We start from the raw sequence: 576,716 nt of genomic DNA, 5'->3' as shown, positions 1-576,716 counted from the left end.
CCTTTTGCTCCCTCTGCTCCTGGCACACCGTCTCTGGGCTAGCCTTAGGATACCATGCACAGTTTCGCCTCAGGGCCTTTGCTCTTACTGTTTCTTCTACCTGCAGTGTTCCCCAGATATCTGTAAGGCTTGCTTTTTCATCTTCCTTGAGTCTGTTCAGAAATGATAGCTTCTCAAAAAGGCCACAGTTTATGTAAAACTGCAACAGCTAGGAACTCTCCATCCTTTTCTGTGCCTTAGTCTCTTCTTTAGTATGTTTAGCTGTGTGACACATTATATATATTTACTACTTTGTTTATTTATTGCCTGTCTTCCTCAATTAGAATGAATGTTTAATCACAACAGGGATAGTTATTTATTTGTTTTTCTACTGATCTTTCATCAGTGCCTAAAATAGTGCTTGATACAGAGTAGGCAGGCAATATTTGTTTGCAGAATGAATGAATGAATAAATGAAGCCTTCTTTCTCCAACTGCAACCTCTGAAGATGGCAATGCTTATTTATGTGCTGTGAATAGAATGGGTGCAACATAATAGCAGAAATTCACATCCTAGCCTACCTATAACACAAAGGTATTGCTCAGAGTTCCTAATGGGAATCAGATTCCTCATATAGTTCAGATCCAAACCAAAACATACAAACTGTAAATTCTTAACTACTTACAATTAAAATAAACAGCAGTAGGCAAGGACTTAATTTTTTTCCATAATTGAATCCATTCATTTTTATAAAATACCTACAATGAAATCTGGAAAGGATATTACACAGCCCATTAGAATATAATAATCAATGCAGAAGATATATTGCACAATAAATAGAGTAGGAAATGAGACAAAGATTACGAGTGTAGTGTGTGTGCATGTAAGTGGGTGGCCAATAAGTGATAATTAATGTCCCCTTCATGTTAAAGCTGTCACCCATTTGGAGTTTTTTTCCAATTTATACAGAATTCTTTTTATATCCACAGTTTAACTGGGAAAGTTCATGACTTTAATGTGAAAAGTGACCAAAAATATTCTTGGGGATACAACATAATGAGAAAAATGCAAGTGTTATTAAACAAAGTTTAAAAATTTTTTTTGATCGCCATTTTCTTAAAAATATTTAATAAAGCATTTTCTGTAGCACATGAAAAGGATGCTATAATGAACCAGTGAGGAAGAACATTTTTCTTGTGTTTTGTTTGGATTCAGAACCTAAGTGGTAAGAATGTGCATTTGAGTTGCATGGAAAATCATATCAGATAGCGTAACAGACTTCTACCTAGCAAATGAGATGGAATTTCTGCAGTCCACCAGCCCAGAATTTACTTCTGACCAGCACTACCTTTATATTCAGAGATAGATTTTCAGCTGAATTTTTCAGGGTATGAGGGTTGTGAAACTGATGTATGCCCTTGAGATTTTGTAAATATGAGTTATTTAGCCAGCCAAAAAAAGACAATGCCTGTTTTTTTAGGATTACTTATTAGACTGTATGGGAGTAAGTGGAAGGACATTTGTGTTTACTTACTCTGCAGTAAACAAAAATGACATTACTTTTCTAAACAGTTTCTTTATCAAACAGGATGCAATGGCTATTCTTACTAATTCCTAAGATGTGCCAAAGAAGATAATGAATGTGTGCATGCTAAGTTGCTTCAGTCGTGTCTGACTCTTTGCAATCCTGTGGACTGTAGTCCACCAGGCTGCTCTGTCCATGAGATTCTCCAGGTAAAAATACTGGAGTGGGTTGCCATGCCCTCCTCCAGGGAATCTTCCCAACCTAAGGATTGAACCCATGTCTCTTACGTCTCCTGTATTTGCAGGTTTTTTTTTTTTTTTTTTACCACTAGTGCCACCTGGGAAGCCCAAGATAATGAATATTAAGGGCTATAAACAACTCTCTAGAAAAATCCAAAAAGATAGTATATGTTTTCAATTCTGCTTGAAGATCCTGGTCACTTTCTAGAGTGGAGTTGCCCTCCAGACCTAGGCAGAATCTGATCTTCTTTACTCCATGCACAATATATTCAGAGAGAAAGAAATAGATTGTTTGGAATATGATTAGAACATAATATTCACTATCATCCTGTGGATTCAGGACAGGATTTCTAAGAACAAGTGATACCTTATAGTTTATTTACATGAACAAGTTTATCATTTGATCTTTTGTTCATTTCTTGTTGGTTCTTATTATGGCTGCTTGCTAATCAATCATTAAGATCCTTGCTTGGTTTTTCTATTATGGTCATTCAGATACATCTGAGCACCCCAAATGGTTTTACACAACAAGCATTATCAGGTTTCTACATGTGAAGAAAATCTAAGGTAAGATTGTAATTTGAAAACACCTGCCCAGTGAGGAAAATATAACCCCTACAATGTTACAAAAGAATATTCAAGATAAGAGTTGCTGGAATTTAGAACTTATACTCTATTGATTTTGTTTATAAGACCAGATAATTAGCAGGAAGTTTCTCTGTAGGGAATCTGCATCTGTCTTGGCAATCTATGTACTTTCTAAAGTTTTTAGAAAAAATAAATAAAAATTACATTCCTAACCAGAACAATTGTTTAAAGTGATCTTTACCCATTTCTTCTATTTGTTCTTCTTGAAATGTGACAGGAGGTCTCATGTGTCCCTCCCACCTGGAAACTTTGAGACAGTATCCGCTTCCTTCTTCTCTTTACCTTTTGCAGCACTTATCAGCAATGCTGTGTGTCCCCGAATGAGGCTGATAAAGAGAAGCAGAGACCTGTTTCCCATGGGCATGGAGTGTGAGCAGGAAACACAAACAATAACTTTGGTATTTTCAGTGTGAGATTTGGGGACTCTGTTACGGTAGCATAATTTAGACCATCTCAACTGATACGCAGAAATAGCCTTTTTTGTCCCCAAATCCACTACCAGTTTTAAATTATGGAATCGTCTCTCAAGCATCCACATATTTTGCGTAGAAAGACTCGTCCATGTTTCTTCCACAATAACTCTCAACATATCCTTTTCTAGCCATGACCACTGCCAGCACCTGTGAACAGCAACTTTTTATTTTACTCTTGAACCACAGCAGTTATAGTGTGTCCCTACATCCAGACCCTTCTCTAGAGGTACAGTGTCTCCTGCTAATAGTGGCCAGATCACTCTTAGAAAAAGTTGACTGCCTTACATACATCCCTATGCAAAATCCACAGTGGCCTACTCTGGATTGAATGCTGTGTCTAGAGTTCATATGCTGAAACTTCCTCTCCCACAAAATGTGATGGTACTATGAGGTGGAGGCTTTGGGAGGCACTTAGGATTAGATGAGGACAGGAGGGTGAAGCCCTCATGAATGGGATTAGTGGCCTTGAAGAGTCATCAGAGAGCTGGCTTCCTCTCTCTGCTCTTAGCCATGAGGATGTTGGCATCTGCAACCAAGAAAGAGAGTTCTCACTTGAATCTGACCATGCTGACATCCTGATCTTGGACTTCCAGTTTCCAGAACTGTGAGAAATAAATTTATGTTATTAACCAACCAGCATATGATACTTTGTAAGAAAAGCCTGAACTAAGGCAGTTTTCCACTACTTATAAATTAAATGTCTTATCCTTATCCCTCTTAAAATGTAGCCATAGCTTTGTGTACCATTTTTATCATCCTTTCAGTTCAGTTCAGTTCAGTTCAGTTGCCCAGTCGTGTCCAACTCTTTGCGACCCCATGAATTGCAGCACCCCTGTCCATCACCAACTCCTGGAGTTCACCTAAACTCATGTCCATCGAGTCGGTGATGCCATCCAGCCATCTCATCCTCTGTCGTCCCCTTCTCCTCCTGCCCCTAATCCCTCCCAGCATCAGAGTTTTTTCCAATGAGTCAACTCTTCGCATGAGGTGGCCAAAGTATTGGAGTTTCAGCTTTAGCATCAGTCCTTCCAAAGAACACCCAGGGCTGATCTCCTTCAGAATGGACTGGTTGGATCTCCTTGCAGTCCAAGGGACTCTCAAGAGCCTTCTCCTTTAAATGGTATCATTTTCTCTTCACATCAGTCAGTCAAGTCTCCTCCCTCTCAGTGAAATGTGTCACACACCTTTAATTTTTAGTTCTGTCTTTGAAAGGATACTTTTAATCTTCTTGTGTTTAATCCTATTAGGTGAACACCTCCTAGGTCTGGTAATATTCTGAAGTTTATCTGCAGAATTAGGTAAATGTTTTCCAGTTAAAAAGTTAATGTCTTTGCTTGAGTGAGAAAGAAAAGAGAGCTGGTCTGTAGATCAACTTTTTTCTGGACTTAGAGCAATTTATCAGCCTAATGTGTGATGACCTCTTATTTCACGTAATCACAGTGCATATATATATATATGATTTATCAGAGCTGCCACAAATTGCTGCTATGCTTAATTTATTTAGAATCTAGTTCTCTATTTACATATCTAGATGACAAATACTAAACACAGGGAAAGAAAAAAAAATCTGTGTTCAATATATTGAAACATGATTTGTTATATATCTCATAAAGTTTAGTGGCCTTTAGCTAAAGAGTCTATTTTTGATTGAACAAAGGGTTTAATTATTATAACCAAAGCCTTTTCAGCATTATCTTCCCTTTGAAATATTGCAATTAAAAATTTCAGTCTAAGCAATTACTTATTTGTAAAAAAAAAAAAAAAAAAAGGCTACCTTTGAGGCTTGAATTGAAGATGATAAAAATTAGCCATCTAAAACCATTTCAATTTTATGAAAAATAAAACTGAGTGAAATGTTTCAGTCTGAAAGCTTAGACGATCTTTAGGGGAAATTAGTTATGTTGCTAATAGCGGTTCCAATTTATAAGGCACTAGAAGGAAGCAATCAAAGAGGCAAAAACAAGATAAATAATCCTTAAAATGGAACAATTAAATAGAAATCAGTTGTGACAAAAATCATAAGATAATGTTCCTAGACTTTAAAAGACAATGTCTTTCTTTTTGTTAATTAGAGATAACCTACATTTTAAGATATGTAACTATTTACCAAGCAATGGAATGTTTTCTATTGATATAAAGATAGATGCATTTCCAGATGGACTTCTGTTCAACAGGGAAGATGGCTAAGTGATAATTTCTTGTTTCTCTTGGTGTAACTTTGATGATCTCCAGGCTTTCCATCATTTTCTTCTTCAAAATTAAACGGCACATATAAACCATGTGCATCAGAACTCAAACTAGGGCAATATATTTTTTCATTTGGTACAGATATTAAAATGCCTGCTTATTTGCACACACAGCCGAGTGTAAATATGAAATGAAAAAATGTCATATAGGGTTCTCTCAGGCAGGTATATTCCCCTTCGTAACACTCCTGCCTATATTTCAAACCTCGTGAAACAAACACTATTTACTGTGAGCCTCACAGATGTTGAATGTGCTTCTGTTACCTTATTTACATATGCAGATTAAAATGTTTCACTTTGTTTTGCACTAGCTTGATCTCTTAATTTTGATGATCTCAAACTGTTGTTATTAGGTTTACAAGAAAAAAAGTCATTTATTTCATAAAGAAATTCATCCACGTAATATGCATTTATTCAGACATAGAGTAAATTTTACATGTATGTATTACTTTATTCTCTGTCCTATTATAGGGAGTCAGAGTGACAATATTAGAGCTCTCTTGATTCATATTGCTTTAAAATTCATGCAAATGGGCATAAATACTGGTTTTGCACTTTTGTTTAGCATTTTCATGCATATTTATTCCCACAGAAGTAAATATTTCTCAAACTCTCTTTTTTTCCTTCCTGAGAAAGTAACAGGCCAGGAAATCAAATGCTAAGCAAAATAAATTTCTAAACTCTGCCACATTTACTTTATTGGGGTAAGTAAATGCCACATTCTAGTAAAACCTCCTTTCCCTAGGATATAATGGCTAGGAGAAAGCTAATAGGGCTTCACTTACAGACCTTGACTCCAGGTGGTCTTCAGTTTGTTTCTAGGGTACCAGTTCCCTGGTATCTCCCATCCCTGCCCCAGAGATTGCTTCCCTGGCTGTGTCCCTTCTATAGGGTCTTCATGATACTCACTGGGACCACTTGCATTCTATTTCTCAGTCATAGCATCCAAGTGTTTCATTCTAGCTAGACCTCCAAATTTTGTAAGTAGAAGATTAAATATTTTTCTAAGTGTAGAGCTCTTTCAAACATTCTTTTACTGTCTGGTCTTTTCAAAACTTCAGAAAGTACTCTCTAAGCTTATGACTCTCTTTTAAAGAACATATCCTAAATTCCCCCAAGAAGCAGCTGAACTGCAATGAGAGTTAATTGTGGCACTCTACTCTGTATCCGTCTCTGAGCAACCTAGACAGCATATTAAAAAGCAGAGACATTACCTTGCCAACAAAGGTCTGTCTAGTCAAGGCTATGGTTTTTTCCAGTAGTCATGTATGGATGTGAGAGAGTTGGACTATAAAGAAAGCTGGGCAGCAAAGAATTGATGCTTTTGAACTGTGGTGTTGGAGAAGACTCTTGAGAGTCCCTTGGACTGCAAGGAGACCCAACCAGTCCATCTTAAAGGAGATCAGTCCTGGGTGTTCATTGGAAGGACTGATGCTGAAGCTGAAACTCCAATACTTTGGCCACCTGATGCGAAGAGCGGACTCATTTGAAAAGACCCTGATGCTGGGAAAGATTGAGGGCAGGAGGAGAAGGGGACAACAGAGGATGAGATGGCTGGATGGCATGACCAACTCAAGGGACATGGGTTTGAGCAAGGTCCAGGAGTTGGTGATGGACAGGGAGGCCTGGCGTGCTGCAGTCCATGGGGTCGCAAAGAGTCGGACATGACTGAGTGACTGAACTGAACTGAACTGCCTTCTCAACAACTGCTCACATCTGGACACATGTTTTATCCCTGAGAGAGCACTTTCTGCTTGCTAGGTAGGATATTTTCTTTTCCTTTGTAGGGGGTTCTTTGTTATTTTGAAAATCTGAATTCAAGATCTCCACTGTTTCTCTTTCCAGGTAGTGCTAGTGATAATCTGCCTGCCAACGCAGGAGACACGGGAGATGAGTTTGACCTCTGGGTCAGGAATATTCCCTGGGTTAGGGAATGACAATCCACTCCAATGTTCTTGCTTGAAAATTTCCATAGACAGAGGAGCCTTGCAGGCTACAGTCCATGGAGCCACAAAGAGTCAGACACAACTGAGCACACACATACCATTTCTCTAGAAGAGACAAAAAGCTGTCTTGTACACACGGTTGCTGAGAATACCGTGCTGTACTCTGTTAAACTAAAACTTCAGCTACATTGGTTGTTGCTTCCTCCTTTTCACATCTCAGAATCTGTAGTCACATGCATTTTAGGCTGCCAAGTTATTTTGTTTTGTTTTTATCATGAAAGTCATTGATTGACTTTCCTTTATGAAGAAGGCATTAGGTAAAAAAGAGCTCCTAAGAAGACAATAATCTAAAGGGGAGAGAAGAGATAAATGAGATGGACATAACATGATGTTGGCATAGGCTGTGTTATAGGCATAGGCTTGATAAATCAGTGTAGCTGCTACTTAGAGGAAAGAGAAGTTGGCGAGGTCAAAAGTGGTTTCTGATGAGTTCTTAGGTATCTATCCAACTGGGTTTTGAAGGACAGACAACACTTGACTAAGTTTACTGAAGGCAGAAATTCTTCAGGCCATGGATATTTGGGGAGAAAAATGTGAAGTAGAAACATATATGTATGGGAAATAAAGAATAAGTCCCATTTTTGGAATGGATGATTTGATTAGTAGAAAACAACATCGGAAATATAGTTGGAATTGGATCATAGAAGACCTCCTATTCCAAGCATTTAGACTCTTAGGCCAAACTGTGTTCCACTCTCCCTGCGGTCCCATCCCATGAGATCTTAACGACCCTCACAAAATGGTTACAGAGTGAAATATCTGAAAAGCACTCTATTACTCTTTTAGGTAGTCACAGTGCATGTTAGCACTGTAAAAATTTTGAGATGTGCTGCAGTAAAGAAATCTGTGAAAAGCTGTTTAACCCAGAATTTCTCAGACTTACTTGACAGTGGGACACTCACCCTTGTTTATTTTACTACTTTTTGCTTTGCAAATGGAATACTTTTTGCCTTTAGCAAAACTACTGTCCTAGGGAATAAAGCTGCTTTAGGCCCTATGTGGATTTTGCAGGAATTTGAAAGAAGAAAAATTTTCTTTCTTTTTTTTTTTTTAATATTTCTTTATTTATTTGATTGCACCATGTCTTGGTTGTCACATGTGGGATCTCTCTAGCTTTGGCATGCAGGTTTAGTTACTCCAAGGCATGTGGGATCTTATCTCCCCCACCAAGGATGGAACCTGCATCCCCAACATTGCAAGGTGAATTCTTAACCACTGGACCACCAGGGAAGTCCTGGGAAAATTTTTCTTATACAAATGGAGATCTATACAGTGAGATACCTACATAATCCTGGAACCATTTGAATTTAGAAGCCCCCCCACTTTTTTTAGCATTTTCTTTATAGAAATTGAGAATGTAAATATTAATAAATCAAGATACATTTATGACAAAACTTTCCTGTGCAAAACAATGGTCTAGGTGCTACATGGAATGCACATACAAATACAATTGGTTATTACCTATAATAAACTTGCAAGCATATGAAACTTGTAAGACAGTTTCATAAATAACTGTAATACAAGGAGGAATATAATATGTGGAAATAAAGTTACAACAAAGTGTTGTGGGATGAAGATGTGGAAGAAGGGATGGATTTTCTCAACAAGAGTTTTTCGAATGAGAACATGGCTCAAGGAGGAACCAGGAGATACACTGGTAGAAAAGGAATCAGTAAAGAAACTATCTGGTTCTGACCAGAAAGATGGCAAACTAGCAATCTAACCCTCACATTTAGAGAGTTTGTGTTAGACCTACACTGTTGCCAACACTTAAAAATTCAGAGATTTACATGAAATCTGGCTTTCTAGCACCCGTTGCAAATAACAAGACTTGGGAACAATAACCTGAAATTAGGTAGAAACTTCCTCCTTAGGTAGAATATGTGGATGCTAGGTTGCCATTTGGAGGAGGAAATGGCAACCCACTCCAGTGTTCTTGCCTGGAGAATCCCAGGGACGGGGGAGCCTGGTGGGCTGCTGTCTATGGGATCGCACAGAGTCGGACACGACTGAAGCGACTTAACAGCAGCAACAGCAGCAGCAGGTTGCCATTGTTGTTACTTAGTTGCTAAGTTGTGTATGACTCTTTTGTGACCACATGGACTTGTATAGACTGTCATGTTCCTCTGTCTATGGAATTTCCCAGGCAAGACTACTGGAGCATTTTCTTCTCCAGGGAATCTTCCTGACCCAGGGGTTGAACCCACATCTCCTGCATTGCAGGTGGATTATTTACCACTGAGCCACCAGGGAAGCCCCTAGGTTGTCATTTGTGTGTGTGCTTAGTCGCTCAGTCGTGTCCAACTCTTTGTGACCCCATGGACTGTAGCCCACCAGACTCCTCTGTCCATGGGGATTCTCCAGGCAAGAATCCTGTAGTGGGTTGCTATGCCTTTCTCCAGGGGATCTTCCCAACCCAGGGATTGAACCCAGGTCTCCTGCATTACAGGCAGATTCTTTACCATCTGAGCCAGCAGGGAAGCCCATAGTTTCACCATAATCTTTTGTCCTGGGACCAGTGTCTAGAGATAATTATCACTAAGGTGACAGCTGTTTTTCTCACAGCATATGTAAAAGGAAAGTGACATTTTTCTTGTATCCACATTTCCATCCAAATTGGGAAAATAAAGACAGATATGTGGGTCACAGATTTCAAGAACAATGGGCAAGACCATTTTAGTTGCAGGAGATAAGACTATTCTTTTTTTTTTTTTTAACAAACATATAAATTATTTTATTTACAAAGCCATGTTACAAAAAAAAAAAAAAAAAAAAAAAAAAAAAATACAATCGCTCACTGGAGAATGTCTCCAGGCCTGGTGCCGCAGCACGGCAGTATCAATAGATACATGTTTGTTCTTTCCTTTTTAAAACTGTAAGCCATAGAATTTACTATTTACACCTACTTTAGACATTTATTCTGCTTACAATATCACAGGCATGGAATGAATTCTATCTGATAGTGCTAATACATAAAGGTGCGGGACAAAGAAGGAAAATACTTAGTGTTACAAAATATGGATCGTAGAAAAGAAACCCACTCCACAAGTGTGGTATTTGTTTAGAATATTTGGACATGCTTTCTTCAAAATTTCTGGAAAAGGTTCTAAAATTGGTAGTAGGAAAGGACAAATGAGCAGGTGCAAATTCTCTTCTGTGCAACAACAGTTATTGAATATACCCCATGACTGACCAGCTACATAAAACCCACAGAGTTTTGTTAAAGTGCCATGGGCTGACAGCATAACAAAATAGAAGGTGTAAATAGAAAATTTCTTTTTTTCCTTTTTTAAAACAAGAGTTCACTGAGAATCAGCAATAATAGAATATGCTGTATAAACTATTCTTTACAAAGGTTGATCAGCATTATTTACAATTGGTACATTGATACAAAAGAAGGCATACAAGTTATCCAGGTCGCTTTTTTTTTATGGCTGACAGGTCTATGCATTGCGTTACGCTTTAACAACCAGAGCTTTCGAGCCTCTATGGCTGGCGACAAGTCACAAGATCTTCAGGCAGATGGGGGTGTGTGCAGTCAAGGGGCTAGGAGAGAGGGCTGAGTGGGGTGTGCAGAACAGAAGTACCCAGAGGATATTCCCCCAATAATGCTTTATAGGCTGGTCCAGTTGAACTCCATCCAAACAAACTGAAAGAAAACCTTTTATTTGCATTCCATTTTTCAAGCTGTGAGTTTTGAATACATCATTATAAAGTAAACCTGTAGTTGACTGTGAAAGATGACTTTGTACATCTATCAAAAGTGTAAGAATAGTCTTATTCACAGTCAGCTACAGGATAAGACTATTCTTACACTTTTGATAGATGTACAAATGCATTTGTTTTGAAAGAATGTAACATAAGAGACTAATTCAGTCATTTATGTTATCTGCTTGGGCCCTGAAGGCATTTGAGCTTGACTCATGGCGAAGGCAATGGCACCCCACTCCAGTACTTTTGCCTGGAAAATCCCATGGACGGAGGAGTCTGGTAGGCTGCAGTCCATGGGGTCACTGAGAGTCGGACACAACTGAGCGACTTCACTTTCACTTTTCACTTTCATGCATTGGTGACGGAAATGGCAACCCACTCCAGTGTTCTTGCCTGGAGAATTCCAGGGATGGGGGAGCCTCGTGGGCTGCCATCTGTGGGGTCGCACAGAGTCGGACACGACTGAAGCGACTTAGCAGCAGCAGCAGCAGCAGCATACTGCAAGAGAATAAGGTAAATGCTCTCAAGGAATCAAAGGAAGGAGAGGATTCCAAAAAACAAGGACTATTCTAGAAAGATCAAGTGGGTTAAGAGGACTAAAAATGGCCATTGGACTTGAATATTTGGAGACCTTTGGTAAATATAATGGTAGAAGTTCCAGTGGAATATGAGTGTGGAAACCAGTGATTGAGGACAATGAAAAAGAGATGAAGGAACTAGAACCCATGAGAATTCCTTAATGTAGAGTTTCAGTGGAAGGTTTCTTTTTGGTTTTCTTTTGATTGTTTCTTTTAAATGTAGAAGGCTTGTATGAATCTGTGGGCCACTACTCCTCTTCCTCTGGGACATCGCCTGCCAAGGGGTTCTTACTTGGTATTAATAAAAATTGTTAAATGGTAGAAAAATTATTGTTTTCATTAACCTGAGAGAACTTCCCAAACCTCTTAAAGGTAGAGTTTAAGTAAAAACTACATTATAGCATACAACTTAGGTCTAATGCCAAATTGGAACTTTCTACTTCTTTTTCCTTGTGTCTAGGCCTATGATACATCTCAGATTGGAGGACTGGATTTTACCATTGCATTTCCAGAAAAAGTGAATCTGAGGTTTATCCACTACTCCAAGAGTAAAAGGCATAAATTTTCAAGAGAGTAAAAATTTGCTCCAATAACCAGCTACTTAGTCTATTGTTGGGAAATGGCCTACCTACGCGTTTGAGAGATCAGAGAGGAGATTTCCTATAATTTTCTCTTGAAGAGGAGTTATTTTATTTGCTATTGGAGCTAAAAGGAGAAAAGGAAGCAGGAACAGAATGACATGGTATCTGAACACCAAACTTCAATACTGTCACTTTGTCATCATTGTTTAGTTGCTATGTTGTGTTAGATTGTCTCGCAACCCCATGGACTGTAGACTGCCAGGCTCTTTTGTCCATGGGATTTCCTAGGCAAGAATTCTGGAGTAGGTTGTCACTTCCTTCTCTAGGGGATCTTCCTTACCCAGGGATTGAACCCACATCTCCCACACCTCTTGCATTGGCAGCTGGATACTTTATCACTGAGCCACCACAGAAGCCCACTCACTAAGCAAAACATAGCCCAACGAATGTTTGGATCTGGGCCAAAAGCTATTTTCCAGAAAATAACTTGTATTCAGTGTACATGACACATTCCGCCCCTCATCACTGTTCAGAATCAGGAGTATGTCCTTATCAGCCGACAATATGCTAAGTACATAATCCTGTTGCATAAAGACAAATGTTGCATGATCCCATGTATATGGTGCATCTAAAATACTCAAATTCATAGGAGCGAAGATTGGTGGAGCGGTGGTTTCCAGGGGCAGGGAGAAAGGATAAATGGTGAGTTACTAATCAATGGGCATGAAATTTTCAGTTAATTTAGATGATAAACCCTTGAGATCAGCTGTACATTGTACAGCACAATGTACTGTATACTCGAAAGCTAAGCAGGGTAGATCTTGTACTGAGTTCTTTCCACAATAAGATGAAATAAAATAAAATTTAAAAAGATTAAAATAAGACAGTAAAAAGACAGCTTAGTGTAATGAAGCTTCTAAAGCAACTGATTGCCGTTCTATCACTTGTGAGCTGTGCAACTTTGCCAAGCACTCTAAAGTCTCTGAACCACCTTACAGCTACATTGGAAGGCTGTTATGAGGACTGAATTTGACAGTATATGTAAGGTATTAAATACAGCACACAATAGATATTCAATAAATTATACATACATACACGTACTTATATGTGATTTTATAAACATAAAGTGGGGTATTTCCCCAACCATATTTTGTGTAAACTACTTCCAATAAACTTATCTGAGAAAAAGTGTGTCCTTACTGGGAAAACAATGCATTTCATTGGGGGCAGAAATCAAGGTTGAGAAATATTAAACAACTAAATCAAAGCCCCAAATTAATAAATGTCAGAACTGAAAATTGTTGCCTAGACCTGGGGTTGGTAAATTACCATCTGCTGGCCAAATCTAGCCAGCTGTCTGTTTTGTAAATTAAGACTTACTGGAACATGTGCCCATTTGCTAGTACTGTCTATGACTCCTCTATGCTCCATTGGCAGAGTTGAGTAGTTGCTACAGATACAGAATGGCCTGCAAAGTTAGATTACTATCTGACATTCCAAGAGAAAGTTTGCAAACACCTGGTCTAGAGCAGACTAGTGAGAAATGAAGTATATAAGCCCTATCCACAATAATTTTCAGTGGGATTTCAAGTAATTCAAGTATTTTGAACCCTACCTTCTTATGTGGAAAATACTAATCTTGAGTTTTTTCGTCATTACCACTGTGGTGCATTTTTAGGTGCATATTTATATGCGGGTGTTTGAGTATTATATCCTTAGGAGCAAAAGTTTACACTGAACTGGAATGGTTATAATTATTCATTTTCTATTTCCACCTTGCCATTCACTTCTACAAGTATTTTACTGCTGGCTTATATCTTGAAAGTTCCCTTGAGTACCACGATTATGTTGACGATGCTTCCAAACACGGCCATTCCTCATTCTGAGACTCCAGGAAGATTGAGCCACGAGCCTTCTTTCTCTGTCCGTTTGTAGCTTTCTCCAGAGACTCCATATCAAGGAGGGCACAGAGTGATCAGAGTGATGCATTATCACAAAGTCAAATCAGATCCGAGCAAATGAAGAGCAAAAGAGATTAATGGACTTGCTACTTAGAACACATGATAAACCTGGTGATTTGCAGTTTCCATTCAAAGGGGAAAAGTCGAGATTGGAAGACTCTGTGTAGCCTTGTGATAATTTTGCTGTGGAAAGATTTACTGTTCTGCTTTTTGCCTCTTTTCTGGACAAATGGGATTGCATGTTACATGCTTGATTTAAGACTATTTAAATTTTTCTGAATATAATACTATCTCCTCTTCCTTCACAATTCATTATAAATAAATTTGCACAAAATCAAGGGCAGGAGCATATTGATTTAGGTCATTTGTTTCTTTGAAATGAAATAAAACTGTTCCTCCTTCACAGAACTGCAGATAAAAGACACCTGTTTCTGATGGGTTTTGCCTGGCTGCCAAATGGAAAAGAAAAATTGAGTCCCAGCCTCATCATTTACTACCAACACTGTGACCTCAGCCCAGTTGCTGTGCTTTTTTCAGTTTCCTTGTAAGAAAAATGGAAATTAAAAGCAGTAGCTTTCTCATATGCTTGCTTTTATTTTTAAGAATTAATGCCATAACGCATGGGAGACACTTGACACCTAGCAAAAGTTAAGATCAGTAATTTTAGACCAGGACTTGCTTTCTCAAGTCTTTAAGACTTGACAGCTGAAATGACTGAAGTGATTTTCTTTTTCATGTAAAATTCAGCTGAGAGAAGGTGATGAACAACGTATTCTTGGTTGAGAAGGGAAAATTGAGGGAACGGAGCATTTTTTTTTTAACCAACAAAATCCAGACTGAAGCCACCTTTATTGTCCCTGCCATTACAATGATATGTTTGTCTTCTGCTTCATTACTGCATAAGTACCTGAAAAAGTCAAGTGTTGAATATCAGAAAATTCACTGTTTACATAATTTATCAAGAATTTTCAAAATTCTTTGACTCAGAATTTCTTATCCTGGATGTCCACAGAATAGTTTTCTGGGGATCTGTGAAAGCCCTGAAGCTTTAGCTAACATTCTCTGTTTACATTCATTTTCTTGGGAGAAGTTTCATAGCTTTAATAAGATTCTCACTATGGGCTTTGATCTATAGATCAAAAGCAAAATTCTATGTAGTATCAGAGGACAAGAAAACTTTAGAAACTTTGGAATTTTGTGAAGATATAACTGTAACTAAGAACTCTGAACTTTACAATAACCTTTTTTTCCCAAGTAAAACTAATGAAAAAGCACTTTATAATATATAAATGGCAAGAAAACAGCCTAATAAAATAAATAATTACACATCTGTGGCACTGATGAGCCAGCTAAGTACGTTCAGATGACATTTCTGTGGAAGGAAAGTAATTCATTATAATTTAGCAGCACTTTACAATAGATGCTTAACAGACCAGGTGATAAAACATAATCAGTAGAAGCTTTTTAGAAGCTGATGTCGAATATTAGCAAAAAAACCCCTCATATTACTTAATAATTGTGTATTCTATTCAATTAACTATTGCCATTCTCACTGAGAGGCATTAGGAACTGTAAACCTTCAACATTTTGCTCCAGTGTCTATTACTTATAGTTGGGTTTACCACATGCCTATGTAGCCTTCTGTATAAGAGTTTCTTCTTTTTAATATGAAGGAAGTTTGTTGCTTAACTTGAGTGGTGATGGAGGGGAGGGAGTGAGGCAGGCCTCGGGGTGGCAATCAAAGAATTAACCTCCAGTTCACCTTCCAAGAGTAGTCCTAGAAAGATGACTGGAGAGCAGATGCCATCCTTTCTCTGAGTAACAACTGGCCTGCCTGTCTTCCCCACACTATGTGAAAGTCACTCAGTCATGTCCGACTCTTTGCAATCCCATGGACTGTAGCTCACCAGGCTCCTCTGCCATGGAAATCTCCAGACAAGAATACTGGAGTGGGTAGCCATTCCCTTCTCCAGAGGAACTTCCTGACCCAGGGATTGAACCCAGGTCTTCCGCATTGCTGGCAGATTCTTTATCATCTAAGCCACCAGGGAAGCCCTTAATGTAATGGAAGTGTACAAAGTTATTTACTTAAGCTGTGATAATCTTCAAAAAGACAATGTAGGCTATGTGAGGACAGAGGTTGTAATCTACTCAAAATGAGTTAGGTTAACTACGTAAGGGAAGGGTTTGTTTATGGCTTCCATTCAGTTTAGTTCAGTTCAGTCTCTCAGTTATGTCTGACTTTTTGCAACCCCATGGACTGAAGCACACCAGGCTTCCCTGTCCATTACCAACTTCTGGAGCTTGCTCAAGCTCATGTCCTTTGAATCAGTGATGCCATTCAACTATCTCATCCTCTTTCGTCCCCTTATCCTCCTGTCTTCAATCTTTCCCAGCATCAGGGACTTTTCCAATGAGTCAGTTATTTGTATCAGATGGCTAAACTTTGGAGTTCCAGCTTCAGCATCAGTCCTTCCAATGAATACTCAGGACTGATTTCCTTTAGGATGGACTGGTTTGATCTCCTTGATGTCCAAGCGACTCTCAGGAGTCTTTTTTAGCACCACAGTTTGAAAGCAACAAATATTTGGTGCTCAGCCTTCTATAGATCCAACTCTCACATCCATACATGACTACTGGAAAAACCATAGCTTAGACTATGCCTTTGTTGGCAAAGTAATGTACCTGCTTTTTAATATGCTGTCTAGATTGGTCATAGCTTTTCTTCCAAGGAGCAAGTGTCTTTTAATTTCATGGCTGCAGTCACCATCCGCAGTGATTTTGGAGCCCAAGAAAATAAAGTCTCTCACTGTTTCCATTGTTTCCCCATCTATTTCCCATGAAGTGATGGGACCAGATGCCATGATCTTTGTTTTCTGAATATTGAGTTTTAAGCCAGCTTTTTCACTCTCCTCTTTCACTTTCATCAAGAGGCTTTTCAGTTCCTCTTGCTTTCTGCCGTAAGGATAGTGTCATCTGCATATCCAAGGTTATTGACATTTCTCCCAGCGATCTTGATTCCAAATTGTGCTTCATCCAGCCCAGCATTTCACATGATATTCTGCGTATAAGTTAAATAAGCAAGGTGACAATATACAGCCTTGATTTACTCCTTTCCCAATTTGGAACTAGTCCTTTGTTCCATGTCTGATTTTAACTGTTACTTCTTGACCTGCATACAAATTTCTCAGGAGGTAGGTCAGGATGTCTGGTATTCCCATCTCTTTAAGAATTTCCCACAGTTTGTTGTGATCTACATAGTCAAAGGCTTTTGCATAGTCAATAAAGCAGAAGTAGTTATTTTTCTGGAACTCTCTTGCTTTTTTGATGATCCAATGGATGTTGATTTCTGGTTCCTCTGACTTTTCTAAATCCAGCTTGTACATCTGGAAGTTCTTGGTTCATATAGCGTTGAAGCATTGCTTGGAGAATTTTGAGCATTACTTTGCTAGCATGTGAGATGAGTGCAATTGTGCAGTAGTTTGAAGATTTTTTGACATTGCCTTTCCTTGGAATTGGAATGAAAACTGACCATTTCCAGTCCTGTGGCCACTGCTGAGTTTTCCAAATTTGCTGCCATATTGAGTGCAACACTTTAATAACATCATCTTTCAGGACTTGAAATAGCTCAGCTGGAATTTCATCAGCTCCACTAGCTTTGTTCCTAGTGATGGCCCACCTGACTTTGGACTCCAGGATGTCTGGCTCTCGGTGAGTGATCACACCACCGTGGTTACCGTGGAACCATGGTGGAATTTGACTTTGGAGGCCAGTGGAAGACTGAGCCAGACTTGCCTGTGAGTGTCCAGGAATCTCTAGGTCAACAGTTTAACCTCAGGCCAAACAACAGGGAGGGAACACAGCCCCAACCATCAATAGAAAATTGGATTAAAGATTTACTAAGCATGGCCCTGCCCATCAGAATGAGACCCCATTTCCCTCACAGTTGGTCTCTCCCATCAGGAAGCTTCTATAAGCCTCTTATCCTTATTCATCAGAGGGCAGACAGAATGAAAACCACAATCATAGAAAATTAATCAAACTGATCACATGGAACACAGCCTTGTCTAACTCATTGAAACTATGAGTCATGCTGTGTAGGGCCACCCAAGACGGACAGGTCATGGTGGAGACTTTTGATAAAACGTGGTCCACTGGAGAAGGGAATGGTAAACCACTTTGGTATTCTTGCCTTTAGAACCCCATGAACAGTATGAAAAGGCAAAAGACGATATCCCCAAGTAAGTACGTGCCCAATATGCTATCAGAGATCAGTGGAGAAATAACTCCAGAAAGAATGAAGAGATAAAGCCAGTTGTGGATGTGACTGGTGATGAAAGTAAAGTCAAATGCTGTAAGAACAATATTGCGTAGAAACCTGGAGTGCTAGGTTCATTAGGGTAAATTGGAAGTGATCAAACAGGAGATGTCAAGAGAAAACACTGACATTTTAGGAATCAGTGAACTAAAATGGACTGGAATGGGTGAATTTAATTCAGATGACCATTATATCTACTACTATGGACAAGATTTCCTAAGAACAAATGGAGTAGCCCTCATAGTCAACAAAACAGACCAAAATGCAGTACTTGGGTGCAATCTCAAAAATGACAAAATGAACATTGTTGGTTTCCAAAGCAAACCATTCAATATCACAGTAATCCAAATCTATGCCCCAACCACTGAGGCCAAAAAGACTGAAGTTGAATGGTTCTATGAAGACCTACAAGACCTTCTAGAACAACAAAAAGATGCCCTTTTCATCATAGGGGACTGGAATGCAAAAGGAGGAAGTCAAGAGATACCTGGAGTAACAGACAATTTTGGCCTTGGAGTAAAAAAAATGAAGCAGAGTAAAGGGTAACAGTTTTGCCAAGAGAATGCACTGGTCAGAGCAAACACCCTCTTCCAACAACACAAGAGACAACTCTACACAGCACATCACCAGATAGTCAATACCAAAAGTCAGATTGATTATATTCTTTGTAGCCAAAGATGGAGAAGCTCTATAGAGTCAGCAAAAAAAAAAAAAAAAAAAGACCAGGAGCTGACTGTGGCTCAGCTCATGAACTCCTTATTGCAAAATTCAAACTTAAATTGAAGAAAGTAGGGGAAAACAACAGACCATTCAGGTATGACTTAAATCAAATTCCTTACAATTATATAGTGGAAATGACAAATAGATTCAAGAGATTAGATCTGATAGACAGAGGGCCTGAAGAACTATGGACAGAGGTTCATGACATTGTACTGGAGGCACTGATTAAGACCATCCCCAAGAAAAAGAAATGCAAAAAGGCAAAATGGTTGTCTGAGGAGGTCTTACAAATTGCTGAGAAAAGAAGAGACACTAAAGGCAAAGGAGAAAAAGAAATATATACCCATTTGCATGCAGAGTTCTAAAGAATAGCAAGGAGATAAAAGAAAGCCTTCCTCAGTGATCAATGCAAAGAAATACAGAAAAATAATAGAATGGGAAAGACTAGATATCACTTCAAGAAAATTAGAGATACCAAGGGAACATTTCATGCCAAGATGGTTACAGTAAGGGACATAAATGGTATGGACCTAACAAAAGCAGAAGATATTAAGGAGAGGTGGCAAGAATACACAGAAGAACTATACAAAAAATATCTTAATAACCCAGGTAACCATTTCCTTTCCAGGTAACCCATCTCAGTCCCTTTCCTGCATCCCCAGGTTGGGAAATCTGTCGTGGGCCCTAGAACTTTTTTAACAGTGTGAGAATTTCTTTGGTATAATTGTTCTGCAATTTGTGGGTCATCTGCTTGGTGGCTGTGTGGTGGGGCTAATAGTGACCTCCTCCAGGAGGGCTCATGCCACATGCTGGGTGACCCAGGTCTGCTGCAGCCAGAGCCCCTGTCCCCACTGCAGGTCACTGCTGACCCGTGACTCAGCAGGAGACACTCAGGCACTCAAAGATAAACACTGTATACGGCTTAGTCCTTCCAAAGGAAGAATATTCCATATGCCTACTCTGACCTCTTTCCCTGTCTCCTAGTTAAGAGACCTCACCCCTTTTTTGGAGAACTCCACTATGCTATGCAGGAACTTATTCCTCCTTTTTGTGTCCTGCAAAGTTGAGTGTTAAGTGTAACGGCATCAGTCCCACGTGTGAAGGTGAAGCAACGTGTTCCAATTCCAGACCAGACTCCTGGTCAGAGGGTGGTGCAGATAACCGGCTCACTGGCTCTCTTAAAAAGCAAGTCCATTTTGCCATGTTTTGATTTATGTTCTTATCATATGAAGAAAGAGTAGAATTCCTGTGATTATGACTTTGACCTTGCCCCTAGCAAGACAATAATAGACAATAATATCAGTGTTGTTGTGCTAATAGTATTAGGAGGATTTTTTCCAGTTTACTTTGTCACAAAAGTGTCTATTCCCTAAGATCTAGAAACAGTTGAAAAATAATAACTCTCACTGTCATAATGTAGATGGGAACAAACTGAAGGGTTATAAACACCGGTTATTTATTTGACCCTTCTCAGAAACTCAGAGATTGTGCTCATTCTAAAACAACCTATTTTCTACTAAACTCATATTTGGATGCATGGCAGAGACTATACATTTCACCAAGAGTTATTTTTTAAAATTCAGACATCTTAGAAAGGAAATATGTACATGTTTTTCAATTTCAATTTTTAGGTTAACAAGGAAATATGGTTTTCTGGTAAACAGCTTGAGGTGACCTCTAAAAATGGTGCGCTATTTACTTGACCCAGAAAATCATGCAAATCAAGAGGTTCAAATCTTTGTGGTCACTTTAAGAACACTTGTGAAACTGCCCAGGCCATTAAGATTATGCATATATGAGAAGCCACCAAGTATTTGAAAGATATCACTTTACCAATGTTTTTTGCTCCATCATTACAATGGTGGAGTTGGTAAGTGTGCAAAGGCCAATCAGTGGCGGTGGATGCAGGGTCGATGGCCCAAAAAGACTGCTGAATTTTTACTGCACATGCTCAAAAATGCAGAGAGTAATGCTGAACTTAGGGGCTTTGATGTAGATTCTCTGGTCGTTGAGCACATCCAGGTGAAAAAAGCCCCCAAGATGTGGCACAGGACTTACAGAGCTCATGGTTGGATCAACCCCCACATGAACTCTCCCTGCCACATGGAGATGATCCTTACTGAAAAAGAACATTGTTCCTAAACCAGAAGAGGAGGTTGCACAGAAGAAAAAGATATCCTAGAAGAAACTGAAGAAACAAAAACTTATGACCCAGAAATAAATGGGGCAAAAAATTAATGCAGAAAAAGTAAAAAAAAAAAAAAAGTATAATAATAATCTAGTCAGAGAGCAGTAGTTTTAGATTTAGATTCTGGTGGATGTCAGGTGGCAGTGAACGTGGGCGTGGAGTATGAGTGACCCTTAGGTACCTGTGATAACATACAGTAAGGGAATATTACATGAAGTAACTGCTGAAAGTCCTAAGCACACAATGCCTATTGAATCAGTGTCGTGTAATTCAATACATTTATTTAGTTTTAAAGGAATTAAGGTGCTCACCTCCACTGTTGCTGATGTGGCCATAAGGTTAAATTTAGGCCAAAAGTACCTGGTAGAAATTATGTGTACACTCGTAGGTTTTGCCATTAAAGGTATTGTGAGTGTACTCCCTGGCCCACTCCGCACTTGCTGACTGAAAGCTAATGAGGGCTAGAGGTACCAACTGGGATACACAAATGGAAACCAGGATGAGGAAGGGAGAGCCACCCTACAGTTTCGGACCTCTGTCTGCCTTTGGACTGATGTTTGATGGAAAAATAAACTTCCAGCTAGGTTAAGCTGCTGTCTTGTCTTTTTTTTCTCATTTCCTTCCCCCCTTCCTTTCTGGATCCCTCCCTCCCTGCCTTCCTTCCTTTTCTCTCTTTCTAGCTACTTAGGCTATCCTTATTACAAAGTACAAATATGAGGAAGAGTTGTCAGGGAAATCTCTATTTTTCTTTTCTTAATGAATCTATTTATATGAAGCCATTAAAACAACTTTTAAATATAAAAATATGAAAAATGCTTATAATGTTATCTTAAATTAAAAAAGCAAAATCATAATTACATTTTCATTTTAAAATGTATAATCATGATTACATTTTAAAAGCACCTGAATAATAGAAAAAAGTGAAGGGAAATATAATAAATATAGCCATGTTTGTATTTGAATAATGGCATTACGTTATGTTTCCTTTTTTGCTGTGTTTTCCAAAATTTTCTAAGTAAATTTATGCTATTTTTGTACTGGGAAATATTTTAAAGATTTTCTAAGCAGCTAGTCAACCTGAAAAAATTTCTTTATGTTCATCACAATACTGTTTTAAATGAAGAGAAATTGGCACCTAACTGTTCAGTTCAGTTCAGTTGACTCACTCAGTCATGTCTGACTCTTTGCTACCCCATGAATCACAGCATGCCAGGCCTCCTTGTCCATCACTAACTCCCGGAGTTCACTCAGACTCACGTTCATCGAGTCAGTGATGCCATCCAGCCATCTCATCCTCTGTTGTCCCCTTCTCCTCCTGTCCCTAATCCCTCCCAGCATCAGAGTCTTTTCCAATGAGTCAACTCTTCGCATGAGGTGACCAAAGTACTGGAGTTTCAGCTTTAGCATCATTCCTTCCAAAGAAATCCCAGGGCTGATCTCCTTCAGAATGGACTGGTTGGATCTCCTTGCAGTCCAAGTAGGCATGTTAAATAAATTATATGAAACATATAATGAAATATATTATACAGTGTGTCAATTTGCTAGAGCTGCTGTAACAAAACACTATAGCCTGAGTGGCTTAAATAGCAGAAAGGTATCTGTCACAGTTTTAGCCCATGGTAGCTCAGCTGGTAAAGAATCTGCCTGTAATGCGGGAGACCCCAGTTCTATTCCTGGGATGGGAAGTTCCCCTGGAGCAGGGATAGGCTACCCACTCCAGTATTCTTGGGCTTCTCTGGTGGCTCAGAGGGTAAAGAATCCGACTGCAATGCAGAAGACATCAGTTCAATCCCTGGGTTGGGAAGATCCTCTGGAGAAGGGAAATGCTACCCACTCCAGTATTCTGGCCTGGAGAATTCCATGGACTGTATAGTCCATGGGGTCACAAAGAGTTGGACATGACTGAGCGACCTTCACTTTACTTTAATCCAACATCAAGGAGTCAGCAGGTCTGGTTTCTTCCGAGGCCTCTCTCCCTGACCTGCAGATGGCCACCTTCTTCTTGCCTCTGTGCATGTGTGCCGCTGGTGTCTCTGTGTGCTCACATATCTTCCTCTTATTCAGATTGGATGAGAGTCCTCCCTATTGGCATCATTTTAATTATACACTTCTTTAAAGGTCCTGTGTCCAAATGCAGTCACATTCTGACTTATTGGGGGTAAGAATTTAAACATATGATTGTTTTCCAGGGGATAAAATTCAGCCCATAACACACAACATTAAAGGTCATGCTGGAAAGAATACTTAAGAGCCTGGAGAAATGATGGTAACATATGAAGTGAAAAGAAATTTTAAAATAATTTATATAGAATGATCTCAAATTTATATAAAATAATGTAGATAGAAACAAACTTTCCTTCAGGATGGCATTTGTGACTCATATACAGAAATTGAGGATTAATTGTAATTCTAAGACCTGTGGGCAACTGATAGTGACACCTGCATTGTTTTTTCAAGGAGAGTAGATTTGCTATCCTAAATGATGATAAATGTGTTATTATTAAATCAGCATAACACTTATATGAATCATGAATACAGTGAAAGAGCATTCATCAACTTATTCATGTGAGCTATCTGGTAGTGAGTTTATTGTGTGATTTTTATTTTCTTCTTTACATTTTCTGTTTTCCAAACCTTTACCATGAGTTAATATTACCTCTATAACCAGAAAAACAACAAATTTGAAAAAATGATTCATAATACTATATAGTTCAGGAATGACAGATGCAAATCATAACTATGGCTGCCCACCACAGTGAAAGAATGGTAAACAATAACAATGCAATCAGTGATCATCTACATGGGCTATGGGCTACTTTTCTAGAAACTGGGGACAGAGAGATTTTCAAGGGAGTATTCCTACTCACACACTTCATTGTTTAGTTGAAAAAATGGATGCATATATGAAAAAAAGCAAGTGTGTATATGGACATGGGAAGAAAGAGTTAGAAACAATTGATCCTACCTTGTGGGGAAGATATAGAGAAGCAGCAGCATTTGAATTTAGGCTTAAGTGAAACTTAGGCTAGATGACTGAGTGGGATAAAAGGGGCATTCTAGGCAGAGATAAGCCCATGAGCAAATGCACAGGATGTCCTTGGGGAATAGTAAGCTGCCTAGTTCAGCTTTGCAACAGTTCCTGAAGTTAGGAGTTATACCTGAAGTGGTAGAAGATAAGTAAAAAAAATGGCCGGGGAGTCACTGAGAAGAACTGAATTCCCTTCTGAAGAGTTGTACCCTACTCTGTAGACATTATATTGTAAGGTAGGCAGGTGTGTAGAATAGAGTGATTATGATACAATGAAGGCCAAGCCTGAAGTGCTGAGAGTAGAATGAAAAGGTGGGGACAGAAGCAAGTAGTTTCTGAGGTAAAAGTAGAAGTTTATTTATGAGGTGACAAAATGGGGTGACAAAGTGGATCAAAGATGCCTCTGAAATCCTTATCTGGGCAACTGAGTAAATATCATACCACAGGCCAAACAGAAAAAGCAAGACAAAAGTAGACGGTTGGGTACCACGTGAAACCGTGTGCTTAAGACTTCAGCGGCACTCACTGTGGTCCGTAGTTCAGTTTCAGTGTACTGTATCTATTGGCCTTGACCCCGAAAGCTGGTCTAGGCCCAATCACAACTGCTACACTGGATATCCAATGGAGTGAAAGCCATAGTCTCCTTCCTCCTTCTACATTGAATGTTTTTTGTTTTTCTGGTGTCTTCTTCAATTGCTTGCACCAGCCAACTCTGTACCAAAGTGCCCTATGAGCCTCCTAAAAAGCAATAAAATTAGCCCAAAACAGTACAATAGGGAGAAACAAAAATAGAGAAACAGAAAAGAGGATGGAGTATTACTCAGCCATTAAAAAGAATACATTTGAATCAGTTCTAATGAGGTGGATGAAACTGGAGCCTATTATACAGAGTGAAGTAAGCCAGAAAGAAAAACACCAATACAGTATACTAACGCATGTATATGGAATTTAGAAAGATGGTAACAATAATCCTGTGTACGAGACAGCAAAAGAGACACTGATGTATAGATCAGTTTTATGGACTCTGTGGGAGAGGGAGAGGATGGGGAGATTTGGGAGAATGGCATTGAAACATGTATAATATCATGTAAAAAATATTAATAGTTGTAATAAATATGCAGATAAAATAACCACAAAAAGCTAAGATAAACCTTCAACCTAAGTTTAGCATCATTCATTCCAGTTGAAACAAAGAGCACTGAATGCTGCCTTTGCTATTAAAAGCAGAAAAGACTTCATAAGGAGAACTGCAGATGTAGATTGAATTTATCACATTTTATCACAGACTTTATCACATTTTCTTGCATGTGAGTGAGAAGTAACTCATTAGGAAATAGGCACTCATAACAGAGTCCTTTTCCTATTGCCTCTCTTAAAAACAATAGACAACAACAAAACCTATACAAAATACTTCACAATTTCAACCCATCATTTGATTCACTCCACATGTATTTGGGGCTTCCCTGATAGCTCAGCTGGTAATCTGGGTTTGATCAGCGGGGATATCTGGGTTTGATCCCTGGGTTGGGCAGATTCCGTGGAGAAGGGAATGGCTGCCCACTCTAGTATTCTGGCCTGGAGAAGTCCATGAACAGAGGAGTCTGGCAGGCTACAGTCCACGGGGTCACAGAGAGTGGAACATAACTGAGCAATGTCCACTTTCATCTTCACTGCATGTACTAAGGTCTCTGGCAAGACAGAAGCTTATTTAATCCTAATGGGAATCATGTGAGCTGAGTGTTGTTAATATGGCCATTCTGTGGACAGTGGATTCTATAGACAAAAGCCAAGCTTATCCTTATCCTTGATTACACACACACATGCACAGAAACTTATACACACACACAAACTCTTAACAAGAAGTAGGAACAATATGTCCTGCTGGGGGTAGGGACAGTGTGATGCACCTTCACCTTTGAACTCTCAGTTCAATACCTGACACACAACAGGCATAAGAAATCTCCAACGAGTGGACAACGGAATTAAGTAAAAAAGAAACTGTTCTCCAATCCACACATATTTTTACCATGTAATGCTACTTCTTAAAAGAGAATGCAATATTTTTAGCTGGACATCTTATGCATATTGCTTAAGGGGAAAAAAAAGATTCTTTTCATCTGTAGATGCCTTCACATTATCCTACCAAGGTCACATTTTCCCTTTCCACATCACTCAGTGTTTCTTTGGTTTTATGTTAGCTTTGTGCTGAAAATTGAAATTGGAATATTAGAACTCAGTCGGGGAGCATACTAATTTAATTAAATATTAAAAGCCAGCTGGTTTTATGTTATGTGGGAAAATTAGAGAACTAATGATTTGGTACACTTTCTTGTTCCTGTCAAGCTACAAGAACATGAAGAATAGCTCATTCATACCCAGTTACAAAAGGTGAGATTGAAAAATTAGGTCTGCTTTATTAAAGTGTTTCCAACTAGAGTCTTTTGAGAATAGAGTAACTTATTTATTTATAAACTGGCTCCCAAGGCATGAGTCCTGGGGCAATGTGAAAGAACCCAAGAGCATCTCAATGAAAGCCTCACATGAGAAAACTAACCCACTTGAGAATCTTAAAGTACTGTTATCTTTTTGTGCAAATTGGTTGGGAGTCAATTGGGTGCTTGTTGATATCAGTTGACTCTGTAAGCTGATCAGCTCCTGTAAGACCTGAGAAATATTTTCTCAGAAACTCACGGTGTGAACTGAGTTGTTTCACACTGTGAGCGACACGCTGCCAGTAGAAAGGACTTTAGTCCTTGGTGGTCATGCACTGTAAGTAAAGATTTGCCAAACCTCTTGATAATGTGAGTACACACGATACACAATGCAGCACAGTAAGAGGATAGAAAGAACTCTGTTCACTCCAGGGCCCGATGCCAGACTTGGTGTCTAGTATCCTTGGTTTGTTAGAATGACGTTTGTCTTTTTTATTCCAGATCTTTTCCATTTTCCTCTTACAGTAATGATACTCATTATTATTATTGCTTCTAAAAGGGTGATGGGGGGTGCTTCATTATATACTGCTGTGTAACAAAACTATGTGATTTCAAACAACAAGCATTTATTTGTGACAATCCTGCAGTCTCTACTGGGCTCGCCTGGGTGGTTCTTCAGCTGGTTCTCCAGTGGCCACTGTGGCAGCTGCATTCAGTGTGGGCCACCCGGGGTTAGGCTTGGCTAAGGTGTTAGGGCAGCTGTAACCCTCTTCCTGTAATCACAGGACTCCTCTCCTGGTGACTTCTCCACATTGTGTGTCTATGAGATCTCAAGCTAAACATCTTATGAGATGGCTTGAGGTTTCCAGGACTGTTGACCCAGAGGCTGTCAGATTCAGAACTTGCACAGTTCTGAATGGCATTTGCCATATTCCCTTGGCTAAAGCCAAATCATAGTTTTCTTTCAAATTCGAGGGAGGAGATGAAACAAGGGTGTAAGCATGGAGGGTGTGATTCACTGGGGGCTCCCAGTGGAATTGATTACCTCAGCAAAACTAGCATCCTGTTGGTTTACTACAACACCTTCCACATATAGTGCTTTTTAAAAAATAATATCATGCTTTAAGTAGCTGTACATCACTAATATACAGCTAATAATAATAACTAACAAGGTTAAATCATTTTGCATAAAAGTGGTATCATGGTGTTCCCATTCCTGAAGAAAACTCATTTCAGTACTTTCCCGCATTGCTGTGGTTACTTTGGCTTGCTTAAAAAGACTGGTAACTTGACTATTTTAAGCGGGTAAAGCTTTGAATAATTAATTGATAGTTTTAACTTGATTTAACTAAGGGATAAAGCTTCATGATTAGGGTTATGTATCTTTTACTTGACTCAGAAATAACTCCTTGCTAGAGCAAAGCCAAATCTCGAATGGTGTCCTTACTGCTCTGAGAATCTTTTAAAAGTACACGTCTGATTATATTACTGCTCATGGCCCCACATTGTTTTTTCTGGTAAAGCCTGTTTATCATGACCCATGATCGCTTCTATCCTCCCTCCTATCCTTCCATTTAGCTTGACTATTTCCTAATTATTTGTCAAGTCTCAGCTTAGACCCCTGGAGAAGGAAACGGTAACCCACTTCAGTATTCTTGCCTGGGAAACCCCATGGATAGAGGAGCCTGGTGGGCTGCAGTCCATGTGGTTGCAAGAGTCAGACATGACTGTGGTACTGAGCAGGAATGCATGCAACTTATACAATGCTTACTCTAGAAAAACTGCCCCTGCTGCTGCTGCTGCTGCTAAGTCGCTTCAGTCGTGTCCAACTCTGTGTGACCCCATAGACGGCAGCCCACCAGGCTCCCCCATCCCTGGGATTCTCCAGGCAAGAACACTGGAGTGGATTGCCATTTCCTTCTCCAATGCATGAAAGTGAAAAAATAAAGTGAAGTCGCTCAGTCGTGTCCAACTCCTAGCTACCCCATGGACTGCAGCCCTCCAGGCCCCTCCATCCATGGGATTTTCCAGGCAAGACTTCTGGAGTGGGGTGCCATTGCCTTCTCTGAAACCGCCCCTAATCCACTCTAAATCAGGTTACACGCCCTTATGTGTTTCTATGAATCATAGACTTCCCCTAAACTAGCACACCATATTATAGACTTCCCCTCAACCATATTATAGACTTCCCCTAAACTAGCACTTGTCACACCGTATCATAATATTCTGCTTCTTTTCTGTATTTTTCTCCCTTATTAAACTCTAAGCTCTGTGAGGACAGAAACCATGTTTGTTTTGTTTATTCTCATATTAACATTTAATACAGGCATAAGAATGCCATAAATACTTGCTGAGTGAGTGATTAAATGAATAAATCTCAGGACTACAGTATTAGTAAGTGGTGTTTCTAACTCCTCTTACTGGAGTCTGAAATACAGAAGTAATGTTTGGTTTTCTTATTGATTTTAACTCCTTCTTATCCCCCCTGCTCAAATCTTAAATCTCTCTTCTAAATGCCAACACTGTACATAGGAATGGATAGAAGCCCTTTCAGGATATTTAGTTTTTAAAAGGGAGTGTTTTTATATTCATATAAGTCTCTGTTTGATGTATTTGACAGTGTCATAAAGAATAGTTAAAAAAAAATTGGAAAATGCCTAAAGGTTAAGAAGGCAACTGAGTGATCTATTGGGTAGTTTTCTGAGACAATTTAATTTTTTTAAACCATATTAGATATAATTGATTAACAATGTTCTGATAGCTCTGGCTGTACAGTAAAGTGATTCAGTTATATATATATATATATATATATATATATATATATACATGTATTCATTATTTTTCAGGTTATTTTGCTACTTATGTTGTTAGAGAATACTGAGCAGAGTTCCTTGTGCTATACAGTAAGTCTTTGTTGATTATCCATTTTAAATATAGCAGTGGGTATGCATCAATCCTAAACTCCCTAACTATCCCTTCCCTTCTCCCTTCCCCACTGGTAACCATAAATTCATTCTCTAAGTCTGTAAATCTATTTCATAAATAATTTCATTTGCCTCATTTCTTTCTAGATTCCAAGTATAAGCAATATCATATGATAGTTCTCTTTCTCTATCAGACCATTTAATTTTATTCTGAAGGTGTATGTATATTCTTTATTTGTCTATGTGTCAGTCTGACTCAAACAGCATTCTTTTCCTCCTGACATGTAATCTGTGCTGTTAGGGTACCACTAGGCTGTGGTAACCATGAAAGTCATTCACAGAAAGACCGAAGAAATGTTTTGTTTTTTTATGGTCTTGCTGATCACTTTCCAGACAGGAAAATTTATGGTTTGCTAGCAGACAGGGACGGGGGAGCCTGGTGGGCTGCCGTCTAGGGGGTCGCACAGAGTCGGACATGACTGAAGCGACTTAGCAGCGGCAGCAGCAGCAGCAGACATTACTGTTGTCCCGTGTGTATTTGTTTACTAGGGCTGTCGTAATGAAGCACCACAAACTGAGTGGCTTAAACAACAGTGATTTATTATCTCACAGGCTAGACATATGAAATCCAGGTGTTGGCAGGACTGGCTCCTTCTGAGGGCTGTGAGAGGAAATCTGTTCCATGCTTCTCCCCATGTTCTGGTGGTTTGCTGGCAGTCTTTGATTTTCCTTGGGTTTTAGAAGGATCATCCCAATTTTTGCCTTTGTCTTTATATAGTATTCTCCCTGTGTGCGAGTCTCTTGCCAACCTCTCCCTTTTGGATCAGGATTACTAGACTAGAGTCCACTTTAACAACTTTACTTTAAACTTAGTTACACCTGTAAAGACCATATCTTCAAATACCTCACATTCTGATGTAGTGGGGATTAGATCTCAACATATAAATCTGGTGGAAACACACTCAACCTGTAACACCATGTACATTTTCTTTTTACTCTGTCCTAATGATAGAATAATAATATCTACTCCTGTGAACCTCTTCCATGCAGACCACTAATCTGATTAATCTATGAATACCAGCAGTCCCATGCTCTGGGCCACCGTGGGTTTAAGCCTACCAGAGTTGGGCATTATTTGGCCACAGATTGCTATAGTTATGGCCATAAGACCTAATGAGATGGCAAGAGATTTACTGACACTGTGAAAAAGAAGCTTCTTCATTCCCAAGAAAGAGCCCCAGGAAGAGTTGAAAAGTCAGCTTTGTTCATAAAGGGGCAGACAGCACTTAGTTTAAGCTTTGTGAGCCCTGCAGTGTCTGTGTGACTTCTCAGCTCTGCCCTCATAATGAGAAGGTGGCCAGACACTATGTAACTGCATGAGAGAGAGTTCCTCACACAAACATGTGACAGGCTGGATCTGGCCTGTAGCCTTATTTTGTCAACCCCGGCATAGGATGTGAGACGTTCTTTCTTTCATTCTGAGGATGAAGTTGGCACTCAGAGGGCAGGGATAAAGAAAACAGAAAATAATCTGAGGCCTCACTCAAATCAGACCTAATTATAACTCTAACTTTGGACTTTTTCAGTTACTTTAGTCAGTAAATGTGCTTTATTATTCAAGTCGGGTTGGGATGGATTTTATGTTTACAGCCCAAAGCACTGTAAGTGATAAAGGAATTCAGCAAGTCCAAAATAATATTCCATACAAAAACTCAAGGGCAAACATGAAAGTATAAGCTCCTCTCCTGGGGCTGACAGACTTCCTAAAATGAGAATATTTAGGTTGAGCTTGAGACAACTGAAATATGTGTAGAGCCAGAAGAGATTCTTACTCAGGAAAAATATATGGCAATATACAAATCACTTGTATAATCATTTGCACCCAACTTCTTGAAATCAGCAAATGTAGAAAATATCCATAAAACAGGTTAATTCGCAGTTCTATGTAATCACATACCCCAGGTGGACAAGGCAGTGCCCTGAATAGATTCTCAACATATACTTGGTGATGATTGACTTCTCATTTCAAAATCTCCTTTGTTTTTTGAAGTGAGGTTAAAAATATTTTTGCTATCTACATATGATAAAAAGAAATATTCACTTTTATGTTATTGGATATAAAGAAAGCAAAGCAAGCATCCTCACCCAAGATAAATCATAGGGCAGAGAGAATACTTTTGCTTTTTAAGATTATTCCCAGCATATAGCAGAATTTTAAGAGTATAAAAGAAAAGTGTGGACAAAACAGCCAATTTGATGTTTGAAAGACAAAGGAACTTGGAACATAAAAAATAATGAATCTTTTTGCCTAATCTTAAGGTGCATCACTTTGTCAACAAAGGTCCATAGGGTTTTCCTCATAGCCCAGTTGGTAAAGAATCTGCCTGCAATGCAGGAGATCCTGGTTGGATTCCTGGGTTGGGAAGGTCCACTGCAGAAGAGATAGGCTACCCACTCCAGTACTCTTGGGCTTTCCTTGTGACTCAGCTGGTAAAGAATCTGCCTGCAGTGCAGGAGACCTGGGTTCGATTCCTCGGTTGGGAAGATCCCTCAGAGAAGGGAAAGGCTACCCACTCCAGTATTCTGAGAATTCCAAGGACTGTATGTCCATGGGGTCACAAAGAGTAGGACACGACTGAGCGACTTTCACTTTTTCTTTTGGTTTTTCTAATAGTCATGTATGGATGTGAGAGTTCGACCATAAAGAAGGCTGTGCACCAGAGAACTGATGCTTTGGAACTGTGGTCCTGGAGAACACTCTTGAGAGTCTCTTGGACTGCAAGGAGATTCAACTAGTCAATCCTGACAGATATCAACATTGAATATTGATTGGAAAGACTGATGCTGAAGCTGAAGTTCCAATACTTTGGGCACCTGATGCGAGGAGCCAACTCATTGGAAAGGACTCTGATGCTATGAAAGATTGCAGGCAAGAAAAGGGGCAGACAAGAGGAGAAGGGGAAAACAGAGAATGAGATGGTTAGATGGCATCACTGACTCAATGGACCTGAGTTTGAGCAAACTCTAGGAGATAGTGAAGGACAGGGAAGCCTGGAATGCTACAGTTATAAGGGGTTGCAAATGGTTGGATATGACTTAGTGACTGAACAACAACAATGAGGTGTTATATGGGGCTTCCCAGGTGAGTCTAGTGGTAAAAAATCCACCTGCAGGAGACATAAGAGACTGGGATCAGATCCCTGGGTCAGGAAGATCCCCTGGAGGAGGGCATGGCAACCCACTCTAGTATTCTCGTCTGGAGAATCCCATGGACAGAGTAACCTGGTGGATTACAGCCCATAGTGTTTCAAAGAGTCAGACATGACTGAAGCGATCTTGCACACATGCACACAAAGTGCTGTAGTCTGAAAGCTGTAGTGAGGACAATTAGATGAACTTTTCCTTGAGACGTAAAGAGAAATACAGGTCTGAGTCTCCTGGACAGGCATATTATCAGGGCTCAAAATGAGGAAAAGCATTTATCTGGAAGTTACTCAAAGCACACACATCATAAAAAGAGATATCACTCCCAACAACAAAGATAAGCAGCTTGCCAATGAATGAAGTTGAATTGTAGCAGTTTTATCTTTAGACTTCATAAAATCAGTGAAGAAGGGCTTTGAAAGTTCATAAGGATGTCACCGATCCTGGGGGAAAAAAAGCTGACTTTAGGAAATGATTGCAATGCAAAGATCAAAACAGGAGGTTTCATAGGTTTTGAGGAATAAATAGTGGTAAGTTACCTGTAAACTGATGTTTTTAGGGAGGGAGCTGCTTACCAATATCAAGGTCTGGCCACCAAGGTGGCCTCATCATCCTCTTCATATCATGATCTTTGCATGGCCCTTTTTCCAAGGGACTGCTCAGGAGCAACATCCTCTAATGATGCACAAATGGTAAGTTTTGGAGAATATTGCTGTACACAGGAGCATCAGAAAACATGACTTTACAACTCTGGTTTTTAGACTGAACAGAATTATTAATCAAATAAATTAAACATGCTATAAGAGAAAGCATACTCATGGCTTGAAGGACCCAGGCTTTAGCCCTCACATTTGCTAGAATTAAGCCCACTGATGAAAATGGTTCAGTGGTGTACCTTTTGGGCACTGCTTCTCTCTAGTTGCCCCCTTTCTTGCCAAAGGAAAACACCCAAATGCTGCTACCTCTCATTTGGAAAATAAAGGGAAAGGTCTGTGTACCTAATCGATCTGTATTTTGCACTTGCATCAGTTGCTGGCCTGTGGAGAGCATCTGTTCTATTGGAAAGTATGAGTGGTGTCCTCCTAGAAATGAACTGGACAAGATTAGGAAATTGTATAACTACTCTGAAAACGCAGGGTGCCCATAATGCACTTGTAAAATAATGATTTTCCTCATTATTCTTCCCAGTTCCCCTTCCCTCCCTACTTCCCATTGTTTTCCTTTCCTCCCCTGCCTTCTCTTTTCTTCCTAAAACAGCAGTGTTGCTGAATACTAATGAGGCAATTCTTGGCCCTACCCCGTTCATTTATTTTCAGGCAATTAATTCAACTTTCTAACATCCAGCCAGAATGTTATGCAGGTGATTTGAGGGTCTGCTTAATTTTTCAGGACCCTGTGGTTACCAGCCAGCAAAGCTCATTGTGAAGATGACTAATCCAGCTGGTAGGCGACTTTGATTTCCATTGGTAATACCATCCCTTCATTAAAGCCACTGAGTCCTTGAGCTTGGCAAGCTTCCCTAGTTGCATCCTTCATTTTCTGATTACAAATGGTTTGCAGCTTCTATGTTTTCCTCAAGAGCTCATTTTCTTTCCTGAAGGACGCTGGGCCCGATGGCATCATTAGCAGATTTTCAACATAAAATTTCACACAGATGTGATAGCCCTTCCTGGCTCTCTGATGTTATGTATTTGTGACTACGGCAAACCAACGCATTCACTCATCTACCCTGAGAGTGTAAGGAACACAGCATAATAGGTTTTGGGGAGGCTGAAAGAAGGCAGAAATGTAAAAGGGAAAAGACGTGATTCCAGCTCTAAAGAATTTGCTGTGAGCTTCTTGAATCAGTGACCTATCCTGCTAATTGCTAGGCATAAAATAGGTGCTCATTAAATGTGTTACTTTCTCTTGGGAATGAATGAATAAGATTGTGAGATGGGAGAAAATGGAATATATACTTGTGAAATATCTTAGAGAGTAATTATGCAATAATGTATAATTTGTGGCAAGAATATATATATATTAAATATATATATATATTAAATATATATATATTAAAGATATATAAAGAATATATATCTTTAAAACTTTTGCTGAGGGCAATTAAATGGTAGTATGGGGGTAGTCAGGAACTCTTAAAGAATTTGGCAAAGATCAGCTGGGAAGAAAAGAATCTTTAAGGAGAAGAAATAATTTGAGAAGATATAGTTGAGAATCAAATGAAGTAAAATTTGAAGGACTTTAAAGAATTTAGAAGCTAAAAAAACAGGGCTTGGAGACTAGGTTTGGATCCAATTTTAGCCCTGACTTGATGTTAGATCTTAGGAAACAATTACTTTTCTGGGCCACAGTTTTCTCATTTGTAAAGTGGGAGTAAATCTACGTCATAGAATTGCTGTCAGGATTAAATACAAATAATAAGAGGTAATTTAGTATGAGGTATGACTATGCCAAAGCCTTTGACTGTGTGGATCACAATAAACTGTGGAAAGTTCTGAAAGAGATGGGAATACCAGACCACCTGACCTGCCTCTTGAGAAACCTATATGCAGGTCAGGAAGCAACAGTTAGACCTGGACATGGAACAAAAGACTGGTTCCAAATAGGAAAAGGAGTACGTTAAGGATGTATATTGTCACCCTGCTTATTTAACTTACATGCAGAGTACATCATGAGAAACGCTGGGCTGGAAGAAGCACAAGCTCGAATCCAGATTGCCAGGAGAAATATCAATAACCTCAGATATGCAGATAACATATGCTTATGGCAGAAAGTGAAGAGGAACTCAAAAGCCTCTTGATGAAAGTGAAAGTGGAGAGTGAAAAAGTTGGCTTAAAGCTCAACATTCAGAAAACAAAGATCATGGCATCTGGTCCCACCACTTCATGGGAAATAGATGGGGAAACAGTGGAAACAGTGTCAGACTTTCTTTTCTGGGGCTCCAAAATCACTGCAGATGGTGACTGCAGCCATGAAATTAAAAGACGCTTACTCCTTGGAAAGAAAGTTATGACCAACCTAGATAGCATATTCAAAAGCAGAGACATTATTACTTTGCCAACAAATGTCCATCTAGTCAAGGCTATGGTTTTTCCAGTGGTCATGTATGGATGTGAGAGTTGGACTGTGAAGAAGGCTGAGCACCAAAGAATTGATGCTTTTGAACTGTGGTGTTGGAGAAGACTCTTGAGAGCCCCTTGGACTGCAAGGAGATCCAACCAGTCCATTCTGAAGGAGATCAGCCCTGGGATTTCTCTGGAAGGAATGATGCTAAAGCTGAAGCTCCAGTACTTTGGTCACCTCATGCGAAGAGTTGACTCATTGGAAAAGACTCTGATGCTGGGAGGGATTAGGGGCCAGAGGAGAAGGGGACGACAGAGGATGAGATGGCTGGATGGCATTACTGACTCGATGGACGTGAGTCTGAGTGAACTCCAGGAGTTGGTGATGGACAGGGAGGCCTGGCATGCTGCGATTCATGGGGTGGCAAAGAGTCGGACACGACTGAGCGACTGAACTGAACTGATGGTGCTGCTGCTGCTAAGTCACTTCAGTCGTGTCTGACTTTATGCGACCCAATAAATGGCAGCCTACCAGGTTCCCTCGTCCCTGGGATTTTCCAGGCAAGAACACTGGAGTGGGTTGCCATTTCCTTCCCCAATGAAAAAGTGAAAAGTGAAAGTGAAGTCCCTCAGTCGTGTCCGACTCCTAGTGACCCCATGGACTGCAGCCTACCAGGCTTCTCCGCCCATGGGATTTTCCAGGCAAGAGTACTGGAGTGGGTTTCCATTGCCTTCTCCGAGTTTGAGGTATAGAATATAATAAAATAATAAAGAGTAAATACTAGGCTTATTAGTATTAGTTTTGAATGGAGAGTTCCAAGGCATGAGGATGGAAAATGGTATGTAGGATAGTCAACGATTTTAAGGCACTGGGAACAGATTTAATAAAAAAATAGGAAACCATGGAAGATTTCTTATCAGAGGAAATAAACTATTTAAAGATGATGTTACAAAAAACACCAAACTACTTGCTATAGGCAAGCAAACTAGCTAGTAGGACATAGTCATTAATTGGTGAAAAGGGGAAAGTGTGATGGCTAAAAATATGAAAAGGTAAATATAAAAGATATTACATAGGAAAAATTGGCAGAACTTTGTCCTTGATTAGAAATGTGATGCTATAGAATGTAAGCAGAAGATAAGTCAAAGATAGGCAGATAGTGATAGTCAAGGATCAGAGGAAAGGTGATTGCACTATGTTAATGGATTAGTAAATAGTTTTTATTTAAAGGCAAAATAAGACAAATGGAAGGAATGTCTGACTCTTTGTGACCATGTGGACTGTACCCCGCCAGGCTACTCTGTCCATGGGATTTTCCATGCAAGAATTCTAGAGTGGATTGCCATTTACTTCTCCACGGGATCTTCCTGACCCAGGGATCTAACCCACGTCTTTTTCATCTCCTGCATTTGGCTGCTGGGTTGGGAACTTTACCACTAGCGCCACCTGGGAAGCACAAGGATATATGAGATAAGGTGAAATTCAGTTGCCTATATCTCTATAGATTTATTTTCTTTTTTAATTTGCACATTATGCAGTTCACTCTTTTTGGTATATAGTTCTATGAGTTTTGACAAGTACACAGAGTCATGTATCTACAACCACCTCAGCCTCACCCTTCAAAATTTCCTGATCCTGCCTCATGCAGTCAACACCTCTAACTAGTCCTAACCTTTGGAAAAAACTGATTAGTTCTTTGTTCATATAGTTGTGACTTTTCAAAATAGCAATATACAGTAGGTAGTGCTCTGAATCTGTCTTTTACTATCATGTATGAGGCATTTGAGATTCACCCATCTTGTCATAACATCAGTTCATTCCTTAATATTACTGAATAGTTTGTTTATCCATTTGAGTTGAAAGATTTTGGGGTTGTTTCCAGGTTTACGATTTTATAAATAAGGCTATTATCAGATCAGATCAGATCAGTCGCTCAGTCGTGTCCGACTCTTTGCGACCCCATGAATCGCAGCACGCCAGGCCTCCCTGTCCATCACCAACTCCCGGAGTTCACTCAGACTCATGTCCATCAAGTCAGTGATGCCATCCAGCCATCTCATCCTCTGTCGTCCCCTTCTCCTCTTGCCCCCAATCCCTCCCACCATCAGAGTCTTTTCCAATGAGTCAACTCTTCGCATGAGGTGGCCAAAGTACTGGAGTTTCAGCTTTAGCATCGTTCCTTCCAGAGAAATCCCAGGGCTGATCTCCTTCAGAATGGACTGGTTGGATCTCCTTGCAGTCCAGGGGACTCTCAAGAGTCTTCTCCAACACCACAGTTCAAAAGCATCAATTCTTTGGTGCTCAGCCTTCTTCACAGTCCAACTCTCACATCCATACATGACCACTGGAAAAACCATAGCCTTGACTAGATGGACATTTGTTGGCAAAGTAATAATGTCTCTGCTTTTGAATATGCTATCTAGGTTGGTCATAACTTTCCTTCCAAGGAGTAAGCGTCTTTTAATTTCATGGCTCCTGGGCCATAAAGCTAGCCTTGGTAAATTCAAAAAAATAGAAATCATTCCAAGCATCTTTTCTGACCACAATGCAGTAAGATTAGATGTCAATTACAGGAGAAAAACTATTAAAAATTCCAACATATGGAGGATGAACAACACCCTGCTGAATAACCAACAAATCACAGAAGAAATCAAAAAAGAAATCAAAATTTGCATAGAAACGAATGAAAATGAAAACACAACAACCCAAAACCTGTGGGACACAGTAAAAGCAGTCCTAAGGGGAAAGTTCATAGCAATACAGGCACACCTCAAGAAACAAGAAAAAGTCAAATAAATAACCTAACTCTACACCTAAAGCAACTAGAAAAGGAAGAAATGAAGAACCCCAGGGTTAGTAGAAGGAAAGAAATCTTAAAAATTAGAGCAGAAATAAATGCAAAAGAAACAAAAGAGACCATAGCAAAAAAAAACAAAGCCAAAAGCTGGTTCTTTGAAAGGATAAATAAAATTGATAAACCATTAGCCAGACTCATCAAGAAACAAAGGGAGAAAAATCAAATCAATAAAATTAGAAACAAAAATGAGAGATCACAACAGACAACACAGAAATACAAAGGATCATAAGAGACTATTATCAACAATTATATGCCAATAAAATGGACAACGAGGAAGAAATGGACAAATTCTTAGAAAAGTACAACTTTCCAAAACTGGACCAGGAAGAAATAGAAAACCTTAACAGACCCATCACAAGCACGGAAATTGAAACTGTAATCAAAAATCTTCCAGCAAACAAAAGCCCAGGTCCAGACGGCTTCACAGCTGAATTCTACCAAAAATTTAGAGAAGAGCTAACACCTATCCTGCTCAAACTCTTCCAGAAAATTGCAGAGGAAGGTAAACTTCCAAACTCATTCTATGAGGCCACCATCACCCTAGTACCAAAACCTGACAAAGATCCCACAAAAAAAGAAAACTACAGGCCAATATCACTGATGAACATAGATGCAAAAATCCTAAACAAAATTCTAGCAATCAGAATCCAACAACACATTAAAAAGATCATACACCATGACCAAGTGGGCTTTATCCCAGGGATGCAAGGATTCTTCAATATCTGCAAATCAATCAATGTAATACACCACATTAATAAATTGAAAAACAAAAACCATATGATTATCTCAATAGATGCAGAGAAAGCCTTTGACAAAATTCAACACCCATTTATGATAAAAACTCTCCAGAAAGCAGGAATAGAAGGAACATACCTCAACATAATAAAAGCTATATATGACAAACCCACAGCGAACATTATCCTCAATGGTGAAAAATTGAAAGCATTTCCTCTAAAGTCAGGAACAAGACAAGGGTGCCCACTTTCACCATTACTATTCAACATAGTTTTGGAAGTTTTGGCCACAGCAATCAGAGCAGAAAAAGAAATAAAAGGAATCCAAATTGGAAAAGAAGAAGTAAAACTCTCACTATTTGCAGATGACATGATCCTCTACATAGAAAACCCTAAAGACTCCACCAGAAAATTACTAGAACTAATCAATGATTATAGTAAAGTTGCAGGATATAAAATCAACACACAGAAATCCCTTGCATTCCTATACACTAATAATGAGAAAACAGAAAGAGAAATTAAGGAAACAATTCCATTCACCATTGCAATGAAAAGAATAAAATACTTAGGAATATATCTACCTAAAGAAACTAAAGACCTATATATAGAAAACTATAAAACACTGGTGAAAGAAATCAAAGAGGACACTAATAGATGGAGAAATATACCATGTTCATGGATTGGAAGAATCAATATAGTGAAAATGAGTATACTACCCAAAGCAATTTATAGATTCAATGCAATCCCTATCAAGCTACCAACAGTATTCTTCACAGAGCTAGAACAAATAATTTCACAATTTGTATGGAAATACAAAAAGCCTCGAATAGCCAAAGCGATCTTGAGAAAGAAAAATGGAACTGGAGGAATCAACCTACCTGACTTCAGGCTCTACTACAAAGCCACAGTTATCAAGACAGTATGGTACTGGCACAAAGACAGAAATATAGATCAATGGAACAAAATAGAAAGCCCAGAGATAAATCCACGCACATATGGACACCTTATCTTTGACAAAGGAGGCAAGAATATACAATGGATTAAAGACAATCTCTTTAACAAGTGGTGCTGGGAAATCTGGTCAACCACTTGTAAAAGAATGAAACTAGAACACTTTCTAACACCATATACAAAAATAAACTCAAAATGGATTAAAGATCTCAACATAAGACCAGAAACTATAAAACTCCTAGAGGAGAATATAGGCAAAACACTCTCCGACATACATCACAGCAGGATCCTCTATGACCCACCTCCCAGAATATTGGAAATAAAAGCAAAAATAAACAAATGGGACCTAATTAAACTTAAAAGCTTCTGCACATCAAAGGAACCTATTAGCAAGGTGAAAAGACAGCCTTCAGAATGGGAGAAAATAATAGCAAATGAAGCAACCGACAAACAACTAATCTCAAAAATATATAAGCAACTCCTACAGCTCAACTCCAGAAAAATAAATGACCCAATCAAAAAATGGGCCAAAGATCTAAATAGACATTTCTCCAAAGAAGACATACAGATGGCTAACAAACACATGAAAAGATGCTCAACATCACTCATTATCAGAGAAATGCAAATCAAAACCATGAGGTACCATTTCACACCAGTCAGAATGGCTGCAATCCAAAAGTCTACAAATAATAAATGCTGGAGAGGGTGTGGAGAAAAGGGAACCCTCTTACACTGTTGGTGGGAATGCAAACTAGTACAGCCACTATGGAGAACAGTGTGGAGATTCCTTAAAAAACTGGAAATAGAACTGCCTTATGATCCAGCAATCCCACTGCTGGGCATACACACTGAGGAAACCAGAAGGGAAAGAGACACGTGTACCCCAATGTTCATCGCAGCACTGTTTATAATAGCCAGGACATGGAAGCAACCTAGATGTCCATCAGCAGATGAATGGATAAGAAAGCAGTGGTACATATACACAATGGAGTATTACTCAGCCATTAAAAAGAATACATTTGAATCAGTTCTAATGAGGTGGATGAAACTGGAGCCTATTATACAGAGTGAAGTAGGCCAGAAGGACAAACACCAATACAGTATACTAACGCATATATATGGAATTTAGAAAGATGGTAACAATAACCCTGTGTACGAGACAGCAAAAGAGACACTGATGTATAGAACAGGCTTATGGACTCTGTGGGAGAGGGAGAGGGTGGGAAGATTTGGGAGAATGGCATTGAAACATGTGAAATGTCATGTATGAAACGAGATGCCAGTCCAGGTTCGATGTACGATGCTGGATGCTTGGGGCTAGTGCACTGGGACGACCCAGAGGGATGGTATGGGGAGGGAGGAGGGTTCAGGAAATAATATAATTAAAAAAAAAGAAAAAAGAAAAAAAAAAAATTTCATGGTTGCAGTCACCATCTGCAGTGATTTTGGAGCCCAGAAAAAGAAAGTCTGACACTGTTTCCACTGTTTCCCCATCTATTTCCCATGAAGTGATGGGACCAGATGCCATGATCTTCGTTTTTGGAATGTTGAGCTTTAAGCCAACTTTTTCACTCTCCACTTTCACTTTCATCAAGAGGCTTTTGAGTTCCTCTTCACTTTCTGCCATTAGGGTGGTGTCATCTGCATATCTGAGGTTATTGATATTCCTCCTGGCAATCTTGACTCCAGCTTGTGCTTCTTCCAGTCCAGCGTTTCTCATGATGTACTCTGCATATAAGTTAAATAAACAGGGTGACAATATACAGCCTTGACGAACTCCTTTTCCTATTTGGAACCAGTCTGTTGTTCCATGTCCAGGTCTAACTGTTGCTTCCTGACCTGCATAAAGATTTCTCAAGAGGCAGATCAGGTGGTCTGGTATTCCCATCTCTTTCAGAATTTTCCACAGTTTATTGTGATCCACACAGTCAAAGGCTTTGGCATAGTGAGGCTATTATAAATATATGCATATAAGTTTTACTGTATGACCATAGTGTTCTTTTTTCCTGAGGTAAATATCTAGGAATGGAATTTCTGGGTCATACGGTAAGTGAATGTTTAACTTTATAAGAAAACATCAAACTGTAAAATAACTATCTCATTTTGCATTTCCTCCAGCAATGTATGAGAGTTTCGATTGCTTTTCAACTTGCCAGCATTTGGAATTGTCTGTTTCATCTCTGTTAGTCATTCAAATAGCTATGTGGTATTGTCTGTTTAGGGCTTCCCTTGTAGCTCAGTTGGTAAAGGATCTGCCTGCAGTGCGGGAGACCTGGGTTTGATCCTTGGGTTGGGAAGATCCCCTGGAGAAGGTAATGGCAACCCACTCCAGTTTCCTTCCTTGGAAAATCTCATGGACACAGGAGCCTGGTGGGCTGCAGTATCTATTTAACTGTGGTTTTAATTTGTATGTTGAACATCTTTTCATGAGATTAATTACCATACTTGTATCTTCTTTAGTAGAGTGTCTGTTTAAATCTTTTCCATTTTTCTATGAGATTGTTTTCTTAATGTTGAGTTTTGAGAGTTCTTTATATAATCTGCCAATAAATCATTTGTCAGATACGTGAATTGCTAAGCCGGCCTGTGGCTTGTCTTTTCATTCCCATAACAGTGTCTTTCTCAGAGCCAGAGTTTTAAATTTGGTGATGGCCAGTTTATTATTTTTTTTTCCTTTGTGGATAATGACTTAGAGTCATATCTAAAAGCTCTTTGCATATTTGTTTAATAAATTTATTGTGCATATTGAGATGACCATGTGGCTTTTCTTTAAACTATTAACATCCTAAATTTCATTGATTTTTGAATGTAGAATCAGGCTTGCACTCTTAGCATAAACCCTAAATTGCTGTCCCATATTACCTTTTTTACATGTTGGTGCATTCAAATTTTTATAGCATTTTGATAAAGATTTGTGCCTGTTTTCATGAGAAATATTGATTGGTAATATTCTTACTTTTTATGTTTTTGTCTTTTTTTAAATCAGAGTAATGCTGGTCTCATGAGATTAGTAAGTATTTCCTTCTCTTCTATTTTCTGGGAAAGAGTTTGTAAAATTTATATTAATTCTTGTTTAAATGTTCAATAAAATTTTCCAGTAAAACCATCTGGGCATGGGGTTTTCTTGGTTGTAAAGCTTTTAACTACAAAATCAATTGCTTTAATAAATTTAGGACTATTTAAGTTACCTATTTCTTCTAGAGTGAGTTTTGATAGTTTTCAAGAAGTTCATCCACTATAAGTTGTTGAATTTATGGACATAGTTATTCATAATATTCCCAGATTATCCTTTTCTATTGTTTTACTTGAAAAGATATATTCTCTTTAATTCCTGATATTGGTAATTTATGTATTGTCTTTTTCTTTACCATTTCAGGTAGGGGTTAATGAATTTTGTTGTTCTTTTCAAAGAACCACTCTTTTTGTTTTCATTTATCTCTTTATTGTTTTTCTGTTTTTAGTTTTCTTTTTCCCCCCTTTTACCTTTATTATTTCCTTTCTCTTGTTGACTTTTGGTTGACTCTTGCTCTTTTTCTAATTTATTAAGAAATAAGTTTAGATGGTTGATTTGGGAACTTTCTTTTTTCAGTATAAGCCTTTTATATTCCATGAAAGTGCAGCGGAGAATATCAGTTTTCAGTGGTAGTATCTAGAAAAACTAAGTATTTGGATATGTACTTCATTTAATTTGAATGGAGTTTCTTTCAGTCAATGGGAAACAATTCTTCCCCATAGCTTCAGTTACACACAGAGCAGCAAAGAGCCATGTAAATGCTGCTACTAAAATTTTTGAGTATTGAATAAAAAAAGGAAAGAGACAAGTGAAATGAATCCCAGCCACCCTCTGTCCACTAGGCACACAAGCAGGTGCCTAAGGGCATTTTCAGAATCAATGAAACTTCAGGTTGAAAAACTTAAAAGTGCACACATGAAACATAAAAAATGATACACTTCATCCCGACTCTAGAATCAACAAGAATTTAATAAAGTTAATCAAATAATTGTAGTTCAATTGCACATAAATTTGAATTGTTTTCCCATTAAAGAGTGCCTGTCTGTAAATTATTGCAGGGAGAGCCATTTTCAAGTTAATGTTTCAGCCATTAGAAAATACAGAGGGCATTTTCATTAATTAGACACAGCTCTCTTTCCTTTTAGTTTATCATTACCTTTGCTGGGTGGAATCAGTTTAGTAGTTAAATTTATTGACATGTGTGATTCAATGACACTATTTGTTTAGAGTTCATCATATACCTGGTGGAATAAACTCATTAAGTATAAATGAATAGTTATGTAGTCATCATCTAAAATGAGTCAGTGCTGTTCTCTAGAGTCATTATAATGAATGTGAACACAGCTGGAATAAATGTCTCTGTGAAGGTTACAGGATTTATTCTGAAATATTTAAGGCTCCAATTTCTTCCTAGTTTTTGAATACCTCTTGTTTAGGAAAAATGACTTGATCTTCCTTTGAGGAAGATTGTTACATGCATTTACTTGCTATTTTATCAAAGCTACATACATTCCATCGGGGCATCTTAGGAGCTATGGGAACATGGAAAAGCCAGGATTATGCTGGCTGTTTTGGTTTTTAAGTTTTCTGTATTCAAGAAAGGATCTGGAGAAGAATGACCATTGTAGGTTCTGATGACTGCTAAGTAGTTCATCTTGTTAAGATACAAGATTCTCCAATCTAATCCTCTCCCTGATTTCTCAGTGTTTCCTTAAGAATGGGGAATGGAATGCCACATGGAAGACTGAGTCTCACATTTTGATTTTGAGATTTACATTCCAGATTGAAACTTGGTGCTACAGTTCCTTTTCGTGTTTAAGGGAAAAAGTGGGTATGATCTGAAACTGTAACCATGGGTGGAGAGATTCACCAGAATAGTGTTACGAAGCAGTGCTTTAGAATTATGCAAATGCATACAGTATCCAGAACCTTGCTCTTAATCAATAGTGCCCAGTATGTCATTACGACATGCATACTATATACAAGTAGTGTTCAAAATCAGAGAATACAGTCAATAATTAAAGGAATTATATTTCATCAGTGCACAAAACTATTCCATTTTATATGGTATGATAGCTGCTGCTGCTGCTGCTAAGTCGCTTTAGTCGTGTCTGACACTGTGCGACCCCATAGACGGCAGCCCACCGGGCTCCCCTGTCCCTGGGATTCTCCAGGCAAGAACACTGGAGTGGGTTGCCATTTCCTTCTCCAACGTATGAAAGTGAAAATTGAAAGTGAAGTTGCTCAGTCGTGTCCGACTCTTCGCAACCCCATGGACTACAGCCCACCGGGCTCCTCCATCCATGGGATTTTCCAGGCAAGAATACTGGAGTGGGTTGCCATTGCCTTCTCCCTGATAGCAGATTAGCCTATTTCACTGTTATCATCACCATGGAAATGTCAGGAGAGAGACAAGAGTGAAACAACTGATTTAACATTGCTTTGTTATGTTATGAAGCTCAACCTTGCAGGTTAAGCTGCTGGGTGTGAGTGATGAAATGATGTGGCTTAAAGGAACTCCTGGAATGCAAGATCACTTTTTATCACTGTCCCCTTCCCCATCTTTCAAACTATGTGACAAGTTTGCTAGGACATTCTTTTTAGAATACAGTGATAATCAGATGTATTGGGTATGATGGGCATATGGTCATAGTGTGAAACTTCTTTTAGGTAATGTTTCTCTTCATATTATGAAAAAACATGGATATTGTATAAAACAAGTGAATGGTTTCTGCTTTTTGAATCCTTGTTAATAAATATTAAATATTATTTATTTGAGTGGTAATACTCCATTAGGCATAAAAATTAAGCATGAAACTTTCAGGAAATTAAATGTAAAAGATTATGTGTGTTAATGAAAAAAGATCAGAGGAAAGGGGGGAGGCAAGGAGTATATTCTATAAAAAATATTTTCTTCTATAAAAACACCACTGTGTATTGTTACATATATTCACTCTCACTGGTGCCTACATTATCTGTCCTTCCCTTTTCCATAGTCTTCCCTGTGTGGTTTACTCCCTCCTCGCATAGATGCCCCATCACCTGGCCTGCTTCCTGTTGTCAGATATAGCTGCAGATGAATGCCTCTGTCCTCTCCTGGGACTTCCCATGGTGCTCTAGTCTTCCCTGCAGGGATGAAAACTGCACCAATTATCACTCCAAGTATTCATGTATTTGATAAGATGTGATCTTAGTGAGTTGAGTACTGAGTTTATTGCCTAAAAAATTAAACCAGAAAATAAGAGAAGTTCTTCACACATAGTCAGGTGCACAGAGAGAACAGTTTATTACTCCTCATTCATTCATTCACTCATTCATTTGCTCATTCAATAAATGTGTTTTTTAGTGCACTTAGCAAATGACAGTACTGGGGATAAAAGGAGAATAAGGTTCTATAGGAGATTAGATGAGTTTTGCATTTCATTTTTCTTTGAGTAATTAGCAGAAACTTACAAACAAACAAACTGAGGGTGGAATGAATGAATAACCTGGAGTTAGTAAGTGTGGCTTCCAGAATGAAATGTCTGCTACAATCTCTTCACAGCATTCCTTCAGAGAGTGCAGGGGAAGAGTGTGGAGCAGGGACCAAGCCCTCAAGCTCCTGAGTCACAGCAGCCTCCACACCCTCACAGGTCATTTGTTATCTGTGAGAAGGCACCATTCCTGAGTGATTTTCTCTGTTTCATTCACTTATGTTGCCTAAGTGCCTGAAACAGTGGGTGTTCATGAAGCGTGCAAGGAACATTGGAAGAATGAATTGAATTTTGGTTGTAACTTCACCCCTCTTCCTCCATGTCTTCATCTATAAAAGAAAGTTCTACCTAATAGAGTCTGAGCTTTAAACGAGAATGTAAAACTTAGAAAAGTGTCTGGCACAGATTAAGGGCTCAATAACTGTTAACCCTGAGCTCTTCAGTAACTGTTCATGCGTGTGCTTCCTGCTAGGCGCCATGTTGATGAGTGAATACACGAAAGTGAAACAAACGAGTGTGCCATCCTTGTCTTCCAGGAGTGAGGGGCACAGACGGCAAACACACTATGTGTACCTATAGTGTCAAACGGAGACGAGTGCCAGGAAGGGAAGGAAGGATGATGTAACTTGGATTATGAGTTGAGGGAGATGTCCCTGAAGAGTGATATTTTAATTGCTACCTGATAGTTGAGAAGAAACTAATCCAGAGTAGATGAGAGGCAGGCTCCATAGAAAAAAGGAATAAGGATGTAGGGGTGCAGGCCCCAAAGCAGTAAAGTGATCTGTGAGTTTAAGAAACGGTACTGAGTATCTGGACTGCCTATCTCCAAACTTCTCTGTGATAAAGAGAAAGACTCCTTTATTATTAAGATCACTGCTGTTTTTGTTTTATTGTTCTTATAAGCTGCCAAACTATAATCATATTTCCTCTAGTTGCCTTTCTCCCCACACCATCATTTTTTTTAACATCTCTAAATTCTGAATTCCTCTTACAATTAATGACATCTTACAATAATTATTTTTGTTAGTGTTATTTTTCTTAGTGGAGCATATAATTATGTAACATATTTTAATTGATAGCAGCTTAAGTTTGATGAAATAAGGTGACATGTTGTAACTTATATTGTAAACATTGTAAAATATATGAAAACATTAAAATAACTTTTATATAAAGAAAGTAAATATTAAATAACCTTAATTAAAAATGTATTAGTGGCATAAAACTTCTTAGCTCTTATAATAAATTTACAGAAAACAATGGTTGGATGTCTCATTATTTAAAACACTTTGGTTTATTTATACGTTATTGTCATTTCTAAATTCAGTTTATTTAAGTTCTTGGTATTATGTCATAATTGAGAAAGATACTTCAGAAAGATATGTACATCTAAAGAAATTCAAGAAGAGCTACACTTACTAAATCACAATATTCATTATTTAATCCCAACCAACAGTAAACCCAACATTTTTGCTTAAACCCAACTCATAAATTTTCATCTTCCCTTATGTCAATCTGTTGTTTTTTGCAAACTAAACAGAAGATGCTGAATTTTTACATTGGCCTAAACTCAATGTAGTTCATTCTATTTAGAAGAGTTTTAATCTTAAAAATTTGTTTGCAAGAGTTTTAAATATGCACATGTACAAATTTTCATAGAAGACACGCTAATATCATTATTGTCAACAAAAACACAATCTATATTTCCCAATATCTATTTTCAACATGCCAGCTTCATATTATATCTCTTTTGAAAAGCAGTTATATTTTTAATTTGTTCACTGCCTTCTTGTCAGATTTGGTGAGATTGTCATAGTTTTCCCCTTGTAATATGGCTAAGAGTTTTTATCAGATGCTAAGGGAAGGATTGGATTAGCTCTGCTATTTTCTTGTTCATTTGTGCTGCATTTTTAATCCTTTATCTGATATGAGTGTATATGTGTGTACCTGTATGTGCACATGTACCTGCACAATTCTGGTTCAGGAATCCCTTAAAACCACTTGTCCACTTTGTGAAGTTAATTTCAATTTGTTGTTCAGTTGCTAAGTTGTGTCTGACTCTTTTCAGCCCCATGGACTGCATTACTAAGCTTCCCTGTCCTTCACTGTCTCTCAGAGTTCGCTCAGATTCATACCCATTGAGTTGGTGATGGTATCCAAATATCACATTCTCTGCTTCCCTCTTCTCCTTTTGCCTTCAGTCTTTCCCAGCATCAGGGTCTTTTTCAACGAGTCAGCTCTTGACATCAAATGGCCAAAGTACTGGAATTTCAGCTTCAGCTTCAGTCCTTCCAATGAATACTCAGGGTTGATTTCCTTTAGGATTGACTGGTTTGATCTCCTTGTTGTCCAAGGGACTCTCAAGAGTCTTCTCCAGCACCACAGTTTAAAAGCATCAATTCTTCAGCGCTCAGTCTTTCTTATGGTTCAACTCTTATATCCATACACGACTACTGGAAAAAACAATAATAGCCATGACTATATGGATCTTTGTTGGCAAAGTGATATCTCTGCTTTTTAATACTCTGGTTCCAAATAGGAAAAGGAGTATGTCAAGGCTGTATATTGTCACCCTGCTTATTTAACTTCTATGCAGTGTACATCATGAGAAACGCTGGACTGGAAGAAGCACAAGCTGGAATCAAGATTGCTGGGAGAAATATCAATAACCTCAGATATGCAGATGACACCACCCTTATGGCAGTAAGTGAAGAGGAACTAAAAGCCTCTTGATGAAAGTGAAAGAGAAGACTGAAAAGTTGGCTTAAAGCTCAACATTCAGAAAACGAAGATCATGACATCTGGTCCCATCACTTCATGGGAAATAGATGGGGAAACAGTGGAAACAGTGTCAGACTTTATTTTGGGGGGGCTCTAAAATCACTGCAGATGGTGATTGCAGCCATGAAATTAAAAGACACTTACTCCTTGGAAGTAAAGTTATGACCAACCTAGATAGCACATTCAGAAGCAGAGATATTACTTTGCCAACAAGGTCCATCTAGTCAAGGCTGTGGTTTTTCCAGTAGTCATGTATGCATGTGAGAGTTGGACCGTGAAGAAGTCTGAGTGTTGACGAATTGATGCCTTTGAACTGTGGTGTTGGAGGAGACTCTTGAGAGTCCCTTGGACTGCAAGGAGATCCAACCAGTCCATTCTAAAGGAGATCAGTCCTGGGTGTTCTTTGGAAGGACTGATGCTAAAGCTGAAACTCGAATACTTTGGCCACCTCATGCGAAGAGTTGACTCATAGGAAAAGACTCTGATTCTGGGAGGGATTTGGGGCAGGAGGAGAAGGGGACGACAGAGGATGAGATGGCTGGATGGCATCACCGAGTAGATGGACGTGAGTCTGAGTGAACTCCGGGAGTTGGTGATGGACAGGGAGGCCCCCTGTGCTGCAATTCATGGGACTGAGTGACTGAACTGAACTGAACTGAACTGTATAAATCTTCTGTGTATTCTTGCCACCTCTTCTGCTTCTGTTGGGTCCCTACAGTTTCTGTCCTTTATCGTGCCCATCCTTATATGGAAATGTCCCTTGGTATCTCCAATTTTCTTGACAAGATCTCTAGTCTTTCCCATTCTATGGTTTTCCTCTATTTCTTTACATTGCTCATTTAAGAAGGCCTTCTTATCCCTCCTTGCTATTCTCTGGGACTTTGCATTTAGTTGGGGATATCTTTCCTTTTCTTCCTTGCCTTTTGCTCCTCTTCTTTCCTCAGCTATTTATAAAGCCTCCTCAGACAACCACTTTGCCTTCTTGTATTTCTTTTTCTTGGGGATGGTTTTGGTCACTGCCTCCTATGTAATGTTATGAACCTCTGTCCATAATTCTTCAGGTACTCTCTCTACTAGATCTAAATCCCCTGAATCTATTCACCTCCACTCTATAACTATAAAGGGTTTGATTAGGTCATACCTGAAGGATCTAGTGTTTTTCCCTACTTTCTTCAACTTAAGCCTGAATTTTGCAATAAGGGGCTAATGATCTGAGCCACAGTCTTCTCCAGGTTTTGTTTTTGCTGAGTGTACAAAGCTTCTACATCTTCAGCTGCAAAGAACATAATCAATCTGATTTCGCTCTTGACCATCTGGTGATGTCCATGTATAGAGCCATCTCTGAGGCTGTTGGAAATGCATGCTTGCTGTGATCAGTGTGTTCTCTTGACAAAACTCTGTTAGATTTTGTCCTGCTTCATTTTTTACTTCAACTCCAAACTTGCTGGTTACTCCAGGTATCTCTTGACTTCCTACTTTTGCATTCCAATCCCCTATGATGGAAAGGGCATCTTTTTTTGGTGTTAGTTCTAGAAGGTGTTGTATGTCTTCATAGAACTGGCCAACTTTAGCTTCTTTGGCATCAATGGTTGGGGCATAGACTTGAGTTACTCTGAAGTTCATTGATTTGCCTTGGAAACAAACTGAGATCATTCTGTCATTTTTGAGGTTACACCCAAGTACTGCATTTCAGGCTCTTTTGTTGACCATGAGGGCTAGTCCATTTCTTCTAAGGAATTCTTGCTGACAGTAGATATAATAGTCATCTTTTTAAATTTGCCTATTCCTGTCTATTTTAGTTCACTGATTCCTAAGATGTCAGTGTTCACTCTTGCCATCTCCTGCTTGACCATGTCCAGTTTACCTTGATTCAGGGACCTAACATTCCAAGTTCCTTTGCAATATTGTTCTTACAACATAGGGCTTTACTTTCACCACATACATCCACAACTGAATGTCTCTTCCACTTTGCCCCAGCCCTGCACTTTTCCCTAATAGCACATTGGACACTTTCCAACCTGAGGGGCTCATCTTCTGGTGTCATATTTTTTGTCATTTCAGTGTTCTTAGGGTTCTTGTGGCAGGAATATTGGAGTGGGTTTCTATTTCCTCCTCCAGTGGACCACAATTTGTCAGAACTCTTCTCTATATCCCATCCATCTTGGCACAGCATGGTTCATAGCTTCATCGAGTTATGCAAGGTTATGCATATGCATAACCTTTGTTATGCAACCTTTGTCATGAGAAGGCTGTGACATGAGGGGGATGAGCAATTTCACAACACTTGTTGAAAGATAAATATTAAAGTCTAACTTTTCTGATAATTCAAGTTTTTCATTATTATACTCAACCATATAGTACAAAAAAGAAACAAAACAAAAAAATAAGTAACAGGAAATCTTTCTTGCATTTTATCATTTGAAAATGTACAATAGATTTTATGTTCTGTTCCTTTACCACATAAATATTTTTTATTAAAATTAAAAATTTTTCTTATTTATTGGTATATGATTACTTTACAATGCTGTGTTAATTTCTGATGTTCAACAGTCAATTAGCTATATGTATACATATATCACCTTCCTCCCACCTCCCCTCCCACCCATCTAGATAATCACAGAGCACTAAGCTGAGCTCCCTGTGCTCTACAGAAACTTCCTACTAGCTATCTATTTTATACATGGTAATGTACATGTTTCAATACTATTTTCTCCTTCCATCTCACCCTCTCCTTGTGTCCATATGTCCATTCTTTATGTCTATGTCTCTATTCCTGCCCCGCAGAAAGGTTCATCTGTACTATTTTTCTACATTCCGTATTTATGCATTAATGTTTAATATTTGTCTTTCTATTTCTGACTCACTTCACTCTGTATGACAAACTCTATGTCCGTCCACATTACTGTTATAAATGACCCAATCCTGTTCCTATTTATGGCTGAGTAATATTTCACTATATATATGTACCATTTCTTTTTCCATTTATCTGTTGATGGACTTGTAGGTTGCTTCCATATCCTGGTAATTGTAAATAATACTTCATTGAATGCTGGGGTACATATGTCTTTTTCCATTATGGTTTTCTCAGGTTTATGCCTAGTAGTGGGATTTCTAGGTCATATGGTAGTTCTATTTTTAGTTTTTTAAGAAACCTTCGTACTGTTCTCCACAGTGTCTATGTCAATTTACATTTCCACCAACAACGCAAGAGGGTTCGTTTTTCTCCACACCCTCTTCTACATTTATTGTCTATAGATTTGTTGATGATGGCCATTCTGACTGGTTTGAGGTGAAGCTTCATTGTAGTTTTGATTTGTAGTTCTCAAATAATGAGCAACATCAAGAATCTTTTTTAGGTATTTTTTGCCCATCTGTTATATATTCTTTGGAGAAATATCTGTTTAGATCTTCCACTCATTTTCTGATTGTATTGTTTGTTTGTTTGATATTGAGCTGCTTGTATATTTTGGGGATTACTCCTTTGTCAGTTGCTTCATCTGAAAATATTTCCTCCCATTCTGAGGGTTTGTCTTTGCATCTTGTTTATGGTTAAAATATGTTTTTTCTTTATATAACTTTAAAGCTTGCTTTCATGTTACAGTTATTACAAAATATTGGCTATATTCCTCCTATTATGCAGTATATCCTTGAGACTATCTTACAGCCAATAGTTTGTACCTCCCATCACTGCACCCCTGTATTGCCCCTCCCTCTCTCACTGGTAATATATATTAGTCTGTTGTATTGTTTAGATTCCACATACAAGTGGTATCATATGGTATTTGTCTTTCTCTGTCTGACTTATTTCTCTTAGCATAATACCCTCCAAGTCCATCCAAGAATGGCAATATTTCATTCATTTTTTTAATCAGTAGTATTCCATTATAAGGGCTTCCCTGGTTTCTCAGACAGTAAAGAATCTGACTGCAGTACAGGAGACTCAGGCTTGATCTCTGGGTCAAGCAGATCCCCTGCAGGAAGAAATAGCAACCCACTCCAGTATTCTTGCCTGGAGAATCCCATGGACAGAGGAGGCTGGCAGGCTACAGTGCATGGGGGTCACAGAGTCAGACATGACTGAGTGACTAACGTGCGCACATACCATTATATATACTTATGTATGCATATACACACCACATCTTCTGCATCCACTGATAGACACTTAGGTTGCTTCCATATCTTGGCAATTGTAAATAACACTATGAACTTGGGGTGCATGTATCTTTTTGAATTAGTGTTTTTGTTTTTTTCAGATATATACTTAGAGGTGAAATTGTTGGGTCATATGGTAGTTCTATTTTTAGTTTTTTAAGAAACCTCTATACTATTTTCCACAGTGACTGCACCGATTTATGTTCCCACCGAGATTGTACAAGGATTCCTTGTATACAAATACAAAGTTTTCTCCATATCCTTACCAACATTTGTTATTTGTAGACTTTTTTATAATAGCCATTCTGATAGGTATGAGGTCATATCTCATTGTGATTTGCATTTTCCCTATGATTATTAGTGATATTGATTATCTTTCCATGTGCCTGTTGGCCATCTGCAATGGTTGTGAAAAAATGTCTATTCAGTTCTTCTGCCTGTTTTTTATTGGATTGTTTGGTTGCTTGTTTGCTTTTTTTGTTTTTTTAATGTTGAATTGTGTAAGCTATTTATATATGTTGGATATTAAACCTTTATCAGTCACACTATTTGCAAATATTTTCTCCCATTCAATAGAATATCTTTTTGTTTTGCCTTTGATTTCCTTGGCTGTGCAAATGCTTCTAAGTTTATTTAGATCCCATTTGTTTATTTTGGCTTCTATTTCTTTTGCTTTTCAAGAAGAATCCACAAAAATGATTTCTGAGATTTATGTGAAAAAGTGTTCTGCCTATGTTTTCCTCTAGGGTTTTATAGCATCTAGTATTACATTTAGGTTTTAATCCATTTTGAGTTTATTTTTGAATATGGTGTTAGAGAATTTTCTAATTTTATTCCTTTATATTCAAGAAGTCATAAAATCTCTTAATCCATGCCACTTCAAGGTATCTTTCATAAATCATCTATATGGTTGTGGTGGAATTTAAGCCTTCATGACATACACTTTTAATACTACAAGGCCATCTTAAAATTCCATTTAATCTTTTTTGGTTCAGAATCACATCAAATATCTAATTTAGATTTAGTTGTCTCCTAACTTGAGAATTAGTGAGTACATGGTTCATTCTCTTAAAAAATAATGATACTTAAAAATTGGTGATATCTGTATATCATTAAAAAATCTCAAAAATGTTTCTACAGTGAATTCTCATCCATCCTGATTCCTATGAACCAAAATTCATAACCCAAGGTAACACTTGCTGACAACTGGCAAGTATTCTGTATCAGCTAGCTACCCACTGAGAAGGGAAAGACAAACTACTTCTTGCCTTGAGAACCCCATGAACAATATGAAAAGGCAAAATGACATGACATTGAAAGATGAACTCCCTAGGTTAGCAGGTGTCCAATATCCTACTGAGGAAGAATGGAGAAATAGATCCAGAAAGAATGAACAGGCTGATCCAAAGCAGAAATGTTGCCCAATTGTGGATGTGACTGGTGATGAAAGTAAAGTCCGATGCTGTAAAGAACAGTATTGCATAGGAACCTGGAATGTTAGGTTCATGAATCAAGGTAAATTGTACGTGATCAAGCAGAAGATGGCAAGAGTGAACACTGATATTTTAGGAATTAGAACTAAAATGGAATGTTCAAAATACCACGCAATTGCACTCACCTCACACACTAATGAAGTAATGCTCAAAATTCTCCAAGTTAGGCTTCAACAGTACATGAACTGAGAACTTCTAGATGTACAAGCTGGATGTAGAAAAGTGAGAGGAACAAGAGACCAAATTTCCAACATCCATTGGATCATAGAAAAACAAGAGAATTCTAGTTTAGAATTAGTAGAAACTAGAAACAGAAGTAGTAGAAACATCTGCTTCATTACGCTAAAGCCTTTGACTGTGTGGATAACAACAAACTGTGGAAAATTCTTAGAGATGGAAATATCAGACTACCTTAACTGCCTTCTGAAAAATCTTTATTCAGGTCAAGAAGCAAAGTTAGAACCAGACATGGAACAAAGGACTGGTTCTAAATTGGAAAATGAGTATGTCATGGCTGTATATTGTCACCTTGCTTATTTAACTTATATGCAGAGTACATCATGCAAAATGCCAGACTGGATGAAGCATAAGCTGGAATCAAGATTATTGGGAGAAATAACAATAACCTCAGATATACAGATGATACCACCCTTATGGCAGGAAGTGAAGAGGAACTAAAGAGTCTCTTGATGAAAGTGAAAAAGGAGAGTGAAAAAGCTGGCTTAAAATTCAACATTCAGAAAACTAAGATCATGGCATCTGGTCTCATCACTTCATGACAAATAGATGGGGAAACAATGGAAACAGTGAGAGACTTTATTTTCTTGGGTTCCAAAATCACTGTAGAGACTGCAGCCATGAAATTAAAAGATGCTTGCTCCTTGGAAGAAAAGCTATGACTGACCTAGACAGCATATTAAAAGGCAGATACATTACTTTGTTGACAAAAGTCCATATACTTAAAGGTATGCTTTTTCCAGTAGTCATGTATGGATGTGAGAGTTGGACAATAAAGAAAACTGAGCACCAAAGAACTGATGCTTTTGAACTCTGGTGTTGGAGAAGACTCTTGAGAGTCCCTTGGACTACAAGGAGATCCAACCAGTCAATCCCAAAGGAAATCAGTCCTGAATATTCACTGGAAGGACTGATGCTGAAGCTGAAGCTCCAATACTTCGGCCACCTGATGCAGAGAACTGACTCAATGGGAAAGATCCTGATGCTGGGAAAGATTGAAGGCGGGAGAAGGGGACAACAGAGGATGAGATGGTTGGATGGCATCACTGACTCGATGAACACGAATTTGAGTAATCTCCAGGAGTTGTTGATGGACAGGGAAGCCTTGTGTGCTACAGTCTGGCATTCGCAGAGTTGGACACGACTGAGCAACTGAACTGACTGGACTAAAATGGATGGGAAAGGGGAAATTTAATTCAGATGACCATTATATCTACTGCTGTGGGCAAGAATCCCTTAGAAGAACTGGAATAGCCCTTATAGTCAACAAAAGAGACCAACATGCAGTACTTGGGTGCAATCTCAAAAACAACAGAATGATACCAGTTCATTCCAACCCAGCCACTTAGAATAATATTTATAGTTTGGTGAGCCAATTGGTCAGTTTTGTGGTCTCAGTTGGCCTCAGTCATGCATCTGTGGTTGGGGTTGGGCACGGTCAGGCCATGACTGTGCTTTGCTGACCATTGCTGGGACCAGTAAAATGATGAGAACCCCAGTGTAGCCTTTCCCTACTCAGCAGGCTAACCCAGGCTTGTTCTCATGGTGGCAGTGCAAGGGGCTGAGAGGGCAGAAACACAAATGGCATCATGAGGCCTCGCTTCCAAACTGACAAAGCGCCACTCCTGCCACATTCTAACATTTAGGGCCAGCCCAGAATCGAGGCTTGAGGAAACAGATTCCACCTCTTGATGGGAGGAGCTGTAAATAGCCTGTGTAGGCACACATAGAGGGAGGGGAAAGGGTCAGAGACACTTGAGCTGTCAGTACACAGCACCTTCACACTATATATTATGATACATATATATACATATATATATATACACATGCATATTTATGTATGTGAGAATTGTTTTCTTTTGTCTTTTTTTGCTTCAAATATTAACAAATAAGCATTTAAGCACCTGCTACTAGGCAGTATTTTAGGCACTTTTCTTGTAATCATTCATCTAACCCTTCTGAAAACTGGGAGATAGTACTTAATTCTTGTTCCAATTTGACAATTGAAGACACAGAAACATTAAGTGACTTACCTTGGGGTCGTCCAGTAGTAGGAGGTGAAGTCAGAATTCATTCAAGCAGACTAACACGAGAACTTGCGTTCTTACCACTGTGGTACTCTGCTTTCCATGGACCTGATAACATATATTCTATTCATTACCTTGCTTTGTTCACTTAGAACTAGATTTTTAAGATTGTTACTTAATAGTACATATAGGATTTTCTCATTATTTTCAATGAGTATACATGTTGATTGTATAGATGTACACAACTTATATAACTAAGCCCTTACTTCAGTTTGTCCCAAATCTTTTCTGTTACAAATAATAGCTCATTAAATGTCTCAGGATATTGGTTTATCAGATGAAACCGGAGGGTCAGTTTTACTGCTGAAGACACAACAACCTGAATATTTACATCTTGAATACCACAGTATTATAATTTAAAACCAAAACTACTGGAACTATAAAAGAAGAATTAACAGAAATATGATGGTGTTAGAAGATCTTACACAGTGTTCTCAGTGGTTTTCAGATAAAATGCTCAAGGAATAACTAGGGTATGGATAAGCTAAATAATAACTAAACGTGATACTCATCAAACTTAAATTGATAGTCATCAAGCTTTACACTACACAAACAGCAAAATCATTTTATTTCAAGTACCTATGTGATGAAATACTAGACAACATTCTGAGCTGTATTCCATTAAAACTGGAAAAGAATACTGAAAGCATAAACAGAGAAAAACCCAAATCACTTGGGAACTATTATTCTAAAAAATTCTTGGGTAAAGAAGGACCCCCAAACTGCTTAAAATACAAAATATCTGGGGAAATAATCATGAGATACAGCCAAGGATGAAAATTTACAGTATTTAAAGAGGGAAAATTACAATGACAAAGTACTACTTAACAAGAAATTATAAAAAGAAAAATATACCTATGTAGAGCAAGTAGAATAATTAATGAGCATAAAAGCATAAATGAATGAATTAATAAATAAAGAACTCTAGCATTGTAAAACAAATGTAAGACTCAGTTGTTTGAATAAAACGGTTCTTTGGAGAACCATAAAGAGGATAACCAGAAAACAACAAGGGAGATAAGATACTAACAAATCTGCCCAAGTGAAATGAGAAAAAGCAAATAAAAAGTAAACAATAGAAATTAAAAATAATTGCAGATATCAGTATTAAATTGGTTATAAATATACATGATAATATATTTTGAAAACTTAGAAGAAATATCTAGAAAGATATAAACAGCAGAATTTAACAATACCACAAGATAGCTTAGGGTGGATCACTCTTCTAGAGTGATCCAGAAGAGCCTTGTTTAAAATGCGCTGGGTACAGTTTCAAAGTGGTCTTTTCAAGGTACAGATTATTCTTATGCTGCTGTACAGCCTCCACTCTAAGAATCAAGCTTCTCAAAATTCCATGGAATTGAAATCATGGCAAATTGTATAGCATATAACTGCTACTTTTGATGCTGTATTATTTCAATTCTTCTTTAAAAACTTCTACTAAGTTAATAATGTACTCTACAATGGGTAAATTCATAGAAGTTGAATATGCTAAACAGAGATAAATGTCTTCGAATAATCCTGTCCCCTTCCCCCCTCAATATGCAGTATAAAGTTAGCTGTCCAAAGAAAATTTATGAATAGTTGTTTCATAAGTGTGCAACTTTCTTCCAATAGACTGGAAATCTTAAGTGAAGGATGTGCCTTCTGCTCTTATTTTTATGCACCCTAGTGTTAAAAACTAAAATTTGAACAAATACAAGATGATATGTGCTTGTGAGATAATGAACATCAGAAACAGCATAGCACAGGAATTTTAGTCCAAAAAACTTAATTTTGAATTCTACCTCTGCCACTTTTTATTCTGTGGGGTTAGGACAAATTACTTAACCTCTAAGCTTTACTTATTCTGTCAGCCTCAAAGCCCATTAACAATTCCTGGGGAATAAAAACAGAATCTGGATAACAAATTAATATCTAAACTTTTATTCTTTTTGTACTTAGTCTAGTTTCATTTATTCTTAAGGGAACACAGGTAGAGGACTCGTGCTGGGGGAATCACACCTAAACTGAGTTCCTAGTGCAAAGTTGATGTATCCACACCTCTTCTCAGCAGGCGGCAAGCAGACTGCACCCTGCCACTGGGAGGATCAGCACAGCTGCGCATGCCCAGAGAGAAGTCCACTTCTTCTCCCACTAATGAGGTCCTTATAAAGCATCCTTGCCCACCACCTGTCTGGGAGAGCCTGGACCCATCTATGTGAGCTTGTGTCTCTTCATTCTCTAATCAAAGAATAAAATTTTCCTTTGTTTCAGAACCCCAAAAAGGATTTTTCTGGGGGACCAACTGGGGAGAATTGGTAACAAATTTATCTATAAAATGTGCATGATAATAAGCTAGAGGGAAAGTATTAAACATGGGGACTGAATTATATAAATGGAAAATAGCACAGTGTTGAGCAAGGAAATGGCACCCCACTCCAGTACTCTTGCTTGGAAAATCCCATGGGCGGAGGAGCCTGGTGGGCTGCAGTTCATGAGGTCGCGAAGAGTCGGACACGACTGAGCGACTTCACTTTCACTTTTCACTTTCATGCATTGGAGAAGGAAATGGCAACCCACTCCAGTGTTCTTGCCTGGAGAATCCCAGGGACGGGGGAGCCTGGTGGGCTGCCGTCTATGGGGTCGCACAGAGTCGGACATGACTGAAGTGACTTAGCAGCAGCAGCAGAGCACATAGTAATAGCTCAGTAAATGATCAGGAGGATGTTAACAGGCTGTATTTATGATTTCAAGTTTGCATCCCCCTCAATGGGAGTGGTTTATCAGTTGTACTTTAAGTAGTGGTTTGGCACATAGCAGGTATGAAATAAATACCTATTGAACGAATGAAAAATAAACTTACAGTATTTGCCAGACATGATTTGCTTAGTCTGTCTTAAAATAACTCAATGGTAAGTATTTTCATTATTGCAACACCAAACAAGATTTTATTTCTCCTATTGTTAATAAAAGATTGGTTTAAAAGGACTTGATAAGTACACATTTATCTTTTATATGTGCCATACCTTTAGTTCTTCTGGCAGTTTTTCTCATTTGGTGTCAAAAAATATATGTGTTGGGGAAATTTTTCTATCAGTATTTTGTAGTAATAAGAGAAGCTGAATGAAATACAATGGAGACTGACAGAAGAAAAAGTATAGCCCAGCATCTGGGTAGTATGATTAATTTTTTAACACAAATTTGTTCATTTAGTGTGTGCCTACATTTGTCTTTCATCATTCCATTCTAATAATGAGTTTCAAAGATGAAAATAATTATCTCACAAAAAATATACTTCAGTGCTGGGGCGACATTAGTTTAAAGAGGCATGAGCCATCATTTGCTTGCACTTGTCATCAAATTCCTTCAATTTAATGGTCATTTAAGAAGTCATCCCCCCTCCTTCATTTGGGATGAATGTGAATGTGCCTATCCAGGGAGAGCACCAATCAATTTAGTAGTTAATGATTATTGTTTCCATTTCAGAGTATTTACATTTTCCTCCAGCTTTTCCTATTATGGTATTATACGATTTATGGGGGAAGTCACTGCTCTCTCAGCATCTGTGAGCATTTCTTTGCTTATTCTTCATGAAAACATTTAGTTAGAATTTAACAGAGAAACAACAACAACAACTAGAAATGTCTTTCCCCACCTCAGTGAACACAAAAAATCAATCATCTCAGAGAGTCTGCATTAGACCCAACACTGCATAATGCAAATATGGCACAACGTCTATCTTTACATTTATTTGCAAATGTGTACAGATATGCTTCATATAAATTAATCCTCTATTTCATTATAAGAAAAGAATTACGTCTGTGGTCAAAAAGAGTGGTGGGGGGGAGAGTTAATCTGATTTAGCGCAGCATGTGAAAAATTAATTGAAAGTCAGAACTCCATAGTGTTTATTATAAAGTAATTTCACACCAGCTCAGGATTAGCATGGTAACGGGTGACAATAGGTCATGACTGCATTAATTGAAAGCACACTTTATGAAGGGGAGTAAGAAAGAGAAGAAGAGAGAGAAAAAAAGAATATTAATTTAGTGGCATAGGATGTATTACACATAGGTAGTGGTATGGGATGAAGGGCAGGGATGGAACCTCATCGAAAAAGATAGCCTTTTGCAAAATCAGATGTCTGTCTTAGTGTAGCTCATGAAACTTTGAGACATTTGGGGTCCCCAAAGACTGAAATGCTTTCCAATTACAGCACCTTTTAACTGCTGTCTTCTAACTGAAGACACTGGCGTACACTCTGGTGGTGATGCTGAAACCAGTGGAGAAAGGGAAAGCCCCAGTAGGTGGTTTAAGTTCTCCTCAACTTTTGTTCTCTGAGGACTCAGCTTGACTCTCAGAAACTCGTCTCTCACCTGGACAGATTAGTGCGATAGTATTAGTGGTAAAGTGAAGGCATCTTTGGTTCAACAACTGTAATAAAGCCAAAGGTTAATAAAGCCAATACTGGGAGACAAGCAACAGAAAAGTAACCTGTCATTTTGCCATTATGCTGACTGAGTGGCCAAGTCAGGCTCAGCCTTCTAGATGAGTGCAGAGGTCACTGAGCCTCCACCTCTGTAGCACCCTGTGCCCCAGCACACTTTGCCAGCCCCACTGATGGGCTGTGGGCTGGGGTGTGCAACCTGGACTGCAGCCTGCATTTCAGCGGCTGAAATGGGAAGCTTTGGTGTGGTGGAATGGGGTGAGGTATTAAAGAAGTTTCAGGACTAGGAGAATAGGCACAGACACAGGTCACACGTGGCACATATTGTAATTGAGAACTCTGCAGTATTAACTGTAGCCATTGTTCAGGGCGGGGCTCATTAACTAGTCAAATAAGCATTTCCATTAGAATAAACAAACAGAAAAGGTAGAACAATGTAACACCTGTTTAATCAAGCCAGGAAGTGACTCAAAGCCATTAAATTCACAGAAATGGATGGGAAAGAAACTAGCTGGTTCTGTAGCTGCATGGTGGGGTGAGTGATATGTATGAAAGTCCAGTGTATGGAGAGAAGGTGGCGGCTGGAGCAAGAAGAAATCAGTGACTTTTATTTATAAAGAGAAAAAATCATTTTCTATATTTATGCAATTCTGTGGTATGAGCTGATGAGTGTGACCTTTCTGCCTGCCCTTTCTTGTGGAAAGTTTGCAACCCAGGCTGACACAAGCTGTTGTAATATGTTAATTTTGACCCAGGACTGCTACAAATACTAAGCATGATCTCTTAGACATTTTTTGCTAAAAAATATAGTCATTTTAGAGATAGCTTTAAGCATGAAGTATCCCCATGAAATGTACTAACCTTTCCAATGAAGGTCAAAATTTACTAAAAACAAAAAGCAAAATGAGGGGGAAAAAGTGGTGTAAAGACATGGGAACACTATGAAGGTTGTTAACTGGGAGGTTAGCTTTCAAGCACAGTCCTTTTTCCTTCATTCTTTCACAAAGGAAGCTTTGATCCTTGGATGAGCATGGTGGGAGGTCAGCTGGAAATCATCTGGAAAAATTGAGTAGAGATAAATTCAGAGAGATGGAATGAGCTTGGAATCTCCTGTCAAGGAGCAAAGTGTAATATCAGAGGCTATAAGGCTGTAAGGAAATGGGAAAGCAGGTTAAGAGTGTTCTGTGACGCTGGGCCAATATCCACTTATTCCAGGGCTGCCCATGCATCCAAGGGCTGACCACTGTGGGTCAAAGCACCAATGCCAACTCCATCAACTAACAATAAGTGACAGTGACATGGGTGCTCCTGGGGCAACACTGCAGTGATCGGGGAAAACAGGTCACGGCTACTCAGCTCCTAAGAATCGTTGCTACACAGAAGTATGAGCCAACTGTGCCTGTATCTTCTGACTTCTCAAGAGGAGACAAGAAAAGACATTTTATATGAAATTTTCCAATTTCTAAGTGTGTACAACTAATTAAAATGTTTGAAATTACTGTGTGGACCTAACAAAGACTGTGAGCAAGACACAACTCTAAGCTCACAGTTTGCCACTCTGGTGCAGAGAGTTTGCCCCCAGCCCTCCTAGTTGAAATCTATTTGCTGGAAGATAGATGTCTCTCCTCGTGTGTGTGCTTATAGAAATGGTGTTTATCATTATATATCATTATGTTTTTAAGTATAAAGGTTAAATGAGTTTTTCCTTTTCTAATCATTGACTCTCAGTGTTCCGTGACTCTCAATTTTTCTCAGGTAAAATAAAAGGCAAGATGTGGAATATGGGTTCTGTGACACGCAAAATCAAAATGTTGAGGTTCATCTCATTAAACTCCAATGTTGTATCTTTTGTTCATTCTTAAAGACAAAGAGCAACTATTTTTGTAGTAGAGAAGGAAATCTTAACATGGGCCGAGCTGGACTCTAAGCTCTCTAACTTAGTACACATTATGTTGAATGTAAATATGGATTGTGTACTTCCTTTTTTGGAGGGAGAGTCCATAGCTTTCACTGGCTCCCAAAGTAAAGTAAAAGTGTTAGCCACTCAGTCGTGTCTGACTCTTTGTGACCCCATGAACTGTAGCCCACCAGGTTTCTCTGTCCATGGGATTCTCCAGGCATTAATATTGGAGTGGGTTGCATGTCTTCCAGAGGATCTTCCTGACCCAGGGATCGAACACAGGTCTCCCACATTGCAGGTGGAGGAGTCCATATCTCCTCTCAAAAGATCAGTATCTACTGCTCTAGGTCTTACTGATAATCTTGAACTACTTATGCTCCAGAAAAAAAAGTACATTTTCTCTGTTTCATCTGTGTCACCTGAGGTTCACAGAAAAATTACAATAGCAAGGAGCTCTTCTATCAGTCTTTTAGCGTAAAATCTAGAGTCACATATTTGATGAATATGTCAGGGGATCAATTACTAGGTTATTAGGTCAAGTTATTTCCAAACAGAGCAAATTACTTTTTTATACACTTACTTGACACATATTTAAAAATTGGTAGACTCCATACTTTCCTAGACTAGAGACTTTTTAGATAATATGCTAGGTGGAGATTTGTAATTCTTGTTTCCTATCATCTGAACCCCCCTCCTTAGATTTTGAGACTATATGGAATTAAAGTAATTAATTAAAATTCCTGGTGAGAGTACATAGAGAGTGCATAAGGAGGAAAAAAATTCAGCTTTGAATAAGCCCTATCCATGATTATATTAAGGTAATATTCCCAAATAATTCTCTTCAAGAAACTAAATGTCCTCTGGAAGATATAACATCATCCAGAGCCTCACATACATACAATATATATGACTCAGATTTAAAAAAATAATAAGGTAGAAAAGATAAAAATTAGTCAGAAATCAAGAGACAAAAAGAAACAAAACCATTGAAACAGGTTCACAGGAAATATGGATATTGGAGTAGACTTTAAATGAGTGTGATTAATATAAATTCCAGAAATTATATGACTATCAGAGAATTTCAGAAGAGAGCAGTAATAAGCCTTCCCAGACTAAAATGGAAAATCTAGAACTGACAAAATACCACCAAATAAGAGACCAACCAGTGTGTTTAACTGCAGATTAGATTAAGCTGGAGAGAAATTATTAAAGTAATATAAAGGTTAGAAGAAAATATCTTGATTAAAGCAAAGAGAAAAATAGACTTGAATGTTCAGAAAAGAGCATCAGAGGCATAAAGGATGCCCAGAAAATGTATAACATATAATTAATTGGAATTATAGAAGGAAGAGAGAGTGAGGGAAGAGGGAGAGGAATGTGGGGAAAGAGAGGGAGACAGAGAGAATAAATGAATGGAAGAAAATAAATATTTGAAGCATCAATGTCAGAAATCATCCAAATGAAAGAAAAACATCAAGTAACTGATTCAAGAGGTGCCATGATCTCAAAGCAGAATAAATACACACAGAACTACATAGAGGCATATCAAAATAATACTGCTGAAAACTAAGGATGAATAAACAAAATGTTAAAAGAAGCCAGAGAAAAATGTTACAATAACTTTTAAGGAGCACCAATATGACTGATAGATGACTCATCCACAAATTATGCAAGCTAGAACACAATAAATGTTATCTTGGCTTCCCTGATAGCTCAGTCGTTAAAGAATCTACCTGCAATGCAGGAGACCTCAGTTCGATTCCCAGGTTTGGAAGATTCCCCGGAGAAGGGAAAGGCTACTCCAGTATTCTGGCCTGGAGAATTCCATGAACTGTATAGTCCATGGGGTTGCAAAGAGTCAGACACGACTGAGTGACTTTCACTACTACCACTACTACTCAAAGTGCTGAAGATTTTTATGTTCAGCAAAAGTAGCGTTTAAATAGAGCAAAACCGTTATGGGCTTCTGCTTCCAGTCAATATGAAGAAATAGGGACCGGATTAACCCTCCTGTCTGAAACAACAACAACAACAACAACAAAACCAAATTGGAGAAGATAATAAAATTTCGCAGGCACTTGACATAAAGGCAAAGAAAGAGTGATCCTTAAAAGATGTGAAACAAAGGAAGTAAGCACTATAATTACCCCAGTTTAATGACTTGAAAGATTTCCCAGCTGAATGTAGGGAGGAGAAACCCTCAAAAGTTAGTGATAAAAAGGACAAATAATCCAATATGAAATGAGCAAGATATTTGAATAGACCCTTTACTAAAGAAGATATAGAAACTGCAAACAAAAGCATAAAAAGTGCTTACTATCACTAAGCATTAGAGGAGTGACCATTAAAACCACAATCATATCTCACTACCAACCTACTAGAATGGTTAATATTAAGCCAGATGACCCTACAAGTGTTGGCAAGGATATGGAGAAATTAGAACTCTCATATATTTTTGGTGAGAGTGTAAAATAGCATAACCACTTTGAAAAAGTTAGACAGCTTCTATATGCCTACCATATGAGTCAAACATTCCATACCTAGATATTTACCTACAAAAAATGAAAGCATGTACCCGTAGAAGTATTTTTACATGACACAATTTTTCAAAGTATTCTGACTTTTATTGGCCTTAAACTGGAAATAGCCCAAGTGTTCATTAAAAAATAAATGGATAGATACTTTGTGATACATCCATTCAGTGAAATACTACTCAGCAACTTAAAATAATGAATTAGTGGACTTCCCTGCTGGTCCAGTGGTTGGGAGTCTGCCCGGACTCCCAAGGCAGAGGACATCAGTTCAACCCTTGATTGGGAAGGATTCCATATGCTTTGGGGCAACTAAGCCAGCATGGTAAAATTCCTGAGCCTGAGTGCCTAGAGCCCGTCCTCCACAATGAGAGGTCACCACAGTAAGAAGCCCGTACACCACTACCAAGAGTGGCCCCAGCTCGCTGTAACTGGAGAAAGTCCATGCATAGAAATGAAGACCCAGCACAGCTCTCCCTCCCAAATAATAATAAAATAAAGAATTAAAATACTGAACTAGTGAAACATGTAACAAAATAGTTCATTTTAGAATGATTATGCTGAAAGAGACCAGACAAAAAGGAAAACATACTTGCATAATTCTTATATATAAAAATCCAGAAAATGCAAGCTAATATGACAAAGAGCAGATTATTGATCGTTGGGAAAGGAGGGCAGTTATGGGAAGGAGGGAACTAATACAAGGGCCATATGAAAACTTTTGGAATTTATGGGTCTGTTCACTCTCTTGATTGTGGTATGGTTTCATGGGTGCATACATATGTCAAAACTTGACAAATCACATACTATAAACTGAATATCTTCAATTTTTTGTCAATTATACTTCAATTAAGATGTTAAAAAATAAAGGAAAATGGAAATATATTACAACACAATAATGACATAGTTCTTCTTGAATATACCTGAACTAAAGAAAATACAATAGGAATTTATTCAGGTAGAAGGAAAGTATCCCAGATGGAACAGACAGATATAAGAAAGAACAAAGAATGATAAAAAGTTTAAATATGTTCAGTTCAGTTCAGTTCAGTCGCTCAGTCATGTCCGACTCTTTGCGACCCCATGAATCGCAGCACGCCAGGCGACCCTGTCCATCGCCAACTCCCGGAGTTCACTCAGACTCACGTCCATCAAGTCAGTGATGCCATCCAGCCATCTCATTCTCTGTTGTCCCCTTCTCCTCCTGTCCCCAATCCCTCCCAGCATCAGACTCTTTTCCAATGAGTCAACTCTTTGCATGTGATGGTCAAAGTACTGGAGTTTCAGCTTTAGCATCATTCCTTCCAAAGAAATCCCAGGGCTGATCTCCTTCAGAATGGACTGGTTGGATCTCCTTGCAGTCCAAGGGACTCTCAAGAGTCTTCTCCAACACCACAGTTCAAAAGCATCAATTCTTTGGCGCTCAGCCTTCTTCACAGTCCAACTCTCACATCCATACATGTGATGTGATTAGACGGACCTTTGTTGGCAAAGTAATGTCTCTGCTTTTGAATATGCTATCTAGGTTGGTCATAACTTTCCTTCCAAGGAATAAGTGTCTTTTAATTTCATGGCTGCAGTCACCACCTGCAGTGGATAAGTCTAAATGAATAATGATAGGTAAAAACAGTAAAAAACAATGTAATTTGCTATTAAAATGTATATGATAATACATATAAACTAACAACTATGAAAGATGTAAATGGAGTTAAACTGTTCTAATTTCCTCACATGTTTTGGAAGTGATAAGTTATATTAGACTTTAATAAGTTAATATGCACATGTAATCTCCAGGATCATATGGAATAAAATATTAAATATAATAATATTACCATGAAAAAAATTATTTCAATGAAGACAAGAAAAAGAGAAAATGAAACATAACACAAGTGGAACAAACAGAAAACAAGTAACAAGATGATAGATTTAATATAATATATTAATATATCAGTTCAGTTCAGTTGCTCAGTCATGTCCAGCTTGTTTGACCTCATAGACTGCAGCATGCCAGGCTTCCCTGTCCATCACCAACTCCCAGAGCTTATTCAAATTCATGTTCACTGAGTCAGTAATGCTATCCAACCATCTCATTCTCTGCTGTCCCCTTCTCCTCCTGCCTTCAGTCGTTCCCAGCATCAGGGTGTTTTCCAATGAGTCCATTTTCTTCACATTAGGTGCCTAAATTATTGGAGTTTCAGCTTCAGCATCAGTCCTTCCAATGAATATTCAGGACTGATTTCCTTTGGGATGGACTGGTTGGATCTCCTTGCAGTCCAAGGGACTCTCAAGAGTCTTCTCCAACACCACAGTTCAAAAGCATGAATTCTTTGGTACTCAGCCTTCTTAACAGTCCAGCTCTTACATCCATACATGATTACTGGAAAAACCATAGCTTTGACCAGACGCACCTCTTTTGGCAAAGTAATGTCTTTGCTTTTTAATATGCTATCTAGGTTGGTCATAGCTTTTCTTCCAAGGAGCAAGATTTTAATTTCATGGCTACAGTCACCATCTGCAGTGATTTTGGAGCCCAAGAAAATAAAGTCTCTCACTGTTTCCCCATCTATTTGCCATAAAGTGTTGGAACTGGATGCCATGATCTTAGTTTTCTGAATGTTGAGTTTTAAGCCAACTTTTCCCCTCTCCTCTTAATATATCAGTAATTATATTTAATTATTAGGGCTAAGTATTTCTATTAAAAATAAAGATAACAGTTGCTATTATAGACTAGATAAGCAAATGGTCTTCCTTAGATAAACAAATGGCTCAGTGGTAAAGAATCTGCCTGCAAAGCAAGAGACCCAGGTTTGATCCCTGGTTTTGAAAGGTCCCCTGGAGGAGGGCATGACAATCTACTCCAGTATTCTTGCCTGGAGAATTCCATGGACAGAGGAGCCTGGCAGGCTGTAGTCCATAGGGTTGCACAGAGTTGGGCATGACTGAAGCAACTAAGCAGTAGATAAACAAAATCAAGCTATAGGCTGTTTGGTGTAGATTAGGTAAAGACTGAAAGTAAAGAAATGAAAAAATAGAAGTTTATATATACACTAACCAAAGCAGACTAGTATCATTATAGTGATAACAAATAAAGTAAATTTTAAGGTAGGATGAAATATTAAAGAGAGACAAAAAAGTATCATTTTACCCCAAAATATCACAATTCTAAATAAAATAATAATATAGCCTCAAGATTTATGAGACAAGAATTAATAGAACTAGAAGCAGAAAAAGCTACAGCAATCATCATGGAGGGAAATTTTAACATACTTCTCTTTCTCTTAATTATTAATAGAATATACAGCAAAATTATTAATAAAAACAAGAAACAGCAAGAACGTGGAAAAATTTTAACCTTTATACACTACTGGTAGAAATGTAAAATTGTGAAAACACTTTTAGAAACAACCTGCAATTCCTCGAAAGTTTACGTGTAGACTACCAAATGTCCCAGCAATTTTATTCCTAGATATACAATCAACAGAAATAAAAATACGCTCACAGAAAACTTGCATATTATTGTTCATACCAGCGTTAATCACAATGGCCCCAAATTGGAAAGAACTCAAATATCCATCAAATGATGAAAGGGTGCATAAAATGTGACATGAGGTGTTATTTGGCCATAAAAAAGGAAAGAAGTTTTAGTACATTCTACAAGAAGAAATAATCCTTTATTTGTTAAATAAATTGAATCTATAAATAAAGCCTTCCCATGATGAGAACTCCAAGCCAAAATTCATTAATTGTTGAATTGTGTCGAACATTTGAAAAAGAGATACTGTCAGTTTTAGAGAAATATTCCAGAAAACAAAAAAGTGGCAAACTTTAACTCTTTTTATGAAGGCAACATAACTCTCATACCAAATTCTTTAAATAACATTGTTACCCTTAAATAACATTAAGAAGGGTCGATAATAGAACAATTTTTAAACTGTATATAGATATTAAAAAGTTGTAAAATATTACATAACCAAGTCTAGAAATGTTGATATTCAAGACCAAGTTGAGATTATTTCAAGAATGAAAGTTTCCTTTGATGTTTGAAACTTATTTTATGTAACATGTTAATACAATACAGGGAAAAACATATTATTTCAATATATGCAGAAAATGCATTTGATAAAATTGAACATCTGTCTATAAAAACTGTTAATAGAGAGTACTGTTCAAGACGGTACTGTAGGCAGATCCTGAACTCACTTTCTCCCCTGGACACCTCAAATCTATAGTTACATATAGAATAATTCCTCTGAAAAGACCTGAAAGCTAGCTAACAGCTTCTCCACAACAAAGGATAAAAGGGTTATGCTGAGATGAGTAGGAAAGTCAGAGTCATGGTCTTACCAAAAACCCCACTCCTGAAACTGTGAAACCCAGTTGGGGAAAATCTCACAAATTATTTGTCCCTGAGAAATAAGGGATGTGAGCCTCACATCAGGCATCTCGACACTTGGAACTTGGTTCAGAGAGATGAATCCCCACAATGTCTCACGGTCTTGTGCTCTCCTGGCGTCTCTCCAAACCATACAGCCCACAGAGGAGATGCCCTTTGAGTGCCTGGCTCTCGTGGTCAGAGGGGCCCCATGGGACTGAGACAGTTTTTGGAAGGTCACTATCCCCAGGGAATGGTGCAAATAAAAGACTAAAACACACTTGGTCTTCCTGTGAAAACAGTCTTTTATTTGTACTGCAACCTCAGACTGAAGGGCAAGCTTCACATGTGCATACCTCTAGAGGTTATGGAGGCGCTCAGAGGGAATGTAGGCTGAGGACATTGTCTTTGCACTCTCCCTTAGCCTCAAAGCTTACCAGTATCTCCCAGAAAGGAGTTTCTACATTTTTGGAGGGCCAATTCTTGCAACTGCCACCAATGGGGCACCTCCAGATTCATCTGGAAGCCAGCAGGATTTATGATTGCAGTCACACAGCACTGTGTATATTTGCACACTTTAAAAGAAGCTGCCTGAGGTTCTGGCTTTCAATTAGCCTGAATATAAGTGCTGACTGAGATTCCTCTTTTTGGAACACTGACAGGTCTTGGCACACCCTCAACAATGGGGAGCTCTCAATGCATAGAGAGCTTAGACAATGACAAAAGTTTTAAAACCAGCAAAGAGCTAGGGTAAGGTTAAAAAATAAGATGGATCTCCTACACAAGGCCACAAGGTCTGGGAAGGGTAGCTTCTTCACTCAGTGCATAGAAACAAACACAGAGTATCAAGATAATGGAAGAAACAGAGGAATGTTCCAAACAAAAGAACAAGAAAAACATTTAATGAAATGGAGATAAACAATATACCCAATAAAGAGTTCAAAGCAGTAGATATAAAGATGCCTCCTAAACTCAGAAGAAAAATAGATGAACAAAGAACTTTGACAAAGACATAGAAAATATACTGCTACTGCTAAGTCACTTCAGTCGTGTCCGACTCTGTGCGACCCCATAGATGGCAGCCCACCAGGCTCCCCCGTCCCTGGGATTCTCCAGGCAAGAACACTGGAGTGGGTTGCCATTTCCTTCTCCAATGCATGAAAGTGAAAAGTGAAAGTGAAGTCACTCAGTTTCCTTTGATGTTTGAAACTTATTTTAAACTGTCCAACCCTCAGTGACCCCATGGACTGCAGCCTATCAGGCTCCTCCGTCCATGGGATTTTCCAGGCAAGAGTACTGGAGTAGGGTGCCATTGCCTTCTCTGATAGAAAATATAGGAGAGTGTCAAATAGAAGTTATAGTGCTGAAGAATGAAACAACTGAACTGCAAAAGACGCTAAGTGGGTTTAACAGAAGGCTAGGTGAAGGATCTTCCTGACCCAGGGATCAAACCCGGGTCTCCCGCATTGGAGGAAGATGCTTTAACCTCTGAGCCACCAGGGAAGCCCCAGATGAAGTAAGAAAATGGATGAGTGATACGGAAGACAGGGCAGTGGAACTCATTCAAACAAAACAGCAAAAAGAATTTTAAAAATTCTTTATCTTTAAAAAAATTAAAAATTCTAAAATTTCTCATAGGTCCCTTAAGACTAGCTTAAAGTTCCTAGCTTAAAGGACCTATGGGGAAGCAAGTGAAATAACAATCATATCATAGGGGACTCAGAAAAAGAAGAGAAAAAAGGGCAAAAAAAATTATTTGAAAAAAAATAATAGAAAGCTATTCCATGTTCATTGATTAGAATAATTAATTTTATTAAAATGCTTGTATTTTACAACTTAAAGATTTAATGCAGAGCCTATCAAAATTCCAAAGCCATTTTTCACAGAAATAGGAAAAGCAATGGAATTCCAGCAAAACATCTATTACTGCTGCATTGACTACACTAAAGCCTTTGACTCTGCGGATCACAACAAACTGGAAAATTCTTAGAGATGGTAACACCAAACCACCTTACCTGCCTCCTGAAAAACCTGTATTCAGGTCAAGAAGCAAGAGTTAGAACTGGACATGGAACAACAGACTGATGCCAAATTGAGAAAGGAGTAGGTCAAGGCTGTATATTGTCATCCTGCTTATTTAACTTATATGCAGAGTATATCATGTTAAATGCTGGGTTGGATGAAGCACAAACTGGAATCAAGATTGCTGGGAGGAATATCAATAACCTCAAATACTAAGATGATGACTACCCTAATGGTAGAAGGCAAAGAGGAACTAAAAAGCCTCCTGATGAAGGTGAAAGAGGACAGTGAAAAAGCTGGCTTAAAGCTCAACATTCAGAAAACCAAGATCATGGCATCTGGTCCCATCACTTCATGGGGAAAAAATCAAAACAGTGACAGATTTTATTTTCTTGTGCTCCAAAATCACTATGTACTCTCTCAGTTCAGTTATGTCTGACTCTTTGTGACCTTATGGACTGTAGCCCACCAGGTTCTTCTGTCCATAGGATATTTCAGACAAAAATACTGGAGTGGGTTGCCATTTCCTCCTCCAGGGAATCTTCTCAACACAAGAATCAAGTCTCGATCTCTGACCTCTCCCACTCTGCAGGCAAATTATTTACTGCTGAGCCATCAGGGAAACCCCAATTGACTATGCATGAGTTTATTTCTGGGCTTTCTATTTTGTTACATTGATCTATGTGTCTTTTTGTTCCAATAACATACTATTTTGATTACTGCAGTTTTGTAGTATAGTTTAAAATCAGGAAGCATGGTGCCTCCAGCTTTGTTCTTTCTCAAGATTATTTTGGATATTCTGGATATTCTATGTTGCTCAGTCTCTCAGTCATGTCCAACTCTTTCCGACTCCATGAACTGCAGCATGCCAGGCTTTCCTGTCCTTCACCATCTCCCAGAGCTTGCTCAAACTCATGTCCATTGAGTTGGTGATGGCATCCAACCATCTCAACCTCTGTCATCCCCTTCTCCTCCTGCCTTCAATCTTTACTAGCATCAGCATCTTTTCTAGTGAGTCAGTTCTCCGTGTCAGGTGGCCAAAGTATTGGAGCTTCAGCTTCAGCATCAGTCCTTCCAATGAACACTCATGATTGATTTCCTTTAGGATTGAATGGTTAGATCTCCTTTCAGTCCAAGAGACTCTCAAGAGTCTTCTCCAATACCACAGTTCAAAAGTATCAGTTCTTTGGTGCTCAGCCTGCTTTATGGTCCAACTCTCACATCCATCCATGAGTACTGGAAAAACCATAGCTTTGACTAGATGGACCTTTGTTGCCAAAGTAAGGTCTCTGCTTTTGAATATGCTGTCTAGGTGTGTCATAGCTTTTTTTTTCAAGGAGCAGGCATCTTTTAATTTTGTAGCTGCAGTCGCTGTCCACAGTGATTTTGGAGCCCAAGATAATATAGCTTATTACAGTTTCCATTTTTCTGCATCTCTTTGCCATGAGGTAGGTGATGGGACCAGCTGCCATAATCTTTGTTTTTTAAATGTTGAGTTTTAAAGCCAACTTTTTCACTCTCCTCTTTCACCTTCATCAAGAGGCTCTTTAGTTTCTGTTTACCTTCTGCCATTAGCTTGTTTTCACCTGCATATTTGAGGTTATTGATATTTTTCCCAGCTATCTTGATTTCAGCTTGAGCCTCAACCAGCCCAACATTTCACATGATGTACTCTGCACAAAATCTTTTTCATAGAACATAGCACTTTTTCTTGTGTTTTAACTAAACCACGTATCACAAGGTGGAAAAAAATGTGCAGTCGTGACATTCTCTGTGTATGTGTGCTAAGTTGCTTTAGTTGTGTCTGACTCTGTGACCCCATGGATTGTAGCCCACCAGGCTCCCCTGTCCATGGGATTCTCCAGGCAAGAATACTGGAGTGAGTTGCCATTTTCTCCTCTAGTGGATCTTCCCAACCCAGGGATCAAGCCCATGTCTCATTCCCTGTGTATAATAGTAAATCTTTCTTTAAAATGCAATAGCTCTAGTGTTTTAATTTAACCATTTCTTATTTGTTATTGTTTGGCTTGTGGATATAGTTAATTTTTTTTTTGGCTATAAGACTGATAAAAGTGTTTTATATTTATTACTTTATCTAGTCTTCAATACCACGAACTCAAGCAGAAAGAAAAGGAAGACAAATTACTTCTTTCCATCCTCCATCCTTCTCACAGCAAAAATAATAATCACAAAGTTGTCTTTTCACTATGGCCACTTTCATTTTGTGATTTAGAAATTATCTTCCTGAGGATGTGTGTGAGATTCATTCACTGATTCATTCATTAATTTTTTAACTCATCAAGCATACACTGAGTACTTCCAGAAACTATGTGAAACAATAGATCATAAAATCAGTGATGGTTTGTGTCAGGGGGTTGTGGCTTTTCCCCTTTCAGGATGGTATATTCACTAGTTTTGGGTAATCTTTTGTCACTGAAACAAAAGACAAAGCTCATATCTAATAGTATATCTAGGAATTTGATTGGTAGCAACAGCTTCAACTCGAAGAAAAATTTCACTCATGAGGTTGATGTGTCTATAACTGGAGCAGTCTTTTCCACATGGCTATCTGACATGTTATTATTTTTCATTTCAAAATTCCCTGAAAGACCTGACCCAAGTGAAGCCCACTGAGTTATACTGAGCTTTACTTCATGGGAAGGGAGCATCTGTGAGCTGAATTCTCCTCTGGGATAATGAGATTTCATGTGAGGCATTTGGTGTTCTGGGATTCAAAAAGGTTATCAGCCAAGCACTTATAATAAAAGTCCTCCTGCTCTTCTCTTACATGCACTGGGAAGATGGGAGTGCTATCAGTTTGACATTTCTGTCAGAACTGGTATTTGAACTACTGGATGATTCTGACAAATGCCACTGCTGTCATTGGCTCAGTTTTAATTATACCTGAGTGAAGCTTTCAATGGCAGCAAGCAGAAAACTTAATTAGTTGGAGTTAGAGAATGAGCTGGATGGAGGATTCCCAAACAATGTATGGCTTTTGGTGTAGAAAGGACCATGTTGAAAACCACCACCCTTGGCAGGGAGCTGTTCTGGGTGGAAAGTTTTCACCAATTCTGGAGATTATAGACCCATCTAAACTGCTTTTTAGAGAACATATGCTTATTACATTTATATATTTGTTTTTCAAGTAATTCAGTAGTATATGAAATAAAAAAAAATCCAAAAAGAAAAAAAAAATCAGACCTGTTTAAGAAATAACTATAATTTATTTCCATGAGGGCTGGTAAAAAGAATGCTACGTTGCTTCAGTCATGTCCAACTCTTTGTGACCCCATGGACTGTAGCCCCTCAAGGCCTCTCTGTCCATAGGATTCTCGAAGCAAAAATACTGGAGTGGGTTGCCATTTCCTCCTCCAAGGGATCTTTCTGACTCAGGTACTGAATCCCTGCATCTCCTGTAACTCCTGCATTGCAGACAGATTCTTTACCGCTGAGCCACCGGGGGAAGCCCAGCAAAAGCAATATAGATAGATGTTCTGTTCAGGAATGGAATTAATCCCTCTATCACATCTCATATACTCAATATTTGCTTTCAAACTGTAAATGTTTCTATACTTTTTATTTTACAATCCTATGGAAACATGCAGAAATAAACTGTGATGTCAAACTGCTAATATGCAGCAATTAAATATTAACATAACTCTTGCTTGCTGATTGGAGAAAAGTTTCCTTTCATTTAAGGAGTAATTTCAGAATTGCCGTTCTGTACAGTATTACTGAGATCCCACTTGAGGCTACTACAACTCGTCATAATTCAGAACCAGCTTACTCTACTTTTTAAATTAATTGTGGGTTTGAGATGAATCATTTGTCTTCACTCACGCAGGCTAAGCAGGCAGAAGGAGTTATGCTGAATATTGAGTTTTGTCAAACATTAAGGATGTTATTGTGCTTCATTTTATAAATAAAATATGGTGATGCCAGAAGAGACTGCACTTTTGTCTTGATGACTCAGCCAAGACTCAGGTCCTTCTACTCTTGTCACCTGTCTAGTTTGATTTCTCTACCACTGTCATTGCTGCCTGTAAATCCAGTGACGTCTCAGGAAGAGAATGTTACTAGATATGGATTGAATACTTGGGTGAAAATAACAGCCTACGGAGAATTCGACTTCTGAAGGAAGGCAGGACAGAGTTGAGATTTGGAGTTTTTCAAGAGGGTTCCTATGGGAATAGCTGTAATTTCTCTCTTTCAGGAATACTAAAATACTAGTTTTAGTAAAGGCTGATCTCTCTAAAGGAGATCAGCCCTGGGTGTTCTTTGGAAGAAATGATGCTAAAGCTGAAACTCCAGTACTTTGGCCACCTCATGCGAAGAGTTGACTCATTGGAAAAGACTCTGATGCTGGGAGGAATTGGGGGCAGGAGGAGAAGGGGACGACAGAGGATGAGATGGCTGGATGGCATCACTGACTCAATGGACATGAGTTTGAGTGAACTCCAGGAGTTGGTGATGGACAGGGAGGCCTGGCGTGCTGTGATTCATGGGGTCACAAAGAGTCAGACACAACTGAGTGACTGAACTGAATTGAACTGAACTGAAAATACTAGTACTTGGCCTAAGTTAGCTTTATGGCACACTGGAGTTATTAGCTTAAGAACACTATCTGAGTGGAGCCTGACCTCAACATTCTTAGCAACTTTGAAAAAGAACAAATCTTAGGTTTGGTTGTTTAGTCAAGAAATATTTATTTCCAGGAGTAAAATTACTACTGAGTTACATCTCTTGTTACTTTGCAACATCTAAATTAATTTTAAACATTGCAGTTTTTTCTTGTGCATGCTGTATTGGAATGCAGCAGTCTATCTGAAGGCCGATCTGGTTAGGCTGTACTTAATTCTGATTATCTTTTGAGTTTTCAAGGAACATGCTCCTATACCTTGACTTTCTGGAGTCTGATGATCCAAAGTATGAAATAAAGTTGATGGAGTCCTTTTTCATTGTCCCTCAGAAAATGGAATGGAATTAAAATTGGTACTTAAAATTAAATGAGGTGAGGTTCCACGTATCAAGTAAATATAAAGTATTTAAAAGAAAATGCTACAGATGACAGAAAAGCACAAAAATTGTTCCTGACATGAATAATTCACCAATTCTTGGCTGGTATAAGTCACCTACTAATGTGCATTACTTGCCATTTAATAGTGGCTGTATCTGAAGAAATATGGAAATTGGAATATTTTAATAACTTTCTATATGAAAGATGATGAGACTGCCTAAATGATTAAGAGGAAGATACGTTATAATGAACTAAAGCCACTCGAGTGTAAGGTAATTTTAATTCAAATCTCCATCTGCTTATGTATAATTAAGACTCATTTAACAAGTTAATGCCTAACAGAGAGAACTGATAAGTTTGGTATTAAAGATCTTAAAAGAAGTAAATTAAACTGTCGGGTTGAACTGGTCTTTAGTTTTAATTTCTTACACCTTGATATGAATTTCAGGGTCCATTTCTTTATCCTCACTGTTCATTTAAGTATGAACTCAAAGACAAAAGGGGAGGGGAAATGGAATTATCCCTTTTATATTTTAATTTTGAAGATCCTATCCTGTCTAAGGTGTGACAGCATCTTGACTGATATGAATATTTATACACTTCATATTGCCCATTGTATAGTATCCATATGCCATTAAGATGGTGATTTCAAAGCAACAAAAATATTTATGCACAGTTGAGATTGGCAGCAAGGTTAAACAACCTCAGAAAATTAGAGGAAAAAAGTGCCAAAGGGACTATTTTGATCTCTAGTGAATTTCATGAGCTTGCTGACTGCTCACTTCCAACTTGAATTTTTTCTGCAGTTACTGCCAAAGAAGGTCCAGCCATCATAAATATGATGTCACTCTTTTTGTCTTCTAGCATAAAAATTTAATTCTCGGTATATGACTTCTCATTAGGAGGAAGATGAACGGATCTTCTATTTACGTGCTTCTTAATACTTTCAGGACTAAATTCAAACAGTGGACTCAAGGATTCATTCAGCCTTCTTAGCAGTATCCTCACTGAGAAGTCATGGGTTTTTAACAATGCCTGTGTAATGCCAGTGCTGCTAGGGACTATCGAGTGAAACCTCAGTCTTCTGACTTATTGTCATTCATCACATATGGCTCTTGTCAGATCACCTAGACTGACAATTTAAGTCATGAAAGGGAAGTGTTAATCTGTCAGTCGTGTCCGACTCTTTGTGACCCTATGGGCTGTAGCCTGCCAGGCTCCTCTGTCTATGCGATTCTCCAGGCAAGAATGCTGGAGTGGGTTGCCATTTCATCCTCCGAGGGATCTTCCCGACTCAGGGACTAAACCCAGGTCTCCCGCATTGCTGACAGATTCTTTACCATCTGAGCCACCAGGGAAGCCATAAGTTCCACAAATTAAATCACTGAAGATTTTTTGAGTCCTCTTAAGAAATTTATAGCTCTAATCACCTCCTAATATGCACTACTACCTCATTTCTTATAACTTAAAAGCTAGAAAGTACTCTATTGTTTGGTTCTTTTATCTTATCGGTGCTATAAGGTCAAGTAATTTGCTCAAGTTCACAAAGTGTGTCGGAAGCTAGGTCTAGTATTCTGAGTAATAGTTCAACACTCTTTCCATCATATCACTCTGTCTCTTAGATATATTAAATATACAGTTTTTCACACACAATTTATACAAACATGTATTTTTCCATATATATTTATTTACACAATTTAAATATCCATATATTAACAATGACACATTATGTCTTCTACTACTTAGAAATATATCTCAGAAGGAAAGTAAATATTTGCTAGAACTTTCAACATTTCCTATGTAAGGAAAGCAAGACTTATATTTGAAAGAACCTGGTTACTCCTCCAGGAAGTACATACTATTTTTCCCAAAAAGTGTTTAGAAAGCAGTGTCTTCAGCAAGTTTTCATCCACTAAATTATTAATAATTTGATTAGCCACTTAACATGTTTATGTTCAATACACCTGTTCACCTCCAAATCCCTCGTGCAATAGTAGGCCTCCCTTGGTGTGTGTGGTCACTGCAACTGGGGAGTTTCCTTAGAGGCAGTGAGGTCCTAAGGTGAATATTTCTTTTCTTGCAAGTAGTTATTCTCATGCATCATTTTTGAAAATACAATTATTAAAAACACTCCGCAGGTCATTTTTAGAATTTGATTCAAAAGTATTTTAAATGATTATATTCTTTAATCTAGCAGGCTTACTCCTGATTATTTACCCAAAAGAAATAACCCAATATATACATAGAATACATACATAACATATACAGAGTACAGACATGCATAGACTACATACATTGATGTATAAACAAGTGTGCTTACTGAACCATTATTTATTATACCAGCAGCATATAGTAAGAGAAAGGGAGAATGCAATTGTTAAATATGTTATGGTTTGGTCATATAATGGATACTCTAAACACTGAAAGTGCTGCATATAAACATTATTGTTATAGGTGGTTATTTTAAATATGAGCTTACCAGGTGGTGCTAGTGGTAAATAACCTCCCTGCCAATACAAGAGACTTAAATGACATGAGTTCAATCCCTGGAGGAGGGCATGGCAACCCACTCCAGAATTCTTGCCTTGAGAGTTCCGTGGACAGAAGTACCTGGTGGGATACAGTCCATAGGTTACAAAGAGTTGGACACAACTGAAGCAACTTAACACACATGCACATTTTAAACATATTGATAAATCAAACAATCAGGACATGAACATTTGCATCATCTGATCTGATTTTGTAAAAAATAACTATATATATTTATACAGAGAGGTTTAGAATGGCATTGTTTTTGGTGGGCTCTTTTGTTTGCAGTGACAGCAAACTTCTTTAGGTTAACATAATGATGACCTATCATGTCATATACACCCATCATGTGTATGATCACACATGAAAATAGGGTATATAGGAATCTCAATCACATAATAAGACTTCATGTTAAGCAGAAGAAAATTCATTACCACTTATTACTAAAAAGCATAAACTGCAATAGTCAAGTTTATGGAAACAGAAACTGGAGAGCCATTCATAAGATTGTCCTACTTTGAGAATGCATGCCTCCTTACCTTAGTTCTTCACCATTATGGAGACTCTTTTTCTCTCTGAGTGTCTATTTTCTTTTTTTTTTTTTTTTTTAACATTTTTTAAAATTTTATTTTATTGTTAAACTTTACAATATTGTATTGGTTTTGCCAAATATCGAAATGAATCCGCCACAGGTATACATGTGTTCCCCATCCTGAACCCTCCTCCCTCCTCCCTCCCCATACCATCCCTCTGGGTCGTCCCAGTGCACCAGCCCCAAGCATCTAGTGTCATGCATCGAACCTGGACTGGCGACTCGTTTCATACATGATAGTATACATGTTTCAATGTCATTCTCCCAAATCTTCCCACCCTCTCCCTCTCCCACAGAGTCCATAAGACTGTTCTATACATCAGTGTCTCTTTTTCTGTCTCATATACAGGGTCAGTAACTAACCAGTGACCTCCCCAAGCTCCAGTTGAAATTTCATTGATTCACTTGATCAATACTATTATTTTGACGTTTATAATCTAGGTCACTTCTTAGATAACTGCCTCAAGTTTGGATACTTTTGGGTTAGATATCCACTTACTATTCCAATCAGCAGTGGTTAGGGGTGGGTTTTCATGGTACCAGGAGGTGACCTATAAAAGACTACTATAACTCAATGGTAAAAAATAATTAAAATGGGCAAAGAACTTGAATAGACACTTTTCTAGAAGAAATTATAAGAAGGACTGACAAGTACATGATAAAGTGATCAACATAACTAATCACGAGATAAATGCAAATCAAAATCAGAACGAGATATCACCTCACATGTGTTAGAATGGCTCATTATAAAATGAGATAAGTGCTGGCAAAGAATATGGGAAAATGGAATCCTCCTATTGTTGGTGGGAACAGAAATTGTTTCAGCCACTATGGAAAGCAGCAGAGGTTCCTAAAAAATTAAAAAATATGACTACAACACGATTCAGCAATCTCATTTTTAAGTATATAGCTGAAGGAAACAAAAATCACTATCCCAAAGAGAAATCTTAACGCCATGTTTATTGCAGTATTATTCACAGTAGCCAAAACACGGAAATGACCTAAGTATCCACTGACATATGAATGGGTGAAGAGTTGGCATGAATAATTAATACTGTAATAAAATAAATTCTACCCCATTTTAAAAATTATCAAGTATTAGTAATTATGAGGAATATTGGGAATTCTTACATACTGCTAGTGGTAATATAAACTTACAAACACTTGAATCGAATTTGCATCTTTACATCTCCTGCATTGGCTGGTGGGTTCTTTATCACTAGCGTCACCTGGGAAGACTCATGCATAATCTAAGACCCCATAATTCAACTTCTAAGTATACACCCAGTGAAAATGTGTGCACCACATAAAGAAGAATGTCCAAAGTATTCAATGTAATAATCTATAATTGAAAACAAGCCAAATGCTCATCAGCTATACAATAGATGTATAAATGGTGGTCATCTCACAACGTAATACTGCACAGTGATAAAAATAAGCAAACTACAAGTACATATAACACCTCAAGAAAAAAAAATTCATTAAGTAAAAGAAGTCAGACCCAAAGAATATACACTGTAGAATCCCATTTTTACAAACATTAAAATAGGCAAATTTTATGTCATGTTAGAAGTCTGAATAGGGTTTACAATTGGAAAGGATGGAGGGATAATACTTAAGAGGTGGATTATGGAAGGTCAAAAATGTTTTATTTCAAGACCCGGATACTGGTTATACAAGTGTGTCAATTTTGTGAGAATTTAGACTTTTTTATGTTTCTCTACTTTGATACAAAATTTAAAATATAAATCATTAGTAAATAATTTTTAAACTTATTCAACATAGTCAACAAAAAGGCAGAAATGCAGTGCAATCTAAAAAATGACACAACGATCTCTATTCATTTCCAAGGCAAACCATTCAATATCACAGTAATCCAAGTCTATGCTCCAACCACTAATGCTGAAGAATCTGAAGTTGAACAGTTCTAATGACCTACAAGATCTCCCAGAACTAATACCAGCCAAATGATGTCCTTTTCATCAAAGGGGACTGGAATGCAAAAGTAGGAAGTCAAGATATACCTGGCTGCTGCTGCTGCTGCTGCTAAGTCGCTTCAGTCGTGTCCAACTCTGTGTGACCCCCTAGATGGCAGCCCACCAGGCTCCCCCGTCCCTGGGATTTTCCAGGCAAGAACACTGGAGTGGGTTGCCATTTCCTTCTCTAATGCATGAAAGTGAAAAGTGAAAGTGAAGTCGCTCAGTCGTGTCTGACTCTTAGCGACCTCATGGACTGCAGCCCACCAGGCTCCTCCGTTCATGGGATTCTCCAGGCAAGAATACTGGAGTGGGTTGCCATTGCCTTCTCCCTGGAGGAACAGGCAAATTTGGGTTTGGAGTACAAAATGAAGCAGGGCAAATGTTAATAGAGTTTTGCCAAAAGAACACACTGGTTAGAGCAAACACTCTCTTCCAACAACACAAGAGATGACTCTACACATGGACATCACCAAAAATACCAAAATCAGGTTGATTATATTCATTGCAGCCAAAGATGTAGAAGCTCTATACAGTCAACAAACACAAGACCAGGAGCCAACTGTCACTCAGATCATGAACTCCTTATTGCAAAATTCAGATTTAAATTGAAGAAAGTATGTAAAACCAATAGATCGTTTAGGTCTAATGATTGGTAAACTAGACCTAAATCAAATCCCTTATGATTATATAATGAAAGTGAGCAAATAGATTCAAGGGATTAGATCTGAGAGACAGAGTGCCTAAAGAATTATGGACAGAGGCTTGTGACATTGGACAGGAGGTGGTGATCAAGACCATCCCCAAGAAAAAAGAATTGCAAAAAGGCAAAATGGTTGTCTGAGGAGGCTTTACAAACAGCTGAGAAAAGAAGAGACGCTAAAGGCAAAGGAGAAAAGGAAAGATGTATCCATCTGAATGCACAGTTCCAAAGAATAGCATGGGGAGAGGGCAAAGCCTTCCTAAGTGGTCAGCGCAAAGAAATGTAGGAAAATAATAGAATGGGAAAGACTAGAGAACTCTTCAAGAAAATTAGAGATACCAGGGGAACATTTCATGCAAAGACAGGCACAGTAAAGGACAGAAACAGTATGGACCTAATAGATGCAGAAGATATTAAAAAGAGGTGGCCAGAATACAGAGAAGAACTGTACAAAAAAGATCTTAATGACTCAGATAACCATGATGGTGTAATCACTCACCTAGAGCCAGACATCCTGGAATGTGAAATTAAGTGGGCCTTAGGAAGCATCACCACAAACAAAGCTAGTGGAGGTAATGGAATTCCAGTTGAGCTATTTCAAGTCCTAAAAGATGATTCTGTGAAAGTGCTGCATTCAATATGTCAGCAAATTTGGAAAACTCAGCAGTGACCAAAGGACTGGAAAAGGTCAGTTTTCATTCCAATCTCAAAGAAAGGCAATGCCAAAGAATGTTCAAACTATTGCACAATTACACTCATCTCACACGCTAACTAAGGAATGCTAAAAATTCTCCAAACTAGGCCAAAGCCTTTGATTGTATGGATCACAATAAACTGTGGGAAATTCTGAAAGAGATGGGAATACCAGACCACCTGACCTGCCTCTTGAGAAATTTGTATGCAGGTCAGGAAGCAACAGTTAGAACTGGACATGGAACAACAGACTGGTTCCAAATAGGAAAAGGAGTACGTCAAGGATGTATATTGTCACCCTGTTTATTTAACATATACAGAGTACATCATGAGAAATGCTGGGCTGGAAGAAGCACAAGCTGGAATCAAGATTGCTGGGAGAAATATCAATAATCTCAGATACGCAGATGACACTACCTTTATGGAAGAAAGTGAAGAGGAGCTAAAGAGCCTCTTGATGAAACCAAAAGAGGAGAGTGAAAAGGTTGGCTTAAAGCTCAACATTCAGAAAACTAAGAGCGTGGCATCTGGTCCCATCACTTCATGGTAAATAGATGGGGAAACAGTGGAAGCAGTGTCAGACTTTCTTTTTTTGGGCTCCAAAATCACTGCAGATGGTGATTGTAGCCATGAAATTAAAAGATGCTACTCCTTGGAAGGAAAGTTATGACCAACCTAGACAGCATATTGAAAAGCAGAGACATTACTTTGCCAACAAAGGTCCATCTATTCAAAGCTATGGTTTTTCCAGTAGTCATGTATGGATATGAGAGTTGGACTGTGAAGAAAACTGAGTGCCAAAGAATTGATGCTTTTGAACTGTGGTGTTGGAGAAGACTCTTGAGAGTCCCTTGGACTGCAAGGAGATGCAACCAGTCCATTCTAAAGGAGATCAGTCCTGGATGTTCATTGGAAGGACTGATGTTTAAGCTAAAAACTCCAGTACTTTGGCCACCTCATGTGAAGAGTTGACTCATTGGAAAAGACTCTGATCCTGGGAGGGATAGGGGTCAGGAGGAGAAATGGATGACAGAGGATGAGATGGCTGGATGGCATCACCGACTCGATGCACATGAGTTTGAGTAAACTCTGGGAGTTGGTGATGGACAGGGAGGCCTGGCATGCTGCGATTCATTGGGTCGCAAAGAGTTGGACACGACTGAGCAACTGAACTGAACTGAATTGAAGCTTCAACAGTATGTGAACTGTGAACTTCCAGATGTACAAGTTGAATTTAGAAAAGCCAGAGGAACCAGGGATCAAATTGCCAATATCCGCTGGATTATAGATAAAGCAAGAGAGTTCTAGTAAAACATCTACTTCTACTTTATTGACTATGTCAAAGCATAGGCATTTGACTGTGTGGGTCACAACAAACTGTTGAAAATTCTTGAAGAGTTGGGAATACCAGACCACTTTACTTGTCCCTTGAGAAATCTGTATGCAGGTCAGGAAGCTACAATTAGAACTGGACATGGAACAACTGACTGGTTCAAAATGGGAAAGGAGTACATTAAGGCTGTATGTTGTCACCTTGCCTATTTAACTTCTATGTAGAATATATCAGGTGAAATGCTGGGTTGGATGAAGCACAAGCTGGAATCAAGACTGGAGGGAGTAATAGTAATAATCTCAGATATGCAGATGTCACCACTGTTATGACAGAAAGTGAAGAGGAACTAAAAAGCCTGTTTATGAAAGTGAAAGAGGAGAGTGAAAAAGCTGGCTTAAAACTTAACATTCAAAAAACTAAGATTATGGCATCTGGTCCCATCATTTCATTGCAAATAGTTGGGGAAACAATGGAAACAGTGCAAGACTTTACCTTCCTGGGCTTCAAAATCACTGCAGATGGTGATTGCAGCCATGAAATTAAAAGACACTTGCTGCTTGGAAGAAAAGCTATGAGAAAACCTAGACAGCATATTAAAAAGCAGAGACGTTAGTTTGCCAACAAAGGTCTGTATAGTCAAAGCTATAGTTTTTCCAGTAGTCATGTATGGATGTGAGAGTTGGACCATAAAGAAAGCTGAGCACTGAAGAATTGATGCTTTTGAACTGTCGTGTTGGAGAAGACTCTTGAGAGTCCCTTGGGCTGCAAGGAGATTCAACTAGTCAATCCTAAAAGAAATCAACCCTGAAAATTCTTTGGAAGGACTGATGCTGAAGCTGAGTCTCCAATATTTTGGCCACCTAATGCAAAGAACTGACTCATTGAAAAATACTCTGATGCTGGGAAAGATTGAAGGCAGGAGAAGGGGATGACAGAGGATGAAAAGGTTGGATGGCATCACTGACTGAATGGACATGAGTTTGAGTAAGCTCCAGTATTTGCTGAAGGATAGAGAAGCCTGGTGTGCTGTAGTCCATGGAGTCACAAAGAGTCGGACATGACTGAATGACTGAACTGAACTGACCTGAATTTTTAAAAACTTACTTAGATGGGAACAATGGATGTTCTAAGTGTTCTGAAGTTTAGCTTATCCAGTATAAATGCATTGTAAGACCTGAAGTGATTACTTTTGATAGCCCATTGATGAGTACTTTGTGAAAATGGGCCTTTCTCTAGTGTTTTCCCTTTTATAATTTCTGTGAGTGACTTCCCTTTCAATTTTCACTTTCATGCATTGGAGAAGGAAATGGCAACCCACTCCAGTGTTCTTTCTTGGAGAGTCCCGGGGAAAGGGGAGCCTGGTGGGATTCCGTCTATGGGGTCGCATAGAGTTGGACACGACTGAGGCGACTTAGCAGCAGTAGCAGCGGCAGCAGTGCTGTCAAAAGCAGTTACCTCTTGCCATATACTTAATATGGGATACTAAGTAATTATCAATTAATTTTTTAATGTGGGATAATATTAAGCAATTATCAATTACTTATTAATGATCAGATCAGATCAGATCAGTCACTCAGTCGTGTCCAACTCTTTGCGATCCCATGAATCGCAGCCTGCCAGGCCTCCTTGTCCATCACCAACTCCCGGAGTTCACTCAGACTCACGTCCATCGAGTCAGTGATGCCATCCAGCCATCTCATCCTCTGTCGTCCCCTTCTTCTCTTGCCCCCAATCCCTCCCAGCATCAGAGTCTTTTCCAATGAGTCAACTCTTCGCATGAGGTGGCCAAAGTACTGGAGTTTCAGCTTTAGCATCCTTCCTTCCAAAGAAATCCCAGGGCTGATCTCCTTTAGAATGGACTGGTTGGATCTCCTTGCAGTCCAAGGAACTCTCAAGAGTCTTCTCCAACACCACAGTTCAAAACCACCATTTCTTCGGCGCTCAGCCTTCTTCACAGTCCAGCTCTCACATCCATACATGACCACAGGAAAAACCATAGCCTTGACTAGGCGAACCTTTGTTGGCAAAGTAATGTCTCTGCTTTTCAATATGCTATCTAGGTTGGTCGTAACTACAGAGTAAGACCCCAGCCAGGGCAGCCTCTCTGTATGTCTGACGTGCCAAACAAGAGAGAAGGGTACAAAGCAAGGAAGCTCTCTAAGTGCCTGAATGGGCAGAGCTATGGAGAAAGACTGGCCAAAGAGGCCTTCTGATAGCTACCTACAAGAGGCTCAAAAAAAGACTCTAATAGGGCCATAACTCCTGTGTGGAGGCAGTCTCTGTCCCTGCACACTTGCCACCAGGGACCCTGTAATCCAAGTAGCTGAGCCACCTTCATGCTCAACCCTCATTGAGGCAGAGCTGCCGTGGGCAAAAAAAGTCATGTATCTATGTACTCAGGGTTGCTGCAGTTGTGCCCAACTCTTTGCAACCCTGTGGACTGTAGCCTACCAGGTTTCTCTGTCAGGGGGTTCTCCAGGCAAGAATACTGGAGTGTATTGGCCAATACTGGTTGTCATACCCTTCTATATTTCCTGCTGCCCTAGCTGCCTTCTCCCTTGAGTACCTGGTGCTGCCAGAACCCCTGTGATCCAAGCAGCTGCACCACCTCCACACCTGGTCCTCACTGGGGCAGATCCAAGTCCTCCAGGGCAACCTCAGGAGCAAACCCCCAGTGGACGACCCACATACAGAGGCAGAAATAAAACCACAGTTGAAATCCGGGGGCAGTGTGGCTAAGGAAGAAGACCCAAAACCTTCTCACCAGCCATAGAAGCTGCAAATGAAATCGACATGACCAACTAGGCAGACTCTGTCTATGGAATATATAAAAGGACACTGAGACCTCCCACAAAAAGAAAACACTAGTTTTGATAACTATGGACACTGGAGGCAAGAACAAACAGGAGTAGGACCAGATTAGAATCTGAGTTGCCCCCATAGCAGGTCCAGAGACCAGCACAATGTTGGAAGGCATCCCAGGGAGGTGAGGTGGACTGTGACTCCCAACGAGGGAAAGGATTCTGACAATAGTGACTCAAGAAAAACATTTATTATTCTCATGTTTTGACTTGTTCTGTAGATTCTTTTGAAATTTTTTTCCTTTCCCCCTGCCCTGTTGTAGTTGTTGGCTTCATTGGCAGTATGAAATCTAATTAAGATTTTGAGCTTTTTATTTCCCCCCCTTAGTGATAGTTTTTATTGTTGTTATAAACCTTTGCCTCTACCTTGGGCTTTTGCAGTTATGTGAAGTTTTCCTTTTTTTCTTTCTTCTTCTTTTTTTTCTTTTCCCTTTTTTTAATTTTAATTTTTTTAAACTTATTACTATTTTTTCCACATGTATTCCTTTGATTGCTTTTCCCAGTGTTTTTTTCCCCTTGCAGTTAATCTTTAATGTATATAACCCTTCTTTATCTACTATTTAACTTTGCATATCTATTCTTTCTTTTTTTTCTTCTCAACATATTAGTTTTATTTTCATTGCTTTATTCCCCAGTTGGCACCTTGCTTTAGCTTTGTTTTCCAGTTTGTACTTTAGTTAGTTTTGTTCTTAACTGATAGATATAAATTTTGGTTTCCTTTGTTCCCTGAGTCAATCTTTTGTACTTCATTTTTGTAGGACTGTTTTGATTTTGCTTATGGGTGTGTATATATATATATGTATATTTGGTCACACTTTTTATTGTTGTTATAAAACTGTGCCTCTATGTTAGGCTTTTGCAGTTCTCTGGAATTTTCCTTTTTTTTCTTCTTTCTTTTTTCTTTTCTTTCTTCTTCCTGTTTTTGTTTCTATTCTTTTTTTTAATTTTAAATTGAAAAATTTTAAAACTTATTATATTTTTCTATACTTATTCTTTTGTCTTTTCTACTCTTCTTTTCCCCTTACATTTAATCTTTAATGTATATAAATCATCAGTTCAGTACAGTCTCTTAGTCGTGTCAGACTCTTTATGACCCATGGACTGCAGCACATCCGGCTTCCCTGTCCATCACCAACTCCCAGAGATTACTCAAACTCAAATCCATTGAGTTGGAGATGCCATCCAACCATCTCATCCTCTGTCGTCCCCTTCTCCTCCTGCCTTCAGTCTTTCCCAGCATCAGGGTTTATTCCAGTGAGTCATTTCATCACATCAGGTGGCCAAAGTACTGGAGCTTCAGCTTCAGCATCAGTCCTTCCGAAGAATTTTCAGGACTGATTTCCTTTAGGATTGACTGGTTTGATCTCCTTGTAGTCCAAGGGAGTCTCAAAAGTCTTTTCCAACACCACAGTTCAAAAGCATCAGTTCTTTGGTGCTCAGCTTTCTTTATAGTTCAACTATCACATCCATACATGACTACTGGAAAAACCATAGCTTTGACTGTATGTACCTTTGTCAGCAAAGTAATGTCTCTGCCTTTTAACATGCTGTCTAGGTTCCTCAAGATTGCTGGGAGAAATATCAATAACCTCAGATATGCGGATGACACCACCCTTATGGCAGAAAGTGAAGAAGAAAGCCGCTTGATGAAAGTGAAAGAGGACAGTGAAAAAGTTGACTTAAAACTCAACATTCTGAAAACTAAGATCATGACATCCAGTCCCATCACTTCATGGCAAATAGAAGAGGAAACAATGAAAACAGTGAGAGACTTTATTTTCTTGGGCTCCAAAATCACTGCAGATGGTGACTGCAGCCATGAAATTAAAAGACACTTGCTCCTTGGAAGAAAAGCTATGGCAAACCTAGAGAGCATATTAAACAGAAGAGACATTACTTTGCCAACAAAGGTCAATCTAGTTAAAGCTATGGTTTTTCCAGTAGTCTTGTATGGATGCAAGAGTTGGACTATAAAGAAAGCTGAGTGTCAAAGAATTGATGCTTTGGAACTGTGGTGTTGGAGAAGACCCTTGCCAGGGAGATCCAGGAAATCAGTCCTGAATATTCTTTGGAAGGACTGATGCTGAAGCTTAAACTCTAATATTTGGCCATCTGATGAGCAGAAGTGACTCACAAGAAAAGACCTTGATGCTGGGAAAGATTGAAGGCAGGAGGAGAAGGGGCTGACAGAGGATGAGATGATGGATGGCATCACTGACTCGATGGATATGAGTTTGAGTAAGCTTTGGGAGTTGGTGGTGGACCCGGAAGCCTGGTATGCTGTAGTCCATGGAGTTGCAAAATGTCAGACATGACTGAGCGACTGAACTGAACTAGGTCTGTCATAACTTTTGTTCCAAGGAACTAGCATCTTTTAATTTCATGTCTGCAGTCACCATCTGCAGTGATTTTAGAGCCCATAAATATAAAGTCTCTCACTGTTTCCACTGTTTCCTCATCTGTTTGCCATGAAGTGTTGGGACTGGATGTAGTGACCTTAGTTTTCTATATGTTGAGTTTTAAGCCAACTTTTTCACTCTGCACTTTCATCAAAAGGCTCTTTAATCTTCTGCCATAAGTGTGGTGTCATCTGCATATCTGGCGTTATTGATATTTCCCTCAACAATCTTGATTCCTGCTTGTGCTTCATCCAGCCCAGCATTTCACCTATGTATTCTGAATAGAAGTTAAATAAACATGATGACAATATACAGCCTCAATATACTCCTTTCTCAATTTGGAACCAGTTTGTGTTCCATGTCCAGTTCTAACTGTTGCTTTTTGACCTGTATACAGATTTCTCAGGAGGCAGTAAGGTGGTCTTGCATTCCCATCTCTTTAAGAATTTTTCACAGTTTATTGTGATCCACACAGTCAAAGGCTTTGGCATAGTCAGTAAATCAGAAATAGATGTTTTTCTGGAATTCTCTTGCTTTTTCAATGATTCAATGGATGCTAGCAATTTGATCTCTGGTTCCTCTGTCTTTTCTAAATCCAGCTTGAACATCTGGAAGTTCACAGTTCACAAGTACTTTTAAAGCTTGTCTTGGAGAATTTTGAGCATTACTTTGCTAGTGTGTGAGATGAGTACAATTGTGCAGTAGTTTGAACATTCTTTGGCATTGCCTTTCTTTGGGATTGGAATGAAAACTGACATTTTCCTGTCCTGTGTCCACTGCTGAGTTTTCCAAATCTTCTTCATCTACTTCTATTTAACTTTGCATATCAATTATTTCTTTCCTTTCTTCTCAATACATTTGTTATTTTTATTTCATTGCTTTATTCCCCATTTGGCACCTTGCTTTAGTTATCTCCCAGTTTGTGCTTTATTTTGTTTTGTGTTTAACTGGTACATATAATTTTCATTTTCCTTTGTTCACCAGGTCAATCTACTGTACTTTGTTTTTGGTGGGCTGTTTTGATTTTGCTTATAGGTGTATATGTACATGTGTATATTCCATTATTTTACTATTTGTCTGATTTAGTAACTAGGGTTCATCTTTGGTTTCTCTTTTTGAAGAATTTGTTTTAATCTCACTTAATGGCATAAGAAACCACTCGTGGAAACTTTGTTCCTGACCAGAGATCAAGCTCTGAGCCTTTGGAGTGGGAGCACTGAATCCAAGACCCTATACTACCAGAGAACTTACCCTAGGGAGTATTAAATAGTGAGAACTCACACAAAGGAAACCACTTAAATACAAGTCCCAGCATCACCCAATAACCAGTAGCACCTTGTGCAAGATGCCTCAGCTAAACAAAAAAGAAAACAAAAATAGAAACCTAATCATTAGCAGACAGGATTACCAGCTCACTCAGCCTTGCTCATCAGAGGAAAAACAAACAAACAAAAAACTCAACATAAATCTCACCCTATACCATGCTTACACAAACCACTGGACCAACCTGAGGAGGACAGAAACCAAAAGGAAGAAAGAATTCTGCCTTGAAGCTTGGGTAAGGAGACCTCAAACACAGTAAGCTAAAAAAAAATTTTTTTTTTTGAAAGGCAGAGATATACTACATAAGTGAAGGGAGAAACTAGAAACATAGAAGTCCAAATAAATGAAGGGGAAGTAGGCAAACTACCTGAAAAGAATTCAGAATAATGATAGTAAAGATGATCAAAAAACCTTGAAAACAAAATGGAGGAAATGCAATAATCAATTAACAAAGGCCTAGAAGCTGGGTATCAATAACCGGGTGTTATAACACATAATAATCATATGTGCAGATGACACCACCCTTATGGCAGAAAGTGAAGAAGAACTAAAAAGCCTCTTGATGAAAGTGAAAGAGGAGAGTGAAAAAGTTGGCTTAAAGCTCAACATTCAGAAAACGAAGATCATGGCATCTAGTCCCATCACTTCATGGGAAATAGATGGGAAAACTGGAAACAATGTCAGACTTTATTTTTGGGGGCTCCAAAATCACTGCCAATGGTGATTGCAGCCATGAAATTAAAAGATGCTTACTCCTTGGATGGAAAGTTATGATCAACCTAGATAACATATTCAAAATCAGAGATATTACCTTGCCAAAAAAGGTCCATCTAGTCAAGGCTATTGTTTTTCCTGTGGTCATGTATGGATGTGAGAGTTGGACTGTGAAGAAAGCTGAGCACCGAAAAATTGATGCTTTTGAACCGTGGTGTTGGAGAAGACTCTTGAGAGTCCCTTGGACTGCAAGGAGATCCAACCAGTCCATCCTGAAGGACATCAGTTCTGAGTGTTCATTGGAAGGACTGATGCTGAAGCTGAAACTCCAATACTTTGGCCACCTCATGAAGAGTTGACTCACTGGAAAAGACCTTGATGCTGGATGGGATAGGCAGGAGGAGAAGGGGACGACAGAGGATGAGATGGCTGGATGGCATCACCGACTTGATGGACATGAATTTGGGTGAACTCTGGGAGTTGGTGATGGACAGGGAGGCCTGGTGTGCTGCGATCTATGGGGTTGCAAAGAGTCAGACACGACTGAGTGACTGAACTGAACTGAACTGAAATGTTTATGAACAAATATGTGGCAATAAAATGGATAACTTGGAAGAGATAGACAGATTCTTAGGAAAGGTCAATCTTCCAAGTTTGAACCAGGAAGAAATATAAATTATGAACAACCCAGTTACAAGCATTGAAATTGAAGCTGGTGATCAAAAATCTCCCAAAACACCAAAGCCCAGGACCAGATGGCTTCACAGGAGAATTCTATCAAATATTTAGAGAAGAGTTAATGCCTATCCTTCTAAAAATCTGTCAAAAAAATTGAAGAGGAAGGGACACTTCCATGGTCATTCTATGAGGCCCCCATTACCCTGATACCCACAAAAAAGCAAAACCACAGGCCAATATCACTAATGAACACAGATGCAAAAATCCTCAACAAAATTTTAGCAAACAGAATAGCAACACATCAAAAAGCTCATACACAAGGATTAAGTTGGGTTTACTCCAGGGATGCAAGGATTCTTCAACATATGCAATTCAATCCACGTGATACATCATATTAACAAATTGAAAGATAAAGACCATATAACAATCTCAATAGATGCAGGAAAAGCCTTTGACAAAATTCAGCACCCATTTATGATTAAAACTCTTCAATAAATGGGCATAGAAGGAACCTACCTCAACATATAAGGCCATATATGATATGCCTAAAACAAACATTATTTTCAATGGTGAAAAACAAAAAGCATTCCCCCTAGGGCCAGGAACAAGACAAGGGTGTTCCCTTGCACCACCATTATTCAACATAGTTCTGGAAGTGCTAGTTACAGCAATAAGAGAAGAAAAATAAATAAAAGGAATCTAGATCAGAAAAGAAGAAGTAAAGCTCTCACTGTTCGCAGATGATATGATATTGTACATAAAAAACCCTAAAGATAGTATCATAAAATTACTAGAGCTAATCAGTGAATTTAGCAAAGTTGTAGGATACAAAATCAATATACAGAAATCACTTGCATTTCTCTATACTAGCAATGAAAAATCAGAAAGAGAAATTAAAGTATCAATCCCATTCACCATTGAAACAAAAAAAATAAAAATCTAGGAATAAACTTACTAAAGGAGACAAAAGAACTGTACACCGAAAATTATAAGACTCTAATAAGCCAAAGATAACATAAATAGATGGAGAGATATTCCATGTTCTTAGGTAGGTAGAATCAATATTGTGGAAATGACTATATAGCCAAATGCAATCTACAGATTCAATGCTCCTGCTGCTGCTGCTGCTGCTAAGTTGCTTCAGTCATGTCTGACTCTATGCCACCCCATAGACGGCAGCTCACTAGGCTCCCCTGTCCCTGGGATTCTCCAGGTAAGAACACTGGAGTGGGTTGCTATTTCCTTCTCCAATGCATGGAAGGAAAAGTGAAAGTGAAGTCACTCATTCATGTCCAACTCTTCGCAACCCCATGGACTGCAGCCTACCAGGCTCCTCCATCCATGGGATTTTCCAGGCAAGAGTACTGGAGTGGGTTGCCATTGCCTTCTCTGACAGATTCAATGCAATCCCTATCAAATTACCAATGTTATTTTTAACAGAACTAGAACAAAAAAGTTCACAATTCATGTGGAAACACAAAAGACCCCGAATAGCCAAAACAGTCTTGAGAAAGAAGAATGGAGCTGGAGGAATCAATTTTCCTGACTTCAGATTATACTACAAAGCTACAGTCATCAAGACAGTATGGTACTGGCACAAAAATAGAAATATAGACAAATGGAACAAGATAGAAAGCCCAGAAATAAATCTATGCATCTATGGGTACCTTATTTTTGACAAAGGAGGCAAGAATATAAAATGGGTCAAAGACAGCCTCTTCAATAAATTGTGCAGGGAAAACTGGACAACTACATGTAAAAGAATGAAATTAGAACACTTCCTAACACCATACACAAAGATAAATTCAAAATGGATTTAAGACCTAAATGTAAGACCAGAAACTATAAAACTCTTAGAGGAAAATATAGGCTCAACACTTGATGATGTAAATCAAAGCAAGATCCTCTATGATCCACCTCCTAGAGTAAAGGAAATAAAAACAAAAGTAAACAAGTGGGACCTGATTAAACTTAAAAGCTTTTGCATAGCAAAGGAAACTATAAGGAAGGTGTAAAGACAACCCTCAGAGTGGGAGAACCTAATAGTAAATGAAATAAGTGACAAAGTGACAAATAAGTGACAAAATTTCCAAATTATACAAGCAACTTATACAACTCAATACCAGAAAGAGGGAAAAAACAATCAAAAAGTGGGGAAAAGACCTAAACAGAGATTTATCCAAAGAAGACATACAGATGGCTAACAAATACATGAAAAGATGCTCAACATCACTCATTATTAGAGAAATGAAAATTAAAACTACAATGAGATATCACCTCACACCAGTCAGAATGGCCATCATCAAAAAGTCTACAAACAATAAATGCTGGAGATGGTGCAGAAAAAAAGGAAACACTCTTGCACTGTTGATGGGAATGCAAATTGATACAGCCACTATGGAAGACAGTATGGAGATTCCTTAAAAAGCTAGGGATAAAACCACCATATGACCCAGCAATCCCATTCAGCATATACCCAGCATATACCCTGAGGAAACCAAAACTGAAAAAGACTCATGTATCCCATTGTTTCAGAGAAGGCAATGGCAACCCACTCCAGTACTCTTGCCTGGAAAATCCCATGGATGGAGGAGCCTGGTAGGCTGTAGTCCATGGGGTTGTGAAGAGTTCGACATGACTGAGCAACTTCACTTTCACTTTTCACTTCCATGTATTGGAGAAGGAAATAGCAACCCACTCCAGTGTTCTTGCTTGGAGAATCCCAGGGATGGTGGGCTGCTGTCTATGGGGTCACACAGAGTATGACATGACTGAAGTGACTTAGCAGGAGCAGTAGCATCCCATTGTTCATTCCAGCACTATTTACAATAGCTAGAACATAGAAGCAACCTAGATGTACATTGACAGATGAATGGATAAAGAAGTTATGGTACATATCCCCAATGCAATATTACTCAACCATAAAAGGGAACACATTTGAGTCAGTTCTAATGAGATGGATGAAACTAGAACCTACTATACAGAATGAAGTAAATCAGAAAGAGAAAGATAAATATTGTATTCTAACACACATGTATAGAATCTAGAAAAATGGTACTGAAGAATTTATTTACAGGGCAGTAATGGAGAAACAGACATAGAGAATAGACTTACGGACATGAGGAGAGGGGAGAAGAGGGTGAAATGTATGGAAAGAGTAACATGGAAACTTAAATTACCATATGGAAACCAGCTTGAACATCAGGAAGTTCATGGTTCACATATTGCTGAAGCCTGGCTTGGAGAATTTTGAGCATTACTTTACTAGCGTGTGAGATGAGTGCAATTGTGTGGTAGTTTGATCATTCTTTGGCATTGCCTTTCTTTGGGACTGGAATGAAAACTGACCTTTTCCAGTCCTGTGGCCACTGCTGAGTTTTCCATATTTGCTGGCATATTGAGTGCAGCACTTTCACAGCATCATCTTTCAGCAATATGTGAACCGTGAACTTCCTGATGTTCAAGCTGGTTTTAGAAAAGGCAGAGGAACCAGAGATCAATTTCCAACATCTGCTGGATGATGGAAAAAGCAAGAGAGTTCCAGAAAAACATCTATTTTTGCTTTATTGACTATGCCAAGGCCTTTGACTGTGTGGATCACAATAAACTGTGGAAAATTCTTCAAGAGATGGGAATACCAGACCACCTGATCTGCCTCTTGAGAAATCTTTATGCAGGTCAGGAAGCAACAGTTAGAACTGCACATGGGACAACAGACTGGTTCCAAACAGGAAAAGGAGTACATCAAGGCTATATATTGTCACCCTGCTTATTTAACTTATATGCAGAGTACATCATGAGAAACGCTGGGCTGGAAGAAACACAAGCTGGAATCAAGATTGCCAGAGAAATATCAATAACCTCAGATATGCAGATGACACCACCCTTATGGCAGAAAGTGAAGAGGAACTCAAAAGCCTCTTGATGAAGGTGAAAGAGGAGAGTGAAAAAGTTGGCTTAAAGCTCAACATTCAGAAAACGAAGATCATGGCATCCAGTCCCATCACTTCATGGGAAATAGATGGGGAAACAGTGGAAACAGTGTCAGACTTTATTTTTCTGGGCTCCAAAATCACTGCCAATGGTGTTTGCAGCCATGAAATTAAAAGATGCTTACTCCTTGGAAGGAAAGTTATGACCAATGTAGATAGCATATTCAAAAGCAGAGACATTACTTTGCCAACAAAAGTTCGTCTAGTCAAGGCTATGGTTTTTCCTGTGGTCATGTATGGATGTGAGAGTTGGACTGTGAAGAAGGCTGAGTGCCAAAGAATTGATGCTTTTGAACTGTGGTGTTGGAGAAGACTCTTGAGAGTTCCTTGGACTGCAAGGAGATCCAACCAGTCCATTCTAAAGGAGATCAGCCCTGGGATTTCTTTGGAAGGAATGATGCTAAAGCTGAAAACTCCAGTACTTTGGCCACCTCATGTGAAGAGTTGACTCATTGGAAAAGACTCTGATGCTGGGAGGGATTGGGGGCAGGAGGAGAAGAGGATGACCGAGGTTGAGATGGCTGGATGGCATCACTGACTCGATGGATGTGAGTCTGAGTGAACTCTGGGAGTTGGTGATGGATAGGGAGGCCTGGCGTTCTGTGACTCATGGGGTCGCAAATAGTCAGACATGACTGAGCGAGTGAACTGAAGTGAACTGGACTGATCCTTAGGGTGAACCATTACTTGAGTCTCAAGGCTGTGAGACCAGGGAAGGCTTTTCAAAGGTGGCATTACCCGTAACTTTCCATTCCCCTTAAACTTCTTGTGTTTCTCACTCTACACTGACTGCTCTGTAAAGTTAGGTTACTTTTCACATATTCACATTTCATCTTCCTAAGTCAAGAAGTTTACTAATAATCCATGTAAAGTATTTAACACAGTGAACATTGTAGGCTCCAAATATATTTCCTTCTTTTGACTGTTTTGTCCATTTCTATTGTTTTGTGTTCTCCATTTGATTGATTTTCTGATTAACATTCTGTTTCAATAATGAAGTAGGGCTAAATAAAGTGGAAAAAAATAGAAATCTATACTATACTCACTGATCCTACCATAATGAGAACATCAGGGTAGGGCTAGTTTCTGGAAATATTTGATTACAATTTGCTTCACAGAGTATTTCACAGATTTTCCAAGATGTGTTGAGAAGTTGGATCTCATCTAATCTGTTCTTATCACCATCAAAGAGGTAAAGCTGAATAAGTATATGGTTTATTAAATTGTTTATTCAAACATATTTTAGAATTGAATATCTAGCACTTCAGCTGTAGCTGAAGAGCCAATATTCTGGCTACCTGATATGAAGAGCCAACTCTTTGGAAAAGACCCTGATGTGGGGAAAGATTAAGGACAAGAGGAGAAAGGGGTGACAGAAGATGAGATGGTTGGATGGCATCACCTACTCAGTAGACATGAGTTTAAGCAAACTCAGGGAAATAATGAAGGACAGTAGAGCCTGATCTGTTGCAATTCATGGGGTCTCAAAGAGTCAGATAGGCCTAAAATACTGAACAACAACTCATCAGAAAATAAAAATAAGCTCTAATATCTATTGAATGCCCACTCTGTGCCCACACTCATCTAGCTTCTTTATATGTATTAGCTCAGTTGATTCCCAATTTATGAAAAAGGCTATAATTATCTCCCTCTAATGAGCAGCAGCAAGCGTAACCAACTTTATTAAGAATATGAACCTAGTAAAGGGCAGAGCTGGGAAGTAGGATACTGAGTAATAAATGGGACCCTAATTTATAATTGGCCAGTGAACTCAGGAGCAGTACTTGTTGCAACACAACAGTTGACTAGGGCATGTAAAACATGCAAGGCACTCAAAATCCTGAGCAGCTGTTTTTTGGTGAAACAGAAGAAATTCCAGAAGGATCTGTGTGGCAATGATTACTAACTGTGCAACAAACTTGAATCATAAGAGAAACATTATGGAAAAAATATTAGACACTATTGGGTGGAAAGCCAAGGGAGTGATAAGACAGTACCTTCTATGAGTGTTCAGAAATGAGAGGCTGTTAGCAAGAGTTAGGGAAAATCCCCTGGAGAGATGGCAAAATGTTGACAAAGAGAAAGGAGAGGGTTTATTTGACATGCAGAACACCACATGCAGAGTGGCCTTGAAAATAAGAGAGGCATGTTAGACAAACTGTGGGGAGTCCTGTCTGACTAAAGCAGAAGCAGAGTGGGACATTAGAAGTAACACAAAACATCCTCAAATAATCAGCTTCATGGGACCATTAACTCAGTTCTACAAGGAGACTCCTTATAAACCTGTTCCAGTATAAACCAGTCCTGTTGAAAAAGGTAGCATACTTGAGTGGAAGATGGAAATAAAAGAGAATTAAAAAAAAACAAACTCAAAATATTCTTTTATTAATAAGGACTGATTTGGTCAATTGTCTTGTCAGTGGTTTCCTGTTGTCATTATTCATCGAAATTCTGAAGCTGCTTCATGCATGTTTACAGAAGCAAATGGTTTGTTTTACCTAGATTTTAAATCTTTTTAATAAAGTTCCAAATATTTATATTTTGGAAAATAATGATGAGAAACTGGAAAGAGAACATAGACTTCAGGTAAGTGGAAAATAATTTTCTGGGAATATTTTTTTTTTTACTTTATTTTTTAATAAGTGAATTTGTCAGTGAACCTATTGCAGTATTCAATTCATTGAAAATCAATAGAAATTATTTAATAATTATTATTGTGCTACTATGAATTATATCATGCCAATCCATGACTATTCATACAAATAAAAATAATGGAAATGAACTAAATAGCAGAGTACAAATCAATAAAAAATAAAATTTCATTAAATTTTAACTAAAGTTGGAAGAATATTGATATGAAGGTGCATCTTCCCAAGTGGTACAGTTGGTAAAGAATCCACTTGCCAATGCAGGAGACACAAGAGATGTGACTTTGATCCCTGGGTCAGGAAGGTCCCCTGGAGTAGGAAACGGCAACCCACTCTAGTGTTCTTGCCTGGAAAATTCCATGGACAGAGGAGCCTGGCAGGATACAGTCCATGGGGTGGCAAAAGTTGGACACAGCTTAGTGACTAAGCTACCACCACTCCGTAAGACACAGATTTCTTGAGGTCTGAGTTAGAAATTCTTTCTGGAGAGAAGTGTGAGATCAAACAGAAAAAAAAGTTGAGGTTAAATTATATAAAGTCCTTGATGAATATCTCAGGCATTCAGATTTTATCCTATACTCAGGAAAATATTTCTGAAGATATTCAAGCAAAGTGAGGAAAGTAATATTTAGGAGGCCCAGTGTTGCTGCCACAAGTTAGGGAGACTGGGAAAAGTGTCCAGGGAGAACAAATCCAGATTTGTCGAGGTAATTAGGCAGGAGACGGAGACAGTATATACCAAAAGATGACTGGGTAAGGGTATTGAAGACAACCTGACATATTTAGAAAAGAAAATTCACACTGCTTTGTCACTTATGAGGTAAAACAGAAATTCCAGAAGACTCAGGCGATAAGTGTGACAGACCAGCAAATAGTGGCACCATCACAAAATAATTTGAAGTTGAGAGTAACAGCTCATTGGAGGCATAAAAATATGTTTAGATGGAAGATTTAGACACAGCAGCAAGGCATGGATTAAATCAATATGTAATTATGGAAAGGTTATGTTAGAGGAAGCCATGCTGTGTGCTCCTAAAGGGCCAGTCTGCACAAAATAACGTGGTGACAATAGCCTTCTTCATGACACACAGTGAAGAAACGCCCATAGAGAATACATTATTTCCCCTCCTTAGGTCATTCACCTATGGATCCTAACACCAATTTCTGTCAATAGAAAATATGGAATTTCAAAGGTAAGCCCAAGTAAAGTATTTTTTCCTCTTCACATTCACATACGTCTTTTGAACTAAAATAAAATATTTCACATATAGTCAATTATTTTTCTTTGTTGAGCAGCAGGTTTATTATTCATTTACTAGAAAAAAAACATGCTTAGCACAAAGATATGTTATGTAGAAAGATAAAACATAACACTTCTCAGATTTTCACTGATTTTTGAAAAAGACATTTCTCAATTTGTAGAACTGTATAAACACAGACATGAAAAACACTAACATCACAGTTTTAAAAAATTGGCAAGCACACTTGGCCTTAATAAAAATAAAATTAAGCTGGTAACTTTGGAAACACTGCATTCTGTAAGATGTGTACATATTTCTTCTGGAAAATATCTACATATTGGTTCCAAACTCGTTTATCTATAGGAGTAATTTGAATTCAATGAATATTTAAACCGAGTTGTATCAAGAGGATAAACAATAACCATAGTCATTAGATCAGGAAGAAACTGGGTTTTTAAGACAGAGAGGCATTCTTATTTAAAACCATCTGATCAAAATTTAGCTCTAGGTACACTGAGTAGTTTTATTGATTGGATTAAAGTTAGCAGTGATGAAATTTTCAATTGACTTAAGTTGCTATTACTATCTTAAAATTTTTGAGACCAGCTTTTTATTATATGTAAATAAGATTTATTTCTTTCCATCTACGTAATAGCCCTTTAAAAGGTAAGAACTCAGACGGGTAGACGAGTAAGGAAAATAGTAACAAAAGGACCAATACGTGAGATAAGTGAATAAAATAATTTAACTCAACTAGCATTCGTTATTGTTTAAATGACATTCTATGAGAGATTTACAAAGAAGGTGACTCAAGCGCCAGACTCCATGAACTTTAGATCTGTACAGGGAGACAATAAGTTCTGTGTATGTGATCCAAATAATGGAAGGATAAAATCTTCAAGGTAACATAAACTGCAAGTGCATCATAGTGTATGTCAAAATGCAGAGAAAACCCAGATCATCAAAACAGGCTCCAAAGAGAAAATGTACATGTGATTACTCTCTAAGAGAGGTGTAGGATTTGGCACAGAAACTCCAGATGGGTAAATAACATTAGATAACTTCAGTGAAAATGGGCAGGCTGCTCGGAAGCCAGAACAACTCAGAGAAAACCTAAAGAGGAGGCACAGGAGGCAAGGTGGGCAAGTTAGTGGAGAACTTTGAAAATAAGGCTGGGGCATCAGAGTTTGATTTAAGAGATAGCAAGGAGCCATTATAGGTTTTTAAACAGGAAAGTAGCTTCAAAGATGTTTAGATGTTGTGTCTCTGTTATGTTACAACAGTCTCTTGGGTTGAATGAAAATTTGATTAAATTCACACACACATTTGTCTGGTCTTTCACTTTGAAGGCATCATGATTGATATATGATATAGTTGATATGTGTATGATGAAAAGCTAGACTCAAATATCCTATCAGATAATCTAACAATCTCACTTTTTAACAAGGCATATGTAATTGAGTAGGCTGAAAATTATTGAAAAGATAGTTTCCAAGAACCTCTTTCCAAAAGATGAACTAAACAAATGCTCATGGTGCTGTGATCTGAACTACCTCTCCCCTGACAAATCCATATGCTGAAGCTCTAAGTCCTAATGTGATGGTAGCTGAAAATGGGGCCTTTGGGTGGTAAATGAGGTCATGAGGGCGAGACCCTCATGATGGGATTAGTGTCCTTAAAAGAAGTTACACCAAACAGCTTCCTCTCTTTCTCTACCTTGTGAGGACAAAGCAAGGAGGCCATTTACAAAACAGGAAGAGAGCCCTCATCAGGAGCTGAATTGGTTGGTGCCTTGATGTTGAGTTTCCTGCCTCAAGAACTATGAGAAATTCCTGTTATTTAAGCCACACAGCCTATAGTATGTCGTTATGGCAGTTTGAGCTGTCCTTACAAACAGTCTCAGCTACTTACTGATCCTCTGTCTCCATATCATCCCTTAAATTGTTCTTGGATTTTCTTTACATGGGTAGCAGTCAAGGAGAGCATGAACTCATGATTACTGAATGCTTAGACAGCAACTCTTAGATGCTCTACATAACTTAATCTTGGTAAGAATATGGGACACAATGATCTATGGGAAGTATTTCAGGACAATTTATTGAAAAAATGGGATAGAAAATGTACACATTTTAGAATTCACAATTAGGAGTCTTCTAAAGAGTATACATATATAACTAATTTATATCTGGTAACCACAGGGAACAATGGAAATAGAACACTCCTTGATAGCTTTTCTCAGGGGTAATCAATAATTTATTTCTCTTTTATTGTCACAATTACCACAACTATCTAACTACAAAAACAGTGTCACTACATACCACAGGAAGATTGTCCACCTACACTTTACTGAGACAAAGATAATGGCCATTTATGTGTTAAATGTACAACAGGATGTTAAAAAGAGGTGATTTTTATGTGTAAAACAAGATGTGGCACATGATTTATCATCAGGTTTGATTTTATATGTATTAGTCAAGAAGCAAGCATAGAAATATTTTGGCATTGAGTTGTTATTAAAGTTGAAAATAAGCAAACTACAGAAATAAATCCAGATCTATAATAGGTACATTAAAATAGGAAATTAATTGGCTCCTCAGTATTTTTGTGCAAGTTTTTTTGTTTTCTTTCCTTTTGCTTGTTTTTATATACAAATGAGTAGTATGAATATATCACAAGTCAAAGAAAGAAATCTCAGCCAAAAAGAAGTACCGATATATGAAAAACAAATGAAAAATTAGCAGGTATTTTTGCTTACAAAAAATTTAAACTGTAAAGAGTCACAAAATATATATAAAAATGCCACATTGAACGAGGCAAGCATCCTCTACCCAAACTGGTAGCACCCTCTGAAAATCAGCTGCATTCCATCCATTGGGTCATACTGTGGTGACAGACAAAAAGGCATTAGGAACTTGTGTACCATCAGGGGACTTGGCCCCATGGGTCATCAGTTCTTGGATTGTCATCCAGTTGTCCAAAATTTTCTTGTTTCTTTTCTTCATCATCTTTTTGTGACTCAGTTCAATGATGTTGACCTCCTTCTTGCCCTCACTGCCGCTCTGCGGACTCTCCTTGAGACACTCCAGCCGGCTCCGCATCATGAACTCTCGGCGGCGCCGCTGCTCCTTGGCCCGCACCAAGTGCTGTTTCCTCTCCTCTTTGCTCCAGTAGCGCCCCATCTTCATCTCGCTCATGGTGTCATCGTCCGTGGTCATGCCACTCCGCTCCTCCTTGATCTTTAAGGCACGCTCCTTTAGAATGCGGTCCCGCACGGGTCTCTTGGTGATGTACCGCGTCCCGTCGCTCCTGATTTTCACCTTCCATTCCATCTTGGGTTCTGAGCACTTTTGAGACTCCTTGCACACGCTCACCAAGCTGAGCTGACTCTGAGCGTACTCGACTGCGGACTTCTGTTGAATTAACTGCATGTAGCTTTGATAATGCCTAGCATGTGCTGGGATGTTTGCATATCTATAGGAGGAGCTGTGGTAAGGAGAGAGATAAGGGATGTGTTCACTGCTGGTCTTCTCTGGATCAGAAAGCTTGCTGCTTTCTGAAGTCTTCTCTTTGCCTTCAATGACACAGCCTTGTTCAGAGGTTTTGGCTTTGGTGCAGGTTGACTCTTTAGTGTTCTGTCCAGAAGAGGACTGGTTGGCTGCCATTGTGCTTCTCAGATTTTTCTTATTGGTGAGGCTGATCACTCTTGGAAGGGAACTGTCAGGGGAACGGTCCACAGTGAGTGGAGTGCTTCTGCAACTTTCAGCTGTGTTGTAAGCACTCGAACTGTCTTTGTCTGACTTTTCTGGGTGTTCAAGGATGTCATCTAGTTTCCCCCTCTGGGTATCTATGCTGGTATTATAACTTTGGAATCCTCCATCATGCAATGCCCAGATATCTCCATACTGGTCTGTCACTTTCTGGAGCCTGTGAGTCTGCATGATAGTTTGGCACTCAAGTTCAATGTTTCTCAGTTCTTCATTAAGCAACTGTAGTTCATGCTCCACTCCCTCTCGTCCTCCCTGATTGCATTCTATTGTGCTGCTTGAGTAATACAGGTCATACTCGCCATGCTTCCTTATCTTGCATTTGAGCTCCAAGAGCTGCCGAAATCTTTCACACTCCTCATCTTGGTTGCCAATACAGTCTGAGTCAATGTATTCACCAGACACAAAACTCTCATTGCACTGAAGTTCAACGCTTCCCAGGGTGTCTTGGCTCTTCCCCAGCCCTCTTTTGCTTTTCAGAGATGTGCCATTGGGATCCTCGGTTGCATTCTCCTGCTCTGAGCTCTCGTCATTCCGCAAGCTTTCATCTGTGCGCCCCACTCCACTGTCCTTCTCATGGTTATTGGATGAGGATGTTGCCGTATCTGTTGTGCCTTCTTCTTCTTCTTGTTTTTTTGGCTAGGAAAATAAAATTAAGAGAAGAAAGAAAGTTAATTATTTTGAAAATCAGTCGTTGAAAACTTGTTTGAAAAAACAATGCTTTTGGCAAAAGTTCAGCTCCTATAAAGCTACCCTAATTTTAGTATCCATAACTGTTTTACGAATAAAGGCAATTGGCTGATGGCAGTCTTTTTTTTTTTTTTGCTCTAAAAGAAAGCAAAAGCTGCTTGAATATGGCTATGCTACTCACTTGAAGATAAATAAAACAGGGCACATTAAAATAACTAAATTAAAATTAAATGAGTGATTTAAAATAAGTGATTCTTGTCTTAGGCTCTCTTTTAGTTGAGAAACTGGAGTGAAGTTGTATAAATGAGGTGACTTTATGAGTTTCTGAGGCGATAACATACAAAAGGATGAGTAAGAAAGAATCCCAAAACAGTCTTCAGCAATGAAGGTCTGGAGTTCAGAAGCCACATCACATGTTACTATTTCTTTTCTTCATGAACTTTTCTCAAGTTCAAAAGAAACTTCATTGGATCTAGTAATACACTGATGATAATAAATGAAATATCACAACATTTCAGGAATAAGTACAGGAGCCCAAGACCTTCCATCCATAGATAAGGAAACTTAGTCCCAGGTGGATGTAACTTCTTGGGCAGGAAGTCTAGGAGGCCAGTGCCATCTTCCATGGACAGGATTTCTTTACATCCAAGGTGCTATATTCTTGCATACATGTACTTTGACTTCAAGGCATCTCCATATCATGTTGCTCAAGAGCAACAGTGATGTCTTAGGACTCATTGGGTTACTTTAAAAGATTTTTCTACTCTTAGCCAGTAATTCCCCCCAGAAGTGAGTTTTATTCTACTGAAAGTAAAATGATGGTTCCCCTAAAATCTGAGCAGCACTGATTGCCAGACAAGGGCATAATGTCAACAAACAGATATGTAAGTAAATATATATGTGAACTTCACTCCCTGGCAATTTTTGGCTTTTCATGCAGAGCAGTTAACTGTCATTGCCCTAGGGAGACGCACATCTAGTTGTTTCTCCGTGAATAGCGTAAAGCTACTCTTTATTCTATCACTTCTCTTATAAAAGTCTACAAATACAATTTCTAGATTGTTTTCTCCTTATGTCTAAATTTACTCACTTTTATACATATATACATTTTTCCCTTTAGCAGGAAATTATATAATTAGATATAATTAAGCCTGTTAGTGTCAAAGAAAGAAAGGATAGGTGATAAAAAGTAAGACAGGTTTGAAAGTGTCAGATAATTGTTGTTTTCTTTCAATCAAGTAATGGCAGAAAAAACATAATGAATTGGAGGGAGAACATGACCATGTATCATGCTAGTTCCAGGATTCTCAATATTTCCATAAAATATTTTTCCTTATTTGTTGAGAACATACTATGATTGATTTAAAATGTCTTATTGATAAAAAAGAATGTTATACATAAGGCACTAGTGGTAAAGAACCCGCTTGCCAATGCAGCTAGATGTAAGAGATGTGGCTTTGATCCATGGGTCAGGAAGCTCCCCTGGAGGAGGGCATGGCCACCCACTTCAGTATTCTTGTCTGGAGAATCCCATGGACAGAGAAGCCTGGCAGGCTTCAGTCCACAGGGTTGCACAGAGTACGATATAACTGATGCGACTTAGTGAGCGAACATACATAAGTAATTGTAACTAACAATAGAAAGAAAACTTGATAAATCTCTATATTCCTTGCTATAAGGTGACAGCGACATCAAATGTGGTAACATTTGCACACTGTACCATAAAACCCCCAGGCAAAAATATTGGAGTGTGTTGCCATTTCCTTCTCCGGTGAATCTTCCCAACCCAGGGATCAAACCCGGATCTCCCACATTGCAGGCAGATTCCTTACCATCTGAGCCACCAAGGAATCCCTATAAAATCCCCAGAGGGTATTACTGATATTGGACAGTTTAGTTTGTATACCACAATACTTATATTTTCTCCTGTGTAAGAGTAAGCTGAAAAATACAAGAAGGTGATATTTTTCTTATGGAGTATAAATGATAGACAAATTTGTTCACAAAATGTGTGTCAACAGCAGCCACAGGACCAAGGAGAGCATGTAAGGTGAAACTTTCAGATGGATGTATATTTTAGCTTTTATATATGGATATGAAATTTTAAATTGCATTTCTCTTTCGTTACTGGTTTATAAGCACATGTGAAAATAAAAAGAGTTTTCTATTCTCAAAACTAAAATTCCTGGTTTCTGATATAATGCTACTCTATAATTTATCATTTCCCTATGGAATTATCATAGTGACAGGCAATGTTTCTACCAAGACATTTCTAAAGTAGTATTATTGTTTATAAGGGCAAAGGACTTTTAAAGGTTTCTGTATTTCTCATCATTTTTCAGTCTTATGGTGAAGAAAAATTTCTACACAGTGAAAATCTAACCTCAGGGACACCTTGTGTTACCTAAAAAGACCTAGCATTTGTATTACGTCGGATGAGTAGGCAGCATCTGACACCATATCACTTCACCTGGAAAGGATTTCTCCCTTCTTTCTTTATTCCAACATCCTCCTGTCAAATCTGTATCAGGTCACATTTTGTCTCTAAGAGAGAAAAAGCCTGGAGCAAGGACTTTCTTGCTCATAACCAGCAGCTGCCACCAAAAAATATCTTTATTTGTGGCCAGTGTTGAAGTCATACATAAAAATTTCAATCTGTCCTCTTCATATTGAAAAGCAATCACTACAGTAGCAGCATTGCTTTTGAGCATGAACTACTGTTTGTGAGGTGGCCACTGAGTACCCATGGTGAGCACACATGGTTCTGTCAACTGTAGTTTGCAACCTAATTATTAGTGTATGCACACACACACACACACACACCCCCCTCTGTTATGGGATGTCAGCGTGTCACCGTATCTCATCATTCAGTTTGGTAAAGTGATAGGACGTTTGTGTTTTATGTTCCTAAGCCTAACTGTCAGGACTTTTTAAAATAATAATCTTTTACGGTGAGTTAACAATTAATGTTGAGAATAGGATGATAATTAAACAATCAGCAGATAGAGAGCAGAAGTGTTAATACAATTATATCAGGGAAATGAATGACATGAATCTGACATAAAAAATCTAGGCTATATTGATCTTAACTTTATCTAATAAAAAACAATGAAAACAAAAATGAAAAGATTCCTAAGGCTCAGTTTGCCACAAACTACACTTTGATTATTCACCAGTTATGCATTAAATTTTGCTCATTTTGTTTGTATTCTCAGGATCAAATGTGGTACTAGAAGTATATCAGGGGCTCAGAATTTTTTGTTGAATGAATATGTGACCTTAAGGCAAAATGATGTCAATAATCTCGTCTAACTACTCGTAATTCAGTGTAATCATGATACCAAATATCCAAATAAGATCAGTGGCTTAATCATGTCATCATCTTCCTCAAGTAGATATTCAAATATCTACATTGATATTTTAAAATAAAAAAAATTACTTTTTGGGGAGGAGGGGTTACTTCATGAGATATAGTTTATCTCCGGCTGGTGTACTGAGAGGCAAAATATATTTTTACTATTAAATTTTTGAATTACATTGAACAGTACCTGAGTCAGCACCTGAAGCCTACTGTGCCCTCCATAATGGTCCCTAAGCTTCCCAAACTAAAAATAGTCTTAATAGAAAAAATTTATTTCCTCCGCTTCATTTGAGATGATCTTTTGCCTTCAGAAATTACCATCACAGAGATGTTCACTAAAACTTTTTGATTTTTAAAAAAAAAAATTTCATTTAAGATTATGCATTTAAGGAAGAATAGCATCATTTCCAATGATGGAGTTCAGATCGTGGTCCTACCTGCTCCACCTCATCAGCAGTGCGCTGCATCGCTTCATTATGCTGTTCTTCCAACATGGCCAAGTTTAACTCCTCTAATAATTCATTCCTTTCATCTTCCAGCCAGCCTTCATCCACCTACATAAGAATACATTAGTACATTATATTCTGTTAGTGAGGACTCATGCTAAAATAGGGTAAACTTAAATGGTGATGCCTGACTAGTTCCTTTTATCATAATGATTCTCTTCAAAATACCAGCCTCCTATAGTTCACCTCTCAGAAGGAAGAAAAGGTGATAACAAAAAATTGGGCTCTTATGCTTTTTATCTTTTCCTAAAACAGAACTACAGATTTTCTCTCGTAACTGAGTAGATCTCACAGCACAGAACATTACTGTCTTTCAAAATGTATGAAAATCATGCTGCATAATCCACAGCTGTCATGCTCATTACCTCCAACAGTCCCCGTGCTAAAGAACTGCAGTGGTACTAATAGGGCTATGAGACAATAGGGCCTTTTTCCTTAACAACAACCTCAAAGCAACTCCACACAAAGTGCCCCTCTCAACAAACACACACACCCACACACACACACACACACACGCACGCACGAGCTACTCTCACTCTGTTTTTGATTTTGAGGTGGATGACTTTCAAGTTAACAAGATGGCTCCTTGCCACAAATATCCACATTTATTTTATCTGAAAAAAAGGAAAATTCCAAGTTATTCTCAAAAACAAAGTGATGCTATGGTATAACTATTGTGATTCATTTCTCAGATCCAGTTCCAAGGAAAAAGAGCTTACATGTTGCATATAAGGGTGAGGGAGCAGTGTGAAGCATGCAGGGTTTTGTCTGTGGGTGCTGAAGGCAGGTATTCTTGTGGGAGTCTTAACACAAACTAAACCAAGCAAATCCTTTTGGCTTCTTAATACAAAGGGAAGTGGAAAACTTGTGGTTATCTTGTTAATATGATAAGTGTTGACAGTCAATACAGATAATTTGCCTCAAAGTGGGTTTTTGGAGCTGCTGCTATTGCTGAGTTGCTTCAGTCGTGTCCGACTCTGAGTGACCCCATAGACGGCAGCCCACCAGGCTCCCCTGTCCCTGGGATTCTCCAGGCAAGAACACTGGAGTGGGTTGCCATTTCCTTCTCCAGTGCATGAAAGTGGAAAGTGAAAAGTGAAAGTGAAACTGCTCAGTCGTGTCCGACTCAGCGACCCCATGGACTGCAGCCTACCAGGCTCCTCCATCCATGGGATTTTCCAGGCAAGAGTACTGGAGTGGGTTGCCATTTTGGAGCTGGATTACATAAATTAGCTGTCTATACTGATTGAATTAACTGAATAATTGTCAAAGTTTTTCTTTACTCTGTGTTACAATGGAACAGCAGTTTTCTAGTGAGTCAAAATTAACAAGAGTGGGAGATGTTTTCACTACCAGACTAATGCTTAAGCACCAAGCAAACACATAAAATAAGCTTGTCTTTAAGACAGCTGAACTTCTAAAACTTAAACACAAATAAACCTGTCTGCATGCTCAGTTGTGTCCAGCTCTTTGTGACCCCCATGGACTGTAGCCTGCCAGGCTTCTCTATCTATGGGATTTTCTCGGTAAGAATACTGGAGTGGGTTGCCATGCCCTCCTCCAAGGGATCTCCCGTGTCTTCTGCATTGGTAGACAGATTTTTTTTATTTATCACTGAGTCACCTGGGAATCCCTGAGAAAACATTAAATTACATCAGAAGAGGCATTAGGGTATATACATCATATTCATTAAAATAAGGCAATCATAGGTTTCTTTTTTATTTACTGAAGTCTATCTAGACCTTAAATTATCTCAAACTTGCCTGGGCCAAAAGCATCAATGCATTTATTCATCCTCATTTATTTCAATTTGGCCTGAATAACTTGACCAAGTTCCACCCCAGTGACTTTGATATGCAGATGAGCTATGAAAATTAAGCTGGCTAAAAATTTAAATTCCGTTCAATTCATAATTGTTCAAGTTTTATATTTTTTTTAAATCCCTTTTAAGTTTCATGAAGTTGCAAATGCCAGACTCCAAAAGAAATTACTTAAAGCTAGAACTGTTTATTTTTTATAAGCATACCAAGGAATGTTTCTTTAATCAGGTCAAAACAAAATATTTGCCAACACTGATACAGTGAATGATAGAACAGAATCTTTTGAAATTGAAATGAAGGGGTGGGGAAGACAAAGAGAACAAATGATAGAAATTAACAGTTCCCTATAACCCTTATCTTGTTATCTAACCCACAGATCCCTGAGTTGCCATGGGTAGTTAGTGTCCGTCTGCTTTGATAAGGTGTCCCTCTAGGCTGGAGGGATACACAGCACACTAAGTCAGGAGAGATTCTTCTGGCTCACCTTTCCCTGTCACATTTCCCATAATGTGGCAGACTGGCATAAATATGGCAGTCTGAGTCCAGTGCTCTGGCAGACCAACTTTTCCCTGGAGCTGAGCATAGTCATAATTATACAAGGGGATCTGTCTGCACCGCAGAGGATCACATGTGGTATCTCAAAGAAAGGAACAACCTGCACTGTCTCAAAAGTTCTCTACAGTTCTTGCAAGAGCCTGTTCTCATCCAGTGTCCCAAGAGGAATAGGGCAAAACAGTAATATCTTTAATGGTCCAAGGAAGAAAATGGGCAGAAAATGAAAGTAAGTTGACGTTGACAGGGAATGGAAGAAATGAGTTATTTTAAAATATTGCATGGTTGCACAATACTGCCCCCAGCAACTCTGTAGATCATTTCTGAGACTATTTGAAACATTATTTTTAAAAGGCTAGAAAAACAACACATAAACTTCTACTCTTCCTAAATAAAATATACGCACAAAAATGCAATAATGAAACATATTGAAACTGATGGGAAAATATGGTGACATAAATACAAGTTTTGTTTTGTGTTACGTTTGCCACCTTATAGCATGTGATGCTTAAATTACATTTTTAAGTATGGTGTTACAATGCATTTTCTTTCCTTATTTTTCTAGAAATCTGATTTTCTAAAGGCAATCAGCTTCATTCCAGTATCATTATGACTTCTTCAGGATCAAGGGGCTAAGGAAGATCTTACTTTTGTCAGACAGGATGGTATCCTTCAGAGTCAGATGACCATCTTTTATCAATTGTGGAAAGTATTGTTTGAAAATTCATACTCCAACATGAACTCTTGGGTTAGGAGTATAGTCAGTTATTCAAAAACACCACTGGTTCTACTGAGAATATTTATGCTATCAAAGATTAACAGGATCTGGTCTTATGTTATTAACTTCTATTCTTTCCACAGTACATTACAGCTGTTACATGGCATAGTAAAGGAAATGCTTTAATTCTAAATTAATGAGGTTGTCTAGAAGTTACATGGAAAGGGCAGGGAAACCACAGGATAAAGTCAAAGTATCTTTTCTACAAAGGGTGACTATTCAGCTCTTTTCAATTTACCATTAATTTCACTAATATGTATTTTTAGCCTCTTTATTCTTTTTCAAGAAAATGGGGTCATTGAGATTAACTGGTTTGCCAAACGTCCAGGTAATTAGTGCAATTTCATACGTATTTTAATAATTCACTCTCACATAGGCAGCCCAGCCAGTTGCAGCCTGTCCAACCCCACTCCCAGGACCTCAGGTGTGCAACTTCAGTCTGCCCTGGGCTATGGAAGGCTTTATGGGAACCATTTAGAATGGTCAAGGGCATAAAGGAAATATATGCGGAAAGGGTGATCTTTTATAACCACTATATTCGAGTCAGGATTCAGTCTGACACTGAAATACACTTACTCAATGTAATTTATAGATAGGATGTAGTTACTGAGTCTGAAAAATATCAGATCAATAACCTAAAAGACAAATGGTGATATAACCAACTTCACTCAAACTACTGACAGAAGGATAGAATGGTGACAATGTAAGGTCCTTTCTGCATTGCGGTGGGGGATAAAAAGGACATAAAAAGAAGTACCGATAGTACTTTTCTTCCACCATTACCTCTCCTTTACTTTCATGACATCTCCCTCTGTAAAGATATAAAAAAATTCCTTAGAAGCTATCAGTTTTTGGTTTTGGCCAGACAGATGTGTCTGTCATGCTAACCTTGGAAAAAATTCATCTACTATATGTGGAACCACATCATGCTACCTAATGTCTTTTATCTGATAAAGGCACTCTAAAAAGATTTGAGTTGATAGCAAGATATGCTAATGTTTCTCTCATTAGAGATTCTTTTAAGATACCTTAATATGCCAATTAAGTATTTTTAGATGACAACCTAAAGCAGGGATGCACACAGAATTAAATATCACATAAAGTCAATCATTTTTCATTTATGAATTAATTTTAAATAACTGGCAAGTGGAAGGAGAGAGTAATTATTCAATTTTGTGTTTCTTTTAAAAAATAAGTTGTTCAGCTGCCTTTATGTGGAGCAGTATTAAGGAGTCTTATAACTGTTTTAATAAGGTTGGCAAATTGGGAATGATGACTGGATTCTATTTTGTGTGCCTGGTTTTACAAATAACTGTGGCACTGATCTGATGTAGAATAGCAGACAATGAACCTACGGTTCAGCCCAAGGCTTTTGCTCTGTATTCTGACCTGACTCTCTGGCCTTGCGACCAGCAGCAGGATTCTCCTGCACTCATCGCTAGACAGCTGGGCCACCGCCGCCTCGCGATCCTGGACGTCTTCCCCATTTATCTAGAAAACAAATGAAAGTGGCGCATTAGTTTCCATTTCCACAATGCTGCACACAATAAATGGCAAATATCAGCTCATTTATGGTAAATGTATGGACAATGAAGCTCACACAGTGGGCTCGTCTTCAGCCCCTCGGTGGTAAGTGCCTTCACTCAATTACGCGCTTACTGTAAGAGCCATATCGATCCCTGAAGGATGGCGGACATCAGAGGAAGCAGTTATGTTCATAAATGTCCAACCTGCGCCCTGGCAACATACATCTAGCAACACAATTAACCAGCCCCTGACAGGTGACGTTCATCTTTCTCCGCTCAGAGTAATGGATGTGTCACTCTGAGATAATGGTGCTGGGGAGAGCAGGCCCAGCAATACCACGACTGAAATCCGTCATCCTGCGCGCTTGCTGGGAGCCAACTAGAGAGCCGCCCTGTTATCTCTCACCGGGTGATGCTCCCGGCCGCTGCTGCCTGCATTTTCATTTAATCATCTCATATTTGCATGTGGGTCTGACTCAGTTGCCCCAAATCACTCTCCGGATATCTTTTGATGCTTAACTAATCAAACGAGAACAAGCTTATCGGTAACATCCTCGTCTACTCCCAGCTCCTTTCTCAGATTTATCTGCTTCTCTAAAACAACAAAACTAATGAAATAAGGTTCAACTCTTAAGTATACTTAAATTTAAAAACTTAACTGCTTTCTTTAATAGGAATGCTTAATGAAAGGAAAACTTAAGTAAATTTTTTATTAAAAACAATAGATTCCAGTAGTGTTTGAAATGTACCATTTTTTTTCCTAAGTGCTACAGAGAAAATAAGGTTCCTAAAATTTGCATTTTAAACTACATTTTCATGTTCAAAGGTATTTAGCTCTTATTGATGTATTTTTATTTGCCCTTTATAAATTTCTTTTACTTTATTAATCATTCTATTCCATAGAGACAATGAGATTTTTGACCCATAACACATAATCAAAGAAAGTAGAAAGAAATTTCAATTGAAGAGGTCAAGCAATTCTATCTAAAATAAGTATTAATTATGTCAATAAATTAAACAAAATGTGGCTGCAGTGACCACTATTTTCAATAATTAACATCTTTCATTGAGAATTTCTTCTTAAAAGCATGAAGTAGACTCCTGAGGTTTTCTCCTTGTGGGTCTCTGGGATTCTGGCTGACTCATGAAGACAGACATAATTATCTGAAGACAAGCTCAGGAATCTCATCTGTGCACCACAATCAATGATCCTTATAGACTCATATTTAGTATGAAGGAAGCAGACAATAATAGTCAAAGGAGGGAAAAATCACACAACCACATGCTGTATTTTCTTACTGTAATCAAATGAATAGCTCCTCAGTTTTTCACTTGTGTGTGTGGACAGGAAATTCAGCTTTTATAACTTTCAAATCTATTTTCTTTTCTTTTTGCAATTTCCAAATAAAATTTATCAAATTAGAAAAAAACAAAACAAAACTTTTATTCCAAATTGGGGACTAATGACCCAGAAGGATATGTTGTAGTTTTCCTTTTTTTTGTAAATATATATCTGAAAAGCTATTTCTGTACTGGGTTCAAGGCCTTTTTTCCTTTAAATAAATTTCCTTTATTCCTTTAACATAAATTGGCAGTGGAGGATTACTCCTCCCACCTGTGTGTAGTTTAAAAATAATAATATGAAAAGTTTTACTTTCTTTGAGTTTTGAGGGCTTGCACCCCTTTCATAGTAATTCTTGTAGTATATCTGTGGTGCATCTATGTGAGCATCTTTCTTCTTCTGCATCTGGTCTTTCTTGTTCCCTCCTCTGTAGGCACATTGATCCTAAGGAGAATGAGTTGGATGATCTCACACAATTTATGTTAAACTTTTATGAAAAATTTGAAATGCAGTTCTCACTTTTTCTCACTTCCAAATTCTTCATGTAAATTTTACTTACCATTAATCTAAACACTCTTCATTCATGTTAATGTTACTATTATGTTTTTCTCTATTAAAATGCAGATAATAGTGCCTCTCTCAGAGGGCCGTTACAGGATTAAATGGGCTAATATATGTAAAAGGTTTAAATAAGTGACTTGTATACAGAAAGTGCACAAGGTTGGTATATATTACTATTAATGCTATTGTTGCTATTATTACTATGATTATTTATATTTTAATCTTCTTCTAAACAAAGCAACTATATTAAAATTCATGCATAACAATGAAATCCACAATAGTAAACATGGTTCTAGCTTATGATATATCTATCTCATATGTATTTTTAATTCTTAGAAGGTCAAGAAACACTATGGCTGAGTTTGATTTCCTTTATTTTTCTATCTCCTCTGTGAACTCATAATGACCAGAGCTATGATCTTCAGTCTGGGCATTATGTCCTTATTTTGGGAGGACAGATCATATATTGTAGAAACAGTTTACATCCAGAATCATAGGTGGAGTGAAATAAATTTGCCACAGAAAACAGGCATTAACATGTAATTTTTATTTCTTTTTTAAAATAAACGTCACCTGAGCCACTGGGTTAGTAGATTCCATTGTACTTGGAACATTAGTTTGATACTCAGATTGATATTGAGACAAAAAATGCAGCCATAGGTTTCATCAAAGACTCTTCTCATGGAATGAAAATACTTGAGGAATGGAAACAGAGCTTTCCACCTTCATTTGCTTTGTTTCCTGAATGATGGCTCATAGCTGAAGGATGGCTTGTGGGAAAACAGCTTCCTATGCCTGGAAACACCATGCAGACAGAAAGAGTGAAGGAGCCAGAAACAAAGGGAGGACATAGATGAGGAATGGAGTCATCACTATTTAATGAAAGACTTCCATTTCAAGACAATAGAGGGGAAAAAAGAGAGGAAGAAGGCAATATGTAACTTTGTTATAAATTAAAAAAAACCTGCTAGATAATATATCTGTCTCATTTTCTGTGCATGGGCATATGTAAACATTAGTTTAAAAATGGATATTATCTTGGTTTAGAAGAGAATTGTGGCAATTACAAAGAGAAATCAGCCAAAACCCCACTTCAGGCCTAATCTCCTGTACATGCCTATGAGTGTGTGTGTGTGTGTGTGTGGCTTCTCAGGTGGCACTAGTAGTAAAGAACCTCCCTACCAATGCAGGAGACATAAGAGATGAGTGTTCAATCCCTGGGTCAGGAAGATCCCCTGGAGGAGGATATGGCAACCCACTCCAGTATTCTTGCCTGGAGAACCCCATGGACAAAGGAGCCTGACAGGCCATAGTCTATAGGGCAGCAAAGAGTCAGACATGACTGAAGTAACTTAGTATGTGAATGTGTGTAAAAACTTAGAAGCCTAGAAGTGTCTTCATATAGCTTCGTTTTTGTTTAAATATGACAATTTTTAGGTTTTTCATGTCAGTGTACCATGGGCAGATAGGCAACTAAAGTTTTTGGCATTCAACGAACTATAGGTGGTAGAATTTCTTATTTGAAAACCCAAAAATCTAAGCAAAAGAGGAAAGATTTATGTCAAATGTATTGATATTTCACTGTGAAAAAGAAGGCAAAGGAAGCATAGAGATACAGAGGTGAAACAAATAGAAACAGCAGGAAAATAGTTATCCAAAAAAAGCAAGTAAGAGTAGGAAGAATGCTAAGGACCAGTTTAGGGCAGAGAAGGAAAGAACTAATTAGAGGGCTTACTGTTCCACTGTTTTGTTGCGCTTTTGCAGGGTTTTGTCAGGGAATAATCCTTAGAAACATGACTGACTTTTCTGGCCAAGATTAGAAAAATATATACTTACATGGAATACTATATGCTTACAATGCCAAAGAGAATGTGAGAATAGAACACTGTTTCCTTTAGACAGTCAATCATGTATGTGTCTTTAATTTTTCTTTCTGGCTCAGCACTACAATTTTGTTAAAGGACTTCCCCATATTAATTCCTGGGAACATGTCTGATACAACCAGTTTGTAGCCATAGCACAGCAAATAGACTGTCAAGCACTTGCAGAGGAAAAAAAAAAACACATGAGAGCTAGAATATGTTCTCATGAAGCTGGGTCATAGTTTCTCTTCTGTATGATCCCTACCTTCTATCAATAGTGTGTGAATACCCATGTGTGTGTGTGGGGCCACTGAGGAAGGTCCTCTAACATGTCCACTGAGCACTACAGTTAGAAAATTTTAGCCACACAATGAGGGCAGAGCCATAGAGGTACTATACTTAGGTCATTGTGAACAGGAAATTAAAATCACAATTGCTTCAACAAGATTCATTCAAATCAAAGCCAGCCAGGAAAGCTAAAGGATGAGAAGATATCCTCTCTTTCTGCTACTCTCATCTCCCTGGGAAAGGAGTCATTAATTGTTCATTACAGTGTATCCCATAATCTCCTTACCAGCCACACAGGAGCTATTTGTCTATGAGTACAATTTTGTCACGGTTTTCTTTAATATAATTTTACTATCACTCTTAAGACTCTTTGTTTCCTGTGTGTGCAGATAGAACTGAATTCTAGGCTTTTTAACGTGACAGGTATTTACTCATTAGATGTGACATATTTGTCACTGAATATAAACTAATCAGGCAAACCACAGCACTTTATCAATCCTGCTGCTGTTTCAATGAACCAGCTCCATTACGGAATGCCTTATTATCCAGAAAAATTTTTATCTGATAACTTTAACTGCCCACAATATAGCCAAAAATAAGGAAGCGTCAGAACATGTGGTATGCAACTATGGAAACACAGGTACTCTACAACTGTTGAAGTCTACCTGCAGAACTAACAGGTGCCATTTCACTAATTGTATTTGTGTATTGTGTATCTAACTGTATTTTACTAACTGTATTTGGGATGTGGTGAGCTAGAAACTAGGCAGGGAGTCCGTGAGGCTGCAGTAGTGAATATGGGATGTGGTGAGTAGAAGGTGAAAGGAAAAAGTGACAGCTGGTAACAGCAGGAGGAAAATGACAAAACACAGAAAAAGTAGCCAATGGCTCAGACGATAAAGCGTCTGCCTGCAGTGCAGGAGACCCGGGTTCGATTCCTGGGTCGGGAATATCCCCTGGAGAAGGAAATGGCAACCCACTCCAGCACTCTTGCCTGGAAAATCCCATTGACAGAGGAGCCTCATAGGCTACAGTCCATGGGGTCACAAAGAATCGGACATGACTGAGCGACTTCACGACTTCACTAGGGTCACTTGATATCAGGGCACACAATCTTCCAGACCTTTCAGTCACAGAGCATTTTACTCCATTTTAGCATTGGGCGGTGACAGCTGGGTATGATGTGACCCTCAGCATCAAAGGAAGGTTACATTCTTTTCAGTTGACTTAATTGAAGATATTAACAAAGTAAACAACACATTTAAAATGATTCGTAAGTCAAATACTAACGAAATATTTTTGAAGCTTCATTATCCGGATGGCACACTAAAATACTATGCTTTTTATTAACGAGGATACATAGTTAAAGCTTTACTCCTCCGTCTATTCTGGCACTCTACTGAATATCTGTGTTTCATCCCCTCATTTATTCATATGTGTGAAAGAGACATTGAAAGTAGAGTAGCAGACAAGACTAAGTCTTCTTGATTCACTTTTCCTGCCCCTGAATTATCCAGTGACGGACATATCCTATTTTGTTTAATCACAAAGGAGCTCACTAAAGTTGAAATGATATATTCCTGAAGTTTCCTGAGAACTAGTGGGACCATGAATAATCTCCAATTCTTTCCTAATTGGAGCTTTAGTAGAGGGTCCCTGATGAAAAAGGAGTTCTGTGGCCTCTCACTGGAGCAGGGAAGGAGTATGGAGAAGGGGTGTGATTTGGTGAGTGTCCCCCTAAAGAAAGTAAAGGAAACAGCAGAAGGCTGAGTAGGCCAGCCCTCTGGTATGGCACAGCTTTCTCACAACAATGCCACCTTGTGCTGTCATCATCTGTGTTTGCAGCTGTCTTCCCAATTACACAGGGAGTTCCCCAAAGGCTGCCATGGCAGCCTGTTTGTTTTAAAGCCCTGGTTCCAGGTAGAGTGTTGAATCCAAATGTATTGAATCAAAAGAAATATTTTTCAGGGGTTCATATCTAAGAAGGAGAAATGGGAATGATAGATATAACAACTAAAAGTTTTACAGAATATATCAACAGGTGGTAACTTCTTCAATGTGTCATTTGAGTCCTCCTTCCTGTTTTACAGGTGTGATCTGCTTCCCTGGTCGTTCAGATGGTAAAAAATCTACCTGCAATGCAGGAGACCAGGGTTCTATCCCTGGGTCAGGAAGATCTCCTGGAGAAAGAAATGGTTACCTACTCTAGTCCTTAGAGGAGGAAATGGCAACTCAAACCAGTATTCTTGCCTGAAAAAATTCCATGGACAGCGGAGCCTGACAGGCTGCAGTCCACAGGGTCGCAAAGAGTCGGACACAACTGAGTAACTGAACTGAACAGGAACCCACTCCAGTATTCTTGTCTGGAGAATTCTATAGACAGAGGAGCCTGGTGGGCTACTGTCCACGGGGTTGCAGTATCGAACATGATGGAGCGACTAACACTTTCATTTTTTTTTCTTTTTTCTGCAGCGAAATTCAAAGGCCTCTGTTCTTATTTTTGGGGTTAAATTGGATACAAGAGCTGGGGTGCTGTGTGTCTTCCTGCAGCCACTCTTTATGGGAAAGGACTCAAAAGTGACAAAGAGGGTCAAGGAAGATTTATGATAGAAACTTTGGCTTTCAAGGTTTTTCTTGATTTGGCTTGGAACTCTTTCCAGTTTATACATCTCCCATAAGGTGCTTACCATCTCTGTTGTTAAACTGAAATTCAGTCCATCTCTATGTTTTCACATGTCCATCCTCCACCTGTCCTCAGCAACTCATTTGTAAATAGTTAAGACTTCATATTTCTAAACTTTCATCATAATGGAACACTGGGATCACTGTTTACCTAATTTATTGTGGAAAAGGCAGCAATAAATGCTGTTGATGCCAGTAACAACAGCAGTTCATGCTTATTACATACCATACACTTATTTCTGGCCATGTACTTATTACTCATTAAGCACATCACAGGCTTAATCACATCTAACCTTTGCCACCATATATTTTACTGTTATCATTCTTTAAGATGAGGAAACAGTCTTACAATGAGAAGTTAAGTAAAGCTTCCAAGTAAGTGATGGAGCTGGAAGCTGAAGCTGAGGTATCTGAGTCCAGAGATTATGTCTTACTAAAATTATTAGCTAATAATCCTTAATAAATGGCACTATCAATTTTTTTAAAAAAAAGGTTTGAATGATAGCTTTAGTTTTGTAGATGTTACTATCCATAAACAAAGGGAAATCATTTTCTCTAATATTTTTCAAGGTGTGAAATAAAATGAAAACTGTTGGACAGATAGAAGGAAACTAGAGAGAATAACTGCACCACATACTTGCAAAATACGATCCCCTTCTCGAATTCGGCCGTCTTTTGCAGCGATGCTGTTTGGATCGACCTGTAAGGGAGAGGACACAGTGTCAGCTGGATATGCAATATCGTCCCCAGAAACTTAAATGTCTTTGTAAATATGGTTCATGTTTTTCTATTGAGTTATAGGGGGCATGCCAAATTTTTTCTGTCAACTGATTCTAAAAATGTTAATGAGCTATTTTAGAATTAATCATAATAAAATTAAGGAGAACGACGCCCAATTTGATCTGTAGACCACTTTTCTCTCTCTCCCTCTCTTTTTTTCATTCTTCCTTTTATCCTTTCCCCCTTTTTTATTTTTTTTTTACAGTTGTTCACTCATTTCTGTATCCCAACTGTCAGATGTTGTTTTCAGCTGACATGATCCTCAGATGATGTTAATACCAGAATTCTCTGGACCCAGGAAATGTACTTTCTGCTAGGGTGATTTTTAAATCCTGCCTTAGCTGTCTGAGAAAACCTGATAGCTATATTCTTAAGTCCATACTTATTAAAGGGATTTCTGTGTTATGATCACACAAATTTATAAAGGGATTTATAATCTATGTAGCTCAAAAAGTGAAAAAAAAAATCCTACCCATGCAGATTATTACTAGACCCTACTTTACATGTAGGGTGAAGTATATTAACTATCATTTATTTTAGAATAAATAGATATTTAAAGCTCTTTTAAGAGCTTATCCACACTTTAATTGGCCAAACTTGAGTGATGACTTACTGTTCATGGGAGGTAATTTCATCTAGGACACATTTCACATGATGGCTTCCAATCATTTATTGGAGCTTATTCCAGCAAAGCCTTTTTTTTTTTTTTTTTTTTAAGCAAAATATTTCAAGTGTAGCATAAGGTTGATCCATCCTATCCAGATGTTAGATATTACTTTTCTAATTAGGTAGTGCCACCCAATAAATGAGTTTTAAGTGATCAGTCAAGAACAAAAGACGCTCTTGTGGCTTTTCTTACTATTCCTGAAGCACAAAGTTCCAAAGCTGACATGTTTAAATTGTAAACAGAGACTTACCTGAAGGAAATGATGGATAATTAATTAATTGTATCCTATTTAGAAGCCATTCACAATTTAAAACTTTGTCTTCAGAACTATAATCAAACTAATATTAAAATTCTGTATTTATACTTCCATACATACTACAAAAGATAATTCTGCATATGTTGCCTTATACTTCCTCACCATAATCAGAGGGGTTTTCATAGTTGTTTATTTAAGAGAGGTATATATGCAAGTCAAATATTCTCTGGAAATTTTTTCACAGTAAGAACGAGTCAGTAGATTTTTTGGTAAAGTGATTAAGATTAACATTTATATTTATAGAGTTTCATAATTTTCTAAGTGCATTATCTTTTCCTAGTCTAAAACCTCTATGAAGGCAGTATTAAAAGCATTGTTGTATTGAATTTCTAGTTAAGGAAGCTGAAGCTTTGTAAGTTATATAATGTTTTCAAGGTCATGGCCAAGAAAATTTGAAATAGCACAGGAGAGCAATTAGTATTTAGTTTGTCTAACCTCTGGGTTCATGCACATACATATAATATGCATGATTTCACATATATATGTGTGTATACATATGCATATGCAGGAATTAGATAACATGTATACACATATGTGCTTGCATGTACATATGTGATTTTTAATCATATCTGCATACATAATACCTTACTACTTCTCATAAAATGATTCTTTTGGGAGTTTCAAAAATCACCTATAATAATAAACTTAGCTTCACTTTTTTTCAAAATAATTTAACACTGAAGGTATTTCACATTTAAGTACTTCACTTTTTCAATTGAAGTATAGTTGATTTTATTCTTTTTCATATTCTTTTCCATTGTAACTTATTATAGGATATTGAATATAGTTCCCTGAGTCAATACCTCACTTTTTGAAAGTGATTATGTGGTTGAATAAAACAAACTAATGGATGCATTTCTTGGCTATGATATTCAAATTTATCAGTCTTCAGCAGAGTAAAATATTAGATTTTTTATTTAGATTTAAAATATTAGATGTGAATATTCGATTTAAAACAATTAGTTAATGTGATTGCTAACAAGTCAGATAAAAGACACAGCAGGAATGGAAGGACAAATATTTGCTGATCAAAAACTTTGCCTGACTTCCTGTATACTTATGGGACTTTATTCAAATTTAGACAATGTTACCATTTTTGCACTCTTTCTTACTAGGATTATGCAGTGAAAGCATCCACATTAAATAAACTGATAATAATTGCATTACTTGGGCAACATAATTTACTTCTTTAATTGAAAATGACAAGTATTGGAACATGGCCAGTTCTTCACATCAAGCCTCCCAAGGATTTTCTCATTGTGAGTCATTTCACTCCATTGCTCGCCATCTGCCTCCCCTAATCTCTCTTCCATGCCATTTCTTACCTTGCTGACATAAATGCCGGTGTCTTCTTCATCATCCGTTCGGTAACAGACTGTCAGACCCAGCTTCTCTTGACTGCTAACACGACACAACTCGACCTCCTGGGAGAAAAACACAGAGACCGACATTTATCTCAAAGAGAAATCCCACAGCAGGATGCAGAACTCACTGACATTCTCTGGGTCATCCTGGGATGTTTTCACAACTATTACCTGACATTTGAATTAACCTATGGTACCAAAATCCTCAAAACTCACTCCCAACATATATATCTGTATGATCAGGCCAACATTTAAAATTTTCATTATAAAGCTGGAGATGCACATTTTTTTGCATTGTCATAAAACAAAAAACTCACAAATGATGTTCAAATAAAATATGTATAAATCAATAATGTGGAATCAAGAAAATACTTGAGAATGTCAATGTAGGTAGCAAAATGTTTATAAAACTATTCAGAGTTCCTGTCTTTTTATTTTAATAAAACAAAATAAAATTAAAATAAAAAAGAACTGGACTCTGCATCAATTCTTCTTTTGAGTTCTATATATGATGATAATCAGAGTTTTGTGTAGCTAGGCCAAGGTTTTCTATTATCTTCTAACAACTCTCAGCCTTGGAAAGAAATGGGTTCGTCCAGGCTGCAGCAAGAGACATCAACAGTCATATGGGCAGAGGCAATGATTCAAAATGCAGCAGTAAATGAACAAGGAATCACATTTACTGAAACACATGGCTAAGGGGCTTGAAATGTCAGTCCTTAGGTAATGTATATTGAATCTGTTTCCTGATTTATGTTCAGTAAAATAATAATAAATTTCAGTGTATTTCATTTTTATATAATGAAATAGACTTGTACTGCTCTCAGAAGCAGATGACTTTAGAATAAATTGCATAATTCCAAACAGTAAAACACCAATTGGTGCTCTTATCATGGAGAACGTGTTCCTATTGGATGGAGCATATAAGGCCCCTTAGTAAATAATCAGATGAGGAAGAGCAGAATAAATTTAAACTGGAAATAACCAAATGCCAAATCTAGACCAAGTTTCTAAAACTCAGGTTTTGTGGGAGTTACGCATTTGTCTGTCTTGCTTAATACTCTTTTTTACTAGGGCCTAGAACAGGGCCAGTCTCAGTGTGGGATCTCAGTCCATGATGGTTGAAGGATAACGGCTTTTATTTCAAAACATGTCTGAGTGTAAACCAATTTTTTTTGTAAACCAATAATCAATCTTTCCTCTTTAATTGGAGATAGATTTTGTGTGCATGCATTGAGTGTGTGTGTGTGTGTGTGTGTGTGTGTGTGTGTGTGTGTGTGTATGAATGAAGGGAATAAAGTTTAATATGGTATCCATTATCTCAAGTAGTTACCAGGACTAAATAAAGAGATACTCACTCAATTTCAAATTAGAGGATATTTCCAGTACACGCTGCTACATTTAAAGAAATATCTTCCATTTTAAATTTGTATTTCACTGAAGGACTTGTCATTGGAAAATAACCATTTATTTTAATGACATACTACAAACCATATGTTTCTACTTGCCATAGGTAAATCCTTAACAAGGATAGACTGTCATAAGCTCCAGTGACCAACAATTTCACAGCTAACAGCAAATAAAAGAAAATTTAAATCATGCATCTTGAGACATGTACTACAAATTGGTGAAGTACATGAAACCATGACCAATGCTGACTTTCCAGCTGGTGGACAAAGATACTCTAAATTACACTACAGGACTTAAAAAGAGCATGGCATATGCTGAACAACAACAAAAAAACTCTTTTCACCTAGAGGAAAAATAGGAAACAGTGACAGGTTTTATCACCAGCAGCAAAAAGTATACACTCATGAAGGGCATTTTCAAAACTGGCAACAATTAATGCCTCCAGAGGGAAAGAATACTTAACTAAAACTGTAACATTATGAAGGAATTACAGCAACAAAAGAGCTCTAATTACAGCAAAGAAGTATATACAGTTAAGGAGTAAAGAAGTTTGTGATTCCTAAGAGGCCTACAAGGAAATCTAAACATCCCATAAAGAACTTATGGGATGAAAGTGGGAACTTAAAATTAAAGCAAATGTGGAGCTGAAATCCATTGACTTTCTTTGTCCTTTCCAACAGCACAAGAGAAACACCCCACGTTGCGGGAAGTCATCTCCAGAGGGAAGTGTTCTTTTTCTGAGTGTTTTCTCTGCACTCTCAATGGTGTACTGTTGTTTTGGTGTTTGTTTAAAAGACGCATATCTAAATATCCTGTAATAAATGTGGAACCAATCTATTAAAACAAAAAGGGCAAAATCACCCATACAATATCAATATTGCAAACCATTTAATAAGAATCACAAGGAAACGGAGATTTAAGAAACCAAGGTCATGTTGAATCTAAGCAAAATTGTGAAGCAGGCCTCGAAATTACCCACAGCACCTTTGTTTTCAATAACATCTCCTCCCCTGCCCTTTTAAGATCCTGGACACCCTGCTTCTATTTCTTTAGCTTCCTGAAGTTCCTAAGGTCTGCTTACCTATGAAGCCATCAGTATTCAGGTTTGTCATCCTAATTACCTCCTAGCAAAACCTGGCCCTTGGTATCATCTTCCATTATCTCACAAGTAGCTCTTGAGAGATAAAGACAATTGATAATAAATATTTCCTAAGGCGATCATTATTAATAATTTTTTTAAATGTTGTCCCATTCAGTGTTTGGTTTATACCAATAAAGACTGAGCATACAATTCTTATTACAAGCCTTAATTCAAAGGACTGAACTTATGGAAGTAAGATTCCAGGCTCTGAAGAAGACTCAAGTGAGATTTCCTGCAGCCCACAAACCACCTAACACCAGCCTCAAGAGTGGACTTGCAATTCTTTCTTTGGTTGAGAATGTTTCAGGTGTTGCATATTTCATATTGGTACACAGAAGCATACACTTTAGAATCAAAGTTTCTTTAATTCTATGACCAAATAATTTATAAGCCGCTAGCAGCTGTAGACCATTTTGTTTGTACGAGGCAAAGGTGGCATTGTAAAGGCTGCTTATCTGAAAGGAATCCTCTAGCCCAGGTTTCATTTAGTATTCTCTTCACAATGCACACAAGCCTCTGACTTCTGAAGAAACAACCCCTGGTAATAGAGAATGTTTTCCCTAACAACTTTCATGCCTTTCCCTCTGTCACGAAGAAGCTGTTTGATGAAAAACATAAAAGTGAAATGCTATCTCTGTACATTTTCTTCACGAAGACAATTCTCGGGCATCTACAAATCAAAGCCAAGCCCGCCTGGATGGCACTGCCAACCATCCATAACGCATTTGCGACTAGAGTGGAGGAATCACTTCATACACCTGGTGAAACCACATTAATTTTGGCTTAAATGTGCTTTAAGATCTTATGTTCTGGGAATATGTATAATCCCTTAAAAAATCATGCCATAATATTTAATCCTGTGAGAAATTGATTATGAAGGTTGAGGGGGGAGTAAGAGATTAAAGTTAGTTAGTAGAGTTTACTGTAAAACATCCTTCGAATTGTAGAAAGAATGGGATTTTTATATAAATTGGTTGCACTACAGTGCTGTGAAAATTTTATATTTTTATGATTCAGTCTCAGGTGGAACAAGGAAGTTAAAAAAAAATAAACACACTTTTCCTTTTTAGGTGGAATTCTCGTATTGGAAGATCTGAGGCTTGAAGCTGCCTGCAATGTCCTTTTATTGGACTATAATTGCTTTACAATGTTGTGTTAGTTTCTGCTGTACAACAATGCGAATTTAAGCAAATTGTTTCTACACTCTAGAGAGCTTGAGGCCCATGGCATGAGTGAGAAAATTCAGAGGCAATCAGTACTACGGGGCTTCCGCTGAGGCTCAGTGGTAAAGAATCCACCTATAATGCAGGAGCTGCATGAGACATGGGTTCCATCCTTGGGTCGGGAAGATCGCCTGGAGGAGGGCACAGCTACCCACTCTAGTATTCTTGCCTGGAGAATCCCATGGACAGAGGAGCCTGGCAGGCTGCAGTCCATAGGCTCACAGAGTCGGACATGACTGAAGCAACTTAGCACAGCACGGCAATCAGTACTACACAAGTCAGAATGAAAACCAGGGCTAGACAGGATGGTCACCAATACCAGTTGACAATCCAGAGATGGGGTCTAGTGTGTTCAGTTTTCTTTTAATTTTATTTCCTTTTTATTTATAAGACAACATGTGCTGTGTTGTGCTTAGTTGCTCAGTAATGTCCAACTCTTTCTGATCCCATGGACTGTAGCCCGCAAGGCTCCTCTGTCCATGGGGCATTCTCCAGGCAAGAATACTGGAGTGGGTTGCCATGCCCTCCTCCAGGAGATCTTCCCAACCCAGTGAGAGAACCCAGGTCTCCCTCAATGTAGGCAGATTCTTTGCCATCTGAACTACCAGGGAAGCCCAAGAATACTGGAGTGGGTAGCTTATCCCTTCTTCAGGGGAACATCATGACGCATGAATTGAACCGGGGCCTCCTGAATTGCAGGCAGATTTTTTACCAGCTGAGTTACTTGGGAAGCCCCATAAGACAACGTATCAACTATTTTATCAACTTAGCTTTAATCATATATAACTTTCTTAAATTTTGTAGTGTTGTTTACTAACTAGTGAAGTACCACACTTAGTTGTTCCAAGAAGATCTTTATTTAAAATGAATTAAGTGGGAAATATGAAAACTTTAACCTCTACATCCATGAGAAGCTTAGATACTCTACTATGGAAAAATTGTTTCGATTCACTGTCTCCTGGATAGTGAAAATCAGGAACAAAGTTCAATAAGAAATAAACAAAAAACCTCCTGAAATACTCAATTTGCTGTCACATTTCAGGTTTGGACACCTCAACTCTAAACATTCATACAAATTACTGCAACTAGTAACTAAGTCTGGAGAAGGCAATGGCAACCCACTCCAGTACTCTTGCCTGGAGAATCCCATGGACGGAGGAGCCTGGTAGGCTGCAGTCCATGGGGTCGCTAGGAGTCGGGCACGACTGAGCAACTTCACTTTCACTTTCACTTTCATGCACTGGAGAAGGAAATGGCAACCCACTCCAGTGTTCTTGCCTGGAGAATCCCAGGGACAGGGGAGCCTGGTGGGCTGCTGTCTATGGGGTCGCAGAGTCAGACATGACTGAAGCAACTTAGCAGCAGCAGCAGCAGCAGCAGTGACTAAACCACATTTTGTAGAGATATTAGGATAAAAGTGAAACACATGGTCTTGTCTTTGCATTGACACCTTTATCTCACCACTGAGATGAAGTGAATGGTTGGTGAGGACTCAACCACTTTCCCTTCTTGATGATGATGTTGCAAAATATAGGCAGTATTTAGCCCCCAGTTTCCTTGTTCTTAGAGACTTTCTCTTTCTGGATCCTTTGAGAAATAAAGGTGCCACATTTTCCTTGACCCAGACTGTCTCCTTCTCGTGGCCTCTGAATTGCCTTAGGAAGTCTTAAATTACCCATTTGGAATAAATTTTACACCTTAACAAAGAAAAAGATGTTAATTTTACTTACACTTTTAACTGAGGAAGGGAATGGATTCATGAGGCCAGTAATTGAGCCCATGTCATGAAATCTGGACCAGAAATAGAAATGGGAAACTTAACATCAAGGTGAGTGTGAGCAGTGGTTTGTTTCATTCTGCTCTGTCAGTTACAGAGTCAGGCCAGCTTCATGCACACCTGCCCTTTAATGGGCTTTCACTCAGCCCTGCTCTGTCTGCATCAAAGCACAAAGACAGGGGAGGAAACCACAGAGACATGCTGGTTACATCAGACATGTTTTTCCCCTTATTTTGAGCTTGTGCCTTTTGAGAAAGCTGCACTCGTTTTTAGATATTAGGATCATATAGTTTACCTTTGTAACCCTTGGTTTTTCAGAGTTGACACTTGAGATTTGAAGAAAACATTAAATGATCACTTATTAGCTTATAAATGGCAGCAATGCTAAATATCCATAGTCATTTTTTGTCTATGTTTTGTGATTTGTATGTTAGCTCTTGGCTGGTCTCCATCAAAATAATTCAACATATCGTAGCAATCTATGGAAAAGACTACTCCAAAATGTTATCTCCATAGTTGCTTTACTTCTAAATTATCCACTTTAGCATTTCATGCTCTGATCAGCTCAGATACTCTTCCATTCCCACTCCAGCATTTGTGCTGTCTCAGGGGACCTTGAACTAGTTGACTTTTCACTATCAATAATTCCCTTATGCCCTCTCCTCTCTCCTTGCCCAGCTTGAAACTGCAGTTAGTAATGATACTCTTTCAAAATTCCAGAACCCCCTCATTGTTCTCTGCCTTCACCGTATCACCCAGCAAAGGTCAATCACTGTTAAGCCCAACTGTTCACTCCCTTGGGTTTTCACCTAAATGGCTGCAGTATGGTCCTGGAGGAAAAGGCACAGTCATGCAGACCACATGGACTGCTTTCACTGTAAATTCATTCCCACAAAACTCAAATGGGCCATCAACACTGGTAGACAATCCCATATGCTTCCCTTGTGAAGCTGCTCTTCTTTCTTCATAATTTTTCCAATAAAATATGCCCACTCTCAGCTGATGGCCTCCCATCATACTTCACAGGATACTAAGAGATTCTTATTATGTCAACTTTGCACTCTCCCAGATGAGTATTTTGCACTCCCTTTCTCTACAACTGTGCTATGGTGTCTTCTCTCTCTCAACTCATAGCCAATCATTCTATTTCACACTTTGTGGGGAAAAAAAATAATCCATGAGATGGAAACTGCTACATCTTCTCTCCATTCAGCATATTAATCTAAATTCATCTGTATCCACCCTGTAGAGTAGAAACCCCACAATAATGATGATCCACTCTAGGTTGAGGGTAACTGACAGAATCAAATAAAAAATCTTGGAAGACATAATAGAATAGACTTGGTGTTCACCAAGCCTGAATTCCCAAGCAGAGAATTTTGACCAGAGATAGGGAAAGCATGACATGTTAGATGAGCTTTAAGTAGTTAATGTATGTGAAGCTAAGGGTTGAAGATTGGAGTGGGTGAGAGTTCATGGTGAAAAATAAAACTGGAAAAGTGGCAAGATCATGGAACAATGACTACACTATATTAAGTAATTAGATCTGCAAAAAAGTAAAGAAGACTAACTGAAAAGGAACTAACATAGTCTGATTTGCAGTTTGGAAAATGGCTACAGCAGTAGCTTGGCCCATGAGTTGTAGGGGTTAAGAGATGAGCACACAAGTGGGGAATGTTATCAACACATGAAGGAGAAGGTAAGGGTTTGAATGCCAACTATGTCAGTCCTTAAACACTGTTACTTTTATTGATGAAGAAAATGAAGCATAGAGATAAGTTAAGTAACTTGCCCAGAGACATGCATTTAAGTCAGAGGCAGAGCTGAGATTCAAGTCCTAATTGAAGGAGTCAACTTCAGTTCTCAACAGCTCCTTCCTCTGTTTCCATATATAACTCGTTCTCATTTTTCTGTTTCCAGCTTAAATAATATCCTGGGTAGTGCCCCTCTCCATCACTCTTTCTAAAGCAGGGTCTTTAAAGTTCTCTACAGAAATTTCACCGATGCTTAGAAACCTCTTGACAACTATGATTATTTATTCATTTTTATTAGCAAATTTCTGTTTTGTTAGATTGCTTACTTTTTATTGTCTGTTCCCTTTACTATCGTATAAGCAGGTATTTTATGTAGTGTTTTTCATATCCCACAAGCCTTAGATATGAATCAAACTCTTGAGGACAGTGCCATGCCATCTTCATTGCATTCCTAATGCCAGCAAAATCTGGGAACTTATGAGAAGACCCACAGGCATCTTTTGGATGAGCTACCTACTATTGTGAAGTTGGATATAGACTATAATTGCTTTGGCATATTTGTGCCTCAGTATAATTGTATTTAATTAAGTAGAATATATTCAGAAAACTGTTCAAACAATAAATGTGACTTATTCTCTTATAATCTCTGCCAACAAAATAATCAGAGTGAGCTGGAAAAATAAAGCAAAATTAACTATAAAGTACAAATTCTAAGAATTTCTCTAGCACATTTAGTGTGTATTCACTTTATTCCCCTGATACTTTCTTAACACCTGCTATGTACCAAGGCCCATATTTAGCACTGGAAACTTTTATATACCAAACATTGTGATAAATGTTTTGGGAATAATGTCACATTTAGTTTTATAAAAATATGATAGGCTAATATAGTGCATTGTAGTTATTTATGATCCAACCAGCATTCAATTACTTTCTTTTTGGAAACATTAACCCATATTTCTTGTGCAGAATTGCATATTCTTCTTTCTTTATCTGCTTGTTTATTCAATGCTGATTTCAGCTTTGGGAGCAGTCATGTGACTCAGATATCAGTCAATGAGTGTATTTTATTCATTAACTGTAATGATCATTTTAAGAATGGATATTTGATAGAGTTTAATTAAGCCCATCAATATCAGGCCTGAGACCTTTGTTGAAACTATTGAGAAAAGAACACTTGTCTTTCCTATTGTACTTGAGCCTACAAGACTATAGGAACAGTTCAGATCTTCATTTTCCTACAATATGTAGACCCTAGGAATAAATTCAGCAAAGAGGAGGTAAAAGCCAAAAGATGGAAAGATTGAAATTTAGTGGCATCATTTGAGCCCCTGGATCAAGTTATGCTTGAAACAGGATCTTCTGGAATTTTCAACTCAAAAAGTTAATACATCTATTTTTCCTCTTAAGTATCTGTTTTGGGTCATCTGTTTTTTTGGATCCGAATCCCAATTGATATTGGAAGATGTTACAAATTTCATTTTACATATAAAACAATTCAGGATCAGTATTTAGTAACTTACCTAAGGTTACTTAGCAACTATTTGTCTGAGTCAGAAATTGAACACACTTTTTTTCTTTTACTCTGAAGCTTGTTTTTTCAATCAATACACTCTTATAGTTCAACAATGATTTAAAAGCTCATTGTCTAGACTGAGGCTTAAATACATAAAGAACTCACAAAAGTGCAAAGACATACATGGTAAAAGATAGATGAGATGAGGCAAGTGTCAAGAGATGAGCCAAAAGAGGGAAAGTTCCAGAGAGAAGCTACCTTCATGCAGAGGGTGAGAAGATCAGTGCAGCTATTGCAAAGGGTGCTTATGGGAATATGAAGAGAGGATGCCAAGAGAGTTAAGTTAGGACCAAATTCTAAAAGGTCTCATGACAAAAATACTGGGCAGAAAACAGAGAGGGAGGCCAGCATGCAAAATTTAGAGTGTTTCATATTCTATAAACAAAGAATTATGAAACTAAGACTATTGAAAGAAAGGATTTGGTTTTTTAGCATTCAGTTGAGGCAGATGCATAAATTTATTCTATTTTATTTTCAAAACAGATTAAGTTTTGAGAAAATTAATATAATTATAATTTATTTCACTGGATTATTTGGAAGGAAATTCTAGACACAACTTAACTTATCCTCCAACTTTTATTAATAGAAACGACTTCCCCACATTCACCCAATAATTTAGTGGCAGAGCTAAGATAGAAGCCAAGTCTCCTAACATTTATTCAATCACCCTTAATAACTGTTATCATGTTGGTTCTTATATTATTCCTTGAGAAATTCTCATCTGGGATGGTAAGTTGGGGTGTGCATGGAGAAGAGAGTTTTGGGATGGGAAAATCATTGCAAGAAATTAGAGAAGCTGATGGAGGTGGGTTATGAAGGTGAAATGTGTGGAAGCAGGAACAAGATTGACCAGTGATGTTAGCTGTAAGGTAAACTGAATCATTGCTGGGCTGGATGAATCACTAGTTGGCATCAAGCTTGTTGAGAGAAATATTAACAATCTCAGATATGCTGATGATGCCATTCAAATGGCAGAAAGTGAAGAGGAACTAAAGAGTTTCTTGATGAGGGTGAAAGAGAAGAGTGAAAAAGCTGCCTTGAAACTCAACATGAAAAAAGGATCATGGCAGCTGGTCCTGTCGCTTAATGGTGAATAGAAGGGGAAAATTGAAAACAGTGACAGATTTTATTTTCTTGGGCTCCAAGATCACTGTGAACCATGACTGCAGCCATGAAATTGAAAAGACGCTTGCTCCTTGGAAGGAAAGCTATGACAAACCTAGACAGTGTATTAAAAAACAGAGACATCACTTTACTGACAAAGATCCGTATAGTCAAACCTATGGTTTTTCCAGTGGTCATGTACGGATGTGAGTTGGACCACAAAGAAGGCTGAGTGCTGAAAAACTGATGCTTTCGAATCGTGTTGTTGGAGACTTGTGAGAGTCCCTTGGACTGCAAGGAGATCAAACCAGTAAGACCTAAAGGAAATCAACCCTGAATGTTCTTTTAGGGTTGGAAAAGGACTGATGCTGAAACTAAAGCTCCAATACTTCGGCTGTCTTATGTGAAGAGCTGCTTCATTGAAAAGACCCTGATCCTGGGAAAGATAGAAAGAAGAGGACAACAGAGAATGAGATGGTTAGACAGTATCGCTGACTCAATGGACACAAATTTGAGCAAACTCTGGGAAATAATGGATGACAGAGAAGCCTGGTGTGCTGCAGTCCGTGAGGCCGCAAAGAGTCAGACACGGCTCAGTGAGTGAACAACAACAACAAACTGGGTCAGTGCGCTAGCAGAGAAGGGCTTGCGTTGACTTTTTCTTAGAAGTATTCTTTCAACCCTTTGTGTCTACAGCAGATTTAAAAAGAAGAAACAGCACACGAAAATTTCATACACAAGTGTTGTTCATTCTCTGAAAGCCTCAAAATGCCTATTGCCATTTTCATAGTAGGTGTTTCACCTGGTCCTGCTGTCTTTGGTGTATCTCTACTTCTGGCAATTGTAAGCTATCTTGCCTTTGAATTGCTGAAACTAGCTTTTTCAAAAGAAAGTGTTAACAGCATTTCTTTGATATTAACCATGTGCATTCTGAAAAGTAAATAGTTGAAAAGGCCAGGGAGACCCTTTGTATCATGGTAGTCCCTCGTTCAATGGCTATGCTTCTTGGTAACATTTACCAGCATGCTTTCAATCTGGCTGTGTTTTAAGTAAAGGAGATCTGAAATGCTGTTTCAGGGTAAAAAAAGAAATCATTTTGAAGAGGCAGGCATTTACTTGAGAAAGACAAAATGTCTTTTACCAAAATATAAGACAACTATAGCTATTTCTGGGTAATAAAGTGAGCATATTAAAGGAATAAAAGTACAATCTACACGTTGACAAAATGATCCTAAGGAGCACCTAAAAATGAGCTGAGTAAACAGGGACTGAAATAGGTTATAAATATCAACACTGGGTGACGAAGAGTTATCAGTGCTTTATGTAAGAGAAAACAATGTCATTTGGGAGCCAAAATATTGGAAGACCTGTTGAATATTTAGTACAGGAATCGAGACATTGCCTATCCCTTGACAAGTATATATGGCTAAGAACAAAGTGGCAGAATGAAGAGCTAGAGGGCTATGGTCTAAGAAAACCCAGGAAGGCGTATATTTGGCTTTGGTGAGTAGGGCTCAAATGCCCATTCCAAAGGGCACAGAGTTTAGTAGAGACGGTAGATTTATTGTGAGCTTGACTGCGTGTGTGCTGTCACTTGAGTCGTGTCCACCTCTTTGCAACGTTTGGACTGTAGCCCTCCAAGCTCCTCTGTCTGTGGGATTCTCCAGGCAAAATACTTGAGTGGGTTGCCACGCCCTCCTCCAAGGGATGCTCCCATCCCAGGGATTGAACCCACAACTCTTATGTCTCCTGCATTGGCAGGGGAGTGCTTTACCATTAGTGCCACTTGGGAAGCTCCATTGTGAACTTGAGCTTAAAGGAAATGATCTGGGGCATGATAGCGAAACTACTTTTTGAACTCGAATGGTGATATTAATCTAAATTTATCAGATAATATTCCATTTTTCATGCTCCATTTTGGGGCAATATACTGATAGGCAATATAATATTTTTTTTACTAGTAATAGTGCAATATTTTTTTTACTATTTTCTTCAAGGTAGGGAAATAAATTACAAAACTTACACAAAAACTATGAATATTTTACATTGTAAAACATACAATAAATTTGTGTATCTGAAAGTGGGTCAAAGGAAAAATTCTTTTATATTATTACATTTTTATACCTAATATTTGAGACCTTGATTGAAAATATGATAAAATAATGAATTAAATTTTCTTCTAACTAAGAAAATCCAACATATCCTCTGCCTTACCATGATCATTCAAGAATATGATACTTTATTCAAGCATCTGATGGTTAGTAAGCAACTTGTTCCACAAGATTAATTATGAAAAGATGTTTGGTGTCCCACATCTCCAGATTAGTATGACAGTGTATAATAATAAAAAATTTCTTTTTAAATATATAGTAATTGTAGGTAACAGGTTGATCCTGATTTCAGCATTTATTTCATATTTGATAGGTTCTATGGTTTGCCACTGGCCATTATCCCAAAGTGTTCAAAGAATTTATATGTTAGCACAGATTTTAGATTTTTCATTTCCTATCCCTTCTTTTTGGAGCCAGATCTCCTAGTGATTTTTTTAAGGCCAGTCTGTTACGATACATAAAATGCATTGCATCTTTATTGTCCTGGCAATAAAACTCTAATAACATGCATTAAAACCAATTAGTAAACCCAAATATCTTCTGATTTAATGAATGAGAAAAGGAGAATGTACATTTATCTATTTCAGATATTATACATTGAGTTCCAGACTGGGAGACGCCCGTGTCTATGTTGACACAACAGAAATTTGTCAATCCTTCTCAGAATTTCTCTTTATTTGAAAAGCATTCAGGAACTTTTACAGCATATGTTATTAAGGAAACATAAAAGGAAGATTAACAAAGTAGATGAAGAGGGGAAATAAATAAACCTGTTGACAAGATGAACTTTATTTCCATCAGCTGGTTATTGGAGCAGGAAATGCAGGCTTTTCTAATGAGGCACTGGGCTATGACTGCGATTTTTTGTCTAAGGTATTTTATAGTGGGTGCTAGGGAGATTTTCCTGTGGTCATCAAAACAGGAAAATGCACAAGACTTTTAAACCTGTCAAGATCCCATGAAAGTTATAATGATTGTTCCCAAATTATTTTTTCCTGTTTGGTAAAGTAGAACTTTCATATCATCAAATGTGTTCACATTACCTCCATAGATATTTCTGATCTAACTGAAGAAATTAAACCCTAAAAAGAGATCTGTTACAAAATATAACAAAAGGTTTAACATGTAGAAGTTAAAGCTTTGCATTTTTATTCAACATTTTTACTTTTTCTCCAAAAGCTCAATATAACTTGGTGACTTTTATAAAAAATATTTTTCTTAAATCAAGAAGTAAGGTATGCATTTTGAAACACCCAGTCTTAGAAAGAGCTTCCCTGGTGGCTCAGACAGTAAAGAATACGCCTGCGATGTGAGAGTCCTAGGTTCAATCCCTGTGTCGGGAAGATCCCCTGGAGAAGGGAATGGCAACCCACTCCAGTATTCTGGCCTAGAGAATTCCACGAACACAGGCTACAGTCTGTGGGGTCGCAAAGACTCAGACATGATTGAACGACTAACACTTTCATTCTTGGAAAGGAGAAAGTTCATTTGGGAGGGGTGTACATTTTACACATTAGAGCAGCTTTCTCAAAATGTACGTAACATTATTTGCAGGTATAATTTCATGTATACGTATTTCCTAAGTTTGGTCATTCTATACCTACAGGATTTATGTTAACAATGAACTGTAATGTTTATCACATATTATCCTATGATCTATTTTTTAGATGCAAAATAAATAATGGTATGGACTTTTCTGAGCTTATAAAGTTGCATAAGAATGCATATAGTCTCACATATATTTATCAATTATTATTGTAGATGGTATAATTTCCCCAATGACTCACACATAGTGTATACTTGTATATTTATGTAACCATGATGCCAGTTTGTGGAATTTAGAGCAGTAGTATTTTATCATATTGGATAGACATTTAAATAAATAACGATCAGATCAATTTAAATTATTTATTTAATTTACATATTTATTTATTATAATATTTTACATTATTTGGCCAAATGCTTTACGAACTGCTTTTCCTTTGGGCTTCTGAAAAGTAGACATGTTCTCTGTTGTTAATGAGATCAGTCTGGATATTTTGACCACTTAAAAATTAATTTCCATCATTGCATTATGTATTCTGCAGCCTGATTTGATAACTACATACAAAAACATGAATCATCAACATTAGTCTGAAGTATATCAGCATCTGTTCACTATCACATAATTTACAATAGTAAAGTATCATAAATGTCCTCTATGTATACAATATGAGACTTCTTAAATAAATAAGGGGGTATCTGAATGATAGAATAGTAAGACTCTGGAGAACTTTCATAACATGGGAAATGATCATTACAAACACTAAATAATAAAGCAGGACACAAATTTACATAACACATAATCATCCCCCTTTTGTTTTTCTTTTTTAGTCTTGTATTCAAAGAAAAAAATCCTGGAAGAAATGTGAGTTGTTAACTCTAGTTACTATTATTATAATCATGATTCTTTTATTTTTAATATATCCTTGTATTTCCAACTATATTTTCTATGAGTATGCACTTACTTAGAATTAGAAAAATAAACACTATTTAAATCATTGAAAACAAATGGGTGCTTTGTACATCACGGAAGCCCACAGATCTCTATTCTTTCCCTTCTATACAACTGTCTTATTTACTAGAAAACACTAATTAAAAAGCAAGGGAAAAAAGGATTTTGATCAATTCAGTGGAGTAAGAAGAAACTAAACACAAACATCAAAAAAATACTTTGTGTGGGTAAGAAGCTCAAATGGCTTATCTCCATCAAAAGAAGACACAGACGCTAAGCCTTGGTTATTTTTTTTTTATGCCCCAAATTTAATTAAGCTTTTCAGTTATGAAGTGCTAGATCCTGAAGTTGTGTTCGTCGTAGGGCCAAATCCACACAAATACGTCAGACTTACTGACTCTCCACAATTCTGATCTTCTTCCCAGCTTGCTTAATGGCATTACCATTGTGCCAATCAGCCCGGTTTAGGTCTTCAGAGTAATATTGTATTCTCCAACTTTGCTGTTTTACAGATAATTGACCATTGCCTATAAAATGAATCTCCTTTTCTTTCCATTCCGTTTGTTGTGACTCTAGTTCAGTCTTGCATTTTTTTCTTCTTTGCCTCTTCTATCCCCTTGAATCCATCTGGAAGATTACTGCTTGATTAATCTTATTAATATGTCCTTAATACATTATTTCATGCTCAAAAGTATTAATGGCTCCCCCTAGTTACTGAATTAAGTCCAAAGTCCTCAGAATGACTCTCCAGACCTTCTGTAATATGATCCCAAACATTTTCCCCAATATCTCCTATTCTTCTGCTCAAAGATCTGATAACCTGGCCAAACTGCAGTAGGAATAATTTCCCAGATCTGTGAGACTCCTTAGCAAAATGTATGCCACTTCATTTAGTAGCGGGATTAAAATTCTACCTATATTTAAGATATGGTAAACTATGAACTCTTAAAGGGTGGCTGTGCTGTGCTTAGTCTCTCAGTCATGTCGGACTCTTTGTGATCCCATGGACTGCAGCCCACCAGGATCCTCTGTCCTTGGGGATTTGCCCACCAGGCAAGAATACTGGAGTGGGTTGCATACCCTCTGCCAGGGGATCTTCCCAATCCAGGGATAGAACCCAAGTCTCCCGCATTGCAGGCAGATTCTTTAGCAGCTGAGACACCAGGGAAATCCTTGAGGGTGGAAGAAATGTATTCAGCTTTGTATCTCAGTGTTGATAGTAGGAACGTGCAAGCATTAAGTGATTGTGCTTGTTTGCTAAATAAATGCATCCATTTCAAACCAAACCTCTATCACAGTCTCTTCATCACCCAGAAGTACTCTTTATCCCTGAGTATACAGAGGTTTCTGCAGCTCTATTTAAATATAACTCACACTCCACCTTATGTGTTGTCATGGAAGACTGGAACATTTCCAGCTTAGAGGCCTATAATGTTTTCACATTAGGGTTTGCTTGCATCTGGCCATGTCTAGAAGACTGGTATAGATGGACTGCTGGGATCTATTTATAAGACGGCTTAAGGATCCTCCTGTGAGGTTCGATGCACAATGCTGGGTGCTTGGGGCTGGTGCGCTGGGACGGCCCAGAGGGGTGGTGTGGGGAGGGGGGGGGGAGGGGGGTTCAGAATGGGGAGCGCGTGTGTGCCTCTGGTGGATTCGTTTTGATGTTTGGCAAAACTAATACAATTATGTAAAGTTTAAAAATAAAATAAAATAAAAAAAAAGAATCCTCCTGTGAAAAAGAATATAAAGATTCAAAGATAGCACTCGAAAAATAGGGCTTTTATGCTTGGTAGTTACGTTGTGCTAGGTACTTTGAAGAGCCTTCCTGCTGAAAACAACTAATGATACTGACACACTTATTTTATTTATTTTTAATGTATTACTAGGATGGCAAAATAACAGTAAATATTCAGAGGACAAAACAAGTGAGTGAAGCTGAGAATTTGGAAAAGAATAATCAGGAAGCTGATTTTATCCTTCAGAGTATGTACTGCTTTAAGTGAACCGAGGACTCAATGTCCACAGTTTAACAGAGCACAAAGACGAAGAGACAACGTCCAGGGCCTATCCAAGATAAAGAGTCTAACAGGAAGCTGGGAGGCCCAAGAGCTATTGACTGAGTTCAATGGTGAACAAGAAACACAATACCTCTCTCCCAGGGTATTGCACAGAAAATTGTCTATCATGAATTTTGGCCTTGAGTGAAACGGAGAAAAGTCTCACCTGAGAATAAGCAATAACAAACCGGTCCCCACAGGATCATTATTGTGCACTGTATTCGTATTATCTGTATTGTGTATCAGTAAAAATATGGTGGAATGGTACTCTTGTGCCAAACAAAATATCTGCTGACCTAGACTTCTATACCCAGGGAAAATGTTTTTTACAAGGGTAAAATAAAACAATTTTGCAAGTAGCAGACTCTCACTGCTGCTGCTGCTAAGTCACTTCAGTCGTGTCCGACTCTGTGCGACCCCTAAGGGAAGCTAAAAGATATAAACACTTCACATTAAGAAGGAAAACCCAGCAGGTCTGAGATGTAACAAGAAATGAAGAATAAAGAAATCTAAATAAATATAAAGAGTATGTAACAACTTATACTATATATACCATTGTTTAAGGGATTAAAGAAAGGCCAGGAAAAATTAAAATGCTTATAAAGGTAACATGTAAGTCAGGAAGGGTGTGGTTTGCTTAAGTGTTCTTGAGTCCTTATATTCTGGTTAAGAATGAAAGTAAATATATTGTTTAATACACTAAGTTTTATAAGATAAGCACTTAAAGAATAGAATAGAAATAGTTTTATCACCATATTGTAACCAGCAGAGTAAAAAAAATGGAATTAAAAAATAGACAATTTACTTAAAAGAAACGCTAGGAAAAGAAACAGAAAAGAGAAAACAAAGTACAGTATAAGATAATATAATTATGCCCAAATTTATAAATAATTCCGTGTAAGCAGACAAAATCATGTAGTTAAAAGGCAAAAAATAACAAAATATAAATGCAAACAGACCACTGTTACTGTTAGCACGAAAGAACAACAATCCAGCTATATAGAGTGATCTTGCCATCTGCTTGGGCCAGTCAGAAATGGAGACAGGGAAAGAAGCAGCCCCAGAACTTTAGGTCCGACAGTGGACATGATCCTCACAGCTGAAGAAGAAAGGAAAACACCAGATCCGATGGGCCAGTCACTCGGCAGTTTGAGAGAGCATATATGACGTACTGTGAGAATTCCCAGAAGCTTCTGGAAGGATTTTGAGGTGTGACTTGAAGAACCCAAAAAACTAGAGGAAAGAGTATAGCCAGAAAAATAGTTTTATTACTGTTTTTTCCCCTAAACACAGGCATTTTCTAAAGAAAGTAGGCTTAAGATGAATAATAGATATTAATGTACAATTAAAATGAATAATAGATATTAATTTGCTGAGGGCGGAGATTATATATTTTATCAAAATGTTGTTTTACGTGATATAAAAATTCATGAATGAATGCAAAAAATCCAAAAGTACTCTTAATAAAACAACTTTTAAGTGTATCTGATACTAGATATTAGTGATACCAGCTTCCCAGGTTGCACTAGTGGTAAAGAACCCATCTACCAATGCATGAGACATGAGAGATAGAGGTTTGATCCCTGGGTTGGGAAGATCCTCTGGAGGAAGGCATGGCAACCCACTCCAGTATTCTTGCCTGGAGAATTCCATGGACAGAGGAGTCTTGCAGGCTACAGTCTATAGGGTCGCAGAGTCAGACACAACTGAGGCGACTTCACAGGCACACATTAAGGATACCATTTTTAAAAACAAAAGAAGCACATGACTTTTTTCAGACGAAAGTGCCATTCTATTAGTCTCCAAATACCCTCAGTTCAGTTCAGTCGCTCAGTCGCATCCGACTCTTTTCGACCCCATGAATCGCAGCATGCCAGGCCTCCCTGTCCATCACCAACTCCTGGAGTTCACTTAGACTCATGTCCATTGAGTCAGTGATGCCATCCAGCCATCTCATCCTCTGTCGTCCCCTTCTCCTCCTGCCCCCAATCCCTCCCAGCATCAGAGTCTTTTCCAATGAGTCAAAACTTCACATGAGGTGGCCAAAGTACTGGAGTTTCAGCTTTAGCATCATTCCTTCCAAAGAAATCCCAGGGCTGATCTCCTTCAAAATGAATTAGTAGGATCTCCTTGCAGTCGAAGAGACTCTCAAGAGCCTTCTCCAACACCACAGTTCAAAAGCATCAATTCTTCAGCGCTCATCTTTCTTTACAGTCCAACTCTCACATCCATACATGACCACTGGAAAAACCATAGCCTTGACTAGATGGACCTTTGTTGGCAAAGTAATGTCTCTGCTTTTGAATATGTTATCTAGGTTGGTCATAACTTCCCTTCTGAGGAGTAAGTGTCTTTTAATTTCATGGCTGCAGTCAATATCTGCAGTGATTTTAGAGCCCCCCAAAAATAAAGGCTGCCACTGTTTCCCCATCTATTTCCCATGAAGTGATGGGACCAGATGTCATAATCTTCGTTTTCTGAATGTTGAGCTTTAAGCCAACTTTTTCCACTCTCCTCTTTCACTTTTATCAAGAGGCTTTTGAGTTCCTCTTCACTTTCTGCCATAAGGGTAGTGTCATCTGCATATCTGAGGTTATTGATATTTCTCCCAGCAATCTTGATTCCAGCTTGTGCTTCTTCCAGTCCAGCATTTCTCATGATGTACTCTGCATAGAAGTTAAATAAGCAGGGTGACAATATACAGCCTTGACATACTCCTTTTCATATTTGGAACCAGTCTGTTGTTCCATATCCAGTTCTAGCTGTTGCTTCCTGACCTGCATATAGGTTTCTCAAGAGGCAAGTCAGGTGCTCTGGTATTTCCATCTCTTGAAGAATTTTCCACAGTTTATTGTGATCCACACAGTCAAAGGCCTTGGCATAGTCAATAAAGCAGAAATAGATGTTTTTCTGGAACTCTCTTGCTTTTTCCATGACCCAGCAGATGTTGGCAATTTGATCTCTGGTTCCTCTGCCTTTGCTAAAACCAGTTTGAACATCTGGAAGTTCATGATTCACATATTGCTGAAGGCTGGCTTGGAGAATTTTGAGCATTACTTTACTAGCATGTGAGATGAGTGCAATTGTGTGGTAGTTTGAGCATTCTTTGGCATTGCCTTTCTTTGGGATTGGAATGAAAACTGACCTTTTCCAGTCCTGTGGCCACTGCTGAGTTTTCCAAATTTGCTGGCATATTGAGTGAAGCACTTCCACGGTATCATCTTTCAGGATTTGAAATAGCTCCACTGGAATGCCATCACTTCCACTAGCTTTGTTCATAGTGATGCTCTCTAAGGCCCACTTGACTTCACATTCCAGGATGTCTGGCTTTAGGTGAGTGATCACACCATCGTGATTATCTTGGTCATGAAGATCTTTTTTGTACAGTTCTTCTGTGTATTCTTGCCACCTCTTCTTGATATCTTCTGCTTCTGTGAGGTCCAAACCATTTCTGTCCTTTATCGAGCCCATCTTTGCATGAAATGCTCCCTTGGTATCTTTAATTTTCTTGAAGAGATCTCTAGTCTTTCCCATTCTGTTGTTTTCCTCTGTTTCTTTGCATTGATTGCTGAGGAAGTCTTTCTTATCTCTTCTTGCTTTTCTTTGGAACTCTGCATTCAGATGCTTATATCTTTCCTTTTCTCCTTTGCTTTTCACTTCTCGTCTTTTCACAGCTATTTGTAAGGCCTCCTCACACAGCCATTTTGCTTTATCGCATTTCTTTTCCATGGGGATGGTCTTGATCCCTGTCTCCTGTGCAATGTCACAAACCTCCGTCCATAGTTCATCAGGCAGTCTAGTCCCTTAAATCTATTTCTCAGGTGTTGCAATAGGGCATCAGAAGACAGACACACTGAAACCATAATCACAGAAAACTAGTCAATCTAATCACACTAGGACCACAGCCTTGTCTAACTCAATGAAACTAAGCCATGCCCGTGAGGCCACCCAAGATGGGTGGGTCATGGTGGAGAGGTCTGACAGAATCTGGTCCACTGGAGAAGGGAATGGCAAACCACTTCAGTATTCTTGCCTTGAGAACCCCATGAACAGTATGAAAGGGCAAAATGATAGGATACTGAAAGAGGAACTCCCCAGGTCAGTAGGGGCCCAATATGCTACTGGAGATCAGTGGAGAAATAACTCCAGAAAGAATGAAGGGATGGAGGCAAAGTAAAAACAATACCCAGTTGTGGCTGTGACTGGTGATAGATGCAAGGTTCGATGCTGTAAACAGCAATATTGCGTAGAAACCTGGAATGTCAGGTCCACGAATCAAGGCAAATTGGAAGTGGTCAAACAGGAGATGGCAAGAGTGAATGTCGACATTCTAGGAATCAGCGAACTAAAATCGACTGGAATGGGTGAATTTAATTCTAATGACCATTATATCTACTACTGTGGGCAGGAATCCCTTAGAAGAAATGGAATAGCCATCATGGTCAACAAAAGAGTCTGAAATGCAGTATTTCGATGCAATCTCAAAAACGACAGAATGATCTCTGCTCATTTCCAAGGCAAACCATTCAATATCACAGTAATCCAAGTCTATGCCCCAACCAGTAATGCTGAAGAAGCTGAAGTTAAACGGTTCCATGAAGACCTACAAGACCTTTTAGAATTAACACCCAAAAAAGATGTCCTTTTCATTATAGAGGACTGAAATGCAAAAGTAGGAAGTCAAGAAACACCTGGAGTAACAGGCAAATTTGTCCTTGGAATACAGAATGAAGCAGGGCAAGGACTAATAGAGTTTTGCCAAGAAAATGCACTGGTCATAGCAAACACCGTCTTCCAACAACACAAGAGAAGACTACACATGGACATCACCAGATGGTCAACACTGAAATCAGATTGATTATATTCTTTGCAGCCAAAGATGGAGAAGCTCTATACAGTCAACAAAAACAAGACCAGGAGCTGACCGTGGCTCAGATCATGAACTCCGTATTACCAAATTCAGACTTAAATTGAAGAAAGTAGGGAAAACCACTAGACCAAATACCCTAGGTGTATCCAAGTTTAACTCAGAATATAATCTAGGACAAGCATGTGGGTCTGGGAAGGAGCCTGTGCAAGTGTGTCCATGAATCTATAAAGAGAATAAGAACTGTGTAATATTGTTATAGAGAGACAGTAATTTACGTACAGATGCAACTCCAGACACACACACACACACCCCCCTCTGGAATCTATAGCAGCCCTAAAAGGCTCTGTCTTTTCTAGCTTGGTGATGGAAGTAGATCCAGTGCTCCAGATAGTCACTCCTTCTGAATGTTCCTGGCTAAAATGCAGAAATTCTGCAAATTACTTCTATAATGGGCAATGGAGAGGAAAAACTATGAAATTCAACATAGTAAAAGACAATTTGAATACTGTAAAATGTTTTCTAATGTCTGTTAGGTCTTGGAGTAATCTCCGCAGGAGATATAAAGGCTGTATCATAGGAAGGACTTAAAAGTATCAAGGAAAATTTTTATTTCAACTGTTTAAACTGGGCAAACATCTGCAGCAGAAGAAAGATAGAACCTTGAGAACAGTACCAGAGTTATGACAATTGTTGAAAACTCACCTGTGAAAGAGAAAATCTTGCAATTCACTACTGAGTACTGGAAGGACAAGGGCATTACAGTTTCAAAAAATCATTATTTGCTTTCTTGGGAAAAAAGTCAGTTTAATCTGCACATATGGTTTCCTGAAGTAAACAATGTGAAACAGGATGATCTGATAAGTGGGAAACACTGGACACTTATATAGTTAGAGTTTTCCTAACTGTTGCTAGCATCTCATTTTTTTTTTTTTTATTTTTTGACACTCAGTAAATATTTTATTATTTTAAAAAATTTTTAAACTTTACATAATTGTATTAGTTTTGCCAAATATCAAAATGAATCCACCACAGGTATACATGTGTTCCCCATCCTGAACCCTCCTCCCCCCTCCCTCCTCCCTCCCCATACCATCCCTCTGGGTCGTCCCAGTGCACCAGCCCCAAGCATCCAGTATCGTGCATCAAACCTGGACTGGCATCTCATTTCATACATGATATTTTACATGTTTCAATGCCATTCTCCCAAATCTTCCCACCCTCTCCCTCTCCCACAGAGTCCATAAGGCTGTTCTATACATCAGTGTCTCTTTTGCTGTCTCGTACACAGGGTATCTCATTTAAAGAAAAAGTTCACTTTAAGAATTTTTGCACTTCGACTGTGAGTGCAAGGTTTATTAATGACCACACCATGGGTAGACCAAAGTCTTGCTCTTGTTCTATTCCGATTCCGGCTCTTTCCTTCCTAGATTTTGAAGCAATGTGTTCATGTACGTAGATAATCACAATCCCATTAGAAAAGAGGAAAGAAAGAAAAAGTTTATTGTATAGAATGGACTTCTCATCAGTGCTGGGATGGTCCTCTGAGACTTTCATTTCTTTTCTTCGTAAAGGCAGAGAATGAAGTTTAAGTGCTTTCCTGTGTATTTAATTTAAAAATACTGGCCACTCTATTGTTCAGAACTAAATCCTTTTAATCAAAAATACAGCTTCTTATTCCTTAGATACATTCCATGCATGAGGTAATGAGTGTTTTAGGATCTTAGACACTTCATCGTAATCCCTTGGGCTTTTCTATTCCACAGAATTTACTAAGTATTTTGCTATGTACCTACAGAGAATTGGTCTAGTTCATGCTTTGCCTTTGAAAGCTATTGAAACTCTTCAGTTGTGAAAACAGCCTAATGAAAGTGGCCTCTTTATTCTCCTCCTGCACTTGCAGCCTACTCTGGAATGAATATGTCACATAGGTAGGCATGGCCTCATTGCGTTTGGGGGGTATTTGGGTGGAAATAGAAAAGTCTTGGAGCGAGACAGACCAGTCTAGAGTTAAACAGGCTGCTAGTGCTAGCGGCTGTGCTGTGACAAAGGAGACTGCGTTCCCCGCTGTGGTCTCACTTATCAATTTTGACAGGTGACTGTCTTGCCTCCCTGGAACATTTATCAAAGAGGACAAATCATGCTGAATGTCAAGTTTTCTACAATGACTTTAGTTGGCAGTTGACTCTAAAGGAAATAGGGCTTATAACCACTTTCACACAGGGAAAAGAGAATAGTCTAAATAATTTTGTTTAATTTTAAAAAGGCCAACTATTTGTTTCTTTGAATTTATACTCTACCATTCTCACCACTTTAGTTCAAGTCCTTTTCTTTTCACACCTGGACTATAAAAATTTGCCTCTCTAATCTGGGTTTTGTTCCTTCAAACCTGTCCTCCACATTCCTACAAAAATAGATCAATCTGGGGAACCAATCTACTCCCTCAGGCCTCTTGTAACATGGAAGTGTCTTCCCATTGCCTGTAGTATAAAGTCCAGTTTCCTAGTTATGACATAAGGGGTGTTTCCTTACCTGGCCTCTGCATAACTGTCCAGGCTTATGCTGTGTCTTTCTTCACTTCTCAAAACTTACTCTCCAGTTAGACTGAATGATGTGTATCCCTTGAACATGCTGTGTTTGTATGTTCATACTTGCTCTTTCCTTAAACACTGGCTTGTTCAAAACTCTTCTCAGGTACCGTTTCCTCTCTGACCAAAGAGTTAGTCACTGGTTTCTCTGTACCACTTCTGTATTTTATTGTTATGCATGTATCAAAGTGCTGTAATTATATACATACATTATATAATATATTATATAATTATATATAATATATATGTATTATGTATATGTACGTATTATATAATATATATGTATTATCCTATTTCTTTCAGCAGCTTTTGGCAGGAAAGAACTCTCCACAGGAGGCCCCTTGTCTTGTCACTAACCTCAAACCAGGCACCCTCAGGCCCTACTCATCCCTGGCCAATCACACCTTTCAAATCTTTTGATCACACAATACTTTGCCAAATTTGTTGGTTTATCCATAGATCAAGGAAGCGGAAATGAAGAATAAGTAACTAATAGATGGCCAGATCTCTTCCCAAGCTTCCCTTTCAATAATCTTGAGAACAAGCTGTGAACAAGATAGAATCTAAAGAAAAATCACAAGAAGTCAACAAGCCTGAACCAAGGCTTGCACACAGCAGGGGATGGCGATGTCTTTGATCCCTCTATCTCAGTGATTAACTGAGATTAGTTCCTTTTTTCCCTTTTAAATGTTTTCATGGCTGAGCAGGATCTTCAGAAGTTGTTTTTGGGAGGCACTGAGTCAATCATCGCCCCAGATTGCCAAGATTCTGATTAAAAGCAACTTTCCTTTCTACCAGCATTTGACTCTCCCTCAGGTATTGGTTTTTGAGTGTTGAGTGGCTGGATCTGGTTTCTAAACTGTGAGCTTCTTGATGGAAGACAGTATCTCATTTATTTTTGGCTTACCAATGGTCAGCATAGAATCTGAGATATCATATTGATCAAAAATATTTACTTCTGAACTTATCTGAGTCACTGTATTTATCAGAAGCTTAAAGGAAAACATCTTTATATCACAGAAGTGAAGGTCAGTATAAAATCCTTGGATTTAAAAGCAAAATTTAATGACCTATGAAAAATAAGATGTAAAGAGCCCATGTTTAATCATATATTAGGGGAATACCATGATCTGTGTTTGCATGCAGAAGGACTGAGGCCATACAGTGCAATTTTATTTTATTTCCTGATTTTTCCAGGTTTACTGGGATATTGTGCTGCTAAGTCACTTCAGTTGTGTCCGACTGTTTGCAACACTATGGTCTGTAGCCTGTCAGGCTTCTCTGTACATGGGAATTCTTCAGGCAAAAGTACTGGAGTGGGTTGCCATGCCCTCCTCCAGGGGAGCTTCCTGACCAAGGGATCAAACCCAGGTCTCCTGTAGCTCCTTCTTTACTGCTTACTGAGATATTGTTGACATATAACTTGTATAAATTTAAGGTGTACAATGTGATGATTTGATACATGTATATATTATGAGATAATTACCACTATAAGGATACTTAACACCTTCATTCCTCCACATAATTTACCTTTTTTGTGGGGAGAACATATAATATCTACTCTCTTAACAACTAACAATGGTTGTAGATAATTATCAACACCATTAGATTCCCAGGACTTCATTTTATAGCTGGAAGTTTCTACCCCTTGACCAACATCTCCTTTTTACCCCCACTGCCCAGCCCCTGGCAGCTACCATTCTTCTTTATTTCTTTATGTTTGGCTTATTTTTTTTTTATTTTTTAACTTTACAATATTTTATTGGTTTTGCCATATATCAACATGAATCCACCACAGGTATACACGTGTAACCCATCCTGAACCCTCCTCCCTCCTCCCTCCCTGTACCAACCCTCTGGGTCGTCCCAGTGCACCAGCTCCAAGCATCCAGTATTGTGCATCAAACCTGGACTGGCAACTCATTTCATATATGATATTATACATGTTTCAATGCCATTCTCTGAAACTGGAGCCTATTATACAGAGTGAAGTAAGCCAGAAAGAAAAACACCAATACAGTATACTAACGCATATATATGGAATTTAGAAAGATGGTAACAATAACCCTGTATACGAGACAGCAAAAGAGATACTGATGTATAGAACAGTCTTTTGGACTCTGTGGGCGAGGGAGAGGGTGGGATGGTTTGGGAGAATGGCTTATTTAGATTACACATAAAAGTGAGAACACAACGTTTGACTTTCTCTGTCCGACTAATTTCACTTTGCATAACACCATTAAGGTTGGGGCTTCCCAGCTGACAATTGTGGTAATGAACCCACCTGCCAATGCAGAAGACCTAAGAGATGGCAAAATTCCCTTATTTTTATAACTGAAAAGTATTTCCTTGTATGTATACACATTTCTTCAATCCATCCATTATTTGATTGGCACTTAGTTTATCTTCGTGTTTGGCTATTGTAAATAATGGTGCAATGAACATGAGACTGTATATATATGTATCTATATATATACATATCTTTGGATATATATTCAAAAATAGAATTGCTGGATCATATGGCAGTTAAATTTAAACTTTCTGAGGAACCGCCATACTGTTTTCAAGGCTGCAACACCAATTTACATTACTACCAACAGTTACTAAGGTGCGATTTTAAATCATTGACTACAGTGTGTATGAATCTGTAAAACTAAGGACTGAGATGAGCTTCTGATGTTGGACTTTTGTGAATTTTTAAAAACCAAGGGAACATTTAAGTAATTTAGTAAATGTAGACAAAATTCTCTTTAATTTGTAGTAATTTGTTTAGTAACAATATCTAACATTGTGCTAGGCCTTTCCATAATATACCACATTGTAATAATTACCAAGTCTTCAAATTTGTTTCTGGTATATATGTTTCAGATCTATCCCTGACTTTCACTTTCCACTGCTACTATTACTACTAGTGCTATCCTTGGGCCTGCATGCATGCTAAATTGCTTCAGTCATGTCTGACTCTTTGAAACCCTATGGACTGTAGCCCACCAGGCTCCTCTGTCCATGGGATTCTCCAGGCAAGAATACTAGAGTGCATTGCCACACCCTTCTCCAGGGGATATTCCCAACCCCGAGACAGAACCCACATTTCTTATGTCTCCTGCATTGCAGGCAGGTTCTTACAACTAGTGCCACCTGGGAAGCCCAGTGTTGTCCTTATTCTAGTCTAAAAAGAAAACTAATACTTCATTTATTTTACTTTTAAAATATATATACACATACACAAAATCATCTGACAGATACATATTGAACATATAACTAATTATGAGAGACATGCAGCACAATTTATAATAGCTAGGATATGAAAACAAGCTAAATGTCCAGCAACAAAGGAATGTAAATAAAGAAGACGTGGTAGACATATACAGTGGAATATTACTCATCCATAAAAAGGAATGGGATCCTGCTATTTTCAGAGACATGGATAGACCTAAAGGCTGTCATACAGAGAGAAGTTAGAAAGATGAAAACAAATATATAATTTGCTTATATATGTAATCTAGAAAAATGGTACAGATGAACTTATATGCAAAGCAGAAATAGACATAGATGTAGAAAACAAACATGGATACCAAGCAAGGAAGGAGTGGGTGGGATGAATTGGGAGACTGAGTTTGACACATATACACTACCATGTATAAAAAAAGATAACTAATGGGAACCTGTTGTATAGCACAGAGAACTCCCCTCAGTAGTCTACCATACACTGATACTAGCATAGCCTAACATCTCCTTTCCTGCTGCAAAACTACAGAATATATAAGAAAAGTATATACTGAAAAGAATCACAATAATGCTTTAAAATAAGGCATATTGGAAACTTTGAGAAATCTCTGAAAGAGGAAAAGCAGAAGGGTTAACGTTAAAGCCTAAGCTCAAAAAGGAGAGAATGAGTGCCAAAGGTTTGATTTTAAAGCAGCAGTGAACTAGCTAGACAAGGCAGGAGCCTCCAGACACACAGGAGGCTGGTGGTGCATTGCACACAGCACGTTCATCCAGCCCCATTCTCCCTGCCAGCTTAGAACACCAAAAGCCACAGGGCAGCTTGCTTAACCCTCCCCAAATCCCCAAGCAGTGAGGCTGTAGTAGCTCCAAACCTAGATATATAAACCCAATTAAGTCCAGGTGGAACTGTTCTTGGTTTAGGAGGAAAGGCAGTGTAGTATTATGGAAACAAAGGAAGAAGAACATCTCAAGAAGATGCACATGGCCAGTAGCACTAAATTTGCAGCTGAAATAGTAGGGAAGTAGAAAGTATACCTGGATTTGGTCATTCTGCTATTACTTGTCATCCTCAAATCACATTGAATAGAATGAGAAATAAATGAGATTTTGAAAAAGTTGCAGAGAGTCAAACTCTTCTTTTAAGACATTGAGGAAAAAGAATAGAGAAGATGAAAGTCAGAGATCCAAACAGGCTCCATTTAAGGGCTTTTCTTTTTTTTTTTTTCTTTTACATAAAGAACTTTTGAATGTGTTTGGGCCTGCTATGACATTCAGAACAGTTCTCCTTATGTGCAGTTTACAACTCATGTTTCAAGGGCTTGACACAGACCCTATCCTCCATAAGATGTGGAGTTTCTTTTCTTATTGATCATTTTCTCCTTCTTTCTTAAATATTCTCCACTCAAGGTGATGAAATTGAGATTGCAATGGTTAAATGATGGAAAATACATATAAATATACACATACAAAATATTTAAATATATATTCCAGTCATTGTACTGTGAGTTCTCATACATTATCTCATTTAATATTAAGAAATATTTATTGCTAATATTCTCTTCTTTGCCAAGATAAGGAACCTAAAGCAGCAAGAAGTCACACAAGTACTAAGCAGTGGAGTTTGACTTGAGTATACTTCAAGCTGATTCCTAATGTACCCAAATATAATTTTTCCTCCAGTCAGAATGATACAATTAGATCTTCACTTTGTGGGTAATAACGTTTTGAAGGCTTTTCTTACAATGAAAGCATAGGTTATTTATAGGGGACAAAACTGATGATTTAATGAAGGTAATTTATCTTATATAGTTGGAATATAAGCGAAATAATTTGGATGTCGAAAATCTGGAATCTTTTTTATGTGATTCATCTGATATTTTTAAGATACTGATCACTTTCATTATTATATTACATGATTACTATAGTTCTGCATGTGTTCAAGACCTATAAGAAAAATCACAAGAAATGATCATAAAAATAACCTCCATATCTGAGAGAACTCCCTGAGAGAACATTCAGGTTTCTCTGCTTTTGACAGACATAAAGAATAGAACCTGCATATGGAATGATCAGTCTGGTATTGAGTTGTAATAATATTAACATATTTCCTCCTCTGAAAATCAGAGCATAAAACTAAAACTAACTCAATATACACATGTACTGCCACCTCTATGAATTACCATGGGTCCTACAGTTTATTTATCCTGTATTTGGTATTATTGCATGAGATTGCATTACTAAAAATATTTAAAGTGGATAAATCCCAAAGTACATCACTGGAAATTTTTGGACCTGTAAATTAGTATAGACCAGGAGTAATGAGATTACATTACTAAAAATATTTAATTTTTAATATTTAAAATTATTTAATTAAATTATATAATATTCATTTAAATTATATTATATTTAATATTTGGACATGTAAATTAATATAGACTTGGAGTAATGAGATTGCATTACTAAAAATATTTAAACTGGATAAATCCCAAAGTACATCAATGGAAATTTTTGGACCTGTAAATTAATATAAGACCAGGAGCTGACTGTGGCTCAGATTATGAACTCCTTATTGCCAAATTCACACTTAAATTGAAGAAAGTAAGGAAAATCACTAGACCATTCAGCTATGACTTATCAAATCCCTTATGATTACACAGTGGAAGTGATAAATAGATTCAAGGGATTAGATCTGATAGAGTGCCTGAAGAACTATGAACAGACATTCATGACATTGTACAAGAGGCAGTGATCAAGACCATTCCCAAGAAAGATGCAAAAAAGCAAAATGGTTGTCTGAGAAGGCCTTACAAATAGCTGAGAAAAGAAGAGAAGCAAAAGGCAAAGGAAAGATATACCCATTTGAATGCAGAGTTCTAAAGAATAGCAAGGAGAGAGAGAGATAAGAAAGCCTTCCTTGTGATCAATGCAAAGAAATAGAGGAAAACAATAGAATGAGAAAGACTAGAGGTGTCTTCAAGAAAATTAGAGATACCAAAGGAAAATTTCATGCAAAGATGGGCACAATAAAGGACAGAAATGGTATGGACCTAACAGAAGCAGAAGATATTAAGAAGAGGTAGCAAGAATACACAGAAGATCTACACAAAAAAGATCTTCATGACTCAGATAACCATGATGGTGTGATTATTCACCTAGAACCAAACATCCTGGAACGTGAAGTCAAGTGGGCCTTAGGAAGCGTCACTAAGAACAAAACTAGTGGAGGTGATAGACATCCAGTTGAGCTATTGCAAATCCTAAAAGATGATGCTGTGAAAATGCTGTACTTAATATGCAAGCAAATTTGGAAAACTCAGCAGTGGCCACAGGACTGGAAAAGGTCAGTTTTCATTTCAATCCTAAAGAAAGGCCTTGCCAAAGAATGTTGATTTGCATAATTGTCCTCATCTCACATGCTAGCAAAGTAATGCTCAAAATTCTCCAAGCCAGGCTTCAACAGTATGTGAAACAGGAACTTCCAAATGTTCGAGCTGGGTTTAGAAAAGGCAGAGGAACCAGAGATCAAATTGCCAACATCTGTTGGATCATAGAAAAAGCAAGATAGTTCCAGAAAAACATCTACTTCTGCTGTATTGACTATGCCAAAGCCTTTGACTATGTGGATCACAACAAACTGTGGAAAATTCTTCAAGAGATCGGAATACCTGGCTACCTGACCTGTCTCTTGAGAAGTCTGTATTCAGGTCAAAAAACAACAGTTAGAACTGGACTTGGAATAACAGACTTGTTCCAAATTGGGAAAGGAGTATGTCAAGGCTGTATATTTCACCATGCTTATTTAACTTATATGCTGATTACATCATGCAAAATGCCGGGCTGGATGAAGCACAAGCTGGAATCAAGGTTGCTGGGAGAAATATCAATAACCTCAGATATGCAGGTGACACCACCCTTATGGCAGAAAATGAAGAAGAAATAAACAGCCTCTTGATACAAGTGAAAGAGGAGAGTGAAAAAGTTGGCTTAAAACGTATCATTCAGAAAACTAAGATCATGGCATCCGGTCCCATCACTTCATGGCAAATAGATGGAGAAACTATGGAAACAGTGAGAGACTTTATTTTCTTGAGCTTCAAAATCACTGCAGATAGTGACTGCAGCCATGAAATTAAAAGATGCTTGCTCCTTAGAAAAAAAGCTATGACCAACCTAGACAGCATATTAAACAGGAGAGACATTACTTTGCCAACAAAGGTCCGTCTAGTCAAAGCTATGGGTTTTCCAGTAGTCATGTATGAATGTGAGAGTTGGACTGTAAAGAAAGCTGAGCACAGAAGCATTGATGCTTTTGAACTGTGGTGTGGAAAAGACTCTTGAGAGTCCCTTGGATGGCAAGGAGATACAACAGTCCATCCTAAAGGAAATCAGTCCTGAATATTCATTGGAAGGACTGATGGTGAAGCTGAAACTTCAATTCTTTGGCCACCTGATGCGAATAATTGACTCATTTGAAAATACCCTGATGCTGGGAAAGATTGAAGGTGGGAAGAGAAGGGGATGACACAGGATGAGATATTTGGATGGCATCACCATCAGACATAAGTTTGAGTAAGCTCCAGGAGTTGGTGATTGACAGGGAAGCCTGGCTTGCTGCAGTCCATGGGGTCACAAAGAGTCAGACATGACTCAGCGACTGAAATGAGTGAATGAAATTAATATAGAAGAAAGTCAATAATAGGGACTCTGATGGTCATCTGGGATATCTGAAGGAGAAAAACAAAAGATTTGAGCCCCTTTCACTTTCATTTTGGAGGAGACAATTTTATCACTTTCAGTGCATATCAGAAGGCGGTGATTAAATCATTTCTAAAACTACAAATAGTAGTGTTTTCACTTAGAGAATCACAGCTTTCTTATTATTTCCCAGCTAAATTCTCTTGTGTTCTTTTTGTTAAAGAATTTAATGAAGAGCTATAAAACTTTGAAAGAATTCAAAACTTTTTAATTTTAAAAGAATTTAAAACTTTTGCTTAAAGGGATCCACAATTGCCTTTATTTGGTAGGTGCATGCATGCATGCTCAGTCGCTTCGGTCATGTCCAACTCTTTGAGACCCTAATGACTGTAGCTTTCCAAGCTCCTCTGTCCATGGGATTCTCCAGGAAAGAATACTGGAGTGGGTCGCCATGCCCTCCTCCAGGGTATCTTCTTGACCCAGGGATCGAACTCACATCTCTTATATCTCCTGCATTGGGAGGTGTGTTCTTTACCACTAGTGCCACCTGTGAAGCCCTATTTTAGAAGATACTCATGTATAGATGAATGGAAGAAAACATTCTTTAAGGATTATGAACTCCATGGCTGAAAAAATGTGTAACAGCTGTTTGTAGCTCCTCTAGTTACTTATTCCTTCCCTGGTGGCTCAGACAGTAAAGAACCTGCCTGTAATGCAAAAGACTTGGGTTTGATCCCTGGGTTGGGAAGATTCCATGGAGAAGGGAATGGCAACCCACTCCAGTATTCTTGTCTGGAGAATTCCATGGACAAAGGGACTGTCCCTGCAGTCACAAAGAATTGGACACAACTGAGTGACTAACACCTTCTCTTTCACCAGTCATTTATAAACATCCCCTCAAAACATACTATCCTTGCAATGGTTATTTAGGAGTTTTAGAGCTCTCTCAGAAGATAAATTACAGGTGATCACCTTTTAGGATGAGTTAGTTTTGATTTTTTATTTGTTTATAAAAGGAAAGTGAAATGTTATATAGTCTTGAAAATTATACACTCCAGAAAAGAATACGTACTCAATTACATGCCAAAGGGAATATGAATAATGAAACAAAACAATATCTATTACTTTTATTATTATATTTTTTTCAAAGGAATCCAGATTGGAAAAGAAGAAGTAAAGCCCTCACTGTTTGCAGATGACATGAGCCTCTACATAGAAAATCCTAAGCAGGCCATCAGAAAATTACTAGAGCTAATCAATGAATATAGTAAAGTTGCAGTATATAAAATTAATAGAAAGACATCCCTTGCATTCCTATAAACTAACAATGAAAAATCAGAAAGAGAAATTAAGAAAATAATCCCATTCACCATTGCAATGAAAAGAATATAATACTTAGGAATAAATTTACCTAAAGAAACAAAAGACCTGTTTACAGAAAATTATAAAACACTGATGAAAGAAATCAAAGATGACACAAATAGATGAAGAACTATATCATGTTCTTGGACTGTAAGAATCAATATAGTGAAAATAAGTATACTACCCAAAGCAATCTATAGATTCAGTGCGATTCCTATCAAACTACCAATGATATTTTTCACAGAACTAGAACAAATAATTTCGTTTGTATGGAAATACAAATAATTTGTATGGAAACAAAAAAGACCCCGAATAGTCAAGGCAATCTTGAGAAAGAAGAACGGAACTGGAAAAATCAACCCTTCCTAACTTCAGACTATACTACAAAAGCTATAGTTATCAAGACAATATGGTACTGGCACAAAGACAGAAATATAGATCAATGGAACAAAATAGAAAGTCCAGAGATAAATCCATACCCCTATGGACACCTTATCTTTAACAAAGGACACCTTATCTTTGACAAAATATTCAATAGAGAAAAGACATCTCTTCAACAATAGTGCTGGGAAAACTGGTCAACTACATGTTAAAGAATGAATCTAGAACTCTTTCTAACCCCATACACAAAAATAGACTCAAAATGGATTAAAGACCTAAATATAATACCAGAAACTACAAAACTCTTAGAGAAAAACATAGGCAGAACACTCTCTAATATAAATCACAGCAAGATCCTCTATAACCCACCTGCCACAGTAATGGAAATAAAAAGGAAAATAAACAAATGGGACCTAATTAAACTTAAAAGCTTTTGCACAATAAAGGTAACTATAAGCAGGTGAAAAGACAGCCCTCAGAATGGGAGAAAATAACAGCAAATGAAACAACTGACAGAGAAATAATCTCCAAAATACACAAGCAGCTCATGAAGCTCAATACCAGGAAAACAAACAACTCAATCAAAAAGTGGGCAAGAGACCTAAACAGACATTTGTCCAAAGAAGACATTCAGATGGTTAGATATAGATAGATATGTGCTTCAGTCATGTCCGACTCTGTGCGACCCCATAGACGGCAGCCCATCAGGCTACCCCATCCCTGGGATTCTCCAGGCAAGTATACTGGAGTGGAACACACAAAAAGATGCTCAACATCACTCATTACTAGAGAAATGCAAATCAAAACCACTATGAGTATCATCTCATACCGGTCAGAATGGCCATCATCAAAAAGTCTACAAACAATAAATGCTGGAGAGAGTGTGGAATACACTGTTGGAGAGAATGCAAACTGGTACAGCCACTATGGAGAACACTGTGGAGATTCCCTAAAAAATGGGAATAGAACTGCCATATGACCCAGCAATCTCACTGCTTGGCATACACCCCAAGGAAACCAGAATTAAAAGAGACATGTACCCCAATGTCCATTGCAGCACTATTTACAATAATAGCTAGTGCATGGAAGCAACATAGATGTCCATCAGCAGATGCATGAATAAGGAATTTGTGGTATGTGTACACAATGGAATATTTCTCAGCTATAAAAAGGAACACAATTGAGTCAGTTCTAATAAGGTGGATGAACCTGGACCAATTATACAGATTGAAGTAAGTCAGAAAGTGAAAGACAAATACTATATATTAATGCATATATCTGGAATTTAGAAAGACGGTAATGACAATCCTACATGCAGGGCAGCAAAGGGAACACAGATATAAAGAACAGACTTTTGGACTCAGTGGGAAAAGGCGAGGGTGGGATGATTTGAGAGAATAGCATTCAAACATGTACATTATCATATGTAAAATAAATGACTGGTGCAAGTTTGACACATGAAGAAGAGCACCCAAAGCTGGGGCTCTGCGACAACCCAGAAGGATAGGGTGGGGAGGGAGATGGGAGAGGGGTGGGAGATGGTGGGGACACATGTATATTTGTGGCCGATTCATGTTGATATATGGCAAAACCCATCACAATATTGTAATTATCCTCCAAATAAATTAATTAATTAATTGAAAAAACTAAAAAAAAAAAAATTAAAAATATAAGAAAGAAAAAAAAAGAGGAAATGTTTGTCCAGCATCTGCTAATAACTAGCTGTGCTAGTTGAATTTTTAACCTTCAAGGCCTTTAGTTTTCTCTGTTAACTCAGTCAGTTATCCTTCAGCAGCCTTCATATAGTTCAAATTCCACCATGTCAAAGTTCTCTTAATTTTAATTCTCTTCTATCCAAACACTATTTAACTATTCTTTATCCAAATGTGTTTACTTCTATTTTAAAGCTTTGCTTCTATCTCTTATTATGACTTGATTATTAATGTTAGGTAGGAAGTTAGGCATGAGCAACGGAAAGGTGGCCTAGCTGAAAAGGATGTAAGCTGATCTCTAAAACCTACCCCAGACACGCCCAGAAGAGCTCACAGATATGCTACAAAAATAGCCACAGAGACTTTTCCAACTCCTGTGGCCTAGGCACATCGTGAATGCAAACCAACTACAGGTGCTTCTCCAATTCAGGAACCTGAGCTCTTGATGCACAGCTGTGTCCTCAAGTGACCTTAGGCAGTTGGGACCATATTAAGGGTTTGTAAATATTCTTACATTCAACATAAAGTCAGTGAATAATCAGTTCACAAAGGAAGACAGTAAACAGGAAGAACACAAATAATAAAATGACATTAGTAACTCTTTACTTATTAATCATTATTCTAAATGTGGATGGATCAAATTTTCCGATCAAAAAGCACAGAGTGACTGGACAGATTGAAAAAAAAAAAGACAAACAAGGCCCAACTATATGCTGCCCACTTTGAGAGTCACTTTGACCTTATGAAACATGTACGCTAAAAGTGAGTGGACAGAAAAGATACTTCGCGCAAGTAGAAACCAAATGAGAGCAAGGATAGCTATATTTATATCAGAAAAAAATAGATTGTAAGTCAAAAGTCATAACAATATAAAAGCAGGTCATTATATAATGATAAAGGAGTCAATTTGTCAAGAGGATATAACAATTGTAAAAGTATACACATGTAGAATCAGAGTACATATATATATTAAACAAACCCTAGAAGACCGAAGGGAAAAATAGAGAACAACACAACAATAATAGAGAGATTCAACACCCCACTTTCAATAATGGATAGATCATCAATAAGAAATCAATAACAAAGCACTGAAAATCAGTAAGGATATACTGAAAATCAATACAGAAATATTGGACTTGAAATACAATTGACCCTTGAACAACAGAGTTTTGAACTACACAGGCAACTTTATATGTGGATTTAAAAAAAATGAATGCATGTTACAGTGCTCCACAATCTATGGTTGGTTGAATCTATGGTTGTGGAACCATGGACATAGAGGGCTGACTGTAAACTTACATACTTTTTAATATATTTGATTGCAAGGGACAGTTCCCCCCTCCCCCAATCTCCCTCATTGTTCAAGGGCAACTGTATATGTTAGACCAAATGAACCTGATGAATAAAGAACATTCAATCTAGCAGCAGCATCAGAATACATTTCTTCTAAAGCACACACAGAACAGTGTCCAAAGTACATCAAATGTCAAATCACAAACCAAGCTTGGCAAATTCAGAAAACTGACATCATATCAAGCATCATTTCCGACCACATGGTGTAAAGTTAGAAATCAATAATAGGAGGAAAGCTGGAAAATTTACAGATACGTGGAAACTAAAGAACACACGGCCGAACAACCAATAATAGTAATTAAAAAGAGAGATAAATCAAAAAGTTTCTTGGAACCAAAATGGTAACATAATATGCCCAACCTTAAATGATGGAACAAAAGCAGTCCTAAGAGGAAAGAAAGTTAGAGTGATAAATATCGACATTAAGGAAAAAAAAGAAAAAAAAACTAAAAAAACCACTTAATTTTACACTTCAAAAAACCAGCAAAAGAAGAAAAAGCTAAGCCTGAAGTTAGAAGAAGGAAAACTAGAGCTGGAATAGATAAAATACAGCCAAGAAAAACAATAAATGATCAGTGAGAGTAGGAGATGGTTTTTTTCTTTAGAAGATAAAAAATGGAGAAAACCTTAGCTAGACCTAAGAATAAAAGGAAGGAAAACTCGAATCAATAAAGTCAGAAAAGAAAGAGGACACATTATAATTGAGATCACAAAAATACCAAGCACCATAGGAGACTACTATGAACAATTACACTTCACAGACTGGATAGCCTTGAAAACATGGATAAGTTCCTAGAAACCAACCGTCTACCAAGACTTCATCATGAAGATATGATTTAAAAAAACAAATATAAGTAGGAGATTGAATAAGTAATCAAAAACTTCCCAACAAAGAAAAGCCCAGGACCAGACAGTTCTAGTGAATTTTACCAAACATTCAAAGAAAAATTAATGTCAGTATTTCTCAAATTCTTCCAAAAAGTTGAAGAGGAGAGAACACTCATTTTACAAGGCCAGAATTACTCTTATACCAAAACCAGATAAAATCATTAAAAAACAAGAAAACTATAAGCAAATATACCTGATGAAGGTAGGCACAAAAATTTTCAACAAAATACTAGTAAACCAAATTCAATAGCACATTAAAAGAAACATGTACCGTGGTCAAGTGGGATTTAACTTTGGGACACAAGAATGGTTCAACATATTCAAATCTGTGACATACCATATTAATAGAATGAAAGATAAAAACCATATGATCATCCCAATATATGCAGAAAAGCATTAAACAAAATTTAACTTCCTTTCATGATTAAAAACTCTCAACCAATTGAGTTTAGAAGGAATGTACCTCAACATATACAAGCGTGTGTGCTAAGTCACTTCAGTCATGTCCAACTCTTTGCAATCCTATGGACTGTAGCCCACCAGGCTCCTCTGTCCTTGGGATTCTCCTGGCAAAAATATTTTTGTGAGGATTGGCATGCTCTCCTCCATGGGGGTCTTCCAGACCCAGGGATCAAACCCATGTCTCTTATGTCTCCTTCACTGGCAGGTGGGTTCTTTACCACTAGCAACACTTGGGAAGCCTGTACCTCAACATAATACAGGCCAAATATGACCAGCCTATAGCTAAAATATTCAGTGGCAAAGGGTTGAAAGTTATTCTTCTAAAATATAAGCAAGATAAAGGTGCATTCTCTCATCATTCCTACTTAATACAGCCCTGGTGATCCTAGAAAGAGTAATTAGGCAAAAAGAAGAAATAAAAAGCATCTCACTCAGGAAGAAAAAAGCAAAGTTGTCTCTGTTTGTAGAAGGCATAATCTTATGTATAGAAAATCCTAAAGATCCAAACTAAAACCATTAGAATTAATCAGTGAATTCAGTAAAATTGCCAGATACAAAATCAACACAGAGTAATCAATTCCATTTCTACATGTTAACAATGAAATAACTGAAAAAGAAATAAGGCAATCCTATTCACAATAACATCAAAACCAACAAAATTCTTAGGAGTAAATTTGACCAAGAAGATGAAAAGTCTTTACACTGAAAACTACAAGACTTTCATGAAAAAAACTGAAAAAGACACAAATAAGCTGAAAAATATCCCTTGATCCCAGATCACAAGAGTTAATATTGTTGCATCCATATTATCCAAAACCATATATAAATTGAATGCCATCCCTGTCAAAATTCCAATGATACTTTCCACAGAAGTAGAAAAAAAATTTTAAATCTATATGGATCTAGAAAAGATTCCAAATAGCCAAATCTTGAGAAAAAAGAACAAAGCTGGAGGCATCACATTTCCTGATTTCAAATGATATTACAAAGTTATAGCTATCAGAATATTATGGTGCTGCCATAAAAACAGACACATTGACCAGTGGAACAAAGTGAAGAGCCTAGAAATAAACCCAAGTATATATGGTCAACTATTATTTGACACGGAAGCCAAGAATAATCAATAGGAAAAAGATACCACTTCAGTAAGTGGTACTGGGAAACCTGGGTAGTCACATGCAAAAGGATGAAATTGAAACCCTATCTTCTACCACTTACAAAAATAAACTTGAAATGGATTTAAGATTTGAATATAAGACCTGAAACCATAAAATACCTAGAAGAAAATGAAGACAAATCTCCCTGACATTGGTCTTGGCAACTATATTTTAGATATGACACCAAAAGTACAAGCTGCAGAAATAATAAGTGAGACTACATCAAACTAAAAAGCTTCAGCACAGTAAAAAAAAAAACAATCAAAATAAAGAGGCAATGTACGAAAAGGGAGAAGATATCTGCAAATCACATATCATATAAAGGATTAGTATCCAAAATACATAAAAACTCATACAACTCAACAGCAAAGACAACAACAATAAAACAACAGCAAAACCCTTATTAAAAATGGGGGTAGGTCTTCCCTGAATGTCCAGTGGTTAAGACTCTGTGCTTCCAGTGCAAGGAACTTGGGTTTGATTCCTGGTGGGGGAAGATTCCACATGCTGTTTGGTGTGGCCAAAAAAATAATAAGCGTAGAGGACTTGAATAGACATTTTCCTGAAGAAGAGATACAAATGGCCAACAGGTACATGAAAAGGTGCTCAACTTCACTAGTCATCAGGTAAATAAAAATCAAAACCACAATGAAATATCACTTCATTCCTGTTAGAATGACTGTCATCAAAAAGACAGATAATAAATGTGTTAGTGAGGATGCGGAGAAAAGGGAACCCTACTGCACTGTCAATGGGAATGTAAATTGGTTAGCCACTATGAAAAACAATATGGAGTTTCCTTATAAAAATTTAAAAAAGAACAACCAATGATCCAGGAATCCTGTTTCTGGGAATATATCCAAAAGAAACAAAAATAAGATATCAAAGCAGTGTCAGCACCCCATGTTCATTGCACCTTTCTTTATTCACAATAGCTAAGACATGGAAACTATCTAAGTGTCCATAAATCCATATGAATAAATAAAATGTGATATATATCATACATACATATGACACACACAAAATATTATTCATCAGTTAAAAGGAAACCCTGCCATTAGCAACTACTTTGATGGACCTTGAGGCTATCAAACTAAGTGAAATAAGTCAGACAGATAAGACTTAAACTGTGTTCTCATTTATATTTGGAGTCTAAAAAAGCCAAACTCAAAACCAGAGTAGAATGGTGGTTGTCAGGGGCTGGGCATTGTGTGATATGAGAAGATGTTGGTCACAAGGTAAAAACTTCCAGCTATAAAATGAATAACTTCTAGAGATCTAACTTACAACATGCTGACTATTATTAACAGTATTGTATTATAGCATAAAAGTTGCTAAGGGAGTAGATCTTAAATGCTCTTACCACACATTCAAAAATGGTAATCATGTGAGGGGATGGGTGCATTAATCAATCTTATTGTGGCAATCATTTTGCAATATATGCATTAATCAATCATCATGTTCTTTAATTTTGTACAATGTTATATATCTATTATATTTTAATTATATATATATATTTGATTTAAATATATAAAAATATATTTCAATAATGATATTTAAATGTTTATTTTGGACTACAAATACATAGATCAGATTTACCATAATTCTTGGTTAATCTGTATTATACACGCAAGGTTCCCTGTTACCCATACTATTGAATAAGTTAGATTGTTTAATACATAGTGAATACTGATAGATGCACCATGTAACTGAACCAGAGCATCACTGATAGCTTGCATCTTAGGGAGGAAAGGCAGAACAATCATGCCAAGACAAAACACATTCTCTTAACGATTCCAACAGTTTTTTCAGAGATGATAAATTGGTGGAAGAAAATCCAAACTATAATTATTTTCTAGAGATGATAAAAAGAGACACTGATGTATAGAACAGTCTTATGGAAGGGAAAATCATGTACATATAATTATTTTCTAATTAAAATTTTTGCTGGTGTGGGGAAAGAGTAATTTTGATATTTGGCAAACTGTATGTAAAGTTTAAAAATAAAATAAAATTAAAAAAAAAAAAAAAAAGCCATTTATTTCTAGTGCTGCATCTGCCACTTTGAATTGGCAAATGTACATGAGTTAACGTTCTAAACCCTAAAGCCAGAGAAAATATGGAGAGGTGTACTGCCTGCTACAAATGGTACTATAGACCAGACTATTGTATAGTCTATACAGACCAGAACAACTACTCATAGAAAATTTGTACCCTTATGTGTATGTGTTCTCTTTATAAAAACTCATAAAGTGTGGGTTGATATGTTTGAAATATTAAAATATTCATAAAATTTTCAAGGATTTGACTATGCATTTGTCTCACATTGCTTAAGTGTATTTCAAGGAAAAAATAGATGCTGACAATTCATTCCCTAACCAACACTGATGGCCCCACAGATCTCACATGTGAGGATGCTATTATTGAAAAGGTAATAAGTCGCTTCTAGAGACAGATTTAGAATTGGAACCAGACTCCTAGTTTGAATTCCTTCCACTTGATTACATTGCTTCTAAAAGGAACATTAAAATCCTTTCTTTGTCCCTATGTAAACTTCTTTGAAAGCAGAAGTCATCTGAAAATATTATTTGATATGCAAATATTCACCTTAAACACAACCTTTCACAAACACTTTTCACTAATGCAAGAAAATCATCTGAATGTGCATCACTGAGCATCTTCAAACAAAAACTGAATATCAGCATTTTGATAAAATTCATACATGCAGTATAAGGAATCTTCATTTTATATCTAGATTCCTCTTCAAAGAAATGTTCCCTTGGTTACACTGTTTAATAACCAATTTGGAAGGTTCAAGTTGCTTTTCATTGTTTTCTTAGGAAATTAGGTTTAGTGTTTTCATAATCAGTGAGGCAAAAGACAAATTTTCCTCATATTTGTTTTATGAAATTACATGACCAAATTAACAGCTCAACTAATTTCATTTCTTTCAGTAAAAAATTGAAAAGAATTACAGTAACTTTGATGACTATTTCCAACTTTGTGTCATTTTCTTTCTAGTCATTCATTAAGGAAGACTTTTTTTTTTAATAGAGACTCATGACTTAGGAAAATTGTTCAATTTAATAAGATCGGTATTCAAATTGGGATATTCTGAGTCACCTCTGCTTGGAATATTAGGACAATATAGAATGGGATTACAAAGTCTCAGCCTCCACTAAGGTTCAACAAGTATAAAAACCAGGAAAACCATACAATGTACTGTGCAATAGGACATTTCTGAAAGTGGAAGAGGATGCCATTCATAACTAAATTGAACAGTAGTCATACATGCAGACAGTTTAGGGCAAACCAGGACATCTGATTATCCTAATAAATACTGAACCCTAGTCCATTCTTTACCTATGTAAATTAGCATGTCTATTTGCTAGGGTCCTCCAACTTATAAGTTTGGGGTAAAACATGCAGATTTTCTTTGTTAGAAAGGCAATCAGAAAAATCCAGATTTCCTTCTTTTACAACCTGGTACAAGTGTATGTTAATTGTTTATTCTAACAACTGGATTGTTAGTTGAATTATTATAAGAAAAAAAAAAGACTTTCACAACTCTATTACAAAATTCTCTTCTTCTTTGCCTTCATTTTGTTGTTGATGTTTAGTTGCTAAGTGAAAGTTGCTCAGTCATGTCCGACTCTTTGTGACCCCATGGACTATACAGTCCATGGAATTCTCCAGGCTAGAATACTGGAGTGGGTAGCCTTTCCCTTCTCTATGCAATCTTCCTAACCCAGGGATCAAGCCCAGGTCTCCCACATTGCAGGTGGATTCTTTACCAGCTGAGCCACAAGGGAAGCCCATTTAGTTGCTAAGTCGTGTCCAACTCCATGGGCTGCATGAATTGGCTCAAACCCATGTCCACGGAGTCATACTATCCAACCATCTCATCCTCTGTTGCCCCCTTCTCCTCCTGCCCTCAATCTTTCCCAGCATCAGGGTCTTTTCCAATGAGTTGGCCCTTTGCATCAGGTGGCAAAATTATTGGAGCTTCAGCTGTAGCATCAGTCCTTCCATTGAATATTCCTTTAGGATTGACTGGTTTGATCTTTCCTTCATTTATCCCTTTGAATTTGTATTCAGGCTCATAGAATAACACCAGCAGAAATGGTCAATACTTTGTTCACTCATCAAATGCTACTGGGTGGCCTTCATGAACCAGGGCATGTGCTAGACTTTCCAGGTGATATAAAGATAATTAGGAGTGGTCACTTCTATTAAAAATAAAAATCATTTAGAATAAAAATATAAGTACAAAAATCACTATAGCCCAGGGAATCATGACAAAAATATTTATGGAATATCATAGGGGAGTTCATTGATGGGAAAGTGATAGTGAGAAAGGTGTTTCAGGAGTGAAAAAGCCCATAGTAAAGACACAAATAAAGAAAAGCACACTACTAGAGTCTGGAAAAATAGAGCAGTGACAGAGTACAAAGGATCTTCAATGCCACATAGGGTATCTTAGAGTTAATTCAAGGAACAGAGCCCTACAAGATGACAAACAGGGGAGTGAGCCAATAAGAAGCGCATTTAAGAAGGTCTGGTCTGGCAGTGGGGATTGGATGGACTACAGACTATAGACTGGCCCCAGGAGATCAAGAAGTAGCCTGGAGATAAAGGAATGTCTTAGACAAAGGAGGAAGCAGTCATGATATAGGACATATAATCCTCAATATATGACAACTGGACGGTTTGGCTGCCATGATTAGGATTTAATGTGATATAACTGACATGGTGAACTGAAGTGAAAATGGTAGTCTCATTACTAGATACCTTACTGAACCAATGCCTGTCTGGCAGAACAACATGTTATCTTAAATGTTCAAATTAATAAAAATATATTCACACTTCATCTAGATTAGTTTTCAATTCAATACAGTTCCCCAAAGAATGAACTTATTAACATGATTTTTAAATGGATGATTTTATTGCTCAAGAGGTAAGTGGTATGAAGTTATTTTAGATATTTTATTAATAATTCTAAAATGGAACTAACAAGTGGAAGGAAATAGATTGGTGAACTGTAAAGCACCCAGTCAATTAAAAAATTCTGAAGATTCTATATTTTCACACTGCACACTATTTTCTCTTTCCCTGATGTCTAACACAACATATGGATACTATATAGTCTATTTATGAGTTATGTTTTATACCCAAACACACTCCTGCTATCACTTTTTCAAACTTCATAGTACATTTCTCAGAGACTATACCTGTATGTAGGTCAGAAAGCAACAGTTAGAACTGGACATGGAACAACAGACTGGTTCCAAGTAGGAAAAGGAGTACGTCAAGGCTGTATCGGAGAAGGCAATGGCACCCCACTCCAGTACTCTTGCCTGGAAAATCCCATGGACGGAGGAGCCTGGTAGGCAGCAGTCCACGAGGTTGCTAGGAGTCGGACATGACTGAGCGACTTCACTTTCACTTTTCACTTTCATGCATTGGAGAAGGCAATGGCACCCCACTCCTGTATTCTTGCCTGGAGAATCCCAGGGACAGAGGAGCCTAGTGGGCTGCCATCTATGGGGTCGCACAGAGTCAGACACGACTGAAGTGACTTAGCAGCAGCAGCAGCAGCAAGACTGTATTTTGTCACCCTGCTTATTTAACTTATATGCAGAGTACATCATGAGAAATGCTGGGCTGGAGGAAGCACAAGCTGGAATCAAGATTGCCGGGAGAAATATCAATAACCTCAGATATGCAGAAGACACCACTCTTATGGCAGAAAGTGAAGAAGAAATAAACAGCCTCTTGATGAAAGTGAAAGAGGAGAGTGAAAAAGTTAGCTTAAAACTCAACATTAAGAAAACTAAGATCATGGCATCTGGTCCCATCATTTCATGGCAAATAGATGGAGAAACAGTGGAAACAGTGGCTAAGTTTATCTTGGGGGGCTCCAAATCACTGCAGATGGTGATTGCAGCCATGAAATTAAAAGACGCTTACTCCTTGAAAGGAAAGTTATGACCAACCTAGATAGCATATTAAAAAGCAGAGACATTACTTTGTCAACAAAGATCCGTCCAGTCAAGGCTATGGTTTTTCCAGTGGTCATGTATGGATATGAGTTTGACTATAAGGAAAGCTGAGCACTGAAGAATTGATGTTTTTGAACTGTGGTGTTGGAGAAGACTCTTGAGAGTCCCTTGGACTGCAAGGAGATCCAACCAGTCCATTCTAAAGGAGACCAGTCCTGTTCATTGGAAGGACGGATGTTGAAGCTGAAACTCCAATACTTGGCCACCTGCTGTGAAGAGCTGACTCATTGGAAAAGACTGATGCTGGGAAAGATTGAGGGCAGAAGGAGAAGGGGACGACAGAGAATGAGATGGTTGGATGGCATCACCAGCTCGATGGACATGGGTTTGGGTGCACTCTGGGAGTTGGTGATAGACAGGGAGGCCTGGTGTGCTGCGGTTTATGGGGTCACAAGGAGTTGGACATGACTGAGTGACTGAACTGACTGTAAGAGTCAGAGTTGTTTACTTGGGGAGGCTCTCAGTTCTCTGTCCACTGTGGAGTTTTACAAGCTTGCTTAACTATCCCTTGTTGAAGAACTTACAAACTGGATATAGGAGTGGATTAGAGAACATGTCAAATATGAGATTCTATGAATTTATAATATTATGACTAGAAAAATTAATTTTAATGGAGTCAAAAATCTATTTCATTACATAGTTCTTTTTGTTTCTCCATGTTTTAGCCCTTTCCTTAGAAAGGTTTAACTGAAACAAAAATGGCACTAGGATTAGAACCCCTAACATAAAGAACAAATACCTTTATAATAGCCAAGATATGAAAACAAACTATGTATCAATAGATGAACAGATAAAGAAGGTGTAGTATACATATATATATATATATATGCACATATATATGTATGTGCATAAAATGAACTATCATTCAGCCATGAGAAAGATGGAAATTCTTTCATTTGTGACATAGATAGATTTTGGTATTATGCTAAGTTAAATTAATTAGATAGAGAAAAATAAATATGCATGGTATCACTCATGTGGAATCGAAACAAAACAAAACAAAGTCAAACACAGAAATGGGGTGTAGAAAAAATGGTTGCCAGGGGCTAGGGGGTGAGGTAAATAGGGAGAGCTCAGTAAAACAGAACAAACTTGAAAAAAGAACAAATACCTATTAAAAAGGGAGAGGATATCTGTCATAACTTCATGGTGGTCTTAAGCTTCTTTCCAATTCCCTTGTACAAAAGGTGGAAAGGGACTGCACTGCTCAAAGTTTGGTTCATGGAGACAGCAGTAAGAACCCTCATATATTCCTTCGTCAAATACTGAGTACCAGATTTGAGACAGGTGATAGGATGCAATGATGAACAGGCAGAGAAGGCTTCTGCCCTCACAGACTAGAAAGGAGACATATAGCTCTTACGTATGCACACTAGGGACATTTTTCTGAAAGCTGGCTCACAAATCATGAATCTGCCCAAAAAGATATGATTAAAATCTCACTAATGCTTATTCTCTTGTTAGCTATTTTTTTGAATGAACATGTCTTTGATTCAAAATTCTCTTTTCTTTAACTATGTAAGAGAGAGATTATATACTTAAATTCTCACAAATATTCTGCACATATTCACAGGGATCCAGACCTGGGAAATAAATTTTGCAAAATGACACTTCTCAGCAGAGCACAAGGGTTTACTTACGCTTTGCATAAGAATTGCTAAGAGGTAGCTAATTAATATGCTTAATGCTCTTTCTTGTTTATAGCCCAAGTTGGATTTTCAGTTAACATTATATAGAACTCTGACATGTACTTGTCTTTCTCTCTTTACCATCTGTCCAAGCAAATTTCTAAACGCCCTTTCACAGTGATGACAATGTACAGACAAGGGCAACTCTATGAGTACTTAGGCTGTTGGATGTTTCTTCAGCTTATTTTAGGCCAAGGAATAACAACAATTTCAAGTAGCATTTCTAAGTGATGAAAATCACCAGGCTTAGAAATGTTGCTAAAATTACTTGCTTGTTGTGTCTAACATGATATTTTATACTATCAAAATGCTGCACTTATTAATTTTCTGACTTTCCGCTCTCAACATCGAATTTTGAGAGTTGATTGCAAATGCTGCAGAAAATTCAACATCTTCTCTGCCCTCCTGCAACAGCAAACATATCTCTATTAAGAGTTGGACAAAAGAGCTCTATATTTCTCAAAGCCTTTCCCTTTAAATTATTTCTGGTAGAGGCTGGATGTGAGATCTGCCTGTGACTTGCTAAAGGCTATTTATGATTTATTTCAACCTTTAGCTGGCTCTATGAAAGAAAAAAATGAACAAAGTTGAAAATACAGAAAAAGAGTGCTTAATCCTCAGTGTTATTTCAGTGAAAGTCAGCACCCTGACTCTTATGAAGGCTGTATTGTGTAAATTTTTATGTTTTTATTTTTTCCCTCAAAGTTAAAATTAAAATCCTTTATCATTTTTAATTAGAAAACAGTGCTATTGTTTTTGAAAAAAGATCAAATTTCAAGCTGTGAGTCTTTTAATAAAGACTGGTCTGCTGAGATTTTTCTGAAGCACTGAGGGGAAATGTAAAACCCAGTCAAATAATTTTCCTGGGGAAAGTGGTGATAGGTCATGGTGAGATATGGGTGTCATTAAAATTTCATAGAGGTCCCTACCCCACCAGAGTCACCATAGCATTGACATACTGACTACAGTATCTCCAAAGACGTGCTTGCTGTCTATCATGGCTCTGAGGGGAGCAGTTACCATCTTTCTATAGAGTAATCTGCGTGTTAGAGAGTCCCTAAATGTGTATTTATAGAGATATTCAGGTCTGTTTTGGTCTATTGGGTCAAAAATTCCCACACTAAAAGTCCCTAAATATGTATCCACAAGATAGATCAGCTTTGGTTCACTGAGTCGATAGTAAGTAGGCCTTTTAAAAAGATGCCTAAATATTAATAATTGCATAGTTTGCTTTCAGCAAGTTCAGAAATGCAGTTCTGTACACTTTGTCTTTTAAGAGTAGATTTATTATGCTAGTTTCAGTGGATGCCAGAAGCTGTGTTTCACTCTGGCCTATGATATTTTGCTTTTAGAAAGTCAGAAGAAGAAAGCCCCCCAGAGCACAGACTATTAAAGCTAGAAGACAAGATGTGGAAGCACGGACACAGGCAGAGCCTCAGGGCAGGGTGAATGCTGCCTTCCAGACCGTATCTTACCACCGCCTCTGTCATCAGCCAGGTCCCATTCCCCCTTTTTCCTCTCACTGGTAGGCTGGAGACTACTTGCCCACCTTCAAGCTCATTCCAGCATCAGAGGGATCCTGTGAGGACTGCAGAACCCGGCCAGGCTCTCCTTCAGCAACTTTGCATCTCATTGTAAAAGCCAAAGGTCCCTCAAGATATGCCCCTACTCATTCTGAGTTTGCCTCATACTGCTGCCTGTCTATCCCCTTTGCCCGGTCCCCAGAGCACACTGGCCTCTGCTGTACCTGGGCACATCCAGGAGTGGTCCTGCTTTTGGCCCTTCGTATCCATGCTTGCCCTCTGTTCTATCTGGAAAGCTGCTCTCTCAGAATCCACATGGCTAGTTCTCTTCAGGTCTCTTAAGAGAGCAGCCCTCCCTGACCACCTGTATGAGACAGCAACACCTCATCCCCAAACCATGCATTTCCTTCCTCTGTTACCCAAACTGCTTGTTCTCCACGAGGACTTAATCACCATCTGATATAATGCATCTTCACTTGTTTTCTGCCCATCTCTGTCCCCTAAAGGTTAAGCTCCACTGGAGTAAAGGCTTTATCAATCCTAAATAAAAACCTAGATAAAAACCTGGCATCTTTTTTAACTGCTCATTAAATATTTATGGTACAACTGAACAAAAACAGATGAAAAGGAGTCATATCTCTACTTTCCCAATTGCCTATCAATGTGTTTTCATTTTTAAGCTGAAGAGGAATGAGTATCTCTTTCTGAGAAGAAGTCCTCTGTTTGACCATTAGACCTCAGGTTCCCATAATACTCTCTGAGTGGCATAAAACTGGTCCTTCTTGAAGGACCATGGCATTCTCTGCATCCCCCCAACTTCTGGGTTATTAACAGAGTTTCTGGAGAAGCTGGGATCATCTGAGCTAGTCACAGAAACACTGGACGAGTCTGCTTCTAAGTGTAATAGCATGTAAAGGCAGCATTTCTAAATCTCCCCCCACTTAATGTGGCGAGCACAGTCAGCTCTGGTGATAGCAGTGGGCTCACTAGGTCTCACAGTCCCATCTGACACAATCAAGAGGGATGGTGTGTGACACTGCCATGTTAGTGTAACACACTGTGAGGTATAGAGTAGAATCACTCTCTTCTAAAGTTGGTCCATCATCCTTGGGTCTTCCCCAGTGCCTCCACTCCCCCATTAGCCATGCAGATATTCTCAACTGTACCCTTCCTCCTGACCGAAGCCTGTCACAGTAACTTATTCCTTATTTAAATTTCACTGGAACATTCTTTATTTCAATAACTCAGAAAGGTGCCTTTGGCAAGAGAATCACAGCTGACAGCCAAGTAATGACTAGGATTCTGTGATTAGTTCAGATTACAGGCTACAGAAGACCTGTCTGAGCATTTACCACTGTCATCACACCGATGCTGGCCTCTATTAGGGGTTGACATTGGTTGGAAAAGAGGATGTGGTTCAGCTAGAGTAAGCACTAGAGAATCTGACTGTATTGTAATAGTCAATGACATGCTAATTATTGAAAATAATTTTTACTGTGACTCTGCTTAGCCTAAGCAAGTCTCTCTCCCATACCCTTCCCTAGCACACAGATGTATTTTATTTATTTATTTATTTTTAATTTTATTTTTAAACTTTACATAATTGTATTAGTTTTGCCAAATATCAGATGTATTTTAATAAAGGTTTAAGGCACAAACTAAATAAAAAGTTGAAGTGATCTAGATAATTCCATCCCCCAAACCCAAAGCAATTAATTAACTGAAAGAAAGACATCATTTAATCTTGAATTATTTGGATAAGTGACTCAACTTTGTAATTTATTTTGCATGAATAGGCAAAACTTAATGGATATTTCAGTGTATATCAGTACTTGAGGATTTATAAAACTTTTCAATCAAATTAATGGAGAGGGGGGATAAGTAATTAATGTGAACAAAAATGACAAAACCATTTACTCAGATATTGGGTATCATTGCACACTCTTCCAAATTCTGGCTGAAAAGAAATAATGATTTCTGTAATCCCCAGCAATGACTTTTGGAGGGAGCTTTCAAATAAATGTCTATTTGCTTTAGGTGAGCTTCACTGAATTGGCCTTATTTAATTTCAGATCCTCCTAAGGGAAGAGATTTCAGGATTTCCTGGTTGTAAAATGGAAGAGAACATTTTGCTGAACTTGTATGACATCATCTAAAGCATTAAAAGGGCAGATAATCATGACTTCTTTGCTGTTTACCAAAGCTTCTTTATGCCCTCAATCTACTTTATTTCCAAATGCCAGAGTAGTCTGAAACCTTTCAAAGATTCATGGACTGCAGAAACTGAGGAAATATTAGGATGAATCCTTTAACTTTTGTGCAAACTTTTAAGTAATTAATAGACAGGTTTTGGAAATTATTTCATATCATAGTACACACACTCTAACATGTACTATGTAAAGGTTAAACATGGTTTAACAACAAAGGACATGAGGTCATCTCTCTTTCTAGAAAGTCAGGGAAAATATTCTTTAAAGTACTTGAGTCATAAATAAAAAGAATATTGAGTTTTTGAAGTGAAGTTGTTCAGTCATGTCTGACTCTTTGCGACCCCATGGACTGTAGCCTACCAGGCTCCTCTGTCCATGGGATTTTCCAGGCAAGAGTACTGGAGTGGAGTGCCATTTCCTTCTCCAGGGGATCTTCCTGACTCAGGGATCGAACCCAGGTCTCCCACTTTGTAGACAGACACTTTACCGTCTGAGCCAATAGGGAAGTCATAAATAAAAAGAATATTGAGTTTGTGAAGGGGAATACAAATAATATAAAATTTAGTTTATCAATTAAAATAAAAGTACTACAGAATGAATAAAAATAGTAAACATAGTCTTGGTTTTAAATATAATTTCCTTTCCAAACTCTACTTGAAATTCTCTTATATTACAAAAAGAAGAAAAAAAATGTAGCTTCCATAATACTATTTATACAAAGCAACAAAAATGTGAGCAAATTATTTTCAGGTTTATATTATCAAAATGTTTTCCAATACACATAAAATACTAGACACCAAATAGCTGAAACAAATATTTAAAAGCTCTTAGCTTAGATATATAATAGATAAAATATGTCTCATAGTAATAAATTAATTTTTTCTTTGTTATGCAAAACCCCTCAACCATAACTTCATGGAAAAGTGTAAAGTGGTGTGAAAATGATCTTACCTCATATTCAAAGTCCTCTGTTCTGTCTGGATCAGCAGGCAAGCTGGAAAGATACTCATTGTCCTCATAAAATTCATGCTCCATCGGATGGAGAGAATGGCAGCTGTGGGGAATGTAGCAATATGATAGAAATGGATCAAAAGGGTTGTTCTCAAGATTAAAAAAAGACATTAGAATTTCACTTTAGTTTTCTCTGCTCACCAATAAGACCTATAGTGATCTAGCCTTTAAATGAACTACAGCTCAGAAAGAACAATTGCTTTTCTTTCTCCCTTTATATGAAATCCATCAATTTGATTTTCTGAGAGAATACCAAGATAATGGCTCATTGTCAGAGCTTCATTTTGTGAAGGGGCAGATGTGCCCTCTATCCTGGCAATGGTGCCATATTGATACTCTGGCTGCCTTCCATTCCATCCAGTGGACTTGATACATAGATGGGTGTGTGGCTTTTGAGACTGCAGTCTGCCCAAAGGTGGGTATTTTGTAATAAAGTACTACCAATTTCATAATTACAGCCTCAAACTGTTTCTTAAATTTGATTTTAAAAGCTCATACAGTCAGTCTTCTGAATGCATGGGTTCTGTATTTTTTTTCAATTAACCATGGATCAAAAAATCAAGTCTGAAGTTAGTTGAATCCTTAAATGCAGAATCCACAGATGTGGGAGTGAAGTGGGGATTGTATTTTTCAGTCTGTAAATTGTACTCACATTGCCTCCATTTCTTGAGACTTTCTTCCTCATTCTCCCTCATAACCCACATACACAAACACTAAAGAATGTTCACGGTGATAACTCACTGGAAACCCCTATAAACCATAGAGTTTCATAATCCTTTTAGAAAACATCTTGGGACAGAGAACTGATAAAGTAAAGGAAATGAAGGGGTTCCAGGACACTGTGTATGACTTTTATGTATCCATTAACTTTTGGGAAATGTTTTAAATAATTCATAGTAGTGCTTTCAAATTACTCTATGCCATATGTATACATTATACAATATGAAGCTCTGTGTGTGTGTGTGTGTGGCTCAGTTGCTTGGTTGTGTCCTACTTTTTGTAACCGTTTGGACTGTTGCCCACCAGGCTCCTCTGCCCATGGAATTTTCTAGGCAAGAATACTGGAATGAGGTGTCACTTCCTCGCCCAAGGGATCTTCATGACCCAGGAATAGAGCCTACATCTTTTGCGTCTCCTGCACTGGCAGGTGTATTCTTTACCACTGGCACGACCTGGGAAGCCCAATGTGAAAGCTAAGCACAGTTTAGCAGCAAAGGGCATGAGGTTCTCTATGAGAATTTCAGTGAAAGAAGCCTATGTGAAATTAACCAAGGTGCCTTCAGGAAAGGTCTCTAAGTCCATTCTGAACATTAGGACAAAAATGAACTTTGTAGTATAAATTAGTCCCCTTATCTATTAATAGCTGAAAAGCCGGAAAGATCCATCCTGGTACCTCACAGGATCAGTGTAAATACTCTACCAGCCTCTTCTTACTGTTCTCTAATTTGGGCCCAAAGAACAAAAGCAGTGCAGGCAGCATCTTGCTTGCTGGTCTAAGAGCTTAAACCTGGACTGGTTTTGAGAAGCCCATTCCCACTGCTTAAACATCATAACCTGCTGTTTAGAGCAGCTGATGTGTTTTCCTGGTCCTTGAATTATTGAAAAAGGAGGCCTGCTGTGAAGGACACCTTCCTGATACTTGAGTAAGCATTTACTGAGTATCTACAAGATGCCAGGCCCTATGCCAATTGCTGGAAATTGGTTGGGCACAAAACCCAATTATTGTCCTATTAATTGGGTAGAGCAGCAAAGTGGGGATTTTAATACAGTGTGATAATTAAGGGGAAAATAGAGAAGCTATGAGAGCGCCTACCAAGGGGTCAAATGCCTTAGGTTCAGAAGCCTGACCCTATCACTTCCTTTTGTGTGACCTTGACAAATTCCTTAACATTTTTTCCTCATCTGTGACATGGGCATGGTAATAATGTAATGTGCTCACTCAGGAGACTTTTATGAGGAATATTATCTAAAACATGTTAAGTTAGCTAGTAAATGTTAACTATTATTCATTCAAGAATGTATTTGTTGGATGGCTACTCTGCATCAGGCTGTACAAATAAATATTATTTGTTCTTTTGTTTGTGTGTTTTTCATTTCCCTTCTAGAATATAAGCTCCAGGAGGTAGTGGCTTTGTTTTTGTTACCAGTTTTCTGCCCAGGACTGAGTTCTAATGCCTGACACAAGGGGCTATTTAATAAGTAAGGGATACATGACTAGAATCATAGGTCAGACAGACAGAGGCCCTGCCCACCTAGAAACATAAGGTTTCAAGAAGTGGTGCACATGGTGCCCACCAGTCCAGGTTCGATGCACGATATTGGATGCTTGGGGCTAGTGCACTGGGACGACCCAGAGGGATGGTATGGGGAGGGAGGAGGGAGGAGGGTTCAGGATGGGGAACACATGTATACCTGTGGCGGATTCATTTTGATATTTGGCAAAACTAATACAATTATGTAAAGTTTAAAAATAAAATAAAATTAAAAAAAAATTGCTTAGGGAGATTTCTGAAAAGTTCGAATGCCTATATTTTGGCCTAAGGTAGGACTGAGCCAGGCACTGCATTTATTCTGCTTTTCAAAGTTCCCAAGTGACTTTAATGCACATATGTGAATCACTGAGATGGACTTAATAGAAGACACTAAAGGGCAGGCAGGTGTCATGACCAGGTCTACATTTTACTAAATGGAACATGGATTGCAACAGGCAATGAAAATGAAGCCAACAGAGAGTTCTGCTCTTATATAACAAGCTCTCAATCATTTTTGAATATTTGCTTAAAAACTCACAGAAAAAAATGTGTGGGGCCAAACAGACTTCCAAAATGGCACAGGTAGGATTATTTGAGTAAAATAGCTGTAACAGCCTTTAACTCAGGTAAAAACTAGGAAGAAATATTCGTTTAATAGTTCTTTATTTTGTAGCTCTATATACTTCCTCTCAGACAGCCAGGACCTTTGGTTTACATCTCAATATATCGGGTAATTGCTTCCTGCAGAGAATTGCACCTTAATAAAGTGAATTTCCTAGCTTCTTCAAAGAAGAGAGAAAAAAAAAAGAACGAGAGCAAGGCAACCCACAAAGGAGGACAGAGTGCCAACATGCTGCTTCTAGGTCTGTCTTAATAATGTTTTTGGCAACTTCAGTGAGAAAATCTATTTCCCTGACCTGTGCTTGTGAGCTGTGCGAGGTTTGTGATGACTGAAACTATGAAGATGAACTAATCAGAGCCAGACTTTCTCACTGCATCTCAGCAAGTAGGATTCCTAAGCTGAAACAATTATGTGGGTCAGGAAAGGGAGGAGTAAGACAACCGAGCACTAATTGTATGGAGACACAATCACAGATATTTTCCAAACAGAACTGAGAGCTTGTCTCTGTAACTGTCAACTTGCTACGGTGCCTGATTCTTTCCAACATCTACTTTCAATGACAAATGACAACAGATAAGGCTCTAGTATAAAAGACAGAAAAATACCTGTCTGAGAGCAGAAATGGACAGATGTCGGGCACTGGAGGGGTGGGTGGCCTAAGTTTGGCCAGGGCCATTATATGTTCAAAGGTGATGTCCGTCTGAGTGCTGGCATTCATGAGTCGCACTTCTGGGGCTGTCCCATAGGCTGGTTTACTGAGAGGTGTTCGCCTTAGCACCTGGACCACGATAGGCTCCTTGGCATTTCGAAAAGCTTCCACTGCCTCTTCATGGGTAGCCTTTGAGAGATCCTTCCCATTGACCTGCAAAGATGAAAGGGCATTGCTCACCTCAGAGGAAAGAACAGAGAGACTGTCATGATAGATTAATAAAAGGTGCGCAGGGGAGGTTTAAACAAGCTCTGCTATGAATTTTGTGAAGGAATACTTAATCAGACATTGACATTTACTGAACTATTCACCAACAGGAGAAAGTGATGGAAACTAGGAAAACAGTTATTTCTTATATCTTTACAAAGCACACCATCAGAATTATTAGTAAAGATTTCAAACCATAAGCCTCAAAACCACAAGCCTCAAACCATAAGCCTCAGAAAATGATTAAAATCTTCAGCTAGGTATAAATGGTAAGTATATCTTTTTTAAAAAATGACCTATCAATCTTTTGGTGGAATTTTCAATATTTAATTAGTATTGTGGTTGTTTGGTCTCTAAGCCATGTCTCACTCTTGCAACCCCATGGACTGTAGCCTGCCAGGCTCTTCTGGCCATGGGATTTCCCAAGCAAAAATACTGGAGTGGGTTGCCATTTTCTTCTCCAGGATCGTCCGACCCAGGGATCGAACCCACGTCTGTTGCGTTGGTAGGTGGATTCTTTACCACTGAGTCACCAGAGAGGCCCTTAATTAGTCTTACTGACTTGCAATATAATTTCTGTCAGATTTATTTTATATTCATCATTTTTATCCAAGACCATGTTACTGCTCATGTGCATGTTATTCTAAGTCCTTGCCATTCACAGTATGGTTTGTGAACCAGCAGCATAAGAGATTAGAAATGCAGAATCCCTGGCCATACCCCAGACCTGCTAAATGAGAACTGGCATTTTAACAAGATTCCAGCTGATTTACATGCACAAGAAAGGAGCACTGCTCTAAAACACCTCTGAGACAGTATGCCATGTCCCTTTGCCTCCTCACCTGTATTCATCTATACAAATTTATGACTCTCCAATGTAGCCTGGACATAACAGAGGAAGAGGGGATGTTTGCCCTTTCCTTCCATCACTGCTTCTCAGTTGGGCCAACCATTGGCATTTGGGGGATAAAAATTTTTCTTTAAGTGACACTCTCTCATGCCTGCTTTTTAAGGGCCAGTGATGTTTCCCCACCTTTGTGGTGCCCAAAACACCCACAGGCTTTTCTGATTACCCTCTTGAGAGGTAGTACAGAGACTGCTCTCAAATTGTCATCAATTTATTCCCCTAACTTGGGTTCTAATAACATAGCCTCTTAGTGGAAGTTGTGTTTTCATAAACAGCTATTGAATCCTAAAAGAAAGTCAAAACTCCCACCCAAATGAACCAATAATGTTGGCTTTTTCAAATAGGAAGAGATACTTTGGAGTACAGTACTGTGCTCAAAACCCCTGAAATTATACCATTTCTGGACAACTAAACCACTCATCTGCTGGTGAGGCTCTAATAGCTGCTGCTGCTGCTGCTGCTGCTTAGTCGCTTCAGTCGTGTCCGACTCTATGCGACCCCATAGACGGCAGCCCATCAGGCTCCCCCGTCCCTGGGATTATCCAGGCAAGAATACTGGAGTGGGTTGCCATTTCCTTCTCCGATGCATGAAAGTGAAAAGTGAAAGTGAAGTCACTCAGTCATGCCCGACTCTTAGCGACCCCATGGACTGCAGCCTACCAGGCTCCTCTGCCCATGGGAGTTTCCAGGCAAGAGTACTGGAGTGGGGTGCCGTCCAGTTCAGTTCAGTTCAGTTCAGTGCCATTGCTGCACCAGCAAATCTTTAGAGATCCCTGGAAGCCTTCAAAAGACACAAAGGGAATCACTGAGTTGCAGCCAGCAAGAGATTGCTGACATTCAAATGAGCACACTTTCTCCAAGTAGAGAAAGAATATGTGCATGCTCAGAGTGAATGTGGGGTAAATGATACAGTGCTAGGTGGAAATTGTCATGTCATGTAGAGATAGGCTTAATGACCTGGATGAGCTAATTTACTCAATTGACCCTGAAAAAGTTAATGTGCCTTCAGAAATTGAGCAATTAAGTTTCCTCACCAGCACCATATGACCCAGTACAGTTCCTGAATAACTAGTAAGAAACTTCAGTTGGAGATTTGGGTGTTTACCTACCAATGTGCATAGTCATTAATTTTCTCCATGAACTAGAACATTACCACTGACTTTTCACTGGTATAACTTTGGAATGGCTTGATGACTTTGGGCATATGGGGCAATATGAACACAGTACATCTACTAACTGGCACTCATTCTTTTAGCACTTTCAGATGACAGGCACTCTGGAGAGGACACTACTCCTGAAGACCTGTAGTCAGCAAGTGGTAAGAGAAGTTCCAGGGTGGAAAAGTACAAACTGAAATCTGGCTTTTTGTGTTGAGACCATCATCCTCTGTCTCTTCTTATGGTCAGTGTTTACTAACTCCAGAATTATGGAAGATGATCCAGTGGTAGAGAGACTGTTCCGTCATAATCTACGTGATATGGAAGAATTGCCCTTTTATCCACATATTTCCTGCTTCATGGTGTCCCTTCAACTGAGTGAATATTCATTTGTGCAAGATTTCATACCTTTACCTCTCTGAAAAGAACTCTTGGTCATAATCTATTATCAGGTATTTAAAACCTACTGGAACAATGTCAATAATGCTATCTTTTCCTATAAGCATTGTATCTAGAGTAACTCCTAACAATGGCAGAATGAAAGTGTTCTTTTTGAAGGAACTTTAAACATTATCTGAAGGTAAAGGGAAAATAATTTGTGGCCATGGTTTCTTGCAGTCATACATGAAATCCTGCATGTGTGTGTGCTAAGTCATTTCAGTCATGTCCAACTCTTGTGACTCTATGGACCATAGCCTGCCGGGTTCCTCTGTCCATGGTATTCGCCAGGCAAGAATACTGGTGTGGGTTGCCTTGCCCTCTTCCAGAGAATCTTCCTAACCCAGGGATCGAACCCTTATCCCTTCTGTCTTCTGCATTGACAGTAGGTTCTTTGCCACTAGCACCACCTGGGAAGCCCACATGCTGCTGCTGCTGCTGCTAAGTCGCTTCAGTCGTGTCCGACTCTGTGTGATGCTATAGACAGCAGCCCACCAGGCTCCCCCGTCCCTGGGATTTTCCAGGCAAAACACTGGAGTGGGTTGCCATTTCCTTCTCCAATGCATGCATGCATGCTAAGTTGCCTCAGTCGTGTCAGACTCTGTGCGACCCTATAGACAGCAGCTCACCAGGCTCCTCTGTCCACAGGATTCTCTAGGCAAGAATATTGGAGTGGGTTGCCATTTCCTTCTCCAGAGGAAGCCCACATGAAATCCTACTAATGCATAAATTGTATGTTATTAAATAGTGAAGAAATGCCATTATTCTATTTCTTCCCCAAGGTGGCTCAGTACCCTGCCTACAATCTCGTCTTGAGACTCCTTTGTTTCTTACTTGTCTTAGTGATCTTCAAAGAAATAATAATTTTAAAAAGTAAGTTCCTTAATGATAAAGATTATTTATCTTATGCTCCTATAAGTGAAGTAAGATCATTTTTGCTAAGTTCAGAAAAGTATAAAAAAATTGCAGAAACAAAAAATTACTGGAGAGTATTTTAGCCTGTGAAATTATTAGTTCTTATCATAATACTTAGTATATGCAGACAATATTAGCATTCATACAGCAAGATCAATAGCTATTGATTCTAAGACCTGTACATTCATTCATTTACAACCATGGCATTTATATGCAAAATTAATTTTTTGCTTTATGGACAATGAATACAATCTTAAAAAAGGACAGTCAATATAATCTCAAATATCTTACTTCCGTATTGGGAATGCTCTTTTCTTCTGGTTATCATGCAGCTGACCCCTATTTTCATAAGCTATTTAATATCTCTCAAAGTAAAGAACTCTATGACCTTTAAAGGCTCAGTATACTGCCCCATGTGATCCCTTAGAAAATGTAAGCGCTGATGATACGAAATACTCTTTTTTTCACTTCACTTGAAGTTCATCAACATACTGTTAGCCTATCAAAAGGTCACCGTAAGTTATGCCTTTCAAAATAGAAAAAAAAGAAGAGTTTAACTGGCATTTTCTGGCAGTTCCTTTACTCAGTTATCATTAGTTACAACTAGGGAGAATAATAATTTTGAAAGAATATCTGAAATTTTAATCCTGTAGAAAGTTTTGAAGTAAATTAACAAATAAATTAATAGCAAAACTGTATTTTCCATGTGGTTAGATACTAAACCAACAAGATATTTGGTATTTCATAGTGCCATATCGTTATCCTTTTATTTATTTTCCATCATATTCTTTCCTTCCCTCCTTCCTTCCTTCTTCCTCTCTCTCTATCTCAATCTTGGTTTTGTATGGACAATATGTGTGAAATGAAATTGGAGAAGGAAAAGTCAGCTATTAATGGCATTCCAGTTAATACAGGTAGTTAAGAGTGCTGATCCAAACTGTTCTAGGTGCCTAATCAATGGAAAGAAGCAAGTGGTAGAAGTTGATTTTCAGGAGGAAAAACTGGGTGAAGAGTGTTGGGAGCAAAATTTATGGGAGGAAAGGTAATTTGAAAATTAAGATATACCCATGTATTACAGGGTGTGGGTTTGAAGAGTACATGCAGAAGGCTGATGATTTGATTTAAACATGGTGTAGAGAAAGAGACCTTTTTCTAAAGTGGTTGTTAATGAAATCAGTGAGAGGTTAGAGCGTCCTAATAAACATGAGAAGTATATGAGATAATTCCCTCTATTACTATATATATTACTCTATTACATCTGGCTTTTTGATAACTGTGGACAAAACTGATTTGTTTATAAAGCTACCTAGCAACTTGAGTAAAACTGAAAAGACTCATGTAATTGCTCTCTGATAAGAAGCTCACAGCCCCAGAGTGGAGCAACGGGACTCTGAAATGGTGATTAAGTCACCTGACTTGAGATAAATGAAAAACCAGGCACAATATTGATAAAGAAGATTATCAGAATTGGTAATAGCATAAAGGAGGAAAGGAAGATGCTAATGATAGAAGTTCTTAAAGAAACAGAGATGTGGTTATCCTTAAGAAGAAAAACAGATTTGGGATTGGAAGCAAGTGTAAAGAGGAGCCTTAATCATGCCAAACTTGGAACAGTTCTACCAAATGTTTAGTGACTAAAAGAAATCCTAACCATGGGAAATCCTTTCCAGAGAGGATCTTCCTCCTTCCTGCACTTACTTTATCAATTTAGTTGATACGTTGAAAATATATACACATTTTTACAGATATGAAAAAAAAAATGTCTTGCTTCTAAAAAATTATTTTCCATTATATTGATACAGGGAAGTGAATAGGAGACAAGTAGTCACTTTTCAGCAAGCAATGCAAAAGAACTGAGAATCCATTTGTTGTGGCAGATGGGCTAATTAATCCATAAGCAACTTGTGAATGTTAAGTAAAAAATATAGCTTTTCATATGTAAACCAAATCACGCTATCATTTGGTGAAGCTTCTGTTTAACTAAAAATCAATCTACTCTTTTGGATAAACTGAAAAATCTGGGCCACTTGTCAACAACCTCCCCAGAGTGACTGGTGGCCTCAGCTTGTATGTGAGCTCTTCTGCTTTGATTATTCCTCCAAATCCAGCCACATGCACAATTTTCTTGAGTGTCAGAAAACAAACAGGCTTTTCTTTTTTCCAAAGCGCAAACAAGGGCATGAATGACAAAATCATCCTGGTGCGATTTCATTTCCAAGGTCAGCTGTTTGGGACAATGAGGGTTTCCAAACCTCTGTGCCTCTTACAGAAACTAAGGGCTTTTAAGTATCTCTACCTTTCATGAGATCATACATATAAGAATACTCAGTAGAAGAGGTGCAGAATACCAAAGATTATGTACAATTTCAAGTGGAGAATAAGCAAGCATAAAACACTTAAATACTGTTTTTTAATGTTTATAAAATTTATTTTTTCATTCATTCATTCATTTATTTTCAGCATTATGGAGATACAGATAACAACATTATAAGATGTACACTACCATGTACATTGACATGTACATGGTAGTGATTTGATATATGTATGTATTGTGAAAGGATTCCAAATAACTAATTAACACATTTATCACTTCAATTCATTAATTATATTTTCTTTAGGTGAGAACATTTAAATTCTATTTGCTTAGCAAATTTCAATTATATAATACAGTGTTATCAACTACAGTCACTATTTTTACTTTAGATCCTCAGATCTGAGTGTTGTAATTCTGGTTGGGCATGACAGTTTACAAGAACTCTCACCCTCACGAATAACTATGAAATTAATTTTGATTAGAATCCCTATGTGATTGCTGATCAAATTCTCTGATAATTATGGGGGTGTTATAAAAACAGAGCCTAATAATATTTTATGTAAGAAAAAAGCAATATTTAAATTGCTGCTAAAATGTTTGGTATGAAAGGAATTTAAAATAATCCAAATTCATTAAAACACTTGGTGTATACAATCTGTAAATCAGTTTTAAAGAATTTAAGCATATCGCCTTTTTCTAAACTTGGAATGTTTGATTCTAGATGGACATCTGTTATGTAAATTGAGGACAGCATAGCATAAGAAATATTTATAGCAAAAAGAACTCACAGAAAAGGAATTGTGCAACATGTTATGAAGAAAATCTTGTGAGATTGAATAAACTTAATTTTGAAACATTTAAAAAATATTGTCAATGAACAAAACATTGGTAGGCCTGTGATAATCATATTTTAGAAAGTGAGAAAGTAAAAAATGTTATGTTGCATCAAATCAAAAGTCTGTGTGGTTCAGTGTTCTTTTGACAGAGCTGTTGTCAGATTTGGGGAAGAGAATATGGTAATTATCACACAGGTGCTAATGAGCAGACTTATTCAGAAGTGATCCTGGGGCTCCTTCTGTCTTGCCTGGACTGCAGGGTGGTAGCTTCATTTTCCTGGTGTGTGAGGTCTTGCAGCTTCCCTTGAGCTCCAAAGGCTCCCCAGTGCTGGTTAGCTGGCTTTCCCAGAAAATGGAGATAACTGACTTCTAACTCAGACAGCCTAAATCTCCTGTGTTTTCCTCCTGACAACATGACCCTAAGAGAGCAACAGCAGGGTGGGGTCTTTCCACTAGAATACAGACCCACTGTATGTCCAAGAGTTCCAGGTCTCCGTGTGCTGCTGACCCCTGACTTGTATGTTTACCCAAAAGAGACTGTGTTGTGCTTTCTGTGCTATGCTTTGTTGCTCAGTCATGTCCGACTCTTTGCCACCCCATGGACAGCAGTCCACCAGGCTTCTCTGTCCTTGGGGATTCTCCAGGCAGGAATATTGGAGTGGGTTGCCATGCCCTCCTCCAGGGGATCTTCCCAACCCAGGGATCAAACCCAGGTTTCCTGCATTGCAGGTGAATTCTTTAGTGACTGAGCTACCAGGTAGTCAATAGAGACTATAGTCTAACCTCGGAGAAGGCAACGACACCCCACTCCAGTAATCTTGCCTGGAAACTCCCATGGGCGGAGGAGCCTGGTAGGCTGCAGTCCATGGGGTCGCTAAGAGTCAGGACACGACTGAGCGACTTCACTTTCACTTTTCACTTCCATGCATTGGAGAAGGAAATGGCAACCCACTCCAGTGTTCTTGCCTGGAGAATCCCAGGGATGGGGGAGCCTGGTGGGCTGCCATCTATGGGGTTGCACAGAGTTGGACACGACTGAAGTGACTTAGCAAATAGTCTAACCTAGAACTTGCAACAGTGCAGAATTTGCCCTATCAACCCTGTGTGACACACATTTACAACATAAAGAACTGAATTTATTCAAAATACTTCTACATGTAACATATGAATTGCAGACTCCCATTAACCCAAGGAGATATTTTAAGAGCCTAATAATATATTTAGTTAACTGATTGTGACACTGAGGTCACTACTACAGGATGCTGTTTCCCAGCTCATTTCACAGTACATTTTGATGACAAAGTGTTCCCAAATGCAAGCAAGACTCATCTCCAACTTTTCTTATTAAGATGTTGTAGACCCAGGACTTCCCTAGTGGTGCACTGGATAGAATCCGCCTGCCAATGCAGGGGACCCAGATTCGATCCCTGGTCTGGGAATATCCCACATGCTGTGCAGCAACTCAAGCCCCTGCGCCACAACTACTGAGCTGATGCTCTAGAGATGGCGAGCAGCAACTACTGAAGCCTTTGCGCCTAGAGTCTGTGCTCCTCAACAAGAGAAGTCACCGCAATGAGAAGCTGGAGCACAGCAAGGAGGAATAGCACCTGCTTGCTACAACTTGAGAAAGCACTCACGCAGCAGTGAAGATCCAGCACAACCAAACACAAATTTTAAAAAATGTTATAGACCCATTACTTAGGGATTTTTCAGAGCTCTTCTTGAACCAATTTATATTTTTGGTTATAGGAAATCTTGGGGATGCATTTTTAATAATTGCCTTTCCCCCTATTATCTTTTCTCTGTCTTAATTTTTGTATTCCTTCTTTGTATTTTCTTTTTCTTTCTTTCTTTTCATTGCCACACTTTTCTTCCAGGCTTTCCCACTTGGCTGGGATTTAGCAAATTTAAACAGTGGTTATCTATGTACATGATTCCAATTATTAAAGGAACAGGTTATGATAGTTTCGATTTTCACTGAGGGAAATAAAATATATGCACCATAGTTTTATTTCCCTCATTATAAATAAATTTATCTTCCCTCCCCTAATGAAAGAAATGGAAACTCCTCCTCTTTGGCACATGAGCTGGAGTTTCTTGGTTTGTCCCTGAGATCCATAGTGTACTCTCTTCTACCCAGCTCTGTATATGCTGGGGTGCTGCCAACTGTATTCCATGTCACTGGGCTCCCTTGCTTTATGTCTTTTGCTTGCCTTAGCCAGTGGTAAGAGACCTAATGTTCTGTGTTTATCCAAGCCCTCCCTTCCTGGCTTTCAGGATGCCAGCTCTGGTCAGGGTTGGTTCACACCCTGGCTTACTTTCCTCCTTCAGGTCTGTGAGTAGTAAGGATTTCTTTTTCTATTGCTACTCCTTGTGTGCATTCCCTTAACTCTGCTCATACCTCTGTAAGTGTTCCTTCATTCAGCTTTCTTCAATGAAACTCTTTGAGTGTGCTCTCTGTTTCCTACTCATTAATATAACTAGGCATGAAACTCCTCTGATTTAAAAAAAAAAAAACAAAATAATGGTTAAAGTGGTGGGATGGGGAGGGAGATGGGAGGAAGTTTCAAAAGGGAGGGGATATATGTATACTTATGGCTGATTCATGTTGAGGTTTGACAGAAAACAGAAAAATTCTGTGATGCAATTATCTTCAATAAAAAATAAATTAATTAAAAAAAAGCTAAAACTTACCACCTTGGCCCACTATTGGTGATATTAATCTTTATGACTTGATGAGGGAGAGAGTGAGAGCACTCAAGAGATGGGGTGGGGAAGAGAGGAGAGACAGAGAATGAATCTAAAGCACATGTAAAATGTTAATGTTAAATATGTTAAATGTTTATTAAAAATGTTAAATAAAATTCTAGATGTATGGTATTTGAGAATTCCTTGTGCTATTCTTATAACTTTTTGATGAGTCTGAAATTATGTCAAAATAAAATGTCTCAAGATACTGTTATATTTGTTATTAGCTACAAACGTATTTATGCTATAATCATTTAGTTAGCAAATAATTATAAGCAATTGAGGAATTATAAGGTCCCTACAGAGTGTTTCCGTATTTGCATATATTTAAGAGGAACAAATTCTTAGTCTGAACTGAATGTCTTTTTTCTTGTGCACATATCTCACACACACACACACATCCCTACAGCAAAAAACACAGATTGCTATCACCAACTTTATCATTGTCATAACAATTCGTCTATCGAGTATCACCTGAAACCCTGTTCTCCTCCAAGCCGAGCTATTTAAAAAGATAGATGACCGCCTTCTGGCTAATTGTAGGAGTTCTTTCATTACTATAAAGGACTTTTTATATCTCAAGTGACTCTATAAGCAGTGAATAATGACTTGAAGTCTTTGGAGAAGAGTCCGCTGATGAAATAGTAGGATAACAACGGCTTATTGACCTTTTACTTCCTAAGATAATACTAAGCTGATGTAGTTGATTATTAATAAACCTATCCATTGAGTTTGGACACATCAGATCCAAATATGTTAAACTTAAAGAGAAATTCTGATGGAGACATAAAATTTCCTGCAGCAGGCCTAAGGGTATAAAGACAGAAGGCATACATAGGGCAAATGCTGTTAAAATGAACTCAAACTGTTTCATTGGGAACAAACTTCATTGTAATTAAATGACCCAGATTTTCTTTAAAAATTACTATAAACAGCATAAGCAACTAAGGATGCGGACAGAGCTATACATTTTTCATACTCACTGAACAAGCAGAAATGTGCTCTCAGCCCTTGGACAAGATCTCTTGGTACCATTTCCATGATGAGAATATATATGGATATTAAGAACATAACTTTGGGTCTCAGCCACACTAGCATAGTGTCATAGAAGTGTTAAAAATAACTTTCTGTTAAATCAAAGGAATACTAGTGTTATACATAGTAACTAATGAGGGACAAGATAGTGACTTATTTGTAATAGGACACTGATGACAACATCAAAGATGCTGAGTACCTCTTCACCAGAAGTCCACTGTCCCCGATCTACAAGCATATCAAAACATGCTTAGCTGTTTAAATGCTTCTGTGCAACAAATGCTGAACGACAAGAAGCTGCATGTTTTGTCTAGTACTATTGTTTAAGGGCCCCAAACGTGTTTGGCACGTACTTGACACTCAATAAATGTGTTAAATAAATTTTTATGTATTTATCAGTTTACATGTTAAAACAACCTGGAGAAGGAAATGGCAACCCACTCCAGTATTCTTGCCTGGAGAATCCCATGGACAGAGGAGACTGGCAGGCTACAGCCCATGGGGTCACAAGAATCAGACACAACTGAGTGACTAAACCACCACCACCATGTTAAAACAAATGTGATTGGGTTTGTCTCTAAAGTTACCTGTGATTATGTGCAAACTGCATGCCTTTCATTGCCACGCTCTATTGCGTAGCCCAGTTATCCATATTATTCCTTTTACTTAAGTCTACTATAAAAATGGATTTGAGTGGCAAAGAAAATGCATTAATTGCTCTGCTCTAGAGCCCCGCCCACCATTCAGTGTTTTAGCAAAAAGAACAAGGATGTGGGAATCATTCAGGATTGGGGTCTATACACAGTTCTCAATATCAGTTGTGGGACTTTAAGTGATCTAAATTCTATGAGCCTCATTAATTCATCTGGAACAGGAGACAGTAACACCCACTCACAGAGCTATGGACAGGCTCAGATAAATAATACAGCTAAGGCAGCTGACATGCTATGATGTTGACTCATGCTTCCTTGATTCCCTCCTTTCCTTCCTGTGGAACTCTTGAGTGACAGAGACCAGGTGATTCTCTGGGGATACAAGAAAATACCTGTGCTTACAGTCCTGGCAGCAACAAAGACAATACCGGTTAGCACTAAGTGAGCATTCTTCACAATATGCCAGAAGCTGAGCCAAGCCCTTGGCCTCAATTAGCTCAGTCACATCCAAGAACAATTATATGAGGCAAGAATTTTATCCCCATTTGAAAGCTGTGGAAGCCGAGGATCAGAAGGCAAAAGGAAAAGCACCTGCTCTCACAGTCTGCTAGGGAAAAACAACAGCTACATCTGTAATTGTAAGCAAACTTGTAAAGAGCTGAAATAAAGGTGCTAGTATAGTTCTATGGAAGTATCAAGGGCCAACCATAGCTGGCAGTATTGTGATTTGACTCCAGGACTTGACATTTGAGGTGGTCTTAAAGATGTAGAGTTTCATTAGCAGCAAAGATGGGAGTAAAGAAGAGAATCCCAGGGCAAAGGGATAAAAGAGCAAGATTTCTGGGAACCAGTAGGAGATCTGGTGTAACAGAATACAGAGGGCTTTGGGTAACTACAGAAAAAAGAGGCTGGAAAGGAGACTTTCACAAGATTCCTGTTTTCAATGGGCCGTGGCAAGGTATTCGTTTTAAACACCGTGTATCTGAAATATAGCATGGTCTCATTTAGGTTTTGAAGATAACTCCAAAGTCTGCAGTGAAAAGTAACTAAAGCAGGGAAGGCATTTAGGAAGATCAGTTCAATTCAGTCGCTCAGTCGTGTCTGATTCTGCGACCCCATGGACTGCAGCACGCTAGGCCTCCCTGTCCATCACCAACTCCCAGAGTTTACTCAAACTCATGTCCATCGAGTCAGTGATGCCATCCAACCATCTCATCCTCTGTCATCCCCTTCTCCACCCACCTTCAATCTTTCCCAGCATGAGGGTCTTTTCAAACGACTCAGTTCTTCACATCAGGTCCAAATATTGGATTTCAGCTTCAACATCAGTCCTTCCAATGAATATTTAGGACTGATTTCCTTTAGGATGGACTGGTTGGATCTCCTTGCAGTCCAGGGGACTCTCAAGAGTCTTTACCAACACCACAGTTCAAAAGCATCAATTCTTCGGTGCTCAACTTTTTTTAGAGTCCAACTCTCACATCCATACGTGACTACTATAAAAACTGTAGCCTTGACTACATGGACCTTTGTTGGCAGAGTAATGTCTTTGCTTTTTAATATGTTATCTAGGTTGGTCATAACTCTTCTTCCAAGGAGTAAGAGTCTTTTATTTCATGGCTGCAGTCACCATCTGCAGTGATTTTGGAGCCCAAGAAATAAAGTCTGTAACTGTTTCCACTGTTTCCCCATCTATTTGCCATGAAGTGATGGGACCAGATGCCATGATCTTAGTTTTCTGAATGTTGAGCTTTAAGCCAACTTTGTCACTCTCCTCTTTCAACTTCATCAAGAGGCTCTTTTGTTCTTCTTCGCTTTATGCCATAAGTGTGGTGTCATCTGCATATCTGAGGTTATTGTTATTTCTCCCGGTAAACTTGATTCCAGCTTGTGCTTCATCCAGCCCAGCGTTTCTCATGATGTACTCTGCATATAAGTTAAATAAGCAGCGTGACAATATACAGCCTTGATGTACTCCTTTTCCTATTTGGAACAAGTCTGTTGTTCCATGTCCAGTTCTAACTGTTACTTCTTGACCTGAATACAGATTTCTCAAGAGGCAGGTCAGGTGATCTGCTATTCCCATCTCTTTCAGAATTTTCTACAGTTTATTGTGATCCACACAGTCAAAGGCTTTGGCACAATCAATAAAGCAGAAATAGATGTTTTTCTGGTACTCTCTTGCTTTTCCGATGATCCAGCGAATGTTGGCAATTTCATGTCTGGCTCCTCTGCCTTTTCTAAAACCAGCTTGAACATCTGGAAGTTCATGTTCACATACTGTTAAAGCCTAGCTTGGAGAATTTTTAGCATTACTTTACTAGCGTGTGAGATGAGTTCAATTGTGCAGTAGTTTGAGCATTCTTTGGCATTGCCTTTCTTTGGGATTGGAATGAAAACTGACCTTTTCCAGTCCTGTGGCCACTGCTGGGTTTTTCAAATTTGCTGGCATATTGAGTGCAGCATTTTCACAGTATCATCTTTCAGGATTTGCAATAGCTCAACTGGAATTCCATCACCTCCACTAGCTTTGTTCATAGTGATGCTTCCTAAGGCCCACTTGACTTTGTGTTCCAGGATGTCTGGCTCTACATGAGTGATCATACCATGATGATTATCTGGGTTGTGAAGATCTTTTTTAGGAAGATACTTGAAGAGAATGATCAGTGCCTGTATCTGATGGGGACAGCGAGGATGGTCCAAATGGAGGAGGTAGGAGAGGGCTGTACAATGGTATTATGATATTCTCATTCATACACAGTTCAATAGGACTGTCCAATTGGCAGATTTTCTACAACAGCCTAGCCACAGTTTCTATTTACTCCTTGTACAGAAATACAAGCTGTAGAATTTTATTTTAAGTATAAAGGCTTTCTTGACATAAAAAATAGTGATGTTATGTATAAAATAGATAACTAATTAGAACCTACTGTATAGCTCAAGCACCCTACTCAGTATTCTCTGGTGACCTAAATGGGAAAGTAATGTAAAAGGGAGATGTGTGTATACATATAGCTGATTCTACTGTTTTCCTGTACAGTAGAAACTAACAGAACATTGTAAAGTAATTTTAATTAATTTTTAAAAATAATGTATAAAGGAATTCTAAGTGGATGTTGCCCATCTCCTATAGACTTACATTTTCAGTGATTATTTTAGAAATCAAAAACTACTTCTTCTAATGTTCTGAAACTACATCTCTGGTTAGTACTCACCTAGGAAATTGGGTAACTGTCTCAACACTGTACATACCCACTTTCTCACTCTCTCTCTCCCCCTCTTTCTCTCTCTCTCATACACATACAAAAACACTCATAAAACTCACACAAACTTGCACATATACAAATACTCTTATACCTTCTAGGATCCTCCACCTGAGTCATTTATAGCTTTTCGTGAATTATAAACTTAGATGTTTCACCCAGGTGGATATAGGAGTTTTAGAACATAGGGATTAACACAAGACAGTAGAACTTGTATGATATATAACTGCCTCTTCACTACCAACATCTCTAACCTAGTGCTTCTAATATGAAAGTTATTTCATATGAGTTTGAAAGGACAGGACAAAAATCTGAACAAACAGTCATCACCCTTGGAGAAGTGGAAGGTTTAAATCATTTTCAACAATCAATTCTGCCATTTGAATTCATTCTGACACTTGTTGAACTCAATCGATGATATGAAACTACAGTAAAAAGGCCAAGCCCACAGGGAAATTCACATGCTTTTATGCCCACAAGTAAAACCAACTGAATTTGTGCCCATAAACTTCTTAACACCATGCTTCCAAATTCCTCAAATTCATGAACTGTGAAAAGCAGTATATTGGTCTGTATTTAATAAAAAAATAGATAGCTGCCTGAGCCAAAAGATGAAGTAAATGCATTTAAAATAGCAACTGATATAATTTTATATAAAATAGCCGAAAATTTCCCAGGTGATTTCTTAAGTTAGTTGTCTCTACATGTACCTTGAAATGAATAATAAAGGTAATAACAGTAATAAAAATTGGTTGAGTGCTTACTATGTGCCACATACTCCACTCAGTACTATCTACTCCTAGAGGTGAAGGAATTATAAAACTCATCCTCTAGATAGAGAAATTAAACCTTAGGAGTTTAAGTGATTTGCTCAAGATCACATAGCTACTGAGTGAAAAAAAACAACAAAAGATTTTTTTTAATTTCTATTATTACACATCAATAGAGGTTTAGAGCTCTAAAAACTGAATAAGAGGATTGGAGGGTTTATTTTTCTATTTTCTTTTAGTAAGTAATTCATATGACTACAATTAAGTAATCAACTGTAAGTAGTAAAGTCAGGAGGAGAAGGGGACAACAGAGGATGAGATGGTTGGATGGCATCACTGACTCAATGGACGTGAGTTTGAGCAAGCTCTGGGAGCTGGTGATGGACAGGGAGGCCGGAAGTGCTGCAGTCCATGGGGTTGCAAAGAGTCGGACACGACTGAGCGACTGAACTAAACTGAATTGAACTGTAGGTAGTCATGGATATGGATAATTGTCTCAGTATCTGTCCCCAGGACAAGAAAATTTCAGTTGAAAAGTGAAAAAAATGTTTCTGTAAAGTAGCTTAGACAAGATGATATTTAAAGATCTTCACAGTTCTAAGAAAATCTATACAAGTATACATAAGCATGAACATGCACTATTCTCACACAATCCTAAAGTCATTTAAAACTTTAGTAAAAAGAACCCTCCACCTCTTTATTTCCTATAAGTGAATCAAGTAAAGCTCAGACACGAAGGTGACTCCAGGACCTGTCAATTGAACTTTTCCTTGTGATGCCTAGTTCAAAGTCTGACCTTGCTCGTGTGTGACACAGTTTTGTTACTGCCTCACAGCATTTCAGTGGCCCTCAGGGGTGTGATGGATGAAGTTCCCAGAGAAGAGACCACCTGTGTTCTCTTGTGTTTTCACCTTGGTGGACACATTACGATGAGTGGTTCAAACACAACGTCTCCAAAACAGTAGCAGGACTGTATGCAAAACTGCAGCTAACTCAAGGTTTTGGCGTGCTCTGTCGGCATGCATGTTACATTAGACAACAGGACTTGGGGGTACTTTTTGAAAACTGTGTTTTACTCGGCCCTATGACTCCTTCAGGAAATGAATGAGACTGAAGACCAAAGTGAGTGTAACCACAGATGGAGTCATTATATTAAATTCAACCTGCCACAAACATGTTTCTACACTAATACTGTTGATTTTATTTTGCTTTGTTTGGAAGAGTCGGGGAGAGGGGCATATTTTTGTAATTTTAGTTCCTGTAAACAATTAACATATGTACAATTTTAAAATAATTTTCAGCAGATAAAACAATCCTGCCAAAGCCCAGTAAAAAGCTCTTCATTGTTCCATGTCTGCACAAATTACTTTACATCTCTGATGATTTTATGTACATTTAATCACAAAAGATTAATTACATGGCATACGGAAACCAGTGAAACACTGAAGAGATAACTTCAATTTAAGCGCACATGCAACTAACTTGTGGCTTTTTAAAACAATTTTAATTAAAAGTACTAGAAGAATCATCAGGCTGAAAATATTAGGAGCTCTGGGATGGATGAGCTTTGCATAGCTAATTAATTGTATATTTAATCAAAGCAGCCTTTGGCTGTAATTAATAATCTATTTTCCTCTGGTAATAAATATTGTAGTTCTATAAAAACAGAATTTATAATTTCTAGAATGCCATATGCACAGAAGAGTGGGATAGAAAACAAGCATTTCCACAGCAGCTTTCTAGCTTGATTTTGTTTATTTAGAGAGGATGCTGTCTATATCTCTTTCATTTGTTTTAAATGTCATCTCACAGTGGCAGCTTACAAATAGCTATCCCAGAGTGACTTGGACATTTCAAAGATGTAAAGAATAATCTAAAAGGAGTGACTAGTAGAATGCTAAATGAAGTCTGATTTTTCTTGCACCATGAGGATCTCATATTTGCAAGAACTTGAAGTAGTTCCATTTTAATATGACTGCTAGGATGGTGAGACTCAGCATTAAACAGCATCTTTCCTTCATTTCCTTTCAAATGGCAGGGTGAGATTCAGAAATTTCTACCACCTGCATCCCAGTAAAACACTCAAATCACAGAGATAAAATACACTTTCCTTATGATATCTTTTAATCTGAGCACCAAAGACATACACACACACAAATCCACACACAAACTCATCGTTGCTCTTCAATATTCCCTGCCAAGCATAGTATATTTTTGTTCTTATGACCCTTTCATTAATTTGGAGGAGAGAAACTCTCTAATGGGAGGTAGTCACATGCTTTTTATATGATCTAAGATTCCTTTTCTTCTTCAAGCAAGATATAAATTCCAAGAGTTTTGCACAAGTAAGGAGATAACAAAAATTAATCTTAGATGATGGGTTTTTTCCTATCTTTTAAAGATGTTTTAATATGTGAAAATTAACTATTGGTTTGCCATTATTGTTTCATATTTTTAAGATTTTTATCACACAGCATGTAGGCGTTGTGGGTTGTTTGACAAATAAATCTTTAACTTAAAAAGCATCTTTTAAGATCATGGAAAACACATACTTTTGTATGCATCCGATACAATTGCTTGATACACTAATAAATTCGTAACATAGATTTCACTTTTCTGAGGGTAATGTGGTTTTCCTATGAATATGTATGAATGAAATGGATATAAGTTAGGTGACTAAAATTATATCAAGTGAAAATATTTTTAGTCAGTCTATAATGGGCAATAACAAATGTCGAGGAATCAGACAAAGAGAATAAAGCACAAAGGTAAAAATGTGCCACTCTCCCGAAGGCAGCCATTACTAACATATGATCAAAAGTGGCTCTTATTAAGTACACGGAAATGTCTTCAGGGCCTAATCAGTTTATAATATAACATGCAATTTCTAATGAGAACAAAAGTGCTAAAGACAATTTTTAAACTGCACAAGATAGCCTTTTCCTTATAGAATTGTGACTAGTTGGCGGCTCCTAACACAGGCTCTCCCAATGTCCCACTAAAATTATCTATGAAGGCACAGAGGAAGACAATGAAAGGAAGAATTATTCACAAGTATTTTATTTGCCCCAGTTTTGACAGAATTCTTCACTGCTGATTGAACCAAACTAAACATCGAGACAGCTTTCTCCGAGGATTCACAGGGCATTGGGATGACTTGGGCATGTGGTGTGTGTGTGTGTGTGTGTGCTTCTGTGTGTGTGTGTGTGTGTGTGTATGAGTTATGAGTTACTCATACTGGATATCAGAAAAGTAAAGTGGAGGGTGTGCTGCCCTGTCTGGAAGGAATTTCAGACTCCAACAGCACCCATGCTCACCCTGGGATATTCTGTGCTCCTCACCATACAAAACCCTACTCTACTCTGTCCTGCTGGGACCCTCAGAAGATGATTCGAATAACTCAGACCTAAAGGTAGTACTCTTGGGGTTGAGAAGATGGAACTTGAGAAATGTGATTCCACCAAGAGGTTGTTGTTGTTCAGTCGCTGAGTTGTGTCCGACTCTTGTGAGTTCGTGGACTGTAGCTCACCAGGCTCTTCTGTCCACAGGATTTCCCAGGCAAGAATACTAGGTAACCATTTCCTTCTCCATCCACCAAGAGGTAGATGGTAGGGATTTCTTGAAATGTGTGGGGAGATTGACAAAACAAAAGTTCGAAGTAGAGGGTCTCAGAGAACAGACAATCCTAAAGACAGGGTCCTCAGGAGAACACACATGATGATGCTTCTGTGGAGGATTAACATCTTTTTTTAAAGACTATGTAATGTTGCCATATTTAAGAGTATTTTTCATTTTAAGTGTTTTCCTCATAAGTTATCATTTACTTTACTTTTCTTTAAACTTTCTTATATGAAAAGGGAGAATGGGAAGAGAAAGAAAGGAAAGAGTGAGAGCAAGAGAGAAAATGAGAGAGGCCGAGTCATACTTATCCTTTATTTTTTTAAGTCCAATACTATACATGACATCCTTGGAGACAAGAGAAAGTACTATTTCCCTAACTGTAACCCTAACACAGAGAAAGTACTACTTTGAGGGTGTTCAGTTCAATCACTCAGTAGTGGCTAATTCTGCGACGCCAAGAACCACAGTACGCCAGGCCTCCCTGTCCATCACCAGCTCCCGGAGTCCACCCAAACCCATGTCCATCGAGTCGGTGATGCCATCCAACCATCTCATCCTCTGTCGTCCCCTTCTCCTCCTGCTCTCAATCTTTCCCAGCATCAGGGTCTTTTCCAATGAGTCAACTCCTCGCATCAGGTGGCCAAAGTATTGGAGTTTCAGCTTCAACATCAGTCTTTCCAATGAACACCCAGGACTGATCTCCTTTAGAATGGACTGGTTGGATCTCCTTGCAGTCCAAGGGACTCTCAAGAGTCTTCTCCAACACCACAGCTCAAAAGCATCAATTCTTCAGCGCTCAGCCTTCTTCACAGTCCAACTCTCACATCCATACTAGACCACTGGAAAAACCATAGTCTTGACTAGATGGACCTTTGTTGGAAAAGTAATGTCTCTGCTTTTTAACATCCTGCCTAGGTTGGTCATACTTTCCTTCCCAGGAGTAAGCATCGTTCAATTTCATGGCTACAATCACCATCTGCAGTGATTTTTGGAGCCCAGAAAAATAAAGTCAGCCACTGTTTCCACTGTTTCCCCATTTACTTGCCATGAGTGGTGGGACCGGATGCCATGATCTTAGTTTTCTGAATGTTGAGTTTTAAGCCAACTTTTTCACTGTCCTCTTTCACTTTCATCAAGAGGCTTTGGAGTTCCTCTTCACTTTCTGCCATAAGGGTGGTGTCATCTGCATATCTGAAGTTATTGATATTTCTCCCAGCAATCTTAATTCCAGCTTGTGCTTCTTCCAGCCCAGCGTTTCTCATGATGTACTCTGCATAAAAGTTAACTAAGCAGGGTGACAATATACAGCCTTGATGGACTCCTCTTCCTATTTGGAACCATTCTGTTGTTCCATATCCAGTTCTAACTGATGCTTCCTGACCTGCATATAGGTTTCTCAAGAGGCAGGTCAGGTGGTCTGGTATTCACATCTCTTTCAGAATTTTCCACAGTTTATTGTGATCCACACAGTCAAAGGCCTTGGCATAGTCAATAAAGCAGAAATAGATGTTTTTCTGGAACCCTCTTCTTGCTTTTTCCATGATCCAGCAGATGTTGGCAATTTCATCTCTGGTTCCTCTGCCTTTTCTAAAACCAGTTTGAACATCTGGAAGTTCATGGTTCATGTATTGCTAAAGCCTGGCTTGGAGAATTTTAAGCATTTCTTTACCAGCGTATGAAATGAGTGCAATTGTGTGGTAGTTTGAGTATTCTTTGGTATTGCCTTTCTTTGGGATTGGAATGAAAACTGACCTTTTCCAGTCCTGTGGCCACTGCTGAGTTTTCCAAATTTGCTGGCATATTGAGTGCAGCACTTTCACAGCATCACCTTTCAGGATTTGGAATAGCTCAACTGGAATGCCATCACCTCCACTAGCTTTGTTCGTAGTGATGCTTTCTAAGGCCCACTTGACTTCACATTCCAGGATGTCTGGCTCCAGGTCAGTGATCACACCATCGTGATTATCTGGGTCATGAAGATCTTTTTTGTACAGTTCTTCTGTGTATTCTTGCCATCTCTTCTTAATATCTTCTGCTTCTGTAGGTCCATACCATTTCTGTCCTTTATTGAGCCCATCTTTGCACGAAATGTTCCCTTGGTATCTCTAATTTTCCTGAAGAGATCTCTAGTCTTTCCCATTCTGTTGTTTTCCTCTATTTCTTTGCATTGATTGCTGAGGAAGGCTTTCTTATCTCTCCTTGCTATTCTTTGGAACTGTGCATTCAAATGTGTATATCTTTCCTTTTCTCCTTTTTTTTCACTTCCCTTCTTTTCACAGCTATTTGTAAGGCCTCTTCAGGCAGCCATTTTGCTTTTTTGCATTTCTTTTTCTTGGAGATGGTCTTGATTCCTGTCTCCTGTACAATGCCACAAACCTCATTCCATAGTTCATCAGGCACTCTATCTATCAGATCTAGTCCCTTAAATCTATTTTTCACTTCCCCTGTATAATCATAATGAATTTGATTTAGGTCATACCTGAATGGTCTAGTGGTTTTCTCCACTTTCTTCAGTTTTAGTCTGAATTTGGCAATAAGGAGTTCACGAACTGAGCCACAGTCAGCTCCGGTCTTGTTTTTCTGACTGTATGGAGCTTCTCCATCTTTGGCTGCAAAGAATATAATCAATCTGATTTCAGTGTTGACCATCTGGTGATGTCCACGTATAGAGTCTTCTCTTGTGTTGTTGGAAGAGGGTGTTTGCTATGACCAGTGCATTCTCTTCTGTATTCCAAGGCCAAACTTGCCTGTTACTCCAGGTGTTTCTTGACTTCCTACTTTTGCATTCCAGTCCCCTCTAATGAAAAGGACATCTGTTTTGGGGTGTTGGTTCCAGAAGGTCTTGTAGGTTTTCTTAGAACTGTTCAGCTTCAGCTTCTTCAGCATTACTGGCCGGGGCATAGACTTGGATTACCATGATATTGAATGATTTGCCTTGGAAACGAACAGATATCATTCTGTCATTTTTGAGATTGCATCCAAGTACTGCATTTCAGACTCTTTTGTTGACTATGATGGCTACTCCATTTCTTCTGAGGGATTCCTGCCCACAGTAGTAGATATCATGGTCATCTGAGTTAAATTCACCCATTCCAGTCCATCTTAATTCACTGATTCCTAGAATGTTGATGTTCACTCTTGTCATCTCCTGTTTGCCCACTTCCAATTTGCCTTGATTCATGGACCTGACATTCCAGGTTCCTATGCAATATTGCTCTTTACAGCATTGAACCTTGCTTCTATCACCAGTCCCATTCACAACTGGGTGTTGTTTTTGCTTTGGCTCCATCCCTTCATTCTTTCTGGAGTTATTTCTCCATTGATCTCCAGTAGCTTATTGGGCACCTATTGACCTGGGGAGTTCATCTTTCAGTGTCCTATCTTTTCGCCTTTTCATACTGTTCATGGGGTTCTCAAGGCAAGAATACTGAAGTGGTTTGCCTTTCCCTTCTCCAGTGGACCACATTCTGTCAGTACATGATAAGATATTCATGAATATGCATTATAATGCAAAAAAGGCTTAAATAGTACATGACAAGATATTCACAAATATGCATTATAATGCAAAAAGGCAAAGTAAAGTAAAGGGAAAAAGCATGATTGTCTGGCCCTAGGTTGTCCCTAGCTTGATCCCAAGCTTTGTCCCTTGGCAGTTATGTGACTTCAGGTTGACCATTTGACTCTTGCACACTTTGGTTTCTTCATCTATATAACTGGGGATAATAATGCTGATCTCTAAAAGTTGTTATGACAAAACAATGAGGAAATAGTAAAACATAACCAATAAGCAAGATAGAGTTAGAATTCAATAAAATATGGAAATTATTTATTATTTTGTTATCTGTTTGGCATTTAAAAGGGTTCTCTCTCCAGTGTTTATCAGAGAGTGATAATGATAGCAGGTTTAGATATGTTGACAAAGCATGCCAGTGAGATTTTTGGATGGCAAACATTTTAAGAAATAAAATGTTATACACAAAGAGCATTGGATTAGTGGTTAGATGACTTGAATTCTATACCATCTGCTACCAAAGTAGACTTGGAAAGTTACATAAGTCTTCAAAACCTCAGTTCATTGTAAGTTTCAAATATATGCGAACTCAATACAGATGAGGGAATTTAGTGCTTGATGTTTGCAATCTATTTAGCAATTTATGAGTTAATTTCCTCACCAAATGCATCTCACTGCTCACAGGAGATTTAAGGATTATGTACATATTAAGTAGGAAGTAGATATTGGTTTAATTGATTTTTACCAAGGTCATACAACAAGTTGTAAAGCCTAGACTGACTCTCAGCATTCTTGTTATGCCACCATAAGGTCTCTCTTTTGTTCTCAACCTGTTGCCTAGATTAGTTAATCAATGCCTGTGAAGGATATAGGACATGGTTGCTAATTTAAATCTAAATATTATATTCTCAGCAAAATAGCTTATCAAAGAAGGCAATGAAAACAAGAAAAGATTACTGATTGCTTAATTCTGACAAGTATTTCTGAGTTTACTAGAAACCAGAGCATAGAACTATTGGCTGAACTGGGACCTTGTGAAATATTCAGTTTGGTAACTTTTAAAAAGCTGAAGATCATAGTCAATTGATGTCACCATCATGTTTTAACCAATTTCCTAGACTGACTAAATGACAGCTTCACAAAGTTAAGAGTTCTGTTTAGAAGAAAAACCTCAGTAACATGGCCAAAACTTATGATGTCTAAGTCTTTCAAAATAAAATAACAAAATTTAGTTTAAAGAATGGCAAGTTGACTTGCTCTTGTTGCTTAAATCCAACAGCGTGTAAATTGCTGAGACTCCAAACATGGAGGTAAGTTCCATTTACATCTACTGCTCCATTACCTTGCAATTACTCTAATACAGGAAGCATGAGAGAAGCAGCTGGTGGAAATTATTTCTGAGGTGACTGAACTGCTGAATAGCAGAATTGCCTGTAGGCTGGTTTTTCTCAATGGTAGTGCTGCCGGCATTTCAGGCTTGAGAGTTCTTCACTGGGGAAGACGGTCTTGGATCTTGAAACTGAGAAGTAGCATCCTGGCCTCTACCCACTAGATGCTAGTATTACTGCCCTCTTCCCCTGCAACTCCCCTATACACACAACACCAACTGTGACACCCAAAAATGTCTCCTAGAAGGCAAGACCATGCCCAGTTTTAAGTTAATTTTAATGACATTTTATTCCATGAAGGTTGAAGAATGCTGGGTCTAATAGACACATTCTTATTTATTATAAGAATACTGAAATACTGTGTAACACAGAAGTTGAGGAGAGAAATTAACCTCTATTTCATGGATTTTTGAAAGTTTATAATTATATATAGTCACATTTTAAGGGGGAAAATTGACCTGGAAAATATCTGAGTGAAATACCAACCAATAGTACTTATAAAGCACTGGAGAAGGAAATGGCAACCCACTCCAGTGTTCTTGCCTGGAGAATCCCAGGGACAGGGGAGCCTGGTGGGCTGCTGTCTATGGGATCGCACAGAATCGGACACAACTGAAGTGACTTAGCAGCAGCAGCAGTACTTATAAAGAGCCCTGGGACTTCCACGGTGATCCAGTGATTAAGACTCCACCCTTCCACTGCAGGGGTGTGGATTTGATCCTTGGTTCCTGAAACACCACATGCCATACCATGTGGCCAGAAAAAGGCTCTAATTATGTTTTGTTTTGTTTTTTTCCTGTCAGTCAAGAAAAGTTAAATGTGATTGTGTTATTGTCAGGGTTCTTTCATCATGGTGTTGTTCTGGTATAGAGACCCAGAAGTTATCACTTGTCTATCAGTTACTATATATTGGATTCCTTGAGCTGTCATTAAAGTGGTAAGATCATGCTTCGTTAGTGATGGGCATTTGACAAGGATTGAGATGACAAAAATCCCTGGATTCCAGGTGACCTGCAATATTTATTCCAACAAATACTGTGTTTCAGTAATTTTTCATACAGAGTTTATTTTTTATACTTTATTCAATTTATAACTTCCTCTAAACATTTTTCCACATCCTCCTCTAGTACTGAGGCCCACATATGCTTGTAATATGCACCCTAATAAGTAATAGCCGAAGCATTGCTAATATGACTTGAAAAATTGTTTGAGATCCCATGTACTGTTTTTAGAAATGCTCTGCTAAGTCGCTTCAGTTGTGTCCGACTCTGTGCGACCCCAGAGACGGCAGCCCCCCAGGTTCCCCTGTCCTTGGGATTCTCCAGGCAAGAACACTGGAGTGGGTTGCCATTTCCTTCTCCAATGCATGAAAGTGAAAAGTGAAAGTGAAGTCGCTCAGTCGTGTCCGACTCCTAGCGACCCCATGGATTGCAGCCTACCAGGCTCCTCCATCCATGGGATTTTCCAGGCAAGAGTACTGGAGTGGGGTGCCACTGCCTTCTCCAGAAATGCTCTGCTCCACATCAATTATCTCAACATTTCATGGAATTGCTGACTTGGGACAGAACTTTGGATGCTGGATAAAGAACTGTGGAAAGGATAATGGAATGTACCTTTGCAGGACTGAAAGGCTGTGAAATACCACAAGATTAACAATAACTGGTAACAGTTACTATGAAAATATGAAAATAATAGTTAACTATTTAGAGTTCTTGACATCACTACATACTTTATTTTGGATGCTGATAGAAACTTAGCAGACTCATTTTTTATTCGTTCATTCATTAATATATAATGCATTTCTTTCTATATTTAAAAAGGCTGCACACATATGTGTTTTCTAAAAGGCTATAAAAGTCAATTACTATGTTTACCCAACAAGGAACTATTTTTTCAACTTTAGAACTCCAGTAGGAGAAAACATTCACCTCTTAGCTAGTTGACATTTTCCATTTTCCATATTTCCTCATTACGGTAGTTGAGCATGATATAGAAAAGGGTGATCAAGTGTGACAAAATTTGTGCTCTGTCTACATTAGTTGCCTCCACTATAATTTTAATTGCTAGATAGCAGAGCTTTAAATATTTCTACTGTTGAATAGATATCAAGAAACAAGCCTTATGAATTAAAAAATCTAGTTAGTATATAACCAAATGTGTAAATGGATATTTTACATAATTAGCTAAATTTTGGAAAACATCATATTTTTAAAGATTACAATATTAAACATTTTAATACATACAGTTGAGCTTCCCTGCTCATAGTATTTCAAGTTTTAAGCCTATTTAGAGTTGGTTACAGTGACTAGAGGGCAAATGACATTACTAAAACTCAAAGCTAACAATTATAATTTAAAACATAATTAGATGTGTGTAATTTTATGCTCTTGTCACAGCACTGGGAATACTAATTAAAATGAGAAATTAGAAAATAATTTTCTTGAATCTAAGATTAGTTTCCTCTTCCTGTTTTTGCTTTCAATTTTCATTCATGAATGAAAAAAAAAAAAGAAATTACTGAGCACCAGCAACATGCTAGACAGATTTAGGCAGTGAGGTAATATAAGTGAACAAGTCAAATGAAATCCCTGACCTCATGGAGATGACATTTTAATGAAGCAAACATACAATAAATATATTAAATACTTAAATATATTAAGTACTATGAAAAGATAATTATTTGTTACTTGCTATGGATAAAATAGAGCAGCATAAGGAGAACTGATAGTGCAAGAGGTGAGTTGTAATTTTTCCTTTTTGGCCCCTGTAGTTCTCATTTAGAAGGTGCAGACATTGGAGCAAAGACCTAATTAAAAGAAAAAGGAATGCTCATGTGTCTATATTATCACCTTACTTATTTAACTTATATGCAGAGTACATTGTGTGAAATGCCAAGCTGGATGAAGCACAAACTGGAATCAAGACTGCTGGGAGAAATATCAGTAACGTCAGATATGCAGATGATACCACCCTTTAAAAAAATAAAGGAACTGAAGAGCCTCTTGATGAAAGTGAAAGAGGAGAGCAGAAAAGCTGGTTTAAAACTCAACATTCAAAAAACTAAGATCATGGCATCCAGTCCCATCACTTCATGGCAAATAGATGGGGAAACAATGGAAACAGTGAGAGACTATTTTCTTGGGCTCCAAAATCACTGCAGATGGTGACTGCAGCCATGAAATTAAAAGACACTTGCTCCTTGGAAGAAAAGTTATGACCAATCTAGACAGTATATTAAAAAGCAGAGACATTACTTTACCAACAAAGGTCCGTCTAGTCAAAGGTATGGTTTTTCCAGTAGTCATGTATGGATGTGAGAGTTGGACTGTGAAGAAAGCCGAGCACCGAAGAATTGATGCTTTTGTACTGTGGTGTTGGAGAAGACTCTTGAGAGTTCCTTGGACTGCAAGGAGATCAAACCAGTCAGTCCTAAAGGAAATTAGTCCTGAATATTGATTGGAAGGGCTGATGCTGAAGCTGAAACTCTGATACTTTGGTCACCTGATGCGAAGAACTGACTTGTTTGAAAAGACCCTGATGCTGGGAAAGATTGAAGGCAGGAGGAGAAGGCGACGACAGAAGATGAGATGGTTGGATGGCATCACCAACTCGATGGACATGAGTTTGAGCAAGCTCTGGGAGTTGGTGACAGATAGGGAAGCCTGGTGTGCTGCAGTCCATGGGATCACAAAGAGTCGGACACGACTGAGCAGCTGAACTGAACTGAACTGACGTGTCTGTATGGAGGAACTCAAGGAGTAAAACAGCCATTTCAAAGGCCCAGAGGAAGTAGCATTCATTGCATTTGTGGGCAGCAGGGAGGAAAGGTGACTAGAGGAGATTGAATGGGGAGAGGGTGATGGCTGAACTCACAGTAACTGGACACATACTGGCCCACTGTACAAACTCATCTTTGACTCTTGGCTATCTTTCCCAGAAAGCTTTCCCCACTTTCCTTACTTTGGTTTCTTTTCCCTATTTTCATTCTCCACTTTCCCATCTTAGTCAGTCTGTTGCCTTCATTCTCTGTCGTCACCCATGTTCTTCCAATTATTGCCTTTTCAGTGAATTGCCGTTTCTCTTGCAATCTGCTGGTTGACTATCCACACAAATAAGGCCTCATTCATTGATCTCCTACTCTATGTCCAGCATGATACATTAGATACAATCTTGTTGAGTTCAATTTTTCCAATTTTTTTTAGATTATTGCACCTGAAAGTTACATCCATCTGTTCATGTTGCACAATAAAGATTCATAAGCAATGGGATTTGAACCTCAGTTGAGTTTATGCTAAGTCTGAAATTTTCATCCACCAATAACTATGTTGTTCCCTGGTTTTTCGATCCCCAACTCAATTCAAGAAGTATTTCAAACAGTGGATTTAACAGAATAGGAATCTTATAAAATTTATTTTTCAGTGTTACAAGTGGCCTTGGAAATCCTACTATCTAACCTCCCTTCAGTTATCTGAACTTCTTTTAGGACATCTATGCCAAAGGGCCATCTGGGCTACTTATGAAAACTTTTGGTAACAAAGTATCAAGGTATTTTAAAAATAGCACTATACTATAACATAGTTCCCTGCTATTCCATTGCTTTGCCTATAATAAACTGGAAACTATTGTCTGTGATTTTTCAGGTATTAATATTGAAAAGTTACTGTCACCTTTTAGTTTTCTATACTTTCTTCTAAATGGCATTTCATTTAAGTTTATCTCATTAAGTGTTAAATCTGAAAAATATTTTAGGTATATTCTGGTTAGATTTTGTTTTTGAGGTTAAGTTGTAGCAAAGGTAGATGGAGACTGTTAAACTGCCTCTCCTCTAATTCTATTTCAAAACAAACACAAATAGCAACAAAGGAAACAGGTGGCAGTACAAACAGTAACACTTCCAGTGAGTCCTGGCATTCTGGGAATTTCCTGGCATGTCATTTCCGTACTGGAATTAACACACAGGAATAGTCAATCTCTAGGATCTAGTCATCTCAGGATAATAAGGGGTACAGGCTGTCTGATTTGTGTTGTGCCAAAGAGAGGATAACGCAAGTGTTGCCTGCCCAGAGATGTGTTTCCTGTTTCCTCTGTAGCCTCCTCTGCTGTGATGCCTGAAATTCCTCATTTTTCCTTATCCTCCCCACCCTCAACTCCACTTGAAAAATAACAACATATATTTTGTCTAGGAATGTTAACAAATTAACATACACTGCATTGGAGAAGGAAATGGCAACCCATTCCAGTGTTCATGCCTGGAGAATCCCAGGGACGGGGAAGCCTGGTGGGCTGCTGTCTATGGAGTCGCACAGAGTTGGACGCGACTGAAGTGACTTAGCAGCAGCAGCAGCAGTTTACTATAGATGAGTTAAACAGGCCGACTTGTATCAACACTAAGAAACTTTAAGAAAGCTGGGTACAGGGTGAGTATATTTTTTCTAAAAAGAGGTTGGGATTGGAGAGGGTTGCAATTTTTGTGGCTTGAGACTGATGATTAGGGAGTCAAGGTAGGAAGTACTATACGGACCAGGCTCAAAGGTCAGAAGGAAGTTGCCATCTAAATGAACATTAAAAAAAAATCAACAGGTGGACAGGTATGTAGGCACACCTGATCTATTCCATGCTTTTTCTTCTGGTGTTTGTCACCCTATGATGGATTTCAGACTGAAATGCCTATGGTTCTGCCAAAGAATATTTGGACCGGAAATTTCACCTAGTTAAGGAAACAGAATCATAAGGTTTAAGTGTGTAGTGCAAAGTCATATAGTTTGTAACAGATCTGGAGAATTGAAATCTATCTGGTCTTTGGATTCCTTGGCTTGGTCGGGGTTATATTAGGTGAGATGAAAATAAGGCAAATAATAGTTTTAACAGCTCACATTCATTTAGCACTTGCTGCTGCTGTTGCTAAGTCGCTTTAGTCGTGTCCGACTCTGTGCGACCCCATAGACGGCAGCCCACCAGGCTCTACTGTCCCTGGGATCCTCCAGGCAAGAACACGGGAGTGGGTTGCCATTTCCTTCTCCAATGCATGAAAGTGAAAAGTGAAAGTGAAGTCGCTCAGTCGTGTCCGACGTTAAATATTTTCCTCACATGCATTTAGCATATAATCTATTCAATATCAAAACTACAATGAGATATCACCTCATACCAGTCAGAACGGCCACCATCAGAAAGTCTACAGACAATAAAAGTTGAAGAAGGTGTGGAGAAAAGGGAACCCTCCTACACTGTTGGTGGGATTGTAAATTGGTATAGCCACTATAGAGAATAGCATGGAGGTTCCTTAAAAAACTAAAACATATAATCCAGTCATCCTACTCCTGGGCATATGTCTAGAGAAAACCATTGTTTGAAAGTATACATGAACTCCAATGTTCATTGCTGCATTGTTTACAACAGCCAGGATATGGAAACAACTTAAATGTCTATTGACAGATGAATGGATAAAGAAGAGGTGGTACATATATACAATGGAATATTAGCCTTTAAAAAGAATGAAATAATGCCATTTATAGCAATCTGGATGTTCCTGGAGATATGCTAAGCGAAGTAAGTCAGAGAAAAGCAAGTACATGATATCTCTTACATGGAGAATCTAAAAAAATGATACAAAAGAACTTACTTTGATACAAATAGACTGATTTACAAAACAGAATCAGATTTATAGAATGAATTTATAGTTACCAAAGGGGAAAGGTGGGGAGGTGGGGATGCATAAATTGGGAGTCTGGAATTGACACACCACTATATTTAAAATAGATACCAACAAGGACCTACTGTATAGCACAGGGAACTCTGCTCAATAGTCTGCAATAACCTAAAGGAGGAAAGAATTTGAAAAAGAATACATATACGCATACGGACAACTGGATCACTTTGCGATATACTGAAACCAACACAACATTGTAAATCAACTGTCCTCTGATACAAAATAAAAATTTAAAAAAAAACTCATTGTGGTAGAATGATCCCTCTATTATACTACTTGAATGGAAGAGAAACAAATGTAGTAATTTTAAGTGGTTGATCTCAAGTCACACAGCTAGTTCATGAAGAGTCAGGTTTTGAACCCAAATTCTTAATTACTGTACTAAAATTAGAAAAAAACACTGATATTGACATTATTGAGTCAATTGGTGGTAGTGGGAAGAAACCAGCACATAAATGACCTCTTCGGTTCTGCAATTTTGATTAAGGTGGGTTCAGGTTCAGAAGTTCATGTGGGGACTTCCCTGGTGGCTCAGCAGTAAAGAAGCCACCTGCCAATGCAGGAGACGCATGTTAAATTCCTGTTCCGAGAAGATCCCACATGTCGTGGAGCAACTAAACCCATGCACCACAACTATTGATCCTGTGCTCTAGAGCCCAGGAGCCGCAACTTCTGACCCCATGTGCCCACAGCTACTGAAGACCTCTCACTCTAGAGCCAGTGCTCCGCAACAAGGGAAACCACAACGAAAAGAGAAATCTGTGCACTGCAATTAGAGAAAGGCCCCCACTCTCTGCAGCTAAAGGAAAGTCTGTACAGCAATGAAGATCCAGCACAGCCAAACATAAATGAATATAAATAAAAATAAATTTATTTTTTAAAAATTTCACATGGATTTGCTTTGATTTCTAAGGATTTGAGTACTTCCAAATACATCTTCTCAATTTCACATTATGATACAGCAAGAAAGCCCAGATGTGAAAAATAGCACTCCGTCAATTTTGCTATGAGACACTCATAAGTCATTTGCATAATATAGATCATTCTTCTCTTTCTTTTGCAAATAAGCTTTTGAACTATTTTGATAGGCCTAACAGGAAGAGCATGATCTTACCCATAAATTTTTAACATATTTTTATTTATTTAGCTACTTAAAAATGTATTTTTTCAGAATGGGACACAGAATAAAACTTAACAGATTAAAAAAAATAGATGAAAATGATACAAGTTCAAATGACAAATGAAGAGGGTTTTATTCACATAACTGGACTCTGAATAAGCCACAAAGAATTTCTACTTGATTGGTTGTTTACTTTTTCCTTTGAGAGGGCTTGCCAGAGCAAAGGTTAGACACTTTAATAAGCTGCCCAAGAACCTTTGAGAGAGAAAAAACAAGTAGTAGCTAGATATCGTAATTTAGGGATCTTGAAGAAAACCGTTAATTGTCACTGTGATGCCCCCAACTGAACTCATAGAGTCAATTTAGTCTGAGTTCTTGCAAGATCTGGGAGGATCATTAAAGAAGCTTGAGGCTAAGCACAGATAACAGGAATATTTTATTATTCCTGGTGCTTTTACAAAGGAACAGGGTATCATACATTAATTGTACACACAGATCTGAAGCTTTGGATGAGGACTAGGGTAACTCCAGCCACCCTCTCCTTTCTCCTCCCTAAATGCTTCCACAACAACAAAGAATGATATTTAGGATGCTGTTTTCTAGAAGTCCTCAGTTCAGTTCAGTTCAGTTCAGTCGCTCAGTCATGTTCAACTGTTTGTAATCCCATGGACCGCAGCACGCCAGGCCTCCCTGTCCATCACCAACTCCCGGAATTTACTCAAACTCATGTCCATTGAGTCAGTGATGCCATCCAACCATCTCATCCTCTGTCATCCCCTTCTCCTCCTGCCTTCAATCTTTCCCAGCATCAGGGTCTTTTCAAATGAGTCAGATCTTTGCAAGGCACCATAAAAGTCTAAAGAAATCTCAAAAGTAACATGTAGTGTTTTTTACTTTCTTTTGAGATTCTTCCCTTTGAAGGCTTGTGTAAGCTTATTGAAAGAATGAAAATAAACTGCTACTTTTTGAAAAACTTTAAAAAAGGAAATTTTAAAATAGAGGAAAACCATAATCCTTGGACACATACTATCTACTCTTTGATAAAGAGGTTAAAATACAAAATGTTGAGAATATTTAAAATCTCATCTGAAATACAGGATATCCTTTAGGTTCTACATATATTGTACCTTCTGAAACATGGCACTTCATGACATGCTGCTGCTGCTGCTGCTAAGTTGCTTCAGTCGTGTCTGACTCTGTGCGACCCCATAGATGGAAGACAACCAGGCTCCCCCGTCCTGGATTCTCCAGGCAAGAACACTGGAGTGGGTCACCATTTCCATCTCCAATGCATGAAAGTGAAAAGTGAAAGTGAAGTCATTCAGCTGTGTCTGACTCTTAGCGACCCCATGGACTGAAGCCTACCAGGTCCGCCGTTCATGGGATTTTCCAGGTAAGAGTACTGGAGTGGGGTGCCATTGCCTTCTCCCTTCATTACATGCTGCTGCTGCTGCTAAGTCGCTTCAGTCGTGTCCGACTCTGTGCGACTCCATAGACAGCAGCCCACCAGGCTCCCCCATCCCTGGGATTCTCCAGGCAAGAACACTGAAGTGGGTTGCCATTTCCTTCTCCAATGCATGAAAGGGAAAAGTGAAAGGGAAGTCACTCAGTCGTGTCTGACTCTGCGAGACCCCATGGACTGCAGCCTACCAGGCTCCTCTGCCCATGGGATTTTCCAGGCAAGAGTACTGGAGTGGGGTGCCATTGCCTTCTCCGACATGACAGCTCCTCAAATGTTAAACAGTTGACCTTTGAACGACTGTACGGGTTAATCTGCATATAGCTTATAGTTGGTCTTCCATATTTATGGTTCCTCTGCATCTGAAGATTCCATCAACCATAGATTGTGTAGTACTACACAATTATTTATCTATTACTGAAAAGTATCTGTGTATAAGCAGACCCTTGCAGTCAAACCCTCATTGTTCAAGGGTCAGCTGTACATATATGATATCAGGATTAATTTCACAAAATGTTAAATATTTTTCCATTTATATAAACAGAAATAATTGTACAAGTTTTAAAAGTTCTTAAAACTCTTAAATTGAGTTGATCTCTGTCTAAACTTCCCCCATCCCCTATAGGTACTCTCACTGCCAGAAGACCAATTTATTTGCACTATCCCTTGTTCCTCTCTTACTGTATGTTAGGTACACTCCCTTTCCTATTTTGGTTAGGATTTTTCTTCCGCATCTATCATCAAAATTTTCTGATCTGGGAGACAAAGATGTAGTAGAAAACACCCTGACCTTGGCTTTGTGAGAGGAACTTAAAAACTCACCTCTCCTACTTAGTTAATTTTGGTAACTCTCTAACCACTCTGAGACTCAGCTTCTTCATCTATAAAATGGAAAATGCTATTAGTTTGACAGAATTGCTATGAGAAATAAATAACTCAACATATGTGAAAGCAATTTGACTCTAAACATTACTAGTTACCAATAGGATTGATTGCCCACCCAGAAGTCATTTCCTTCTTCCTTTTCATAGAAACCCAGGTCCCATGATGGAGGCTAAATATTTTGGGTACTTATTTTCCAGCTTCTTTAAATGTTAAGAAATAAGCATATAATCATACACTGGTCTAAATTATTTCTGGGGAATCTACTGGGGTATTTCTTGGATTTTTTTCTTGAGAAAAGAGAAAGATGGCAAGGAAAAACGTCTACCTTCCCAGCTAAAGTCTGGCTGTGTGAGGATGTGATGCTTGGAACTACAGAGGCCATTTGTGACAAAGGCTAAGATAAAGACAGGGAAGCCAATCATCAATCCCAGCTGTGAATAATTAGTTTTTGATGTGATCAAATTAAGTTGAGCCCCTATATTTAATCCACCTTTAGTGAAGTATCAAGTTACTAATAGCCAAATAATTATGAGACTAATAAAAGTTTTTAGTTTTATATCTATAAAGATTTATTAAAACGAATTCATTCTTAACCTAGTAAAAAGACCCTTATTATCCATGAACAACTAGTAAATGGCTAATCTAAGTAGGGCAATATAATAGGTCTAAAATATGGTTTATGCCCCAGAGAGGCTTTTAATTTGCTTGGAGAGATAGGGCATATACATTAAAAAAGGTAAATAAAAAACTGCTACAAAAATGCAAACAATCAGTGCTATGGAAATTTAAGTCTCAAGATTACTGATGACCAGTTTGTGGAAGCTCCGGGACAGATATATTTGGGTACATGTGCTTGGCTGGATTTTTTCAGCACCACATACATCTTCATATATTGCTCACCCTCATTTACATAGAGAACAAAATGGAAATGATTCTGAAATATGATTTATTAGAAAAATACTATCTGTATTCTAAGATTTTGTTTTGGTCTTTATATTTTATTTGCCTGACATCATGAGTCTTCTCAGTCTATCAAAAACAATAACTATTTTGTCATGTTCTGAAATCTCTTTTCCATTCTACATCCTGTTGAAATTTTATCTGTCCCCCATTCTACAGAATATCAGCCGAGCCCACCGAGAGCTCTCACTAGAAATGATCAGAGTATCTTTTTCTATTTCTTTTCCTTTATCTTGCTCTGTGCTAACAATCTGAAAAGAATATCTTCTAGGGGAAGAGTTCAGAAATTATAAAATGTTTATGTAATAGCTTCTATTTGTTAATTGAGCCTGACATTGGGAAACACTTAGATGCAGAGATACTTTTTGCTAGTTTTTATTATGTTCATTAAAAACTACATTGTACAGAGGTACAAACACAGTAGAAACCTTCCCATAGAGCATCTAGTATGAGAAGTAAAACCTACTTCTAACAACTTTATATCTTCATGGCATGTTATGTTCTGATATTCAATTTAATAGAATAAATCTCAAAAAGATCAAAATCTCAGCAAGATCTCTTACTGCATTGAAAATCTATATTCTTAGTATAATAGGCATACCTAAAACAAAGGGGTGGGAGTAAATTTTACATCAGAATTCCAAATCTCAGTTCTAATGTGACTATGACAAATATTTCCACCATCTGGAGACTTAGCTGTGAGCTAATGCCAGACACATACGTCTTATGAACAGAATCAAAGCTAGGATGGGGTTGATAAACTAGCCTCACCTCAGAAGGACATCAAGGCCACTAAGGCAATAAATAGGCCAGCTGCTCTCCCAACAGGTGGCTGGTGAAGGAGATAGTTGTTGTGAGTGGAGAAGAAACTGCTGACATATTCAAAACCATGCCCTTGAACTTCTAATCACAATAGGTAATTTAGAGAAGAAAAGTTCCTGTACCAAAATATCATGAGCATGAAACATGCAGACTTGAAATATACAAAGAATTTCATGGTCCCAAGAGCTGAACCATTTTGGTTCATGGAAATTACTCTTCACTTGGTTTCGTTTTACAGTTATGGATCAGTGATATTTACCCACATTTAACAGAAAAGTTATTCAGAGGAGATAAACAGTCAGATGGATGAAATGAATGGTTTTAAGGATAGAAAAATTATTTTAATATGTGTGTATGTTAATTCCTACATCTGTCATAATTTCTTATTTTCATTAATGTAAAATTGTTATTGATGTCTTGAACAAAGGGACATGTCTGTGTCTCTTTTTCTCTAAAGAGATCTATACAAATGGGTGTTCCAGAATTTCTTTTGTCAAGACTTTCTTACATTTAACCACCTTTCCTGAGAGGAGGCACTTTTGTCTGTGTCCAGCAGGAACTCACATGTAGGGAGGCTCTGGACAAACATTGATAGGATAATGTCAATGATCATGATTCCCACACAACTTAGGGACCTGCTATTTCAACTGAAACTATTTCTTCCTGCTCATTCTTCAGTGAAAATGGTGAGCAGCTGGTTAAACTCTTTCATAAAATAATCTCATGTACATGAGAAGTTAATCAATCTCTCAGCCATATAAGAATTTCGAAGTGATAATGGAACCAAGTCAAAAATGGATAGATACATATTATCATAGTACTGTCATAACTATATTCACTGATCTATGAGACTGTACAAAAAGGAAAGAAAAAAATATATTGTGTCATCTACTTTAGTTTCCTGAGAAATCAATTTTGCCCTAATCTCAAGTAGAAGTCAGCCTTTCCTTCTGTGGGTCAGTTGAAAACATACCACGTTCAGATTCTTTCCATCTGCCAGTGTCCTCATTGCACCTCATTAGTAAAAGTCATTTCTTATTCTAAAATTCTCCTCTCATTTATGAAGTTAAATATTTGAGTGGTTTTCATAATAGAAACAAAGCATTCTTTTTTTAACGACTTGCTTTTATTTGGGGAAGGGAGAAAGGGATTACTTTGGTCATTATGTCTTAATTCATTAGAAACTAAAAATACTAGTATTTTCCCTTAGAATTCTGACTTGGAACATCCTTACTAATAGTTAAGACTTGGCACTAAAGAGTGTTTCTGAGACACAATACGGTTTTAATAAAAAGTTTATCAACCTTTAGCGTTGCTCCATCAGTTTTTACCAGGAGAGCTCCCTAGGATATCATCAACAGTAAGGTTGTACATGTGTGTGTTCCCTATATATGTGTGGGTGTATATAATATTACACAACATTTTAGCTTTTTTTGACCCAAACATTATTGGGTCATTGTTGTTACAGTTGTACTTGTTCCTTCATATAAGAGGTTTTCAATAAGACTGTAGAAAACATGAAGGAAAGTTTGTGTCTTGTTAAACTAGTTTATGTTTTCATATAAACTTTCAACAGGTTTGAAAATGCATTAACATATCATAAAGGCAATAGCCTCTGGAGTTTTAGTTTTTGTAAAGAGTAAGAACCAGCAAATAACAGTATAACTGAAATAAGCTAGAGTATGTGTAGAGCTCTTTAAATTAACATACTTATTAGTGTAATATCATTCTAAGCACCTGGGGATGAAATATGTTATTTGGGGGTATAAAACCAGTGGCCAATAAAAAAGACGAGAGCAGCAAGGTTTGTCCTCTTATTTATAATCATGTAGGTTAATTTGCTTGCTGATAAGCAAGAGAATAAAATAAAATAAACTTAATCTCATGCTCACAATGGAGGGCCAGCAAGTCACAGAGTCAAAGGCTTAGGGAAAAAGCCTCTCTTACTTGAAAAACACAGGAGAAATTCAAAGATAAGTATTTCTCAATCAAAATTATTACCATGAATATGGGAAAGTCCCTGGTGGCTTTTCATGATGTCACATTTATCTCTAATATTTTTTATTTGTCTGTTTTTTACAGAATTGGTATTTTTAGCAACTAACCATCATTTATAATTATATTCATTTTCTATATCATGCCAATACTGAGCCGGTATGAAATATGTTTACATTTATGTGGTTCTGAAGCATAAGTATCTGATGTCTAAAAACTTTTAAACAATAATTATAAATAAAAGGAATTAAAATTCAAAATATATGCCACAACCAAGACCACTTCCATACTTTTCACCATACTCTTCAGCTATTCTTAACAGACATGTGCCAACATCTCTTCTAGACAATTTCACCTTCAATGCTGCTGAGAATCTGCCCACTAATGACCATAATGAAACATGCTTTGTGTGAGAGCCTGTTCATTTATTTTCATTCCCGTGAGTGCCTTCAGAGACCAGACTTGCAATCACGGCTACTTACTATTTAATTCCCAGCCAAATTTATGGTCAAATTGAAAAATGGAGGCAGGCAGCCTGATGCAGGATGCTTTTGTCTGAAGTGTCCTCCTGGAATCATTATACTTGCATTAATCTTTAATCTGCAATTAAACAATCAGTTCTATGTAAAAGATAGCTGCAAACAGATCTCCTGCATGTGTCCTAGACAATATATCTTAATGGGAGGTGTGGGGGTAGGGTGAGAATATGGTGCAATTAGGACTAAATTCGTCACGGATCCTGATTCAGTAGGAGGTTATTTATGGAGCTCAAAGTTCCTCATGCAGAATGACTTTTGTGTATTCAGATGTTCAGCAAATAACCTCCATGTCTTGCAGGGTGGAATAGGGGAGGGGGCCGCAGGGCAACAAAACACAAATGCAAGAATGAAGATGAGGGAAGGGAATTTGGCCGGAGACCTATCTTAGCAGAAATTGTAACCTGCCTTGTATCTTCAGCTTCTCCATTAAGAGGCTTGCTTCCCAGCTTCCACAAACGCTTAATTGGAGATGGAGGCTGCCAGGCAGGCCTGGGCACCCTTAGCAAGTAGTTGAGGACACTAGGGCTCAGACATGTCAATTTCTCTTTACTATCAGAGCTGTCATCAAAGTACCACCTTCTTGTAAGTGTGAAATATCCGAATAAGAGGAGCTTTTTATAAATAAAATAAACAGAACTTTTAGAGCAGACAAGAGGCTTCAAGGTGTTCTTGAAGGAGGAGTAGTCTGAAGGGGAGGCAGTCTAGATGTTTCTGCCTGGGGAAAACAAATGTTAGAAGAGGACCAAGTGGGTGAAATAATAAAGTAAAAGTGTCATCTGTTTATATTGGAGTGGTCCCCTAATTCATTTTTTATAATGAATGGTGCTTAGCTACTAGTTCATTTTGGGTCTTATCTAACAAAATAAAAATGAGATTTGAACCTCCTAATTTTAATTTGTAATTGTAATTCTATTCCTGGTTTGCTATGCTGTTCCTTTAGCAATGCACAGATACTATGAAGGGCTTCCCAGCTGGTGCTAGTGATAAAGAACCGTCTACCAATGCAGAAGTTGTAAAGAGATGTGAGTTTGATCCCTGGGTCGGGAAGATTCCCTGGAAATAGGCATGCAACCCACTCAAGAAACCCAAGTATTCTTGCCTGGAGACTCCCATGGACAGAGGAGCCTGGCAGACCTAAGGCTATTTAACACCTTAAGTCTATTTGATATAACTGAAGTGACTTAGCATGCACAAACACACATAATATGTAAATGAATGCTTTCATCAGTTTTGTAAAGAACAACAGCTATTACAAATTTAAAGTCAACCTCAGAAAGAGAAATAAATCAGGCATAGGAATTATGATGGACCAACCCCTAAAGAGACTGACATCATTTTACAACTGCATTTCTACAGTTAATTTTTATTTCACTATCATGTTTCCTTCCTCATGTACAACGTTTTCATGATCATAATAATCATAGAAAAGTATTAGATTTATAGGGAATACTAAAGGACTATTTCTGAGGTACTTTGGAATCTCAAAAGGCTATCAACAATAATTGGTATTTGGCCATACTCTGTGCACACAGGCATGGGGGGTATATACAGGGGACTGCAGGCACTAAGGCAAATCTTTGAAAAGTTGAAATACAATATCCTCAAGGAGCTGAAATTCTCTGTGCATGAAAGTATAGCTTAAAATACCAAGTATCATGCAGCAAATACATAGTAGGTCTAGGGGCCAAATGAAGAAAACAGAGGGAGAAGAAAGCAAAGGAAATAAGGATAAAGGACTCTATTTGATTCAAGACAATAGGTAGGAACTCCAAGTTTCTAATGCATCTCAAACATTATAGGCATAGGAGAAGAATCATACTTTCCATGATATTGTGTTTGAAAAAAATAACTAAAATTTGAACTGTGAATACTATGGTCTCAATCTGATTTTCAAGGTGGTTTTAGATTCAGAAGATCATAGGGTCAAAATGCATTATTGTTTTTAATAAAAAAATAAAAGTTACTCTCAGTGCATGAATGTTCTCATGAAAATTTCCTATAGTAGCTTTTAGAACTGCACAGAATTTGCTTTTCCAAACCACTTATAGCCTGGCCATCAAGTACTCTAGATAAACATAATTAAAGACACAAAAGTAATAGACATGTATTGATTCCATCTAGTAAACCATTAAGATAATTCTAAGCTAGTATTCTGTTAAACATTTGGTAATTTATTTTACTCCACAATATCACAGGTTGCAAGTTCTAGGTTCTATTAGGAAAAGAGAGCTGAGACCATAATCCCCCAAAGAAGGAGGAAACGGACTTCTAGTCCTCATTTCTCTCTAATTTTTTTAAAGACACAAGAACACAGCTATTATTATTATCTGGACAATTCTGGTTGATTCGATTGTATTCTTTGAGAGTCTACTATGTTTCCAGATTCAGCGCTGGGCACTGAGGGTTCAAAGGGATGACAGCCTAGAAATTCCTTTTAGGCAGAAGGAAGAGATATAGAAACATGGTATTGAAGAGGATATGAGTGCATCCCACATAAAATGGGAATTCCAGGTATCTATGTGCAATAGTTGGCTGGATATTTCCACTCACATTTTCCAGTCTGGACACAAAATCTGTCACAAAACGTTTCTTGCATTTTTTCAGATCATAATTCTCACTAGTCAGGTGTACATCCTCATATTTCATTCTGTCACACTTACCTTTCATATCTATATGAAAACCCATACCAGCTTTATTCTTCCTTCATCATGTTTCTTGCACTTTTTTCTTTTTCTGTCCTCCCCAGTACTGCCCTATCCAGGCCTCAATCATCTCGGTTTAAAATTACAGATACAGTCTTCCACCTGACATCCCAAGTGCGTGCGTGCTAAGTTGCTTCTGTTGTGTCCGACTCTTTGCACTCTGTGGACCTTAGCCCACCAAGCTCCTCTCTCCATGGGATTTCCCAGGTAAGAATACTGGCGTGGGTTGCCAAGCCCGGATCTTCCCAATCTGCATCTCCTGCATCTCCAACATTGCAGGCAGATTCTTTACCTCTGAGCCACCTGGGAAGTCTGGCATCCTGGGTAAATATCTAATAAAAATGTCATGCCACTTTGTTATGTGGTCATCCTGCTTAAAATTTTGAGTGCCCTGCTGCCACCCAACCCCACTTTTTTCCTTTTTTTTTTTTTTAACAACTATTAGCAGAGCACATAAGAACACAGATCCTGAAATAAGGCTTCCCACGTTTGAACCCTGGCTCCACCCTTTATAATATGTGACACCTTGAGCAGGTTAGGTAATCCCTGTGCACCTCATTTAACTCTATTAGAAGATAAGAATAAGGATAATAATTGTACTTTGCTTCATTGGGTTGGTGTATAGTTTAAATGAATTAACTTGTTAAGCACTTATATCTAGACATGTTATATAATAATTGCTTTAAAAGTGATTAAAATATTTTAAAATTTAACCTTTTATGAGACACCTTCTCTCGATCTCAGCTTCTTATTTGTTTAGCTGACCACTGATTTCTACGATTTGTTAAAATAGAAGTAATATGTCAGCACCTGGCACATAGTAAGTGCTCAGTGCATGATGTCTTTTACTGGTTGTGACTCAAGGCCTTTGGCCTAGCATTGAAGACTTGACATAAACTATTTTAATTCATCATTCTTAGGTCTGAGGGCATGCAATCTCTACTCTCACTGAATGTCCCTTTCTCCCCTCCACATGCCGTGGCCCCCCTGTTTTGTATCTTTCATTCCACTGTTTCCATAGCCTAAATAGCCTTTTCCTTTTGCATTCATCCAAATTCTACCTGTTGTTAAAATATCCTTTCAAGGCTTATGCATCACTGACATTTTCTCTAGATGTTCTGATTCTCAAAGACTGTCTCTCCTTAAAATTACAATCCTGTTTTGGTCACTTTGAAGGACTTTATTATATTAATATGTAATATAATAATTTATAAACTTATATTGATATATTATTAATACAATAACTTATAAACTTTATAACATTTATAAACTTGACTGTGTAGTAGGCTGAACCCTATCAAAGTAGCAGCATAGATACCTGAGTTCACTCCCTTGAATACAGGAGCCAGAGACAAAGGTCAGATGCTAGATGTGGGCACAGTAGGGTCAGCTGGGGTGGGTATACAGGTGCCTGGCCTAGAGAGTGTGAGAACATAACTACAGACGTTAGCAGGAAAGCAAGCCTCAATCAAGGTGAAAGATCAGAGTGTATGCGGTTTCTGCATGGCTGACGGGCAGAGGTTGCTGAATTTGGGCAGGAACATTCAACACGTCCTTGGGAGGCACAGTGAAGTCGCAGGGCCCTTTCTGAAAATCTGGGACCTCATTCCTGCCTTTGTGGAGAAAGCTCTCTGAGTCAGCACCTGGACGCAGCTCTCTAAGATCTCTCGAGTGGCATCAGCTACATTTATAGGTGTGTCTAACTTGCTACTACACTCGCATTGTTAGCCCTTATGGCGAGGACAGTGTCTTACTCCTTTTGAATTCTTCCATCTCCCCATCATAATTTCTGACCCATTCTTTAACAAATACTTGTAGTATTCCATTGGCAATAGTTTGAATCATATAGAATTGGCAATATGTGACTTTTTTATCCCCCAAATATAGTTGGACATATGGTTGGGCAAATGTCAAATATGGACATTTCATATGGTTCAACTGAATATATTTTTAGTGTTTTCCAGGTGGTTTTACTGAAAAAAAGAAAAAAAAACACACAAAACTTTGTCATATTAGTTAACGTTTAAGGCTGAAAAATAATAATAAGCTTTTCCCCCTTTCTTCAAATATTAGCTGTTCTGAGAGTCTTCTAAGATCAGAAATTTTTTGAACTCAAGAGAAGTAATGGTTACTATAATCTCTGTCATTTAAATGTAGTAATAAACTCTATTTGCATTCTATTCAATTATTGGTTGTTCAGTGATATTAAGCTTGCTTAGATACATTGCAAAATACTATTATGTAAAAAGTATCTTAAAATCAACATTTTGATTGTCCTTAGTAGAGAAGCCACTTTCGTTTGGATCAGAGCAAGTTCTCTGCTGTCAACTGACTGGGTACAAACCCTGCTCCTCTAGTTAGCAGTGTGATGACTATGAGCAAGTTATTTAACTATTCTATGCTTCTGCTTCCTCACTGTTAAAATGGAAGTAATATTACCACAATCTCATACAACTGTCAGGAAGACCAAATAAGTTAATACACTTAAAAGTCTTAGAATGACACCAATACTTAGTAAAAACTCAATAAATCTTCGCTAATGTTATCTTAACATAAATCATGATTAAAAGGATACCTAGAGATTATCATACTAAGTTAAGTAAGTCAGACAGAGACAAATATATGATGTTGCTTATCAGTTCAGTTCAGTCACTCAGTGGTGTCTGACTCTTTGCGACCCCATGAACTGCAGCACGCCAGGCCTCCCTGTCCATCACCATCTCCCAGAGTTCACTCAAACTCACGTCCATCGAGTCGGTGATGCCATCCAGCCATCTCATCCTCTGTTGTCCCCTTTTCCTCCTGCCCCCAATCCCTCCCAGCATCAGAGTCTTTTCCAATGAGTCAACTCTTCACATGTACATTTAAAAAATGATACAAATGAACTTCTTTATAGAAGAGAAATAGACTCACAGACATAAGAAAAAAACCCGATGGTTACCAAAGGGGAAGTGGGGGAAGAATAAATCAGGAGTTTGGGATTAAAATATATATGCTACTATGTATAAAATAAATGACCAACAACTGTACAGAAGAGGAAGCTATATTCGATATCTTGTAATAACCTGTAATAGAAGAGAATGTAAAAAAAGAATATATATATATAACTGAATCACCTGAGTTAGTTTGCTGTACACCTGAAGCTAACACAACATTGTAATTCAACTATATTTCAATAAAAAAAATTTAAAAAGGGAGACAATGAGCTCAGAATACTTCTTTTTAAAACATTTTCAAAGAAAGTTAATTACTTTTTAATATTCCTGAGGAGATAAGATATGTCTTACAAAGATATCTATCCATGAAACTGTAACTACATCCTTGTCGTAGCTGGTCAACAAAGAGCACTACATGATATGAAATATCTTAAAGAAAGTTGGGTCTTTTTAATAAGTTTCACAGAATAACAGTTATTAAATATGCGGGCATTTTATTACTTGAACTGACATATTGATGATATCACTTGTCATCTATCAATTATATTAACATTTATTAGAAATACAATTAACTATGTTCAAGGAGATCTCAAGTATTAAAATGTATTCTTAAGAAAAAACAAATTGACCTCCATAAAGAAATTTTTATAAAAGCAGAACATTTTATGTTAAATGAAGTATTTTCTTGGCATATTTTATCAATGACTTATAATCATCACTCTCTAACAACCATAATAATATTATTATGACTGATACAGAATATCATAAGGGCTAAATCAATTTCACCCTGCATTCTTTAATCCATACAACTATCTCTGATTTCTGTATAAAAGTCATCAAATTATAATCATCAACATCACCAAAAGCCTATTTAAATTCATCAAATATTTATTAAATACTATCTACACGGCAATGATTCAAAAGCAAACCAACAAATACGTCCTCCTTTTTGCCAAAGTAAAGAATAAATTCTTTTTGTAAAGCTAATTTACTCTAGAAACTATTTCACATTTCTCCTTGACATCACCAGTTAGATATGACAGTAAATAGTTGAATCAAATAAAACAATGAGCATTTTTAAATAGCTTCAATAAGAGTGAGAGGAAAAAGAGAAAGAAATTGGTTTACATTACTGTTATCCTTGGCAATTTTTCATATTTTAATAACATTTAAGTTGTTTAATACAGGCTGCCATGGAGTATACTTTGTCACTGAGAAAGTTTCTCTGTCACTGTAGCTCTGTATGTGTGACTATTTTGGGGAGCAGAGGCGTCACTTAAAGTCACTACTGTCACTGAAAACAATATTCAGAGCATATGATTAACTCAATCAGGAGTGTTGTTAAGAAGGTAATTTGCATATTGTTGGAGCTAGATAAGTTAATCTCTGTGTGCGTATATTCTTATGTTTGTGCATTTTCCTTCATCTTCCCAGCTTCTAGCTGAGGTGGCTGGTTATCTACCATAAAGTCATGCTGCTCCAGTGTGGGATTGTGGTTGGGGGTGCTGCTGAGCCAGGTGCTATATTTTCTGACTCTCCCCTGCTGGTGTCCAGGTGTGGCCATATTGCTTGTTCTTGCCACAGAGTAACAGCAGAAGTGATCTATATCATTTCTGGTCAGGACTTTTAAGAAGCAGGGAAGGGGTTTTCTACTCTGCCTTTTCCCTTTCTGCTGGTTGGGAGTAGAAGATTCAGAACGACAGGTGTTAACAGAGACACAGAATGGAAGGAGCCTGGGTCCCTGAATTCTATGGAGGAAGGTCCTGTCAATATGAGAGAGTAACCAATCCCAAGTTAATTTTCCTTCTCTGCTGCAGAGGAAACTTATCACAATAATTTTGACCTTTCCTATCACCATTATCACAAATATATTAAGAATGAGGGTGATTTATTTATGTCACTTGATGAAATGTTGATAGAGATTTCAACTATAGCCAAAAATCTAAAAACAATTTGGAAATTTCCTGGCAAATTCATCTAAATAAAACTCAGTAAAGACCCAGAAATAAGTCTACAAAGGCCTTTGAGGACTTAAATAAATGTCAAAAACTCTTAGTACCAAATGATAGGGCTTAAAACAAGGGGGAATCTATAGAATCTGAGTCTACTCTTATATTAACAACTCCTTAATAGTTTAGCAATTTTTTTTAAATCTGATTTTTCAGCTTGTGGCACATAAGTATTAGCAGACACCCTAATATCAGCAAGAAATGGATCTGAATTAATTAATGTGCAAGAAAAAGTAAAAAAAAACTCCAACTCAGGCAGAAAATTTTCAAAAATTATGACAGAGTCTACTTAATTAAAGGGAACACAATGATACAAATCACTATGTTTAACTTATCTGTTTATTTTCAATTATAGCCAGGTTAGAATTTAGAAAATAATTATGCACATACAGAGTAAGATGAACATATATTAAGTCAACAAGCAACAAGGTAAGTGGATACTCTTTGATTTTATACATTTGGTTAATATTAAATTATCTAAGTATTGAATTATAATATTTGTTTTATAATTAACCAACTTTTTTTAGCATAACTTTCTTCAAAGACATTAATCTTCAGCTGGCTTTTCAGGCAAAACAACTTTACTTAAAGTCAGTTTTCTAAACAATGCCTCAAATTCTAAAGAGAAATGCTTTTGCTGCAACATTTGGGAAACTAGTGAAGAAAGGATGGCTATGCCTAGGGGGACATCTGGATGATTTGAGTTAACAAATCTTGAAGGCAAAAACAAAAAGTTAGCAAAAAGAGGTTTACTATGTTGTTTATGATAGAACTGATTCTGATTATTTCTAATTAGCCACTGTCGATGAGTGGAAGAGATGATGGAATATATTCAGTTTGTATACTATGCATTTATGAAAAGGTTGAAGTGAAGTCGCTCAGTCGTGTCCGACTCTTTGTGACCCCGTGGACTGTAGCCTACCAGGCTCCTTAGTCCACGGAATTTTCCAGGCAAGAGTACTGGAGTGGGTTGCCATTTTACATTCTAATAAATGTATGTTACATTTGTGTGTAGGGGGAGTATCTTAAAAATTGAAAATTTAATCATAGTGCCTATAACTCAAAAGGAAGCAGCAGGTAAAGAATTTACTTCAGAAAGTGTGGCTATTATTTAAGAATATATATTTGCAGTGGTAAATGTGAATAGCAAAGAAGATACATTTTCAGTAAAAGAAATTAACACTTTAGTCTTTTTGGTGATTTCCCTTTTAAAGTCCGGTCAAGAATATTTGTCTCTGATGTTAAATTAGTTCACTCTTAACTGTTCTGGGCTTCATGTACAGAGGGCAACAACAGTTCGGAGTCTTTTAAAGAGAAAATGTTCCCTCTTTCCCTATGGGTGAGAGTTTCCTTATGCCCACATATGTTCATGAACAATTTTTCTGAATATTTTCTATGATTCAATCGTTCTATCCAAAGGATAGATAATTAAGTTGGGAGGTCTTTATAAATATTCTTGGATTCATTTTTATTTATCACATTTCTGGAAATGAGCTGCAATTTCCCTGAAATTGTCCCTTCCTTCTGTGTACTCTCGCGGTGTTTTGCTGGTACTTTGATTATAGCATCCTTCACATTAGGTTGCAAAAATGTATACGCCATTTCTTCCTCCATTAAATGAAAACACTACTTCTATTTTTCTATCAATGAAATGCAATGCCTGGCACTTAAATGTTTAATATATGTTTGTTGAGTGAATGTTAGAATATCAAAGGTTACAAAAGCTATTGTTACTTAAGCAATTTAAAGGGGCAAAGAAACATTCAGTGAGAATAGCAACTAATTTACTGACAAAAAAAGAGGAATATATGATGAATTAGGAGTGGTTCATAGCGTAAGTGACTTCTCATTTTATATTACTTTGATTTGGCCAGCAGGTGCTGAGTCCATGGGGTGTTCTGCACTGTGAGTTGGAAGTCATCAGTTATCACCAGGCAGTAGATCCAATCAGTGGATGAAGCGACGGCTGATAAATGCTCTGGGTCACAGTCTTAAGTTTCTGGTGTGTGGTAACCTAAGACTGGGTACGTTCAGCCTGGAAATCTCTGCTATGTTCTGGGCAAACAACTACATCACCTCAAAGGGACAAATATATCCAATTACTTCTCTGGAAAAGTTTACAACCTGGAAAGCCCCTCATGTTCTACCTCATATACTCAACATCTCCTTTTCCGTTGTCCTATTGAATAGACTAAGCATGCTACTACTGCCAAGTCACTTCAGTCGTGTCTGACTCTGTGTGACCCCATAGACAGCAGCCCACCAGGCTCCCCCATCCCTGGGATTCTCCAGACAAGAACACTGGAGTGGGTTGCCATTTCCTTCTCCAATGCACGAAAGTGAAAAGTGAAAGTGAAGTCGCTCAGTCGTGTCCGACTCTTAGCGACCCCATGCACTGCAGCCCACCAGGCTCCTCCATCCATGGGATTTTCCAGGCAAGAGTACTGGAGTGGGGTGCCATTGCCTTCTCTGAGACTAAGCATAAAGTGAGTTAAAATAGCATTTTTGTAACAATGAGGTAGACTACACTGTGAATCACTCCTTAACACCATTATATGAAGAACACATGAGATATTAATTTCAACATTAACAGTTTTTGAAAGTGTATTTTTATTACAAATCTATTCCCTTCAAACCAAAAGAACCTCATTAGATTTGAGGTCAATAACATTAAAAAAAAATTTGTTGGGTCAACTTTTCTGCACAGTTATAAAGCAAAGAATGAGGACTTCCCACTCACTGAACTCTCATTCTGTCTACTACTACCCTTATATGTCACTGAAGGACAAAAATAATATTTGTGGTTAGGTATGACACTCTCCCATCAGGAGCAAAGCTATTTTGTGCTGTAATGCAAATGACTGCATTCATCAAAGGAGCTTTGTTAGTTATTCATTGTGTTCCTTATCATTCCTTTCCCAAACCCCAGTGATGCTGTGGCAAGCACAGAGGTCCGTCAAAAGCAGCATCCGCCACTGTCAAAGGTATCCTTATCAGGCGAGGCAGGGTGCTCGGGGAATGACCTGCCAAGTCACTGCAGCCTCCTGTCTTCAGATGCCTTTGTGCATAGTGGGATTCTTTGTCCTTATTCTATGATCTGTTTTTCTTAGCATGGTTCATGGTGCGACCCCTACAAACACATCTGGAAAAACACACTGGAAATACAAAGGATTTGTGAAAACCCCAGGCTCTTATTCTTCTTTTCTTCTTTTTGGATGAAATGGATTACTCTGTCCAGCCTTCTCACATGGATAAGCTTAGTTGCTTTCTCTCACTCTCTCTTTTATTTTTTAAACACAAACAATAATTTAAAGATGCCATAAGACAGAGCAGCCTAGGAGGAGTGGAGAGAAGGAAAGCCCAAAGGGATATTGACAAGTTGAGGAAGGGTCATCTAATGCCTCCGACAGAGGCAGGCACAGGGGGCTCTTTCTCATTACATCTAACACAGCTTAACTGAGTTCAACACGGCCGCCTCTATCCTCTGGGGGAAGGTTTTCTTTTTGGACGGGCACTAGAGATTAATCCGCCTGTAATTTCTCCTGCTTTTCTAACTGTCAGGGGATTTGTGTTGGAGATAATGGTGGTATTAATGCCTAACCTAGGTGTAGAAATTGCCTTAATATAACAGGGATCATGAGGAGCACACCAATAATTGCCCCTGAGTGATAGCCCTTAAAGTAAATGGCAATATAGGAGGGCCCACATCCAGCGGTCTTTAATGAAGTTTGGGGCTTTTCTGATGAGATTCTCTACACAATAGGCAGAGAATCAAGGATGCCTCATGAGTTTTAACCTCTAGCCTGGATTTAATATGGCCTTATTAAAGATCCTGGCCAGGGCATTCTGGCATGAAATGTAATAAAACAAGACACAAAATGTGCTGTAATTAAAGCAGTTTGGCTAGTATTATCAGATACTTAATAATTAAGGATTTTATCAGACAGTTGTGCTGGACAATGAAACAAACAATACGCTGATAATGAACTGATAAGGACATTGAAACCAGGGCTATTTTTTTTAAAAGAACACTAAAACAGCTGTGCATGTGTTTTGTGAAAACACCGTGGCATTATAACTTAGGCTGCATTTAAGTATCACTGGTGAGATTCTATAATAGTTTGCAAGAAATTGAATCATCTTAAACACATATTTCTCACATCCTTCTCTTCTTCATCCTCAACTCTGCAATGAGCTGGAGGCAGGGAGAGGGATCAGTTAGTGCTATAATTGTCTGGATGTAAAGCACCACTATGGCAGCAGGCTAAAGAAAGGGGTAAGACAGGGACTGCATTAAGGAGAAACAGCCGCCAAAACACAAAACGAGTCTCTAAATGATGCTATTATCATATTAATCTAAAAGTAAGCAAATGAGAGTATTTGCAATCTTCTTCAACACAGAAGCTTTCCATTTCTGTTTGTTAACATAATGTCTCTTCATAGCTTCTCTTTGGCCAACCGATTCTTCAGAAACATCCACATTTTCTTAAGTTTCTTGGTTTAGAAAAAATTAGAAAAAAAGAGAAAGAACTTTATCTCTTTTAGGTGTAGTGAGATAGAAGTGAAATCTCAGTGGTTGGTCATTGATGCAGTTGGATGTCATAACTTAACCTCCTCTCTCTCTCCTACATTGATCCACATATGGTTCGCTTCTCACCCCAAAACACAGAAGCAAACCACGTAGGTAGATGTTTATAGGTCACTTTCAAGCCTTTAAAGAAAAGGAAAGATTAATTTGGGGGCATGACAGTTATCCATTCACACTTGCTCACTATCTTAGTGGACAAGAGGTAAAAGAAACACCATAATTTTCATTCACCCATTTAACAATGAAATTCAACTCATGTGGTTCTACATAAGCTATAGTTATCACATAATATTTTCATTATTACATGCTGTCTTTACTTTTTCTAAGAGTGATGAGTGAATTCACCAGATGAGTTAGAGAGAAAAATATGGAAGTTAGTATTTGGTTGTTCTAATTTACAAATTATCATTTGTAAACTCTACAGAAAAATATTTTTTTAATTCAGGAGAGAAAAAGTAACAATACCTACTTAGAAGATCTTAGTGAAAAAATCCCCTTGAAAATTAATTTTAGAGTGCATTTTAATTGTGTTTATGATTTTCTAAGGATTCTGATCCCAGGTCTGGACTGGCACCTCCCCAGACACTGCTGACCAAATGAGTGACTCCATTGAGTGACAGCGTAACGGGAACGGTGAGTAGGCACAGGTGACCATTCTGCCTGCTTCACTTGCACTCTTCTGTTTTGTAGAATTGACCCATATATGAAAGCCAAATTCTATTTTTTCTGGAAGCCAGTGCAGTGGAAGCCCAGAACTGGGCTTATTCTCTCTTGGCCTTCAGCTGAACCTCTGAAGAGAGTCAGCTGCATTGAATGAGTTTTGCTCCTTGTGTTCATTCATGACTATGCCGACTTGACTATACTAAGTGAAGTGGCTGGAGTTATGGAGTGTGGAGGACAAAGCAGCCACTTCTGGAAGTAACTGAATTCTACTTCCATAATATCCCTGAGATGTAAAACCGACCTCTGCAATAGATTCACTATAAAAGCTCGGAGAGCCTGGGCTGTCTCTGTGCCTTCTCCAGGTTAGCTGAGCTCCCAGAATCTGCCTTATGTCTGGCCAGGTTGGAGCTTTGCAAATGGCTAACATGTATCTTACTGACACAGATCTTTAAGTACTGGAGGAAAAGTATATGGCCCTCCACCTTATCAGAGATGTGTCTAAGTTCAGGAGCTTTCTGATGATCAATTCCATAGAAATAGGAAACAAAAATTTACTTTAATGTCGAATGGGTGTGACTTACCTACAGTTTCTGTTTAAACTTAAATATATCACAGTGCACCCTACTAACTGATTTATCAAGAGAGTCACATGTTGGATATAAATGTAGTGATGACCATATAATATTCTAATTCTATTGTTCTTTACATCTTTTGCATGTACTGTGCCTTCCAAGGTACTGTGGGTTCTCATTTGTTTATTTAAAGATTAGGTGGTTTATTTCCACAGTGAATAAGACATTGTAGTAGATATTGTGGAAGGAGCAAAGAATCCATGACAAGGCCCTTCTTTCAAGGAAATGTAAAGATGAGCCCCCAAATATGAGTAACTCCAATACAGGTCAGAATGGGAAGAACATCATTATTAACCATGAAAAGTATAGTTGATGAGCTCAAGGAAGACTTCAGAGCTGGGGAGGCAACCCTAAGGTAGAAAAAATCACCTAGCAGAGAATGTGGGATGGGAAAGGTGCAAAATAAATTCATAAGTCAGCCAGCTACAGTTTGGCACTGTATATTAGGGACAATTGGGAAATATTGCTTAAGAGAAGAGTGGGTTTGATCATAGCACTGAAATCTTAAAACGCTTGCTGATCATACCTGGTTTTGTAATTTTATAGACAAGTGGGAGAAGCTACTAAAGATTTTTTGAGCAAGGAAATGATACAGTAAGACATTCCTTAAGCGTTTGTATTTGGCAGTGGGGTGACAAAGAAATCACCAACTACACCTCTAATGCTAGAAGTGAACTCAGGAGACATGACCCCATCTCGACTGCAAGGAAACTGGAAGGTGCCCAGCCCAGGATCTGGAAGTGAACAGACACCGAAGTACCTCCATACCTAGCCAACTGCTCTTGCTAATATCACTGTTGAATTACTGTAATTCTTGCGTTTTCTTATTTTGTAAGGCCATTTTCTAAAAGAAAAATTGACAGAATTACTGACACATAATTGTGTTCATCACTCTATTGAAAAGAACTCCCTCAAAAATTTGCTTATTTTTACTTGATTAAGCAAAGTTTGACAATCAATACCTGTGTCCTTTTCTCACAGCTGGCCTGGAATTGAGGCAGGGGTATGTATATCCTTAAATATAGTCTAGAAATCTTCTGAAGGAATAAGTGACAACTATTTTTTTTTTTCACCTGAATAGCTTCATTTGTTTTACTCAGGTAGAAAGATTAGCAGCATCTTGCGACTAATGATCAATGACTTCTAAACCATGTCAATACCTTTTTAGTGTTAAAGCATAATGAAAACTTAATGAAGTCTTCCTGGTACATTAACTTTCTATGAGAAAATATACATAAGAAATGCATGCTCAGCAGTCAAGAGACTCTGTGTGAGTTTTACAGGTATTCTTGACTTAACAATTTCGTTCCACAAACACTGAGTAACTAGTTTGTTAAAAGTTCTGTATTAAGCAATTCTGTGAGATACAAAAATGATATATGAGTTGGATAGTTCTCTCAAGGACCTTTCAGAATAGAAGTTAATTTACTTGCTTTTAATTCTAAACAGATTTGAAAATCTAGTAGAAGGCTGCTTACTGGCTGGCAGAAAAGACTGAGATTGTATAGTCATATAAGACTGAACATAACCAGTGCCATTATCCAAATCTAATCCTTGGGAGCACAGTATGAGGTTAACACTGAATGTGAACATGAATGACATTTTAACGAACATCTACAATGTGCAAAGGGCTGGTGGCTCAGTGGTAAAGAATCCGCCTGACAATGCAAGAGACATAGGTTTGATCCCTGAGTCAGGAAGATCCTCTGGAGAAGGAAATGGCAACCTACTCCAGTATTCTAGCCTGAGAAATCCCATGGACAGAGGAGTCTGACAGGCTATAGTCCATGGAGTTGCAAAAGATTTGACACGACTGAGCGACTAAGCAACAACAATCTTTTCACACCGGCTGCTCACAACCTCACTATGTGCAAAGCAGTTTCCTGTGGGATTTGGAGTGAGGTACAGGAATGAAGCAAATATGAAAAAGGTTTTGCTCTGGAGAACAAAGACAGGAATTTTAAAAACTCAATGAAAATACAAAGCACCTGATGAAAGTTTCCTAAGAAAGTCTCAGGTAGTAGTATGGATTTTTGGAGGAGAATCCATTGATTCTATTTAGTGTTCTGAGAAGATATCGAAAAGCAAGTGGCATTTAAATTGAGTCTTGAGTGTGAGATAGGATCTTTAAAGCTAAGAAGTAAGGGAAGGACATTTCAGTCTCATTCCCCAATTCATTTATATGGGTAGAATCTAGCTAATATGTATCTATGTTAGATGTTCTGAGAGGTAGATATCACCTGGGATAACGTGTGAAGGCATGGCTGTCAGGAGCCTCCTCTCTTCTCTCTTTAGGGAGGTTTGCCCATGTAATTTAGTGGTTGCTTTTGCTGTTACTTTTGTGTTTGGCATTAGTTTCGTTGACATCAACTGTCTCCCTGAAGCCCTTGTTCAAACTGGGGTCTCTTCGATGCCAGGGCCCAAGAAAGGTCCCGTTTTACTACACAAGAAACTCTGCAGAACATAATCCAGGGTAACGAGGCACTACCCAGCTGTCCTGAGGAAAGCACGTGACTTAAACATGCTAGAGACCCCTTAGATGAAGGAATCAAATGGAACAAACTGAACTCTCAAGATCAACTTTGTTATTCCTCAGTCCAGCAGCAAGAAGGTAGTGTCTGCTCATGACAGACAGACACATCTCCATGATTCCATCCATTTAGGGTTATGTGTGCATTTTGCAGCAAGATGAAACTCGACTCTTCTCACTCAAAAAGGCAGAGCAGAATGCAAAGGAAAAAGGATAATACTTCTCTCCCTCCTTCCCTTTTTCTCCATCCACCCACCCACCCTCCTACATACCCACCCTCCTACATACACAAACACAAACACAAATTTTTGTGGACGTTAAGTACCTTTATGCAATTATTAGTAACATGTTACTTGGAAAATACTACACAATTTCTAAGATACAATGGATATTTCAAAAATGTATTCAAGTAGGCTCTAACAGGGCTTCCCAGGTGGCACAGTGGGTAAAGAATCTGCCTACCAATGCAGGAGATGGGGGTTTGATACTTGGGTCAGGAAGAATCTCCTGGAGTAGGAAATGGCAACCCATTCCAGTATTCCTTCCTGGAAAATCCACAGACAGAGGAGCCTGGTGCACTACAGTCCATGGGATCACAAAGAGTTGGACATGACTGAGCATGCATACACAGAGGCTCTAAGAAGATTCAAGCGGACAACTTGCTTAAATTTTTTCTTAAATTTAAATTACAGTGAATTCATCTGTAAACAATTCACTTTCTCCAGACTTGTCTTGTTCAAACTGAACAAGAAAAATGTTTTCACTTAGAAAATGCCTGTCCATTAAACTTCATTTCCCATGTGTTAAAATTTATGTATTAGAAAGTTTGAAGCCGGTTAAATATGTTTATTTTCATTCACTGAAAAATTAAATTCTTGAAAGACTGCATAGTTAATGTACAACAGTATAAAAAGTAACATGTGTATATACTTTAACCTATTCCTAATATCTATCTAAATATTTGAAAAGGAGGATACTTATTCTAATTTGGGAATAAACTCTTTGTCAATGCAGCAACCAATATATAAACAAAAATGCAGCAGTAAAAACATGTGTTATGCAGGATATCCTGGCAGAAAATGTATAAATTGGGAAAATCTACCACTTATTCACAAGAGCCTAATGAAGCAGAACTAAGATCTGGCGCGCACTATCTGTCAGGTTGGGAACGCTGGCAAGCTCTCAGTTTCATGCAGAATAGCATTGTTCAAGTCTCATCTCTTGGAACAGAGCTCCTTTTTCACCCTTCAGTCAAAACAGTAAACCTGTAATTGTTCAAGAAGTTTTCATTTTTCTTAAGCTAATGTTAATTTAATGGGCATTCTTTTTCTACACCCCAACTGTAGGTAACCAGGGCGCTGTGCTATCTTCAGAATCAATCTGTACCATGCATTGTGGCTTGTGAAGTGCATTTAATTGATGTTTATTGCAAGGGAAAATGATTTATAATGTCTAATAAGCATTCACAATTTAGAGCCTTGTTCATAAGAGCTTCCTGAAATAACAGAATCTTTGGGCGCATAAGTCTGTTCATAAAGGCTATTAAACACATTGCATCTCTTTAGCCAGGGAACCTGATTCAGCTACAGACAGGATGAGGGATGCAGCACCAGCTATTTGCTTCTTTATTTAAGTCTGGTAAGGGCTAATTGAAAGGTTTCAATGTGTAGGAAGATTAAATATGGCCCAGATTTTAGGCAAAGGCATGCTTCCAATTTCTGAATGTTCATTTCTATTTCTGCAGGCTGCATTACTGTGTTGGCCAAAAGAGGCATATGGAGTTTCAACGACTCTCTAAGCTGCACATTTTTAACTTGCCTATGAAAAGACATTTTAAAATTTGTTACATTAGCCTGAATCATATGCCACGTGTCAAGACTCTCCTCTAGTAATTTCTCAAGTTGTTTTGAAAGGTTAACATGAAAAATCAGAACAAAAAAGCTCCAGGATATACTAAAGAGAAAAAAAGTAATAAATACAAACATATCACTCATTTAGACTTGGACCGGGCTGGCATGATTTGGGGCAATCAGATATGTAACATATTCAAGTCAGTGAGTAAAGCTACAATATTTGTCTGAATTTTTGACACACACTATTCTATAGACTCTTTGAATGCAGGTCCCATGACCAGTGCTCACTTATTCCTAAACACCTGTTCTGCCTTCTGCATTTCTACTCAGGACCACTACCCTCTTACCAGTTCCTCCAAAGTGAAACATCAGAAACTTCTCTGCCTCCTTTTTCTCTCTAACCTCCTCCACCAGACTCAGTAACCAAATCATGATGCTCTGGCCTGGCTGCTTCTTTCAGCCACTCTTCCCAAGCCAGCCCCTCCTCTGCGTTCTCTGGATATCTCTGTTAACCTCTGGTCTTCCTCAGTTGCTTTCCTCACCATTCCCACCTGTGGTAGCCTCGGGGCCACCCTGGGGCTCACAATGCATAGTCTATCCTCCTCAATTTCTCAGACTCAGCCAGGCAACCCTGTTTTATATATTGAAGCTCCTTATTTCATTTGGAAAACAGACAAACCAAAAGATTTGATTCCTAAAATCAAAATGAAAACCACACTCATCTTACAAATAGTAACTTCCACTCATTTTAGCAAGCATAGATCTATCTTTCTCAAAAAAAAACCAACATTGTTTGAACCTTTCTAACTGCATGTAAAGAAAACTCACTCTTCTCAGCTTGGCACTCAATATCCCAACATCTGCCCCTGCCTTTTTGGGGTACTTGCTCTTCTTTCCCAAAGTCCCCAGTGTTCCACACCAGCATAGTCTAGATTCCCCAAATCCTGATCCTTCATTCTCTTTGTCCTTATGGCCAGAATGCTGACCTCCATCTGTTTGATGTTGCAGGAACAGCTTGAATCATATGTTTTTCATAAGGTTTCTGTGTATGGCTCCCTTAGTTACAATTCTTTTCCTGGTCATCAGTTGGATTTTGTGTCACCACGATAACATCCTAAGGATGGGATGATCCTGGCGGGTTCAGTTCTAATTCACCCTGCAGCTGCCGCTGTGCTAGCAGCCATGCACCGAGAATGCACTTAAAGTCTGTATTGTGTCCCATCAGATGGCCAGTGTTCACCACTAGGTTAATTTACTACTCATATTACCAAAAAGTCACTAATGCACTTAATTATTTCTAAGAGCTAAATTTTAAAGACATAAATTAAATTATCTTAATTTAATTGAAAACAAACGCCATGTTTCTGACATCGGTACAATGAAAGTAAGCATGGATGGAAAAAGTCTTGGTTATTTAGAAATTGTAGTCATAATCATATGATTAAAATGGGGACTATATGCAGCCATTTTATTTTACTACAGCTAAAAAGAGGCAGGGGTGGGGGGCCAGTAAGAGACCTTTCTTGGCTTCACGACTTGAACATTTCTCTCCTATAAAGCTTGAGGGAATTTAAATGTTTATTTTAGTATTCCATAGAAAGCTTGAAGAAAATAATCTTTAAAATCCAAGCACCTTTTCCTGTATGGAAGTTAAGTTTGTGCATTTTATTGCACTTCTATTCCACTTTAAAAGGCATCAGTAGCAAAACACATTTGAGAAAAATTTAACCAGTATTTTATAGATGGGCTACTTTTTCTGAAAACCATACTTTCAACTGTACAACTTGAGCCTAATTATAATAAAGGGTGCAGCATAATTCAATTATGTAGTGTTTATATCATATTCAAATTAATCAATTTCCGCACTTCTTGGAGAGTCTATCTTTTGCCTAGCAGAGGCTTAGGTGCCACGGGAACAATAAAGTACTAAAACATAGAGGAAAACAACATTTTCACATGTGAATAATTAGACATGGATCCATAAAGATTATGAGACAATATATAGTACAATCAGATGCCAAAGGGCTTAGCAGATAAAGGCTCATCTACATTCAAAGAAGACAACGACTCCTCCAGGCTGATCTCTCTCTGGAATGAGCATCACTGACAGCCACACAATGGATGAATGTTGGGCTCTGCCTCCTCCTTTGGCTGCACATTCAACTAGTATCAAGGAGTAATAATTCTTAATTCATTCTTTAAAATGTCTCTCTGTAAAGCAACTACGTGTGTGTGTGTGTATGTGTGCTCAATCACTCAGTTGTGTCCAATTATTTTGCAAGCCCATAGACTGTGACCTGTCAGGCTCCTCTGTCCATGAGATTTCCAGGCAAGAATACTGCAGTGTGTTGCTGTTTCCTATTCTGAGGGATTTTCCCAACCTAGAGATCAAACCCATGTCTCTTGTCTCCTGCATTGGCAGGAGGATTCTTTACCACTCTGCTACCTGGGAAACCCTATATAAAGCAATTATACTCTAATAAAAATTAATTAAAAATTTTAAAAAGTCTCTCACTCTTCCGTTTTTATCTTGGTTCCCACTGTCCCACTGAATGAACCTATTATCTCACTTCCTATCTGTCTTCTCATATTTACCTGCTCCCCTCCTGCTCAATGATCCCTGGATCACCTGCTCATTGCCTAGTTAATCCAGAGCAAAATGATAATCACAATATTCAAAAGGCCCTTAGCACCCTTAGCAATGCACCCTCATTCATCCATTCACTCATTCATTTCATCAATCACATTTTTTTTTAAACCATTATTATGTGCCAGGCACTATCCTAGGTGCTTAAAGAAAGTATTAGTTGCTCAGTTGTGTCCAACTCTTTGTGATCCCATGGATGGTAGCCTGCCAGGCTCCTCTGTCCATGGGATTCTCCAGGCAAGAATAGTGGAATGGGTTTGCCATTTCCTTCTCCAGGGGATCTTCCAGACTCAGGGATCAAATGCAGGTCTCCTGCATTGCAGATGGATTCTTTACCCTCTGAGCTACCAGGGAAGCCCCACGTAGGTGCTGAGGATATTATTTTTATTAAAACATTTATTTTATTACTATAGAAAGACCCCAGAAATTGTATCTCTTACTGGGAGTGTAATCTTGATTTATTCTTTCATGTTTCCTTATCTCAGCAGGTTTCCTTACTTACAGAATGGGAAAATAATCCTGCCTGCTCTACTTGGATCCCAGAATTACTTGGGAAACTTAAATATAAGATAGGGCATTGAATATGTTTTGTAATCTCTAAAATAATAAACCTCGCTAATCCCATTAATTTATTTATACATTTTGGAGTTGTTCTGAAAAGAAATACAGTCAACTAACATAGGTAGATAGAAACTGGTTCCAGTTGAGGTGACTGTGGAAGGCTTTCAGGATTCAGTGTTCTCTGAGCCTTGTGTAACTGGTGTAATGGGACTGTGTCCTGCGGAGAGCGAGGAATCTGTCACAAAAGACGTCTGAGCAAAGGAGCCTGAAGGACAACGTATGGGCACCAGATGGACAATGATTTGAGGCACAGAGACTAGGATCAAGGAGATAGATTAGGACTGGGAAGAAGTGAGGGCTTAATAAGTCCAGAGATTGGCAGTAAAGGAAATGAGGAGTAGAGGTAACAAGGATGGTAGAGGGAGATCAAGGACTTTGGCAATTTGAATATGTTGTCTGAGAACAGGGTGAGGGACACAGTTGGGCAGACAATGACTTACAGCTTAGTGAATGAATGGCTTATGATACCCTCACCAGGGGAAAATAATACGTATTCAAAGGAGATGGGTTTGCTACTAAGAGATAAGTCCTATTGCACATACTTTGGAGTAAATATTGAGAATAAAACAATTCTTACATAGTAGGAAATATTATTACAGTCAAAATGAACTGATGAGAGCCTTGAAGAAACACTTCACAAGAATTTCTCAGATCAATGTACATGACTGATAGGCAGAATCCTACAACTGGGGAAGATTGTGAAAGGAGGTTCAATGCACTGCATCCCTAATTATACTGTTATTTATTTTGTCATTTTATTATTTTATTTTTGTTGTCACAGTTGGAAAAGAATTCTTTTTCTAGAATGCCCCAATACATGGCAATTATTTTTTAGGTCTAGAAATGCAGCTCTTTTGCATTTAGATTAAAATGAATTTATTCTTCACTCCTACTGCTAATGTACAGTGACCTAGATTTCAGGCTTTTAAGATCTGTGAGTTATAAAATGTCAAGACCGTTCATTTTTTCTGTGAAATTTTACTACGAAGAATCTGTGAGGGGTTTCTTTCAGTGTTCCAATTTCTAAGACACCTTTTTGGAGGCTATTCCATAGGATTCATAATTTACATGCTTGTTTTCAGAGCTTATATTTTATTTCAGTTTTTAAAGAAGCATTACATATTTTAACAAAATACCCCCCAAAAGAAATTGACAGAGAGATTTTTAAAAAATGCTAGGATGGAATAAAAATTGAACTGAACTTTAAAGTTATAAAACCTTAAAATCTATTGCACTGGATATGTTTCCTTAAGAATTTTTAGACCTGCAGTATCCAATGCAGTAGTCACCAACCACATGTGGCCACTGAAATTTAAAGCAACTAAAAGTAATAAAACTGGAAATTTATTTCTTCTGTTACATTAGCTGCATTTTAACCAACTGATACCGCCGGTAGTTAGTGGCTGCATACTACTCAACAACAAAATATAGAATACGTCCATCAGCCCTGAAATTTCTGTCAGACAAGGCTAATTGAGATCATTTTTTACATAAATGAAAGGATCTGACTTTAGTTTGATTAGTTCCATTTGCCCCAAAGTTGGTCCAAGTATTTGCACAGCACGTGATCAACAGCATTGCTAAAAGTGTAAACCAGCAAGGCCACATTCAGTTTAACAGCTGTTCACAGGTATACTTCTATGAGCAAGTTTCAGAATAGCTCCCACCATCCCTGTGGCCAAAGTCAATATGGGAGAATGTTTTTTACTTTCCTGACTCTCCTTGGACCATATTATCCATAGTACTTAAACATATCGAGGGGGATACCTTGATCCCTGGACAGTGAGGTTCTCTTAAGGGAAATCCATAATAATTTATTTGGTTCTATTATTATTTTGTTAAATTTATTTCATTTTAATTTTATTTTTAAAATGTGAATTTCTCCTGTCACTTAAGAAATATGTTCACACTGTTTCCTCCAAGACAAACATGGGAACATGAGGAGAAACGAGGTGTAGAGGCCAAAGTCTGGTAAATTCTGGTGGGCAGGTTTCTCTCCCCTCAACACATTAGATGTTGTAATTAAACAGATGTTTTGCGAGCACTGCAGGAATACCTTGCTGCTCTGCAATTTGTTGCAGAACAAAGATAACATTCAATATATCCAAAAAAAGCCTAGGAAGATTGGGTCTTCCAAAATTACTGTGGTTTTGGCTTAAGTTTACAGTAATGGTAAATTTAATTACTGGCTATCATAGAATGTAAAATGAGCCATTATAATAGCTTATCCAAGGTGGGGCGGTGGGGATGGGAATCTGACATGGAAGGCATCTGATCTAATTGATTCTACTACTGTGAAGTCACCAAAATGACTCCTGACTATAAACAATGTAACAGCTATTAATTCAACTTACAAATATCAAATATTTCAGAGGGATGCTGAATTTTAAAGCATGCTGAGAATGTGCTCTTATAAATAGGAGACTCTGTTTAGTAAACCTAACTAATTAAAGCACTTAATAAATGGGGACACCTACTACTTTAAATCTCTTGTTGGTACTAGAGAATTCTCATTTGCTCTTTCAGAGAAGTAATCAATTGAAGGGCACATTTTTCTTCTCTTTGTTCTTTCCCATCAATTTTAATGGGTACAGAACATCAGTCACACAAAATGTAATGGGACAAGAAGATGGATGAGTACATTTGAAACCACTAGTCACAGGACAGAAAACATCCTGATGAGGTGACTGTGGCAGCCCAGAGTTCAACAATATGGGCTGGGCAATATTTAGTAAGTGAAACTCCATCACTCCATGATCTGGTACTAGCACTCAGCAAAATCAATCTCCAAACACAGTTCATCACATTTCTACAGGTCAGACTTCCAAAGTCACATTCTCAAAATATGACTTTGAAATATACATTTTCAATGACACTCTTAATTCCAGAAAATGATTTAATCTAACAACAAAGTGGATAAAGAGGAGAAGGACACTCTAACCTTAAGCAACCTGACCTTGTCTTCTAAGTGATTAAAATTCCTTTGGAAGGGGGATTTTATTATAGCCTAGAAATGATGTCCATATATTACAAGATGAATTGGTATATGCAGTGGATGCTTGCTGAGCACTGAGATTCTGCTTTCAGGACCAAGGCACTCACTTGCCCAGCCCCAGGGGCCAGTGGGTGCTACTGCCTCACGGCTTTGTCCTGCTCAGGGCACTGAGCTCAGCCAAAGGGAACTAGTGACCTAGTGCAAAGCAAGCCTGCTCACTAGGAGCCGCCAACCTCCAAAGAGGAGATGATGCAGGAGTGCAGAGCCAGGTTACTCTGCCTCACTTGGGAACAATTCTGAAGGGTCATCCCAGCTTCACAGCGACCTCCTTCATTTTCTGAGCTCTCTGTCGGGACTGCACTACAATCTTCTTTTCCTTTTGCCTGGTCCTACTGCCTTCACTCCCACACAAGTGCTGTTCCTGGGAAAGCTCTGAAGCATCTCATGTACAACCCTTTGCCTCAGAGCCTGTTCCCCAGGCCATGTAACCTGACAGCAAATATAACCAAAGAGGTATTTTTCTTGGTAGCAAATTAAGATAATTTAAATACTGGGCTGAATGAAATAACCACAGGTGTTCATATTCACAACTGGTAAGTACCATATTGTTACCTTGCTAGGATTTACACAGACCAAAAGATGTTTTTTATATAACTTAAAAATGTTAAAGCATATGACATTTAATAATTTAAGTGCAGCTTGATTCTGGCATCCTTCTGTATCTTTAAGTAACCCAGTAACTAATCAAAGTGTATTAAAATACACTCAGGGGCTGAGGTACCATTTGCTAGTCCTGACAGCTTCCTTTCTGAGGGATTTAAGCATCATACATGTGACCACCCATTGGTTCCCACTTGCAGATACTATGATGTTATTAATAAAATGTATGTAGATATTTCTCTAAGGTGCTGTTAGACATTTGTCTCTTAAGCACTATCTAAAAGCAACACTTTATAACAAGGTATCTAAAATTCAAACTAAATCCATTTGAAAAATATCAACAGAGGATTCTACATCTCAAATTAATAAATGCTTTTCCCCTCTCTCAGGACTTTCTGTGATCTATGAAACATAGATAATACTGGCTGAAAAGCTGTGAATACTTCAAAACCATCAAAGCAAACTTCAAAGTGAGAGGCCAGTTTTCAAATGATTTTCTGTTTTCTGTGGAAGGTGAGAACCAGGTATTTATGGCGAGGGGAAGAAGAGGGAAGCTCTAGGGAGCAATCATTAAGACACTGATAACAGTGTTACTGGGTAGCTCAGTGATGCCAGTGGTCAGTGCAGCAGTCACAGATGAGGTGTCAATTACTCAGCCAGAAAATGATAATCCATCAAGGAGATCATCTCATAATATGATCACTGGGGAAGCTATTTATGTATGGCATTTGCTTCAAATGCTTTTATCACTGTTGTTTTTAATCAGTTATGAAACCACAATTTCATTTTCCTGAGATCTAAGACTTAGCTACTTTGCTTTCAAGAGACTGAAATGACAGTATGAAAAATTTGTAAGGCCATTTCTTTCTAAATTAATATTTAACTTGGTTTTAGCAACTTTTTAGAATACTTAGTATCTGGATCCCACACATCTGAAAAAGAATTTGCAGTCATAGGCTCCACTGAAATATATCTGAGAATAATCTATTGTGGAGATGATCATCATAGAAATGAATTTGTGATGTTTATGCATCTGCTAAGGTACTGGTTTTTACTGGTGATGTTTTATTTCAGAAGGTGAAAATGGAAAAGACTAAATTCAGCCATTTAATCTATGTCAGTTCAGGAAGAGATACTCTCTAACACTTTTTAGTTTAAATGTCACATCTAGTAAAATATGACTATATTGACTAGAGTGTTGTCACTGACTCATTCTCTGAATTCTACCAACTGCATTAAATACATGGTGTAATTCCAAAAAACTTAAAAATTTTTAATTCAATTTCTGAAAATTCTTGAATTTGAGAGTGATTTACCATTCTTGTATTTAGTTCTTAAAATGGTCACCATAAACAAGACAGTAAAAATCTCCTCTTTCTTTGCCACCCCCTTCAGATTATCCTAGAATCTGGATAAGATTCTGGTCTGACCTAGAAAATGCTGGGCATCTCTGTCCAGTTCAGAACTAATTTTGTGGCAAAAGAAAATTAATTCTGATTAAAAGCTACTATTTTTTCAAATTCAGAATCTTAACTTCTACCCTCTCTGAGTTGTCTGTCTCAAGTTATCTGTGGGTCACTGAGTTAGTTTCTCGCAAAGCTTCACTGATATTGGGTAAATGAAGGGGGTTATCTTTACTCTCATTATGTTCCTCATTGGTCAAAGAATATCCTCACTTTCATAAGTAGTCATGCATAATAAGGGGCTTCCGTGGTGGCTCAGTGGTAAAGAATCCGCCTGCCAATGTAGGAGACACAAGAGACACAGGTTCAATCCCTGGGTCAGGAAGATCACCAGGAGTAGGAAATGGCAATCCACTCCAGTATTCTTGCCTGGAAAATGCCATGGACAGAGGAGCCTGGGAGGCTACAGTCTACGTTGCAGAGTTGGACATGACTGAATGACTAAACACAGGACAGCCCGGCTGGTGGCTCAGTGGTAGAGAATCTGCCTGCCAATGCAGGAGGCACAAGAGATGTGGGTTCAGTGCCTGGGTCAGGAAGGCTCTCTAGAGAAGGAAATGGCAAGCCACTCTAGTATTCTTGCCTGGGAAATCCCATGGATAGAGGAGCCTGGGGGACTACAGTCTATGAGGTTGCAAAGAGTTGGACATGACTTAGTGATTAAACAACAACATAATAAATAGGGTTTATATATATGGTTTGGATATAGAAACAAATCTATTTTTAGAATATTATTGAATTGGACTAGGTTTTATTTAGAGCTTAAACCTTTAAAATTTGTTTTCATGTTTTATGGGGGTCTACTCTTTGCTTTACGTGACTTTAATGGGATAGTTGCACTTGGAAAAATTTTCTTATTGGTGCTATAGTAACTATGAAACCAAAGACTACATCATCAGAAAAAATTCATGCATTTTCCAGTGTATTTTATAATTACCACTTTGAATTCTTTTATAGTTAGGAGGGACATATAGAAAATGAATACTGTAATAACTTAGCCACAGTTTACTATTTCAATGATGGATATAAATCATGTAAAATAAAAATAAGTATGTATTAAGCCATTTTACAAAATAGCATGGAAGGCAGCAGATGAAGAAATATGACAGTTACTAAATCAATATCAATCTCATCGCACACAAAACACTATTTTGCTCTATACAATGTATATGATGTATATATATTATATATATGTATATGATGTATATAATATGATATATATTATATATATGTATATGTATATATATGATATATATATTATACTTTATTTTTATCTATAATACAGTAAATCTTCATCACTATAACATCTCATTATACCTTGTTCCTCTCTCTCTCTCTCTCTCTCATGGAACTAATATTGTACCTTGCATTATAGTAGGCTCTTCTGTCCATGGAATTCTCCAGTCCAGAATACTGGAGTGGGTAGCCATTCTCTTCTCCAGGGGATCTTACTCACCTAGGGATTGAACCCAGGCCTGCCACATTGCAGGTGAATTCTTCACCATCTGAACCACCAGGGAAGCCCAGTTATTGGAGAACAAGTGTGTATTCCTGGAGACTGCAGGACACTAAACACCTTGCGGGCAGGGATCCCATCTTATTCTGCTTTTATGTCGCCTTTAACATACTGCCTTGCACACAGAATTCATTTAGACTTTTGCCATTTATCCTTTACTCAAGAAATATGTGTGAGTCCTGAGTTAGACTGAAAATGGGGTTTGTGCCCTCCAGAGATTCAGAGACCAGTGAAAATCATAAACAAGTAAACTGAGAAATTATACCATTTGGTATATGTCATGACAAAGGTAAGCACTGGGTACTTTGGAAGGAGAAAAGAGGGGCCGTCTTGGGTTCAGGGATTCCAGGGAGATTTCCTGGAAAAGGTGATACCTAACCCAGGCTTTGAGGAAGCCAAAAACTTAGTGAGCTGAAGGACAATGGGGAAACTATCCAGGAAGAACAACAGCAAGGTATATTGGCCAGTTTGACAGTTGAGGAATAAAGGTTATATCATTATCCATTATGACTGGCAATTTTGAGAAAAGGACCGGATATGCTGAATCCACCTTGTTAGTAAGTTCCTCAGTTTGGGAAGAGGTCAGGGAATAGGGTGCAGTACAGGGTGAAAGAAGGGCTGATAGTGTTTTTTGTTTTGTTTTTGTTTTTTAGAAAAGCAATGACCACTTTTCCTCTGTTTTAAGATGTGAGTTCTCCCCAATGTCTTCTTGTTTCTGAAATGAGGATTCAGCTTGCAATCAATATGTATATTAAAGGTGGTAGCTTGTCAACCCTGCATGCCCCCAGTTTTCCTTAAATTTGATAATGAGCCTTGAGAGTAACAATATTACAAAACAGATATCTTCAAAATCAAGAAAATAACAATTTTGTAGTTTCTTAAATCATCTTATTTTGAAAGAGACCTCAGTGAATTCTGGAGACAATAGTAAAATTAGGTTTCTTTTGTGAATGCATTTGTAGCTATGTCCCCACTCCTATTCTGTGACTTGATTTTTATTAAATACCTTCCAAGCCAGGCACCGTGTGATATGGTAGAAATGCAGAGATGCAGAAAAACTAAACACAAATACAGAACCATCTTTCAAATTTTGGATGAATTTTGAGAAGAGCAGTATATCCTGTATTTTGTTCAGAGAAGACTTCCCAAATGATAAGCCTGGAATTGAGTAACAAGGGATTAGAATTTTTATGTGTACAGGGTATAAAAAACACACTAGGCAAAAAGGTACATTTCACTGAAAGGCAAACAGATGAGAAAAGTCATGTTGCTTTCAAATAGGAAATTATAGTTTGGTTTGGTGAAAATTTGGGCTGTTGGGAATGTATGAAGAAAGACAGGAGATTGTGAAGGATTGTTCATGCTAGGCACAGATTTATGGGAAAATTTGGGAAAGGCTTTCAAGCCCTAATATGCGGAGTGTCAAATCACTTTCCCATGCTGATGGGCTTCATAGTTGAGACAGTTTGATTTAAGCTATTAAAACTGATGGGAGAGTGGTAATACAGAGGACCTGCTTCTTTTCCTTATACTGAAAAGGGCATCTCTGTAGAACCTTCTGAGGGGAAATATAAATAGCATCTATTATCTCCCTTTCTTCATCCTTTCCTCCCCCCTGCCATTTCTTCTTTCTTTCTTTATCAGACATTTGTTGAGGACCTACTATGTACCAGGAGCTCAGTGTTTATGGATCAGTTCACTGGATAAAGGGCTTCCCTTGTGACTCAGCTGGTACAGAATCCTCCTGCAATGTGGGAGACCTGGTTCAATCCCTGGGTTGGGAAGATCCCCTGGAGAAGGGAAAGGCTACTCACTCTAGTATTTAGGCCTGACTTTCACTTTCACTTTTAAGTGGATAAATATGGAAAGCTCAAAGGGTAAAGGATTTGATATTTATAATAAAATGAACATGGACTTTGGCATTAGGCAAATCCTGATTTGAATTTCAGGTATTCTACTTGCTGACAATATGAATTTGTCACATGATTACGTTGTGCCTCAGCTTTCTCATTTGCAAAATGGGGACCATATTACCTAACTCACAAGGTCACTAAAACTTTTGAGATCATAACCTCAAAATTTACTATTTATAGCATCCCTGTAATGTGTAGTTTAAATATATGATCTCATTTAATCTTCAATAGAACACTTCAAGATTGATATTCATCAATTAAACAAAGGCTCAATGAAATTAAGTAACTAATTCACAGTCAGAGAGGACATAAGTGGTGCTCCTGCTTGATTCCATAGCCTCTATTCTTTCTTAGGCATTTAGCAAGTACTCATCAAACAGTTAATTATATCTCAGCTGTGCACAGAGTCAAACATTTTCACTATTTTCCATGTTGTCTTAACACTGAGGTTCACAATTGCAAAGGCAGAACCAACTTCATACAAACAAACAAACAAAAAAATGAGCCTCTAAGGAAACAGAGCACACTTAAGGAGTGAATGGCAAAAATCTATCCACTGAGGATCAACTTAGCATGACAGTGCTCCTTTAAATAAAGTGCCAAGCAAACAATACTTACACATGTTCTATCATTTAAATTTATTTCAGAGACTCTATTTGATCACATATTTAAGTGTTATGGAATCCTGCAGTGATGATGTCACCAAGTTCATTCATTTTTGCAGAGAGATCAAAATATGCAACCATCCTCATCCCATATCCTACTTTGGTGAGACTGTTTATCCTATTTCCCCTATGTGGGTCCTATTAGTCATATTTTATGACTTTGCTTTTACAGTGAATCCTGGGCACCAACATATTACATAGACTGACTGGATATACAATATTTATGCTGAATTTAAAAATGATCCTAGGCTCCTAATCTAGGTCATTCTAAATAAGAACCACCATTAGTTAGGCTGCTATATGAAGACCCTTTGATTATTCTTACCCATATAGGATAAGGTTAAGGTTGTACATTTCCACATTTGTCTTCTAATTGCTTTGTAATAGAAAGAGAAGAAGGCAGCAGGGATGAGATAGTTAGATAGCATCACTGACTCAATGGACATGAATTTGAGCAGACTCTGGGTGCTAGTGGAGGACAGAGGAGCCTGGTGTACTGCAGTCCATGGGGTCACAAAGAGTAGGACACAACTTAGTGACTGAATGACAACAATACAACAACAACAACAACACACCTTGAAGACTGGCTTCTTAGATAATGCTTATTTTACACTCTCTGTTGCTGTCTAGCACCGTACTGAGCACAAAGCAAGTACAGTGTAATTATTTGTGGTTATTCAATGAGAAACACTCTTTCCCAAGCTTTTCTTTACTTCAGAAGCATTAATATCTGAATTTTACCATAATTTAATTATAGGAAAATAATAATATCACTGATTAAAAGAGTGGTCCTTAATCTGTGGATTTATTATTTTTAAACCATACTTAGCAATTCTTTTTGTTCATACACACTTGAAAATAGTTTAAATTTTTTAACTTTAATTTTAAAATTAAGGTACACGGTACAGACCCTTAAGATGTTTGGAAGTAAAAGCTTAGTTCAGAAAAATCTAATATCCACTGAGATGGAACCAGAGATGGAATTGCCAACATCTGCTGGATCATAGAAAAAGCAGGGGAATGAAAAAAAAAATCTACTTCTGCTTCATTGACTACACTAAAGCCTATGACTGTGTGGATCATAACAAACTGTGGAAAATTCTTAAAGATGGGAATACCAGACCACCTTACCTGTTTCCTAAGAAACCTGTAGGCAGGACAAGAAGCAACAGTTAGAACCAGATACAGAACAATGGACTGGTTCAAAATTAGGAAAGGGGTACATCAAGGCTGTATATTTCCACACTATTTATTTAATTTATATGCCAAGTGCATCATGCAAAATACCAGGCTGGATGAATCACAAGCTGGAATCAAGATTGCCCAGAGAAATATCAACAACCTCAGATATGCAGATGATACCACACTAATGGCAGAAAGCAAAGAGGAATTAAAGAGCCTCTTGATGAGGGTGAAAGAGGAAAGTGAAAAGGCTGGCTTAAAACTCAACATTCAAAAAACTAAGATCATGGCATCCTGCATCCAGTCCCATCACTTCATGGTAAATAGATGGAGAAAAAGTAGAACCATTGACAGATTTTATTTTCTTGGGCTCCAAAATCATCGCAGCTAGTGACTGCAGCCATGAAATTAAAAGACGCTTGCTTCTTGGAAGAAAAGCTATTGCAAACTTAGCACATTAAAAAGCAGAGACATCACCTTGCCAACAAAGGTCCATATAGTCAAAGCTATGGTTTTTCCTGTAGTCATGTACTGGATATGAGAGTTGGACCATAAAGCAGGCTGAGCACTGAAGAATTGATGCTTTTCAACTGGGGTGCTGGAGAAGACTCTTGAGAGTCCCTTGGACAGGAAGGAGATCAAATCAGTCAATCCTAAAGGAAATCAACCCTAAATATTCAATAGAAGGAGTGATGCTGAATTGAATAATTCAATACTTTGAGTTACTTTCAATAATATACTTTGAGCAAAGAGCCAACTCATTAGATGATTTCCCATCATCCTGATGCTGGGAAAGATTGAGGAGAGGAGAAGTGGGCAACAGAGGATGAGATGGTTGGATGACATCATCAACTCAATGGCCATGAATTTGAGCAAGCTCTAGGAGATAGAGAACAGGGAAAATTGGCGTTCATGGAGTTGCAAAGAGTCAGACACAACTTAGCCACTGAACAACAACAATGGAGATGAGAGCAAGTTTATAAAAATTGCCCACAGTATTTCTAAAAAGCTGTGTAAAAGGAGAAATAGGTGGTATTCTTTACTAGGACTCGAACAACCATGAAGTAGGATTTACAGCTTGTTACAAAATGGCACAAATTAGCAATTGGATGTTATATGTTGAAACACAGGAGAATATGGGGCTACTCCCTTTTAAACTTTTTGTTGAAAGAAACAATGAACTATTTATAATAATTTTTAAAACCTGTTATTCCACATTGGGAGTGAAATAATTAGGAGAGAAGAAATGAATTCAACTAGAAATGAGACAGAACTATGACAGGTTATATAGACGACTTTGACTGGTTATATAGACGACTTTGGGAAATGTTGCATTGTCTATGAAAATCACTGTTGCACTTAAATTACTTAAAATTCTAAATCTGAAAACAAAATTACCACCCAGTGATACCTGAATCCTCATGAATCACAAGAATTCATCTATTAAGAATAACACCTGGGATAAGCCTACCTAAGGAAGTAAAAGACCTGTACTCAGAAAACCAAGATACTGATAAAAGAAAGTTGACACAAACAGATGGAGAGATAAACCATGTTCTTGGACTATACTACTCAACAGAATCTACAGATTCAATGTAATCACTATCAAATTACCAATGGCATTTTTTACACAATTAGAAGAAAAATTTTACAATTTTTATGAAAATATAAAAGACCTTGACTAGCCAAAGCAGTCTTAAGAAAGAAAAAGGGAGCTGGAGGAATCGGACTTCCTGACTTGAGACTACACTGCAAACTACGGTAATCAAATCAGTAATACAAATCAATGGAATAGGATAGATAGACCAGAGATGAACCCACTAACCTACCGTCTCCTACTCTATGACAAGGGAGGCAAGAATATACAATGGAAAAAAGATAGTTCCTTAAACAACTGGAGCTAGGAAAACTGGACAGGTACATGTAAAAGAATGAAATCAGAACACTCCCTAACACCACACAAAAATAAACTCAAAATGGATTAAAGACTTAAGTGTAACACCAGACACTATAAAACTCTTAGAGAAAAATATTGGCGGAACACTTTGACATAATTCACAGCAAGATCTTTTTTGATCCACCTCCTAGAGTAGTAAAAATAAAAATAAAAATAAACAAACGGAATCTAATTAAACTTGAAAGCTTTTGCAAAGCAAAGGAAACCATAAACAAAACAAAAAGGAAGTCATCAGAATATGAGAAAATATTTGCAACCAAGCAACTGGCAAGGGCTTAATCTCTAAAATATACAAAGAGCTCACACAACTCAATATAAAAAATAAACCCAATAAAAGAATGGGGCAGAAAATCTAAATAGACATTTCCCCAAAGAAGACGTACAGGTGGCCAAAAAGCACACAAAAAGATGCTCGACATCACTAATTGCAAATCAAAACTATGATGAGGTATCACCCTATACCAATCAGAATGGTCATCATCAAAAAATCTATAAACAAAAAATGCTTGAGTGCATAAGAAGAGGTGACCTTCCTGTACTATTGGCAAGAATGTAAATTGGTATAGCCACTATGGAAAACAGTATGGAGGTTCCTTAAAAAATTAAAAATAGAGTTACCATATGACTCAGCAATCTCACTCCTGGGCATATGCCCAGAGAAAACCATAATTTGAAAAGGTACATGAACCCCAGCATTCATTGCAGCACTATTTACAATAGCCAGGACATGGAAGCAACCTAATGTCCATTGACAGAGGAATGGATAAAGAAGATGCGTTATAAATATACAATGGAATATTACTCAGCCAAAAGTGAATGAAATAATGCCATTTACAGCAACATGGACAGGCTAAGAGATTATCATACTTAGTGAAATGTCAGACACGGAAAGACAAATATTGTATGATATTGCTTATATGCAGAATCTTTTAAAAGTATATAAATTAACTTATTTACAAAACAGAAGTAGAGTCACAGATGTAGAAAACAAACATGATTACTGGGGATAAAATGGGAAGGGATAAATTGGGAGACTGGGACTGATGTATATACACTACTATATATAAAATAGATAACTAATAAGAACCTGATATATAGCACAGGGAACTCTGCTCAATATTCTGTAATGGCCTATTTGGGGAAAGAATATAAGAAAATAGTGGATATATGGATATGTATAACTGAGTCACTTTGCTGCACATCTGAAATTAACATAAAGTTGTAAATCAACTATACTCTATAAAAATTTTAAGAAAAGAATAATACCTAAAATTCTGATGGTGTATGCCCAAGATGGACTAACAGAAAACAGTGACTGAGACAGAGCCTGTTCTGGGCAAACTGCTCAGCTTTCCTTCATGAATTATAAACTTTTCAAGAACAGAATCCTTCATAGGTCCACAGTTTAGGGCCTCTTGTTGAGTACCTAGTGATTTAAATTTTTTTCATTTTTCTTAATCATTTAATAAAAAAGAGTTAAATCACTAGGTACTCAACAAGAGGGCCTACACTGTTTTGTTTTGTTTTGTTTTCTTAATCATTGAATGGTTTTTTGGTGGCTCAATGATAAAGAATGACCTTGCAATGCAGGAGACATGGGTTTGATTCCTGGGTCAGGAAGATCCCCTGGAGAAGGAAATGGCAACCTACTCCAGTACTCTTGCCTGGGAAATCCCATGGACAGAGATGCTCAGTGGGCTACAGTCCACTGAGTCACAAGAGTCAGACACAACTGAGTGACTAAACCACCACCATAACCAATCATTTAGTAGTATTGATTGAATACCTAATAAATGGCTTGTGAAAATTCATCATGTAAAAATCTATCCATATAAAATGAATATACAAAATAGTGATTGCCTGTTGTGCAAGAATTTTTCACTATCACTCTTCAGAAATAGTCCTCTTGAAAAATTCCAAAATCCACTTTCTGAATTTTGTCCACATTTCTGTATTAAGATGCTCTGTAATTGTCACCACTGACCTCTCTCCAGGTTAGGTTCTCCAGGAAGCTAACAAGAAACAGAATTTAGTGGGAAAGGTGCTTTCTAAGGAGCATTCCTCTTGTGGAAGGGAGGAGAAGAAGGAAGCAGAATTGGGCAGAAGGTGAACCAAACTAGGATGCAGGCTCAACAACAGCTGCAGGGAGCTCTGGAACTGGAGTTGCCTTTCAGAAGGTTCCAGTTCAGGCCGAGGTGCCCAGGCTCATGTATACTTGCATCCATCTGTCATTGGAGGGGTTGAGTTCTGAGAGAGGAATAACCTTGGGTGAGGGACTCTATGCAGGTAAGATAGTCCCTGAGGGGTTGACAGCACTTTTACCAGCTGGGACAGCAAGTGCTTCCTGAAGAGGCACCCAGGTAGCACACCACATATTTTCAAATCCAAAGACACTGCAGTTCTTAACCAGTTTGACAATGTTGACCACTCTTTTTAAAATACCCTCTCCGCTTGGCTTCTCCCACAACTTTCTGCTGGTCTTCATTCTCACACTATAGCAATTTCACTTTATCACCTTTTCTTTCTTCTCCTTTTTGTGTTCCTTAATTTTATGTCCTTGGTTCACAACTCTCCTCACTGTTCAGTTTTTCTCTTCACTTTTCAGATCTTTTTGGTTGATATCATCCACCAAAAACATATATACCGTTTTTACTTTGAATATTCACTGTCCGCAAGCATTTCTTGGACAGCTCATGGTGAAATCAATGGCCTTCTCTCCTCTTCCCAGAACTTACTTCTTCTCTTATTCATTCTTTCTATAAATTTCAGAATACTTCCTTGGTCTCACAAGCCAGAAATCTAATTTACCTTCTCAGTGCCTCATTCCTGTCCTTGTTTTTTAAATGATTTCTTGCACTATCTAACTCTTTGCAACAGCCTCCAAATTAGTCTCCCTTGAAGTCTTGCTGCAATATTCAAGCCCAATGTCCCCAGACATACACCACAGCCAAGTCTACACTCTGAACTCCTATCAGAGTGAATTCTCCCTCTTTAAAAACAAACCAACAGACAAAATCCTGGGACATGGGACACTCTCCAAAGTCTGGTCTTGCCCACATCTCAGGCCATGGTCTGAAGCCTTCCTGCCACTTGAGGTTTAAGTAACACTCATCCCTTGTAGCTCCCTACTCCAGGTCCATTCACACCCAGCACTTGTTTGCCACCTCCATGGACTTCTTTACCCTTCCATTTCTTTGATTTCCTCTCCCTTATCATCACCCTCTTCCAAACCTCCAATCCTCCCTGTTGAGTCCCTGTGCACTCCTCTAGAAGTCTGCCAACATCTCTCAATTCAACATATTCACTTATCACACCATGTGAAAATTCTCTGCTTTGTGTCTTTCTTCTACTGCCATAGTGTGTGGTTCTCAAAAGCAAGGACTGCCACATCTGTCTTTGAATCCCGTCATGGCAAAGATGAGTACTAGGCACATATCAGGCAATCAAAGCTGTCGATGGGGAGAGGCTGTGGTCATTCAGGGCAGCACGGTGGAACTCAGTGAGTGTCTGCTGGCAGCGTGGGGGTTAAAGGACAGTCAAGCCCCTGACCTGCATTCCAGGAACACACAAGTCAGTTACACATACTTTGCTATAATACCAGACAGAAGAACATATAAAAAAGAAAGAAACTCAAAATAGTGTAAGCAAAATGCTATGAGAGTTCCAAGGTGGGAAGATACAGATTAAAAAAAATAATAATAACTCCAAAAAGCTCTCTGCCCAAGGAGATATTAAAGCCAAAGGGGCAGGATTTGAATAGCTAGAGATGGAAGAAGACAGATAGTGGTGGGATGTAGAGGGCATCCACAGAGGCTGAAAGAAGAGAACTAAGTTACAAGGGTCTAAGTCTGGATATCAACTTGGAGAGAAAAGTAAAATCATTGGTCTAGATAGATTATAAATTGTACTGAGGGGAAGATCAGTGAAAGAGAAAGCCAGAAAGGAATCTAGTGCCAGTTTAGGAGGTCCTTGAATATACTGGAATGAGAAGATTTACTTCATTGTATATTAATTGGGAGCCACTGCATTCTTTCTAGAAATATGGGTTTAGCAACGCAATCAGAGTAGACTGACACATTGACAAATTCTAAATGGAAAAGTTGTTACCATGATGTCACAGACAGTTAATAAAAAGAATTGTGATTGTGGGAAGGCAGGAATTGATGCAGCAGAATGTGTAGAAATAAAATAGCCAGAAGTTCAGTGTGGATAAGGAAGTGCCTATTTTAATTCAGTATTTTTGAGTTTCACTGATAGCAAGAAGTATGGTGAGACTTTCACTAGCACTAAGGAATATGGGGGAAAGGATGATATTTGCATAAAGAGGTTGACATTATAAGTTGGGTTTACATGGTATGAAACAAATTTCTGAGGAATATGGGACAGTCACTAGAGAAGGGAGATTATACAAGATTAAAGAACTCATTGTAGAATAAATGAGAAATATGTTTGTCTCATTTGTTCTACAATGTAGCGCCCAGCACAGTGCCTAGAATAAAGGAAGTGCTCAGTGTCAGCTGCTGTTAGCACCGTGACTGTTGTAACTGTCCATGCAGGTTCTGCTTCAGCTTATGAGAGTACTCCATGGGTGCATGGGGGAGGCCTCTAGTTGCGCCAAACCAGTCAGTATTTGCTCCCACGTTCACATTATTCAATACCAATAAACATTCCATTGATAATCTGCATTATTTAATCAATCAAAAAGTTACATTTAATTTATGTATGAAAAGTTAAACTAAGAACTCAACAAAGTTAGGTATTACCATAAAATCTCCCTCAGAGATAAATCTGTTTTTAGGTCATAAATGTCTAACAAGCTACTGTGGCTCTCTTGGTCCAACTGTCTATTCAGTCAGATTAATACAAAACAGGCAATTTATTCTGTGTCAATAGAATGGCATTGTTCAAATTGGCCAGTTATTAATTCTTAATCAGTTAATAAATAACCTACTTTGAATAAATCACTGCAGACAACAATTGTGTCCCTGACACATATAAAGTTAATAGACGCCTGAAAATTACTTGGTGTGAAGGTTACTAGATCTACACAAACCCTAGTTTCTTGGATCCCTTTCCGTACTGAAGCCGGACTGGCCCAACTTCAGATGAAAATAATTTTCTTGAGGCAGCATTTCCTTTCTTCTGTCTGCTGAAAGTCCTAGCTTCTCTGTTTGAGCAAAAAACATTAACCAAATTTAAACTTGACCGCACTTCACACCTATGTACATTATTCTGGTTGTTTCACTAGACACCTCAGTGAGCACATTTATTTTTGTTTACTGTGGTTACAAATCTGAAACTGAATTCTATGTGGCCCATGTTATCAGACAGCAAAATCTAGAATTATACAGAGAAAATGGGAAAAAGTTCAATGTCATAATGACTCTATTACAGAGAAATAATTATTTTGTTCATATATGTAGTATTCATGGCTAGTCTTAAATTTTCACACCCCTGATAAACTTTAATTTGCCTTAGCTTTTAAGAAATAATAACAAAAGGAACAATAAAATCAGGTGATTTAAGAATTACAAGTCTCTAAATAAATACATATGATTTGGACCATCAGGTGTTGATATTTGTGTGAGCTAATTCGCTTTTAATATATATCGTTTCCAATCCCCAGTCACTTTTGTAAATAGTATCCTCTATTCTGGGGGCAGCCATGTGTACCCTCACGAACACCTGGTTAAGAACATATTCACTCTCACGTGTGCTCTGGGCTGCCACTGCTCCAAATAAAAATAGAAACTAGTTTGCAGCACCACACGGGGCTCCAGTGTATTATATGAGCCTATCACTGGTTTCCTTTGATATCTTATCTATTCCATTAACTCAATAAAATAGAGCACAAAGCTAGGGACAAACTGTAGGAGGGCTCCCCTTGGAAAACACACACAAGATCTTTAAGCTGGAGTTTTAACTTATCTAATAAAAGCCAGTTAAATGGAAGCTAATACTTCATTTTCACCCCCTTTATTAAAGATCATAAGTACTGCAACTCAGGAGAAGAGAAAATAAAATAAATATATGAAGGAATACAGGTGGAGGCCATAGAGAGTATGACTTATCTATTTTCTCAAGATTTAGGAAGCACTTAAAAGCAAAACTCACAGACGAGCACTTTAAAATCCTATAACAAAGGCTCCTTAACAAACACAGTCATCCTTTCTGGATGCAGAAATCTGGCTTGATTTCTTAGCAGAAGATAAATAGCTTAACCCATTCATAATCAGGGAGGATGCCACCTACCACTTTCTTCATATTATACTTTTATGTCAATTTAGTGATTCAGAGAAATAATAGATTGATTAATCCACTCCCCTGCTCCCCCACCACCTAAAGAAAAACAATAGTAGAACTCAAACTCCAACAAACCAAACTAAAGGGAAGTGTTCCACCTAGAGTCTGTTTTCATGAGTCGAAGCAAATGAAAGCTTATCTAGGAATGAAGATGATTCCAGCCTGGGTTTGCACGTTTATAGTTAAAAAAACAAAAAACAAACAAAAAAACAAAGCAAAAGGTATTGCCCCTGGTGTAATTAACAATGTTAATCTTCTTTTTCCTCTCTATGGTGATAAAGGAGTCATTTTTATATTTAATTAATGCAGAGGATCATTTTGGAAACTGGCTAATGAGCCTCTGATCACATTACCATGAAAATGTGCATTAACATTGCAACTGAGGAGGCTGTTTCATGTGTAGCAAATCCACTTTGTAATTAGCCCACTGTGAAATGAATCACGTCAGGGGGAAGTCTGAGGGAACCAGTAGGCAGTGGGCACTTGGCTACTGCTGGGCCCATAGACCGCCAACATCCCAAACATTGTCTTTCATCAGCAATATCATCTAAAAACAAAAGTAGTAGCATGTCACATCTGGGACAAACCGGAAGGGAGAAATAAACTTTATTTTGCCAGACAAGAAATTTGGACTTCATATACTCCCAGAGAATCCTGCCTAAATAAAACGGTGAATTAATAGAATTCTGTGAAAACTCTGAAGGCTTGGAATATCATTATCTTATTTTTATTCTAAAAAGCCCTCAGATATACATTAAAGAGACATCTGAAAAGGGACACAGTTTTTCCCTTTTTATTACAATACAAATATTGTACTAAGCTTTTGAAATTAATTTTGAGTGCTAAAACAGACACAAAATTATAAAAAGAATCCAAGTACAAGTGAAAAGAAAATTCCTTTATCTCCCTTTTTTAAGCCAAGACAGAGCAAGTACTTTTTGCATAAAATACAAATATACCAGGTCTTCCTCTTAAACCAAAGCACAAATTCCAAATTAATCAAATAATTCCTCTGACTAACAAGATTTGGCAAGAAACTTTTCCTGTCTATTCAAAATAACTGAGCTCACAGACCTATTATTATATAATATATTATATAAATATCCCAATATTTATGCAATGATACATTTGATTTTCAAATGTCAACATTATTCCAAAATGAAAGAGGGGTTTCAAAATATTACAGACATGAATCTCTGTGTTACTCCTTTTACTTGATTGACATCTTGGCAGTAGATACAAAAAAATGTTAAAAAGAATCCCACAGGAAGTCATCTGAAGGGGGAGGGGCAAGGAAGCTGAAAACTGCCAGCCCAAACCAAAATAAAAAGCCCCCAGCTAGCAAGTCTGCCCTTAATTCTGAAATCTACAGAAAGAAAAAATACAGCTAGCCATAGTTCATTGACCATTTTTCAGACAAACACAAAGCCTGGCTGTTTAGTTGCTGGTAACAGACCCTGCACTCACCTGGGAAACTTCATACAGCAGTTTGTAGTGTTCCTCTCTTTTCTGAAAAGTGCACAAATTGCAGCCCATTCTAAGAAGCAGAGAGAGAGAGCAAATCTTCTAATTTCCCCAGAACTGAAAGGCAAGTGAACTGAAAGGGAATCACCCTCCAGACTTGACTACTGTTTTTCATCAGTCACTTCAGTCCAGAAACACAGACAAACCGCTGTTAGCTGGAAGCACAAGCCAGGGTGTGTGTAGCAGCATGCTCTTCTTCGCTTTCTCTAAGTATCTTGCACTCACGGATACACACACAGAGTTTCCAGTCAGTTCATGGCAACACTCCCCCTGTCTCTGCATCAGTGCACATGACTACACAGATTCCAGCTCATGAATATTAATAGTGCCTCATTGATTATTTATGACAGAACATGTTAGCAGGGAGGGGTGTCATAGCTGCTGCTGATGACAGATGAATATTCACTAATTAAGAAGCAAATGTAGTGTGGTTAAACAAAATTCACTTGTGTCAATACCATCTCTGTTTATTAAGGATAGAGGGGTTGAGCTTAGGGCATTTCAAAGAACATACACTTAATTTCTCCATTGACGTAAGCTTTTAATATGGGAATAAGAAATTCAGAAACAGAAATATTATACTTAATTCACACCTTCATATTTTGCCACAATTAGAAAAAATATTTTTAGCATTATTAAGTGTAGGGGAAGATGAAAAGGAGCAATTATTTAAATTTATAAAATAAACATAGAGGCAAAGGAAAATTTGGGGAGTGATGTGGGTGAGGAAAAGAAGATGGGGGTGTCATTCAGAATCTTAATTCTAATCCTACAAAAATAACTGAATAGTTCACATGTAAAGACCATTACTTAAGAGGGAGGAAATAAGGCATATTTTCTTAGTCTAAATAAAGAACATTTAAGCAAGTATCAGTAGATATACTTGTACAGATAATAAATATTTTAATTAGATATAGAGTATAGCCATTGACTATAAATTTGCAGCCTTATAATACATGCAGATCTATATTTAAAAATTAGATAAATACAATGCCCTTTCTGAGAAAAATTTCAAATGCATATAGTATTTATGCTAATTTTATTAAAGTCATATATAATATTTCAGAAAGCTGACACTGGTAATATTTAAATTCTAATGTAATGCACAATGACTCCATTTATGAGTCTATATTTAGAGTTCATAAAATACAAAGGTGAACACAGAAATAAAAACTAAGCTTAGATACTTAGATAATAGAAGTAATGCATTTAATTTCACACACTCACAATATATATATTGTATTGCAAGCTGACATTTTTTTTGTCCCTTAAAGATATACAAATAGCTAAAGCAGATAATAATAATAAAAGAAAATTCCTTTTGTTTCTATACTGAGTTATCTACAACCTCTGCTAATTAAGAAGTATGTCCTTGTACCAGCACATCTTTAAACTGGACAGGATAGCAGGTGGGTTTCAAAGCAAAAATAATTACTTGGAAACTGATGACTCTGGTTAGGAATTACATTGGATCCTGAAGACTTTTAATTGATCAACTCTTATGGATAGCTACTTTTGGGGGTCCAATTTCCTAAAAGTGCTTTGTCAAATGTTTAGAATCGATAACAGGAAATGATTCTAATGAGTACTAATTGTTAACAAATTGGCTTTGTAACTAGCAACACCTCAACACCAGCAAGGAGCCAGGAGATGAGCAATCATCTGCTGCTTATCAGTCATTTCCCTTGGGATGTAATAATCCTATTTTCTGGGCCTAATTTCACCTAACAGCCTGGATGAAAGCCAAGCTAAGAGAACTACACGAAGCAGTATCACTTCAAGGACCTGCACGTGAACAAAGTTTACCAGGACTTCCTGTAAATTAGAAACCACTAGTAGTAAATATTAATTATTTTGATTTCTTTATGAAAAGGATATAATCAAGGAAGTATTTGAGGGGAACCTTTATGAAAGTCAACGGTGGTCACAAACACATGCAACCTCCTTAGGTACAAATGTAAAATATATATGTTAGATGCTTTTTAAAGTTTAATATTCTTTGAGTCTCTATACCACTTCCCATCAAGTGTTCTTATTCAAGAGATCACATACTCAAAGCAAATGTTGACTATTTTTTGAAGAATTCTATACTGCCAAGTTGAGATAAAATTAATGACTCTCAGATGTTAAAATTCTGTCCTTTGAAAAGTCAAATCAAGGAATTAGAATGCAATAAGGCAAGGATGACCCACTCCATTGTTCTTGCCTGGAGAATCCCAGGGACGGGGGAGCCTGGTGGGCTTCCGTCTTTGGGATCGCACAGAGTCGGACACGACTGAAACGACTTAGCAGCAGCAGCAGTAGCAGCAAGGCAAGGATGGTTCACTCATATATGAATGAAAATGTTTTTTTCCTCTACTGATAAAAGTCTTTATTATGCAAAAGGTTTTGAAAGCTAAGTAGGAAACAATTATTGAAGCTATGGTTGCTTACTGGACCTTTCTCATAATATTTTGTAGTTGGTTTGTAAAGAAAATTGAAACAATCACAGCCTTAAAAAATATTTTCTTCATCATAGAAAAGTAAAGAATGAACAATGAAGTAAGAAATTTCAAATTAGAGTTATTCTTTCAGCAACTTTTCTTGACTGTTTTCTTTTTCATTTCTATTTCTGTTATTTAATTTCTTTCTCAGGAAGCAAGTGTAGCTTCTTCCTTCACTTATCAAATAATGCCCTTGACTCTGGTACCTTGGAACAGTCTATCTTTTGCTCCTTACAGGTTCTTCCTCCAAAATTGAAAGGCAATTTATAGAAAAGGAGAACTATGATTCTAAATTTCAATAGAGCATGAATGTTAGATTTTTCCAATGACTGAGCTGTGAAATCTCATATTAGAGTATAAGTTTGAAGCAGATAGTAACAAGTGTGTTAATCCAAACAATGTTTTAACAAGGCAAATAGATTAGATATTATCTGTCTTGGACAGTAATAATATGGTATATTATGGGTTAAAATAAGCAGACAATAGATGTTTAATAATACATGATAATATATAATTTAATAATAATATATAATAATAATAATAATTTAACTTCTCAAACATTCTTAAAAGAGATTCATCAAAGTATAAACAAATATGTTGGGCATATATTTCAAGATATAGTTATTTGTTTTAATTGCCTTTAAAGTGTGTTAGTTTACTCCCCTCAAATACAGTGATATTCAAAATAAGAGACATTTTCATCAAGATCTGGGCTGATATATCAGAGGGCTAAGTGAGAAGTAACTGAACAGAAGGAATCCAGCATTTATCTTGCTTTTCCTATATAAACCATGTGAGTGTGTGTTAGTTGCTCAGTCGTGTCCAGCTCTTTGTGACTCCATGGACTATAGCCAGTCAGTATTCTCTGTCCATGGAATTCTCCAGGCTAGAATACTGAAGTGGGTTGCCGTTCCCTTCTCCAGAGGATTGTCTTGACCCAGGGGTGGAACCTGGGCCTCCTCCTTTGCAGGTAGATTCTTTACCATCTGGGCCACCAAACTGTACTTCTAGACTAAATAGTACATGAAAGAAATAATTTTCTTTATAGAATTATGCCAATGAATGCCAAGGAATGATAGAGCATGCACACGCCATGCAGCCCTTAATTATTTAATGGACCTAGTACTAAGAATTAATGGCTGCTGACAGGACACACTCATGCACACACACAGGAAATAACCAGATATTGTATACCTGACAGAAGAAAATGACACCTTTCCAAAAGCAAGTTTTTCCCAAAGTGAGAGAATTCCATGGAATGTGGAAGACCAAGAAGTATGTTAAATTATGCCACAGGGATGCAGTCAGCCAAATTCAGATTGTGGGTAACAATGTAAATACATATTTCAGTTTCTGAGAGAGAGAGGCAGGGAGGAAGAGTAGGGAGATATGATGGCTAGGAAATCTATAAAGACACTTTATAAACCAACATTGCTAAACTATATTTTGTATATGCAAATAATTTGGGTGATAAAATGATAAATAGAGGTAAGAAAAGGATTACCAAAAAAAGTCAAGAGGGTGGTTACTCTTTAGGGGGAGAAAGGGGACTGTGTTTAAGAGGGGACATCAGAAAGTCTCAGCATGGCTAACAAAGTTCTAATTCCTAATCTGGGTAGTAGTTTTACTAGGTGGTTGCATTATAATTTATTTAGTAGAACTTTGTTTTATGTGCTTCCTGTATTTTTGTTACATTCACAAGAAGACATTTTAAAAATGACTTATCAAAGAGGCTGCACCTATGTCCCATCCCTACTGGTCAATGCAGTACACAGTTGCAGTCCCAAATAAGAGAGAGAGGGACAGTCCAAATATGACTATTTTGAGTCACCATGTCCTTGAGTCTATGGCAGCTGCCATCAGTTGCAGATGACAGTTTCTCTATTACCTTTGCAAAGACTGGTGTTGTTTCTCCTATGCAGGTGTGGATGTTCAGTAGGTAAGTCCACTCTCAGACCCTCTGTCTTTGCCACAGTCATGTGTGGATCTTCTAATTCTGCTATCTGTCTTGATACCTAGTGTACAAATTTCCTTCTTAGTCTCTATCTTGCGTTTATTTTAGGGATATAGTTGGGCACTTTTGAGTAGACGTTTACCTGCATAACATTTTCTAAAGTTTAATATCTTATATTCAATCATAAAGACAAAGAATCTGAGGCTCAGGGAGACAGGAACTTGCTCAAGGTCAAACAGAGTAAAGAGATCTGAACTCAGTTCTCCAATTACAAATTCTGTGGTTGAACTTGATACCTAATTTGCTGAGCTCTCTGTCTTGTAGAGGAAGCTAGAGCTACATCAATATGCCTTCATATGATCCTGATGACAGGAAATGAAGGTTAGCCCTTGAAAGTGCTGAAATAAGGTGGAAGGGAGAGAGAGAAAAGGAGAGAGAATGAATACATCTTTAAAAGATAGATACAGCTTGAAATAATGAAAGTGAATTGAAGTTGAAAAATATAAAATTTATCAAGCTGAAAATTTTTTAATATGTCATGGCTAAGTACTTTCAATTAGCTAAAACTCCTCCACAACCAGTCATTGGGTGTGTTCCCTGAGTGCACAGGAAAAAGGGCAACTCATCTTGGGATTTCCCTGGCTTTTAGCTAGAGGTTCCCTATCTTAGAAGGACTATAGTCCTCAGCAAATTGGTCTCTGGAGTGCACATCTCTTTCTTTTCAGGCTCCAGCAAAGCTGAACAGCTATATGTAAGCTATATATATCTTCCTACCATTGTCTCAGACTTTACCTCATACTACTTATTCTTCAGAAACACAAATCAAGCTATTGTGGTTCAGTTTAAACACTCTCCTCCCTGGACTCTTGGAGTTGAAGTAGTGATCTCTTCAACTTGCAAAATCTCAGTGAATCTTATCCATATTCATCTCAAGACACACGACACTTCCTTACATGATTTCTGTATACATGCCTTACCACTCCTATTGGACTATGAGATACGGGAGGGGGGCAGCAACAGAAGACCTGGCAACCTGAGATGAGTTGGTTAATTGATCTTTGACTTCCTCAAAATATCAAGAGTAGCCTGGGTGTCTTTCACACTGTAGGTCTGCAATAGAGGCAGAGTGAATGAATGGCTGTGATTGGGATATATGAAGAGACCTGATTCTGGCAAAGTGACATACACTTGTGTTTCTGTCTCTATACCTAATTGCCAGGTAACATTTTTCCCCATTAGGGCTTATTCAAGGAGAGTAAGTCAAAGGATTGAAGAATCATAAGCATAAGATAGATTAAATCTGGTTTAATTCTATAAACACAAATTCGAGAATCCATGAAATGAATTTTTCTGTGCCAGGTACACAAAAAGCAAAGTATGACCACATGTGTTTTATCAGTTACCTCATATATATATTGGAGAGGGGAAAGGCCACCCACTCCAATATTCTGGCCTGGAGAATTCCATGGACTGTATAGTCCATGATGTCTGAAAGAGTTGGACACAACTGAGCAACTTTCACTTTCACTTCATATATATATATATACACATACTATGTATGCATTTCAAGTTATACTCTATTTCACATACTATTTACATATTCATTTATTTATCTCCCAAGTATTTATTGGGTACTTATCTTACATCTGATGGTATAAGAATGCCAGCTGTTTAAAATCACATATCATCTCATTTGATGTTTACAATTTTATATATACACACACACTATGTATGCATTCCAAGTTATACTCTGTTTCACAAATTATTTACATATTCATTTATTTATCCCCCATATTTATTGGGTACTTATCTTACATCTGGTGGTATAAGAATGCCAGCTGTTTAAAATCATACATCATCTCATTTGATGTTTATAATTTTTCTGAAGTAAGTATTTCAGATATTGTCCCTTATTTATTAAGAAAGAAATTATTAGATGTTGAAATTCCTAAAGCTGGGAAACCTAGAGCCTTTGTCTTTTGGCTCTGAACCAGTGTTTTTTTTCCATAACACCATACAATATGAACTAATATCATGAATTTACAAAAATGCTCTGTTAAGAGAGCATACATGACATCCATTTGCTTAGTTACAGTCTTACAGTTGTTACAAGGAACAACATGTAACCAAACACACTCTTCACAATTTATTCACTAGCTGACCATCTTCATTTTGCATCTATTGGTTTGGACAAAAAGTTCATTTGGGTTTTCCTGTAATAGCATATGGATAAATCCAAATGAACTTTTTGGCCAACCCAATTCAATCATTGCTTGGGGAACTAACAGTGCTTCACCAGTTTATGAACTCCTCCAAGAATTGGCAAGTTATTAGACTAGACTCCAATGGAAAGGAAGGGTGTGGGATTCCAAGGAATGGTTCCATTTGAACTTTGTTACTGTCAACCTGTGTCACTTGATGCAACTTGCATACTCAAATAATACTTAACCTGCAGACTGATTGTGAGGATGGAATGGGATAAAATACATGAGGAGGGATTCATAAACTGTGAAGTAGTTGGTCTATGTTAGGGCAATGGTGGTTCTATATGAGTCTGTCCTGGGTCAAGACCCAGCTTCCCTAATTTCTATCTATGTGATGTTGGCAAGTTATCGTTTTTTAACCTTCTCTGATTCTTCCATTTTCATCTCTAAAGCAAGGATAATAATAGCATCTACCAAACAATTATTTCAAGGGTTAAGGTTATTGTGATGATAATATATGTCTAGTGTATCTGACACCTAGGATGTAGCCCCATCCCTATTGGTTACTGGTAATCAAGTAGTATAGTTATGAAAATAATGATCTGTTTCCAATTTTCAGGTTATCTGTTTAGTTCTAACTTTTCTGTCATAATAAATCTCTATTACATTATTTCAAACTTATTTCGCAGAAACATTATAGTCATACTTTTGTCCACTTGTTGCTATTGTACAGTTACAAACTGGTCATTCAACAACTTCTGAATATTTGCTTTTCAGCTTCTTGTGTAACAGTGGTAAAGAATCTGCCTGGCAGTGCAGGAGACAAGAGACTAAGGTCCCATTCTTGGGTCAGGAAGATGCCCTGGAGAAGGGCACAGCAACCCACTCAACTATTCTTGCCTACAGAATTCCATGGACAGAGGAGCCTGGAGGGCTATAGCCCATAAGGTTGCCAAGAGTCAAGACATGACTGAAGCAACTTAGCACATAGCACAAAGATTTATTTTTCTGTGTAAAGAATGTAACAAAATACATTTAGAGTAATAACCCTGATATTGTATTTATTTCTCTTAATGCATAATGTGTAAGTAATGTTGATATAAGTGTACAAGAAATGGATAACATCTGAAGCAAGATTCATACAACTGTGAAATAGGTAGTTCTTTGAGGAATTTAACAGCTACTAATCTAGCCCAGTGTAATATTGGCTTTCTTGGTTTGATCATCTATAGACCAACTGACTATGTACACTCCAGGGTATCATATCTTGATAATGTCACACTGTCTAACAACTTCATATACAGTATGTAGGGTTTCCCAGAATACTACCTTCACCATTTCTTAGTTCTACAAAAGTAACCAAGTAAATGGCCAGCATATTCTTTTATTTTTCAGTATTTTTTAAACACTATGATGAATAAGAGAATGCTGATAATTCTTAAACATTTTTGAAAACAAGACAATACTTATTTAGCATTTTTTTGTATACTAGTCGTCCTTCTGAACAATACGTTATTAATTTGTTTTAATCCTCATATCAACTCTCATAGGTGAGTACTATGACTATCTCCTCTTGACATGGGTATAAAATGGGTCATATTAGTAGTAAATGGAGGAGCTAGGACTCAAATCCAAATAGTGTGGGTCCACTGTTTAATCAGTATTTTATACTGCCTGTCACTCAGAGATAGTCATCATTATGCAAATTCCTAGATGGCTAGAAGAAGTCATCCTGGTGATGCTTGTAACACATTGAGCTGTAAGAATTTCCCCAAGGACCAGAAGTATAGTCTAAAATTAACTCCAAAGTTCCAAGTTTTATACTTAAGCATGGATGAGTAAAATAGATTGAATACATCTAAGCTATTTCATAACCTTACTCCACTCCACTGTTGATGGGGGATTGCTATACTAAACATGTACCAACAAACAGAGAATACTTTTTTTCTTAATATGTATTATAGTAGGAAATATATGTATTGATAGTAGTGCAGTCATATCTCTATGTTTGGAAATAATCATCAACAGTTACTTCAAAAAATAAATAGGGTTGCAAAGAGTCAAACCTGACTGAAGCAACTTAGCACACACACATATAAGCTTGTTTTCTGTGTCCGTGGATCTACTTCTGTTTCGTATGTAAGGTAATTTGTATCATCTTTTTTTTTAGTTCCACATATAAGCAATTGTCATTGTTGTTGTTCAGTCACTCAGTTGTGTTTAACTCTGTGACCCCGTGGACTGCAGCACACTAGGCTTCCCTGTTCTTCATCATCTCCCAGAGTTTGCTCAAACTCATGTGCATTAACTCTATGATGTCATCCAAAAATCTTGTCCTCTGTCATCCCCTTCTCCTCCTGCTTTCAATCTTTCCTAGCATCAGGGTCTTTTCCAATGAGTCACCACTCTGCATTAAGTGGCCAAATTATTGGACCTTCAGCTTCAGCATCAGTCCTTCCAGTGAATATTCAGGATTGGTTTCATTTAGGATTGACTGGTTTTATCTCCTTGCACTCCAAGGGACTCTCAAGAGTCTTCTCCAATACCACAGTTCAAAAATATCAATCCTTTGGTGCTTAGCCTTCTTTATGATCCAGCTCTCTCATCCATACATGACTACTGGGAAAACCATAGCTTTGACTATATGAACCTTTGTGGGTTAAGTCATGTTTCTGCTTTTTAATACTCTGTCTAGGTTGGTCATAGCTTTACTTCCAAGAAGCAAGCATCTTTTCATTTCATGGCTGCAGTCACCATCCACAGTGATTCTGGAGCCCAAGAAAATAAAAGTATTTCCATTGTGTACTCATTTTTTGCCTTAAAGTGATGGGACCGGATGCCATGATTTTTATTTTTTGAATATTGAATTTTAAGCCAGTTTTTTCACTATCTTCTTTTATCTTCAAGAGGCTCTTTAATTCCTCTTTGCTTTCTGCCTTAAGGGTGGTATAATCTGCATATCTGAGGTTATTGATATTTCTCCCCAGAATCTTGATTCCAGTTTGGGATTCATCCAGCCTGACATCTCACGTGATGTACTCTGCATAAAAGTTAAATAAGCAGGGTGACAATATACAGCATTGACGTACTCCTCTCCCAATTTGGAACCAGTCTGTTCTTCCGTGTCTGGTTCTAACTGCTGTTTCCTGACCCTTGTACAGGTTTCTCAGGAGGCAGGTAAGGTGGTCTGATATTCCCATCTCTTTAAGAATTTTCGACAGTTTGTTGTGACCCACACAGTCAAAGGCTTTAGAATTTTCAATGAAGCAGAAGTAGATATTTTTCTGGAGTTCTCTTGCTTTTTGTATGATCCAACGGATGTTGACAATTTGATCTCTGATTCCTCTGCCTTTTCTATATCCAGCTTCTACATCTGGAAGTTCCCAGTTCACGTAGAAGACTAGATTGAACACTAGACTAGACTAGATTGAAGACTAGATTGAAGGATTTTGAGCTTTTCCTTGCTAGCATGTGAAATGAGTGCAATTGTGCAGTCGTTTGAACATTATTTGGTATTGCCCTTCTTTGGGATTGGAATAAAAACTGACCTTTTCCAGTCCTGTGGCCACTGCTGAGTTTTCCAAATTTGCTAGCATATTGAGTAGAGCACTTTCACAGCATCATCTTTTAGGATTTGAAATAGCTCAGCTGGAATTTCCTCATCTCCAATAGCTTTATTCATAGTAATGTTTCCTAGGGCCCACTTGACTTCACACTCCAGGATGTCTGGCTCTAGGTGAGTGATCACACCATCGTGATTATCTGGGTCGTGAAGATCTTTTCTGTACAGTTCTTCTGTGTATTCTTGCCACCTCTTCTTAATATCTTCTGCTTCTGTTAGGTGCATATTATTTCTGTCCTTTATTGTACCCATCTTTGCATGAAATGTTCCCTTGGTATTTCTAATTTTCTTGAAGAGATCTCTAGTCTTTCCCATTCTACTGTTTTCCTCTATTTCTTTGCATTGACCACTGAGGAAGGCTCTCATCTCTCCTTGCTATTCTTTGGAACTTGGGATTTAGATGGGTATACTTTCCTATGCTTTTCACTTCCCTCTTCGCTCAGCTATTTGTAAGGCCTTTCAGACAACCATTTTGCCTGTTTGCATTTCTTTCCCCTATGATATTTTTGTTTCTTTGATGAAGGACTTCACTTATATGATAATTTCTAGGTCCATGCATGTTGCTGTAAATGGTATTATTTCATTAATTTTTATGGCTGAGTAATATTCCATTGTGTGTGTGCATATATAATATATATATGACATCTTCTTTCCATTCATCTGTCGACTGACATTTAGGTTGCTTCCATGTCCTGGATTTTGTAAACAGTACTTCTATGAACATTGGAGTGCATGTCTCTTTTTAATTATGATTTTCTCTGGATATGTACCCAGGAGTGAGATTGCAGGATCATATGGTAACTCTACTTTTAGTTTTTTTTGAAAAGTTTCCATACTGTTCTCCATAGTAGCTACCCCAACTTACATTCCCACCAACAGTGTTGGAGAGTTCCCTTCTCTCTAAACCCTCTCCAGCATTTATTATTTGTAGACTTTCTGATGATGGACATTCTGATTAGTGTGAGATGATACCTCACTATAGTTTTGATTTGCATTTCTCTGATAATTAGTGATGTTAAGGATCTTTTCATATGTCTTATGGCCATCTGTATGTCTTTATTGGAAAAATGTATAAGATCTTCTGCCCATTTTTTAATTTTTTTAAAAAATTGAGCTCTCATCAATTCCCTGGTCCCTAACCTACAGATCAGATGGGTTCCCTGATAACTCAGTTGTTAAAAAGTCCACCTGCAATGCAGGAGACCCTGTTTCAATTACTTGGTTGGTAGGATCCAATGGAGAAGGGATAGGCTACCCACTCCAGTATTGTTGGGCTTCCCTTGTGCCTCAATAGAATCCACTTGCAATGTGGGAGACCTGGGTTGGGAAGATCCCTTGGAGAAGGGAAAGGCTATCCACTCCAGTATTTTGGCCTGGAGAATTCCAGGGACTGTATAGTCCATGGGGTCGCAAAGAGTCCAACAGGATTGAGTGACTTTCACTTTCACCGTCAACCTACAGATCAGATGGGCTTCCCATGTGGCACAGTGGTAAAGAATCTGTCTGCCAATGCAGGAGTTGCAGGAGTTTCAGATTCAATCCCTGCTTTGGGAAGATGCCCTAGAGGAGGAAATGGCAACCCACTCCAGTATTCTTGCCTGGAGAATCCCATGGACAGTGGAGTCTGGTTGGCTATAGTCCATGGGGTAGCAAAAGAATCGACAGGATTGAGCAACTAAGCTTGCATCCCGGCAACCTACATATCTTTCTCTCTCCTCTTTTTACCTCCCCCTATCCGATAAGCACACACATACACAATAGACAATATAGAACAGAATATTCCTGCTCTAGGGGCAGAGAATACAATTCTGTCAATACCACTCTTTATGTCTTTTTGCTATCTATCTCTTTTTTGACTTGCATCTAGACTCTACTTTTCTATCTAGTACTGTGATGTATGATCACTCCTCTCTCATCTTTGGATTCTGTCACCTCTTCAATCATTATAATAATATTCAAGATATACAAAGGTCCTGGATCTCATGGAACAAACCTTATAGTAATAAGAAGCAATAAATAAATTAATCAGATAAGCATCCTATAAAATATCAAAGCAAGTAAAGGGATTAACACAGAGTGGTGTGATGGTGAATAACTGGGTTCTTTTTCTTATATACTCTGTGTTATGTTGCTCAGTCATGTTTGACTCCATGACCCCACAGACTGTAGCCCACAGGCATCTCTGTCCATGAGATTTCCCAGGAAATCCAGGGATTTCCAAGAATACTGGAGTGGTTGCCATTTCCTTCTCCAGGGGATCTCCTCAACCCAGGGATCCAACTTATATCTCACACCTTGGCAGGCAGATTCTTTACCATTAGAGCCATCTGGGAAGCCTTGGATACTCTAGAGTCTGGGATATCTCTTTTATTCCCTGCCTGCTTATATACTTGCATACAGATAATCATGTAAGGCCTTCTCAGGTGGCACTAGTGGTAAAGAACCCACCTGTTGATGCAGCAGACACAAGAGACGTGAGGTGGATGTAGGTCGGGAAGATCCCCTAGAGTAGGAAATAGCAACTTGCTCCAGTATTCTTACCTGGAAAATTCCATGGACACAGGAGCCTGGCGGGCTATAGGCCCTGGGGTTACAAAGAGTCAGACACGATTGAACACACAGTCTGTAGTCCAGTCCAATCAAGTTAATATAAATAAGAAGAATAAAGCAGGTAAGGGGATAGCAAATAAAGAGGCTGTTTTAATAGAGTTTCCAGGGTGTGAAATCATTGAGTCTTTGTTACTAATTTTAAAAAGTAACTAACATTTCCAAAGCACCTACTATACCAAATGTGCTTTAAGTCTCATACAAATTTTATGAGATATACGTGGTTATTTTTTAACATAAAAACCTCAGGCTCGAATATTATGTGATTTGATCAAAGTCACACAGCTGGTAAGTGGCAAAGCTGAGATTTAAATCCAGATGGTCTTAACTCTAAGACTCTGCCTTTTACAATAAGATATATTACTTCCCTCAGGAAGTAAGGCAATAGAACCCACTTCATATAGCGCAGCATCTTTGATGAATGTGCTATGAATGAAGGGTTGTTGGAGGGTTGGGCTTCAATCAGAGCATTGCCTCCTTTCGCAATTCATCGGACATGTCCTACCTATAGGCTATACTGACTACACTGATGAGCAAATTCTTACTAGACTTGTGACAAGGCTGGGTTTTAGCTTCTGAAATTAGATATGTGGTTAAACATGAAGAATTCACCAACCCCTAGTGGGACAGTGAGTGACCCAAATTTTAGATATTGGTACCAGGCAAAGGGAATTAAGTGACTGTTTATTGGATTCTTTGTTAATAAGATGATTTTCCATCATGCGCCATATCCATCTACTCTTCTGAAAGATATGATTCTTCTTTGATGTTCAGTATCTCTAGATATCAAGTTCAACCAATCTGGAGTTTAGTTGCTTCACATTTAAAATCTATTTCAAATAGTAAAAAGATTATTGAGGTTATAAAGCCAGTGGAATCAAAGGAGTGTTAATGAAGGTTATACCTTGGAAATTGTGGTTTTGCACTGGGATTCTTAAAAATTGTTTTTGTTCTTAATCCAGCTACATGTGAGCCTCCGTCTAGGCTGAAGCAGACCTAGAAGTCTAGTGATTAAATCCATTGGGAATGGACCACAGGTATTCACCAACTGCCTGCAAGCAAAACTCACCAGTATGGTGCAGTCACAGGTGAATACAACCTAGATCCCAGAGGCATTACAACCTGGATCCCAGATTCATTACTTGAATAAAAACATTCAGATAAGCTTACAGACCCATATGAAACTCTGTTTGAAGGAGAGATGCAGCTTTACTTCATTAAACTGCTAAAGATTTGAAAACTGTTTGCTCCAAATAGCTTAGCATGACTAGGACTCAAAGACAACACTTCTGAGTTTATGTATTTAAACAAATGCAGTTAGCATGAAAAAGCTCAACTTATCCTGACACTACAAGTCATGATGGCTTCTAATGACCTCTTAAACAATTTTGTATAAAGAAATAGAACATAACCTAGAATAATTGAATGACTATTCAGAAATATCAATATAAAAGTTGTCAAGTTTTCAAATAGATCATCAATACTTGTCAGGTCATTTGCTTAACCATAAAGATAAGGTGCATATATATATTTTTTTTTTGAAAGAAGAGAGAATAAATCCAAAATAAGGACAGTTTTATATAAGCAGACTAAATACATGCACAGTATGTTTATAGAGCACTAATTATTCCTTGGAGCAAAACATTGCCCATTTTAAAAATACTGATGTTCAGAGTGGCTTTGCATCTTAATTACATTAAGACAGCAACTTTGTACCAAAGTTTGTATAAACTTTGTACCAAAACAAACAAAACATAAGTAGGTTGAACTCATTCCTATCAAGTGATAAATTATTTTTGAATAAAAGAGAGTAGGGTCTGAAGGAAACCAGACACAGAATGGAATGGCTTTAGTGTGGAATAGAAATTTCTATAGCATTATGGAAACATAGAATAATGGAACAATATGGGCTTCAAAAGCAAAACATCATGGGTTTAAGGCTCAGCTCTACAAATTGAGCTGCAGTACCATGCTTAACTTTCTGAATCTCAGTTTCCATTTTGGAAGCAGAGTTAATGGCTTGTGCCTCATGACAAATGCATATTGATAGTATTACATGAAAAACATGTTTCTCATGTTTGGTTCAGTTCAGTTCAGTTCAGTCACTCAGTTGTGTCTGACTCTTTGTGACCCCATGAAACGCAGCACACAAGACTCACTGTCTATCACCAACTCCCGGAGTATCTCATGTAAGACCATCTATCCTATCCCAACTTCTAACAGTCTTTCTGCTTTCTGAATGACTTGGATGGGTTATAATGACTAACTTGTTCAAAATCTTAACAACTAAGAATGTTAATATCAACTTTTTAGCTACTGGAGTTAGACTGGAGTTATGGCAAATTAAAATGAAATCTTATGATTTGGGGAGAGACTCAGTGTTATGAAACTGATATTAGAAGTTAGGCAACTATTTCATGGCAATACATCTCTTAAGAATATAGTACCATGTATAAGACGGGCAGGTCATGGTGGAGAGATCTGAAAGAATGTGGTCCACTGGAGAAGGGAATGGCAAACCACTTCAGTATTCTTGCCTTGAGAACCCCATTAACAGTATGAAAAGGCAAAATGATAGGACACTGAAAGAGGAACTCCCCAGGTCAGTAGATGCCCAATATGCTAATGGAGATCAGTGGAGAAATAACTCCAGAAAGAATGAAGGGATGGAGCCAAAGCAAAAACAATACCCAGCTGTGGATGTGACCTGTGATAGAAGCAAGGTCCGATGCTGTAAAGAGCAATATTGCATAGGAACCTGAAATGTCAGGTAGATGAATCAAGGCAAATTGGAAGTGGTCAAACAAGAGATGGCAAGAGTGAATGTCGACATTCTAGGAATCAGCAAACTGAAATAAACTGGAATGGGTGAATTTAACTCAGATGACCATTATATCTACTACTGTAGGCAGGAATCCCTCAGAAGAAATGGAGTAGCCATCATGGTCAACAAAAGAGTCCAAAATGCAGTACTTGGATGCAATCTCAAAAACGACAGAATGATCTCTGTTCGTTTCCAAGGCAAACCATTCAATATCACAGTAATCCAAGTCTACGCCCCAACCAGTAATGCTGAAGAAGCTGAAGTTGAACGGTTCTATGAAGACCTACAAGACCTTTTAGAACTCACACCCAAAAAAGATGTCCTTTTCATGATAGGGGACTGGAATGCAAAAGTAGGAAGTCAAGAAACACCTGGAGTAACAGGTAAATTTGGCCTTGGAATATGGAATGAAGCAGGGCAAAGACTAATAGAGTTTTGCCAAGAAAATGCACTGGTCATAACAAACACCCTCTTCCAACAACACAAGAGAAGACTCTATACATGGACATCACCAGATGATCAACACCGAAATCAGATTGATTATATTCTTTGCAGCCAAAGATGGAGAAGCTCTATACAGTCAACAAAAACAAGACCAGGAGCTGACTGTGGCTCAGATCATGAACTCTTTATTACCAAATTCAGACTTAAATTGAAGAAAGTAGGGAAAACCACTAGACCATTCAGGTATGACCTATAATGACCTATAATCAAATCCCTTATGATTATACAGTGGAAGTGAGAAATAGATTTAAGGGCCTAGATCTGATAGATAGAGTGCCTGATGAACTATGGAATGAGGTTGGTGACATTGTACAGGAGACAGGGATCAAGACCATCCCCATAGAAAAGAAATACAAAAAAGCAAAATGGCTGTATGGGGAGGGCTTACAAATAGCTGTGAAAAGAACAGAAGCAAAAAGCAAATGAGAAAAGGAAAGATATAAGCATCTGAATGCAGACTTCCAAAGAATAGCAAGAAGAGATAAAAAAGCCTTCTTCAGCAATCAATGCAAAGAAATAGAGGAAAACAACAGAATGGGAAAGAATAGAGATCTCTTCAAGAAAATTAGAGATACCAAGGGAACATTCCCTGCAAAGATGGGTACAATAAAGGACAGAAATGGTATGGACCTAACAGAAGTAAAAGATATCAAGAAGAGGTGGGAAGAATACACAGAAGAACTATACAAAAAAGATCTTCACAACCCAGATAATCACGATGGTGTGACCACTGACCTAGAGCCAGACATCCTGGAATGTGAAGTCAAGTGGGCCTTAGAAAGCACCACTACGAACAAAGCTAGTGGAGGTGATGGAACTCCAGTTGAGCTATTTCAAATCCTGAAAGATGATGCTGTGAAAGTGCTGCACTCAATATGCCAGCAAATTTGGAAAACTCAGCAGTGGCCACAGGACTGGAAAAGGTCAGTTTTCATTCCAATCCCAAAGAAAGGCAATGCCAAAGAATGCTCAAACTACTGCACAATTGCACTCATCTCACACGCTAGTAAAGTAATGCTCAAAATTCTCCAAGCCAGCCTTCAGCAATACGTGAATTGTGAACTTCCTGATGTTCAAGCTCATTTTAGAAAAGGCAGAGGAACCAGAGATCAAATTGCGAACATCTGCTGGATCATGGAAAAAGCAAGAGAGTTCCAGAAAAACATCTATTTCTGCTTTATTGACTATGCCAAAGCTTTTGACTGTGTGGATCACAATAAACTGTGGAAAATTCTGAAAGAGATGGGAATACCAGACCACCTGACCTGCCTCTTGAGAAATCTGTATGCAGGTCAGGAAGCAACAGTTAGAACTGGACATGGAAAAATAGACTGGTTCCAAATAGGAAAAGGAGTACATCAAGGCTGTATATTATCACCCTGCTTATTTAACTTATATGCAGAGTACATCATAAGAAACGCTGGACTGGAAGAAACACAAGCTGGAATCAAGATTGCTGGGAGAAATATCAATAACCTCAGATATGCAGATGACACCACCCTTATGGCAGAAAGTGAAGAGGAACTCAAAAGCCTCTTGATGAAAGTGAAAGAGGAGAGTGAAAAAGTTGGCTTAAAGCTCAACGTTCAGAAAAGAAAGATCATGGCATCCGGTTCATCACTTCATGGGAAATAGATGGAGAAACAGTGGAAACAGTGTCAGACTTTATTTTTTGGGCTCCAAAATCACTGCAGATGGTGACTGCAGCCATGAAATTAAAAGATGCTTACTCCTTGGAAGGAAAGTTATGACCAACCTAGATAGCATATTCAAAAGCAGAGACATTCCTTTGCCAACAAAGGTCCGTCTAGTCAAGGCTATAGTTTTTCCTGTGGTCATGTATGGATGTGAGAGTTGGACTGTGAAGAAAGCTGGACGCTGAAGAACTGATGCTTTTGGACTGTGGTGTTGGAGAAGACTCTTGAGGGTCCTTTGGACTACAAGGAGATCCAACTAGTCCATTCTGAAGGAGATCAGCCCTGGGATTTCTTTGGAGGGAATAATGCTGAAGCTGAAACTCCAGTACTTTGGCCACCTCATGTGAAGAGTTGACTCATTCGAAAAGACTCTGATGCTGGGAGGGATTGGGGTCAGGAGAAGAAGGGGATGACAGAGGATGAGATGGCTGGATGGCATCACTGACTCGATGGACGTGAGTCTGAGTGAACTCTGGGAGTTGGTGATGGACAGGGAGGCCTGGCGTGCTGTGATTCATGGGGTCGGGAAGAGTTGGACACGACTGAGCGACTGAACTGAACTGAACTAACTGAACCATGTACAAAAGATCAGAGGTATAGGATTATATAAATTCAGATAAATTTTGGGAACATTTTGTAGTATAAAGAAGCTTAAAGATTTATCTAATTTAAATTATTGCCATGGAGTGCCAAAAAGAAACAAACAAAAAAATCGGAGTTGATTCTATGCTAAGTTTTAATGAACAAAGAGGAGTTGTTGGACAAATGAAATCAGAAATACTTTAGGATAACCAGATCAGTTCAGTTCAGTTCAGTTCAGTTGCTCAGTCATGTCCGACTCTTTGCAATCCCATGAATTGCATCATACCAGGCCTCCCTGTCCATCACCAACTCCCAGAGTTCACTCAGACTCACGTCCATCAAGTCGGTGATGCCATCCAGCCATCTCATCCTCTGTCGTCCCCTTCTCCTCCTGCCCCCAATCCCTCCCAGCATCAGAGTCTTTTCCAGTGAGTCAACTCTTCGCATGAGGTGGCCAAAGTACTGGAGTTTCAGCTTTAGCATCATTCCTTCCAAAGAACACCCAGAATAGGCATTCATAAAAAGAAGGGAGCTATGGCAGAGAGGAGCTTAGCTACTCATGACTTGAATAAATGTCATATTGACAAAAGAAGTTCCCATTGTGCGTGTACTATGTAAGCACATATGCACAGAGAATGAGATGCATATGTAGATTTTGTGTGCAAGTATATGTTCATAAAACTCTGGACACTAGTCATGATTTCCAATGGAGTTTATTACTAGAAATTTATTACAATAATGATAACCAACAGAGGTTCATGAACGTGCCAGACAATCTGCTAGGTGTCTGTGACACATAGCTCCTTTGGGAATTTATTTCATAATTTTTGATGTGTAATGGCAGATACATAATATTCTCTTCTAATATTAATTAATAAAATAAAAATTAATTATATTTGTGTTTATTTTTCTTTTTCTGCTTCAACAATAAATCCGTTTAACTATTTCCATTAGTGTAAATAGTATAAATAGGTGTAAATGGTGTACACATCAGTGAGAATAAAATTACAAATAAAAGCAAAATGGATAACTTTGTCAGCCTCAAGAAAGACCAAGATAATGAGCCAAGAGATTCTAATTAAAAACCATCAGTTAAATTCATTTGTTCATTCAACAAGTATTTATTGATACACACGGATACACTGCTAACCTTAAATAATTAAATAAATAAATCATTAAAACAGAACTATCAGTAGAGATATAGTATACTAGTCACAGTGGGGTATTAGCTTGATGAGAGATCTATTTTATATATCATTTACTTATAAGTATATAATGCATGTATTTGGACTTCAATGTTGGTAATATTTTTACTGTTTCTCAGAAAAACTTCATAAGATAGGATATATTTAGCCAGGAGAGATGGAGGAGCTGTAGAAAAATTTTCAGTGAAAAGAATAGTGAACATATGAATAAGAAAGCATAGGAACATTAAAGGAATGACATAATTTACCCTGCAGGGTAAATTGTGGAATCAATCCTCTGAGAAGAGATGAACTTGTCTATTGGGTGGTCTGTGTTTATTCTTTCTGTAGTGGGTAATGAAGAGCTACTGAAGATTTTTGTGTAAGGGAGTGACAATGTATAGGCCATTGTTTCAATTTTTCAAGAGTTTTGACCTGGAAGAAACAAAGAGGAACCTAATAACAGTATTAATAATAAAAATTAATCTTTTACAATAGTGTATAAACAGTCATTAAAAGGGGAAATGGAAAAGAAGTGTATACTGAGCAAATGAGAGAAATGCTACAGAAATAGGAAGAAGCTGTTTTGCCAAGTAATTGGCAAGGGATATGAAGCGTAAGTATTACTCGCTCAGGCATGTCCGACTTTGAGAGCTCATGGACTGTAGCCTGCCAGGCTCCTCTGCCCATTGGATTTCCCAGGGAAGAATACTGGAGTGGGTAGCCATTCCCTTCTCCGGGGGATCTTCCCAACTCAGGGATTGAACCTGGGTCTCCTGCATTGCAAGCAGATTCTTTACTGTCTGAGTCACCATGGAAGCCCCCAAGGGATAGGAAGGAATCAACAATTAGAACATTTGTAAGACCGGCTGTCTGATTTCAAAGCTGTGTCATTAATAGAGATAAGGGTGCCAGGAAGAAGAGTTACTGTGGAAATAGATTGGAATTGGGTATGACTGTATCGAGATACTTCTTCAAATAAGATGTCCTCTATGGAGTTTAAATTTTAGTTAGAAAGGGCAAATATAATTATAAGGATGTGAAGGTCACTAAGATATATTTGACAATAGTGAATTGGGAAAATATCACAGAAAAAGATACAGAAAAATAGACTTCAGAACTGAACCTATAGAGAAGAAAGAGTCAAGAAAGTCAAGAATCCACCCAGTTTCAAAAATGAGGGGCTCGTTAGCAGGGTCAAGTATGGCTGAGGATTCCAGGTAGTGGTGTGGTGTGGAGGGTGGTAGGTTGGAATGTACCAGCCATTCTTGAGAGGCTGTGTAGGGGAAGACAGTGAGGTCTACAGAGAGTTGAATGAGGGATGGGGCAAGTGACCAAGTGTTGACAGTGGATGAAGACTATTCTTTCAAGAAGTGTGTAATAGAGAGAAGAGGAAGCTGAAATGACACTGTAGGAGATGACAGGATCAAGAAAGGATTTGTTCGTCTGCTCGTTTTAAAAGAGGAATGCATGGAAGAAAGAAGAGACTGAAGATGCTGCAGAGAGATGGAACAGGAAAGTAAAGGAAGTCAGAGTAAATAGGATGAGAGGCATGGTAAAATCAATTGGTATTGATTGGAGGGAGATTTTTTTCCTCAGGCAGAAGACAGAGATGAGTAAAGACTGGATGATTTAGAAGTGTGGGAAGGACAGAGAGTTGAATGGGCTCACAGCAGATGCCCCTGCATTACTTGAGCTTAACAAACGACCATGAATGGACTTGAACCTTCAATCTTCTGATCCAGAATCAGACGCCTTATCCATTAGGCCACACGGCCAATCAGTAACTTAAAGAATGCTACTTAACAAAATCAGGAGATGCTCCACAAATAGGAATAATTTTACCTACTTCAGTGCTGAAGTAAACTTAAGTTTCCACAGGGACGACACGGAAATTGCCCTCTTGGAAGCGACAACTTGCTTTGCTTTTGTCATGGTAAAACTTACATCAAGCCTATGTAGAACTGTAGCTGAGGTTCCAAGCAACGATCTAAAATTGTGATGGATGTAGAGAAACACCAAATATTACCAAGAAGGAGTCCTCATGTGGTGGATGCATCTGACAGCTTGCAAGTTTGATTTAAAATTACAATTTGAACAGATATAAACTCTTATTTCTTGACATTCATTAACCACAAGTCATAAAAGTGCCATTAATTCTGTAGTAGTCACCAAAATGCTTTGTAATGATCTCACATTAATGCACCCGGCTCCTGTAAAACCCCCATGGCAGCAAAGGTTTACTCTGTAATACTAGTTGAATTTTCAGAAGCTTAAAATCCTTGCCAATGCACCTGCTTTCCAGAAGATCATTAGGTAGAAATCCCAAGGCAGCACAATCAACCTGGCTTCCGTTACCTCACCGTCTGCTAGAGAAGAAAATTAATGTTATTCCATGAATCACCCTCCCAAGATTGGCTAGTGTATAGTTACTGAGCCAGCTGTCTGAGGGGTGCTTAGGTCTGTTCTAAGCTGACCTGGTTCATCGTCTGTGTGGATCCCAAGTCCCAACATAGCATACTCACATACCAACTGCAGCCTGCACCAGCTGTTCCACTACTGTACAGGTACTAAACAGGATTACAGCACATGGAGACACTAGTTTGGCAGTGAACACTGTCTAACCACAGCTTTATGGCAACTCTCACAGAAGCCATCCTACTTTTTAAAAAAGCATATAACCAAAACACCAAATATAAACACCAGCGTTCAGGACAAAACAACAAGAAAAGAAAGGCACTTACGACAGAGTTATTGCTCAAGCCCATTTAACAAAGGGTTTCTTTTTATTCTCATTTCCTATGGAAAAGAGTACAAATTAGCATAGAAAATCCTGTTTTATCTCTGAATGGAGTTACAAAGCAGCCTTAATCGGAAATCTGCTTTTCTTCTGGCTACAAGAAATCAAGCAGGGCATCCCATCAAATTGCAAGGGGAGATTTGTCACATTTGACTGGTTCCCAGGCTGTGAGTTGTCAGCCAGATGCTGATCTGAGCCAGCAGTCACCCTGCCACTGACACCTACACCGACAATGGTCACCCGTCTATTCTCCAGCCAAGCCCTTTTCCTTTGGCTGCTGCTGTATCCACTCAGGGAAGCAGCAATAGATCAATGCTTTCTTCATATATCAGAGCTGTCTTCCAAGGAGGACTGCAGTGAAATTGCTTTGTTTTACATAACAGCCAACTCTGAAATTTCATGGTAGAAAAGTAGCCACAGGCAAAATGTAGAGAATCTTTATAGAATCCTCGGTTTAACCATTTTAAATAGGACGAAGTCATGACTATATATAGAGATGCAGCTTACTTTTGGATTTGCATGAAACATGATCACAGAATTTTTAAAAAGTCAGGGATGTTTTACTAGGAATAAAATTCCTTAAGGCCAGTTTTCAAGTCAGTCATCCATATGTAGCAACTACTTCCTTGTTTTGATGCAAGTAACTTCCAAGGTTACTTCCTTGTTTTGATGCAAGTTATAATGCCTTTGTTAGTGTTTTAAAGTGTATACACAGTATCTTTCTCCCACCTACACTTTCCTGATAATATATAAGCAGAAATGATACCAATGATTCAATTAGGATGACATTCCACTTTCATTACTGTTCCATAGAATGAAAGTGATGTTTCCAAGTTTTTCAATTTAGATTTTAAAGCATGTTTCTATTTTTAAAAAGTTAATACATGCAAATATCAATGTAGTTTTTTTGTTTGTCAATGTCAGTTATAAATTCAAATAAATGATAATCTGCTACAGCATGATGCTCCGAGAAGCAGGGGAAAATAACCCTATTAGAACTGTATAAATTCTACTTTATCATTCAATGCTTCAGTCAGTTCAGTCACTCAGTTGTCAGACTCTTTGTGACCCCATGAACCGCAGCACGCCAGGCCTCCCTGTCCATCACCAACTCCCAGAATCCACCCAAACTCATTTCCATTGAGGCGGTGATACCATCCAACATCTCCTCCTCTGTCATCCCCTTCTCCTCCTGCCTGCCATCTTTCCCAGCATCAGAGTCTTTTCAAATGAGTCAGCTTTTCGCATTAGGTGGCCAAAGTATTGGAGTTTCAGCTTCAACATCAGTCCTTCCAATGAACACCCAGGACTGATTTCCTTTAGGATGGACTGGTTGGATCTCCTTGCAGTCCAAGGGACTCTCAAGAGTCTTCTCCAACTCCACAGTTCAAAAGCATCAATTCTTTGGTGCTCAGCTTTCTTCACAGTCCAACTCTCACATCCATACATGACCACTGGAAAAACCATAGCCTTGGTTAGACGGACCTTTCTTGACAAAGTAATGCCTCTGCTTTTTAATATGCTGTCTAGGTTGGTCATAACTTTCCTTCCAAGGAGTAAGTGTTTTTTAATTTCATGGCTGCAATCACCATCTGCAGTGATTTGGAGCCCCCCAAAATAAAGTCAGCCACTGTTTCCCCATCTATTTGCCATGAAATGATGGGACTGGATGCCATGATCTTTGTTTTCTGAATGTTGAGCTTTAAGCCAACTTTTTCACTATCCTCTTTCACTTTCATCAAGAGGCTCTTTAGTTCTTCTTCACTTTCTGCCATAAGGGTGGTATCATCTCCATTTCTGAGGTTATTGATATTTCTCCCAGCAATCTTGATTCCAGCTTGTGCTTCTTCCAGCCCAGCATTTCTCATGATGTACTCTGCATAGAAGTTAAATAAGCAGGGTGACAATATACAGCCTTGATGTACTCCTTTTTCTATTTGGAACCAGTCTATTGTTCCATGTCCAGTTCTAACTGTTGCTTCCTGACCTGCATACAGATTTCTCAAGAGGCAGGTCAGGTGGTCTGGTATTCCCATCTCTTGCAGAATTTTCCACAGTTTATTGTGATCCACACAGTCAAAGGCTTTGGTATAGTCAATAAAGCAGAAATAGATGTTTTTCTGGAACTCTCTTGCTTTTTCCATGATCCAGTGGATGTTGGCAATTTGATCTCTGGTTCTTCTTCCTTTTCAAAAACCAGCTTGAACATCTGGAAGTTCACAGTTCATGTGTTGCTGAAGCCTGGCTTGGAGAATTTTGAGCATTACTCTACTAGCGTGTGAGATGAGTGCAATTGTGTGGTAGTTTGAGCATTCTTTGGCATTGCTTTTCTTTGGGATTGGAATGAAAACACCTTTTCCAGTCCTGTGGCCACTGCTGAGTTTTCCCAATTTGCTGGCATATTGAATGCAGCACTTTTACAGCATCATCTTTGAGGATTTGAAATAGCTCAACTGGAATTCCATCACCTCCACTAGCTTTGTTCATCGTGATGCTTTCTGAGGCCCACTTGACTTCACATTCCAGGATGTCTAAGTGAGTGATCACACCATCGTGATTATCTCGGTCATGAAGATCTTTTTTGTACAGTTCTTCTGTGTATTCTTGCCATCTCTTCTTAATATCTTCTGCTTCTGTCAGGTCCATACCATTTCTGTCCTTTATCGAGCCCATCTTTGCATGAAATGTTCCCTGGTATCTCTAATTTTCTTGAAGTGATCTAGTCTTTCCCATTCTGTTGTTTTCCTCTATTTCTTTTCATTGATCACTGAGGAAGGCTTTCTTATCTCTCCTTGCAATTCAATGCTTAGTTTTTTAATAAAAATATACAAATCTGTAATCATACAAGTTATAGGTTGCATACATAAGATAAAGGCTGCTACTTATCTGTTGCAAGGATGAATAATTAGGAAATTAAACAATTAAGTTTTTGTTACTTAACTATCAAGAAAGTTAACATGCATGTTAGATTAAGCTTGTCATTATATATATACTATAAACATATACACTCATATGGGCTTTCTTGGTGACTCATTGGTAAAGAATCTGCCTGCCAAAGCAGGAGATCCCTGGGTTGGGAAGATCCCCTGAAGGAGGGAATGACAACCCAGTCCAGTATTCTTGCCTGGAGAATCCTATGGACAGAGGAGCCTGAAGGACTGTAGTCCATAGGGTCACAGAGTCAGACACAACTGAAGCGACTTAGCACATATGCGTGCATACACCCATATACATATATATGAATTTTTATATATTTTATGCACACACACATATAAACATTATCTGAAAGTGTGGCTAGTCTTAAGACCCAAACAAAGTGCCATTTAACTTCAACCTTTAACTTCCTCTACTCACCCTACAAACACTGTACAGTCCCGCCAGTCTACAACATTCTCCTGAAACTTTATCCCTGTGTATGTTTGATGATGTTATTTCCTCTATGGTGACTATAGTTACTCATCTACAAATTCAAATTTTACCCTTCTGTGAGTTTTTCCTTCTTTCTGAAGTTGAACACAGTGCCCCTATCTCTGTATCTCCACACCATGTTATAATTATCACTATTCTAGGAATTCTAACATTGCCTCCTTACTTGTCTGCTGGGTTGTTATATCTTGGAGGACATCATCATCTCTGCTTTTCTGGCATCTAGAATACTATCTGGCATGTAACCGATACACAGCATGTACTAATGCATGATTGAATGAAGTGTATGAAACTAAAACTGTGACTATATTAAAGAAGAACATCATAACTATTAGCCTTGTCACTGGATTGCCAGTTGCTTTCCATGAAAGTAGCTGATGTTTCTCAGATTGTGTTGACAATGACACTTACCAAATTTCTTGTGGCCAAAATGGCATTGCATATAAAATAACCGTTAATTTAACATCAGCTTTTTAGTGTAAGGAGGAAAGGATATACTATAATGTTCAAGGCATGTATGAATTACAAGCTTCTTTATCATTTTTAAAAATATTAAAACATTTTGAAAATATGTTTCCTTAGAGTTAAGAATTTAAGAAATCTGTATACAGGTCAGGAAGCAACAGTTAGAACTTGACACGGAACAATAAACTGGTTCCAAATAGGAAAAGGAGTACATCAAGGCTGTATATTGTCGCCCTGCTTATTTAACTTCTATGCAGAGTACATCATGAGAAACGCTGGGCTGGAAGAAACACAAGCTGGAATCAAGATTGCTGGGAGAAATGTCAATAACCTCTCAGATATGCAGATGACACCACCGTTATGGCAGAAAGTGAAGACGAACTCAAAAGCCTCTTGATGAAAGTGAAAGTGGAGAGTGAAAAAGTTGGCTTAAAGCTCAACATTCAGAAAATGAAGATCATGGCATCTGGTCCTATCACTTCATGGGAAATAGATGGGGAAACAGTGTCAGATTTTATTTTGGGGGGCTCCAAAATCACTGCAGATGGTGACTGCAGCCATGAAATTAAAAGACGCTTACTCCTTGGAAGGAAAGTTATGACTAACCTAGATAGCACATTGAAAATCAGAGACATTACTTTGCCAACAAAGGTCTGTCTAGTCAAGGCTATGGTTTTTCCTGTGGTCATGTATGGATGTGAGAGTTGGACTGTGAAGAAGGCGGAGAGCTGAAGAATTGATGCTTTTGAACTGTGGTATTGGAGAAGACTCCTGAGAGTCCCTTGGACTGCAAGGAGATCCAACCAGTCCATTCTGAAGGAAATCAGTCCTGGGATTTCTTTGGAAGGAATGATGCTAAAGCTGAAACTCCAGTACTTTGGCCACCTCATGTAAAGAGTTGACCCATTGGAAAAGACTCTGATGCTGGGAGGGACTGGGTGCAGGAGGAGAAGGGGATGCCAGAGGATGAGATGGCTGGATGGCATCACTGACTCGATGGACGTGAGTCTGAGTGAACTCCGGGAGTTGGTGATGGACAGGGAGGCCTGGCATGCTGCGATTCATGGGGTTTCAAAGAGTCGGACATGACTGAGCGACTGAACTGAACTAGAATTAAGAAAATACAATTTCCCTTTCCAAGTAAGAATATTTGGAACTTGTCCTTGATCAGGCTACAACATTCATCTTGATATTCTATCTCTGCAAGTGATAAAGAGGTTGCCTCCGCAGTTGTTTTTATCAAACAACAAAACAAGTCTATCAGGCAGGAAGTCAAATTCAAGTATCTTTTGGAACGTACACTTTAGATGATCAGTGTTTGCCCTCCCCGCCCCAAATTCACATGTTGAAACCTAAGCCCAATGTGTTGGAATTTGACAATGGGGACCTTTGGGATATGATTAGATCATAAGGCTGAACTCTCATGAGAGGGATTAGTGCCTTGTAAAAGAGATCCCAGAGACCTACTCTGCCATGTTGAGGACACAGGGAAAGACAGCTTCTATGAACCAGGAAGTGGGCTTTACCAGACACCAGATCTGTCAGTGCCTTGATCTCTGACTTCCTAGCTTCAGAACTGTGAGAAATAAATTTCTGTTGTTTAAGCCACTTAGTCAATAGTATCCTGTTACAGCATTTCAGAAAAAACTAAGAAAGATGCTTTTATCAGTAAGTTTAAATGCCAAGACACGTGATGCTTTTAGGTAAGGGTAATATGGTAGTGTTTTGGGAAAAGTTTTCATATATTTGGACTCAACTTCTAGAGCACCCTGCTACAATATAAAAGAGCAGGCCTAATCCAGTGCACACATTCAGACCAACTAGAACATTTGCCTAGGCAAGAATATTCATTCCAGGCATTGTAATGGTCTCTGGTTGCTAAATCTCTCCAAGTTTCTAGCTGTATATAAAAATACTTGTTAAAGATTTTTACATCTGTGCTCATCAGTGATATTGGCCTATAGTTTTCTTTTTTTGTGGCATCTTTGTCAGGTTTTGGTATTAGGGTGATGGTGGCCTCATAGAATGAGTTTGGAAGTTTACCTTCCTCTGCAGTTTTCTGGAAGAGTTTGAGTAGGATAGGTGTTATCTCTTCTCTAAATTTTTGGTAGAATTCAGCTGTGAAGCCGTCTGGACCTGGGCTTTTGTTTGCTGGAAGATTTCTGATTACAGTTTCAATTTTTGTGCTTGTGATGGGTCTGTTAAGATTTTCTATTTCTTCCTGGTTCAGTTTTGGCAAGTTGTACTTTTCTAAGAATTTGTCCATTTCTTCCAAGTTGTCCATTTTATTGGCATATAATTGCTGATAATAGTCTCTTATGATCCTTTGTATTTCTGTGTTGTGCAAAATCCTTAACAAAATTCTAGCAATAAGAATCCAACAATACATTAAAAATATCATACACCATGACCAAGTGGGCTTTATCTCAGGGATGCAAGGATTCTTCAATATCCGCAAATCAATTAATGTAATACACCACATTAACAAATTGAAAAATAAAAGCCATATGATCATCTTAATAGATGCAGAGAAAGCCTTTGACAAAATCCAACATCCATTTATGATAAAAACTCTCCAGAAAGCAGGGCTAGAAGGAACATACCTCAACATAATAAAAGCTATATATGACAGACCCACAGCAAACATTATCCTCAATGGTGAAAAATTGAACACATTTCCCCTAAAAGTCAGGAACAAGACAAGGGTGCCCACTTTCGCCACTACTATTCAACATAGCTTTGGAAGTTTTGGCCATGGCAATCAGAGCAGAAAAAGAAATAAAAGGAATCCAAATTGGAAAAGAAGAAATAAAACTCTCACTGTTTTCAGATGACGTGATCCTCTACATAGAAAACCCTAAAGACTCCACCAGAAAATTACTAGAGCTAATCAATGAATATACTAAAGTTGCAGGATATAAAATCAACACACAGAAATCCCTTGCATTCCTATACACTAATAATGAGAAAATAGAGAAATTAAGGAAAAAATTCCTTTCACCATTGCAATGAAAAGAATAAAATACTTAGGAATATATCTACCTAAAGAAACTAAAGACCTATATATAGAAAACTATAAAACACTGGTGAAAGAAATCAAAGAGGACACTAATAGATGGAGAAATATACCATGTCCATGGATTGAAAGAATCAATATAGTGAAAATGAGTATACTACACAAAGCAATCTATAGATTCAATGCAATCCCTATCAAGCTACCAACTATATTTTTCACAGAGCTAGAACAAATAATTTCACAATTTGTATGGAAATACAAAAAAACCTCGAATAGCCGAAGCAATCTTGAGAAAGAAGAATGGAACTGGAGAAATCAACCTGCCTGACTTCAGGCTCTACTACAAAGCTACACTTATCAAGACAGTATGGTACTGGCACAAAGACAGAAATATAGATCAATGGAACAAAATAGAAAGCCCAGAGATAAATCCACGCACCTCTGGACACCTTATCTTTGACAAAGGAGGCAAGAATATACAATGGAGAAAAGACAGTCTCTTTAACAAGTGGTGCTGGGAAAACTGGTCAACCACTTGTAAAAGAATTAAACTAGAACACTTTCTAACACCATACACAAAAATAAACTCAAAATGGATTAAAGATCTAAGCATAAGACCAGAAACTATAAAACCCTTAGAGGAGAACATAGGCAAAACACTCTCCGACATACATCACAGTAGGATCCTCTATGACCCACCTCCCAGAATATTGGAAATAAAAGCAAAAATAAACAAATAGGACCTAATTAAACTTAAAAGCTTCTGCACATCAAAGGAAACTATAAGCAAGGTGAAAAGACAGCCTTCACAGTGGGAGAAAATAATAGCAAATGAAGCAATGGACAAAGAATTAATCTCAAAAATATACAAGCAACTCCTGCAGCTCAATTCCAGAAAAATAAAAGACCCAATCAAAAAATGAGCCAAAAAACTAAATAGACATTTCTCCAAAGAAGACATACAGATGGCTAACAAACACATAAAAGATGCTCAACATCACTCACTATCAGAGAAATGCAAATCAAAACCACAGTGAGGTACCATCTCACGCCAGTCAGAATGGCTGCGATCCTAAAGTCTACAAGCAATAAATGCTGGAGAGGGTGTGGAGAAAAGGGAACCCTCTTACACTGTTGGTGGGAATGCAAACTAGTACAGCCACTATGGAGAACAGTGTGGAGATTCCTTAAAAAACTGGAAATAGAACTGCCTTATGACCCAGCAATCCCACTGCTGGGCATACACACCGAGGAAACCAGAATTGAAAGAGACACGTGTACCCCAATGTTCATCGCAGCACTGTTTATAATAGCCAGGACATGGAAACAACCTAGATGTCCCTCAGGAGATGAATGGATAAGAAAGCTGTGGTACATATACACAATGGAGCATTACTCAGCCACTAAAAAGAATACATTTGAATCAGTTCTAATGAGGTGGATGAAACTGGAGCCTATTATACAGAGTGAAGTAAGCCAGAAAGAAAAACACCAATACAATATACTAACACATATATATGGAATTTAGAAAGATGGTAACGATAACCTTGTACGCGAGACAGCAAAAGAGACACAGATGTATAGAACAGTCTTTTGGATTCTGTGGGAGAGGGAGAGGGTGGGATGATTTGGGAGAATGGCATTGAAACATGTATAATATCATATAAGAAACAAATCACCAGTCCATGTTCGATGCAGGATACAGGATGCTTGGGGCTGGTGCACTGGGATGACCCAAAGGGATCGTACAGGGAGGGATGAGGGAAGGGGGTCCAGGATAGGGAACACGTGTACACCCGTGGTGGATTCATGTTGATGTATGGCAAAACCAATACAATATTGTAAAGTAATTAGCCTCCAATTAAAATAAATAAATTTATATTAAAAAAATACTTGTTGAGAAAAGTAAAATAAAAACAAAAAAATGCTTTTAATCAGAGAGTACTTCTTTTGCCATTCTTGTTCTTCAGAAAGGAAAAAAAAAATCTTATTTTTGACAGAAGAAAAATTCATCTCTAAAATAAAAATTTAGTTACCAAAGTTTAAACTATTGAGATATATAAGTATGTGAAGGAAACAGGAACAATTATGAAAAAAAATGTAGCATACTTGCTCAAAGTTCTATTTTAAATCATCTTCTCCAATTTATTCTATGTTTAAAGTCTCAAATTTAAACGGCTCAGATTAAGAAATATATATTTGTCAATCTCAGAGAAAATATTTCAGCCTTCACCATCAGTTACACAGTTTTAAAGTCTTAGCAGAAAACTAAAATATGGCTTTGCTTCTATGTCCTGTTCATGTAAGCCAGACTTCATCTCTTTCAATCTATTTAAAATTTAAAATGAATATAAAGTATACACATTATATTTGCAAGCGTGAAAGTAGACAAAACTTAGAATAATTCCATTTCAAGAGTCAAGATCTTGATTATCTAACTAAATAGGCAGATAGTAAAATGTGACATATTCAGCACATTCCTCCCATGATAAATGACCCTTTGTAAAACTGAAAGACATACTGTAACTCAGTGTTAAGGTTGCTATGGTAAAGCATGCCTTCTGGACACAATTCCTCATTTCCAAATAATTGTGTTTTATCTACCACAAGGTAACCAATTTCTCCCTTTAAATACATTTAAAAAAGCATTTCTATACTTAATTATATTTTCCCAAAGTTGAAATTTCACCAGAAATGTTAGATGCTTTACAACAAAGGATGTTACCTTTTAAAAATTTGATGGTGTCAATATTTTCCTATACACAGACTGAGATATTTATTTACTAAACTTTTATTTATATGTGGGCAGTTTGTGCTGCTGTACTCTAGGAAGAAAAGGCAAAGTTCCAAACCTGTAGCTACATTTTACAGTTATATATATATATATATATGTGTGTGTGTGTGTGTGTGTGTGTGTGTATAGAAAGAGAGAAAGTCCCATTGACTTTCCTTCTAAATATCTCTCAGTGCTACTCTCATGTTGACATTATTTTTACAGCAATCAACTAAGGTGAAGTTATCATCATCTAAAGTGTACAAAACTGATTCCAGTACATACGCCTTGCCTTCTCAAGTAGCTCATACAACACACTTTCCATAGGTCATCTGTGCTGTGCTGTGTTTAGTTGCTCAGTCACGTCCAGCTCTTTGCTACCCTATTGACTATAGCCTGCCAGGCTCCTCTGTCCATGGGGAGTCTCCAGGCAAGAATACTGGAGTTGTTTGCCATGCCCTCCTCCAGGGGATCTTGCCAACCCAGTGATCAAAACTAGGTCTCCCGCATTGCAGGTGGATTCTTTACCATCTGAGCCACCAGCGAAGCCTATCTGTAGTACAGTTATGTTTTAAAATACAAACTGGATCAGACCACACCCTTACCTTAAGTCTTCAATAAATTCCTGATGTCTTAATGCTAAATACCTAAATCCATTGCAGTGTTTTGCAAGGCCAGATATGATTAACTGTGCTTTTCCAGAGTCAGTTCTTGCTGCTCTCATCAGTCACAGTTTCATTCCAGTCTTCAGGTGTGCTCTGTCATATGCCTCACTACCTCAGGACCTCTGACTATGCTAGTCCTTCTGAATGAAAAACCTTTTATCTGTCCCATAAATATCTACTCATCTCACATGACTTCTTCTGGGACAATTTTCCTTAGGTTCAAAGTGAGGTTATTTGTCAGTTAGATCTCACCATAGCATTCTGTATTTTCCATCACAGAAGGGATCACAGTTTTAATTACTCTTGTTGGCAATTTGCTTAACACTTAACCATCTTAACTAAGTAAGCTCTTACTTCTAGATTTTTAGGTTTCTGACATTATGATTTGATATTCCATGGTGAACAATGAGTATTTAGCTGTTTACTCCTCTTCTAACTTTTTAATATTGTTAAACCACATTCTTTGTTTATATCAATATTCAGTCATTACATCACATAAGCAACACAGTCGAGCCATGTGGTATATTCTGATTACATATCTTTTCTTACACAATGTCTTCTTTTTCTTCTTTTTTTTTGCTCAGTGTGCATCTATGTTATCTCTAAAACAGAGACTGCTAGTTGCTCACCTAAAATAACACATTCCTTCTTCTAAAGTAAAAGAACTCCCAATTTCTAACTTGGTACATGATCTCCCAAAACTCATTTCTCAAGTATAGCCATGTTTCCCATAAATGAAATGTAAGTGATATGTCATGAGGCAACTCCCAAGAACCTTCCTAAAATCACTTCTGGATCATTCACTTCATTCATTTTTCTTCATCATCCCTTTCTCCTTTCCATTTCCCTTCCAGCAGAAATAAATTGAACATGATGAATGCAGATGAAGCAGTCATTTTGACCATGACATGACCTTGGGAATGAAAGCCAGGTATGCCCATATATGTGGTTCAAGGGGGCCTGATATGACTTCTACTTACATGTAAAATTGTATTTTTGTATGCACAGATATGGTGGGAAATATCTATAGGAATTATTAGATTTTCAGTGAGGAAACTGTAACCCTAGAGATATTAATTAAAGTTGATCTAATGCAATCTCTTTATTTCAGAGCTAACCTCTCCCCCACAAGAGAGATAACTTGTCTTAACCTAAGATCATAGAGAAATGAATAGCAGATATTGGACTACCCAGAGATCTTAAACTCTTGGCCTTCTTCTCAACTTCTTTGTCTCCTGCTAATAAACAGAGTTCCTCTGGGCTATTATAACCTAGGAGAAAAGCTGCTGATCACATTAAAAACTGAAATTAATAGGGAAAGAAAATGAAACAAGAAGGTCATAGCTACTCTATTTTTATTTACCTATAGGGCCTTGTAAAGAATTAGCTAGGTTTAAATGAAATGTCTTTTGATGTCTTTTACTTGAAATAGCATTCCTGCTTCAATTATCAGTACCCAGTGAAGCAATAACCCAATACAATAAAATAAGCCAGAATCAGCTTATCCTCCAGGTTCTTTAACATGCTAAAAAGTCAACCCCAAGATGCAATGTCTCTGCTTTAGCTAATGACTGCCCAGTAGATGAAGAATCCTGTATCAATTGATTGTTTGCTTTCAGCCAGTGAGAGAAGTCTGTCTGACCAATGCTATTTCTCACTTTCAGGTGTGAGGCTTACTGATCTAACCCATGACTAAATATAGAGAAACACCAGGGGAGGTAGTGTATATCGAATGCGGCACATGGGGATGCCACCTTTCTATTCCTCTTCACATTCCTGTCTTAATTGAGAAGATGAAGGAAGGCTAGAAAGGAGGTGCTACAGATAGAATATCTGTACTTACATCAGGGGTAACACTGGTTTTGTTTGTTCTCATTTTCTAGCCATTAGGTTGGGAGAGCCTAGGCTTACCTTGTATGACATTTCCAATCAAATGTGGTCAGCCCTTTCCCAGGTAGCTTCTATATGGGCAACAGTGAAAGAGGCATTTTCTCTTGTTATCATTTAATCTTGACAACAGCCTTTTCATCTTTAAAGAGGAGGAAATAAAGGCCAAGAGAGATTCAACAGTCAGAGCCATTAAACCAAACACGATTCCAAATTAAATTAGTCTTCCTTTACATCTCATAGAAATATTCTTCCTCCTATGTAGGGTACCAAAGAGAATATACTCCCTGACATCGTAAATGCTAAAGAAAAGTCTGTATCATTAAAATTATGAACAGGTCAACATTTTAGCATTTCACTTCAGGCTAGGTCAAAAATACATCAGAAGGCTCAACAGTAAAGAGGTGTAGTAAGAGATATGTTAATTATGGAACTGCCTATGATAAAGAACTCCAAGTAGTGGCTTGTATTTAAAGGCTTAGTTATTATGCAAAAGCTTCAGAATAACCATTTCTATCTTTTTAATTATGTGTGTATGTATTTTCTGGCATTTGAGAATACAGAGGGTTTTTAAGAAGTCTTAGGTTTATGGTTTTCAAATGAAAACACTAAAAAAGGCTGCACATTATTCTGCACAACAAAACATGAAAACAAATAGATTAATTCTTCTGAAAGAAAAAAAAATTTTCACAGTGTTTCATTTTCATTAAAGTGGACATTTTTATACTGTTAGGTGTTGAATTGTGTCCCCCAAAATGTATGCTGAAGTCCAGCTCCCAGTATCTCAGATCATGACCTTATTTAGACACAGAGTCATTGAAAATGTAACAGGGTCAGATAGAGTGGAGGGGCCAAACATAACGGATGTCCTAAGAAGAAGACGGTCATGTAAAGACACAGGGAGAAAGCTTGCAGAGAGAAGGTAGAGACTGGAATTATGTTGCTACAGCTAAGGAACTACCTGGCTCTACCAGAGCTAGAAGAGGCTAGAAGTTTCCTTCTTGGAGACTTCAGTAAGAACATGGCCCAGCTGACACCCTGACTTCAGACTTCTGGGCTCCCAAACAAGGAGACAACACATTTCCATTGCTGTAAACCACCTAATTTGTGGAACTTTTGAAGACAGTCCCATAAAATAATTAATAAAACATATGTTAATACTAGTTGTCTCTGAGTTTCATTGAGAATATTGAAAAATATCCTTTTAGACATTTGAATCTTATTGAGAATACCAAGAAATATTTTACATGTTGGTATTTCTGAATCCTTATTTATAAAGTGGTGATAAGGGTCTTCCCAGGTGGCTCAGTGATAAAGAATTCACCTGCCAATACAGTAGACTCAGGAGATGCAGGTTCAGTCTCTAGGTCAGGAAGATCCCCTGGAGGAAGAAATGGCAACTGACTCCAGTATTCTTGACTGAAAAAAAAAACATGGATAGAGAACCTGGCAGACTACAGTCCCTAAAATCAGAAATGACCTCATATAAACAAATTTCTACAGTAAGGTAAATGCCTCTAAGAATAATAGATGGAATACTTCCTTTCAGTGCTCCCATAGCAGCCTATGAATCCCTGTCTACTTCTTTTTTTTTCCCCAATGGACTGAGAAGTACTTGAGGATAGAGTTCCTTTATTTTTGTAACTTCTGCACACAGCAGGGTGCCTGAGGACCTATAAAGAATCAACAAATGTAGTAAACAAATGAATAAAAGAATTTTAAAAATAACATAGATTTCAACCTTTTTTAAAAAAATAAAAGGTATTTAAAATATATTTCCTAAAACAAAAGCATGGTAAATCTCTTTATCTAAAGGCTAAAGGCAATTTATTTTAAATATTGTTAACTTTAACTTTTATAATATTTTTTAATTTTTATGAATTTACCATGTTGTGTTAGTTTCTGTCCTACAGCAAAGTGAATCAGTTATATGTATAAATATATCTACTATTTTTTAGATTCATTTCCCACATAGGTCATTGCAGAATATTGATCAGAGTTCCCTGTGTTATACGTAGTGGGTCTTTGTTGGGTTTTTTTTCCCTTTGTTTATTTTTATTTTTTTTAGTTTTTACAATGTTGTGTTGGTTTCTGCCAAAGAACAATGTGAATCAGCCATAATTATACATACATTCCCTCCCTCCCAAGCCTTTCTCCCATCCCCCTATTCCATCCCTCCAGGTCATCAGAGAGTGCCAGGCTGGGCTCCCTGAACTACACAGCAACTTCTCACCAGCTACCCGTCTTACACCTGATAGTGTGTATATGTTGATGCTGCTTTCTCCATTCATCCCAATGTCTCCCTCCCTCACTGTGTCTACAAGTCCATTCTCTACATCTGTACCTTCCTCCATTCTTTCCCTGCAAATGTGTTCATCAATACCATTTTTCCAGATCCCATGTATATGCATTAATATAATATATTTGTTTTCCTCTTTCTGACTTATTTCACTCAGTATAACAGACTCTAGGTTCATCAGCCTCACTATAATTGACTAAAATTCATTTTTTTATGGATGAGTAAAATTCTCTTGTATATATGTACCACATCTTCTTTATCCATTCATCTATCAGTGGACATCTAGGTTACTTTGGTGTCTTGGCTATTGTAAATAGTGCTTCAGTGAACATTGGGGTATCTTTGTCTTTTAAAATTGTGGTTTTCTCAGGGTATATGCCTAGTAGTGGAGTTGCTGGGTTATGTGGTAGATTTATTTCTAATTTTTTAAGGAATCTCCATACTGTTCTCCATAATGGCTATATCAGTTTACATTCCTACCAACTGGTTATCTATTTTAAATACTGGAGTATGTACATATCAATCCCAAACTCCCAATCTGTTCCTCTCCACTGTGTTGCCCCTTTGGTAGCTATAAGTTTGTTTTCTAAGTCTGTGAGTAAGTTTCTGTTTTCTAAATAAGTTCATTTGCATCATTTTTTTAGATTTCACATGTAAGTAATATTCTATTTGTCTATTTCACATATAAGTAATATTCTATTTGTCTAATATTTGTCTCTCTCTCTCCCTTACTTCACTCAGTATGGTAATCTCTAGGTCCATCCATGTCCCTGCAAATGGCATTATTTTGTTCTTTTTTTTATGGCTGATTAATATTTCGTTGTATATATGTACCACTTCTTATTTCTGTTCTTACATCTAGAAATATAATCAACCCTCTATTTTAAAATAAAAACTATTTGGAGTAAAAAGTTATTCCATAATATAGTTTTACTTTTGATACCACTTGGATTCTATTCATACGCTTTGGATTCTATTCATATAGCTTGGACCATCTGCAGAAGTTTCTCAAATAAATATACCAGAAGTTTTCATTTTTGAATTAAGTGAGCATTAATAATAGAAATGTATATTCTTCAGTTCCTCAAAAATATTAAAAGTGAAAAATATGGAGGGAGAGGAGGGAAGAAAGTTCAAGAGTGAGAAAGAAAGAAGAGAAAGAGACAAGCAAGCAGTAAATTTGCTCAACAGACTTTTGAAAATTCAACAAGATGCTATATTGTTTACTGGGAAAAATGTATGAAAATATTATTTTTAAAAAATCTTCAGTAAACCTCAGGTTTTCAATTAAGAGGGACCTTATAATCTTTCAGTCTCATGTGCTCATATTCAGCACAGCTCTTCAGAGAACTACTCTTTCTTAGGAAAAAAATACCATTTTGACTTTCAAAGACGTCATCTCTTATGTTGAAAAAGATGATGTTTTAATCAGCTTCCATACTTCCACTTTGACAAAACTTGAATGCTGTAAACTTACAGAATGATAGCAGTACTTCACTGGGAACAGCTTAAAATAAAAACCTATTGTGCTGAAAAGAAAGCAATTTACAAACATCTTTATGTTTCAGAATGCTTCTAAGTTGAAAACAATTAGCTTTTTATACTTGCAAATCTGTGTCTTCCAAATGTCTTCATGAAGGTGAAATATCCCTTTCTTCATAGAATACAAAATGCTTAATTTTTCAGTTCTACTCATTTCATGGTCTCAGTTCATCATACTTTCTTATTTATAATATCCATTTACTGAAATTATCCCTGGCATTTTTTCCAGTTGATAAATACTGTCAAGGTAATTATTAAGTGTATATTTCTCTACTCAGCTAACTGACCTCATTATTAAACCTCACACTCTAAAAACTAATTGTATGTAAAGTCAACGGGCTGCATGTTTAAGAATTTTAATTACTTTTCTAAGATCACTTTATATTCTACACCATAGCAGCCAGGTAACACAGCTCTACAATGATAAGCAGTTTAATTAGAAAGCTAAGATAAGAAAAATGCCTCTTACATTACCAAATTTGTTCGTGCCAGTCACGTGATAACTTGGACTTGTCTTTTCCTGCAGAATTTTAAAATGTGAAATGCTAATATTAGGTGAACTTTACTTCCTAATAGTCTAGCAAAGGCTTTGTTAATATGTCATTGGTTCTTTCTCTTTTGCACATATAAACACTACAGTTGTAATTAGATTGCAAAAGTGAACCTGCCTTTCATCTTTGTGCCAGGCCAAACAAACGAGTTCTTTCTCACACTCGTAACCTGGCACAAGAATCACAACAAGTAGACGCAAATGTAAGCTGTGTGCTGCCAATAGCATGCCTGCCCTTTCCACAAACTGTCTCAGAGGACAGCCATTGATTTCCTAGTTATTATGAACATGAAATTATTGAATGACAGATGATAGAGTGTTAGGTCCTACAAGTATTTTCCCAAATGGGTTATCCAGCCAGGGTTGCCATGGTAACTCCGCTGTTTGACAGACCTTCCCACAAAGAACCCTTTGCTCAGAATTCAGCATCAAATAGCTCTCTGCTTACTACAGGCTCATGCTAAATCACAGAACTTGGAAGTCTTCGTATAAAGAAAAGAAGGGTTTTCTTGCTGGGTGAGTCCATTCTGGTCCAGAGTACTAACCTAAAATCACACTGAGATATTTAACTCAGTTTTTTTTGTTTTTTTTTTGTTTTTTCCCAAATGGAAGACAACTTTGCCAAGAGCTGGACCTTGTACTATTAACAAAAGTGGTGCTAATTCACAGAAGAAAAAGTAATAATTCTGAGAATGCAGGGTCCATGAGGAATATAAGTTCTGCATCACAACACACATCTCATTAGAAGGAAAGATGCTCACAAATCAGGTACTTTTGCAACATCTAAAGGCTGTAGCATTTCTTGTCAGTGCAATATTCACACTGTGAAAACAGAGTAGGGATTGTATTTTTCTTTTATTTATTTTTTGCTGTCATGCATACAAAAATAATAAAAATATTTTCTAATAAAAATAGTCATTCTAAATAAAATATTTTAAAAGGTAATTTTTCTAGCTGACAACTTTTGGCTCCACACTCAGCAGATTGGCAATGAGAGGTTTATGTACACTGGTGCTTTTAAGATGAGCTACCCTGGATGAGTGTAAAACCATAATTTCATATCAAAACAACAAATTGAGGACCTCATAATAGCTTGGTTAAGATGAAGGGAGCCAACTGGCTGCCACAAGTAAGCTTTGATTTTTTTTTTTCTTTTCAACTGTTCCATTTCATCATTTTCTTTTCTTCTTGCTAAATATAGCTTTGCTATTGAAAGACATACTGGAAAACCAGAGCTTTAGTTTTCTCACTCAGGAATACTTTGTTAGGCTTATCTAACACTTGTATTTTAGTTTTTCTGAAGAATGTATCATTGTTCAAAGGGAACCAAAGTTAGATTGAATTATGCATCCATTCAATGTTTTATAGGTGAAATTCAATAGGAATGGACAACAAAGATCACATTCTTCATATGTAGTAGCAACTCTTCTTCAAGTTCTTATCCAAATTCTCCAGAGATACCTAACTCTAGTTTTTTGATTTTATTATCTTAATGAGATAGATTCAAGACAAAATTTAATTTATCTTAAGCTAAAAATAATACCCCTCATTCAACATTTTCTCTTATGTAGAAGAGGGAGTTACATGGTTCTAATCATTTTGTACCAATTAGTTTTAACCAAATTTAACTATTAGTTTACAGTAAAGATTTAAGGTGAAGCAGAAGCCTAGATAAAGCACAATTTAGGCAAAGTTTTTGCTAATAAAAATTTCAGCTAACTTGAATCACAGGAAATTCAGTTTTACTTTGTACTTGCTGATACTTACAGACACAACTCTCTCTCTACAGATTTCTACCCAGAGCTCCAAACCTATATAGGCAATGGTTTACTGGATGTTTCTCTTGGGATTTCTACTTGGATGACCAGAAAGCTACAGCAAATTTAATATGTTCCATTTTGAGCTCATTGAATTAACTGAATTTCTCCTGCTTGCCCTTACCATTTTCCCAAACCAATAGCTGTCTTCTATACTAAAAATGGTAGGTTTATAATACAATGACTATTGGGTTTTTTTCATTTTATTTGCTTAAGTTTATCTGAAAATTATGATAACTCTCAGAAGATGGAGAAAAAGTTTTTTCTGTGTTGAGCTGGTGGGGTTTGGACTGGTAGGAAACCAATAGATTTCCCCCAAGATTGAAAAAGGCTTCCCAGGTGGCTCAGTGAGTAAAGATCTGCCTGCGATGCAGGAGACACCGGAGCTATGGGTTCAATTCCTAGGTCAGGAAGATCCCTGGAGGAGGACACAGCAACCTACTCCAGTATTCTTGCCTGGAGAATCCCATGGACAGAGGAGCCTGGCAGGCTATAGTCTATGGAGTCAAAAAGAGTCGGACATGACTGAAGTGACTGTATACAGCACAACTCAAGATTGAAAAACCAGTGTGCAGTAGTATAGGCAAAGTCTTTAGGAACATGGAGATAAATATCAGAAGAAATGTGTAGACGTCTGGGATGTAGGAATGAGATAAAGAGGGATACCTGTTTTTCACTATAAACTTTGTCATATATTTCAATATTTTGGCCATAAATGTGTACTGGGTTCCCTTACCCTACTGCTCTCCACCCGGGTGCCCTTTCCCAATAAAATCTCTTGCTTTGTCAGCACATGTGTTTCCTTGGACAATTCATTTCTGAGTGTTAGACAAGAGCCCAATTTCGGGCCCTGGAAGGGGTCCCCCTTCCTGCAACAAATGGCGACTCTGGTGGGGACTCTTATTTGCTGAGACTGACATCCTGACCACTCAGGGTACTCAGGGGCCAGCTTGCCTGCCAATGGACCAGACCCAGCGGCTGCAACGGGGACCCTTTCGTCCCTGGTCTCCTCCTGACACGGACAACTGGCCAGAGTGCCCTGACTGGTAAGGAACAAGAGATTTTATTGACTTCTCTCCCCTTCCCTCTCTCTTTCCTCTCCTTAACCCTTCCTATCCTTCTCCATTTTTCTAGTCCCCCAGTCCTAGATGCAGGAATCTGGTCGAAGGGCCCTCAGCCTGAGCTGAGGATTGGAGACTGACCATCTCCTCTTGGCAGAGAACTCGAATTCTAGTTCTGGTCTGGTCTGATTTCTAGTAGGGCCAAGTTCCAGTCCTCCCTTCTCTGGAGGCCCAGGGAAAAGTCCCATAATGCCTGGGTATCTGTAGGTGGCAGAAGACCACCTACAGTAAGGCTACCCCTTTCACTCCCTCTCTCCCCCTCCTCCCCCTTCTTCTTTCAACCTGGCTTCCTTTCCTCCCTTGAAATCTTTGATGTTAGTACTTGGATCTGAAGTTCTGTGTCTCTATAGGAGGTTTTCTGAGAGACTGTATTCTTGTATTTAAGGGCTTCCCTGGTGGTGCACAGGTTAAAGGGTCTGCCTGCAATGCGGGAGACCTGGGTTCAAATCCCTGGGTCGGGAAGATCCCCTGGAGAAGGAAATGGCAACCCACTCTAGTATTCTTGCCTGGAGAATCCCATGGACGGAGGAGCTTGGTGGGCTACAGTCCACAGGCTGCAAAGAGTCGGACACGACTGAGTGACTTCACTTTCACTTTGAAAAAAAAAATAAAAACAGACTTTGGACAGGAAATCAACCCAGAATATTCATTGGAAGGACTAATGCTGAAGCTGAAGCTCCAATACTTTGGCCACCTGATGCAGAGATGATTCATTGGAAAAGACCCTGATGCTGGGAAAAATTGAAGGCAGTAGGAGAAGGGGATGATTGAGGATGATATGGTTGGATGGTATCACTGACTTGATGGGTATGAGTTTGAGCAAACTCCGGGAGATAGTGAGGACAGGGAAGTTTAGCATGCTGCAGTTCATGGGGTCGCAAAGAGTTGGACAGGACTTAGTGACTGAACAAAACAACAGCAAATCCTTTTTAAACCTAAAAAAAAAAAAAAAAAACTATTCACCCAATTGCCCATCTTAAAAACTGAGGTGTCATCTCTGTTACATCACCTTGCCTCATTCTCTACATTCAGTTACCAAGTTCATATCACTTAATTAAAATATCTCATATTGATCAATTTTTTTCTCTTAGTCCAAATCTTTCATGGTCTTTCCTAGATAATGGTGGATGATGATACACTCTATCTCACTACCCAATATAAGGCAACCAAGCTAACATTTATAAAAAAAGAATCTGGTCAGGTCACTACTTGTCTGCTTTAAGCCCTTTAACGCTTCTCTACTGCCTTCAAGATACAGTTCAAGCATCTTAAATAGCATGTAAGGCCTTTCATACTTTCACTACTTCTCTGCTTTAAGCCCTTTAACGCTTCTCCACTGCCTTCAAGATAAAGTTCAAGCATCTTAAATAGCATGTAAGGCCTTTCATAATCTAAACTTTACTAACGTTTGAGTCTTACTCTTGGCCACTTCAGGATGCATTTTCTCTAAACTCCAGTAAGACTGAACTACTTTTTAGGTTCCTGATTAGTGCATGAGTTCTTTTGCTTCCAATTACTTTCATATACTTCCCAGGTGGCTCAGTGGTAAAAAAAAAAAATCTGTCTGCCAAGCAGGAGACATGGGTTCAGTCCCTGAGTTGGGAAGATGCCCTGGAGAAGGAAATGGCAACCCACTCCAGTATTCTTGCTTGGGAAATACCATGGACAGAGAAGCCTGGTGGGACACGTCCATAAGGTTGCAAAGAGTTGGATATGACTTAGAGACTGAACAGCAGCAATAGCATTTTCACATATTGTATTATTTCTGTGTAGGATATTTTAAAGTATCAATGTTGAGTTCTTTGCATACTCAACCCCTTGTACCTCTTTGTTGCCTCCAACTTTCAATTAATGTGAAGAATTTTCCTTTGTTTATTCTGAGAAGGAATGATTCGATAGAGCAGGAAGTTGAAGATGCTTGGGGATGGTGCACTGGGACGACCCAGAGGGATGGTATGGGGAGGGAGGAGGGAGGAGGGTTCAGGATGGGGAACACATGTATACCTGTGGTGGATTCATTTTGATATTTGGCAAAACTAATACAATTATGTAAGGTTTAAAAATAAAATAAAATTAAATAGAAAAAAACAAAACAAAACAAAAAATTTAAAGGATACATTCTTGGCATTTAAGCTTCAAGAGTTAAATCCTGGGAAGATGACAGACAGTAAACAGAAGGGAAAAAATCAGAAGCTAGACAATATATTTTAAGAGAATTCATTGAAGAGTAGCAGAGAAGTAAGTGAAAGAGAGTTAAACCTGAAATAGCCTATCACACTGAATGAAGATGTCAACAACAGTGTCTCACCTAAACTATCAATTGAAAACAAGGGCAGAATGAGCAGTGATCAGCAGATGACAAGTAGATAGAAGAACACTCAGAAGATCAGATCAGATACCATTTTCCTTTTTTTAGTTTTATTGACATATGACTGACAAATATAACTGTAAGATATTTAAAGTGTAAGTGATGATTTAAGTATGCATACATCATGAGAGGATTCCCCCATCAAGTTAATTAACACATCTATCTCCTCACATATGTAACATTTAGAAATTTTTTAGAAATTTTTAAAGTTTTATTCTCAAAACATTTCAGTTATATTAATACATTATAACCTATACTCACCATGCTATACATGAGATCCTCAGACCTTATTCATCTTAGAATTTAAAGTTTGTACTCTTTTACCAAATTCTTTCTATTTCCCTCAAACTCCCATCCCCTGGCAACCATTTTTCTACTCTGTTTCTATGAGCTAGATTTTTATTTTAGATTTCATGTATAAGTACCACCATTCAGTATTTGTCTTTTTCTGTCTGGCTTATTTCAATTAGCATAATGCCCTCTAGGTGCATCCATATTGTGGCAAATGAAAGGATTTCCTTCTTTTTAAAGGCTGAATACTATCCTTGTGTATGCATATCAATTATCTATCTCACACTTTCTTGATCCATTCATCCAGTGACAGACACTTAAGTTGTTTCTATACCTTGGCTATTGTGAATAATGCTATAATGGATAAAGATAAGTAATACATAAGATATTGACCCTGCCTTCAAAGTGCTTAGTATTTTCTATTTGTTTTTCTTATACAAAATAGAAAATAATCTTTTCATCTCTGATTAATCACTGGTGGTCAAAATCATTGGCAATTTTAATTTTTGAGAGTATTAGTGCTCAACAAATTCAAATAATTTTGATGCCCCAGGGTGAGAGGAATGGGAAGGAATTAGGACTGTAGTAGTATGCCCACTACTTATAAGCAATTAAGTCTTATGCCCACCCGCTAGGCATAAATAAGACTTAAATGCTGACCTCAAGGAGTGTAGAGAATTTTTTACATGAGAGAGAAAGGAGGCTCCATCAGTGAAGGGCACAGAATGTGAAAGAGCCCTGAGGAATTTAAAGCTTCAAAACGTGAAGAGCGTGAACTGTTTCTGGCTGAAGCATAGTTTGAGAAGAACTTTAGGAGATGAGATTTAAGATGAACATCAGAGACAGAATCATTTTACGATATTGTATAGACTTTGGAGAAGTTCCTGGAAAATGAAATGGCAACCCACTTCAGAATTCTTGCCTAGAGAGTTCCATGGACAGAGGAACCTTCTAGTTCATGGGGTTGCAAAGAGTCGGACACAGCTGAGCGACTAACACACAGATAAACTTTAGACTTCATCTTGCAGATAACATAGTTGGTATGAAGGTTTGGGTTTACACAGGTGAGGAGAAATCCTGGCAACACTGGAGGGATTGGAGGACATAATACATAAGGAAGCTGTTATAAGCTAGATAAGGTAGATAAGGTATGAGGAGAGCCTAACAGTGGGGAGTGAGAGTGACAAAAAGAGGATGGCTTCAAGAAACCCTGTGAAGGCAATCCTCTGTCTCAGTGAAGAAAGCTGAGGCAAAGGAGAAAGAGGGTGAAGGATGGGATGACTAATGGACAGTGAAGACATATATATGTGTGTGTGTGTGTGTGTGTGTGTATATATATATATATATAAAAGAGAGCATTTTTTAAGTTACACATTCATCATAAAACTATTCAGTTTAGCACACAGTGCAATGTAAGGGCAAGTGAAAGAAACAACTGAAACGTTTATTTTAGACATTTGAGAAACTGATGTTATTACCATGAGCTACTGGCATGCTGCAATTCATGGAGTCCCAGAGTTGGACACGACTGAGCAACTGAACTGAACTGAACTGAACTGGAGAGAAACTTTCCATTTCAAAAGGAAATTTCAAATTCCATTTCAAAACAGATCCTCTCAGTTCTCAGTAAATATACATGAAATGTTTCCTGAATAAGGGAAATTCTATATTCATTTGTTTGGCTATAGACATGCAAAGTGTTAAGTTGATGACAGTCTATGGCTTCATCAATATTTAAAATTCACCTAGCAAGAAGATCCAAGGAATTATAAGAACAAACTTTTCATTTACATAGAAACTTTGAATTGCCAGTAAGTAGCAATACACACAAAACACATTATGACATGCTATCTTTCTGAAATGTATACATTTAAGTCCTTAGGAATAATTTTTAAATGCTTATATCCTAAATAGATGTGAAAGTCAACTTTATTATACAAATCCAGAATCTCAAACAACAACAACAATAAAAAGACTAATTACAATAAGGCTCAGATCCATCTCAAAAATACAAAAGATACAGATGTAAGTAAATCAAAGGAGGCACAATTTTAACCAAGAAGCCATACTTCTTCAGAACTATTTTAGCTATTTGAACACTTTTATTAAAAAGTGGTTTTACACTACTTGTAAAGCAACGTATGTTCCTAAAGACACTTTTATAGAACAGGTCTTAATGAAATTATTTTTCAGTGAGACTTAGATTCTACTGTAAGAAAGAGTAAAATGAAGCATGAAGGCAGTTTTATGAAGTTATCTTCCCCTGGCTACATCCCTCCCTCACCAGGGACCCTCTCCCTCTGGTTGAAAGCTGTAAACATTTTAGGGCTGTATGACAATCCCAGGACAAAAACAGAACATATATAGTATATTTTCAAACAAAGAAAAATAAACCATGAAGTCCTAATTTCTGAAGTATCCCTTCTGCCTAAAATGCACCCTTGACAGTCCCTGGAATGTGTTGCAAATCACTTAACACAAATTATTCAGATTCAGATAAATCTGGAGCCCTATCAGAAGGGTATTAGTCAACTATTTCACATGGAAGCAAATTACATGTTTTCTATATCGTTCCCTGACTGCCTGCTAACATTTTGCTAACATTAGCCTATCCAAAATGCCTTCCTGGGACTTAAGTTCCAACAGTGTCTATTACAAAATTCATCTATGGTTTCTGTCAGATTTAACTTAAATGCACAACAGGAGGGGAAAGCTGGCAGAAAACAGCAGATTCAGTAGATATAGAAACAAAGAGCATGTATTTGTGTATTGCTCTGAGTCTTGCAACCAGAACCTGTTATCTGATAACTGTTTCATAACTGAAGGCTGCTCCAATTTCCTTCAGAGAAGTTGCACAATAGCCCAAGTTTACAAGAGAACACCATTTTACATATGAAGCTGGCACAGGGATCAGGGACCTTCTTTCCCTCTGCCCTGCTTCACCTCTCACTTTCTGCTAAAGGAGTAGAAGCATCTACCCAAAGACGAATAACTGGACTTTACCCTAAAACTGAAAGGTCCACAGAACAATTAACAAAGAAATACAAGAGGGAAATTATTGATTTTTTCTGTCTTCTGTTGATTTCAATATCATATATCACCATGGGTTGGAATAATTTTAAAACCCATAGATTTATAAAAATTTAAGATGTAGTATTGAAAAAACTAGGACAACAACTGTCAGAAGTTGGCAAAATAGGCAAAAAAAAAAGAAAAGAAACAGGATAAAGGGACACAATTTATCATTTTAATTGTCTTTTATCATCCTTATGTGAGACTGTATTTTTATGACATCTTATAGTCATAAAAAATTTTTTTTAATGATTAGTTCTTCTTTCTTCTTTTTACATATCTTGGTATGTAAATCAAAATGCATTATTGTGTAATAAAAACAATTCATAAATTTTAATGAATCAAAATGTCAGCATTCTTGTATATACTGATATATATTATACGCTTAGTCATTCAGTCACGTCTGACTCTGCAACACTTTGGACTTTAGTCCACCAAGCTCCTTTATCCATGGGATTCTCTAGGCAAGAATACTGGAGTGGGTTGCCATTTCCTACTCCAGGGGATTGTCTCAACCCAGGGATCAAACCCGTGTGTCCTGTGTCTCCTGTATTTAAGGCAGATTCTTCACCTGCTGAGCCATCAGGAAAGCCCAATATGTATTATGCATATATTATATATATTATGTAATATTATATACACTATATATATTATTTTTATACATTGTATATGCACATATTATGTATAATGTACTATTATATACACATAGTATATATATATATACACACACATATATATTATTTTTATACCTTTTTCATTTCCTACTTTTTCCTAAGACCCAATGACTCAAATCCTTAAAAAATGCAAGTAAGGAAAAATACTGAAAGAGCCTGTCTTTGCAAGTGTTTGTTTTATAGCTGAGAATGTTTTATGGATACATTTGTGCAGATGAGATGAAAATAGTCTCTTTGAGTTTAGCCTAATAAAATTACCTTAGAAGTAAAACATTAAAGGAAGATTCTCAAACTAGTTAAGTCAACTCTCGTGGAACCAAAAAATATTACTGTCAGACACGGTTGTAATTTCTGGAATAAATACTTTCATATTGTGATTTATTTATATGAAATAAATGGGGAGAAAACTCTATATCTTTGAGTTTCTGCCCCCTGGGGAATTGATTAGGCTCCAATTTCAATAAAAAATAAAATAGTATATTTGTCATTGTTTAGTCGCTACGTCATGTCTGACTCTTTTGCAGCCCCATGGACTGTAGCTTGCCAGGCTCCTTTGTCCATGAGATTTCCTAAGAAATAATATTGGAGTGGGTTCCTTCTCCAGGAGATCCTCCCTAACCAGGAATTGAACCCATGTCTTCTGCATTTGCAGGTGATTCTTTACCACCGAGCCACCAGGGAAGCCCCAAATAGTATATAACATTTGATATTTGACAAAAGCACAAAAATTTACTAACTAAAGTTACACAAAAGTTACAGTGAATAGTATTTGTAAGCTAGTATAATTCTTAATTCAAATGAAAACAGCTTAAGACATCATGTATCTTTTTTTATGATTTGATCTGTTCATTTCTTCTTCACACATGGCCTATGATTTTCTTAGAAAAAGGACAACAGATCTAGGGTCTTCCTGTTTCTCTCCCTTGACTTCCTCCCCAAATTTGAACTTGTTATTTTTCTCCAGTCACTGACTTCATATACCCTTTACCTCACTGTCCCACCCTTTATGACAGCTTCAGTAAATCCTATAATTTGCCAGTCATCTTCTGTTATCAAAATATCTATATAGCCTAATTTAAAATGCTAGTCTCATGACTGCTTAACTCATTCTTTCTCAATGCCAGCCAGACATTGGACCTGGGAGGAGCTGGTTTGGGAAGAGATGGGGTTTGCCAATGTGGGTATATTTTAAAATTTAGTTTGCCAATGTTCTCCGTATTAAGAACAGAGGAATTATAATAGAAATCAAAATTCACTGATCATATCTTATGTGCCAGGTTCTTTGCTAGAGGCATTATATTTATACCTCCTCTCTTTATATCATCTGTGAGGCACAGACAAGGTTAATAACATGCCCAGTGTCATCCAGCTACTTGGCAGCTGAGTTAGGATTTGAATTTGAGTACTTATGGCTCTAAAGCCTATCGTTTTTAACCATGTACTTCTTTTCTCTAAGTGACAATTTTGTATACTTTTTACCATAAGATACAGTCCAAAGGGGCAGAATGACTTATATTCATGTAACAGAGGAGTAAACGGAGAAGGCAATGGCGCCCCACTGCAGTACTCTTGTCTGGAAAATCCCATGGATGGAGGAGCCTGGCAGGCTGCAGTCCATGAGGTTGCTGAGTTGGGCACGACTGAGTGACTTCACTTTCACTTTTCACTTTCATGCACTGGAGAAGGAAATGGCAACCCACTCCAGTATTCTTGCCTGGAGAATCCCAGGGAACCTAGTAGGCCGCCATCTATGGGGTCACACAGAGTCGAACACAACTGAAGTAACTTAGCAGCAGCAGCAGAGGCGTAAAAAGAGAATACAGTGGCTTATAAAATAAACTACCACTTTTTAATAATAATCTAAATTATGTAAGGGCATAGAGATCAATATATTATGGGCTTCCCTGGTGGCTCAGAGGTTAAAGCGTCTGCCTCCAATGTGGGAGACCAGGGTTTAATCCCTGGGTTGGGAAGATCCCCTGGAGAAGGAAATGGTAATAAGCTACCACCTTTTAATAATAATCTAAATTATGTAAGGGCATAGAGATCAATATACTATAGAACAGCACAATTTTAAAATATCCAACAGTTAGAGTTGTTTTGATTTTTAAGAGCAGGAATAACCTGGCAAACAAAATGTGATCTTCAAGTTTCTTTGGAACTTTCTCAAAATTGAATCTAAAAAGTACTGAATTTTTTAAAAGCACTGAATTATAAAGTAATTAAATACAGAATTATCCCCTTAGCTTTACTTGCCAATCCTATTAGACCATAGTCTAATTAAGAGCAGAAAAGTGGTTATTTTATCTACCAAATGAAAATAATTTAGTGCAAGTTAATAGGGGTTGGCTTATTACTGATTGGCCATTTTGATGTCAGCTTGTTATAATAGTAGAAATTGCTTTCAAAGATATACTCATTTTGCCAGTCATTTTTATAAGCATGAGACAAAGAAAGAATCCTTTGTTGTGCCTATTTGGGGATTGGAAATATGATGGAGATATAGTAGAGTGCAGAGCTAAATGCACCCTTAGAAATCACAACTCTAAGGTAAAGGAAGAAGAAAGATTATAAAATGGTTCCAATATTTTATTAGTGTGTTATTTTAACATACAGTTATTTAATTAACAAAATCAAATATGAGTGACTTAACAATAGAATTTATCAACAAAAAGAAACTTTAAAACAAGCATTCATTCTTTGCTTAAGTAGGATATATATACCTCCCAAATGACACATGCCACTTCAAAACTGCATCATGTGAGCAAAAGAATAAAACCTAACTATCGTAAAACCTATATTTGTGAAGTTTTATTTATATTACACTGCATAATGATTTTAATTAGTATGCCTCATAAAATAACATTAGTTAAGATGGACGCTAAAATTTACTCTCAAATACTTGACCTACTCACTGAGCACTCTATTTTATAACTTTCTTAAAGTACGTACTAGATCCTCTAGGATAGCATATAAATAGACAATGGAAAATGCCATGGGCATAAAGAACTTTTTCATTTACTTGTAAAAGCAAGCTGGGAAGTAGATCTTCCTCAGGACAGCTTTCTGGTGACACTGTAGCCCTGCCAACTCCATGACTAACCTCATAAGACATTTTGGGCCAGAAAACGGCCAGCTATGTTGTTCATGAATTCTTGACCCACAAATATTGAAAGATAATAAATGTTTGTTGTTTTTACTTGCTGAGATTTGGGGTATTTTTTTTTTACAAAGCAATAAAAAACTAATAGATTTTGATACTTGGAAGTAGAATGCTGTGATGAACAACAAAATACTCGAATGTGGAGATGGCACTGAGACCAGGCAGTGGGCTTTTGGGAGGGTGTGAGTAAGAGCCTGGGCTTTCCAGATTGTTCAGTAGTAAAGAATCCACCTGCCAATGCAGGAGACTCAAGATAAGTGGGTTTGATTTCTGGGTTGGGAAGATTCCCTGGAGTAGGAAATGGCAACGCACTCCAGTATTCTTGCCTGGAAAATTCTACGGATAGAGGAGCCTGGTATGCTACAGTCCATGGGGCCACAAAGAGTCCCATGATTGAGTAACTGAACACACACCTGACTGAGAGCTTAAAGTGCCTTAAAGAAATTCTCTCAATGGTCTTTGATAAGACTGTAGGGGAGGATTTGTAGGAAAATGAGGTAAATGTTACTGGAAATTGGAAAAAAGGAGATCCTTGTTATGTAGTGACAGAAAAGTGTAGCAATCCTGTTACGTTTAATAACTTGGAAATAAATGAGTTATCTAATAAACTCAATGGTCTAGTTAAAGGCATTTCCAAGCAAAATGGGGAAGTTGCTTTCTTGTTTCTTATTCCTGCTACAGTAAAATGCAAGAGTATAAAGATTTACCAGAGGGTGAACTGTTAAAAGAAGGAGGGAATTGATAGTTTTGAGAATTCTTATTGCAGCCTTGAAATTAAAAGAAACTTGCTCCTTGGAAGAAAAGCTATGACCAACCTAGATAGCATATTAAAAAGCAGAGATATTACTCTGCTGACAAAGTTCTAACTAGTCAAAGCTATGGTTTTTCCAGTAGTCATGTATGGATGTGAGAATTGGACCAAAAAGAGAGCTGAGTACTGAAGAATTGATGTTTTTGCACTGTGGTGTTGGAGAAGACACTTGAGAGTCCCTTGGACTGCAAGGAGATCAAATCAGTCAACCCTAAAGAAAATCAGTCCTGACTACTCATTGGAAGGACAGATGCTGAAGCTGAAGCTCCAGTACTTTGGCCACCTGATGTGAAGAGCTGACTCATTGGAAAAGACACTGATGCTGGGAAAGATTGAAGGCAGGAGGAGAACAGGATGACAGAGGATGAGATGGTTGGATGGCATCACCAACTTGATGGACATGAGCAAGCTCCAGGAGTTGGTGATGGACAGGGAGGCCTGGCATGCTGAAATCCATGGGGTAGTAAAGAGTTGGACATGACTGAGCAACTGAACTGACTGACTGACCATTTCCATATGATGCATGTTATTAAAATTAAGAGAAGTATTCTGAGAAAAGGTGAAATCCAGGACACTGCTAAGAAAACTTGGTCCAAAGATGAAGCAAAGGGTACGCCTGTGATACATCCCATCAGTGTACTACTCAGTCACGCAAAAGGCCTTTAAAGAGAGCAGGAATGTGCCCACTCTTCCAACTGAACAATAAGGCTTCTGGAAAGGTTAAGGGTACACTGCTGTTCCTCAGTGTTCACAAATTAGAGGAAAGTTTATCAAAGATTTTTTTGATTGTGGCCTTTGTCTAACAAAGTAGACACTAAGAAGATTCACAGAAGACATACAAAGTTTTGACATACTTATATATTTGCATATATTCTCAGGTTAGATTGAAAGGGACAGAAATAAAACAAAATGAAATATGAATTTTTGATCTCCAAAGTTCTACTTGGTGGAAGCTGCTGAAGAAAACTGCTTGGCTGCAACTATGTTCTGACTTGCATGGAAACTGATGACTCAGAGCCAGAAAGTGGAGGTAATAGCTATAAGGAATCACTCCTAGATCTTGAGACTGAATCATGAAACTTTGCAATTTTGGAAGTTATGGACCAGTGACTCCTTTATGCTTCCCATTTTCCTCCATTTTTTGAACAGGACTTTCTATATCAGTTATCTAATACCTGTGATACCACTCTATGTTGGATGTGTGAGGAGCAAGTAATTTGCCTCTCTAGTTTTATAGCTCTACATATTAAGAGGAATCGCACTCAATAAGCTGTGTTTAAGGATTTATAGTAGAGGAGATTCACCCATATGTAGACTTGATTTAGATGATGAGATTCTGAATGGCTTTGAAAGATGGGGACTTTGAGAGAGGTGAGTATATTTTGCTTGTGGGAGTAATGTGAATAAACATATCCAGAAAGTGGACTATGGTAGTTACAAACATTCCTTAGGGAAGTGGAATGTATTTTATTTCCACTTGGGTGTGGGCTAGATGTACTAACTCACTTATAATGGGTAGAATATGGCAGAACTGATGCTATACCACTCAAATTAGGTCATAAAAGACTATGGATTCTGATTTGGGTGTGTCTCTCTCTCTTAGGTCACTTCCTCTGGGAGAAGTCAGCTGCTACATCATGAAGTCACTCAGGCAACCTGTAGTGAAGCCCACTGGTGAAGAAGTTAAATGTTTGGTCATCAGTCAGTGAGGAAGTAAGGACTGCCAACAACCATGTAAGTGACACTGTAAGCAAAAATCTCTCTAGTTAAGCCTCCAGGTGAGACTATAGCCTTGGTAACAGCTTGACTGCAATCCAGAATTAGTCAGCTAAAATGGTGCCAGATTCCTGACCTACAGAAACAGTGAGACAATAATGGTTGCAGTTGTAAGCTGTTACCTTTTGGATCAATTAATTATTTAATAATACTAATAATAAGCAATACACCTGCTGAGTATTGAGTGCAGTACTTTACCAGCATCATCTTTTAAGATTTGAAATAGCTCTGTTGGAATTCCATCACCTCCATTAGCTTTGTTCACAGTAATGCTTCCTAAGGCCTACTTGACTTCACACTCCAGGATGTCTGGCTCTAGATGAAAAAACACCATTGTGGTTATCTGGGTCATTAAGATTTTTTTTTGTACAATTCTGTGTATTCTTGCCACCTCTTCTTAATCTATTGCTCTTGTAGTTCCTTACCATTTCTGTCCTTTATTTTTTGTACCCATCTTTGCATGAAATGTTCCCTTGGTATCTCTAATTTTCTTGAAGAGATCTCTAGTCTTTCCCATTCTATTGTTTTCCTCTATTTCTTTGCATTGTTCATTTAAGGCTTTCCTATCTCTCCTTGCTCTTCTTTGGAACTTTGTATTCAATTGGGTATGTCTTTTCCTTTCTCCTTTTCCTTTTGCTTCTGTTCTTTTTTCAGCTATTTGTAAGACCTCCTCCGGAGAAGGCAATGGCATCCCACTCCGGTACTCTTGTCTGGAAAATCCCGTGGACGGAGCAGCCCGGTAGGCTGTAGTCCATGGGGTCGCTAAGAGTCGGACACGACTGAGTGACTTTACTTTCACTTTTCACTTTCATGCATTGGAGAAGGAAATGGCAACCCACTCCAGTGTTCTTGCTTGGAGAATCCCAGGGATGGGGGAGCCTGGTGGGCTTCCGTCTATGGGGTTGCACAGTGTCGGACACGACTGAAGTGACTTAGCAGCAGTAGCAGCAGCAAGACCTCTTCAGACAACCATTTTGCCTTGTTGCATTTCATTTTCTTGGGGATGGTTTTGGTGATTGCCTCCTGTACAATGTTATGAACCTCCATCCATAGTTGTTCTGGCACTCTGTCTATCAGATTTAATCCCTTGAATCTATCACTTCTACTGCATGATCATAGGGATTTGATTTAGGTCATACCTGAATGGCCTAGTGGTTTTCCCTATATTTTTCAATTTAAGTCTGATTTTTGCAATAAGGACCTCCTGATATGAATCACAGTCATCTCCCGGTCTTGTTTTTGCTAACTGCATACAGCTTTTCCATCTTTGGCTGCAAAGAATATAACCAATGACCCTTCGAAGCCCAATTTTCTTTTTTAATTATGAGTAGGCATACCACTATTCAATTTTCCAAATATGTACTTAATACAATAGATTGGTTTACATAGTAGCTAAAAATAGCCATGACAACGAAGTAAGCCATTTAAATAAATCTAATATGTTCATGCACTTATCTAACAAACAATTATTAACCTCAGACCAATTATAGTGCTCACAAGTAAATAACTGTTACATAACCATTACTTGGGCTTCCCAGGTGTCAGGGGAAAGAGTCTGCCTGCCAATACAGGAAATGCAGGAGATTTGGGTTCTATCCTTGGATTGGGAAGATCCCCTAGAGTAGGAAATGGCAACCTGCTCCAGTATTATTGCCTGGAAAATTCCAAGGACAGAGGAGCCTGACTGGCTACTGTCCATGGGGCTGCAAAGATTCAGACATGACTGAGCATAGGAGCAACCATTACTTATGCTAGGTTCTGTAGACAACTACAAGAATCTAGCATGATTTTAAAAAGAGGGGAAAATTCTACTTACTATATGGTGCATGCATGCTTAGTCATGTCCAGCTGTTTGCAACCCCATGGACTGTAGCCCTCCAGGCTCCCCTGTCCATGGGATTCTCCAGTCAAGAATACTGGAGTGGGTTGTCATTTCCTCCTCCAGGGGATCTTCCCAACCTAGGGATAGAACCTGTGTCTCCTACATGATCAGGTGGATTCTTTACTACTGAATCACCTGGGAAGCCACACTTACTATATGGTAAATCCCATCAATTAGGATAAGCACTCAGTGAAGAGATCAAAAAGCAGAGCTGAAAGGATTTAGTGATTTCATTCCCCAGTTACTTGAGGTAGTAAAACCACTATCCTAGTATTATCACAGTAAATATATGATGCCTAGGGTACTGCAGGCACTCAATACATCTTTTTGAATGAATAAATGAATTTTGAATGAATGCATACAGTATATGCTATTAGAATTCAGTGACTAAGTGCATTGCCTTGACTTTGTGTACAGGCTAACTCTAAACTTAAAGGGATTCTTCTACATAATCTGGACTATCTTATCATGCAGATTGGTATTAAAGCCACAGCTAATAATAAATTTTTTTTTGCAATTCCTGTAGCTCCATTAGGAACTTTACTGAAAGAAGTGGCTGGTAAAGGATAAGGTTCCAGTGTTCCTGGATTTTCTGACCATGTATCATTACTCATACAATTATTTAGTAGGTAATAGATCCCTTTCTTGATGATTTCTAGGATGATCAGGATTTACACAAAGGGAGAACATTCCCTTTGTGTAATAATGGTGTGAGCATAGATCCAATGAGAAAAAGCACACAGAATATTTTGGGAATAAGGAGGCTTTCAGTACAATGTATTTCAAATAGCTTTTTGCGAACCCCTGGAAAGCTGTGCCATCTAGTTAGTGCCATATAATCAGTCTTTCAAATAAAATATTGAAATAGAATAGAATAAAGAATTAAAAAGCATTACAGAAAATAGGAGTAGGTTTCGTATGAATAATATTTAAGTGTGTGGGTATATGATGTATCTTTGTATACTGAGTCCCTTCCTTCTTTGGGTCATGATCAAAACAGTTTGAAAACCACTGTCCTAGGGGAGTGTCAGCAGAAGCCACTGGAGGATCCTGAATTATGGAACCAAATCTTTTATTTTACTCTTTAACCAAAGCGAATCCTTCAGGAGGCATTCATGATTTAATTCATTCTCAAGTGTTAAATTCTCTGGAATTCTGATATTAGTACATTTGTATGACCTAATTTTAACAAGAATTACAAAATATAGCTTTCTCTATGTTAGTGGATCAATACCATACAGCTAATCTATAATTTTCCTGCTTTTTTCATTTTACATATTCTCTCTAAAGCCCTGTGCTACTAGAAAATACATAATGTGATTTGAAACAAACATCACTCCAGGGCTTCCTCATCTTCATCACTTGTTGGTTTTTGACCTTGACACTTATTCAATTAGAAATGACTGGCCCATCATGCACTCCTTTGCTAAAGTCAGACTTTTCACACCAGGGAGAAGGCTATTCAATTAGTAAAGATTTTTCAGTGAACCAAGGGCTGAAAAGAAAAAAGGAAAAATCTTATAATGTTAGAGCTTATAAACTAGTGGTAGGGGGTGGGGTCTATTTCCCAGACTCTACCTTTCCCCCAGTATTGTGACACTCAATGTGTTGACGCTAGCAAGAGGGTCCACAAATAATTTGCAGTCAAATAAATTGCTTCAAAATGGCCCAGACTGTGAGGTTATTTAATCTGTTTCTTGATGTGTGCCTCAAGTACATAAGGTGGCTCAAGCTCTTCCTAGTTACCATGTCAGTTTTCCCTTGGCCTCAGAATACAGGTGAGCAACACATTGGCCATACAGTAAGTTGGGAAACAGAAGGACTTGTTAAGATTGTCAAGTACCATTCACAAATTTATGCCTGTGGAGTTGTTCCCTCTGGAAGGGAATCAAATAACTCATGCTTTTTGAAAATTGCTTATGACAGCTTTTCAGTCTGCTTTAGGCTGGCTCTCGGTGGTGATTTGTATTTTCATATACTGCTCATACATTAAAAAACTTACACCTGTCAGGTATTGACAGAGTGCCTCCATCCCTAGCCATTTTTGGGGAGGGGGGCATTGCTTTGCTTCCAGACATTATCCAAATAAGTTTCTATCAAGAGTGAGGGTGACATTATAGGGGAAATCATAAGAAATATGAAGTATATAAGTATGGAATTTTAATAAGAAACCAAGTCTTTGGGCTTTTTGAAGGGATGAAAATTGCAATAGTCCTAGGACATTTGAAATTGTACATCCAGTTATGGGCTGATAGTGGGAAGTGACCATAATTTTAGCTACTACAGTATAGAATTTGAAAAGTTTGTTCCTCAGCCCAATTAGAAGGATGTGTGTGGTCTGAGTCCCTTGAATCATCACTTTGGAAACATGAAAAAAGTTTTTCCTTTTTTGACTCAAAAATTCTTCACAATCCTCAGACTACTTCCTGGTAGCTCAGATGGTAAAGAATCTGCCTACAGTACAGGAGACCCGGGTTCAATCCCTGAGTAGGGAAGATCCCCTGGAGAAGAGAATGGCACTCGACTCCAGTATTCTTGCCTGGGAAATCCCATGGATGGAGGAGCCTGGTTGGTTACAGCCATGGGGTCACAAAGAGTCTGACATGGCTTAACAACTAACACTTTCACTTTTACTTCACCCAGCAAAAATATGTATTTTTCTTAGAGAGTGTAGGGAACAATTACTCGAGAAAATATCTTTTGGCTACTTCTTTCCACTTAAAGGGTCAAAAGGGTTATTTGGGAGTGGGGAACAAAACAAAACCATGACAAACAGATCAAATAACTTGGAAAATGAAATACTGTAGCAAAAGCATCAATGTAAATATCCCAGTCTGCATGCAGTGAAGCAAAAATTAATATTCATTTTAACATAAAAAGTTACTTTTTATACTCATGAAATTATAAATAATAATACAGCATCTCTTCTGAACAGCAATACTAATTATCCCTGCCCTGAAAGTCTAATAAGTGGCCAAATTATCAGTGTAAAAATCTAGTTTGTCCACTGTAAATTAACATTAACAATGTCACTGTCCTCAACTATAAAAAGGGCTTTAATCTCAGCCATCCAAGACTTACCATTCTTTCTTCTAATATATGAAGTGTTAAATTATTGGCTTATAGCCATTCATTTATCTTATTTGAAGAGTAATCTGTCATTTACAGCATTATCAAACATACGGTACTACTGAAATCTCACAGTGAATGAGACTGGATTATTTGTCCTCTCAGTTCAGTTCAGTTTAGTCACTCAGTTGTGTCCGATTCTTTGCGATCCCATGAATCGCAGCAGGCCAGGCCTCCCTGTCCATCACCAACTCCCGGAGCTCACTCAAACTCATGTCCATTGAGTCGGTGATGCCATCCAGACATTTCATCCTCTGTCGTCCCCTTCTCCTCCTGCCCCCAATCCCTCCAAGCATCAGGGTCTTTTCCAATGAGTCAGCTCTTCACATCAGGTGGCCAAAGTATTGAAGTTTCAGCTTTAGCATCAGTCCTTCCAAAGAACACCCAGGACTGATCTCCTTTAGGATGGACTGGTTTGATCTCCTTGCAGTCCAAGGGACTCTGAAGAGTCTTCTCCAACACCACAGTTCAAAAGCATCAATTCTTCGGAGCTCAGCCTTCTTCACAGTCCAACTCTCACATCCATACATGACCACAGGAAAAACGATAGCCTTGACTAGACAGACCTTTGTTGGCAAAGGAATGTCTCTGCTTTTGAATATGCTATCTAGGTTGGTCATAACTTTCCTTCCAAGGAGTAAGCGTCTTTTAATTTCATGGCTGCAGTCACCATCTGCAGTGATTTTGGAGCCCAGAAAAATAAAGTCTGCCACTGTTCCACTGTTTGCCCATCTATTTCCCATGAAGTGATGGGACCAGATGCCATTTGTCCTCTAGTGTAATACCAAATATCATGATCACACACAGTGTTTTTCAGAAAGTAACAAAACCCAGAAGAACCCCGAAATAGAAATGTCTGATCCCACTGTCAGGTGGATGTCAGTTTCTGTCTGACTTCTGTGTGGCCAGCACAGAAAGCAATGGCAAAGGAGGATCTGATGGTCAATAATTTTCAGGTCATAGTCCATACGTACGTGATAGTGTATGGAAATGGCCCATGTGACATAACAGAAATAAAGTATCTCATTTGGCATTCAAGTCACTTTGAATTATTTATTTCCAAAATAAAATGGAGAGATTGAGAGGATTATACGTAATAATCTCTAAATTTCCTAAAAATTAAGAAAAGCTGATTAAAATAAGAAAACATAAACAAGGTAGAGTAGACTGCTGAGCCAGGAACAGTAGATGTGCGTTTAAATCTCCCTTAACCTTGAACTAGCCATGGAGTTTGGACAACTCACCTTGACTCTTAGTATCTCAGATGGAAAAATTAAGAGGTGACACTAAATATTTTCTAAGTTCTCTTTCATTTAAAAATTCTAGATTATCACAGAGGTGTAGTTGTATTTGTTTATATATTTTTTTTTATTCTTCCAATTTTATTTTATTTTTAAACTTTACATAATTGTATTAGTTTTGCCAAATATCAAAATGAATCCGCCACAGGTATACATGTGTTCCCCATCCCGAACCCTCCTCCCTCCTCCCTCCCCATACCATCCCTCTGGGCCGTCCCAGTGCACCAGCCCCAAGCATCCAGCATCATGCATCGAACCTGGACTGGCAACTCGTTTCCCTAATTTTACATGTTTCATTGCCATTCTCCCAAATCTTCCCACCCTCTCCCTCTCCCACAGAGTCCATAAGACTGTTCTATACATCAGTGTCTCTTTTGCTGTCACCGGGTTATTGTTACCATCTTTCTAAATTCCATATATGAATACTGTATTTATGTTTTTCCTTCTGGCTTACTTCACTCTGTATAATAGGCTCCAGTTTCATCCACCTCATTAGAACTGATTCAAATGTATTCTTTTTAATGGCTGAGTAATACTCCATTGTGTATATGTACCACAGCTTTCTTATCCATTCATCTGCTGATGGACATCTAGGTTGCTTCCATGTCTTGGCTATTATAAACAGTGCTTGAACATTGGGGTACACATGTCTCTTTCCCTTCTGGTTTCCTCAGTGTGTATGCCCAGCAGTGGGGTTGCTGGATCATAAGGCAGTTCTATTTCCAGTTTTTAAGGAATCTCCACACTGTTCTCCATAGTGGCTGTACTAGTTTGCATTCCCACCAACAGTGTAAGAGAGTTCCCTTTTCTCCACACCCTCTCCAGCATTTATTATTTGTAGACTTTTGGAACTGGTGTGAAATGGTACCTCATAGTGGTTTTGATTTGCATTTCTCTGATAATGAGTGATGTTGAGCATCTTTTCATGTGTTTGTTAGCCATCTGTATGTCTTTTTGGAGAAATGTCTATTTAGTTCTTTGGCCCATTTTTGATTGGGTCGTTTATTTTTCTGGAGTTGAGCTGTAGGAGTTGCTTGTATATTTTTGAGATTAGTTGTTTGTCGTTTGCTTCATTTGCTATTATTTTCTCCCATTCTGAAGGCTGTCTTTTCACCTTGCTAATAGTTTCTTTTGATGTGCAGAAGCTTTTAAGGTTAATTAGGTCCCATTTGTTTATTTTTGCTTTTATTTCCAATATTCTGGGAGGTGGGTCATAGAGGATCCTGCTGTGATGTATGTCGGAGAGTGTTTTGCCTATGTTCTCCTCTAGGACTTTTATAGTTTCTGGTCTTATGTTTAGATCTTTAATCCATTTTGAGTTTATTTTTGTGTATGGTGTTAGAAAGTGGTCCAGTTTCATTCTTTTACAAGTGGTTGACCAGATTTCCCAGCACCACTTGTTTATATATTTAACCATTATCTTTTGCTCCAAATTAGGACTTCATTTTGTTACATTTAAAATCCCAGAGAAAGTCTTTAAAAGATTTCTTTAACAAAACAAGATGTATCTTCAGTCTTATAAAAATTCACTTAGATTCAGTTTGTAATTAGATGATGCTTCACTTAGGAGTGTTTTAATTATCTCATTTATATTATTATTTATATCAAATCATAGACCCTTCAAGTATACTGCATTTTAGACTTCAGAACTTTAAAGATGGTGAAAATTCTTAGTATAAACACTTATTTTCCTCTATTTTGCATATAATTTTAAATATCTCCAGAGATATTTAACAATCCAACCATAACTGTCTATGGCTATGAATGTTCAATTATCTCAGCCATCTTAGCCAATTTTATGACAAGTTTAATCAGTGCCACTGACAAGCTATACCAAATCAGTCCTGCTTACCAGACAGATGACCATACAGAGAGAAAAGTATGATTAGTACATGGAGAAGAAATAATATACAAAACTGTTCTTGTCCTTTAAATGAAAGCTCCATCTGTTCATCTGCTCAGGTCAAAAACTTTGCAGATACCTTGACTTTTTCCTCTCTCTCATAACAACATCCAATCTGTCTGAAATTCCGTTTGCTCTGTCTCATAAATAAACCCAGCATCTGTACTTCTCACCACCTCCATCACTGGCAGTTGGTAAGTTCTCACCTAAATCCTTGCAACAGTTTCCTAAATGTTCTCCTGCTTTCACCTTTTCCTGGAATCCATTCTCAAAAGAGCAATCAGAGTGGTAAAAGCTGAAGCAGATACACAGCAGGACTGCCCCAAATCTCCAGTAGTTTCCATCCCTTGACAATGGCCTACCGTTCACCATTGGTCCCTGTGGCTTCTCTGTTGTTGCCGTTCAGTCTCTAAGTTGTGTCTGACTCTTTGCAAACCCATAGATTACCCCAGGTTCCCCTGTCCTTCACTATCTTCTCTGACTTCCTTTTTAATATATTTCCCCTGTTCAGTATGCTCTTAGATCAGATCAGTCACTCAGTTGTGTCTGACTCTTTGAGACCCCATGAATCGCAGCACGCCAGGCCTCCTTGTCCATCACCAAAACCCAGAGTTCACTTAGACTCACGTCCATCGAGTCAGTGATGCCATCCAGCCATCTCATCCTCTGTTGTCCCCTTCTCCTCCTGCCCCCAATCCCTCCCAGCATCAGAGTCTTTTCCAATGAGTCAACTCTTCGCATGAGGTGGCCAAAGTACTGGAGTTTCAGCTTTAGCATCATTCCTTCCAAAGAAATCCCAGGGCTGATCTCCTTCAGAATGGACTGGTTGGATCTCCTTGCAGTCCAAGGGACTCTCAAGAGTCTTCTCCAACACCACAGTTCAAAAGCATCAATTCTTCGGCACTCAGCTTTCTTCACAGTCCAACTCTCACATCCATACATGATCACAGGAAAAACCATAGCCTTGACTAGATGGACCTTTGTTGGCAAAGTAAAGTCTCTGATTTGAATATGCTATCTAGGTTGGTCATAACTTTCCTTCCAAGGAATAAGCGTCTTTTAATTTCATGGCTACAGTCACCATCTGCAGTGATTTTGGAGCCCCCAAAAATAAAGTCTGACACTGTTTCCACTGTTTCCCCATCTATTTCCCATGAAGCGGTGGGACCGGATGCCATGATCTTCGTTTTCTGAATGTTGAGCTTTAAGCCAACTTTTTCACTCTCCACTTTGACTTTCATCAAGAGGCTTTTTAGTTCCTCTTCACTTTCTGCCATAAGGGTGGTGTCGTCTGCATATCTGAGGTTACTGATATTTCTCCCGGCAATCTTGATTCCAGTTTGTGTTTCTTCCAGTCCAGCGTTTCTCATGATGTACTCTGCATATAAGTTAAATAAACAGGGTGACAATATACAGCCTTGACGAACTCCTTTTCCTATTTGGAACCAGTCTATTATTCCATGTCCAGTTCTAACTGTTGCTTCCTGACCTGCATACAGATTTCTCAAGAGGCAGATCAGGTGGTCTGGTACTCCCATCTATTGCAGAATTTTCCACAGTTTATTGTGATCCACACAGTCAAAGGCTTTGGCATAGTCAATAAAGCAGAAATAGATGTTTTTCTGGAACTCTCTTGCTTTTTCCATGATCCAGCAGATGTTGGCAATTTGATCTCTGGTTCCTCTGCCTTTTCTAAAACCAGCTTGAACATCAGGAAGTTCACGGTTCACATATTGCTGAAGCCTGGCTTGGAGAATTTTGAGCATTACTTTACTAGCATGTGAGATGAGTGCAATTGTGCGGTAGTTTGAGCATTCTTTGGCATTGACTTTCTTTGGGATTGGAATGAAAACTGACCTTTTCCAGTCCTGTGGCCACTGCTGAGTTTTCCAAATTTGCTGGCATATTGAGTGCAGCACTTTCACAGCATCATCTTTCAGGATTTGGAATAGCTCAACTGGAATTCCATCACCTCCACTAGCTTTGTTCATAGTGATGCTTTCTAAGGCCCACTTGACTTCACATTCCAGGATGTCTGGCTCTAGGTCAGTGATCACACCATCGTGATTATCTGGGTCGTGAAGATCTTTTTTGTACAATTCTTCTGTGTATTCTTGCCATCTCTTCTTGATATCTTCTGCTTCTGTTAGGTCCTTACCATTTCTGTCCTTTATTGAGCTCATCTTTGCATGAAATGTTCCCTTGGTATATCTGATTTTCTTGAAGAGATCTCTAGTCTTTCCCATTCTGTTATTTCCCTCTATTTCTTTGCATTGATCACTGAAGAAGGCTTTCTTATCTCTTCTTGCTATTCTTTGGAACTCTGCATTCAGATGTTTATATCTTTCCTTTTCTCCTTTGCTTTTCACTTCTCTTCTTTTCACAGCTATTTGTAAGGCCTCCCCAGACAGCCATTTTGCTTTTTAGCATTTCTTTTCTATGGGGATGGTCTTGATCCCTGTCTCCTGTACAATGTCATGAACCTCATTCCATAGTTCATCAGGCACTGTATCTATCAGATCTAGGCCCTTAAATCTATTTCTCACTTCCACTGTATAATCATAAGGGACTTGATTTAGGTCATACCTGAATGGTCTAGTGGTTTTCCCTACTTTCTTCAATTTAAGTCTGAATTTGGCAATAAGGAGTTCATGATCTGAGCCACAGTCAGCTCCTGGTCTTGTTTTTGCTGACTGTATAGAGCTTCTCCATCTTTGGCTGCAAAGAATATAATCAATCTGATTTCGGTGTTGATCATCTGGTGATGTCCATGTATAGGGTCTTCTCTTGTGTTGTTGGAAGAGGGTGTTTGTTATGACCAGTGCATTTTCTTGGCAAAACTCTATTAGTCATTGCCCTGCTTCATTCCGTATTCTAAGGCCAAATTTGCCTGTTACTCCAGGTGTTTCTTGACTTCCTAATTTTTCATTCCAGTCCCCTATAATGAAAAGGACATCTTTTTTGGGTGTTAGTTCTAAAAGGTCTTGTAGGTCTTCATAGAACCGTTCAGCTTCTTCAACGTTACTGGTTGGGGCATAGACTTGGATTACTGTGATATTGAATGGTTTGCCTTGGAAACAAACAGTATGCTTTATTATTCTTCAAATATGTCAAGTCTGTGTCCAGTTTGCTTTGCACTAATAGTTCCCTCTGCGTGGAATATTCTTCCCCCAGACATATGCATGGGTGGGCCACTTGCTGCCTTCATTCCTGGCTCAAATGTTACCTTCTTATTTAATTGACTTCTCTTATAAATATACAATCCCTCTCCAAGTTTCCTATCCTCTTTGTTTTGACTTTTGTCATCACATTGCTTATTTCTACTATAGAAGATTATTTTGTTCATGGTCTGTCTCCCCCTGCTAAAATGTGCTTATCTTTTAAATGCTATAAGATGTTTTATATTCTAGTCTGGCATCAAACAGGCACTACTTAATGAATCAGTGTAAGATGAATAATGATGTCTAAAGCAGTCAGGTATGTGTTGCATGATGAGAACAGCCCCCAGGCAGGATTTTAGGTGCTTAGATACATCACATCACCTTTAGTCTTCTTGAAACTGTTGGAGTTGAGTATTGCTATTACTTCTAGTATTAAATTGATTTTGATATATGATTCTAATTCATATTTGACAACTTAGCAGTCCCTGTTCTCTTTACCTTTATTATAAAATAATTTAGATGCTATGGAGAAGGCCTCCCCCAAACCAAGAAATAAGAACAACAGTTATAATAAACAGTAGCTACTAATAGGATAAACTGTCTTTAGAAGTAGTCTAATCCAACAGCATAGGACAGAGGGCCCCTCCAAGACCAATTTTACACACTAGAAAAGATAATTTTAACAACTAAAAATTATCCAGTAGTATTAAATTCTTTCTGAAGACAGTATTAATTTCACCTACATTGAGTCTAAAAATAAGAAGTCTCCAAAAGAAAGTTTTTAGTTAAATCTAGTCTTGTTGAAGGGATAAAAAGTCAGGAGCATGTTACTTCTGGGTTAATATAATTGTTTATTCAGGTGTGAGAGGCACAGGAAATGCTTACAGTGTCTTTCCACAGCTTGGAAAAAATATTCCTTAATACAGTTCTCAATGTGAAACTGATATTAATAACTTAAAATTCTGATTCTTCCATCAGCTTGAAACACTGTTTATTAGGGACCCTCCCAGGAAGTACTTGATAACCAGAAATTGAGTACTTTATTTCATGAAAATGTTTTTCCATGCATCTTCAATACTCTTTAGAAAATAAAGTTATACCTTGGTGTATATATCAGTTTTTTTTTTTTTTTAAAGTTGAGCTAGCATTAATCATCTCAAAGTATCCCAATATGTTCTAAGCAAAAATGAAAATCTATAAGGAGATATTTACCTATTACAACATAATAAATATTATAAACATGTAAAAAGTAACAGCAAATACTGATAAAAGAATGATTAATCCATGTGAAGAGAGAAAATTTTACAGAGAGGGATTATTTGAGCTGATCTTGAAAGAGAAGGAATTTTCCTAGATCCTTTTGGGCTCCAGTGTTTTCTTAAATATGTACATTTGCTAATCACGAAAACTCAGTGTGACTTGGTGCTTGTGAATGCATTCTGAAGAGTCATAAATATTTCCATTGGTGCTTTAATCATAAAATATAAAGTGTTTATTTCTATCAGCTAACTAGTTTAAAATGCTCAGCTTATCACATTGCTTTTCAGATTGCATTTTTCTGCCTTTTTCCCCCATAGTGCTTCCACAGAACAGCTTTGCTGGAGTCATTTCTTTGGCAGAAAGGAAGAAAATTTCTGGAGTATCCACACGGCAAAAGCTATATAAACATCGTGTTCCAGATTTCCCAGCTAGGTGCCAAAAGTCCTCATTTGGTGCTCTAAAGAGCAGAAGGGCACAGAAGGTTCTGTTTGGTTGGCCTTGCACATCTGAGGACTGGAAGGCATAATCAGGTGCCTGAGGAGTCAAATTTGAGGCTAATGCATTAGACTCAAATGAGTTGCAATATCACAACATTAAAAAGGAATTCACTTAGGTTGCACTCAAGTGAATATATTGTGCTCTTTTATTATCTTTCAGGGGGGAACCCCAATGAGAAGTGATTTGAAGAAAACGTTATAAATCTTTTTCTGTTGTTTTTTACAAAATGACAATGATAAAACAAGATGAATTTCATTCAGTATCAGCACAAATGCATTTGTTAGCAAAGGAATTGTGTACTTTTAATATTCTTTAGTGTTAGCCTTTTCTTAACATGCTCTTATGACATAAAGCTATAAATGAAGATATGAATTAAAAAGCCAATTGTAGAAAACATTTGTTGTTGCTGTTGTTCAGTCACCAAGTTGTTCCCGACTCTTTGTGACCCCATGGACTACAGCACTCCAGACTTCCCTGTACTTCACCATTTCCTGGAGTTTACCCAAGTTCATGTCCAGTGAATTAGTATAAAACATTGTTTTACTAAAAAATAAAACACCCAGTATATGTATACCTAAATTTTCCCATCTTTTGGCCCAGTCTTCAAAAAATCTGCCAAATAGTACAAAAGAAAAAGTACACCTTTGTAAAATAAAGAGACCCTGATACTCTCTATATGAAGTTACCAAGTAATTTAGAGTCTCACTATTTTCTGTATAAGAGCTAAGCCTAACTTGTAGGTGCCCAAAAAGAATCAAGGTTTTGGTGGGAATATATGCTGGCTTTTAGTAACTATTTGACAAATGAATGAAAGAAACTTCTGTTTCAGCAAAACTCAATGAGCTACTCTTTCTTGAATTTGCAATTCATTACTTCAGTGCCCATTTGCTTCTGCCATTGTTTAGTTCAATGCAGAGTAGATTAGAGTACAGACTAGAAAGGATCTACCACTAAGTAGCTGTGTGATCATGATCAGGTTGCTTAACTTCTCTGGGTCTTAAATTGTATTATTTGTGAAAGAGAGATAGCTATATTCAGTGAGTGAGTACAAGTAAAGCATTGAGAATTGTTTGGACATCTGGTTTATTTTGAAATGGTTTTTTAAAAAAGTAAAGATAAGGATTCTGAAATTAGATTTAAAATAAATAAGAATCCAGCTATACACTGTTTAAAAGATGTACACTTAAAGACTCAATTACATAAGAAGTGCGATTGAAAAGGAAATAAAGAGATATGTGTAAAATAAAAAATGAAAGGTAACTGATATAACAATATTGATTGCAAACAAAATAGACTTTAAAGTAAAAGATAAACAAAAAAGAGCTATTTGATGTATAAACGAAATGAACAGTTTAAGAGTAAAAGGTAACCATATCAATCATATGTGTACTTAACTGCATCTAAGGGCACTGCAAGGAAGAATGAATAAATGCACAATCACCTTAAATTTTATCATAGCATCTAAGAAACTGAAATACAAAAAGGCAGTGTGACTGATACAAAGTAGATTTATACAATTAACAACCTTGATCTACCACGTGTGCTGTGGGGAAAGAGCAAATTAGCCAAGATGGTGTATTCAGACTCTCTCACCCCACATTTTGCAAATAACTATGTAACAGCTAAGATTATTTTAGCACTGCTAAATGCTAAACACATTTAGCACACATGTACCATGAAGTACTCACTTGGTCACAGGCTACTTTGTTCAGTAAGCCTGTAAGAGCTTCACCATGAAAGCTCTGGCTGCTGCTGCACTGGGGCTACATTGGAGCAACATCATGGGTATGTTATATGAGGTTATATTAGGGCTGCTGCTACAGCTGCTGCGTCAGTCAGGAATGAGGCCGTGTTATGGCTGCCATGCCAGCCAGGAGAGAAAACGTGTCTGCAGTTCCTACAGCTCCTCGAGTCTCCTTCCAGCCTTTTAGCTCACACTTTGCTATCGTGGGTTCAGCAAGCAGTGTGGACAGTGTGAACAGGATCAGCCATACATGTGCTCAATTGTTTAGTCATGTCTGATTCTTTGTGACCCCACGGACTGTAGCCTGCCAGGCTCCTCTCTCCATGGGATTTCCCAGGCAAGAAGACTGGAGTGGCTTGCTGCTTTCTTCTCCAGATCTACCATATGTGTGTGTCTATTAGTGCTGTGTATGTATGTAAATATATGTATACTATATACATATATATTATATTCACATACATATATTTATGCTCCCATGTACATGAGAGAGGGAAAAAAAAATAAACTTATACTACCAAAATATAGAAATGTTATTTTAAAACTTGCTAAAAAATCACAAATATTGGATAATTAAGGAAATATCAATAAATATAGAATAATGAACAGACCAAAACACACACCATTTTTTTTGACAAAAATGCAACAAATTTGAATAGATGAGGGCACAATTCATAAATATGAGACATTAAAAACATATCTTTAAAAAATTCATGATGAAACAATTATCTCCCCAAACCAGGGATTGAACCCAGGTCTCCCTCATTGCAGGCAGATTCTTTACCAGCTGAGCCACCAGGGAAGTCCACAAAAATTATAGATATTTGCTTGTCATAGCAGTGATGATTCTGTATATTAAAACATGTGGTATGCGGATAACATAGTAAATAAAAGAAAATATATAGTCTAAAAGGCATATGTGGAAATCAGGAAAAAAAGAAATGAAAATTAATATGTGCAGTATTTAACTTATGAATTAAGGACAACACTAAACCTAAAAAAAGTAGAATTACGGAAAAAAAAATAAAGAGAAGAAATTACTGAAATAGAAAACAAAAAAAGATTACCAGTATTCAATAAAAATAATATATAGAGACTACCAAAGAAGACACACTGTTGACAGTATTGGACTAGTGAAAAAGAAAAAATATATGTAGAATGGTAGAAAGGAGGATGAGGACATTTCTGTATGTAGTTAATATAGTAGTTATTTAACAAATACCAGTTCAGTATAGACACTGCAAATAATGGACATTTTCTTGAAAAAAGGAAGATATAAGTCCCTTAGATTAGCTTAACAGCAAACAGAAATTTGACTCTGACTAAAAAAATTAAAAAATCAAATCAGTAGAGAGGAAAAACCCTCAAAAATCACCAGCCTCAGTTTTAATTAATGTTAATTAATTTAATGTTAATTAATTAATTTTAATGTTAATTAATTTAATTAATGTTTGTACTAGTATGTTAGAGATGTTTTCTTCATCTCTAACATACTAGTACAAAAAGTAGATAAATTGTCTAGTACAACCTGATTCCAAAAACAAGTGTGGACATGCATAAAAAGTTGTACATTATGAACAAGCAATATTTACCCTTGGAATGCAAAATTGATTTAACATTAGAATGATCTTTTAACAGAATATCTTCTATTAGTAAGTTAATATTGTGAAACCACATGCTAATTTCAATGGATAATAAAATTCTTTAAATTTTATAAAGTCAACATTTATTTACTTTGAAAATCTTTTGATAGAGGAAAAAATATGAGTTCCTCAGCTGTGAAAATATATAACACATCTTAGAATCACTATTGAAAACAAAGCTTTTTCTTTAAAATCAAGAATAAGATAGAGGGATATTTGTCATTACTTTTTGTAATTGTAATGTATTTAAGACTGTTCTAGAAGCCTTAGCCAGTACAGTAAAAAAGAAAAAAAAAAAAACAACATGAGGTAAAAGAAAACTGGAAAGAGAAACAAAACCTCATTATGTGCAGACAGTATAATAATTGTATGAATAAAAAGTCCAAAAGAGCTTATAAATTCACAGATTATTAAAAGATTTTAGCAAATTCATTGTACATAAGATGAATTCATGAAAATTATGCAGTGACTTGTGTTTGAATTCTGGTTTCTATAGGTACATGCTAATTTACTCATGTGATTTCTGAGTATTAACATAAACTCTTTGAACATGGATTCCTAACCTGAAATACCAAGATAATTCTACTTTCCTTGAGGGTTGTGAAGATAAAATGAAGCACTGTTTATAGTATCTAGAAACATTATTTTCCCTTCCCTATAAAGTTCATATCATAGGCCACAATGAAGGAAGACATTAGATTACCCTTTTCATATGACACGTTAATAATTGTCTAATTACAAGAAAATAATTATCTTTGCAGAAAATTTTCTCCTAATAGAAAGTGAATACAATATGAGTAATACTTTTTAGCAAGAGACATTGATACTTAAAAACGGTTAGCTGGCTTTCTTCAAAGTCGAAAAAGAAAGTTACCTGAGAGACTGGTTCTGTAAATTGGATCTGGGGTAATCTCTCAGTTATACAAATATACACCAGCTGATTTCTATGTCCCAGAAAAATACTCAGGAAAATAGGGGTTTTACATTCTGGACAAGAGGAGCCTCTTACCCTCACCTGTATTGCCAATCACAGGAGGGAAAATGAGAGATTACAGAAGCACCTGAGTGGAATAGGTGAAGATCTCACCTTTTTTAAAGATTAATATTAATTTTTTTTAATGGATTGAGATAATGCAACTGAAATCTGCAGAAAATAAAGATGCCAAAAGTCTCTAAGGAAAACTTACAGGTAAGGAAAGAGAGAAGGCTGGACTGGGCCCTGTGCTCAACTTCAAGGTGGTTTTGCATTTTTTTTTTTGAGTAACAATTATAACACCCAGTAGGTGGCGCCAGTGGTAAAGAACCCGCCTGACAATGCAGGAGACACCAGAGAGATCGGTTCCATCCCTGAGTCAGGAAAATCCCCTGAAGAAAATGGCAACCCACTCTTCTTGCCTGGAGAATTCCATGGATAGAGGAGCCTTGCAGGCTACAGTCCACAGAGTCTCAAAGAGTCGGACACAAGCAACTTAGCACACTGCCTCTGTTCTAAGTGTGTGTGTGTGAGCAATAGCTCACTGTGCTCACTCAGTCATGTTCAACTCTTTTCAACCCTATGGACTGTAGTCCACCAGGCTCCTCTAAACCTCATTAAATACTTGCCCTTGAAAAATCCAATGAGGAAGGTATTCTAGCAGTCTCGTGTAGCATGAGTCTGAAGCTCTTTCTTATCTGTCTCTGGGCACTGATGGTGTGCTTGAGGGAAAATGGTTGAATTAGAAGCGGAAACTCAAGAGTGAAAAGTGCTCGATGGACTTGAGCTAGTTTTTCGAGGGAAAAAAATATATATATATATATAATATTTACACAGGAATGTGAACCAATAAGAACGTATCACAGCTGTGGACAGGCAGACATCAAAACTGCAGACTGTGCAGGTCCTGTTTTCAACAGCGACACCTTGTGGCAGACAGAAGTAAAAGTGGTCAATGGTGAGGATGGATCGGACTCTTCAGATCTCTCTTCATTCCTTCACCTTCATTTTAAAAGTAGAATTGGGTTTTTATTTTTCTTCAACAGGAGAGAGAGAAAGAGAGAAACTGTGAGACTCCTATTTATTAGATCTGGAGGTAAATTAAGTGTTTACTGTGAATATTAGAATATTATATTAGAGTATGGGAAAAACAGGACACTACTTTTTTCCTACACTATACTGTGTACACCTTGCTTCTGTTGTCATAGCAACCACAAAACCAGATTGTCAAACTCAATGCCAATTATGGCAAAAGCTTCTCTCTCAATGGCCTGATAGCAATCATTCCTTCTGTCCCATGGACGTGCTCTGGAAATTTTTTCTTGTTTTTATTTGTTTTCAATAACTAAATAAGAGATTTTATATTATGATTTAATTTAGTTTGAAGGCTTCTCAAATATCTTGAAAACAGGCAAGATATATGTTAAAAATAGTAAACGTTTTGGCTTTTTCAATAGTGATAATGAAGTGGAACACACGTATTCACACCAATTACATCCTCCCAAGATATGTTATATCAATAACAGAAAATTCTCATCTCTTTTGTGAAAGTGTTCATGAAAGACAAATTTAAAGCAGAAAAGGCACTGATAAGACACTATGGAAGTTTATAGAGGCTTGGTAAAAAATAAACATTTTTTTTTAACCAATAAATTCAAGATTCAGATCTTAAGCAACAATGGCCTTGAGTCTTCCTTCTTTGAGACTCACATGTAAGGGCAAAGTTGTATATAGGAACATAGAGGTGATTTGGTGTATGCACCCTTCGGCCTCCTGTAATCTTGCTGAGCTGAACTTGCATGCCCTCTAACCTAGGGAGAAATGGAGCTCAAACATAGGTCTAAATCACCTTTCCTAGCACCATTCATGCTCCATGTCACCCCACCTTGATCTGACTGCATTCTGACCCACTCAGACACACTTCAAATCATTCAGACTTGTGCTAGGGCAATTTGAAAAGAAATATTCAAAACAATTCATAATTTCCTAATATCACTATATATATAGTATAAATACTATATATATACTATAAATTATATATAGTATAAATACTATATATATAGTATGAATACTATATATATATTGTAATAATTGCAATATAAAATTATAGTAAATATTAAGGTAATTTTCTTACAGAAGTAAAAACTGAAAGAGCTTATTGTCTTGTGCAGATGTTTAAAATTAACCTTTCTTTATCTATCCTTTCTTCTCTATCAAACTCAGTAATACTCATTGCTAAAATCTTACTAAGGAAACAGGTTACCTTCAAAAGGAAACATTATCATATATTCCATTAAACACAGCAAAACTTTAAATTTCACATAAAAATAGGTTATCCAATTACATGGTAAATGTGTCATTTGTTCATTGTCCAGTACACATTATATTTACAGGAAAATTACCAGGAACTTTTCAGCTGTATCAGATCTCAACCTTATATTTAGATGCAGTCATATATTACTGCTGATAATGTGATGTCAGTGAATAGATTGGAATTTTTCACTGTCCTTTATCAAGATAAATTGTTCTGTCAATAGCAAATGGCTGGCAAGTATTAACACTCTGCACACTATATGACTTTTCATTCCCTGCAAAAATTGTATTTAATGCTTTTGCACAAAATCTATGGCCGTGACTATCCTTATTACCTATTTAACTACCTTTTAAAAGGAGGATTTATTTCAGCAAATTAGGACCTGGGAAACAAGATGGTATCATGCATCATAAACTTTAAGTCAATACAAGGCAGGACACTTGCGGTTTGAATGGGAAAATACCTTGCTCTCATCTCTTGGTCATCCAATAGTATTAGCAATCTGTGTTGGGAGCAGCTGCTCAGAGCAGAACTTTATCTTGGCCTCCTTCCATCTACACTGCCACAGTGTCCCACAGTAGCAATTTGCTCATTGGCCTATTACTTTCAATAGGTATTCCAGTAATTGGCTATTTCACACTTGTAAGGCTTGAACTGGCAGAGAGCAAAGGCCAGGCAACCAGCCTGTCAGGGTCTAGCAAGCTGGTCGTTCATCAATTATAATCAGCTTTTACAAGAGTGAGTGAATCCTCAGAAACCTTGTTTGCTCTGATCAGTTTTGCTACTAGTATAATTTGACCACAAACTGAGCTGCCCTTATCTGAAGAATGTAAAAGTTGTCCTACAGTGACAAGGTTTATTCAGACCCCTGGAAAGATTGATTTGGGCTAAAAGGGGGAAGGGGAAGTTTTGATAATTCTGAGTTCCTTCTGTTTTTGTAACCAGTTACTGTGCATTACACAATACACTTTCCTTTGCCAAAAAATAAACATTCAGGGGGAATCAACATAATTTATTTTCTAATGAGAGGTTATTCAAGAAGGCTTCATCAAGTTATGAATCTCAGAATTAAATTTCTCAAAAATGAGGTTCACTCTGGCCACAGAGGTTGCGAGTTTTTGCAATCATAGATTATTTTTAAAACACCTATTTAAATGCTATTAAGAAATACACTACAGTAGCAGAAATGATGTGTGCTTATTACATACTTAAGTTCTCAATGACCTGATTTAACATGATCTAGGAGAAACTAGAAAAACAGTTTGCTAGAAACATAGGGTCCACAAAAATAAATCAGTATGGGCCTCCCTCACAATTAAAAATAGCAAATTTTCTCTTAGCTAATCCCAATATCTTTTGTTATTTCTTGTATCACTGAGTTCTAAGAGAATGGAATCATCTGCCACAGATCTTTTTCAAACAAAAAACATGTGAAAAAGAAACAAAATGTAATACATTAAAAATTCTGATTGGCTTCAACTGCCCTCACAATTTTAGGGCCTAGGCTTTTTTGTCATTGCTAACTTATGTAATTCACCCTAGAGGGCTAGGAAAACTTCATTTGTATAAAGGGTACCATTTAAAAGTGCTTCTTAACAGCTAGGATTTATATTTTTCTCCCCACTGGCATCTCGTTTGCAAAAAGAAAAAGCCAATGCCTACTTGGAAAGCGTGTGCATAATCTTTCTAATGGAAAAAACTGCTCTTTATTACCATGTCTACTATTTGCCATCGATTTAGCACCTATAATTCCTGCACAACAATCCCACGCTCTCTCTTTCCAAAGGCCCATTCGGTCTGTTGACCAGCTGGTGACAACATGATCTGTCAACAGCAACTGCCTTGAGCGCAAATAAAATATACAATCAAAAATTTGAACTAGTGCGTAAAGATTTTTAAAAATTCCAACTTAAAAAAATAAAGGGTAGGTGATTTAGAAAGCTGTTAGAGATGCTCAAAAGTCAATTCTAAATTTTGAAAAGACATGACTAAAGCTCTTCATAAATCTACCTTCAAAGAGTTATGCACTCTTCCTAGTTGAATAAATGAAGTGACACTGATGCATATCTAATTGTAATACATCACAGGATAATCTGTCAAGTCCCCAGTGCTCAGGCCCTGTCACCCCTCTTCATCCATTATTTATCTACAACCTTCATTGCCAGTGAAATCCCTGTGAAGTGAGTAGCATGAAATACTACATACTTAGCAAAAACTTTTGGAACGCATATAGCAGATAATGATCATTCAACACTGTGTAAATTGCTTCTGAGAGGAAAAAAACAAAACATTTAAAAATAACCAGGATTTTCCCATATAAAATCAGACGTTTCATTTAGCCAGACAATATATTGGATGCTCCAAACTAACAAAGTTCACACTTAGGTGAAACCACAAGGCCCCAAATGCCTTTTCTTTGCCATAGCACAACCAAATCTCTATTATCTTCCTTGTACCATGACAGGGATTGGGGAGACCTTAAACAGTGCAAGAATGAGATTATACAATGTCTGCTTTAATAATAAGCAAGCAGATTAAGGGCCCAATGTAATAATTTTTTTTCTTTTTCCCTCTTTTTCTTTTTGTTAAATTGCCAAGTTTGATGAAGAAGTTGGAAGAATGAGATGTGCCTCTTGCCCATTTCTTGGGGTGGAATACCTGCCTCTGGCAGTACTAGAAGCTAGTTTTGCTGTTCTGCCGGCTTTTCTACCAGCTTGGTACACATCCCTTAGTTGGGAATAAGGACTTAGGAAAGCTTCCCAAACAAATATATCCCGGCTTTACCATCAGGATCACATGTTGCTGCTTTTGTTTTTTCTCATTTTAAGGAATCACTGTCATAATTCACAATATAACTATATTTTTTTCCAAACATGCTCTTAAACAATGAAAAGAAAAATACACATTTTAAATCATTTGAAGAGTTCAGCCAGGTACTCTGATTTACTCATGAGGGGGTGATAAGAACAAAAAGCTACTTCAGGCATTCAGTAGTAGAAAATTAAGGTTCCTGTAAATTAGGTGGGTCTATTCCTCTCCCAGTCCAATTACTAGCTTTATTATTTGTCAATAAAATACCAAATAAAAAACTAGTCTCCAGATAAGGCAGTTGCTGCCATCTGGAGCTTGCGATACTTTATATTCTCAAACTGTGATGTGGAAGTTGCTGATAATGCCTTTACATCACTAACTGGTGCCCTGAGGCCCAAATCTTATACACTTTCCTCTGGAAAGAAAAATCATAATAAAAGAACAAAACACACACACCACATACAAGGTAAGATTAGGCAAGTTGCTGTTTTATGGCCTTGTAACATTTGAACTAGAGTTTTGAAACACCCTTTGTGATTAATAAAAGTCACAATTAATGTAGGAATATGATAGCTGGAAGCAATTCTAGTCTGATGGAACAACTAACCTGCTTGCCACAGCCTCACACAATTCCCCTTAAGCAGAACTGGCTTGTCCTGTAACAGCTGCTTCCCATCACTTCCTTGGACAGAAGGGCAGCGGATTACATGCCTTTGCTATGGAGACCCATGCATTTCCTTGACAATGTGCAGGAAATCACACCATGTGGAAAAGACAAGTTTGCTTCTTTCCTTTGAAGATGTATGCTAAACTTACGGATCATTAGGTGACCTGTGAAATAACAGATTTTCTTTCTTTCTTTTAAAACTTTACTTACCCTAAAGAAAAAATGATTAGCCTTTATGTTATATAGCTGTTAGGATATAAACTCAAGTTTGAGGATATAAATTCATGAAGGGTATAAACTCAAGTTTGTCTCATTTGGTTTGAGGTTCTCATGTTTGAAGAGGTACTATCATCATAATTATTTTAAATCAGGAGCTGCCTTCAGTCTTAGAAATCCAAACTCTCTCCTCTAAATCCAAATAAATTCTTCAAAATTGAGAAGACTAAAAACTTGCAGATGAAGTAATTTTAAGTTTATTCTCACTTTGCAGGCATTGCAGAGAGTCTTGGTTCTATTTATTGTAGCAGTACTAACAATTCATTTAGGATGATGGTGTGACATGAAAATAAAACTTCTTCTGATTGAATTTCAAGGACTCTTCTGTTTAACTAGCTTCAAGAGTCCTTTTTTGATCATAATAAAATTATTTGCCATATGGTTCAGATGCTTGTGATCCCCTCTCAATGAGAGGATTATGCATGAGATAAAATGCCTACTGTAGCTGCAGCCAAGCACACAGCTGGCTCTGATAATGCCAACAAATGGCTTCATCTATTTCAATGTCACGTAGGAGCTGGTGCGATGCGAGTCAGCCTGGAGTACAATTAAAATCTACATCATCTGTGAGAAAGGTGATGGAGGTTCTGACATCAGAGCTGTACCAGATCCATCCTCTTTCCCAGAGCAGCAGAAGATACGTGTTGCCCCCTTCACCCTGTCACGCTAATGATGCTCCCTGCACATCCCTTCCTCTGCACATTAAAGGTACTAAATCAAGGGGCCTCCTATTTAAAAGCTTCACCTTTATCTGACATTCAGTAACAAGATGTACAGTTTCTAAACTAAAGTTGTGTATTCCTTGCCTCCCTTCTTTTCCTGATGAGATAATGCCATTTATGTCCATCAGTGAAATATAAATAGAAAAGTTTATGATCCATATGGCCTCAAATTGTAGCAATATGCAGAAATTTCCCTGTTTTAGTTCCACAATGTTCAACTACACTAATAAAATCAGGTTTGAACACCCATTTGTTCCAGAAAGCCAAATTTTATTGCTAAAACATCCATAACTCATAACAAGCAAGCTCAATACCAATTTAGACAAGTTGCCTTTTCTGCATGTTTTGAGTAAAAATGAAAAGTGAAGTTCGTGCAGAAATTTTACTGTTTTGTTCTATTAGAAAGGAGCCCTGCCAATATATTTTATTAGCATGTCCAATGACTTTCTATTAAAATTAAATGGAATAACATCTAAATTTCAGAATGAGGTTACTGAAAGTGACTTATATAATTTGTTCATTATTTATACAATTTTGTTATGTACTTTCTTCCTTCTTGGATTCTTAAAAGACAAAATTAACAAACCATACAGTGGTATGTAAATCTGTAAACTAGCATGCAAATTTTTCATGCAACTGAAAGAGAGAAGAATCCACATCAGACAAAATACCTTATACTTTATTATTATTTTTTATTTTATATTGGAGTGTAGCTGATTAGTAGTGTTGTGATAATTTCAGGTGGACAGCAAAGGGACTCAGCCAAAATATACTTTAGAGTCAAAGAAAAACCTGTATGAGATGCTTAAAAGTCCTTAACATATAAATATATGCACTTGTATTATTATATATCTACATATGTGTAGATATATGTTATATATATACTTATGTACATAAATAAATAATTATTTGAAATGATCCACAGGTTTTCTATTTTGTTGCTTTGCTTTTCTGACCCTGAAGTTAAGTAGAAAACCTTGTGTAACACAGGGGAGATAATCATCAATGGACATGAAACATTTCAGATGTTGATGTTTGTACACTCCCTATCTTTGATGGTCTAGTATATGCATAAAGGTAATTTTTAGTCAAGCCTATTTCAGGCAGTCTACTAATGGGACAATTATGCTTTTACTCTATTCAGTTTACTAAAAATACGTAAAAAGTAAGTCAATTATTCATTTTTTTTTAACCGAATAACTATATGATGCCTCAGGACAGTCTCTATAGAATTCTTTGTGGTCACCCTACATTAGTTTTCAGTTTTTTTCAATTTGGCTGTACCTTAGTATCGCTTGTGGTGTTTTTAAAAGTAAAGATGCCTACAACTTACTCCCAGTATGCTGGAATTGCATCTCAGATACTAGGGCTCGATTTCTGCATAATAAGTTTCCACTATAAGGTTCCTCACATGATAACTAATGCACCAAGAAAAATGGAGGCTTATATCTAAACATTGTCTAAAAAGTATTTTCAATGTATGATTTAGAAACTGGAATATGGAATATATAGCAACATTAGAATAACTATTATTTAGAGACATTTCTTGCTTTAAGCAAAATACATCAATAACATTTCTAATATAAATTTACTCAATCCTGTAAATATTTATTATAATGTTATGATATGTTTAGCTCTATGCAACGTATTGTAGGGGAATGCGAAGAAGCATAAGACATAGTTTTTATGTCCATTGAGTTAATATCAATAGAAAAAAGACATATATCATATTAAGTAATAACCAAATACTATAATTGTCATATTGAATGATGCTTACAATGAATACCAAAAGGCAGCTGACCTAGAAAGTACCAGTATGCAGGCATGTGTTGATTATTCTTCGTGGAAATCTTTATCAATTATCCCTTTAGCAAAATCCACCACTGCTTCTTAGAAATTATTATTATTTTTTAATTGTCACACTAAACGTCTTGGAGAAACCTGTAACACACAGCAATCTACTTATCTATTGTATTTCAACTGCTGGTCTTAAGTTGCAATAGATTCTAGCCTGATAGAGCTTTGGTTTATTAACTGCAAGTGAGAGTTGCCTATAACTGATTGCCTTTTTGAAGAGAGAACTAAAAGGTTATTAATATTAGGAATGGGTGGGTATTTATTTTTTATATAAATGTATTAATTTGAATACGGAAGTGTCCCACTTCTAACCTAAAGTATATATTTAATAGATTTCTAGTCTTCCAATTTCATTTCCAAACTGTTCTCCACCATAAAACAATTAACCAGGTCCTTCCTTCAAAGGCTTAAAAGAATACTAGAGACTTGGTGGGAGAAGGCAATGGCACCCCACTCCAGTACTCTTGCCTGGAAAATTCCATGGATGGAGGAGCCTGGTAGGCTGCAGTCCATGGGGTCGCTAAGAGTCAGACACGACTGAGCGACTTCACTTTCACTTTTCACTTTCATGCATCGGAGAAGGAAATGGCAACCCACTCCAGTGTTCTTGCCTGGAGAATCCCAGGGACAGGGGAGCCTGGTGGGCTGCCGTCTATGGGGTCGCACAGAGTCGGACACGACTGAAGTGACTTAGCAGTAGCAGAGACTTGGTGATTGAAAATGCCTTTGAAGAAAGTATCAGAAACATTATTCTATAGAAGAAATGTAAGGCTCAGAGATATCAACAGACTTGCTAAGTCACCTAGTTATCAATAAAATATAAATAATGATTAGAGAGGGACAGAGAGGTCTTAGGTAATATAACTGCGACCATCATTTAGTTAAATTCTCTAAACTTTTTTAGAAAAATCAATCACAGAGCCTCCATTATTAAATTCAATAATTAAAGGCATAGTTATTTGAGAAATACTTAAGTAATGAAACCCAGAAGAAAAAAATCTCTAGTGAGTGACTATTTGTAAAAGAAAAATTATAACCTCACTTTGACATGTGCTCACAATCCTTAAATTACTATAAAACTAGAAGATAAAAATATCTACACAAAATATGCTAATCTATGGATCTGTGCTTTAGAGTCAAAGAAAAACATAAGAAACATGTAACAGAAATAAAACTTAACAAAGAAAAACTTCAGAGAGTCCATAAATAAGAACATGCAGTTTCCACATGTGGGTGACCTACAGCAGCCAGGGCAGAACAGCCTTTCTGTGAGGAACAGTAGTTCAAGGTAAGAAGCATCTGTGATATCAACAGACCGTATTCTGCCAGTCTCTGCCACACACTGTGGGGAGGAGGGGCCACTGAGCAAGTCAGTCACCCTCTCCCAGCTTTAGTTTTCTCATCTGCACAATGGAGAAGATTGAGTGTGTATGAGGATGGAGCGTATGGGGACTGCCTGGGATAACACCTGGCACATTGTAAAACCTAAATAAAAGATAGAGTAATAATAATGATGGTGGTCAATAAGAAGAATAATTAGGAAAAATATTGATTACACCCTGGAATATAGTATTTAATCAGAAGACTCTCTTCCTATGCTGAGCAATTATATCTAGAAATTCTGTATATAATTCTTCTATTTAGCATATGTAACTAGATGGAAGTGGCTGCTGATAAACAAACAGCTAGTATATAAATGGTGTGCAAATGGCTGCAATTCAGAGGCTTTGCTTTGTTCCTGTTTGTGCTATACTCTACACTCTTCACATTTTCAACATCAAACCCTACTAATGGAGCAAGCTCCTCTAAGGCATTATGACAAATCTGTAAATTCACATTGCCCAGAATAACATTTTTTCAGACTTAGATCCCTAGTGTTTAACATCTTCCCCTCCTTCTGATTGTCCCCAGGCATGAGTCAGGGTAAGGGTATTATCCTTTATCTTGGTGGAAACAAAAGACATCAAAAACTTCCTTTTGGCTTTCATGTAACCTGTAACTAAGGAGAAACTAGAGAGGGTATTCTCCCCTTAGAGGGTGGCTCAGTGAAATAGGTGGCTCAGCGATTAAAGCGTCTGCCTCCAATGCGGGAGACCCGGGTTCAATCTCTGGGTCCGGAAGATCCCCTGGAGAAGGGAATGGCTACCCACTCCAATATTCTTGCCTGGAGAATCCCGTGGACAGAGAAGCCTGGTAGGCTACAGTCCATGGGGTCCCAGAGAGTCAGACATGACTGAGCGACTTCACTCACTCACTCACAGTGGAATGCAGACTGTTAGAAAACTGAGGGAAATTCCAAGAGCAACTCAGAAACTGACCCCATGTCTAATGGCTGGGTCCTGCAGCATTCTATGGTTGTACGGCTGTTCAGTTCAGTTTAGTTGCTCAGTCATGTCCAATTCTTTGCGACCCCATGAACCACAGCATGCCAGGGTTCCCTGTGCATCACCAACTCCCGGAGTTTACCCAAACTCGTGTCCGTTGAGTCAGTGATGCCATCTAACCATCTCATCCTCTGTCGTCCCCTTCTCCTCCTGCCTTCACTCTTTCCCAACATCTGGGTCTTTTCAACTGAGTCAGCTCTTCACATCAGGTGGCCAAAATATTGGAGTTTCAGCTTCAACATCAGCCCTTCCAATGAACACCCAGGACTGATTTCTTTTAGGATGGACTTGGATCTCCTTGCAGTCCAAGGGACTCTCGAGTCTTCTCCAACACCTAAACAATCAGCTAAGGCTAACACAGCCACCAAAGACTGGATTCTACATACTGTCTTACAGAATTCAGAAGATTCCCAGCATTGTTGGTGGCCTCTGCAGCATCACTGAATACCATGTGTTGAGGACTAAAGCCTATGAATGTGCAGAAATTGCTCATTGACAGTATGATCAATTTACAAGGAGAACACTATTCACATACTTTCAAACCTTGAGGTTCATGTCCATTTCACTCACCTTTGTATTCCTAGACTCCAGAAAAGTTAGAGATCAAGTAGACCTAACTAGTAAAATTAATGATTAATGAATATAACTCCATCTTGGTAAAGAGAACAAAGAATGGGCTTTAGATTTAAGACTCATGTAGATTTAAACTCAGAGATTCAACCTTTTATGGGTTCAGTTTTTTCTTATGGATGATATGTACAATAATATAAGCTAGCTTGTTGGGTTGTTGGGATAAATAAAATGATTTGTTCACAGTAAGTGAACCAGAGCACACAGTAAGAGTTCTAAACACCTTGTTCTTAATAAGGTGTTGAATGTGTGTGTGTGTGTGTGTGTGTGTGTGTATGAGGGAAAAGGTAATGAAAGAAAAGTTAATGTAAATCTTTCTAGATTTGAAGTCAGAATAAAGGGAATTACCTTCTAGGATTCTGATTTTCATCTGCATAAAATGTAAAAAAACTCTTTAAACAAACATTTTCCAAACAATCCTGAACTGCTTAAGAGTTTATCTCTAACACCAATTCCCTAAGGTAATCTGTGGATTTGCCAATTAGTAAGTATTTGAGCTGAATCTTAAATTCACTCAACAACATTATTTCCTAACAAAAGAATAATGGGATATTAGTTTGGAACATTTTCCTGCATAGACTCCTACTTGCTACTCATTCTTCTCTTTAGTTGTTCAAAGATAAAATTGACTAAATGAATGTGTCAGAGCCAACTCTCTACCAGATGAAGTCAGTTCTAAAAGGTCATAATAAAATTAGTAAAGGCAGATGGAAAATGTGCAGATAACAGCTGGTGGACCCAAAGTGTGCACACTGGTACAATTGTGATAGTAGACATTGCTCTTTCATCTCTTTTCTTTCTCTACATGCATTCTTTAATTCCCAGGGACACAATTATCTTGGTGGTTTAAATTCAATAGTATACATTACAGATTGAGGGTTGGGAGGACATCATTAGGTTCTTAGCCAATATAGAATTCTACTTGTCGATACAGACTATCAATGAGTAAGCATGAATAGAATCCTGGCTTGTTAAAAATAGTTTTGGGGACTTGGATATAGATTCTAAAAGCTTAACCACCCAACACTGTTATTAGCCAACAGATTTTTAGAAAATCAATTCTTCCCACTAATGTTAAAGAATAGAAAATACAAATTATATCTTAAGAAACAGAAAAGATTTATGTCCTCTTGTAATCAGTTTTCTGCCATTCAGTTTCCATAAACTCAAGTTTTTACACATAATTTTAAAAATATTCCTGTGATGCTTCAGTTGGATTCTGTTTAATTTAATCAGCATTTAGTGTTTCAAAATACAAAATATAAATTCTAAGCATGTTTAACACGTTTATTCTTTCACCTTGTTTTTATATACATATTAATAGTTAAATCCATAGCTGTATCAGAGATGGCCAGAGCAACTCAAAGAGAGTAATTATTTTAGTGAACTCAATTCTCAGGATAATATAGAAATAAAAGAAATATTTGAGTTTTTACATGTAATTTCCCCCCTCACATTTATATTTTTAAAAGTCCATGGAGACAAGAATCCAGTTGTAAAGACATGGTGGATGACTGTTGTTGCCCTGAATAATGGGATGCATATAATGCAGGCATCCATTTGTTAAACACCAAATAACCACTCACTCCTGGTTAGTGTTTTTCTCCCCTCTTGGAGAACTATAAATTAGACAAAAATTTAATTCCATGAACAAGCTCCAGAAAATTTGGAGGAACTAATATTTTTTGATCACCTTCTTCTATCTCCATTTTTCATTTTGTAGGACCCAGCTGTCTGCTTACAAGATGACAAAGATTTTGTTTAATACTGTATCAATGTTCTTGGTTTACCATTGACAGATTTGAAAAGGTTGTTGAAAACTGAATGCATATATGCAAATGTTTTGTTATTAAATGGAAACATTCCAAGAACTCAAATGATCCATGTGAAATTTTAATTATAACTTAACAGCTGCTTGAGCTAATTGAAGGATATCAGAAAGGTGATTTCCTTCTCATTGTAATTAAAGAGTTAAGCCTAATTTGCTGTTGTCAGAACAAGACTAAATACCAATCTGGTCTGCCTAATTATGTTAAAAGGTAAACAGATAACTGGTAGAAAAGGGTAGGGCCCACCCTAGACAAAGACAACAGGTTCAAAATGTGACATCACCACCCATTCCTATTGAAATGTGAGCGATGACCTTTAAACAAAGTAGCAACTGTTCTCAACTTCTGCTCTGAAGGCTGCAATTTCATCCTGCAGCATCATCTGTTCATTCCCTCTCATAGCCAATTTTATTTTCTTTCAATTTCTCAATCTTTTCCGCAAAGGCCCTCAGTGATCTTGTCCCGTATGAGAGAAGAAAACTGAGGTGGAGAAAAGGCAAGAAAATCTTCAAAGCAAACAACTGGTGGCAAAACAAGACTCTTGACTAAATGCTATGGTGCTTTGCCCCACAACTCTGTGTTTTGCATCAACGACATGGAATTTATCTAGTTTTCAATTCACTACATTACAGTAATATATAGGGGAATACAACTTGAGGCCTTTTAATGCTATCACTTGCCCTTTATTCTGGAAGATCCAGAAAGCTGCTTTTGAAATTTTTTGTTTAACCAGAGTGCTAGGGAAGAGTGTCCTTTATATGCAATATCATCCTTGAATATCCTAACTGAAGGGAGTTAAAGTTCTTATTAACCAGTGTGAGGATTTTTTGTTGTTCAGTCACTAAGTTGTGTCCAGCTCTGTGTACCCCATTGATTGCAGCATGCCAGGCTCCTCTGTCCTCTACTATCTCTGGGATTTTAGGTGCAAAATAAAGGAATCACTTTAAGCCTGATATTTTATACTATTTATAAAATCCTGCCTCACTTTCTGAGTAGGTTTCTAGATATTAAAATAGGAAGGTGGAATTCAGCTGCCAAGAGTTCTGGCAATCCTGATGCTTCCTGGATGATTCTTCTTGTTCTATTTTTATGAATTCATTTTCTATCAGCCTATAACATAAGGGTAGCCAGTATTTGTTTTCTGTTTTTTTTTTTTTTACTTTCTACAAAAGAAGACTCCTAGGTAAATGAATTTGAGTGGAGTAGGGACTGCAGGAGAAAGGGCTTATTTAATCATTTTTGGTTCTTTCTTGATGGGCACATGTCTTCTGCCCCCTGATTCAAATATATATTGCAAGTGAGGCAAAACTGAAAAGAGAACCACTGTCAGATTGAACCACTGTCCCTGTGTGTGATCCATGTTTTAGCTCTCAGGTCTGTCAGAGTAGTTTACGTAGTTTATATATAGAGGCCCTGTTGTTGCTGCTGCTAAGTCGTTTCAGTCGTGTCCGACTCTGTGCGACCCCATAGATGGCAAACCACCAGGCTCCCCCATCCCTGGGATTCTCCAGGCAAGAACACTGGAGTGGGCTGCCATTTCCTTCTCCAATGCATGAAAGTGAAAAGTCAAAGTGAAGTCGCTCAGTCGTGTCCGACTCTTAGTGATCCCATGGACTGCAGCCTACCAGACTCCTCCGTCCATGGGATTTTCCAGGCAAGAGTACTGGAGTGGGGTGCCATTGCCTTCTCTGATATAGAGGCCCAATGCTGTATAATTCTTTATCAGAGCAATAATCACTTTGCTTAGAACAGTAACACACATTATTATTATTAAAGTTTGGACTCACTTTTCTGATCTATGCTGAATCCCATAATGTTATTATCTGATTATACATTCACTGGTCAAATTACTCAAATTCAACCAGTTTAACTTCTTCCCCTGAAAACTAGATCCCTTGCTAATATGACCCACATCTTCTATATTACCTTTCCAGCTATATTGTCTCTATCTCAAATTATTCAACCTACATAACACTGACATTAATCTTCATAAAGCATCGCTTAGTAGGTAATGCCATCCTACTGCTCAAAACCATTTAACACTGGTAATTTCCTATAATGCTTAAATTCCTTAGGCTGACATTAAAAGCTCTCATAATTTTACCCTAAACTCTTCCACTTGTAATAATTTTAGGCATCACAAAACTACTCTAACTAGTTAAAGCAGAAAAGGCATTTGTTAGAAGAATAATTGGGTTGCTCACATAATAGTTGAGCAGGCATAAGAACCTGGCTCAAAAAATGGAAATAAAGAAGAGAGGCCAGACAGCACAAACCAGCTCAAAATTGTGCCACCAAACTGTTTTGGTGAGGACACTGATCCACCTCTGACGTCACAGCTTGCCACTCCTGTCACCAGCACTGCTGATGTCAACACTGGGTACGCTGCCATTCATGCCACAGCAAATGGATATAGCTGCTTCCAGTTCCAGAATGGATACCTCATTATGGAAGGCACCCTGTTTCTGATTCCACGTTTCAAACAAGCCTTCTGGCGGACCAAACCTATGTCTATGCGCTATCTTTTGGTGTAAGGATGAGGAGCAAGTAGTGAGACTTTCCAAGTTATAGAGTAAGAAGTGAGTTAGCTTCCTTAAAAATAAATAAAAGTTAAATCGCTCGCTCAGTCGTGTCTGACTCTGCGACCCCATGGACTGTAGCCCACCAGACTCCTCCATCCATGGGATTCTCCAGGCAAGAATACTGGAGTGGGTTGCCACTTCCTTCTCCAGAGGATCTTCCCAACCCAGGGATTGAACCCAGGTCTCCCACATTATGGGCAGACGCTTTAACCTCTGAGCCACTACTCATATGGAAGGAATTCTTCAACCAGGAAAGAGAATTCAGATGGCAAAGAGAACAGAAAATAAACAAAGGTAAGGGCCTCAGGTGAAACAACAGGGAGGGAACACAGCCCCGCCCATCAACAGACAATTGGATTAAAGATTTACTGAGCATGGCACACCCATCAGAACAAGACCCTGTTTCCCCCTCAGTCAGTCTCTCCCACCAGGAAGCTTCCATATGCTTCTTATCCTTATCCATCAGAGGGCCAACAGAATGAAAACCACTATCACAGAAAACTAACCAAACTGATCACCTGGACCACAACCTTGTCTAACTCAGTGAAACTGAGCCATGCCCTGTAGGGCCGCCCAAGATGGATGGGTCATGGTGGAGAGTTCTGACAAAATGTGGTCCACTGGAAAAGGGAATGGCAAACCACTTCAGTATTCTTGCCTTGAGGACCCCATGAACTGTATGAAAAGGTAAAAATATAGGACACTGAGAGATGAATGCCCCAGGGCGGTAGGTGCCCAATATGCTACTGGAGATCAGTGGAGAAATAACTCCAGAAAGAATGAAGCTGCTGCTGCTGCTGCTAAGTCACTTCAGTCATGTCTGACTCTGTGTGACCCCACAAACGGCAGCCCACCAGGCTCTGCTGTCCCTGGGATTCTCCAGGCAAGAACACTGGAGTGGGTTGCCATTTCCTTCTCCAATGCATGAAAGTGAAAAGTGAAAGTCTGAAGAGATGGACCAAAGCAAAAACAACACCCAGTTGTGGATGTGACTGGTGATGGAAGTAAAGTCTGATGCTGTAAAGAACAATATTGCATAGGAATCTGGCATGTTAGATACATGAATCAAGGCAAATTCAGTTCAGTCGCTCAGTCGTGTCCGACTTTTTGGGGCTCCATCAACTGCAGCACGCCAGGCCTCCCTGTCCATCACTAACTCACAGAGTTCACTCAAACTCATATCCATTGAGTTGGTGATGCCATCCAGACATCTCATCCTCTGTCGTCCCCTTCTCCTCCTGCCCCAATCCCTCCCAGCATCAGAGTCTTTTCCAATGAGTCAACTCTTCGTAAGAGGTGGCCAAAGTACTGGAGTTTCAGCTTTAGCATCATTCCTTCCAAAGAACACCCAGGACTGATCTCCTTCAGAATGGACTGGTTGGATCTCCTTGCAGTCCAAGGGACTCTCAAGAGTCTTCTCCAACACCACAGTTTAAAAGCATCAATTCTTCGGTGCTCAGCCTTCTTCACAGTCCAACTCTCACATCCATACATGACCAATGGAAAAACCACAGCCTTGACTAGATGGACCTTTGTTAGCAAAGTAATGTCTCTGCTTTTCAATATGTTATCTAGGTTGGTCATAGCCTTCCTTCCAAGGAGTAAGCGTCTTTTAATTTCATGGCTGCAATCACCATCTGCAGTGATTTTGGAGCCCCAAAAAATAAAGTCTGACACTGTTTCAATTGTTTCCCCATCTATTTCCCATGAAGTGATGGGACCAGATGTCATGATCTTCGTTTTCTGAATGTTGAGCTTTAAGCCAACTTTTCCACTCTCCTCTTTCACTTTCATCAAGAGGCTTTTTAGTTCCTCTTCACATTCTGCCATAAGGGTGGTGTCATCTGCATATCTGAGGTTATTGATATTTCTCCCGGCAATCTTGATTCCAGCTTGTGCTTCTTCCAGCCCAGTGTTTCTTATGATGTACTCTGCATAGAAGTTAAATAAGCAGGGTGACAATATACAGCCTTGACAGACTCCTTTTCCTATTTAGAACCAATCTGTTGTTCCACGTCCAGTTCTAACTGTTGCTTCCTGACCTGCATATAGGTTTCTCAAGATGCAGGTCAGGTAATCTGGTATTCCCATCTCTTTCAGAATTTTCCACAGTTTATTGTGATCCACAATAAAAGGCTTTGGCATAGTCAATAAAGCAGAAATAGATGTTTTTCTGAAACTCTCTTGCATTTTCGATGATCCAGCAGATGTTGGCAATTTGATCTCTGGTTCCACTGCCTTTTCTAAAACCAGCTTGAACATCTGGAAATTCACGGTTCACATATTGCTGAAGCCTGGCTTGGAGAATTTTAAGCATTACTTTACTAGCGTGTGAGATGGGTGCAATTGTGTGGTAGTTTGAGCATTCTTTGGCATTGCCTTTCTTTGGGATTGGAATGAAAAATGACCTTTTCCAGTCCTGTGGCCACTGCTGAGTTTTCCAAATTAGCTGGCATACTGAGTGTAGCACTTTCACAGCATCATCTTTCAGGATTTGGAATAGCTCAACTGGAATTTCATCACCTCCTCTAGTTTTGTTCGTAGTGATGCTTTCTAAGTCCCACTTAACTGCACATTCCAGGATGTTTGGCTCTAGGTGAGTGATCACACTGTCATGATTATCTTCGTCATGAAGATCTTTTTTGTACAGTTCTTCAAGTGGTCAAACAATAGATGGCAAGAGTGAACATCAACATTTTAGGAATCAGTGAACTAAAATGGACTGGAATGGATGGATTTAACAAAGATGACCATTATATCTACTACTGTGGGCAAAAATCCCTTAGAAGAAATGGAGTGGCCATCATAGTAAACAAAAGAGTCTGAAATGCAGTACTCAGATGAAATCTCAAAAACAACAAAATGATCTCTATTCATTTCCAAGACAAATCATTCAATATCACAGTAATCCAAGTCTATGCCCAGACCAATAATGCTGAAGAAGCTGATGTTGAACAATTCTATGAAGACCTACAAGACCTTCTAGAACTAACACCCAAAAAAGATGTCCTTTTCATTATAGGTGACTGGAATGCAAAAGTAGGAAGTCAAGAGATACCTGGAGTAACAGGTGAATTTGACCTAGGAATACAAAATGAAACAGGTCAAAGGCTAACAGAGATTCACCAAGAGAACACACTGGTCATAGCAAACATCTTCATCCAACAACACAAGAGAAGACTACACATAGACATCACCACATGGTCAATACCAAAATCAGATTGATTATATTATTTGCATCCAAATATGAAGAAGCTCTACACAGTGAGCAAAAGCAAGACCAGGAGCTGACTGTGGCTCATATCATGAACTCCTTATTGCCAAATTCAGACTGAAAATAAAGAAAGTAGGGAAAAACACTAGACCATTCATGTATGACTTAAATCAAATCCCTTATAATTATAAACTGGAAGTACAAATAGATTCAAGGGATTAAATCTGATACACAGAGTGCCTGAAGAACTACGGACAGAAATTCGTGATATTGGACAGGAGGCAGTGATCAAGACTATCCCCAAGAAAAAGAAATGCAAAAATGTTGTCTGAGGAGGCCTTACAAATAGCTGAGAAAAGAAGAGAAGCTAAAGACAAAGGAGAAAAGGAAAGATATACCCATCTGAATGCAGAGTTCCAAAGAATAGCGAGGAGAGATAAGACAGCCTTCCTCAGTGATTAGTGCAAAAAAGTAGAGGAAAACAATAGAATGGGAAAGACTAGAGATCTCTTCAAGAAAATTAAAGATGCCAAGGGAACATTACATGCAAAGATGGGCACAATTAATAACAGAAATGGTATGGATGTAACAGAAGCAGAAGATAATAACAACAGGTGGAAAGAATACAAAGAAGATCCATGCCCCCCCAAAAAAAAAATCGTCTTGACTCAGATAACCATGATGGTGTGATTAGTCACCTAAAGCCAGACATACTGGAATGTGGTCAAGTGGGCCTTAGGAAGCATCACTTACAAACAAAAATAGTGGAAGTGATGGAATTTCAGTTATTTCGAATCCTAAAAGATGATGCTGTGAAAGTGCTACACTCAATATGTCAGAAAATTTGGAAAACTCAGCAGTGGCCACCGGACTGGAAAAGGTCAGTTTTCATGTCAATCCCAAAGAAATGCAATGCCAAAGAATGTTCAAACTACTGCACAATTGAACTCATCTCACACGCTAGCAAAGTAATGCTAAAAATTCTCCAAGCCAGGTTTCCTCAGCATGTGAACCTTGAACTTCCAGATGTTCAAGCTGGATTTAGAAAAGGCAGAGGAATGAGAGATTAAATTGCCAAGATCTACTGGATCATCAAAAAAGCATGAGAGTTCCAGAAAAACATGGACTTTTGCTCTACTGACTACTCCAAAGTCTTTGACCGTGTGGATAACAACACAGTATGGAAAATTCTTAAAGAGATGGGAATAACAGACCACCGACCTGCCTTCTGAGATATCTGTATGCCGGTCAGGAAGAAACAGTTAGAACCGGACATGGAACAACAGACTGGTTCCAAATCAGGAAAGGAGTACGTCAAGGCTGTATAGTGTCACTCTGCTTATTTAACTTATGTGCAGAGTATATCATGTGAAATGCCAGGATGGATGAAATGCAAGCTGGAATCAAGACTGCTGGGTGAAATATCAATAATCAGAGATATGCAGATGACACCACCCTTATGGCACAAAGTGAAGAAGAACTGAAGAGCCTCTTGATGAAAGTGAAAGAGGAGAGCGAAAAAGTTGGCTTAAAACTCAACATTCAAAAAAGTAAGATCACGGCATCCTGCCCCATCACTTGATGGCAAATAGATGGGGAAATAATGGAAACAGTGAAAGACTTTGTTTTTTTTTTGGTGGGGGGGCGGGCGGTGGTCAAAAATCACTGCAGATGGTGATTGCAGCCATGAAATTAAAAGATGTTTACTCCCTGGAAGAAAAGCTATGATCAACTTAGACAGCATATTAAAAGTAGAGACATTATTTTTCCCACAAAAGGCCATCTACTCAAAGTTATGGTTTTTCAGTAGTCATGTATGGATGTGAGAGTTGGACTATAAGGAAAGCTGAGTGTCGAAAAATTGATGCTTTTGAACTGTGGTGTTGGAGAAGACTCTTGAGAGTCCCTTGGACTGCAAGGAGATCCAACCAGTCTATTCTAAAGGAGATCAGTCCTGGGTGTTCTTTGGAAAGAATGATGCTAAAGCTAAAACTCCAGTACTTTGGCCACCTCATGCGAAGAGTTGACTCATTAGAAAAGACTCTGACAGTGGGAGGGATTGGGGGCAGGAGGAGAAGGGGACGACAGAGGATGAGATGGCTGGATGGTATCACTGACTTGATGGACGTGAGTCTGAGTGAACTCCGGGAGTTGGTGATGGACAGGGAGGCCTGGCGTGCTGCGATTCATGGGGTCGCAAAGAGTCGGACATGAATGAGTGACTGAACTGAACTGAATTCATGAATAAATACTACTTCCAGCTGAAATGCTTTTCTCTATCTTGACATCTACCCAACCTAAGGATTTACTTGAATTCCATCTTGTCCAAGGAGTTATCAGAATACTCAACTCATTGTTAGCTGTTTTCTAAATTCCTACTCTATTTAATCTATATCATTCATTTTGGTGTTTATCATTCATATTGTCACACTGTTTACATCTGTTCACTTGTGTAGTTTTATATCTGCAGATTTCAACATTCATGATGACAAGATTGAATGTTTGAAGCAACTCTGGCACAAATCATCATAATTTTGGGAGAGGAGCACATAATAAATGCCCACTGTTTGTCTATCTGCTCCTGAAGTAGGTTTTTAGTTAAATTTTTAATCACCCACCTCCACATACTTCCTCATTCTATAACAGGGAAAATGTAGAAAGAAATTGGGTTAATAAGTTAACTGATTTTGTGTTAATTGAGGCATTATCATAATAAGCTGCTAGAATTTTTCATTCTTGTATAATTAACTCTGTACCACTTAACAAAAATTCCATAAGACATAATGGTAAAGAATTAAGAATAATGAGTTTATCCAGGGCAGAAATGCCATGATAAATAACAAGAATCCAAGGTCTGTTACCTGAATAGAATGGGAATTGCCAGTCATTCAGATAAATCACCCACCACCCCTCTGCCACTAGCTCTTACCATTAGCTTCTGACATGTCTCATCTAAATCAACAAATGCACTTTCTTGACACCGTCCTTTCACAGAATTTTGCTCCCCCTTATCCTTGTTCTTTTCATAGCCATGCTTCTTTGAAGTGGAGCCCATGCTCACTGTCTTTGTACCCTCAAACCTAGGGAAGTTAGTAACACTACTCCATTTAATCTAACACTCACTTCCTCATGTATTTTTCTTTTGCACGCCTTAGTCCACTTTTTTCAGAATTTCCCATAATGTGACCTTTAGGTGTAATCAGATACAATGGCCATTCCCACTGCTTTGAAACAAGTCTCCTCCTTAGCTTTATATTGTTTCCCAGATGTCTTTATTCAACTCTATTTCTTAAAAAAACACTTTTTAAGAGACTTCTTCTACTTCAATCCACTTCTAAGAAAGGATGTTCTCCACCCTGTTCATGAGCTCCTCAGAAACTGTTAAATATTATAAACAAATGAACACACTGTATACCTTAAACTTTCACAATGTTCTTTGCTAACTATATCTCAATAAAGCTGGAACAATGAAATACAAATGTTGATGTTTCCTAAATTATTGCCCTTCACCTTAGTCCCCTCTTACTTTTCCATCTATTTATATGTCTAAATCCTGCACTCATTTCCGGCTTCTTTATAGGAGAAGCTAGTTTACCTACAAGGCCTACGCCTACCTAACATAGAGCAAGCACTCCTTACCTGTGTTGTTTTGTTAATATGAAATTGATCACAACCATTCTCTGGAATTTCTGATACAATGCCATGTCTTAGAGTGACTATCACATTTAGGGTAATGACTCAAATCTCTGTCTTTAGCCTGGATTTCTCTCTAGAGCTCATGTCATATAATCAACTAATTTTTGGTTAAAAACTTAATGTCCTTCTGACAACCAGAATCTTGTCTAAGATTCAAAACTGCAGAAGAAATGCACCTATTTTACCTCCTTTAGATTGGACTTGTGTCAAATACTGAATCCTGTCCAGAATCAGAATGAAGCTTTGACAGTCCCCAAATCATGGTTGTGATGCACGGACGCTGCCAGCTGTGTCACAGAGGAAGGGATGAAGGTGGTGCCACTGTTTCTACCCAAACAATAAGGACAAATTTAGACCCAGGTTAGGGCTGGCTTCATTTCTTCTGCTCCCTCATTCGTAAAGCATATATAATAATAACATATTTAACGTGACTGCAGAAATACATTCCAAAAATGTATACAAAGTTCTAAGCTATTAACACTACATTTTAAAAAGTTTGATGCTTGGGGCTGGTGCACTGGGACGACCCAGAGGGATGGTATGGGGAGGGAGGAGGGAGGAGGGTTCAGGATGGGGAACACATGTATACCTGTGGCGGATTCATTTCGATATTTGGCAAAACTAATACAATTTTGTAAAGTTTAAAAATAAAATAAAATTTTTTAAAAAAGTTATTACTATTTCCTACATGCTTTGTAGAAAACTGTTTTAGATTCAGATAATCTCCTTTTCAGTTCAGTTCAGTCACTCAGTCGTGCCCGACTCTTTGCGACCCCATGAATCACAGCACTCCAGAGGATACTTATTAAGTAAGAAATCAGGTATTTATGCTCAAATTAAACTAAAATGTATTTATATTTGCTCCAGAATCCTATCATTTTATCATTTTGTAGCATTTATTCTAATTAAATTGATCAAATTTATAAGTTTATATAAATAATAAGGTTATTTTGAAGCCTTGAGAGTATCTTTAATTTATTGTGAGCACTTTAAGGACTTCTTATTTGCCTAGCTTTCCAATCAAGATAAATTATGAACAACTGTTACTCTGTGCTATCTTGTCTAGGCACCAATGCCACAGCAATTGCAGGTTTGCTGAATTGCTTCAGTTGTCCAGATAATTAGGAACTAACAGTAATTATATCAGTAAACCTTGGAGCACTCCAGATGACCTAATATACAACAGAGTGCTTTCTGTGGATTTTCCATCTCATCCCATACAGTGATAAAAAGACATGCAATTAGAGGTCAAGATCTAATAAAATCAATAATTTTACTGCATCACAAAGGATGTTCTTAAGTGAAACTGGCATTTTATTTATTTACATACTCAGTTTTAGCTTTCACTGCAAGGCTGCGGCAGTAGGGACACAATGACTATTGACTATTAGCACAGTTTGGTGCCACTTCCTTGATCCGTCTTAACTCACAGTGGTTTCATCCACCATTGCTTCTGCATAATCAGCACAATGTCAGTACAATTAAAAAGGTAAATCATGTCTGAATACTTTTAGTGAAAAGTCCTGATCCTGCAGGCCACCTGTAAGGCACTCAGGGATCCTCAACTCTTGGCCAACACTTTTAGAACTACTATCTATGGCACAGAACAGTTGAAGTGTCAATACCATCCACTCTGGAAATCCCAAACCAGTGAGACTAAACAGTGATGTTCCTGACCTTTATTAAATCAGGAAAAATCTGCCAAAACTTTGTCTTGATCTTCATTTCAAAATTTAGGCCTATACCACAAAGTGTCTTTTATAGAGTGTTTCAAATAAAATTTAGCAATATATTTAAGAGCTAAAACTACTTAGAAGAAAACTGGAATATATCTTTGTGACCTTGAGTTAGGTAACAGTTTCTTAGAAATGAATATACTTTCTGCAAAGAAAACATACAAATGGCAAATAGACATATAAAAATGCTCAACATCATTGGTCAGTAGATAAATACAAATCAAAACTATGAGACACCACTTCATACTCACAAGGAAGGCAATAAGCACAAAGACACACAAAAACAAGTATTGGCAGGATGTAGGGAAATTGAGATCCTCACACATTGTTGGTAAGAACGTAAAATAGTACAGCTGCTATGGAAAACAAGTTAGCAGTTGCTCAAAAGGTTAAATATAGAGTTACCATATGATCCAAAATTCCACTGCTAGGTAAATACCAAAGAAAAATGAAATCAAATGTCCATATAAAACCTTGTGCACAAATATTCACTGTAGCATAATTTATCATAGCCAAAAAGTAGGAACAACCCATATGTTCATCAACTGATAAGCAGATAAACAACATGTGCTATAGTCATACAATGGAATACTATTTGGCAATTTAAAAAATAAAGTACTAATATGGTGTAAGAAAATAGATGAATCTTAAAAAGTATGCTAAGTAAAGAAAACCACACACAAACCACCACATACTGTGTGAGTTTTGTGATTCCACTGGCATGAGATGTACAGAATAGGAAAATCTACAGAGACAGAAAGTACGTTGGTAGGAGGATATTGGAGGGAAGTGGGAGTGACTGCTAACAGTGCGAGGTTTCTTTTAGAACACAAAAATGTTCTATAGCTAGTTTGCATACATTATTGTGCAATCCTTTACATATACCGAAAAACATTGAATTGTATACTTAAAAATTATTCAGGCAGGAGCCATCAAGCTTTTGCTTAGTGACTATGTGTGTGTGACTATGTCGCTCAGTCGTGTCTGACAATTTGTGACCCCATGGACTGTAGCCCACTAGATTCCTCTGTCCATAGAATTCTCCACGCCAGAATACTGGAGTGGGTTGCCATCTCCTTCTCCAGGGGATCTTCCCAACCCAGAGATTGAACCCAGTTCTCCTGCATTGCAGGCGGATACTTTACTGTCTGAGCTACTAGGGAAGCCCAGTAGACTATACCAATGTTTATCAAACTAATATAAGAATATTTATATATCAGTACTTACTGAATTAGAAACTAAAATTTAGACTGCTAAGAAACTGTATAAACAAATCCTCAGAAATAGCTAAACTGTAGAACTGAAAATAAATTTTAATTCATTTTCATTCATAAATGACATAGAGTCTTTAGACCACTTTTTTAGTAGACAGGGTCAGGATCGGCTATAACTAGGTAACACTGGCTAAGCTAACTTTCTGTGCTTGTTTCTTCATTTGTACAATTGAAAATTTTCCATATTCAAGATTTAATGTAGAAATAATAGTTTTTAGCACAGAATATTTTTTTCTAGTAATACACATGTAATGATATATTTTAAGAACTCTAAACCTTTGGTATCATTGGCAAACCTTTTCACAACAAAATTCATATATATGACATATAATCCAATTAAAAACTAATATGTGTGAGAAAATATGGATCTGGGTATATGGATCATACCCAGAGATCTCTGTTTCAGTTTTAGTATCTGGACTGCTTTTTAAAACAATTCTAGGGAAAATTCTAATACAAACATTTTGGGCAAAAGGAAGAAAGGTATACTCATTTCCAGACTGTTTCATGGTTAAAGAAACTGTCTAAAATTCTTTTTATGACTCATCTTTCCCTATTATGACAAAAGTCAATTTAAAGCAACTGAGAAGATAAATGGCTCCTCAAAAAAAGTTGGGGAGGGAAAACTAATTTGGGACTATGTTAGCAAAAAATTCATTTTTCATGAATGCATTGAGGTATCTTGGAAAATGACGAGAACCTCATTGTATATGGTGTGACTAGAAAGACCAACTGTTTTCTTCCTCTTCCTTAGTCAGATTCTGCCTCCTACTGCCTCAGTTCCCATCCACTGAGGGTTATTAGCAATATTAACTCTCCCTGGTAGCCAAGTCAGGTGCCCAGCAGAAAGGCACAGGGATGTGTAGGGTACAGAGAAAGAGGAGGAAGACATGCCGACTAGGAGAGGGAGGGTGGGTAGTGAATTCGTAAAAACTAATTTGTCTAATATTCGGTAACAAAAGGACCACGTCTGTGTCATGCATTAATGAAGCATCAATCACTGGATAACTGCTTGACACACATAATGAGAATATTCTCTGGCCAGCCCTGTGTTCTGTACAGACAGCTGGGGAGATAATAACCTAAATGGAATTTTTATTTTAATGCAACTCCCATCCTTTAAACACAAAAATGAAACAGATTAAAGTTGGTAAAAATGTAACAGCCTTTCATAAAAGCTTAGTGTGATAATGTATTTATTCCAGCAGTGATGCCTGAAGAGCCTGAAATGTCTCCACTTGGTTGTTGGGATTCTCCAGTTTAATGGCCCTTTTCTTTTTAATTCATTATGAGTTGCTTTAGTCTCTCCAGTCATTGTGTCTATTAACATTGGTTCATCTGGTTGCATTTCAATCAAGTTCCTCCTCCTCCTCCCACCCCTTTATAAGGATGCTTTGAAAAATTGTACTTTATTACAGATTAAAATCAAAATTATACCCATATTGATATCTACATGAAATAGTTAAAATATATATTTATACCTACATTACACACACAATTGTTGAAAAATAGGTCAATTACTACAAAAATTCATAGAGGGAGAGGGTGGGAAGATTTGGGAGAGTATCATTGAAACATGTAGAATATCATGCAAGAAACGAGTTGCCAGTCCAGGTTCGATGCGCAATACTGGATGCTTGGGGCTGGTGCACTGGGACGACCCAGAGGGATGGTATGGGGAGGGAGGAGGGAGGAGGGTTCAGGATGGGGAACACATGTATGCCTGTGGCGGATTCATTTTGATATTTGGCAAAACTAATACAATTATGTAAAGTTTGAAAATAAAATAAAATTTAAAAGAAAAAAAAAAAAAAAGGAAAACATCAGCATTATTGGGACAGAATGGGTCATATGTTGGAGGAAAAAAGTCCCCCATCTCTTATTTATTTTTCCACTCTAAAAAACAAAATCTAAGCAAAAATGTACTCTTTACTTGTTAAACTACAGCATCTTCTCTCCTAAGGACATTTTACAGATAAATTTGAAAATAGACATGAATAAAAAGAAAAATAGCTTCCCAGGTAGCTCAGTGGTAAAGAATTCGCCTGCTAATGCAGGAGATGCATGAGACACACTTTTAATCTTTGGGTTGGGAAGATGCCCTGGAGTAGGAAATGGCAACCCATTCCAGTATTCTTGCCTGGAAAATTCCATGGACAGAGGAGCCTGGAGGGCTACAACCATGGGGTAGCAAAGAGGTGGACACAACTGAGCACTCACAAACAGAAAAATAGCTTTTGACATTTAATGATTTTTCTAAGAAATAATCAGCAACTAGAAAACCTACCTGAATTTTTCTAAATGTAGGTCATGAGGCATAGTGAAATCAGTGCATTAGGGCACTCAATATGTTGTCACTAGAGAAATAATGAATTCTCCATGAAAGAGATTTCTAAAGGACAATTTTAAAAGGGGACGAGAGGAAATATGAAAAATAGTAAGCCTAACAATGATGACAAGCAGAAGGAAAAAAATTAATGAGGTCAAGTTGAAAATATAATTTAAGATAAAAAGCCTCATTGAACTCTTCCTGCTGTTCTACTATAACAGAATGATATAATCAGCTTCCTTGATCTCTGGGATAGATTCCAACTCACGGAAGCTGCTTTAGCATGAAGAAATCACATATAAAATGCTTCTGTTAATAAGGAGTAAACATACACTATCTTATATTTGTGTATTTTAGGATAGAAATAATTAAATTTTACATTAATAACATTTAAATATTTATTTTTAGATCTATATACCGTAAGGCTGCCAGAAATCCTTGATTTCTTCACGTAACTTGATACTAATATTTTAATTAACTTTTTTCTTAAACCTGATCAAATCTATTAATCAAAGAACTATGCGATTAATGATTAACTTGATTAATAAGAGTGATAGCAATTCTAATAATTAGTCTATATTTTCACCACAAGTTTCTAATTTTGTTTTAGTTTCAACATTAAAATCCCTTGCTCCTTGAAATAGAAATAAAATCCCTGCCCCCCCCATCCCCCCAAACCAAGTTTCTGAGTCAACTTTTTCCATAAAAAATCACTAGCATGCAGGTACTTGTGTATGTCCGTAAGCAAAGAAGGATAATGGCTAAATTTAATTTTCTGTAGCCCATATTGTGGTGCTGGAGAAAATGCTTGAGAGTTGCAAGGAGATCAAACCAGTCAATCCTAAAGGAAATCAATCCTGAATATTCATTGGAAGGACTGATGCTAAAACTAAAGCTCCAATATTTTGACCATCTGATGCAAAGGGCTGACTCACTGGAAAAGCCCCAGATGCTGGGAAAGACTAAGGGCAGAAGGAAAAGGAGTCACAAAGGATGAGATAGTTGGATGGTATCACTGACTCAATGGACATGAATTTGAGCAAACTCCGGGAGATAGTGAAGGACAATGAAGCCTGGCATACTGTAGTCCATGGGGTCACAAAGAGTCAGACATGACTTAGTGACTGAACACCAACAACAAGCCCATATTGGGCTTCCCTGGTGGCTTTGTGGTAAAGAATCCACCTGCAATGCAGGAGACACAAAAGACTCATGTTCAGTCCCTGGGTTGGGAAGATTCCCTGGAGGAGAGCATGGCAATCCACTCCAGTATTCTTGCCTGGAGAATCCCATGGACAGAGAACCCTGGCAGACTACAGTCCATAGCATCACAAATGTCAGATATGATTGAAGCGACTGAGCACACAAACAGCTCGTATTATAAACTGTGTTTTCTTATTTAAAAATATAAAATTATACTATAATATTAACATGCTCTTTCAAACTCTGTGCCTCTTCATCTCTTTTTGAGAATCACTTTATATAGAGGCCTAATTTGGTCAGACTTCTCCAGAAAACAGCTGGGAATTGGATCAGAAGTCTTTTAACCCAGCCTCTAGGATGCCCGCAAAGAGTTGGACACGACTGGGTGATTGAACAACAACACCAAGCAATATGGCCCCCAGTGATCCCTGTCGCCAGGTGTGTGAGTCCTGTGTAATCTCCTCCTATACTGTACTAGGGTTGTCTGTGTTAACCACAGAGTATGGCAGAAGTGATAATATATGATTTCTGAGATGAGTTTATGAATATACCATAGCTCTTGTTTGTCTACTGTCTCGGATCATTTACTCTTGAAGAAGCCAGTTTCCATGTGATGAGCAGTCCTAGAGGAAAGGACCTTGTGGAAAGGAACTGAGGCCTCTGACCAACAGCCAGGAAGGAACTGAAGCCTACTGGCAAGAGCCATGGGAGTGAGGTAGAAAGCAGATTCTCTAGACCTGGTCAACCCTTTAGATGACTACAGCCTTGGCCTACATCATGATTGCAACCTCATGAGAGACACTGAATCAGAATTACCCACCTAAACTGCTCTAAGACTCTTGATCCTAAGGAACTGTGTGAGATAAATAAGTCTTTGTTATTTTAAGTTTGTTATGAAGTGACTGATAATTAACACAGTACCTGCTAGCATTCTGCAACCAAGTAGGTATAGTGATAAAGAGAGTGATACATTTCTACTGCCAATAGATATGCTATCCATCTAGTGTAGTAGAATTTGTCCAATGTGGTTGTAGAACCAGGATATGGATAATTCCCTCCTTTTCCTAATGCAAGTCTATGCCTGCATGCATGAGTGTGTGCTAAGCTGCTTCAGTCATGTCCACTCTTTGCAACCCCATGGACTGTAGCCCATCAGGCTGCTTTCTGTCCATGAAATTTCCCAGGCAAGAATACTGCAGTGGGTTGCAATTTCCTTATCCATGGGATCTTCCCAATCCAGGGATCAAACCTGCATCCCCTGAGTCTCCTGCATTGGCAGGTGGATTCTTTACCACTGTGCCACCTAGGAAGCCCATGCCTGTATACATTACATAATTAAAACCCAAAGTTAAAAAAAAAAAAAAAAAAGACTGATTTATTGTGCCCATGGCATTTTTACTGCATATACTTTACAAATAATCCTTTGAGTAATATTCAAAATGGAAAATTAAGGCTATAAGAGTTTCACTAACATTTTCATTCTGTTAAAATAAGTAAGTTCATAATGCTAACCTACATACATTGCTTGCAGACCTCATGAATTTGAGATTTATAAGAACTTGAATAGTTGGCACTAATGAACACTAGATGAATAAGTGAGTGATCTAATTTACTGTACTACTAGGTTGTATTTTAATATTGGAGAGGAATGTGAAAACAAACGATCAGAACAAATAGCTATCAGTCCTGTATAAATAACAAAATTACGTGCTGTAGCCACATAGCTAGATACTGCTATATTCTCTAAGAGAACAAGTTTATAGAAAACACTTCATCTAGGTCAAGTTAGTAAGAAATCAAAATCATTAGAGAATGGATCCTGAGGCCTCAACTAAGTTATCTATGTCGGTAACCCAGCATCCATTATAGTCTTGATTTTGTCTATTCCAGGAGAGGATAGGGTCAAAGATGATTTAATTCTATTGGATTCCAAGGAATGACTTCATTTTCATCCTGGCAGGTGACAAAGGAAGCTGAATCCTGAGATCAAGGTCATCTGATAAGTTTTCATGTAAAGACAGGACTCACACAAAGAGCAGAAAGTGTAAAAACTGAAGTGATATAATTATTGTATGATAAACCAGATAGACTATGGAAATCCTCTGAGCTTCCTCTGAAGAACCCACCTAAATTATCAAATCTAAATCCTGGGGCAAAGCTCCATAGTTCCTCTAGCCTGCCCACCCTTGGAATTCTGACTGCGGCATGTCATCCCTAAATTCACAGGTTACTGTAGAGAACTAAGACAGGCCCAAGTTGGAGACCCCATATTTCTCAGCATCGAGTAGTCCAGTCACCTAGCCATTGTTGGTCACACTGTCCTTCTTCTTTAAGGGACACAGCTCTGAGTTTGACTCCCTCTACTTGGGGTACTGATTAAGAAACTGAAAAGACTTGGCAGGGATAGAGAAGCAGAGTAGCATTTACATTTCTCCAGTACAGAAATGAGTACAAATTTACAAATTTTCAAATTCTCCCAGAGTCAGATTCACATATATAAGAGAGACAATGTTCGGACATATCAGTCACATGACAATTGAGTTCAGCTTCTTCTTTTGGCTGTCACTTCCCTGTACATAGCCCTATTTCTTGGGAAATCATGCCAGGATGGTCTTCAGGTGGAGTTGGCCACTGACTGGACCAGGTGTGGAGTGGTGTGGGATTTGACTCATGGATAACCAATTGCTGAGCTGGCCAGTAAGCTACAATGGTCACTACAAGAGAAGTATAAGAGCACTACTGGGCTTCAGGGAGAATAATACCTTTTTTTTTTTTCACAAGTGCTGACACATATAAGAGTATTATTCTTTCCTAAAGCTTCTATTTTTCAACTTTCTCCCTTCTCTCTATATCTTATAAGCAAGATGAACCAGCCTTTAGTTGACATATACATTATTCTAGGGCATAATATATAGAATCAGACATATTATTGGCCATACTTGTTGAATAATATGAGCAATAGATTTTGTTTTTCATAGACAGACAATAAATATTTCTCAATGAGAACTGTTAACTGGGAAGAAATATCTCCTTAATTTGGATACACATATTTAAACCTTTGAAAGAACTAGCCTTTTTTATAAAAGAGTACTTTTTATATGCCTTATCCTAAAACTAGTTTTGTGTAGATCAGCATGCAATTTCTGAAAAGAAAGCTTACTCCAATTAATATTTTAATAAACCATGCACTAGCTTTTTTAGTTAAAATTCTCTGGATAAATGAACATAAGCATAAAACTATATTAATAGGAGTGGAAATTAGATACCCAGGAAAAGCTACCACATTAGGTTGGTTAGAATATCAAGAGTCATGTTCATAGTTTCCTGCTCCAGTAAAATTCATATGTCTATATCGTGGACACATTAACTTTATGTATTTTCCTGAACATGGTAGCTGTTTTCCTACCACTGAGCAAAGAAAGATCCAAGTAATATTAGTCCTTTCATTCTCACTATAGTAATCTAGTGAAAAAAAATAATATTCTGGGCAAACATTATAAATATATTTTACTGTGTACTGCAGAATGTTTGCATATCTTAAAATCTTCAATACTTTCTTTCAATAGAAAAATCAGGTCAGATATCATTAATTAGCTTTTTGAAAACTCAATAATTAATATAGCTAAGAGTTACTGCTCCTTTTAACAGATTATTTTAATATGAGGAGAACAACATTTGTGACATATAATAACATAAAATGGTAGTGAATAGGCATAGTGATTATTATGACAGTTCTGTCTTGAACACCTTCTTTGTCAATATACAAAGTTGCTTTAGATGTGTAAATGAATCCTCTGCTGTCACCATTGAATAAACAGTAGATTTTTACACAAAATACCTTTATGTTTCATACCTTCATATTTTCATTTTTACCTAACCAATTTTTTTTTTCAAGAATGCTCTATCAAGGTCATTAGTGTTCATTTGATCTTAAAATGTTAGGATAAGAATTCCAAAGCACATCAAAATTACGGTGCTGATTTTTCAAGGAAAGACTGTTACTCTGACACAGGGTTGAAAGAGTCACAGACATGGACTTTTAAATACGTGGTAGTTTGAGAAAAATCTTATTAAAATGGTGGTTTCTATTAGGGATGCTGACAAATTTAACTGATCTGGAACACAAGGTTACAGTTTCAGTGACAAGTAAATTAAAGGAAAATCAGATATTCTATAATCAATGATTTATCTTTTCGCCTCTTTTTTAACCAAGGAATTAAATCCAGCCCCTGTTAGTCTAGTTATCTATGATGTGCAAGGCAGACATGATCCATTGTGGGCCCACTGTGAGTGACAGCGTGAATGACAGCCTTTGCCAGTTGAAGCCGTGATAAGGACTGGGTTCTGAGAGAAGCTCCTTTTTGAGAGCCATCTGCATTGTCCCAGCCATCACTTCTGGCAGGAAGACTGATTCCAAGATAAGAAGGTGATGGTGCCGAGCTTATTTCAGAGAAGGATCTCAGCAAACTAGTCAATGCCATCTGCATTTAGAACAACACTCATCAATTTGACTTCTTTCTTTCTTCCTTTCTTTCTTCACTCTTCACTGAATACTTCCAAAGCTTCATTACATTTTGTGTGCTGCCAAAGACAGACTCTCAGTATTCAAGAGCAAACAAAACCAACCCAAACAAAAATGTGGAAAAGATCTGAGAATAATGAGAAGGCAGCATCAAGTGGGCCTGTGAAAGATTCTATTCTGATGGGCTAAGTTTGGTGAGATGCTAGCAAAGGCTGTGTTATAGCCTCCCAGAGATTCAAATGCTAATTAAGAGGCAAAGGTTTACCGGAGTCTCCCAGAGAAAAGGACGGCCTTTGCCCAAGAGGTGTGCATAAATGAAAACAATAACAAAAACACTATCACTAGAAGGTTAGACATGAAGTTATGCAATAGGGTACTTGTCAGCAACTTGAAATGGAATAGAAAGGGGGAAATTTCACTTCCGACTAGGTTGCAGAATGTTTAATTATTCAAATTCTCAGTCAGTTTGCTAATTTCCACGTCCAGACCATTTCTTTATCTGCCTCTTACAAAACTTGCTATTCTTCCCTCACCACCTCTTTGGAGGCTTATTACTCATTTCTTGGTCATTTCCCTTGAAATTAGCTGTAGGCCGTCTTCCTTGTCATACAAACTTTACCTAGTCTTGATAATGTGATCAGCAATCAGACTTATCTATCCAACTTAATAGACCCTCAGGTTCTTGGCCTCCTAATCTCAGATGATCTTGCTCTTCACAGTACCTCAGTATACTTTCTCTGGATCATACCCGAGGTTTCATCAACAGAATCTGCACTGTCTCCAAAACTGAAATACAAACATTCCACCCTGGAATCAAAGTTTCCTATCCTTCTATCTTCCCTATTCAAATAGTACCCTCTTTACAACATTATGGTCCCCAGGGTTCTAGACCCAAATTTTCATCTTCTCTCACCTTCCCCCTAGTTTCATTCTCCAACTTACAGCTGATTTATTATTATAATCATACCTTCACCTACATGGTTTCTCTCCTTGATTGTACTTTCCTTTCAAAACTCAAATTCCAGAAGCTCACAACCATCTGCTTTCTTTTTTTTTAAACTTAAACGTATTTAATTGGAGGTTAATTACAATATTGTATTGGTTCTGGTTTCTTCACATTCCTTCCTATTGAGTCAGTGAATGTAGCTGGAGAAAATTATACAACCAGGACTACTGTTTACTTTAACTTCATTGCCTCACATCTCAAATGGTCTCAATACCACTCAACAGTTCTTCCATTTTCATCAATTAAGTTCACTTTCCAATATCTGAGATCCTCTCCACTCTGATTTACAGCTCTTATTTTATTGTGGAAAAAAAAAAAAATTACCACAGCCAAGTTCCTGATCTGCAAACTCACTGATAAAATAAATTTTCACATATTGAGGTAAAGGGATACATAAGTTGACTTGAATTTGATGCTAGCTAGAACATAGGGCCTATCAAACACACATTGTACATCTGTTTTAATTACTAAAGAAACGGGCACACTGACCAGAAGTAAAGAAGGTCCATGTTAACAATTAAGATTAAATGCTCCCTTCCCGGGATGCAATGCTGGTTCTCCTTCGATAAGATTTCCTTCCCAGGTTCCATGGCCATAATGATTCACTATGTATGTGCTGGTATTTTTTTTTTTTTTTTTTCCCCAAACCTTGAAGAACTGTGTCTCTGACTTGTTTAATGTTCTTTGTTCTGACTGTGCTGAAAACCATGTTTCTCCAGAGCAGTTCCTCAGAGTAATATGGAAAGCTGGGCTTTGGGCTGCTGGATAGTATTGCTTTGAATGTATTTTTTTTCTCCCACTCCCAGATGGACCAAATATTCCTTGATTTTTCTTTTTCTAATAATAAGAATAGGAACTAAAACGAATGGAAGTTTACTCCCACATATTTAACACTGCACTAAAAGCTTACATGTAAGAGATTTTAATTCTCTCATCAACTTTATAAAATAGGTACAATTAGGGCAAACCAGAGGAAATTGGCTGCTGTTATTATTTTTACCATATATGATGTATACATTGGAGAAGGAAATGGCAACCCACTTCTTGCCTGGAGAATCCCAGGGATGGGGGAGCCTGGTGGGCTGCCGTCTATGGGGTCGAACAGAGTCGGACACGACTAAAGCGACTTAGCAGCAGCAGCATGATGTATACACTTGCAATCTTATATGACTTAACATGGAACAACAGATTGGTTCAAAATTGGGAAGGGAGTATGTCAAGGCTGAATATATATTGTCACCCTGCTTATTTAACTTAAATGCAGAGTACATCATGCAAAATGCCGAGCTGGATAAATCACAGATGGAATCAAGATTTCTTGGAGAAATATCAACAACCTCAGATAGGCAGAATACTAGAGGGGGTAGCCATTCCCTTCTCCAGGGGATCTTCCCAACCCAGAGACCCAACACAGGTCTCCTGCATTGCAGGAGGATTCTTTACTGTCTAAGCTATCAGGGAAACCTAAGAATACTGCAGTGGGTAGTCTATCCCTTCTCCAGGGGATCTTCCCAAACCAGGGATCGAACCAGGATCTCCTGCATCGCAGGTAGATTCTTTAACAGCTAAGCTACCAGGAAGGTACAAAAAGGGGGAAAAAACCTGGCTCAAAACACAGCATTCAAAAAACTAAGATCATGGAACCTGGTCCCTTCATGGCAAATAGATGGGGAAAAATGGAAGCAGTGACAGAGTTTATTTTTTCACACTCCAAAATCACTGCAGCCATGAAATTAAAAGACATTTGCTCCTTGAAAGAAAAGCTATGACAATCCCAGACAGGGCATTAAAAAGCAAAGCCATTTACTGACAAAGGTCCATATAGTCAAAGTTATGGTTTTTCCAGTAGTCATGTATGGGTGTGAGAGTTGGACCAGAAAGAAGGCTGAGTGCAAAAGAATTGATGCTTTCGAACTGTGGTGCTGGAGAAGACTCTTGAGTCCCTTGAGTGGCAAGGTGATCAAACCAGTCATCCCTAAAGGATATCAACCCTGACTATTCATTGGAAGGACTGATGCTGAAGTTAAAGCTCCAATAGTTTAGCCACCTGATGGGAAGAGCCAATACACTGGAAAAGACCCTGATGCTGGGAAAGATTGAGGGCAAGAGGAGAAGGAGAGCACAGAGGATGAGATAGTTGGATGGCATCAGACTCAGTGGACATGAGTTTAAGCAAATTCAGGGAGATAGTGAAGGACAAGGAAGCTTGGCATGCTGCAGTTCATGGAGTCAAAAAGAGTCAGACATGACTTGGTGATTGAACAACAAAAAATGATTTAAGCTAATTTTAATATCTTATTTTACAGATGAGGATACTGAGGTACAGATAAATAAAATTGATTACCAAAGGCTTGTGTCACACCCATGTCTGTATGGCTCAAGTTTTGAAAAGATAGCACTAAGAATGGCATCTTGGCAACACTTGAAATGTCAAGATAATCCTTTTCCCTTATAATAAGAAAGTTACATCAATAACTCTTGAGTTCTGCCACATTAGGTTATCAATGGTTCAACTTGTTCAGATTTTACTGGATAATTTTTACTTTTTCATACTGATAATATTCACTATGTTAACTTAGAAGCATGAAAGAAAAATAGTTTTTTTTTAAACAACACATAATGAACCTAAATTATTCATTTTTACTGAAAATCACATAACAAAGTATATTTAAATGGTCTATCTTATCTCCTAAGGAAACCTGAAAAAGCACCTTATGTCTCTGTATGCTATATTCTAAGATTAATCAAAGTTCTGGCCTCCAGGTAAAGATTAGCCAATTGCTATCAGGAGAGAATTGGGTATAAAAGATTAAAGGGGAGTATCTTTAGGAGTCATGTCTGAGCAGTTTGAGTAAAAGTGGTATTTGACTTAAGTGATAGTTTAATCTACTAAAATATTTTCTTTGCATGATGATTTTATTTTATATTTTCTCATAAGTTTAACGGAGTTGAAATTGTATAAGGAACGCCAGATGAAGCAACATTTCCTTAAAGAAACTAGAAAAGAAATTTAATCAGCAATTAAGAATCTCATTTTGCCTGTTCTAAGTAGTCATTATTTTAACATTATTCCAAGATGATATTAAAGGGAAAAAAGCACACTAACATTACATTACTACACACACTCACACTAAAAATGACAACAGATACATTTATTGTCATGAACAGTGTGCTGAACTGACTTTTCAAAACATGATTAGGGGATTGATTAAAAGTGACTAAGATGGCTGACGCTTACTCTTTGGAAGGAAAGTTATGACCAACGTAGATAGCATATTCAAAAACAGAGACATTCCTTTGCCAACAAAGGTTCGTCTAGTCAAGGCTATGGTTTTTCCTGTGGTCATGTATGGATGTGAGAGTTGGACTGTGAAGAAGGCTGAGCGCCCAAGAATTGATGCTTTTGAACTGTGGTGTTGGAGAAGACTCTTGAGGTTCCCTTGGACTGCAAGGAGATCCAACCAGTCCATTCTGAAGGAGATCAGCTCTGCGATTTCTTTGGAAGGAATGATGCTAAAGCTGAAACTCCAGTACTTTGGCCACCTCATGCAAAGAGTTGACTCATTGGAAAAGACTCTGATGCTGGGAGGGATTGGGGGCAGGAGGAGAAGGGGACGACAGAGGATGAGATGGCTGGATGGCATCACTGACTCGATGGACGTGAGTCTGAGTGAACTCCGGGAGTTGGTGATGGCCAGGGATGCCTGGCGTGCTGCGATTCATGGGGTCGCAAAGAGTGGACACGACTGAGTGACTGATCTGATCTTATCTGAAGATGGCTGAATTAATTCCACTAGCTACCATGGGATTTGTCAACACATGCTCTGACCAATATATACTCTGGTGAACTTTCCTTTTTAACAACATAAATTGGAAAAAACACGTTAGTGTATTAGTATATATGAAGTACTAGCACAGAACGTATAGATATTAACATTGGCTTTAGTCAAGTAAGAGTACACTGAAGACACAGTCCTCTCTTAAATATAATTCCATGTGCTTTGGAATAAATAGGCAAAACATAGGTAACTGGGATTGCTTCAAGGGAGGCTCCCTTCTCTGATGCCTTCAAAATGAATGAACATAAACCCACACTACCAAATAAGTAGCAGAGGGTGCTATCAAGAATGTGCAGTAGATTCCATATAATTACTTTAGATGAAGAATTTCAAAGGTGAAATGGAGGTGAGGAGCAAGTTCAATACCAAGAGGACAACAATCATCTCAAGTTCATTAAAATGGTTCCGTTCTGCTTACTGTGTCCAAATTTGCTTGAGCTGCAACCATCAAGGAGCTTTCCATGAATGTTGCTCCCTGGAGTACTGTTGATAATACTCTTTACCTTCTGGCTAAATAAAGAATAAAAGCCTCACTTTCAGTGCCTAGAGAAAATTCACTTGGCTCCACCTAAATACTCCCCATGATGGTCTCCTATCTTCCCGGGTCTCATAAAATTCAAGATTTGCTTTCAGTGCCAGGCATATTTTACCCTTCCCTGGAGGGAAGCTGTAAGGAAATAGTAAGCCCATCAGTGAAAGAAGTCCCACTCTTTATGCTGGTGGGCTCTTAGAAACATCTTGGACATAAGTTTTCAGAGGAGATCCAGACAGATATAAGCAGAATTTTGAAGCTAACCTTTTAAAACAAGCTTGAGCTATATTATAACAAACTCCCCAAATCTTAGTTCTCTATTTTTAAATCATGTTTGTGTGTCTATATCAAGTAATATTTTTCTGAACACATTTCAGCTAGTATACAACCATCAAATGTCAAGTAACATAAAGCAATCTTACTCTACATTTTGTACAATACTAGTGGCTCTGATAAAAGGTTAAAAACAACCGTATTTATAATTGGAAATTAGATTTTGCTTTTAGATTTACTTCCTATTGTTCGTTTTAAATGCCGTTAATACAGTTGGATAAACCTTCTTCCTGTCTCTGAGCCTGATTAAATTCATTTTGGATTTATAATGATATTTATTAGATTTTTCCATATTTGCTTCATATAGTATAGCTTTTTTAGTATCAGCCATGCCTCAGTATAGACAGAAAAAAATACATTTTATTTCAGTAATCTTAAAGAAATACAACTGAATGCATAACCATATATGAAGAAGGATATTTAAGGTAGCATAAACATACATATACATCATATATATGGGTGTATTTTATGTATTATATTCATATATATATGAATATGAAGGCTTCCCAGGTGACTCAGTGGTAAAGAATCCACCTGCAATGCAAGAGATGCAGGTTTGATCCCTGGGTTGGGAAGATCCCCTAGAGAAGGAAATGGCAACCCAATTCTGTTTTCTTGCTTGGGAAATCCCATGGACAAAGAAGCCTGGAGGGTTATATATAGTCCATAGGGTTGCAAAAGAGTCAGGTAGGACTGAGTGACTAAATAACAATAGATGTATATATAGAGAGGAGTTTAACATTATTTTATAATCCCAATTATATACCATGTGGTTTTCATTTTCAATAATGATACTTTTGAGTGGTAGTAGTTATGAAAAGATATTGAGCTGTGTACCCACAGAGAGCTAAAAGATAGTGGCCATTTCAATCTTGAAACCCTGGCCTTATCCACCGGTTCACAGATGGGCTGAGAACTTACAGGCTTTTCAGTGTTTACCTTTCTCCTTCTCAAGCTGCACAAAAGTTTTATTCAAATTGTACAGACCTCTCAGTTTGATTGATGCTCACAGCTACAACCACTTTCCCAAAATTAAAGCAGCGAAATTCAAGGAACACACTCTACAGTGATAAGGGTTGCCCTTTACATTTCAAAAGATGTGCTACAGTTTGGGTGTCTCAGGCACAGAGGTAGAAGATTTAGCAAAGAACATCAAAAGCGCAGAGAGGAGCCTGGACTTTACACCATGGATTAACTGCGAAAGAAAAGTCCCTTAAGAAACAAGCTGCAGCATGATGTGTGCAAGCTTCCTGCCTGTCAATACCAGCTGGAGGAAAGCAGGGGTCTAGGAACAGAGAGAAATTTAAAAATGGTCTGAACAATGCAAGAGCAGTACTACACCTACCACACCGATTTAGCAAAGTAGAATATGTACTGAAATTGGAAAGGAAAATGTCATCTCTTTAATAGAAGAAAAGCAGGAAATATGAAAATAAAGTGGGATTGCATCTTCAAGAGAAATAGAAATGATAAACAACCATATTCCTTTGGAGAGAAACTGATTGAAAAGATGAGAAAATAAATAATTAATTCAGACAGTCTGGACCAAATAACACATCAGTCTTGTTTGTTTTCATTTACAAACTTATAATCAGAATTTAATTAAAACATTAAAATTATTTGTCCATGTATTTTATGAGGGCCTAAATTGTGTATCTTAATAGTGCAATTCATTTTAGCAATTCATAATTTATTATTTCTTTTAAAATTTCAATTGCAGTCTGCCTTTGTGAGGAATTCTTTGCATTCTCATTTCAGCTCTAGGCAGTGAGGTGTATTGCCTTGTCTGGTTCATCTGGTTAGGGCTGTTTTGGTTTCATGAAGGAAAATATACTGGGTAAGAGATAATTGCATCAGAATTACACTTGACTCTAATCACAGGTGATCAGAACCTTCTGATGCCCTTGCCTTGCTGAGGATGGGGTCTGCTGATCCTGAACCTACTTGCTTTTTAATCCTTTGCTGCTCAGTCTTGCAGTTTGACCTTATTTCTCCAGTTGCCTAACATCTGCATTGAACAATATACATATTTTTCAACTTCGGGATCATTTTAAATGGGGACTGGTGGTTGTGAGGTCAATTTAGTGGATCATAACCAGAAAATGAAATTGAATAGACTAGATAGAAAATATAAAAGTCCATCAGCTATAATAATAGCAAAATATGGTTAGGTAAGCTGTGTATGTATTATGAGGTAAATGTATTACTGTTAGTTATGGTCTAAAAGCTTTTAAAATCACAACTGTAGAACATTTATCCATGAAACCAGAATGTCAAAAATACCCCCAACAGAATTATCTTAGGAAGTTTTTCAATTTATCTGATAACATAATTATTATATTCAATTTCTCTAACACACATTTTGAAACTGCTTATTTTTTTTGTCAAATTGTATGCCCCACATTAGGAATGATAACATTTGCTACAGTGTATTTTTTGGATCACTTAGACATTTTATATTTACAATACCTAAACTCCAAAAATAACATTAACTGAGACAGATCAATCATTAGACTCTTAAGCAGATGATCTTTGGCAGAAACTCTAACTTCATGGTCTTGAGCATTGCTCATCAGCTAACCTTAGGTAATTTCTCTAGTAAGGGACCTGCATCCTCCCTGGCTCAGCACAGTAGTCAACCTTCTCCCTGTTGATATGAGTTTGTTGAGATGATTTACTAAGTCCTGATCTCCTCTTCCCATCTCATTTCCTCAGAGACTTTATTCTTATATGCTTTTAAAATCTATTATTATACTGTTCTTAATGTTTCCATTACAGAAAATAATACATATAATATATCATAATCATTGAGGCATACCAACTTATTTTGGTTCCTTTTTGGAAAAATTTCCAAACTGTGCCGTGCTAAACACATTGGTACTTAATAAAAATGTTCATTTCTAACATAAAGTTTTCTAACTTATGAAAGAAAGGATTAAATGCCACTGATTCATCATATAATGATATGGTGTATTTCTTTATTTTTAAGATTAAATATTAATTTTGCACTGAAATATTTATTTTAATACTACTATATAGAAGAAAAATAAAAGTAATAATCATGCTATAATTCTTGAAATATTATTTCACAAATATTAACAAAGTATATTCAAATATCCCCACAGCTGATACTCACCTTAAAGAGAGATATTTGCTCTACTATATTAAATTATAAAATAGGGACATTGGAGAAGAGTATCTTGAACAATCCAGTACAATAGAAATACTATGAACATACATGAGAACTACATTATTAAACTTGAAATGTTAAATTTTCTAGTTTCCATACTAAATAAAATACATTGCTAGATTTAACACCAACAATTCTAACAATATATTTTATTTAACTCAAAAGACTCATGTCTGACTCTTTGCGATCCCAAGAATTTTCTAGGCCAGAATCCTGGAGTGAGTAGCCTTTCCCTTCTCCAGGAGATCTTCCCAACGCAGGGATTGAACCCACGTCTCCCACATTACAGGTGGATTCTTTACCAGTTGAGCCACAAGGGCAGCCCAAGAATACTGGAGTGCGTAGCCTATCCCTTTTCCAGTGGATCTTCCAAAACCAGGAATCAAATCGGGGTCTCCTGAATTGCAGGCGGATTCTTTACCAACTGAGCTATCAGGGAAGTCCAACAATATATTTTATTTAACTCAAAATATTGTCATATCAGCACGTAATAAGTATAACAATTAATAAGTTTGTGAAATCCAGCAAATGTCTACTCAGACATGTATTAATTTAATTAGTCAAACAGAGGGGAGAGACAAGATGGTGGAGAAGTCGGTGGACACGGAATAGATCTCTCTCCACAGGATACATCTTCAGATGCAGAAGATCTTGCAGAGCACCTGTTGACAGCTGGTAGGAGTTCCTGACCACTGGAAAGGAATGTACAGATCCATGCAAAAACTCAATAGAACAAAGGAAGGAAAGGAAAAAGAGGAGGAAATTTAGTGGGGCCAGACCTGCACCTGGGGTCTGGGGAAGCTAGAGCAGGGGTGAATCCCCACATCAGGGCAATAGATTAGGACAGAGGGGAAATGAGAATCTGAGGCTGTTGAAGACTGAAGCAGCTGACCAGTGACGGTCTAAATGGAGTGAAAACCACACAGACAATCTGTGCCATAGCCCTTTGTACCCTGGACAGGAACACAAGTCCACAGGAATGTGCGGCAGCTAGGAGTTGAAGCATAGGGATTGGAGAACAATCCCAGGGCAAGGACTGCTATTGACTGTGGGGAGATGGCCCACTGGGAAGGGAGGGAGATGATCACAATGGGTAATGCCTTTAGAGGAAAACCAGGAAGCAGTGAGGCCGGGTGCTACTGCTAAGTCATGGGCAGGGGGTGGAGTCATACTGAAGCCTCTCTCCCCCTGTATGCTGAGGCCAGCAGCTAACTAATAAAGACCTCAGAGAGAGTGGCCCTTTGAGTGCTTGATGCACTGAGCAATAGAGAAGGATCAGAAAAGGAGATCCTTTGAACGCCAGCTGCCAGAGCCTAGAAAAAGATTCTAATAGTTCCAAATCCCCTGTGTCTGTGGCCGCCGGCTTCCCTGTGCACTTGGCGCCACGAGGGTCTCTGCAGTCCAAAAAGCTAAAAAAAAAAAAAAAAAAAAGCTCTGTCACCTCCATACTCAGTCCTCACTGGGACAGACCCAGGTCCTCCAGGGAAGCCTCAAGGGAAAACTCTGAGGATGACCCATAAGCAGAGGTGGGGATATAGCTACAATTGAGCTCCATGGGTGGAGGGGCTAAGGAAGAGTTTCGAAAAACTTTCCACCATTTGTGCAAACTACAGATTAAATCCACATGATCTACCTGGTAGACTCTGTGTCTATGGGATATATAAAAGGACAATGAGAGCTCCCCCCACCTGTCCAACACACACACACACACACACACACACACACACACACACACACACATACACATACACACACACACAATCCTAGCTCTGGCAACTGTGGACATGAAGGCAAGAACAGACAGGAGTAGGGCCAGATTAGAGTCTGAGCAGGTCCCTTCAGCAGGTCCAGAGACCACCCTACCTCCCAGTATTAGAGGGATTCCTAGTAAGGTGGAGGTAGGTTATGAATCCGGAGAAGGCAATGGCACCCCAGTTCAGTACTCTTGCCTGGAAAATCCCATGGACGGAGGAGCCTGGTAGACTGCAGTCCATGGGGTCGCTAGGAGTCAGACATGACTGTATAACTTTCAAGGAGACAACCTGAGCGACTTCACTTTCACTTTTCACTTTCATGCATTGGAGAAGGAAATGGCAAGCCACTCCAATGTTCGTCCCAGGGACGGGGGAGCCTGGTGGGCTGCCGTCTCTGGGGTCACACAGAGTCAGACACAACTGAAGCGACTTAGCAGCAGCAGCAGCAGGTTATGAATCACACTGGGGAAAAGGACTCTAACAGCTGAGACCCAAGAAAAACATTTACTTTTATTTTTTATATTTTGATTTGATCTGTAAGTGATTCTAGTATTTTTCTTTTTCTTTCTTTCTCTTTCTCTGTTGTTGTGGTTGCTGCTTATATTATTACTATATATATATAAAAGCCTTTGAGATTTTTTTAAATCAAACTTTTTATTTCCTTTAAATACTTCTACCTCTACATTGGATTTTTGCAGTTCTCTGGGCTTTTTCTTTGCTTGTTTGTTTCCTTTTTTGTTTGTTTTGATTTTCTTCTTGTTCTTTTCTTGGTATGGCTATTCTTTAGTACATAAAAATCTTTTTATATACTTCTATTTAACTTTGCTTTCCTAACTTTTCCTTTCATTTTTTCACAACTGTTGTTAGTTTCTTTTGTTTTCTTTGCTTTATTCCTCAGTTGGCTCTCTGCTTTGGTCTTGTTCTCTCTTTTGGTGTTTTTTGTTTTTTTAATTGGTTGATATTATTTTTGGTTTCCTATACTTGCAGAGTCACTCCCTTGTACCTTGTTTTCTTAGGATTGTTTTGGTTTTGGTTTTGTTTGTGTGTGTGTCTGTGTATGTTCCTTTATTTCTACTTGTCTGATTTTGCATTTATCATTTGTCTGGGGTTCATTTGTTTTTCTAGTTTTTTTGTTTGTTTTTTTGTATGTTCATTTTAATGCCCTTTATTGTCAAAACAAATGGCTATAGGATCTTGATTCCCCAATGAGATATTGGGCCTGAGTCTCTGGGGCAGGAGCACTGAGTCCAGGACACTAGACTTTCAGAGAACTCTTGAGCCCAGGGAGTATTAATTAGTGAGAACTCCCATGAAGGCCTCCACTTGCATCTAAGACCTGGCACCATCCAACTTCTGACAGTGTACAATACGGGACACCTCACCCAAACAACAAGCTAAGAACACAAACCAAATCATCAACAGATGGGCTTCCCTCAGACATCCTGAAAACATCACCTCACACAGTCCTGCCCATCAGAGAGAGAAGGAAAAAAAACCTCACCTCCTCCCACCAGTATGCAGGCACAAGTTCCTCTCAATATGAAGCCTACAGAAACCACAGGACCAACCTCATCCACTGACAGCAAAGACCAAAACCAAAAGAAAATATGACCCTATAACCCGGGGAAAGGAGTCCTCAAACACAGTAAGATAGGTAAAATGAAAAGACAGAGAAATATTGTGCAAATGAAGGAACAAGTTAAAAACTCACAAGACCAAATAAACAAAGAGGAAATAGGCAAACTACCTGAAAAAGAACTCATAATAATGTAGTAAAGATGATCCAAAATCTTGAAAATAGAATGGAGAAAATGCAAGAATCATTCAACACATTTTAACATGGACCCAGAAGAAGAATAGAATAAGTAAACAAATGAGCTACACAATTACTGAAATTAAAAATACTCTAGAAGGAATCAGTAGCAGAATAAGAGGCAGAATGGATAAGTGAGTTGGATGATAGAATGGTGGGAATAACTGCTGAAGAGCAGAATAAAGACAAAATAATGAAAAGAATTGAGGATAGTCTCAGAGACTTCTGGGACAATATTAAATGCACCAGGATTTGAATTCTAGGTGTTCCAGAAGAAGAAAAGAAAAAAAGGATCTGAGAAAATCTTTGAGAAGATTATGGTCAAAAACTTCCCTAAATTGGGAAAGAAAATAGTCAATCAAGTCCAAGAAGCACAGAGTCCCATACAGGATTAATCCAAGGAGAAACATGCTAAGACATATTTAATCAAACTAATGAAAATCAAACACAAAGGAAAAATATTAAAAGCAGAAAGAGGAAAGCAATAAGTAACATACAAGGGAAACCTCATATGGTTAACAGGTATCTTTCAACAGAAACTCTGCAGGCCAGAGGGAATGACAGGATATATTTAAAGTAATGAAAGGAAAAATCCACAACCAAGGTTAGTCTAACCAGAAAGGATCTCATTCAAAACTGATGGAGAAATCAAAAGATTTATAGACAAAAGTTAAGAGAATTTAGTGTCACCAAACCAGCTTTACAACAAATCCTAAAGGGGCTTCTATAGGCAGGAAACACAAAAGAAGGAAAATACCTACAAAAACAATATGCCAATAGGAGCATATATATCAGTAATTACTTTAAATGTAATTGGATTAAACATTTCAACCAAAAGACACAAACAGGTTGAATGGATACGAAAACAAGACTTGTATATATGCTGTTTACAAGAGATCCACATCAGACATAGAGACACACACAGGCTGCAAGTGAGAGGATGGAAAAGATATTCCATGCTGATGGAAATCAAAATAAAGCAGGGGCAGCAATTCTTATATCAGACAAAACAGACCTTAAAATAAAGAACATTATAAGAGATCCAGAAGGACACTATATAATAATCAAGGGTTCAATCCAAGAAGAAAACATAACAATTGTAAATATTCATGCACCCAACACAGGAGCACCTCAAAACATAAGGCAAATATTAACAGACATAAAAGGAGAAATTGACAGAAACATAATAATAATCCACTTAAACCAATGACCAGATCATCAAAACAGGAAATTAATAAGGACACAAGCCTTAAAAGATACATTATAATAGGTGAACCTAATTGATATCTTCAGGTCATTCCATCCAAATGCAGAACATACACTTTCTTCTCAAGTGCATATGGAACATTATCCAGGACAGATCAAATCCTGGGTCACAAATCAAGACTTGGAAAAGTTAAGAGAATTGAAATCATATCCAGCATCTTTTCTGACAACAACTATATGAGAGTAGGTATCTATTACAGAAAAAAAAAAATCTGCTAAAACACAAACACGGGGATTAAACAATGTTTCTAAATAACCAACAGGTTACTGAAGAAATAAAGTGGGATATCAAAAAACAAAAAATACATAAAAACCAATGACAATGAAACACAATGATTCAAAACCTATGGAATGCAGCAAAAGCAGTTCTAAGAGGGAAGTTTATAGCAATACAGTCCTACCTCAAGAAACAATGACAACAACAAAAAACATCAAATAAACAACCTAACCTTATACTAAATCAACTGCAAAAAAGAACTAAAAAACCCCAAAGTTAGCAGAAGGAAAGAAATCATAAAGACCAGAGCAGAAACAAATAAAAAAGAAGTAAAACTAAAAGCTAGTTCTCTGAGTTGACAAACCATTAGCCAGACTCATATAGAGAAAAAGGGACATGTCTTAAACAAAATTAGAAATGAGAAAGGAGAGTTTACAACAGACAGTGTGGAAATATGAAGGATCATCAGGAAATATTCAGTTCAGTTCAGTCGCTCAGTTGTGTCCGACTCTTAGCGACGCCATGAGTCCCATCATGCCAGGCCTCCCTGTCCATCACCAACTCCTGAAGTTCACTCAAACTCATGTCCATCGAGTCGGTGATGCCATCCAGCCATCTCATCCTCTGTCGTCCCCTTCTCCTCCTGCCCCCAATCCCTCTCAGCATCAGAGTCTTTTCCAATGAGTCAGCTCTTTGCATGAGGTGGCCAAAGTACTGGAGTTTCAGCTTTAGCATTATTCCTTCCAAAGAACACCCAGGACTGATCTCCTTTAGAATGGACTGGTTGGATCTCCTTGCAGTCCAAGGGACTCTCAAGAGTCTTCTCCAACACCACAGTTTAAAAGCATCAATTCTTCGGCACTCAGCCTTCTTTGCAGTCCAACTCTCACGTCCGTACATGACCACTGGAAAAACCATAGCCTTGACTAGACGGACCTTTGCTGGCAAAGTAATGTCTCTGCTTTTGAATATGCTATCTAGGTTGGTCATAACTTTCCTTCCAAGGAGTAAGCGTCTTTTAATTTCATGGCTGCAATCACCATATGTGGTGATTTTGGAGCCCCCAAAAATAAAGTCTGACACTGTTTCCACTGTTTCCCCATCTATTTCCCATGAAGTGATGGGACCAGATGCCATGATCTTCGTTTTCTGAATGTTGAGCTTGAAGCCAGCTTTTTCACTCTCCTCTTTCACTTTCATCAAGAGGCTTTTTAGTTCCTCTTCACATTCTGCCATAAGGGTGGTGTCATCTGCATATCTGAGGTTATTGATATTTCTCCCGGCAATCTTGATTCCAGCTTGTGCTTCTTCCAGCCCAGCGTTTCTCATGATGTACTCTGCATAGAAGTTAAATAAGCAGGGTGACAATAATATGGGCACCTATATGCCAATAAAATGGACAACCTGGAAGAAATGGACAGATTTTTAAAAAAATTAACCTTCCAAATCTGAGCCAGGAAGAAATGGAAGTTGTGAACTAGCCAATCATAAGCACTGAAATTGGAAATACAAAAGCCCAGGGCCAGATGGCTTCACAGGAAAATTCTATCAAATGTTCAGAGAATAGCTAATGCCTATTCTTCTCAAACTCTTCCAAAAATTGCAGAAGAAGGAACATTTCCAAACTCATTTTAGGAGGTCACCATCACCCTGATAACAAAAACCAATAAAAGACATCTGACACATACACACACACACACACACACAAGAAAATTAGGAGAAGGAAATGGCAACCCACACCAGTATTTTTGCCTGAAGAATCCCATGGACAGAGGAAACTGGCAATAGGGTTCCTCTATGACTCCAAAGGGTCATAGAGTTGGACACGACTGAAGTGACTGGGCATGCACACAAGGAGCTCTAAGATATTTCAGAATGTTGCATGATGACTATTTTTAGGGTCTTTTTTGTTGCTTTTTTAAAAAATAAATATTCTTCAAATTATTAACAAAAAAAAATTAAAGGCAATATCACTGATGAACATAGATCCAAAAATCCTAAACAAAATTCTAGCAAACAGAATCCAATAATACATTAAAAGGATCATAACCCCTGACCAAGCCAGGTTTATCCAAGAGATGGAAGGATTCTTTGGGCTTCCCTGGTAGCTCAGCTGGTAAAGAATCCACCTGCAATGCAGGAGACCCTGGTTTGATTCCTGGAACAGGAAGGTCTCCTGGAGAAGGGATAGGCTACTCATTCCAGTATTCTTGGACTTCCCCGGTGGCTCAGTGAATCTGCCTGCAATGTGGGAGACAGGGATTTGATCTCTGGGTTGGAAAGATCCCCTGGAGGAGGGCATGGCATCTCACTCCAGTATTCTTGCATGGAGAATCCCTATGGACAGAGGAGCCTGGTGGGCTACAGTTCATGTGGTCGTAAAGAGTTGGACATGACTGAGCAACTAAGTACAGCACAGCACAGCAAAGATTCTTCAATATATGCAATCAATCGATGTGATAAACCATATTAACAAATTAAAGGATAAAAATCATACGATAACCTCCATAGATGCAGAAATAACTTTTGATACAATTCAGCACCCATTTATGATAAAAAAACTCTCCAGAAAATTGACATAGAAGGAATCTATCTCAACACAATAAAGGCTGTATATGATAAATCACAAAAAGCATTATTGTCAGTGGTGAAAACCTGAAAGCATTTCTTCTAAGATCAGGAACAAAATAAGTGTGTGTGCTTTTGCAATTATTATTCAACACAGTTTTGGAAGTCCTAGGCATAGCAATCAAAGAAGAAAAAGAAATAAAAGGAATCCAGATTGGAAAAGCAGATGATATGACACTATACATAGAAAACCCTAAAGATACTATCAGAAAATTACTAGAGCTAATTAGTGAATTTACTAAAGTTGCAGGATACAAAATCAATACACATAAATCCCATGCATTCCTATACATGAAATGAAATGAAAAATCAGAGAAATTAGAGAATCAATCCCATTCACCACTGAAATGAAAAGAATAAAATATCAATGAATAAACCTACTTAAGGAGACAAAAGAGCTATAATCAGAAAACTATAAGACACTGATGAAAGAAATCACAGATGACATAAACCAATGGAGAGATATACCATGTTCTTGGATCAGACGAATCTGTATTGTGAAAATGACTATACTACCCCAAAAAATCTATAGATTCAATGCAATCCCTATCAAATTACCAATGGCATTTTTCACAGAACTAGAACAAAAATTTTCATAATTCATATGGAAACATAAAAGACCCTAAATAGCCAAAACAACCTTGAGAAAGAATAATGGAGTTGTAAGAATCAACTATCCTGACTTCAGACTATACTACAAAGCTACAGTCATCAAGACAGTATGGTATTGGTACATAAAAGAAATATAAACCAACAAAACCAAATAGAAAGCCCAGAGATAAACCCATGCTCAAATGGGCACCTTATCTGTGACAAGGGAGACAAAAATATACAATAGAGAAAATACAGTCCCTTCAATAAGTGGTACTGGGAAAATTGGACAGCTACATGTAAAAAAAATGAAGTTAGAACACTTTCTAACACCATACGCAAAGATAAATCCAAAATGGATAAAAGGCCTAAATGTAAGACCAGAAACTATAAAATTCTTTGAGCAAAACATAGGTGGTACACTCTTTGACATAAATCACAGCAAGATCCTCTGTGACTTTATGTCCTAGAGTAATAGAAATAAAAACAAAAATAAGCAAATTGGACCTAATAAAACTTTAAAAATTTTGCACAGCAAAGGAAGCCATAAACAAGGTGAAAAGGCAATCCTCAAAATGAGAGAAAATAACAGTAAATGAAAAACTGATAAAGGATTAATCTCCAAAATATATAAGCAGCTCATGTAGTTCAATATCAGAAAAGCAAATAATTTTTTTTAAAAAATGGGCAGAAGATCAAACAGACATTTCTGCAAAGAAGACATACAGATGGCTAATAAACACAAGAAAAAATGCTCAACATCACTTATTATTAGGGAAATGCAAAGCTGCAATGAGGAATCACCTTCCACCAGTCAGAATGGCCATCATCAAAAGGTCTACAAACAAATGCTGGAGAGGATGTGGAGAAAATGTAACCCTCTTGCACTGTTGGTGGGAATGTAAATTGATATAGCCACTATGGAGACCAGTATGGAGATTTCTTTAAAAACTAGGGATAAAACTACCATGTGACACAGAAATCCCACTACTGGGCATATGCCCCAAGAAAACCATAACTGTAGAAGACACATGCACCCCAGTATTATTGCAGCAATATTTACAATAGCCAAGACATGGAAGCAACCTAGATACCCATCAACAGATGAACGGATAAAGAAGTTCTGGCACATATATACAATGGAATATTGCTTAGCCGTAAAATGAATGAATTTGAGTCAATTCTAGTGAGGTCAATAAAACTAAAGTCTCTTATACAGAGTGAAGAAAGGCAGAAAGAGAAAAACAAATATCATGTATTAACACATATATATGGAATCTAGAAAAATAGTGCTGATGAACCTATTTGCAGGGCAAGAATAGAGACTCAGACATAAATAAAAGATTAATGGACAGAGTGGGGGCAGGAGAGGATGCGACAAATTGAGAGAATAGCATTGAAATATATACACTACCATATGTAAAATAGATAGTTAATGGGAAATTGCTATATAACACATGGAACTCAAATTGGTGCTGTGACAACCAAGAGGGGTGGGATGGAGTGTGAGGTGGAAAGGAGGGAACATATGTATATGCACCTATAACTGACTCTCATTGCTTTAGGGGAGAAATCAACACAACATTATAAAGCAATTATCCTCAAATCAGAAATAAATAAATATTTAAAAGATTAGTCAAGCAACCATGCATATCTAGTGACTACTATACTATAGAAGTTACAGATCTATAAGGTGTCTATGTATTTTGATTTATAGGAATATTTATCATAAAGTTCTTATAAACCAGTTATTCTTAATGGATGCATCTATGTAAATTGGTGGCTGGATTATAGTAATCTGTGTCTACAACAGAAACATAATAATACCTTTCTGAAATCATAAGATAAACAATGTACCTGACGGATACATTATTTCTCAATTAAAATGTATTCTTCATATAATTTATAACATTTCTATTTTTTCATGATTTACAAAAAGCAAGACCATTCAGTTATTTCAGTAGCCTAGCAAGTTGAACAACTATAAACAGTAACCTCTTTCCTGAATTTCAAATATGGCCTAATTGTTTTAAAAAACTGTTTTACATATAAATTTGTATAGTTTTTTTGTAAAACATATGTGTAAAGTGAGATATAAATAGCATGATTAAGGAAATATATAAGAAATTGCTGATACTTACAAAATCCCATGCAGAAGAATAAAAGAAGAAAAAAGTAGATCATTTTTATTTAGAGACAAATTTTATTTAAACAATCTTTCTAGATTATAGTATATTATGACAGAGTTTTATAAACAGCTGTAATGAAAAATCTTTTTTCATATATTAGTGAAAGTGTCATCTTTAAATAAATAATTCATGGAAGTTTAATTATAAGGATATGGATGTCTAAAATAGCTAAATACTTAGAATTCAAAAGAAATAAACCTAACCAGTTTTGTCTGTAAACAGTCATACAGCTAAATTTTTGGATGGTGTGTTAATAACATGCTTTCTGTTCGAGATTAATAATATACTATAACATCAGTTGGTAAAGAATCTGACTGCAGTGGAGGAGACTGGGGTTCAATCCCTGGATTGGGAAGATCCCCTGGAGAAGGAAATGGCAAACCATTACAGTATCCTTGCCTGGAAAATCTCATGGACACAGAAGTCTGGTGGGCTGCAGTCCATGGGTTGCAGAGTCTGGCATGACTGAGTGACTAAAATTTTAGAAAATTAATATATATCATACCTCTATGAAAAATTTTATATCTAGATTTATTAATAAAATATAACAAGTATGTCACTATAAAAATTTGCAGATAATGTTGAGGCATTTTATAATTCTTTACTAGAAAAGTAAAATTTAAATATTTAAACTATAGCACTTGTTGCTGAATTAGTGACATTTTTGGATAGCAAGTGATTTTATGACTGATTTAAAGTGTATTATCACTTCAATTTGTATGAAAATTTATTTTATTTTATACCTTGGTTGTGATTATTTCTTGCTTTTGTTTGCCTGAACAATACAATAAGAAGACCCATCTCTTCATCTGGCAAAAGATATTACTTTTTCATCTTCTATTTACCCTAGTAGCATTCAATTTCAATAGCTTCATTACTTTTAGACTTTATTCTATTTTATTGTTCTTTCATCATATGGTTTTTTAGATGACTATTAATCTCAACTAAAAGTCTTACATAAATTTCAAAAAAAGGATCAACATTTTCACAAAATACTAAGAAAGTTAAAATATTTGTATTTTTTTTAAAGTTGACTTTGATTTTTCGTTCCAATAATAATAAAGAATTATTTTATCTAGATGTTTCCTTTTTAAGGCATACTTTATTCATAGAAGATTGTTTCAGCATCACCTAACTCCTGTCAATTTGAAGTTGCAATTAAGATGCAAACCTTGAAGGTAAAGGGGAGTGCTTTATCCTGCTATACTTAAAAGAAATGCAATATTTTGATAAGATCTAGAAAGTCCTAAACAAAAGTAATGTAACTACTAATCTAGCCATCTTCCACTACTCAACAGAATGGAGAAACACATTTTTTTTTTTTTTTTACTGCATTGGCCTTGTTTGTCCTCTGCCATGTTTTTCATTATACTAGCAATGAAGTAGATTACTATTTTCAAATAGAGTCTTCATTTAAAAAACAATATTTTTCCATGATTTACAAAAAAAGATCAGATTCCAGATTCTTTTAAATAAGAATGTCTTTAACTGTAACAGAGTTAACATTTCCAAAACGAATTTAACACATTTCACAAATGCATTTATTTTTAGCAAATGAGCATCAGCTATATATTTAGAGTACATTTCTAGTACGAATTTTAAATTGCCCAATAGGCAATCCCCAAAGTTTAGTTACAAAATTTTTAGTAAAAGGCAGCATTGGTGGATGAGGCGTGTAATAAAGAGCCTGTTTTAAATACATAAATTTGGATTCTCTTGCAGGCAGGATGAAGAGGCAGTTCTATTCATTTATAACTATATTCACCTGCATGAAGATAAAACTGTCAGCTTTCCAACTGTAAGCTTTCCAATTCCAACATAATTATTCAAATTAGAACATTATAATAATTCTAAAGAGTTCTTGGTAATGAGACTATGTCTGTTCATATAAAGTTTACTATATAACATTTATATATGTGATCAGTCTTCTTATATATTTACCTTCTAACAAAATCTAGGGCAGTCTATTATTTATTTAAAATACAGTACTGAAGGCATATGAGATTCCACCCAAAAAACCAAGACCAAAACAAAGAGAAGCAAATAAAGCAAAGGAGTAGATACTACTAGGAGAATATACAGATACATAAGTGAACAGGGAATTTGACTTAGATTTTTAGGAACCAAGGCAAAGCAGATTTAGATTAGGTATTTTGATTTTGCCATAAGAAGATACATAAAATCTGTCTATAGAAATAAGCTGTTTCTTGGGAATAATATAAGAGATTTCTATTTACCTTAGTAGCATTTAATTTCAATAGCTTCATTACTTTTAAACTTTATTCTATTTTATTGTTCTTTTATCATATACTTTTTTAGATATCTATTAATTAGATGTGTGTAAATAATGGTAAGTCTGGGCAATATTTTAAATTAGAGTATGAGGTGACCAAGCGGTAAGGAATCCACCTGCCAATGCAGGAGACACAACAGAGGTGAGTTCAATCCATGAGTCAGGAAGATTCCCTGGAGAAGGAAATGGCAACCCACTCTAGTATTCTTGCCTGGAAAATTCCATGGGCAGAGAAGCCTGGCGGGCTACAGTCCATAGGGTTGCAGAGTCAGACACAACTGAGTGACTGAGCATGCACATTAAACTCAGACCTGGAGATAACACCGAAATAATTCTAAGGTTACAAGCAGCAAATACTCCACTAAATCATCCCTCAGTGAAGGCACTTCTGTGCTGAGGTGATATGGTCCAGGCACATGGCAGTCTGATGACCGTTCCACTTTAGTAAGACAGCAGATGGGTAACTCAAACATTGGAGGGCAATTTGCTGTTTATCTGCATAGCATAGCATTTGTCACATAAACAACATACATTTTATTTTTAAAAGATGTATGTGAGAGTTTTTTGTTTTATTTATATTAGATTTTTTTAGTATGTGAGAAAAATCACAGAAATGTTGAAAAGTGAAGAAAGTTTTTATATTTAAATATTTTAGGGTATGATTTTTAAACATAAAAGTTTTACTATATTGTCATTTTTATTATAAAAATTATATATATTATAGAAATGATACATATGTGTATATGTATTGTGGAAATGTTAGAAAATGCAAGCAATAAAAAGAAAATTAAAAATTACATATGGTTATATCACCTAGCAATAATCATTGCTAATTTTTTGGTATATCTTCTTGACACTTCTATAGTTATAGGATTATTTATTCTAATGAACTTTATCATATACTCTTATGAATTTTAATTCACAGATTGTCATTCAAGTGGAGAGATGAGATTTCTCCCTTGTGTTGTCACTTCCAACTTAACAAAATTTTCACACATTCAGTCGTTCAAAGCTATACTAAATCAACCATCTCTCTGTTGACATCTGTCTGCCTTTGACTGCAGGATAGCCTGGAGTCAACTGAGAATAAACATTGCTCCCTTCTGAGAGGGTAATGCATTTACTGGTCCCCACAAAGAAAGCAAGGAGTGATAAGGAGACACCTCAAGGCAGTGTCGATGACATTTTTTTTGCCTAAGAGATACTCTCCATTTCCACAACATCCTAGATTAAAAAGCTTTTTCCTGAATATTTCTCATATAAAGCTGATAATCATAACTAGCTTTCAGCAGCAAGAAATCTGAATATTTATTGATAGATGTAATGAAAAAAACACTCTATTTAGTCAGCATGCATTATGGGACATGAAATGACAAGGTAGTGTCAATGCTGTATCTGATTTTGCTCCACTGACACATCTAAGGAAACTGGAAACATACAACACAGGACTGGGCATCGAGCAGTCTCCTCAGAATCCCCCGTGAGCCACAGGAAGTGTCAGTGGCAAGGCCACTAGGGAGCCCCTGGACCATGGCCAAGACTCTGGTGCTGAAATGATGTTCTCCCTATCGCAGGCCCCAGGTGGGATGTGCTGAAGATGTGGAATGGCAGGCACCCGGGCGGCAGCTGTATAACAGGCAAGAGCAGGGTGGCTGCAAGCCCAGCAGGCATAACAAATGCCTAAGGATGTGCAGAAGCACAGTCCAGAGCCATGCTACACAGCTGCCAATTGGAAGAACAGGAAGGGCCCATCTGAGATAAGCATCAACAATGGACTGACTCTTTTTGCAGAAAAAGGTAAGGTAACCATCAGATTGAAAAGCAGGGGGCAGACTCCTGCAAATGAATCATGGGCTTGCAAAGGAGATGAATTTGTTTTAACCAGTAGGCATATTTAGTAACTATTTTCAGCCTCAGTTTCTTTCTCTGAATGAACCAACATGTCTTATCTGAGAGGAAAACAAAACAAGAATCTAGAGTCTAGCTGAGTGTGGAATCAATGGGTTGGTTATTCATGGGAGGCTCTGAACAGAGGCTTTTGAGCTTTTGTCTTAGGGTGGAAGAAGGAGTAAAGAGATTTGTGATAAACACTGGTGAAAGATAGCAGATGTTGGCACTGATGAGGGGCAGGGGCTGGTTTTGAGTGGCTCTGGAGCAGTGGTTGTGAAGAATAATGAGGGAGGGACTGTGTTCATGTGAGGTTGTGGCTACAAGCACTGGGAACCCAGGCCCTGGCAACCTAGCTCATCACAGTGAGAGCAGACCATGAGACCTCTCTCTCCTCTTAGCAAACTGACCCAGCTGGCATACTGGGTATTTACTATTATAGCCTCCAGTTGCTATCGTTTTTCAGTCACTAAATCATGTCCAACTCTTTGCACTCAAATGGGCTGCAGCACAATAGGCTTGCCTGTCCTTCACTATCTCCCTGAATTTGCTCAAACTCATGTCCATTGAGCCGATGATGGCATCCAACCATCTCATCCTCTGTCGCTCCCTTCTCCTCCTGCCCTCAATCCTTCCCAGCATGAGGGTGTTTTCCTGAGTTGGCTCTTTGCATCAGGTGGCCAAAGTGTTGGAGCTTCAGCTTCAGCATCAGTCGTTGCAATGAATATTCATGGTTTATATCCTTTAGGATTGACTGGTTTGATCTCCTTGCTGTCCAAGGGGTTCTCAAGAGTCTTCTCCAGAACCACAGTTCAAAAGTATCAATTCACCTTCTTTATGGTCCAATTCTCACATCTGTACATGACTACTGGAAAAACCATAATTTTGACTATGGACTTTTGTTGGCAAAGTGATATCTCTGCTTTTTAATATGCTCTCTAGGTTTATCAGAGCTTTTCTTCCAAGGAGAAAGCATCTTAATTTCAAGGCTGCAGTTACCATCCACAGTGATTTTGGAGCCTAAAGTAAAGTCTGTTCACTGTTTTCACTGTCTCCCCATCTATTTGCTGTGAAGTAATGGGACCGGAGGCCATGATCTTCATTTTTTGAATGCTGAGTTTCAAGCCAGCTTTTTTACTCCATTCTTTCACCTTCATCCAGAATGAAGCAAAGCAAAGGCTAATAGAGTTTTGCCAAGAGAACACACTGGTCATAGCAAACACTCTCTTTCAATAACACAAGAGAAGACTCTATACATGGACATCACCAGATGGTCAACACCGAAATCAGATTGATTATATTCTTTGCAGCCAAAGATGGAGAAGCTCTATACAGTCAACAAAAACAAGACCAGGAGCTGACTGTGCCTCAGATCATGAACTCCTTATTACCAAATTCAGACTTAAATTGAAGAAAGTAGGGAAAACCACTAGACCATTCAGGCATGACCTAAATCAAATCCCTTATGATTATACAGTGGAAGTGAGAAATAGAATTAAGGGACTAGATCTGATAGATAGAGTGCCTGATGAACTATGGATGGAGGTTTGTGACATTGTACAGCAGACAGGGATCAAGACCATCCCCATGGAAAAGAAATGCAAAAAAGCAAAATGGCTGTCTGGGGAGGCCTTACAAATAGCTGTGAAAAGAAGAGAAGTGAAAAGCAAAGGAGAAAAGGAAAGATATAAGCATCCAAATCAGAGTTCCAAAGAATAGCAAGGAGAGATAAGAAAGACTTCCTCAGCAATCAATGCAAAGAAATAGAAGAAAACAACAGAATGGGAAAGACTAGAGATATCTTCAAGAAAATTAGAGATACCAAGGAAACATTTCATGCAAAGATGGGCTAGATAAAGGACAGAAATGGTAGGGACTTAACAGAAGCAGAAGATATTAAGAAGAGACGGCAAGAATACACAGAAGAACTGTACAAAAAAGATCTTCACGACCCAGATAATCACGATGGTGTGATCACTGACCTAGAGCCAGACATCCTGGAATGTGAAGTCAAGTGGGCCTTAGAAAGCATCACTATGAACAAAGCTAGTGGAGGTGATGGCATTCCAGTTGAGCTATTTCAAATCCTGGAAGATGATGCTGTGAAAGTGCTGCACTCAATATGCCAGCAAATTTGGAAAACTCAGCAGTGGCCACAGGACTGGAAAAGGTCAGTTTTCATTCCAATCCCAAAGAAAGGCAATGCCAAAGAATGCTCAAACTACTGCACAGTTGCACTCATCTCACACACTAGTAAAGTAATGCTCAAAATTCTCCAAGCCAGGCTTCAGCAATACATGAACCGTGAACTTCCAGATGTTCAAGCTGGTTTTAGAAAAGGCAGAGAAACCAGAGATCAAATTGCCAACATCCTCTGGATCATGGAAAAAGCAAGAGAGTTCCAGAAAAACATCTATTTCTGTTTTATTGACTATGCCAAAGCCTCTGACTGTGTGGATCATAATAAACTGTGGAAAATTCTAAAAGACATGGGAATACCAGACCACCTGACCTGCCTCTTGAGAAATCTATATGCAGGTCAGGAAGCATCAGTTAGAACTGGACATGGAACAACAGACTGGTTCCAAACAGGAAAAGGAGTACGTCAAGGCTGTATATTGGCACCCTGCTTATTTAACTTATATGCAGAGTACATCATGAGAAACGCTGGACTGGAAGAAGCACAGGCTGGAGTCAAGATTGCCAGGAGGAATATCAATAACCTCAGATATGCAGATGACACCACCCTTATGGCAGAAAGTGAAGAGGAACTAAGAAGCTTCTTGATGAAAGTGAAAGAGGAGAGTGAAAAAGTTGGCTTAAAGCTCAACATTCAGAAAACTAAGATCATGGCATCTGGTCCAATCACTTCATGGGAAATAGATGGGCAAACAGTGGAAACAGTGTCAGACATTATTTTTTGTGCTCCAAAAAATCACTGCAGATGGTGATTGCAGCCATGAAATTAAAAGACGCTTATTCCTTGGAAGGAAAGTTATGACCAACTTAGATAGCATATTCAAAAGCAGAGACATTACTTTGCCAACAAAGGTCTATCTAGTCAAGGCTATGATTTTTCTAGTAGTCATGTATGGATGTGAGAATTGGACTGTGAAGAAAGCTGAGCACCGAAGAATTGATGCTTTTGAACTGTGGTGTTGGAGAAGACTCTTGAGAGTCCCTTGGACTTCAAGAAGATCCAACCAGTCCATTCTAAAGGAGATCAGTCCTGGGTGTTCTTTGGAAGGAATGATGCTAAAGCTGAAACTCCAGTACTTTGGCCACCTCATGGGAAGAGTTGAATCCTTGGAAAAGACTCTGATGCTGGGAGGGATTGGTTGCAGGAGGAGAAGGGGACAACAAGATGACTGGATGGCATCACCAACTCTATGGACATGAGTTTGAATGAACTCTGGGAGCTGGTGATGGACAGGGAGGTCTCGCATGCTGCAATTCATGGGGTCGCAAAGAGTCGGACACTACTGAGAGACTGAACTGAACTGAACTTCACCTTCATCAAGAGGCTTTTTACTTCCTCTTCACTTTATGCCATTATAGTGGTATCATCTGCATATCTGAGTTTATTGATACTTCTCCCCACAACCTTGATTTCAGCTTGGAATTCATCCAGCCCAGCATTTTGTATGATGTACTCTGCATATAAGTTACATAAGCAGGGTGATAACATACACCCTTGACGTACTCCTTTCCCAATTTGGAACAGGTCTTTGTTTCAGGCCTGGTTCTAACTGTTGCTTCTTAACCTGCATACAGATTTCTCAGGAGGCAGGTAAGGTGTTCTGGTATTCCATCTCTTTAAGGTTTTTCCACAGTTTATTGTGATCCACACAGTCAAAGGCTTTAGCATATTCAATGAAGCAGAAGTAGATGATTTTTTGGAATTCTCTTGCTTTTTCTATAATCCAACTCTTGTTGGCAATTTGATCTCTTATTCCTCTGCCTTTTCAAAACACAGCTTGTACATCTGGAAATTGTCTGTTCACATACTGTTAAAGCCTAGCTTGAAGGATTTTGAGCATTATCTTGCTAGCATGTGAAATGAGGGCAATTGTGCACTAGTTTGAACATTCTTTGGCATTGCCCTTCTTTGGGATTAGAAAATTGACCTTTTTCAGTCCTGTGGCCACTGCTGAGTTTTCCAAATTTGCTGGCATATTGAGTTCAACAGTTTAACAGCATCATCTTTAAGGATTTGAAATAGCTCAGCTGGAATTCCATCATTTCCACTAGCTTTGCACTTAGTAATGCTTCTTAAGGCCCACCTGACTTTGCACTCCAGGATGTCTGCCTCTAGGTGAGTGGCCACACTATCGTGGTTATCTGGGTCATTAAGACCTTTTTTGTACAGTTCTTTTGTTTATTCTTTCCCATCTCTTCTTAATGCCTTCTAGTTTCTTAGGTCCATACCATTGTTGTCCTTTATTGTGCCCATCTTTGCATGAAATATGTCTTGGTATCTCTAATTTTCTTGATGAGATCTCTAGTGTTTCCCATTCTATTGTTTTCCTCATTTCTTTGCATTGTTCACTTAAGAAGACTTATCTTTCCTTGTTATTCTTTGGAACTCCGCATTCAGATGGGTATATCTTTCCTTTTCTCCTTTGCCTTTTGCTTCTCTTTTCTCAGTTATTCATAAGCCTCTTCAAGCAGCCATTTTGCCTTGCTGCACTTCTTTTCTTGGGTATGGTTTTGGTCACTGCCTCCTTTACAATGTTACGAACCTCTTTCTGCTTGCAGGGGAAATAGATTTCCATGGAAAGCATCAAAGGTGGCTTTGATGAACATGAATAACCTTCCAGACTCAGAAAAACTAGATTTTTGAAGGGAGGTTAAGATGCTTTGTGAATGGGGTTTGCGGGAAGAAATATCCTAATTTAGGCATTACTGTGACTGTGGTCTCACTTGCCCCCACAAAATGGTGAGATCTAAAGCATTCAACTTACACATAAAAATTCATATGCTTCAGATACTTTTGGGCCATCTGTCTGTCTTCTGTGGAGAAATGTCTGTTTAGATATTCTGCCCATTTTTTGGTTAGAATGTTTGGTTTTTTCTTGATACTGAGCTGCATAAGCTTTTTGTGTATTTTGGAGATTAATCTCCTGTTGGCCCCTTTGTTTGCAAATGTTTTCTCCCATTCTGTGGGTTGCCTTTTCATTTTCTTTATAGTTTCCTTTGCTGTGAAAAAGCTTTTAAGTTTAATTAGGTCCCATTTGTTTAACATTACTAATTACTGGAGAAATGAAAATCAATACTTCAATGAGGTATTCCCTCACACATATCAGAATGGCCATCATGAAAAATCCACAAGCAATAGGACTGTAAATTGTTGCAGCCACTATGGAAATGGAATGGAAGTTCCTTAAAAAACCAAATGTAGAATATCATATGATCCAGCAATCCCACTCCTGGGCATATATCCAGAGAAAACTATAATTCAAAAAGATAAATGCACCCTGGTGTTCTCTGCAGCACTTTTTACCACAGTCAAACATGGACGCAACCTAAATGTCCATCAACAGATGAATGAATAAAGAATACATGGTATGTATATACATATATATATATATACAATGAAATATTACTCAGCCATAAAAAATAATGAAATAATTCCATTTGCAACAACATGGATGGACCTGGAGATTATCACACTAAGTGAAATAAGTCAGAAAGACAAATATTATATGATATCATCTTTATGTGGAATCTAATACAAATGATACAAATGAACTTTTTATAAAACAGAAACAGACTTACAGATCACAAATCAAATTTACTGTTACCAAGGGGAAATGTGAAGGAAAAGGAGGAATTAGGAGTTTGGGATTAACATATACACACTACAGGCGGCACTAGCGGTACAGAACTCGCCTGCCAATGCAGGAGAAATAAGAGACTTGGGTTCACTCCCTGGAGGAGGAAATGGCAACCCATTACAGTATTCTTGCCTGGAGAATCCCCTGGACAGAGGACCTGGAAGTCTACAGTCCATAGAGTTGGTGAGAGTTGGACACAACTGAAGCAGTTTAGCATGTATATAAACTAGGTTAACTAACAAGGACCTACTATATAGCACAGGGGACTCTATTCAGTATTCTGTAATAACCTATATGGGAAATGACTATGAAAAAGAATGGATATATATAAATAAATGTAACTCACTTCATTTTACATCTGAAACTAACACAACAGTGTAAATCAACTATACTCCAATAAAAGGTTTTAAAAATTCATGTACTTGTTCCAGGTCATAGTTGTTCTGACCTATTAATTACACAAAATAGATGATAGGGCCCAAATCAGGTCCTGGAATCAAAAGTTACTTAGTATTTTCCAAGAAGCACTGCGAGGAACTTTATGTGCCTTTTCCATTTTAACCTTCACAAGCCACTTTACAAATTATTAAGTAAAAACTACTAATGTCTCTGACATAAATTTCAAGGAGGTAATAATGTACCCAGCATAACACAGTTATAAGTAATGGAGTCTGAACAATAAGAGAGTTCCCAATCAGAGGTTTTCCTGTTTTCTGGGAGGGATTTTTTGCTTTATAATTTTTTTTCTGCTTAGACTTGTAATTCTCAAATGGAAATGGGAGGAGAGGTAAGCGGGGATGTAATTAGAATCTGGGTCTGCATAGCTTGAGAAAGCATAACCAACACATCTGTTGCTTTCATTATACATATTTTAGAAAATAAAGCCTCGTTGTTTTTTAAAGATGCAAACAGAAACAGACCCAGAGACATAGAAAACAAATTATGCTGCACACATAAAACTAATAGCATTGTAAGTCAACTATAACTCAATAAAAATAAATAAATAAAATAAAACTATATTTACCCCAAAAAGTAAAGTTTGATATGAATGCTCTTGACTGGTGGGGATACTGAAGGACAGCCTGAGAATCATCACAGCGTTATACGGCTAGTGAATTCCTACATCTCCCCATGCTAACCTACCATGGGACCTGGCCTAGACAGCAGTTCAACGAGAACATCAAAATGTTCGTTTTTATTTCTCTTTGAGTACTGGGATAATGGGAAATTTTTATTTTCCCAATTTTCCACAATAAACTTGTATTTTTCCTAATCATAGAAACAGTTATTAAGTGCAGATTCAACTTTTTAATTTAGTACCTTCACTATAATATGGAAATTATTTTTGATTGAGTAGTCATAGTGAAAAGGTAGTAAACAGAAGTATATATGGGTAATTATATAAACATGTCTATAAGAAAAACAATGAAGGAAAATACAGTAAGTCCCATTTCATTTTGATTGTCCTTTAAAAGCTGCTTCCATTACCCAAATCTAGGTAATAGTAAGCCATCTGAACAATGGTTTTCCTGCAGCTATATCAACTGTTTGGATGCTTTTAAATTTGATATTCAGTAAATATTTATTAAATGTTTAATAAATACAAAATGGAAAATATATTAACGAATAAACTACTTATTGCTTTAAGGGACAGAGAAAAAAGAGAAGGGTAAGGGGCTGTATCTGCCTCCAAGGGGAAAATCAGTTACCCGTGGTGTACAGTAAACCTATGAACCTGCATGAAAGTTTTACACCATTTGCTACTAATCTTCCCTAGATTCAGATAAGCCAGTGGTTGAAACGGGAAGCATGGTTGAAATCTCTCTGATAGGGAGGCACTCACTGTTCCTGTTCATGTGTTTGACTCTCTCAGTGTGTAGGCCTGGAGAACAGCGGAGAAGCACTAGCCCTTTTGTGCAGAGCTGTCCAAAAGTGTCACACTGAAAACATGAGAGAGACAGATTTTTGGCCAACTTTTTGTTCTGTTTTGCTTTGCTTTCACTTCTCAAAGGAAGCACTTCACTCTGCCTTTAAGCTCCTAAACAAACAAACACAATGGCCAAATGATATTGGATGCTGGAGGATAAAATTTTTCTCACTGTGATAAGATGGTGATTGCTTCGGCCTTGGCCCTTATATGCTGGAGAAGCAAAGCATTAGTTAATAGAGACCCTGAGAAGGGTTGGTGAGACAGAACTCCATATTTCTGGCAAAGGTTAGACAATGAATGGACCTCAGTGAATGGTTAAAGTACCAGAATTTAAAATAACGCTACCAAATCTGGATTCCTAAGAACCATGTAGAATAAGATTTCAATCGCTTTTATAGGAGCCAACTGGATTCAATGGTTTAAGAATACTAACAAATTAAGATACAGTATTAGATATCCTATGAGCCATGCAAATATAGGTGCTCTTAATCAACCACTTTCATTGAGACGTGTAGTTGGAATACTTTTGAAATTGAAACTTGCATTACTTTTCTAAGTTAAAATAAGTATTTTTTTAGGTAGAGTCTATCCTTGTAGAAGATTCACTGTCCCGAATTACAGCGTATCTTTTTCTTCCCCTTTGCCTCTAGTAATCAGAATGACCCCAGACTCTCATTAGAAATATTTCCTAGATTATTTCCTATGGCGGCTACTGAGTATACTATGAAAGCAGCGTTCAAACTATTAAGAAGGAAAAGGCAAGTTTTCTTAGTCATTACTACCTTATCTCACTTTCATTACACACTTCAGTCTTACCCAAGAGCACTTACTTACACTGACTTATCCTCTAAACCAGAGGAGGTCAATAAATGAAAAGCAGAAACAATGTAATATGGATTACAAACAGTGGGCATGCATAGTGGAAGGAAAAGAAAGCATTAAACAGTTTCCTAGAAAAAAGACAGTGGGTTGCAGTTCATCTATTTAGGGTTCCAAGAAAGAAAATACATTATTTTGAGACTCATTTATAAAGGATTTGCCTCTCCCTGGACACCTCACCCTACCTCCCTTCATAAGTCACATGCTGTCTAGACCAGATTCAAGGTTCACTCTGAAAAGATTACATTCACAGGGTCACTGGGAGTGAAGGCAGGGGCAGGAGCCTTCAGCCTGGAGAATGGAGCTTTGATTTATGTTGGCTTGCAAATTTAAGTTCTGACCGGGACTTTTCTACCTTTCCAATCCAAAAAGCAAGAACGACAACAGAAGAAAAACAACCTGTAGTATAATATAAACGAGTACAATAACTTAGAATAAGGGCAACCTACTTAAATAGGGCTTTAAATGGTTACAGATAACTGCTGTATTTTACAACTTTTGCATACTACTCTTATAAATCATATCATTACATAATCCTTATTTTTCCCAGTATTACAAAATTATTCACATGAATATTTCATTTATAGTGTATTAAATAAAGAAAAGCAGATAAATTAGAGCTCTTTATCAACCAAGATTAAAAGTTAAATGATAATGTTAATACATAGTAATATTGAAATCTTTATGTTCATATTTATTTCATTGTTTATATTTCACTTCAAACAAATTCACTTCAAACAAATGTTCACTTGCTCTCACACCTTTCATATACATTTTCATTTAATTCAAAGGTCAAATGCCAGTGGTGTGGATCAAATGTAATAAATAAGACTGGGAAAAAAATCAAATGCCATTTGCCTTTTCACTGTCATGATCATGATAGTAAAAAGAATAAACTAAACTGAGTTTTATATACTGGCCGGTGGAAGAGGTTTTCATTGTTATGAAGTAGGCATGCATAAGAACAAGGACACAGAGAGTTCATAAAATGCCAGTTCACAATGAAATATATGCTCTCTTGTTTCCTGTGGGTTTGGCTTCATATGCTTTCAGACTGAAAATATGGATAATATAACAGAGTGGTGTTCAGAAAGGAGTGAAGAATTGCGTGCAGAAGAATTCTCCTGAACACTCAGGAACACAGCTTTGGCTTGGTGTGCACCACTGGGTACCAAGTAAAAAAGATCACTGAGAATTATCATTTCTCCCCTGTGATCTCTGTCTGCATGAGCTACCATTCTAATGACTTGGTTTCAATTGTTTTTCATGGTTATCTAAGCTCTAAAATTTCCCAAGAAGCACTTTATTTCTTTTTAGAAGACCTAGGCTCAGCAAGCACATTATGAAACTTAAAGACATGAAACAAAGAAAGTAAAGAGAGTCTGGGTGTCTCAATATTGGAGAATCTGAATAGGAGAAACATAAAAAAAAAAAAAAACCTTACTCAAAAGAAAGGAACTGAAACGAGACATCAGAGACTAACCCACAAACAAAACCTCTATAAGGCACACCTTTTCAGCCACACAAACTTTCCAGTCTTCCCCAAATGTTTCACATTCTTTCTGATGTCTAAATCTTTGCTCATGCATGGAATGTCCTTCTTTTCCTTTCTGCTTGGAATATTCTCATTCAACATTCAGTTAAGATGTCACTTCTTTGGTGAAAGACCCTCCCTGCTTAAGAAATAACCACCTCCTTGACAATGTCACCACCACAGATTCTACATCCTTAAATTGTAGTATTTATGCTACATTGTAATTTGTATTGTCATTTTCCTGATTTTAAGGCCTTCAAATTATGGAGACTAGATGGCAATTTCTGGGACAAGAAGTAATGAGTGGTCTCAGAGGATACTTTTTCTAATAAGCAAGGATAAATAAGGACAGTGAAAGAGAAAGGGCCTTCCCAGCACAGGGAACAGAATCAGCAAAGGCAGAAGTAGAATTAAGATCCCGTTCAGGTCTTGGTCTCAGCCAATGGTGAGACTCCGCTGGAGATAGTAGTAGTCTATGAGCAAGGCCAGTTCATGGGATTGAACGTTATCTAAGCCAGCAGGACTCTTTAATGTAAGCAAGGAAGTCACAAAAGCATATTTGCATTTAATTATGACCATTCTGGCAATAGAGGAGTGGAAAATGGGACCTGGGATGGAGAATTTTGAATCCTTTGTAATAGACAAATGCTTCTGATGGGGAGAACTAAGGTAGCAGCACAGTGGAAGCAATGAGGAAAGAACTGATTTAAGAAAGGTTTGGGAGTTAGTACTGAATATGAGTTGGGGGATACAACAGGCATTTAATGATTGGTCTCCTTAATTAGCAGGTTGGTTTTTATATTTCTGATTTGGAAGTGAGTATAAGTGGTGGTCTGGTCTACCTAGATGGATAACACAAGAGGAAGGAAATGTCTGGAAACAAAACAGTACTTTTCATTTTTAATACCCTGAATTTGTTTTGCCTATGGGGCATCCAGTTGGGAGATGTCTGGTGGGCAGTGCGAGTGTCTGGGTCTAATATGAAAGAAAGCAGTGTGATTTGGCAGTAATGGACACTGCAGTCACTTGTCTCTAGGGGCTAAAGGAGTGAATTAAATTGACCAGGAACAGAAGAGAGAAGAAGAAAAGTAGCCACATGCCTAGCCTCAGGGGTAGAGTATGTACAGAGGGCAAAGTATTTAGAGGTAGGTAAACAACGATGTTACAAGACCTGGATCTGTTGGGGAGAAAAAAAGAAAAAAAAGCCCTAACTTTGCTAAATTCAGTGGAATGACTTTAGAAGTTCTTTTTTGCTACAGATAAATGTAAAATGTGCATATATTTTTCCATAAAACATTTGCATAGAAGGAATAGAAGTGGCTGCTGCTGCTAAGTCACTTCAGTCATGTCCGACTCTGTGTGACCCCATAGACGGCAGCCACCAGGCTCCCCCATCCCTGGGATTCTCCAGGCAAGAACACTGGAGTGGGTTGCCATTTCCTTCTCCAATGCAGGAAAGTGAAAAGTGAAAGTGAAGTCGCTCAGTCGTGTCCGACTCTTCGGGACCCCATGGACTGCAGCCTACCAGGCTCCTCCATCCATGGGATTTTCCAGGCAAGAGTACTGGAGTGGGGTGCCATTGCCTTCTCCGATAGAAGTGGCACTCACTTCCTAGTCAGAAATATAAAAATCATCCTGTTAATTAAGGATACCAATTGTTACATCATATCCCCCAACTCATATTCAATACTAACTTCCAAACCTTTCTTAAATCTCTTCTTTCCTCATCGCTCTCATTGTGCTGCCCATAGATAAGAAAATACTCATAAAAAGTTAAAAACAACAAATGAAGGGTCATATTTATTAAGACATTTTAAATAAAATTGAATACACTGCAAAAATGTATTTAAAGTAATACTATGCAAATTGTTAGTATTTGGACACTGTAGAAAAAGAATCCTAATGCTGATAAAGGGAAATCGGATATTAGCACCAGGATCAACTTAAGTGTGGCTGAGGGCTATAATAAAAAGTTCTATGCTGATCTAGACAGTGTATTAAAAAAGCAGAGGCATCACTTTGCCACCAAAGGTCTGTATAGTCAAAGCTATGGTTTTTCCAGTAGTCATGTATGGATGTGAGAGTTGAAACATAAAGAAGGCTAAGCACTGAAGAATTGATACTTTGGAACTGTGGTGCTGGAGAAGACTTCTGAGAGTCCCTCAGACAGCAAGGAGATCAAACCAGTCAATCCTAAAGGAAATCAACCCTGAATATTCGTTGGAAAGGATGCTGAAGCTCCAATATTTTGCTACCTGATGCAAAGAGCCAACTCACTGGCAAAGACCCTGATGCTGGAAAGATTGAAGGCATGAGGACAAGGGGGCATCAGAGAATGAGATGGTTGGATGCCATCACCAACTCAATGGACATGAGTTTGAGCAAACTCCAGGAGACACTGAAGGACAGGGAAGCCTGGCATGCTATAGTCCATGGGGTCGCAAAGAGTCAGACACGACTGAGCGACTGAACAACAACAATGCTGAAGCAGGGGTAGTGAATGTCTTCTTTAAATACATTCAATAAATACTGCCATTTTTCAAACCAAATATTCTTATATATATTGTTTTTAAAAGAAACTGAAATATGTTTATAAAGCTAAGTATTCCTTTGTAATGAACACAATAATTTTCTAATATATTTTCTTTTAAAATTCACTCTATACCTTTTGAGGCCTTGTTAATGAGAAGACTGGTGTAACTGATACAGATTTATTTCTCTTTCCATAGGACATCAATATCCCATACAATAAAACAAATCAGGGAGTGGCTCATCCATATTCCTAAATCTGAATATTGGTTGTACAACCTTCCAGAGAATCACTGAATTTTGACATTTTTTAGGTCATCTTGTATTCTATAAGACTAGATATTATATAGGGAAGTCAAGTCCCTGAAGTTCTAAAGGCTTAATGTATCATTCTAATTCCTTCACAGTGATACCTAATATTTCAGTCTTAAACATGTTTCAGTGAAGCAGTTCTGAACCAAAGATGAGACCTTGTGAACCTTTAAAATTACTGATATTCAAGTCTATCTCAAGTGAAGCCAAACAGGTTTTCTTACTGTTCTCAAATAGATGTCCTGAAAATATCAGCATACAATACTGCCCTGCCACCCATTCCGAACAACTATAATATCTTGTGTGTTGCTAATTACCTTTCATAGGCAAGAGTAGGATTTTCCCACAAAACAAGGGTCGGTCTTACCTTTTTAAAAAATCTCTCCTTGACTATAACAGAGTACATCAGACTCAGGATGTATATTTGTCAGCTGATGTTATTTTTAAAGATTTACTGAAACCAAGTTAAACTATATAATGATGTGGTATTGCACAGTTAATTTTTTAATTTTAATTCTTTTATTTTTATTAGAGGATAATTACTTTACAATATTGTGACAGTTTTTGCCATTAATCAACATGAATAGGCCATAGGTATACATGTGTTCCCTCCCATCCTGAACTCCCCTCCCACCTCCCTCCCCACCCTATCCCTCTAGGTTGTCCCAGAGCACCAACTTTGCATGCCCTGCTTCACGCATTGAACTCTCACTAGTCATCTATTTTACATATGGTAATGCATATGTGTCAATGCTATCCTCAAATTATCCCACCTCGCCTTCTCCCACTGAGTCCAAAAGTCTATTCTTTATGTCTGTGTCTTCTTTGCTGCCCTGCATGTAAGATCATTGGTACCATCTTTATGAATTCCATATACATGTGTTAATCTATAGTTAGTTTTGGAGCAAAGTCATGTAACATCCTAATTTATTGACAAGAATATTCAAATTGCTCAATGCTTTCATCTATTTTTGATGATTCAGTGCACTAAGAATTTTTGTATGTGTATGAAAAGAATTTTTTAATAGTTGTTATGTGTGCTGAAATAAATGTATTATTAGCAGGAGGCTTCATTTACATTTAAGATCAGAGGAGGTTGGTAATAGAAAATTCATATGCTCATGAGATTCATTCAACATTAGATCTGTATGTTTCCCCTTAATCCTATATGAACTTTATGAACATTAAAAAAAAAAAAACTTTTATGTTTGTATAGAACCACCTGCCATAAATGTAAATGGTTTCCTAGGTAAAGTTACTAAAGAAAGTGACAAAATCTTTTTAAGAATTTACCTAATGAATAAAACATTAAAACATGGTAGTGTTTTAGAAATAGGATATCATGGGGAAAAGGTAGCATTTGCTTTTTCATAACACTTTCCTTTTATCTTAAGAAATATTTTATCCTTCATCCTCAAGAGCAACAATTGACACTGCCTACTTAGCAACCATATAAAGCCTGGCATGGTCAAGCTGTGATAATGGAACCGTTGATGCAGTTATCATGTACTTAGGTCCTGAAGATGGTGGTTGCAAATGTAACTATGATCCAGACTAAATCCTCTGCAAGTCTGGAAGTGTTAACAGCCACTGAATAGAGCTCTTTAATTCAGTAAGGCATGGGGTAAGGAAAAGGAAGATGAGGTTAAGAGCATGACATGAACTTTAAAAAATTCTAGATACACGGTTAACATGTAAATCCCATCACTCTATTATTTCCAATCTACAGGAAGACATTGGAGAAGGCAATGGCACCCCACTCCAATACTCTTGCCTGGAAAATCTCATGGATGGAGGAGCCTGGTAGGCTGCAGTCCATGGAGTCACTACGAGTCGGACACGATGGACACGACTGAGCAACTTCACTTTCACTTTTCACTTTCATGCACTGGAGAAGGAAATGGCAACCCACTCCAGTGTTCTTGCCTGGAGACTCCCAGGGACCGGGGAGCCTGGTGGGCTGCCGTCTATGGGGTCGCACGGAGTTGGACACAACTGAAGCGACTTAGCAGACAGGAAGACATTTATGTTACTAAAATTTTAATAACATTTCAAACACACATGCAGGAAAGTTCCTCTTAGTCTGACTGGGAATAGGGCACTCTTACTTTTTCTTTCCGTTTTTAATAGTGTATGATATTGCCATTCCTTTTCACTTTTATCACTTTGATAACTGAAAATTTAGTTACTTGATCATTAGCATGAGATATTTTTTAAAGCATGTTTACCAGTATGCAGTGTTACCTGATCTCAGCCTTAGCTCATCTTTCTATAAGATTGTTTTAATTTTATTTATTTGTATCAGCTCTTTGCATATTAAGGACATTAACTTTATATGTTATTCATGATACAAATACTTTCATTCGGTCATATTTAATTTTGCTTATAGTTATTTTTCATTTTCAAGTGTTTGATTTTTATGGTGCTTAAAGATTCCTATTCAAATACTAATAGCCATGATGTTCTATATTCTCTTTTAGTACTTTCATAGCATTGTTTTAAGGAGATTTTTAAATTTAATTTAGATTTTTAACCCTTCTGGAATTTATTTTTATGTGTCACTTTAAATAAGAATATAAGATATTTTCCCTAACAAAAAGCTCAACATAAAATACCTTGAAATATCTTATTATAAATGTACTCATGGGTGTGACAAACCATATTCTGTATAACAACATCTTTACAAAGAAAATAATGAATGGTGTTCTCTATCTTAAATATTGTATGAAGTATAAAAATATAATATGAAATTTCATGATGTAAACTTTCTTGGAAAATTATCTGGAATATCTGTCACTTAAATATTCCAATATAAGCTTATACTCTATAGAACACAAACACCTACCTAAAAGCTTTTAAAATCACATGAATAAGTGCTTGGATTATTTGCTATTTGAAAGTGTCTAAATTTCTGCTTTCTCCCATTTATTTAGGACAATCAAGTTAACAATATGGGATTCACTCTTAGTTCTTGGTTTGGAATTTAAGGTTGCCTTATAATTTGATCTTTGATGTTACTTCCTGGGGGCTTCCCTGGTGACTCAGTGGTACAGAATTCACCTGCCAATGCAGGAGATGTGGGTTTGAGCCCTGGTTCAGGAATATCCCCTGGAGAAAGAAATGGCAACTCACTCCAGTATTCTTGCTTGGGAAATCCTATGGACAGAGGAGTGGAGGACTATAGGCCATGGGGTCACAAACAAGTTGGACACAACTGAGCAACTAAATGACAACAACACTTACTTTCTGAGGTTTCCTGCTTCTGATACTAAAATGTAATTTCCAAATGATTCAACATTTTTGAACTGTAATTTCCAAATGATTCAACATTTTTGAACTGTGAGTACTAAAGTTTACTTGTGTATTTTTATTTTGCACATATAAACTCTGTAGTATATAAGAAGTGAGACTACTAAGTCTCCAAATTTCAAGGTTCCTCATCTGATATTTGAGGATTCTAATGCTACATCACAAGTCGAGGTGGGACTGAAATGAGAGGACACGAGAAAGGGTGCAGCATAGGAGCTCGTACACTGTAGTCAAGACGACAAATATCAATGCCTTGTCTTCTCCAGTTCTTGAAAACACATACATTACACATGGGCCAGGAATACCTTTTAATTATAGCTTAATGAAAAGTAAGCTGAATTAATGACCCAAGTAATTAAAAAGAATCTAGACATTTTAGCAATATTTAAGTATAAAATTCTTTTTTTAAAAAAAGTCATGAGAATTGCTATTGTTTGAATATTTATATTCCCTCAAAAATTCATATGTTGAAATCTTGGCTCCCAAGTGATAGTATTAGGAGGTGGACTGGGCCTTTTGGGGTGATTAGGTCATGTGGACAGAGCTCTCATGAATGGGATTAGTGTCATGATAAAAGAGGCCTCAGAGAGAGCTCTGAGGCCCTTCTGCCAGCTCACTTCTGACACCGAAGTGAACTCTCATTAGACACCACATTTGCTGGAGCCTTGATTTTGACGTTCAAGTATCCAGAGATGTGAGAAATACATGTACATTGCTTCTAAGCCACCAAGTCTGTGATTTTTTGTTACTGCAACTCAAATTGATTAAGACAAGAATGTTGTCAGAAAATAATAATATGTAAAGCAGAATAGCAGATGTTTAATAGCCAGGCTTATGGAGTCATGATCTCAAGTTTAACCACTTCAGGTACTTGAGAAATTTACTTAAGCTGCCATAGTTCTACATTGTTTATTTTTTTGTCTGTTGGTTTGCTTTGTTTTCATTTTGGTTTTCCATATATGGAGTGGGTATAATAACAGTGATAACCTTACAGAAATGCTCTATGGATTAAATGAAATTATGTCTCTAAAACAATTATCCCAATGTTTGACATATCATAACCTGTCAATACAAGTAAACTATTATGGTTACATATTGACAAAAGCTGTTTTAATATGTAACCAAAAGGGAATTTGTGAGATACTATAGAGAGGCTGTTGTGGAAGAAATGCAACAAGAAAAACAATGCGATGAGTTCCTGGACTGTGTGGAGCTGCTATGGTGCAATGAGAGAAATTATTTTTAAAAAGAATCCGACGTACATCACAGCAGGATCCTCTATGACCCACCTCCCAGAATATTGGAAATAAAAGCAAAAATAAACAAATGGGACCTAATTAAACTTAAAAATTTCTGCACAACAAATGAAACTATAAGCAAGGTGAAAAGACAGCCTTCCGAATGGGAGAAAATAATAGCAAATGAAGCAACGGACAAAGAACTAATCTCAAAAATATACAAGCAACTCCTACAGCTCAATTCCAGAAAAATAAATGACCCAATCAAAAAATGGGCCAAAGAACTAAGTAGACATTTCTCCAAAGAAGACATACAGATGGCTAACAAACACATGAAAAGATGCTCAACATCACTCATTATCAGAGAAATGCAAATCAAAACCACAATGAGGTACATTTCACGCCAGTCAGAATGGCTGCGATCCTAAAGTCTACAAGCAATAAATGCTGGAGAGGATGTGGAGAAAAGGGAACCCTCTCACACTGTTGGTGGGAACGCAAACTAGTACAGTCACTATGGAGAACAGTGTGGAGATTCCTTTAAAAACTGGAAATAGAACTGCCTTATGATCCAGCAATCCCACTGCTGGGCATACACACTGAGGAAACCAGAAGGGAAAGAGACACATGTACCCCAATGTTCATCGCAGCACTGTTTATAATAGCCAGGACATGGAAGCAACCTAGATGTCCATCAGCAGATGAATGGATAAGAAAGCAGTGGTACATATACACAATGGAGTATTACTCAGTCATTAAAAAGAATACATTTGAATCAGTTCTAATGAGGTGGATGAAACTAGAGCCTATTATACAGAGTGAAGTAAGCCAGAAAGAAAAACACCAATACAGTATACTAACGCATATATATGGAATTTAGAAAGATGGTAACAATGACCCTGTATACGAGACAGCAAAAGAGACACAGATGTATAGAACAGTCTTTTGGACTCTGTGGGAGAGGGAGAGGGTGGGATGATTTGGGAGAATGGCATTGAAACATGTATAATATCATATATGAAATGAGTCACCAGTCCAGGTTTGATGCACGATACTGGATGCTTGGGGCTGGTGCACTGGGACGACCCAGAGGGATGGTATGGGGAGGGAGGAGGGTTCAGGATGGGGAACACGTGTATACCTGTGGCAGATTCATGTTGATATATGGCAAAACCAATACAATATTGTAAAGTTAAAAAATAAAATAAAAAATTAAAAAATATTAAAAAAATTAAAAATAAAAAAAATAAAAAGAATCTTCCCCTGGCCCAAGTTCCTGCCTCAGGTAAGCATCTCATCATGTAATTATGGCCTCTTATCTGTTTCCATTAAAACATAATTTACAATAACACATTGTGTGTCAGGCACCTTTTGGCTTTCCTTAGTTACATGAACCAGAAGTGAAACCGCCAAGAAATCCTTCTGAGACAAAACTGATCAAGTCACCCTTTCACTACTTCCACAATAACGCTGAGGCTCCCAGTTTCTGACATAATCCTGATACTTTTCCAGCCCTCTCCTGTAAGTCTTTTGTAGGCCCCAAAACTGGCCATGTTGTCTCACCCCTTTTGCCTTTGTTGTTCTTGTCTGTCTGCAATGTCCTTCTCCTTTTTGCACCTGATGGTCACATTATCCCACTATAAGCCACAACCATGGAGTTTATGAAGTCTCTTCTAACTGCTTCCAGCCAGTTACAGACAGTCTCTTTTGTGCTTTTAATGTAGTTTGCACATTTTTCTATTGTGGAACTCACTACTCTCTGTGGGAATTTTTTTTTTTTTTTCTTGTACTTCTCATCCATTAGTATTGAAGTGACTCAGAGGAAGGGCCATATTCTACTTATTTTTATTCTTTAACATCTAGAAAAATGTCTCTAAAACATGCATTTTCAACAGGGGAGATAACATCTTCAAGGGGTCAAAACAGGAAAGAAGGTGAAAAAGTTTTTAGCTATTAACAATGCTTAGTGGCCTTCTAAACAGCTCCAGTACAAAACAGATATACAGTATATCCAAGGTATTAACATTTCTTAGGGAGAGGGCAATTAGCTTTAAAAAATCTTAAAAAAGTATTCTAAGGTAGAATGGAGGAACAGTGCTTTGAAGTAAGCACTTACTTAATGTTTGTTTTTATTTTTGTTAATATTCAGTAAATATTTTTAAGTAGATGAAAAAATAAATTAAAATTCCAGCTCTAGTTCTGATGCTTTTTATCTGGGTGACTTTGAGTAAGTTATTTAACTTCTCTTGATGTAGTACTCTCATACAAGGCTGGTGAAAGATTAAAGCATAATAATTGTAAACTCAAAATATGTAAATAGAATATTCTTTCATGCTTCGGAACTATGGCATCAAAATTCCTCATTTTTCTTCTTACTAAGCAAGTTCTCAAAACAGACTTTTTCATTTTATTGTTTGTGAAGTATGTCCTGATTTTTTAAGGGAAAACTGCTTTAATGTATATATCGTTACTCTCATGATGTCTTTACGCCTGTGTTCCTTAACTAGAGTGAAAGAAGTCTGAACACAGAGTTTATGTCTTATTCATAGTAGGTACCAAAAAGAGTCCTACATGAATTCTAAAAGCTGATGAGAGACTATGAAGCGAGGTGCTTACATGTCTGTCGTCCTGTCATTGCTACATAGAGTAATAATAAAGAACCTGCCAGCGAGCTTATCTAGAACTCTGAGCTCACTAAGAGCAGACATGGAAAAGCAAAAGCATATTCTCCAGTGAAATCTGCCTTTTAGTGGATGTGTGGTATTCTAGATGTGTCATAATTCTGCAAAAATATTTTACATCAAATGCTCAAATCAAATGAGTCAAATGCTCAATATCAGCACAGTTTCAAGTAAGCAGGATGATGAGAAATTAGACATAGTTCCTCTAACATTCAAATAAAAAAATATATTGAGTGATTAGTTAGATCAAATTCTTGTTGAAACTTAATTGAATAGGAAATTTCCAGAGGAAACAGGTGAGTTCTTTACTATTTTTATTGATAAGCAGCATTTTTATACTAAGATGTATGCAGCCTTTGTCTTATGTAGAGATGTAAAAATTTTGGAATATGGTTCACGGATAAATAGAACTTCCAGGAAGCCTGGAGGCATGAGAAACACGCATGACTGTGATCAAATTGCAGGCCAGCAGAAAAACCCCTTAGGCATTCAGAACAGAGGACGCTGGGCCGTTTTCTCTAAATATCTCCTTTGTAATTATGCTACATCATATTTTGCCAAAGGCATGGTCTGATTGGTGGTTTTACTGATTTACCAACCAATGCGGACAACATTATGAAAATAGAAGACTTGAAACAATAATTGCAACTGCTGTAGAGGTCTCCCTAAAGATTACCTTTATCCTGCCATGAGTTCATGTGCTTCCCAGTGGATAATTCCTCAGATAACGTGTGTTATGGCTACTGATTGTCAGTACTAAGGTTAGTGTCATGGAGTAAATACTTGAAGCTTTTAAATTTTTGACAAAATTTTATACATAATATATTGATTCACATAATTCTACTGAGTCACATAAAACAGAATCTTCTTGAGCAGGAACATTTATATCTAAACATTTAGTTTACCCTTTAGGACATACACGAAGGTTCATTTGGATCAGCTGCACCTGATATCATCCAGTATGGATAGGGGTAGGAGGGAAAATGAACAATTGATAAACTCATGGTTCATAAAATTATAGACAGAAACTATCTCGGTAAGGCTATGCTGCTGCTGCTGTTAAATCACTTCAGTCATGTCCGACTCTGTGTGACCCCATAGACGGCAGCCCACCAGGCTCCCCCATCCCTGGGATTCTCCAGGCAAGAGTACTGGAGTGAGGTGCCATTGCTTTCTCCAGGTAAGGCTATGATATCTCACTGAATGCATGAAAAACTTTTAACTCTGAAAAGAAACTTTTTTTTCAAAAGTGACTGTGTAAAAGTCAGTAGGATTGAAAAAGATTTAACTTCCTTTGGGGATTGTGAATCTGATCCTATAAAAACTCACCACCTATGGGATAATTAAGTGTCCAAAAAAGATGTATAAGGATCAAGTGGCTCTCAATAGCATCCTTACATCTTTAACCCTTACATCTTTTTAAAATGCTCTTTATACAAATTACCCTCAAAACATCACCTAATGTTGTTCTTTTTAAATTTTATTTTTAAACTTTACATAATTGTATTAGTTTTGCCAAATATCAAAATGAATCCGCCACAGGTATACATGTGTTCTCCATCCTGAACCCTCCTCCCTCCCCATACCATCCCTCTGGGTCGTCCCAGTGCACTAGCCCCAAGCCTCCAGTATTGTGCATCGAACCTGGACTGGCATCTCGTTTCATACATGATATTTTACATGTTTCAATGCCATTCTCCCAAATCTTCCCACCCTCTACCTCTCCCATAGAGTCCATAAGACTGTTCTATACATCAGTGTCTCTTTTGCTGTCTCGTACACAGGGTTATTGTTACCATCTTTCTAAATTCCATATATGTGCGTTATTATACTGTATTGGTGTTTTTCCTTCTGGCTTACTTCACTCTGTATAATAGGCTCCAGTTTCATCCACCTCATTAGAACTGATTCAAATGTTTTCTTTTTAATGGCTGAGTAATACTCCATTGTGTATATGTACCACTGCTTTCTTATCCATTCATCTGCTGATGGACATCTAGGTTGCTTCCATGTCCTGGCTATTATAAACAGTGCTGCGATGAACATTGGGGTACATGTGTCTCTTTCCCTTCTGGTTTCCTCAGTGTGTATGCCCAGCAGTGGGATTGCTGGATCATAAGGCAGTTCTATTTCCAGTTTTTTAAGGAATCTCCACACTGTTCTCCATAGTGGCTGTACTAGTTTGCATTCCCACCAACAGTGTAAGAGGGTTCCCTTTTCTCCACACCCTCTCCAGCATTTATTATTTGTAGACTTTAGGATCGCAGCCATTCTGACTGGTGTGAAATGGTACCTCATTGTGGTTTTGATTTGCATTTCTCTGATAATGAGTGATGTTGAGCATCTTTTCATGTGTTTGTTAGCCCTCTGTATGTCTTCTTTGGAGAAATGTCTCTTTAGTTCTTTGGCCCATTTTTTGATTGGGTCATTTATTTTTCTGGAGTTGAGCTGTAGGAGTTGCTTGTATATTTTTGAGATTAGTTGTTTGTCGGTTGCTTCATTTGCTATTATTTTCTCCCATTCTGAAGGCTGTCTTTTCACCTTGCTAATAGTTTCCTTTGATGTGCAGAAGCTTTTAAGTTTAATTAGGTCCCATTTGTTTATTTTTGCTTTTATTTCCAATATTCTGGGAGGTGGGTCATAGAGGATCCTGCTGTGATGTATGTCAGAGAGTGTTTTGCCTATGTTCTCCTCTAGGAGTTTTATAGTTTCTGGTCTTACATTTAGATCTTTAATCCATTTTGAGTTTATTTTTGTGTATGGTGTTAGAAAGTGTTCTAGTCTCATTCTTTTACAAGTGGTTGACCAGATTTCCCAGCACTACTTGTTAAAGAGATTGTCTTTAATCCATTGTATATTTTTGCCTCCTTTGTCAAAGATAAGGTGTCCATATGTGCGTGGATTTATCTCTGGGCTTTCTATTTTGTTCCATTGATCAATATTTCTGTCTTTGTGCCAGTACCATACTGTCTTGATAACTGTGGCTTTGTAGTAGAGCCTGAAGTCAGGTAGGTTGATTCCTCCAGTTCCATTCTTCTTTCTCAAGATTGCTTTGGCTATTCGAGGTTTTTTGTATTTCCATACAAACTGTGAAATTATTTGTTCTAGCTCTGTGAAGAATACTGTTGGTAGCTTGATAGGGATTGCATTGAATCTATAAATTGCTTTGGGTATTATACTCATTTTCACTATATTGATTCTTCCAATCCATGAACATGGTATATTTCTCCATCTATTAGTGTCCTCTTTGATTTCTTTCACCAGTGTTCTATAGTTTTCTATATATAGGTCTTTAGTTTCTTTAGGTAGATATATTCCTAAGTATTTTATTCTTTCCGTTGCATTGGTGAATGGAATTGTTTCCTTAATTTCTCTTTCTGTTTTCTCATTATTAGTGTATAGGAATGCAAGGGATTTCTGTGTGTTGATTTTATATCCTGCAACTTTACTATAGTCATTGATTATTTCTAGTAATTTTCTGGTGGAATCTTTAGGGTTTTCTATGTAGAGGATCATGTCGTCTGCAAATAGTGAGAGTTTTACTTCTTCTTTTCCAATTTGGATTCCTTTTATTTCTTTTTCTGCTCGGATTGCTGTGGCCAAAACTTCCAAAACTATGTTGAATAGTAATGGTGAAAGTGGGCACCCTTGTCTCGTTCCTGACTTTAGAGGAAATGCTTTCAATTTTTCACCATTGAGGATAATGTTTGCTGTGGGTTTGTCATGTATAGCTTTTATTATGTTGAGGTATGTTCCTTCTATTCCTGCTTTCTGGAGAGTTTTTATCATAAATCGGTGTTGAATTTTGTCAAAGGCTTTCTCTGCATCTATTGAGATAATCATATGGTTTTTATTTTTCAATTTGTTAATGTGGTGTATTACACTGATTGATTTGTGGATATTGAAGAATCCTTGCATCCCTGGGATAAAGCCCACTTGGTCATGGTGCATGATCTTTTTAATGTGTTGTTGGATTCTGATTGCTAGAATTTTGTTAAGGATTTTTGCATCTATGTTCATCAGTGATATTGGCCTGTAGTTTTCTTTTTTTGTGGGATCTTTGTCAGGTTTTGGTATTAGGGTGATGGTGGCCTCATAGAATGAGCTTGGAAGTTTACCTTCCTCTGCAATTTTCTGGAAGAGTTTGAGCAGGATAGGTGTTAGCTCTTCTCTAAATTTTTGGTAGAATTCAGCTGTGAAGCCATCTGGACCTGGGCTTTTGTTTGCTGGAAGATTTTTGATTACAGTTTCAATTTCCGTGCTTGTGATGGGTCTGTTAAGATTTTCTATTTCTTCCTGGTCTAATGTTGTTTTTTAAAAACTGGAGTGTCTATCCTTTCTCCTGGATATACACTGGTGAACAAAAGCCACAAGAAACCACAAAATCACTGTGGAGTATCTTTTGGGGACAATATCACTTTAAACTGTGATGATTGTGAAAGATAATATTTTAATACTACAATATATAATACTGTAGGGAGTACATAATTCTATGGATTTTAAGATTAAACAAAAAACTTGAAAGAAATATCATTCTTGAGATTAATCCAAACATCCTGAACAATATATATTAACATATATCATGCTGCTGCTACTGCTGTTAAGTCGCTTCAGTCGTGTCTGACTCTGTGCAACCCCATAGACAGCAGCCCACCAGGCTCCCCTGTCCCTGGGATTCTCCAGGCAAGAACACTGGTGCGGGTTGCCATTTCCTTCTCCAATGCATGAAAGTGAAAGTGAAAGTGAAGTCGCTCAGTCGTGCCCGACTCTTAGCCACCCCATGGACTGCAGCCTATCATACAAAAACATACATACACATGTATAAACAAATGTACACCCGTATATGCATATACATGTATGCATATACAATAATATACATACATATCAACACACATACATTATTTGAAACATTCTGTAAATTTTAAAATGAAATGAGAAAAAATGAAAAAAAGATCAAAAATCATTGAGCAGATATTTTGTTATTTAGTATGTTCTGTCTTGTGCTGTGCATTTTAAATACATTTTTTTAAAGTAATGATGACAACAAACTTGAAACTTAGTGGTAGGCAACATTTAGAAATGAGCCATGTGAGATTTAAGTACAATAGGTTAAATAACATGCTCAAGAGCACATGGTAACTAATTATCAAGGCTTGATTTCAAATCTAATATCTATCTCAGACTGCAAAACAAATCCTGGACTATTTCCATCCACATTTTGGTGTTAGGACTCCTAATATCTTATTTACATTAACCACAGTCTAACCTTGTTTTCTCTTGCTATGCTACAATGCAAAAGAATTTTGGTAACTATCACTGATAGCACAGCTATAATATTTAACATTATCTTTTATCTGGGCTATGATATGCAGTATGAATGACTGCAATAAGCCCTTGGATTAAATGAGATATTTAAAACTTCTGAATTACATAAGGAAGGGAGAGATCCCAATGACTTGGTTTCACTTTTGTGTAAGAATGATATAAAGATCTCAGGTACAAAGTTTAAACAGAGTCAGATTTTTATTTTATCATATCTAAATAGAAACAACAATCCTACTCATGGCACTAATACAGTGATTCCACTGTTGCCCAGAACAAAGGGAACCCCTCAAATATTGAAGATTTGAGAACAGCTAAATATATTAATTTATTTAACTTACATGCAGAGTACATCATGAGAAACGCTGGGCTGGAAGAAACACAAGCTGGAATTAAGATTGCCGGGAGAAATATCAATAACCTCAGATATGTGGATGACACCACCCTTATGGCAGAAAGTGAGGAGGAACTAAAAAGCCTCTTAATGAAAGTGAAAAAGGAGAGTGAAAAAGTTGGCTTCAAGCTCAACATTCAGAAAATGAAGATCATGGCATCTGGTCCCATCACTTCATGGGAAATAGATGGGGAAACAGCAGAAACAGTGTCAGACTTTGTTTTGGGGCTCCAAAATCACTGCAGATGGTGATTGCAGCCATGAAATTAAAAGACGCTTACTCCTTGGAAGGAAGGTTATGACCAACCTAGATACCATATTCAAAAGCAGAGACATTACTTTGCCAGCAAAGGTCCGTCTAGTCAAGGCTATGGTTTTTCCAGTGGTCATGTATGGATGTGAGAGTTGGACTATAAAGAAAGCTGAGCATGAAAGAATTGATGCTTTTGAACTGTGGTATTGGAGAAGATTCTTGAGAGTCCCTTGGAGTGCAAGGAGATCCAACCAGTCCATCCTAAAGGAGATCAGTCCTGGGTGTTCATTGGAAGGAATGATGCTAAAGCTAAAACTCCAATACTTTTGCCACCTCATGCGAAGAGTTGATTCCTTGGAAAAGACTCTGATGCTGGGAGGGATTGGGGGCAGGAGGAGAAGGGGACGACAGAGGATGAGATGGCTGGATGGCATCACCGACTCAATGGACATGAGTTTGAGTGAACTCTGGGAGTTGGTGATGGACAGGGAAGCCTGGCGTGCTGTAATTCATGGGGTCGCAAAGAGCTGGACACGACTGAGCGACTGAACTGAACTGAACTGAACTGAAGTATATTAAGTACAAAACAGTAGAAATCCTGAGTGTGGGTATCTAGAAGGCAAGGCAGTTTATGCTGATGGGTAAAATGTCTGTCTATGTTTCCTTTCTCATCATTTCAACCTCTCCCCTCCCCCTCCCTGCCTTTGAAAGCAAACGCATAGCCTAACATCCTCAATAACTTCCTGGGTGAACAAGTTTGGGAGCTATTCTGCAGCAATCATCTATAAGCTAATAAATGTCAAAGGACAGAGATTATATAAAAAATAAGGTCAATTGGCAACAAAAATCATCTACACTGATAAGAAATTTCTCCTTCAGATAATTCAATACTTTAAAAAAAAACAACAACCCCTTTCACCTTGGCAGCTTTCCTGCAAATAAACACAAGCCATAACACAGAACTCATGCTTTGATAACCTTGATCTCTTGAGTCCACTGTCATTTCAAGTTCTGGGTCTATCAAGATGTATTTATTTTCCCTGAAGCTTTCAATAAAGCACAAGGAAGTCTTAGAAGATATAACAGCTCTGAAAGACCTCTAAGTTATATTGCAAAACTACATGAAGTTTTCATAATGATCCCTGTGTACAGCTGACCAGTATGTAAAAGGCCCTAGGGATAGCTGACAAATATCTTACGGGTTTAATAGGGAAGGGAGAACTCTTGAGGTTTTTATTTCCTTAGTGTACACATATCCTGGGGCCAAATGAATATCTTTATTAGAGGCCATTTCTCAAAGAAGAGATAATGATCACAAGGGAAAAAATAAAACCTACATATTATGAAATATTTCTAGTATATGTTCGATTTTAATTAGAGGCATTTTTGGGTATGCCAGGCAGTTTATTGAACCATTTCACATAAATATATCACATGCATATATATCTTCAGATAGAATTGTTAAAGTTATTTTAATCCTTACTATTGACCATCTGTACTTGAAATATTATTGAACTGTGATTCAGGAAAACTGTTAATTCTAGTATTCAGTTTATCAGGCATATCGTTTCTTGCTATAGCATCACAGTTTCTTAAAACTATATACATGATTACAAATTTATTTATTTTGAAAGCTCTTAAAGAGTCAGACATGACTGACCAACTGAACTGAACTGATATTGAAAGATTTTTAAAAGATGAAAGATATATATTAAAACAATTAAAAGAACTATGCAAAAGCAATGTGGCATTGATATTATTGTTATATAGTACTTTTCTTTCTGGAATATATTTATTGGTGATGTATAAATAAAAATGATATAATATATAATAGATAAAATATGATACAGATAAACATAAATTAATAGATAATATATCCTTTTATCTTGGAATAATACTGGCAGAGGTTACTCAGAGTTTAAAATAGATAAAACAGCTAAAATATATGCATCAAGCCCATTTTTACCAGGTATGGTAATGCATACCATTTTTGAAAGATACTTTTGTTTAAGAAAACATCATAAAATAGTATTTTCTATCAAATATTATTCTTGCTTCATAAAAATGAAAGATATAAGTTGTACAAGATCTTAATATATAAAATCCTTAAACGGTTTTTAGTGGCTGAATTTGCTGTTATCATAAAACACAAACGTGCAGTAAAATATGCTATGAAAACAAATTCAACTTGAAAATACAAAAGCACTGTAAGATTTATTTATATTTGTTTCCCATAAGATTAAATTAATTTTATTACCTGAAAATATGCTCCAAAAGTTTTTTACTCTTTAAGAACCAACAGGGACTTCCTTGGTGGTTAAGTCCAGTGGTTAAGTGTTGGAGATATGAATGAATTACACTTTTGCATTTGGCTGATGCTGTGTTCCCATTGCAGGGCTGCTGCTGCTGCTGCTAAGTCGCTTCAGTCATGTCTGACTCTGTGTGACCCCATAGATGGCAGCGCACCAGGCTCCCCCATCCCTGGGATTCTCCAGGCAAGAACACTGGAGTGGGTTGCCATTTCCTTCTCCAATGCGTCAAAGCGAAAAGTGAAAGTGAAGTCGCTCAGGTTGTCTACTTGAAAGTTATACAGTCGTGTCCGACTCCTAGCGACCCCATGGACTGCAGTCTACCAGGCTCCTCTGTCCATGGGATTTTCCAGGCAAGAGTACTGGAGTGGGGTGCCATTGCCTTCTCTTTCCAGGCAAGAGTACTGGAGTGGGGTGCCATTGCCTTCTCCGTCAATGCAGGGCACCCAGGTTCAATCCCTGGTCAAAGAACTAGATCCTATATGCCACAACTAAAGGTCACACATGCCGCAACTAGGGCCTGCACAGCCAAATTAAACAATCAAAAAGAACCAACATGTAAAAGGGTATAACAAATCTGCCACTGAATAAAAAGCATAATACACCATTCTGCTGCTGCTAAGTCACTTCAGTCGTGTCCGACCCTGAGTGACCCCATAGACGGCAGCCCACCAGGCTCCCCCGTCCCTAGGATTCTCCAGGCAAGAACACTGGAGTGGGCTGCCATTTCCTTCTCCAATGCATGAAAGTGAAAAGTGAAAGGGAAGTCGCTCAGTCGTGTCTGACTCTTCGCTACCCCATGGACTGCAGCCCACCAGGCTCCTCCGCCCATGGGATTTTCTAGGCAAGAGTACTACAGTGGGGTGCCATTGCCTTCTCCGAATACACCATTAACAGATATTATTAGTATATCATCTAAACCTCAGAAATATGAGGATTATAAATATGTAAATGAATTCCAGGAAATTCAGTTTGAATCTGAAGTCAGAACCAATAATTAAAATAACTTCATAAGTTAAATATGTGTCAAATAGGAATATTCTGATTTTCAAAAAATCTCGATAGTTTAATAGATTACAAAAGAGGAGAAAAATATTGGCTCCCAAGCAAAGCCTTTAGAAATGAGTGTACAGGTCAAGACTTTTTAATTGCAAAAAATTTCAATCTCTCATTTAAACTTTCCATTGTGAAACCAGCCAAAAGAAAATTTCAGAGAAAGTTTGCAATTAATTATATTTAGAGGTTTAAACAACTAGAGAAGATGGCTTATCTATTTTTAATGGTAATTTGCCCCAGACTGGTATATAAAATAAAGAACTCCTCCAAAAACCCATGGCCACTGCTTGTTCCTCTTACTAAAGAATGAATGGAGCATCTGGCACTAGCCTCTGAGAAAATGTTATTTACTGTCAGAAAAAAAAAAAAAAGGTGTTACAAAACAGTAAGAATAAGGAAACCAGACTGAAGAGTCGGGGACACATGATCACACAGCAGACTCAAAGGACAAAGAGATGTAGATTGTCCTGTGGAAGAAAAAGAAAATTTTCCCCCAAATATTGTCTTTTTAATTGAAAAATGATAGAAATTAAAGTGTTAATCTGTTACATTTATGTTCCTTTCTGGAAGATGTTATACTAGTCTATTTCACCGATTTGATTCATTTTAACACCTTTAACCTCATTCCACTTTGTCTTCCAGCTCCATTAGATACTATTTCTTATCCAATTCTTATCAAGTAATTTGTAAAAAATAATCTACTACAAAAAGCATATCATCATTTTAAAAAGTTCATAAGAAACAGACAATATTGAATTTAAAATATACACAATAGCATGACAAGGTATGAAGTTTGTGCAAACACCAAATTGAAACATGAGCTGGTAATGCAGCTATGACACTGTTAAAATTTCAGATACATTAACTCAGGATTACTCAAGGAGAATAGTACCTTCTTAGCTAGAAAAACAAGAATGTATAATACACAAATAGTAAAAGTCTGCGAATATACAAAAAGAATCTTTAAGCTCCAACTGGCCACTGGAAACAATCTTGAAATTCAATTATTAAAATTACATTTGAATACTCACATGTGTTAACAGTACTTTTCTCTGGGGTGAAATTATTGGGAATTCTAATTTTCTACATTATTTTTATAGATAAAAATAATCATTAAAATTTAAAATATATATTTGAACTAGACAATATGTACTGGGCTTCCCTGCTCAATAGGGAAAACTAGGAATATGGTCTGAAACGGATAGTGAAAAACAGTAACAAATCTACTTTGTTAATGTGCTTAGTCACTCAGACGTGTCTGACTCTTTGCGACCCCCTGGACTCCTGTAGCCTGCCAGGCTCCTCTGTCCATGGGATTTTCCTGGCAAGAACGCTGGAGTGGATTGCCATTTCCTCCATTTTAGGAGATTGCAAAGACTTCACCATCTCCTTGTGGCAGTAAATCTATTGCGCTGGATTTTCCAGGCTGCTTAGAAACTGCTTCTTGGAATTTCCTCCTCATTCTGATTCCTGGGTCTCTTGAAGTTTGACTACACTTAAATAGTCCATCTTCCTTTTTAACTTGTCAATTTAATCAACACTTTTATATTGTTTTACTTCCAATAAATGCCTGTGTTTGTGTATCACATGAACATGGCTAAGGGCACAAGTTATAGGGGCCGTTTTCCACTGAGGTTGGCTTCAGAATGAGGGGGAAGGAAGGATTCCCTCCTCCCCCAGAAGAGGGATTTCTGTGTTCCACTAATGACTCTGGGCTCATATTGGAATATAGGAAACAAGGTAATATTTAAGTTAATCAAGTTTTGATCATCTCTATTTTAATAAAAAATTTAGTTTCAAGGTCACCCTATTTGAGATCAAATCTTTTAAATAATTTTAAAGTTTAAATATTCAAATTAATTAATTCTTTTGTCAATAATCTTCATAAAGTCATAACAATTCTCTTATGGTTCTTATTTATATTCGTCTTTGAAATCAATTATGTTATTTGTAATTAATATAAAATTATTAGTGGAAATTAATCCTTTTAGTAAGAGGCAAGTCAGTATATTAAATTCAGGTTTTGCTCACTACCACTTTGCAAAGTATACGTTGCAAATAGCCTGAGACATGGCAAGTTACCTACACATCAAGTGTGATAAATCCAGGACCCACGCCCAGATCTGTTTGAATCCTAAAGCTCACGCCTATTTTCATAGCTCTATACTGCAAAAACAAGTAGAAGTTTCAAAGGTATGAAAGAGTAAGGTGAATATTTTGCCCTAGAAACACATACTCTTGTGATATAAACTATAGTGGGGGGGAAAAAAACTATAAAACTCTAAGCATATTTATGCAAATGTCTTAAAATTAATCCAAGCAACACTATTGTTTATTGCATGGCATGTCTTTGTAGAATACTTATGAAAAGAGAAGACAGATCCTTGCTTATTTGTAATGGTCATATTTTCCAGCTTCAATATTTAGCATTAGAAACTTGTTTTATTGGCTTTATTTTGCAGTACTGTATCATTCTTCATGACATCCAGAATGAATAATTAAACAGGTAACTGTGAAACACTACAGAAATTAATTTTAAGAGGACAAATGGGATCAGGGAACACAGCATACACTGCATTTTACTGAAAACACCTTCAGCCATTACACTAAATAATCCATGTCACATCCTCTGGTAATTTTCAGGGTGATTTCCTTTTGCCAGGATGAATTATTTCTGCCACTACTTGGAGTACAACATACTAGGGATATGCATTAATAGTGAGTTTACTTTTTCAAAACAGAAGGGGAACAGTTTAAAATTGTAGAGAAATTCCCCCAAATGCTGGCATCTTGCCATGACACTTATTCTGAATAGTAGTAGAGAGAGTGGGGATCAGCTTCTGGCTCCCATAGGCATCGCTGGTGATGGCTTTCAACTGCCGCAGAGCAGAAGCACAGACAGTAGAGGAGACATGGCAGGTGATGGGGGAGGCGAGAAGAACAGATGGGTCACCTGAGTGGATACCATGGGAGAAATAACACTGCGTGTGCTCTGAACCAGCTGCTTTTCCTTGATAGGACTAGAAAGACAACCTTTCCCAGGACACCTTACATCCCGATGGGACCTCATCACTGACTTCTGGGATTGAATGTGGATGAAAGTCATAAAGTTTTGGTGGGCCTGGCCACAAAATGGCCGAAGTGAACCTCTATTTTCCACTGTCTTTCTCACCTCCCACTCACCACCCACCTGGATTGAACAGCTGGAAGGAAGGGACTCCAAGATGGCAGTGGAGACACAAGATGCAAGGACCCCAGAATTCTGAGCTCTATATTAGTAAAGAGCCACCAAGCAGAGCTGCCTGACTGTGAACATTCACATCAGACTTTTCATGAGCAAGACATAAGCATTCACAGAGATTTGGAGGGTGCTTACTCCAACCCATAGTTGATCCTGTCAAACCACAACTCTCCGGGACCTTTTTTCTAAGATTGCTGAACCTCATGAAAGTCACACTTAATGTGCCACATTCTTCTTCAAATTCCTTAAGAAATAAAGGCAACAAAGAGGCAGCATGCTTCCACACCCAGAAAGTCATATTAAGAACAGAAAAGGAGTCTCATGCTTCCATTGATGGCCAAGGTGCTAACATGTATACTTAAAAAGTGAATTTCTGGACCATTTTGGGATTTCCGGCCCTAATTCCACCAAAGTAGTGGCAAAAATAAGCCCAAACACCGTCAGAAGGCATCCTGAAATGTAAGAACTGAATCAGAAAAAAAAAAAAAAAAACCCCTATCTGGCCTCAGAAATACAATGAAATGTTGCCAGGGAACACCTCTTACTAGGCTATTTATTGCTTCTTTTCTGACCCTTGCATGCTAGTACACGCTTAGTCACTCAATCATGTCCAACTTTTTGTGACCCATGGACTGTAGTCTGCCAGGCTCCTCTGTCCATGGGATTTTCCAGGCAAGAATATTGGAATGGGTTGCCATTTCCTACTCCAGGGGACCTTTCAGACCCAGGGATTGAACCCACTTTTCTTGTGTCTCCTACATTGGCAGGAGGATTCTTTACCACTGCGCCACGTGGGAAGCCCCTTTCTGACCCTTGTGCACTTGCTATTCGCACTTCCTGCACACACATGATGTCCAGCAACACAGAGCTAGCTCTTTGCATATACGTCCCCAAGAAGCTCTGGAACATTTTTTTTCCCCTTTGGTAAGATTGTTTGATCCTTGTAGTAAGGATTGACAACTTTCTTTAGTTGGTTCCTTAAATCTGTTTTTCTGCTCAGTTTTCTCTGTTCTGTTGTTCACTGCAATTCATAGGTTCATGGTCACGATTATGGATGATATCTCACTTTTATCTAAGGACCATTACACCTGATCCACCTTTTCCTCTAACCCTGCATTTAATGTACCAGGTTTGAGGTAATGGATGGGAGTGGGGGACGTTCTTCATGGGGAAAGAATAATCATGGTATTTGTCGACCTTGCAACATACCATCCTCCTGATGTACACAAAGTCATCTATCTCTTTATCCCAATCACAACCACTGTTCATACAAACCAAGCTCCTACAGATCTGGTCCTACTGAAAAACTATAAACATTGCATGACTACCATGTACTGAGCACCTCTTGTGTTTCAGGGCTGACTTTTGGCTTTGGCAGAATCAGGATGAGTTATGCTTTGAATTATACAATGTATAAAGGAAAGAAAATTTATTGAGCATTTTAAATCTTACAAAAACTCTGAGAATTATTATTCCCAAATTACAGATGATAAAATTGAGATTCAAAGAGTCTAATCAACATAATCCTGGTGGCTCTGACAGTCAAGAATCTGCCTGCAATGCAGGAGACCCAGGTTCAATCTCTGGGTCAGGAAGATTCCCTGGAGAAGGGAATGGCTACCCATTCCAGTATTTTTGCCTGGAGAATTCCACAGACAGAGGAATCTGATGGGCTGAAGTCCATGGGGTCACAAGGAGTCAGACACAACTGAGCAATACACACACACACACACACACACACACAAGCAACATAAATGGGTTTGTACAGCTACTAAATGAGAACAGTAAGGGTTCAACAGTACAAGAAATGTTGGTATGATCACAAAGTTTCTCACCTAGGCAAACAAATAAGGCAGGGCCATGACTTTCTTAGTTTCTTCCATTTAAACCTTATGCTTTAGAAGCATTTTTTTTTTTAAATTATAACAAGCTATAGTGTTGTTGATCCCCAATATCTCAAAAAATCAATCAATACTTTTAATGTCCACAATATTCCCAGTAACCAAGTAATGTAACTTTTATTATCTTCAACTATATCTATACAAAACATGTATAATCCAATAGAGAAAAATATTTCTGTATCTTGCAAATATTCTGTAAATTCTATCTTAGAATTTACATTACCTAGAGTTAATTTAGCATTTTTTCAACAAAGCAACTTTTGAAAAAAACAAAATATATCTCATTTATTAAAAAGTTTTTTATTCTATCATTTATTTTTTTTTCTTTTTGCATTTTTTAAATTTTATTTTATTTTTAAACTTTACAATATTGTATTGGTTTTGAGAGGTAAATATAGACTTCAAAAAACTTTAAAAGTGAATTGAGTCATTTAGGATTAGAAAATTATGAAATTTTTTTAAATGAAGTTAAAAAATATGAAGATACAAGAGGAGGTATCCTTGCCATAGCTAGGGAGCATAATGAATTTCTGATAAGACTGTGAGGAATAAAAGATAATGACTTATTTGAAAGATTTTGAATGTCTATTTTCCCAGGATTAGGGAAAACATATGAAACTATTCCTCAAAGATTTAGTCTTGCGCTACTTAGTAATTACCATTTTATGAAGGTTAATTAAATAGTATCAATATTAGAATTTGTATTTTTCAAATCTTCCCCCCACCTCCCAGTTAAAGTGCTTTTATGTATGTCAGAATGTGTGTTTGTGTTCTAGAAGTTGTGTGCATGAATGCATATGCCTTTCTCCCTAAAGGTGATTTACTGCATATTTATGTGGAGGGATTTTCTATTTCTATTACATTTTCCTAAATAAAATGGCAAAAAGGAATTTCACAGAAAATGTGATAAATCAGTGACATATTTACCTTTATTTTAAAGTGTCATGACACAGAGTAAGCAGCTTCAGAATTTCTATTTAAAAAAAAAAAAGATGTTTTTGAGTAAAAACCTTTTAAGAGAAGCCTCCATTCATGATGTATAAATATTCCTACTAAAGCATATTTGATATTTTGCTTTAAATTTTTTTTGTAAAAAAAGTCTCCCATAAATAGAAGCAATAATGCATGTTAGCCAGCCACAGCACTTAAATCATCTTTTATCTGAGCTGATGGTAGGGATGCTAAGAGGATTCTATTCCAAAGCACAATGGATCTCAAACATCACATAAATCTCTGGCTACATGAACCCAAAGGAAAGGCCCCTCATGAGCATTTCCTCCACACTACAGTGGTTTTTCACAAATAAATAGGCATTCTTAAGCTTAATATTTGATGGCAGGCCCTATTTGGTGTCAAAATTTTCAACTATTTCATAACAATCCCTGGAAATCCAGCTGTAATTATGCAGCCAGGACTCCACTTTCTTCTCTAGGGTACACTCACAAAGCAAAGGGAAGAGGTAAGTTGATGGGAAAGCACTTTACACAGTTATTTCCTTTACTATATCCTCAATCTGGTGACAGAGGTCATCTGTCTTCAGAATTGCTGTCACCATCCTTTTCTGGACGTTCCTAATCCTTGTACTGGACTGCAGCAATCTCTTCTGTGAGAGCCAGCTTTGAGGACCCACTGGTGCAGAACAGAGACCACGAAAGCCATTTGAAACAGGAGAGAACCATGCCATGCCCTGTGAGCTGCACCAGTTACATATTTGTTTCCAAATGAAGTCAAGTTGATGTGTTTGAAAAGACCCTAACACTGGTTTCCCTAGAAATTGGCCATCTCTCTGCAGCTCAGCTGGTGTACTGCTGCTAACAGTTCCTGCATTTTTATTTTAGGACATGAAGGAGCAGTGGGCCTGAACTGTGATTTCTCACCTGTTTCAATCCAAATATTATTTTGGACTAGTTCATGATCTTTTATATGAAAAACATGCTCCTTCCACATTGGTTAATATGGCAGTGAAGTAAAATACACCATTATTACAATTTTATGACTCTAATTAGTTTGAATGTTCAAATGAAGTTAAGTTATAAACCATGCTATCACACTGCAGTAAATGATATTGTGTGTATGCATCAAATCACTGTTTCCTGAACTGTACAGAGATGAGCATGAGCTTACTGTGTGGATGCTTACATCAAGAAAGCAGAGGCTTGGTAAGCAATCCTACACATCAAAAAGAGCTAAAATTCTTTTCAGAATTAATTTACTCAGTAGGAACATAAGAAAGTAATGCAAAATGAAATATATGTCTTGCCTCCTTCAGAATAGCTATTAATTTCCATCTAGTGTTTCTTATCAATTTTTTTTAAGATCTTGATTACTGTATAATAAAATTGTAACATGTTTTTAAAAGAATGTATATTCTCAACCAAAAGAATAATTTTAAATGGGATCATTTTGTACATGTATAATAACCATCACCTCTGTTGTTATTCTAGAAGAAATTGTTACATAAAGAAGGCTTGGGTATTCTAACAAAGTTTGAATAAACATGATTCCAGAAATCATATACTATCAATTGAAATTTGAGCACCAACTGAGTTTGTCATCTCTTAAATGACATGAAGTAATCATAAATTGATGACCATTGTCACTCCAAGAAAAACAGTTCCTATATGGCTGCCTACTTTTTTAAGAGGATAAATAAGGACAGTAAGGACTTACTAATTTCTCATCCATACAAAGATAACTGAGAGTCTGGGTGGTCCCACTTTAGAGTGGTTCCACTGTATTACAGAACAACTTTTATTTAAAAAAAAAACAAAAACCACTGTGCCATATTGTAAATAGAGACACAAAGAAGAATTCCAGTTCCAATTAGGACAAAATCAGCCATTCTAGGCAATAAAACAACAGGAGGCATCACGATATTGATACCTGAGAAATACTGCCACTTGTTATCTAACCATATCGCTCACTCAAACATTACCCAGGAGAGTCAGAGCCAGTCTAAACATTTCAGAAACCATCCAGAGCCGTATGGCACACTATTCTTTCAGACCTCAGGAGTAAAAGTTAGCCAGAGCCTCCTGACATACTAAAATGATTTATTATCACAGGGCTGAACTAATGCTTTGTGCTTTACAACTCTCCTGGCAGGCAGGGGAGTGGCTGCGTTTATTACCTACAGTACATAATGCCCGCTGAAGAGCTCTGTATTATTCATAAGACTGCCTTTTTTGTGCCATCATAATGCTGATAAATTATAAAAAAATGCATATTTTATTTCAATTTATAACATATTGTTGTATACATATCAATACATCATGTTGCAGCAGGCAGAGTGGGCATTATTACTGACAGCTGTTGACATGCTTCAATAAAGCCCAAACAAAGGGGCTTCACCAATAATCTGAAGTCGCAACATGCATTCCAAATAAAAAGCCACTTCTTTCTCTCACAATATTTAGAGAGGATTTGCAGAAATGTCAGAGCTACATAAGGGAGAGACTTTGGCAAAAGCCCTGAGAAGTGTTTGTAATTTTCTACCCAGATTCACTAGGGTTGTAGGGGAAGTGTTCTTCTATGTTAAGCAGTAAGGCTTCCTTAGGAAATTCAGGTCCTAAATGAAAAAACAGAAAGTCTACTTTATGAAGATGAGTTCCTATCAGAATATGCTATTATTTTATTTGGTTTCCTTCTCTCTCTTTCCTTGCTTCAGATGGTGAGGTGCCTAATTCTTAAACACATTCTGAGGAGATTTTTAAAAAAGACTGAAGATTTTTCCAGTAATTCAGACTTCCTTAGCAGTTTTCAAGGTTTTTTTTTTTTTTTTTTTTCTTCACATTGGTTAGACTTCTTAGCTAAATGGTATTTGGATCTTTGCAAACAAAGTTAGTAATTTCCTTTTTCACTCTATATATGAAGAAATAGCTTAAATGTAATGAATAAAAGCCAATTTGAAGGTGATTGATGCTTTTAATGAGGATATTACTTTTAGACATCAAGTATTCAATTGATAGAGTTTTGAGCTGAAAATAATCTTTGAGTTTATCAGTTTAACTAGTTCACTTTACAAATAAGAAATCTGAAATCATGTCACATCAGCTTCTCTGGGTGATGCCTTTAGAAGAGCTAAGACTACAACACAGGTTTGTCTCTTTCTAATTTAGTCTTTCTGTTATTCCATGTGGACTTACTAGAGTTTAAAATGCTATTTTATATATTATGGTATTAAGTTATTTAAATATTTGAATGCAATTATCTATTTCTACATATGACAACATCAAAACATGTTGTTTCCTTGAGTCTTCTGCAGAGGCTAACTAGAATGAAGCTATAAAAGCTACATTGCTGTGCTAAGTTGCTTCAGTCATGTCTGCCTCTTTGTGACCCTACGGACTGTAGCCCGCCAGGCTCCTCTGTTCATGGGGTTTCTCTAAGCAAGAATACTGCAGTGAGTTGCCATGCCCTCCTCCAGGGGATCTTCCCAACCTGGGGATCAAATCTCTATCTCTTGTCTCATGCATTGGCAGGCTGGTTCTTTACCAGTAATGCCACCTGGGAAGCCCGAAGTTTACCTTAGACATGTTTTTATGTCTGAGTAAGAAACATCCCCTGGTGGCTCAGTGGTAAAGAATCCGCCTGCCAATGCAGGAGCCACAGGAGACACAGGTTCGATCCTTGGATCAGGAAGATCCCCTGGAGGAAGGCATGGCAACCCACTCCAGTATTCTTGCCTGGAGAATCCCCGTGGACAGAAGGGCCTAGAGGGCTATAGTCCTTAGGGTACAAAGAGTAGAATAGGACTGAAGTGACTTAGCGTTCACACAAGGAACATTAACTGATTGAAAAAGTGAAAACAAGGGACAACATTTCCAAACCTAGATAGCACAAAGACCACAAAGAACAGGTATAAAACACTAAATGATTTATCTAGAACATGCCATGTATTTCAAAAAGTAAATCGTTATTGTTTTCTGTATACGAGGTATCTCATTATACGTCATCAGATTTTTTTACCCTAAAATCCTAAACTGGTACAGTGAAATTTGTGCACTCACAAGCTCCTCCACTGCCCTATGGATCTTCTGCAAACAAGAGCAACACCTCAAAGACTTCCAGTGGACACCCAAACATTTACTCATGGACACATGTGTGCATCATTCGTGCCTCCAAAAACAGACAGCACCAGAAACTTATTTAAATAGAGCCTGCCTTCATTTAATGAAATGGGATTGTACAACAGCCACGATATGTTAACTACCTTACAGATCTTGGAATGTGTGCTCACTTTATCATCAGACAGGTCAGAGATAAGCTGGGAAAGTTTTGGAAGAGAGTCTCTGTGAGGGTTAAAGTGGGGCAAGGCAGTTTTCCCATGGCTGCTGAACTTTGCACCGAGCTCCCATCAAACAAAACATTACCTGTTAAGGAGAACTGGACCATCAGCAACCTTGTTTAGTATCTACCTTAGAACTTAAGTCCGATTTCATATTGCTGTTTTCTGCCATATAGGATGCTAGCCCTGCATGGAGATAGAGGAAGGAAGTCTTCACATTTAAAAAAAATCTCTGTATGTGGTACTCTTTTATTAATCATTAAAACTCTTAATTATTTTTATTAAGAGTTTTAATGATTAATAGCCTCTCCTCAACACTCAGATTATCTTCAACTTTGTTTTGTTGTTTCAACAAATCTTTTTATTTCATCAAAAGCATTAGTATTCACATATCATGGCAATATGTTTGATTTCCACATTTTCAGTTTTAGAAATTCACCTTTCACACCAACTGGACCCAGGTTCAGTTATATTCTCACTTGAGGATATAGACTTAAGGAAAAAAAAAAAAAATTACCAGCTTTCTCTAGAGTAACCGAAATAGAAACGAATTAATTCAGTAATAGTTGCTCCTACCTATTACTGGGAATTAGCCCTTATCTTTAACCACCACAGCCATCATTTGTTACACAATGAAGACTGGCTGCTTTGCATTTAGGCTCATAAATTGTACCAAGGTTTTAGCTTTTTAGGTTCAATAACTACCTGTGTGTGTGTTAGCCACTCAGTCGTGTCTGACTTTTTGTGATCCCATGAACTGTAGCCCACCAGGCCTCTCTGTCCATGGAATTCTCCAGACAAGAATACTGGGGTGGATTGCCATTCCCTTCTCCATTAATAACTACCTACTTTGTTTGAATAAAATCAAAACTGACTATACAATTATAATTTTGACAGTTTTATTTCTTTTTTATTGTTTGACTTGTCATTCTTAAATAATTTTGAGCTAAAGGAAACCTTAAAGTCCCTTCAGTTCAACATTCTTATTTTGTAAACAAGATGACATGTCAAGAATGTTTGATTTGCTTAAAGTTTGACAGGAAAAGTTGTTCTTAAAGTTTATCAACCCAATCACTTGAAAACCACTGTGTACCTGAACCTTGCAGGAGTCTCTGATTTCTCCCCTTTAAAATTCAGTGAACATAAAATCCAAGCACATCATGCTATTTTCACATTGCACTGCCATATTTTTCACATCCTGGAAATCCTCCAAAGTTACTGATCAGATCAGATCAGATCAGTCACTCAGTTGTGTCCGACTATTTGTGACCCCATGAATCGCAGCACGCCAGGCCTCCCTGTCCATCACCAACTCACGGAGTTCACTCAGACTCGCGTCCATCGAGTCAGTGATGCCATTCAGCCATCTCATCCTCTGTCGTCCCCTTCTCCTCCTGTCCCCAATCCCTCCCAGCGTCAGACTCTTTTCCAATGAGTCAACTCTTCGCATGAGGTGGCCAAAGTACTGGAGTTTCAGCTTCAGCATCATTCCTTCCAAAGAAATCCCAGGCCTGATCTCCTTCAGAATGGACTGGTTGGATCTCCTTGCAGTCCAAAGGACTCTCAAGAGTCTTCTCCAACACCACAGTTCAAAAGGATCAATTCTTTGGTGCTCAGCCTTCTTCACAGTCCAGCTCTCACATCCATACATGACCACTGGAAAAACCGTAGCCTTGACTAGACGAACTTTTGTTGGCAAATTATGTCTCTGCTTTTGAATATGCTCTCTAGGTTGGTCATAACTTCCCTTCCAAGGAGTAAGCGTCTTTTAATTTCATGGCTGCAGTCACCATCTGCAGTGATTTTGGAGCCCAGAAAAATAAAGTCTGACACTGTTTCCACTGTTTCCCCATCTATTTCCCATGAAGTGATGGGACCGGATGCCATGACCTTCGTTTTCTGAATGTTGAGCTTTAAGCCAACTTTTTCACTCTCCACTTTCACTTTCATCAAGAGGCTTTTTAGTTCCTCTTCACTTTCTGCCATAAGGGTGGTGTCATCTGCATATCTGAGGTTATTGATATTTCTCCCAGCAATCTTGATTCCAGCTTGTGTTTCTTCCAGCCCAGCGTTTCTCATGATGTACTCTGATATAAGTTAAATAAACAGGGTGACGATATACAGCCTTGAAGTACTCCTTTTCCTATTTGGAACCAGTCTGTTGTTCCATGTCCAGTTCTAACTGTTGCTTCCTGACCTGCATACAAATTTCTCAAGAGGCAGATCAGGTGGTCTGGTATTCCCATCTCTTTCAGAATTTTCCACAGTTTATTGTGATCCACACAGTCAAAGGCTTTGGCATGGTCAATAAAGCAGAAATAGATGCTTTTCTGGAATTCTCTTGCTTTTCCATGATCCAGCGGATGTTGGCAATTTGATCTCTGGTTCCTCTGCCTTTTCTAAAACCAGCTTGAACATCAGGAAGTTCACGGTTCATGTATTGCTGAAGCCTGGCTTGGAGAATTTTGAGCATGACTTTACTAGCGTGTGAGATGAGTGCAATTATGTGGTAGTCTGAGCATTCTTTGGCATTGCCTTTCTTTGGGATTGGAATGAAAACTGACCATTTCCAGTCCTGTGGCCACTGCTGAGTTTTCCAAATTTGCTGGCATATTGAGTGTAGCACTTTCACAGCATCATCTTTCAGGATTTGGAATAGCTCAACTGGAATTCTATTACCTCCACTAGCTTTGTTCGTAGTGATGCTTTCTAAGGCTCACTTGACTTCACATTCCAGGATGTCTGGCTCTAGGTCAGTGATCACACCATTGTGATTATCTGGGTCGTGAAGATCTTTTTTGTACAGTTCTTCTGTGTATTCTTGCCATCTCTTCTTGATATCTTCTGCTTCTGTTAGGTCCCTACCATTTCTGTCCTTTATTGAGCCCATCTTTGCATGAAATGTTCCCTTGGTATATCTGATTTTCTTGAAGAGATCTCTAGTCTTTCCCATTCTGTTGTTTCCCTCTATTTCTTTGCATTGACCACTGAAGAAGGCTTTCTTATCACTTCTTGCTATTCTTTGGAACTCTGCATTCAGATGTTTATATCTTTCCCTTTCTCCTTTGCTTTTTGCTTCTCTTCTTTTCACAGCTATTTGTAAGGCCTCCCCAGACAGCCATTTTGCTTTTTTGCATTTCTTTTCCATGGGGATGGTCTTGACCCCTGTCTCCTATACAATGTCACAAACCTCATTCCATAGTTCATCAGGCACTCTATCAGATCTAGGCCCTTAAATCTATTTCTCACTTCCACTGTATAATCATAAGGGATTTGATTTAGGTCATACCTGAATGGTCTAGTGGTTTTCCCTACTTTCTTCAATTTAAGTCTGAATTTGACAATAAGGAGTTCATGGTCTGAGCCACAGTCAGCTCCTGGTCTTGTTTTTGCTGACTGTATAGAGCTTATCCATCTTTGGCTGCAAAGAATATAATCTATCTGATTTCAGTATTGACCATTTGGTGATGTCCATGTATAGAGTCTTCTCTTGTGTTGTTGGAAGAGGGTGTTTGTTATGACCAGTGCATTTTCTTGGCAAAACTCTATTGGTCTTTGCCCTGCTTCATTCCGTATTCCAAGGCCAAATTTGCCTGTTACTCCAGGTGTTTCTTGACTTTCTACTTTTTCATTCCAGTCCCCTATAATGAAAAGGACATCTTTTTTGGGTGTTAGTTCTAAAAGGTCTTGTAGGTCTTCATAGAACCGTTCAACTTCAGCTTCTTCAGCATTACTGGTTGGGGCATAGACTTGGATTACTGTGATATTGAATGGTTTGCCCCGGAAACGAACAGAGATCATTCTGTCATTTTTGAGATTGCATCCAAGTACTGCATTTTGGACTCTTTAGTTGACCATGATGGCTATTCCATTTCCTCTGAGGGATTCCTGCCCACAGTAGTAGATATAATGGTCATCTGAGTTAAATTCAGCCATTCCAGTCCGTTTCAGTTCACTGATTCCTAGAATGTTGACATTCACTCTTGCCATCTCTTGTTTGACCACCTCCAATTTGCCTTGATTCATGGATCTGACTGATAGGGCAGGATATTTAAAGGGACCTGTTTTCACTCCATTTTTGACTGAAGGCCCAACAGCTGAGATAAGAAACTAGATCCCCATAACCTGAGTGAATGCCAGATCACCAGGCAGGACTTGCAAAAAATGATTTGCAACAACAAATTCAAGCCATAGTTTGAAGATATTTAACCATTAGAAGAGCCTAGAAATGGGATGGTCTAGAGAGAATTTAGGCACTGCAGTGCCTCCCACATTCATTCCCGAACTTCTAGCTGAGTGAAAGGAGTCTTAAGGGAATAACACTGGAGAGGGTTTAACTTTGAGTGAAGTAGAGAGTTCTGAATATTAAAAGACCGTTCTTGTAATTAGAAGTGCTGAAGCTGTGGGACTGCTTTGACATTTCCTGGAAATAACTGGCCCACCTAGCAGTTTTAGGACAGCAGAGGAAATATACTGCTTTCTATTGCACTCTATTGAGTTCTGCTCTTTCAATGTAATCGTTACACAAAGTAACCTTTTGTAAAGTCAATAAACCTGTTCATTTAACAGACTGCTAAGATTAACTAATGCCTGCATGTTAACTCATCTCAGCGATTAACCTTCTGCACAAAAGAAATTAAAGCCTCCTTGCATTTGGTGAAAAAGATCATATGGATAGAAAGATGACAACTTTTCACTGCATCTTGTGTCTATTTTTTTCTTCCATGGCTTTTGAATATCCCATAAAACTCAGTTTGGAAGATATATCCACTGATGGTCTTATTAAAGCCTCCACTCCATTCAGTCCTATTACCCCTACAGGTCACACATATATCAAAGGGTAAAAATGATTTTAACACTGAGTACAGCTAGGGGAAGGGAGGAAAAGAATCACCCAAGTGTCCATGCAAACACACTGAGTACCAAAGGGCTTGCTGACTTACGACCACAGCTTTTACTTCTAAGAGAGCCATTAGCATAATTGGCTTTCAGATCAGATGGAGGCCATTAGGCTTAAATTCTTTGCTGAGGACTAAAATGTCTAACTAATATCCCTTTTATTCTACATTACCTTTCACTTGCTCACATAAATTATCTTCTTTTCTTTTAGACATTAGAAAAATTCATCTTTATCTATATGGAACCTCTGTGTGTGAATCTTATTCATGGTCACTAATGTATCAAAGAGAAATTGATTTCTTACAACAAATGTCGCTTTCGCTACAGAGCAAAGAGCCGCAGAGTATCCCTGGTTGTTACAACCAGAGCCATTCCCCAACCTTATTTCAGCTGGAGTTTACACTTTCCTTCCAGCAGTACCTCCAGATTAGTGTTGCACAGCTGGAGATTGGTGATTAGTCCAGTTGTTCTAGTCTACTAAGTTGATTACAAACCCACCTGGACCAGGTGAGAAATCACCACAGTGAGCATAAGGTGAAAAAGAGACTGGGACGAGAAGGCTCGCCATCTGTTTGTGGACATCACACCCCTACTGTGAATAACCACCTGAGTCCATGGTGTTCAGCACCCCAGCTGCCTCTACTTCAGCGGGGAACTCACCTCCATAGTCCTCTGAGCTAACGCATCAGCCTCCACTCACACCCATTTCAGCAACAGCCCTGTATTTTGAGGCAATAAGGTTTTATATTTTGACATTACAAATCAACAAAAACTGTATGAAAACAAGCGAAGGACTCATTTGATGGCAAGCAGTTTTCAGTCCAAGTTCAGACGCTTGGGTACTCTGCCATCTGCTGGCCTACACATGGAATGTTTAAAATTCCTGTGCCTTCTCATCATAGGATTTTTCAGACTTTTTCATTGTTCAGTTGGACTTATGAAGTTGGCATTTTAAAAACTTCAAGTTAAAAGAAAATGCTCTATTCATTACTAGAAAAGAGTACGTTTTTTAAAAATAAGTTTTTATTTCCAAATAGGCTTAGAGAAAAGTTGTAAATACAGTAGAAAGATACACCCACACCCAGGTTCTCTCTGGCACTAGGCCTGTGTTTCTCTCCCTTTTTACTTTACCGTTTACTCTCTTTTTACATTGTAACATGTTTTTTTTTCTGTTTTTTTTCCCTCCAAGAACCAATTTCACCACTTTGAGATGAAGAATCATCCCCACTTTTAGGGCTATCGCACCTATTTTAGGCCTATCGCACCATTCACCCTCTTAATAACTATGAAAACACTGCTAGTCAATTAGATTTACCAACATAGAGATATTTAAATCTAGAACTTCCCCTATCTGTAACCTAATCTTTATCCAACTCTTAAACCCACTGTATTCTCCACGTTCCTTACTCTCACATCCCTCAGAATCACTTTTATTCTTTATATCAAGCCTTACCTTTTCTGTAAATGATTTCCCGAGGGTCAATTGTACTTCATTTTTTGTTCAACAAAAGCCACTTTACACTGTGATCATTTTAGTCAGACATTTAAAAGGTCTCTTACATTTGTGACCCATCGTGTCTGAGTCTGAATCCTCTCTCCTTCACTTCCTGTATCTGAGTCTCCGGTTCTGTTTTTTTTGTTGTTGTTGTTTGCTTGTTTGTTTTTAAGGTCTACAATACACCTTTATACAATTCAGAGGAGAAAGTCTAGCATAGTCCCTAGCATGCACTGGGTGAGAAAGTGAACCAGAGGGAATCTACTTCCTGCCTCCCCCTGTGTCACCCCATGAGTATTCCTTTTTTAGGTTTATTGTTCAGTCTGCTACATAACTCATGCTGATGACTTGACCATTTAACAGGAAAGAACTGAATGCTTGGATTTCTGGTAATGAAAACTAAAAAATGTTGGAACTTACATCCCAGTGGAAAAATTCCAAATAAACTGATAAATATACAATATATCAAGTGGTAATAAGTACAATGAAGAAAATAAAGGAAGTGGAGACTTAGGGGGAGAATGCTAATCTGTATATGGTAATCAGACAGATCCTATGGGAAAGGTGGAGTTTTTTTTTTTTTTATCAAAGACTTCAATAAAATGAGGAGATGAGACACACAGTTCTCAGGGATAACTGTCAGTGAGCACATCACTCTCCCTCTCAGAGTTGCCTCAAAAATCTATATGATCCTGTGTCAATCAAGGCCTTCAAGCTTAGTCATGGATTCAAATGTTGAGTCTAAAGCACAGATTCATACAGCATCCAAGTTCTTTAGATATTCAGCTCTTCAGATTGATACCAACCCATTAATTAGCCGCTAGTTACAAAGCCAATTAACTATACATCACTCAATATTTTTCTGCCTATAATAACTCAGTGAGAGATTTTGCAAATATTTGGCTGACTTTAGAGTATTTTGTCTACCATATTTTCCTGGTGACCAATTAATCTAGTGATTTAATAAAAAGAGAAAGGAATTCATTTTTAGTAGTTTTCAGATATATATAGAGCTGTATGCCCCCAAAGGACAGAACTGAGGCCAGGAATTGTGGTTGCAGGGAGACAGTTTGGGAAGCATATAAGGAAGAATTTTCCAATGGAGTCATCTGAAGAAGCAGCCGACTGCCTGGAGAGGTCTGCGGTCCACCACTGACTCAGGTGCTTGAATGAATCAACAGGCAGAGATGATACGAATGTCACATAGACTTCAGGTGGTGGTTTAAAAAAGGATCTTTGTGTCCCTGAAAGACTGAGGTACTGTACAGTTGACCCTCAAACATCACGGGCTTGAACTATGCAGTGACACTTACATGAGAAATTTTTGTAATGGTTAATATTACAATACTGCATGACCCATGGTTAGATGAATCCATGGATGTGAAACCTCAGATCCAGAGGAAACACAGATGCAGAAGGCTGACTGTACATTATACATATTTGACTGTGGACGGTGAGCATCTCTAAGTCTCAAATTGTTCAAAGGTCAGCTATAGTTGCTTCCAAAGAATTCTCTAACTCAGAACTTTGGTTAATTGAGAGCAATCTTTCTTTCTACTTTCAACTAGAAAATATTCACAAACACAGATACAAGCTCAACACTTAAAAGGCTGTCCATTTATAGATATCAAATCTATATATTTTAATTCAAATTGTACCTTGATGCCATGACAATTTAGTGTTTAATGGATTGATTATTTTAAATAATATTTGACATTAAGAAAGTTTCAAGTCACTAATTTTAACTACATAATACACAGAACAGTTATTATTAATATTAATAAAATATACTGCTGTTCTGTGAAAAATAAAACCAATTTTTTCTAAAGGAACATACCAGCTTTACCCTTACTCATTAGGATGACCTATTGACATGTGATTGCAATTTGTTCTACCACATATTGGTGATGTAGTTATCCCAGTTCAACATAAGAAAAAAAATAATGTACTCACTTAAAAGGTTATTTGAACTTAAATGCCATCTCACATAGAAAAAGGCAAGACCCCTTTTATGACACAGGAGGGGAAAATCAAAGTGAACTGTATTTATATGGCTGCTGACAAAGCTTGCCTTCATGGACTTATACTTTAGATCTAGACGCATTAAATAATGATAAATGATAATGGCATGACATTAGGAAAAATTGCTGAACTTGTTCTTTGGCATCTGATGCAGTGAAGGTAAATTTAATGATAAATTAGATGCATTTGGTGGCTTTTACTACAATTATACATGTCTTAAAATCAACCAGAGTTTTTGTTGGCAGAACTGACAAAATATTTTATGAATTAAAATATAATTAATTTTTAATATTCAGTCTTTATTTACATTTATATTCATTCTTTATTTAAGATTCTCCAAAAACTCCTAAATTGACTACTTCTGGTTCAATAGACTTTTTCTCAAGTGAAATACCTCATATATTTGTTTCCGTATCACTTTTAGGATAATTTCTAAACTCTGAAGCTCCCTACTTATCATCCCTTATCATTTCCTCCATCTCTGCCTTGCACCCCATAGTTAATTTGGAGTCCAGGCTACTTGCTGTTTTCTATCAGGTCACATATTTCATTCTTCTCTGTTTTGAATTCGCTATTTCTTCTTCTCATAATACACTTTCCTTCTTGATATGTCAGGGGAGTTGTATTTTCAGGGTTTAGTTATAGTGTCTTTTATTTTTAGTTGGAGAATAATTGCTTTATAATGCTGTATTAGTTTCTGCTTTACAACAACGGTGAATCAGCTATAAGTATACATATAACCCCTCCATCTTGAGCCTCCCTCCTATCCCCCACCCCCACCAAGCCCACTCCTCTTGATCATCACAGAGCTGAGCTGAGCTCCCTGTGCTGGTTGAATCATTGTTCCTCTTGTTAGCACTCTGTCTTAAGAATACTTCCATTACCATACTTATCAAACTGGACTGCAACTCATTTTCCTACATGAATATCTTCCCTTTTAGATTAAGATACTATGAAAGCAGAAACTGAGTCTCTTTGATACCTTTATCTGCAGCACCTAACACATTGCCTCATAAAATATATATGTCTGCGTGAATAAAATTAATCCAAAGGATACTCAGCACTTGAATTTTTTATGCCAATTATTATATAAATTTAACATGAAAAGACCACTTACTACTAAGCCAGATAAGTTTAAGCAAGACGCCAAGTGAAAGTTGCTCAGTCGTGTCTGACTCTTTGCTACCTTATGGACTATACAGTCCATAGAATTCTCCAGGCCAGAATACTGGAGTGGGTAGGTAGTCTTTCCCTTCTCCAGGGGATCTTCCCAACCCAGGGACTGAACCCAGGTCTACCACATTGCAGGTGGATTCTTTACCAGCTGAGCCATATGGGAAGCCCAAGAATACTGGAGAGGGAAGCCTATCTCTTCTCCAGTGGATCTTCCTGACCCAGGAATCGAACCAGGGTCTCCTGCATTTCAGGTGGATTTTTTACCAACTGAGCTATCAGGGAAGCCCAAGAAAGCGAAGCTTTTGGAAACCCTCAAGACTGTGGTTTTCATTGGCTGCAGAAGTAAATTTCCTCCTACATGCTTTGACTAGCAGGACTTTAATGTAACTTTTGGAAATTGAGATTAATCCTCAACAGCACCTATTTTGCTGTTTCCTCACATGTATAACAATTTAACCATTCTTCCCATGTCTACTCCAGAGGCTTTCAAGGGACAATTTAACTGCCACAAAAGGAGAATGAAAATAAAGCATTTCCTAAGTAAAAAATGTTATGATAAATGATGGAGACTTAATCCAAATACAGCAAATATTTTAAAATTTTCCATGGTGATGGAGTTTGTAAAAATTCAGACTGGTACACATGCTTTAAAAGCACATCCAGTTTTTACCAGAAGAGTGGGTGACACTTTACTGAACATAGTAGTGCTTTCTTTCACCTTTTAAGGAGATGGGAATAATTGCAGGTATAGGTGTCCATTTGCTGAGGCAATTAGATCCATGGCCCTTTAAAACAGTGTTAAGTAGTTATAAAGATTTAATACTCATTTCATACAATGAACGGGCCATTATAGTTATGATGCTTTAAAATTAATATGTCATTCTGGTCACTCTTAGAATCAATACATAATGGTCTGTGAATTACAGTCTGCTACTTATAATATCTTATGTGAAGAGTCAGATCAGCAAGTTGCAATCAGATCAGAAATTTTAACAGTCAAAGAAAACAAAGTACCGTCACCAGATAATTTTAGGTCTGTTCATATATTATCAGCACTTTGGCTTTAAACAGGATAGTTTATTACAAATTTTGTGTTTCAAAAGTTAATATTGATAGAGAAATAAAAAGAAGAAAGTAATTAATGGAATGGATATTTAAAAGTTCATAATTTTTATTGTTTATGTGAATTAAGACAGCAAGTTTGAATATCTTCCTAGCACTGTCTTTCATACCACAAAATTATGGGCTCATTAAGTGGTAGAGAAAAACACTGCTTTTTGGAGACTTTCTATGTAATAGAGGTTTATGCAGGTATGGAAAATTTTAAAGATCTTTTCGTGCTTAGGCCATATTGAAATATAAAGATCTTTTATGAGATCTAAGCAATGAAAACAGACTAGGCAATGTGTTTTATTTACATACTTCAGATATTCCCTAATGATAATCACAAGGTTCTCTGAGGGGCATGTATTTGTTTTTAATGCATTTGTAATAAAATGAAGGGAAGCTTTGGCTAACTAACACGCTGTATTTCTAATAATTCTCTCTATCCACTTGCAAATGTGAATTGTCACCCCTGATTTATGTTCATTAATCAAAATGGCAAATGCATGTGGAGTGCAGAACCAGGGTCCAGGCTGTTGTCTGAAAATGTGATCTATCATCATTGATTGGCACTCTGAGCTAAACTATACAAGAATGTGGAAAAACAGATGCTTGATGGGAATAAGGGAAAGGAAGTTAAGACCAAGAGGCAAGCATTTTAATTGTCAGGAGCAAAATATTTAAAACAGAATAGGCAGAAAAATCTGAGTCTGGGAAGAAGAGAAAACTTTATGCGTAACAAAAAGAAGACTGACATAAAAAAAATTTACGTGAAAGATATCTTTTAATCAATGTCATGGATGCTTAAAAATGTTACTTACAGCTGTGATTTAATAAGGCCACGAAAATAGAACTTGACCCATATTTTTTGTACCCAAGGGAAAGTAGCTGAGTATAATGAGAATCAACTATTCATGAAAAAACAAACCTTGAAGATATTTAAGGTAGCCTGTCTTTCTTTGGTTGGGAATGGGGGAGTGGATTTATGTCATTTTAAAAGAAAATCTCTAAATGTAGTCACTCAAGAACAAATAACTAAGCAGGGTGACAATATACAACCTTGATGTATTCCTTTCCTGATTTGGAACCAGTCTGCTGTTTCATGTCCAGTTCTAACTGTTGCTTCTTGACCTGCATACAGATTTCTCAGGAAGCAGGTCAGGTGGTCTGGTATTCCCATCTCTTTTAAGAATTTTCCACATTTTGTTGTGATCTACATAGTCAAAGGCTTTGGCATAGTCAATAATGCAGAAGTAGATGTTTTTCTGGAACTCTTGTTTTTTTGATAACAGATGTTGGCAATTTGATCTCTGGTTCCTCTGCCTTTTCTAAATGCAGCTTGAACATCTGGAAGTTCATGGTTCACATACTGAGGAAACCTGGCTTGGAGAATTTTGAGCATTACTTTGCTAGCATGTGAGATGAGTGCAATTGTGCAGTAGTTTGAGCATTCTTTGGCATTGCCTTTCTTTGGGATTGGAATGAAAACTGACCTTTTCCAGTTCTGTGGCCACTGCTGAGTTTTCCCAATTTGCTGGCATATTGAGTGCAGCACTTTCATAGCATCATCTTTTAGGATTTGAAATACCTCAACTGGAATTCCATCACTTCCATTAGCTTTGTTCATGGTGATGCTTCCTAAGGCCCACTTGACTTCATATTCCAGGATGTCTGGCTCTAGGTGAATGATCACATCATGGTGATTATCGGGTTGTGAAGATCTTTTTTGTACAGTTCTTCTGTGTATTCTTGCTACCTCTTCTTAATATTTTCTGCTTCTGTTAGGTCCATACCATTTCTGTCCTTTATGGAGCCATCTTTGCAGGCAATGTTCCCTTAGTATCACTAATGTTCTTGAAGAGTTCTCTAGTCTTACTGTTTTCCTCTATCTCTTTGCACTGACCACTTAGGAAGGCTTTCTTATCTTTTTGTGCTATTCTTCGGAACTCTACATTCAAACGGGTATATCTTTCCTTTTCTCCTCCTTTCGAGTCTCTTCTTTTCTCAGCTATTTGTGAGGCCTCCTCAGACAACCATTTTGCCTTTTTGCCTTTCTTTTTCTTGGGGATGGTCTTGTTCACTGCCTCCTGTCCAATGTCATGAACCTCGGTCCATAGTTCTTCAGGAACTCTGTCTATCAGACCTAATTCCTTGAATTTATTTGTCACTTCCACTGTATAATCATAAGGAATTTGATTTAGGTCATACCTGAATGGTCTAGTGGTTTTCTCTACTTTCTTTAGTTTAAGTCTGAAATTGGCGATAAGGAGCTTATTATGGTTATCATGGTCAGCATGCTTATCATAGTTAAAACCTAGTGTTAACTGATGTTTTCTCCAAGGACAACCCCTGGGTCTATGTATAGCAAGTCTTTAATATTACACCCTTAGTCTTTCTATCTTGTGCTTCATTTAAAGTTTGACCTTGCATCTTTCTTTGCAATCATCAGTTAACAACTGTCTGAGGGAAACAGCCATTAAATTCTAAAACAATTTCAACATGCCGCATATGAAGCCCTGAACTCTGGCACATGGTGATGCCACATGGAGGGACAGATACCAGCCTGACATGCTGCTTGTTTTGTTAATACTAAGGTTCCCAAACTAATGAAATATATTGGAAAATGCATTTTATAAAAAGTCTATTTTGAATAATTTGTTTAATTTGGATCAGAGATGTTTTCTCTCTCATTTTTTTCTTCTCTTGTGAAAAAGATTTTCATGAAACCAATCAGCTCTGTAATTGGGAATGCATCAGACACCGTGTAATGCACACTCTGGTAATAAAAGTTCTGCTGGAATCAATTATGTCGGGCTGCAAGAAGCTATCTGCTTCTTGTATGATGCATAACATCCGGCTTAAATAGTATCAACATTAATAAGCTGCTCTTAAGTTTCTATATAGCTTTCTCTGGGGAGAATTTGTTACTGTCAGTCAGCTGTCAAATGCTTATAGCATGATTAATGAATCATATTTAGATGATTGACAGTGAAAGTCTACTTTATAGAACATGTCAATCATTTTTATAGTAGCTCTCCATTTTCGTGGACACCAGCAATACTGTTCTTCACTTTGGAACCATTATAGCCCCATCTCCATATGCTGTAGGCCACCTGCTACACAGAAATCTGGAGAAGATTTTATTCCATTTCTTTTTATGTCACTCTAGGCTAAACCCAAATATTCTTGTTTGCCCTCTCTAAGCTCAGGGCTAGGAGTTAGATGAAGCAGAAATCCACTTAAAGTGAAAAATTAATGACTGAGGGTTTCTGTACTGAACTGTATTATCCAATTGATAGTCTATAAGGCAGAGTATGAAGCGGAATGCCTTAGTTTCAATCATGTAGTTCCCCACATTTTTATTCTCAATGATTCATTTATCATGTTCCTCTTATGTGCATTCCTTCAATTTAACTTGGGTTTAAAAAAATAACCCAATCTCTTCAAATAAATGATAGTTTCATTAAAACATGAACTTTCTTAAACAGTGATTTTTGATTCCAAAATTCTTTATCTTGGTAAAGAATGATGTGTTTAGCTAGAAGTCACAGTGTGTGATTTCCTGATGTATATGCTATCTTTACATTAATAAATCTACATTTACAATAAAGTTTAATAGACAGCTATTTTTCAGGGGAAAATGTTAAAGTTATTCAAACCTAGAAATAATTAAAGGCGACAAGTAATCAGAACAGAATAGGAAGTCAATCACTGGTAACTGATTATTTTTTCTTTTATTTTTATCCTTTAGAATCTGAATGGTTTGGCCAAGGAAATGATGAAGGAGGCAAAATGATGCTCTTTTGCTTCTTTTGCTATTTCACTGAATCCGGAGATATGTAAAAACAGTGCAACTATCTTATTGGCCATGAATGTGAAAAGACTACGAATTTTTAAGCAAGGTCTGGCCTCACTTAGCCACTGTTATGACTTTTGGAAATTGGCTTAACTCACCCAAAGTCTCTTCATCTTTAAAGTCAATACAATACTACTTTGGCTCAAAGGTGTTTGGGGTTTTAAATAAAATATGTTAATACCTGACATGGTGCCTTGTACATGACTGTAGCTATTCTTTTTTTTTTCCTATCTACCACAGAACAAATGCCGCATAGCAGGAACATATGCATAGTATATATAATGTCACTTAGCAAATATATGTTAAATTTAACTTAACAAAGTAAGAGAAGTGGACAGTAGACATCCCCAACTTCCCCCAGGTCACCATGACAACTGGCTACTTTGTAGAGGATTCTTTTTCTATGGTGAAAGGGATGACCAGAAGAACTTTCTTATCCATCTCTTTTCCTTCCCTTTGCCTCAACTCCAATTTTTATCAGCAGCACATAGAAAGGATGTTCTTAATTTGTGATTCACTGGGAAACCCTGGTTTGCTTTCCTCTTTATTCCATATCCTTACTTTGTCTTTCTTCTTTTTCTTCCTCCAATTACAAGAATGGCTTGAAGGTTTCAAATAACCCTGAAACGTGTCTGTTTCAATTGCCTTGAGAATCCCATGGACAGAGGAGCCTGGCGGGCTACAATCCATGGGGTCGCAAAGAGTCGGACATGACTGAGCGAGTAACACTTTCACTTTTTAGTTGGTAGGTAATGGCTGTCTAAAGATGGATTCTTATCAGTTTTGGTAGGAATGATCAATTAGCAATATCTGCTTTTGGCACAGGAAGGGGCAAATAAACTGTGTGTGTGCCAAGTACTTGTCATTTCTATGCAAATCCTGCTACAGCTATATTTCTGCTTCATTATATGCTGAAACGGAGAAGGCAATGGCAACCCACTCCAGTATTCTTGCCTGGAAAAATCCTATGGACAGAGGAGCCTGGTAGGCTGCAGTCCATGGGGTCGCGACGAGTCGGACCTTGCCTGGAGAATCCCAGGGACGGCAGAGCCTGGTGGGCTACTGTCTATGGGGTTGCACAGAGTCGTACACAACTGAAGCAACTTAGCAGCAGCAGCAGCACATGCTGAAAGTCAAAAGCAGTTTTTACATTATCTACATAAGATGACAACCAAAAGCTGGATAGCTTTGTCTCAGAGAGTTCATGGACCAGCATCAAATTATTTTTAATTAACAGCTTGTCTGGCACCTGAGCTGAAGAATTCCTTGAGCAAACGATGCTTTAATTCATGGAGATGTCAGGTTAGGTGTCTAAATGTATAGATGGACAGACTAACAATTCTGACAATACTGAATAAAAATTTTGTGACTGTATTGGAAAGAATACTTAGCTGTATGGCATTATATTAAAATCTATTCTTAAACTAACATACATTATTATTAAAATAAAACATCATTTATTAATGATACAAGATTTGAATATACTTCTTAAAACTATTTTTACTATTTTTGATTAAGGATCTTTTCTTTTCCAACAAATAAATAAGCACATTTCTGGAAATTTATCCAGGAAGCACTGGTGAAAAGACCTGGCCAATCTAAGGTGATTGATGAACTGATCTACAAAACTGAAATGTCACAGGGACCACCCACTACCTACAATTCTATTCTCACCAGTATAGGTCTTTGCAAGATTCTTCTCTGACTCATAGCTTCCAAATATAAACATGTATGCCAATAAAATAATTTTAAATGGGACAATGCTGAATATTTGTCCTTTTCCTAAGATTGCTAAGAAGGCTGGAGAGAACTTTCTTCTCCTCGGATCTCAGGTTAGTAGCCTGATTGCTGTGGGTTCACCCAGCGAGGTGATGGAGGCATGCAGGTGTGAATGATTTCCTGGGCCTTGGACCATGCAGAGAACAAAGTTTCTTTCCCATTCAGGGACTTCTCCACTTAGGGCACAGAATGAATACTGGCATTGGGTAGAGTAAAACAGAAGCTGTGCAATTTGTCATTTTGAAATATCAAAATATCTATTTCCGAGATGGGCATCTCATCTAGGTCAAATAGTAGCCTCAGTTCTAGCTTCTTGCTTCACACTACCTCCCACTGCTCTCAGGACCTGTAATCTGCAATTAAAAATGTAAATTGCAACCTGGCCCATTATATCAACCTAGGTGGCCATGTGAAATGGGATTTTCAGTTGCATTTAATATCAGCAAAAAGGGAAAAAAAAGGAATTATCATATTTCTGGTATTTATGGCATATTATTTTGGTTTTCAATTTATGCTAATGGCAACCTTTATAATACATTATTTAAGTTTAAAAAGTGGTTCAATGAAGTAAACAGTACGAGAGGTACGTGGATATGGCTAAAAGTTAGAGGGGCACTGGTCTATCCTAAGTCCCCAAAACAGTCTAATTGATTACTTAATTACCATCCCCTTCATCAAGTTCAGACAGTCACCAGTCTTTATACGAAAGGCTGTCTGTATCACTCAACTGCTCGCCATTGGCCCAGTCATCAGCTACCCCTATGATGAGAAGAATCCGGAACTGATTCATTACAGCCTCAGAAGAAAACAGAAGTTCTAATATAGTACTTTAATTAATCCTAGTGTTTTCTTCAAATGTTCCTTTTTTTTTTTTCCAGTGCAGCACAAATCAATAGGATTGAAGACAGGATTTGAGATAGGTCCCTGCTGCCTGCTGTGCTCTGTTGTTACACAGGACAGTTTTTTAACGTGAAACCAGATTCATGACACACTCATTCTTAACTATATTTCAATTAAGTAAAACAAAATTATGTTAAATTATATAGACTATTTGGTTACATTAGTTAAGATTTCGTTTTCAAACTTACAAATACAACTTGAGTTCATGACTAAGCAGAACTTTAAATTTTATTTATAAACCATATATGTAAAATATATGTTCTTTAATATAAACAATCAACCTTAAAAAGCCCATAATTATTTCATTATTCACATATATATGAATGTGTATATGTGTGTGTGTGTATATCCCTAAGTTTTAAAATAGAAAGTTTTTTTATTCAATTTTAAGAAACACTTTATATTATGGGGAAAAATCTTTTAAAATAGAACTTGAGGACATTTACTGTGCTATTTATATCAAACACAAAGCACACACAGAAATACAAATTTAGAATATCACTTTAAACTCTAAATTAAAAAAAAAAAAGCTTTAAGTCAAATGAGGCTTTGTGTTTCAGATAGGCAAAATACTAATAAAGGAAGACTAAAACTAAGTAATTTATTTTGTTACTAAGAAGCCCATTTTCAAAACTGTCATGTGAGAGGCAAGGCAATTTTATCCTTTCATTAGTGCACTTTCTCAGCTTCAGAGTAATGTTATATCGCCCTCTAATGGGTTTTTTGAAACACTACAAACCACTATATAGTTAAAAAGAAATGGCACTAAGAATATATTTTATTGGTGATAAGTAAATTTCCAAGAGCTATAACCAATAGAAAGTTGCCTTAATCCCTGTTAGTATTAATTCATGATGGTTTAAAACCAATGAATATAGTTACCTTGTAAATTATACATGCTCAGTTTGAGGTTTACTTTTTAAGGTCATAATCACTTGATCTTTGAGATTATGGATTATGATTAGTCTTGCAAATAAAATCATTTAATTATTTTGTATCATATAAAAATTTAATGTATTCATTGTACCTACAGCTTGAATAATTATATATCCCTTCCCCTAAATTGGGATATTTGCAAGTATGTACATCTATAGTTCTGTATTTTTAAATAGTTCTGAGAATTCAAAGGATTGGGATGCTACGCCAAAGGTGTGGGTTTTACAGAGGCAGTAAGCTTCTTGGGCTATGCTTGACTTGCTATCAGGAGAAGCCTTTGATTACATGTGTAAAAGCATGTTTATGAATCAATTCAACTATTACCAGCACTAGGGGAATGGAAGTCTCCTTCATGTATTTTAAGATATGAGATTACATATGGTAAATATTTTATTGCATATTCAGCTAGTAGTTTAAAAATTTAATATAGGCACAAAAATTAGTATGATTGCTAATTCTTCTCCATCAGCTTTGCTTTTACCTAGTTGATGGACTTTATTTTCACTTTTTAACAGTGAATGTAAGATACAACTCAATAAAGATGATTGTATTAGTACATTAAGTTGACTGAATAATTACTTTATATGTCTCATTGATATTATGTATGTGTGCAAGCACACACACATATATATTCCTTTTTGTTTTTGGAGAGTCACTTATGGAGATCAGTAATAATTTTGAGGAATAATTAAAGTGAATAAATTAGCCCTTTCCATGATTTTATTTATACAGTTTCACAATAACCATAGTCCCCTGTGGTCTATCATTGATAACATACAAAATGCTAAGTGTAAGTGTATATGTATGTATGCGTACATATAGAGCTTTTTTTCTCTTCAAAAGACAAAGAATTTTATTTCCTTTACCCAGTATTTGAACCATCTCCCTCTTGTTACTATTGATTAGAATCTTGTCTTTATCATTGTTTCACTCTCTAATTGCCTTACAAATCAACAGCTAATTCTATTTATGATTATTCATATTTTTCATATGGCTACTCCTTATATCAGCTTAATTTTCTTCCTTTTTAAATATACATTTTAATGAGTCTTTTAGTATGTGTCCATGGACTTTTCTAATACTGCCTCAAAAATTAGGCTAACAGAGGCAACTCAACTGACTCATTAATCTTTAAGATATGTCTTTAATTCTAAAACCCCAGGCATCTTACCTTACCTTACTTTAGTGATCTACATTTACCTTCTGCCAGTTTAACCTAGAATCAATCTAAAATGTGGTTTAATTACTAAGATAATCTAACACATGCTGGGGATGCTATGTCTAAGGAGAGCCATGCGTACATGCTCAGTCGCTCAGTTGTGTCCGACTCTGTGACCCCTAGGACTGTAGCCCGCCAGGCTCCTCTGTCGGTAAAATTTTCCAGGTGAAAATAGTGGAGTGGTTTGCCATTTTCTACTCCAGGAGATCTGCCCGACCCAGGGACTAAACCCAGGTCTCCAGTATTACAGGTGGATTCTTTACCATCTGAGCCACAAGGGAAGCCCCCAAGGAGTGTCATTTTACTCTAAATCAGGGATTATACATCCATAGCATGATGGATGTATAATCAGGTGATTCCACCTGAGTTTCAAGCCCAAGCCATCTTTCAAAAATTGGGAGCGTTCCTTTCACAGGGTCTGGAGGAAGCCTGAAGGTCTGTGCAATGCTTTGAGCACTTGCTACCTATGTATTAGAGCTCAGTTCAGTTCAGTTCAGTCCTTCAATCATGTCCAACTCTTTGTGACCCCAAGGACTACAGCATGCCAAGCTTCCCTGTCCATCACCTACTCCCAGAGCTTGCTCAAGCTAATGGCCATCCAGTTGGTGATGCCATCCAACCATCTCATCCTCTGTCATGCCTTTCTCCTTCTGCTTTCAAACTCTCCTAGTATCAGGAAAGACCCTAGTATTAGGGTCTTTTCCAATGAGTCAGTTCTTTCCTTTATGATTGACTGGTTTGATCTCCTTGCAGTCCAAGGACTCTCAAGAATCTCCTCCAACACCATGGTTCAAAAGCAACAATTCTTTGGCACTCAGCTTTCTTTATAGTTCAACTCTCACATCCATACATGACCAATGGAAAAACCCTAGCTTTGACTAAATAGACCTTTGATGGCAAAGTAATGTCTCTGCTTTTTAATATGCTATCTAGGTTGGTCATAGCTTTTCTTCCAAGGAGCAAGCGTCTTTTAATTTCATGACTGCAGTCATCATCTGCAGTGATTTTGGAGCTCAAGAAAATAAAGTCTGTCACTGTTTCCATTGTTTCCCCATCTATTTGCCATGAAGTGATGGAACCAGATGCCACAATCTTCGTTTTTTGAATGTTGAGGTTTAAGCCAACTTTTTCACTCTCCTCTTTCACTTTCATCAAGAGGCTCTTTAGTTCCTCTTCATTTTCTGCCGTAAGAGTAGTGTCATCTGCATATCTGAGGTTACTGATATTTCTCCTGGCAATCTATTGAAGCTAGCATGAAAATTAATCTCTGCTATACCTGTTCTTAGTGCTCTTATTGTTTCCTTGTTTTACTTCATCTTAGAATACATAAAAAATAGCATTCTGTCTTTGAACAAGTTTCCCCTGTGTTTCTTATGCCAGTGATCATTTCTATGGTTTTACTCAATGCTGGTTATTAAATCAACAGCAATTTCATTTTTTCAGGATCTGACACAGTCTTCAAAAACCATCTCAAAGGAAAGGTGTAGCTCCAATATGCTCTAGCTACCTATTCTTTTTTTTTGTTTTCCAGCTTAATTGACATATTATTGACATTAACATAAAACTTTAAGGTATACAATGTGATTATTTGACACATGTATATATTGCAAAATGATTAACACAATTAAGTTAATTAACACTTCCATCCTTTCACATGAGTACCATTTTCATATGTGTGGTGATAACATTTAGGATCTACTCTATTAACAACTTTCAAGTATATAATATCATGTTGCTAATCATTGTCACCATATTGTGCATTAGATCGTCAGAATTTATTCATCATATGGCTGGGATTTTGTAACTTCAGATTACTCTTCAGCACTTCTATCAATCTACTCTCCGTTTCTATGAGTACTATCCAGCACTTCTAAGACCATGATCATGTTGTTACATAAATATTATTATAAGAATTGTGCATGTGTAATATATTGAAATTGGGTTCATTTTGTTTGTTTTTGTTCATCTCTCTCACTAACTTAAAAATTCCTACAGATCACAAGCCTTGTCTTACTCATTTTGTATATCCAGCCCATGGGTACTGCATTTCATACAGACACTCAATAGAATCTCCTTTAGACAGAACCAAATGTATACAAAGACATCAGACAAAGACCTTAAATGGCTTTGTGTACACACAGGTGACTGCTTATTTCAAGGTTCTGCATAGGACAGAGTGTGACTGTGATCCTTAAGCAGCAGAGATGGAATACGTTGTTATATCTTACAGTACTGTATCACCAGTGCCAATGGGAAACAGGAAGAGTCACAGAAATCCTAATGCTGGAGAGGATACTTAGGGACTCAGACCAAACATCTAGGAGGACTAAAGGAGTGCAAATGGAATCATGGGATGGGGCAATGGGAGGATGACAATGGGAAAAGAAACTGTAATCGCAGGATAATTACACAGATTTCAATGAGGAGCCATTAAGTCTATCTTCATCAGTGAAATCAGTCCCTCCTTATCACTGTGCCCTACCACCCTTTCTCACCACATAATACTGCCCTCCCCATTCTCCATGCTTTCTGCCTTGAATCTGCTAATGCAAGTATGTGTATCTTTCTCACATTACACTTCACTATAAATTTTCAAGTTTCAAAGAACTCTTAAAACTCAACAATAAGAGAATGAACAACTCAAATAAAAATGGACAAGAAACCTGAACAGATATCTCAACCTGAGATGTCAAATAAGTACATGGAAATATATTTAATACCACATATTAGGGAATTGCAAATTAAAATGACAGTGAGACACCATAACACACTATTAGAATGGCCAAAACGCAAAAAGGATATGGAGCAACAGGAACTCTCACTTCTTGCTGTAGGGAATATAAAATGATACAGCCACTTGGAAGATGGTTTGATGGTTTTCTTAGAAAACTAAACATACTCTTACCAAATGATCCACCAATCTTACTTCTTCACATCTACCCAAAGTAGTTAAAAACCTGTGCGCACACAAAAACCTGCCCACAAATTTTTATAGCAATTTCATTCATAACTGGCAAACTTGAAGCAGCCAAGATGTCTTTGGGTAGATAAATAAACTATGGTATAATTAACAAACAATGGAATATTATTAAGTACTATAAGGAAATAGACTCTTAAGCAATGAAAAGACATGGAGGAAATTTAAATGCATATTACTAACTGAAAGAAGCCAATCTGAAAAGACCATACTGTATGATTCCAACTATGTGACATTTTGGAAAATGCAAAACTATGGAGACAGTAAAAGATCAGTGATTGCCAGGAGCTAAAGGAGAAACAAGGATAAATGGACAAAGAACAGAGGATTTTTTAGGGCAATGAAAATTATTCTGTATAATACTACAATGCTGGTTATATGTCATTACACATTTGTCAAAACTCATAGACAGTACCATAACAAGAGTGAACTCAAATGTAAACTGTGAACTTTGGGTGATGATGTGTCAATGTAGGTTCATCAATTGAAGTAAATGTACCCTGTGGTCCAGGATGCTGATAGTGGGGGACGTTTGGGAGGGAGAGACAGAGAGGAGTGTAATGGGAATGCTGTACTTCCTGCTCAATTTTGTTGTGAGTCTAAAACTGCTCTAAAAATGTTTTTATTTTTTTTAAAAAACACATATACAGAAAATGAAAAACCTCCCTTTATGAACTATTCAGTTACCCTGAGATACAATTCATACAGAAAGTCAAGATAAACAAGCTATTTCCTGTTACTTATTAGAATGATGAGATATTCTCTTGCATTTTCCAAAGGTTCATAGATTTTTAAATACTTAAATGAAATAACTTGTATGATAGCAGAATAAATATATAATGTATATAGTCCATGTCTTTATTTGCAAACAGGCACATAAAACTTTTTCAAAGTCACACTTATCTTTCATTATTATATCTTTAGAAGAATTATGTGTATTTGTTGCTGTTCAGTTGCTAAGTTGTGTATGATTCTTTGTGTCCCAATGGACTGCAGCGTATTGGGCTCCTCTGTCCTCCATTACCTCCTGAAGTTTGCTCAAACCTGTATTAAAAATGCTTAGTGACACCACCTGGTCAGGCAACCTTGAGGCTGTACCTTAACCTATCTTCACTTTACCTTCCCCATATGTAAATAGGCATGATAATACCTAAGCTTTATGAAGAAGGCAATGGCACCCCAGGCAGTCTTGCCTGGAAAATCCATGCAGGGAGGAGCCTGGTAGGCTGCAGTCAGTGGGGTTGCTAAGAGTTGGACACGACTGAGTGACTTTACTTTCACTTTTTACTTTCATGCGTTGGAGAAGGAAATGGCAATGCACTCCAGTGTTCTTGCCTAGAGAATCCCAGGACTGGGAAGCCTGGTGGGCTGCCATCTATGGGGTCGCACAGAGTCGGACACGACTGAAGCAACTTAGTAGCAGCAGCAGCAGAATGAAGAGTAGACATAATGTATCTGAAATGTTGGTGCTTGACCAAAAAAAAAAGGATTATCAAAAAAGACTTCCACTTATGAAATAAAAAGTCATAGGACAATCAAAAAAAAATTTTTTTTCAAGTTTCCCCAAATTGAGATTTCAAAACAATAAGAAAGGAAATATAACTACTCTGACTGCTTTTGTAGAAGAATTGGATCTGCTTCCTTTAATTCCTAAATCTTGATTAGTCAAGTCTATGACTGTTGATGTAGCATAATTAATTTATCACAAGTCATTAGATTTCCAACAAACAATCCATGTGGAATGGGATTTGTCCATTTGCCCTTGGGTGTTTCTAAAGAAAACTCTGTTTCCTGCTAAGTACTGCAACTTACATTCTTCACAAGTGTATCAAATAGATTTTTTTCAAAAGTTAGTGATAAAAATACACATAAATTAGTGTGACGAATTCTGGGGAATTCCAGAACCCCTAGATATTAGGTACAACTCTAATGAGTCTACAGTAGAATTCTTTGTTCAAACTAGGATATGCCATGGAATTCATGAATCAACAAATAAACATAATGCATCTTTCTGGATCATCAGTTTTATTCAATAAAGACATACTGCTTTTGTAATTAAAAAGGAGATATACCATGGGGTTTAAGTTTTTTTAAAAAATAAAAGATCTTAAAAGTATCTTGACTGCAGGGTAAATTTACTTTGCAGCAAATTGGCAGAACCCTGGGGTTAGAGACTTATTATTTTCTGTCCTTACAGGTATTTCAAGTGGAAAAGTATAAGAAATATTAATGCTTTTCTGTGAGTGAAACAAAAGAAATGCAGACTACAGAAGATCAAAGTTATGAATTCAATTGTTCACAAAATCCAGTAAGATTCTCTGTGCTTACTTTAATATATATATGGGATCACCTTGCCTCATAGTGATTAACAGGCCTTCAATAAATTTTTAATGGAATTAATATCATAACTATTCCTTCCTATTCATTGACAACATAGTAGATAGTAATTTTTAGTATCAAGGAATGTGCTTATTACCAATAATTGCATGAGCTAACAATGGCTACATATGGCTACTATAAAAAATGGAAACACATAAACTCACATGAACTTGTAAACAACTGAAGTCATAACTTGAATTCTGTATTTCCTTAAGGTTTGGGTTTTACCTCATTCAAACTTAAACTATGGAAATTCCACTCAATAGCACTAGCTTGTTCAATCAGAGACTACCCAGAGTATGACAATTATGGCCTTTGTTAAAAGGGAATCAAAACTAATTTTTTCACATAAATTATACCATAATAGATACACACACTTCCCCATCTCTGTTGTTATCTTGGGAATTGTACCAGATTTCTTCTAGAAAATAGGTTGTGTGGAATACACACCTCCAATATACAAGTCAAGACAAAACATGACAGGTAAATTTTTCTAAAAGTGGTATCAAGACTTAGCCAAAAAAGCTGTCTGAAAAATTTCACTTTCAAACTGCAAATTTGTTTTCCCTATTTTTGATAGAAAAATGAATGCTTTTCACTAATCAAATATGAAAATAATGTCCAAGATAAGTATCAGATATTCTAAATAAATCAGTTTACTAACAGTATTCTGACATAGGGTAGAAAATGATCTAATGTGAATCTAAGCTGTTCCTTCAAGGTCAGTCTTTCTGAAACTTATCAGAAGTGCAGATGAAAAAGACAGACATAACTGACACTTTGATTTCTGTAGATCAACTTGCAAAGTAAATAGAACTTATAATCCTAGTAAGTGAAATACCTATTGATAAAGATATCAAAAAGGAGAGTGAAGACTATGCTGATTAGCTCAAGAAAGTAGCCCACTAGACAAAATTAACTTGAAAAATATTATAATTTAATATTATAATTATGTTAATATTACAATTATTAATATTAAAATCATAATATTACTAGTATAATTAGCCTGGTGAATATATTCATTTTCTCAATGTTTATTTTTATCTTAAATTCTTAGTATAAGTATTTTTAGAGTTGTCTCCATTGTGCCTTGAAGTCTTTGTCCACATATGTGATTAGAGTCTATAAGAAAAGATCATCTGAGAACCAAAGTAGGAATCCAGCCCAGGTTTAACTTACTGTTTTAATTCTACTATCAAGAGTGGACTCAACATTCAGTCTAATTTTATGCAACACAAATAATTGTTTTTCAGTGTCAAATTCTCTTTTACTCTGTTCGTTTATGAAAAGGATAATAATACTATCTATCCCATACTTTGCTGTGAAAGTGCTGCACTCAATATGCCAGCAAATTTGGAAAACTCAGCAGTGGCCACAGGACTGGAAAAGGTCAGTTTTCAGTCTAATCCCAAAGAAAGGCAATATCAAAGAATGCTCAAACTACCACACAATTGCACTCATCTCACACATTGTAAAGTAAGGCTTAAAATTCTCCAAGCCAGGCCTTCAGCAATACGTGAACCGTAAACTTCCAGATTTCAAGCTGGTTTTAGAAAAGGCAGAGGAACCAGAGATCAAATTGCCAACATCCACTGGATCATCGAAAAAGCAAGAGAGTTCCAGAAAAACATCTATTTCTGTTTTATTGACTATGCCAAAGCTTTTGACCGTGTGGATCACAATAAACTGTGGAAAATTCTTCAAGAGATAGGAATACCAGACCACCTGACTTGCCTCCTGAGAAATCTGTGTGCACGTCAGGAAGCAACAGTTAGAACTGGACATGGAACAACAGACTGGTTCCAAATAGGAAAAGGAGTATGTCAAGGCTGTATATTGTCACCCTGCTTATTTAACTTATGTGCAGAATACATCATGAGAAACGCTGGGCTGGAGGAAGCACAAGGTGGAATCAAGATTGCTGGGAGAAATATCAGTAACCTCAGATATGCAGAAGACACCACCCTTATGGCAGAAAGTGAAGAAGAACTAAAGAGCCTCTTGATGAAAGTGAAAGAGGAGAGTGAAAAAGTTGGTTTAAAGCTCGACATTCAGAAAACTAAGATCATGGCATCTGGTCCCATCACTTCATGGGAAATAGATGGGGAAACAGTGGAGAGAGTGGCTGACTTTATTTTTCTGGGCTCTAAAATCACTGCAGATGGTGACTGTAGCCATGAAATTAAAAGACGCTTACTCCTTGGAAGGAAAGTTATGACCAACCTAGATAGCATATTGAAAAGCAGAGACATTACTTTGCTAACAAAGGTCTGTCTAGTCAAGGCTATGATTTTTTCCAGTGATCATGTATGGATGTGAGAGGTGGACTGTAAAGAAAGCTGAACACTGAAGAATTGATGCTTTTGAACTGTAGTGCTGGAGAAGACTCTTGAGAGTTCCTTGGACTGCAAGGAGATCCAACCAGTCCATCCTAAATGAGATCAGTCCTGGGTGTTCTTTGGAAGGAATGATGTTGAAGCTGAAACTCCAATACTTTGGCCACCTGATGCGAAGAGCTGACTCATTGGAAAAGACCCTGATGCTGGGAAAGATTGAGGGCAGGAGAAGGGGACAATAGAGCATGAGATGGTTGGATGGCATCACTGACTCAATGGACATGGTTTTGGGTGGACTCCGGGAGTTGGCGATGGACAGGGAGGCCTGGCCTGCTGCGATTCATGGGGTCGCAAAGAGTCGGACATGACGGAATGACTGAACTGAACTAAACTGATCCCATACTTTGTTGAAAGGATGAAATATCAAAATGCATCTAAAACACTTAGCACGGGCACATAAAAAGTGCTGAATAAAAAAGCTTCCAATGTTATTGTTAAATTTATAAACCTAGGCAGTTTCTAAGCTATTTTTAATTTTTCTACTACCTGGGTTCCTCTCTCAGGAAGACAAATACAATGAGTAAATAGATGAAAGGGGCTAAAGAATCAAAATTGAGACCACTGTCTCCAATTGGAGCAACAGTAAAATCAGTATGAAATAAATGAAATATAATTGAAAACTCAATCTTTTGTCAAATCACTTATTAAATTACATATTACTACACTTCTCAGGTTCTACTTCTTTCTCTTGCCCATTTTTCTCTTTGTCTCCAAAGTTTCCTTCTTCTTCATCTGGTCATTGAATATTCATTCTCTTTTTCTTCTAATGTCCATTCCAGAGAATTCAGATCTATTCTCTGAGGTCACTCATACCCAAAACTTCACCTGCCTCCTCTATGTAGCTGACTTACACATTTATATTGCTAGACCTAACTGTCTCCAGATTTGCATATCAACTGTCTACTTGACTATCTTCTTGTGTATCTCAAAGCCTGTCTGATGACACAGAACAATCTTCTGAAATTTTCTGCCAAATCTCTAATCTGCCTATCTCAGGTAATGGCACAACCATTCATCCATTCAAATAAAAGTAAATTCATCTCTAACCCCTCCCTTCCTTCTCATATTCTATCACTATATTTAATTGTTTTTAACCCCCCCCCCCAAAAAAAAATGTCTTGAATCTATTCACTTCTCTCCACCACTATCAACTCAGCCTAGGCTATCAGATTTCTCACTTGGCTGATGGCTCTTGAATGGTCTACTTCCTAACCTACTTCCTAACCTTCCTCTCCTAACCCAACCAACCTTTTCTCCAAATTGCTTTTAGATCAAAGTGAGTCAAAGTTGCTCAGGTGTGTCCGACTCTTTGTGATTCTCCAGGCTAGAATACTGGAGTGGGTTGCCATGCCCTTCTGCAGGGGATCTTCCCAACCCAGGGATTGAACACTGATCTCAGGCAGATTCTTTACCAGCTGAGCCACCAGGGAAGCCCCAAAAGTGAGGACACCAGGGGGTACCCCGATATGAACTGGAGACCTCTTGATTGAAATATGCTCCTTAACCCCTCAATGACTTCTCTTTGCTTTTAGGGAAAAAAAGACAAGTACTGAACATAACCAATAAAACCCTCTGAGATTCAGCTGTTATTTTCCTGATTTCAGGAATGTAGGAAAGGATTCTATGTGTACATTTGTCCACAGGGGGATCAACCTGCTTTTATAGACTCTTCTAACACATTTTAGGCACAGTACACCTATGTGTGGAATATTCAAATAAATGAAGACAGTCTCATAGTAGAAAAGGTATTAAAGTATTCTTTTTTACTACACCTTTTATAATTTTAAGAAATCAAATATCAATCTTAAATACTTTATTTTATACAACAGTATCAAAATTTGACTTTGGGAGAGCAGGGCCTTAGAAACGTTCAAAAAAATTTTTTTTTTCCATTTTAAGATATCATTTGGAAAAATTGCTTTCTTTTTACTTTCATATCCTTTCATTTAGAATATTTGCTTAAAATCACTTTTGCATGACCAGGAAAAGAAAATAGTACATAATTTTATTTTTAAATTATCTTTACACTTTTGGCTATTAATATATTTTTTGGTTCAATTTTCTTTTTCCTTAAACACTTCTTGAGTAATTACAATTTCCTTTGAGAATGTGAAGATTTAAAAGGCATCATACTGTATAGCACAGGGAACTCTACCCAATAATTTGTAATAACCTATATGGAAAAAGAATCTGAAAAAGAAAAAAAAATGTATATATATATATGAATCTGTTAGCTGTACACCTGAAACTAGCACAACATTGTATATCAACTACACTTCAAAAAATAAAATAAAATAAAAGGCATCATACATATACTTCAGGAAGTTAAAATGCACTTCAACCCCCTCCCCAAAGCATCACAACACACATGAGACAAGGCAGGATTTAATCTAATCATTTACTTCTCTGCTTAAAGCCCTCCAGTTGTGCCTACTACCCTTGAAAACCTCAAGCTTCCTTTCAAAGCATGTGGAATATCCCTCTGGCCATGGATAGCCCCAATTTAGATCTATTGTCTTGGCATACTTATCAATAGTGCCCTTTGCCCTCTCAGGTACTCTGATTTGGATCACAAATTAAGGAAATGAAATGTTTGGCCCATGTTGATCACTTCAACCCTGTCCCTCATCATTTCCTCACTTTGCACTTGACACTCTGGTCCACTAAACCTGTCTCACTGAACTTTTCTCTCCTCTAGATGTTACCATTAATCTCTTCTGGGGCAATTACTACCCTTTCCCCTTCCTACACCCAGAGAACAAACTCATTCATCCATCAGCTCAGACATCATGACTTTCGAGGGGGTAGTTGCCTGTAAAATGTGGTCTTACAGCACTTCTTTTTTTAAAGAGTATTTTACCTTTTTTGTTTGCTATCCTCATCTTTAAACTCACAAGGACAGGGGATCTGTCATGTTCCTAGTACACAGCACAATTTCAGGCACATAGTAGATAGTCAAATATTTATTGAATAAATGAGTACAATGTTTTACATTTACTCTTTGTTTACAAGATGTTTATATGAAAAATTAAAATACAAATATTTACATAATGATGTAAGGAACTATGATCCAGAAAGTTTTAGTTGAGTATGACTGTTAAGTATGTATAGCTTTGAGTCAGTCTTATTGAATTTGCCATCCCACTCATCAACGTGTGATAATGAGCGTTTTCTTAGCATGCCTAAAGTTTGTTTTTTATAACCTACCTCATGGTGGGGGCAGGGGTCGGTGAAGATTAAATGATGTTAGGCTTACAAAGTGCTTAGTATAATGTCTACACTGTGCTAAAAATACACATTTCCTGCTTCTGATCTCCCTGGCAGTATAAAAGAAAATGCTGATTTCTACATTCAGTGTTCAATTTTATTTTTTTTTAATCCCAATTCTACTCTAATTCAATACAATTGCAAGTTCTTGCCCTTTTAGGGATGTTATTTCCTACTACTTTACATTACAAAATTACTTCTACCACATATTCATTTGTTCTTACACATTCTATGTCAATGTGACATTTTTTTTCTTTCAAAATCAAATTTTAGATAAAATTTACATACAATAAATACACCCATTTTAAGTGTATAGCTTGATGAGCCTGTCAAATGTACACACCCCATAACTAATTCCAGAATCAAGATCTGAAATATTCCCAGTGCCCCAAAGAGTTTCTTCATGTTCCTTTGTAATAAATCCTTCCTACCTGCTTCCCAGCTCCAGGCAATCACTGATCTGCTTTCTGTTACAGATTTGTTTTGCTTGTTTTAATGTTTCATATGACAAAGCTTCCATGTCTGTCTTCTTTCACTAAGGTTAGTGTTTATGATTTGTCTGTGTCTCCGGTTCATTCTTTTTTATTGTTGAGTAACATTTCATTGTTTGGACATACCAAAATGTGTTTATCCATTTACATGCTGGTGAACATTTGAAGTACTTCAAGGTCTTTGCTATTATGAAAAATGCCCTTTTTTTTTTGTTTTTGCTTTTTTTCCTACTAGCACCTAAGGGTGAAATTATTAGTCATACAGTAAAGTATGCATGTTATGAGACTTTGCCAAACGTTTCCAAAATGGTTGTACTGCAATGCTTATCTTACATGTAAATATTTATAATTATATATATATATATATATATATATATATATATATAATCAGAGAAGGCAATGGCACCCCACTCCAGTACTCTTGCCTGGAAAATCCCATGGATGGAGGAGCCTGGTGGGCTGCAGTCCATGGGGTCGCTAAGAGTCGGACACAACTGAGCGACTTCACTTTCACTTTTCACTTTCCTGCATTGAAGAAGGAAATGGCAACCCACTCCAATGTTCTTGCCTGGAGAATCCCAGGGACGGGGGAGCCTGGTGGGCTGCCGTCTATGGGGTTGCACAGAGTCGGACACGACTGAAGAGACTCAGCAGCAGCAGCAGCATATATATAATACTAAATTTACAATTTTGTATAGGGGTTTGTTGATCTGTATTATAATCTGACCACACAAGACCGTTTCAAATAGCTCAGGTAAGGAGGGTGGTGGGGTCCTGAGAGATTCATTGTAGAGCACTTATATAAAGGGAAAACAATTTTTTAATTTTAATTTTTTTAAAGAAGATTGATGGTGGAATAATTAAGAAATTTCTTAGTATGTTCTAAGCATAGAATTTCAAACAGATTTTCACTTTTCTGAAAAAGTTTTTTGTAAGTGAACAAATGGCCAAGGCTTTAGAACTGATAACAACTGTCTTTCCATTCAACACAACTATTTCACTGAAAACCAGTTGTTCACCTTTGCTGGAACTTGGAATGAATGAGAAGTAGAAGCTAGTTGCAGAAAAAATGCCATGTGGGTCTTGAATGGCGAGAAGGCTGTTTTGTAATATTTCTATAAAAATTGCAATAACTGTGTCAAAAGCAAATAAGTAAATTATGTACATCATGCTATCTATTTTCTCCACTGTTCTCTATTCCATCTAGAATAATTTAATGAGGAATTAATCTAAGTAAAATTTTCCTTAAATGATATATGTGCCTCACAACTATGATTTCTGGGGTAAACTGTGGGGAAATTTGGCTGAATCTCCACAAAACTTAATGGCAAAATTTAAACACAAATACATATGTCTGTCCTATAAATAAAGAAAAGTATTCAGCTTTCAAATCCAAGTAGTGTACCTACCTATGGGTAACCTCTGCTTCCTTCTTCAGATCAGATCAGATCAGTCACTCAGTCGTGTCCAACTCTTTGCGATCCCATGAATCGCAGCACGCCAGGCCTCCCTGTCCATCACCAACTCCCGGAGTTCACTGAGACTCACGTCCACCGGATCACCGATGCCATCCAGCCATCTCATCCTCTGTCATCCCCTTCTCCTCTTGCCCTCAATCCCTCCCAGCATCAGAGTCTTTTCCAATGAGTCAACTCTTTGCATGAGGTGGCCAAAGTACTGGAGTTTCAGCTTTAGCATCATTCCTTCCAAAAAAATCCCAGGGCTGATCTCCTTCAGAATGGACTGGTTGGATCTCCTTGCAGTCCAAGGGACTCTCAAGAGTCTTCTCCAACACCACAGTTCAAAAGCATCAATTCTTCGGTGCTCAGCTTTCTTCACAGTCCAACTCTCACATCCATACATGACCACTGGGAAAACCATAGCCTTGACTAGATGGACATTTGTTGGCAAAGTAATGTCTCTGCTTTGAATATGCTATCTAGGTTGGTCATAACTTTCCTTCCAAGGAGTAAGCGTCTTTTAATTTCATGGCTGCAGTCACCATCTGCAGTGATTTTGGAGCACCAAAAATAAAGTCTGACACTGTTTCCACTGTTTCCCCATCTATTTCCCATGAAGTGATGGGACCGGATGCCATGATCTTTGTTTTCTGAATGTTGAGCTTTAAGCCAACTTTTTCACTCTCCACTTTCACTTTCATCAAGAGGCTTTTGAGTTCCTCTGCACTTTCTGCCATAAGGGTGGTGTCATCTGCATATCTGAGGTTATTGATATTTCTCCTGACAATCTTGATTCCAGCTTGTGTTTCTTCCAGTCCAGCGTTTCTCATGATGTACTCTGCATAGAAGTTAAATAAACAGGGTGACAATATACAGCCTTGACGTACTCCTTTTCCTATTTGGAACCAGTCTGTTGTTCCATGTCCAGTTCTAACTGTTGCTTCCTGACCTGCATACAAATTTCTCAAGAGGCAGATCAGGTGGTCTGATATCCCTATCTCTTTCAGAATTTCCCACAGTTTATTGTGATCCACACAGTCAAAGGCTTTGGCATAGTCAATAAAGCAGAAATAGATGTTTTTCTGGAACTCTCTTGCTTTTTCCATGATCCAGTGGATGTTGGCAATTTGATCTCTGGTTCCTCTGCCTTTTCTAAAACCAGCTTGAACATCAGGAAGTTCACGGTTCACATATTGCTGAAGCCTGGCTTGGAGAATTTTGAGCATGACTTTACTAGCGTGTGAGATGAGTGCAATTGTGCGGTAGTTTGAGCATTCTTTGGCATTGCCTTTCTTTGGGATTGGAATGAAACCTACCTTTTCCAGTCTTGTGGCCACTGCTGAGTTACCTCCCTACTATCTTGTGTCAGTATTAGCTTTTTGCAGAATAAGTCATAGGACATATCAAAAAGTAAGAAGTCTTAAAAGCAAAGGAAGGCTGAATGCTATTTCAGGCAGGCCATCTGCAAAGCATTCTTGGGCAGTGGTAAGTCCATTGCTGTGATTTGTGAATGATTAAGGCTGGAAGGAACCTGGATTAGCAAGGGAATCTTATTTTCAAAGCATCGTATTTATGTTCCTGTCCCACTGTTACTGACTTCTCTCCGGCCTCAAATTACTCATTCATTTCCCTTTTAACTCAAATCCCCACAACTCAGTACTAAAGCCAGGCCACAGCTTTCATAGGAGTATCTTGCCAGGGGCATTCAGTGAGTGTATGTACAAATTTATTTTCCCCCAAACAACTTATTTTGACATAATTATATACAATCTTGAAAAGTTACCCTTAACACATATATGTTTCCTAATTGGTAACAAACTACTTCCTTGTGAAACATGCCTAGTACCCACCATACTGACAGTAGAGTTGTACTTTTTGTGGTATAACACATTTTATAGCCCCTCTTCTCATATCTATTTGCATATTCAGGCATATAATCTTATAAAATAATTATCCTTTTTTGGAATTGATTCTGTGTGTTTCTGTGCGTGTATGTATGCATAAAATGGATTACATAATCTTTTTGCTGGATAATAACCAAGAAGCTTTTACTTCAAAGCAATTTAAAATAAATATTGGGGAACTGGAAATGCTCACTTCTCTGCCAGAGTGCAATGCATACATGGTTCATATCATAACCCTGGTATACAAATGCTCTCTGGTTATTACCAAACGAACATTGCTATGTAATCTATGTTGAAGTTATTGACATTATTATTTAAACTGCTCTAGGGAAAATTACTTTATGTTAAGTAAATTATCTGTGTTTCAGTTTATTTTTAAAATGATATTTTATATTACCATTATTTACACTAAGGTATGTTCCAAAGACGTGTATGTGTGTGTTTTATATATGTATATATATATATATATATATATTTTTTTTTGTTAATCACTTTGGAGAATTCAGACAAACTGCTTTCCAGATGTTTGCATTTTTGGTTAAGTGTTATATACGAAATATGTTAGGACTCATAGTAAACATCAAAAATGACATATTGCAATTATTAACATAAATGACCTGAACTCTTTTTTGACAGTCTAACATAATGATTAATTACTGTTATTTTAAACTCACAATTTCACAGTGGATTTCCTGGGCAGGAGGATAAAATCATGGAGATTACTCTCTTACCTACTAACTTACAGAATTTAGCCATTGAATGTTAAGTAAAATTTTTCTTTTCAAGCAATGAAAATGTTACTTTTCCTATCATTTGCACTAAAGCTCTATTTTCAGCATATCATGTGCAATTCATAAAATGTATGTAATGAAATCTAAGTTAGTCAAAACATTTCCAATTCCCTCATAAAAAGCCTTGACAATGCATGATGTAGGTTTACATATTTTATCTAGCACTTGGGGTTTGGTCTCATCTGACTCATCAAAATGCCTTTGGAAGTATATCCATAATTTTCACAAACTATTATCAGCTGAAGCAAAGCAAACAAACAAAAACCCAATACAGTTGCTAACCCTCTGGTTGCAACATCACTTTAAATATCATAATGCATTGGTAAAGTAAAACTGCATTTCAATTCACTGCAACCTGCTGCATGCAGTTCGTTTCCTGTTTCTCCCTGACTGCCTAAAACAACAGTCCAGTAAATTTCACATCTATAACTCTCCCAGCACATGGCCCAGTGCCAGAGCTTTCTGTAGCTGAAATGCCCAGCGAGTGTACAAATGCACTAATCATCCTAATATAAATCCGAATCTTTCATAAAATCTTAGTTTGAGCCTAGATCTTTTAAAAATAATTTCCAATACTAGTATTTTAAATTGGCTATGCTGAGCACAAAGGGTATTTTGTTTCCTTTTTAAAAAATCTTTAAAAAATATTTTTTGAAAAAGATATATTTTTTAAAAGGACAGAAGATGAGTGGACATTTTTTAAAAGAATCTGTTACATTAGTTTACTTTCTATCTTCTATGCAAGCCTATAATGTCAAGAAATATATAACAATCAGTATGTTAGAGATTTATCACACTGTGCAAGCTAGTCATTCACAGAGCCAAGCCAAAGGCCATAATAAGGCAAAAGGCAGTGCTTAGTGAACTCTGCTGCACAGGAGGGACATTTGCTTATTATTCAAAGTACTTAAATGAAATCCCATATGCCCCCCATCCCCATTTAACAATTTGTCTACTTACATTAAGTAACTGCCATGTTAGGGGCATGTCTTAGTGTATGTAAAAATCAGCTTACTAAAATAGAGATTGCAAGGCTGCATTTCTGAAGAATGGGATTAATTCAGTGAGTCTGGTTGGGACCTGAGAATCTGAATATCTAGTGAGTCCTCACAGAATGTTGATTTTGCAAATCCACAAACCACAATTAGAAAAGATAGTAGGTAATAAGATTAACATCTTTCTAAAGTTCTCAATCAGACGGGATACACCATTCCTCTGAACACCCAAAACATTGTTACTTATCATATTCTACCTCAGGTGATAATTATTTGGGTATATGTTAATACTTTTACTAAATTTAAATTCTTTGAGTTTAGGATTTCACCAGCATCACATTCCTCATAGTACTTTGCACAGAACATTGGATGTATTAGCTTTCAAAACATTTGTTAAAATGTTTTAAATCTAGGAAGAAGTGGATGAAGGACATATTCATTCCAGAAGGAATGAAAACAAAATGAGGCAAAATATCTTATCTGAAGACTCCATGCAAAATTATCTACTTATGTTGCAGACTAAAGGGGGACATTGGGTAGGCTCTCCCTACAGACGGATGCGTTAGTTTCTTAAGAATTTAGAGGTCATTATCTTCACTCTATTTCACATTCAATGGCGTAATTGGAACTATTATGCCAAGAGAACAACAGGGTCAAAGTCAAACTTGCTGCTTTACAATCCTCACTGAATGAAAAGATTTAGAGGATAATGAAAATAAGAAGAGAAACAACCAGCATAGTGAAATTAGCTATGATTCTAATGTCTGCATCTTGCCACCAGATCTACCTCATCAGCCGACCATATACAAGTGAACCAAAAAGCTTAGATATGGTCATGAAATGATAAAATGTAGCAAGACAAGATGCCCCAAACAATTAGGATGAAAACTTCCTTTCAAAATGAAACAAGCCAGTGACATACAGAATACAAAGACTTTCTTCAAGAGCAGGGGTCCTCAACCCCTGGGCCATGAATCTGCTGAATCTCACAGCAGCAGGTAAGTGATGGGCCAGTGAACAAAGTTTCATCTGTATTTACAGCGCTCCCCATCACTCACATTACCACCTGAGTTCTGCCTCCTGTTAGATACTCAGTGGCATTAGAGTCTCAAAGGAGTGAGAATCCTACTGTGAACTGTGCATGTGAAGGATTTAGGTTACACATTCTTTATGAGGATCTAATATCTATATTTGATTCTGTATTATGATGAGTTATATAATTATTTCATTATAAAATCACAATGTAATAATAATAGAAAAAAGTATGCAATAAATGTAATGCACTTGAATAATTCTAAAGCATCCCCCACACCTCTGGTCTGTGGAAAAATTGTCTTCCACAAAAGCAGTCCCTGATGCCAAAAAGATTGGGGACTGCAGCTCAAGAGGATCAGACTTAGAATGATAGCCAAACATATCTACACCCACAACATAACCTCTTTGCAAAAACTTAGCTATGATGTCATCAAAGCTTTTCAAACTAGAGTGGATTTTGACATATACTATCAATAGTAAAATTCTTTTGAAACTCTGATATGTACAGTGTGAGAAAACAGCTGCTATATTTTTCAAATTCCTCTCTGGACAGAGCTATTGCAATGAGGCAGGCAAATGGCACTCAAAACAAACTGTCAAAGACATTCTCTTAGCCAGAGAACTTCCTTCACAGCTAGTGAAGTGTCTCCTGACTGCCAATAGCAGCTCAATGTGCATGCTGTTAGAGTTACCTCCCTAAATTTTGAATTATCATCTCAGCTGGCTTTTGACTTCTTACAATGTTGGGGGCCAGAGTGAGGCACTCCGCCTGTGGCAAAGGTCATGAGGAAGGAGGCTCGACATACGCAAAGGTGGGATCGAGCCTCAGGAGTCCCCCTGGAAATCCTCAAGCATCTACCCCCATAACCAGAGCCTGCCTACTTTACTATTTTGTGCTCCCACCTACACCTCTGACTTTATGGGGGGCTGTCCCCCACCACCTCTTTCGGAGAAGGAGTTAACTTAGAGCTCCAGTTAATAAAAACTCCTGGGTGTTACAAGAGTGTTTTAACCTACAAACTCCTCTGAAGGTTCTCTAGCCTGCCTGACAGGCTTGTCTGGCCACATGTGATTGCTCACAGCCTCCCAACCTTGAGAGGCACGAGATGCTTTAAACCTTCTAAAAACAGGTTCCTTAGAAAAGTTAGAAAACTATTAGTATAAGTATAATGGGCTGATTAGAAATTGTATTGGTGAAGGGTTTTTCATTTGTTGAGCCAATGTTTGTTGCTAAGTCTCCACATCCCCTGCCCTTATACACATTAATGAATATGTAGAAGAAATAAGTATTAACCTTTGATATTAATCACGTTAGACCTTAGGCTAAGTAAATTCTTCCCTTAACTAAAACCCACTATACCCTCACCCTATAGGAATGTAACTTTATTTGGGTGGCATCTGTTTTAAGAATAATCACCCCTGGAGAAATAAGTGTCCTGGTTGACTGCCCGCTGTCACAAGGAGAGGGTCATAAATTGTCAGTAGGCCCTCTGGCCAGAAGATGATGTAACACCCCTAAGACCTCTGTATACATTTGTGTGAAGGACCTGACTTTGATAAAAGTCAGGACTGCTGACCCCACGTGAGTTTTGCATAACATCTCAGTGTATAAATGTAGACCATGGAAAATAAAGAATTGGGATCAGTTTCTCGAAATACTGGTCTCCCCGTGTCACTCTCTCTCTCACTCTGGCTGAGTCTCCATCTGGAGCGCAGAGCCCGCCATGCTTACTAATTATGCCTGGGCTTCTAAGATCCGACCGGGGAGGCCTCAGTGTCTCCTCTCCTTCGGGAGAAAGGAAGGATGCCTGCGGCCTACGTAAGTGGGGCAAACTTCTTGTCTTGAAGTTTTACTGGTCTCCCGCGTAAACCAAGCTACTCAGCCTCTTTTCTCCACTGAATTTTCCTACTGAGCTATCCTCATTCTCTTACTCTTTACATCTGTAATTAATATCTAATTGAAGCTATTGTATCCTGATCCTCGCCGATGCCGTCCCCACTTCGAATACCCTGGATCAGCCGGGGCTGGACCCTGGCATTACAGGATAATTCCATAATCCTTCATGTTGCAAACAGGTCCTTGGCTATCTTCCCCCAGACTCTCTTTATCATCCACCTTTCTTGATTTGAGCCACCCCTAAAAATATCAATTTATTTAAATTCTTTGCTTTTGCAGAGCAGATGTTAGCAAAGGGGTGCATGGCCCTTCCAACTATCTGCTTACCACTTTCATGAGTTCTTCTTGCCTCGTCTCCTTTAGAGGTCAGAGGAAATAACCATTTTCCCTTTAAAGACTCCCTGTCCCCAGAGGAAAAGTTATTGTTTCACCCACCATATTACCATAGGATTAAAAATACTATATTTTTTTTATTGAAAATGCATTTTCTAAGTAAAGAGAATAATGTAATGAATCCACATGTATCCACTATTCACCTTTAACAATTATGAACACATTGCTCCATATATAAACAAACCCTCCCCTCCATGCCATTTTGAAGCTAATCCTAGATATTCTACCATGTCATCCATAAATATTTCAGTGTGCACAAAACTCATCAGGCTCTACTACAGCAGTTATCACATCATATTCTAAGTACTTTTTTATATGTCTCTCTTCCTCTTGCAGGTAGAGCCCACACTTTAGTCCAATTTGAACACTAAACAATTAGAATAGTGCCAGGAATAAAGTCAATATGTGTTTGCTGACAAAATAATATTTGTTCATTCATTAATTCAACAAATTTTTATTAAGCACCTAATAGGAACCAACACTGTTTTGGTCCTGGAAGAAGAAGTAAACAAAACAAGCAAGTTCCTGTGCTAAGAAATCTTCTCCTCTAACCTGAGGAGATATACCAAACTGATAAATATATAACAGCTAAGGTGGTGAAGATGCTATGATATAAAATAACACTCTGCCACAAGGTGAGAGAGTGCCCAAGATGGAAATAAGGATGTTGCTTTATATGGGATGACCCAGGAAAACCTCTCTGATAATGAGACATTTGATTAGAGACCAATATGAGGTGTGGGTCAGGTCAAAGGTACACCTGGGGGAGAGGCTCTCCAGGGGAGGGACCAGCAAAGGTCTTGAGATGGCAGTTGATTTGACCTTTGAAGGAATGAGAAAAGTGTTGGTTTGCTAAAGGCAGAGTAAACCAAGGGGAGAGGGCTAGGAGATGCATTTAGAGAGGCAACAGTGGGGATGGCGAATGTCATCATGTAGGGCTTTGGCCCTGGAAAGAACTCTGGACTTCACTGGGATGGGACTCACTGAAGAACACTGAGCAGAGGAGTGTCACGGTCCTCTGACATCAGAAGGACCATTCTGGCTGTGGCATGGAGAACACAGTCTACTGGGGCAGGTAAGGAAGGAAAAAGACCAGTTAGAAGACTATTGCTATACTCCCGGAGAGAGATACAGTGGCTTAGTAGAGATGGTGAGACAGAATTTCAAGTAAAGTACTTGTAAAGGAGATAAGAATGACTGCAGAGGTTTGATCTCAGCAACTAGAAGAACAAAATTGCTATTTACAGAGCTGTCCCGGGGATAGTTGGAAATCAGAAGTTTGCTTTGAGATATGAAAAAATTGATGCCTATTAACTGTCCAGTTGGAAATGCTGAGAAAGTAGATGCAGTCCAGGTTAGAGGTTAAAATTGCATATAAAATATTACTAGCCATTAAGTCACCTTAGGTCTGGCTGAGACCATCTAAGACTAGACAGGAAATTAAAAAGGTAAAAACTAAAAAGGTCTCTTCTGGTCAGATTAATGAGTGAAATTATAGACTGAGAATATAAGAGTGGAATGAGGAAAGATAGTAGATATATTTTAGCTATGGTTACAAAATTGGGAACATTAGATACTTTCATTTTTGTTAGTTACAGGGATATATTCTCTATATGTGAAATCCTATATTATAATCTAAAATATTAAAATAAAAATATTCTATTTCTATTCTATTATCTTTTTAGTCAAATATGAAGCAATGCTATCTAATACAGAAATTTAAAAAGCACTAAATCTACAATACTTAGTAAGAAAAATCATCCCCGCCAATTTTTACTTGATCAAGGTTGTAAATATAAAGTGACTTCAATAAATCTATTCAGCTTTAAGTGTGAAATAAGTCAAAATATTTTTAATTATCTCACATTCTGTAACATAACTTGGTTGAAAGATATTTTCCATTTTCGACTAATTGCTTTGTCATTATTTTGTCATAACTCAGGAGATGTGACCATAAGTTTAAACCATTTTAAGACCTATATTTTTCCTTGTTTTACCCAAAACTGCACTTATTCAACTATAGAAAATATCTAGAGTAATATCCATACAAATGTTTAAAATGGAAAATACTAATTGTAAAATCTGAGCAAGATATAAATCCATGGTTAAAGGTTAGTGAATGCTAGTAAATACTTATTTCATATGATTTGAGAAAAACAAGTTCAACTCACCAATGGTTTTTAAGAGTAGGAAAATTTTTTGGAACTCCTAGTAGATGTCCCGAACTAAGTGCAGTGATTTTGGAGCCCAAAAAAAATAAAATCTGACACTGTTTCTGCTGTTTCCCCACTGTTTTAGTTGATTGTTTAACTTCTTTAAATAAATCCAAAATATAGATGCACAACAAAATCAACTGGCATAATAATAAATATATATTTGGACTTTGTCCTGGTTCCTGACACAGAGTTTTTAAAACTTTTGGAATTTTCCAAGTGATGCAGGTGATAGAATCCTTGTTTTGTTACTCATAACAAACCCCTTTCAACCATGTAAGTTCATGCTAATTAAATGACTTCTGTTTGGCCGCTAAATAGCTTCAGGATGGAAGTTGGTCACCAAAGAAATGAACAGTCTAATAGAGATTTGGAACTTTCAGTCCAACCCCCAGGATCTCTGGAGAGGGGGGCAAAGAAAGAGATGGGATTAATAACCAATGATTTAGTCAATCTTGCGTACAAAGTGAAACCTCCATTAAACAACCCTAAGGGATGGAGTTGAGGAGCCTCCAGGTTGGTGAACACATTTGAGGTACGGAAAAGATGGCCCTCAGGGAAGGCATGGAAAGCTCTGCTCCTGCCCCCAGTCTTTTACCTTGACAAGTGCATCTCTTCCATTTGGCTGTTTCTGAGTTGTATTCTCTGTAATAAATGAATAATAGTAAATAAAGCACCTTCCTGAGTTCTGTGAGCCATCTAGTAACTTATTGAACCTGAGGAGGGGATTCAGTCTTGGGAATCTCCCAAGACTTTATAATCGATCAGTCAGAAGTAAGGGTGACCTGGACTTGTGATTGGCATTTGAAGTGGAAGCAATTTTGAGGAACTGAGTATTCTACCTGTGTAGGTCTGCACTAACTTCAGGAAGTTGGTGTCAGGACCAATTTCAAATGTGTCCAGAGAGGAGGATAGCGGTTGATATAAGGAAAAAAACCCCCACAAATTTGGTTTCAGAAGTGTGGTGATTTAGAAGCAGGTCATAACAATCAAGCAGAATATGTGAGAGTTCCAGATCTCTATTTGGATATCATCTACTTACATAATATAAAGGAGAGAGGTCAAAGAACTGGGGAGGGAGAGGAGGCATAGACACCGAATTTCACTCATTTCAAGACTATATAATCTATAAAGAATTGGTAGACGAGCAAACAATTAGTGGACTCTGCAGCCAGAGTTGATGCTATTACTGTCTTCACTGTGACTACAGCTTTTGGGCAGCCTAAAGCAGCTACAGTCAACATGTGAATTAGTTGGCTCTTCAGCTATTTCCAGTTAAATCACCTCTAACATTCAGACTTTAGCTTTTCACTTTTTAGGATGGTGCTGACAAACTGCAGTTATATTATCCCTTCACTTCTGAAACAGGGCCTCGCATGGTCCTTAGATGCACATGTGAGACTCCCATCTGGATTATGGTGCTGATGGGGTAACCAGAAACAAGTATTTAGGAGTGATCACCCACAAAAATGTTCTGGCAACCATCTGCAAGGAACTGATCAGAGGCTTACAATTAATTTGAATTCAGTTATCATCGCAATACTTACAAATTTTCAAAGCAATGAGCAAGGGCAGAATATGAAGTACAACTAGCCACACTGTCAGGAAGAGGAACTGCCAGCTGCTCAGTGTGCAAGGGGGCAATGTGTGCCTTTTCCCTTTTGTACACATTAGAATTTTTTAAAAGGGCAAAATTAGCCCCATAATGGATACATTGAGTAAAATACTATTGGATGTCTTTTTCTCTAGACCATTATAAACTCAATAATAAGCTCAATAATAAGCTTTATAACTGCTGTTTGTTCTTAACATTTGTCCTTTTAAAAATGTCCTTATATTCTTCAAATTCCTAAGTTATGTAATTTTTCATTTTTACTCATCTCACCTCTTTAGTACTCTTGCTGCCCCATGAATCAGCAGAAAATATAAAGCTATAAGAGGAGGTAGCCTGACTTTCTAAAGCTTCCAAAAAAAAAATAAATAAATAAATCAAAACTGTTAAATTCTTGAAAATTGTTTATTCCGTACTTCTTTTGTCACCTTTGCAACCCCAATAGCATGTGACATGACACCTTTCATCCAAAAGGAGCTCAGTTAATTTTTGGTATATGAGTTTGGTGTACAGTAGATAAGGAAATTAACTAATTTCCCTGTGCCATTATAATTGGGAAACAACAGGTGATAGTTTTGTGCTCTGCTGCATTAAATTAAATTATTTTATCACACATAACCAAGCAGCACATACTAATAATAGTAACAAAACTATGAAACATTTTAGTTCAGACATTTATTTGAACACCTATAGCAATTAACATGGCCAAATTATAGCATGCTCCATACAGGTATTCTCTTTGAATATGACTAGACTATCTTTAATGATCTTAATTTTAGCAGATGTTTTATACTTCCATTTCATAAGGAAAAAACAGGGACTAGATTTCTTTTTAAACTATTATAAATAATATTTTCATTTTATCAACTGTCTCTGGATTGTATACTCCATTCATGTGAAAGGTCTTGATTTCTGTTTTTCCTAAGAAGTACTTACAAGGGGACACCATCACTAAGAAGGTATGGTGATTAGAAAATGATATTGCCTTACAGTGTTTTCATTTTCATGTTTCATTTTGCCAGTAATCAAAGTTAACTCTTGAAATTCTAATCCTTGTCTTTGTTTTTGTAATCTATGTTATCATCAATTTTAACCTTTATCTGTGTGTGCGTTTAAAATATTACCAGTTGTCCAACTTCACAGCCTATAATAAAAGTAGAACAAAATATTTCCTATCTTTTTGCCCATGCTTCTCAATAGATTTCACTTATAAAAGAATATATGCCCAGACAGTGAAATAGAACTTGTTTTTGACTATGTAGGAAAATCCAAATACCCATTGTCTTACCATTTTCCCCTTATTCAATTGGTTAGAATGAAATTCAGAAAGAATGCTGAGCAGACAAAGTGAAAAAAAAAAAAAGAAAAACTAATATCTGGGTCAAATTATTTCACTGACAGTGTTGTCAAGAAAGAGAAAACAGTTCCCTGGACTGTCATACAGTTTGACATCCACATCCATGGTCTCACAGGTCCTGCTGTCTCTGCACAGCTCAAGTTCTCACTATTTGCTGTCTACACTATTCAAATAGCCACCTAATTAATCTTTCTATTGTCAGTCTCTTTTTTTTTCCATGTCTAATCCATGTTTTACAATGTACCAATGCTAACTTCTAACAAAGAGACTGTATATATTAAAAGTCCTCAGATCTCTTCTTTCTACACAATAAAATCCCCAAACATGCCCTCTGCAGTCCTGTTGCAAGTTAGCCTCCCACTCACCCCCTGATTCCTCTATGCTCCAGTCAGAACAGACCATTTACTATCGCTCAGCCCAAGAATTTGAAAACTTGTAGTTATTCATACTCTCAGACACACCTGAAATGCCACTTTCTTCAGGATGCTTTCCTTGATTTTTGATCTCTGCAAAGAATCGATCTTTCCTTCCTTTGTACTATGAAGGCACAAAGGAGATCATTTCTTCTCTCTCTCGTGACATCTGTACATTTGCTTTTATCTGTGCTTTATTAAAGCTAGTCTTTCTCATCCACTGGATTAACAACTACTTTGGTTGGGAACTCCATTTCAATCACCCCTTCAATTCCTTTTAAACTGGATACTCAATAAGTGTGACTTAACTGGATTGTGAAAAATATTTCAGATTAATTTAGCACTTATTTTCTCTAGAATTAATATTGCTTTCTGAAATAGCTAAGTTCTAGTTTACATAGCTGAGTATGTCTAATATAGCTTTAATTTGACTTCTGAAAATCCAGTAATAAAAAATGAGTGTTATACATTTGAAAATCAAAGTCTGTAACTCTGCCAGATTATGTTCCACTCAGTTAAACATGTATCTCTCATATGCCTGTTACCCACAGAGCTTTATATCTGTGCATGAACTTATACATTTGATCAGAATTTGCAAGCTGGTGGCCTCAGAGCCAAATGCCTCTTGAAAACATGTGTGTGTCTGTGTGTCTGTGTGTGTGTGGTTTGTTCTGTAGAGGGTTTTTAAAAAAAATTCTGAACCTATATTTAACAATTGATATCTTTTGCATACAAATTTAGATAAAAAACAGAAAATCTAGGATTCCTGGGCCCACATACTTATAAAGTAATATACATGTCCAATTTGTTATAGTCCTCACTATTTACAGACACAGTGTGTGCAAATCAACTTTCTCCCCATGTAAAATCTTCTTGGTCCTTCTAGCATTTTAAATTTGTGGCCCTGATTAACACAGCTGTTTCTCTTATTCATTGTTTTAACACATATTTATGAAATGCAATAATTTATAAACTGGACTTTGAATCATACTGTTTGCAGCTTTGCTTCATTATTTGGCTGTTTTCTTATTTTCCTAGGAGGCAAATATTGTTGCAAAAGGAACAAAATGGCATATTGATACTTCAGGTGAGAAAGTGGTAGGGTCTGCAATACTACCATGGTTGTCAAGTCAAACAGTTACTTAACATTTGATTGTAGTACACTAAAAGATTTTATCTGAATAATGTAAAATTGCAGAAATCTTTGTAAAATCAGTATTCTTTAATTCTTACTTTATAAATGATAAGACAGACCCAGCATATTTAGAGATACTAAGGCCTAAAGGTATTTCTAATAGACTTATAAAGGACTGTGTGTTTAAGTAACCTTCTAACCCCTTCTGTTGTAGGTTCGTGGGGTCATTTACACAGACTGGTGATTGGCTTCAAAGCTGGAGTCTGAGGAGTGCCAGGAACACATCCTTCCTTGGTCTTTCAGTCAGTCCACTTCAATTAGTCTCATATTTACTCACTTGTGCTCATTCACATTTCATCTTTGAAGGCTGAGACAGGCTGTCTCCATCTGTCATAGGGTTAAATAGCAATCTCCAATTTCAGGAGATTAAATAAGCTAGAAAACACAACTCTGATCCAAATCAACTTTTAAAGGACACATTTATATAACAACTAAAGAGGAATCCAGAAAAGAAAATACTGTTCATTAGGGCTTTTGAGGTGTGATTATTCCATCTTATCTACAGGTACATGTATAGAGGACCCTCAGAGGCTTCCTATGCACTTATATGTGGCTACAACTCTCTCATCCCAGCAGTCCAGAAACCACCACTCATGAACTTCCTTTGTTGTAAGATGCTTAAATTTATTGGATAAAATGGAAACTTTACATTTTCTCCAAGAGTTCTTTCACATTGTGACTATGAAAGTCCTACTTCGTGAATGATATTTTTACCCATATCCAATGGCAAGGACCTGGGATTCTCTGCTTTGCAGCTATGAAAAGTATATTTAAATTTTTTAAGACCATTTCCTGAGCAAAGTTTTGAGTTTCTCTTTAATTCCTGGCTGTTCATATTTATAATTTACCTGAGAATCCAAACTGCATGAATTTTAAAAAGTTACTCTCTATATCATTTGAAGATAGAAAAATTTGAGGTCTCAATCTCTGCCAAAATAATTTTGAAAAAAATACCATGATAGTATTTGTTCCCCCTAAATAATAAAATTGTATTAATATATATATAACATAATTTATATTATATTACCCATTCATATAATTTCTTTAAAATATTTACTCATATTTACTCATGCTCATTCACATTTCATTTCACTCATATATTAAAATTAATAACATTGTTTAAAATATTTAAAAATATTTATTTAATTATATTATGAAACTACAGGCAACTCTAGAATTCTAGAACTTTCAGAGGATATATTGCCTAAAATGCTCTCTTATAGTATTCCATATTTTGTTTATTGAGGATTCCATTAATCAAAGAAAAACAAATTCACTGAAGTGGATATTCTTCACAGGGCCACCATTGTTCTATCATGGAGTTCAGTCAAAGAGGGGTTGTCTGCCAGATCTTGAAGTAAATGTCTTAGCTATGCATCTCTTCATGTGCCAAACACTTAAATACAGGAGTATCTCTATTTAGAAGCTAAGTAAATTGCTTACAAAATTGCTAGTAAGGTGTTACTAAAGTCTAGTCCTTAATAACACTGAATACCTCCTCACATATCTAAACATGGTATATGGGAAAACAGTATAGGGATCTTTTTCACACTGAATGTTCAGGTCATAGCGTAAAAGAGTGCATAGTGTAACTATGCATTTGACCCCTCTTTCTCATCCCCATGCAGAGGAGACAGGGGAGGCTACATGAGCATCAATTCATACCTGCTTTATTATGAAAGTAGATATTCAACAATTGTAAAGATAGCACTTTATCAAAATCTAGGAATTTAAATTGGAACACATGCTTCTTAAAATGCAGTTCTCGAACAGATTTGTAATCTAAGTGGGTTTGCTGATACAAAAGGCACTGCATAACACACTTCTGTGCTTTTCTAAAAGTGGCATCTTCATTGTCATGCAGCAAAGTTAGGTAAAAGAGTCCATAGAATCATAGCTTCAGGCTTCTCCATCATACATTGTTGACTAAGAAAAATAATAAAGCTTTAAACAGCAAAAATGACTAAGTGAATTTTTATACAGTCTAAGAAAAGATGCCATATCTTTCAGTCCATGATCAGGAAAAATCATCACTCTGGAATAATTACATCTCCAGGGAAACCTATTTGCATGCCACCATAACTCTGACATCAGGGGAGTCAAATTAAACAGACAGCAAGTTAACTCTCTTGCCTTTTATTTATTTATTTATTTTGCTATTATATTTAGGTCAGAACAGAGCAAGAGAATCCTTTCTGCAACAAAAATGTCATTTGGAAATATGACAATGCACATGCCAACAAATGAGTTTTTAAAGGTGTTGATACAAAGGCAATTTCAACATTCATATATTATTTTCTTAATAAAAACTTTGAAAAAAGCAATTTACTAATTTACAAAACCCATTAATGATAATAGAGCAGTCTGGTTGTTCAAGGGCTTGTCTCATCGGAATCCGTTTCTAACTATCCGTATCTGCTCAGCTCTCGTCACTGGTTTTCATTTAAGATGAATGTGCAGCTAATGGAAGCAACATGAGCTTATGAACCGATTTCCATTCTATTCTCTTCAATATTTCTTTTTGAAAACACACACATACACACACATTCGCTCACCTATGCACTCCATTAAACCGTAGGGGAGGTGTCAGAAATTACTTTAATCTTACCCTAGAAAAATTAGACAATTCAAAGACAAAACAGAGTATACTATTATCTTTTAATGCAGCTGAAACACAGATTTTCCTGTTGCCTGAGTAAAAAAAGATTAGCTGTGTGTAAAAATATTAATAAAGGCTTACCATGATTAATAAAAGAAATACCAAAAATATTAATAAAAGAACTACATAACAGTATGAGAGTGTTATGAATAAAACCAGGTAGGAGAGTTAGATTTGAAAGATAAAAATCTACTTTTCTGAAAATGTCTAAAATAATGAAAAGGCTGTTTAAACTACAAATAACCAAATAAGATAAAAGATTTTCATGTCCACTGATACAAATGAAACATACTTTACTTGTACTTTACCATTTCCTGGGATGGCAGAATAGAATATTATTTCTTCCACCATATTATTATAATATGCTAACCTTATTCATAACAGCCTGCATTTATAACTTATTAGTAATGATATGGTCAATTTTTTGACTATATGGCAAAGGAAGGAAGCAGAAATAAAACTAATCCAGGAAAGTGGTAACCCAGAAAATACAAATAATTCCTTTGGAATACACTGAATGATCTTGATTTTCTATTTTAGGAGATGCATCTTCCTAATTATGCTTTATTCAGGCTTAGCAATATTCATCATAGCTCTACTGCCTGGACACAATCCAGGGACAAAAAGAGGGTGTGAGAAGAAAGGCAGGGGTAAAAAAAATCCAGTTGATAAAATCATACATATATGTGTTTAATACAACACGGCACGAAAATGAAAGTGTTAGTCACTCAGTCGTGTCTGACTCTTTTTGACGCTACGGACTATATAGCCCACCAGGCTCCTCTGTCCATGGAATTCTCCAGGCAAGAATACTGCAGTGGGTAGCCATTCTCTTCTCCAGGGGATCTTCCCAGCCCAGGGATCAAAATCAGGTCTCCTGCACTGCAGGCAGATTCTTTATCATCTGAGCCACCAGAGAAGCCCATAAAGCTCTCTGTTTGTACCTGGGTCACACCAGGCCTTAGCCAGTACTGAAAGGGCACCTGCACTTTTCCTGGATCAAACTAAAGCAAAGGTGTTCTCACTTAAAACTGCAATACTCTCCCCAGTGAAATTGAGCAGGACCCTGTGGGGCTCCTAGTCACAGAAGCCTTTTTGTCCCTTGTTTTCTTGTTTGTAGGGAACAGAATCCAGCCTCCATAATCTTTCTTGAGTTCCAAAGGGCACATTTGAACAATTCCTAATCCAGGCAGGAGCAGGCAAGAAACCATCTGAGGCAGGAACCAGAGCAGCTTCTCCAGAAGATTACCTTAGACCAGATTAGAGGAGTGCAGGACCTAATGTTATCAGCAACCCCATCCTTGAACTCTTAGTGTAAAACTCTTCATCAAGTCTTCCCTGATGAGACACAGTTTTAGAAGGAAGGAGCTTGCTGTGTCCTCATTTGCCTGTCAAAAAATTAAGCTATTGTCTTCTGCTTCATCCAAAACTCTGTCTCCGGGATTCAATTCATCACCAGTGCACACAGGCTAAGATTTCAATATCACCAGCAGCAATGTTCACCCTGTTCAAAATATTATCAGGTTTGCAGAGTCTAGCCTCCACAAAACACAGGGATGGTTTTGAAAAGTAATTGTAGTTCAGTTATAGAAGACCCCTGACATAGAAATGGAAATCATGTCACAAACTGTTATAGCCAAGAACTACTTATGGAGACAGGAAAAGTCACTAAGTGTATCAACTTCATGTATACTTCTCAAAGTGTAAGCTGGGTTAAGCCTGAGCATCCCGTATGCAAAGAACGTCACTGACCTCACCTAGGATGCTGGGGAAAAGAAAGGCAGTGAATAAAATGGGAAGTCTTTCAAGCCTCAAATCTGAGAGTTCCCAAGGCTTCCGAAGCTCAGCACAAGAACGGTCACAAATGACAATTCCCATACAACAATGGTGTTAGTGGTCACGGGAATCTTTCAAAGAAAAATGTGAAGCTGGATGAAAATAGATACAGGCACTCCATCTATTCCCATGCTCTGATATAGCAGATAGGATATAAGACAAGGAAAAGGTCACAGTCTGAAAGAGTGCAGCCTAGTTCCAGCACTATAAACACAATGTAATATCTTAACAGATGCCTCACACTTATTGGAAAAGAAGATCTGCTCTGAAACAAGAAATAGAAAAAAAGCACTGGGAATTACTGATCTTGAAGCTGCTGACATTTTTGATTAGGAAACACTTGAAGAATCCTGGTTGATACTCTTTGTTTGATTTGTAATAGTGAAGTCTTCAACCTTTAATTGAACAAACTTCTGAGTGCCCGCCCCAAGGTGATAATTGTCAAGTTTAGAAGGAAAATATACATTATCTCTCTTCATTTATCTGGGTAAACTTTAGAAGAGATAACGTGGGGAAAATGATAAAGCCCAGTATGGCACAGAAGTTGATTGAGGGAAAGGGCTTATTTCCAATTCAAGGTAGTAATTTCTATTATTGGAAAGAAGAAGAATGCCATACTGAGAATTAGAGTGCTAAATCCCATCCAGGCTGATGGTCTAGCATAACCCTTCTGTTCAATTTTTAAATTCTATGAAATTATCTCCATGGGAATCCTTCATTTGTTCTATATACAAAAGCACAGATATTAAGAAAATCACCTCATCTCATTTTATATATTGACTTTTATAGAAATAGTTCAATGCAACATTGAGAAACATTGTTTGTTGACATACGCACAGGAAATTCAGCCTGAACTTTGTTTTCCCTCTAAGAAAATTCAGGCTTATACTTGTCAACAACATTATAGTTGTCTGATTATAAAAGTCAGGGGGTTACAGTCCCTTGAGTATGACAGAGCCTGAACAAAGGTAGCCTTTTATTTCAGGATGATGATAAAATTCTCCTGGGTTGTTTTTCCCCCTCAATTAACACTCTAACTCACTGCACAATTCTTCCCCCCGCGCCCCCCCTGTTAAAAGCCTTTTCAAAATCCAAGACTAGGTCAGGTTTTTCTTTCTTTCTTTCCTTTTTTTTTTTTGACCTATTAAATCCAAGTTAAACAGACTATTCATATAGTACTCATGCTGTTGTGAACTTTCTTGAATACTCACAAATTCTCAGAGTAGTACAAAAATTATTTTGTAGTCAGTAAGTCTGACTTATGCCCCAGTACTTAATTAAAATTAACCTTCAGCCTATAGAAACCCTTAAGAATTTCCCTTCTGTGCTTTAAGATAATTATGATGACATAAATGGTGCGGTACTGATGAATGGCTGCCACTGTTCATCTGATTGGAGAAACTCTGGAAAGCATCTTCACTGGGCTCTGGCAGATGGTAAAGAGTGTTGTTCATAATTATTGGTAATAAGTAGATATAGAGTTCAGTCTTTCTGGTTCCATGGTAGTTCAATCTAGATGACTCTCATTCTTCCTATGCTTTTATTTATATCATGGATAGTGTCAATATCAGTCATCTAAATTGTACAAGTGAATACCTTCTCTGAAAGCTCCTATATCTTCAGTGTATGATAATACACAGATCACCTTGGGATGAATACATGACATGATGTACCTATACATATGTTCTATATGTATGTGTTGTATCGATTTTTATTTGCTTTAGATATAATGTATTTGCTTAAGAAATAATTGCAAATTATTTCTTATTTAAGACATGATTTTTGCTTTTCCCTTTTATCTCTTTGTTTTTCATTATCATATATTGTATTGAAGAAAAGTAAGTTATAGTTCATTAAACACCACACAGCATAAATCTCACATGTTCATCTTGATGACTTTAATATACTAGTTTGTAGCTTGATAATTCCATATTGGCCCTGACAAAACACAGAGAAGCAATGGGCTTATTCAAAATCCCTGGGGATCCTAGCTCTCTGATGCAAGATGAAGAGAACAAACCTCTTACTAAATCAAAATTACTTCCACCACCACTTGACAGCACAAAGTTCTCATACTCTAAATTTCTCACAAATATCTTTTAAATCTACCATTTTGCTTATTTTATTAACCATCTACGAAAAGTAATCTGACATTTCTATAACAATAGCTACTACTCTAAGTGTGTAGACTGTCTATAGGTTCTGAATCTACAAATCTGTATACAGAAAAGTTAAGATGCAATTTGAGATATTTCATACCTGTGTGATACAAACAGGCAAGCTACTTGTATATAAAACAGCAAATACAAAACAGTCAAAAGAAAGCTGGTTTGACTGACACAAGAAGAATGAGAAAGAATGCCATAAACAGGCCTCTAGAGGGTAAATGGTGTGATTGAAAGGTGGAAGATGATTTCACCAGGGAGAGAGGGCCCAGAGGATGGGTGCGGTGGGCAAAAGTCTTTCCTCTTTAGTCATAGCACATATTATGGTTGTCAGCCACTCATGCTTTGGTATTTTCTTTGGAACTTAAGAATTTTTCTAACCCCAATACTATCAAAATACCAATATGGCTGGCAAGAGTAATACCTAAAGCTATAGGTTGCAAGCTGGAATCTCATGGCCAATATTTAAACCATGAACAAAATTTTTAGGACCTGCACTGTTCTATCCATTGAAACGTTTAAAATTAGGAAGTTCTACAGGGGAGCCTGGGGTGCTGCGATCTATGGAGTCACACAGAGTTCCACACGACTGAAGTGACTTGGCAGCACCAGCAGCATGCTTTCCTTTGGGCTTTCCAGGTGGTTCTAGTGGTAAAGAACATGCCTGCCAATGCTGGAGATATAAGAGATGTGGGTTCCATCCCTGGGTCAGGAAGATCCCCTGGAAGAGGGCATGACAACTCACTCCAGTATTCTTGCCTGGAGAATCCCAGGGACAGAGAGGAGCCTGGTGGGCTACAGTTCATAGGGTCACACAGAGTCAGACATGACTTGGCATGCATGCACATGCTTTACTTTTTGAGATGACATTTTAAATCAAGGTTTCTTTACCTTTAACTTTAAGGCCCTTTTTGGAATCTAATGAAAGCTATATACCCTCATAATTATATTGTTACTTCAACAAATTTTATTGAACAGTTACTAAGTAATAGTCTTTGGTCTAGGCTCTGAAGTTATTGCTGCTGCTACTGCTGCTAAGTCGCTTCAGTCGTGTCCGACTCTGTGCGACCCCATAGACGGCAGCCCACCAGGTTCCCCCATCCCTGGGATTCTCAAGGCAAGAACACTGGAGTCGGTTGCCATTTCCTTCTCCAATGTGTGAAAGTGAAAAGTGAAAGTGAAGTTGCTCGGTCGTGTCCGACTCTTAGCGACCCCATGGACTGCAGCCCACCAGGCTCCTCCGTCCATGGGATTTTCCAGGCAAGAGTACTGGAGTGGGTTGCCATTGCCTTCTCCGCTGAAGTTATTAGCAGTGGACAAAAAAAAAAAGAAAAAAAGAAAACATGCTTTCAAGGAATTTAGCAGTGGCCAAAAAGAAAAAACAAAAAAAAAAAGAAAAGAAAACTTTCTTTCAAGGAACTTTTGATCCAGCAGAGAACGGACATAAGATAAACAGCTGAGTAGGTCATACAGTCCATTAGAATGTACTAGTACTCTGAGGGGAAACAGTAAGTGGGGCAGGGAGGGCCTGGGTAGAGAGATGCTACAATTAAAGTGGTGGTTAGACACGTGCTTACCAAGAACATACTATGTGAGCAAAGCCATGAGCTTGGTGAGAGGGTGGACCACAGAAAGGTCTTCATTTCAGAACGCATGTAACAACATGCAGCACATGGGATTTTTTTCAGAAAATTTCAAGGTTTTCCTGTTAAAAACCATAACGTCAAATGATCAGCTTAGCATTTGAAGTCACCATTTAACCGGGTCCTAAGAGAAAGAGATCCAGAACAAGAAAACTGAGGACCAGCAGAAATGTCTGGAGAGGTGAAAGCAGAGGCAAAAGAAGCCGAGTGGATGCACGTGTGTTCTGTTGACAAGGAGCACCGGCCTCATTGGTGCCCGGCTCTGCTATAGCCCAGAAGAGAAGAGGGCATGACGCAAATAAAGATGAGAAGCCAAATCCTAGAGTATCTTAATGGCTGTTGTACCTAACACAGAACAAGCTGAGACAACAGATCCAGTAAAATCCATAACAGGAAAGGCAAGGGTTTGTGCTGACTCCTGACTCTGAGGTAAAGGGTTAAGTTTCTAGGTGCCCCATTCCATTCTCAGTTGTCTCTTGACATCCCACAATATGTAACCATCATGCTGATCCAGAAAGAACAGACAGGGGACTTAAATTGTTAATGTGAATTGAACTAAGTCAGGAATTTTGACGTCTTGTCTCATCTTTACTACTAGATATATTGCTCTAAGAAACAAATTCTCTTCACCAATAAATGTGGAATGATCTCTATAAAATATCTACAATTCTATACTTCATGGAATAGAAATTCTCTTGACTTTCTCTTTTGCTTTTTAATTTCAATAAAAGCACTTTCACTTGATCACATCTTTATTAAAACCATCTGAGCCTATAATTTTATTCTGTGCCTACTTAGGAAGAGTTCCACTCAAGACCACACCTCAGAAAATAACTGACTCATTAATATTGGCATTCATATTTAATACAATAAGCTTTGAAGATGGTAACAAAGCATATTGTTATGAATATGTCAATAGATGGAGTATAACCTGGCACACTTTAGCTGACAGATTCAAAGGCACACCACTGGGCAAGTAACTTAACCTTCAGAACATCAGTTTACTCAGCAGTAAGAGGTAAATAACAGCCCAAACTCATGTGCTTTCATGGGAACCGACTGCCTCAATGTCTGGCATGCCCAAGGACCCCAGCTCTTATCCAAAACCATCGCTACATGTGATCCTGCAGGTCCAACCATAGGTGACCTCAAAGCTTTGCCTGGCAGCCTCATGAGGGCAGACTGTCCTCACCACAACAGATTTAGTAGTTTGCTGGCAGTGGTTACAGGGAAGGACTTAGTCTCTCTCCCACCACCTCTAAGGCTGCCATGTTTATATAAAAGTCTGCCGTCCGAGTCCAGGCACCTCCGCAGAGCCTCCTTATTGAAGTGCCTTGCCTGAGGCACTTTCCTCCACCTTGACTCAGTTACCTTTCCCTTATAGCCCTTCACCCTCTCACTGCCCTGGGGACCCATAAGTCCTGAAAGAGGTAGGGGTTTTATCTGGGCTCCTCAAAAGGGAAATTGTTTACCTACCACTGACCCTTGCCCAGGGACATTCCATGGGACAAACGGGACGGGGGAGGTGGGGAGCTCTTTTCACCTCTTGCTTGCACAGTTGTAGTAAATGAATATAGATTTGATCCTTACTTTGATTCATTGTTCTGACTACCTCTATACCTAGTTGCTCAATAGCTTTCAGCATCAATATTATTTTATTTTTAACATTTGCTTTAATAACAAAAGCATACTCTGACTTGCAATTTGCTATATGGAACACCAAAAAAAAAAAAAATCACATTTGAAAAATAAACAGAGCACCACAAATGTATTATATTCTATAACTAGAGGATGAACCTCTAGAGAGGAAGAGATATATGCTGTCTATCTTTATCCTGTCTAACTGGTTGAATTAAACACATGTGAGGAGGGATAGGGGTAAATGGGCGGGCTGGGGAGGAGAGAGGAAGAGAGTGAGAGAACAAAGCAAGCATTGCATGGATGTTTTATGGCCAGGGCATAAGTAGTAATACTCCCATTGGTATTCCTTTGGCTAGAACTCAGTCATATAGTTCCCCCTATATGCCAGGGAAGTAGTGAAATGTAGGCATCTAGTGTGCCTACAATGAAAACAATGTGGAAATGCACGACAATGCCGCAGCCATACTTAGGTTTCAGGAGAGTATACAGGAAGAAGGGCCCTCTGGATAAAAAGATGCTTTTCTCTATAGTATTTTGCTTTCCTTCCAAATCATGATTATAGTGGCTCAAAATACTCAAACTTAACCAGAGTCAAGACTGAGATATGACCATATGGACTGACCTTCTTGTTTTTGTCGTTGGTGTTTAGCCATTCACTTGTGACCAGTTCTTTGTGACCCCATGGACCGCAGCCCACCAGGCTCCTGTGTTCGTGGGATTTCCCAGGCAAGAATACTGTAGTGGGCTGCCATTTCCTCTTCCAGGGGATCTTCCCAAACCAGGGATTGAACCCATTTCCCTGCATTGCAAGTGGATTCTTCATCACTGAACCATCGGGGAAGCCCTTCTCTTTTCTGAACTGCCTGGTGTATTCCATTACCTCCTCCTCACTCCATTCTTTGGAGACTACCTTCAGTACTTTTGGAGACTACAAAACTGACGACCATCATGTTGCGTATTTCCTTGCCATAGTCTAGTACACAGGATCCAAGTCAGCTTCTGACATCAGCTTCTCTCTAGCTATTTATTTATTCTTTCAAACATCTATTCAAAACAAAGTTTGCTGAGTGCAATTATATGCCAGATACATGTTCTAAGCACTGAGGATTCCATCACCTGTTGAACTGCTTCTTCCTCTAATTCATATGGTGAAGCCTTGAACCTCTGAATGTCAATGTATTTGGAGATAACCTCTTTAAAGAGATAACAGAGGTTAAATAAGGTCATTAGTCTGGGCCTTTGTTCAGTATGATTTGTGTCCTAAGGATAAGCCATAACACAAAGATACACATAGAAATCCACAGGAAGACACAGAAAAATGGTGGCCACTTACAAGCTAAGAAGAGACCTTCAGAAAGTAAGAATGTTGTCAATACCTTGATTTTGGACTTCTGGCCTCTAGAATTGTGATCAAATTAATTTCTGCTATAAGCCCCCAATCTGTGGTGCCTTGTTATGGCAGCCCCGACAAACTAACACAGATTTCACCTAGGAAAAATATATAAAAGTCCTGTGCATTCTTGGAGCTTGGTTTCAAGCCTCTCCTTTATCATTCCTCATTCCACTCAGCAGACCCCTCCTAACTAGTCCTGTCCTCTAGGATCTCAGTTTGCATTTGTAGTCTTTCTGGAAAGCACCCCCCCTCCCCCGCCTCCACCGGTTTATCCTCCCTCTGAGGGCAGCCAGACAGTTCTCGAGGTCAAATTGACACAGAAGAGCTTCTAAAATTTCCCCAATCGATGCTGTAAGTCATATTAGCAGCTGACTACAGTATCTAAAAGGGCTTCCTGGGTGGCATTAGTGGTAAAGAACTTGCCTGCCAATGCAGGAGACATAGGAGTCTTGGGTTCGATCCTGGATGAGGAAGATCCCCTAGAAGAGGGCCTGGCAACCCACTCCAGTATTCTTGCCTGGAGAATCCCCATGGACAGAGGAGCCTGGTGGGCTGCAGTCCACAGCATCACAAAGAGTTGGACATGATTGAATTGACTTAGCATGAAAATTTTGAAAGTTATTAGATAGCTTTAAAATAGTCATTAAAAGATTAAAAAGAAATCCATTTTCTAAAAAAAATAGCATATGCTTACAGCTAATTTCTAAATATCATGTGAAGGTCACCTCCAGACTAGTAAATTGCTGAAGAATTACTGTAAAACGTAGCAGTAAACTTGTCTCTCCTCAAGACAAGTTCTGTTAGCAGGTTTCACATCTCATCTAATACATAAACCAACTTCTGTTAAGCATCTGCACCATTTAACATTCAGATTAGCAAGGACATAGGCAAGGTTACAATCAATTAGGAAAGAAGTTAACTCCCACTGTTAAGAGTACCACATTTCAACTTCTAGTGCATCCCACTAGATTACTTCTTGTCCTTGATCTCTACTTTAAAAATAAAATATCTATACAAAAGATACTATTTGGAGTAAATGCGAGGTTTGAGACTACCCAGCTTTCTCCTCCTTGCCACTCCCTTCTCTAACCTAAGTGAAAAGTGAAAGTTGCCCAGTCGTGTCCGACTCTCCATGGACTATACAGTCCATGATATTCTCTAGGCCAGAATACTGGAGTGTGTAGCTTTTCCCTTCTCCAGGGGATCTTCCCAACCCAGGGATCAAACCCAGGTATCCCACATTGCAGGAAGACTCTTTACCAGCTGAGCCACCAGGAAAGCCCAGCCCCTACTCTAATTTAAGTGATGTCGCTCAGTCGTGTCTGACTCTGCGACCCCATGGACTGTAGCCCACCAGGCTTCTCCGTCCATGGGATTTTCCAGGCAAGAGAACTGGAGTGGGTTGTCATTTCCTTCTCCAGGGGATCTTCCCGACCCAGGGATCAAACCTGGGTCTCCTGCATTGCAGGCAGCCGCTTTACCCTCTGAGTCACCAGGAAACCCCTACTCAATTATCAAAATGCAGGTCAGAGGTCACATTCTCCAGGAACATTCTTCAGTTCTTGCTCAGCTTCTTTCCATCCTCTCCAGTAGAACTAGAGCATACTTTCACCCTCTCTCAGCTCCTATCACAGCACTGAGGAACCAGTGCTATAATTCTCTGATGACCTTGACTCTTGCAAGACATGGGCTGTATCTCTGTACACAAAGAAGCCTCTGTAATGTACACTGAATGAAGCAGCATTTATTTTCACCCATCTGAATAGTATTATTATTCCTAGATACCTGCTTAAGGTTTAAGAAATATTTCTACAGTTAATTTAAGATTTATTCACCTTTAGTCAGATGTTTGAATTTGCCATAAAGGAGTAGAAATTAAACTATGTAAGGAGTAATGGATGGAAGATATTTGAGCATATTTCAACCTTCATAAGTGATGCATATTTTCTGGAAATGAGCTATAGTTAATGATAAAAAAATAAATTTATTTTATATTATTTTGCTTTAGCAGATACAACCAAATCATCTGACAGTGAGTCCCTGATTAGGAATGACTTCTCAATTTGACTCCTTATTACTGGGACAGCATAACTCTCCATATAGAGGGTGTGTCAGTTCTTCCACACTAACCATCAGATTTTTATATTGTAAGCAGTTATCTTGCCCTTTAAAAATATGTTGAAATAAATGTGCCTGATGCAAGACAAACATCAGAGGTAAGTGTTACACTTGTGATTACAGCAAATTTATGCTGTGGATTGAACTCTTCTACATTTAACATTATGGGCTTCCCTGGTGGCTCAGATGGTAAAGAATCTGCCTGCAACATGGGAGACCTGGGTTCAATCACTGGGTCGGGAAGATTGCCTGGAGAAAGGAATGGCTACCCACTCCAGTATTTTTGCCTAGAGAATTCCATGGACAGAAAAGACTGGTGGATGCTAGTCCATGAAGTCGCAAAGAGTCAGACACGACTGAGAGATAACTTATATGCAGAGTACATCATGCAAAATGCGGGGCTGGATGAAGCACAAGCTGGAATCAAGACTGCAGGGAGAAATATCAATAACCTCAGATATGCAGATGACACCACCCTTATGGGAGAAAGCTAAGAGCCTCTAGATGAAAGTAAAAGAGGAAAGTGAAAAAGCTGGCTTAAAATTCAACATTCAACAAACAAAGATCATGGCATCTGGTCCCATCACTTCACGGCCAATGGAGGGTGAAACAATAGAAACGATGACGGACTTTATTTTCTTGGGCTGGAAAATCATTGCAAATGGTGACTGCAGCCATGAAAGTAAAAGACACTTGCTCCTTGGAAGAAAAGCTATGACAAAGTGAGACAGCATATTAAAAGTCAGAGACATTACTTTGCCACCAAAAGTCCATCTAGTCAAAGCTATGGTTTTTCCAGAAGTCATGTATGGATATGAGAGTTGGACCATAAAAAAGGCTGAGCGCCAAAGAATTGATGCTTTTGAACTGTGGTGTTGGAGAAGACCTTTGTACTGCAAAGAGATCAAACTAGTCAATCCTAAAGGAAATAAGCCCTGAATATTCATTGGAAGGACTGATGCTGAAGCTGAAGCTCCAATCCTTTAGCCACCTGATGCAAAGAGTTGACTCATTAGAAAATACCCTGATGCTGGGAAAGATTGAAGGCGGGGGAAGGGGAAGACAGAGGATGAGATGGTTGGATGGCATCACCAACTCAATGGACATGAGTTTGAGCAAGCTCTGAGAGTTGGTGATGGACAGGGAAGCCAGACGTGCTGCAGTTCATGGGGTCACAAAGAGTCAGAAACAACTGAGCGACTGAACAAGAACAACAACCTTTAACAATTTAAAAATCAGCGATCAGGTCTGCTCTGATCCGTTCTTCTGCCTTTGACATGTTTTAATTCTCTTAGAATGTATTGCTGTTCTGTGTCCCATCTACTTTATCCTGCCCTCCTCTGATGAAATAGAAAGCTATCAACCAAAGGGGAAATGAAATGAAATAGTGAGAGCCAAAACAGTACAGATTCATATAACACAAAAGGAAATTGGGCTTTTGCTTTAATCATTTCTACAATTCAGACAAAAGAATGATTACTCTTCTAAAACTGACTTAACCCTTTCAACAGGTTCCTTATGCTAGAGAAGCAAACTAAATTCTGGGAAGATAAAGTAATTGCATTTAAGCTTGCCTCTATCAAAACTTTCAAGGGGGGGGGATAAATTATTTCTCACAGAATATCAGCCCTTTGAGAGCTGACTTGCCCAAGTCCTTTTCCATCTGGGCTGCAAAGGCAGTGCACTGTGGGAAGTTTGTAGGAATAATGAGGTGGCCTCCATCATCCTTTCTTCAAGAAGTTAATGGGATTTAGAAGGATCTTGAGGGCACAGAAATGAACTCTGAAAACTGGAAAACAGGCATCTTCTTGGCAGCCCATGCTAAGAATGCCTAGGATGGCTGTGGTTTGTGTGGACCATTGAAAGTGAAAGTGCAAGTCACTCAGTCATGTCCAGCTCGTTGCAATTCTCCAGAGTGGGTAGCCTTTCCCTTTTCCAGAGGATCGGCCCGACCCAGAAATCAAACAAGGGTCTCCTGCATTGTACAAGGATTCTTTACCAACTGAACTACCAGTGAATACCCAATGTGTGGATCGTTAAAGAGAAGCAATCTCACTACCGAACATATATTTGCAGAAAATCACAATTCAAAAAGGCACATGTATCCCAATATTCATTGCAGCACTATGTATAATTGCCAGGACATGGAAGCAACCTAAATGTCCAGCAACAAAGGAATGCATAAAGAAGATGTGGTGTGTGTGTATATGTATATATATATATATATATACATATATATGTACATATATATATATATATGCAATGGAATATTACTCAGCAATAAAAAGAAATGAATTTGAGTCAGTTGTAATGAGAGGATAAACCTAGAGCCTGTTATACCAAGTGAAGTGAGTCAGAAAGAGAAAAACAAATATATATTAATGCATATATATGGAATCTAGAAAAATAGTACTAATGAACTTATTTGCAGGGAAGGAATGGAGACACAGATGTAGAGAATGGACTTGTAGACACAATGGGGGAAGGAGACAGAACGAATTTAGAAAGCAGGGATGGGAATGGGGAGTGAGGCTCAAGAGGAAAAGGATATATACACACACACACACACACACATACATATACATATATATATGTATATATAATCATGATGGGATTCTGTTTGAAACCAACACAACATTGTAAAGCAATTATCCTTCAACTAAAAGAATAAATATTTTAAAAAGAGAAGCAAACAGATAAAACAACAAAAGAAGAAGGGACCTGGTATAGGGCTGGGAAAATGGTCTTAGTTTTACACAGAAAATCATTTTCCTTCAGGCTATCAGAAGTACTTGTTGAACTGATCAAATCTGCCTGTATCTTCTTTGACTATTGCACATATAAATATTTTCTCTTAATTGGAATGTGCCAGGGAAAATTTGGCATGTCAACTGACTGGGTCTCCAAAAATCTATTATTTTCCTCTTCGTGCTAAAAAATGACAGTACTTTGGTACTTTCATCCAGCTTTGAAATTCTGCCACCACAGTAAGGGGAGCCCAGAACAATTTGACAATACAGGGTTCCCAGCTCAAAAGTGTTAAGAATCTCCAGATGGTGTCAGCAGAGCACCGAAACAAGTGCAGGGCCCTTCAAGGCACGAGGACGTCAGCCCAGCCAGAGCAGCTTTTTGGTCTCTGCATAAACTTGAAATAAAGACAAAATATGATTAGTTGAGGGCTTCCCTGATGGCTCAGTGGTAAAAAAAAAAAAAAAAAATAACTGCCTGCCAGTGCGGTGGACACACATTTGATCTTTGGTCTGAGAAGATCCCACGTGCCACAGGGCAACTAAGCCCATGCGTCAAAATTATTAAGCCTGTGCCTGGGAACCACAGCTACTGAGCCCACACGCTGCATCTTCTGAAGCCCTCGTGTCCTAGAGCCCTTGCTCTGCAACAGAAGAAGCCACCCTAACGAAAAGCCCATGCGGCAGCCCCAGCACAGCCCCAGCAGGGCAAAAGATAAAATAAATAAACAAATAAAATTATTTTTAAAAGGTGATTAGTTGAATTGCTCTGAATTGGGTCCCTGACCTGAACTTTGTGAGCCACTTGAGCTTAAACTGAAAACCAAGACACAGTTCTGCCTTATCTGCTACTTAAACGAGCTTCAGAACTACAGATTATGCCCAGGTAAATGATAAAGAACATGCAAGGAATGTTTGTGGTGAAGGGAAGAAACTGAAATTGGCCTGTTTGTTTGGAGAAGGAGAGGATGTTGAGCAGTTGATTTCCTCATGAGATAAAGATGGATTTCCATATTTATGAGGCAAGGCATTTACCATGAATATTATTTAGGGTGGTGATCCTTTTTAAGAATAATAAAAAGACATTAATTTGAACTTCCATGTTGACTCAGTGATTTTTTTTTTCAAATTTCATGCTTGATTCAATATTTCCTAAAGAAAAAAAGGAATGATAAATATATGGTTCTGTGTTCTGAGATGAATTACAAATGAGCAGATAAGATCAGCAGGCCTAGAATAATTACTCAATTAATACCTACTATTTAAAAATCCAATGCAAGTACAACATAAATTTAATTTTCTGATTATGGAAGTTTGAGATCTGGCAAAAAGTATTTTTTTTAATTAAAAAAAAAAACAAAAGAAATATATACTCAAAGTTTTCCCTGGTTTCAAATCACAAAAATCTGAAGCTAAAATACACTTCAGAAATTATCTCTAGCTTGTATTCAAGGCAAACACTGACACAAGCTTCTGAAACCTTCTCATCTTTTAAATGTTCATATGGAATCATTGTGAGTCCTTTAAACTCCATCTTTTACTTTTTTTCCTGTAAAAACTGCCATCCTCAGCACTTTCTATCTTGTTACTTGTTATATAGTAACTTTCATCATAGTTGTTTGTATTTCTTCTTATTCCTCCTTCAGATAATCTCTACAACAATATCAAGAACTGCTTTTTAATTTCTCATTATTTCTCCAACAGTGCACAGAACAAAACTTTGCATATATGAGATGCTTAATAATTATTAGTTGTACATAATTAATCTGGCCCATGGAAATGAATCTTAACTGATTAGTAGGAGAGACGAAATTTTTATTTATAATAACTGAATTTGTTTTAATTGATTAATTAACTGATTAATAAGAGTAATTGACAACAATTCTATTAGTCTATATTTTCACCACAAGTTTCTAATTCTGCTTTAGTTTCAGCATTAAAAATACCTTGCTCCTAGAAATAAAAATAAAAATCCGCCCCCCACCACCAAGATGCTGAGTCAACTTTCTCCCTAAAAAATCAATAGCATGCACGCACTTGTGTATTTCCACAAGCAAAGAAGAATGATGGTTAAATTTCATTTTCTGTAGCCATACTGCATTGCTGGAGAAGACTTCTGAGACTCCCTTGGACTGCAAGAAGAACAAACAAATCAATCCTAAAAGAAATCAACCCTGAATATTCATTGGAAGGACTGAAGCTGAAGCTGAAGCTCCAATACTTTGGCTACCTGATGCAAAGAGCTGACTCATTAGAAAAGACCCTGGTGCTGGGAAAGATTGAGGGCAGGAGGAGAAGGGGATGATAGAGGATGAGATGGTTGAATGGCATTATCAACCCAATGCACATGAGTTTGAGCAAACTCCAGGAGTTAGTGAAGGACAGGGAAACCTGGTATGCAGCAGTCCATGGGGTCACAGAGTTCAGACACAACTTAGTGACTGAACAACAAAACCTACAACTTTGCAACCAGAATAATTTTTTAAATGCTAATTTGTCCTTTGCACTTTACTACTTAAATACTTAATGGATTCCTATTTTTCTTAGGATTAAAGGAAACATTTATAAATAGGGTGACCATATAATTTAGTATTAAATTTGGGCACTTTGGATAGTAGGGGCATCATTAATCCTTCGGCCAGATCAAAAGGGTTCTACAGGGCAGCCTAGATGTATGGTCACTCTTCATGTGAGAGGCTACAGGAAGTAGCCCCCTCAAAATGCTCCAACCCTCACTAAGAGCCATTATTCTCCCAAGGTTTTTTTCAATTACTATAGTACACTGAGTTTTTTCCCATCTCACAGCTTTTGTGCATGCCCATCTGTCTGTTTAAAAAGCTCTATCTCCAAATCTTTGCTTAACACTTATTCATGTTTCAAGCTATAAACACCACTCCTCAAAGATTTCCTTGTCGCTGAGAGAGTCAATTCCTAGGCCAGTTGATAAGAAGTCCGGGGTCCCTGAGGAGGAGAGAGGGGTCTGGGGCTCTAAAAGAGGAGACAGGGGTCTGCAATTCTCAAGGAGGCGGAAAGGACAAATATCTTTTTTTTTTTCCTTTACATTTCTTAGTCACATAAAAGGTTTTTTTCTTTAAGTTGGAAACTGATGATTACACAACAAACAACTCAGATTAAACTCTGTACTAAGGATTATATATAATCCTTATATATTATTATATATATTTCGCTTATATACATCAGCTTATATATTATATACATATTTTGGGGGGGGGGCTCCAAAATCACTGCAGATGGTGATTGCAGCCATGAAATTAAAAGACGCTTACTCCTTGGAAGGAAAGTTATGACCAACCTAGATAGCATGTTGAAAAGCAGAGATATTATCTTGCCAATAAAGGTCTGTCTAGTCAAGGCTATGGTTTTTCCAGTGGTCATGTATGGATGTGAGAGTTGGACAATGAAGAAAGCTGAGCACCAAATAACTGGTGCTTTCAAATTGTGGGGTTGGAGAAGACTCTTGAGAGTCCCTTGGACTGCAAGAAGATCCAACCAGTCCATCCTAAAGGAGATCAGTCCTGGGTGTTCTTTGGAAGGACTGATGCTGAAGCTGAAACTCCAAAACTTTAGCCACCTCATGCGAAGAGTTGACTCATTGGAAAAGACCCTGATGCTGGGAGGGACTGGGGGCAGGAGTAGAAGGGGACAACAGAGGATGAGATGGCTGGATGACAAACTCCATGGACATGAGTTTGAGTGAACTCCGGGAGTTGGTGATGGATAGGGAGGCCTGGCCTGCTGTGATTCATGGGGTCGCAAAGAGTCGGACACAACTAAGTGACTGAGTGACTGAACTGAACTGAAGGATTATATAACTACAATGTATCCTGCTTGAGGACAGTTTCTCCTTCCTGAAAACCTCTGACTAATCCTGATATTTTAGAATGTATATTATGGAAGTGGGTCTGGTAAAATCTTTCTATTGTTAAGTTCTAATCTTGTTATTTTAAAATGTAAACTGTGGGAGTGGGTCTAGTAAGATCTTTACAACCTTGATACACTCTTTTGATTTATTGTAATAACCAATTAAAAAAGTATATAACTCCCTTGCTTAGACTAGCGAGGGGTCACTCTCTGTCCCCCTTCTGATGTCTATGGCAGACACTTTCTCTGTCCCTTTTCTTACTATAATAAAACTCTGCTACACAAAAGCTCTTGAGTGATCAAGCCTTGTCTCTGGTCCCGAAGCTGAATCTTCTTCACAGGTCACAAATCTGACCCGGTTCACCATAAGCTATCAATGCTTCAAATAAAAACCACCTTCACCTCACCCTCACTATCTCCTCAGACAACATCTTGAACTTTTCTTTCATATATTGCTACAATTTGTAATCTACTTTTAATTCTATCTCTATCATTTTACCGTAATTACAGTTCCTTAGGTGCAGTATAACTAGTACTCAGCATAGGAGCTGGCTTATAGGAGAAGCTAAGTAAATATTTATTGAATGAATGAGAATATGAATATTTTAAAAAAGAAAATTATATAATAAATACTGTAAAAGAAAGCATTATTTTTTATTTCAGACAGCTATTTTTTATATAAAGACACCAAAAATATTGTAGGGATGTCAATCTTTCCATATTTATAGGGCATAGGTATTCAGAATGACAAAATAAATATGAATAGTAGGAAAAATCCACCAACTAGATGACAGAGGATGAGATGGTTGGATGGCATCACCGACTTGATGGACATGAGTTTGAGCAAGTTCCGGGAGTTGGTGATGGACAGGGAAGCCTGGCGTGCTGCAGTCCATGGGGTTGCAAAGAGTCGGACACAACTGAGCGACTGAACTGAAACAAAAACCTTCTTTTAAGAACTACTAGTTCAGCAAAACAAAAACAACAAGAAAGAAAACAAGCAAAACACTAAAAACAGGTGGTAGAAAAATACCATTGCACTGGCATCATAATAAATCTACTTGACAGCAATATTTTGATCTGAGCAAGACATGTGCTTAAATATCTGTATAGGAGTTCATGTTCTTATTATAACTATGTAATCTAGTTATATGCCACAGAGATTTTGGAACATGTACTGGTTTAAGGCAAAATCCAATTAATATCAGATGGAACTTCCCTCACAATTAGGCTGACTGACAGACTGCCCATTAAGTTTCATTCTATTTTAAGGTACAGCAGTATGTAAGAAAATAGAAAAATAGCAACTGATGCTTTCTTTAGACTTAAGATGTATATACTGATTTTAAGAGTCTAAATACAAATTTTTTTTAAAGGATTAATAAAAAGTGAGACCCTAACAGAAAAGTAATTAATGTCCTTTTTGTGGGTTTCTGCTCTCATTTAAAACTACAGTTCTCCCCCCTGAACCTTCCTTCCACCTCCTTCCTCACCCCATCTGTCCAGACTGTCACAGAGCACCAGCTTTGGGTTCCCTGTGTCATATATCAAACTGCCACTGGCTATCAATTTTACATATGGCCACAATATTGTAAAGTAACTATCCTCCAATTAAAATAAATAAACTAATTTAAAAACTACTTCCTAAAACTATATTTTCATTTTGATTTTGGCTGAAATAAGAGGATTTTATTCTGCCTACATTGATCTTCAGGTAGCTCATCAAATTCCATTGCATTTTCCCACATCCAGGCTTCTACGTCTATGGCCTAAACCATCCAATTATCAAATCAGTGGAAAGAGTCTACAGGTGGCCTTCTTTTTGTATTCCTTTTGATTTTGTTAGGGTTGCAGTTTCAGAATAATAGTTTTTTGATTAAGATTATATCTCTCTGTTCAAGTGATTAGCATTTCTCATGCTAATAGTATATTACATAACCACACTAGAGAAAAGATTTCTTCAACAGCACAGAAACGACTAGAGAGAACAGATCTACCCAGGATTTCTATAAATAATATAGATAGAAAGAAAGAAAAAAAACAGACAAATACAGAAGACATAACAACATTCTCTTATATTCTATAAAAGATTTTCTCTTAAAATGAATGAAAGCAATAAAATCTAAAGTTAACTTCTAAGAACAATCTCAGAACTGGGCTGGCTCCTGAATAGTTTGCGCTGCATGCTAAGATGCTTCGGTTGTGTCCAACTCTTTGTGACCCTATGGATGGTAGCCTGCCAGGCTCCTCTGTCCATGGGATTCTCCAGGAAAGAACACTGAAGTGGGTTGCCATGCCTTTCTCCAGGGGATCTTCCTGCTAAATAGTTTAAATAACAATAAACCCCAATCTCCAATCCAGGAAGCTTCCACATTCTGTGATTTATTTCCCCTCAGGGCCAAAGAACTACTCTCACTTCTTTTAATAAGGTGACTATTTGTAAAGTACCCTTGTGTGAAAAACCAAGGGCATTGGGACTATTGGCAATAACGTTGTATGTATTTGCTAAGGGAATAAAATATTAGTTTTTATTTTTTCAATTATGGATTATTTGTACTACTTGACTTTGTATAAAAACATAAGTTATGTGTAAAACTTGGAATGTTTTAGAGCTTATACTTGAATAATGGGCTAGCACAGAGAAAAGAACTATAAATAATTAGCAGAAATAGATTTCAGGGTTTCCGAATGAAAATGAGTTAACTAATTTTTGGACTTTAGTTTCTTCTGGAAAAAGGATTCAAAATCTTAAAATGATTTAGGTAGTATAGGACTTTAACCCTTAAGCAAAATCCACTGTACCAATCAATACCAGGGACTACACAAAAAAACATAACAAGCCTTGTATTTTGAGCACTGTGTAAATTCACATTTCTACTTGGCTTTCAGAATTCCCAAGAATACTCCTTCAGAAGAAAAAGTAATTTTAAATGGCATTTTTTTATACTACGGTTTCATTTTTCAACAACTGCATACAAATAAAAATATTTCTTACATAGATTTCATAATAATATTTTAAATACAGCCACCAATCACTGGAAATGAACAACAAATACAGAAAAGTATGATGCTTCTAGTGCATTTTTAAGAATGTTGCAAGATTTTAAATATATTTTAATATTTGCCCTCCAAAACAATACCGATACTAATGTGAGACAATATTTACATTGTTTCTGAACACTTTCAAAAGAAAACATACTACTAACATTATACTTGTTGATAAAGTGATACCCAATTTTAAGATGCATTTTATCTGTATCCAAATGACCTTTTAGAACTCTAACAAAGTAACTGCTGATTTTTTAAACTCATTTGCACTCAAAACAAACCACTTCTTTCTTATAGTTCATTAACTTAGACACTCATTTGTATCCCTGGAGCTCTTTCCAAAATAAAGAAAAAAATTTTTTTTATAATGAATCAAAGTGCTGACACATTACTTTCAGACTTGGCAAAGAGAGAGGAAACACACGCTCACCTGCGCGCGCGCACACACACACACACAAGTGCATGCAGGCACTAATAAACAGGGAAATTCACAGGGTTTAGGCACCTTCTCAACCTCCTACAATTTAACCTGCACACTTTTAAACATTTAGAGCATGAAAAATGAAAGTGAAGGATTATCTTCATGAAATCTTCCAGAAAATCTGGACATGAAAACCTTCTATAAAATCTTTGTTTTTATAACAACATAATAAACATAAAGAATAAGAAAAAATATTTGGGAAAAATGAACAATTTCCACTTCCTTTTCTTAACATGGCCTCTTTTCCAGAGAATAAAGATAAGCATCTTACTATCAAATTCTTTTTAAGGAGGGAAAAGAACTACAGAGCATGTTTCCTACAGATCCAAAGGCTCAAACTTTTAATAAAAAACAAAAATCATACATTCTTCTTAGTTTTTTATATTACAAAACCACTTCCATGTCAAGAATTAATCCAAATATGGTAAAAGATGAAAAACAAACACCTCAGGCTATGGTCCCTCTAAAAGGTAAAATTTCATCACTTACTGATCAAATAAGTGACAATGACAAAGATAAAAGCCAATCCCTAAGAATACACAAAACAAATATTTTTGACATTTTCAGTGAAAATCTCTTGGAATGAGTAATGGCATATAGATTGGACCACATATTTCTTCAGTTAAAAAAAAAATCATTTGGAAGGACAGTAGAAGTATTAAAATTTGGAAATCACATTTTCAAAGCAGGAATCTCTCTTCAAGTTATTCCTGGGATTTCTCTTGAGCCACATAGTAAAGTCTTTATTGTAAAGCTTATAATTAAAGACCTCTATTTTAGCAGGTCAGATGCCTCTAGCACATTACAAATTTGGAATTTAACAGTTGGATCTTGGGAGAGAGGAAATTCTGCACATCAATTCAATGCATGCAAAGTTTAAAACAAACAAAATACAGGAAATTCCGAGCTAAGGATGAAACTATAACCTGCTCCACTGTTTTGTGATCTTTTAATAACAAAAAGTATTATACACTTTATATACTACAAAGAAAAAAAATGATAATTGTATTTCCCTGCTTTTTTGTTAAGCAGTATACTTGGTTAATACCATCATTAACATGAACTTTTGTTTCCTGCTTTAAAGAATTATCAGAACTATCAATTCCCCAGGTCTCCAATACATGTTAGTTTATGGTTAATAGTCCTCCAAATAAACCAATCCATATTTTTTCCTTGAACATAATAAAGTTGATTATGATAAAACTTAACCTCATAAAGTTTAAACTGTTGTTATTCGCTGGCATTCTTTAATTGCGCTAATATATTTATTTATTACATATAACTCCTAGCACAGCGTTTAGCACACAATAAGGACTCTTTTAATGTTAGGGTTATTATTAAGCTTTATAATCATTGTTCTCATTACTATGATGGGTATAAACAGCCATCTGTCACAAAATTTATATTATGTGTTGATACATATTTTTGAGTTTTCTTTCATGAGAGAAATATTGGAAATATTATGTATAAACTGTAGTCAAATATGTGCATAAATTATATATATATATTGGAACTATATGTATAAATTGTCAGAAATACATGTATAAATTATAGTATTGGAAATATATGTATGAATTATAGTCAAATAATTTATTTGATAGCTCTTGTTTCCACCTTATAAAATATTTAGATATGTAAAATATTGCTAGAGTATTCAGCATTTTTAATTTCTAAATAAAAATCATTTTTCAATTGTTCACTTAACATAATAATCCTCAACTAATCATTTCTTTCAGCTTTAAGATTCTATATTACCATATGTATGCCTGGGAACCTCTTATCTTAGAGCTAACATAGTATGTTTCAATGACCTAATTCTGAATCAGTAGGCTCTGACAGCCCCACAGTTCTAATTTGGACCACACCCCGCCCCCTCAAATAAATAAATAAATAAATAAAACTACTCTAGGAGGAAATATGCTTTGTAAAGTTCTGGATTACAAAAAGAAATCTCCTCTAGGTCAAAGCTTGGGTAAGCAGAAAAACAAAGACTCTTTTCTTTGATCATTCTTATCTCTTGGAAAGAATTAGGCCTCTGAAAAAATAACACCCCTACATTCAGCAAGGTGAAAGGGTTTACAGCACAGTGTATCTAGGCCAAAACTATTTATTTAGGGATCATATTAATATTTGTGACACTGTAATAAAGAATGTAAGACTGGTTCTACAAAAAGAATAACATTAAAAACTGAACATGCCAGGATGATCAAATGAGATAATTTCAAAAGAAATACAATATTACTTCTTCCTCTAGAGAAAACTGGGTAAAATAGGAAGATTATAATTGCTTCGTGATAGATAAGTTTAAAAAAAAAAAACAGGAAAGCTTTTTTCATGCAAGTAGTACACTTTTATTGGACACTTCACATATATTAAGCATAGGGATTTGACAGTAATGCTAGATAGGCTTTATCCTTATAATCTTGTATGTATTAATTCATTCATTAAACAACTGAGTGCCCACTGCATACCAGGCAGTGTGTGAGGTGTTGAAGGTGCAGGAAAAGGTAGGATTTATGAGTTCACCATAATATGAACAGATGCTTCACAAAAAAGGATACTGAAATGGCCCAAAACATTCAAGATATCAACCAGTGAAGTCGCTCAGTCGTGTCCAACTCTTTGTGATCCCATGAACGTAGCCTACTAGGCTCTGCCATCCATGGGATTTTCCAGGCAAGAGTACTGGAGTGGGTTGCCATTTCCTTCTCCAGGGGACCTTCATGACCCAGGGATTAAGCCCAGGTCTCCTGCATTGCAGGCAGACACTTTACCATCTGAGCTACCAGGGAAGCCCCTTAAGACATCAAAGGATTGTGTATATACCAGTTCCCTGGATGGATTAAATTTAAAAAACACATAATATTAAGTCCTAACAAGAATGTGAAGTAATTGGCTCTGACCCTGTTGATAAGAATATAAACTGCTACAATCATTTTAACAAATATATTCAGCAGTAGTAACTATGCATATATTTTCTGACTCTGTGAAATACAAATATACTCCTGGTGTGTGTGTGTGTCCATTCTCTGACTCTGTGGCATACAAATGACACATTTATTTGTATGTCGAATGACTTCTCACATGTTATCTACTTAGACTCACCTATACAAACCACATTTGTAGGCGTGTGTGTCAGAAATATAGGTATATATTCACCAAAAGATACACAAAAGAATATTCAGAGTAAGTTATTACAATAACCCAGAATTAGTAATTCCACTAATGATACATCTGATAACTAAATTGTGGTATACTGAAATGGTAAACAGCAACGAGAATGAACAAATGACAGTTAGATGAAATAATACCAGTGAATGTCACCAATATAATGTTAAATAAAGAAGTCATAAAGAATACCTATCATGCGATTCTATTTAAGTACAATTCAAAAATAGGCAAACTTGGAGGAAGGCAGTGGCGGAACCCTGATGCTGGGAAAGATTGAAAGCAAAAGAAGAGGGCAGCAGAGGATGAGATGAATAGATAGTATCACTACCTCAACGGACATGAACTTGAGCAGGGTGCAGGAGATAGTGGAGGACAGGGAAGCCCGGCATGCTGCAATCCAGGGGGGTCCCAAAGCGTTAGACACCACTTAGCGATGGAACAACCACAGTGGTGGAACAGAGGAATACAGCAGATTCTTGAAGTGCTTGGAATGACCTGTCTTGACTGGGAAACTGGCTACATGATTGGCTTCACTTTCTCACCTTTTATTGCACTAGATACTTACCATCTGTGACTCTTCTATAGCAAATTTACTTAAAAATAAGCACCAAGTACCATTCTTGATTAAAGATGGTGTTGAACATGTTGTAGGAGAGTGAAGACAAGGGAAGACACCAAGTATGATGAATAAAGTAACAAGGTTTTCATTACCTTCTGGCAATTTTCTACTCTATTTGCCATAGGCCCCCATTCCTCACATATGGACACTGAGGTACTTACCCACTAGTCTGATTTGTTGTTGTTCAGTCGCCAAGTCATGTCCAAATCTCTTGCACCCCCTGAACTGCAGCACAACAGGTTTTCCTGTCGTTCACTGTCTCTTGGAGTTTGCTCAAACTCAAGTCCATTGAGTCAGTGTTGCCATCCAATCATCTCATCCTCTGTTGCCCTCTTCTCCTCTTGCCTTCAGTCTTTCCCAGTATCAGGATCTTTTCCAGTGATTCAACTCTTCACATCAGGTGGCCCCCCAACTATATGAGCTTCAGCTTCAGTATCAGTCCTTATAATTAATATTCAGTGTTGATTTCCTTTAGGATTGACTGGTTTGATCTCCTTGCTGTCCAAGGGACTCTCAAGAGTCTTCTTCAGCACTACAATTCAAAAGCATCAATTCTTGGGCCCTCAGCCTTCTTTATGGTCCAACTCTCATATCCGTATGACTATTAGAAAACCATATCTTTGACTATATGGACAGCTGTGTAAACAGACTGAAAAATTAAGGTACTTAATCCGAAAGACTTCCAGATCCTTTTTGTAAGCTTTCTGATTACCTTAATGTTCAATCTATTTACATATCCTGGTGAAACCAATTTTTGACTAATCTTTTAATCATTACATTACCCATGTTATCCTCCTGCTCAAAAAATGATTACTGACTCCTCAAGGCTTATAATCAGGAGTGTAAGCAAAGTAATAAAATCTAACTTTTTAGCCAAACAGACAATGCCTTCCATCAACTTCATCAAAATCTGAATTCAAATAATTTCTCATACATTATCTACCTTGACTCACCTAAACAACTCTTAAGAAGAGCAGTCTCTAGTTATGGCTAAGGGCACAGACCCAAGAACCCCTACTCTGTCACTATGGCAAATTACTTGATCTTTCTGTGCTTCAGTTTTCTTGTCTGGAAAAAGGGGATATTACTACTATCTATTATACCAACATCATAGAGTTTTCATGGGGATGAAATAAGTTAACACCTCCATAGCTGCTGCTGCTGCTGCTAAGTTGCTTCAGTCGTGTCCGACTCTGCAACCCCATAGACGGCAGCCTACCAGGCTCCCCCGTCCCTGGGATTCTCCAGGCAAGAACACTGAAGTGGGTTGACATTTCCTTCTCCAATGCATGAAAGTGAAAAAATAAAGTGAAGTCGCTCAGTCATGTCCGACTTCTAGCGACCCCATGGACTGCAGCCTACCAGGCCCCTCCGTCCATGGGATTTTCCAGGCAAGAGTACTGGAGTGGCTTGCCATTGCCTTCTCCTAATACCTCCTACACAACTTTAAGAATATTTGACGTACAGTGATGCTTTGAACTGTGGTGTTGGAGAAGACTCTCGAGAGTCCCTTGGACTGCAAGGAGATCCAACCAGTCCATTCTAAAGGAGATCAGCCCTGGGATTTCTTTGGAAGGAATGATGCTAAAGCTGAAACTCCAGTACTTTGGCCGCCTCATTCGAAGAGTTTACTCATTGGAAAAGACTCTGATGCTGGGAGGGATTGGGGGCAGAAGGAAGAGGGGACAACAGAGGATGAGATGGCTGGATGGCATCACAGACTTGATGGATGTGAGTTTGAGTGAACTCTGGGAGTTGGTGATGTACAGGGAGGCCTGGCGTGCTGTGATTCATGGGGTTGCAAAGAGTTGGACACAACTGAGCGACTGAAGTGAACTGAACTGAATCTATATGTATTGCCTATTATTTTTCATCATGTAAATCAGCCAAAATGGTTGTCAAGCAACAATATAGTCAATACTGCCTCGTCATTTGTTCATTGCATTCTTCCTAAATATGGAAAGCCCCTGTTCCATCCTCTCTTCCATCTTAATCTCTTATCTTTCTTTTAAAAAGAAAGATTCTTAAAACTTTAGGCCACCATAATACCAAGGAGGTCGTTTTAGAAGTCCCTCTGTGCCAGTCATTCATCATCATCTGTTCTTTTGCTTTTGTTTTTTAATATACACCATCTTCATGTGTTGATATAAGGTTGTTCTTGTTATTGTTGTATAGTTGCTAAGGTAAGGTAAGGTAAGTCACTTCAGTCGTGTCCGACTCTGTGCAACCCCATAGATGGCAGCCCACTAGGCTCCCCCATCCCTGGGATTCTCCAGGCAAGAACACTGGAGTGAGTTGCTGTTTCCTTCTCCAATGCATGAAAGTGAAAAGTGAAAGTGAAGTTGCTCAGTCGTGTCCGACTCTTAGTGACCCCATGGACTACAGCCTACCAGGCTCCTCCATCCATGGGATTCTCCAGGCAAGAGTATTGGAGTGGGGTGCCATTGCCTTCTCCGATAGTTGCTAAGTCATACCCAACTCTTTTGTGACCCCATGGACTGTAGTCCACCAGGCTCCTCTGTCCATAAGATTTCCCAGGCAAGAATAATGGAGTGGGTTGTCATTTCCTTCTCTAGGGGATCTTTCTGACCCAGGGGTTAAACCTGCATCTCCTTCATTGGCAGGCAGATTCTTTATTACTGAGCCACCAGAGATGACCATAACATATTTAAGGTAATTTAGAAACCTGTATGCAGGTTAGGAAGCAACAGTTAGAACTGGACATGGAACAACAGACTGGTTCCAAATAGGAAAAGGAATACGTCAAGGCTGTATATTGTCACCCTGCTTATTTAACTTATATGCAGAGTACATCATGAGAAACTCTGGGCAGGAGGAAGCACAAGCTGGAATCAAGATTGCTGGGAGAAATATCAATAGCCTCAGATATGCAGATGACACCACCCTTAAGGCAGAAAGTGAAGAAGAACTAAAAAACCTCTTGATGAAAGTGAAAGAGGAGAGCGAAAAAGTTGGCTTAAAGCTCAACGTTCAGAAAACTAAGATCATGGCATCTGGTCCCATCACTTCATGGCAAATAGATGGGGAAACGGTGGCTGACTTTATTTTTTTGGGCTCCAAAATCACTGCAGATGGTGATTGTAGCCATGAAATTAAAAGATGCTTACTCCTTGGAAGGAAAGTAATGACCAACCTAGCCAGCATATTAAAAAGCAGAGACATTACTTTGCCAACAAAGGTCCATCTAGTCAAGGCTATGGATTTTCCAGTGGTCATGTATGGATGTGAGAGTTGGACTGTGAAGAAGGCTGAGCGCCAAAGAATTGATGCTTTTGAAGTGTGGTGTTGGAGAAGACTCTTGAGAGTCCCTTGGACTGCAAGGAGATCCAAACAGTCTATCCTAAAGGAGATCAATCCGGGGTGTTCATTGCAAGGATTGATGTTGAAGCTGAAGCTCCAATACTTTGGCCACCTGATGTGAAGAGCTGACTCATTTGAAAAGACCCTGATTCTGGAAAGATTGAGGGCAGGAGGAGAAGGGGATGACAGAGGATGAGATGGTTGGATGGCATCACTGACTCCATGGACATGGGTTTGGGTGGACTCTGGGAGTTGGTGATGGACAGGGAGGCCTGGCATGCTGTGGTTCATGGGGTCACAAAGAGTCGAACACGACTGAGTGACTGAACTGAACTGAACTTCTAGCAACAAGAGCCTATTGAAATTCAAGTGTGTTTAATTATTTAGTAAATCTGGTGTAGTAAATTTTACTGTGGAAAATGATTATCTTTTTATCAAATTCATTGAAATAAAATTGAAAAATAAAATTGTAAAATAGTTAAAGTGTACACTGTAATGATTTTATATACATATATATTATAAAGTGATTCCCACCATCTAGTTAACTGACACATCCATCACTTTATTCATTTATTAGTAATGCTTAAGTTATACTCTCTTAGCAAATTTCTATTATTTAATAGAGTGGTTTCAACTGTGCTCATGTTCTAGAGATCTTTAGACCTCATTTATCTTAGAAATGAAAGTTTGTGTCCTTTTACCAACCTCCCCCTATTACTTTCGCATCTAAAATCAATATACAAAATTCAGCTGCATTTCTATAAATGAGGAACTATCAGAGAAATTAAGAAATCAATTACACTATCAATTTCAATAAAAAGAATAAAATACTTAGGAATAAAGTTAACTGAACAGGTATAAAAAAGAATTATAAAAACATTGATGAAAGAAATTGAAGAATACACAATAAATGGAAAGATATTTTATGCTTATGGCTTGGAAAATTTCCTATTGTTAAAATGTCCATACTATCCAAAATTATCTGTAGATTTAATGCAATTCCATCCAATCAAAATTCCAAAGGCATTTTTCACAGAAATAGAAAAACCAATCCTAAAATTTGTACAGAATCATAAAAGACCTTTGAATAGCAAAGCAATATTGAAAAAGAAGGACAACACTAGAAGCATCACACTTTTTTGTTACAAACTATATTACAAAGCTATAATAATCAAAACAGCAGGGCATTAACATAAAACCAGGCACATAGATCAATGAAACAGAATAGACAGTCCAGAAATAAAGCCACAAATCCCATGGATGGAGGAGCCTGGTAGGCTGCAGTCCATGGGGTAGCTAGAGTTGGACACAACTGAGCGACTTCACTTTCCCTTTTCATTTTCATGCATTGGAGAAGGAAATGGCAACCCACTCCAGTGTTTTTGCCTGGAGAATCCAAGGGACGAGGAAGCCTGGTGGGCTGTCGTCTATGGGGTTGCACAGAGTCGGACACGACTGAAGCAACTTAGCAGCAGCAGCAGCAGCAGGAATAATTTATGACAAAAGAGGAAAGACTATAAAATGGGGAAAGGACAGTTTCTTCAGTATGTGTTGAGAAAACAAATAGCCTCAAACGAAATAATGAAGCTGAACCCCTATCACACACCATCAGAAAAGTCAACTTAAAATGGATTAGACTTGAAAATTAGCCCTGAAATCACAAAACTCCTAAAAAAGTAAAACTGAGGGGGAAGTATTCTCCTTGACATCAGTATTAAGAATCATGTTTTTTAGTTTGACACAAAAAGCAAAGATAAGAAAAGCAAAAATAGACAGGTGAGACTACATAAAACTGAAAAGCTTCAGACTATCATCAAAATGAAAAGGCCACCTATAGAATAGAAAAAATGTTTACAATTACATATACAAAAAAAAAAAATCAATACCCCAAATATATGAAGAACTTATAAAACACTATAGCAAAAAACCTCAAACCATTTAATTAAAGAAATGGTCAGAGGAACTGAATAGACATTTTTACAAAGAAAAATTCAAATGGCCAACAGGTACATGAAAAAATGCTCAAATACTAACCATCAGGGAAATGCAAATCAAGTTCAAAATAAAATATCACTTCATACATGTTAGAATGACTATCACCATAAAGAGATGTTGGTAAAGATGTGGAAAGAAGGGAACCTCTGTATGAATTAAATTGGCATAGTTACTATGGAAAACAATATAGATTTTTCTAAAGAAATAAAAATAGAACTACCATATGATGCAGTAATCCCACTTCTGGGTATATATCTAAAAAATGAAAATAAGATACTGAAGAGATATCTGTACCCACATATTCATTTTAACTTACTCACAATAGCCAAGATATGGAAACAATCCAAGTATCTATCAACAGATGATTGGATAAAGAGCGTACAAACACATGCACACACGCACATATAAAGGAAAATTATTCAGCCACCAGAAAGAAAAAAAAAAAAAAGTACTGTTTGTGACAACATGGACGAACCTTGAGGGCATTATGCTAAATGAAGCATGCCACACAAACACTATATGATATCACTTATATGTGGAACATTAAAAAAAAATCAAACTCATAAAAACATCAGAAAACTGGGTAGATTACCTTTTATATGACTAACACATTTTTGTTAACTAATGATTTCTAAATATGATTTCCAACTATACAGTGCTAAATTTTATCCTGATCTGTATTATGAAATATAATAATTTCCCTATAAAGTGAGCAGCACAGTCAATTGCTCTTTTAATCTTATGAGTTGGAGATTTATTCCTACACCTTTAAAGCAACATGCTATGCTATGCTAAGTCACTTCAGTCGTGTCCGACTCTGTGCAATCCCATAGATGGCAACCCACCAGGCTCCCCCATCCCAGGGATTCTCCAGGCAAGAACACTGGAGTGGGTTGCCATTTCCTTCTCCAATGCATGAAAGTGAAAAGTAAAAGTGAAGTCGCTCAGTCGTGTCCGACTCTTAGCGACCCCATGGACTGCAGCCTACCAGGCTCCTCTGTCCATGGGAGTTTCCAGGCAAGAGTACATAGAATTGTTTGAAATATTTTAAACATAATGAATCATGTCTCTTCTTTGGGACACTTTTTATTTGAAGATGATAATGAATCACCTGTGAGATGTTGATGATTAAAGGAGTGATAAACTTCTTAAGAACACTTAACTGCTTAAGAAAGAGGAGGGAAGTCAATTAAAGGAACTTTCATACAGACATCGGACTGTGATGTGGCCACAATAATTTATAGGTTAAGAAGAACAAATCCACCCAACACATGCCAGTTGCCCTTTCTCTTTTGTGATGCTTTCTCAAGGCAGTGGGAAGAACAACATCAGTATTCTTTTTAGAAAGGAAAGGAGAAATACACGTATAGAGTTCTGGAAAAGCATCAGAATCTACTTGGAGTACAACAGCACATACTATACAGAAGAATAACTTTCTTGAACTCGGCTTATAAAGTTCCAAGCAACAAGCTGAGTGAGTTGTTCCTTAAGCCTCTCAGAACAGCTCACAGCTGGGACTACTGTTAATTATTCCAAGCAGCTCTAATCAGAACTTCAAAGAGTTTCCCCAGCCACTCCCCAGTGCTTTAGGAAGCTACTAAGTCTGTCTTTTCACCTAACCATTTATAAGGTTTGGGAAAATTGAAAACATCTTTCATCTTTTCAGTTCCTCTGTGGTTAATCATGGTTTTGTTGATTCCATGTTCAGTCCAGTGCTATTTTCTGCAAATCTGCTCTGCAGACAAGCATGTGAATTCAGTAATCTTTACCGGTGCTCTTTGAATTTAATGACAAAATATCTGAAGGCAAACATACATGTCTGCAGGTCCAAAGCAAGCATTTACATAAACAGAATTTGAAACATTGTGTTGCAGACTTGAATTCTTTCTTATTTACAGGCTAGACGAAACAGTCTTGAGAAATACAATTCCTTTAATCCATTTACACTAGATCTTAGAGATTTTAAAATTTAAACAGTGAGTCTTTCAACTTTTGACTGACCTTGTGATAAAGATGTAAAGAGAAGGAATAGGATGTAACAGGGGGCTGGCTGCTTGGCACCTGAAAAATTCCTGGATCTAGTCCAGATGTCTAAAATTTTGACCTTGAGGTCTATCCATTCATTTAATCCATCATTCAGACAGAAATAACAGAGAGCTTTTGGTCTGCCAGACACAATGCTGAGAGCATAAAGAGTGCTAGAATTAGAAAGTTCAATAAAATTTGAAACTATGCTTATGAAACTATACCTTTGTTGGTGGAGAACAACAAATAATAAACAGAAAAACATAAAAAGTGCTATGAAAGTGAGAGGAATAATAGTCTACTGGCAACAGAGAGAAGAAAATAATTCCCCTTGGTGAATTGTGAAGGGGTTCCCTGGTGACTCAGAGGATAAGGAGTCTGCTTGCAACACGGGAGACCTGGGTTTGATCCCTGGATCAGGAAGATCCCCTGGAGAAGGAAATGGCAAATCACTCCAGTACTCTTGCCTGGAGAATCCCATGGATAGAGGAGCCTGGTAGGCTACAGTCCAAGGGGTCGCAGAGAGTCAGACACGACTGAGCGACTTCATTTTCACTTTCACTTTCAGGGAGTGGAGGATTTTTGAGGATAGTCAGAGACTTGCTGGTGAAAAAAGGGATGTGGAGTTTGGAGGAAATGTCAGAATACCAGGTAAAAGGGAAAGAAGGAATCAATGTAGAGAGGCCTGAAGATAAGAAAGGGGAGAAGTTTAATGTGATTGCAGTAGAGGGTCTAAAAATGAAAACTGGGGGAAAAAAAGAAAAGCAAAGGTTTTGAAGGTATGTTTTTGCTTCACAAAAAAATCGGGATTTTATCCTGTTGACAATAGAATGGTAATGAAGGGCCTTAAGCAAAGGAGAAAAAAATAATAACCCTGCCAGTAGTAGGCAAGTTGAGTTACAAGTGATAGAGACTGGGTGAAGGCAATGTTTATGCAAGAAGCTACTGTGCTAGTTCGGTGAAAATGATAAAAATACTTAAGAATCATGAAGACATTATCTCTGGGTTAAATTCAGATATCCTGAGTAGGGCAAACTTTCATCATTCAAATATCTATTAGTATACATGAATTTCACAATATTCTTTTCTAAAGATGGATGCTGCAAAGAAATAAGAATATGACAAAGAAGATAGCAGATTGCTAGGATTATTGATGGAGTAAAAGAGGGCAAAAGACAGTAATATACAGCACATTTCAAAATTTTACTGAAAATCATTTCTGGATCTCATTTTAACATAAGTCTATAGGAGCTTCCTGGTTCAGGACATCAGCGAGAAAAGATCCTGAACTCAGATCTTCCCACAGAATCTGTAGATGATTATGGAACAATTTCCTCTGAACAAAACCTAAAGTGGCCATCTTAAATCAAGATAATGAGAGGGAAACCACACTGAAACAGGTAGAAGAGGCTGAGACACAACACAGCCATAAGCATCCCCCAAATCAGGTATGAACTAAAAACCTAGACCTTCTCCCTGATGAGTGAAGGATTCCTGCCTCACATCAGTTCAGCTTGGTTCAGTTGCTCAGTTGTATGCGACTCTTTGCGACCCCATGGATTGCAGCACACCAGACCTCCAAGTTCATCACCAACTCCCAGAGTTCACTCAAACTCATGTCTATTGAGTTGGTGATGCCATTCAACCATCTCATCCTCTGTCGTCCCCTTCTCCTCCCACCCTCAATCTTTCCCAGCATCAGGGTCTTTTCAAATGAGTCAGTACTTCTCATCATGTGGCCAAAGAATTGGAGTTTCAGCTTCAGCATCAGTTCTTCCCATGAATATTCAGAACTGATTTTCTTTAGGATGGACTGGTTGGATCTCCTTGCAGTCCAAGGGACTCTCAAGAGTCTCCTCCAACTCCACAGTTCAAAAGCATCAATTCTCAGCACTCAGCCTTCTTTATAGTCCAACTCTCACATCCATACATGACCACAGGAAAAACCATAGCCTTGACTAGATGGACCTTTGTTGCCAAAGTAATGTTTCTGCTTTTTAATATGCTGGCTAGGTTGGTCATAACTTTCCTTCCAAGCAGTAAGCGTTTTTTAATTTCATGGCTGCAGTCACCATCTGCAGTGATTCTGGAGCCCCCCCAAAATAAAGTCTGCCACTGTTTCCACTGTTTGCCCATCTACTTGCCATGAAGTGATGGGGCCAGATGCCATGATCTTAGTTTTCTGAATGTTGAGCTTTAAGCCAACTTTTTCACTTTACTCTCACACTGTCATCAAGAGGCTCTTTAGTTTTTCTTCACTTTCTGCCATAAGGATGGTGTCATCTGCATATCTGAGGTTATTGATATTTCTCCCAGCAATCTTGATTCCAGTTTTTGCTTCTTCCAGCCCAGCATTTCTAATGAGGTACTCTGCCTATAAGTTAAATAAGCAGGGTGACAATATACAGCCTTGATATACTCCATTTCGTATTTGGAACCAGTCTGTTGTTCCATGTCCAGTTCTAGCATCTGGAGGTTCACAGTTCACATATTGTTGAAGCCTGGCGGGGAGAATTTTGAGCATTACTTTACTAGCGTGTGAGATGAGTGTAATTGTGCAATAGTTTTAGCATTCTTTGGCATTGCCTTTCTTTGGAACTGGAATGAAAACTGACCTTTTCCAGTCCTGTGGCCATTGCTGAGCCCTACATCAGGCACACCAACTATTAAGACCAGCACCTGAAAGATGATCCCTCAAACATCTGGCTTTGAAGACCAATAAAACTTATAACCATGAGAACTGCAGAGCTGAGGCAAACAGAAAAGGCACTTAATGGGCTCATGTGCAGACTCACCTGCCCCAGGATGCAGTATAGAAACAGCCCTTTAAAGATGCCTGGACTTTTTTACCCTTCTTTTTTAAAAAATATTAAACTGAAGTACAGTTGATCTACAATGTTTCAGGCATACAGCAAAGTGATTCAGTTATACAAGCATATATATATACATATATAAAATACATATAATCTGTGTATGTATTATATATATATATATACTTTTTCAGATTCTTTTTCATTATAGACTATTATACGATATTGAATATTGTTCCCTGTGCTACACAGTAGGTTTTTGTTGTTTATCGATCTTATATACAGTAGTGTGTCTCTATTAATCCCAAATTCCCAATTTATCCCACCCCCACCCCTTTACATTTTGGTAACCATAAGTTTGTTTCCAATGACTTTAAGTATATTTCTGGTTTTAAAATAAGTTCATTTGTATCATTTTTTAAGATTCCACATATAAGTGGATATCATAGGATGTCATAAGTGGTAGCATAGAATATTTTTCTTTCTTTGCCTGACCTTCAGTTTGTATGATAACCTCTAGGTCCATTCATGTTGCTGCAAATTGCATAATTTCATTCTTTGTTATGACTGAATAATATTTCATTTTATATATACACACACACACACCCCACACACACATACCATATGTGTATACATAAACCATATTGTCTTTATTCATTCATCTGCTTATGGACATTTAAGTTGCCTCCATGTCTTGACTACTTTAAAGAGTGCTGCTATGAATATTGAGGTGTATGTATCTTTTTGAATTAGAGCTTTCATCTTTTTTGGATTTAAGGCCTGGAGTGGGATAGCAGGATCATATGGTAGTTATGTTTTTAGTTTTTTATGTTTTTAGTTTTTTAAGGAACCTCGATACTATTTTCTATAGTAGCTATACCAGTTTACATTCCCGACAAAGGTGTAAGAGGATTCCTTTTCATTTTGTTTATAGTTTCCTTTGCTTGCCAAAAGTTGTCCAAACTTTACATAAAAGACAATCCTTTCCTAATTTTAAAATATTGGTCTGATCATCAGGGACCTGCTGGTATACTCTCCAGGCACGGAGTTTTTGGGTGCCATCTTCATGTTCTCCACCTGCCTCACCAAAGCCAGCAGGTCCCATCTTTCTTTCTTTTCCTTTCTAGTGGGGCCCATGTTTATACTGAAGACAGCCAGAGCCATCTTTTTTTTTTTTTTTTTGCAGAGAGTGCCATCTTTGCCCTCTCCTTGTACAACACATCAGTGTGCCAGTAACTCCTTAATGAAAGCTTCTACACATCTTTGGTGCCCCAGTTTTTATAACTGCTAACTCAGTTTGTGTGGCTGTCACCCAGAGAACACCCCTTGAATGTATGGCTGTAAAGACCAGAGAGTGGGGAGAGGCTTGTGTTCCTCAGTTTCATGGGACTATAACAATTGGAGAGGCAGTCCTTGACAGACTATCATTCCCACAGCACTGCATAGATAGCAGACTGAAAAACACCCAGTCTTTCTGAGACAGAGGCCTAGTTATGTGGATAGGAGCTGAGGCTTGTGGGGCAGGCTTTCTGATTTGGCACATGTAAATTGGCCTACAGAGCTGCTGTCAGGGAATTGACACCACGGATGTAATCTTTGCTCTCTCCCTCTGTCTCATTCCAGTTCATTGGTATCTTTCAGAGAGGACCTTACATCTTAGCATGATGTCTTGATTTTTGCAGCTACTTCCAAAGGACACCTATACATTACCTGGATCTGGTGGCTAACAAGGCTTACACTTGTGGTTCAACGGGGCTGTATATATTTGCAATCTGTAGATGCTGCTGCCTTGGGGTCTGGCTTGCAATCAGCCTGAATCTAGGGGATGACAGAGATCCTACCTTTGGGACAATAAGTGGTATTGGCATACCCTCAACACTGGGAGCTATTAAATAAAATAGGATGCTTGGACAATCACAAAGGTTTAGGAAAGAATCAAGTGCTAGGGCAAGGTTGAACACTAAGGTTTACCTACCTGAGGCCAACACTTCAAAAAATGGGAAAGGTAACTGTTTCAGCTAATGCACAGACACCGACACAGAGAATCAAGAAAAATGAAGGAAGACAGAAATATGTCTCAAATGAAATAAAAAGGTAAAACTTCAAAAAAAAAAAACCTTAATGAAACAGATATATGTAATTTACTCAATAAACAGTTCAAAATAATGATCATAACTATAAAACTCAAGAGAAGAATGAATGAATGCCATGAAAAGCTCACAGATAAAATATAGGAAATACAAGAAAAATGAAAAAGAACTGAAGAATACCATAAGTGAAGTGAAAAGTATACTAGGAATGTTTCAACAGCAGACTAGATAAAGCAGAAGAAAGAAAAATGTCAATGAACTCAAAGACAGCACAAAGACGTTCACACAGAGGAACAAAAAGAAAAAGTAATAAAAACAAGTGAAGATAGTATAAGGGACCTGTTAAACAACAGCAAGTGAAATGACATTTGCATTATAGGCGTCCCAGAAGAAAAAAGAGAGAGAATGGAGTAGAACACTTATTGAATGAAATCATGGCTGAAAAATTCCCTAAACTGGGGAAGAAGTAGACTTCCAGATTCAGGAAGCCCAAACACCACCAAACAAGATGAAGTCCAACAGACCTATACTAAGCAACATTGTAAATAAAAATGCTAAAAGTTAAAGACAACCAGAGAATCCTAAAAGCAGCAAGAGAAAGACAACTCATTTACACAAGATTATCAGCAGATTTTTCTGTAGAAACTTTGCAGGCCAGAAGGCAGTCACATGATATATTAAAAGTACTGAAAGGAAAAAAAAAAAACTTCCAGCCAAGAATACTCAGCCTAACAAAGTTATCATTCACAATTAAAGGAGAAATAAATAGTTTTATAGACAAGCAAAAGCAAAATGAGTTCATCAACATTAAAACGGTGATACAGGAAATGTTAAAGTGACCTCTTTAAACTGAAAAAAAAGGTGTTGATTAATAACAACAACAAAAAAAGAAAATATAAACCTCACTGGGAAACATAAATACATTTTATGTGAATTAATCACTTATAAAGTTAGTATGAAGATTAAAAGACAAAGTACTAAAACTCACTATAATTATCTATGATAATTAGGTAAGGAATTCACCAGATAAAAAGATGTATGATGTGACATCACAAACATATAACATGAGTGGGGAGTATTTTAGGATGCATTCTAACATAAGTTTTTATCAACTTAAACTGTTATAAATATAAATTGTTATATGTAAGCTTTATGGTAATTACAAAGCAAAAAGCTATTGTAAATTCACAAAAGATAATCAGAAAGAAATCTAGTATATCACTAAGGAAAGTCATCAAACCACAAAGGAAGAAAGCAAGAAAAGAAAAATGGAGTAGAGAAGCTACAAAACAGCCAGAAAACAGTTAACAAATTGGAAATAAGTACATAACTATTAATAACTACTTTAAATGTAAAGAAAGTAGATTCTCCAAAGACATAGAGTAGTTACAAGAATAAAAGAAGACTCACCCTGTGATAACCATAATGGAAAAGATAATGAATCTCTCTCTCTCTCTTTCTCTCTCTCTCTCTCTATATATATATATAGTTAAATTGTCATTCAACAAATCTTAACTAGTTCAAGAAGACTTAAATCATATCAAGGATCTTTTCTGACCAAAACAGTACAAAAGTAAAAAGAATTATATGAATAAACCAGAATTTCACAAATATATGGAGACTATACAACATGCTACTGAACAACCAATGATCAACAAAGAAATCAAAAGGGAAATTCAAAGAAATATCTTGAGACAAATGAAAATGGAAATACAACATATCAAAATTTATGGCATGGAGCAAAAAGCAGCTTTAAAAATGAAGTTCATAGCAATAAATGCCCACCTCAAGAAACAATAAATATCCCAAATAAACAACATAACTTTACAACTCAAGAAACTAGAAAGAGAACAAAATTTAGCAGAAGGAAAGAAATAACAAAAATCAGAGCAGACTAAAATAGAAAGCAAAAAGACAATATAAAATATCAATTAAACAAAGAAATGGTTCTTAAGTTAAAACTCATAGGACTCAAGTAAAATCAGAAATGAAAGAAGTAACATTATAACTGATACTACAGAAAAACAAAGGATTATAAAAGACCTACTATCAACAAGTATATACTGACAAATTAGATAACTTAAGTCATGGATAAATCCCTAGAAATAAAATCGTCCAAGACTGAATCAGAAACAAATGGAACATCTCAACAGAGTGATTACCAGTAAGGAGATTGAATCAGTAATCAAAAACCTCCCAACAACCAAACCTCAGGATTAGGTTGTTTCACAGTGAATTCTAACAATAATTCAAAGGAAGATTGATACCAATCTTTCTCTCAAACTCTTCCAAAAAACAGAAGTAGAGGGAACACTTCCAACCACATTTCAGGATGACAGCATTACCCTGTTACTAAAAACAAAGACACCACAAGAAAGGAAACTCACAGGCTAATATCCCTGATAAACACAGATCTAAAATCAACAAAATATTGAACAACAAACTGAATTCAGCAATACATCAAAAGGATCATATACCATAAACAAGTGGAACTTAATTCCAAACTTAAAAGTATGGTTCAATATTCACAAATCAATCAATGTGATACACCACTTTAACAAAATGAAGGATAAAAATCATGATCAGCTCAGTAAATGAAGAAAAATCATTTGACAAAAGGTAACATCCACTTATGACAAAAGCTCTCAACCAACTAGATACAAAGGGAATACCTCAACATAATAAAGGCCACATATGAAAATTCCACAGCTAATGGCACAGTCAATTTTTAAAAAGATTAAAGTTTTTCTTTATAGGATCAGGAACAAGATGAGGATGACCACTCTCACCACTTTTATACAGCATATTAATAATATTGGAAGACTTAGCAATCAGATAGGAAAGTAAAAAGCTTGCAAATTAGAAAGGGAAATAGTAAAACTTTCACTATATTCAGATGACATAATTTTATACAATCATCTTTTGGTACCCACATGAAACTGGTTCCAGGAACCAGCCCTCTCTAACACCAAAATCTGTGAATGCTCAAGTATCATATATAAAATGGCATAGTATTGGCATGTAAAGTATGCATGTTCTCTCATATAATTTAAATCATCTCTAGATTACTTACAATACCTAATACAATGTCAATGCTATGTAATAATTATAAATACAATGTAAATGCTATGTAAATATTTGTAAGTTCATGGCAAATTTAAGTTTTGCTTTTTTGAACTTTCAGGCTTTTTTTTTTTTTTTAATTCACAGTTGATTGAATTTGCAGATACAGAACTGGTAGATACAGACAGTCATTTGTGCAAAGAATTTTCTAAAGACACCACCAAAAATGGTTAGAACTAATAAATAAATTCAGTAAAGTTGGAGGATACAAAATCAATACATAGAAATCAGTTCTGTTTCTATAGACTATTAATGAACTACCTGAAAAATAAATGAAGAAAATAATCACACTTACAATTATATCAAAAATAATAAAATACCTAGAAATAAATGTAACAGAAGAAGTAAAAGACCTGTGCACTGAAAACTATAAGACATTGGTGAAAGAAAATGAAGAACAAAAATAAATGGAAAGGTAGTCTGTGCTCACTGATTGAGAGAATTGTTATTTTTAAAATGTCCATACTACCCAAAATTATCTACAGATTCAATGAAATCCTTATGAAAAGCTGGCATTTTTTCACAAAAATAGAAAAAAATCCTAAAATTTGCATAGAACCACAAAAGACCCTAAGTAAGCTTAAGAATAATGAAGAAACCTGAAGACATCACATGCCTTGATTACAAACTATATTACAAAGCTATAGTAATCGAAACATAATGGTATTGATATAAAAAACACATTGATTAATAGAATAGAGAGCCCAGAAATAAATTCAGGCATACAATTACGTACAACAAAGGAGTCAAGACTACACAATGGGAATAGGACAGTCTCTTCAATAAATGGGCTTCCTGGTGGCTGAGACGGTGAAGAGTCTGCTTGCAATGCAGGATACCTGGGTTTGACCCCTGGGTCAGGAAGATCACCTAGAGAAAGAAATGGCTACCCACTCCTGTATTCTTGCCTGGGGAATTCCATGGACAGAGGAGCCTGGTGGGCTGCCATCCACGGGACTGCTAAGAGTCAGACGCGACTGATCACCTAACACTTTCGCTTCAGTAAATCGTGCTGGGAAAACTGGACAGTTACATGCAAAAAAAAGAAACTAGATCACTATGTTATACTCTAAACAAAAATTCACTTAAAATTAATTAAAGACTTGAATGCAAAATCTTAAACTATACAACTCCAAGACAACATAGGCACCATGGTTCTCAATACTGGACTTGGCAATAATTCGTTTTGGATTTGACAACAACAAAACAAGAAAAAGAAACAAGTGAGAATATATCAAACTAAAGACCTTCTGCACAGCAGAGAAGAAAAAAGTGAAAAGGGAGTTTATTGAATGGGAGAAAATATTTGCAAATCATATATTTGATAAGGAGTTAGTATCCAAAACATATACAGAATATATACAACTCAGCTTAAAAACAAATAATCTGGTTAAAATATGGGTAGAAGAAGTAAACACCTTTTTTTTTTTTTTTTTACAATAAAAGACATGCAGATAGCCAACAAGAACATTAAAAGATGCTCAGCATCACTAATCAAGAGGGAAATGTAAAATTACTATGAGATATCACCTCACATCTGTTAGAAGAGATATTATCAAAAAGATAAGAGATGACAAATGCTAGCCAAAATGTAGAGAAAAGTGAACCTCTGCATACTATTGGTGGGGATGTAGATGGTGAAAAACACTATGAGAAACATTATGAGGTTTCCTCAAAAAATTAGAAATAGAACTACCATAAAATAGAAAAATTCTAAAATTCAAAAATTTTAATATTTTTTTAATTTAATTCAATAAATTCTAAATTTTTATTTTCCAAAGAAAATAAAAACACTATTTCAAAAAGATGCACGCAGCATTATTTAGAAAGACCAAGATATGTAAAGAACCTAAATATCCATGGATGTATAAATGGATAAAGAAACTGTGAGATATATACATATATGTATATATATACACACAAACACACACATGCATATATATACACACACATATATGTACATATATATATTATATATATCAGCTAAGTGAAATAAATTAGAGAGGGACAGATACAATGGGATCAAACTTATATGTAGAATTAAAAAAAAATCTCATAGATACAAAGAACAGATTGTCCATGGTTCTCAGAGCTGGAGAGTTAGGGATAGAGGAAACAGGCAAAGGGAATATAAAGGTAAAAACTTCCAGATATAAAATAAATATGTGATGGGAATGTAATGAACAGCACGGCAAGTACAGTTAGCAAATGCTATCTTGCATATTTGAAAGCTGCTAAGAGAGTAGATCCTATAAGTTCTCATCACAGGAAAAAATCCTATAAATGTCCATGGTGACGATTTCAGCTAGACTTAACAGTAGTGACTGTTTTTACAATATATTCAAAATATCAAATCATTGTGTTGTATACCTGAAACTAATATAATATTGCATGTCAAATATACCTAATAAAAATCATCTAAATAAAAGTAAATTATAGAGGTGCTCTGTTGAGACTTGGTAGCTGGGAACTAAAGGAGTAATGGGAGTCACAGTTAGACTTTCTGACAGGGACACCACATGCAGTTATGTGGTATGTGAACTGCATAGTCACGTATGGTGGCCCTGTTTACTTTCTCAGAAGCTTAGCACTCAAAAATCAAAGTTCATATCTTATAAATTTAAAACAGATAAATCAGTGCTTAACTCACTAAAGCTCAAGGTTTTAAAGACCCTTCTAGCTTTTCTTTTGTAAGCTAAAATAAAACATTTAAAATATTTTAAACAGAACTGAATTTATTAATAATAGAAACTCAGTGGATTGGCAAAATACTATGATAAACTGGATAGAAAATTTGAGGAACTAGCTGTTGTTACCCTCATAGCTATGGGGACAAAACTGGGAATAAGAAAAAATTGAGAAATCTTTGTGAGATAACCCAGCTCAATTTCAAGGCTGAGACCCAAGTTCAAGGCCCGAATTTCTTCCTTAAACCAAAATGCTATGTTACATCCACAGATTCCACTCTTTTACTAATCCCATATCATGATGTCTCAAAATGAGCTAAAGTACTTCTAGGATAACAGGAAAACCAAAATTAATCCATAGTGTCATTCCACTAAGAAAAGATGATAATGTCCATTTGTCTTCATAGCAATTGAAAGAGCAGCTTCACATAAAGGCCTGCCTTGCCTTGTATAAACAGAAAACAGGCCTTCTACATAAGGAGCTGTTTGAGAGCAGAGAATGAGCCTTATTTCTCTTTATTTCCATAATACAACCATGCCACTTAACACATATAGGCAGTTAGTAAGATACTTGTTAAATGACTGGATTAAACCATAAGTCTACAATTTTCTTCTGCAGCCCTTTTAGCATCTGATGTCTATATCAGTATGTGAAATGTACAACTTAAAGCTTCCTACATTTACTCATTCAAACTGTGGTGCCTATGGAAATGGGAATGACTGAAAACTGGAGTGACTGAATTCTCCAAAAAAGAAAAATACAACTGCCTTTCCCCTCCCTATACTGTCTCTCTGCTTTGAAGAACAAACTACTTGCATAAGCTGAATGAGACACAGGCTCACAACAGCAGGTTCCAGGAACCTGCCCTGTGCTTGGCACTTCATGCACACAATAAGTATGAATGGCATAGAAACTGAGGCACAGCTGGCTTATTCAAGTGAAACTGAAAGTGTTAGTCTTTCAGTCATGTCTGACTCTTTGCCGTCTCATGGAGTGTAGCCTGCCAGGCTCCTCTGTCCATGGAATTTTCCAGGCAAGCATACTGGAGTGGATTGACATTCCCTTCTCCAGGGCATCTTCCTGACCAGGGATCAAACTGGGGTCCCCTGCATTGCAGGCAGATTCTTTATCATCTGAGCCACAAGGGAAGCCTATATAAGGTCATACATTTTAAAGGCAGGACAGGAATTCTAACTAGATCTCCCTAATTTCAGAATTCATGCTCCCACTAAACTACAGAATTTTCAAGATATATTAAAATATACCATTATATAATGATAATCATGTATTACAAATGGAATCTTGATTTTAAAACTCATTACGATGTATTTCTTTACTTGCACTTAACGAGATTGCTTTATTTCTCTCCTAATTCTTTCAGAAAATCAGTCAATGTTGAAATACACTCTAAGAACATGGGAGGGTGATAATATTTTATTGATGAATTCTGTAATATGTTTGAATTAAATAGCAATTTGTCAAAAATTCTAATTCCCCACCAGTTATACAAATGACCTACAGAACCTGTAAATATTTCTTATGCATACACAAATTAGCATGGCTGCTTAATGACGCAATAAGTTACACTAGGCCATCAGGCACATATAGGGGTACCTCACTGAAGATCTGATTCAAAAGCATTCCTGAACGTTTAGCTCTAATCTGCATTTAAATTTCCTGCATTAACAGCCACACCAAATTATGCAGAGCCTTGGGCAAATAAACATGATAGTCATCAAAGATTTTCACTTTAGTGGAAGAGAAAGTAGTGACAGAGAATGCAGAATATCTAACACTGAAGAACTAAAACAAAGTATAGTTGGCAGTCTGGAAGAGATAAGTTCTTGTAGAATCATTGCATTTGTAAACTTCTTTCTGCTAGTACTAAACAGAGCACTTTCTAGAAAGTGCTATACTGACATGATTCCATGTTGGAATTCTTTCTAAAGTAAATGGAGAAGTCTTGTGTGCTGCATTTCACAATGGATTTCAAACTAAATAGAAGATATTTTAATATATACACTAAAGAAAACTGTGCTTTCTGCTCCCAGCTGTCCTCAAAGACTTCACAGCACTTCACCCTTGCACCCTAGTCTCCAGAAGCAGAAAGAAAGGTGGACTTTCCTGTCACAATCTCAAAGTATTGCTGGGAGTCAGGGGAATGGGTAGGGGAGAACAAAATGTGAAGAGCCATGAATGACTATCCCCTCTCTAGTCACTTTCTCATTCAGGGGTTACAGTTGTGTAACAATGGCACCCCACTCCAGTACTCTTGCCTGGAAAATCCCATGGACGGAGGAGCCTGGAAGGCTGCAGTCCATGGGGTCACTGAGGGTCGGACACGACTGAGCAACTTCACTTTCACTTTTCACTTTCATGCATTGGAGAAGGAAATGGCAACCCACTCCAGTGTTCTTGCCTGGAGAATCCCAGGGACGGGGGAGCCTGGTGGGCTGGTGGCAACCCACCACCAGCATCACAGAAATAACAATAGAAGAGTAGTTGCTGACAGCAGCAGTGAACTTTGACTCTCAACTCCCTCTCACACACCCTCAGGCATCCTGCTGCTGCTGCTGCTGCTGCTGCTAAGTCGCTTCAGTATTGTCCGACTCTTTGTGACCCCATAGATGGCAGCCCACCAGGCTCCCCCGTCCCTGGGATTCTCCAGGCAAGAACACTGGAGTGGGTTGCCATTTCCTTCTCCAATGCATGAAGGTGAAAATTGAAAGGGAAGTCGGTCAGTCGTGTCCGACTCTTCGCGACCCCATGGACTGCAGCCTACTAGGCTTCTTCATCCATGGGATTTTCCAGGCAAGAGTACTGGAGTGGGGTGCCCTTGCCTTCTCTGACTCAGGCATCCTAACATGATGATAATGACTGTATTGGTATTGCCTGCATAGAAGTGTGCCAAAGCCTTTGATAGTATCAAGGATCTTCTGTGGTCCTTTGAGCCTTGAAAGGGTGAAAAGTAGCATGCAAAAGATGCTTTTATTCAGATGTACACTTTGGTGAATTCCCAGTCTATGTGAATTTCTGTGATATTTCAAAATGTCTAACAATAGCTTCTGCCTTTTCAATCTCCAGTGATACTTTGACACCTAATATTGTAACTGACATATCACAACTGATGTCTTTTCTGAATCTACACACATAAATATTTTAACAAATGTAGATTTGTAAACATGTATAAACTGATAAACATGATTGCTCATGGTGACTAGCTTCAAAACTAAATTTGCCTTTCATTATATAATCACGATGGTGTGATCACTGACCTAGAGCCAGACATCCTGGAATGTGAAGTAAAGTGGGCCTTAGAAAGCATCACTACGAACAAAACTAGGAGGTGATGGAATTCCAGTTGAGCTATTCCAAATCCTGAAAGATGATGCTGTGAAAGTGCTGCACTCAATATGCCAGGAAATTTGGAAAACTCGGCAGTGGCCACAGGACTGGAAAAGGTCAGTTTTCATTGCAATCCCAAAGAAAGGCAATGCCAAAGAATGCTCAAACTACCGCACAATTGCACTCATCTCACATGCTAGTAAAGTCATGCTCAAAATTCTCCAAGCCAGGCTTCAGCAATATGTGAACCGTGAACTTCCAGATGTTCAAGCTGGTTTTAGAAAAGGCAGAGGAACCAGAGATCAAATTGCCAACATCCACTGGATCATGGAAAAAGCAAGAGAGTTCCAGAAAAACATCTATTTCTGCTTTATTGACTATGCCAAAGCCTTTGACTGTGTGGATCACAATAAACTGTGGAAAATTCTGAAAGAGATGGGAACACCAGACCACCTGATCTGCCTCTTGAGAAACTTATATGCAGGTCAGGAAGCAACAGTTAGAACTGGACATGGAACAACAGACTGGTTCCAAATAGGAAAAGGAGTTCCTCAAGGCTGTATATTGTCATGCTGTTTATTTAACTTATATGCAGAGTACATCATGAGAAACGCTGGACTGGAAGAAACACAAGCTGGAATCAGGATTGCCGGGAGAAATATCAGTCACCTCAGATATGCAGATGACACCACCCTTATGGCAGAAAGTGAAGAGGAACTCAAAAGCCTCTTGATGAAAGTGAAAGTGGAGAGTGAAAAAGTTGGCTTAAAGCTCAACATTCAGAAAACGAAGATCATGGCATCCGGTCCCACCACTTCATGGGAAATAGATGGGGAAACAGTGGAAACAGTGTCAGACTTTAGTTTTCTGGGCTCCAAAATCACTGCAGGTGGTGACTGCAGCCATGAAATTAAAAGATGCTTACTTCTTGGAAGGAAAGTTATGACCAACCTAGATAGCATATTCAAAAGCAGAGACATTACTTTGCCAACAAAGGTTCATCTAGCCAAGGCTATGGTTTTTCCAGTGGTCATGTATGGATGTGAGAGTTGGACTGTGAAGAAGGCTGAGCGCCGAAGAATTTATGCTTTTGAACTATGGTGTTGGAGAAGACTCTTGAGAGTCCCTTAGACTGCAAGGAGATCCGACCAGTCCATTCTGAAGGAGATCAGCCCTGGGATTTCTTTGGAAGGAATGATGCTAAAGCTGAAACTCCAGTACTTTGGCCACCTCATGGGAAGAGTTGACTCATTGGAAAAGACTCTGATGCTGGGAGGGATTGGGGGCAGGAGGAGAAGGGGACGACAGAGGATGAGATGGCTGGATGGCATCACTGACTTGACGGACGTGAGTCTCAGTGAACTCCGGGGGTTGGTGATGGACAGGGAGGCGTGGCCTGCTGGGATTCATGGGGTTGCAAAGAGTCGGACACGACTGAGCGACTGATCTTATCTGATGTGAAAAATATGTGAAAGGCATGGATTTATCTCATGACTATAATTTTTCTTTTATATTTCTTGAATTAAGCTTCAGTAGAATGCACCATATTTAAAGACATACTTTTGGAGTTTTGGCCTTTGTTAAACCTTAACAAAATTGTTATAGCTAATATTTTTATTAGCATTAGCAAAATCTCTTTATCAGTAGAACCAAACTTTTAACATATCTACCTTCTCCTTCAAATGAATGATTTTAAAAATTTATTTTATAAATTTATTTCATAAGCCTGTCATAATGAGTGCTTTAAGTAATTAACTAGACAAAATAATTTTAGTATATTTTAAGTAAAAAATGAATTATAGGACAGTTTCTATTTTTCATTTAAGTCATATATCACTGAATTCAAAACATTTAGTAATGTGTCAGACTGTGTGAATTAAGTCACATGTACTATAATATTTGAAGTATTTGGGTACTTTATACCATAAACAAATATATTTTTTGAACTAGGTTTAAATCAGCATGGCCATTTAAAATTCAAAAACTGAGAAAAAAAATTATCAAATTAGTTCACTAAACATCACTGAGCACAAAAAAATGAAAATTAATCTAACATAAAATCTGTTTTTTTATGTCTGTATATTTTAAATTAATCAACATATTTCTTATCAGCTTCCCATTATAAAGTTTACTGGTGCCATAATGGCAAATGAACTAATTAATTGACAAGAATTATATCTTTCTTACATACACATAGGGATATTCTGCACATATATAAGCACAAGAACAAACAAGCTTATTTAAATATGTATATTAAGTAAGGTCACACAACTACCTTTCACTCTGAAAAAGTTGATGGCATCCCTGAGCAACTAAATACGAGAGATTTATTTCTAATCATCTTCTTTACAAACTATTTCATGCTATTTAACAGGTAACATTTCAGAAATGTATATACGACCTAATTCATTTCTTAACAGCAAATGTGGTCACATGAATTCATTAAAGAACTATAAAGAAAATATGCATAATACCAATGTACTCTGGCAAAAAGGATTCATTGATAAATCTCTATCACTGAGGCAAATTTCAAGAGAGTTCCAGAAAAATATCTACTTCTGCTTTACTGACTATGCCAAAGCCTTTGGCTGGGTGGATCATAATTAACCGTGGAAAATTCTTCAAGAGATGGGAATACCAGACCACCTGACCTGCCTCCTGAGAAATCTGTATGCAGGTCAAGAAGCAACAGTTAGAACTGGACATGGAACAACAGACTGGTTCCAAATTGGGAAAGGAGTTACGTCAAGGCTGTATTTTGTCACCTTGCTTATTTAACTTATATGCAGAGGACATCGTGAGAAATGCTAGACTGGATGAAGCACAAGCTGGAATCAAGATAGCTGGGAGAAATATCAATCACCTCAGATATGCAGATGACACCACACTAATGACAGAAAGTGAAGAAGAACTAAAGAGCCTCTTGATGAAAGTGAAAGAGGAGAGTGAAAAAGTTGGCTTAAAACTCAACATTCAGAAAACGAAGATCATGGCATCCGGTTCCATCACTTCATGGGAAATAGATGGGAAAACAGTGGAAACAGTGTCAGACTTTATTTTTCTGGGCTCCAAAATCACTGCAGATGGTAACTGCAGCCATGAAATTAAAAAACACTTGCTTCTTGGGAAAAAAGTTATGACCAACCTAGACAGCATATTAAAGAGACATTACTAGTGGAGATATTACTTTGCCAACAAACGTCCATCTAGTCAAAGCTATGGTTTTTCCAGTAGTCATGTATGGATGTGAGATCCAACCAGTCCATCCTAAAGGAGATCAGTCCTGAATATTCATTGGAAGGACTGACGCTGAAACTGAAAGTCCAATACTTGGCCACCTGATGCAAAGAACTAACTCATTGGAAAAGACCCTGATGCTGGGAAAGATTGAAGGAGGGAGGAGTAGGGAACGACAGAGGATGAGATGGTTGGATGGCATCACCGACTCAATGGACATGAGTCTGAGTAATTTCTGGGAGTTGGTGATGGACAGGGAGGCCTGGCATGAATTCCATGGGGTCACAAAGAGTTGCACACAACTGAGCAACTGAACTGAACCGAGATAAATTTCAAGCTCTTGTCATTAGCAGCTAATACATGCACATCAAGCTGAAATAATAGTAATACTGCAGCTGGTTAGAAATTATAATTTAGATCTACTGATTATCAATATAATTGATCAATCGACCCCATGATTGATCTTTTTGCTTTTTATCTTGTATTATTTAAGTAAGGTTATTTTGAAATATATTTAGTAAGAATATTAGGTATAGAGATGCACTGATTAATCAACCATAGTTTTAATAAATATACATCTTTACATTAACAAAACTAATACATTTTTAACAAACTTGCTATATTACAATATAAAAGACAAATTCTTCTTCCTCCTTTTCCATACAACATCAATGAAGTATACATTACATTGCTGCCTAGTTGGAATAAATCATTTTCAAATCCCAAGTATGTGTTTCTGTTATGAGTACATGTGAATATGCGTGCTAATGGAATATACATATCCAGTTCCATCAGCACTTCTAATAGTAGCATATGTAGGCATTTGTTTTTCATTAACTGGAAAAACCTAAATGCTTAGAGATAATGCAGAAAGTAATAAGAACAACTTTTTGTTTGTTATCTTTCCTTTATATCATACAGCACAAACATGAGTAGAAACAGACAAATTCTAACTTTAGATACTGTAGCATGTAAATGTTTCCACCAGGCAAATTGTCAAGGCAAACTGGATAACATCAGTGAAAGTAGCTCTATACTTTCTTGGCTACAAAACTAGAAAGAGAAAATCTTGATACAAGAGACCTCTTTAGATAAAAACCACAATTTTTTAGCCAAAGGCAACTCCTCTCTCTCCCCCAAAGTGCCTAATCAGCTAATTTCTAAATGGTATAAGTCAACCATAAACTATAGACTTTTCTCTACTCTTTACTCTCATTCTTGATGCAGTTATTTGAAATTCAACTTTTAAATGCACAAATGATGAATGAAAATCTAAAACATTATTCAAAGTTTAATAAAAAAACAGTCTCCATCCAGATAGTTTATACAGACACTCAGAAAGATAGCAATTACATTATTTAGAAAGCAGAGTTTTTCCAAAAGCACAGTGGAGTTAAATAAATGTTCCAAATTTTCATTTATGCCTTTACTAATATATTGGAAATAATTCCATTGATAAAAGTAACCTACTTTTCAGTTAAGCCAAATAATACTATCCAACAGGAAATGGCAACCCACTCCAGTATCTTTGCCTGGAGAATCCCATGGACAGAGGAGCCTGGAGGGCTGTAGTCCAGGGGGTCACAAAGAGTGGGACACGACTGAAGCAACTTAGCAACCAATAAACATTTCAAAAGCACTGAATCAGTAAATGGCAGTGATGCCAAATTCCATAATCACAATTCAAATTTCACTAACTTGTAAGTGTTTACTTTATCAACCCTAAATACAAATAATACAGACATAACGTACAAAAGAAAAAATAGTTTACAACAAGTTTTTGCAATAAGAAAAAAAAGCTGCTTCTTTTTTTTTCATGTAGAACATGAACAAGATAACCATATTAAACTAAGAAATGGTAGAAAGGCATTGTATAAATAATTCCAAACTCTACACATAACTTACCAATTACAAGTTTAAATATAGTAATATTTACTCATCAAAAATGTTCTTCAGCAGAGATTTATCATCCTTTCTGAGATGTCATAAAAACTAATCCTTTGATAATCACACACTCATCTTTAAAATTCATGGGGATAGGCAATTTTTTCAAATGGAAACATTCATTAACACATTTTGAAATTTTGGGTGATTCATTCTTCTAGCCCAATATCCAATAATTAATATAGGTCACTTAAATACTATTGTGAGATATACACTTTAATAAGTACCACACCTAGGAAAAGTAGTAAGTTTGGAAATTTAAAATGTCCAAATATTCTTTCACAAATCCTATTTGTATTTTATTATTGTCTTACCTCAATGATTTTGTCATGAATTTCCAGGCCATCTGCTCTATCAGCAGGTCCATTTTTCAAAATTTTTGAAACATAAATTCCTTCCATTGGTGTTTCTTCTTGATTATTCTATTAAAAATAAAACCGTTAGCAGTGAGAAAGATGTGAACAGAATTTTAAGTTAGATAAAAAAACAATTTAGTAAATGCAACATTGTCAAACCTCCCTAACCATGCAACTCTCTTTCTAAACTGGAGATTTGATATTGAACTATAACTTACTTAACACCAACTAGTCATTAATCTAGATGGCAGCTTTAGTGAAGGAATCCCACATCTTTGACAAGATTATCTATTTACTTCCTGTTTTTGTGTACATATACATAAAAACTATGAGGAAAGCCATGTATAAGGTGATAACAGTAGGCTTCTAAATATTGTTTATAAAACATCTCACTTCTAAAGAGGTGTAGCCATTAAAAAGATTCTAAGTTGAAGGAAATGAAAAGCATATCCAGCCTCACTATGTAATTGGTTTGAGAGGTAGTCATAGTTCTAAAAATATACCCTCACAATGGGACACATTTGGAAATACAGCTCTGACTGTATCTATTCACAGGGGAAACCATTTACTCAAGTGTAAAATTCTGAAAGATCAACTCCGAATTTCAGTGGCTTTCTGGAATGGGTTCCATGTACAGTGAGTCTGATTATTAGTTAAACCTCAAACACATTGTCAGTATCATACATAGCATTTTAGTAAGTCACAGAACACCAATTACATTGCAAAACTCATTTAGGGAAAATGCCCAACGTCCTATAATAATAAATTATATAATTTTAAATGTCACATCACTTTATGGCAGGTTAAATAAGATTATTTCTCATTTATTAGCCTTCTTTAACATGAATTTTAAGAGGCTGTTGAAAATGTCCAGTTTCATCTAAATGTCAAACACCTAACAGGGGAAAAGAAAACAAAATGATATGCTAAAAAGACTTCTACCTTTTCATAATAAAAGGGAACGGTTCTAGAAACAGAAACGTAGCAGTCATTAGTTGCTAGGTTTTTAAAATGCTAAATAAAAGGGGGAAACATGTCATTGCCATCCTGGCCTGAACACAGCATATGGCTAACAATGTTCAGTTCCCATGGAAAACATCTGCAAGGCAGGGCGCAAAACTTTCATGACAGCTGATTTGGGAAATTGAAAGAATATGATTTTTTAAAAACTTCATCACCCCTCCTAGTGAGGATGAAAATTAAGCTGATACAGTATTTGAAGGATAAGAAAGAACTTTGCAGCTGCAGTATTTATTATGAGTTTATAAACTCATGAATTTTGAAAAAGATTGGCATCAGTGTAGAAAAAATTATTCATTCAGTTAAATAAAGGAATTGATTTGGGGAGTCAAAATATGTCAGATCAACTATCTTTCCTAAGCATGGTATTTTCTATGAAATTGTGAAAACAACTATCTCTTATTTCAATTCATTTTAACTCTTCATTCATTCAAGATATATTAGAAACTTACTGGTCTGTGTTAGCATATGAAAATTAATCAATTTGAAATAATAAATAAGAGTTACGAACAAGTGATACACCTAAGATTATCAAGCAGAAATTGCGTATACATTTTTGTGAAATAGATTTATTCAAGAAAGTTGCCAACAGGACTATACGAAGTAGATAAAATGTGAAATGTACTCTTTTTTTTTTAAGTAGCAAAGTTAACTGTTGTTTTGTCTTATTTTTCTCAAAAAACTCTCACCATGTTCTGGAATATTTACACTGGAATATTTGCAATTAAGAAATCTGATACTTGATGACAAGCACTATTTTAAAGATTAAATCACTTTTTTTTTTTTTTTACTCAAAATCCACAAATGAAAGCTAAGTCTTCTATTATTTTATAAACAAGAAACGAGTTATGCATTAACAAGATCAGTTACCTGATTTGGTCGACCTCCTATAATATTGAATCCCAAAGTGTCATTTTCTCTTTCCAATACAATAGTGAGTGGCTTATGTTCTCCTTCCTAGAAGAAAAGGGGTAAAATAACTAACTAGTTAAAAATATAAAAGAAAAAAGTAAATGCTACAAAATTATTTTTATTTTTTGTTTTTAATATAAATTTATTTATTTTAATTGGAGGCTAATTACTTTACAATATTGTATTGGTTTTGCCATACATCAACATGAATCAAAAATTTTTTAAAGTAAAAAAATTAAATTTGGAAAAGAGAAAACCTTAAAGTTTTAAAGATAAGCATGGCTGAATTCTTGAGATTAATTTCTTCCTAAATTTACAATAAAAGTATGCATTTTAAGGAAAAACCATGGATGTAAGAAAAATAACTATTTCCAAAAATGGCTAAATGGCTGTGTATTTTTACACATGCAGCTTTTATCCCAATGTAGCATATAATTCTGAGTCCACTGTAATTTAAAATAGATTTCTGATTCAACTATACAGGTATCTATGTTTTTCCTCTCCATTATAGATGAGTTTAGTAAATTGTTAAATAACCTAAGAATTATTTTGTATAAAAATTTCACTTTGGAAAGTCTTGAGGGATGTAAAGGATATTTATAAATTTATATGTATAATATATTATTTATAAATTTCTTTCAACAGTAATATTCAGATTGCTATTGAAATACAGGGTCTTGTAGGTTACAGTAATCCTGATTTTAAATGGTATTTTATTTGGTTTTGCAGAATTTTAAAAAGAGAGAGAGAGGATTTGTGTTAACTAAAGTAGTATGCATTGCTTTCCTGATGGCCAAATAATGGTTACACAAATAGGAATTCTATCTACAATATCTGCTTATTAATAAAGACCAATTTAAACATAAGATGAAATAGTATGAAACTATGAGCTTCATTCATGGTTATGGATATTATTAACTATCCGAGGAAATTACATGTTTGGTAATTACTCTGGAATGATGAATTTCCATAAACATCGTCACGGCTACTACCATCATCACCACTTTTTCTCAGGAGCTTTTCCCAGGCAGTGTGCACAGCAGCCCCTACTGGTAGAGGCAAAACATTTCTGAGCAGCACAGAGAAGCCTTTTGGTAAGTAGTCTGTAAGTAGATACAGATCTCGCTCTGTTCTTCCTCACTTCTCAGAACCACAGCCTGACTTGTTGCATGGACTTCTCTGTCATATAATCTAGCCTTGCTCCTTTCCTCCAACCCTTCCTTCCCCCAAACCTTGTACCCTTAACCAGTATTACAGACCATAATTCTGTGCTTCTCTCTGGTCTTCCCATTTTATAAATTTAACTAGATACAGATACAATAAAGAAAGAAACGTAATAGAATCCAATCTTTTAATAAGGGTGTACTTCTGATCAGACTAGATACAGCTCAGCTCCTCACCCTTCAATTATCCTTTTTTAGGTTCAAGGACAGAAGCTTCTAAACTTGGTGCCTGAGCTGGAGGCAGTGCAAAGCAGTCCCAGATGGGCATCCTCCTGGGTTGCTCCTCCCCAGGAGGCTGGGGAATGAAAACAGCTCCTTGAACGGAGTGTAAGTTCTGCTAAATCTCTGCTCACCATGGCAGCGACCAACAATGTCAAACACTGTGCAGAAGTCCTTCAGAAGAGAAGGAACAGCTTTATAAACAGGCCTCATCTCACCAGCCGCTGCAAGGAGGCTTGTTTATTCGATTGGAAAGTGGGCAGTCCAGGAACACAGTTCAAGGCCAGAAGCCTCGACAAAGAAATGAAACAGCTCAGGAGCTCATAGGGCTAGTCTGAGCGCAGATGGATGTGAGCTCCTGACTTGGTTCCCCAAGTCTCACACTCACACGCGCAACATTCCACTAATAATGAAATTCGGGAACACGTAAGGACTATTTAGGGAAGGTTAGGGTGATGAAAATAACCCGGTAGGTCTAAGAAATCTCATCTCTTCATTTCTTAACTCCAAGTGATTCTGGTTTCCCGCATCCCTGAGTCCCTGTGCTGAGTAGAAGGTGGCTGATACCGGCGGTTTGGTAGAAACTAAGTCATTCAGACCTAAAGGTGTGAGACTGACTGACACGCCCTGGGATGCTCGCCAGCGGCAATGGGGAGGCAGAGTCAGAGAGGTCCTCGTTTCCTGGCTTTCCTCCTCAAACTGGCTTCAGACAAAGGCCAAAGGTGCAAAAAAAAAAAAAAAAAAAAAAAAAAGGTGGAGAGGTTAGGGCAGGAGAGTGGAAGATGTGAAGCAAGGCTCTGGTGGGAAAATGAGTTTTATTAATTCCTCCTTCTCCACCGAAAAGTTGGAATTGAAGCTGTTACTTCGTCCAATCCCAGTAGAAGGGAAAGGGAGAATCCTCGTTGACTGCAATACTAAAACACAAGACAGGTAAGAGTAGTGGATGATCAGAGCGGTGGATGTTTCCTACTGCGTGAGGAAGGATGTCACCTTGCAAAAGAATCTTGAGTGCCAGAAAACACTGTTCCCCTTTCCACCCCGATGGATCATTCCCCGGTACCCCATCCCTCAGCCTTACCGCGTCGTGGCCGCCACCCAGGTCCCTGACGAAGTTGCGGACGTGAGCCATGTACTGGGTCAACTTCTCCTGGTACCTGCGGGCGATGAGCCGCACCTCGCCCTGCAGCTCCCAGAGCTGCGCTAGGAGCGCCTTCTCGCGCCGCCTCCAGACCCGAGGCCCGGGCCCCCTCCAGCTCCTGCCGCAGACGCCCGGCGACCCCCCGCGTGAGCCCCCGCCCCCGCCGCGGCGGATCCCGGGCGCAGAGCGGCAGCCCCCCCGCACGGACCGGTCCCCACTGCCCGGGCCGTCCGGCCGGGAAACGCTGCCCGGGTGGCGGCGGCTGGCAGGGCCGAAGTCGCAGCGTTCGACGTGCGCCGCCAGCTCGCTCAGCTGCACCGAGCGGCCGCAGCCGCGGGGGCGGTAGTCGCACTGGATGCGCAGCTTCTGGACGAGGCTGCGCAGAGGTAGCACCCGGTACAGCTCGCCGGGCGCCAGGGGCCGGCACTGCAGCGGGCACCGGCGCCGCCGCGCCGCCCAGGGCAGCAGACAGCGGGCGCAGAAGACATGCCCGCACGGCGTGCACAGGGGCTCCTCCAGCACCTGGCCGCACAATCTGCACTGGAAATCTGGGTCCACCGATTCGGCGAAGCGCTCCAGGGCAAAGCCCATGGTGGGGATGGGGGAGAAGGGGGCACGAATGCGGGGTCCACCTTCTCCGAGCCCCCTGTCTCCCCCGAGCTACCACAGGGACGGTGCTCTTAGCTGTGATGGTTCGTCGGAAGGGAGAGGAACGGGTGAGGGGGAGTGATCTCAGAGTTTGTTTGGCTTGAAGTTTTCTGGCTCCGACTAGGTCCCCTGATTCTGCCGTATTGACACGAATAGACGCCACCACCAGGGGATCCCCCTCTCCCCAGTTCCCCCAGCTCCTTCTCCTCTTCCCTCTCCCCGCTCCGCCAATCTACATAGTCCTTTGCTGTTCGCTGCTCTGCAGTTTATATTACTTCAAATGTTGTCAGAGGGGAGCTGAGGTCGGATTACAGCGATCCGCTGGAAAGCTGTGGACCCCTTTGTCCAAATAGTGAACTTCAGCAGTCCTTGGATAGAGCTGGCACGGCACAGTGCAGGCGTTGAGAAAGAAGTCAACTCCACCAGAATGGAAGGTCTCTCCTGAGGAGTAGGACCGTTGTCGGGTTTTCCGCTGTCTTCATCGCCAGGCATTCCAGTCGTTCTTCAGTAAATGTGTTTGAGGTCGATGAGCTTCTGTTCTTTCAAATCCACAACAAAATCATCCGTTAAGTGACTGCGGCCGAAGGAAATCACTCTGAATATCTACAGAGCCAGGCTTCTTAAATCACAATCCAGAAATCAGGTGAGTGTAAGAGAGGCGGGATGTTGACTGACAACAAAGGCCGGGAAAAGGCCAGGTGCTCACCTTAGGACATCTCCCGCTTAGCGAGAACTTGAATCGCCATTCAAGATCCTCTGCAGCAGGAGGACGCTAGGATTCTGTTACCAGGCAGTCTGACTCCAAGTTCAAGCACCACACCATCCGTCTTGTCTTCTACTTCCACAAGCATTTTACCACTGGGAACAGGAATGTGATCATTTGGGCACCTGAAAAGGAGGATTAAAGGAAAAGATTATGAAAGAAAGCAGTGAAATAACAGAAATAAAATTTATGACCAGTTCCCCCTACTTACCTTGAAAATACAGTTTAGATCCAAACTGCCCCCTTCCTCCAGTTTGACTCTTCAAAGTGTGTAGCAAGCAGGCCTTACAGGACACATGGAGTAAGGAAACCCTTTGGCCTTCCTGCCCTAGCTTCCTTCACCATCTTCTGAACCTTAGGAATGCAGAGCAATTCTGTCGCCAGGATAACACCACTTACTGCCATTTATCCTGAAGTTACTTCCACATAACTTAGGATGAACTTCCTAAAGTAGTCCCTGATTGACTCCTCACTGTTCCCAGAAAATTATGTACTTGAAATAGTGCCAAAATGTATCAGTTGAAACACATGAAAGAGGCTCCAGACTTTGTCCTTTAAATCCTTGACACCAACTAAAGAATTAGCAAAGGCTAATTGTAGAGGTTAATAATTTTCTGAGCCATTTGAAAGAGGAGACTTCATTAGAGTAGTTCAGTAGCAAGTGAGGATCCTGAGGTGGGTTGCCAAATATATGATATGTTTTTAAACTTGTTTCAAAACAAGATTATTTTATATGTACAGTCACAATATATGATATACAGTATACGATAAAGTAACATTTGGCACAGTGCTCTACATTCCTCTCCCTCTTGGCCAAGTAAATAAACAATGAATTCACTGAATAAATAAGAAATCATTTAACAGCATGAACATATTCTTGGGAATTGGGTGAATTGTGAAAAGCAGAATGTTATAAAATGTATTCAAATAATTCTGAGCAAGAGGCATCTATTCCATCTTTTAAGCTATTGAAAAAGCTGTGACTTATAGCTGTGACTTTATAGATAGGGCTTGGCAATTATTGTTTTACAATAGAAACAGTGGCAAAGGGAACTTTTTAAAAAAAGTGAATGTGAACAGATGGAATCTAAAAATATTCTAGAAATATACTAGAAAATGAGACTTGCAGTTACTTGAAAAGAAAGAAATAAAACAATGGTTACATAATGCACTTGGTCCATCCATGCAATTCATACAACAAAAGTTAGAAACGTGAACAGGTTATGGTATGAGTTTTTCCAGGTTATATAATGTTTTGATTGCTAAAGGGAAGATGGATGTCAAAGACCGTGTCCACAGAGAATAACAAGTTCAAAAATGAGAACATGTAAAGTGAAGCCAAGTAACAAAGTAGGCCAAAAGTGAACTTGGGAAAACCTTTTAATTTTGAGAACATGCAAGCTTGAGTATTTCCAAAAGAGTTCAGTACCAGGAGAAAAACAGTACAAGTTAAACCCTAAAGTAATGGACACACTTAACATGAACCCCATGGATTCTTCCCATCTGAAAATGTTGCAACATAATAAAGGTGTGACATCAGTTGAGCCAAATAGTCTGATTTCACTTCACAGACTGCAAAAAATTATTCCATATATAAGAAAAATAAGAAAAGCTTGGGCGAGCTAGAAACATGAAGCTGAATTAGATTGAGGTAATTAGCTGAGGTAAGCAAAGGAAGCATTTGGAATAAATTTAAAATAGAGTATGCACAATATTTCAGCAAAACTGATCCAGTAATATTTAAATGTCTTTTGGCAAATGAGACAAATTAGTGCCTTGCATCATTAGTTTGTGCATATCCTTATGTTTTCAGCATCATAATTTTCTTTTAAGAGTGGCTGGTTAGTGAAGTCTGCAGGCTGAATAGCAATATTGTAGGAAGAACTGAAAGATGAGCCATTGTCTTCCTTCTTGTCTAGGTATCCTGTTGGCTGTAGCCAAGACCATGCCTGTCTTTTTCCTCTTAAGCTTTCTTTCAGACTGAACTTGAGAATATGAATGGCCAACTGAGAGACAAGGGGAAGACAATACATACACCTGGTTTGTCACTAAGCCAGGGGCTCTGTTGTTGATTCAAAATGTCTTTAAATAGTTGATATTTGGTTGGGTATTTTCAGCTTAAGAAATAGTTTTTCCTTTAATTCACTGTCAGGAATTATATTCCTGAAAGCAGATTAAAAAATTAACTTGCTATATTCTTTGGGTCAATTTCTAGACCAGTAATGAAAAATAAAGTATGCCCATAGATGTTTTGAGTGAAAAGAGGCAGGGTTCCAACTCAGTTCTGAATCATCCTTACTTTCAGGGATGAATAGGGAATCAGAGAGTTACTTATTGTTCAAGTCAAATGTTAAAAGACCTAATACTGAAATACTATATTCCAAGACTCACAAATGATGAATGGAGATGTGAAAAATAAGGAAGAGATATTTCCCACTCCATGTGAAGATAATACTTTAAACCAACTCATTTATGATTTTTGTCATGTTGTCTCATGAATTTGATTAAGAATTGTGAAATCAGGAAACCTGAAGAAATTTTTTCAAAGAAAAAGTTAAATAAGTCATTTATTTCATATGTTTATATAGAATAATTTATTATTTTAACACAAGAGTAAATTTTTACATCTTCTATTATAAGAACTGGAAATCCCATTATTTCTATTTTCTTTTCTCTGACTCTCTAGTCATTTATCATTAATTAATTTCATGGTCTATAATCAAATACATTTTCCCAAATTTATGGATAGAGGAGCCTGGTGGACTATAGTCCATGGGGTGCAAGAGTCGGACATGACTTAGTGACTGAACAACAAAATAAAACTATATAATATTATTCTGATAGAAAAGACAAAAATACCCAGCTGCTCTATATTTATCAGTATTAACGAAACTAAAATTCATTTTTGTTCTTGATCGTTTTGCAGCATAATCTAGATCAAGATTGTATCTAGTAGCATAAATAAATATGTTCATAAAGCATAAGATAATATAAAGGTCAGTGTAGGGAAAGAGCAAATTAGCCAAGATGGCAGTGGTGAGGCTTTCATTCCTGCCCCATGTTTCTTAAATGCATGGTTATATAACAGCTGTGATTGCTTATAGCATTGCACATGCACATCACAATATACCTACTTGGCCACGGGCCACTTTTGTTCTATAAGCATATATAAGCTCCACCTCAAAAAGCCCTTGTGGCTGCATTATTGCTGTGTCCTCTGGGTCAACCACGAAAGGAGAGAATACAGAGTGTCTGCTGCTATGGCCGGCATACCCACCATTAGAGAATAAACACGTCTGCAGTTCCTATGACTCCTTGAGTTTTCTTCCAGCTTCCCCTCTCCCGTCTTGCCTAGCCTGGGTTCAGCAAACAGTGGGCACAGCGAGGAACAGCAAGACTGTCAACTTGAGACTAGTTAAAAATTCCAAACTTGATAAAGCGAGAGATGTTTTAAAGTTGAATTTTTGAAAGTCCATTTAAAACAAGGTAGGTATTTTTAGAAGATATGTGGGTTACATACTATGCCAGATGAGAGACACTCTGTGATATATTTTACTCATTGGTAAATAGAGAATTGATTACACTCAGAGAACATAGAGCTGTGTAAGTCTTTACAATCCCTTTCTTTAGGAGTTATTTGCTATTATCTTGCTTTTGGGCTACCTTTAGCAAAATAGCTAGAAGCAACATCGTGACAGTACAGATTGCCATTTTTAAGAGGAATAAAGTGATATGAACAAAGTTATTATGCATTCCAAATACAGTAAAAGATTTACGGTAGTTGTGCAATCTCTGTGGGAATAACTTGTCAGACAAAGTGAAATAGAGAATTTGAAGAAAAGCAATCAATCTAGACAGCATATTAAAAAGCACAGACATTACTTTGCCAACGAAGGTGCATCTGGTCAAAGCTTTGGTTTTTCCAGTAGTCATGTATGGATGTAAGAGTTGGACTATAAAGAAGTCTGAGCACCGAAGAATTGATGCGTTTGAACTGTGGTGTTGGAAGACTCTTGAGAGTCCCTTAAAATGCAAGGAGATCCAACCAGTCCATCCTAAAGGAAATCAGTCCTAAATATTCATTGGAAGGACTGATGCTGAGGCTGAAACTCCACTATTTTGGCCACCTGATGTGAAGAACTAACTCATTTGAAAAGACCCTGATGCTGGGAATGATTGAAGGCAGGAGGAGAAGGGGGTGACAGAGGATGAGAAGGCTGGATGGTATCACCAACTCAGTGGACATGAGTTTGAGTAAACTCCAGGATTTGGTGATGGACAGGGAAGCCTGGCATGCTGCAGTCCATGGGGTCACAAAGAATCAGACACTGACTCTGCAACTGAACTGAATCAATTAAACATTTTGGTAACTTTCAATTCCCTTATGGTCTGACTTTCTAAAGTCACTGAGACATTACTTAAAGTAACATTATTAACCTGTTTAAGAGAGGTCAATTGTGAGAGATTGCTCTTAAATAAGATAGTAATGTTACCTTTATATAATGTTCATGGGGTTCTCAAGGCAAGAATACTGAAGTGGTTTGCCATTCCTTTCTCCACTGGACCACGTTTTGTCAGCCATTAAACTAAAGACATTTGCTCCTTGAAAAGAAAAGCTATGAGGAACCTAGACAGCATATCAAAAAGCAGAGACATTACTTTGCCAGCAAAAGTCCATCTAGTCAAAACTATGGTTTTTCTAGGAGTCATGCATGGATGTAAGAGTTGGACCATAAAGGAAGCTGAGTTGCCAAAGAACTGATGCTTTTGAACTGTGGTGTTGGAGAAGACTCTTGACAGTCCCTTGCACAGCAAGGAGATCTAATCAGTCTATCCTAAAGGAAATCCATCCTGAATATTCTTTGGAAGGATTGATACTGAAGTTGAAGCTCCAATATTTTGGCTACCTGATACGAAGAACTGACTCATTTGAAAAGACACTAACGCTGGGAATGATTGAAGGCAGGAGGAGAAGGGGGTGAAAGAGGATGAGATGGTTGGATGGCATCACCGACTCAATGAATAGGAGTTTAAGCAAGCTCCAGGAGTTTGCTCAAGGACAGGGAGGCCTGACATGCTGCAGTGCATGGGGTCACAAAGAGTGAGACATGACTGAGAGACTGAACTGAACTGAATGTTACCTTAAGTGAGAGGTGCTTTGTATAGGAAAATATATTAAATCCTTTATTTGATTTACCTTGATTTTCTGTGCTGTATCTCTGTGGATCATAGTTGCTGATAAAGAGGGAAGTTATTAAAAACAACTATAAGAGCCAATATTTAATAACTCTACTACGTGAAGGCAATCTTTACATGCACACTCTCAATCAATTCTCTCAATGACCATTTTGGGCAGATACTATTATTACTCCTACAATTTACCCAAGTTTACAAAAAAAGTGGCAGAACCAGGGATTAAACCAAAATCTGCCTCATTAAAGAACTTTTACTCTTAAATACTACACTGTAACATCATTTTTTTTTCACACCTTGACTGCTGAGTTATTTTAGAATAAAATGTGCATATCAAATCTCATTGCAAATTGAAGTGATAAATATATATATTTGAATCCCACTGTTCAACGGCTACCATTTTTTTGCTGTCCTTTAAGGAGAGAACATCTACGTTCATACTTATTAGATGCCTTGGAGTAATTAGTGAATGAGAATATTTATGTTATTAATTGTTATGTGTAATGCTAACATGGTTATATTTTAGATCAATTTGTCCCATATAACTGGTCTCAAATTGTCTCAAAGGCAAAGGAGAAAAGGAAAGATAAACTTATCTGAATGCAGAATTCCAAAGAATAGCAAGGAGAGATAAAGACTTCCTGAAGAACAATTCAAAGAAATAGAGGAAAGTAACAGAATGGGAAAGACTAGAGATCTCTTCAAAAAAATTAGAGATACCAAGGGAACATTTCATGCCAAGAAGGGCACAATAAAGGCAGAAACGGTATGAACCTAACAGGAGCTGAAGATATTAAGAAGAGGTGGCAAGAATACACAGAAGAACTATACAAAAAAGATCTCAATGACTCAGGTAACCACCATGGTCTGATCACTCACCTAGAGCCAGACATCCTGGAGTTTAAAGTCAATGGGCTTTAGGAAGCATCACTATGAACAAAGCTAGTGGAGGTGATGGAATTCCAGTTGAGCTATTTCAAATCCTAAAAGATGATACTGTGAAAGTGCTGCACTCAGTATGTCAGCAAATTTGGAAAACTCAGCAGTGGCTACAGGACTGGAAATGGTCAGTTTTCATTCCATTCCCAAAGAAAGGCAACGCCAAAGTATGTTCAAACTACCACACAATTGTACTCATTTCACAGGCTAGCAGCGTAATGCTCAAAATTCTCCAAGCTAGACTTGAATAGTACATGAACTGAGAACTACCAGATATAAAAGCTGGATTTAGAAAAGGCAGAGGAACCAGAGATCAAATTGCCAACATCCACTGGATCATAGAAAAATCAAGAGAATTCCAGAAAAACATCTACTTCTGCTTAATTTACTATCCTAAAGCCTATGTGTAGATCACAACAATCTGTAGAAAATTCTTAAAGAGATGGGAATACCAGATCACCTTACCTGCCTCCTGAGAAACCTGTATGCAGGTCAACAAGCAGCAGTTAGAAATGGACATGAAACTACAGACTGGTTCCAAATTGGGAAAGGAGTATATCAAGGCTGTATATTGTCACCCTGCTTATTTAACTTTTATGCAGGATACATCACGTGAAATGCCAGGCTGGATGAGGCACAAGCTGGAAACAAGATTTCCAGGAGAAATATCAATAACCTCAGATATGCAGATGACACAACCCTTATGGCAGAAAGCAAAGAGGAACTAAAGAGCTTCTTGATGAAAGTGAATGAGGAGAGTGAAAAAGCTGGTTTAAAACTCAGCATTCAAAAAATGAGGATCGATACATCCAGTCCCATCACTTCATGGCAAATAGAAGGGGAAACAATGGAAACAGTGACAGACTTTATTTTCTTAGGCCCCAAAATCACTGCAGATGGTGACTGCAGCCATGAAATTTAAAAATGCCTGCTCCTTGGAAGAAAAGCTATGACCAACCTAGACTGCATATTAAAAAGCAGAGACATTACTTTGCCAACAAAAGTCTATATAGTCAAAGTGAAAGTGAAAGTCGCTCAGTCATGTCTGACCTTTTGCAACCCCATGGTCTATACAGTCCATGGATTTCTCCAAGCCAGAATACTGGAGTGGGTAGCCTTTCCCTTCTCCAGGGAATCTTTCCCCTGGAGATCAAACCCAGGTCTCCCACATAGCAGGCGGATTCTTTACCAGCCGAGTCAAGAGGGAAGCCCAAGATTCCCGACCCAGGAATTGAACTGGAGTCTCCTGCATTGCAGGCAGATTCTATACCAACTGAGCTAGGAGGGAAGCCCCTGTATAGTCAAAGGTATGGTTTTACTAGTAGTTCTGTATGGATGTGAGATTTGAACTATAAAGGAGGCTGAATGCCAAAGGATTGGTGCTTTTGAACTGTGATGTTGGAGAAGACTCTTGAGAGTCCCTTGGACTGCAAGAAGATGAAACCAGTCAATTCTAAAGGAAATCAATCCTGAATATTCATTGGAAGGACTGATGGTGAAGCTTAATATTTTGGCCACCTGATATGAAGAGCTGACTCATTTGAAAAGACCCTGATGTTGGGAAAGATTGAAGGCAGGAGGAAAAGGGGACGACAGAGGATGAGATGGTTGGATGGCATCACCAACTCAATGGACACTGGTTTGGGTGAACTCTGGGATTGGTGATGGACAGGGAGGCCTGGCGTGCTGTGGTTGATGGGGTTGCAAAGAGTCAGACACGGTTAAGTGACTGAACTGACTGAACTGAAGAGGAGAAGGGGATGAAAAAGGATGAAATGGTTGGATGACATCACCAATTCAATGAAGACGAGTTTGAGCAAGCTCTGTGAGATGGTGAAGGAGAGGGAAGCCTGGTGTGCTGCAGTCCATGGGGTCACAAATAGTCGGACACGACTGAGTAACTGAATGACAACAGCAATACTAATGTGGTTATATTTTAGATCACTTTGTCCCATATAACTAGTCTCAAATACCTGGGAGTTTTCTATATAATAATCCAATTGTCTCAGTTCTTCAAACCCTGGCTTAATTAATCAGTTATTATATATATTGATTGAACTGTTATTTTCTGTTTAGTTTTTCATTGAAAATTTTCTGTAACTTAGTATCTTCTAATTGTTTCTCCACAAAGACATAAGCTTTTGAGATATGGTAAGTTCAATTTTATAAATTTGTTGCTTAGTGAATGCCAGCAAATTATTTTGTTGAATTTCATCTTTGTTTTTTACCACTTGTTATAATAAATTCCATGGACAGGAAACCTGGCGGGCTGTAGTTGAAAGGATCGCAAATAGTCAGAGGTGACTGAGCATGCACATCCACTTGTCATAATGATACAGGAGCTAGAGCTTAAAACTAATATTATTAAGTATAGTTTGAAAGCACTAAGGAAATGTTAGATGTCACTAATTATATTTACCCTCATTTACAATTGTTCCCCTTTATCTGAGATTTTGCTTTGTATGGTTTCAGTTTCCCATAGTCAACTTCATTTTGAAAATATTTGATGGAAAATTTCAGAAACAAACAGTAATTCATAGATTATAAATTGCACAACATTCTGAGTAGTGCCATTATACTCAATCCTACTCAGGATCCACAACCATCAACATGATCATGGCTTGATAATTTAGAATTAGTGGAAACAGATCATCCCCCATTTGAAGGACCATCAGAAGGTCAATAGCAGCCTACTGCTGTCACAATTCCTGTGTCATTCACCTCACTGTATCACATCATGTAGTTATGTAATTTTATCCCGTCATCACAAAAAGAAAGATGAGTGCAAGATATTTTGAGAGACAACATTCACATAACTTTCATTTTATTTATTTATTTTTATTTTATTATTTATTTATTTATTATAGTATACAGCATTGTCATAGTTGTTCTATTTTAAGTTACTGTTGCTAATCTCTTACTGTGCCTAATTTATAAATTCAAACTTAGATATGTATGTATAGAAAATCAAGATTGCCAGGAGAAATAACAAAACCTCAGATATGCAGATGACATCACCCTTATGGCAGAAAGTGAAGAAGAACTAAAGAGCCTCTTGATGAAAATGAAAGAGGAGAGTGAAAAATTTGGCTTAAAGCTCAATATTCAGAAAACTAAGATTGTGGCACCTGGTCCCATCACTTCATGGGAAATAGATGGGGAAACAGTGGAAACAGTGTCAGACTTTATTTTTTTGGGCTCCAAAATCACTGAAGATGGTGATTGCAGCCATGAAATTAAAAGACGCTTATTCCTTGGAAGGAAAGGTATGATCAACCTAGCTAGCATACTGAAAAGCAGAGACATCACTTTGTCAACAAAGGTCCATCTAGTCAAAGCTGTGATTTTTCCAGTGGTCATGTATGGATGTGAGAGTTGGACTGTGAAGAAAGCTGAGCACCGAAGAATTGATGCTTTTGAACTGTGGTGTTGGAGAAGACTTTTGAGAGTCCCTTGGACTGCAAGGAGATCCAACCAGTCCATCCTAAAGGAGATCAGTCCTGGTTGTTCATTGGAAGGAATGATGCTAAAGCTGAAACTCCAATACTTTGGCCACCTCATGCAAAGAATTGACTCATTGGAAAAGACCCTGATGCTGGGAGGGATTAGGGGCAGGAGTAGAAGGGGACGACAGAGGATGAGATGGCTGGATGGCATCACTGACTCAATGGACGTGAGTTTGGGTGAACTCCGGGAGTTGGGATGGACAGGGAGGCCTGGCGTGCTGTGATTCATGGGGTTGCAAAGAGTTGGACACGACTGAGTGACTGAACTGAACTGAAGGCTGTCCTAGTAAACTACCACACACTAGGTGCTTGGAGGGCCTTGCTCCATCTGAAGTCTTTAGGAGAGAGTTCTTCCTTTCTTTTTCAAGCATTTGATGACTTCAGGCATTCCTAGACATGTGGTTGCATCAGTCCAATCTCTACCTCCATGGTCACCTCACTGATCTCCTCTGGCTTTCCTCATGTATCTCTTATAGGGCCACTTGGAATTGTAATTAGGGCCAATCCAGGCATTCTAGATGACCTTATCTTAAAATCTTTAATTCAGTTTCATCTGCAAAGACTTTCCAAATCAGATTATATTCACAAGCTCTGGGTGATAGGATGTGGATATAAATTTTTTATGAGCCACTGTTCAACCCACCATGCCACCTATTTTCAAAGCATGGTTCTGCCATTTCCTGTGAGTGTCTGCAGCCAAGTTATTTAATTTCCCTGTGCTGTAGTATATTCATCTGTAACACTGGGAGGGACATGAGGTGAATGAGTATGCCTGTAAAGTGAATTATTGTTCTTTTTATGTAAACATTCATTATAAATGAGTTATGAGAAGAGATGCGGACATGTTTCTAATGGAATTAAGTGACTTTTAAGGGCCAGATATTACTAAAATACACTTTTCTTCTTTGCAATAGTTTATTTCAACCTCTTATATTATCTCTGATGGTGCCCAGACTCTGTGATTGACCATAGTAAAACATTCCAAAGGCAGTATGGTTATATGCAAGTAAAAGTATGTTTTTTTTTTTTTTTTTTTTTTATCTTTTGTGATTTGAAAAGCATTATTATAAAATCCTTCCTTCCCAAAAAGTGTTCCCTAACAGACAGATAATTCAAGAATTACAATTCATTTTTTCTTTATTTTTAAAAAAAAATTAGAGCACCATCAACAGGATTATCCAGTAAATATTCCCAGGAGAGGAAAAGAGAATAGGCAAAACCTATTCATAAAGAGACATAATATTTATAAACATTTAATAATTTGTATCCCAATCTAAATCTGACTTCTACCATTTAATATATACAATATGGTTTATTATCTAAGGAAAGGCAAGAGAAAATTATACCTAGAAAAGAGATTCAAGACTGACTTTCCTGTAACCTTAAAAAGGTAATATTCTTAAAAAACAGGATTTGTGTAGAAAGAAAAATTCCTTCTTAAAATTCTCAAATTTTTTGTATCAGGAGAAGCACTGAAGGATGTGGACCACAGAGGTATAGCCATCACATGTATGGAGAACTCAGGATATGATAGAAGCTCAGTGCCCACATAATATTTTCATAGAGAGAAGAAAGGGCAAAGAGACAGAAGAGGATGATGTGGTCACCATATGGACCCTTTGAGACTCAGCAGGACCCTGTAGGGCTCTTGAGCATGAAGGCCTTTCTGTGTCCCCTATTTCTTGTTTGTAGAGAATTGGCTTCAGTCTCCATGACCTGCCCTGAGTACCAAAGGAGAGGTTCAAACTGTCATTGATCAGGGAAGGAAGGATATGCAGAGATAAGTGAGGAGCAGTCAAGAAGCCATAATGTAGCCTTGGAACAATATAGTGGTACCTCCTCAAAGGATACATATAAAAATATCTTAGCGCTTTTCTGCAGAATTAAATCCCCAGTAAATGGAAGATGTTAACTATTTGATGAAATATTCTTTATTCCAGAGAGAAGGTCACAGTTTGATAACCTCCAGAACCACAGAAACACATCAGAGGGAGCTGGCTCCAAATGGCAAAGTTAAAGGATATGAGCTAAGTCCTTCTTACAAAACAAACAAACAAACAAAATCACAACTAACCATTGAACAACGATCATAAAAAAAAAAAAAATCTGGAACCTACCACAAAATAAAAAAAAGAAGATACCCTATATCTAAAGACAAAGAAGAAATCACAAAAAGATGGTAGGAGGAGCACACTCACAATAAAATCAAATCCCATATCTATGAGGTGGGTGGCCCAGAAACTGAAAAATAATTATACCACAGGAGTGAAAATCTTGAGTCACACATCAGACTTCCCAACCTGGAAGTTTTGCAATGGGAGGAGGAACTGCCAGAGTATGTGGCTTTATAGATCAGAAAGATTTGATCATGGGAATTCCACAGTGCTGAGGGAAACAGAACCCTGACTCTTGAGGGGGTACTCACAATTTCTTGTGTACACCAGTAGTCAGTGAAAAACAAACAAACAAACAAACAAAAACCCAGTGACCTCATAAGGGACTGGGCCAGACCTACTTGCTAGTATTAGAGGGTCTGCTGCAGAGGTCGGGGGTGGCTGTGATTCACAGGGACAAAGACACTGGTAGAGGCAGTTCTGGGAAATGCTGCTTGGTGTGAAGATTCCTGAAAGCTGCAATTTCCTCCCTAACAGCCTATAGGCTCCAATGCTAGGTCACCTTAGGCAAAATAACCAACAGAGTGGGAACACAGCTCCACTGGTCAGCAGATAGCCTGTTTAAAGTCTTTCTGAGCATGGCCCTGCCCACCTAAGGGAAAAAGCCCACCTCTACCCACCAGCAAGCAGGAACCAGTCCCTCCAACCAGGAAGCCTGCACAAACCTCTTAGATAGTCTAATCCACCAGAGGGCAGAGAGCAGAACACAAGCTGAATCAAGATTGCTGGGAGAAATATCAATAACCTCAGATATGCAGATGACACCACCTTATGGCAGAAAGTGAAGAGGAACTAAAAGATTGCCTGATGATGTGAAAGAGGAGAGGAAAAAGTTGGCTTAAAAACTCAACATTCAGAAAACTAAGATCATGGCATCCATCCCATCACTTCATGGCAAATAGATGGGGAAACAATGAAAACAGTGACAGACTTTATTTTTGGGGGCTCCAAAATCACTGCAGATGGTGACTGCAGCCATGAAATTAAAAGATGCTTACTCCTTGGAAGGAAAAGTATGACCAACCTAGATAGCATATTAAAAGCAGAGACATTACTTTGCCAACAAAGGTCCGTCTAGTCAAGGCTATGGTTTTTCCAGTGGTCATGTATGGATGTGAGAGTTGGACTGTGAAAGAAAGCTGAGCACCAAAGAATTGATGCTTTTGAACTGTGGTGTTGGAGAAGACTTTGAGAGTTAGGTGCTTGGAGGCCTTGCTCCATCTGAAGTCTTTAGGAGAGAGTTCTTCCTTTCTTTTCAAGCATTTGAAAGGCATTCCTAGACATGTGGTTGCATCAGTCCAATCTCTACCTCCATGGTCACCTCACTGATCTCCTCTGGCTTTCCTCATGTATCTCTTATAGGGCCACTTGGAATTGTAATTAGGGCCAATCCAGGCATTCTAGATGACCTTATCTTAAAATCTTTAATTCAGTTTCATCTGCAAAGACTTTCCAAATCAGATTATATTCACAAGCTCTGGGTGATAGGATGTGGATATAAATTTTTTATGAGCCACTGTTCAACCCACCATGCCACCTATTTTCAAAGCATGGTTCTGCCATTTCCTGTGAGTGTCTGCAGCCAAGTTATTTAATTTCCCTGTGCTGTAGTATATTCATCTGTAACACTGGGAGGGACATGAGGTGAATGAGTATGCCTGTAAAGTGAATTATTGTTCTTTTTATGTAAACATTCATTATAAATGAGTTATGAGAAGAGATGCGGACATGTTTCTAATGGAATTAAGTGACTTTTAAGGGCCAGATATTACTAAAATACACTTTTCTTCTTTGCAATAGTTTATTTCAACCTCTTATATTATCTCTGATGGTGCCCAGACTCTGTGATTGACCATAGTAAAACATTCCAAAGGCAGTATGGTTATATGCAAGTAAAAGTATGTTTTTTTTTTTTTTTTTTTGTATCTTTTGTGATTTGAAAAGCATTATTATAAAATCCTTCCTTCCCAAAAAGTGTTCCCTAACAGACAGATAATTCAAGAATTACAATTCATTTTTCTTTATTTTTAAAAAAATTAGAGCACCATCAACAGGATTATCCAGTAAATATTCCCAGGAGAGGAAAAGAGAATAGGCAAAACCTATTCATAAAGAGACATAATATTTATAAACATTTAATAATTTGTATCCCAATCTAAATCTGACTTCTACCATTTAATATATACAATATGGTTTATTATCTAAGGAAAGGCAAGAGAAAATTATACCTAGAAAAGAGATTCAAGACTGACTTTCCTGTAACCTTAAAAAAGGTAATATTCTTAAAAACAGGATTTGTGTAGAAAGAAAAATTCCTTCTTAAAATTCTCAAATTTTTTTGTATCAGGAGAAGCACTGAAGGATGTGGACCACAGAGGTATAGCCATCACATGTATGGAGAACTCAGGATATGATAGAAGCTCAGTGCCCACATAATATTTTCATAGAGAGAAGAAAGGGCAAAGAGACAGAAGAGGATGATGTGGTCACCATATGGACCCTTTGAGACTCAGCAGGACCCTGTAGGGCTCTTGAGCATGAAGGCCTTTCTGTGTCCCCTATTTCTTGTTTGTAGAGAATTGGCTTCAGTCTCCATGACCTGCCCTGAGTACCAAAGGAGAGGTTCAAACTGTCATTGATCAGGGAAGGAAGGATATGCAGAGATAAGTGAGGAGCAGTCAAGAAGCCATAATGTAGCCTTGGAACAATATAGTGGTACCTCCTCAAAGGATACATATAAAAATATCTTAGCGCTTTTCTGCAGAATTAAATCCCAGTAAATGGAAGATGTTAACTATTTGATGAAATATTCTTTATTCCAGAGAGAAGGTCACAGTTTGATAACCTCCAGAACCACAGAAACACATCAGAGGAGCTGGCTCCAAATGGCAAAGTTAAAGGATATGAGCTAAGTCCTTCTTACAAAACAAACAAACAAACAAAATCACAACTAACCATTGAACAACGATCATAAAAAAAAAAAAAATCTGGAACCTACCACAAAATAAAAAAAAGAAGATACCCTATATCTAAAGACAAAGAAGAAATCACAAAAAGATGGTAGGAGGAGCACACTCACAATAAAATCAAATCCCATATCTATGAGGTGGGTGGCCCAGAAACTGAAAAATAATTATACCACAGGAGTGAAAATCTTGAGTCACACATCAGACTTCCCAACCTGGAAGTTTTGCAATGGGAGGAGGAACTGCCAGAGTATGTGGCTTTATAGATCAGAAAGATTTGATCATGGGAATTCCACAGTGCTGAGGGAAACAGAACCCTGACTCTTGAGGGGGTACTCACAATTTCTTGTGTACACCAGTAGTCAGTGAAAAACAAACAAACAAACAAACAAAAACCCAGTGACCTCATAAGGGACTGGGCCAGACCTACTTGCTAGTATTAGAGGGTCTGCTGCAGAGGTCGGGGGTGGCTGTGATTCACAGGGACAAAGACACTGGTAGAGGCAGTTCTGGGAAATGCTGCTTGGTGTGAAGATTCCTGAAAGCTGCAATTTCCTCCCTAACAGCCTATAGGCTCCAATGCTAGGTCACCTTAGGCAAAATAACCAACAGAGTGGGAACACAGCTCCACTGGTCAGCAGATAGCCTGTTTAAAGTCTTTCTGAGCATGGCCCTGCCCACCTAAGGGAAAAAGCCCACCTCTACCCACCAGCAAGCAGGAACCAGTCCCTCCAACCAGGAAGCCTGCACAAACCTCTTAGATAGTCTAATCCACCAGAGGGCAGAGAGCAGAAGCAAGATGAGCTACAATCCTACAGCCAGTGGGAAGGAAACTGCAGTTACAGAAAGTCATACAAAATGGGATGGCAGAGGCGTATGTCCCAGAAGAAGGACAAAGCTAAAATCTTAGAAGAACAACCTAGTGAAATGGATATAGGCAATGTAGTGCAAAGAGAATTCAGAGTAAAGATAGTGAAGATGATCCAAGATCTAAGAAAAAGAATGAAGGCACATATACAGAAGATACAAAAAAATGTTTTAACAAGACCTAGAAGAACTAAAGAACAAGTAAAGAGAGATGAAAAATATAATAAATGAAGGGAAAAAAACACTAGAAATAATTAATAGCAGAATAACTGAGGCAGAAGAATGGGTAAGTGAGCTGGAAGACAGAATAGTCTTGTGTCAGAAGTCACTGACACAGAAGAGAATAAAGAAAAAAGAATAAAAGAAAAGATGACAGTCTAAGAAATTTCACGTGTGGGACAATGTCAAACACAACAACATTTGCATTGGAGGGGTATCAGAAGGAAAAGAAGCAGGTCAGAAAGCAACAGTTAGAACTGGACATGAAACCATGGACTGGTTCAAAATTGGGTAAGGAGTATGTCAAGGCTTTATACTGTCACCCTGCTTATTTAACTTATATGCAGAGTACATCATGTGAAATGCCAGGGTGGCTGAAACACAAGCTGGAATCAAGATTGCTGGGAGAAATATCAATAACCTCAGATATGCAGATGACACCACCTTTATGGCAGAGAGTGAAGAACTAAGGAGCCTCTTGATGAAAGTGAAAAAAGGAGAGTGAAAAAGCTGGCTTAAAGCTCCACATTCAAAAAACTAAGATCACTGCATCCATTCCCATCACTTCATGGCAAATAGATGGGAAAACAATGAAAATAGTGACAGACTTTATTTTCTTAGGCTCCAAAATCAGTGCAGATGGTGACTGCAGTCATGAAATTAAAAGATGCCTTCTCCTTGGAAGAAAAGTTATGACAAACCTAAACAGAGCATTAAAAACCTGAGACATTACTTTGCCAACAAAGGTCCATATAGTCAAAGCTATGGCTTTTCCAGTGGTCATGTTTGGACGTGAGAGCTGAACCATAAAGAAGGCTGGGCACAAAAGAACTGATACTCTTGAACTATGGTGTTGGAGAAAACTCTTGGGAGTCCCTTGGACTGCAAGGAGATCAAACCAGTCAATTCTAAAGGAAATCAATCTTGAATATTCATTGGAGGGTCTGATGATGAGACAAGCTCCAATACTTTGGCTACCTGATACAAAGAACTGATTCATTAGAAAAAATCCTGATGCCGGGAAAGATTGAAGGTAGGAGGAGAAGGGGATAACATAGGATGGTTGAATGGCATCAATAATTCAATGGACATGAGTTTGAGCAAGCTCCAGGGGATGGTGAAGGATAGGGAAGCCTGATGTGCTGCAGTTATAGAGTTGCAAAGAGTTGGATGTGCCTGAGCGACTGAACAACAGAAGGAGAAGAGACAGAGAAATGACCTGAGAAAATATTGGAAGAGATAACAGCTGCAACTTCCCTAACATGGGAAAGGAAACAATCACCCAAGTCCAGGAAGCACAGAGTCACAGGCAGGATAAACCAAAGCAGGGACACATCGAGACACAGAGTAATCAAACTGACAAAAAGTAAAGACAAAGGAAAAATATGAAAAACAATGAAGGAAAAGCAAAAAAATAACATACAGGGAAACTCACATAAACTGATTTCTCAGCAGAAACTGTAGGTCAGAAGAGAGTGGCACAATGTACTTAAAGTGATGAAAGGGAAAAACCTACAACCAAGAATACTCTAATGTGCAAGACTCTCAAACAGATTTGACAGAGAAATCAAGAATTTTACAGAGAAGCTAAGAAAAGATGAATTCAGTACCACTGGACCAGCTTTGTAACAAATGCTAAAGGAACTTCTCTAAGTGGAAAAGAAAATGACAAAACTGGAAATGAGGAAATTGGAAAAGCTCACCAGTAAAGGCAAAAATATAGCAAACAAAGAAAATCATCTGCAGACAAGTACATCAAAAACAGGAATTGTGAGATGAGAAAACAAATACAGGATATTGAAAATGCATTTGAAAGTATAGACCAAAAAGTTAAAACAATCTTATTTGTATATACATGGAAATATAAAAAACTCACAGTTATTGCAAACCAAAAATCTGCAATAGATACATACACAAAAGTGAAAAAGGAATCTAAACACAGCATTAAAGTTATTCATCAATTCACAAGAAAATCAAAGTGAAAGCAAAGTAAAAGGACCTACAAAAGCAAATCCATAATAACAATAAGACCATATGTGTCAATAATTGCTTTAAATGTAAACAGTTTAAATGTTCCAAACAAAAGATACAAAAACAAGACACATATATATCCTGTCTACAAGAGACCCACTTCAGATCTAGGGATACATTTACTGAAAGTGAGGGGATGGAAAAAACCTATTCCATTGAAAATGAATACTTGGAGTTCAAAAGAAAGCTGGAGTAACATCACTCATATCAGAAAAAAAAAAAAAAAGACTTTAAAACAAAGATTATTTTACAAGAGACAAAGTAAGACACTACATACTGATCAATGGATTAATTCAAGAAGAAGATATAACAATTGTAAACATATGTGTGTGTCTAACATAGGAGCACCACACTATATAAGGAAAATACTAAAAGCCATAAAAGAAGAAAACAGTAACACAGTAATAGTGGGGATTTTAACACCATACCTTCATCAATGGATAAATCATCCAGACAGAAAATCAATAAGGATACACAGGCCTTAAATGACACATTAAACCAGATGGATTTCATTGATATTATGAGAATTCTATTCAAAAACAGCTGAATACACATTCTTCTCATTTGCAAATGGAACATTCTCCTAGACTCATCTGATGCTGTACATGTTGAACCCCAGAAAATTTAAGAAAATTGAAACCATATCAAGGATAATTTCCAAGCAAAACCCTATCAGATTAGAAATCAATTACATTAAAAAATTTAAATATAAACACATGGAAGCTAAATAATATGCTTAAACAACCAATGGATCACTTAAGAAATATGAAAGGAAATGAAAAAAACATACCTAGAGACAAATGAAATCATGATGATCCAAAACCTATGGGATGTGACAAAAGCAGTTTTAAGAGGGAAGTTTATAGCAATAAAATCTTATCTCAGGAAAGAAGAAAAATCACAAATGAACAATCTAATCTTATTCCTAAAAAAATAAGAGAAAAAATAAGTAAAACCCAAAATGAATATAAGGCAAGAAATAATAAAGAACAAAGAAAGTATGCACTGGGACGACCCAGAGGGATGGTGTGGGGAGGGAGGAGGGAGGAGGGTTCAGGATGGGGAACACATGTATGCCTGTGGCAGATTCATTTTGATTTTGGCAAAACTAATACAATTATGTAAAGTTTAAAAAAAAAAAAAACCTGAAAGAAAAAAAAAAAGAAATGAAGAAAACAATAGAAAAATCACTGAAACTAGAAGCTAGTTCTTTGAAAAGATAAGCAAAGTTGATCGACCTTTAGCCAGACTCACCAAGAAAGAAAGGGAGAGAGATCAAATTAATAAAATTAGAAATGAAAAAGGAGAAGTTATAATGTACACAAAGAAATACAAAGGACAGCTGTTGTTGCTTTTCAGTCACTAAGTCATGTCTGAAACTTTCCAACCCCGTGGACTGCAGCATGACAGGCTTCCCTGTCCTTCACTATCTCCCAGAGTTTGATAAATTTATGTCTATTGAGTCAATGATGCTTTGCAGCCATCTCATTCTTTGTCGCCCCCTTCTCCTCATGCCCTCAATCTTTCCCAGCACCAGGGTCTTTTCGCTTCCCAGTATGTGGCCAAAGTATTGGAGCTTCAGCTTCAGCATCAGTCCTTCCAATCCAGTGTTGATTTACCTTAGGATTGACAGGTTTGATCTCCTGGCTGTCCAATGGACTCTCAAGAGTCTTCTCTAGCACAACAATTTGAAAACATCAGTTCTTCAGTGCTCAGCCTTTTTTATGGTCCAAATCTCACATCCATACATGACTACTGGAAAAATCGTAGCTTTGTCTATACAGACCTTTGTTGATAAAATGATGTCTCTGCTTTTTAATATGCTGTCTGTTTGTCATGGCTTGCCTTACAAGGAGCACACATCTTAATTTCATGGCTGCAGTGATTTTGGAGCCCAGGAAAACAAACTCTGTCAGTTTCCACTTTCTCTCTACATATTTGCCATGAAGTCATGGGATTGTATACCATGATCTTACTTTTTTGAATGCTGAGTTTTAAGCCTACTTTTTCACTCTCCTCTTTCACCCTCATCAAGAGGCTCTGTAGTTCTTCACTTTCTGACATTAGATTTGTATCATCTACATATCTGAAGTTGTTGATATTTCTCCTGGCAATCTTGATTCCAGCTTGCAATTCATCCAGCCCTGCATTTTGCATGATGTACTCTGCATAGAATTCAAATAAGCAGGATGAAAAATATAACCTTGATGTTGTTCTTTCCCACTTTTGAGCCAGTCATTGTTCCATGTCTGGTTCTAACTGTTTTTTCTTGAACTGCATACAAATTTCTCAAGAGGCAGGTAAGGTGGTCTGGTATTCCCATCTCTTTAAGAATTTTCCAGTTTGTTGTGATTCACACAGTCAAAGGCTTTAGCATAGTCAATGAAGCCAAACTAGATGTTTTTCTGGAATTCCTTTGCTTTTTCTATGAGCCAATGGATGTTGGCAATTTGTTCTCTGGTCCTTCTGCATTTTCTAAATCCAGATTCTACCTCTGGAAGTTTTCAGTTCATGTGCTGTTGAAGCCTTGCTTGAAGGATTTTGAGGATTACCTTGCTAGCATGTAAAATGAACTCAGTTGTATGGTAGTTTGAACATTCTTTGGTACTGCCTTTCTTCGGAATTGGAATGAAAACTGACCTTCCCAAAGGATTAAAGGATACTATTGAACAACACTTGCCAATAAAATGGACAAACTAGGAGAAATAGAAAAATTCTTATAAAGGAAAAGCCTCCCAAGATTGAACCAGGAAGAAATACAAAATATGAGCTTGCTAGTCACAAGCAATCAAATTGAGACTGTGATAAAAAAGAGACTTCCAACAAACAAAATTCCAGGACCAGATGGATTCACAGGTGATTTCTAAGAAGCATTTATAGAAGACTTAACACCTATTCTTCTGAAATTATTCCCAAAATTTACAGAGAAAGGAATATACCCATATCATTCTACAAGGCCTCCATCACCCTAATACCAAAAGCAGACAAAGATACCACACACACACAGAAAAGAAAATTACAGGCCAATACCACCGATGGAAATAGATCCAAAACCCTAAACAAAATATTAGCAGTCAACATATTACAAGAATAATATACCATAATTAAGAGGAGTTCATTGGTAGGAAGTCAAGAAACACCTGTAGTAAAGGCAAATTTGGCCTTGGAGTACAAAATGAAGAAAGGCAAAGGCTAATAGAGTTTCACCAAGAGAACGCACTGGTCATAGCAAACACCCTCTTCCAACAACACAAGAGAAGACTCTACACATGGACATCACCAGATGGTCCATACAGAAATCAGATTATTATATTTTTTCAGCCAAAGATGGAGAAGCTCTATACAGTCAGCAAAAACAAGACCAGGAGCTAACTGACTCAGATCATGAACTCCCTATTGCCAAATTCAGACTTAAACTGAAGAAAGTAGGCAAAACAACTAGACCATTTAGGTATGACCTAAATCAAATCCCTTAAATAGATTCAAGGGATTAGATCTGGTAGACAGAGTGCCTGATGAACTATGGATGGAGGTTCATGACATTGTTCAGGAGACAGGGATCAAGACCATCCCCAAGAATTAGAAATGCAAAAAAGCAAAATGGCTGTCTGAGGAGGCCTTACAAATAGCTGTAAAAAGAAGAGAAGTGAAAGGCAAAAGAGAAAAGGAAATATATCCATTTGAATACAGAGTTCCAAAGAATAGCAAGGAGAGATAAGAAAGCCTTCCTTAGTGGTCATTGCAAAGAAATAGAGGAAAACAATGTAATGGGAAAGACTAGAAAGCTCTTCAAGAAAATTAGAGATACCAAGGGAACATTTCATGCAAAGATGGGCTCAATAAAGGACAGAAATGGTATGGACCTAACAGAAACAGAAGATAGTAAGAAGAAGTGGCAATAATACACAGAAGAACTGTACAAAAAAGATCTTAATGACCCAAATAATCACGATGGTATGATCACTCACCTTTAGCCAGACATCCTGGTATGTGAAGTCAAGTGGGCCTTAGGAAGCATCACTATGAACAAAGCTAGTGGAGGTGACAGAATTCCAGTTGAGCTATTTCACATCCAAAAAGATGATGTGTGAAAGTGCTGTACTAAGTATGCCAGCAAATTTGAAAAACTCAGCAGTGGCTACAGGACTGGAAAAGGCCAGTTTTCATTCCAATCCCAAAGAAAGGCAAGGCCAAAGAATGCTCAAACTACTGCACAAGTGCACTCATCTCACACGCTAGTAAAGTAATGCTCAAAATTTTCCGAGCCAAGCTTCAACAGTATGTGAATTGTGAACTTTAAGATGTTCAAGCTGGTTTTAAAAAGGCAGAGGAACCAGAGATCAAATTGCCAACATCTGTTCGATTATCAAAAATGCAAAAGCGTTCCAGAAAAACATCTATTTCTGCTTTATTGACTATATAAAAACCTTTGACTGTGTGGATCACCACAAACTGTGGAAAATTCTTCAAGAAATGGGAATACCAGACCACCTAACTGCCTCTTGAAAAAACTGTATGCAGGTCAGGAAGTAACAGCTAGAATTGGACATGGAACAACAGACTGGTTCCAAATAGGAAAAGGAATATGTCAAGGCTGTATATTGTCACCCTGCTTATTTAACTTATATGCAGTGTACATCATGAGAAACGCTGGGCTGGATGAAGCACAAACTGGAATCAAGATTGCTGGGAGAAATATCAATAACTTCAGATACACAGATGATACAACTTGTATGGCAGAAAGTGAAGAAGAACTAAAGAGCCTCTTGATGAAAGTGAAAGAGGAGAGTGAAAAAGCTAGCTTAAAGCTCAAGATTCAGAAAACTAAGATCATGGTATATGGTCCCATCACTTCATGGGAAATAGATGGGGAAACAGTGGAAACAGTGTCAGACTTTATTTTTCTGGGCTCTAAAATCACTGCAGATGGTGATTGCAGCCATGAAATTAAAAGACACTTACTCCTTGGAAGAAAAGTTATGACCAACCTAGACAGCAAATTATAAAGCAGAGACATTACTTTGCCAACAAAGGTCGATCTAGTCAAGGCTATGGTTTTTCCAGTAGTTGTGTATGGACGTGAGAGTTGGACTATAAAGAAGGCTGAGTGCTGAAGAATTGATGCTTTTGAGCTGTTGTGTTGGAGAAGAGTCTTGACAGTCCCTTGGACTCTCCAGTGCATCCTAAAGGAAATCAGTCCTGAAATATTCATTGGAAGTTCTGATGCTGAAGCTGAAGCTCCAATACTTTGGCCACCTGATGCAAAGAACTGACTAATTGGAAAAGATCCTGATACTGGGAATGATTTAAGGCAGGAGGAGAAAGGGGCGACAGAGGATGAGATGGTTGGATGGCATCACTGACTAGATGAATATGAGTTAGAGCAAGCTCCAGGAGTTTGCTCAAGGACAGGGAGGCCTGTCATGCTGCAGTGCATGGGGTCACAAAGAGTCAGACATGTTTGAGAGACTGAACTGAAATGAATGTTACCTTAAGTGAGAGGTGGTTTGTGTAGGAAAATATATGAAATCCTTTATTTGATTTGACTCATTTGAAAAGACACTGATGCTAGAAATGATTGGAGGCAGGAGGAGAAGGGGGCAACAGAGGATGAGATGGTTGGATGGCATCACCAACTCAATAGACATGAGTTTGAGTAAACTCCGGGAGTTGGTGATGGAGAGGAAGGCCTGGCGTGCTGCAGTCCATGGAGTTGCATGGAGTCAGACACAACTAAGAGACTGAATTGAACTGAACTATCCTAGTGTTTCCTTTATGTTTCAATATCAGCAAATCAATCATTGTGTTACACCACATCAACAAATTGAAGAATAAAAACCATTGATCATTTCAATATATGCTGGAAAGCTTTTTAAAGAATTCAACACCCAATTAGACAAATGCTCTGCAGAAAGTATGCATAGAGGGAGCATAATTCAACCTATTAAAATCCATTTATGACACAAAGGGCTACAGTCCTTGGGATCACAAAGAGTTGGACACGACTTAATGACTAAACAGTAACAAGTGACAAACCAACAGCTAATACCATATTGAAAGGTGAAAAGCTGAAAGCTTTTCTTCTAAGATCAGGAGTAAGACAATGATGCAACTCTCAATGTTTTTATTCAGCATATTTTTGGAAGTCCTAGCCCTGGCACTCACAGAAGGAAAAAAACAAAAATAGTTGAAAAAGAAGTAATACTGTCACTATCTACACATGCCATGACACTATCCATAAAATATCCTGAAGATGCCATGAGAAAACTATTAGAGCTTATCAGTGAATTTGGCAAAGTTTCAGGTTACAAAATTAATCCACAGAAATCTTTTGCATTCTGATACATTAACAACAAAAGATCAGAAATAAAAATTATAGAAGTGATCCCACTTACCGTTGCATTATAAGAATAAAATATCTAGGAATAAAACCTTAAGGAGGTAAGGTACCTTAAGCAGGTAAAGGCTTGTACTCAGAAAACTATAATACACTGATGAAAGAAATAAAATATGACACAATCAGATGGACAGAGATATCATGTTCTTGGATTGGAAGAATCAATATTGTGAAAATGACTATACTACACAAATTGATCTACAGATTCAATGCAATCTCTATCAAATTACCAACGGTGCTTTTCACAGAACTAAAAAAAAAAAAAAAATATGTATGGAGACACAAATGATTCTGAATAGCTAAAGCAATCTTGAGGAAAAAAAAAATAAAGATGTGGAGGAAGTCAGACTGACTTCAGACTACACTACAAAACTACAATTATCAAAATAGTTTGGTACTGGTACAAAACCACAAATGCATATGATTGAATCAGGATAGAAAGCAGGCTAGAAATAAACCCATGCACCTCTGGTCAATTAATCTATGACAAATGATGCAAGACTATACAATGGAAGAAAGACAGTCTCTTCCATAAATGATGCTGGGAAAATTAAACAGCTACATTAAAAAAATGAAACTAGAACATTATTTAACAGATAAACAAAAAATAAGCTCAATATCTATTAAAGACATAAATGTAAGGCTGGATACTACAAAACTGTTAGAGGAAAACATAGGCAGATCACTCTTTGATGTAAATCACAGCAACATCTTTTTCAATTTATTTTCTGGTGCAATAGAAATAAAAACAAAACTAAAAAAAAAGGGGGGGGGGGACCTAATTAAACTCAAAAGCTTCTGCACAGCAAAGAAAATCACAAACAAAATGAAAAGGCAACTCACAGAACAGGAGAAATATTTGCAAGCAAAAGCGACCTATAAGGGATTAGTTTCCAAAATTTACAAACAGCTCATGTGGCTCAACATCTAAAAAGCAAGCCGAGCAATCAAAATAGACATTTCTCCAAGGAAGACATGCAGATGGCCAAGAAATACATGAAAAGATGCTCAACATCACTAATTATTAGATAAATGCAAATCAAAACTACAATGAGGTATCACCTCACACCAGTCTGAATGGTCATCATCAAAAAGTCTACGAACAATCCGTGCTGGAGAAGGTGTGTATAAAGGGAATGTACACTGTTGGGAATGTAAATTGGTCTAACCAGTATGGAGATTCCTTTAAAAACTAAAAATAGAGTAACTAAATGATCCTTCAATCCCACTTTTGGGCATATATCTGGCAAAAACCATAATTTGAAAAGAGACATGCACCCCAATGTGCATAGCAGCACTGTTTACCATCGCTAAGACATGGAAGTAACTGAAATGTTCATTGACAGAATGGATAAAGAAGATGTGGTACAATTATATAATAGAATATTAGCCATAAAAATAATGAAATATGCCATTTTCAGCAACATGGATGGGCCTGGGGATTATCATACTAAACGAAGTAGTCAGACAGAGAAAGGTAAATATCATATGATGCTGCTTTGGTATCTAAAAATGAAATGAACAAACTTACTTACAAAACAGAAGTAGACTCACAGACTTAGAGAATGAACTTATGGTTACGAGGAGAAAGGTGGATGGGGGAGATAGTTAGGGAGTATGGGATTGATTTGTACACTCTACTATACTTAAAATATTGACAATAATGACCTACTGTATAGCACAGGAAACTCTGCTTAATATTCTCTGGGAAAATAATTTAAAAAAGAATAAATACATATACATGTATAACTGAATCAATTTTATATATACCTGAAACTAACATGATATTGTTATATAATTATACTCCAGGATAGAATAAAAAATTTTTCTTGAAGTTTAAAAAGCAGACCACCTGAAGCCAGATTAAAGGAATGCAGGTCCTATACACACCCTGATCCTTATCAGCAAACCTGTCCTTGAATTATTGCTATGAAATTCCTCCCCAAATTCCCCCAAGTTGGGATACATAGTTTCAAGGTCATGAGCCTGCTCTGTTCCCCTTTGTTTAGCAAAGTAATAAAGCTATTTCTTTTCTGCTTCACCCCAAACTCTGTCTCAACTTGGCACAGGTGAACAGAAACTGAGTTTTTCCATCACCTTCCGCATTTATTCCTGGGACTAAACCCAGTGTGAATATTGTTCCTCTTTCTCAGGTTGGGAACATTTCAAACTCCCTTGGAAATGATCAGGGCTTGATGCAGCAACCTCATCTTCCTATTTATTCCTCTGTTCTTATGCAGTATGGAATGGATTTAGGAGCTGCTAACTGCTCCAGATAGGAGTTTACAGAACTTTACATGAGTAAAGAGATGCAGCTAATAGTGGTTGTCACAAAGTGACAGGTGATAGGTGACCCTGGAACAGAGATTTCAGGGCAGACAGCCAAAATTTGGGATTAGTTGGAACAAGAAAGAACAGTTCTGAATGTTTGTAGCCCTAAAAATAGCTGAGCAAGGACAGAGTCATCAGAGGGAGAAACAGCAAACCCCAGGGTGATCAATCAGTCAGGTTTTTCTGGGACTGGCATGGGCTCCAGGACATGGCTCTTTCAATTTTAAAGTTGAGGCATCAGGCAAACCAGAATGAATTGGTAGTTTGCAGCCCTATCAGGCCTTAACTATGCCAAAAATTTAGGCTTCAATTTCTTCAGAGTTAGACTTCACTCCCAAGTACCATGAAGATACCCAGTGGGTCCCTGGGAACTAAGACCTATACCTACTCTATCTTCACATGGTCTTATAAACTCAATCCTGTATGGAGATGCCATCTTAACTAGAAATAAGGGGCGGAGGTATAAGTCCAGGTCGAAGGAACCCTTAAACTCTATGCATTTACCTGGAACAGACCGATTTTACCAAAAAAAAAAAAAGTTTAAATCAAAAAAGATTCTCATAATTGACAAGTTTGTGTCCTTCCTCTTTTCAGCATTGTGGGATCCAGACTAAGGAGCAGTAAGAGGTCTGTTATAGAACATGAATGAGCTATAATTTTATGGACCTGAAGGATGGAGTAAATAGGTTTTGATATCACTACGCTCGTGTGGTGGCTTTATAGTATGGCAACTTAGCCAAGCTGAATTGATGTCTTGAGAATTCTTTTACCTGCCTGCTTTTGGATTAGGATAGATCAACAGGGTAATCTGTGCAAGATTTGTAAGGCAACAGTGGCACAGCAGCCATGTTTATGCTAGGGAGTTTGGTTTAGAATTGGGTGCTGTTGTGGCTCACAGTCATCATCCTGTATGTACCGGCTCATCTGTGGACATGTATCCTTGTAGTGCTTCTTGGATCATCCTGCAGCTTCTTCTAACTCTGGGTCTTTTTCTTGTGCTCCTCCATGGTGCTACGGCTCTTTGGCCTTCAATGTTGGAGGCTTAGAAGCAGTGAGACATAGATACAAATATCAGTGAAAGATGGAGGCAGCGCCCAGTGTGTGCTCCTGAACTCCACCATATCCTAACAGGCTCTGGTTTGTTCTTGCTCCCCCTACTTCTTATCCACTTTCCTTTCCTCATGCTGACACCTGTAAACTTCAAGCACAACTTCATATAGAAGAGCAAAAGGCCTAGGCTGACTGTCTAACTAGTTCCCACAATCCACAAGGTCTACACCCTAAAATATTTGTATTATGTTCCTCAAAATGGTTCACTTTCTATGGTGGGATCTATAGAATTCCTAACAGGCATTAACAATGCTATTATCATCTTAATTTTTCAGATGAAGCCACTGTAGCTGAAAGAGGTTTAGTAATTGACCTCACATCTCACAGTCTATAAGTGGCAGTCTGAGATTCTAACCCAGGGTTCTTAAACTTGGTTTCCTCAGTCATTATCATCCCTGGGAGGTTACTCTATCATGCTAGCCACTGCCTATTAAAACTCTGGCAGAATAAAACAAAGAGCAGGTAATTTGGGAGAGTAGGGAATTGGTTCTTCTAGAAAACCATGAAGGATAAGTTCTGGTTTCCTGAGCTTGAAAGATCCTGATACCAACACTGGCAATAATAATGACACTTACCTTGTGTCAGGATTTTTTTAAGTGCTTTACACTTTAAGCATTTAATCCTTATGGCAACTATAAAGGTAGGGTTTATTAGTGATTGCATTTTACAGATGGGCGAGATTACTCAGTAGGTTGGCATAGAGCCAGGATTCCAATTCAGAAAGTTGGCCTACCATGATGAATTCTCTGAACAAAACAGATAGCACAAGGAGGGCTGATGTTCACGAGACTTAGAACTTCACTAAAGACTAATTTTACCCACCTCACAAATTTGTTGAAGTAACAGCACAGCCCAGGTAAATAAAGGCCTATCACTTAAAAGAACATAGAAAACAAAATAAAATTTAAGATTTTCCTCAGCCAATTTATGTCTTACACTTTTACTAGATATTAAACTGCTAGCAAAAGACAAATCCTTGAGCAACTGAATACTGAAACCACCATTATTACTAAGTACTAAAATAAATTTTATTAAAGTGAAATTTCAGAACACAACTAAATACAAGACCATTCACCTGTGTACAGTACAGCCAATGTATTGACACTGGGTTGTGGTGAAGGAAAGTACATTTGTTTCAAGGTGCCCAACAAGGGGCCAAACAAGGAGCACAGGCAGCTCATGTTAAAAGGCCTGAACAAAAAACCAATAGATTTCAGGGAAGGGTTTTCAAAGGCAAGGTGAGGGAGCTGGTCATTGGTGCGTGATAAGCTCGTGTCCATTCTTCTGATTGGTTGGTGTTGAGATAACAGTGTGATATCTTGGGAGTCAATATCATCAAATTTCTAGTTGTAACTGGTCTGGGTTCTATGTGCTGGGGGTTGGCAGTTACTTGCTATCCATCTGGTGAGAGAATTTTAATATCTGCAGAACAACCAAGGATATAGCTCAGGATATTATCTATAATCCTTGAGGAGAAACTAAATGTCTTCACTTTGTGTTATGGCCAAACTATTATTTTGTCTTGCTTGACTTTTTCATTTGTTTCTGCATTTTTCTCATTAATCTGTTTCAATTTGCTCTTTGGAATTCAGGGAAAGCTTAAGAGGCTAAAGTTTCCCTACAAATAAGTGGGAGGGGACACAGGAGGTCCCCAGGAAAGCCTGACAGGATCCTACTCAGTTTAAAGAATTATCAGTTTGCTTGACCTGTGGATTGTTAGATTCCTCAAGTGCCCATAGGAAAAAAATTTAGCTACACTAAGATTTTTGTTTAATGGTATTCTGTTGTAAATCACTGATTCTCATACTATCCAGGAATCTGTTTAATTACATTTAATTTTGATAAATTATATTTATAAAAATAAAAGATAGCCTTAGTGTTCATCTAACATTATTCACAGAATGGAAAGTGAAAAATGAGGTATAGAGAGGACATTGGCTATAAATCCAATGAAGGGAAAATGAAGAGAAAAAAAGAATGCATGCACATTGGAGAGTTTCCAGAGTGTTTACTTTAATTCTTGGAATTAAGATTTTCAAATTAAGTTTCACTCCATTGGAATGCAACTGACTCACCCAATGCTAAGCCAAGCATCCTAAAGAATCTGCAAAGAGGGATTGGCTCAAGATGGCAGAGTAAGAGGATGTGGAGCTTATCTCCCCTCACAAACACATCAAAAATATATCTGCATGTAGAACAATCCTCATGGAAAACTAACTGGAAAGTAACAGAAGAACTCTTAGACAATGAAAGCTGTTAGACAGATTTCCACAAAACCAGGTAAGACAGATAAAAGGCCTGGAGTCAAGAACTCCATCTCCGGGAGATATTTGAAAGAAAGAAAATGCTTACACGGGGGACTGCCATGCTGGGGAGCAAGCAGGTGAAGCCACAGACTGGGAGACCCAACACTGGATTCCTAAGCAGAAGAGACAAGACCCCTTGGCTGCTAGGAGAAGTGATGGGACAGGTAGAAAGGCTGGAGAAGTCTAAACTCCCCTCACAAAGACTGCATGGGTGCTGGCTGGCCAAAAAATAGGGCTCTCCTGCCTTCCCACACTTTCCAGTTTGAGAGAGGTGAATGCATTATCCCTTTTCATTCCATACCACAGCTTTGCCTGGGATCTGGCCAGCAGGGTCCTGGGAAAAGATCTGGACTAGCTACACAGAGACAGGACCTGGGGTGTGGTTCAGGTGGGGCTGCAGTGGCTATTGTTTGTATTTACTTAAGCAGCACATCAGGAACTAGCTTATCTTGCCCCACCTATTTCAACCACAGCAGATAGGTCCTGGGAGAAGACTCAGTCTGGAGACACAGAGGTGGCTTAGAGGTTTGGGGTGTGGCCCAGGTGGTGTGGCAGCAGCCAGTGTTGGCAGTAGTAAAGGCAGTGCCTCAGAGTAGACCAGACGTCTAAGGGCAGGACTGCTGCTTTGATTCCTGTAGCTACAATCCCCTGACCTCAGCTTCATCCTAGTGAGCACCCTAGCCTAGCCCACTCTATGCCACAACCTTGTGCTAGATCTGGATAACCAAATAGAGGAAGGAATGCAACCCTGGGCTGCATCTGAGTGGAGCTGCAGATGCCTACACAGGTAGTGTTTTAAACCCCTATGAGCACGTGAAACTCACTTACTTCAGCACTCCCCTCCTTTGGGACAAAACATGCAATCAGAGGGAACAAAGCCTGCTCAATCTTGACACTCAGGCCTTTTTTCTGGCAACTAGGGAGCAGACTCCACTCCTGACAAAACAACAACAGTGCAGAGCAGAAAGTCCCTCTTAACACCCTGTGCAGGCTTTAGATCCTCCAACAACCACACCCCCTAACAAAGTGATAGCAGCCGCATACACTGAGGAAATACGTGACTGGAATCCACATGGAAACTGGTCCTTGTACCAAAGACACTGGGGACACACAATACATAGGGATATTCCCATAAAAACATATCCCTTTAAGGCCACAACGGATAACTGTTGCTCCTAAATTCATAGAGACACAGGAAGTTAAGTAAAATGAAAAGGCAGAAGAATTACTTACAATTCAAAGGGCAAGAGAAAACCTCTAAATAAAAGATAAATGCTGAAACAGAGATTGTTAGTCTACCAGACACTGAGTTCAAAAGATGGTAATAAAAATGCTAACTGAATTAAGAAAAATTACCAATATAAATGTAAATTAATTTTACAAGGAGTTAGACACTATGAAGATTACCTAATCAAAAATAGATAACTCAATTTATGATGTAAAAAACAACCTAGAACTAACTAGTAGCCAACTAACTTATACAGAAGAATGAATAAGTGATCTGGAAGACAGAATAATAATTACCCAAGCAGAATAGCAGTCAAAAAAAACAAATGGGGAAAAAAAAAAAAAAAAACCAACATACAAATCTGTGGGATAATATAAAATGTGCCAACTTACCCAAGAGGTTCCAAAAGGAGACGAAAGAGAAGATCACAAATGTATTTGAATAAATTATGGCTGAAAAATTGCCAGAAGTAAAGAAGGAAACATATCCAGGTACAGGAAGAACAGAGGGTTCCAAGAAAGGTGAATTCAAACAGACCCACATCAAGGCACATCATAATAAAAATGGCAAAACTTAAGATAAAGAGAGAACTCTAAAGGCAGCGAGAGAAAGAGTCACATACAAGGGAACCTCCTAAATATTCCATAAGGCTATCAGGTGTTTTTTCTGTAGAATTTTTGTAGATCAGAAAGGAATGGCATGATATATTCCAACTGATGAGAGGGAAAAACAAATCTGCAATCTAGGATACTCTACCCAGCAAATTATCATTCAAATGGAATGAGAGAGAAAGACTTCCTTATGAAAGCAATAACTGAAAGAATTCAGCAATACTAAGTCCACTCTAAATTAAATGTTGAAATGTCTTCTGTAAATGGAAAAGTAACAAGAATCTATAGGGAGGGGAAAATAGCAATAGGAAAGGCAAATATATAGTAGGTAAGGATTGAAGGTCACTTAAATAAGACAATTTGTTGTTCTGTCACTAAATCATGTCCAACTCTTTGCGACCCTAGGCTTCCCTGCAGCACCCAAGCTTCCCTGTCCTTCATTATCTCCCAGAGCTTGCTCAAACTCATGTCCACTGAGTCGGTGATTCTATCCAACCATCTCATTCTCTGTTGCCCCCTTCTCCTCTTGCTCCCAATCTTTCCCAATATCAGGATCTTTTCCAATGAGTTGGCTCTTCACATCAGGTGGTCAAAGTATTGGAGCTTCAGCTTTAGCACCAGTCCTTCAAATGAATATTCAGGACTGATTTCTGTAGGATGGACTGGTTGGATCTCCTTGCAGTCCTAGAGACTCTCAGAGTGTTCTCCAATACCACAGTTCAAAGCATCAATTCTTCGGCACTCAGCTTTCTTTATAGTCCAGCTCAGATATACATGACTACTGGAAAAAATTGACTACATGGATCTTTGTTAGCAAAATAAAGTCTCTGATTTTTAACACACTGTCTAATATGTAGACTAAAAAAGAAAAACATTATAAAAGTGAGTATAACTAAAAGATTAAAAGTGTAAATTTGAACATATAATATAGGACATCAAAAGCACAAAATTTCAGAAGGGAAATTAAGAATGTAGGTCTTTAGACTGTATTTAAACTTAAATGATTATCAGTTTAAACAAGTAGATATAATTATGAGTAAACATACATTAATCCCAGGGTAACCACAAATCAAAAACCTAAAATAGATTCTTAAAAAAAAAAACAAAAAACTCAAGCAACCACAAAAGGAAATCATTAAACCATAACAGGAAAAAACAAAAGAAGAAATGAACAAAGAAGGACTAAGAAAACAACTGGAAAACAGGAAGAATGATGATAAGTACACATCTATCAAAAACTGCTTTAAATGTCAATGAACTAAATGCTATAATCAAAAGGGTGGCTCATTATATATATGAAACAAAATTCTTCAATACATTGCCTACATGAGATTCACTTCAGGGCAAAAGACACAAACAAACTTAAAGTAAAACAATGGAATAAGATATTTCATGCAAGTGAAAATTACAAGAAAGCTGAGGTAGTGATATTCATATCAGACAAAATAGACCATAAACAAAGTCTTTAAACAAAGACTATAACAGAAGACAAAGATGGCATAGTATAATGATAAAGGGATCAATACAAGAAGAGGATATTACACCCATTAACACATACACACTCAGTATAGGAGCACTTAAATACATAAAGTGAATATTAACAGACATAAATAGAGAAATTGACAATAATACAATATTGGTTGGAGACATGCTTATGGTTATTAAAGAAGGGAAGAGGGACAAATTAAGGATGTGAGGTTAATAGATATAAACTACTTTCTGTAAAATTGATAAGCCAAAGTGATTTCTTATATAACACAAAGAATTATACCTAATATCTTCTAAAAATCTATAATGGAATATAATCTAAAAATACTGAATCACCATTCTATATACTTGAAACAAGAATAATATTGTAAGTCAACTATACTTCAATTTAAACAAAAGAGAATATGCGAGGAGAGTCATAGTAAGTGATACTGCTTGACATAGATAAAAGATGTATTTCTAAAAATCAGGAAAAATAAACCAACATGTCTTCTTAAAAGAAAATACAAGAAAGTAAAAAATCAAAAGTGTTTGTTTGATAGAAGAAATGTTGATTTAACCTTATTTTTCTATTCTATTTATATTATATATAAGAAATGAAGTGATAAAATTAATACTTTACTATCAGACTCTTAAAATGAAGAAATTAAAGTTAGTCTCATTACATTATTATCAGTAATATTTTATAGATTAGCAACAATGATTCTTCTAATTTCTATAGGATTTGAGCTTTTACAAAATACATTTACATTCAATATCTTTGATTTTCTCTATCATCAACTGTACAAGGAAAGACAGTCATTATTTTTTTTAATTTATGTATTTATTTATTTTTTACTTTAAAATATTGTACTTGTTTTATCACGGTTATACAGATGAGAAAACTGAGTGTCAGAACTTTAAATATATTGTCCAAAGTCGAAGGCTAGAATTTGAACTTTGGTCAACTAATTTTAGAATTTGATTGATGCTTTTATTCACATTTAAATTATTTAGCCTTCCTCTTCCTTAGTTTTAAAAAGGTTGGCACCAAAAACTATTGCCTCTTTGCTTCTTAAATACTTTGTCAAAGTTGAGGTTATATACAGTACAGCTATTTTTAAATTAAACTTTACAATACCTATAAACCCTACTTTTTCACAAAGCCTATTTTTGTATAAATGGCAATTGGACTATTAAAATACATTCCCTCCACCATACTATTAAAAACAAGCTAACCAAAATCCTCAGTCCCAGAAGGCTCTTAGTCTGTCTTTAATATCAGTGCTATGTAGAAAAATTGTCAACTCAATAAGACAGAACATTTCAATCAGAGCAATAAATTGAACCATTGAGCTTAATTCAAAAACAAGTCTGGATTCCCCTACCAACCTTTCTTAGACTGAGAAATTCACCTTCAGTTAGAAAGTAAAGAAAAGGGATAGCTTTCCATTTAATAAAATATCTGTGTTCTGGCATGTGAGACTCTTGACCTCTAAAAACTCTTTTGTTTCATAAAATATGTATTTCATAATTTAACCCATTCTATAAAAGCCTCAATGATGTTGGAAATTTTGTCTTGCTTCATTGACTGTTGTAACTCTGATGACCAAAATTATGTCTGACACATGGTTGATACTCTACAGATATTTTCTTGAATGAATGAAGAAAATGTATAAGCAAAGGTTTAGGAAAGAAATTGGTTTCCTATCTACTTTTCAATAATATGGATATGTTGGCAAGATTTGGGCCATCGATACAATTCTAAAATCTATTCCTCCTCTGTTCCTTACCCTATTCTCACTCTTATGACTCCACTTATTTGGTATAATCCCTCCTGCCTGCATGCATGGTGATGTAAGCAGGTAGGAACAAAGGGTTAAAGACAGTGAAGTGGTCTGGGATGGAGCAAGGGTGAAGGATGGAATCCTATCTTTTCCATAGTCTTTCATCTTTTAATTAACCTCTGATAATGTTTATTTCTATCACCAACTTTAACTGCCCTCCATTAATCTGATAAACATTGACATCAACATCTTATCAGCTGCAAGCTTACTGCATTATCTCCTCAAACTAGCTGGACCCCTGACAGGTATATTTCTCTAGAACAGCTGCTAACAAAGTTAGCAGCAGTCTTGTGAAAAATGCAAGGAAATTATCTAAATATTAAATTAATATACATGATCTAAAAATGAAAAATAATATGCAATAAAATATCAATCACAACAAAATACTTATAGCTAAACTTCAAGTTAACATTCTTTACTAGTTATTATTCTACTTTATTTAATTATAGCAAATGAATTATCAAAGGAACATGAACTCTTGTTTTCCTGCATAATTCTGTTCTCATTTGTACCTTAACTTAGGCTGCTATCTAATGAATTCTGGCATCTAAATCTGCATAGATGCCTGTCTACTGGTAAACTGTAGATACATACTTTCAAAATTAATGTTCTTTAGTTGGAAATTTTTTCAATGTCTAAATTAATTACGGAATTTATTAAAAAATGTTAGTCATATAAAAATATGTATTTTATGCTTTTATGGATAAACATATTTAAAATTATTTAATGTTCAGAAAAATAATTCACCAGAATGGTTTTAGTTGCGTAGGCTTTTTGTCCATTGACTCATAAAATCTCTCAAATTTATTTGTTGGCAGTGTTCAGCTTGAGTTTAGAGATTAATCTAATAACCATGTCTGAACAGATATACAACAGAGAATGTTTTGGAAGGAAATCTTGAGTTCAGTTCAGTTCAGTTGCTCAGTCATGTTCGACTCTTTGCGACCCCATGAATCGCAGCACGCCAGGCCTCCCTGTCCATCACCAGCTCCCGGAGTTCACTCAGACTCACGTCCATCGAGTCAGTGATGCCATCCAGCCATCTCATCCTCTGTCGTCCCCTTCTCCTCCTGCCCCCAATCCCTCCCAGCATCAGAGTCTTTTCCAATGAGTCAACTCTTCGCATGAGGTGGCCAAAGTACTGGAGTTTCAGCTTTAGCATCATTCCTTCCAAAGAAATCCCAGGGCTGATCTCCTTCAGAATGGACTGGGTGGATCTCCTTGCAGTCCAAGGGACTCTCAAGAGTCTTCTCCAACACCACAGTTCAAAAGCATCAATTCTTCAGCACTCAGCCTTATTCACAGTCCAACTCTCGCATCCATACATGACCACTGGAAAAACCATAGCCTTGACTAGACGAACCTCTGTTGGCAAAGTAATGTCTCTGCTTTTGAATATGCTATCTAGGTTGGTCATAACTTTCTTTTCAAGGAGTAAGCTTCTTTTAATTTCATGGCTACAGTCACCATCTGCAGTGATTTTGGAGCCCAGAAAAATAACGTCTGACACTGTTTCCACTGTTTCCCCATCTATTTCCCATGAAGTGATGGGACCAGAGGCCATAATCTTCGTTTTCTGAATGTTGAGCTTTAAGCCAACTTTTTCCCTCTCCTCTTTCACTTTCATCAAGAGGCTTTTTAGTTCCTCTTCACTTTCTGCTATAAGGGTGGTGTCATCTGCATATCTGAGGTGACTGATATTTCTCCCGGCAATCTTGATTCCAGCTTGTGCTTCTTCCAGCCCCGCATTTCTCATGATGTACTCTGCATATAAGTTAAATAAACAGGGTGACAATATACAGCCTTGACGAACTCCTTTTCTTATTTGGAACCAGTCTGTTGTTCCATGTCCAGTTCTAACTGTTGCTTCCTGACCTGCATACAGATTTCTCAAGAGGCAGATCAGGTGGTCTGGTATTCCCATCTCTTTCAGAATTTCCCACAGTTTATTGTGATCCACACAGTCAAAGGCTTTGGCATAGTCAATAAAGCAGAAATAGATGTTTTTCTGGAAGTCTCTTGCTTTTTCCATGATTCAGCGGATATTGGCAATTTGATCTCTGGTTCCACTCTCTTTTCTAAAACCAGCTTGAACATCAGGAAGTTCATAGTTCACATACTACCTCCTTTTTCTCAGATTATTTTGATGTGCACATCAGTCAATAGTATATTCTTTTTGTTGGCATTAAATTGCACTTAAATTTGTATAACTGATATAATGAAAACAAAATATCATTATTATTATATTGGCTAAAAAGTTAATTTGGGTTGTTCTGTAACATCTTGTGGGAAAACCTGAAAAAACTTCTTGGCCAATCCAATACTTATTTGATAATATATTCCACTACTTTATGCCCCAACTCCAACACTAAACTTTTTGTCTGTCTTCAAGACTTAGAGACTTGGTATCATTTTTCATGAATCTGTACACACACAGTCCCTTTACTTTTTTTAAAAAAAGGAGTCATTAATTCTTACATTTTAGCAGAATATTTTTAAACATATGTTCACTACTCTATTTCTAAAATTCCATTTTAAAATTGTGTTTTTAATCAACCTTACAAACATTCCTGAATAAAACATATCTCAGCAGTTTCAAAATTCTGCATGTAATCTTTCCTTCCCTATATAACCCTTGAATTGAACAATATCACCAGTGTTACCTTTTAACATTAAAATAAAAGATACTAATATTTGAGGATGTGATCTAAACTTACCTGATTGATAGTGAGGTGAGGCTTTAAATTTGGCTCCCCACAGAATTCTTATATTCAAACATTTCTTGAATTACATTCAAGTCAGTTTAGTTTTTCAGAATCTAAAATAATTTTTAATAAAATAGTTTTACACTCATGAGGTAATCTTCCACGTTAATGTTAAAAGATCATGTGACATTAAAATAGACCTGTATAAATCTACAAGACTTTCTAGAACTAACACCCCCAAAAAATGTCCTTTTCATTATAGAAGACTGGAATGCAAAAGCAGAAAGTCAAGAAACACCTGGAGTAACAGGCAAATTTGGCCTTGGAGTACAGAATGAAGCAGGGCAAAGGCTAATAGAGTTCCGCCAAGAGAGCGCATTGGTCATAGCAAACACCATCTTCCAACAACACAAGAGAAGACTCTACACATGGACATTACTAGATGGTCAACACCGAAATAAGATTGATTATATTCTTTGCAGCCAAAGATGGAAAAGTTCTTTACAGTCAGCAAAAACAAGACCAGGAGCTGACTATGGCTCAAATCATGAACTCCTTATTGCCAAATTCAGGCTGAAATTGAAGAAAGTGGAGAAAACCACTAGACCATTAAGGTATGACCCAAATCAAATCCCTTATGACTATACAGTGGAAGTGAGAAGTAGATTTAAGGGACTAGATCTGACAGACAGAGTGCCTGATGAACTATGGACGGAGGTTCGTGACATTGTACAGGAGACAGGAATCAAGATCATCCCCAGAAAACAAAAATTCAAAAAAGAAAAATGGCTGTCTGAGGAGGCCTTACAAATAGCTGTGAAAAGAAGAGAAGTGAAAGACAAAGGAGAAAAGGAAAAATATACCCCTTTGAATGCAGAGTTCCAAAGAACAGCAAGAAGAGATAGGAAATCCTTGTTTAGTGATGAATACAAAAAAAATAGAGGAAAACAATAGAATGGGAAAGACTGGAGACATCTTCAAGAAAATTAGAGATACCAAGGAACATTTCATGCAAAGATGGGCTTGATAAAGGACAGAAATGGTATGGACCTAAGAAAAGCAGAAGATATTAAGAAAAGGTGGCAAGAATATAGAGAAGAACTGTACAAAAAAGAGCTTCACAATCAAGATAATCACGATGGTGTGCTCACTGACCTAGAGCCAGACATCCTGGAATGTGAAGTCAAGTGGGCCTTAGAAAGCACCACTACGAACAAAGCTAGTGGAGGTTGATGGAATTCCGGTTGAGCTATTCCAAATCCTGAAAGAGGATGCTGTGAAAGTGCTGCACTCAATATGCCAGCAAATCTGGAAAACTCAGCAGTGGCCACAGGACTGGAAAAGGTCAATTGTCATTCCAATCCCAAAGAAAGTCATGCCAAAGAATGCTCAAACTACCGCACAATTGTACTCATCTCACACGCTAGTAAAGTAATGCTCAAAATTCTCCAAGCCGGGCTTCAGCCGTATGTGAACCATGAACTTCCAGATGTTCAAACTGGTTCTAAAAAAGGCAGAGGAACCAGAGACCAAATTGTCAACATCCACTGGATCATCGAAAAAGCAAGAGAGTTCCAGAAAAACATCTATTTCTGCTTTATTGACTATGCCAAAGCCTTTGACTGTGTGGATCACAATAAACTGTGGAAAATTCTGAAAGAGATGGGAATACCAGACCATCTGATCTGCCTCTTGAGAAATTTGTATGCAGGTCAAGAAGCAACAGTTAGAATAGGATGTGGAACAACACACTGGTTCCAAACAGGAAAAGGAGTTCCTCAAGCCTGTATATTGTCACCCTGCTTTTTTAACTTATGTGCAGAGTACATCATGAGAAATGCTGGGCTGAAGGAAGCACAAGCTGGAATCAAGATTGCCGGAAGAAATATCAATAACCTCAGATATGCAGATGACACCACTCTTATGGCATAAAGTGAGGAAGAACTAAAGTGTCTCTTGATGAAAGTGAAAGTGGAGAGTGAAAAAGTTGGCTTAAGGCGCAACATTCAGAAAACTAAGATCATGGCATCTGGTCCCATCACTTTATGGAGCCAACCTATACAACATTTAAAAAGCAGAGACATTACTTTGTCAACAAAGGTCCGTCTAGTCAAGGCTATAGTTTTTCCAGTGGTCACGTAAAGATGTTAGAGCTGGACTCTAAAGAAAGCTGAGTGCCAAACATTGATGCTTTTGAACTGTGGTGTTGGAGAAGACTCTTGAAAGTCCCCTGGACTGCAAGGACATCCAACCAGTCCATCCTAAAGGAGATCAGTCCTGGGTGTTCATTGGAAGAACTGATGTTTGAAGCTGAAACTCCAATACTTTGGCCAGCTGATGTAAAGAGCTGACTCATTTGAAAAGACCCTGATGCTGGGAAAGATTGAAGGCAGGAGGAGAAGGGGACGAAAGAGGATGAGATGGTTGGATGGCATCACCGGCTCCATGGACATGGGTTTGGGTGGACTCTGGTAGTTGGTGATGGACAAGGAGGCCTGGCATGCTGCAGTTCATGGAGTCACAAAGAGTTGGACGTGAATGAGTGACTGAACTGAACTGATAGGCCCTTCCTACATCAAAAATTCTCTAGAGCATCATATAACAACATCAAAACTGCCATATACCTCATTATCCCTAACAGAAGATTATTTCCATTTTCAAATTCATATATAACCCATTGGTACTTTCCAAACAACTGCTTGTATTATTTTTGTCAGCTGCACAGCTTAAAAAAGTTAATAGTGCATATTAAAAAAGATGTAAAAATATTTTAAAGAAGGAAGCAATAGTGTTTCTTAAAACAAACAAGAGAAAAAATCAACCCAGGATTCATGATACAGCAGAAAATTGAATTTTAAATGTCTATCAGATGTAAGAAGTAGAATGAAGAAAATCACAGAGGATAATGTATTTGGGTCTAATTGAAGAAATTATACAATGAGAAAGCTAGCCCTGTAAGAAGGGTTTTATATTTTTTTTTTTCATTAAATGGCTGAAAATATATTATTGAAATAAAGCTAAATAGAACTGATTTCAAATTTTAATTTTAAATTTGTAAAGTATCAATCATGACAAAGAACTTGGTAAAATATTTTAATAAATTCATTATCTAACATTATTTACATGTGTATTTCATTTAATTTTTATCTTAAAAATGAATAATTTATAGAGGAGATGCACAATAGTTAGTTGAAATAGAGAAAAGAACTTGTAGTTAAATATTTGGGGTAAAGTAGTAAAGTTCAATATCTCAAGTTATGTTTTTAAGACTTTAATTTTATTTAGTTATTTATTTTTTGTCTGCACTGGGTCTTTGTTTCTGTATGCGGGCTTTCTCTAATTGCAGCAAGCAGGGGCCACTACTTTTTTGGCACATGGGATTCTCATTATGGTGGCTTATTTTATTCTGGAGCACAGACTCTAGGTGTGTAGGCTTCAGGAGTTGTGGCAAAAGGGTTCAGTAGTTGCAGCTCATGGGCTCTAGAATGCGGGCTCAGTAGCTGTGGAACACAGGTTTAGTTGCTCCACAGCATGTGGAAGCTTACTGGGCCAAAGATTGAGCTCATGTCACCTACATTGGTAAGTGGACTTCTAGTTGCTGTTCCACCTAGGAAGTCCTCAGGTAATTTTTTAATAAGGATCTTGCTAATTTTTGTTGAAATAGTTAACCTCATTATACTCCAGAAGAACAA

The 576,716-nt window shown here is 37.7% G+C and overlaps 1 protein-coding gene and 1 pseudogene across 2 annotated transcripts; one reads left to right on the top strand and one right to left on the bottom strand.

Moving 5' to 3' along the window:
- The first annotated feature begins 20,668 nt into the window (after positions 1 to 20,668).
- Positions 20,669 to 21,206, top strand: LOC102284147 (large ribosomal subunit protein uL22-like; annotated as a pseudogene).
- Positions 21,207 to 101,616: 80,410 nt separating this feature from the next.
- Positions 101,617 to 534,395, bottom strand: PDZRN4 (PDZ domain containing ring finger 4). 2 transcript variants are annotated; one of them, XM_070370621.1, is made up of 10 exons: positions 533,657 to 534,395; positions 531,095 to 531,181; positions 529,163 to 529,270; positions 179,731 to 179,987; positions 176,192 to 176,294; positions 124,376 to 124,474; positions 121,925 to 121,987; positions 114,416 to 114,517; positions 109,808 to 109,924; positions 101,617 to 105,958 (listed from the first exon to the last, which is right to left on the bottom strand). In XM_070370621.1, the coding sequence occupies exons 1-10, from the start codon at positions 534,305 to 534,307 to the stop codon at positions 104,432 to 104,434; spliced, it is 3,114 nt and encodes a 1,037-aa protein (XP_070226722.1). In that variant the 5' UTR covers positions 534,308 to 534,395; the 3' UTR covers positions 101,617 to 104,431. The 2 variants fall into 2 exon arrangements, with proteins under 2 accessions (XP_070226722.1, XP_005896879.2); XM_005896817.3 differs by lacking the exons at positions 529,163 to 529,270; positions 531,095 to 531,181; positions 533,657 to 534,395 and adding an exon at positions 259,386 to 259,542.
- Between the last annotated feature and the right edge of the window lie 42,321 nt (positions 534,396 to 576,716).

This window comes from Bos mutus, chromosome 5 (assembly GCF_027580195.1).
Source record: "Bos mutus isolate GX-2022 chromosome 5, NWIPB_WYAK_1.1, whole genome shotgun sequence".
NCBI lineage: Eukaryota > Metazoa > Chordata > Mammalia > Artiodactyla > Bovidae > Bos > Bos mutus.
The sequence above is the reverse complement of the archived record's forward strand: the minus strand, read 5'-3'. Positions and strand labels throughout refer to the sequence as shown.

Excerpts from the sequence above, each read along its gene's own strand:
- PDZRN4 (XM_070370621.1), bottom strand. The coding sequence starts at position 534,307 with ATGGGCTTTGCCCTGGAGCGCTTCGCCGAATCGGTGGACCCAGATTTC. Across the intron at positions 121,988-124,375 it reads CCGGCATTTATGTCAGCAAG|GTCGATCCAAACAGCATCGC; the intron begins GTAAGAAATGGC and ends TCTCCCTTACAG. Across the intron at positions 114,518-121,924 it reads AAGGGGATCGTATTTTGCAA|ATAAATGGGGAAGACGTCCA; the intron begins GTATGTGGTGCA and ends TTTGTTTTCTAG.